The 576,716-nt window shown below is 43.2% G+C and overlaps 2 protein-coding genes across 7 annotated transcripts; both read left to right on the plus strand.

Moving 5' to 3' along the window:
* The first annotated feature begins 8,627 nt into the window (after positions 1-8,627).
* Positions 8,628-23,440, plus strand: churc1 (churchill domain containing 1). The gene is made up of 4 exons (XM_068039480.1): positions 8,628-8,745; positions 18,520-18,655; positions 19,948-20,018; positions 20,954-23,440. The coding sequence occupies exons 1-4, from the start codon at positions 8,707-8,709 to the stop codon at positions 21,044-21,046; spliced, it is 339 nt and encodes a 112-aa protein (XP_067895581.1). The 5' UTR covers positions 8,628-8,706; the 3' UTR covers positions 21,047-23,440.
* A 33,786-nt stretch (positions 23,441-57,226) lies between these two features.
* On the plus strand, positions 57,227-419,995 carry LOC137373907 (spectrin beta chain, non-erythrocytic 1-like). 6 transcript variants are annotated; one of them, XM_068039483.1, is made up of 37 exons: positions 116,373-116,467; positions 146,855-146,953; positions 172,323-172,519; positions 245,263-245,414; positions 246,917-247,090; positions 249,543-249,634; positions 249,796-249,876; positions 251,217-251,332; positions 253,461-253,573; positions 262,218-262,405; positions 268,499-268,616; positions 270,997-271,155; positions 274,184-274,486; positions 275,794-275,944; positions 277,115-277,985; positions 280,059-280,196; positions 286,361-287,117; positions 288,756-288,958; positions 289,063-289,153; positions 290,192-290,338; positions 297,502-297,765; positions 311,191-311,409; positions 311,523-311,612; positions 312,933-313,211; positions 324,356-324,486; positions 330,143-330,347; positions 331,168-331,542; positions 333,186-333,430; positions 337,824-337,962; positions 340,230-340,314; positions 341,557-341,753; positions 345,384-345,505; positions 351,226-351,304; positions 390,155-390,429; positions 391,936-392,109; positions 397,806-397,848; positions 409,059-419,995. In XM_068039483.1, the coding sequence occupies exons 3-37, from the start codon at positions 172,369-172,371 to the stop codon at positions 409,242-409,244; spliced, it is 7,113 nt and encodes a 2,370-aa protein (XP_067895584.1). In that variant the 5' UTR covers positions 116,373-116,467; positions 146,855-146,953; positions 172,323-172,368; the 3' UTR covers positions 409,245-419,995. The 6 variants fall into 6 exon arrangements, with proteins under 6 accessions (XP_067895583.1, XP_067895587.1, XP_067895584.1 ...); XM_068039482.1 differs by lacking the exons at positions 116,373-116,467; positions 146,855-146,953 and adding an exon at positions 57,227-57,590; XM_068039481.1 differs by lacking the exon at positions 146,855-146,953.
* Positions 419,996-576,716: the final 156,721 nt, after the last annotated feature.

Consider the following 576,716-nt stretch of genomic DNA (forward strand, 5'->3'; position numbering starts at 1 on the left):
ACTTGCCTTTATTAGTCGAGGCATAGAATATAAGAGCAGGAAGGTTATGATGGAGCTGTATAAAATGCTAGTTAGGCCACAGCTGGAGTACTGTGTACAGTTCTGGTCACCACACTATAGGAAGGATGTGATTGCACTGGAGTGTGCAGAGGAGATTCACCAGGATGTTGCCTGGGCTGGAGCATTTCAGCTCTGAAGAGATTGAAATTCCAAGCCAGGATGGTGTGTGGCTTGTAGGGGAACTTGTAGGTGGTGGTGTTCCCATGCACCTTGTCCTTATAGGTGGCAGAGGTCACAGATTTAGAAGGTGCTGTTGAAGAAGCCTTGGTGAGTTGCTGCAGTGCATCTTGTAGATGGTACACACTGCTGCCAATGTATGCCAGTGGTGAAGGGAGTGAATGTTGAGGGTGGTGGATGGGGTGCCAATCAAGCGAGCTGCTTTGTCCTGGATGGTGTTGAGTTTCTTGAGTGTTGTTGGAGCTGCAACCATCCAGGCAAGTGCACATTACTCCATTACACTCCAGACTTGTGCCTCATAGATGGTGGTTAGGAATTGGGGAGACAGCAGTTGAGTTACTCGCCATAGAGTTCCTAGCCTCTGACCTGCTCTTGTAGCCACAGCATTTATGTGGCTGGTCCAGTTCAGTTTCTGGTCAATGGTGACCCCCCAGGATGTTGATAGTGGGGGATTCAGTGATGGTAATGCCATTGAACATCAAGGGGAGATGGTTAGATTCTCTCTTGTTTGAGATAGTCATTGTCTGGCACGAATGTTACTTGCCACTTATCAGCCCAAGCCTGGATATTGTCCAGGATTTGCTGCATATAGATATGGTTCAGCATCTGAGGAGTCGCAAATGATGCTGAACATTGTGCAATCACTAGTGAAACATCTCCAATTCTGACCTTATGACTGAAGGAAGGTCATTGATGAAACAGCTGAAGATGGTTGTGTCTAGGACACTACCCTGAGGAACTCCTGCAGTGATGTCCTTGGACTGATATGATTGACCTCCAATAACCACAACCATCTTCCTTTGTGCTAGGTATGACTCCAACCAAACTCCAATCAGTTTTCCTCCAGATTCCCATTGACTCCAGTTTTGCTCGGGCTCCTTGATGCCATACTCGGTCAAATACTGCATTGATGTCAAGGACAGTCACTCTCACCTCACCTCTAGAGTTCAGCTCTTTTGTCCATGTTTGGACAAAGGTTGTAATGAGCTCAGTAGCTGAGTGGCCCTGGCGGAACCCAAACTGAGCATCAGTGAGCAGGTTATTGCTGAGCAAGTGCCACTTGATAGGACTGTCGACAACACCTTCCATCACTTTGCTGATTGAGAATAGACTGATAGGGCAGTAATTGGCTGGTTTGGACTTGTCCTGCTTTTTGTGCACAGGACATACCTGGGCAATTTTCCATATTGCCGGGTGGTTGCGAGTATTGTAGCTGCACTGGAACAGCTTGGCTAGGGGCGCAGCTGGTTCTGGCGTCTTCAGTACTATTGCTGGAATATTATCAGGGCCCATAGCCTTTGCAGAATCCGTGGCCTTCAGCCGTTTCTTGATATTGCTTGGAGTGAATTGGATTGGCTGAAGACCGGCATCTGTGATGCTGGAGACCTCAGGAGGAGGCTGAGATGGATCATCCACTCAGCAATTCTGGCTGAAGATGGATTCAAATGCTTTCACACTGATATGCTGGACTCCCCCATTGTTGAGTATGGAGATATTTGTGGAGCCTTCTCCTCCTGTCAGTTTTTAATTGTCCATCACCATTCACGATTGAATGTGGCAGGACTGCAGAGCTTCGATCTAATCCGTTGATTGTGGGTTCGCTTAGCCCTGTCTGTTGCATGCTGCTTACACTGTTTGGCATGCAAGTAGTCCTATGTTGTAGTTTCACCAGGCTGATACCTCATTTTTAGATATGCCTGGTGCTGCTTCTAGCATGCCCTGCTGCATTCTTCATTGAACCAGGGTTGGTCCCCAGCTTGATGGTAATGGTGGAATGGGGGATATGCTGGGCTATGAGATTATAGATTGTGGTTGAATACAATTCTGCTGATGATGATAGCCCACAGCACCTCATCGATGCCCAGTTTTGAGTTGCTAGATCTGTTTGAAATCTATTCCATTTACCATGGTGGTGGTGTCACACAACACGATGATGGGTATCCTCAGTGTGAAGACGGGACTTCATCTCCATAAGGACTGTGCGGTGGTCACTCCTACCAATACTGTCATGGACAGATGTATCTGTGACAGGTAGATTGATGAGGATGAGGTCAAGTAGGTTTTTCCCTCTTGTTGGTTCCCTCACCACCTGCTGCAGACCCAGTCTAGCAGTTATGTTCTTTAGGACTCGGCCAGCTCGGTCAGTAGTGGTGCTACCGAGCCACTCTTGGTGATGGACATTGAAGTCCCCACCCAGAGTACATTGTGTGCCCTTGCTGCCCTCAGTGCTTCTTCCAATTGGTGTTCAACATGCAGAAGCACTGATTCATCAACTGAGGGGGGGGGGGGCGGTGGGTGCAGTAGGTGGTAATCAGCAGGAAGTTTCCTTGCCCATGTTTGACGTGATGCCATGAGACTTCATGGGGTCCGGGGTTAATGTCGAGGACTCCCAGGGCAACTCCTTCCTGACTGTATACCACTGTGCTGCCACCTCTGGTGGATCTATCCTGCTGGTGGGACAGGACATACCCAGGGCTGGTGACGGTGGTGTCTGGGACATTGCAAAGTATGATTCTGTGAGTATGACTATGTCAGGCTGTTGCTTGACGAGTCTGTGAGACAGCTCTCCCAATTTTGGCACAAGCCCCCAGATGTTAGTAAGGAGGACTTCGCAGGGTCAACAGGGCTGGGTTTTTTGTTGTCGTTTCAGTGCCTAGGTCAATGCTGGGTGGTCTGTCCAGTTTCATTCCTTTTCTTAGGCTTTGTACTGGTTTGATACAACTGAGTGGCTTGCTAGAACATTTCAGAGAGCATTTAAGAGTCAACCACATTGCTGTGAGTCTGGAGTTACATGTAGGCCAGACCAGGTAAGGATGTCAGATTTCCTTCCCTAAAGGACATTAGTGAACCAGATGGATTTTTGCAACAATCGACAATGGTTTCATGGTCACCACTAGACTAGCTTTTAGTTCCAGATTTATTAATTGAATTCAAATTCCACCATCATCTGGGATTCGAACCCATGTCCCCAGAGAATTAGCCTGGGACTCTGGGTTACTAGTCTAGCTGTCAGGATACTGGACATTGACCTCCATGGTTCTCTGCCTATGATCACACAGTAGTTTGAGGTTAATAGAGTGAAATATTTTTTGGATCAGAGAGAGTGCAGAGTTGACATGCATTGCTCGCAATGTGATGTGCATGCAGTCAATGCCACTTTGCACCATGGGGAAGCCTGGAATCCTAGCGAAGCTATGTGCTTGCTCTGTCTGCTTCTCTCTCATTACCTCCCTTATGCAATAGTGGGTAGCAAACTGCAAGATGTTGCAAATATCTCCAGCTCCAGCATGGAAGGAGCCAGACACATCAAAATTCATTGTCATGGTCCACCCTTACAACCTGCTCTGAGGTTGCAGTTGTGGCTGTAGCAGGTGACAGATTTCAGTGAGGACATCCTTACTGAAGCAGAGAGACCACACATATTGTTCATCGCTGAGGTTCAGTTAGGAGAATTGCTCCCTGAACACCCTGGGTAGATATAGCCTCCTGTTGAGAGCCCTTCTCCCTCTCCTCCTCTTCTAGCAGCTTCTTCTGCTGTGCATGGCCTCTGTTTATTTTCCAAGTCGTGCTGTATTCCAATGGGAATGGCGACTAGTGCACCTATGTCTGGGAGCAACTGGTTTGTGCAGAAGCTGTGAAGTCAGCAAAAATTCCTTCAGGACTACCAACAACTAACCTATAAGCAACTGATGATCCCTTTAATCCTTCCTTCTGCTGAACATATGTTCAGCTGTACCAGATTAAGAGAGGGTATTACCGAGTCGAGAAGGCTTTGTTGCCTGCCTGTGCCAGGGTCTGCTTGGGGCTGGACAGGAACTTGCAGTGGGAGGGGAAGTATCCAGTTGTCGTGGTCCATGTAGATACCAACGACATAGACAGAACTAGGAAAGAGGTTCTGCTTAGGGATTATGAGCAGTTGGGGGTGAAATTATAAAGCAGAACCACAAAGATAATAATCTCTGGATTACTACCTGAGACACGAGCGAAATGGCATAGAATAAATAAGATGAGAGAGTTGAATTTGTGCTCAAATATTGATGTGGGAGAAATGGGTTTTGATTCATGGGGAACTGGCACCAGTACTGGGGAAAATGGGAGCTGTACCATTGGGATGGTCTTCGCCTGAACCATGCTGGGACCAGAGTTCTGGAGAGTCATATGTCGAGGACGTTAGAGAGGGCTTTAAACTAAATAGTTGGCAGGGGGAGGCGGGCTGGAGGGGAAGGGATCAGGTGAGGGGAGATGTGATAAATTAAAGAGAAAGGACAAGGCAATAGAGCAGGGTAGCGTTATGGGTAATGATAACCAAAATGTGGCAGGAAGGCACAAAGCACATAAACTGGAGTGCACCAGCAGCTGAGGCCAGAGTTTGCAAGAATTAAAATAAGTGGCTGCAGAGATAGTAGGTGCATTGTGATCTTCCAAAATTCCCTAGATTCTTGCAAGAAAGACAGAATTAAAGGCTCAGTAGCTGAATGCATGCAGCATTTGTAACACAATGCATGAACTGATGGCACAAATAGACATAAATATGTATGATCTGATAGCCATTTCAAAGACGTGGTTGCAAGGCAACCAAGATTGGGACCTAAATATTCAAGGGTATTTGACATTTTGCAAGGACGGGAAGCTAGGAAAAGGTGGTGGGGTAGCTCTGTTAATTAAGGATGACATTAGTACAGTAGTGGGAGATGACCTTAGTTCAGAAGATCAAGATGTAGAATCTGTTTGGGTAGAGATAAGAAATAGCAAATGTAAGAAGTCACTTCTGGGACTAGTTTATAGGCCCCCTAACAGTAGCTACACTGTAGGATAGAGTATATAGGAAAAAATAATGGGGCCTTGTAAGAAAGGTACTCTAATAATTGTGGGTGATTTTAATTTACATATAGATTGGATGAATCAGATTGGCAAAGGTAGCCTGAGAGATGAGTTCATAGACTGTATTTAGGACAATTTCTTACAGCAGTACATTCTGGTGCCAACCAGGGAGCTGGCTATTTTAGACCTGGCAATGTGCAATGAGACAGGATTAATTCATGACCTCAGAGTAAAGGAGCCTCTAGGCAACAATGATCATAACATGACAGAATTTCATATTCAGTTTGTGGATGAGGAGTGACCAGTATCTCAAACATAAATAAAGGCATTACAAGGATATGATAGAATTGGCTAAAGTGAACTGGAAAAATAGATTAAAAGGTAGGACAGTAGAGAAGCAGTGGCAGACATTTAAGGAGATATTTCATAACTCTCAGCAAAGATATGTTCTATTGGGAAAGAAAGACTATGAGAAGGATGCATCATCCATGGCTCAATAAGGAAGTTAAGGATAGTATCAAATTGAAAGAAAAAGTGTACAATATTGTGCAGATTAGTGGTAGGTCAGAAGATTGAACAGATTTTAGAAACCAGCAAAAAATGACTAAAAATATTGAGGAAGAAATTAGAGTATGAGAGAAAGCTAGGTAGAAATATAAAAACAGATAGTAAGAGTTTCTACAAGTATTTAAAAAGGAAAAGAGTAACTAACGTGAACATTGGTCCCTTAAAGAGTGAGACAAGGGAATAAATAATGGGAAATAAGGAAATGGTGGAAGTGTTGAACAGGTATTTTGTGTCTGTCTTCACTGTCGAAGATACAAAATGCATCCCAAGAATACTTGAAAATCAAGAGATAAAAGGGAGGGAGGAATTTAAAACAATTACAATCACTAGGGAAAAGGTACTGGGAAAACTATTACAACAAAAGGCTGACAAGTCCCCTGGACCTCATGACTTCCAACCTATGGTCTTAAAATAAGTGGCTGCAGAGATAGTAGGTGCATTGGTTGTGATCTTCCAAAATTCCCTAGATTCTGGAAAGGTCCCAGCAGATTTGAAAATTGCAAATATAACTTCTCTATTCAAGAAAGGAGGGGACAGAAAGCGGGAAACTATAGGCCATTTAGCCTAACATCTGTCACAGGTAAAATGCTGTAATCCATTATTAAGGAGGTAATAGCAGGACATTTAGAAAATCATACTGCAATTAGGCAGAGCCAACATGGTTTTGTGAAAGGGAAATCGCGTTTGACTAATTTATTAGAGTTCTTTGAGGAAGTAACAAACAAGGTGGATAAAGGGGAACCTGTAGATGTGCTGTACTTGGATTTCCAAAAGACATTTGCTGAGGTGCCACATCAAAGATTACTACACAAAATAAGAGCTCAAGGTGTAGGGGTAACATATTAGCATGGATATCCGAAGAAGGGTCACTGACCCGAAACGTTAACTCTGCTTCTCTTTCCACAGATGCTGCCAGACCTGCTGAGTGAATCCAGCATTTCTTGTTTTTGTTTCAGATTTCCAGCATCCGCAGTATTTTGCTTTTATATTAGCATGGATAGAGGATTGGTTAGCTAACAGGAAGCAGTGAGTAGGGATAAATGGGTCATTTTTCAGGTTGGCAAGCCGTTACTAGTGGAGTGCCACAGGGATCAGTGCTCGGGCCTCAACTATTTACAATCTGTATCAATGAATTGGATGAAGGGACAGAATGCATGGAAGCTAAATTTGCTGATGACACAAAGATAGGTAGGAAAGTAAGCTTTCAAGAGGACATAAAGAATCTACAAAGGGATTTAGATAGGTTAAGCGAATAAGCAAAAATTTGGCAAATGTGAGTATAATGTGGGAAAGTGTGAACTTATCCACTTTGGCAGGAAGAATAGAAAAGCAGTATATTATTTGAATGGAGAGAGACTGCAGAACTCTATGATACATCGGGATCTGTGTGTCCTGGTACACAAATCACAAAAAGTTAGTATGCAGGTACAAGAAGTGATTAGGAAGGCAAATGGAACGTTGGTGTTTATTGCAAGGGGAATTGAGTATAAAAGTGGGCAAGTGTTGCTACAGCTGTAAAGGGCCTTAGTTAGATTGCATCTGGAGTACTGTGTATAGTTTTGGACTCCTTACTTAAGAAAAAATATAATTGCATTAGAAGCAGTTCAGAGAAGGTTCACTTGACTGATTTCTCGGATGAAGGGGTTATCTTATGAGGAAAGGTTGAGCAAGTTGGGCCTATACCCATTAGAGTTTAGAAGAATGAGAGATGATCTTATAGAAACATAAGATCCTGAGGGGACTTGACAGGACAGATGCTGATAGGATGTTTCCCTTTGTAGTGGAGTCTCAAACTCGGAGACGTGGTTTAAAAATTAGGGGTCTCCCTTTTAAGACTTTGATGAGGAAATATTTTTTCTCTGAGAGTCATCAGTCTGTGGAATTCTCTTCCTGAGAGAGCAGTGAAGGCTGGGGCATTGAATATATTCAAGTATGAGTTAGATTTTTGATCAACAAGGAAGTCAAGGTCATGGGGGGCAAACAGGAAAGTGGAGTTGTGGCCACAATCAGAACTGCCATGATCATATCAAATGACAGAGCAGGCTAACTGGCCGAATGGCCTACTCCTGCTTCTAATTCTTGTGTTCTCCCGTGTATTAACTGGAACATAGTCATAGAGAGATACAACACTGAAACTGGCCCTTCAGCCCACCGAGTCTATGCCGACCATCAACCACCCATTTATACTAATCCTACATTAATCCCATATTCCCTACCACATCCTCACCTTCCCTCAATTCTCCTACCACCTACCTACAATAGGGGCAATTTACAATGGCCAATTTACCTATCAATCTGCAAGTCTTTGGCTGTGGGAGGAAACCGGAGCACCTGGCAGAAACCCACGCAGTCACAGGGAGAACTTGCAAACTCTGCACAGGCAGTACCCAGAATCGAACCCGTGTCGCTGGAGTTGTGCTGTGCTAACCACTGCGGCACTGTGCCGCCCATGGAACTTCAAAATTGCAGCACTTATGTCAAATTAGCGTTGCACATTCATAGACACCATTATCTGCCTGCTCTGCATACCTCCAATGGCTCTTCACTGCGTATGCTAACACCCTCACCAAAATGGTGTCCAGCATAAAACACTGTAAATATACGCCATTTTGGTCCTTATGTGACAGCTGGAGCATCCAAATGACTACCATGCCCAATCTAGAGCTGCAACTGTTACTTTGAACTGCTGGAGAACAACTAGGTGACGTGCTTCAAACTGGAGAAGGGGACTTTTAGGGCAAAAATCAGGAATATCTCCTTCACTTCAAAAATTGTGATCAGCTTCCAGGTAGAGCATTGGAAGGGGAAAAACCCTGGAATCATTCAAGAAACAACTGATTGTTACTAAGGGATGATGCTAAGATTTGTCTGCCTGAATAAACCTCCCCACTGTTAATTACCTTGTTCCAAATACACTCCCCGTCTTGGTTTGAATGCACGAACTTTATTAATAATAGCTGACAAATGAGTTGTCGCGCGCACTAATCTCGCGAGAATCAAGCGGGGAGTGAGGTCATCAGTCGGTGACTGTCGCTGGCTTAGGCGGCGCCGGTTACCGCAGTGACCGGGAATCGGTCCAGGATGTGTGCGGGCTGCGTTCAGAAGGAATATCCCGAGCGGGTGAGAGCAGCTTCGGGTCCAGGGGGGACGGGAGGTGGTTGGGGATTGGGAGGGGGTGTAATATTGAACATTTGCTGCTGAATAGGAGGCCACTCGGCCTATCGTGTCTCTACCAGCCAATCACTTTAATTCCACTTTCCAGCTCTTGGCCCATAGCCCTGTAGGTTTCAGCACGTCGGGTGGATATCCAGGTATTTATAAATGGGATGAGAGTTTCTGCCTTTACCACCTTTTTAAGGCAGTGAGTTCCGGACCCTCAAAACTCTCTGGGTGAAAAATTACTCCTCAGCTCCCCTCTGATCCTTTGTCAGTTATATTAAATCTGTGCCCCCTGGTTATTGACTTCTCTGCTCACCAAATGCATTACTTTACATTTCTCCAGGTTGAATTCCGTTTGCCGCTTTTCTACCCATCTGACCAGTCCATTGATACCTTCCTGCAGTCTACAGGTTTCTTCCTCACTACCAACCACATAGCTAATTTTTGTATTATCGCAAACTTCTTAATTGCAGGGCCACAACTAAGTTTAAATTATTGATATATACCATGAAAAGCTAACAATTTAATATTGAGCCTGGCCGAATCCTCCTGGCAACGGCCTTCCTGTCACAAAGGCACCAGTTGACCATTACCCTTTGCTTTCTTCCTGCTGCTGAGTCAACCTCAGATTCAACTTGCCTTTGGATCGGATGGGCTCTAATTCTGACCAGCCTGTCATGTGGGACCGTGTCAAAAGCCTTGATAAAATCCATGTAGATTGCATTGAATGGGCTACCCTCCTCAAAAAATTTCAGTTTCGTCACACACAACATTCCCTTAACAAATCCATGGGACTGCCCTTGATTAATCTGTGCCTTTCTAAATGACCATTTATATTCTCCAGCAGAATGTTTTCCAACAATTTGCCCACTGCAGAGTTCGGTTGACTTGCCTGTAATTACTCAGTCTGTCCCTTCCTCCCCTTTTTAAATAGCAATACAAAATTAGCCATCCTCTGGCACCATGCCTGTTGCCAGAGAGCATTGGTAAATGATGGTCAGAGCTTCTGCTTTTTCCTTCCTTGCCTCTGAGTGGCCTGGGATGCATTTATTCACCTTCAAACATGCTAAACCCCTTAATATTTCCTCTTTCTATGTTTATACCGTCCATTATTTCACACTCCTCAACTGCAGCATCTCCATTGTCCCTCTCTTTTACAAAAACAAAGTGCAAAGTATTCATTAAGAACCATGCCTATGTCTTCTGTCTCCACACGCAAGTTACCTTTTTGGTCTGTTATTGGCCCTATTTTTTTCCTTAGTTAACTTCTTGTTCTATGTATTTTTAAACCACCTTTGGGTTTCCCTTGATTTTACTTGCCAGTATTTTTTTCATGCCCTTGCTTTGCTTTCCGAATTTCCTTATTAACGTCATACCTGCACATTCTGTATTCTTCTAGGCTTTCTGCAATATTGAGCTCTCAGTGTCTGACATAAGCTTCCCTTTTTTTGCCTATGCTACTCTACGTCCTCTTTGACATCTTGGTGGGGGTGGTCTAGATTTGGGAGGCCCACCTTTTTTTTGTGGGAACATTATTTGTTCTGAACCCTCTCTATCTCCTCCTCGGATACCTCCTACTGCTCTGACACTGATTTACCTCCAAGTAAATGTTTCCAGTCCAGTTTTGCCAAATCATATTTCAGCTTAGTAAAATTGGCTTTTCCCCAACTTAAAACTTTTACTCTTGGTCTGTCTTTGTCCTTTTCTATTACTATGTTAAATCTAACTGAATTATGATCATTATCACCAAAGGGCGGCACAGTGGCGCAGTGGTTAGCACCGCAGCCTCACAGCTCCAGCGACCCGGGTTCAATTCTGGGTGCTGCCTGTGTGGAGTTTGCAAGTTCTCCGTGTCTGCGTGGGTTTTCTCCGGGTGCTCCGGTTTCCTCCCACAAGCCAAAAGACTTGCAGGTTGATAGGTAAATTGGCCATTATAAATTGCCTCTAGTATAGGTAGGTGGTAGGGGAATATAGGGACAGGTGGGGATGTGGTAGGAATATGGGATTAGTGTAGGATTAGTATAAATGGGTGGTTGATGGTCGGCACAGACTCGGTGGGCCGAAGGGCCTGTTTCAGTGCTGTATCTCTAAACTAAACTAAACTAAAATGCTTTCCCACTAATACTCTTCCACCCTCCCAGCTTCATTTCATAAACTGAACCTAGAACTGCCCTTTCTCTTGTTGAGCTTGCTAGGTTGCATTTTAATATTTCTGGTCCCTGTATGCATCTTACATTGATATCCCAGTTAAAGTTTCAGTAGTTGGAATCCTCCACTATTACTGTCCTGTTGTTTCTGCACTTCTCAGCAATTTGCATATATATTTGCTCTTTTGTCTCCCTTTGACTGTTTTGGGGTCTATAGTATACTCCCTGTAGTGTGATTGCCCCTTTTTCATTTCTCAGTTCAACACGTATGCTAGAAGGATCATCCAATGAAGACCTATCATTGCTCTTCACAGCTGTGATTGTTTTTTTGACCAATATTGCAAGTCACCTCTCCTTTTTCATCACTCTCTATCCTGTCTGAACATCCTGTAACCAGGAAGGTTGAGATACCATTCCTTCCCTTGTTTAAGCCATGTTTCAGTAATAGCTATGATATCGTACTTCCAAGGGTCTATCTATGCCCTCAGCTCATCTGCCTCATTCATTAGACTCCTTGCCTTGAAGTATGTACCACTAATTACTGAACAATTCCTTTTGTTGCTTATTTTCCAGCCTTTGTTTTCTCTTCCCTCCATTCTTGTTTACTAATTTCCTGCTTTCCATTTCCAGCTTTTAGTTTTAGTTTAGTTTAGAGATACAGCACTGAAACAGGCCCTTCGGCCCACCGAGTCTGTGCCGACCATCAACCACCCATTTATACTAATCCTACACTAATTCCATATTCCTACCACATCCCCACCTGTCCCTATTCTTCTCTGCCTATGTTCAGGTTCCCACCCCTCTTCAAAGCTAGTTTAAACCCTCCCCAATAGCACTAGCAAACCTTCCTGCTACGATACTGGTCCCAGCTCTGTTCAGGTGCAACCCATCCAGCTTGCACAGGTCCACTTTCCCCAGAACCAGTCCCAATACCCCAGGAATGTAAAGCCCTCCCTCCTGCACCATCTCTCCAGCGATGCATTAATTTATGCTCCTATTTCTGTATTCACTAGTGTGTGGCACTGGGAATAGTCCAGAGATTGCTACCTTTTAAGGTCTTACTTTTTAACTACTTTCCTAGCTCCTTAAAATCCACCTGCAAGAACTCATCCCTCTTTCTACCTATATTATTGATACTGATATAGACCATTATATCTGGCTGCTCACCTTTCTCTCTCAATGCTATGCAGTCACTCAGTGACACCCTTGACTCTGGCACCAAGGAGGCACCATACCATCCTGGAGTCACATCTGCAGCTGCAGAATTCTCTCTCTGTCCCCCTAACTACTGAATCCCTGATCATTATTGCTTTTCTGACCTTCCTCCTGACCTGTACAGCTGAGTCACCTATGGTGCCATGGATCTGGCTATAGCTGTACTCCCAGAGGAGCCATTGCCCTCACCAGTATTCACCAGTTAGAGAGCGAGATGCACTCTGGGACTCCTGCACTACCTGCCTAGTCCTTGTCTGACTGGTGGTCTCCCAAGCTCTCTCTGCCTGCGCAATCTTATGCTGTGGGGTGAGCACATCCATCAAAGTGCTCAGGCTTGCAGATGCACTGCAGTGACGCCAGCTGCTGCTCAAGCTCCAAAACTTGGAGCTTGAGCTCCAGCAGCTGACAGCACTTCGTGCATATGTGGTTGCACAAGTGTCCTGGAGTACCCACATGGCACAGGATGTGTGTTTGATGGGCCTGAAGTGCCCTGCCACTATTGATTATATGAGTAGTTGAAACTTAGCAGAAATAAACTTGACTCAACTACTTGATGTAATTTAGGTTACAGGCAGGTTCAATTCAATATTTACTGTAACTTAGTGACGCTGCTCCTCCTTGTGATATTATGATCCTGTAGTTTTTTTTCGGGAAGTATGTGACGTGTCTTTTAAGGCTGGAAAAGGATCAGTACTGTTTTAAGGCAACAAGCTCCAGGGACTGAGTCAAAGAATGCATTCTCAATGCCGTAGGATACAGCCAGCTTCAAATGTGCTTTCCCGTTGCTGTAGCCACTGCGGACCAAGGACACGAGATACAATGTTGCTGTTGACATTTGAAACTGGCTTAAAAAACTGTTTTTTGACACAGACACGGACAGACAGCTGAACCAGCATGAACTTAGCGGAGTTCTCTGATAGTTTAAACAGAAGGGAGGTGAATTTTAGACTAATCACTTTTTCACCCTCAAAACAATTCTAAAGCCAAATTGATTCATTGAAAAGTTTCTGCAAGTTGTTGGTTGCTGAATTCATCGCTGGAAGAAGAGCATCACTTCAACTTCTGAAAATAAACTACTGATTGTTCTACTGTTGAAGAACCTTTTTTCCCCATCGGATGGCTGTGAGGACTTCAAGCAACCTTGGACTGTTCAACATTGGAAGATTCCACTTCGGCAGGAGCGTCAATCTGCAAGGACACTAATTTTTTCTATTTTAAATTTTTATATCTTAGTGTTTAAGAATTTAGTTTTTCTAGTTAAACCGTTAATTTGTTCGAGAGACACCTGGTTTGGTTAGCTTTATTCAAGGTTGGTAGATGGTCAATTTGACTGTGGTTTTCTTCAATTTGGAAAGTTTACAATGATATGTTAGGTGATCTGTGGAGGAGCGGGATTGAATCAACAGTGCATTTCTCCTACCACAATCAGAATCATATATTTTGATTGGGGGCTTTGTCTTGAGTGGTCGTTCGTAACAATATGATGTCCTCCTCTGGGTTTGCTGTGATGTCACCTCAGATTCCCTTGGTGTTTATTTAATCTGTTCTGCCGTTTCTGCTGTTGCCTCTCTTTAAATCTCAGGCCTCTTCTGTCATATTCTGCACTGTCTAGGTGGAGGCTTGGGGTTTGTGGGCCCCAGGATCTGGGGTTTGGAGGATTTGGGGCTGGGACTGATGACTGCGGTTTGGGGGCTGGTTAATGTGTCCATAAAATAAAGATGGAGGGAGAATGGGCTGGGTCATTGCGGACAGGGGGCCCCTTTGGTGACAGTGGGCTTGAGTTGTCGTCTGATCAAAGCTGCTGACTAGAAGTGATATCAATTCTGATTGAAATATGCCTGTCTTTGCTGCAGGGTTCTTTTTTATTAAAAACATACATAAGTACAGCTGGACATGTTTAAATGTGTTTGGGAACTATGCCACTCGCTGAGATCTTGAATTTCACTCCCATTTTTTCCTTGAAATTGGTATCTAGGTGAGAGGGGTATGTTAAATGAGGTATATGGTCTCTGAGATGGTGCCGCAGTGTGTATGTGTTCCAGCATGCTGTGCTGCAATGTGACAGATGATGGATCAACAGTTCTTCATGAAGTAGAATTCCAATCAAGCTTCATGATGAGGAACTGGATGGATGGGGTTCCTAGTCTGAACTCATACCTTAAGATTTTTTCTTCTACCCATTTGTTCCTTCCTGTCCTGAAGGTATTGAATTCCTGTTGAGATTTGGTTTCATGGTTGTCAGTTCTTTATTAACGTGTGAGCCTTCACAGTAGACTATTCAACCATGTTGGCCAAAACCCAGTCTTTATCTAGTCACAGAATGCTACATCCAGCAGTGATGGGTGCAGGAACCCAGGCTGATTTCTCTACACTATTAAGGTGTTAGTGCTAACTGCTGCTTTCGTAGCTAACATTAGTACATTCAACATTTGTCCTTGACTCAGCACAAATTGATGATCTCACTCAGCAAGTCATAATATTGGAAAGTGGCAAAAGTTAGAAATGTGCAATAGGGGTTGTGTTCAGACATTTTGGGGAACACTCGTTTGTGTTGGACTTGAGAGTATTTGATGCTCATCCAAGGTGCCAAAATTGGAAAGATCTAATTTAATTTCCCAGTACCAATTGACCACTGCTTTATGAGCACAAAACAAAATTCACTGAGGAATCGAACATATCCCAGTTACTGTGGAAATGAATAGTAGTGTTGTATATGTAAGATCATTGCAATGAGACAGGGATTAATTTAAATGGTCTGATATCATAAGTTGCAAGAGTGGAGTACAAGTTTTCAATCTTCCAGCTCCCAAGATTGTTGTTCTCTGGGGCTGCCAGCTATTGTCCTGTATCTAAAGAATAAAAGTGGTGTTCATTAATAAATTGAATGGTTTGCTGGTTATATGTTTGATATTTTTGCTGGTTTTCTGTTATTTTTGTCTCTGCCTTTAGCTGTGTGACTGAGGGTAAAGAATGATGTATGTGTTAGGCTGATATAGTGAAGAGTAATGTGAGACATGAAGATAGACTGCATCATGTGACTAGAATGATGTGCACCTTTTTTTGTCTGATAGCAGAATGCAGGGAAACTGGGGTGGTAGTTCATATTGCTTGCAAATATGTTATCCATCCTCCATGGCCAGTCTATGAGTAAAAATATTACAAGCCAGTTGCCACTTGTTTTATTGCCTGCCAGTATGTCTGCAGGTTAGCTCTGGTTTATTTTAGTATGTTCTCTCCAGTGTATTCTCTGGACTTTATGGCTGCAGAAATTTTAAAAAATCAATTTGCTTGATGGCTGAGTGGACAAATGTACCACATGTTACAGTAATGAGTCATACAGCTCAGGAAGAAGTCATGTTTTAGTTTTGGTCATCCCAGAGTCAGGCTGGATTTACAGTGGGGGTATCGCAGTTCGAATTCTGTACCTATGAACAAAATGATCGAGGGTTTCTACTTCTCGTCGCTATCCACTGTGTCCTGTAACATAATGCATATCGGTGGATGTTGGGTGAGGCTGGGGTGAAGCTTGGTTGTGCTGCACCCAACCGCTGCCATGTTTGAATAGCCTGCCAGCAGTCACCGGCTGGGCTTATGAAAGAAGAATGGCCACTTTGAAGTGCAGGAGGACAGCGGCATCCTGTGGAACTTTTCCCTATCAAGGCAGGTATTGCATATTTGTTCCTTTTTTGCTTTTTTTAAACAGAGAGAACTGTTGCATTTTGCCACTGCGTGTCTTTCACAAGAGTAATGCCATTGCACTTAAAGCGCTGCTCAGCATAAGGGGGATACCAATGAATGGACTGAAGTAAGATTTTATTAAGAAAAAATTGAAAGACATTATATCACAAATATTTATTTTGCTTTGGAGCTGTGTGTTTGCAGTACACTTTAGAAACAACAGTGGTGGTGCAAAGTTCCTGCTGGCAAGATCCTCAGATTAGCAGCATAATGGGCAGGAATGTGATGGCAATGTCGCTTTGTTTGGTTATCAGCTCGCACCTAAAATTTTTGGATGTTGGCAGAGTTCAGATTGATTGTGATGATCTGTTGGTAAATGGCCTTCATTGTCCGTCAGGGGCATCACATTAAGATTGGTTGCTGGATAAGTTGTTAGAGGGCTGATAGTGTCAGTGAAGCCTTGCCCCAGAATGAGTTAAAATCTCCGGTCAGAAAAAATCACCTCTGCATCAAGTGTAAATTATAGCCAAAGTGATATCCTGGAAAGCCTGAATCTCACTTTGAAATTTACAGTGACACCTGAGCCACTTGTGTCATGTAACCAGGCTTTAACTTTGATTTTTAAATAGGTTGTTTCACAAAGTAACTCTCCTGGCTGTAAAATAAGTCTATCTTCTACCTGAGCATCTATCTAAAATATGTTTGATGAGTGGTCTTAGAACTCTGACGATACTATACCTGTAGATGGCGCAATCAAGTAATGTTAAATGACAAATTGGAAATAATGGGACGTCACTTAATGTTATGTCTATGCCAAAAGGGTACTTTTGAGTTAATCTGCAAGCCAGTGGAGAAAATTGCAAAGTCAAAGATTCATGAGAGATGAATTTCAAATGAACCAGAACCCCTCCCCCCAAGAAGTAAGTTGTGGATTGTATTAAAACCCCCTCACCAAAATAAAAAGCTGGCCGAAATTTCTATTTGTTCACCACCGGTTGCTTTTCCCATTGCAACTTACCTATTGGTTGCCAATTTCTTTTTTTCCTAACCTTCCACTGTTTGCAGTTCTTCCTCAAAGGCTACCTCTGTTCTGTTCCATTTCTCCTTTTTGCAGAAATCCTTTCCCCATTCTAACGCTGTTAGGCCTAAAAAAAAAAAAAATAGGTCTTCACTACCCTTGTGCAACATTATGGGAGAGCAACTGGTGTTTGCATCCTCTGTAAACTTGAGCTCCTCCAAAACTTTCCATATCCTAACTGACAAAGTCCTGTTCACCCATCACCGCCCTGCTCACTGACCTACATTGCTTCCTGGTCTGGCAATGCTTCAGTTAAAAAAATTCACAATTTTGTTCAATCCCTCATGCCCTCACTCCTTCCTATGTCTGTAGCATCCTCCATCCAAACTACCCTCCAAGATCTCTGCACTCCTCAAATTCTGGCCTTTTGCACATCTCCAATTTTCCTTGCCTCACAATTGACGACCATGCCTTTAGCTACCTTGGCCCTCAGCTCTGTGATTATCTCCCTCAGCCTCTCACCTCTCTCTTCTTGCAGGCGATGCCCATATCAGTGAATGAATAAAAAAAAAATCTCCACTGCACCCTATCCAAAGCCTTGACATCCTTTCTAAAAGTGGTGCGCAATACCCCAGCTGAAGTCTCACCAGTGATTTATAAAGGTTTAGCATAACTTCCTTGCTTTTGTACTGTGTTCCAAAGCCAAGGATCCTGTGTGCTTTTTTAAGCAACCTTATCAACTTGTCCTGCCACCTTCAGATATTTGAATATGTAAACCCCCCCCCAGGTGTGTCTGTTCCTTTTAAGATTGTAACATGTGAGTACATTTTCCCTTGTTGGTTTCAGCTATCTTTTCCCTCTTGGTATCTGCCTATAAATGTGATGTGGGTGTGATGGTCCTTTGAGCAAACGGCCTTACAACATGGATTCTCCTTCTCAACCCGAACTCTTAATGTACCTGAATTGTGCTTACCATCTGCTGCGCTGCCTGTAGTTTTATAAACTCAGTTGGGAAAATTTGGGAAAAAGGTCACCTTTTCCGCCTTTGGTTTATCTTTAGTTTTTTTTTTAGAAATAGGAGCAGGAGTCGGCCATTTGGTATTTCAATGCGATCTACATTCAGTACGATCATGGCTGATCTGATTGCGGCCTTAACTCCACTTTCCTTACCCCATAAACCCTTTACTCCCATGTAGCTCAAAACTCTGTCTAGCTCAGCCTTGAATATATTCAATGAACCAGCCTTCGCTGCTCTCTGTCAGGAATTCCACAGATGAATGACCCTCTGAGAGAAGAAATTCCTTCTCATCCCTGTCTTAAAGGGAGACCCCTTATTTTGAAACTGTGCCCTGTAGATTCCCCCAGGTCAGGAAACATTATCTCAGCATCTACCTTGTCAAGCCCCCTCATAATCTTTTATGATTCAATAAGATCACCCCTCATTCTTCTAAACTCCAGTGAGTGTCGGCCCAACCTTTCCTCATAAGGCAACCCCTTCATCCCAGGAATCAACTTCTTTGTAGCTGGTTGCAGAATGCAGGGCCCTGGAATGGGTGTCTCTGGGGAAATTGTACATGTTGAAAAGATATTTATAAGGGCTGGAGGGATAAGTAATAAAATAAAAACATGGATATTTAAGGTCCTGTGTGAATCTCCATTTTTTAAATTCCCATACAGGGTAACACCTGCTTGGAGAATGGCTCCTTTCTACTAAATTATGTGGGTTGTGCTGAGTGCAGTAAAAGAGACTTTGTGCTAATTGCTAATCGTACCCAAGATGATGATGATGGAGAGGAAATTGTTACCTATGACCGTAAGTTACTGGCATTTGTCTGCTATAAGTCATGTATTTTGAAGACTCAAAAATAATTAGTCTGATGCAAATTTAGGTTTTTGTTGCAGAATTTCCCAGTTCTTTTACTGTTTAGACGTAGAGATGGCATAGAGTCATAGAGAAATACAGCACTGAAACAGGCCCTTCGGCCCACCGAGTCCGTGCCGACCATCAACCACCCATTTATGCTAATCCTACATTGATCCCATTTTCCCTCTTACATCCCCACCTTCCCTCAATTCTCCTACCACCTACCTACACTAGGGGCAATTTTTTACAATGGCCAATTTACCTATCAATTATAAGGTTTGCTTTTCTTGGTGAGTTGCAGAAATACAGAGAGGGATGTTAGTCTGCTGGCATCGCTTGACCAGCTGGGGTTGGCAGAGGAAAGACCTGGTTAATGCACAAAGCCCAGCTGATGGGGGTCAGATCAGAACAGGCTACTCTGACATTGGACATAGCAGCCAGGATGAGCTGCCACAGATGCAACCTCCTGGACAGCTGGAGCTGCAAGAGGAAGGAGGCAGTACCCAAGACATCGGGTGCACAGCCCAAGAGTCAGCTATCTGCAAATGTCAAACCGCCAGTCCCTTAGGAGGCTGTGCCTATCCAGGCAGATAGTCTCGGTCCTGTGTGCTCTGATCCACTATGACCTGACGTCTCATGGCCCCCATGAACGTCCCCTACCTGCAGCCATCAAGGTCTTCATCGCCTTGAATTTCTATACAACCAGACTGTGAACCTAGGTGTCATCTTGCAGTCACAGCTCATCAGGCAGGTCACGGATGCCATTTTCAGGAGGACAGGGGACTACAACCACTTTGACACTAGAATCACTGACCATACCCATGTGGTAGTGAAATATATTAAGCACCAAATGCATTATTTTCCTGTAATCATTTTTGATTGGCATGCTTTTGTAACGACCATTAACCCTTCAACATGCCATCAGCATCATTCAGTGTTTGAGAGTGCTCAACATGCCATTGGCTGCTGCCAGGGGAACACAAATCCTGAAAATAAAGCTGTACCCATGAAGTTCCCAGCAAGTAGTATATAAAATATCCAGAGTGATTTCAAGGCTCTAGTTTCATCCTGGGGTTTCAGTGACATTTATTTGCTGCTTGAGGTTTGCTTTTGCAGCTTACATAATGACACCTCAGGTATCTATTTTTGTTAATATAGTGTGCTGCACTGCAACATCATGCCTGAACCAGATCCATTTGTTTCTTTCTCAACTCTAATCTGTGTTCCATCATCTCTTCCAGATGTCTGTCAGAATTGCCACCATATTATAGCACAACATGAGTACACATTCACTGTTGTTGATGATTACCAGGTAAGAGCTATTCAGTGCTTTCTAAACTGCAGTTCTGAAAACAATTTTCCACTCTACCACATCCAGCAGCATGATATACTTCCATGCAGAGGCCATGTAATGTGGTGTAATTTTGTTTTTGTTTGTCTGCAGTAGTATATCGGACAGAGTTTTAGAAAAGCTAGCAAGATTGTATTGAGATTCTCCCTTCTTTGAGCTTAAAAACTGGTTTAAAAGTCAGTTAAATCCAGACAGCTGCTGATGTTTTTCCACGCTCTTTATTATCTAAGTGTGATCTCTTTATATAATTGAACAATATATACTGCCATGACACAGTGATTGCTAGGCCTGCTCTGATTTGTGAACACTTCACCATGAGGAGCATAATATAAATTCTAGAGAGTGCACATTGTTGATCAGTATCAGTTTGAGTGTCTTTCTCTTAGGACTTGAGCACTTAAGGTCCAAGTACTCTAACTTTGTATATAAGGAAAATCAGCAAACTAAAGTTGGTCAGGAGCACTTGTAAGAATTTTAGACCAGTGCAGCGGAGTCCTTTATAATTTCAAGTTGACTGCATTGAAATGGATGCCGCCTTGGCTTGTTGGAGGAGTTTTAAAGTGCTGCATTTTTGGAATTATCAGACATGAATCCCCTGTGAAGTAATCTTCATTGAAAAACCTTCCCGCTAAAATTACCTTCTCTTCCAGTTTAATGACGCTTAATTCTTTAACCATTCTCTGATCAGCTGGGAAAAGGGAAAGTGTTTCCTTCAGATATTGACCTACATGCATTTTTTGTTTTTGTTTCACCTAGGAAGGAGTTCAGATATCATGTTCGAAATTCAGATTAAAAATTGCAATGCACAGTAATAAAGTTTAACATGGAGTTGATAGTCATTACAGCAATACTGATTTTGACTTAAATATTCAACATTTTTCCCCTTTTCACACCAGGAGTACACCATGTTGTGTATGCTATGTGGAAAAGCAGAAGACTCAATCAGTGTGTTACCTGACGATCCCCGGCAAATGGCTCCTCTCTTCTGAAAACTCTTGTTTCTGCACAATACATGGCAAACAGTTTGGATAGGGCATGAATTAGCAATTCTAGCTGGAGAAATGAATGTCAAGTTGCAATACTGAAATGAATTAAGATTTTAAATGAAAACCAATGTTAATTTTTAGTCGTGACAAAAGGAATTCCATAAATAAACCTATTCACCACCTTTTCCCAAAATGAAGTTAATTTGTTTTTATTCATGCGAACACTGCCTTTACCAGCACTGACTCGTATCTGTATCATTTCATACCGATTCTTATGTGTCTTATTTCAGATGTATAACTAATGATCTTTCAGGTTGAAGCAAAGGCAAACTCTCCGAGAGGAGATAAAAATGCTTTTACTTTTAATCCCATTTACAGAGAGTGATGTCAAATGGACCTGTACTGCATTTATATATTATCCTTTGCCTCACTGGAAGACTGATCCTGTTGTTTTCTGAATTGGCCGCCAACAGGTCCATAGAATAAAATGTTTCTTTATCTCTTGATTTGGATGAGGATGCCATGCTGTACAGATTCAGCACATTTAGTAGGTCCCAGGAGGAGGTTGTCCCAGCTGCAGAATACAACGGCGCAGTGGTTAGCACCACAGCCTCACAGCTCCAGTGACCCTGGTTCATTTCTGCCTGGGTACTGCCTATGCGGAGTTTGCAAGTTCTCCCTGTGACTGTGGGTTTCTGCCAGGTGCTCCGGTTTCCTCCCACAGCCAAAGACTTGCAGGTTGATAGGTAAATTGCCCCAAGTGTAGGGATGTGGTAGGGAATATGGGATTAATGTAGGATTAGTATAAATGGGTGGTTGATGTTTGGCACAGACTCGGTGGCTTCAGTGCTGTATATCTCTATAAAACTATATAAAACAAGGCCTCTGCTGCAGCTGACTGCAGGTCAACCTGTTGTTTTGAGTGGAGAAACCCATATTGGTGATAGACCAAATAAGTTTAAAGCGCCTTTAAATTGAAGCATATCATTGCAATATGTTAAACTTTGCTCTAAACGTTGTTGTGTAATCCCAGTAAGGCAGTTGGGTTTAAATTATTTATGTTCCTAGAAAATTTCACAATGCTGTAAATGAAAAAAAATGTACTGAAGTGAACTGGAATGTTATCTCTTTCAGAAAATGATACTAAAATGTGTCTTAGAGCATATGTAACTTGGGGAGAAAGTCATATTGTGGCTGTTGGAACAAAGGTGTTCCTTAATTTGATGGCTTTGGTAAGTATTGTGTCCTTCAGAGGAAATAGAAATTTGCATTACAAAGAGCTCCCAAAAGTCTAATTTGGGCTTTCAAGTGCTAAGAATTTATTATCCTGTGTTCACTTCTGTTCCATTTAGCTGGATAATTAAGTTCAGAAAGGGTGATTCACCGAGGCACTGCACTAGTCATTTTATCTATTTGTTCTTCCATTGAATGAATTGAAGTTTTCTCTTCTGACAAAGGGCAACTTTGATGCAACCTGAACCATCAAATCTGTCCTATTTTGAAGTTTGTACACTTTCCAGTAACTAATATTCAGTGAAATAAAACCATATCACAGCCATATAGTATGGATCATGAAGTGGATTATTGCTGTAAGCTAAACACAAGCCTGTTAGCAAATGCAATCACAAACCACTTTAAAATAGATGTGCAAAATTAGACCGCCATTCTTTCTAACTCTTAACTAGACGTACATTTCCAAGTGGTTCAGCAGATTCATGCCATTTCTGCAGCAACTTATGCATGTGGCACCTGAGTGGTTATTTAGCAAACAACTAGCCAAACTTGTCTTGAATCAAGTTCTGGCTTGCTTGTTGCCCATGTCATTTGTAAGTTATCAGATGCAAAATATATATGGAGCTTATGTATCTTTTTAAGCACTCTGTAAAGTCAATTCAATCGCTTATTTATTTACATCAGCCAAATCACTTGGGCAGCAATATATTTTCCAGTCCATGAACTTGCAGGCTTATTGGCACTTTAGATTTGATTTTTAGAACCGTTATTTCCTAGAGACAGCTGAAGTGAAGGATGGACAAAATCAACTATACAAGTCATCCTGGGCCCTGTTCTTTGTTGCTGCCCTCTGTTGCCCTTTTTGTTGTGCTATACCATCTCAGCTTAGCTGTAAAAATTAACATTTTAAAATAATTTTGTTAATCTGTAATTTGCAGTAGTTTGAAGGGAGTCTTTCTACAAAGAGGTTGTGTTGACATTCCTAAACTATTTGTGGTTTATTGCTGTCATTACTCCAACTGGTAGCTGTTATCTTAAAAAAAAATTAGAGCTTTTTAAAATTGTTATAACTTTGGTACTGTAACTTGCTGAATTGTATTTTGTCAGTTTTGGAAAAATCTTCTGTTACATTATATTCACAATAAATAAAATGTTATTCCAGTATTTAGATTATGGCTGTTTTTGTTACTATACTTGATTTGATTTGTTAGTTTTTAGAGTGAGTGGGGTTGATGTTTAATAGGTGCATGAAGTCTGAAGAATGTTACCCTGCAGCCAGACAACTGTTCTATATTGCATGTAAAGGACTGAGTAATGCAATTGAGCACAAGTTGCAATTGCTGCAGTGAAGTTATTGATGAGATACACCATTCTAAGCAGTGCTCAGGCATTGGACTCATTACTTAATGTCCAAATCTTTCAAATAAAAAGTAGCAAATTGAGTATTTTCCTAAAATTATACAAATAAAAAGACGGATTGAAATGCAACTACCTTTTATAATCATTGTGGTGTGAAATACTAAAAGGATTTGAACCACTTTTGTGAACATGCACTCCTGGTTGATTCCTGCACCACCTGCCTCTTCCTAACCTGTAGAATGACCATCCACTTACGGTCCTGAGCTTTCTGTAACCGTGAAGTGACCACCTCCATAAATGTGCATATGCAAGATCCAGAATATTCTTAGTCTCCCCTTTGTTCTACTGTAATTTCAGCTGTGGAGGCATTTCCTGTATACATGGTCACCCATAAGAGCTGGAGCATTCTGGAGTTCCCACATGGCACAGGAATTGCAGGCAATGGATTTCAGTTGCCCCTCCATTCTATTTAGAGACTAATATAGGCCTTTCATCTTGGTATCTCTTTAACTCCTATTAGTTATTTATTTATGTAAACCAGATTCTTATCTAATACAATTTTGGATCCTTTGTGTTAGTGTCTGTTACTTAGTTTATTTTGGCCCCCTATTTATTTATTTACTTTAACTAAATAGATTTGATGTGGTTTGGAATTAGTAATCAATTATTTTTGACTCTTTCTTAATCTATTTACCCTTTTATTCCAGGGCTCCTCCTGCTCCTCCACCTTACCATGATGTCACTTTCTCAAATGTTCTCCGTGTTCCTGAGGCTCTTGAGACTTCTCATGTGGTGCTTCAGGTTCTCTCCTCGCTGTTATAATTCCATCTATTTTAATTCAGTTTACATTTAGCTTGTTCTCTTGTCAACAGTTAAGGTTTTATTGAGTTGAAACTAAAAATGCAGTTTCTTTCTTCAGGACCTCAGTGATGGGCAGAAGGGTCACCGCATATCTCATATCTTGGTTCCGAAATGTACATACTTGGGTCAATTTCTGCGCTGCCTAAGCTGTGGCATGTTAATTATTGGAAATGAAATATTTTTCAGTTCAGGAACCCAGTGTTGGAATCAAGCTCTTCCAAGCCATATATAGAAACATAGAAAATAGGAGCAGCAGTAGGCCATTTGGCCCTTCGAGCTACCTCTACCATTCATTATGATCATGGCTGATCATCCAACTCAGTAACCTGTTCCTGCTTTCCCCCCATATCCTTTGATCCCTTTCACCCAAGAGCTATATCTAACTCCTTCTTGAAAACATACAATGTTTTGACCTCAACTGCTTGTGGTAGCAAATTCCACAGGCTCACCACTCTCTGGGTGAAGAAATTTCTCCTCTCAGTCCTGAAAGGTTTACCCCGTATCCTTAGACTATGTGGAGGGAGAACTTTAGATTCCTGTAACACTGGGACCAGCTCTGGGGGAGATGGGACCTGTACAGGCCAGACGAATTGCATCTAAATGGAGCTGGGACAGATTTCCTAGCATGCCTCTAGCTTGGAGGATGAGTTCATAGAGTGTATTCGTGACGGTTTCTTTGAAGGATACATCCTGAACGAACCAGGGAGCAGGCTATTTTAAAACCAATAATGTATAATGAGACAGGAGTAATGACCTCATAGTAAAGGATCCTCCGGCCAAGAGTGATCATTACATGATAGAATTTCGCATTCAGTTTGAAAGTGAGAAATTTGGGTCTGAAACGATAGTGTCTTAAACTTAAATAAAAGCAAATACGAGGATATGAAGACAGAGTTGGCTAAAGTGGATGGGGAAAATAGGATAAAAGGTAAGATGGTAGAGAAGTAGTGGCAGACATTTAAGGAGATAGTTCATAACTCAACAAAGATATATTCCATTGAGAAAGAAAGACTCTGAAAAGGATGCAACATCCCATGGCTAACTAAGGAGGTTAAGGATGGTATCAAATTGAAAGAAAGAAACAAACAATGCTGCAAAGATTAGTGATCGGCCTTAAGATTGGGGGAAAAAGCATTTGATAAAGTGCCACACAACAGAGTTGTGAGCAAAGTTGTAGCTTGTGGAATAAAATGATCGTAGCAACACAGCTATGAAATTGACTGAGTGACAGGAAACAGTACAGGTTAATGGGCATTTTTCAAACTGGGGGAAGGTTTGTTATGGAGTTCTCCAAGGGTCTGTGTTTGGACCTTCGCTGTCCCTGACATGTATTAATGACCTCGACTTTTGGTGTACAGGGCACAATTTCAAAATTTACAGATGATACAAAACTTGGAAGTATTGTCAACAGTGAAGCGGATAATGTAGATTAGATTAGAGATACAGCACTGAAACAGGCCCTTCGGCCCACCGAGTCTGTGCCGACCATCAACCACCCATTTATACTAATCCTACACTAATCCCATATTCCTACCAAACATCCCCACCTGTCCCTATATTTCCCTACCACCTACCTATACTAGTGACAATTTATAATGGCCAATTTACCTATCAACCTGCAAGTCTTTTGGCTTGTGGGAGGAAACCGGAGCACCCGGAGAAAACCCACGCAGACACAGGGAGAACTTGCAAACTCCACACAGGCAGTACCCGGAATCGAACCCGGGTCCCTGGAGCTGTGAGGCTGCGGTGCTAACCGCAGATCTTCAAAAGTACATGGACAGGTAGGCGGAATGGGCGGACAAGTGGCAGATGAAATTTTAATGCAGAGAGTTGAAGTGATTCATTTTGGTAGGAAGAATGTGGAGAGACTATATAAAATAAAGGGTTCAATTCTAAAGGGGGTGCAGGAGCAGAGGGACCTGAGTGCATATGTGCGTAAGTCATTGAAGGCAGCAGGACAAGTTGTGAGTGGGGTTAATAAAGCATATAGCATCCTAGGCTTTATTAATAAGGGCATAGAATACAAAAGCAAGGAAGTTATGTTAAACTTGTTTAAAACGCTGATTTGGCCTCAAGTATTGTGTCCAGTTCTGGGAACCACACTAGGAAAGATTTGAAGGTGTTGGAGAGAGTCCAGAAAAGATTCACACGAATTATTCCAGGGATGAGGAACTTCAGTTACATAGATAGATAGATTGGAGAAGTTGAGACCATTTTCCTTAGAGAAGAGAAGGTTGAGAGGAGATTTGATAGAAGTATTCAAAATTATGAGGGTTCTGGACAGACTAGATAGGGAAAAACTGTCCCGCTGGTGGAAGGATCAAGAACAAGAGGGCAAAAGCGACATGAAAAACTTTTTCTCACAGCAAGTGGTTAGGATCTGGAATGTACTGCCTGAGTGTGGTGGAGGCAGGTTCGATCGAGGCATTCAAGAGGGAATTGGATTATTATCTAAAAAGGAAGAATGTGCAAGGAGAAGGCGGGAGAGTGGTACCAGGTGAATTGCTCCTTCGGACAGCCAGCACAGACATGACTGGTTGAATGCCCTCTTTCTGTGTTGTAACAATTCTTGTGATATGATGCATTTAAGTTACATTCATGCTGGCTGAGACTGGTCACTGCAATTCTGGTCCAACTAGGCAGAGCTGCATTTACATTGCTTGGCTCTTCTCTGGCTGGAATTGTTACAGTTTTGCTGAGAAGAGAGGTGTGCACATGCCTAGATACAGAAGGAGGAGGGAGGGGAGAAGCACCATGCTCTAAACATTTAAATAGAGGTAACACAGGTTTATAAAGTATGTGATGATCAAATGCCAACCAAGTTTGACCTGACACTGGAGGCGTACTCCATGTTGTGTCAAACCAAAGTCAAGCAAGACGACCCCCTCTGAGAAGTCTCTCTCTGCTTTGATCTGAATCAGGTTGCACTTGACTGCAGTTAGATTGCCAATTTAGAGTTGGTGTAAGGCAGAACTTGCAGTGCAAAATGCGTTTACTATACTCATCCTAATCTCAAAACAACATTGTGACATTTCCACAGCAGCTCCCCTGTGACATCTGACTGAGATGGACAATTTAGTGCTCAATGGAGGACAATTATGCTGGATGAAACTGAGTATTGGACCCTTCCAGCTAGCCATTGGAGAAAACTTTCATCGCGTTGGTCTGTGCTGGATGCAATCTCAGGTTTCAGAGGGAAGGCTTGTCTGCTAACCCACAGCTGGTTTTTCAGATGTTCTGCATAGTCACTTTTCCCAATCAGAGCTGTAATTGTAACTGGCAAAACAATTCAAAATGTAAACAGTTTAAAAAAAAAACTAAGTTCCGTTGACATATTCTCTGATATGAACCAAACTTAAAGATAAATGAGTGATTCACTTGCTGCTATACGATGAATTTTACAATTGTGATCTTACACTAACAACCAACAAACTTAACCTGTATTTATCAGATGCATTTTCATTGACTAGATGCTCATTGTGTAATTTTAAATCAGCAATCCAGCTAAGTGCCCAAGAAACATGAATAAAATTATATGGTGTAAGTGCAATATTTTCTCCTCAAGGAGAGAGATGTCAGTGCTAGGAATGAAATTTTTCCTCATGTTGGTATCCAACATTAGCAGGTCAGGTATAGTATAAACAGATGTAGATTAAGGCAACCCTCAACCCTTGACGCTGCCGCGATAACATGCCTCAGTTTAGCCTCCGTTTCGGAAGGGCATTCTCTACTGAACTGTCCTATTGGCTTATTCCCAATCATCAGCAAAGTAACAGAAGGAATCATCAACAGTGCTATAAAGCAGCCCTTACTCACAATAACCTGCTCACCTGGGTTCTTTTAGGAACACTTTGCTCCAGACCTCATTATAGCCTTGGTCCAACCATGAACACAAGACCTGAATTCCAGAGTTGAGGTGAGAGTGACTGTCCTTAACATCAAGCCAACATTCGACCGAGTGTGACTCCAAGAATCCCAAGTAGACATAAGTCAATGCAGATTGGGGGAAACTCTCCAATGGCTGGAGTCAGAATTGGCACAAAGAAAGGCGGTTGTGATTCTTGGAAGGCAATCATTTCAGCCCCAGGACATCGCTGCTGAAGTTCCTCAGAGCACCATCCTATACAATTATTTTCAGTTGCTTCATCAATGATCTTCCATCGTAAGGTTAGAAGTGGGGATGTTCATTGATGATTTTGACCTAGGGATTCTTTGTGTCACACTCTGTTGAATGCAGCTGCACCCATCTAGGCAAATGAAGAGTATTCCATCACACTCCTGACTTGTGTCTTATAGGTGGTGGAGAGACTTTGGAAAGCCATGTGGTGAGCCCCCTGTTGCAGAATACAGTTTTTGACCTGCTGTAGTAGCCATAGTATTTATGAGGGTGTTCCAGTTGGATTCCTGGTCAATGTGACCCTCAGGATTGAGGTGTTGTGTAATGGTGATGACATTGAAGGGAAATGGCAAAAGTATCTTATTGTTCGATCAAATAGAATGGTTAAGGAGGAAATAGGTTTGAGGGATGATCTGAGCCACGTATTTAAAATAATGAATGAAATTGACAGGATGGATAGATAGGGAATATATTGTGGCCAAAGAGCTCGTTGTAAAGACACAGATGAAATGTTTTATTTTCGCTGCAGACTAATAGTTGGAGAAGATGGAGGTGTTGAGAGTATTTTTTTTTTAAAGCTGACCGTGTTTTTGAAAGATTTGGAGACTTAAGTCAATGGACAGTTGGTTGATGCTGATAATCATGCAACTGTGAAAGGCAAGCTAAATGATCAGGAGGGGGTGAAGAAGAGTCAGTTTTACTACTTTATTTTCCATAAATGAAAACCTTATTCCAAAAACTTGTAGTTGACCTCTATTGTTTTCAATGGAAACTAATGCTGATCTAATATCATGAGTGATAATTCTGCATTCATTAAAAATACAAATTGTTTTGCTCCCCTCCCTCAAGTAAAAAAGCTTCCAATATGCAATAAGTGAAGTAAGTTGTGAGGACTATTATTCCAACTCTTAGTCATTCTAATTCTGCGTGGCCTCCATTTATAAAATGTTTCTTCCATGACTTTTCTTTTGAGATTTCATCCTGTTTAATGAATGGAGACAACATGAAGGTGAACTATTACATGTTTTCTGTAATTACAGTTTTCAGATCTCATTTAATTTTGATATTCTTTGCAGAATACTGATAGTTTCCTTAATGTTTTGGGTGTAAATATCCAATACTATTCCAACTGAAACTTATTCTTAAAATACTTTCATAGCTTCTTCATGCCCCTCCTTACCTTCTAAGTCCAGTTTCCAAAATATTAAATTTTTTGAACTCTATGCTTTGCAAAGATATGCAAATGATGCATACACTTCTCATGCACAATAATTGAGGATGTATTGGGATGATGTGCCTTATTTCTCAAAATCCTCAATATAATAGAAATAGTAAATTTAGATTTTACATCAATGAAAATGTTAACAATTTAGAAAGGTCGAGCTAAATACACAATGCCAGAATTTGTATAAATTGGCTTTTTGAAATTGAATTTTCCAATGTGCTGGTAAGATCATCAGACTAATGTCATATGATCAGAATGTATAGCACCTGAAAATGAGAGAATTTGATCAAACCTTTTTGTGGTGTTACTTATGGTGATCTAGAGCTTGTGCTGTTATACATGTAGTTGGTCCTAGGGTGGGGGGAGAAATGCACGTTACTGCTGAAAACATCTGAAGTGGAATTTGTAGGAGATATGCTCAGACAGTGAAGTAAGTATTTCTGGATTTTTTTTCTTATGATTACCTGTTTCCTGACTACCAATTCATGATTGATGGATTTTATTCTTAATTGCTATTTGTTGATTAGTATGTTTCATGCAGTTCATTTGTGATTTGCTGGAGTTTTATGAAAACATTTCAGCTAATCAGGTGCCTCTGGTAATGTATGTTTTCAAATGTGACTTTTGAAGTGTGACAGTGAGACACTTTGAGGTGTGACACACATGTACTAGATGCAAGGCTTTAATATACACTCACTGATCTCCTGTGACATAGCTCATGGTGAATCTGAGGAAATGTTGATTTATACCATTGTTACACCCACGAAGGGAACAGTAATTAAATATGAAATGAACTGGAGGAATTATGAAATAAAAGTTAACTGTTGAACTGAGCTCCAAAAAAGGACACATTTGTGCCACAGACAAAATGGAGTAGGGGTCAGGTGACCCCTCCTGTACTGTCAATAAATAGGTTTGTTGAAGACGAAACCCATTATCCATGTCTGAATTAGCTTTGGGGAAAACACATTGAAATGGAAAAACAACTCATTCCATTTTAACAACCCCTATCTGCAGGAATAGAGCTAACAAAACCTTTTACAGACATATTGACTCCAAAGCTAAGGCCAAAATAATACATGTGAAATAACACCTATTTATCCAAATGGACCACATTCAGACGCCTTCATGTAACAATGGTTCCCATATCCTGGAACATTGTATGAATTACCTCGGGGAGAGAGCTCTTAGTCACCTGACTGACATCTCAACCTGACAAGTTTCTACCTTACAAGGTATCTCTCTGGAGAGAGAGGGAGAGAACAGCCAGAGAAGGTCTTTTCCAGCCAGAACAGCTGTGAGACAGTTCCAGCTAAGCAGGAGCACTGCTGACAACATCTTTTAACTACTGCAGCAGAGAAATTGTAAGGTGACTTTGGAGCTCCCCATCTGCGAAAGTGGACTAGGATTTCCCACACTCTATCTTTTTGTGTGTGTGTCTGAGTGCATGAGTGGTAAATTTATGAATATTTTTAGGTTATTGTGCAAAATAAAATACATATTTATCTTTTTTAACCTACAAGAAAACCTGTCGTTTGTCTATTTATTGGACCCTTAAAACACTGAGGGACTAAAACACTTTCTATGGTTAGTTGAGAACTGAAATGTGGAAGTCACCCACACCATTTCCCTGTCCATAATATCATGTAATGTGCAACATATTATCAGTGCCACTGATTTATAGGGATTCAATAATTTAAATGGAGTGACACGAAGTGAGGAGGGAAAAAGGTATGGGGTAGGGGTAAGAGCGACAAGTGGTGGTCTGAGGGAATAAAAACAAAGTGCTGGAAATACTCAGCAGATCAGGCAGCATCTGTGGAGAGAGAAGCAGAGTAAACGTTTCAGGTCTGTGACCTTTCATCAGAACTGGCAAAGGTTAGAAAAGAATTAGGTTTTAAGCAAATGAAGGGGGTGGGGGGGGGGATGTGGTGGGGAAGAAAACAAAAGGGAAGGTGTCTCAGAGGGCAGAAGAGATTAAATAACTAAGCTGTCATGGGACAAAGGCAAAGAGTGTGTTACTGCTTCTGGTGAAAGACAAAGCATTAGTCTAGAGAAAGTGTTAATAGCGGAATAATGAGTAGCTCTGTCTACTTGAAAAACAGGCACATGGTTAAAAAATAAAATATTGAAAAAAGGCCAGTCATGCTCTGAAGTTATTGAAATCAATGTTCATTCCGCAAGGATGTAAGTGTGCCTAATCGAAAGATCAGGTGCTGCTCCTTGAGCTTCCATTGATGTTCACTGGAACACTGGAGCAGGCCAAAGACAGAAATGTTGGCATACGTTGGGGGAGAGGGGGCGGGGGGAGGTGGTGGTGTTGAAATGGCAAGCAAGCGGAAGCCCGGGTCATGCTTTCAAACTGAGCGGTGGTGTTCCGCAAAGTGGTCACCCAATCTGTGATTGGTCTCTCCAATATAGAGGCAACTGCATTATGAGCAGTAAATATAGTATACTACATTGAAAGAAGTACAAGTAAATCACTGCTTCACCTGGAAGGAGTGTTTGGGGCCTTGGATGGTGAGGAGAGAGGAGGTAAAAGGGCAGGTATTGCATCTCCTGCGATTGCATGGGAAGGTGCCGTGGAAAGGGAATGAGGTGTCGGGGCTGATGAAGGAATGGACCAAGGTGTCACGGAGGGAATGATCCCTTCGGAATGCTGACTGGAGGGGAAGGGAAGATGTGTTTGGTGGCGGATGATCCTTTGGATGTGGAGGCTGATGGGGTGGAAAGTGAGAACAAGGGAACCCTGTCGTGGTTCTGAAATGGAGGGGAAGGGGTGAGGGCAGAAGTGCAGGAAATGGGTCAGACACAGTTGAGAGCCCTGTCAACCACAGTGAGGGGGATTCCTCGGTTGAAGAAAAAGGAAGACTTGTCAGAAGCAATGTTGTGGAAGGTGGCATCATCAGAGCAGGTGTGTTGGAGACATAGAAACTGGTAGGTTTCCTTACAGGAAACAGGGTGTGAGGAGGTGTAATCAAGGTAGCCATGGGAGTCGGTGGGCTTATAGTGAATATTAGTAGACAGCCTGTCCCCAGAGATGGAGACAGAGAAGTCAAGGAAGGGAAGTGTCAGAAATAGACCATGTAAAGGTGAGAGAAGGTTAGAAATTGGAAGCAACGTTGATGAAGTTTTCCAGTTTGGGGCAAGAACTGAGGGTGGTCTGAGGGAGTGGCTAGTGGTGTGTCAGCATTATGATGGATGGGGTGGGACCAGTGGAGGAGGGTACAATGAAGAATAAAGGCTATAAGCCTTTTTAATTCCATTCCCTTTCAAGTTTTAGAAAAGGCCTTTCCAAGCAATAAGTTATTGAAAGTGCACTCTGAACTTATGCTGAACTTAGCACAGCAAGCACTTTAACTATCAGCTCAAGAAACCCTTCTGAGAATTCTAACCCTACTATGCAAAAAGCCATGTTCTTCAGCTTAAAGTTGTTTGAGTGCTTTTTCCAGGATGGCAGAATGTACTTAAAATTAAGTCCATACCCAGTCATGGCTGAGAAGGTAGAGTTTCTCATTGTGCAGCACAGGAATGGCTAAAGGTGTCAGGCTGGGGTAGCAGTAACAAGTGAGGAAATATGACCCTGTGGAAATAAGGTGGGAAGGAAGTTATGTCATATGGGAATGGTGTAGAAGATGGGGATATTGGCAGTGATGGGAGGATGCTTGGTGACTTAGAAGCACTAGGGTAGTGGTGGTGTGATGCAGGAGCATTAGGGAAGAGGATTGTTGAATGCTGGATTAATGGAAAGGAGGAGCTGAGTTATGAAGCACTTGGGGAACAGGGGAAGGCCATCTGTACACTGACAGCAGGAAAGATGTCAGGAGGAAGCAGGGAGTTGACATCATGGAAATGCAGAGACCCAATTTTAACAGGTTTTAGCGATGGAGAAACTTTCTTTGGATATGAAGCTGAAAGAGCTTAATGGTGAGAAATACAATACAAAAGTATAGGTAAGTTTAAGTAAGACAGGCAGGTGCTACAAGAAGGAGTGACAATGGTATGGAAAAATATTGCAGCAATTAATTGTGATACTTGCAGAAAGTACACACAATTTGCAAGAGTTTGAATACATCTATCTATATACTCAGTATTAATATTAGATATATATTAAAATATAGTTAGATATATTAGGTGTCAGCTGTCAGTGTCGCTGAAGGAGTGCTGTACTGCTGGAGGTGACATCTTTAGGATGATTCATTAAACTGAGGCCCTGCCTGCCCCCTCAGGTGGGTGTAAAAGATCCCATATTTGAAGAAGAGCAAGGGAGTTTTCCACAGTATCTTGTCCAATGTTTATCACCTAACCAATGTCACTAATAAACAGATAATAGAATCATAAAACAGTATAGCACAGAAGGAGGCCATTTGGCCAATCGAGTCTGCACTGGCTCTTTTGAAAAGCAATCCAGTTAGTCCCACTCTCTTTTTCCCCCTCACCCCCACCCCCACCATGTCCCTTGGTCCCTACAATTTTTTTCCTACAGTGACAGTGCTTCTATATTTTTAAAGTATTTTTTGAGGACTCTTATTTTAGAATTAGGGACCTTGTTTAATTTGGGAAAACTGAAAAGGATTCCATGAATGTGTTTTTCACTGGGGTCATTTGAAAGGACACTGAGAGGTCTTGTTTGAAAACAACACTTACTGGATGTCACCTGTCTTCAGATAAATACCCAGCAGGGGCTTTTTGACTTGGGGGAGATGTTTACAGAGAAGTGACAGGTCAAGTTTTATAGGGGTCAGGAGGTTTGACTCTTGAGATATTGTTTTTGGTTTCATTTTGGACAGTGTGTGGAGGTGTGAACTGTTTTGAAGGCAGTTGGAGAAAACGAGCCAAGAGAGCAGTCACCATCAGCACCCTCTTCCATCTCTTTGAGAACTTCCTGAGGATCAAGTATAAGAAATAGAGAAACTAATGTCACATTTCTCCTGAAAAGCCTGCCAGAAACCGCTGTTTTTGCAATTCTCCTAGAAAGCCTGCCAAACTGATCTTTAACGTCACCTGAAATGTACCGTTCTCGAAAGATCCCAGTGACAGCTGTCTACGTGTATTTGAGACGCCAAACCAAAAAGGGACAACTGACATCTTTCCATATCTTTTTTTTCTTCAAGAATTAGTAAGTATTTGGCCAAAGTATTGTTTTTTGTTCTTTTGTAGGTAACAGAACTCGAAAGAGAAAATCTCTATTTTTCGGTTAACGTGTGTGTGTGTGTGAAGCTAAGGTAACAAGGGAACTTTCATATTTCAATCTGTGTGTTAATGCTTTGCTTCCTTACTGGTTATGTTTTTTTTAACCTGGTTGGTGTATTTTATTTTGGCATAAAGAGTAGATTCTATGATTGACCGTATCGGCAGCTGGGTAAACATTTAAATATATGTTGTGACCAGTGGAGAAGAGGAACTAAAAGAAAACAGTGCACTCCTCCCGCCTCGGTCGTAACACTACTTCAATTCCCTTTTGAAAGCTACTATTTAATCAGTATCCGCCACCCTACTAGGCAGTGTATTCCAATTCCTAACCACTCATTGTGTAAAAAAAATTTCCTCTTGTTGGCTCTAGTCCTTTTTTAGCCTTAACTGATCATTATTACATGGCTGTTAGGGAGACCTTGTGTACAAATTTGCTGCCCTATTTGCACTTTATAGGCTGTAAAGCACTTTGGGGCACCTAAATGTCAGAAAAGGAATTGCATAAATGTATCTTTATGTAGTTTCTACAAGCTGTAGTGGGTCACTGCATTCTGTTTCAAAATCAAACCCCTATTTCAACTGCCTCTTAATGAACTTTTCATTTCAACAGTGCCCACATTTTCCTGTCACATCTGTTACTCCTGTAGGTGTTGCTGTGACAAGTGATTTCAATGTTAACTGTCACCTAACTTCAGCTACGAAAAAAATTGCTTGTTTAGTGGTCAGTGTGTGCATGCAGTTCTGCAGCCTGGCCACTGGGTAGCTCTACAACAATGTGTGTACTCAAGCACTACATCTTTTAAGCTTTTTGGAATCACAATGATTTTAAATTTCACTATTTTGCATCTGATTGCAAATATTTTTATCTTATTGACCAATCTTTTATCCATCCCTCAGAATCTGTGCCTGTTTTGTGGTCTAGTCTCCTCCATTTATGCAGGCCCTTCTGTGAAGTAGTGGTGAGGTGTTGAAAGGAAAGTGTCCAGACTCAGCTCCACAAGCCCTGCAAAGGACACTTCCATTCTCCAGAACTCAATATTTCAGCATCTACTTGCCAACTTCAATGTGAAGGAATCGTAATTAAACCTCAAACTCACATCTCTGACATCAACAGACAATTGGGTTGGATCTTTATTACCTGATTGGATGATTTTGACTATCAGTCAAACATCCCTTTTTCCCCCATCTACAATATTTTTATAACTAATAAACTGAAGTGTTCAAAGTGAATGAAAAAAAAAATACAATATTTTAATACCCATATGATGATTCTCCTGGAGATTAATCTTAAACTCCAAGACAACCCAGATGAATATGCTTCCCATCCCCGACTGAGATCATGTGCTATTGATCTCCTCTGGCATGTATTTTCCCCTTAACTAACAAGCTTTGTCAGCACCCCCACTGAGGTGTGTTGCCAGCTTCCCCCACTGCTGACATTTGTTGCCATGGATCCCTCCTCGTGCACTGATGTATTTCTGGTACCACCCTTGCACCACCCCCCCCCCCCCCACCCCACCCCAACACAGTGAGATTGTTGCAATTGCCTTACCCAATCTTAGATGTTTTGCCACTCCTTCATTGAGAACACTTCCTCCAAGATCCAGATTATTTGCTGACCCTGGTCCCCAGGCGAGTTTTTTAAAATATTTGTTTCATGGGATGTGGGCATTGCTGTTCCTAATTGCCTTTGAGAAGGTAGTGGTGAGCTGCCTTCTTGAACCACTGCAGTCCATCTGGTGTGGGTACACCCACACTGCCATTAGGGAGAGAGTTTCAGATTTTGATCCAGCGAGAATGAAGGAACGACAATATATTTGCAAGTCAGGATGGTGTATAGCTTAGAGGGAAACTTGCAGGTGGTGGTGTTCCCATGTGTATACTGCCCTTGTCCTTCTAGATGGAAGAGGCCTTGGGTTTGGAAAGTTCTATCGAAGAAGGCATGGTGAGGTCCTGCAGTGAATCTTGTATGTGGTACACACTGTTGCCACTGTGTGTCAGTGGTGGAGGGAGTGAATGTTTGTGGATGGGATGCCAATCAAGCAGGCACTTTGACCTGGATGGTATCAAGCTGTCTGAGGATTGTCGGAGTTGCTCTCATCCAAGCAAGTGGAGGGTATTCCATCACACTCCTGACTTATATCTTGTAGATGGTGGCCAGTCAGGAGGTGAGTTACTTGCCATAGAACTCCCAGACTCTGACCTGCTCTTGTAGCCACAGTATTTATGTGGCTGTTCCTGTTCAGTTTCTGGTCAATGGTGACCCCCAGGATGTTGATATTGGGGAATTCAGCAATGGTAATGTCGTTGAATGTCAAGGGAAGATGGTTAGATTCTCTCTTGTTGGAGATAGTCATTGCCTGGCACTTGGGTGGCATGAATGTTACTTGCCACTTATCAGCCCAATCCTGAATGTTGTCCAGCTCTTGCTTGGACACAGACTGCTTCAGTATCTGAGGAGTTGTGAATTGCTTACCAGCATCCCTGGTCACATCCTGCCAATTAGAGTACCTGTCCATTATCTCTACTCTGTGTCTCTGGCCGCTCAGCCAATTTCCTAACCAGGTCAATAATTTGCCTTCAACTTCATAAATCGCAAGGTTAGCTCACAGTCTCTTATGAGGAACTTAATCAAATGCCTTCTAGAAGTTGTTACGGCCAAGTGAGGAGGGGGTCACAGTCGCCTCCCTCTTGCCCTTCCTCTTATTTGACCACAACAGAGTTTATTCCTTTTAAAACAGTGGTGTGCTTACCACCTCTGAGTGTTTTACCTTTTACCTTTACTGTAATTGTGAAAGAACCAATCGGACAGGTTTTCTTGAGTTTAAACAAGAAAGAGGTAAGTTTATTATATTTAACATTCTAACCCTGATTTAAAAATATGTTACACATTCATGCACGCATTCACACGAGAATCTCACACACATACACAAATAGATTACAGAGGGTAAGATAGATTTTGTGGTTGGATTAAAGTCCAGAATAAATGGAACTTAAATACACGGTGTGTGAAGTGGATGATCCGGTAGTCCTCGGCTGAAGCTGTATTCTTGAATTCCTCGCTGGTCAAAGTGCACTTTGTGGTTGGCCTGCTTTGTTCAGGGTTTTCTTGAAGTCAGAATTGTAGTTGGTTCTCTTCCCCTGTTCTCTGGCTGTAACAGTCTGCAGGCTTGGAGGGTCCCCCAGTCGCAGATGGTTTTCAAACCTGATGTTTTCTGGGAAGAGAGAAAGATAGAGAAAGGGAAGCACTCAGCTTTCTCTGCTGCTGCAGTCTCCATTTCTGCTTGTCCTCTGTGAGTGTAACAAAACTCCTGTTTTTGCAGAGATGAACATATGGTCACATGGTTCTCTCAATCCCTTTTGTTTTTAATGAGATAAAAGGTTCAGAATTGGTTCCAGGATGCAAATATTGGAGGGGTTTGCTCTTTCAAAGTCAATGTGTCTGATTTGACTGTCGTACCAATGAAATAATCCTAGGTAATTCAATTACTTAGAGCAAGCCATTGTTCTGGGTCCAGGGCTTCTCAGACTTCTGTCTGCAGTTGGGCCTTTGAATGTGCAAAGGTGTTTCAGATGCAAATTGCGGTGGCCATATTGGCTGCCAGTTTTAAAAAATGTTACTGTAGGATTTTTTCCATGAAAAGTCCAATGTAAGTTTCCAACCAATTAAATTAATATTTCTCATTTGGCATATGAGACTTCCTTGACAAAGTCCATGTCAATAAAATAAGTCGACATTCCTCTATCCACTACTTCAATCATCTCTTCAAAAAATTCAATCAGGTTCGTCAGGCATGGCATATCCTTCACAATTCCATTAGCCCATTTGCAGATCTAAACATGATGAAGCACCTGATAGCCAATGTCCCACCTTCCATTGCAGCACAAAGAATGGGTGTTGCAGTGGAAGCTCCGATTTCTGTTATGTGCGTTTAGCTTGCTGCCATGGAAGCTCAGATTGTTTTTTAAAAATGTGTTTATAGGGATATAGGCATTGCTGGCCAGGCCAGCATTTATTGCCCATCCCTAATTGCCCATGAGAAGGTGGTGGTGAGATGCCTTCTTGAACCACTAAAGTCCATGTGAGGTAGGTACACCCACAGTGCTGTTAGTAAGGGAGTTCCAGGATTTTGACCCAGCAACAGTGAAGGAACGGTGATATAGTTCCAAGTCAGGATGGTGTGTGACTTGGAGGGGAACTTGCAGGTGATGGTGTTCCCATGCATCTGCTAACCTTGTCCTTCTAGGTGGTAGAGGTTGCAGGTTTGGAAGGTGCTGTCTAAGGAGCCTTGGTGAGTTGCTGCAGTGCATCTTGTAGATGGTACACACTGCTGCCACTGTGCATCGGTGGTGGAGGGAGTGAATGTTTCAGGTGGTGGATGGGTGCAAATCAAGCGGGCTGCTGTGTTCTGCATGGTGTCAAGCTTCTTGAGTGTTGTTGGAGCTAGAGGTCTGCTTTAGGTCGGGAAAAAGAACCCGACTCGAACCCGACTGAACCACAGCGGACCCGAGCCTGACCTGGCCCGACTCCCTCCGATTTTGCCCCGAGCCCAACCCGACCATCCATTTACTTACCTTCTCACTGGGAAGCTCCAAGAAGCTGCAGCGCATGCGCGAAGATGTCATAGTGACATCACTCACACTGCGCAGACTCGGTTTCGGCCCGAACTCTCAGCTCAGGTAAGTTTTTTAATTTCAATACTTTCTGGCAGAGCACTTACCGTATGTTTCCGGCCCGACTCAACCTGGACTTGACCCCACCCGACCTGAGCCCGAAATCCGGCCCAGAAAGATGGGCCCGACCCGACCCAAACCCGACACATGTCGTCAGGTCCCTTCGGGGTCGGGTATCAGGCCTCCAGTTGGAGCTGCACCCATCCAGGCAGTGGAGAGTATTCCATCACACTCCTGATTTGTGCCTTGTAGGCTTGTAGGTGGTGGACAGGCTTTGGGGAGTCAGGAGGTGAGTTACTCACTGCAGGATTCCTAGCCTCTGACCTGCTCTTGTAGCTATGGGATTTATATGGCTACTCCAGTTCAGTTTCTGGTCAATGGTAACCACCAGGATGTTGGTAGTGGGGGATTCAGCAATCGTAATACCATTGAATGTCAAGGGAAGAAGGTTAGTTTCTCTCTTGTTGGAGATGGTCATTGCCTGGCACTTCTGTGGCGCGAATGTTAGTTGCCAGTTATCAGCCCAAGCCTGTATGTTGTCCAGGTCTTGCTGCATATGGACACAAGCTGCTTAAGTATCTGAGGAGCCACGAATGTTGCTGAACATTGTGCAATCATCAGCGAACATCCCCACTTCTGACCTTATGATTGAAGGAAGGTCATTGATGAAGCAACTGAAGATGGTTGGGGCTAGGACACTACCCTAAGGAACTCCTGCAGTGATGTCCTGCAGCTGAGATGATTGACCTCCAACAACCCCAACCATTGTCCTTTGTGCTAGGTATGACTCCAACCAGCTGAGAGTTTTCCCCCGATTCCCATTAACTGCAGTTTTGCTAGGGCTGCTTGATGCCATACTCTATCAAATGCTGCCCTGATGTCAAGGGCAGTCACTCTCACCTCACCTCTAGAGTGCAGCTCTTTTGTCCATGTTTGAACCAAGGCTGTAATGAGGTCAGGAGCTGAGTGGTCCTGGTGGAACCCAAACTGAGCGTCACTGAGCAGGTTATTGCTAATCAAGAGCCGCTTGAAAGCACTGTTGATGACACCTTCCATCACTTTGCTGATGATCAAGAGTAGACTGATAGCGTGTTAATTGGCCGGGTTGGATTTGTCCTGCTTTTTGTGTACAGGACATACCTGGGCAATTTTCCACATTGCAGGGTAGATGCCCGTGTTGTAGTTGTACTGGAATGGCTTGGCTAGGGGTGCAGCAAGTTCTGGAGCACAGGTGTGTTCAGTACTATTGCTAGAATGTTGTCAGGACCCGTAGCCTTTGCAGTATCCTGTACCTTCAGTCATTTCTTTAGATCATGCGTAGTCAATTGAATTGGCTGAAGACTGGCATCTGTGATGCTGGGGACTTCAGGAGGAGGCAGAGATGGATCATCCACTCGGCACTTCTGGCTGCAGATGGATGCAAATGTTTCAGCCTTATCTTTTGATGTGCTGGGCTTCCCCATCATTGAGGATGGGCGTATTTGTGAGGCCACCTCCTCCAGTTAGTTGTTTAATTGTCCACCACCATTCAGGATGTGGCAGAGCTTAGATCTGATCCGTTGGTTGTGGAATCGCTGAGCTCTGTCTATCGCATGCTGCTTACGCTGTTTGGCATTCGAGTAGCCTGGGTTGACCCCTCATTTTGAGGTATGCCTGGTGCTGCTCCTGGCATGCCCTCCTGCACTCTTCATTGAACCAGGGTTGGTCTCCCAGCTTGATGGTAATGGTAGAGTGAGGGATATGCCAGGCCATGAGATACAGATTGTGCTTGAGTACAATTCTGCTGCTGCTGATGGTGCACAGCACCTCATGGATGCCCAGTTTTGTATTGCTAGATCTGTTCAAAATTGATCCCATTTAGCACGGTGGTAGTGCCACCCAACACAATGGACGGTATGCTCAATGTGAAGATGGAACTTTGTCTCCACAAGGACCGTGCGATAGTCACTCCTACCAATACTGTCATGGACAAATGCATCTGCGGCAGGCAGATTGGTGAGGACGAGGTCAAGTATGTTTTTCCCCCTTGTTGGTTCCCTCACCACCTGCTGCAGACCCAGTCTAGCAGCTATGTCCTTTAATGCTCGGCCAGCTCGGTCAGTAGTTTTTTTTTAGAACATTACAGCGCAGTACAGGCCCTTCGGCCCTCGATGTTGCGCCGACCTGTGAAACCATCTGACCTACACTATTCCATTTTCATCCATATGTCTATCCAATGACCACTTAAATGCCCTTAAAGTTGGTGAATCTACTACTGCTGCAGGCAGGGCGTTCCACGCCCTTACTGTAGTGGTGCTATCGAGCCATTCTTGGTGATGGACAGTGAAGTCCCCCACCCAGAATACATTCTGCACCCTTGCCACCCTCAGTGCTTCCTCCAAGTGGTGTTCAACATGGAGGAGGCGCACTGATTCATCAGCTGATGGGTTGCGGTAGGTGGTAGTCAGCAGGAGGTTATCTTGCTCATGTTTGATCTGATGCCATGAGACGTCATGGAGTCTGGAGTCGATTTTGAGGATTCCCAGGGCAACTACCTGCCGACTGCATACCACTGTATGCCACCTCTGCTGGGTCTGTCCTGTTGGTGTGACAAGACATAAATGGGGATGGTGATGGCAGTGTCTGGGACATTGTCTGTAAGGTTGATTCGGTGAGTATGACTATGTCAGGTTTGTTGCTTGACTAGTGTGTGGGGCAGCTCTCCCAACTTTGGCACAAGCCCCCAGATGTTAGTAAGAAGGACTTTGCAGGGATGACAGAGCTGAGTTTGCTGTCATATAAGCTGAGCTTGCTACCATACAAACCCATCGTGGCTGCAGATAGCAATGTTCAAAGAAGTGTGTAGGGTAACACACCGGTCCAGCAATCAATCCTTCAACAGATTACTAGGATTGCTAAGGCGCCACCCAGGGGAGTGTTACTGGCACAGTGGAGCATAAACCTGCTGTCCTCTTACAGGATGACAGCATTTGTCCTCCCGCCACTGCTACTTTGCCAGTGCTCTTGCTGTTGCCTGTCATCAGCAGGTCCAGACTGCTACTACCTTTGCTGAAATGGTGCAGTCCGAATTCGGGCCCACAAGGCCTAAAGCTATTGAGATCATCCTCCAATGCCATCTGCAGTCTCCCCTACTGAAAGTCATTAGTCTTCTGCCATGCTGCAGCCAGTGGGGGAGCACTGCGTAAGAGCACTAGGACAGGCAAAGGCACATGGAAGGCAGCCACTATATGCTCAAAGGTGATTAGTTGATATATGTATGCAGTATGGTGTGTATTGATTTATAAATAAATCTAGCTTTTATTTTTGCATTGTTGCCAAGCAGACACTGTGATGGTCAGCAACAGAAGAAAGGCAAGGTGTCTGGGACTGTTGGTGAATGAGGAATTGGGGTTGTGGTTACTAGTACTGCAGTTGGATGAATTGTTGATGGGCAGCCTGGCTAGAAAAGGGTTATCTCGGTTATCTCCTCCCTTCCTCTTCCTGCTCCTCTTCCTGCACCTTGGTTTCTCACTGCATAGCTGGTGGCAAGGGCTGCTCCCTCATGATGACAAAGTTCTCTAGCATGCAGAACCACCACAAATATTGACACCTGCTCAGCCGAGTACTGCAGAGTTCCTCAAGAGGGCCACAGGCATCGAAAGCATTGTTTCAGCACACCAATGGTCTGCTCTATCACATTGCTTGTGGCAGCATGCCTTTCATTGTATGCATGCTGTGCAGGGGTTGCGCACTGGAATCATGAGCCTCAGCGGCTCGCCATTGTTGCTAAGTACACACCCTTTGGTTTGTTGTGGCTCAAATGCAGATGGCACAGGGGACCTTTTTTTATTTGTTAGTGGGATGTGGGTGTCGCTGGCTAGGCCAGCATTTATTGCCCATCCCTAATTGCCTTTGAGAAGATGGTGGTGCACTGCCGCCTTGAACCACTGCAGTACTTTGGGTGTAGGTAAACCAACAGTACAGTTAGGAAGGGAGTTCCAGGGTTTTGAGCCAGCGACCGTGAAGGAACGGTGGTGATGTTCCAAATCAGGATGGTGTGTGGCTTGGAGGGGAACGTGCAGGTGGTGGTTTTCCCATGCATCTGCTGCCCTTGTCCTTCTAGATGGTACAGGTCACAGGTTTGGAAGGTGCTGTCTAAGGAGCCTTGGTGAGTTGCTGCAGTGCATCTTGTAGCTGGTACACACTGCTGCCATTGTGCGTCGGTGGTGGAGGGAGTGAATATTGAAGGTTGTGGATGGGGTGCCAATCAAGCAATCTGCTTTATTCTGGATGGTGTCGAGCTTCTTGAGTGTTGTTGGAGCAGCACCCATGCAGGCAAGTGGAGATTATTTCATCACACTCCTGACATGTGCCTTGTATATGGTGGACAGGCATTGGGGAGACAGGAGATGAGTTATTCGCTGCAGAATTCCCAGCCTCTGATCTGCTCTTGTAGCCACAGCATTTATGTGGCTGGTCCAGTTAAGTTTCTGGTCAATGGTAACCCCCAGGATGTTGCTATTGTGGGATTCAGCAATGGTAATGCCATTGAACATCAAGGGGAGATGTTTAGATTCTCTCTTGTATGGAATGGTCATTGCAAGGCATGAATTTTACTTGCCGCTTATCAATCCAAGCCTGGAAGTTGTCCAGATCTTGCTGCATCTGGGCATGGGCTGCTTCAGTATCTGAGGAGTCGCGAATGGTGCTGAACATTGATGGTGCTGAACATCAGCAAACATCCCGACTTCTGACTTTATGATGGACAGAAGGTCATTGATGAAGCAGCTGAAGATTGTTGGGCCTCGGACATTACCCTGAGGAACTCCTGGAGTGATGTCCTGAGATGATTGACCTCCAACAATCACAGCCATCTTCCTTTATGCAAGGTATGACTCTAACCAGTTTTCCCTGATTGACTCCAATTTTTCTCGGGCTCATTGATGCCATACTCGGTCAAATACTGCTTTGATGTCAAGGGCAGTCACTCTCACCTCACCACTGCAGTTCAGCTCTTTTGTCCTTGTTTGCACCAAGGCAGTAATGAGGTCAGGAGCTGAGTGGCCTTGGCAGAACCCAAACTGAGCGTCACTGAGCAGGTTATTGATAAGCAAGTGCCACTTGATAGCACTGTCAATGACCCCTTCCATCACTTTATTGATAGAGAGTAGACTGATAGGGCGGTAATTGGCTGGGTTGGATTTGTCCTGCTTTTTGTACACAGGACATACCTGGGTAATTTTCCACATTGCCGAGTAGATGCCAGTGTTGTAGCTGTATAGGAACAGCTTGGCTAGGAGGCGTGGCTAGTTCTGGAGCACAGGTGTTCAGTATTATTGCCGGAATGTTGTCAGGGCCCATAGCCTTTGAAGTATCCAGTGCCATCAACCGTTTCTTGATATCACGTGGAGTGAATCAGATTGGCTGATTTGTGATGCTGGGGACCTCAGGAGAAGGCTGAGACGTATCATCTACTCGGCACATCTGACTGAAGATGGATGACAATGCTTCAGCCTTGTCTTTTGCAATGATGTGCTGGGCTCCCCCATCATTGAGAATGGGGATATTTCTGGAGCCGCCACCTCCAGTTAGTTGTTTAATTGTCCACCACCATTCACAACTGGATATGGCAGGACTGCAAAGCTTAGATTTGATCTTTTGGTGTGGGATCGCTTAGCTCTGTCTGTTGCTGTTTCTGCTGTTTGGCGTGCATGTAGTCCTGTGTTCCAGCTTCACCAGGCTGACACCTCATTTTTAGGTATGCTTGGTGCTGCTCCTAGCATGCCCTCCTGCACTCTGAACCAGAGTTGGTACCGCAGCTTGATGGTAATGGTAGAATGGAGGATATGCTGGGCCATGAGGTTACAGATTGTGGTTGAATTCAATGCTGCTGCTAATGGCCCACAGTGCCTCATGGGTGCTTAATTTTGAGTTGCTAGATCTGTTCGAACGCTATCCCATTTAGCACGGGTGGTAGTGCCATACAACACGATGGAGGATATTCTGAATATGAAGATGGGACTTCATCTCCACAAGGACTGTGTGGTGGTCACTCCTACCAAAACTGTTATGGACAGATACATCAGCGACAGGTATATTGGTGAAGACGAGGTCAAGTAAGTTTTTCCTTCTTGTTGGTTCCCTCACCACCCGCTGCAGGCCCAGTCTAGCAGCTATGTCCTTTAGGGCTCGATCAGTAGTGGTGCTGCAGAGCCACTCTTGGTGATTGACATTGAAGTCCCCCACCCAGAGTATATTCTGTGCCCTTGCTACCCTCAGTGCTTCTTCCAATTGGTGTCCAACGTAGAGACGCACTGATTCATCAGCTGAGGGCGGGGCAGTAGGTGGTAATCAGCAGGAGGTTTCCTTGCCCATGTTTGACCAGATGCCATGAGACGTCATGGGGTCCGGAATCAATATTGAGGACTCCCAGGACAACTCTCTCCCGATTGTATGCCACTGCCGCCACCTCTGCTGGGTCTGTCCTGCCGGTGGAACAAGACATACCCAGGGATGGTGATGGTTGTGTCTGGGACATTTCTGTCAGTTATGATTCCATGCATATGACTGTCAGGCTGTTGCTTGACTAATCTGTGTGACAGCTCTCACAACTTTGTCACAAGCCCCCAGATGTTAGTAAGGAGGCATTTGCAGGGCTGACAGGGCTGGGTTAGCTGTTGTCGTTTCCAGTGTCTGGGTCGAAGCCAGGTGGTCCATCCATTTTCATTCACTGCTGCAGAATGAAGGCATTATGGCTGCTACCAGGAAACCGGGCTCTGATCTCCATGGTTGTCTGCTTAGAGTCCAGCTGGTGTGTCATCATATGGGAGTGGAATTCCTCTTGATTGCACTACATCTCAGAGGTGACATGCAGCGGCCGCAAAAAAATGTGCATGTAGTTAGTGACGCCCTGCACAATGGTGAAGCCTGCAATCCTGGTGAAACCATGGGCTCACTTCACCTGCTTCTCTCTGGCCAGACAGAATGAAATATAAGTTTAAGTTTAGAGATACAGCACTGAAACAGCAGGCCCTTCGGCCCACCGAGTCTCTGCCGACCATCAACCACCCATTTATACTAATCCTACACTAATCCCATATTCCTACCACATCCCCACCTGTCCCTATATTTTCCCTACCACCTACCTATACTAGGGGCAATTTATAATGGCCAATTAACCTATCAACCTGCAAGTCTTTGGCATGTGGGAGGAAACCGGAGCACCCGGAGGAAACCCACGCAGACACAGGGAGAACTTGCAAACTCCACACAGGCAGTACCCAGAATTGAACCCGGGTCGCTGGAGCTGTGAGGCTGGGGTGCTAACCTAGTGAAGGGGACATGGTCGTAAAATTCAGGGGGACGGGGTCCTGGGTGGTGCATTGTGTTCTGGCTGGAGCCCTTTATGGGCCACAGATTGCCCACGGAGGAGGGAGCCTCCCCCTAAGCATGCAGAGAGGTTGCCTTGTTTTATAAGGCATCTTCCCTGTGTGTCAGAGGCCCACCCCCATCGCTGGTAAGATCCTAGCAGCGGCGGGAAGAAGCCCTTAAGTGGCCATTAATAGCCCGCCCCCACCCATCGTGATTTTCCATGCCCCCCTGCCTCTGACCCCACCTTTGAACCCACCTCAGGGGGGCCCATAAAATCCAGACAATAGATTGAAAAAGACCGGACGATCGCTCGGGGGCGATGGGGGCCTGGGGAGGTGTTCGAAAAGGCAGAGGTGGGCTTTCCCCTGTCTTTTCGGCCTGGTGCCAGGAGCACCAACTCCAACACAAAATTCAGCCCACTGTGTCTATTTTCCCTTCCCACCTTCCTAACAAGTTTAAAAATTTTCCCACTGCCCTATTTACCCTGTCTACCAGGGCACTGGTGCCTCTCCAATTTACATGAAGGCCTTCCCGAGCCCCAAAAGTGGTTTCCAGGAATCGGAAACCCTCCCTCCACACTGTCCCTTCATCCAGCCACACTCTAACAATCCAAACCAAACTCTCTGTCTGGTCCTGTGCATGGCACTGAGAGTAATCCAAAGATTATTTCCTTAGAGATTCTTCTTCTCAATCTAAGATTTAACTCCTTGAAATCCCATGCTGATCTATCATTAGGGGCACCTATCAGAAAGTACATGCAGACAGACACCTTAGCTGGTATTGAATGCTGATCCCAGAGTCCCAAAACAATTTAAAAATTCAGCATTGGCCAGGATTGAAGTTTTTAATATAATAAAATACATTTCATAGTCCAGCTCGCTGCGTATGTGAAAGAACCCAAATCTCTGTCTAATTCACTGCAATCCCCAATCTCTGCCCAGATTCTTTCTGGCAGGCAGTATTTTAGGTATTAAATAAATTGAAAGTGGAAGTTCATTAATTTTTTAACATTGTGTAATCCTTTATTCACAGAAGCAATGCCTTCCGGAAATGATTTTGAAAGTAGTAATGACTTTATCCCACCGGAACGTATTTTAGAAAGAAGTAATATCCCATAAGTATTATCACGTGTCATCATTGTACTTGTTGACATTTGAAATAATAACACTTACATTTAGTTCTGTAATCCTCAGCGTAATGTTTTGCTGAGTTCTGGTTGGCAATTATCTTTCATCCAGTATTTCATTGGGGTATTATCCATTTCTGTTCACTGATTCTTTGCTGGTGGGGGTTGAATTAACTTGAGAAAATAAACAGCTCCAAGTGCATTAGAATCAAATTAAAGGAAGCTATTCACAGGCAAATAATTCAAAATATGAGTTAGCCTGTGCTCTACAGATTAATAAAACACCATAAATTGGCTGAAAGGATCAGGCACAAATTACTTTTTAAAATTATATGAATTAAATCAGATGTAAAAGCAGCACAACATGTTGAGTATTTGAACAGGACATTCAAGTTTTGTTGCTTTTACAATCTGTAGAAAATGACATCTATGTTTGTCTCTATTTTTGTGATATTTTTAAAACAGGCTAACTGGACCATATACTATTTCCATATTGAGTGGGCAGGGGACACACTGAGAGGCCTTTGACAGTGTTCCTTTTGATACTGGCTGTTGGAGGTGCTAGGCTGCAGTGCCTTCCATCTGATGTGCTTCCTGCCCACCACCTTCACCTCCCATGAAGAACCAATTAGCTTACACTTTGTAGCACTCCAACTGTGTTCAATAATGAACCTGGCATTCCATTACTTTGTCAAATTTCACCTTATCTACCAGTACTTCTCACGGTGAAAATTAATTTAATGCAATGGACTATATTAAAAGGTAGCCTCAGGTGAAATGAGAAGTTCCTCCACCCTAGGTACACAGCTGCTTGATCAAGAGGCAGATATCACCAGCAACTCCTTGTTATTTGTACCAATGTAACAACTGCCTTCTTCCCAGATTGGCAACTCTTCTCCTTTGGTTGTGCTGGCCTCATAAGCTAACATCTGTATTCCACCAACAGGGGCAGGGAGAAGAGGCAGGTCCCCAAGACCACCTCAGCCAGAAAGGGAATTGAAACCGCACTGTTGGCATCATTCTGAACCATGTGCTCACCATCTAGCCAACTGAGCTAATTGGCCTCCATTAGATTTAAATTCTGGATGGGATATATGTAAAATACTGGAGATAACCAGGACTGCAATATTCTTCACAGACTTTAATCTGAAAATCCTTGGATCACCTAATTTCTCCAGATTAAGCTTGGATTGTGGAATGTTTTATGGTTCACCTCCCAAGGCTTGTTTGGAATCCTGTCTGGAAGCAAAAGCACATTAAATTCAGCTTAGTTTCAAACTTCTACCTGCCTAGAATAGAGGCTTAAAGATTATCCAGTAGCAAAAGCCTTAAGTTAAAAAAAAAACTTACAAGTGTGATGTATAAGATGAAATAGAAACATAGAAAAATAGGAGGAGCACGCCATTCAATATGATCATAGCTGATCATCCAAACTCAGTACCCTGTTCCCGCTTTCACCCCGTATCCCTTGATCCCTTTAGCCCTAAGAATTAATTCTAACTCTTCCTTGAATATATTTAATGATTTGGCCTCAACTGCTTTCTGTGGTAAAGAATTCCACAGGTTCACCACTCCGGGTGAAGAACTCCTTCCTCATGTCAGTCCTAAATGACTTACCCCTTATCCTTAGACTGTGACCCCTGGTCCTGGACTCCAGAGAATCGCGATGGGTGGCGGGGGCAGAGGGCCTGTTGTTACCCTATCGCCAATTGATCTTGCCAGGGACAGGATAGGCCGACAATGACCTTCCTACCCAGAGGCCAACCGAGGCCCTGAAGTGGTCACTTAAGGGCTCTTCCTGCCACCGCTGGGATCTAACCAGCTGCAGCGGTAATTCTGCCACGTGGAGGGGGCACCTTGTATAATGGGGTACCCTCCCTGCGGGCTTGGGGAGTCTCCCTCCTCCATGGGTATTCTGTGACCCACAGAGGGCCTCGGCCGGCAAACAATGAAACTCCCAGGATAATAGAGTATGCTCTGATTGCAGTTTAAAATTCTACAGTTTCTTCGTTGTAAACTGGCTGAGCAAATCTGATTAATGAGTATGCCCTCCTACAAAGTGTTTGTTGCAAATATTTTGCCACAAATAGCTTCAACATACCGTGCAATCTGGATTTTATCTTGTTAAATCACTCTAGTCTTACTCATGATTGCTGAGAAATGGTTGTCAGACATTTGGAAGAAAGATGGGCCTGGAGGCCAAAGAGTAGAGGGCCCCTTCCTCTGTGCAATAGCACTGATTCAAACTGAATACTTTTAGATGTTTTTGAAAAAGCATCTCCATTGGCAACATTGGTCTTGTCGTATTTCTAAAAACCTTTCATCCTTTCAAGTTTCCTACCTCAGGAACAAGTCTGACTTTTTTCCTACCAGATTCCTCTCTTCTCTGCTGACTTTCAAACTGATCCAGTTCCCTTTTTAACTGCTTCAACAGGTCAGAGCTTACAGCGTTGTGTGGAAACTCAATGACTAACCATGAATGTGTTTTTCCTTAGGTTTGATTTAAAAAGCTGGACGTATTTACATTGAGCTCTCTATCCTATTCATTTTCCTTTCTAAAATATTTGGAGAACAGATGAATGGGTTCCTCTTGCATATCACAAGCGATACATTTGTTTGAACACATCCAGTTAACCACAGCCTTTGCCACATGTGATGTTTAGTTAGGCACGTACATTCTGAGCTCTAGGGATGTTCATTATTCATACCCCTATAACTGATGGGAACTTAAGTTCTCTAATGGAAACTGTCTGTCTTTTCTTATTATATCAAAGGGAAGTAAAAACTAAAAACGTGAAAGGAAGAAAAATTTAAAAAAATTGATTTGTTCATAGGATGTGGGCATTACTGGCAAGGTCAGCATTTATTGCCCATCCCTAATTGCCCTTGAGAAGGTGGTGAGGAACGTTCCTGAACCTCTTGAGTCTGTGTGCTGTAGATACACCCACACTGCTGGTAGGTTGGTAGGGAGGGAGTTCTAGGATTTTGACCCAGAAACAGTGATATATTTCCAAGTCAGGATGGTGTGAGACTTGGAGGGGAGCTCGCAGATGGTGGTGTACCCATATATCAGCAGCCATTATTCTTCTAGGTTGTAGAGATTGTAGCCACTGTGCGCCAGTATTGAAGGGAGTGAATGTTTAAGGTGGTGGATGCCAATCAAGCAGGCTGCTTTGTCCTGGATGGTGTCGAGCTTCTTGAGTTTTGTTACAGCTGCATTCATCCAGGTAGGTGGGGAGTATTCTATCATACTCCTAACTTGTTCCTTGTAGATGCTGGAAAAACTTGGGGATGTCAGGAGGTGAGTTACTCGCCACAAAACGCCCAGCTTTTGACCCGTTCTTGTAGCCACAGTATTTATGTGGCTGGTCCAGTTAAGTTTCTGGTCAATGGTGACTCCCAGGACGTTGATGGTGGAGCGATGATAATGCTATTGAATGTTAAGGGAAGGTGGCTCCAGAGGCTCTGTTCTCTTGGGGATGGTCATTGTCTGGCACTTGTGTTGCGCAAACTCTACTTGCCACTTATCAGCCCAAACCGATCTTGCTGCATGCGGGAATGGCCTGCTTCTGTATCTGAGCAGTGCGTATGGAATTGAACACTGTGCATTTATCATCAGTGAACATCCCTATTTCTGACCTTATGATGGGGGGAAGGTCATTGATGAAGTAGTTGAGGCTAGGACACTGCCCTAAGGAACTCCCGCAGTGATGTCCTGGGGCTGAGGTGAATGGCTTCCAACAACCACAACCATCGTTCTTTGTGCTTGGTATGACTCCAACCAGTTGAAAGTTTTCCCCTGATTCCCATTGACTTCAATTTTACTAGGATTCTTGATGCCACACTCAGTCAGATGGTGCCTTGATGTCAAGGATAGTCACTTTTGCCTCACCTCTTAAATTCAGTTCTTATATCCATGTTTGGACCAGGGCTTTAATGAGGTGTAGCAGAAGCCAGACTAAGCTTATGTAAGCAGATTATCGATGAGTTAAGTGCCTCTTGATCGCACTGTAAAAGATCTCTTCCATCACTTTGAGAGTAGACTAATAGGGCGGTAATTGGATTTGTCCTGTTTTTTGTGGACAGGACATAGCTGGGCAATTTTCCATATTCTTGGGTAGACGCCAGTGTCATAGCTGTACTGGAACAGCTTGGCTAGGGGTGCAGCTTGTTCTGGAATACATATCGTCAGCACTGCAGCTGTGATGTTGTCAGGCCCATAGACTTTCTTGTATCCAGTGTGCCCAGCCCTTTCTTGATATCACGTGGAGTGACTCGAATTGGCTGAAGACTGGCATCTGTGATGGTGGGGCCCTCAGCAGGAGGCCTAGATAGATCATCTACTCTGCACTTCAGGTTGAAGATGATTGCAATGCTTCATTTGTCATTTTCACTGACATGCTGGGCTCCACCATCATTGAGGATGCGGATGTTCAAGCCTCCTCCTCTTGTTAGTTGTTTAATTGTCCACCACCATTCACAACTGGATGTGGCAGAACTGCAGAGCTTTGATTTGATCGGATGGTGTGGGATCACTTAGCTCTATTAGTCTATTGCATGCTGATTCCACTGTTTGGCGTGCAAGTAGTCCTGTGTTGTAGTTTCACCACGTTTACACCTCATGTTTATGTATGCCTGGTGCTGCTCCTGGCTCCCCCTCATTGAACCAGGGTTGGTCCCTGGCTTCATGGTAATGATAAAGCGAGGGATATGCTGGGCCATGAGGTTATAGTTTGTGGTGGAATACAATTCTGCTGCTGCTGGTGGCCCACCGCGCCTCATGTTTTGAGCTGCTGGATCTGTTCTGAAACTATCACATTTAGCACAGTGGTAGTGCCACACAATAATGATGGAGGATGTCCTCAGTGTGAAGATGGGACTTTGGTTCCACAAGGACTGTACAGTGGTTACTTCTGCTAATACTGCCATGGACAGTATGCATCTGTAACAGGTAGTTTGGGGAGAATGAGGTCAAGTAGGGTTTTCCATTGTGTTGGACCTTTCACCTCCAGCCACAGGCCTGGTCTGGCAATTACGTCCTTCAGGACTTGGGGAGTCCATCCAGTAGTGTGACCACCAAGTAACATTGAAGACCCCACCCAGAGTACATTCTGTGCCCTTGCTACCCTCAGTGCTTTTTCCAAGTTATGTCTACATGGAGGGGCGCTGATTCATCAGCTGAGGGAGGGCAGTAGGTGGTAATCAGCAGGAGGTTTTCTTGCTCATGTTTGACCAAATGCTAAGAGACTTCCTGGGATCCAGAGTCAATATTGAGGACTTCCAGAGCCACTCCCTCGATGTATACCGCCTCTGATGGGTCGGTTCTGCCGGTGAGACAGGACATACATGGGGACGGTGATGGTGGAGTCTGGGCCATTGGATGTAAGGTATGATTTTGTAACCATGACTCTGTCAGGCTGTTGCTTAACTAGTCTGTGGGACAGCTCTCCCAATTTTGGCACAAGTCCCCAAGTGTTAGTAAGGAGGACTTTGCAGGATCAGCTAGGCTGGGTGTGCCTTTGCTCTGTCTGGTTCTTCGGTCAATGCTGGGAGGTCGGTCCAGTTTTATTCTTATTGGACTATTTTTCAGCAGTTTAATACAACCGAATGGCTCATTAGGCCATTTCAGAGTGCAGTTAAGAGTCAACTGCTCTGAGTTTGGAGTCGTGTATGGACCAGAACAGGTAAGGATGACAGGTTTCCTTCCCTAAAGGACATTAGTGAAACAAATGAGTTTTTTGGTCACATGGCTGATACTAGTGTCATGCCCTGTAAAAACATATATTTCTACTTTCAAGATACAAACTTTCAATGGATGCTTTGAAATTGACTTTTCCTTTAAAAAGTGGACACTGTGCTGCAAGGATGGCCACCTAAGATCAGATGACCTGGCTTGTGTATTCAAACACTGACACTGTCTCAAAAGGACAGAAGGATACATTCCAGACTAAGAGGCGTCGACTACACCCATCCTAAAACCAACAAGAGACATTCCTGAATTGAATAGATTTCTTCTGGGACAAAGAATGTGTGAAGTAGATACATAATAACAGAATAGTACCCATCCAGACATCCATAGGTAGCCATTCATTCCACATCCTGGTCCATCGCATGGTCACACCAGGGAGAAGGTCATGTGTCAAATAATAGAAAGGCTAAGGTGATGAATTTAAAACTTTAAAAGGCAACCCTCTGGAGCGAGAGGGAGAGATCACGGCAACATCACAGAAGGCAGTCTAACCGTGGACTATGGAAAGATCCAGCCTTAACAACAAGAAGAAGTCCTCCTGCTAATTCTACACTTCAACTTGGTGCAACAGAGAACTGAAAGTGACTGCCACCTCCAGTCTGAAATCTTAACCACCAGAAATCTACAACACCTCAACAAGTTCAAGACTACAAACAACCCAGGCCTGCACCTTTAAAAGAGACTGCCCTACTTAGAAGATTCAACAGGTTTACTGTAAACCACGACCACCTACCACACCTTGAACTCTTACCTTTTACCTTCTATCTACCTTTGAGAGTGCATGACAGAGTGAATGCATTCATGAGCGGCATAGCGAACATTTTGGGGAATTAATATTCTTCAATATATAGTTAATTTTCTGTTTTAAACCTACAAGAAATTCTGTAATTTGTCTGTTTATTTGATCCTAAAAACACTTAGGGGCTAACTCAACATTTTAAACAAAACAAGATTGCGGTCAGTTGGGAGGTGAACAGTGGAAACCACCCACACGCCTTACCACCTTTCTGTAATACTAGCTTTTTATTTAGTTCCTTGAATTTAAATTCCCTAGTTGCCGTGTTGGGGTTTGAACTCATGTTTCTGGATCATTATTTCAAGCCTCTAGATTCCGAATCTAGTAACATATAACCACTATGTTACCATTCCAAATAGATGTTTAGGAGTCTCAGTTCATCTAATATTAGATATCAGTTTTTCGAAATGTTCTAGTCATTAAATAGGTCCACTTTATTTTTCCCTCTTTCAAACATTAGGATTTTCTGTCATTATTTATAATAGCACTAAACATAGATCCTTTTCAACCTTAAATTTTGATATTTGTGAGATTGAAAAGGACTTCTCACTGAAATATGCCTCTCTGCTTGAGTGGGTATCAGTGAGAGTTTCTGTGTAATAGTGAGAGTTTCTGTGTAATAGTGAGAGTTTCTGTGTAATAGTGTGAGCTTCTGTATTATATAACAGCAGAAATATTTCACACGTATTAATGAAATTTGCTGGTCTAAGTTTAACAAACAAAAGGTCATCTGACTCATAAATTGCTACATTTTGTTATGTGCTCATAACAGTTGCTACTCTGTTAAACTGTAATCCATTTAACAATGAGAACATATTGGAGCTCCAGTACTATGATGATTGTTAGCAGCACCAAAGGACTTGCCTCATCAAACAGTAGTGATATATTACACTATGAGGTTAATGGTTGAGTAAGTATTCAGTCAGGGCTAATTATAAAGAAGCACATGACTGACATATTTCCCTGCCCTTCCCCTCATCATTATTTAACTATTTCTAATTTTACATGGAACAAATTGGCTTCACTTATCAGGTGGACTGCCATCTGGTCGATTAACTAGAGAATGAGATAAAGCATGCAGAAAAATCTTTTGAATTTTGAATTTGTATTTATATATATTCCCACCTATCTTCTTCAAAAACACTGAGGCGTAGAAGAAAGTCTGAGTGCTTCACTGGGGGAGCAGAGGGTGCACACTCAAGATTCAATAGGAGACATTAGCAAAAATAAAGGACTGAGCATAAAGCAAGAGAGAGAGAGAAAGAAATGATCTGACCAGATTTTTCCCATGGACTTAACTTGCATGGTGAGCTGTTGGCTATTTTGTTCTTGGAGTTTCAGGTTTTTAATTCATGAACCCTTCTTTAGTTGTAACCTTCACAGACACTTATTTGTGCACATGCCAAGAACACAACACAATGAATGGTTTGAAAAGAACGACAGCACTTTAAATTTGGACTGGAAATTGAGTTATTTTTCTGGTGAAACCATTTGAGTACCATCAGCGACAAGTCCAGCTCTAAGGATTGTCTGGTATCATTATTCAAAACTTAAAAATAATCAACCCCAATTACCCTCATGCTGGCAGAAAAGAAACCACTTTAACCCTACCATTTCTACTTTGCAACTTTCTGTCATCCTATTTCTGTCTCCAGAATTTTTTCCCTTCCAGAACTTCAGACCAAGATAAAATGCTCTTGCACATTCCTTTCCAATTATTACCTTTCTTCATTTGTTTTACAGTTTTCAACTCTTTCTTCTGTCCTTCTCTATGTATCCAGCTTTTTCTTCGTCCTCATTTGCTGTCTTCCACTCTTTCCCACACCACCTCCAATAAGGTAAGCTCACATTTACACTTGTCCTTTCTTCTCGTATACAATGCTGTCTCTCTCATCCACTTTATTTCTCCCTTTCTCTCATGCCTATATTCAATCTCCCAAAACCAATACTCCTCCACTTAATTCCATACTATCTCTGGTCTCTAACACACTCACTTACTCTATATTAGCTGTTTCCAACTTTGACTGTGCCGTCTGCCATCATTTCCTCCACTGTTGCTCTCACACCTTCAAATTCTCCAGTGTGGGCTGGATTCTTGCAGAGCTGGTATTCTAGACCCACCAAGTGTTCCTCATTTCCTGCAACAATTCATTGTGCTGGGTTGATATCTGGAGTAAAACGGTGTCCCTGGGAGAGAAGATTACTGTTGATGACTGTTATTTATTGACTCCCAGGTGACAGTGTGTGTGGAAATCAGCCCTCCTTGGTCCAAGAGCTAGGTCACTTGGGTCAAGTATGAAGGGGGGGGGGGTGCGGGTGCTGTCAGTAACAGTTTGTAGTGCCTCTGGGAGAGGAGGGGAGACAGTGGCAGATCAGTCAGCTAATAGAACGGGTTTGCAATCAATGCAATATTGTAATAGCAGGTAGTCGAGGAGGCTGCACCCCAATCGATTCTGGTCCCTGGGGCATGCTGTATGCGCGCGCGCCTGGAGCACAGTGCGCGCGGACGTGCCGCATGCGCGCCTGGTGAGTCCCTTTCGCGGCAGCGCTGTCCTGCTCGCGTGCCTGCGACTCTGGAAGATACCGGCACGTGCAGCAGGGGCTTTTTGCGCATTCCCGCAGCCGAGCAGTGAGGGTGCGCGCCCGCTGCTGCTGATGACATTCACCTTGGAGGTGACTGAGGCTCAGTATTTTGTAGTGCCGGGGCAGGAGACTGCAGGTCTGTCTCATTCCTAATGCAGTTTATTGTCACCCCTGTTTCGGGCTTTTTGTGACAACGAAAAGAGCAACTTCTTATCCCTGCACCCAAATTTTCATTTGGCTGGAAAAGTGACTTCATAATACAATACTTGCCAAGAAAGGTAGGATTTATTTCACAAACGTTTGATTAGATATAGTTTGACTACTGCAGCCTTTCTACCTGCTGCTGATTTGTTTCGTACTAAATGCCAGTTGTGCGAGGGAGTTGTCAGCTGCGATTTATATTTAATGTAATTAAAGTCCAGTGTTTTTGATAATTTAAATATGAAAAGTGGGGGTAAGAAGGCTTCATTGGCAGGTGCACTGGTTGACATCGGCTGTCATGAGTGGGCGTTGTGATGGTTTGAGAGCAAATTTTCGAAATCTTTTGAGTATTTTATGTCTATCCCCCCTGCATTGAATAAGTTTACTTTCTCCATACATTTATTAATTTAGTTTAAATCCAGTAGAATGTTTATTTCAACTTGACTTTTTCAATAACAGGTTTCTACTGACAGAAAACACAAGAACTGATTTAAAACCCATCTATGAGTTTAGTGACCTTACTACCAACTTATGCATTATGAATCCTTTCCAACTGACTAAAAGTGAAAACTTCCTTCACATCTTGCTTGCTCCTCAATAGATAGCTGTATTTGTATGGATCATTGTTTGTGTTTACTAAATTAGAATGGTTGGTTTAATGGCTGGTATATTGTTTGATTTTAGTTTCCCAAGGAAAAAGTGATTGGCTGTGTGATCCTGATAAAGAACTCTAGATTGCTTTATCTTTCTTAGCTGCTTTTTCATTTAGCTGGATGTCTGACAATTGGAATGGCCATGTTTCAGAATCTCCAAACCACTGAGCAAACCACATGAGCAGAGTTTCTGTTTGCTTGCTATCCAATAAGCACTCTCATGTGCTAGGATTGTAGACCATTTAGAGAGATTAGGCATAAATTGGAAAGAGCTAAGGCTTGGGAAAAGTCATACGTGGGTGTTCTCCTGGAGTTCAACCAGCCAAAGCCATTTAGTTTTACCAGCGCAGAGAAGCGGTGATCTTCTGGCTGTTTCCCTAACTAGGATAACTCTACCTGTTTAACTAGGATAACTCTACCTGTTTAACTAGGATAACTCTACCTGTTTAACTAGGATAACTCTACCTGTTCGACTATAGGCTTCCACTGTCATCTGGAACAGAATGCGAAAAATGCCAGCTTTTCCAGGTCTCATTAATAAGCCAAGTTTTAATTGTAATACCAAATCTGCTTTGGAATGTTGACTTGGTACCAATCTTCCATTTCAATTCATCAACATTGCCAACTTGAACTCAAAGTTAAGTTGTTTCCCTTCCCCCTATTCCTGAAGAGGTAGTTGCTGGTTGGATAACTGACAGTTGCAGGTTTGAGCTCTTCCTAGTTAAACAGCAGATGCCAGGAATTTGTCACAAGAAGCATAGTGAGCAACACCATGTGAATGCATTACCACCATTTTCCTCATCACAGTATGAACATTCAGTTTTCCCCATCAAAAGATGGTTCTACCAGTTTGATAGCTAGGCCTTTAGCAGGAACTGTATATTTTAAATAGTTGCTTGTTTTTTTTTAAAAGGAACATGGTCCTTTAAAGTTTGTGACAACAAAGGTTGAGCTCCAGACTATACTATCACAAAGTGAAAACTGACAACGCAGAGCAATTGCAAACGTCATCAGCGTGTGCGAACATTTGCCAGCTTCCCAGTATGAATGCGTGCATGCGCACGCATGATGTCACCACGCAATGATGCATGACGTCACCACGCAATGATGCATGACGTCACCACGCCATGACGCATGACGTCACCACGCCATGACATCCTCACTGCTCAATAGCCATCCCCATTTACTCGAACCCCGCTCCCTCCCACCATCCCTGCTTCAATTGCTGATTCACCCTGCTCGACTGCTCACTCCCTGCCACGTCACCACCTTCCCTCAGCCACTCGCTCCCCCTACCCATGTCCCCCCCCCCATCAGTTACTTGCAACCCACCAGTCGCTCTCCCCAAGTCTCCCTGCTCCCCTCAGCCCCTCGCTCCTGCCCTCAGTGCTTTCTGTTCCCCACCCACCCCCCCCGCCTCCCCACCCCCTCCACTGCCCCCTTGGTCACTGCTTCCCCTGCCCACCCCCCCCCCCAGCCATTTGCTCACCCCCCTGCTTCCCTGCCCTTGGCCAGTCGCTCTCACGTTGCCCCGTCACCCCTCACAGCCCGCTTTGCTTCTTCGGATGCCGCGGCAGGGAATGATCGAATGTGGGAGCGAGTGGCCAAGAGGATGGAAGCGGCACGGCCTGGAGCAAGCGAGCGGCTGGAGGGGTGGGGGAAGTGGGGAGCAAATGGCCAGAGACCAGGGTGGAGGGGGAAGCGAGGAGTGGGAAGCGAGTGGCCGGAGGCAGGGAGAGTGGTGAGATCGGAGCAAATGATCAAGGGAAGGCAGCAGGGAGTGAGCGGCGAGAAGACGGGCATAGGAGGAAGGGACAAAAAGAAGCGCAATGGCAGGAGGGAGTGGGGGACTGTTGGGGGTGGGATGGAGGCGGCAATGGCAACCATTGAGGGGATTTTAGGCTTTAATTTTTTTGCGATAAATTGAGCAGTGCCATCTTTCCTACTGGCAGCTGCCTAAGACATCGCAGACAGTGACATTTCAGTGGAAGAGGCTGCATTTGTGCATGTACTAGTACTGCACCACCTAGTGGTTGCATTGTCAGCGAATGCAGCCATGCTATCAACAGTAAATCCAATTAAAGTAAATTGGAGCACTAGGTATGTTAAGGGTTAGTTTTAGGTACATTTCCAATGCTGAAATAATTCCAAAAGACTTCCATGTTCGATCGCTCCCCGCTGTGCCGTCCAAAGAATCAAGGCAGTTGTGAGGGATGATGGGGCGATGTGAGAGCGAGTGGCCGAGAGGAGGGAAGCAGGGAGCGAGCAGCCAGTGGCTGGGGGTGTGGGGGGCTGTGAAGTGGATTATGATATTATTGCTATCACAGAGACATGGTTGCGGGAAGTGCAGTACTGGCAGCTCAATATTCCAGAATATAGAAACTTCAGGTGTGACAGGGGCGAGTGTAAAAGAGGAGGTGGCATTGCAGTATTGATCAAGGAGTCAATTGCTGCAGTAAGGAGGGATGTTATCTTGGAAGATTCCTCAAATGAGGGCATATGGAAAGAACTTAAAAATGAAAAGGCGGCATTCACTTGGCTGGGAGTGTACTACAGGCCACCAAATAGTCGGAGAGATAACGGAGCAGATATATAGGCAAATCTCAGAGAGGTGTAAAAATAATAGGGTAATAATAGTGAGGGATTTCAACTTCCCCAATATTAACTGGGATTGTCTTAGTGCAAAAGGCTGAAAGGGGATGGAATTCTTAAAGTGCATACAGAAGAGCTTTTTGAGCCAGCACGTAGAAAGATTTACAAGAGAAGGGGCAGTACTGGACCTGATCCTAGGGAATGAAGCCGGACAAGTGGCAGAAGTGTCAGTGGGGGGGCATTTCGGGGATAGTGACCATAACTCTGTAAGTTTAAAGGTAGTTATGGAAAAGGACAAAGATGGACCAGAAAAAAAGATACTGAATTGGGGGAAGGCCAATTTCAATATGATAAAACAGGATCTGGCCAAAGTGGACTGGGAGCAGCTACTTGTAGGAAAGTCTACATCAGACCAGTGGAAGTCATTCAAAAATGAAATAGTGAGAGTTCAGGGCCAGCATATTCCAGTGAAGGTGAAGGGTAGGACCAACAGGTCCAGGGAACCCTGGATGTCAAGGGGATATAGAGGATTGGATAAGGTGAAAAAAAGCAGGCTTATGGCAGATTCAGAGCGCTGAAAACAGTGGAGGCACTAGATTATAGAAGGTGCAGGGAGGGTACTTAAAAATGTAATAAGGAGAGCGAAGAGGAGGCATGAAGAAACACTGGCAGGCAAGATAAAGGAAAATCCCAAGGCATTTTCTAAGTATATTAAGGACAAGAGGATAACCAGGGAAAGAGTAGGGCCCATTCGGGACCAAAGTGGCAATCTGTGTGTGGAGCCGGAGGACATAGGGGAGGTTTTAATTGATTACTTTTCATCGGTGTTCACAATGGAGAAGGACGATGTAGGTGTAGAGATCAGGGAGGGGATTGTGATATACTTGAACAAATTAGCATTGAAAGGGAGGAGGTATTAGTGTTTTTAGCAGGCTTAAAAGTGGATAAATCCCCAGGCCCAGATGAGATGTATCCCAGGCTGTTATGTGAGGCAAGGGAGGAGACAGGGGCTCTGTCACAAATTTTCAAATCCTCTCTGGCCACAGGAGAGGTGGCAGAGGACTGGAGGACAGTGAATGTGGTACCATTATTCAAGAAGGGTAGCAGGAATAAACCAGGTAATTACAGGCCAGTGAGTCTAACATCAGTGGTAGGGAAACTATTGGAAAAAATTCTGAAGACAGGATTAATCTCCACTTGGAGAGGCAGGGATTAATCAAGGATAGTCAGCAAGGCTTTGTCAGGGGGAGATCGTGTCTAACAAACTTGATTGAATTTTTTTGAGGAGGTGAGTAGATGTCTAGATGAGGGTAAAGCAGTTGATATAGTCTTCGTGGACTTCAGTAAGGCTTTTGATAAGGTCCTGCATGGAAGTTTGGTTAAGAAGGTAAGAGCCCATGGGATCCAGGGCAATTTGGTAAATTGGATCCAAAATTGGCTTCGTGGCAGGAGGCAGAGGGTGATGGTCGAGGGTTGTTTTTGCGGTTGGAAGCCTATGACCAGTAGTGTACCGCAGGGATCGGTGCTGGGACCCTTGTTTGTAGTGTACATTAATGCTTTAGACATGAATATAGGAGGTATGATCGGTAAGTTCGCAGATGACACGAAAATTGGTGGTGTCGTAAATATTGAGGAGGAAAGCCTTAGATTACAGGATGATATAGATGGGCAGAGCAGTGGCAAATGGACTTTAATCCTGAGAAGTATGAGGTGATACATTTTGGGAGGACTAACAAGGTAAGGGAATATACAATGGGTGGTAGAACCCTAGGAAGTACAGAAGGTCAGAGGGACCTTGGTGTACTTGTCCATAGATCACTGAAGGCAGCAGCACAGGTAGATAAGGTGGTTAGGAAGGCATATGGGATACTTGCCTTTAAGAGCCGAGGCATAGAATATAAGAGCAGGGATGTTATGATGGAGCTGTATAAAATGCTGGTTAGGCCACAGCTGGAGTACCGTGTACAGTTCTGGTCACCACACTATAGGAAGGATGTGATTGCACTGGAGAGGGTGCAGAGGAGATCCACCAGGATGTTTCCTGGGCTGGAGCATTTCAGCTATGAAGAGAGACTGGATAGGCTAGGGTTGTTTTCCTTCGAGCAGAGAAGGCTGAGGGCGGACCTGTTTGAGGTATACAAAATTATGTGGGGCATAGATAGGAAGAAACTTTTTCTCTTAGTGAAGTTGTCAATAACTAGGGGCATAGATTTAAGGTCAGGGGCAGGAGGTTTAGAGGGGATTTGAGGAAAATGTTTTCACCCAGAGGGCTGTTGGAATCTGGAATACACTGCCTAAAGGGGTGGTGGAGGCAGAACCCTCACAACATTTAAGAAGTATTTAGATGAGTACTTGAAACGCCATAGTATACAAGGCTACGGCCAAGTGCAGGAAAATGAGATTAGAATAGATAGGTGCCTGATGGCCGGCAAGGACACGATGGGCCGAAGGACCTGTTTCTGTGCTGTGTAACTGTGTGACTCTAATGTAATGGGCCATCTCAGGAGAGACATTTTATACCATTTAACCTTTCAGGTCTGTGGCCTATCGTCAGTTGAAAGGTCACAGACCTGAGACATTAACTCTGTTTCTCTATCCACAGATGCTGCCAGACCTGCTGAGTATTTCCAGCATTTTTGGAATTTTATTTCAGATTTCCAGCATCCGCAGTATTTTGCTTTTATGCCATCTAAACTTGGGCAGTATTAAAATATTGCAGCTGAGATTGCTATTGCCGCACAAAAATCTTGGTCAATAAATGCAAAGCTAATAATGTAGCAATGTTTAAAAAAAACTTAAAATGTAAATGCTGATCCTACAAAATGCTTTTTTTTTGTTCATTTGTCCTGAAAAGATGCGATAACAAGTGCAGCACTTAATGTATAAAATTCTGTTACATCTGTTTGTTTCCATACAGTGGTGTACAGATTACTGAAAGTAAAACAATGAAACATGCAAACTTGCACCACTCATTAGTACTTTAACTTCTGCTGTCAAAAACTCTAAAGCTGAATATATTTAATTTCTGTTTGTTACAAAAATGGTTTTAACAAGATTTTCTGTGGTTCGTTAGTCATTTCATCTTAAAGGCTTTCTGTGGGTTGTTGCTGCATCTTTTCATAGGAGGGGAGGAACTACTTAAGTGGTGGAGGTGATTGGAAGGAGTCAAAGATATTAAGGATTAACTGCTTAGATATGGGATGGGGGTTTGAGAGTAGGTGGCAGAGAGATAGTGTTGGAACTCATTGCAGAAAACTGGGAACAGAAAATCTGGGTTGGAATGAATCACAAGTTTAATATGGAACTCACAAATACATTTTTCACTGGCCTTATTCAGTTCTGAGTCACATAGTAATTTTTGGTTTCTCTGATTTTTTAAAATATTTATTCATGGGAGAAGACCATGGCTGGCAAGGCCAGCATTTATTGCCTATCCCTAATTGCCCTTGAAAAGATGGTTGTGAGCTGCCGCCTTGAACTGCTGCAGTGGTGTAGGTAGACCCATAGTGCTGTTAGAGACGGATTGATGGGATTTTGACACGGGAACAAGGAAGGAACGGTGTTTTATTTACAAGTCAGGATGTGTGTGACTCGGGGGTGGTGGTGGGGGGGGTGACGCGGGGATTGAGCTTGCAGGTTGTAGCGTTCCCATGCGCCTGCTGCGATTATTGTTCTCGGTCACAGGTTTGGTAGGTGCTGTCGGAGAAGCCTTGGTGAGTTGATGCAGTGCATCTTGTAGATGGTACACACTGCTGCTACTGTGCATCGGTGGTGGATGGAGCGAATGTTTAAGGTGGTAGATGGTGGACAGGTTTTGGAGAGTTGGGAGGTGATTTACTTGCCACAGAATTCCCAATCTCTGACCTGCTGCTCCAGCCACCGTATTTATGTGGCTGGTCCAATTAAGTTTCTGGCCAATGGTGACCCCCAGGTTATGGATGGTGGGGGAATTCAGTGTCGGTAATTCCATTTAATGTCAAGGGGAGGTGACTGGATTCTCTCTTGTTGGAGGTGATCATTGCCTGGAACTTGTGTGGCACAAATGTTACCTGCCACTTACCAGCCGAAGCCTGAATGTTGTCCAGGTCTTTCTGCATGTGGGCACCGACTGCTTCAGTGAATCATAGCCTTATGCTTTCTTTATTAGAATGTTTATATATTAAAATGTCTTTTTGTAAGAGTTTTTGTCTCTCTAGCTTTCACCTTTTAGCTTCTGAAGACTGACTCAATTTGGCTACTGTTATGTGGCCGATGGGTGTCCTCCTGAACTCATTCAACTGGCTATTCACCACCTGTGAACTGGGACAGTGACTGTGAGCCATCGCAACCGAACCAACTTCTGTCTTCAAGTAGTTTTCAGCGGAAGTTCCTGGATAGCAGTCAGGAGAGGGAGTCCTGGTTGATGTGTTATTGCCCTGCCTGATGTTTTTTTTCCCTGCCTGGTTTAGAGCACTGAAGTTGATGGTAGCATCCCTGCTGTTACATCAGCTAAGTCAACACAGGCCAGGGATTGAAACTGGGACCTTCAAGTTTTACACAAAAACAGAAAATACTGGAAGTACTGAACAGGTCAGGCAGCATCTGTGGAGAGAAAAACAGAGAACTTTTCAGGTCCATGTGACTTTTCATCAGCACTGTCTCCACTTTCTGGTCTTATGTCTTGGTATCACTGGATGGCTATTTTTAACAAAAATAGTTGATTTGTTTGATAAGTGCAGTGAAAGCTTTTAAATTTCAAATCGATACTGGACGCTTGGGAGCAACAATTCCAGAAAAAGAAAATGCTGCACTTTCCATCTGTGCTGCAAATGCTGGCTGAAAATGAACACCGCTGCTGAGCTTCTGGACACGGTAAGTACAGTGATCTCTTGACCAGGCTTGGCCAAGAATTCAACAACAGATTTCATGACTTTAAACAGCTGGACCCGTGTGTGATGTTTACTTCAAACCCCTTTTTGAAAATGGATGTAAGTGACATTTCTGAACAAGTGAGCTTGCTGTTTAACCTGGATTGTGCTGATTTGGAAATGAAAATTGTTAATCATCAAGTGACAAACTGAAGTCAAGGTCCACTGCAACTGGTTTCTGGAGCCTTGTGGATACGGAGAGGTACAGCAATATCTGCACAGCAGCAATGAAAGTAGCTTCATTGTTTGGTTCCACGTATCTTTGAGAGTCCACATTTTCCGACATGAGTTTTATCAAATCAAAATTTTGAACCCGACTAACCGAGCATCTGAACAACTCCATCAGGGTTGTGCACTCCAGTTGCAAGCCGAATTTCACAGGACTGGTGGACATTGTGCAGTGTTAAGTATCACATTTAAATAAAGTTAAGATCAGTTTTCCTTCATATAATTACATTATATGATATTTAATAGCTGCATATTTAGTTGGCATTTGTCTATCCATATTTTTCAATATATGTTTGTGGCTCATAGTTTTAACTTATCAGAAGTAGCTCTCACTAAAGAAAAGGTTGGAGATCCCTGGACTACACACATGTGGCAATCAAGGTGCCTTCAGATCAATCAGCAGGATTTGTCAATTGGTAGGGATTCCACTCTGTTCATTTTCAGCTGGTTTGTAGCCACCGGAAGATTATCATGCAAGTCTTTGCATGAGACTGCACAGCTCCCCAGGAAGCTGCCATGATGCCTCAATTCAGTGCCAGTCACAACTATCACAGATCTTCGCACCTTCAAGCAGAGTCAATAGAGGCCTGTTTGGAGACAAGAGCCGCCCTTTACAGATATGGCTGATGACACCTGCGAAGAGCCCCACCACTGATGCACAGGAAAGGTACAACCAAAGCCTCAAGAGTGATCATTGAGCAAGCCATTGGGTTGTTGAAGATGCCGTTCACGTGCCTTGATAGATCTGGAAGCATCCATCAGTAAACACCAGCAAGGGTGTCCAGAATGGTAGTGGTCTGCTGCACCTTGCACAACATAGTGCTGCAGGATGAGGAAGGTGATGCATCTTCAGAGGAGGAGAAGCAACAGGTGGAGCAGCAGCAGGATGAGAAGGAGCCTGATGTAGCAATGGGCTGTGCAGTTACTCTCCAAGCTGCCTCAGATGCCCAGGACAGACGTACAGATATGATTCAGCTAACATGAGGCTGTGCAGCCACATGGAACACCAATGCTGAACCCCTGGGCCTCCCCCCCACACCCCCAACACAAAGCATTCCCACAGTCAATAATACTTCCATCTCACTGACACCCACTGCTTGTCATCTTATCATACTATTTACCTCAAAGCTGATGACCACTTGGCAGGTGAGCGCCTACAATGGAAATGACTAGACAATGGAAATTTAAAATAAAAATTAAGGTTTGACAATCTAGCACATGTTTAAACCCTTAAGGGATTTCTCTTGTGAAACTACAAAGTCTTTCTCTTCCTTTTTCTATTTCTTCTACATGGTGCTAGCCCTGTGCCTTCAGCAGAACTAGAGGCAGGCTGCTTGTTCATCTGCTCTGACTACTCAGATGCTAGTGGCCTTTGGAGCCCATGAAGGCCCCACCAATGACTTCTCTGCATACAGGGCAAACTCAGCCATCAGGACGTGAGTCAGCATGTGAGGTTCTGACTGGCAGTGGGGGAGCAAAGGTGGGAGGAGTGGGAGAACTGTGAGCACCCCACTTCCATGTACCCTTCCTCCATCTTCTCTCATACCACTTTCTTGCTAGCCAAGAGCGAGACAGCACTTTGCTGCACTTCAGTGGAGCACTGAACGGCCAGGGTGAGGCTTCCCTCCATCCTATTTAAAATGGCAGACTGAGTGTGCAGCCCATTGGTGATGGCCAGCATGTACTCGGTTGTCTACCATGTCAGGTGCTCCATGCAGGTAGCCACTCTTTCCATCGATATCAACGCAAAGGCTGACGACATCATGGCACTTAAGCTAGAGACGGACTCCTCCAATGGTGCAGTGTCTCTGGAAATACTGACAGAACCTCTCGCATTTTCTGGTGCTTCTCCAGAATAATCCTCTTTGTCGATGACCCTCAAGGCTCAGCATCTTCAACCAGCTGAGCAGAACTTGGAAGTAGAGGACTGCTACCCGACCGGGACCCGGCAACATGTGTCGGGTTCAGGTCGGGCCGGCTTTCGGGGTTGGGTCAGGCCGGACACACACGGTAAGTGCTCTGCTGGGATTAAAGGAAACTTACCTGAGCTGGGATGAAACTGAGTCTGCGCAGAGTGAGTGGCGTCACTATGACGCCATCGCGCATGCGCTGCAGCTTCTCGCAAGTTTGATGTCAGGAAGCTAAGTAAAGGGATGGTCGGGTCAGGCTCGGGGCAAAATCGGAAGGACTCAGGCCGGGCTCGGGTCCGCCGTGGTTTGGGTCGGGTTCTTTTTTCCGACATAAAGCAGGCCTCTACTTGGAGGGTCCTGCGCCATTTGATTGAGACTCTTTACTGCTGTCCCTGTCACTTGTGAAGTGTGTCTCTCCATGTGACAACCAAACTACCTGTACTGGAGGCTCCAACGAGGTGTGTGTATCTGAGCTGGTGGAGGGTTTGCATGAGTTGTGTGATGTTGCTTCCTCAGAATGCGCGACCTCCTCTGAGGAGTGTTCGTCCACCCCATGCACCATCTCCTGCGTGATGTTTGAAGGACCTGTGGGAGATGAAAGACATGAATTAGAACCGACAAGCTGAAAAGGTCATCATTGTTCAGATCATATTTCAGTTATAGATAACACCACATCAGCATGAGTGCATGTTGTGTGCCATGTGGCTGTGTGACTTCTAATTCTGTTGCCCAGTATCTGGGAGACCATATCTTTCCATCTCCAACAGCTTTGCATTCCAACAATCTGCTGGGTTCCAGTGCTCCCGCCTCTGTAGTGGTCAGGGGACACAGACCTGCTGCTCACCTCAAGGACTTGCTTTCAGAGGCTGGCCTCTTCCTCCTGTCTGTGGGGAACAATATTTCTCTGTGGGCCGTTATAGCCCGCAGTGTGATTTTTCAGGGATGCTTCAGGGAACTGAAGGTCAGCCTTCCCATGTTGAAACTCCATCAGCACAGTTGCTTTTCTCTCCTGACAATTGTGGAATGGATCTATTCTGTCCCTTGCTGAGATATTTTTCCAGTATTTTTATTTTTAGTTGGTCGTCTAAACATAGAGCAAAAATGCCCAGTTTTTGCTGAGTGAGCTTTTATTGGCACTTTCCTCAAGGTAAAAATAAAATTTGCAGTGTGCTGAGTGAAAATTTGTCCTCTATTTTGAAGCCTGTGAAGCATGATAATGTAACTCTCACTATTCCAAATTAGTTTTCCTCAATGCAATAAACACTTCAATGTTAATAAGAACATGATATGTGAACAAATATTTTTTTTCATGGGATTGCACTCCCAATAAAATAAATGCTGCTTTAAAAAAAAATACAGTTTGGGGAGGGGCATGGAGGGAGGGAGCAATTTCCTTTACGTATAATGACTATGAATTTAAGCTTATTTATGTATTGAATCCAACTTAAAACATTCTAAATGTTAGCTTTTTCAAATGAGAGTATGCTGACATGGTTGGCAAAAATATTCTGAAACCATGTTTCTTTTGCTTGAGGCACTTAAGTTCTTCCTATGATTAGAGTAATGAAACACTAATTGATCAGTTCAATTTTTAAATTGAAACTCTTCCTTGCACCCACAACAGCAATTAACAACCGTCATTTCTTCAGTTTCCTTATCTTTACGCAATTGTGGAGCTCCCCTCTTATCAAGGAGAACAGCTTTTCTGTACTGACGTTGTCAGAAGAAGGGAACTCCTGCATATTCTATCGCAGAAATACTTTTTGGTTTGAGTTTTGGTGACAGGCCGATGCAATCTCAATGAGACGGGTGGTGGGGTGCGTTGGGGGATGGAAAATATGTAATTATAGCAGTTGCAATTGGCAGGAATAAGTATGAATTTTATTGTTACAACAGTAATGTGCCAGTTTGATAATGAAATAGCTTTCTAGTCATCTTAGCACCCATAACGTAATATTAAAAGTTACAAACACATTGGCCTCAAAATTACAAAGTGGAATACATACACTTACATGTTGATCTGAAATTCTTCCTTTGCGATTTAAGCAGAGGCACTAACCTGTTTAAAAATAAATGTATTACTGCTTCTTAAAATAGTGGCCAGAGGAATTTAAGACTGAACCATTAACCGTTCATGTGCCAGTTTCCCAATGCATAAGAACTGTTAAAATTTAATTTATTATTGTTTCCTATATATCTGTGTACACAGGTTCTCAAGGTTATGAATGTTGCTAAGTGTAGATAGATTTGTTGAAAGTAATGATCTTAAATGAAGACTGTTGCTTATCTGAGCAAAGGAATAGTAATTAAGGTGTTGGACAAAAAAGTTTTAATAAAATTGTTCATGCATATCCCTTCCCAAAATAAATAATTTAATGAATACATATTTGTGTTTAAGAATTGAGGAGCTGATAGCAACACTGGGTGGCACAGTGGATTGGTACACTGTCCTTTCTCACCTGAAATCTGAATTTGAATCCAGTTAAAACTGCATTGTCAGTATACTCTTTCTGCTGACCATAAGGGTCCAGTGGAATAATGACAATCATAATAGCTTGCTGACCTGGTTGAAAATAGTGGCCGGAATTTTACCCTCGGCGGACGGGAGCCGTCCACTGACGGAAAAATCGGTGGTGAACCCGCCTCCACCTGGCCTGGGGATCCGGACTGCATTTTACAGTTCCCAGACCTATAATTGATCTGAGGCGGGATTTCCACCTCATTGAGGCAGGAAGTCCCGCCTAATGGAGCTGCTGGCCAATCAGTGGGCCGGCAGCTCTTAGTCCCAGCAGTGCCACCGGGAGCGTGGTCACTGCTTGGACTGCAACCCAGCCATCGGAAGGAAGATGTCGGGGAGCCCCAGAATGAAGGTAAGTTTTTGGGGCCTCACTGGGGGTGATCAGTTGGGCCCCGGCGAGGCAAGGGTGGTCAACTGGGGGGATGGGGTGGGTGTGTTAGGGGTGATTGGGGCAGCCTTCTCTCGGGCAGAGGGTGCCTGATCATGAGGGCACCCCCCACCCCCGCCTATCAGAAAACCACCTGCTTTTGTCAGGCGGCTTCTCTCGGGCCTGGGTCGCCCGACTGGCTGGGGTAAAGTGGCGGCAGAGGCGGGAGTGGGTCGGGAAGGGCCTCCTGCTCCATTTTCTGCCCCCCACCCCCCCTATCCCCTGGCCACCTTCCTGCTCTTTGGGAGGGTGTACATTTCCGGCCAATAACTAACAGCAGCTGAAATAAAATGAGAAATGTGGGAAAAGGTCCAAATAGTACAATAAAAGACTAAAAACAGCAGCAAAAATCTAAGCAAAACGAATGAATGATCAAAATAGTGTAACAGATGAAGCTATTGAAAATCATAGTTTGGAAAAACAAGAGCAAAATAAAAAATAAAAGGAACAAAAACCACTTAATTGTACTTATTCACACCTTAATTCAACAAGAGAAAAGGTTGTAAGAACACTTAAAAAAAAAAATCAGAGATGACAAAAGATCAATTGACCATTAAAGCTGTTTCCTAAGTATATTGCCTTTCCCATTATGACACATGATTCAACTCTGAATAACCCTGTTTTTGTCTGGTAATGAAATCTGTTTTACTGTTCTAAATTTACTTTTCACTAATTTTCATTTATATCCTCTGGTGCGCCTTTCTTGGGATACTTTGAAATAGTATGAATAATTCCAAGCCAAGTTCGGTTTGTTCTTTGAGGAGCTAACCACATTGGTAGCTCATGAATATTAAACATCCAGACCTTCTGAAGGCTTGTGCCTAATGAGAGACTTGTGGTTGAAATCAAAGCTCCAGAGGCACAAGAGGACATTTTAGATTAGATAATACTGCTGATCAGTAAGAAGCAAAGGTTGGTGATTAATAGTAGCAGTTCACTTTAGAGAGCTGTCACCAGTGGCTATCTCAGGAACAATATGGAGTCCTCTGATGAGAGGTGTTAAAGGTAGAATCTCTGAATTTGCAAATGATCACAAATTATGTGCAAAAAGGTGCTATTCAGCGAGAGAAATAAGATTCAAAAATAAGACTGAGTAGATGAAATATGAATCAAAGGTACTATTAAATGTGAAGTAACAAATATTGGAACCAAAAATTGCAGATGTGATAACACAAAGAAATATATGGCATTGAACAAGGTTGTCAGGAAAAGGCATTCAGTTTAATAGTTGTCCAGACTTTGAAGCTGTCACTGTCCAAAGCAACATCAAGTCATGCTGCCACTTCTATAAATCAGTGAGACCAGATATTAAATATTATACACATATTGTCAATGTACTGAAAAGAAAAACATTGTTAGGAGTCCATGAAGGTCATAAAATTATTTTAGGAATATTTCTCTATATTGATTTAATTGAGAAGTAACAATTTTGTGGGTCTTATTCAATCTCGTCCTGATATCCTGATTTTGAAGTAGCATTCCTAATGGTCTTCTGACCGTGGTAACCTTCAAACTTCTTTCTGGAGTTACAGGAAAGGTAAAAAAAAAAATGTTGTATCATAAAACATGTTTGACAAGGGCTTAGCATATTTCACAGTAGGAGGCAAATTGCTTTTAGAAAGATTATGAAAGTAGCAGGAGTATATTGGGGGTGAAGGACTGAAAAGGTAGAAGTTAAACAAGGTGTCAACCTTGGTTCACTGGTCGCTCTCAACTTTGAGTCAGATGGTTGTGGGTTTAGGTGCCACTCTCGAGACTTGTGTGCATAATCTAGGCCGAATCTTCAGTGTAGTACTGAGGGAGTGTGGAACTGTCTGAGGTGCAATCTTTCAGATGAGATGTAAAACCGAGATCCCGTTTACCCTCTTGGGCACTTTTCAAAGAGGAGCAGGGGAGTTCACCCTGGTGCCCTGGTCAATATTTATCCCTCAACCAACATCATTAAAACAGATTATCTAATCATTTATCCTTGCTAATTGTGGGACTTTGGCATGTGAAAATTGGCTGCCGTGTTTCTCAACATAAAAATACTTTGGCTGTAAAGAACATTTGGACATCCTGACTTTGTGAAAGGCACTGGGAAGGCAGTAGGGGACTAGGGAAGAATAATGGAGAAAGTGTGAAGACAAGGTTGAGTGCAGGAGAGCAAGAATTGGGGCAAAAGATACAAAGATTAAGTAGGAAAGGGATGAGTTTAAGTTTACAGAGGGTGGACGATATAAGGAGGTATAACCCAACATGGGATACCACAGTTAGAGTAGCAGTGAGGGGAGCAAGATGTGAAAAGTCCGAGACCTGTGTGGTAAGGACGAATGCCAGGACAAGCAGTGAAAGATTGATTGAGACAGAGAGCAGAAGGAGAAGGATGAAGCGGCAGAGAATCTTGGTTTTATATCTCATCTGAAAGATAGCACCTCAGACAGTTCCACATTCCCTCAGTACTACACTGAAGATTCAGCCTAGATTATGCACACAAGTCTCTGGAGTGGAACCTAAACCCATAACCATCTCACTCAGAGTTGAGAGCTACCAGTGAGCCAAGACACCTTGTGTAACTTCTACCTTTTCAGTCCTTCATCACCTGACACTCCTGCAACTTTCATAATCTTTCTAAACTCAGTTTGCCTCCTACTGTGAAGTGTGGAAATAAAAAATGCTAAGCCCTTGTCAAACATGTTTAATGATGCAACATTTTTTTTTTACCTTTCCTGAAGGCAAAACTGGACCAGGATGCTATTAGGAAGAGTGTAGCAGAGGTTCCTAATCTCTGAAATATTTGAGCTGCAGAGAAACACAGAAAAACCCAAAGCGATATCAGACACAGCCTGTTACTGCCAGACTCGATAATTTAAATGCTCTTATGACATACCTTCTGTCCTCCACTCTCCATAGACTTGAGTTCATACAAAACTATACTGCCTGTATCATAACTCCCATGAAGTCCCATTCACCCATCATCTCTGTGCTTGCTGACCTAAATTGGCTCCCAGTCTACCAATGCCTCGATTTTGAAATTCTCATCTTTGTGTTCAAATCCTTTCATGGCCTCGCCCCTCCCCATCTCGGGAAGTCCCTCTGTAAACCTCTCTTCCCCCTTTAAAATGCTGCTCAAAACCTACCAATTCATAAAGCTTTTAGTTACCCATCTTAATATTTCCTTCATTGGCTCACTGTCAATTCTTACCTGATTAAGTTCTTATTAAATATTTGGGATGCTTATATTAAAGGTTCCATGATACTTATTGTTGTAGTTGTGGCAATATAACAGTACGATAACAAGAATAATCTCATTGGAAGCGTATGAATGATACTGTTAATTTATGTTTAAATATTCATAGCATATTCCATGCATAGTAAAATAAACTTGCTAATTTTCACCATCTGATTTTTGGGGGGTTACGTCACTATTTTTTGAAGTTTGTAGGTTGAGGTAAGAATCTAGTTTCCAGATCAGTGAGCTATGATGAAAGACTCTGGAAGCTAAGTTCTTATTGGAAAGCCTCATTGGAGTTGGGTGGGTATGAGATTTACATTTATGAATTGAATCCGGAAGGAGACTCTAAAACCATGGCACAGCATCCAGAGGGCAAGATCATATTGCGTTGAAGTTTCGTGCTTCGTAGCATTTGCTTATGGCATGTAGAGTGCTGCTCAGTAAATTATGATTCCTTTAAAGTATTCAGAAGGAAATTGGATCACTTATTCATCAGGTAGTTGAGCAACATCGGATAGGGATTTGGGGTGGGGAAATGTTGAAAAATGTTCAGCTTGTGTATTGCATTGGGGTCTAATTGGTCGGCGCAGTGGTTAGCACCGCAGCCTCACAGCTCCAGCGACCCGGGTTCAATTCTGGGTACGGCCTGTGTGGAGTTTGCAAGTTCTCCCTGTGTCTGCGTGGGTTTTCTCCGGGTGCTCCGGTTTCCTCCCACAGCCAAAAGACTTGCAGGGTAGTAGGTAAATTGGCCATTATAAATTGCCCCTAGTATAGGTAGGTGGTAGGGAAATATAGGGACAGGTGGGGATGTGGTAGGAATGTGGGATTAGTGTAGGATTAGTATAAATGGGTGGTTGATGGTCGGCACAGACTCGGTGGGCCGAAGGGCCTGTTTCAGTGCTGCATCTCTAAACTAAACTAAACTAAACTAATGTGGTTCGATTCAAAGACCTGAGTGCTGCTTTCCTATTTTCTTGGAAGAGTGATAGAGCAAATAGAAGTAAAATAAATGAGAAAATACAGCAAAATGTTCTATTTAAAAGCACATATAAGGAAGAATAAAGTTCGCAACTTGTTTTAAACTGAAAATATTGCTTATGTACTGCAAGGTCTTACAAACAGCAGATGAGATAAACAGTCAATTAATCTGTTAAGCTATTGGTTGAGGGATCAATGTTGGCTGGGGCACTGGGAGAACTCTTCAGCCTTTCTTGGAAGAAATGGCTTGGGATGCAGGGGCTTGGTTTATTATCTCATCTCATATGAAAGACATCTCTGGCATTGTAGCATTCTCTCAGATGCAACAATTCTGTAATTGCAGCTTTTATAAAATTCGCTCATGGGATATGGGTGTCGCTGGCTAGGCAAGCATTTATTGCGCATCCCTAATTGCCCTTGAGAAGGTGGCGGTGAGCATCCTTCTTGAACTTTTTAAAAATATTTGTCAACATTTATTAAACAGTAAAATCGAAAGCATTGTTCACAAAAATGGCTCCGGAGCAGCCGCAGCAACGTTCCATCAATGAATACGCAATGTTTCGTCTTGAGTTGTTCCAAAATCCTTTAAAAGTCGTCAGGTCAGCGACCAGCCCCTTCCTACTCACTGGCCTCCTCCTTGGAGTTACAGCTTGTGTCCTCCTGATTTTAACATGAGCATCAAAATGTTTGGGGTCTATGAAAGAGCCCTTGACCAGGCTGCAGAGTGCAAATAGTCTGCTGCAGTCCACATGTTAGGAAGGGAGTTCCAGGATTTTGACCCAGTGACAGTGAAGGAACAGCGATATAGTTCCAAGTCTGGATGGTGTGCGGCTTGGAGGGGAACTTGCAGTTGACAGTGTTCCCATGCATCTGTTCCCCTTGTCCTTCTAGATGGTAGAGATCACGGGTTTGGAAGGTGCTGTCGAAGGAGCTTTGGTGAGTTGCTACAGTGCATCTTGTATATGGTACCCACTGCTGCCCCTATGCATAGGTTGTGAAGGGAGTGAATGTTGGATGGGATGCCAATCAAGCAGGCTGCTTTGTCCTGGATGGTGTTGAGCTTCTTGAGTGTTGTTGGAGCTGCACCCATTCAGGCAAGTGGAGAGTATTCCATTGCACTTCTGACTTGTGCCTTGTAGATGGTGCACAGGCATTAGGGAGTCAGGAGGTAAGTTACGTGCCGCAACATTCCAAGTCTCTGACCTGCTGTTGTAGCCACGGCAGTTATGTGGCTGGTCCAGTTCAGTTTCTGGTCAATGGTGACCCCCATGTTGATAATGGAGGATTCAGCAATGGTAATGCCCTTAAATATTAAGGGTAGATGGTTAGAGATGGTCATTTGCCAGGCACCTGTGTAGTGTGAATGTTACTTTCCAGTTATCAGGTGAAGCCTGCATGTTATCCAGGTCTTGCTGTATCTGGACACGGGCTGCTTCATTATCTGAGGAAGGTGCTGAACATTGTGCAATCATCAGCGAACATCCCTACTTCTGACCTTATGGAGGGAAGGTCATTGAAGCAGCTGAAGGTGGTTGGGCCTAGGGCACTACCCTGGTGAACTCCTGCAGTGATGTACCGGGACTGAGATGATTGACCTCTAATAACCACACTATATCTTCCTTTTGTACTAGGTATGACTCCAACCGGCAGGGAGTTTTCCCCCTGATTCCCATTGACTCCAGTGTTACTAGGGCTACTTGCTGCCTTGATGTCAAGGGCAGTCACTCTCACCTCACCTCTCGTGTTCAGCTCTGTTGTCCATATTTGGGCAAAGGCTGGAATGAGTTCAGGAGCTGAGTGGCTCTGGCAGAGTCCAAACTGAGCGTCAGTGAGCAGGTTATTGCTGAACAAGTGCCGCTTGATAGCACTGTCAACGACACCTTCCATCACTTTGCTGATGATTGGGAGTAGACTGATAGGGTGGTAATTGGCCGGGTTGGATTTGTCCTGCTTTTTGTGCACAGGACATACCTGGGCAACTTTCCCCATTGCCGTGTAGATGTCAGTGTTGTAGCTGTACTGGAACAGCTTGGCTTGGGGCACGGCTAGTTCTGGAGCACAAGTCTTCAGTATTATTGCCGGAATGTTGTCAGGGCCCATAGCCTTTGTAGTATCCAGTGCCTTCGGCTGTTTCTTGATATCATGCGGAGTGTATTGGATTGGCTGAAAACTGGCATCTGTGATGCTGGGGACCTCAGGAGGAGGCCCCCAACCTGTATATAGTTTGCATGTTTTTTTAATATATTGTATCGAAATGAATTGAAACAACAGTTCATTTACTTTTTTGGCTAATGTACCTTTTTAGACTGCAGAAGTAGCAGGATTCGGAATTGGCCAAGGATTTTATGTGAGGTAGAGGTGAATGGAATGCAACGACTGTTATATAAGTTGGTGCAAAACAGAAAGCACTGAAAAATAACATAAAGCAGAAAGAAAATAGTTGTATTCGTATTGTGTTTGATGGTCTCACGACACCCCAAAGCACTTCAGAGCCAATTAAATGCTTTTGCAGAGCAGTCATCTTTGTCATTTTGTAAGAAAACACAGCATCCAATTTACACACAGCAAGGTCCCAACAACAACAGGTGAACAAATGACTAAATAATTAGTTTTGCTGGTGTTGATTCAGGGATAAAAGATCCTATGACACCATTCTTCAGAATAGTGCCCTGGAATCTTTCATGTCTGCCTGAGAGGTCAGAAGTGATCTCTGTTTATCTGTTTAATGTCACACTTGAAAGATGTTAGTAGGCATTTCAAGTAGAGAACCTTCTGTGTATCCAGTAGAAGCTTGTATTGGCAACAAACACAATTGTTAGGAATGTTGAATTTTAAATTGCATTGGGATACTGGTACAACAAAAATCGCAATTACTATCACTGCAAAAGTGACAAGTGTTTTATGGAACATTCAGTTCTAAGTGTTTCATGTTGAATGTTTTTTAATATTGGAATGAGATTCTGACTTTCATGCGCCATTTTTGGCTGGGAGCAGAAAGAAAAACTTGCATTTATATAGTACTTTTCGCAACCGCAAGATGTCCCAAAGTGCTTTACAGCTGATGAAAATAATCTGTCATATGTTGTGCAGGCAACAGTGTTGATGTGTGAATTTTATTTATGCAGCTAGTTTAAATAGCACAAGACCATCCCATTTTAATTGGTCAATTGCTGAGTGCAGCCTAAATACCAAATCACATCTGAAAATATTTAGGGGTAACAACCTTTTCAAATTGTATGTTCCAAACTCTCTGGGCAGGGAGCTTTCAGTATTAAAACAAGAAATGCTGGAAATACTCAGCAGCATCTGTGGAGAGAGAAGCAGAGTTAACGTTTCGGGTCAGTGACCCTTCATCAGTATTCTAAGTGCTGGTTGTAAATCAACTACGTGTGTAAGACATGCAGTAAAAAAGCCTTATTGCAATGAAGAACAAGGGGAGCATACAACAATAGGCAGTGGCTTTTTCATTGTGCTTAAATCAAGAAGGCCCAGCTTAATAAACACATTTCTGGGTGTACTACAGTCTGCAACAGATAACTATTGTAGAACAACAAATCAGCTTTGAGAATTACACCTTGAGAATTACACCTTAGGTGACCCATTTTATGATTACTGTGGGAACAGTATGTAGTAGCATTTAGTCCATCTGAAACATGAAGCACTGGACTTTTTGCTCCATCCTTTGGCTGTTAATTTTTTTTTCAGCTAGTGATTAAGGATAATGAAACATGTGGCTAGATTCAGTTCAATGTGAATTTCACTTATTTGATAAAAATGTGCTTCCTTCATTCAGCCTAATAGTTTCCCACTCCCCATCCTGTTATTGCTATTTTGAAACGAGTTCCTCAGGCAGTGCCCTAGGCCCAGCCATCTTCAACTGCTTCATCAATGGCCTTGCCCCCCCCCGCCCCCCATCATAAGTGGGGATGTTCTCTGATGAGTGTTTAGTTCAATTCGCAATTCCTCAGATAATGCAGCAGCACATGCCTGCATGCAGCAAGAACTGGACAACATTCAGGCTTTGTTGATATGTACCACAATGTCAGGCAATGACCATTTCCAACAAGAGAGAGTCTAACCACCTACCCCACTCCCCCACCATCAATGTACTGCAAGTCATCTGGCGGCCTCCTAGCAGGGTTGTGGGGGGGCGGGGGGTTCCCTCCTTTACGGGCAATCCAGGGCTGCTGGAGGTCTCCCCCCACCCCTGGCAGCGATCGCCGACCTCCCCACCCCCTTCCATCCCATGCCAGGGCCTGTCTAAATGTCCCCACCGACCCTGATCCCACTTCCCTCTCCCGGGGTCTCCAGACTCTTTGGTACTGCTGGGCCTCCTGTAGTACCAGTAATGGCTACTGCTCCCAGTGGTGCTGCTGGTCTTCTGATTGGCCGGTAGTTCTTGGAGACTAGAACTCATCTCTTAAAGGGAAGACATCCTGGATGGTGGGCAGTTAATTGCCTGCCCACTGTGTAACTACAATGGGAGGTTCTATGGAGGCCGAGTTGGAGTCTCCTCCTACCTTCCGGCCTGCCGCCGGGACCCCCGTCATAGAATCATAGCATCATAGAACGTTTACGGCACAGAAAGAGGCCACTTGGCCCATGGTGACAGCGTCGGCAGAAAAATCGGCACAACAAAATTCAATCTATCCTTTGAGCATTTGGGAAAAATAGAAGTGTGTGTCCAGTACAAGAGTAATAAAAAATATTTTGTGATTGAAATGCTAGACTACAAAAAAAATCAAAATTTACAGCAAGGATTTTGTTCCTTTTCATTGTTCGGATGAGAAGTACAATGCAGTTTGTCGATATAAAGTGCTTTTGGTTATGCATCTACATCAGCTGCTGTGGTAATTCACTTGCGAAGCATGACAAAAAAAATCATCTCAGTTAAACAGTGCCTGACCGGTCTGAACCTGGAAACATTAGCAGCAACATCAACACAAACAATTTCGCATTTTGGTTCTGTTTTAAAGAAAAAAATCCATCATTGCGATGATGTCAAAAAGTGCTCATTATGCCATTTCTAGTTTGTTGATCTGAAGTGGAATAATGGCAACTTAGTCTACTTATCCTGGTTTAGATATGTTCATATTCGGCTTACAATTATGTCCTCCAAGATGTAGGAGATTAAAACCCATTACCGCTGCAGTTTAAATCAGGGTATAATATCTTGAGTAAAAACAAGAAATGCTGGAACCACTCAGCAGGTCTGGCAGCATCTGTGAAAAGAGAAGCAGAGTTAACGTTTTGGGTCAGTGACCCTTCTTCGGAACTAGCAAATATTAGAAATGTCAAAGGTTATAAGCAAGTGAGCCGGGGGTGGGGCAAGAGATAACAAAGGAGAAGGTGTAGATTGGACAAGGCCACATAGCTGACCAAGTGGTCATGGAGCAAAGGCAAACAGTATGTTAATGGTGTGTTGAAAGACAAAGCATTAGTACAGATAGGGTGTTAACGAACTGAAGATTGAGCAGCAGCAAGTACAAACATGAAAAAAAACAGTGAGTAAGCAAACTGAACAAATTACAATGAAATGAAATAAAAGAAAAAAGGTTATAAAAAATGCAAAAAAAGGTTGTAAAAAAGAAAAAATAACTAAAAATAAAAGTAAAATGGGAGGCATGTCATGCCCTGAAATTATTGAACTCAACGTTCAGTCCGGCAGGCTGTAGTGTGCCTAATCGGAAAATGAGATGCTGTTCCTCGAGCTTGCGTTGATGTTCAGTGGAACACTGCAGCAAGCCCAGGATAGAGATGTGAGCATGAGAGCAGGGGGGAGTGTTGAAATGGCAAGCAACCGGAAGCTCAGGGTCCTGTTTGCGGACTGAGCGGAGGTGTTCCACAATGCGGTCACCCAGTCTGCGTTTGGTCTCCCCAATGTACAGGAGACCACATTGTGAGCAACGAATACAGTATACTACATTGAAAGAAGTACAAGTAAATCGCTGCTTCACCTGAAAGGAGTGTTTGGGGCCTGGGATAGTGAGGAAAGAGGAGGTAAATGGGCAGATATTACACCTCCTGTGATTGCAGGGGAAGGTGCCATGGGAAGGGGACGAGGTGGTGGGGGTAATGGAGGAGTGGACCAGGGTGTCGCGGAGGGAACGATCCCTTCGGAATGATGACAGGGAAGGGAAGATGCGTTTGGTAGTGGCATCACGCTGGAGGTGGCGGAAATGGCGGAGGATGATCCTTTGGATATGGAGGCTGATGGGGTGGAAAGTGAGGACAAGGGGAACCCTGTCACGGTTCTGGGAGGGAGGGGAAGGGGTGAGGGTAGAGGTGCGGGAAATGGGCCGGACACGGTTGAGGCCCCTGTCAGCAACAGTGGGGAGGAATCCTCGGTTGAGGAAAAAGGAGGTCATATCAGAAGCACCGTCATGGAAGGTGGCATCATCAGAGCAGATGCGTCGGAGACGGAGAAACAATTTTTTTTCTTTTGTTTATTTCATTTCATTGTGGTTTGGTCAGTTTGCTTACTCACTTTTTTTCATGTTTGTACTTGCTGCTGCTCAATCTTCAGTTCGTTAACACCCTATCTGTACTAATGCTTTGTCTTTCAACACACCATTAACATATTGTTTGCCTTTGCTCCATGACCACTTGGTCAGCTATGTGGCCTTGTCCAATCTACACCTTCTCCTTTGTTATCTCTTGCCCCACCCCCGGCTCACTTGCTTATAACCTTTGACATTTCTAATATTTGCTAGTTCCGAAGAAGGGTCACTGACCCAAAACGTTAACTCTGCTTCTCTTTCCACAGATGCTGCCAGACCTGCTGAGTGGTTCCAGCATTTCTTGTTTTTATTTCAGATTTCCAGCATCTGCAGTATTTTGCTTTTATAATATCTTGAGTATGGCTTTGTCTTGAGACTTTACTGTCTATTCTTATCTGATATGGAATTTTCTGCTAAATTTCTTAATGTTTTGTTTTCAGCAAGACTTTTGCCATCATCAGCTGTCATGATAAAGGATCAACAAAATTTTCCAGATTCCCTCACCTGCCCCTGCCACCGCTCTCCGCCCCCCCCACCCCCCGAAGCACTGCCCACATTGAGCTGCATTACTACCTGGATTTTTGGCTCCTTCCAGGAGGAAGTACATGGCTCCTGTTGGGTTTGGTGTATCTGTATATTGGTGCATAAGGCATCATAACTATATGGGACAGGCTACAAAGCCCAACCATCTTTTTCCTGTCCACATTTTTATATGTTTGTATGGTATCAACAGATAATTGGTTCCAGAAATCAAATCAAGTGTTTTGGATTGAAACGGTATTGTACTACTATTTAAATTGCTGTGATAATGTGTTTTAATTGCAATAGTATGTATTTATAATTTATAACAAAAATTGTATTACTATATGTTTCCTACAGCACATTGTAAGAACTTTCTGTGCACAACATAGAATTACCCCTTTTACGCTTTCTAATTGTCCTGGAAAGCATTCCCCTTTACTCAGTATGATTGCTTCAAATTTATATCGCTTGTATTGAATTCCTCACCCTCATATTTTGTGAGCAGTACCATGGGAGAATCCCAGGACCCCATTGCTGACACCCAACCACTCAATCAGTACTGCCAGAACGCAGTAATCTCCGAGTGAACCAAACCCTACATCTATAGCGCCAAGCTCCCTCCCCCCACTTAGGTGCTGCCAGTGTATTTGATTTTTAAAAAAAATTCATGCCGCTTTGATACCTTTACATCATTTGCCAATAAAGCATGCCTTTGTATTTATTAAAACTTTTTCATATGCAGCTCGAAGGATTCAGCATTTGCTGCCTCACGTTGAGTTCTTCCTATATTATGAATGAAAAATAAAATACTAAGGGATGTGGGTTTTGCTGGCAAGGCCAACGTTTGTTTCTTATCCCTAATAGAGTTTGAACTAAATGGCTGTTAAGAGTCAACTACATTGCTGTGGTTCTGGAGTCACATGTTGGCCAGACTGGGCAAGGACGGCAGATTTCCTTCCCTTAAAGGACATTAGTGAACCAGATGGATTTTTACAACAATCAATGATAGTTTCCTGGCACCATTACTGAGAGTAGCTTTCAATTCCAGATTTTTAAAAATTAATTAATTGAATTAAAATTCCACCATGGTGGGATTTGAACCCGTGTTCCCAGGGCATTAGCCTGGGCCTCTGTATTACTAGTCCAGTGATATTACCACCACACCACCATCTCCCTAGCTATGAATATACCTTCCTTTTAATAAAAGTTTTGCTAATTAATTTCCAGCATCCTGGTATTATCATTTTCGCACTCTAGTCTTGGAATTATTTGAACAAGAAATTTGCAGACTCCACAGATATGGAGGGAGTGGGTATAATATGTTAATACTTGCACAACAGTCATTTGGGCAAATGTGGATTAATTAAGGAAAGCCAGCACGGCTTTGTTAAGGGCAAATTGTGTTTAACTAACTTTCTTGAGTTTTTTTGATGAGGGTCGATAGGGGTAATGTGGTTGCTGTAGTGTACATGGATTTTCAAAAGGCATTTGATGAAGTGCCACATGACAGGCTTGTCAGCAAAGTTAGAGCCATCGAATAAAAAGGACAGTTGCAGCATGGATACAAAATTGGCTGAGTGCGAGGAAACAGAGTAATAGTGAATAGTTGTTTTTCAGACTGGAGGAAGGTATATAGTGGGGTTCCCCAGGGGTCAGTGCTAGGATCCCTGCTTTTCTTGATATATATTAATGACCGAGACTAGGGCATACAGGGCACAATTTCAAAATTTGCAGATGACACAAAATTTGGAAGTATTGTGAATGGTATGGAGGATAGCGATAAACTTCAAGAGGACATGGGCTGGTGGAATGGGCACACAGCTGGCAGATGGAATTTAATACAGAAAAAAGTGAAGTAATTCATTTTGGTAGGAAGAACGAGGAGAGATAATATAAATTGAAGGGCACAGTTCTAAAGGGGATGCAGGACCAGAGGGACCTGGGGGTATATGTGCACAAAGGTGGCAGTCCAGGTTGAGAAAGCAATTAATAAAGAATATGGGATTTATAAATACGGGCATAGAGTACAAGAACAAGGAAGTTATGATAAACCTGTATAAAACACTGGTTCAGCCTAAACTGGAGTATTGTGTCCAGTTCTGGGCACCACGCTTTACGAAGGATATTAAGGCATTAGAAAGGGTGCAGAAAAGATTCCTGAGAATGCTTCCAGGGATGAGGAACTTCAGTTACATGGATAGGTTGGAGATAATGGACCTGTTCCCCTTGGAGAAGAGAAGATTAAGAGGGGATTTGATAGAGATGCTCTAAATCATGAGGGGTTTGGACAGAGTTGATGGGGAGAAACTGTTCCCATTGGCTGCTGTCTCCAGAATGTTAGGATATCGATTTAAGGTGATTGGTAAAAGAACCAGAGGCAGCATGAGGAAAAACTTTTTTACGCAATGAATAGTTAGGATCTGGAATTCTCTGCCTGGTGGAGGCAGATTCATTTAAGGCCTTCAAAAGAGAATTGGATAATTATCTGAAGAGAAAAAATTTACAGGGCTATAGGGAAAAGGCTGGGGAATAGGACTAGGTGAGTTGCTCTGCCAGAGAGCTGGCAGAGACACAATGGGCCGATTGGCTTCCTTCTGTGCTGTAGACATGATTTTATGATTCTATGAAAGGAACCTCACATCTCTCTCTAGTCTCTAGCTTCCTTTTACTACTTGCTCAGATGCAAGAAAATAATAGTAAAGTTCACAGGAACAGGTAAATAAATGATATCCTTTTTATGATATTCTTACTGTACTTCGAATTCAAGAGAAATTGTGAATAGATTTCCAAGATTTATGTAACTACTGAAGTCAAAAGCATTTTAATAATTAACATATATAGTGTACTCAAAATCAGCATTTTAAAGTTCTAAAAATGTACCACGTACCAAAGGATTTTTTGAAAGGCTTTCTGTCCATAGTGTTAGTTGAAAGCCCCATTCAAGTGCTCTTCCAGTTACAAACTTCTGCCCAATATTTATCTGCTGTCTGACTAACATTTGTACCCTAAACAATCAATTCTACAACCCAGCATTAAAACTGGAGATACGATAAGAATGTTAGTTGTTTTTACCTTCTAATTGAACTCCAAAATCCAAATCTTTGCAATTAGGATCTACTCCAGTGGCCAGGTCCATTTACAAGTTTTTCTTTTTCAGTTATATTCTGATTAACACCATGCATTGTAAGTTGATAGGACTGTAGTGTCAAGTGTTTCACTAAGTATGATTCAGTTGTTCAATTTTAATTATAAGACCCTTTTTCTTTTGGCAAGGTTTTTCTTCACATGACGTTGTCTGACCTAGAAGGCTGCCAATGATCACAACATGTTCTGAGGCCTCTGATAATGCTGCTGTTGAATTACCTACTGACAGGCATGCAAGGCCAATCCATGGTTAATTCTTCTGATCTTGCTTTCCTTCCCCTCTAGGAAACTATCTTAACTCTGCTTGGAGACTTCTTCCAAAAAAGCTGGCTGAGATCACAAGGGCAAACCCACACCCGAACATTCAGTGTCACAGAATGGGATAGTTGTGAACAACTCTGGAGATGATTCAGTGCCCAAAGAAAAACCTTGAAACTGCACCAAAGTTTCTGACACACCCTGGGTCCATTTGAATCTAAAAACAAGATTCCTGTGCTCATACGCATTCAAATCTACTTGCTTTCAATATTTTGCCACTTGGTTTAATGATGAGCTTCAGCCAGTACTGTGTCAGTGTTCTGCCCAAGGGCAGTTCTCTTTTTCTCCATGCAGGAGGGATGAGAATGACTAGGGAAGAGGATATATGAGGCAGCTTCCCGATACCTTCCTCAAACTGGAACGGGAATTGAACTGATGCTGTTGGCTTTGTTCTGAACCACATGTGAGCCATCCAGCCAACTGAGCTGTCTTCGTCACCCCCGCCCCCCTTCAGCCAGTAAGGGGTAGAGTTTAATCTTTACTGACTGGGCGTATTAGGGGGAGGATAACTGAGCTGAGAAGATTGTCAGCCAGTTACAAACAGGATGGGTTCTATTAGCAACATGTGATCTTTCCTGCCAGATTTTCCTCTTCGTGCTCTGCCCAATGTGATGCTTAACTCCCAGGCCGTATGAATGACAAACTGCACCTAAATTATTGTTGCACAGATTTGAGATCTAATTGTAGTAACATGATTTTCCATTACTGTATTGTGAAATCCCAGCATTTCTATTATTGTGCCAGCACTCTGGAAAATTTCAAGGTTATTCTGAGGACTTCATATTTGGATTCGCCCATGCATACCTACTTTTAAAATGAAGTGTGTTGTTACCTTGCACTGGATAGACTCTCGGCTGCATCTGATTCCAGTGAAATTTCTTTCAAGATTTGCAATAACAATTTTAAAACTGGAGACTACAGTAATAAGGTTTAGGGGCTGATTTTTGCCGCTGAAGAAAGGCAATATCAGTTTTTATGGCCTGGCCTCATTACCATTCCATTGGCAATCTGCTGGCGCATTTGGAGCACTTCAACAATAGAGAGGACCAAAAATCCAACAACTCCACCGCAAAGCCTAGCCGATCAAAATCAGTTAAAACAAGCAGAGGTAATCCTGGGCGAGGGTCATGGCGGAACAGGCATCATGGAAGTTTATTTTTCTGGAACTGGGAGTCAACCTATTTGATAGTGACTTATAGAAATTAGGTTAAACAGTAAGACCATTCCTTCTCCCTGACACAATATCATCAATTAAAAAAAAAAGCACCATTGCATTAATAAAACAACAAGCTTTTTGTTCTGTTGGGCCAGAAAATCAGCATTTTTTTTTGTTAGTATAACTGTGAATAAGGGTGAAAATGCAATTCCTGGAAGGCTGAAAAAGTTGCATCTGCGTAACACTATCAGTGCCATGGCTGAAAACTAACCAGCATCTCCCACCCATGCTTTTCCCCAGACTGGCAGGAAGCAGTCGGACAGTATGATGTTGGTTTTTGAAGCTGAGCAACTGATTGTGGTTGAAGTTGAATTTTTTTCTATACGGACTGACTTATTCTCAGGATATTGTTTCTATATGTTAGTTTTATTTTTTCATATGTCAGTGTTATTTAAAATATTTTTTTTGTGTGTTTCTCAAGTTTATTGAAATGAAAAGGGCAGCAGAATTCAAATTTTAGATTTAAAATAAAACTTCACATGATGAATGATGTTTCTAGGGCGGGTAAGCAGCACTTTACCATTTTGTGCTGAGGTAGCTATCTAAATATAGTTACTTTGGTTAGTGCTAAAATTGTGTGCATATTTGGTTTGGCTGTCTTAACGCATGCAAACGATCAAGTTAAAATTCCTCTGATGGAGCCAGCTGATGAGAAAAGAACAACTGATCACGCAGTGCCAGAGTGTAATATCACCGCGGTCACTTTGATTTCCTTCATTTATCTTTTGCTCAGGAATGATTCTGTGCTGTGTCCCATTAGCTTCCGAATTACAGTTGGGGATTTAATAACCAATCTACATATACAAATGCCCCAAGGTATTCAGAAAAGCCATTAAACTTTGAAAAGAAATCAGCAACTTAATGCATTTCACAGTGCATTATATTAATGTTTTGTAGATGGCAGCAGCATAGAGTAATTCAGATAAAATTTCCATGTAGTCTGTTTCACTGGGACATAGGCTATCAACAGGGGATCTGAAAACTTGTGAGCTCATTAGATTTCTGTCTGTCTGTGAATCTGGGCATTAAACTTTGCAATAACTCTATTCTCAATTTTTCTGTATTTAGCTTACTAATGCATATTAATTCTCTCACTCTGTACTTAAAGACAGTGGTAATACTGTTTTTTCTTGTGTAACTGATGTCGTATTTTGGAAGTTAAAGCTATTTACAGGATATTTCCTCGAGTGTGTCAGTATTTACAATGCTCCTCCACACGTTTTAACCTGACTGATATGTTTAACTCTCGTTGTCTTTTAGGTCAGTTTGTACTGATGAAATGGCTATAGGTTAACTGCATGCTTTTGTAACACAAATCTTTGGTAAATTTTCCCCCAAAATGTTAACTCCTAGCCCAATTGTATTTGCTTGTGTGTATGTCTGCGCGCGCACAGGCCTCTATTAATAAGGATTTTTTAAATTGAATTAGATGCTTTAATCATGAAAGAAATTCTTTGTCACCATCAATCTCTAGCTGTTCATCTAAAAATGAAGCCCTAGTAGTAACAGTCAGTTAGGAATACATTTTTTCTGTTTTCTATCTGCTAATTTTTATCATTGGATCAAATGACTCATTATTGCATTGCTTTATTCAGATTTATGAAATACATGGCCAGTGAGTTGTATATATTTTGAAAGCCAGCACTGTTTGACAAACTGACATATATGTACCTTTTGCTATTCTTAGTGAAGTGTATTATAAATTAGCATAATGCAGTAAATATGTTCTGTTGCAAATCTGTATTGATTGCAAGTGAACTAGAAGCATTGTAATTCTTCAGTAACAATCAATGGTACTTTGCAGTTCATTCATAGAACACTAGGTAGGAGTAACTTTTCACATCATGCCACAAAAGTTAGCAGTGCACCTTTAAAATGCTGGGTGGTTCATGTGACAAAAGAAAGCAAATTTGGTTTCATCTTGTTCCAGTAGGAATAAAAGAATTTGAAACTGTGTAAACCTTCTTGTGACGTTGTTGTTTTGCTATTTATGAACTGATGATGAATTTGGTTGAGGAATGTATATTATAACAGGTGGATGGAGCCAGTGTTACGTGGGGCACTTTCAATTGCAGCATTCCATTCATATTTTTTCTGTACAACATATTCTGGTATTAGTCTAAAATGATGGAAAATATATATATAACTCACTTATTAACAACTACTAACACTGATGTGTGTTATACTCATGTATAACTTGCATTTGTCCTTGACAGCTGCAAAGCTAGATGAAGCATAAAAGCAAAATACTGCAGATGCTGGAAATCTGAAATAAAAACAAGAAATGCTGGAACCACTCAGCAGGTCTGGCAGCATCTGTGGAAAGAGAAGCAGAGTTAACGTTTCGGGTCAGTGACCCTTCTTCGGAACTGACAAATATTAGAAATGTCACAGGTTATAAGCAAGTGAGGTGGGGATGGGGCAAGAGATAACAAAGGAGAAGGTGTAGATTGGACAAGGCCACATAGCTGACCAAAAGGTCATGGAGCAAAGGCAAACAATTCGTTAATGGTGTGTTGAAAGACAAAGCATTAGTACAGAAAAGGTGTTAACGGACTGAATATTGAACAGCAGAACAAGCAAACATGAAAAAAAAAAGTGGGTAAGCAAACTGAACAAACTAAGATGAAATGAAATAAATGCAAAAAAAGTTTGTAAAAAACGTAAAAAAGAAAAAAGAAAAAACAATTAAAAATGAAAGTAAAATGGGGGGCTGTCATGCTCTGAAATTATTGAACTCAATGTTCAGTCCGGCAGGCTGTAGTGTGCCTGATCGGTAAATGAGATGCTGTTCCTCGAGCTTGCGTTGATGTTCACTGGAACACTGCAGCAATCCCAGGACAGAGATGTGAGCATGAGAGCAGGGGGGAGTGTTGCAATGGCAAGCAACCAGAAGCTCAGGGTCCTGCTTGCGGACTGAGCTGAGGTGTTCCGCAAAGCGGTCACCCAGTCTGCGTTTGGTCTCCCCAATGTAGAGGAGACCACATTGTGAGCAGCAAATACAGTATACTACATACTGTCTCCATCTCTGGGGATAGGTTGTCTACTAATATCCATTATCAGCCCACTGACTCCCACAGCTACCTCGACTACACTTCTTCACACCCTACCTCCTGTAAGGAATCCATTCCATTCTCCCAGTTTCTCCGTCTTCGACGCATCTGCTCTGATGATGCTACCTTCCATAACGGTGCTTCTGGTATGACCTCCTTTTTCCTCAACCGAGGATTCCCCCCCACTGTTGTTGACAGGGCCCTCAACCGTGTCCGTCCCATTTCCCGTACCTCTGCCCTCAACCCTTCCCCTCCCTCCCAGAACCGTGACAGGGTTCCCCTTGTCCTCACTTTCCACCCCATCAGCCTCCATATCCAAAGGATCATCCTCTGCCATTTCCGCCACCTCCAGCGTGATGCCACTACCAAACGCATCTTCCCTTCCCCTGTCAGCATTCCGAAGGGATCGTTCTCTCCGCGACACCCTGGTCCACTCCTCCATTACACCCACCACCTCGTCCCCATCCCATGGCACCTTCCCCTGCAATTGCAGGAGGTGTAATACCTGCCCATTTACCTCCTCTCTCCTCACTATCCCAGGCCCCAAACACTCCTTTCAGGTGAAGCAGCGATTTACTTGTACTTCTTTCAATGTAGTATAATTCGTTGCTCACAATGTGGTCTCCTCTACATTGGGGAGACCAAGCGCAGACTGGGTGACCGCTTTGCGGAACACCTCCGCTCAGTCCGCAAACGGGACCCTGAGCTTCCGGTTGCTTGCCATTTCAACACTTTCCCCCTGCTCTCATGCTCACATCTCTGTCCTGGGATTGCTGCAGTGTTCCAGTGAACATCAACGCAAGCTCGTGGAACAGCATCTCATTTACCGATTAGGCACACTACAGCCTGCCGGACTGAACATTGAGTTCAATAATTTCAGAGCATGACAGCCCCCCATTTTACTTTCATTTTTAATTGTTTTTTCTTTTTTCTTTTTTACGTTTTTTACAAACTTTTTTTGCATTTATTTCATTTCATCTTAGTTTGTTCAGTTTGCTTACCCACTTTTTTTTTTCATGTTTGCTTGTTCTGCTGTTCAACATTCAGTCCGTTAACACCTTTTCTGTACTAATGCTTTGTCTTTCAACACACCATTAACAAATTGTTTGCCTTTGCTCCATGACCTTTTGGTCAGCTATGTGTCCTTGTCCAATCTACACCTTCTCCTTTGTTATCTCTTGCCCCACCCCCACCTCACTTGCTTATAACCTGTGACATTTTTAATATTTGTCAGTTCCGAAGAAGGGTCACTAACCTAAAACGTTAACTCTGCTTCTCTTTCCACAGATGCTGCCTGACCTGCTGAGTGGTTCCAGCATTTCTTGTTTTTATTGTTATAGCTAGATGAGGCGATGGGAGATTTAGTCACAGGGAATGCTGGAAGTACGGGTTTCACAGAGCTCCTGCCAAATTTAGTGGCAGGACCTGATTTGAATTTTTTCTGTTTTCTGGCTGTAGCCAGCCAAATTGGCTGTTGGCCGGGTAGGCAAGTCGCTCCAGGCTGCAGCCGAGGAGGTGACATCAGGAGATGTTCGGAAATCTGGACAGGATGAGATATCAGCAGGAGGTCAGAAATCAGCAAAGTGTCAAACATCAGTGAGCGGAGCTGACATCAGGAGGGAGAATGGAAATAGTTGGGTGGTTTGCAGGTAAGTTTGGGGTCTGGAGGGAAGCACTCCTGCCCCTTCTGGCTCACAAGCAGTGCTTCAAAGGCATCCTGTTCCATCTGTCCATTCTCACCTCCCTTCAGCTATCTGGTTTCCCAAGGCATGGGAAACCTGGCCAGCCAGTGTTAAATTTAAAACAGCTAAAATATGAGAGATGCTGCTTCATTATAACATTTAAATTTGGACTAGCCTCTGGAGTGCAGGTTAGTTGGCCACACCTCCTGCCAATCCGAGGTGAATACATTGGAGATGAGGGTCAGATTTTAGATTTTTTTTAAATTTTTAACCCCGCCTCCCCTGCCATCCTGTGGGATTAAAATTATCTCCATAGATCCTTTGCAACTGGTGTAGACACTAAAATGTTGAAGCATCTGTTCCGATCCAGCATTAAATTTAAAGTTATCATCCTCATCTCTAAATATGTCGATGGTCTCATCCACCCTAACTAAGCAAAAAGCTCTTGCCCTAATCCCTCCAGAACAGTGTGCTTTCTGCATCCCGCTCTCCACTTGTACCACAGTTGTAGTCAGAGCTTTCAGCTGCTTTGTTGTTGTTCTCTGGAGTTTGCCGGCTAAATTTGCTGAAAGTTAAAGCCCTTCATTTCTCCATTCTCTTTTTAAAAGCTCGATTGGAAGCCATTGCCCTTTGTGAGTCACCATCCATTTATCTTATGCCGTTTTGTGAAGTGCTTTGGGATATTCTTTGTTAAAGATGCTATTTAAAAGTAAGTTCTGGTGGTAGTACTAATAGCAACAGGAGCAAGACTGGAATGTGCCATCAACTGACAACAAACATATTTATGGGAAGTAGTTTGAGATTACCCTGGTCTTAGTTTTTACTTTTGGATCTATAATGCAAGTTGAGAAATGAGACTTTTATCCGATATGGGCTGGATTTGAATCAAGAAAGGAAAGGACAGAATTCTAGCCCCTTTGCATCGCCCAACATGAAATTAACATAGGTATTAACTGAAACTTTAATATGAATGTGTACTTGCACAACAGATCAAATGCGTGGGATTTACCCAGCTAGTTGTGGCAATTTTATTGCCATTTGATGTATCCAAATAAATTGGAGGCTACTTAGAATTATCTTGAAGGGGTCATATTGTGTTGAAAATTAAAATGTTTTCATTCTTGCCATAAATATTGTACTTGAATGCCAATTTGATTTTTAACGAATGAAATTGAAGATTACAAACAAAGAGTAGAAATTAAAACAGGAAACTTGGGAATACTTAATTATTGGTGCAGATATAAACTGGGAATCCTGGTTTTTGCACTGACATAGTACTGGGGTGGAATTTTATGCTGTCTCCTGCGGTGGGTTTGGAGGCGGGGAGAGCATATAATCAGGTGGGATGGTGGCGGAGAGCAACCCCGTCTCTAACAAAAATTTTGTCCAGGGCGGAAAGGCCTATGAATGGCCAATTGAGGCCCTTAACTGGTTACTTACCCCCAGTTAATTACCACACTGCCACACCGGGTAATTAACCTCTAGTTAAGGGCCTCTTCCCGCCATAGCCGCAATAACCTGTGTGGTGGGCGGCCCTGTCACTGCATGGGAAGCACAGCATGAAAATCTGTGCGGGCTGCTTCCCCGCTCTGGTGGCAGGGAGGTGGGGGTCCCTTGTTCTAAGGCACTCCGTGTCTGAACAGGGACCTGACATCGAGAAGTTGGGGTGGGGGGGTGGTGGCCTGCTGCTGACCCCCACCCAGTGAGACACCTCCCACCCTGAGCTACCTGAGGCCTGGCTACAGTAATGCTTCTTGGCCTCCGGTAGGTGCAGCTACAGCAGAAGCCACTGTTTCCGCGGTGGCGCTGCAGTTGCCGGCCGCTGATTGACTGTCAGCTCTGCAGTGCCGGGACTCCCAGCGATGGGGTCCTAAATCCTATGGATGGCCTGCTGCTGTACCTGATTGGCACTAAATTTGGCGGGCCTTCTGTAGAAGAGGCAACCTGGGTATCTCGGTGTCAGTTTCTCCCAATGTCGAGACCCCCACCACCGGCATAAAATTCCCCCCCGCCCCCAGTGTATATTCTCACCACAGCACTCTCAGGAGGGTACATTAACTTTATGCACCTTGTATAGTAATTTAACTTGATTTAAGTCTGAGGTGAACATTGGATGGGGACAGTGCAATTGGACAGGGGTGCACCCTTCCACAGTGATTAAAAATTCTAGCTTGCTCACTCCAGATCAAGCTGGCTTTTCAAACCAGCACCAATTTTATTTTCTAAGATAAGCATTATGGAGATCCATCAAGTCTAAATCCACCTTGGACATAATTTATCCCTGATAAATGAAAATTGGTATGAATAAGTTTCTCTGAGTTCTATTAATCATTTTTCCTGTAATCAATAGACTATTCAAGTACAAAGGAACAGTTGATTGGCACAGCCATGCAGTGCTTCTTGCCATTATATTCACACTATTTTTTATTAATGAAGTTAACATTTTGTAGCTCATCACACAGAAAAATATTGGGGGCTAATTGTTAAAGGTCATCACTACATATGGAAAGGCACTGATTTTTGAATAAACCTGCCGCTTCAGGGAAAAAAAACTAGAGTTGCTGCTTCTTGATGAAGTGAATGATGAGTGACATTCGTGCCACACAACTGCCTGGCAATGATCATCTCAAAGAAGAGAGAAGCTAATCATCTGCCCATGACATTCAATGGCATTATCATTGCTGAACCCCCCGCTATCAACACCCTGGGGGTTACCATCGACCAGAAACTGAACTGGAGCAGCCACATAAATACTGTAGCTCCAAGAGCAGGTCAGTGACTGGGAATTCTGCAGTGAGTAATCCACCTCCTGACTCACCAAAGCATGTCCACAAGGCACAAGTCAGGAGTGCGATGGAATAGTGTTCACTTGCCTGGATTAGTGTGGCTGTAACAACACTCAGGAAGCTTGACACCATCCAGGATAAAGCAGCCTGCTTGATCGGCGACCCATTCACCACCTTCAACATTCACTTCCTCCACCACCGACACAAAATGGCAGCAGTGTGCACCAAATACAAGATGCACTGTTGCAACTCACCACACCTCCTTCAACAGCACCTTCCAAACATACGACTTTTCCACTTAGAAGGATATGGGCAACATTTGCATGGGAACACCACCACGTTCCCCTCCAAGGCAAATGTCATCCTGACTTGGAAACAAATCGCCATTCCTTCACTGCTGTGGGATCAAAATCCTGGAACACTCTCCCTAACAGCACTGTGGGTGTACCTACACCAGCTGGACTGCAGCAGTTCAAAATGGCAGCTCACTACCACCTTCTCAAGGGCAATTAGGGATGGGCAACAAATGCTGGCTTTGCCAGAGATGCTCACATCCCATCCCATGAAAGAAAATTCAACCATTTTCCCGACTATAAAATTGTGAGAGTGATTCATCACAAGTAATATGACCATATTGGTAGGAGTGACCACCTCACAGTCCTTGTGGAGACAAAGTCCCGTCTTCACATTGAAGATGCCCTCCATCATGTGTGGCATTACCACCGTGCTAAATGGGATAGATTTCGAACAGGTCTGGCAATGGAAAACTGGGCATCCATGAGGCGCTGTGGACCATCAGCAGCAGCAGCAGAATTGTACTCAACCACAAACTGTAACCTCATGGCTTGGCATATTCCCCACTCGACCATTACCATCAAGCCAGGAGACCAACCCTGGTTCAATGAAGAGTGCAGGAGGGCATGCCAGGAGCAGCACCAGGCATACCTCAAAATGAGGTGTCAACCTGGTGAAGCGACAACCCAGGGTTACTTGAATGTCAAACAGCGTAAGCAGCATACAATAGACAGAGCTAAGCGATCCCATAACCAACTGATCAGATCTAAGCTCTGCAGTCCTGCCACATCCAGTTGTGAATGGTGGTGGGCAATTAAACAACTAACTGGAGGGGGTGGTTCCACAAAGATCCCCATCCTCAATGATGGAGTAGCCCAGCACATCAGTGCAAAAGAGAAGGCTGAAGCATTTGCAACAATCTTCAGCCAGAAGTGCTGAGTGGATGATCCATCTCTGCCTCCTCCTGAAGTCCCCAGCATCACAGATGCCAGACTTCAGCCAATTCGATACACTCAGCGTGATATCAAGAAATGACTTAAAGCACTGGATACTGCAAAGGCTATGGGCCCTGACAACATTCCGGCAATAGTACTGAAGACCTGTGCTCCAGAACTTGCTGTGCCCCAAGCCAAGCTGTTCCAGTACAGCTACAATACTGACATCTATCTGGCAATATGGAAAATTGCCCAGGTATGTCCTGTACACAAAAAGCAGGACAGATCCAACCCGGCCAATTACCGCCCCATCAGTCCACTCTCTATCATCAGTAAAGTGATGGAAGGTGTCATCGACAGTGCTATCAAGCGGCACTTGCTTAGCAATAACCTGCTCAGTGATGCTCAGTTTGTGTTCCGCCAGGGCCAGTCAACTCCTGACCTCATTACAGCCTTGGTTCAAACATGGATAAAAGAGCTGAACTGCAGAGGTGAGGTGAGAGTGACTGCCCTTGACATCAAGGCAGCATTTGACTGAGTATGGTATCAAGGAGCCCTAGCAAAACTGGAGTCAATGGGAATCGGGGAAAACCCTCCACTGGTTGGAGTAATACCTAGCACAAAGGATGATGGTTGTAGTTTCTTGGCGGTCAATCATCTCAGCTGCAGGACATCACTGCAGGAGTTCCTCAGGGTAGTGTCCTAGGCCCAACCATCTTCAGCTGCTTCATCAATGACCTTCCTTCAATCATAAGGTCCGAGTGGGAACGTTCGTTGATTGCACAATGTTCACCATTTGCGACGACTCAGATACTGAAGCAGCCCATGTAGAAATGCAGCAAGACCTGGACAATATCCAGGCTTGGGCTGATAAATGGCAAGTAACATTTGCGCCACACAAGTGCCAGGTAATGACCATCTCCAACAAGAGGGAATCTAACCATCTCCCCTTGATATTTAATGGCATTACGATCACTGAATCCCCCACTATCAACATTCTGGGGGTTAACATTGCCAGAAACTATACTGGAGTAGCCATATAAATACCGTGGCTACAAGAGCAGGTCAGAGGCTGGAATCCTGCAGCAAGTAACTCACCACCTGACTCCCCAAAGCCTGTCCACCATCTACAAGGCACAAGTCAGGAGCCTGGATGGGTGCAGCTCCAACAACACTCAAGAAGCTCGACACCATCCAGGACAAAGCAGCCCGCTTGATTGGCACCCAATCCACAAACATTCACTCCCTCCACCACCGATGCACAGTGGCAGCAGTATGTACCATCTACAAGATGCACTGCAGCAACTCACCAAGGCTCCTTAGACAGCACCTTCCAAACCCGCGACCTCTACCACCTAGAAGGACAAGGGCTACAGATGCATGGGAACACCACCACCTGCAAGTTCCTCTCCAAGCCACACACCATCTTGCCTTGAAACGATATCACTATTCCTTCACTGTCACTAGGTCAAAAATCTGGAACTCCGTTCTTAACAGTACTGTGTGTATACCTACTCCACATGGACTGCAGCAGTTCAAGAAGGCAGCTCACCACCACCTTCTCAAGGGCAATTAGGGATGGGCAATAAAAATGCTGGCTTAGCTAGCGCCACCCACATGCCATGAATGAATGAAGAAAATATAATGAGCGACTGTAAAAAATGTCGTTTAGTATACGGGTGAGCAAGACTGGATGACTTTCTCTTGAATAAATTGTGAATCATCGAATTGTCGAATCATAGAATTGTACAACACAAAAGGAAGCCATTTAGCCCATCAAGTCTGCACCAGCTCTTTCAAAGTCAGTCAATTCAGTTAGTCTTACTTCCCTGGTTTTTCCCAATTTCCCTACAATTTTTTTTAAATCTTCCAACTATTTGTCCAATTCTCTTTTGAAGGGTATTATTGAATCTGTATTCACCACCCTATCAGGCAGTGTGTTCCAAATCCTAACCACTCGTTGAGCAAAAAAGTTTTTCCTCTGGATGTCCTACCAGACACCTTAAATCTGTCCTCGCTGGTTATCAACCCTCCCATCATTGAAAACAGTTTCACTTTATTTACTCTGTCTAAACCCTCCATGCTTTTAAACACTTCAATTAAATCTCTTCTTAGCCTTCTCTGCTCAAAGGAGAACAACTCCAGCTTCTTGAGTCTTTCCACGTAACTGTAATCCCTAATCCATTAAACAATTCTAGTAAATCTCATCTGTATCCTTTCGAAAGCCTTCGCATCCTTCTTAAAGTGTGGAGCCCAGAATTGGGGACAATACTCCAGCTGTGGCCGAACATGTGTTTTCTAGATTTGTGGAAACTTTTGTGGGCCTAGTTAATGGTGCAGGGTCTTTATGCGCTTCGCATGATTTCTACCTCCCTTCGGAGGTCTTTCATCGCCATCTTAAAATTCATGTCAGTAGGTGAAAGAACTTCCCTTGTTGTAGTCCAAAAATGTAACAGAATGGAGGTAGTGATCAGCTTCAGGTATGTATATAAAATATTATTTCCAAAATTAAATTGAACTGATGTGAAAAGTTTTACTTTTTTACCCTGAGATGTAAGTGCTGATATGGAATTTAGTGATTGTATCTACAGCATCTAAAAGTTTTTAAGCTTTGTGATCTACTGCAAAAAGACCTCATATTTGTGGCTGTATGAAGCAGCCTTTCGTTTTATCCTGTTTTTTTTAAAGTTTGTTTTCCCCACATTATCTCCTCAAGTCACTTCCTGAAGTCATGCAGCTTCCTTAATCTGAGAAGTAGGGATTTCTCTAATGACCATTGTTGACCTGGCCATGATTGCATCGGAGAGCAGCATATTGTGACTCATCCTTCACTTTTCCTTCATTCCAGCAAAATGCCTGGCTTCTCCCAGGCAACATTGATCAACATAGCATTAGACTGATGGTAGGGAATCAGTGCAACACCGTACTCCGCCATGGCGCAAAGTTCTGAGCTTTTGGGCACTACCTCTCTAATTTCACAAACTTGAATATGGTAGTCAAGGAACTGCTTGAGCAGGTGAGAAGAAGCTGGAAATGATTCAATGATTACCATGGCCATGTGTGGTATAAATATAGAATAATCACTGAATTTCAATCTTGCAGTTCAGTGACAATCACTTGGCACTGATGATCTCAAAAACCATGAACAAAGCATTCTTGTTTCTGAATATCAACAGAAGCACTAAAGTTGAATCAACTTTATTCTTAGGAGTGAGATTAATTATCAGCACATGCATTTTTTCAGTTATTTTATTATCCCAGGACACGATCTGTACATTGCTGATGTAAAGTATATAAATAAAACAGAACATACCTATTAATCGACAAAATTATTTGAATTCTTTTGATTTTGGAGTAGAAACCTTTCCTGACAATTGGTGCGTACAGGACCATAGTAGTTATTAGAATTAGAACATTACAGCGCAGTACAGGCCCTTCGGCCCTCGATGTTGCGCCAACCTGTGAAACCATCTGACCTACACTATTCCATTTTCATCCATATGTCTATCCAATGACCACTTAAATGCCCTTAAAGTTGGCGAGTCTACTACTGTTGCAGGCAGGGCGTTCCACGCCCCTACTACTCTCTGAGTAAAGAAACTACCTCTGACATCTGTCCTATATCTATCACCCCTCAACTTAAAGCTATGTCCCCTCGTGTTTGCCATCACCATCCGAGGAAAAAGACTCTCACTATCCAACCTATCTAACCCTCTGATTATCTTATATGTCTCTATTAAGTCGCCTCTCCTCCTCCTTCTCTCCAACGAAAACAACCTCAAGTCCCTCAGCCTTTTCTCGTAAGACCTTCCCTCCATACCGGGCAACATCCTAGTAAATCTCCTCTGCACCCTTTCCATAGCTTCCACATCCTTCCTATAATGCGGTGACCAGAACTGCACGCAATACTCCAGGTGCGGTCTCACCAGAGTTTTGTACAGCTGCAGCATGACCTCGTGGCTCCGAAACTCGATCCCCCTACTAATAAAAGCTAACACACCATATGCCTTCTTAACAGCCCTATTAACCTGGGTAGCAACCTTCAGGGATTTATGCACCTGGACACCAAGATCTCTCTGTTCATCTACACTACCAAGAATCTTCCCATTAGCCCAGTACTCTGCATTCCTGTTACTCCTTCCAAAGTGAATCACCTCGCACTTTTCCGCATTAAACTCCATTTGCCATCTCTCAGCCTAGCTCTGCAGCCTATCTATGTCTCTCTGTACCCTACAACATCCTTCGGCACTATCCACAACTCCACCGACCTTAGTGTCATCCGCAAATTTACTAACCCACCCTTCTACACCCTCTTCCAGGTCATTTATAAAAATGACAAACAGCAGTGGCCCCAAAACAGATCCTTGCGGTACACCACTAGTAACTAAACTCCAGGATGAACATTTGCCATCAACCACCACCCTCTGTCTTCTTTCTGCTAGCCAATTTCTGATCCAAAGCTCTAAATCACCTTCAACCCCATACTTCCGTATTTTCTGCAATAGCCTACCATGGGGAACCTTATCAAACGCCTTACTGAAATCCATATACATCACATCCACTGCTTTACCCTCATCCACCTGTTTGGTCACCTTCTCGAAAAACTCAATAAGGTTTGTGAGGCACGACCTACCCGTCACAAAACCGTGCTGACTGTCGCTAATGAACTTATTCTTTTCAAGATGATTATAAATCCTGTCTCTTATAACCTTTTCCAACATTTTATCCACAACCGAAGTAAGGCTCACAGGTCTATAATTACCAGGGCTGTCTCTACTCCCCTTCTTGAACAAGGGGACAACATTTGCTATCCTCCAGTCTTCCGGCACTATTCCTGTCGACAATGACGACATAAAGATCAAGGACAAAGGCTCTGCAATCTCCTCCCTGGCTTCCCAGAGAATCCTAGGATAAATCCCATCTGGCCCAGGGGACTTATCTATTTTCACACTTTCCAAAATTGATAACACCTCCTCCTTGTGAACCTCAATCCCATCTAGCCTAGTAGCCTGAATCTCAGTATTCTCCTCAACAACATTTTCTTTCTCTACTGTAAATACTGACGCAAAATATTCATTTAACACTTCCCCTACCTCCTCTGATTCCACACACAACTTCCCACTACTATCCTTGATTGGCCCTAATCTAACTCTAGTCATTATTTTATTCCTGATATACCTATCGAAAGCCTTAGGGTTTTCCCTGATCCTATCCGCCAATGACTTCTCGTGTCCTCTCCTTGCTCTTCTTAGCTCTCCCTTTAGATCCTTCCTGGCTAGCTTGTAACTCTCAAGCGCCCTAACTGAGCCTTCACGTCTCATCCTAACATAAGCCTTCTTCTTCCTCTTGACAAGCGCTTCAACTTCTTTAGTAAACCACGGCTCCCTCGCTCAACAACTTCCTCCCTGCCTCACAGGTACATACTTATCAAGGACACGCAGTAGCTGCTCCTTGAATAAGCTCCACATTTCGATTGTTCCCATCACCTGCAGTTTCCTTCCCCATCCTACGCATCCTAAATCTTGCCTAATCGCATCATAATTTCCTTTCCCCCAGCTATAATTTTTGCCCTGCGGTATATACCTGTCCCTGCCCATCGCTGAGGTAAACCTAACCGAATTGTGATCACTATCACCAAAGTGCTCACCTACATCTAAATCTAACACCTGGCCGGGTTCATTACCCAGTACCAAATCCAATGTGGCATCACCCCTGGTTGGCCTGTCTACATACTGTGTCAGAAAACCCTCCTGCACACACTGGACAAAAACTGACCCATCTAAAGTACTCGAACTATAGTATTTCCAGTCGATATTTGGAAAGTTAAAGTCCCCCATAACAACTACCCTGTTACTCTCGCCCCTGTCGAGAATCATCTTCGCTATCCTTTCCTCTACATCTCTGGAACTATTTGGAGGTCTATAAAAGTCTCCCAACAGGGTGACCTCGCCTCTCCTGTTTCTAACCTCGGCCCATACTACCTCAGTAGACGAGTCCTCAAACGTCCTTTCTGTCGCTGTAATACTCTCCTTGATTAACAATGCCACACCCCCCCCCTCTTTTACCATCTTCTCTGTTCTTACTGAAACATCTAAATCCCGGAACCTGCAACATCCATTCCTGCCCCTGCTCTACCCATGTCTCCGAAATGGCCACTACATCGAGATCCCAGGTACCAACCCATGCTGCAAGCTCACCCACCTTATTCCGGATGCTCCTGGCGTTGAAGTAGACACACTTTAAACCAGATTCTTGCTTGCCAGTGCCCTCTTGCGTCCTTGTAACCTTATCCCTGACCTCACTACTCTCAACATCCTGTACTCTGTCACTACATTTTAGGTTCCCATTCCCCTGCTGAATTAGTTTAAACCCCCCGAAGAGCACTAGCAAATCTCCCCCCCAGGATATTGGTACCCCTCTGGTTCAGGTGAAGACCATCCTGTTTGTAGAGGTCCCACCTACCCCAGAAAGAGCCCCAATTATCCAGGAAACCAAAACCCTCCCTCCTGCACCATCCCTGCAGCCACGTGTTCAACTCCTCTCTCTCCCTATTCCTCGCTTCGCTATCACGTGGCACGGGCAACAACCCAGAGATAACAACTCTGTTTGTTCTCGCTCTAAGCTTCCACCCTAGCTCCCTGAATTTCTGTCTTAAATCCCCATCTCTCTTCCTACCTATGTCGTTGGTGCCTATGTGGTACTCATCCAGTTATGTAACTGGATGAGTAATCCAAAGGCTTGCAATAATGATCATGAGTTCAAATCCCACCATGGCAGCTGGGGAATTTAAATTCAGTTTTTGGTTTCAATAAAGCTGGAATTAAAAAGCTAGTACCAGTATTGACGACCATGAAACTACCGGATTGTTGTTTAAAAAAAAAAACCCATCTGGTTCACTAATGTTCTTGAGGGAAGGAAATATGCCATCCTTACCCAGGCTGGCCCATATGTGACTCGAGGCCCACGGCAATGCGGGCGACTCTTAAACCGCCCTCTGAAATGGTCTAGTAAGCCACGTAGTTTTATTCGAGAAGGCACTCACCACTATCTTCTCCAGGTCAGTTAGGAATGGGCAATAAATGCTGGCATTGCCAGTTATGCCAACATCCTGTGAATGAATGATACAAAATTTCAGAGTTTATCACCATATTCATTACCTGCCAGTCACGTGGGCCACCTGTAGCCCAGGTGGGTGGAATACTGAACATCTAAATGAATGAGCCATGGTATAATCTATGAATAAGTGAATGTCTAATTGTGAGTTATACTTTCTTATAAAAGTACATGTTACATTTTTTGTGAATGTTTTGACTTTCCTTCGCATCATGTGATTGAGGTGGTATGGTGCATTTAATTAAAGCAAATCGTCATATACGAGCTGGTGGAAGACAGCATTGCTTGATCAGAAATGGTAATATAATCTTTTGGCCATTTTCAGGAATGCACTATTTGGAGCAGAGTTTTATCTGTAATTCGTGATGGGGAACTTCTGCCCCTATAACGGCAGAAAATGTAGGTGTAGTAATGATACTCAGTCCCAAGTGTCCTTAATGTGATTTGTAAACAGTTTATTAGAAATATGGCAGTTAGAAGAGGCTGAACAGGAGTTTAAAATAAATTCAATTTCAAGACAAACAACTACTTGTGTTTACGTAGCACCTTTAACATAGGAAAACATCCCAAGGCAATTTACGGGAGCATTATCAAAAGTTTGATACTGAGACACATATGGAGATATTAGGACAGGTCAAAGAGGTCGGTTTTAAGGAGCGTCTTAAAGGAGGACAGGTAGAGATGCAAAGAAGTTTAAGGAAAGAAATAGAGTGTAAATCGATTCCTAATCATTAGTAAGTAAAAATGAGCAACAGATGCTGTCGTTGGACATGTGATCTCAGTACTCATTGGCACAGTGTATGCAAGTGTTCTTTAACTTTTTTATGTATTTGTTGGAAAATGGTAAGGCAAAACCAGTGTTCAAGTTTTTTTGATCACTGGATGCTTTACTTCCTTGGGTTACTGAATGATTGTAGGTGTTAGGCACTTATACTTGTGAAACGCACCTTCTTGTATTATGTTTTGCACTAAGATTAGTGCATGTGACTAAAATGGTGTCACTGTTGTGCCTTTAACGATGAAACCTTTTTGTCATTTAATCTCTTCTGCCTTCTCTCCTTTCATAAACCTTCCCTTTTGTTCTTCCCACCTTCTCTCCTTTTATTTGCTTAAACCTATTATATTTCTAAATCTTCCCAGTTGTGCTGAAAGATCACAGACCTGGAATGTTAACTCTTTCTCCACAGATGCTGCCAGACTTGCTGAGTATTTCCAGCATTTTCTGTCTTTATTATAAACATGCATAGATCTGTTCGACCAAATGGCCTGTTTCTATGCTGTAAATACCGTGTAAGACAATGCAAGAATGTATAAGAAACCCTACCCTATCTTCTCACTAATTGATGGGTATTTTGGCCAATTGTAGCATCTCTGCCAATGTGCTATCTGAGATCAGCTAACAACACAGACTGGGGATAAAAAGTTGTACTAGGCAGATCCTAGGTTTAATATCAAATGTTTTAGGCGCTAAGGATTTGCTGAGGTGGCTAAGATGGGGTCTTGAGCCAAAATGTCGGTTTAGCCTGCGTTTAGCACAGGACATGTCTTGGTAAAGGAGTTGAAGCTTGCGACAGGATTAACAACCCAGAGGTTTGTTAAGGAGCGGATTGCCACTTAAGTTGCCTGCTGGAGCTCATTAAAGAAGCTCCATGGCATTTTGGTGGATAGTGTTTGGCCTAATGCCCTCTCCTAACAACTAATTGTTGCAGAGGATTTCTAGTGCTATAGCACTACTTAAAGCTACACAACCATTCACTTGCTGCCAGAAGTTTGAAGAGGATTTTGAAACAGATTGGGCGACTTTCTGGGACATTTTGTCAAGACTTCGCTAACACTCTAGACACATTTATTTTGGAAATTCTTTGAAAAGTTTCACCAAAGAAGAGTAAGTGCTTTGCTACATATAGGAGTCACCAGCAGAATGTGCTTGCTCATCAGTACCTTGCTCGGGGTCTTCCTTGTTCTGCAGGAGTAATGGCAGGAGGACATGAGGCCAGCTGGAGCAGCACTAGCTGTTGCAGGAGAGAGGGACAGAAAGACGAGGTAGCCTCCTTCCTCCCTGTGGGTACAGGACATCCCTCTTCCCCAGGACCTCCAGTGCCGTGCCGAAAAATCTGTACACCCTCTTGCTTGGCCCATGAGCCATCCTGAAACTTGCTGCTGTGTGTCAGCCAGCCCACTGCAAACCTTCAGTGGAAGTGGGTAAGTGGAGCCCGCATAAACTGCTCCGCAAAAATTGCGACAAATCAGTGCTTGTGAACGAAACCTGCAGGTGTCTGTTTTAGCTCCTCCAGATACATTCAAATCATGATCATCATAAATTGGTCCAAAAATTGCATGATAAATCCACACTTTCAAATGACTTTCTCATTAACACAGCACCCCATTAGCGCCTGTTCTTACCCTTTCACCAAAATAGCTCCCAGTTGGTCATTGGAGAGCACAAGCATGAACTTTTATTAACAATAAATGAATGAGGTGTAACTGGGTCTTTAAGGGTGTACTACGTTTATAATTGCTGCTGAATCGGCTCAATGGCCCAGAAACAATTTTATATTTGTCGAATGTCAAATTTCTCCATGATAAATTCCAAATTTAAATTTTTTTTTAAAGAAGTTTGTTTCTGATATTTTAGTTTCTACCTTAATCCCCTGTAGAAATGTCTCAATCATTTATTTTGCGAACGAAATTTAAAATTACAAGTGAAGGGATTCAGTAGTTTTTACTTCCTGTTTGTGAGAACACTTCAATATGATTGGCTGTTTACTCTGCTTGATGGCATCACTGCTACTGGACTCCTGAGTCAAAATTTATGGCCCCCCCAACCCCCACTTGAGAGAGGGCTAAGAGGTGGGGTGGGTGACCGTAAAATCGTGTGGGAGACGGGTGCCGTGCACATCACCTACCCACCCCCACTGCTATTTTAACAGCGGCAGAGCAAATAGCAACTGGCCAATTGAGGTCCTTAAGTGGGCAATTAACTGCCACTTGAGGTTCTCTTCCTGCAGCCACTGATATTTTACCTGGCAGCTTCCTTGCGGGCTGGGGAGGGGGCCCTCCTGTTTGGACATTCTTTGCCCCCGGAGGGCCCCCCTAGTAGTGCATGCCACCCCCACTAAAACTAACTCCCCCCCCCCCCCCCCCACCTTAACTCTTTGAAGGGTGTGCCCATCTTTCCTTCCCTTGCTGAGTGCAGTCCGAGCAGTGGCCATTGCTCCTGGTGATGCTGCTGGGAATGAGGAGCTGCTGGCCATCTGGTCAAGAGCTCTTGGAGGTGGGACCTCCTGCCTCAAAAGGACAGATGTCCTGACTGAGGCCAATTAATGGCCTGGGCCACCCAAAATAGCAGAGTGGCTTCCAGGCCCGGTGGAGGTGGGTTCAGCCCTGGCTTTCCAGCTGTTGGGCAGGGCCACCGTCTCAACATTAAATTCCGGCCCTGGAGATCCCCTTGACTTGGTGCCAGATTCAAATTGCCATCTGTGAAGTCCACACCACAGAGATTGCTAAATCTCTCTGAGCAGTTTTCTTTGAGCTCAGGGGCGAGTGACATTGCTTTCCTGCTCACTGCAAAATCCAGCTGACAATTAAGATACTTTGAGATTATTTCCTACAATCATACAGCTTCTGCTACTGCAAAAAAACTAATCCTACATTGCTTTTCTACCTGTACTACCTATTACTCTGCATTTTCCCTCGAAGAACTGCAACATTGATGCCATTCATATAGTAGGGATTAAAGGGTTCAGTGCACCCAGAACAGTAAGTAAGTACTTAAAAAGAATCAAAGTAGTGGAGGCAAAGTGGCATAATGAATTTCAATTCAGTTGAGACTGATGGGATAAATCTTCTTTCTCCAGTAGATGAAAGGGCCCAGTGTAAAATGAACTTGGATAGTCTCAGCCCAATTCTAGTAGATTTGGTTCTACTTATTAAACTACTTATAACTCAACAAGTTGGCACTAAATTATCAGTTTCACCAATGGAACTAGTAAAAATGGGTGGTGTGGGGAACAGAAAATGTCATGATTATGCTTTTATTGTGTACTGTTGGGGAAAATTTGAAGAAGCTCACATAATACGTTTTGCTTACAGCTTATGATTCCACTGAAAGATTGCCTGAGTTGCCTCTCTCTCTCACCAACCGCCCAAAATCATTTGCACAAGAGCGAACTCATTTTTTGTAAACTACTTGCAACCAATCTGTGTTCTGTTTATGCTATTATGTTTCAGAAATAAAATCCTGTTTTGATGTTTAAACTGATGCTCCTGTTTTTAATGTGATTTTAGACCACTTCATGTTACACCAACATATCTTCCATTTGTTTGCCTGTGTGTATAAAAGTTGGCACATTGAGAATCAATGTAATTGAATGGTCTATGTGTAAACAGCATGCCGTCTTCAGAATATAATTTTGACGCTCCCTTTGCATTCTATTGTCTTCAGTCCCTGCCACATATTCCATTCCATACTCCATCGCTCTCTCTGGTCAATGTCTGAGTCTGAATCAGACCTTTTGCAACCTTGGTGTGTCCTATTTGACCCTGACTTGAACTTCCGATCCCATAGCCTCTGCAACACCAAAACCAATCAGAAATGCAAATAGCCACCCCAGTGTTGCCAATTAGCTACATGCAGAGAGTGACTAATATCTTGGACAACACTGAATTATATGTCATAATGGAAAGTTGATCGAGCAACAAGCCCAGAAATTATGCCGTGGGATGGTTTTCTACAGGTACTTAACATGTGAGCATCAGATTGCATTAACTGCTTTCTAATGGTGATATTAATCCGTTGGGGGTTAAATTCGACAGCCCCCAGAAACAATTAATTTGCGCCTGTTGATTGCCGTGCAGGCAGATCAGCATCTTCGTGCGGCCTGCCCATTTTAATGATTTCAGCATCCAGCCAGCACTAACTATTGGGGGCCAATATTGTGAGTGGCTAACATCAGGTAATGTTAGCCTGTGCTGCTTAAAGCTAGCTTGCACCATTTAAAGGGGAGGTGCACTGTGGCCGGAGCAGCAGTCATGCAGTAAGTGAATCTGACCTGGGAAACATTGAAGAATTATACAACATGGGAGAGAGTGGGCTCCAAGGTTTTCAGATGCTGCACTGGAGGCCTTGGTGGAGCAGGTGGAAAGGAGGAGAGATATCCTGAATCCACAGAGGCTCTCCAGAGACAATCTGAAAAGGCAGTGAGATCGGATAGCCGTGGAGGCCAATAGCAGGAGCTAAGCCCTGAGGACTTGGATGCAGTGCCGCAACAAGTTCAATGACCTCAGGTGTGATCAAGGTCACTGAATGCATCTTCAAATGCCATATCCAACCAACCGCATCGCTCGGCTCAGACACTGCACAATTCAACACATCTTTATCACTCAACTACCAACAATTTCTATCAATCAGGACTCATACTAACATTCATATGCTTCACTGCACCCTCATACTTAGCACTGCTGCAAGTCTCACACCACAGCTGGGCTGAATTTAGTGCGGACATTTGGAGCAGGAATGGTGGCATGGGGGGGGGGGGGGGGGGTCCAGAGAATCACGTCGGAAGCATCTGCTCTGAAATCTGATGTCGCACCGTTGGTTCTGGACTCACTTAGAGGTGGGAAAGCACCAAGGTGGCCTCGCTGCCCTAATGCGACAGGAATGCAATTTCAATTGCTGAGAACAATGAGAATTCTTCACAATTCAGTGGGGGGCTTGTAATTAAGTGGACAATGGGCAGCCCTCAGGTGTCTTTGGATTCCCGGCCATTGAAAGCTGGCGGCACTGAGGCAAGGCTTCCGTGCCATGATTGATAGGCAGGCATGCCCAGTACTGCATAGGGGAAAAGGGGGGAGTGGAGGCCTACAGTGCTGTGCACTCTGCAAGGTGGGGTGGGGGGGGTGGTGGGTCATGGTCTTGGGTGCTCTGCAAGGGAGGGAGTTGGTTTTGGGTGGCTGCCTGAGGTGTCCAACTGTTCGGTGAGAAGGTTGGGTGTCCATACTGCTAGATGAAAGGGTCAGCTATCAGAAAGGGTGGGTGCTGAGGGTCATCAAGAAGTCTGCCGGGAGAAGTAGCAAAAGCACAAAAGAACTTTATATAATGCAGCAGCTACCATATTTTAAGCACCTGAGGACACCCAAATGTGTCTAAGTCACTGTCTTTATATGTTTGTGAGTGCTTCTAGGAGGTGTTAGCCCTGCGCCAGCAGCTGGGCAGGAGGCAGGCTGTTGATCAGGCGGCCCCTCGGCCTGGGATGCCTTCGGCTGCCTGAGGGTTTCCTGCACAGGTGCAGGACTCTCCTTAGGCATCACTGCTACTGGAGCTGGGCTCCGACTGTCAGAGGCCTCAGCTGTCTCTGCCTCAGCCAGCTGCTCGGGTGTGTGCTTGGTGCTGTCGCCAGCTTGTGATGCTAATTCTACAGCTGAGCAGTTACCCACTGAGGTGAAAGTATCTGTACTGATGGAAAGTACTGATGAGTCATGTGACGGTGCTTCCTCTGAGTACTCCTCCTCAGAGGTTGACAGCTGTCCTGCTTCTGCTGAGCTTTCCTGCAGATGCCAACCTGCATAAGAGAACACAAATGTGTGGGTTAGGCTGTGCAGATCTCATCATGCCAACCATGCATGATGTGGATCTCCCAGAAGTGAACTGTGTGTTGATGGAAGACAATCCTCACTCACTTGTGCGGAGACTGCAGTCTCACCATCCACTATTGAGGGCCGCCCTGGGTCCCTGCTAATTCCAGTGCCCCCTCCTCAGCTGTCGAGACAGGACGGATGTCTGGTATTCCTCCGTCAGTCCGCAATGTCTCCCTCCTGTAATGGGCTGCCTTGTCCTGCAAGTGGGAAGAGGGATGTTGTCATACTTCTCAGAGAGATCAGCATGACAGTTCTGCTAGTGACAGCCCCTCATTTCTTAGTCGAGTATCACATATAGCTCATGCTCCCATTCGCGCTCAGGAGAGTTAATGGGGGTGAGCTGTGAAAGAAGGTGGCCTGTGGCCAAGATGCAGCCATGCATCTGTCAGGATCAGGTAATGCCTAAACCGCTCTGCCAGCGCAGTTGTAGTGCCTTCGTCCTATGTCCTGCTTCCTCCTGCATAGCCACGTGTAATCCCTAAAAAGGAGAGGGGTATGGAGTAGTCACCTTGGTAGAATGAAGGATGTTGTCTTATGGCACTGTACCCATGTCCGGAGGGGTGACTGCACAGCTGCTGACCTCCTCTGCGATCTCCATTCTGACTTGCTTGGTCAGGTGGGAGGATCTCTTCTTGGCATAACTGGGGAAGAAGACCTTCTGCCTTTCCCTTCCAAACTGTAGGAGAATCTTGAGGGAGGCATCACTAAACCGTGTGGCCACCCTGTGTCTTGCCTTTGCCATCCTGCAGAATCCTTCTCGGGGGATGGGGAGGGGGGAGGTCCAGGAGTCTCTCCAACACCGGTCTCAGTTGTGAACAGCTAGCAGCAAATCAGTCCAAGGCAGCAATGCAATCAGGACTTTAAAGACGGCATCAGCACCTGCTCTGGAGTCATCCAACACTGTATTCGACATCTCGCATCCTGCCCCTGCTGTGTGATTGGCCAGGCCACGCGCCTCCATTATGTAAAGTGGTCGTCCACGTGATTAGGGGGAATCGTACACATTTTGGAGTCTGCTGCCAGGACCCACGACAGGCTCACTAAATTCAGCTCACCATCAGCTATTAAACTATGACAACCAAACCACCCAAACAGATTGCATGGTATTGACACATTCGCTTTCTCTGGCAGGACAAGGCGGCGCACGACGGAAAGAGGTAACCAGAGGGCGACAGGTGTGCCCTCATGTCCTGATCCCGATGGAGGAGACTGTGTTGGCCATTATTGGGATGCCCATTGCTAAGGCCGTGGCTAGCAGCAGAGCTGAAATTATCAAAGATGATGGTATCCTCATACCTAGTCCTCCTTTATCTCACACTCTCTTCTGATTGACAAGCTGCATCTATATTAAGCATGCATCTCTTACTCTATTTCCTTACCTCCCTGGACCACAGTCTTACTCTTGTGCCTTTTTCTGTTCAGATATCCAAGAAGCAAAATCTGGCCAAGTACTACAGGAACAGCAAGGGACAGTGCTGAAGAAGAACACACTCGCAGCCACCAACGCAGATACCAACACTGGGCATAGTTTAGAGGACAGCATACAAGGGTGTTCTGCATGTGATGCAACACTGGGTGCAAGTGGCCTACAGCTAGGGTAGGAGGCAAGCATACTGTATATGCCAGCTTGCCAGAGGCCAGGTTGCACATGAGTTTGCTGCAGAGGACTCAGATAAGCACTTGGATGGGGCATCCTACAGAAGAAGTCTGATGGGTATTGTTACAGCCGAGGTGGGAGGAGTGCCCTATCTTCTAGTCCCACTTCTCCGCAGGTGACAACATATATTTTTTAAATGTTTACCCAGTTACAGATTCAGTCAATCATATACTCTTTTATCCCAGAATAAAATACACCAATCGGGTTTCTTTAATAAACAACAAAATTATCAGTTTATTATCAACAAGACTTATCCAGTAACGAAGCAAGCATTAACACACAGATTGAAACATGAAAGTTCCTGTTATGAACAGGTGAGAAAGGTGTCTAGGTGTCCCTTTTAGCCTTCACCTGGTCTTCTTGTAACAGGACTTAATTTTAAACACACTGTGTTTTGAGCTCCCCCTTGGTGAATCCTTGTTCACTACTTTCTGATTATAAGGCAAAGAAATGAGCATAAACAGGCTTTCATAGGTTTAAAGAAGAAAAGTGAAATTTATTAAAACTTAAACTCTAATTTGGTTAACGCCTACGAATGCATGCCGTGCCCCATGCTAGCATGCATATGCGATACACACATGCAAATAGAGATAGAAAAGAGCAGCAGAAAAAATAAAGTAGAGAGGTTTGAGGCAATATCAGAAGAGTTTCTTGTGACTGTGCTTCAAGCTCACTGTAGTCCTTTTGTAGGTAATTCTTGCTTTTCGTTGGGGCCTGGTATTCTTCTTAAACCTTGTTCACTGTCGGAGACTTTTCTCTCTTGGGGTTCATGTGTCTTCAATTCCATGAGAAAGAGATGGGAGCAGACAGGAGAGAGATATTCTCAGTCCAGGGGCAAAACTGCTTCCTGAGTTTTAAAACTCTGTGGCAAGTTCAAATTCAAAAAAACTCCAACCTCCAGTTAATCATGTGACTAAACTGGTCTGACCAGGTCTTCAGTGTATTGGGGAAGCAGGGACTGGTTCCTTTGTTCCAACACTGGCTGCTAGTCTGCAAAATAGGTTTTTCTGGCGAGGGGCCTGGCAATTCCTTATGATAGGCCCTCTTGCCCGCAATAATTTTAAGTTTTAATGTTCATGTGGCAAAATAATGTGTGCCTCATTCCTGGCAGGTGGGGACCTGCATGACAGATCCCTTTTTAAATTCCCAACAAACACACACACACACACACACATACACACACAGGAAAAAAACAAATACTTTGGCCAAATACTTGCTCATTCTTGCAGGAAAAAAGAGGAGATAGGGAAGGATGCCAGTCGTCCCTTTTGGTCTGGCGTCCGGGTCTACGGTGACTGGTCACTGGGATCTTTTCTAAGGCAATTCATTTCAGGCGGTGTTGAGGATTAATCTGGCAGGACTTTCCAGCTTCTCAGAAAGATGCAGCACCAGATATTTTAGCTCTCCCACCCTAGATTTTTGCAGGGTTTCTTCAAAAAGGTAGAGAAAGAGGTGAGCTGGGTGGTTTTTCCTTGGCAAGTTGATCTCCAACTGTCTTCAAAACAGTTCACACCTCAACTAAACTGAAAACAATCCAAACCGAAAACAGCAAGTCAATCTCTTGACCTCCATAAACCTTGACATGTGGCTTCTCTAAACATCTTCCCCAGGTCACCAAGGTTTCTGTTGTTTATTGAGCTTAAAGCACATGATTTCCAGCAAAGGTTGTTTTCAAACAACATCTCAAGTCTCTTTTCAATGAACTTGGTAAAAAAAAACACATCCATGGAATGTTTTTCAGTTTTAAAACATAAGTCCTTAAACAAAAAAATTTAAAATGGAAGCACTTTCTTAACGGTATGCACAAGGAAATGCTTGCTTCACTCATAGGACTGCCAGAAAGCTTCCGGTCAGTGTCAAGGAGCACAGAGGAGTCCAGTACCAATTTGGCACAGAGCTTGGAGCCCATCCTTTGCAGCATGGAAATGGTGACCGATTACAGTTGCATTTGTAGACCCAGCCATGATGCAGCATTTGATGGCCGATTTCATAATTAACACTGCAGCACAAGCAGCAGCCATCCAACTCCTGATTGCTGCAGTGGAAGCTCAGACTGTTGCCATCATGGCTGTGAATCAGAGTGTGCAAAGAGGCTTGCAGTGTCTCACAGCAGTCCAGCAATCTTTCCTCCAACAGGTTGCCGGGATTGCTGAGACTCCATCCTGGGAGAGTGGTTGCATGGAACATTAACCTGTTGTCCTCTTTTAGGAAGACAGCATTCATCCTGTCACTCTGCCAATGCTCTTTGCTGTTGCCTGCTCGCCTGCCTGCCTGCCAGCCAGCCCAGACTGCTGTTGCCAGTGCCGAAATGGTGCAGTCCCAGGCTGGGTCTTTAAAGCCAGAGCTTCTTGAGGTCGTTCTCCAAGGTCGTCTGCAGTTTCCTCCACGGTAAGTCAACAGCCTTCCACCAGCCAGGCTGCAACCACTGGGCTCACACTGAATAGGAGCACTAGGACAGGCAAAGACACACTGAAGGAATGTACAAGGGGGATTATTGACTTGTATGCCATATACCATAATTTCATTTATAAATTTGGTTTGTAATATTCACTTTGTGATGCCTTTTATTTTTTCATTGCGGCCAAGCGGACATTGTGATGGTCAGTGATGGTCACTATATTATGTCATGTAATTACCAGGCTTTGTAGTAAGTTGAAGCTTTTCAAGTATAGAAAGTCACCCCTGGATGTATATTTTCTGCAAAACTATATGATGTAACAGGTCTATCTTATACACTATTTTTCTAGGTTTGTATTAATTCATAGAGGATTATTGTATCATTGTGACAATTATGGCAAAAGATATTCTTTAAAATTGAAATTTCAAAGCAAGAGTACCTTGTGTACTTTTTAACATAGGATAGCAATGGATATTTGCTCAGACATTAGAAGAGGGCATAGAAAGAAAGAGTTGGAGCTATGCCTTGCTGCACAACTAGTGCCCAGTGTTCCTCAGCCCCCACCCGACCCCCTGCCCCGTGTGCACCTGAAAGACAAGTCAGTCTGAATCAGTGAAAACAAAAATTGTGTTACTAGCTTAGGTGCTTGCTTAAGCTTTGATTGTTCCACCAGAGCACTTTTGTTCCATTTGAAAGCTGCACTTCGCTCTTTTGTTGCAGATGTTGGTTTTGATTTTTAAAATAGGTGTGCATTTTCACAGCAGGTGAGCTAACCAGTAACAATGGCTGTTGATAGGACATGTGGAGATCTAGCGACCAGCAGTACAGACTATATAAGGTGACAACAGACCACAGGGAGATTGATGATGATAGGATGTATAATGCATTAGATTTATAATGTACGGGGTTTTCCTGGGAGGTAATGCGTCACAGATTTTTGGTTTCTTCATGGAAAGAATTTTGGGATTAATACAGGCTTAAAAAAAGCTTTTTTTTATCACAGATATGTATGAGAGTCAGCCAATTCTGCATAAGGAATGTCACAGCTAGTGCAATGAGGGCAATTGCACCATTTCAGCCCCATTAACCAGAATGACCCCCTCTCATTTTGAGAGTAGCAGCAGATGTTCTTTCTAAAACTTGCTTCAGAGTTGGGGCAGGGTTGGTGGGGTGGGGGGGGGGGATGGTGGCGTGGGTGGGGGGGGGGAAGTGGCAGTGAGAGAGATAAGTAGTTTTATTGACCAGTCTATTGGCAAGTCATAGATCAGGGAGGAAGTCAGTATCACAACCCTCCCTTGGTTGAGAACATACAGAGGAAAGGGTCCCATTGGCAGTTATGTTTTTAACAAGAGGCTGTTGCCGAGAAATTGCCTTGGGCAGTATCGCACCAGCTGCCTGTTGGACATCTGCCTCATATTCAGTTCTATTGAAAGATTAGTTTTTGTAGTTAGAAATTGTCTAGAAAGGAATGGCCAAAAACAAGTAAGTCAGCTTGTGAAAAAGACAGATCACATTGAGGTAGACCTTGAACTCGCCACTTAGCCATAAAATTGGCTTTGTAAATTGGCTGTCCGTTACAGAAACTACGCAACTTTCATTTAGATTGAAATCAGTAGAAATGAAAATTGGGCAGTTTCTATAATGTGTGGCTGACCTGCAACAACAGCTTTACACCCAGGTAAATTGAAAATCTACCCCATGGTTTATTATTTTTGTGGGAGAAAAGTGAGATTGCGTTAAGTAAGTGGAATATGCCTTGATTAATACTCAATACGTTCCCTTGTGGTCTGAAGTAAAGTAGATTAATGATTCGTGTCTGATCTTGTCTTGCCATGTGTTTGGGTCTGCTTTTGAAAAGATTGGAAAAGCACTTCTGAGGCCACGTGCAAAAATCATGATATCCATCTCAGATCAAAAGGGGATCTTTTATTTATTACGCTGTTGTATAATTCGTTACTGGGTAATAAGAGCACACTTCGGAATGTAGCACACTCAAACTACTTGCAGGAATGATAAGAACCACTTACACCCAAGAGAATATTCATAAGTGAAACTTTCTTCATGCAAGTATACCAATTGCACCAGAATTATAATTTTGTTTTCTTGCCGGTTATTTAAAAATGCAAATCTCTGACAACAAATATAACCTTTTAAATCGGGCTGGAAATGTGGCTATTCAGATAATATGGTTACAGCATTGTGTGTTTTCTTACATAAAACATTTACATTATTTTTCTTCTGTGTGAAGTAGGGCGCTGCACAAGATTGGATGGGTTATCGGGTACCTTTTGTGAATTGTGAATTGAATGGCATTGCCAGTGCAAGCTCTGTGAAGGGTCTGATTGTCTGATTACTTCATGCTATTGCTTTTATACCATAGGTGCTCTATAAATATTATTGAGACAATTTGTGTGAGAGCATGCATACGAAAGAAATACATAAGTTAGGTGTAGTGAGTGGAGTGGGTGAGTGTTAAGAGCAGCAGGCTTGTGAGGGAATGGTGACTTTGGACCCAGTATTTCCCATGTCTGGGACTATTGTAGTCTAATTGATAGAGATTGATTTCTATAATTAGTTAGCAACTCCATTTTTGTTGTATCATGTAACTCCCGAGATGGTAGAAAATGAACAAAATGGTGATTCATCTTTTCTCGTCTAGCAATTCCTATGTTCCTGGTATATTCCAATAGATGCTCCCTATACTAAACATTAAAGAAACTCAGGAATTCTTGTCGCCACTTTTGTTGAGTACTCATGCATTTGAAAGAAGATTCAACTGTTGACCCATGAATGATCATTAATTATCATTTCATATTCACAAATATATGCAGTTCGAAGAATATTTGTCTTGAAATGTGTACATGAATTGGCAATGTAGTACATTAGATCAGTCAATGTGAAACTTATTGCTTAATTGTATTTTTGTACTGGTAGTGAGTTGTATTTCAATCCCTGAGAGCCGTGGGATTGCATTGGGCTCAGTTTTGAACTTATTGCTTAAGCTCCATACCAGAAATGAGAGCATCTTGCTGACTGATGATAACTACAGTATTTCATGCCAGCCCTCGTAACATTTATCAGCAGCTGTTTGAGGCAATGCCGACTGATCGCTCTCAGCCAACACCCAACCCCTCCACCGAGTGATATTAATGTGAATGTTACATTGTGGGTCATTCCAGCAACACTCACACACATACAAGGACAGGGGCCAGAGGATTGTACAACCACCTGGAACATTTGGAAGGAACTTTTTACAATTTTCGGCTGTTGGATGTATGTATTTGGAACAAATTGCTAGTTTAATAATTAGAATGTTGTGTGTTTTTTCATTACTTAACGGTGTAATTGTAAATTGGTAAATTGTTGAACTCTACTTTTGAATGTACTTACAAATACTAACCGTAATGAAGTAAGCCTCTGTACCGTTAAATAATGTGACTGAGCAGAATTTAAAAGTAGTAGCTCCAGCAATTTTGGTTAGGTCAAATATAGATTTGAGTCCTAAACAATGTATTTCTTCACTTTTTTTTAAAGTTACTTTGCCACCTTTTAGTTACTGCCATATCACAAACCATTTTTTGATTGAGAGGGTAGACAAGCATGCTATTCTAGCCCTTTTCTATTGTCAGTTTTGTAACCGGCTACCAGTGTGTATGTGACAATGATGTAAGTTGGCTGACACTTCTGCGTTCTTTTTGACCTCAACGGGAGCATTTTGCTTCTGCTTGTGACCTCTGCCGAATGGCTTGGTTAAGCTTACAGCCATTTTCTACCCTACATACTGTAGAATATTGATAAGTCCATATGTTGTGCTAGAGAAAAGAAGGCATTTTAAAAGTATCAGCTTTTTAATGCCCAAACTTCTGTCCAAGTTTTGGATAATTGGAGTGAAGTTAATCAGTGACTTTCTGGATTTAACTAACATGTAAAGGCTTTAAGCAAAATTTATGTGGAACTTACTAATTGAAAGCCTGACTTAAGTTAAAGGTAGGGGAAGTAGAGTTTCTGTTTTGGGCGCAATTGGTGATCTGGGTGCAAATTGTGCTCAAAATTGCACTAGTTTTGAGAAGTGTTTTTTTCTTGAGTTTCCACTCGCTCTCATTTGCATGTCACTGAACGCAAAATCTGCCATGAACCAGTGCAATTGGACAGCATTTTAAAACATAATTTTTTAAAAAGAAATTTTACTTTGAAAAAATTCCTTGAGTGGTAACAGTGCAGTTAAATTAATACAGCTATCAATAGGTTTACCACAAAAAAATAACCATTTTTAATCAGTGTCAATCTACCACCTGTAAGTAAGCTGAGAAATTACTGAACATTACTCTTAAAACATGCAGAACAATTTGCTAGTCATATTGGGGTACAGTCGTCCGTTTCTGAGTAAATTAAGAAAAAATTACATTCTAAAGCTTTTAAAACGTGCCGATTAGTGTCCTTGCAACCAAAAGAACCAGTTTAATTTTTTAGAGCTGCCTTGAAGGTCTGCAAACAAACAGAATTAATGGAAACTCCCAAAGGAAATGAATTCAATCAGTTTTTTGCAATGCTGACTTCTAGAAAACAATTTTTTTTACGCTACCGTGGAAGCTCAGGAAACTCAGATATGCACAACCCAGGGGAACCGACCCCTTCGATTGCAAATTTCCTTGGAACATGTAATCCCAGCATCACCACTGGAAGCATGGCCTGTAGATTTTTTGCTGCAGTATTGTGCTCATTTAAATGACTGAGTTTGATTTGCATTATAATATTTTAAAATGTTAATTTCTATTAACATTTTTGTAACAGTTTTTTTTGTTTTGTGGACAGTGCTTCTACTTAGAATCAAATACTTAATAATCTACCAGATCAATACAACTGATGTGCAGGTTTAATCTAGGTTGGTTTTGGCAGACAGGATTTTATCCTTCTTCTGACATGATTACTGGAAGTGGATTCCACTGTTTTTGTGTGTTTAGCCTTGAAATAGATCTGGTATCTTGGTATTTAATTGGTTGTAAGTGGTTAGGTACTGTAGAAGAGACTAACTGAATTATGATTTAGATCAATTTACCATCAAATTACTTGATTTGAACAGAGTAATAAGGTTGAATGGAGAGAGAAACACAGTTAATGTTTCAGGTCTGTGACCTTTCATCAGAACGGGATGTTCACAGACCTGAAACGTTAACTCTGTTTCACTCTCCTCAGATGCTGCCAGACTTGCTGAGTATTTCCAGCCTCTTCTGTTTTTATTTCCGATTTCCAGCATTCACAGTATTTTGCTTTTGTAATAAGGCTGAATATTGGTTAGCTACAAGCTGGCAAATGTTCATTCTGCCCAATTTAACTATGTGATTTTTGTTTTGTGGGAACTGAAAAGACTTGTTGAAATTCTGTAATCAAGCTCAACAGGTGTGATGTGTGAGCTTTATGAATGAAATGCTGTGAAATGTTAGATAGTGTCCATATAATCTGATGGCACAAGCAGAGATAGAAATTAAAATATGAAAATTACAATAACCTTATGTTGTGGTGAAGGCTTAGCAACATTTCACGAGACCCAACATTTGCTTAAGTGGTGACAAAAAGTTTATTACTTTATCCAAAATAAAGGAGGGAGATGGTTATCCTTGGTACTTGTAGTTTGATTCGGTGAGACATACTTGGAGATATCATCATTATCTAAAGACACTGATTTAGTTTGAAGAAATTATATTTTTGTTGAAGTTTTGCCCTCGTATAGTATTTGGACAAAAGTGTATCCGAAACCCCAAGAATAAACAATATAAGGTAACATTTGTCATCAAAATATATACCCTGTGATGTTTACAGCACAGTTTCTGCTACTAATTTCCTTTGAAATACTGGAAAATGTAAGATGCGAACATAATTTTAAAACCTTTTGATAGCCAAAACCTGCTGTATATATGGGCAGGATACGCAATGTATGAGCATCACAATTGATTAGAAATTAGACCTATCTCTGTGATCTTACGAAAATGTATTATTAACCATTACCGAGCATCTGAAGGTGCAGTACTAAGAGTTAAAGCCTGAGTGGATATAAAAGACCAATTTTCTACTCATTTGCCTTATTAGTTTCAGATACTGTTATTTGGATAGCAGGTATTCTTCACTGTCCATTACATAATTGACAATAAAAGCAATACATAGCCGTGTGCTATCCAGAATACAGATTATTTAGACCAATATATTCATTTGCATTGACAAAGATTACATTTTAAAGGTAGATGAGTTTTCACTGTATAATGCAAATAGTATAATATAGCATGGCTTCTGTTACAGGTGAGAAATGGTGTGGGTGGCTTTCACTTTTCACCTCTCAACTGACTGCAGATAGCGTTTTAAAAAGTGTTTTAGTCCCCGAGTGTTTAAGGGTTAAATAAATGGACAAATAACAGGTTTTCTTGTAGGTTTAAAAAGAAAGATAACTACATATTAAAATAATATCCAAAATGTTTGCAACTTCACCCACTCATGTATTCACGCACATTCACACACACAAGAAAAGGTAGAGAGTTGCATGCAATTAGAGTTTGATTGTTGTAAAGAGTTCACTTTTAAACCTTCTGGGTTTTCTGGGAGGATTTTTTAACAGCAGTGCAGGCCTGAATGTCCCTTGTCTAGGAATTCATGAAGTGTTGCAGACTCCTTTGGTTAAAATCAGTCTGAAGTGGGTGGTGGAAGTCCTGGTTTAGTTTCTCAGATGAGGAGTTTTCAAGGTCACCTTGCAATCTCTCTGCCTCGGTAGTTTAAAGATGGTGCTGGCAAGGCTTATTGCTTAACTGGATCGATTTCAGAGCTTCTCTGGCTGGAATGACTTTCTGTCTCCCTCTCCCAGAGTAGTTACTTGTTTTAAGGTAAAATCCTATCAGGTTTTGGTTTTAGTCAGATGATTCAAGACACTGTCCCTTGGGGTGTTCATACAATGTCCCAGGATGTGGGGACCATTGTTATATAATGGTGTCTGAATGAGGTCCATTTTGATAAATAGGTGTTAGTTCACACCTATTATTTTGGCCTTGGCTTCGGAGTCGGTCTGTTTGCAAAAGCCTTTGCTAGCTCAATTTTTGATGATAGGAATAGTTAGGATAGAATGGGCTGTTTTATATATCAATGTATCTGCTCAAGGCAGTTCCAGATGTTAATAATGCTCCCGTCTTCAACAGAGAAAAATGTTGATTGGCAGTACAGTAGGGGATCACTTGACCTCTCCCTCCATGTTGCTGGGTTACAAAGTGTCCATTGTCTTGTAGCTTCGTTCAACAGTTTACTTTTTTTCATAGTTCCTCCAGTTCATTTCATATTTCATCACTGTCCCCTCCGTGAGCGTGACACTTTTCTCAAAGATATTTCCATATGGTCATGTTTTGTTTGCAATTTCTGAATGATTTTGACCTCCATTGTCTTTTGTTGTTTGCTCAGTAGGATGCCTGTTTATCCTGAGCAAGCTCCCTAAGATGCTTAATTCAAAGCCCTTGGCATAATTTACAAACTCCTCCATAACTTGGTCTTTTTTTCCAACCCTGCCCCCACCACCCCCCCCCCCCCCCCGCCCCCCCCACCATCCCCAACTCCTTCCACCTCTGTGACCAGCTCCAGAACAACCCTCTATCCTCTGACACTGGCCTTCATTGCACTTCCCTCTCCCTTTGTACCTCCCTCAGTGACCAGGCCATCAACTGCCTTAGTGCCATGCTTTAGAACACTCTTCCCAAATCCCTCTGCAGTCTGTCTTCCTTCAAAACCCTTGTCAAAATCTAGCCCTTTGACTGTGCCTTTGGTTACCTCCCCTCAACTTTTCTGCTTGGCATCTAATTTTTCACTTCTGTGAAATGCCTCAGGATGTCTTACTACATGTGAAAAGCTGGCATGGACCTGATGGGCCGAATTGCCTCCTTCTGTGCCGTATATTACTCTATTCATTATATTTAGGTGTTCTGTAAATGCCTGTTTTTGTTGAGTTTAATTACAGGTGTGGCACTTCTTATTTGGTCCTGTTTTCCCAAGTAAAATCCTCCATATCAAACATTACATCCAACAGTGAAAGTAATTAGTAACTTTTTCTGATGTACACCTTTATTGGCCTCACTCTGTGTGGCATGCACATTTGAGATAACAGAATCACAAGGTAATTACGGTTGAGGAAACCCATCCAGCCCATCTTAGTTCAAACACCCTAAAAGATCTAGCAGTCTTTTGTGCTCACAGAACAATTTGGGCAGACTGCAAATTGCAACTGAACCTGGAACAAGAGAGCTCTCTCTCCCTCCTGGCTGGCTCTCTCTCTCGCTTTCTCACAAGCCTCTGGACCCACTGAAGACACGTAAACCTCGAGAGAAAAGACTCCTACATCGAAACAAGTTAAAGCGTGCACTGGGCCCCAATGAACAGCAAGACTTAGCGGCAACCAAAGACTTAACATCAAACTCAAAGGACTGTAACTACTAGATATTGCCTCAAACTTTTCCCCTTTATTCCTTCTACGTTTTCTGTCTCTATCTGCGCGTGTGTTTATCGCGTATCCATGCTAGCGTGGTCGCGTTGCGCATTCGTAGTCGTTAACCGAATTAGAGTTTAAGATTAATAAACTTCCACCTTTCTTGTTTAAATCTAAGGAAACCCTGTCTGATTTCTTTGCCTTACAATTGGAAAGCAATGAACAAGGATTCACTGAGGGGGAGCTAAAAACACGGTGTTTTTAAAATTAAACCCTGTTACGGTTAGATCAGGCAAAGGCTGAGAGGGAACCCCTATCTCACCTGGTCATAACACTATGAAAGCAATCTCTATCCTTCAAGTTTCCCATCCCAAATAATGTTTTCCGAGCTACAAATACTTTTCAAACGTCGTGGGCAGAATTTCAATGCTACTGACTTGCATGCGGCAGGAAGGCTGATAGTGGGTTGGCACCCGTCTGTCAAAGAAGCAGGCTTTGCTGTGGCTCTTTAACTTTGAGGTGCCACGCCCCACACTGTGACTTTCCCATTCTCCTACACAGTGCTCCTCCGAACAACACACCTTGCAGCCCCACTCATTTCTCTCTCTTCAGACACCTCTTCACATACCCTTCTGGACAGCCAGCACTTTCACTCACCCTCCACCCTCCTTCTCTCCTCTCCATTTCCCACAAGCACAGGTCTCTGCTTTCTCTCCTTGTAGAAGAGAGTGCACAAGTTCGGGGAGAGGCAGAGATCCAGGGTGTTGGAGGCGCGCCTCTAGAGATAGCCACCTTGATGGCAACTGGCAGTGCGTATGTACCTGCTCTACTGGAAAGGGGGTGTTGTTCCAGGAGGCTGCAAATGTCAGCAGTGACCTGCCATGAAAGCCTGACCCTCCTGAGGTATTGGTGCTCACACATATTGGGAGGATTGATCCTCTATCTGTAGAGCATGTGTTGGGGCCTGATCTCCTTGGAGCTGGATCTCTGTGTGCATCCCCTGTGAAGTGACATGTGGCTGAGGAGAAGGTAGCTGTTGCTGATGTTGTTCCTGCTACAGTTGGAGTTGGTGGCACTGCTTCTTTTGTTCCTCATTAGAGATCCAAGAGCATAAGCTGCTCCCGTGCCACGGTAAAGGCCGAGAGTAGGGAACTGAAGCTCAAGGTGAGTGAAGTGCAAGACAGGTAAACTGACTTCCAAGGAGTTGGAAATCACCTATCAAGCAGTAAGAGCACACTCTCCAGAAGAAGTGCTGTGAACACCAGTCTTTCACCTAGGCAGGGCTGCAGCTCTTCAGTTTCACTGTTCAAAGGCTTCTCAGCCTGTCAATTTTACTGAAGGAGCACTCCCCACTGTGCACTCACTTCATCGACCCTGGTCAGTTGCTGACAGCTCGGGCAACACGTGTGATGGTTGTTAATACTAGAATGGTAGGTTAAAACAGCAGTTAATTATCTATTTGCACATTACAGTTACTTACCTGACAGTTCCATGGGAGTTCCCCTGCTCGCCTACAACCTATCCAGGTCAAACCCTGAAGTGGGCGGTGTGATGTCGGGATCCTGACTCAAGGTCAAGTTTAGGGGATTTAACACCCCACGCTCAACCAAACCTGCCTCCCGTTGGCACTTAAGATTCTGCCCATATCTCCAGTCTATGATTAAAACTAGTGGTTCTATTTCTTTCTGACATAATACTGATAACCAGTAACAGTTTAGAGCCAACTAACTTAGTTATCACCTAAAATCTGAAATTTGCTGACCATTCTCCATTAATTATTCTTGAAGGGGAAAGATTTCCTACCCATTATATCAGTTCCTTACTTACTCCCTTCATCAAAACAGCTAATCTACTTATTTATATCTTTAAGTGTAACTCCAGAAAAATGTATAACTGTCCGACCACACATCTCACTATTAGCTTGGCTCACAATGGAATCTCCCAACTACCTTCTGATTTTAATCTGTTGCAGCTGTTCTTGTTTTTGGCAGTCTGTTCATTCCTACACACTGAAGGGAGTGTTAGTTAACATTTTGCTACAGTGATATTTGTGCATTTTATGTCATTCTTACTTCAGATTCTCCCTTTTGCATTTTTATAATGAGAATTGGGTTGCAACTAGTTTACATTTTCATTCTATGTAGCCTTTGGTTTAGAGATTTTTGAGCCTGTTGTTCAACTTTTCTCTTGTTAAAGTTTGTAAATTTTTTTGTGTATTTCACAAAATGTTAGTCTACATAACTCATGGATAAAGCTGTCATTTGCCAAACAAAGCAGCAGTTATTCTAGGACTGCAGTTCTGAAGATCTTTGGCATAACTGCTGTATTTTGCACATTTAGGTCCACAGAGAACAACAGCTTTGCTGAGTTGGTAATGCCAATTTTTCATACAACATCACGTGTGGAAAATTACTGTTAGGCGTTTAGCATCACAATGTAAATTTATGTGAATATAAATAAATAGATTGAAACTAAATTTAGTCGTGTTTCATCCTCATTTATTGTCTTACTGATGTGGAGAACATTGCAGCTTTTTTTTCTCCAAATCTCTGGGACGTTGTCCTAAAAGAACAGTGCTTGGAAATAAGAAACCAGCCTAGGATGCCAAGGTGTTATAGAGGGTGCAGAGGCACTAAATGGTACAAGGGGATGAAAAACTTCAGTTGTGCGGAGAGACTGGAGAAGCTGAGATTGTTCTGTGATTTCCTTAGTGAAGAGAATGTTAAGGGGAGATTTGATATAGGTTTTCAAAATTGTGATGGGTTTTGATAGAGTACTTAGGAGAAACTATTTCCAGTGGCATAAGGAAATTACACAGATTTAAAGTAATTGGCAAAAGGACCAGAGAAGACATGAGGAATATGTTTTACGCAGTGGATTGTTATGATCTGGAAAGCATTGCCTGAAAGGGTAGTGGAAACAGATTCAATAGTATCTTTCAAAAGGGTATTGGATGAATACGTACAGGGATAACATTTACAGGGCTACGGGAAAAGAACTGGGGAGTGGGACTAATTGGATAACAACAACAACCACTTATATTTACATGGCGCCTTTAACATAATGAAATGTCCCAAGGCACTTTACAGGAGCGTTATAAAACAAAATATGACACTGAACCTCAAAAGGAGATATTAGATCAGATGATGAAAAGCTTAATCAGGTTTTGAGGAGTGTCTTCAAGGAGGAAAGCGAGGTGGAAAGATGTAGCGAGGGAATTCCAGAGCTTAGGGTTTACGCAGCTGAAGGCATAACCACCAACGATGGAGTGATTAAAATCAGGGATGCACAAGAGGCCAGAATTAGAGAAGCACAGATATCTTGGAAGATTGTGAGGCTGCAGGAGGTTACAGAGATGGAACTGGATTTTAGGAAACCCTCGACGTCGTGATCCGTGGCAGGGGGGGTGGTCCTGAAGATGGCTCCAGATGAGGCCTGCCGCAGACCTTGATGCCGGCAGGGGCTGGCCCGATCCTGCCGGCGGTGATAAGCCTCCACGGCGGCCCCTCTGCCGCTGGGCAATGGGACCACAACGGGGTGGGGATGGGGTCCAATACGCGTAATGGGTGTAGGGGATGGTGGGAAGGGTTGAACCTTAAACTTTGTGCAGTTTGTGGAGGGGAAGGTCAGATGTAAAAGGTAAGTGTTTTTGCGGAGGGGGGGGGAGGGGTGGGGGAAGGACAAATATTTATTGTAATTGTTATTGGGGTAGTGGGAAAAGGGCTTAAGAAATTTATTTATTTACTTTCGGAGGGATCTTTCTTTAAAAATTTAACTACGCTGGCAGGGTTGACTGACCTTTTAAAATGGTGCCAGCACCTGCACACAGGCAGCTGACACCATTGTTGGAGATGGACAGCCCGCCCCTCCACATGATTGGGTGGGCCGTCCCGGCTATTTAAATGAGCCACCATGCTTTTGGTCATGGTGGCTCTTCGGCATGTGGCCCGCATGGACAGGCTTTTTTGAGCTCGCCACTGAGATCAGCGGCAGGCTCATAAAATCCATCCCATAGGGAGGGGTGAGGCCATGGTGGGATTTGAAAACAAGGATGAGAATTTTAAAATCAAGATGTTGCTTGACTGGGAGCCAATGTAGGTCAGCGAGCACAGGGGTGATAGCGAATCGGGGCGTCGTGTGAGTTAAGACATGGGCAGCAGAGTTTTGGATGACCTCGAGTCTATGGAGAGTAGAATATGGGAGACCAGCCAGGAGTGCGTTGGAATAGTCAAGTCTAGAGGTAACAAAGGCATGTATGAGGGTTTCAGCAGCAGATGAGCTGAAACGGGCGAAGTTGGGCAATGTTACGGAGGTGGAAAGAGGTAGTTTTAATGGTACAAATAGGAGGTTGGAAGCTCATCTCAGGGTCAAATGTGACACTAAGGTTGCAAATAGACTGGCTTAATCTCAGACTGTTGCCAGGGAGAGGGATGGCGTCAGTAGCGAGGGAATGGGCTTTGGAGCAGGGACAAAAAGCAATGGCTTCAGTCTCCTCCAATCTTTAATTGGAGGAAATTTCTGCTCATTCAGCACTGGATGTCAGATAAGCAGTCTGATAATTTAGCAACAGAGGAGTCAAGAGAAGTGTTGGTGAGGTAGAGCGGAGTGTCGTCAGCTTATATGTAAAAACTAATGTTATGCTTTCGGATGATATCGCCGAGGGGCAGCATGTTGATGAGAAATAGGAGGGGGCCAAGGATAGATCCTTGGGAGACACTGGAGATAACAGTGTGGGATCAGGAAGAGAAGCCATTGCAAGTGATTCTCTGGCTACAATTAGATAGCCAAGAATGAAAGCAGATGAGAGCAGTCCCATCCAGCTGGACAACATGTGCAAGAGCCACAGAGTCATGATATTGGGGGACTTTAATTACCCAAATGTCGATTCTGATAATTTTAGAATGAAGGGTAAGAAGGGGGAGGAATTCCTAAAATGTATTCAGGAGAACTTCCTTGATCAATATGTTCTCAGCCCAACTAGGAAAAGGGGTATTGCTGGATCTGGTGATGGAAAATGAGTTGGGCCAAGTGAACCAACTGTCTGTGGGGGATCACTTGGTTAAGAGTGATCATCGTATCATAAGGTTTAGACTAATGCAGAAAAGCAAGGAACAAAATAAGAGAGAATGTCGAGATTAGAAGAGGACTAAATTCAATGCGATGAGAAGGGATCTAGCCAGGGTAAAATAGAACCAAAGACTTGGCAGGAAGAGCTGTAACGAACAATGCATTACCTTTTAGGAAAGGATGCTTCATGGACAGGTCAGGAACATTCCAACAAGGGCGAAAAGTAGGGGAACCAAGAACAGGGCTCCTTGGTTGACGAGAGATATAGAGATGATGATAAAACAAAAAAAGAGGGTGTATGGTGCATGTCAGGTGAACTCATCAATTGCGATCCAGGCCATATACAATATGTTGAGAGAGGATGTGAAGAGGAAAATAAGACTGGCAAAGAGAGAATATGAAAATAGAATGGCAGTCAACATAAAACGGAACCCAAAGATCTTCTACCGACAAGTAAATAGCAAGCGAGTAGTAAGAGGAGGAGTGGGGCCTATTAAGGACAGAGAGGGTAATATATGCTTAGAGGTGTGTGGCAAGGCTAATATACTTAATGAGTACCTTGTATCAGTGTTCACCAAGAAAATGGAGGCTGACAAAATATCAGGAGAAGCAGTGAGAGTAGAGGCAATAGATGGGACAAAAATAGAGAGGGGAGAGGTACTAAAAAGGCTGGCTGTGCTCAGGTTAGATAAATCACCTGGTCCGAATGGCTTGCATCCCAAGTTGCTAAAGGACGTGGGGATGGAGATAGCAGAAGGGTTTGCCATAATCCTCCAATCTTCCCTGGATACAGGAGAGGAGCCAGAGGATTGGAGAGTGGCAAATGTGACACCCTTATTTAAGAAAAGGTGGAAGGAAAGTCCTAGCAATTGCAGGCCAGTTAGTTTAACATCAGTGGTGGGTAAGAAACAATACTAAGAAAATATCAACGACACTTAGAGAGGTTTGAGTTAACTAAGGATATCCAGCTCGCGTTTGTAAAAGGCAGATCATGCTTGACTAAACTAATTGAATGTGTTGATGAAGTACAGAGAAGGTTGATGAAGGGAATGCGGTGGATGTTGTTTCTATGAATTTTATAAAGCGTTTGATAAGGTCCCACATAAAAGGCTGGTTAACAAAATGGAGACTCATCGATTAGGAGGGTCAGTGTCCAATTGGATAAAATATTGGCTTAAGGACAGAAAACAGTGAGTTGTAGTGAATGGTTGCTTTTCAGACTGGAGGATGGTAATCAGTGGTGTTTCTCAAGGGTCAGTACTCAAACTACTGTTCTTTTCCCCTATATATAATTGGCTTGGATGTTGGAATAAAGGCTGGAATTTTACGGCTGGTGGTGAGGTGGGATGTAAAATTGAGTGGGAGGGTGGGGGGCATTCCGACCCCCTCCCGCTGCAATTTTACGCGCACGGCAGTGAGAAATGACCTGCCTGCCCCAGGCCAATCAAGGCCCTTGAGTGGCCAATTAACTGCCACTTAAGGGCCTCCTCCTGCTGCCACAGGTATTTTATCCTCGGTGACTGGATGGCAAAGACCTCAAGAACTCCGTCTAGTAAAACCAGACGGCCGCCTTATGGGCTGGGGGATGGGGTGGGGGTGGGGGTGGGGGGTGATCTACTGATGGGCTAGGGGGGCTTTCCTGATGGGGCACCCTGTGACCCACAGAGGGCCGTCCCTGAATCTGCAACTGCCCCCAACACACACTCTCTCTCTTCCCTCCCCCCTTCCCCCCCCCCCCCAACCGACCCCCCACCCCCTTGCCTCGACGGGGCCCAGCCGATGTCCCCAGTGAAGCCCTAAAAACTTAACTGAGTTTCGGGGCTGCCTTTCCTCTTGCTTCCATTCGCTGGGTATCGCCCCAGCAGTGGCGCTGCTGGCACTAACCGCTGCCAGCCCGCTGATTGGCCAGCAGCTCCATTAGGTGGGACTTTCAGCCTCGAGGTGGAAGTCCTGCCCAAGGCCAATTAAGGGCCTGGGGAGCGAAAAATCCTGGCTTGGCTCCCCAGGCCCGGTGGAGGCTGCCTTGCTCCCAACTTTTCAGCTCCTTCCCAACGTAAAATTCCGGCCAAAGAGTAGAATTTCAAAATTTGCTGACAGCACCATACTTGGGGATGCGGCAAACAGTGTGGATGATATGAACCACCTGCAACAGGACATAAATAGGCTAGCAGAATGGTCAGAAAGGTGGCAGATGGAATTTAATACTGACAAGTGTGAGGTGATGCATTTTGCCAGAAGGAATAGAGAGAGGTAATATATACTTAATGGGACAGTTCTAAAGAGTGTGCATGAAGACTGAGGCATGTGGGAGTGCACATGCAAGGATCTTTGAGGATGGCAGGACAATATTGAGAGAGTGGTTAGTAAAGTATATGGGATCTTGGGCTTCATAAATAGAGACCTTACAGAGGAGATTTACCAGAATGGTTCCAGGAATTGAGAATTTTAGTTACAAGGTTAGGTTGGAAAAGGTAGGTTTGTTCTTAGAACAAAGGAGATTGAGGGGAGATTTAATAGAAGTGTATTAGATTATGACATGCTTAGAGAAGTTAGACATGATAAAACTATTCCTTTTAACAAATGGTACAAGGACTAGGGGACGCAGTTTGAAAGTTTTGGGCAAAAGGTGCAGAGGGAATATGAGGAAGCATTTTTTACGCAGCGGGTGGTAATGACCTGGAACTTGCTGTCCACAAGGATGGTGGAAGTGGAGACAATCAATGGTTTTGAGGAAGTCGGTTGGCCGCTTGAGAGAAATAGACTTACAGGCTACAGGGATCGAGCCGGGGAGTGGGACTGACTGGATAGCTCTGTGGAGAGCCAGCATGGTCTCGATAGGCTGAATGGCCTCCTTCTGAGCTGTAAATGACTCTATCACTCTATGACAGTGGAGAGGTGTTGGAGGAGGATGGTGTGGCCAACTGTGTCAAAGGCTGCAGACAGGTCGAGAAGGATGAGGAGGGAAAGTTTATCTTTGTCCCAGTCACACAGGATGCCATTTTTGACTTTAAGAGCTATTTCAGTACTGTGGCAGGGCGGAAAAGTGATTGGAGGGATTTAAACATGGAGTTCTGGGAAAGATGAGAATGGATTTGGAAGGTGACAACGCGCTCAAAGACCTTGGAGAAGAAAGGGAGGTTGGAGATGGGACAGTAGTTTTCAAGGGTGATGGGTTCAAGGGTTTTTGAGCAGTGGGATGACGATGGCAGGTTTAAAGGAGAGAGGGACAACATCTGAAGAGAGAGAACTAACATGGGGACCAGGAGGGAAGGTTGGGTGATCAGTTTAATGGGAATAGGATTGAGGGTGTAGGAGGTGGGTCTCATGGACAAGATGGGCTCAGAGAATCATAGAAAGTTTATGACACAGAAAGAGTCCATTTGGCCCATTGTGTCTGCACGAGCCAGAAAAAAGAGCCACTCAGCATAATGCCATTTTCCAGCATTTGGTCCAATAGAAAGGGCATGAAGGGAGATGGGAGATAAACTAGAGAAAGATGCGAGTTCAGGGCTGGGGAAGGGGGTGGCATGAGAGGAGGTTTGGCCAGGTGGGCTAGTGGAAGGGAGGGATGTGGCAGAGGCAGCTGATTGGATGGCCTTTATCTTTCAAAGAGGCATGATGGGTAGAATGGCCTCCTTTTATGGTGTATCATTCTTTGATTCTATGAAACCACAATTTTCATGGACTAAATTATTTACAAACTATTGTGTTAAGTTACAGATACAATGTGAGCACCTGAGTATCGGTGTTAATTATTTTTTGTAAATCTGCCATTTTGGGTGCATTATGCTGGGCACTGACTTTGTGCCCTTTGCTCATGAGAAGGGCATGCTGCAGGCTGCATCACTGGAGTTACTGCCCGAGCAGTCTGCTCTTACCTCTTGCATGCCACTTCTGTGGTGCTCTGATTGGGTAGACTGTATGCCTAGCATATGCTCTGTCCTCAGAAAAAAAAGCCGTGTGCAGGTTGGCTTCAGCTGGTGCCATTCCATTCATTTTATCCACTGATTAGGGGATGGCTGGTCTAATGGCTGCAGTCAAATTCTGAAAGCCCTGGGTGACAGCTGCAAGTATCCTGGCCCAGTAATCTGAAAGCCAGGATTCTGTCTATCCTGTCCCCAGCTGCTTCCAGGGCTGCCTGCTCTGCAGTCTTTCTCTTCTGTATTTCGTCGGAAGACTGTTTGAAGGTCAGCCTCCATTAAGTTTTGGGCTGTTCTGTTCTTTCCTCTTTGAATGACCTGATCCTTTCCTTGGATCCCTCTGCAGTAAAAAGACTTTCTTTAAAATAGTTATGAAATCTCATGTGAGACATTTAAAGTCACTAACTGATATGATATTTGGTTTGGTGCAAGGAGGTCCACCACTTTTCTGCTGTTCTCCCACCTTGATGTTACAACAATTTAAAATGAGTTCAAATCTTTAAAGACTGCATTTTAAACCCCTGCATTCCTCCCCGGCCCCACCATCACCCCCCTCCCCACCCACACCGATGCAGGGGAAGTGATGGTGCAGTGGTAATGTCACATGGGTTTGAATACCACCACGGTAGATGGTGAAATTTGAATTCAATTAATAAAATCTGAAACCATTGTCGATTGTTGTAAAAACCCATCTAGTTCACTAATGTCCTTTAGGGAAGGAAATCTGCCGTCCTTACCTGGTCTGGCCCATATGTGACTCCAGACCCACAGAAACTCTTAAATGCCCTCTGAAATGGCCAAGCAAGCCACTCAGTTCAAGGGCAATTAGGGATGAGCAATAAATGCTGGCCTAGCCTGCGATGCCCACATCCCACCAACGAATAGACTACTTTGTTACACGGAATTGTGCCATACCAACTGTGGCAGGATCAGTGCTGGACTAGAGTGGCTAATTGTTAGGTCAGTAGCATTTTGTTAGGACAACTAGATGAGGGTATTTTTGACATTTTACAGCATAGTGTAAAATGGGTGATAGTGAATCAGGAGGCAGCCCATTTTATATTTCTTCCAATGTTTATTTCTATTGTTATGACCAGGTGAGAAAGAGGCCTAGGGTTCCCTTTCAGTCTTCACCTGGTCTTGCTGCAACAGGTTTTAATTTTAAACACACTGTTTTTAGCTCCCCTTTGGTGAATCCTTGTTCACTGCTTTCCAATTATAAGGTAAAGAAATTAGCACAACAGATTTCCTCAGGTTTAAAGAAGAAAAGTGAAATTTATTAAACTTGAACTTAAACTCTAATTCGGTTAACGCCTACGGATGCACGACGTGCCCATGCTATCATGCATACGCAATACACATATGCAGATAGGGACAGAAAAGAGCAGAAGAAAGTCAAGTGGAAAAGTTTGAGGCAATATCTGAAGAATTTTTGTTGGGGTCTTCGTGCTCACTATACAGTCCTTGATTGTAAGTAGGTCTTGCTTTTCGTTGGGGCCCAGTATTATTCTTAAACCTTGTTTGCTGTAGGAAACTAGTCTCTCTTGGGGTTCATGTGTCTTCAGTGGATTCAGAGGCTTGTGAGAAAGAGATGGGAGTAGGCAGACAGGAGAGGAGGCCTGCTTCAGTCCAGGAACATTCTGCTTTCTGCAGGCTGTCAGTTCAAAAAATTCAGCAAACCCCAAGTTGCCAACCATGTCCTGGCTCTGTGTATTGTGTGTGTCAGGGAATGGTCCTTTGTCGACAAACACTTGCTGTGAATATGCAAAAATGTCTTTCCAGCCAGGGGTCTGGCAACCCTTTGTAACAGGCCTTCTCTTCTTCCCAGCAACAATTTGAAATTTAATGTCCATGTGGCAAAATTAATGTGCCTCATTCTTGGCAGGTGGTGGCCTGCATAACACTATTATCAAAATGATTCCTGACTTGTCCAATTCCAGGGCTAGCTACCTATCCCCTTTGGATAAACAGGCATGAGCCGGATTTATTTGAATGGCCTTTCTCAATCAGTAACAATGTTACTTCCTTTATTTGTTTGTACATTAAAAAGTCCACAAGAGTTGATCCACGTGACTCACTTTAGTTTTTTCACATGTGGTCTGTGTTCTGTGTTCTTCCCATGCACAACCCAACTGTTGAACACATACTTATCTTGATATAAAACCAGAGCAGTTAAATGCTCCCTTGTTGTACTAATGGGTCAGTTATGTGATCCATATATCTATGATTGGGCAGAATCTTGAGCTACTGTAGTTTTATCTTTGCATCAAAAAAGTTCTAAGTTCGATCTGGGACAAACAATGCTTTCTTTAAAGAGAACCTTGATTTCAGGGAAGTGGATGGTGCAGTATATTAGGCACAGGCCCATCATTTGGTCTCAACTTCAACTCACAATGATGGGGTGAAAGTCTCACCTGGCTGTAAGGGTCCTTGCAAGGCAGCCTTGATCCAGTGCCTAGTGGGCATGGCACAAGCCTGTCTCTAAGTACCAAACTGACAGTCTTACTCAGAGACCTGGTGGTTTGGAAGCTGGTGTGGAAATGAGGAAAATTGCAGAATGGGTGCTGTTTTGAGGCTAGGGTTGAAGCACATTGTTGGGGCAAACAAGATGGTGCTTTCATTTCTATTGATCTGTACTATATCTATATCTTCGATGGTGCCTGGGATAGCAAGTGAAGAGGGAAGGGGAGGTGAAAAGAGTGGAAGCCTGTGACCAGTGCTGTACTGTAGGGATCGGTGCTGGGACCCTTACTGTTTGTAGTGTACATTAATGATTTTGACGTGAATATAGGAGGTATGATCAGTAAGTTCGCAGATGACACGAAAATTGGAGGTGTCTTAAATAGTGAGGAGGAAAGCCTTAGACTACAGGACGATGTGGATGGGCTGGTAAGATGGGCGGAACAGTGGCAAATGGAGTTTAATCCTGAGAAGTGTGAGGTGATGCACTTTGGGAGATCTAACAAGGCAATGGAATATACAATGGATGGTAGGACCCTAGGGAGTACAGAGGGTCAGAGGGATCTTGGTGTACTTGTCCATAGATCACTGAAGGCAGCAGCACAGGTAGATAAGGTGGTAAGGAAGGCATATGGGATACTTGCCTTTATTAGCCAAGGCATAGAATATAAGAGCAGGGAGGTTATGATGGAGCTGTATAAAACGCTGGTTAGGCCACAGTACTGTGTACTGGAGTACTGTGTACAGTTCTGGTTGCCACACTATAGGAAGGATATGATTGCAATGGAGAGGATGCAGAGGAGATTCACCAGGATGTTGCCTGGGCTGGAGCATTTCAGTTATGAAGACAGACTAGATAGGCTGGGGTTGTTTTCCTTGGAGCGGAGAAGGCTGAGGGGGGACCTGATTGAGGTATACAAAATTATGAGGAGCATTGATAGGATAGGTAGGAAGAAACTTTTTCCCTCAGCGGAGGGGCCAATAACCAGGGGGCATAGATTTAAGGTAAGGGGCAGGAGGTTTAGAGGGGAGTTGAGGAGGAATTTTTTCACCCAGAGGGTGGTTGGAATCTGGAACACACTGCCTGAAGGGGCGTGGAGGCAAGAACACTCACAACATTCAAGAAATATTTAGACGAGCACTTGAAATGCCATAACATACAAGGCTACGGGCCAAGTCCACGGAAATAGGATTAGGTAGGACGGGTGCTTGATGGTCGGCGCAGGCGCGATGGGCCGAAGGGCCTGTTTCTATGCTTGTAAAACTCTCTGACTCTCTCTATGATTCTATCACCAAGTAAATGTGTACAACTAGGTTCACTGGCATTAATATATAATTTAATTAACATTTCAGTGTCACGCAGTACCAAAATTCAAAATAAGATAAAATACCATAGGGCATATCCACAGAATAAGCACCATGAATGCCATGATTGAAGCTCTGTGACATAAAATCTAAAACTGTGTCTGTTGTTTCACTGAATTTGTATTGAAGTCAAGAATTCTGAGATAAAGTTGTAGATCCTGAAATTACACTGAGATACCAGCATACAAATTGAAATTTTTTTTTACCAAACATTTTAACAACTGCCTACAAAGAAGAAAAGAGTTATGTTTTACAGCCTTCAATATAGGATGTGTTAATCTCAGGAGAGCACATAAATACCAACAGAAATCTTTTCAGTAGCAATGAATCATGACTCTTAAATGCCGTGATAGAATTGCTGTTTTGCTGTAAGAGCTTGCTTCTCTGAATATCAAATTAATTCAAGGAATAATGTACAATAAATATTTTGGGGTTGTGTCCTCCATAACATGAAAGGCTTAGGAGGCAAATAGACACAATTATTATCTGAATTGACAAGCTTCATTACATCAGCACATGACAAAAGATTAAGTGAACTTTTGATTTAAGATAGTCATTTCAACAGTAGGACTAGTGAATGTGAATGTAGTAACATTATTGAAACGCATGAATCAATATAACAAGCTACATCATTGTAGTGGCTGGGAAGTGGATTGCTATTGAGTTCTTTCTGCAGTGGCATTTCCCATATCCAGTTGGTTTTCTGAAAACTTGACATTGGCCATATGGCTATTGGTGTATATTTATAGTGAAGTAAGCTTGGGGAGCACTTCCTATGGATGGGTCGATAAGCTGTGCACATACATGGTACCATAGATTGTCTTATATCAGTCCTGATCCATCTAGAAAAGGAGAAGCAAACAGAATTGTTACTCTTTACCTCTCATTTCCAGCAAATCCAGGGAATTATAGATGTGTAAGCTTAAGATCAGTGCTAGGAAAGATACTGGAATCTTTACTCAACAATTTAATAGAGAAACTGTTAAAAAAAAAAACTGTATGAAGAATAGTCAGCAAGCATTTCAAAAAAGGTAATGCTTGACCAGCCTTATTAATTTTTTTGAAGAATTAGCAAAGTGTAGACAAGAGTAATTCCATCGATGTGATATACATGGACTTTTAAAAGTAGGCTCATGACGAAGATCAGAACATGTGAAGTCACAGCTAAGTAATTCCAGTACAACTACAACAATAGCATCAACCGACAATGTGGAAAATTGCCCAGGCATGACCTGTCTGTAAAAAGCAGGACAAATATAACGTGGCCAATTCCTGTCCTGTATGCCCATCCATCTGCATAGTGATGGAAAGGGTCATCAACAGTGCTATCAAACGTTACTAATTTCCAGCTCTAGACCTCATTACAGCCTCGGTCCAAATGTGGACAGAGCAACTAATTTCCAGAGGCGAGGTGAGATTAACTGCCCTTGTCATCAAGGTAACATTCAACTCAAAGTGGCACCAAGGAGCCCTAGTAAAACAGAATCATAAAATTCCAGAATTGTTACAGTGCAGAAGGAGGCCATTTGGCCCATCATGTCTGCACCAGCTGTTGGAATGAGTAATTCATCTAATGCCACTCCCCTGCCTTGTCCCGGTAACCCTGTACATTCTTTCTTTTCAGATAACAGTCTAAGTCCCTTTTGACTGTCTCGATTGAACCTGCCTCCACCACGCTCTCAGGCAGTGCAATCCAGATCCTAACTATACGCTGCATGAAGAAGTTTTTCCTCATGTCACTTTTGCTTCTTTTCCTAATTACTTTCAATCTGTGCTCTTATGTTCACAATCCTTTCACGAGTGGGAACAGTTTTTCCCTATCCACTCTGTCCAAACCCCTCATGATTTTGAATACCTCTATCAAATCTCCTCTCCGCCTTCTCTAAGGAAAACAGTCCCAACTTCTTCAATCTAACTTCATAACTGAAGTTCCTCATCCCCGGAACCATTCTCGTGAATCTTTTTTCTGTTCTCTCTCTCGAGTGCCTTCACCCCTTTCCTAAAGTGTGGTGTCCAGAACTGGACGCAATAATCTGAGGCCGAACTAGTATCATATACAAGTTTAACATAACCTCCATGCTCTTGTTCTCTATTCCCCTATTAATAAAGCCCAGGATACTGTATGCTTTATTAACCACTCTCTCAATCTGTTCTGCCACCTTCAATGACTTATGCACATATGCCCCCAGGTCCCTCTGTTCCTGCAACTCCTTTAGGGTTATACCCTTTATGTTATATTTGTCTCTCCGTGCTTTTCCTACCAAAATGAATGACTTCACGTTTCTCCACATTGAACTTCATCTGCCACTTGTCTGCCCATTCTAGCAACTTGTTTGTGTCTTTTTAAAGTATCATACTATCTTCCTCACAGTTCACAATTGCTCCAAGTTTTGTATTATCTACAAATTTTGCAATTGTACCCTGCACACCAAGGTCTAGGTCATTAATATATCTGAGGAGGAGCAAGGGTCCCAACCCTGACCCCTGGGGACTTCCACTACAAACCTTCCTCCAACCCGAAGAACATCCATTAACTTCTGCTCTCTGTTTCCTGTCACTCAGCCAATTTCATGTCCATGTTGTTACTGCCCCTTTTATTCCATGAGCTATAATTTTTCTCACAGGCCTGTTATGCAGCACAGTACCAAATGCCTTTTGGAAGTCCATGTACACCACATCAACAGCATTGCCCTCATCAACCCTCTCTGTTACCTCTTCAAAAAACTCCAGCAAGTTAGTTCAACATGATTTTTCCTTAACAAATGCAGGCTAGCTTTCCTTAATCAACCCACATTTGTCCATGTGCCTATTAATTTGGTCCCAAATTATTGTTTCTAGAGGTTTCCTCACCACAGTTAAACTTACTGGCCTGTAGTTGCTAAGCTTCTCTCTACATCCTTTTTTTAAATAAGGATATAACATTTGCAATTCTCCAGTCCTCTGGCACCACCCCTGAGTCTAAGGGAAACTGAAGTCTGTGGGGATCAGGGGAAAATCTCTCCACGATCTGGAGTCATATATAGCCCAAAAGAAGATGGTTGTGCTTGCTGGAGGTCAATCATCTCAGTCCCAGGTCATTGCTGCAGGAGTTTCTCAGGGCAGTGTCCTAGGCCCAGCTACGTTCAGTTGCTTCAACACTGTCCTTTCTTCCATCATAAGATCAGAAGCAGGGCTGTTCACTGATGATTGCACTGTTTTGAACTCCTTGAACAATTCCTCATGTAATGAAGCAGTCCTTGTCTATGAGCAGTAAGACCTAAACAGCATCCAGGCTTGGACTTGTAAATGGCAAGTAACGTTTGTGCCACGTAGGTGCCAGGCAATGATGATCACTAACAAGAGAAAGGCTAGGTGACCGCTTTGCAGAACACCTCCACTCAGTCCGCAAGCTTGACCCCAAGCTTCTGGTTGCTTGCCATTTTAATTCACCACCTTGCTGTCACGCCCATATTTCTGTCCTCAGCCTGCTGCAGTGTTTCAGTGACGCTCAACGCAAGCTCGCAAAACAGCACCACAACTTTCGATTTGGCACTTTACAGTCTTCTAGACTCAACATTGAGTTCAACAATTTCAGGCCATGACCCCCATTTTGGTTGTTTTTAAAAAAATCTTAAACTTGATTTTCATGTTTTTACTTTCGGACAGAGCTGTTCATTATTCTGCCATTAACACATTCTCTGGCCAAATGCTTTGTCTTTTACTACAGCTATTTATTTCCCTTTGTTTTTTATTCATGACATCTTTGTCATTTAATCTCTCCCACCCTCTCCTGGATCATAGACCCTTCCTTTTGTCCTTCTTTTCCCCTCCCCCCCTTTTCACTTGCTCAAAGCCTATTACATTTCTAACCTTTGCCAGTTCTGAGGAAAGGTCATCGACCTGAAACGTTATCTGTGGAGAGAGAAACAGAGTTGCTGCCAGACCTAATGAGCATTTCCAGCACTTTGTTTTTATTTCACAAAGGAAAACCTTATTGAATTTTTTGAAGAGGTGACAGAAAGGGAGGATAAGGGTGATGTCATACTCACAATATATTTGGATTTCCAAAAAGCCTTTACTGAGGTAAACTCATAGCTAAAGTCAGAACATGTGGAGTCAGGGACAAGTAGCAGAATGGATAGAAAGTTGGCTACAAAACAGAAAACAGACTAGAGAGTAAAGGCAGTTACTCAGATGGTGGGAAGTGATGTTCCACAGGGATCGGTGCTGGGACCACTGTTGTTGACCATTTACTGAAACAATTTGGAATCTGGAATCGGAAATCCACTTTGGAGATAACACCAAATTGCGGGGTGTAGTTAATACAGGAGAGGACTGTGACAAAATAAAGGAAAACATTAATAAACGAAGAATGGTAATGCAATTGGCAAGTAAAGTTTAATACAGATAAGCATGAGCTAATACATTTTGGTCAGAACAATAAGTAGGTTGCATACTCCTTGCAAAATAAGTGTCTAAATGGGGTAGAGGAAAGGAAAAATCTGGGGGTACAGATACACAAATCACTAAAAGTAGTGATGCAGATTAGTAAGGCAATTAAAAAACAAACAAGACACTGGGGTTTATTTCTAGAGGGATAGAATTGAAAAGAAGAGAAGTTATGTTAAACTTGTATAGAACTTGGTTAAACCACATTTAGTGTACTGTGAACAGTTCTGGTCCCCACATTGTAATAAGGATATAGAAGCATGGGAAAAAGTGCAAATTGGATTCACTAGAATAATTCCAAAAATGAGAAGTTGTATCTATCAGAAAAGATTGAACAGACTGGGGCTCTTTCTCTCAAAGAGAAGACTGAAGGGTGACCTGATATGAGGCCTTCCAGATTATGAAAGGGGTTTGATAGGTAGATGCAGAGAAGATGTTTCCATTTGCGGTCAAGAGCAGAACTAGGGACTATAAATATATGATGTTCACTAATAAATCCAATAGGGAATTCAGGAGAAACTTCTTGATCCAGAGAGTGGTTATAATATGAAGCTGACTACCACAGGGAGGAGTTGAGGCAAATAGCATAGATGCATTCAAGGGGAAGCTAGACACATGAGGGAGAAAAGAATTGCAATGTTGATGGGGTTAGACAAAGAAGGGTCAGGAGAGGTTTGGTAGAGCATAAGCGCTGGTGCGGACCTGTTGGGCCGAATGTCCTGTTTCTGTACTGTAAATACTTTGTAATATCACCCAGGACAAAGCAGTCCACTTGATCAACAGCCCATTCATCATCTCAGATTCTCACTCCCTCCACCACTAGCTCTGCATGTGTACTATCTATGGGATGCACTGCAGCAATGCACCAAGGCCTCTTCAACAGCACCTCTCGAACCCCCAACCTCCACCACCTGGATCGAGATGGGCAGCAAGTGCTTGGGAACCTCTAGTTTCCCCTCCAAGCCCCACACCATCCTGACTTAGACACGTGTTACTTGCTGTTCCTTCATCATTGCCAGGTCAAAATTCTAGAATTCCTTACCTAACAACACTAGTGGAATAACTTCACCACATGAACTGTAGTGGCACAAGAAGAAGACTCACTACCACCTTCTTGAGGGCAACTAGCGATGGGCAATAAGTACTAGCCTTGCTCACAACTCCCATATCCCGAGAATAATTTTTAAGAAATGTACAAGGGGAACAATCAAATAATAGAGGCAATGCAGCAAAGAGCCAAAAGTCTTTTCAGCCTGGGGAGGAGGCATCTGAGAGGTGATCATAAAGAAGTAGATAAGACCCGTTAAGAGGATGGGAATAACCAATTGGAAATATTACTTCAAATTAAATTGAAAGAGCTGGACAAGGGAATATGGTTTAAAACTAGTTAAAAGGTGAATTCTGCACACAAAGGATAGATAAGTGTAAAATTAGTGGAGGCAAAACCCCTGGAAGTTTGTAAGAAACAATTGAATACAAAAATGTGTGTGTGTTTGTGGGGTGGGGTGGGGTGGGGGGCGGGGTTAGTGCTGGGGGAGATTGGAGGGTTGGAGTTTAGGATCTCTCCAGATGGATGAATTAAGATGGGCTGGATGACCTTTCTCTTATGATGTCAAGGCTCACCATGTTTATTATGAGGTCAACAGGAACCTCCCAGATGCAGATGCATTCTTGCTCTGCTTGTCCAACCCTGAAGAATTACTTGAACCTTCATTCTACACTTTCCTTCCAGTTTCTGAATTAGTAGTGTACTAGATGAACGACCTTCTTATATTCTTTTGCCATGAACTGGCTGAAAGATGAAATAAAATATTTAGAAGTTATGTTTACTGAAGAAATTGATAAATAAATACAATTACTATCTCCCCTTCTCTCTTTCAGGGAAATAAGGGTGGAAATTTTCCAAGGCACTGGCCATAATCTTCCTTAGATACAGGGGTGGTGCCAGAGGACTGGAGAATGTAAATGTTACACCTTTGTTCCAAAAAGGGTGTAAGGATAAGCCCAGCAACCATAGGCCAGTCAGTTTAACCTCAGCTTTTAGAAGCAATAATTCCAGACAAAGTTAACAGTCATTTGGACAGATATGGATGAATTAAGCAAAGCCAGTATGAATTTGTTCATGGCAAATTGTGTTTAACTAACTTGGTTTAATTTTTTGATGTGGTAACGGTGAGGGTGGATGAGGGTAATGCAATTGATGTGGTGTACATGGACTTTCAAAAGGCATTTGATAAAGTGCCACATAACAGGTTTGTCAGCAAAGTTAAAGCCCATGAAATAAAGGGGACAGTGGCAGCATGGATGTGAAGTTGGCTGAGTGACAGAAAACAGAGGTGAATAGTTGTTTTTCGGACTGGAGAAAGGTATGTAGTGGGGTTCCCTAGGGCTTCGTGTTAGGATCACTGCTTTTCGTGATCTATATTAATGACCTAGACATGGGCGTACAAGGCACAATTTCAAAATTTGCAGATGACACAAAACATGGAAGTATTGTGAACTGTGAGGAGGATAATAAACTTCAAGAGGGCATATACAGGCTGTTGGAGTGGGTGAACACGTGGCAGTTGAAATTTAATGCGGAGAAACGTAAAGTGATTCACTTGGGTAGGAAGAATGAAGGGATAAAATAAAGGGTACAAATCTAAATTGGGTGCAGGAACAGAGGGATCTGGGGTATATGTGCACAAATCATTGAAGGTGCCAGGGCAGGTTGAGAAAGAGGTTAATAAAGCATATGAGATCCTGGGCTTTATAAATAGAGGCATAGAGTACAAAAGCAAAGAAGTTATGATGAACCTTTTATAAAACACTGTTTTGGCCTCAGCTGGAATATTGTGTAAGTCTGGGAACCATACTTTAGGAATGATGTGAAGGCATTCAAGAGGGTGCAGCAAAGATTTACAAGAATTGTTTGAGGAATGAGGAACTTCAGTTAGAGGAGAGAAGATTAAGAGGAGATATGATAGAAGAGTTTAAATTCATAAGGATTCGGGCCAGAGTAGATAAGGTGAAACTGTTCCCATTGGGGAAAGGGTTGAGAACTAGAGTGCACTGATTTAAGGTGATTGGCAAAAGAAGCAACGGTGACGTGAGGAAAAACATTTTTGCACAGTGAGTGGTTAGGATCTGGAATGCACTGTCTGATGCAGATTCAAAAGAGGCTTTCAAAAGAGAATTGGATAATTAAAGAAAAAATGCAGGGCTATGGGGAAAAGGCAGGGATTTTGGACTACATGAGCTGTTCTTGTAAAGAGCAGGCAGTGGATATAACAGGCCGAATGGCCTCCTTCTGTGCTGTATCGATTCTATGATTCATACAATCATTACAATTAGGTCATTTCCTTTCTATTACATTAATGCAGGGGAATGAACATGCTCAGATTAATATAATGCTGGGGCTAAATAGGCAAATGCTCTCCTATCTCACTATGTGTTAGGTGATGAATCTCTCCATTGCCTCCTGTTTTTCATCATTCTTTTGGTTTCCTTGGGTTATGTAGCTTCCATGATTGAGATGGTGGCTGAGTGAACTTTTCCCAGATTTTCACAAATGGTTCTTTGAGATTGCTAATATGAGAAAGTGCCTGTCCTGGAGATAAGTGCCTCTTCAATTTTCCTTTCTTAGTGAGGTTGCTCTGGCTTCTCTCTAGGATTTCCTTACAACAGAGTATCTGTGTTCAACATGCAATGGTATGGAGCAAGAACCTACTTGTATTCATTCCTGGGAAGTGGATGTTGTTTATTGACATTTATTTCCCATCCCTAATTGCTCTGAAAAGGCCTTCTTGAATCGCAGCTGTATCTCACAGTTTGGTAAAACTAGATAGCTTACAAGGCCACTTCAGTTGGCAATTGAGTGTCAGCCATGTGGTGTGGAACTGGAGTCACAGGCCAGACCAGGGAAGGGCAGCAGATTTCCTTCCCTAATGGTGGCATTAGTGAATCAGTTTTATTTAAACAGAATTAAAATTTCAAAACTGCAATGGTGGGATTTGACCTCACGCTCTCTGATTTATAAGTCTTGCAATGTCACCACTATGCTTCCTTACCCTGTGGTAGTTTTATTTTAATACTTTCTCATTGCTATGGAGCTTCACATTGGTACTCCAATATACTGTTCCACGAATTCATCTGACTGCACTTGTCAAATTAAACTAGATATTTATCTGGGGAGAGAAGTGCCCATGAATTAGACTTCTGGTTTAACACGAGATGTTTTTGGCATTGCAGGTGAGGCCATTGGAGCTGGAAATGAGGAAAATCCATATTTGATTCTTCCCATTGGAAGCCCCATTGATAGCTGAAAGACCAAACCAATTTTGGCAGCTCCTGGGAGGTGAACCAAAATAACAAGAATAACTTATATAGCACCTTAATTGTAATAAAGTGTCCCCAGGCACTTTACAGGAGCATTATAAAACAAAGTATGACACTGAGCCACAAAAGAGGATATTGGGTTAGATGACCAAAAGCTTGGTCAAAGAGGTTTTAAGGAGTGTCAGAAATCAAGAAAGCGAAGTGAAGAGGTGTAGGAGGGTATTCAAGAACTTGGGACCTAAACAACTAAAGACGTGGCACCAGTGGTGGAGTGATTAAAATCAGGGATGCTCAAGAAGCTGGAATTAGAGGAGTACAGGTATCTTGGAGGGGTGTGGGGCTGGAAGAAATTGCAGAGATAGGGAGGAGTGAGGCCATGGAGTGGGTCATGAAAACAAGGATGAGAATTCAAAATCAAGACATTGCTTGACCAGGAGCCAATGTAGGTCAGCGAGCACAAGGGGGATAAGGGAATGGGACTTGGTGCGAGTTAAGACATGGGCAGCAGAGTTTTGGATGACCTCAAGTTTTCAGAGAGTAGAATGTGGGAGACCAGCCAGGATTATGTTGGAATAGTCAACCATCTGGACCATTGAGCAGAGCACAATGGAGTTATATATCTGCAGAAAGATTGGCATAAATCCCAAAGAGGTGGTATAAATGGACATTTATGTTGTTTCGGAATTTACAACAAAATTATGACAGGAGAAGCCCCACAAAAACATTTTGAAAAGTAGATGGACTAAATAGATATTTTCACAAGCATGAAGGGAATTGACAAGATCGACCAAGGCAAGTTTCTCATTATGCTCAAGGGTTCAAATGCCTCTGAAAAAGGGGTCCAAATCACACCTCTCTCCAGAAACGCATCTGATTATTTCAAGGACATTTATAATGTCCATGTTTGAAAATGAGACCTTTCTCTGTCAAAATGAGTTGTACAATTGTTGCAGTATTTGATTCCCAAGGCTTGAAAGATTTTTTATTTTGGTCAGCTGGGTGTATCACATCTGGAAAGCTTTTCTTAAGAGTGTCCAAACCAAACTGCTGAGCAATTTACACGTGTGGAGTTTCTTAATAGGGAATGCATGTTCTCTTCTTACATCTCACCTAAGCCTATTGAACTTAGGCACATGTTGTTAAGTGCCATGGTTAATGGACCCTCCAGTGTACATGAGGGTTCAGTTGGAGTTACTGATTACCACCACAGAATGTTGGTAAATTTCCTGCTGCTTGTTCAGGTAGGACCTTCATACCCAATCAATCTGTATTCTTTTGGTAATGTGATGCTCAATAGAATGGATCTGAGCTCCCCTTGTGACTCACATTGGTTAGTCAATCATTGACAGTTCCCAAGAGCTAAAATCTCATCTGCATGCCCCCTGTCAGTTGCTTGACTGTAAGTGCCAGCTGGAGATTTACCATCTGTTAAAGGTCACTGTTAAAAGGTCAGAGCACGCCTGCTCCTTCAGGCCACACAAGGAAAGATATAAAAAGAAGGTGGAAAAGGCACAACCATTGTCCCACTCAGGTCTCTGGTTAAAGTAGAAGTTTGGGTCCTGAACCAACATAGCCTAATCTGCATATTTAAAGAAGGTTAAATTTGAAGACTGCGGGAAGTGAGTGGAATGTCAGTTCCTAAGACCACTGGGAAATTTGATCGGTCTGACTGCCTGCCCAGTTTCCACTGGATGTGCACAATCCAAATTGCACCGCACCCCGCACCCCCCAACGGATCATATTGGAGCCAACTCAAACCCAAAGAGAGTCTGCTTATCTCCTCCTCCACAAGGAGGTTCATTATTAGTTGGCCATTCAGCAAATGACAAGCAGGGGCTTGACCCCTTGCTTGGCAGACAACTATTACCAGGAACTTGTCCCAAGTGGAATAGTGAGCAGCACAATTCAAAGTGTCTAAGTGAATTGCTACCATTTTCCAGACCACAGCATATGAACCCAGATCGTATTGAATTGTGGTCCCAGCAGTTGGAAGTGTGGATCAATTCAAATTATCACTAAACTTGGGAAGATTTCTAAATTGGCATGCACTTTACAGTGTATTCCATGTAGTTACTGCAGTCTATATTAAAAGCTTAAAAAATCAACTCCCATTTGTGCAATGGTAAATCTCCGGTAATAACTGTTAAAATAATAATGATGCCATTAGTTCACAACCGCAGTCAGGAGGCATAAAGTTATCACAGTCTATTTATAGATAACTGCTGACATGGTGCTTTCAGACTGAATTATTCATCAAAGGTAAATCATTATTTAAACACTAAATTTTTTTCAGACTAACCTCAGGGTTTTCAGAAAGCTTTTTTGCATATTGCAAAACAATATTTTTGTTACATTGCAGATTTGCACAAAATATGCATTTTTTGGTGGATGCCAGTTCATTAGTGGTTTGTAAAATTAGTACTTAGCTGCATTGTTCTGCTGAAAAGGAGGTTATGGGCTCATAAATTAGATTGAATATGCTAGTCATAGAGCTGGCAGAACTGCTGTTTGCCTGTTTACAGAGAACGGAATATAAAAAAAGCTACAGTAATGTGCAGCATTCTGCTTGGCTAGCAATGGAGACAACCATCTGTGTACTGTGTTGTACATTATTATATGTTGATGGCTTTACATTGAGATTTAACTTGAAAGAAATCCCTTCAGAATATGTCAAAGTGCAGGAAGAATGAGAGCTCCTCAAGGAGTCTTCTTTTTAGATAGGTACATTGTCAAGAGCTGATCAAGTTCTTTGATGAAATAACAGAGAGGGTTGATGAAGGTTGTGTCGTTGATGTTGTGTATAATAACCTGGAAAAGGTGCTTGATAAAGTATTGCATAATAGACCTGTTGGTAAAATGGGATAAAAGGGGCAGTGGTAGCATGGATACAATTTGGATATAAAGGGCAGGAAGCAGAGAATAATGGTGAACTTTTTTTCAAACTTGTGTGTAGCATACAGTGGTTTCCCCCAGGGGTCCTTATTAGGATCACTGCTCTTTTGGAGATATATTAATGACCTGAACTTGGCTATAGGATGAGGCAAAGCTTGGAAATGTACTAAACAGTGAGGAGAATAGTAGCAGACTTCAGGAGGGCATAGACAGACTAGTGAAATGGGTAAACACACAGAGATGAAATTTAATGCAATCAAGCTTTTGGAAGTGCCTGGAAGGAAAAATGAGGCGAGGCAGTATAAATAGTACAATTTTGAAGGTGGTGCAGGAACAAAGAATATGTTAATGGGTTTCACATGCACAAACTTTTGAAGATGGCAGGGCAAGCTGATGAAGCTTTTTAAGAAAAAAAATGCATACAACATCCTTCGCTTTATAAATTTACTGGGAGGCAGGCATGGAGGGGGGCTGCCTGTCGGTGGCCCGGAAGGTAGAGATCCTGACAGATTGAACAATGGGACTGAATTTTTAAAATAAAAACAAGAATTGTTGGAAATACTCAGCAGGTCTGGCAGCATCTGTGGAGAGTGAAGCAGCATTAACGTTTCAGGCCAGTGACCCTTCTTCAGAACTAGCAAATATTCGAAATGTAAAAGGTTATAAGCAAGTAAAGCGGGGGTGGGTCAAGAGATAACAAAGGTGAAGGTGTAAATAGGACAAGGTCACAGACCTGAATTTTTTAACTTTGTTTCCCATCAGGTTGCTGGCCAGATTGAAGGCTAGCTGGCTGTCAGGCGAGTACAAGGCAGCAGCTGGAGACTGCTGTGGATGGTCCTCAGCAATCGAGAAGATCGGCGGGTCAGTGGGGTAGGGGGCTTGGTGCACAGCTGAGAGGAGGGAAAGGTTGCGGGGGTCAGAGATTGTGGGGGGAGATTTCTTGGGTTGTGGGGCATGGGGAGAGATTGGATTGGGGGGAGGCTTTTGTCTGCTGGGCTGGAGGGAAGCAGTCCTGTGCTTCAAAAGCACTTAGCTGCTGGATCTGGCAGCTCTCACCTCCCTTTAGCTGCTGGGTTTCTCAAGCCCCAGAAAATTGTGCTGGAGGCATTAATTCCAAATTGCTGACAAAAGATGAAGCCCAAAGCCTCATTTAAATATTATAATTATCAACCCGCCTCTCAAGAGTGGGTTACTCGACTGACCCCAAACCCGCCACGGTTACAATGGAAGTAGGCACATTTACGTGTCTGATGTTTAACTCCCTCTCCTCTGACGCTGTTTTGCCTGTTTTTTGAGGGCGAGGGTGCGGGGGAAGAGTTTGTGAAGTGCTGAAGTGTGGTTAAGATTCACCCTGTAGAGTACAAATGTAAGGAAGTTAGGCTCAGTCTTTATATATCACTAGTTAGACCTCAGCAAAGGTATTATGTCAAATTCTGTGCACCACACTTTAGAAAGGATATCAAGGGCGCAGAGGAAATTTATCAGAATTATACCAGGGATGAGGGAATTTAGTTAGTGGAAAAATGAAAGAAGCTTGGGTTGTTCACCCTAGGGCAAAGAAGGTTAAGGGCCAATTTAATAGAGGTGCTCAGGATGGGTTTTGATAGATTAGGAATGGAGAAACTGTTTTCTTCAGCAGGAGGGTCAGTGACCAGAGAACACAGATTTAAGATAATTGGCAAAAATGACAGGGGGAGACATGAGAATTTTTTTTCACTCAGCTGGTTGTTATGTTAGGTATACATTGCCTGAAAGGGTGCTGGTAGCAGATTTAGTCGTAATTCTCAAAAGTGGACTAGATATATACTTTAAAAGGAAAAAGAATTGCATGGCTATGGGGAAAGAGCAGAGGAGTGGGCCTAATTGGTGGTGTCAAGGATTTGTGTTTATTTTTTCCTCAGATTAAAAACAGTGTGCCTTTAAGACTGAGTGCAGGGTGCCAGTTGCACCTGTCCCTAGGCCACAGCATAAGAGAGAGGTCACATGGTACAATGTTTCAATTTGACTGTGTATAAAACTGGCAATAAACCAGCTGAAACCGGTTTTAAGAGACTCTCCAGCGAGGCGTGCTACTGAAGAAAAGAGCTGTCTATTCTCTCTCATCAGAAATTCTACAAGGAGCCACAGGCTAAGTTAATTGCCTAAGGAGGGGAAAAAAGGCTTTTTTTTTGAAGAAGCCATTTGTATTGCTGAAGGCAGCAAAATTCCTTTTCTTTACCTCCAAGCCAGGAGTATTTGCTTCAAGATTGAATCTCTCTTGACTGATCGTATTTTCTGGAATTCGCTGGTGGCCTTGATGCCTGCTGCAGCTGAAGTATTTTGAATGCCTATCTATTGAAGGACTATTTCATCAAACTTGCATGAAGACTTCAAGTAGCATTTGATTATTTTCGCTTTAGAATACCTCACCCATCAAGAATGTAACCCACAAAGACTTATTTATTTTTTCTGAAGAAACTAATTTTTAAAAACATCACTTTTAAAACCAGTTAACTACTGTTATTTTTGAATGTATGTGTGTGTATGGGGGAGTTAGGTTAAAATAAGAATTTTTAAGGTCTTTAGACATAGGTTTATCTTAATAGTGTTTAAGATTTAGTGTTTAATAAATAGTTAATTTGTTGTTGTTTAAAGATACCTGGTTTGGTCTGTTTTATTCTGGGGGTTACTAGAGTGTTTAATTTGGCTGTTTTTCCAGTCGGGTGAGAAAACTTTAATAATATGCTGTGACCTGTAGAGTGATGGGACTGAATTGACAGTATGTTGCTCCTGCTATGGTCGTAACAGTAGCTCTTTCAAAGAGCTGGAACATGCATGATGGTTTGAATGGTCTCGTTCTGTGCACTATGATGGAGAGAAAACAAATCCTGCCCGGGTAAGAAAATGTTCTGAAATAAATTAGAAATATTAAAATTAAAATAGTTTTGCAGTGGTGCCCCAGAATACAAGAAAAACAACAGAGGGGAAAATATTTAATGATCAAAAATAGTGTTTTATTTACAATCTGGTTAGAAAATTTCCATGAATCCTGCCACATCCTCGCATTGTCTCAAATAATGCCCAAATAACACATTATTGCAGTTTAGTCAGAAGAAATAGCCTATGCCAGGTGTCGTATGCATAGGTCCACTTCAAAAAGAAAAGTGCACTGGACCCAGGCCAGAACCATAATTTTTAATGGGAGTAAACAGTAACTGGTTTGGCACATAAATACTTTTTTCTAAGTTCAGGTCGGTGCTTACGAGTAAGTCACCTGTACCTCTAATGCAGATGTGTTTGCTAATAAAAGTGCATAATTTGATATTTTTGCAAATGATTGACTTTTGAATAATATTTCTGTTGTTTCTACTCGGTGCAATATGCACTTGCAAATGCTCTCCCTTCTCCCTGCATCATTAAAACTTATCATATGGTCTCCTACTCTAAGTCGTTACTCCCCAGAACATTAAATTGCACAACTCCATTGCTCCTTCAGTATTTCATCTTCTGACAACCTAGGTTTTTAAAATTCCAGTTTGCTATTACTTAATTGTTCTTTCCTCACTTACTTTGTCCTTTAGTGTTTCAACATTAATGGTTTCCCTTCACTATTGGTTTTGATCCTTTATCCAGGCTTCTCAATAAAATAATAACTCAACAGTTGACCGATAAATGGTAATCAATGCATCTTTTCAAAATACAGTGCCTGACATATAATGTTCAACCTGGTGAAGGTCATCAATGCCCGGTGCCCACCACCCCCCCTCCACCCTCCAGTGTGGAACCCACTTGATTTACCTTGCATTGATTTCAATGGGGTAAAAAACTGGTGAGCTGTCTGCTGTGCTATGTGATCACTCAGGGGGAAAGGTTATCTTTCAAATCATTCAAGTTTGTTTGCTATGATAAAATTTCCCAAAAACATTAGATCAAAATGGACAAGGAAGACCATTTGGTACACTTTAGTTCATTGATCAGACAGATTCACAACCCCCACCATGGCACTATCCAACTGCTAAATAACTGCATGGATTTCTTCTGTATTAATTTGGCCGGAAGTCTATTCCATGTGTTGATCACTCTTGAGTGTGAAGAGCTTCCTTTTATCCATCTTAAATTTGCCTTTCATTAGTTTAAGTCTACATCCCATTGTCCTACTCTCTCAGTTTAAAGTTCATTTCTGCAGTTACCTTTGCCATTATGCGTACTACCTTATATGTCTTCTGTAAGATTCTATTGAGACTGAAGTGCCCCAGCTTTAGCTGACTTTCCTCATCAGAAGCTGATCTTTAATGTTAGAATGAATTGCAGTTGAATGTCTTTGTCTGTCTCAGTGACCAGAACTGGACACAATACTCAGGACTAGATATTGTTCTCAGCCTGACGTCAGGTTTTATGGCGGGGCTGGGGGTGCTGCTGGAGAATCGGAGTGGCAGTGGCCGCCATGGAAACTGATGCTGGGATTGCCGGGCCCGATCATACTGATGGCAGGGAAGCGGTGGCCCCTCCACCGCTCTGCGATGGGACCCTGGTTTAAATATTTAAAATGCCTATCAGCATACATTACCATGTCACCCGCCACAATTTTCCCATCCGTTTCCGATCTTCAGCGCAGTGTACGGCACTCAGGCACCTTCACTTTCCCATCCTGGAGAAGCAGCACCACCGATGAGGGGAAGACGTCTCCGCTGCATTCTGAATATAGATTGGCAGGGGTGGGGGAAGGGGTCAACTCTGAATTGTCTGTAAGGATAAGGGGTGGGGGGGAGTTGGAGAGGTCATCTCTGCATTGTAAGGATAATGGAGGGAGAGGTCAACTCTATTATTTTGAAATGTTTTCAGGGCTGGCAGCCTTTTTAGAAAATGGCGGCAGCACCTGCTCCGGCATCAGGTGACGGAGTGAACGGTGTCACTAATGCCGCCCCGCCATGTGATTGCGGCAGCACGGCAGTGCAGCTCCAGTGCGGGGCGGCCCCCATTTTCTGCACCTGCCACCGGGAGCAAAATACAGCCCTCAATGTGTGATTGAAGTTCCCCGTTGATATTAACTTCACTGTTTTCACATACCAATTTCATCTCTTTATGGAACAAACAACCTCCTTTCTTGTACAATCTTCTTATTTGTAACATAACTACAGTGTAAACTTTGTCCTTTTCACATTAAAGATGTCCAGCACATTAATTCATTGTACAACTTTCTATCTCCCAGCTCCTTTAACCTCTATTTGCCTTGACCTATAGGGTTACACTGCCTCTTCTGTCTTCTAGCTTTTATGTATTTTGTCTTCATTAAAATATTGGCTATCCTGATTTAATTCACCAAAAGTGTATCTCCTCAAATTTCTTGAGAGTCCATCAAGGTTCTTTTCAGCAGGAGCAGAGCAGTGTTTAATCTGTGAATGCTTCTGCACAAAAGCCATTTGGGGATAATACTGAAGTATTATTAAAAAGGTCAATCTGTTACATTATAATCAGGTGTGCTTATAACTTTAGCATGCAGGAAGGATATTATCTAATATCTTAGCTGATCATTCATAAGGCTGCTGTGCCATTCTTCTGCAATAAGAATTACTGTTTTTTAAAATTCATTAATGGGATATGGGCATCGTTGGCAAGGCCAGCATTTATTGCCCATCCCTAACTGCCCTTGAGAAGATAATATGCATAATAATAAAAAACTACCTCAACTTTGCCAACTATCAGTATCAAATTAATTAATATTTTGAAGTTCAGTAAGGAGCAATGAGGAACAAATAAGCAGATGAAAATTGAGGAATTAAATAACTCAGCTTTTGTTTTGAAAGCTACCAATTCTGAACTGCAACAATCAGAGCAATAAATTTTTTCTTGAAGTTGGTTTCAGCCACCACCTTGTATCCTTTACCAGCCTAAAAATATGCCAGTACAAGTACCATTTAAGACATTAGAAGATTAACAATTCAGAATAAAATATTTATTCTTACACATAGCCATAGTTCAATGTTGTAGATCTTTGAAAAATATTTTTTGGGAAAGAGAAAGATTAGGGGCCTAGGGCTCAGTTTTGGGATAGAACTTCAGTTACTGAAATAAAAACTCAAAATGCTGGAATTACTCAGCAAATGTGGTGGCATCTGCAGAGAGAGAGACAGAGTTAACGTTTCAGGTTGATAACCCTTTATCAGAACTTCAGTTACTGAGTTGCTTTTGTTGACTCTTTTATTCTGATAACTCCTGAGCTCCTCCCTTCATTTTGGCTCCGGAATGCGGTTTAAGGATACTGCCCTCCTGAGTCTAATGAACCCCACCGTATTTTGGAACTGAAGGAGGGTGGTTCTGGGTGATAGGAAGAAGGAAAGGTGAATATATATAGTAACTAGGAATTTTTTTAATGAATTACAGTGAGACTAACCATTCTTAGTGTATTGGGGCTTACCTTTTCTAATCTCTGCCCTTCCTCACCCTGTCCACTAATGGAAAAGCCTTTGAGGTAATTCAAGTTTTCATGTATAAATCATCAAAGCATCTTAATGACCTTTTGGACTTAGACAGGTAAATTAGATAAATAACTATAAAAATTATTATTTATGCAATTTATATTGATTAAAACTGCCATGTATTTATTTGCTTTTCTTTTGGCTCCTCCCAATCACTCTACTCCTCCTTTCTGAGGAATAGCACTCTGGTTTGGTTCCTACTAATAATGTGCAGCCCAGGGCTCTGGTGTCTGAGGCCATGGGTACCAAACTATTTTCTCTAAACCTGGTACGTTTAACACGTTGCCACTTTTCCCCCATCTGCATACCAATACTGCACTGGACAAAAGAACTGTGCAGCTTCGATGTCTCTAACCTGCCCTTTCTCTCTTTCCTCCATTCCTGTGATGCCCTTTTTACCATTTTGGCTGCATAAATGTAATTAATTTATGGAACTATTGTATGTGACAGGAACAGCCATCAGGACCAAATGTCCATAAGTGCAGTATATATAGAAACATAGAAAAAGGAATGTTTCGGCATAGGAGGAGGTCATTCGGCTTATCGTGGCAGTGGCAGCCAAAAAAAGTGATCCAGCCTAATTCTACTTTCAGTCTGTGGCCCAGTATATGTTACAGCACTTCAAGTGTATATCCAAGTAGTTTTTAAATGCAATGAGGGTTTCTGCCTCTATAGAAACATCGAAAAATTCACAGCGCAGAAGGATTTGATAATGTTACTCATGATTTCACTTTACAGTTGCAGTGCCATTGATAGTCTAATGTCTGTAACCAGTAGAGGAATAACTGAAATTCTGTTATGGTACTGCATTAATCAATGACTGGTGAATCAAAATAAGGTACATGTTTCATGATTGCAGTGCTAGTCATTGTCTTCCAGTGCTTTGAAGTCTACATTAATTCACTTAGCAAAGGTTTGCAAAACCATTCCTTTTATGTTCAATGACAGAAGTATTTGACACATTTCTGCGGTTGCTGTTGGTGTTTGTGCTGACAGTGAGCCAGATACTAAAATAGTAGTGATGAACTATAGAATATCATGGCACATTGACCAATTATGTAGCATAAAGACATAAACTTCATCGCAATGCCATTATTAAAGATAATGAATTTTCTGACTTCAGAAGAGAATGACACAAATCAAACTGATCATGAAAACAGTATGTAGGGTGTTGGCATTCGCACAGATATTATTCCCTTCATAGTGGGGTATTTTCAGACTGTACAGTCCCAAATTTACTTTGGATTATTTAATGTTTAAAAAAGGTAAAATTGTTTGAGGTAACTTTTCAGATTTAAAAAGGTTGAATTCATTTCTAATTTGCGACAGTTTTAACAGCCTTTCATCGCATGGAATGAGCTGTGACAAGTAAAATTTCTTAGAGAGAGCTTTGCGCACAAGTCAATGTTTATAAGTAGGGAGGAGCTGTGTCTTACAATAAATAGCCATAGTGTCATTTATGACATAGAAGGAAGCCATTCGGCCCATTGAGTCCATGCCTGCCCTTCATGGAGCAATCCAGTCAATCCCATTCCCCCGCTCAATCCTCGTAGCCGTGCAAGTTTATTTCCTTCAAGTGCCCATCCAATTTACTATTGAAATCATTGATTGTCTCCACTTCACCAGCCTCATGGGCAGAGTGTTCCAGGTCATTACCACTTGCTGCGTGAAAAAGTTCTTCCTCACGTTCCCCCTGCATATTTTGCCCAAAACCTTCAATCTGTGTCCTCTAGTCCTTATACCATCAGTTACTGAGAACAGATTTTCCTTGTCTAACTTATCTAAGCCTGTCATAATCTTGTAGACCTCTATCAAATCTTTCCTCAACTGAGGATTGCCCCCCCATCCACTGTGATTGACAGGGCCCTCAACCATATCCGACCCATTTCCTGCACTTCTGCTCTCACCCCTTCCCCTTCCTCCCAGAACAGCGATAGAGTTCCCCTTGTCCTCACTTTTCACCCCACCAGCCTCTACATCCAAAGGACCTCTGCCAATTCTGCCAACTCCAGCATGATGCCACCATCAATCACATCTTCCCCTCCCCTCCCCTGTCAGTATTCCAAAGGCACCATTCCCTCCATGTCACCCTGGTCCATTCATCTATCACCCTTCCCACGGCACCTTCCCAAGCAATCGTAGGAGGTGTAACACCTGCCCTTTTACCTCCTCTCTCCTCACCATCCAATGTGCCAAACACTCCTTCCAGGTGAAGCAGCGATTTACTTGTACTTCTTTCAATTTAGTATACTACTGTATTTGCTGCTCAGAATGCAGTCTCTTCTACACTGGGGAAACCAAACGTAGATTGGGTAACTGCTTTGCGAACAACTCTGCTCAGTCCACAAGCATGACCCCGAGCTTCTGGTTGCTTGCCATTTTAATTTACCACCTTGCTCTCACGCCCACATTTCTGTCCTTGGCCTGCTGCAGTATTCCAGTGAAGCTCAATGCAAGCTCGAGTAACAGCATGTCATCTTCTGATTAGGCACTTTACAGCCTTCTGGGCTCAACATTATGTTCAACAATTTCAGACACAACCTCCATTTTGATTGTTATTTTTAACCATGTGCCTGTCTTAAACTTGTTTTTCATGTTTTTGTTTTTGGACAGAGATGTTCATTATTCTTCCATGAACACACTCTCTGGACAAATGTTTTGTCTTTTAGTACAACTGTTACCACTTCCTTTGCCTTTTATTTCATGACATCCTTGTCATTTAATCTCTCCCACCCTCTGCCCTATCTCAGACTTCCCTTTTGTTCTTCTGCACCCCCCCACTCTCCCTTTCACTTGCTCGAAACCTATTATATTTCTAACCTTTGCCAGTTCTAATGAAAGGTCATCGACCTGCAACATTAACTCTGTTTCTCTCACCACAGATGCTGCCAGACCTGTTGAATATTTCCAGCACTCTCGGTTATTACTGCCCTCAATCTCCTTTGCTCAAGGGTGAACAACCCCAGCTTTTCCAATCTAACCGTGTGACTAAAATCCCCCATCCCTGAAACCATTCTGGTAAATCTCCTCTGCACCCTCTCAAGGACCCTCATATCCTTCCTAAAGTGTGGTGACCAGAATTGGACACAATACTCTAGCTGAGGCCTAACCTGAGCTTTATAAAGATTTAGCATAACTTCCCTGCTTTTGTACTCTCTGCCTCTATTTTTGAAGCCCAAGATCCCATATACTCTCAATATGTCCTGCCACCTTCAAAGATCAATGTACATGGACCCCCAGGTCCCTCTGTTCCTGCACATTCTTTAGAACTGCACCATTAAGTCAATATTGCCTCACCCTATTCCTTCTGCTGAAATGCCATCACCTCACATTTGTGTGTATTAAATTTCATCAGCTACTTGTCTGCCCTTTCTTCAAGACTATCTATGCCCTGTTGCAGGTGGTTTGTATCATCCTCACTATTTGCCACCCCTCCAGGTTTGGTATTATCGGCAAATTTTGAAATTCTACTCTGTATTCCAAGATCCAAATCATTTATATAGCAAAAAAAGCAGTGGTGCTAGCACTGACCTGTAAGATAAATCTGTATTAGAAGTTAAGACATATTATGAGCTTCTGAATTGCCCCACTTTGGGCTGCTTTGGATCCTACTTTTATTTGCCCACACAATTACCCCTTTGAGTCAGGGTCACTGGGTAGTGATCACATGGCGGAACTCTAGCTGATTGTCCTCATTGAGGTCAGTTATCATGCACTATCACTGTCCACACTAAGTCAGCATAGACTAAAGCTAAACCGGAGGCTTTCCTGGTTTTTATGACTCAAATCCTATGATACATCTACGTATTGAGTTCTCAGCGAAACATCTGTTATTTTAAATATTTTTTTAAATTAACTTCTTTCATTGTAATTAATGAAACGGATGATACAGCAGTTGAGTTTAGGATAATATTTCAGAAGGAATTTAGAATTGTCCGCAACAGCAGAGCATTGGGTAAAGCTGAAAGACAAGTTAGTTTTAGTTTTAGTTTTAGAGATACAGCACTGAAACAGGCCCTTTGGCCCACCGAGTCTGTGCTGACCATCAACCACCCATTTGTATTAATTCTACACTAATCCCATATTCCTACCACATCTCCACCTGTCCCTATATTTCCCTACCACCTACCTATACAAGGGGCAATTTATAATGGCCAATTTACCTGCCAACCTGCATGTCTTTTGGCTTGTGGGAGGAAACCGGAGCACCCGGAGAAAACCCACGCAGACACAGGGAGAACTTGCAAACTCCACACAGTACCCAGAATTGAACCCGGGTCGCTGGAGCTGTGAGGCTGCGTTTCAGCAGAATACATGAACAGATCAGTCACTGAAAATGATGACAGCAGAGGATCCATTTTTCTTCACTTCACAGCTAATAGCTCTTGATTCTTAACACCAGCTTGCTAAAAAGAAAATCCTTCTGCTGACAGCCAACCCTGTGACATATCTGCTCACCTCACATGAAATTAAATTTGGTAAATAATCAACAAGTTACCACTTTAGTCCAATGACCAACACAATTTTATTCCAAGATTTTGGCCACAAAATTTGATTGCATCGCACCCTTATGTTCGGTGCTACGGGGGCTGTTTTGGATCCAACATGGCATCCATGCCATGTGCACACAGTTATGGTGCTGGTTGTGCAGGATTCCACTTTGAATAGGTGATTAGCTTGAGTGCTGGGATCGTGTACCAGACATATGCAAAGCAGGCAGATTGTGATGCCACTCAGCGAGTAACGCTGATTTGATGCCAGTGGTCCCATTTTCGACCTGAACACTCCAGCTAACAGCCTTTCTTAACCCTACACAGCTGAACATGCATTCAGCAAAAGGAAGACTGCCTCTCCCCAACCCCCTCTCGTCCACCACCACGCCACCTCCACCCTTGGCTATTTAAAGGGATCATCGACTAAGGTTGATTGATTGATCTCTGATTGATTGATTTCTATTGGCTGCCGCTGAGTTCAAAGAAGAGTTTGGTGGTATTTAAAGTTGCTGAAGTCAACAGGGAGTTGTGTGGCACGTGGTGAAGGCCTTGCTTCTGACTTCAAAGTTATGCTCAGACCACTTGCTACCAATCGTGGGCGCACTTGTTTGTATCGCCCTTGGCTTACAGCATGACAGGCAGAATGAGCAGAGGTGACAGGGTTGGAGAAGCTGCTTGAAGAGGGAGGAGGGGAGAAAGGATCTTAGGAGGAAGCCATATCAGCTTATGTCTTCAGGTAGCAATTCTCCTACTGCAATTTCAGCAGGCAACGGTCTCTGATGCCTCTGCTTCATTAGGCAGGTGCTCATTGAAATCTGTTGCAGGCAGACCTGCAACGTCAGAACACAGCAAGGGCAGCACTGCTAGTGTCTGTGAAGGTGACAGTAGCCAATAACTTTTATGTGTCTGGCTCCTTCCAAGCTGGAGCAGGCAATATTTACAACAACTGCGAGTTTGCCATCCAGTATTGCATAAGGGAGGTCACTGATGCTGCGTATGCAGGGAGAGCTGACTACATTTCGTTCTCTCTGGTCAGCAAACAGCAGACTGCGTGAGCATGTGACTTCACCAAGATTGCACGCTTCCCCATGGTGCAGGGTGTCATTGACTGACAAGTACCACAACTGGATGGGATTTCACTCCCTCAATGTGCAGCTAGTATGTGACCATCATGCAGGTCAATGTCCAGCAGTAATCATGGTGTCCTCATTCTGCAGCTGTCCACTGTGCCAACTGTATTTGAGCCACCATGACAAACCAGAGAGTGGCTACTGGATGGTAAGGGCTATTCACTGACCACCTGGCTCAAGACTCCAGTGTGCAGCCAAAGCACATGTGGGCTGCATGCATATAACGAGAACCATGCTGCCACATGAATTGTCATCAAGCAGACCACTTGGGTACTTAAACAATGCTTCTGCTACTTGGGTGCACTGAAGAAGCCCTGCAGTACTCTCCAGAGTACATGTCACAATTCACGGTGGTCTGCTGCATTCTGCACAACTTTGATATCATGAGGGCATAGTGCTTGTCTCCCAAGTAGATGGTAAGCAGCTGAGGAGGAGGAGAAATGGGGAAGGCAACCAACGCAGCCCCTTTCTGGCTGGGCTGTCCATAATTGACTCATCCGACTGTAGTATCAGTGAACACAACCCCAATTCCTAGTTCACCAACAGTCTTACACTTTACCATCCCTCTGTTACTGACAAACTGACCATCACACCATCTTCTTGGCAGATAAATTGGCAGTTGTCTGAGCTTGCATGACTTCAGTCTGAGCTTCCACTGTAGCAGCCAGATATTGTGTGGCTTCTGCTTGTACTTCAGTTGAAGCTGAGACATTGGCCATTAAACACTGATCTTGGTTGGATAAGCAAGATTACCCATTAATTGACTGCTGTTTTCACATGGAAAGGATGAGCTACTAGCTCTGTGCAAAGCCCTGCGCCAAGTTTGTGCTGAACTCCTTCATGCTCCTTGATAGTGGCTGTCGGCTTTCTGGCAGGCGTTCCAATACACCAAGCATTTCAGTGCAGACCAATCAGCCTTTTCTATAGGCTGACCCATTGAAATCCTAATCTGAGTCCTCTGCAGCAAAATTCATGTGTGATCTTGCTTTCCAGCAAGCTGGATTCGAGGCTGCCTGTTCTCAGTGTCTTACCATGTGCGGATCCTGCCTCTAAGGTATCCTGTAGTATACACGCAGCGGCTGAGCTGATGTTTAAGAGGGTGAGAGCGAGTAACAGTGTTTCTTCGTTATCACTGTCTGCCTTCTCTTCCACCACTGTGTGACCAGATTGCATATCCTGGGTATCTGAAAGGAGAAAGGCACAAGGGTAGGTTTGTGATGAGGGCAGTGGGGGGAAAGTAAGAGGTGCATTCTTACACCATCAGCAGCTTGTAATTCAGAATAGATTGTGGAATGGGGGAAAAATGGGATGTGAGAAGGAGGTTTAGTTGTGAGAATTCTGCCATCTTCAGTGATTTCAATGCTGCCACTGGCTATGACCTCAATCGTTGCTGCTCCAATGATGGTGAGCACTTTCTCCTCTGTGGGATTAAGATCACAGAGGAATGCCTTTCCCCCTTTGGTTAGCTCTTGCTACTCCGGTTCTGCATCACCTTGTCCTGCAAGAGAGTGGGAAGTGTGTCGGTGAGTGTGATGCATTGTCGTTGGGTGATGTGGCTGTCTGGATTGAATAGGTGGCAGTGTGTGCCAACTGTGAGAGGTGGTTATGAGGCTTGCAGCAGTGCAAAGTGTGTGAGGGTGAGGTGCGGCATATGAATTTTAGGTTTGAGTCTTGATTGATAGATATGATTGATACAGTGGCGCAGTGGTTAGCACCGCAACCTCACAGCTCCAGCGACCCGGGTTCAGTTCTGGGTACTGCCTGTGTGGAGTTTGCAAGTTCTCCCTGTGACCGCGTGGGTTTCCGCCGGCTGCTCCAGTTTCCTCCCACAGCCAAAGACTTGCAGGTTGATAGATAAATTGGCCCTTGTAAATTGTCCCTAGTGTATGTACGTGGTAGGAGAATGGTGGTGATGTGGTAGAGAGTATGGGGTTAATGTAGGATTAGTATAAATGGGTGGTTGTTGGTTGGCACAGCCTCGGTGGGCCGAAGGGCCGGTTTCAGTGCTATATCTCTAAATAAAAAAAATATAAAAAGATTGTTGGTAGGTGAGTGATGGGGTGTGGTGCATTGAACAGTATGTGAAGCTAGTGTGGCACTTGGTGGGACATGGCATTTGAAAATGTGTATGAGGTCATTGAACTTATTGCGGCACTGCATCCAAGTCCTTGGGGCTACATTCCTGGCATTGACCAGCACAGCTATCTGCTCCCACTCTCTTATGAGAGTTTTTCTGGAGGGTCTCCTGGCCTTCTGTGGATAGATGACATCTCTTCTCCTCTGCACCTCCTCGACCAAGGACTCCAGTGCAACTTCGGAAAATCTTGGAGCCTGCTCTCTGCTATGTTGTGCCATTATTCTGTGTTAGTTTAGCTCATGCTCTCATTTATACCCAGTTCCAGCATCTGCTTCAGCCACAATACACCTTCCCTTTAAGAGTTGCAGACTGTCTTTAACGAGTGCAGGCCAGCTCCAAGCTTTCATGATTTTGCGTTCCCTGCTCGGCATGCAGCCATTCAACAGCTTAGCTTTGGCTGTGCGCAGTGAGCAGGGGTTAATCTCACTTTGCGATCCCTGTGCCCTTTTCTGGGTCTTATTGGAGTCACAAGCTGGGAAATTTGATGTGTTGTACAGCCTCAGTGGATTAATTCTCTCTTTGTGCTATTTTTGTTACACATTAATGCATTAATGTAAGTTCATGATTTTAATCTGTTGAAATTGAATGTTAACCATCTATACAACAAAGCCTATGAAACCACATTGGATTGTGCTGAAAGTAGGCCACATGGCCTGATCCACACAGCAGCTTTAAATACTGGAAGGGACTACAGGCTAAGCGAACCTATGCTTTTTCGGATTGATTTCGATACCGAACTACCTACCTTTGCATTGCATACTTCAAGTCTTCTGCTCTGCATAAACATATCCAGTTGATTCTCGAACCCATTTACACTATTTATTTAGTTGGCCTTTTCTAGCGACTTATTCTACAAGTCTATTAATCTTGCGATTTAATAAAAAGTCTCACCTGACTTCCCCTACTCCTAACTTTTTCATTCTTAATTTGTGATTCTGCTACTTGAACCTTACAGTGTGATCAATTTGCCTGAATCAATTTTGTTAGTCTCTTTACATAATTTTCAAAACTTCAGTTTGGTTTTCAGTTTCTTGCATTGTGTGCATTAATGTGAAAATTCAGGATCCCCTGGGTATTTAAGGTGGCTGCTGGACTCCTGGAACTTAGCAGCTATGTGTTTTATTTTACAAATTATGCAAATTTAAGTCTGTAGTTCTAGGAAGAACTATGAACCTCTGGGATCCCAAGGCTGTCTCATCAGTCCTGAATTTCCAATGTTTATACAATTATGTAAACAAATATCTGAATGCTTCCTCCTGATTATGGTTGTATATTTCTCACAGTATAAAATTGTTGCATGGATTCTAAAGTCAGAATCTTCAAAGAATTTATAGGCCCTGAAATTATTCCATTGGATACAAGTGTTCAAACACTTAAAATGCATGCTGCAATTCCCCTTTCTACAAAGGCATTAACTTATTTATTTTGAACAGGTTAATGTCTCAGCTAAAGTAGTTCAGAAACAAAATTCAGACAATAGACATAGAGTTGTTGGCCTATGGTGTAATTTTATGCATTCTTGAAATGTGTGCACCACTGACAAGGCCAATATTTTAATGTCTCTCCCAAGTTTCTCTGAAAACTTGGTGGTGGGCTGCCTTCTTGAGTGGCTTGTTGAGCTGCTTCAGAGGGCAGGTAAGAGTCAATCACTTTGTGGATGGGAGATGTGTATAGATCAGACTAGTTAAGGACAGCAGGTTTCCATTCCTAAAGGATATTAGTGACCCAGTTAAGTTTTTATGACAATCCAATGGCTCATGTCATTATCACTGAAACCAGCTTTTTAATTTCCAGATTTTTTAAAAAACAAATTTCAAATTCCAAAACTGCCATGGTGGGATTTGAACTCATGTTCTCTGAATTATTAGTCTGACCTCAGGATTACTAACCACATTACCACTGCATTACTATTCAGGGCCATAGTATTTAACGGTGATTTTTAGAAATGAACTTCAAAGACCTGGCTGTTTGAAGCAGCATACACAGCAAAAGTATAGAAGCTCTGAAGTAGAGGGAGTTGAGAGAATGAGGGCAGGTAGGAAATTAGGATATGAAAACTGAAGCTGGGTGGAGAAGCAAAACATTACAGAGTGAACAAGCATGAGGCAGAAAATGGAAAGTAGAAGAGGGGATACCGGGAAAGGAGAGAACTGAAGAAAGGCATGATTAAATTTGAGGATTCATTCTGGAGTGGAATTGGTAACTTTTAATTTACTTTTGTAACTATTTCTAGTAATTGTTAGGGTTGTCTTTTGACTGCCCTTCCCCCTCACTGGAGCAAGTTTGACAATGTGAAGGCTGCCTGAATGAGAAGTCAGTTTAAACTTTAATAAATCTAGTTTTTTCCGCTTGTTTGATGCTAGATTATTAGGATTACTAAGAATAATGTAATAGAAGAACAAGGTAAATGCTTCAACGTTCAGGAATTGGCTCAGGGTCAAAATTTTATTGGCACATAAGCATGGAAAATCATCCTGGGAACAAAATGAAATGCTATAAATAAAGCATTTCTTTCCAGTCCACCTGTGATAGAGAGAGAGAGATGCTGCTGGTGTGTTGTTTCTGTTGCTCTTAATTTTTTAGTGTGATGTGTGTTAATTTAAATCAAAATAGAAAGCTGGCACCTTCTCGCCAGCTCATTTCATGCTCCTATTCCTGCATCTGTTCACAACACCTTCAAAAAACAAATTAGAAAGAGATACCCTTTTGTCCTCTGAGTTTCTGTTTGAAAGGCAGCATTTGGTGATCTTGCTAACTGGCACTACTGGGTGACTGTAGTCAGCAGAATGTTTAATGCAGCCAATGATAAATGCCAAGGCTGAGTATCAGCATTTATTTGAGTATACATGCATGAGTTTTACACATCGAATCAAAAATGTGACGTAACTTTCCAACTGGTTCAGTGTAGTTCTTCTTGAGATTTATATAAAGTAGCATTCGATGAATTTAATCAGTTTTGATTCTTCGGACGTGCTCAGTACAAGTTGATTGAAATGATGCTGCATGACAAAAACAATTTGGCACCGATTTTAGCCCCCACCACTCCCATGCCCAACAGGAATGCTGCATGTAGGTGATGGGTGCAATTAACATGGGGCAGAGTACTTGCCTCCTGGTCACGCCACGCTGCCAGTTTAACACCCAGATTTTGGGAGACATCAGAGGTGCTCACCGCATAACTATGCCAATGTCGACATCCTCTGACTCAAATAGAACCTTGATGTGATTTAATTTGCCCGAGTCCGAGCACATAGCCACCTGAGTAAGCTTGCTAGAAAACTGGATCAGGGCCAGAAGAGGCCCAGGAAGGTAAGATTATTTTTTTAAAATGGGTTTCTATGTGGGCCAGGAGTGCTGTTCCAGACCCCATAAGGATATCTTGGGCTGGCCCTGGCCTCCACCTCCCCCTTTCCAGACTATGATGCCCTCCTGACTCCTCTCCTCCCTTACCACTTACCAGTGCTTGTGGGTCCCCAGCAGCAACAGCCTCCTGTCATGCAAAATCCCACTTCCACTATCTGGACAGGTAGTGATTCCTTGCAGGTTTGGGCAGGAGACTCACCTCCGACATTAAAACGAGGCCTGGGAGTTAAATTCTCTCTCTGGACCCCACTTGTGCCAGATATAAGCTTGCTGCTTGCTCCAGTCCTGGATGTCTCATCTGTGCCCCAGATAAAATTGGGGCTTTTGAGTTTGTGGAAATGTTCAACACTGTAACACAGAGACTAATGTAAAGCAGTGTTAAGCTGTGCAATATATGTAGAAAAATAATATTGTAATTTTGATTAATTTGGATCCTTGTTCCAAGATGATAGAATCATAGAAGGTTTACAGCACAGAAAGAGGCCATTTGGCCCATTGTGTCTGCACTGGTTGAAAAACGAGCCACCCAGTCTAATCCCACCTTGCAGCATTTGACTCGTAGCCGTGCAGGTTATGGCACTTGAGGTGCATATCCAGACACCTTTTAAATGAGTTGAGGGTTTCTGCCTCTACTACCCTTTAAGGCAATGAGTTCCAAACCCCTACCAGCCACTGGGTGAAAAAGTTTTCCTCATCTCCCCTCTAATCTTTCTACCAATCACTTTACATCTATGTTCCCTAGTCACTGACCTCTCCGTGCAAGAAATATATAGTGTTGCGACCCGGTGAGAAAGAGGTCTAGGGTTCCCTTTCAGCCTTCACCTGCTCTTACCATAACAGGGTTTAATTTTAAACACACTGTGTTTTAGCTCCCCCTTGGTGAATCCTTGTTCACCGCTTTCCAATTATAAGGCAAAGAAACCAGCACAAACAGGTTTTCTTAGGTTTAAAGAAGAAAAGTTGAAATTTATTAAACTTGAACTTAAACTCTAATGTTGTTGCCCCCCCCCCAAGGATACACGACGCGTCCGCGCTAGCGTGCATATGCGATACACACATGCAAATAGAGACAGAAAAGAGCAAAAGAAAAATAAAGTGGAAAAATTTGTTGCAATATCTGAAGAGTTTTTGTTACAGTTATTCGAGCTCACTGTAGAGTCCTTGATTGTAGGTAGATCTTGCTTTTTGTTGGGGCTCAGTATTATTCTTAAACCTTGCTCGCTGTAAGAGATGTTTCCCTCTTGGGGTTCATGTGTCTTCAGTGGATTCAGAGGCTTGTGATAGAGATGGGAGCAGACAAGAGACATCTTCAGTCCAGGAGCAAACCGTCTTTCTCAGTTCAAACTCTCTGTGGTCAGTTCATAGAACCCTGGAGTAGCCAGTTAGTCATGTGACCAGCTGGTTGAACCAGATTGCATCACCTTAGCAGTCTCTGGAATGCTCCTCTTATACACAATCCCTGGTGATCAAGATCCATTGTGGGTTGAATGTGTCAGGGAATGGTTCTTTGTCCTTCCAGGCACTGTCTGTCAATCTGCAAATATCTTTTTCAGCCACGGCTGATCTGTTTAACAAGTCATTTTCTCGCTGCAGCAACAGTTTAAAATCAATGTTCATGACAAAATTAATGTGCCTCTTTCTTGGCAGGTGGGGCCTAGCATGACACCAGTCTGGCCTAAATGTCACTCCAGAACCACAGAAATATGGCTGAGTCTTAATTGCTCTCTGAGGTGGCCTAGCAAGCCATTCAGTTGTACCTAACCAATATAAACAAAGACCACAGTTAAACAAGGAGGCTAATCTTCTCAGGGAAACTAGGGATGGCCAACAAATACCGGCCTTGCCAGCAACACCTATATTCCGAGCATGAGAAAAACACGGCGTTTGTGTATGATATTTCCTGATCCGATAGGATTTGCTGAGATCAGTGGTTGCTGTTTAGTTTCTGCAGCTGTTTCAGAAATTGTCATCTTCCCTTGAGTAATGAGAACATTCCATATTCTGTCTTGTATGCATGAATGTATGTCTTCACAGCTCCCTTACTCCCATCTTGGGGGTGGGGGGGGGGGTGGATTATTTATTGCAAAATCATTTTGTTCCATTTATAGGCAAAAACAGTAAATGTTAACAACACAAGGCTTTTCTTTAGTTAATTAAATTATGCATTCTGTCAAACTATTACAGCATTACTTTAGGCGGACAAAATGGTAGCTTTTCATTCATTTTGGAGAAGTGGAAGTATTTTGCTGTTTTGAGTCTGATGTTTAGTATGGGTACAGGTAGCACTATCTACTCTAATGCTACAACCAGATTAATGAGGAATGAATAGTTTGCATAGTTTAAAGATGACCAAGTGAATGACTTTTGTAGTGTTGACATGCCCTGTTTGACATGCAAGGACTGGGATGGTTAACAGCTGTTGCTGATATAGCAGTATCTGATATTTAAAGACTGGAGGCAGGAATTCAGCAGCTGATGTGACACTACTGGTCTAACCCTAACTCCGGGACTGGAGGGAGTCTTGACTTTTTTTTGTGCAGAAATAACTGCATCTGGAATGCACAGTCGTTTTGCAGCTGGTCCCTTGAGATATTGTGCATTAGCAGTGAGTCCAGTGATACCATTATCAACGAGCCACACCTTCACACACTTTCTTAGAAATCCTAAACCACTTTACTCCTACTCATGACAGTTACAGTATGCATAATCAATAACAGATGTTAAGACCAATTGTTGGTCTCAGGAACAGTTTTGAAATTTTACATTGTTTTGAAATGAAAATATATTTATTTTCTGACTGTTCTTTAATGGCTCATTGGCATTCAATTGTACAATGGGTTAACAAATATATAAATCAATTGTGCAAAAGTAGTTTCCTGCCATTATCCTTCGAATGATTTGCTGTCAATACATGTGACACATCAGATGCAATCATTCAGCTTCCTAATGGTGTGCTGCCTACATTTAAAAATTACCACTGAAATTCTGCTTTAGAAATTCAAACTATCGCATGTAGTTTGTACAGTATTAATGTCTCCTTTTCGGGGGTGGTTGTAGGAACATGTTGCTCTCCTGCTGGAAACCTGGAATTTCATTCACTTTGCGCATTTACAAGGTAAAAATGACAAGTTCTTATAACCTCGCTATAACTTTGTGCTTCTTGCCCTAAGTTATAATACCGTATAAATCGCTCCAAGTTATCACCTCTATTTGTTGAAATGGAGGAGTTCCAATCTCTAAAGAATTCCTCTACTGCATTTGAAATGAACAGTGGCAGTTGACTTTCTATATAGATGTTTCAAGGTATTGCATTTTGAAGGTTAAAGATAGGTGACTTGTGCTCAGTTATAGGATAGAACTTACCAAAAGGTGTCAATTGACTCATCACTCAGCATGTCAAAATGGTGTGAGGCAACAGTACACAAAGTGAAAATAATGCTGAGCTACATAGCCAAATCAGTCGAGTTCAACACCATGGAGACGTACAATGCTCAATCAAGGCTGCATGTGGGGAATGTTTCCCGGCAATTGGAAAAGATCAGGTCATGGTGGGGGGCGTTGGAGCATGGTAGTGAGCAAGGATGGAGGCAAAAATTGGGGGTGAGGGGAATTGGCCAATCGCAGCAGCGAGTAGCAGCTGTGATGGGCAGAAGATTCACTTGAGGGGCCAGGGAGAGTACTCCTGCTCCTCCTGGCTGACAAGCAGTGCTCTGAAAAGCACTTGCCTGCTTGATGTGGCTGCTCCCATCTCTATTCAGTTGCTGGGTTTTCTGAGCTTTGGGAAACCTGGCTAGCGTTATAGTAAAATCAGGCTGTGCTGTGAGACCCTTATTTAAATATTATAATGAGGTGTCCCTCCTCCATGACGGGACATAGACATACCAAGCAATCCACTGCTGTAAAACTTATTTGAAGCTTATTTGAGATGCTTGATAAAATGTTGACTGTCATGGACACGACTGGTTGGGGTCATGTTATATGACCGTCCCTTAGCATTGTGGAGGGTGGGGTTAAAATTCTCTCCAAAGTATCTGCAGGATGACAATTAATTTAACTGTTCCTCCTCGCCCAATAGGCTAAATTATAAAATGAAATAGTTATAAAAATTCCAAAAGTGGCAGGACGTTTTTGGAAGTCTATAGTTTCAAAATACAAGTAATTCTCCAGCAAGTAATCAAAATTCTGGTACTGAGCCGTCTCTACACCAATTCTAGAGTGGTACTATTGGTATTGCCAGTCTAAGGCTAACACAGTGCCAAAACATTAATTGGAAAGAGGCTGTTCCTTTTAGTTGCTAATCCATTGTGGCTTTCAGATCTATTCTTGTTTGTGCACTGCCAATTGTGTTATGTAGAAGTGAAGTATTGGATATAATATCTTCTTCTCTCATTTCCCTTTCCCCTCTTCCCACCCCCAAAGTCTACAGTAGATAGTTATTTCATTCTAGTAAGACTTGCATTTAGTGCAGGCTTATTTAAAAAAACCCACTGAATTATTATTTTTATGCAAGCTAAGGTAAGGCATGGATCTGCTGTTCTGTCATGGAATAACTACTGGGACATAGAAAAATAGATCAATCATAGATGAGTTTTAATGATTAACTTTTAAAGTGAGGCATTCATAACATTGTGCATAGTTGGAGCATATCAAAATATGTCATTGTAATTTATGCTGCCAATTATGATTTGGTTAGCAGGCAGAGAATGAACAATTTTTTATCTTATTTTTCCAATTCTCTTCCCTCCCTTTGTCTTGATCTAATCCAATCCATGCCATTCTTCTTCATGGGGAGAGTGAGATAGTCTAGCTTGTGCTTCCTTCACAGAAGTCATCAATGCCACTCTTGGCCAACTCATCAGGAAATAAGTTTCATTGACTTGGGAAATTTTCTGCTCTATTCCCAGATAATCCAGGAAAAACTTGCAAGTTATCTCCCTGGTGAAACCTCAGTGTGAAAGTGAGACGAGATCAGCATTCAAACCCCAGCCCCATTGTGAAGAGTTCATCTCTTTGTTGTATTACTTAATGTTTTAAACTAACTTTCATTTACCCTTTCATTGTCGATGTTTATGTCAGATTGAGATTTTGTCTTTTGCTGTTCTCCATAACTCTTAAAACAATCCAGTGAAAAAACACCTTCATAACGTACATGAAAAGTCAAGTGAAAAATGTTCCCATTTCTTTCTTCAAAGTGCTATTGGTACCTTTGTTTTCATTATCAGCCCAAAACCATTCTGAGGGGCAATTTAACACCACTAACTGTAAGGTGTATTACTGGAGCTACTAAAACTTCCCATTAAAATGCAGCTAACACACCAGTAAAACTAAATGTAATACCTTAAGGCATCCAGTGTTCCCTTGACATGATTTCTGCATCCCTGAATCTCCATGTTACTTCCTGCGTACACACCAGGGAAAAGTTTAGAAATGGTGATGCATATGCAGGGAAAAGATTAGATTTAATGTTTATATTTTTTCAGTTTTCTTCTTTCTCATTGTGTTTCTTTGCTTCTGTTCTATTTCTGTTTGATTTTCCTCTTTTCTTCTGATCTGTCAGTCTTACTCCCATTTCTCTCTTTGTGTCTTTCATTTCTTCCTCTCTCTCCTTCATCCCCACAATTTCTCTCTACCTTTTAGAGGGTACCAAGGGTTTTCACTTTCAATTGTATTCTACTTTCCCTTGGTTCTTGTGCCTCTACTGCTCGGTGGTTAGTTCCCAGATCTCCAACAATGACTTCTTGGAGTTCACAATAGCTAATGAATGAGGACACCCTATCTGGTTACTGCTGCATCCCTTTCAGGTGGAGGTTGGGCCTCTGCCCAGAGCCTCACTGCCCAGCATGGCTCAGATTGGAAGCTAAATAGATGCAAATTTGAACTTGCCTTCTCCCATTCAAAGGTGCTACATGACTACAGTGCTCTGTATCTTCCAGTTCTGTCCCTTGCATCCACATTCTGATGGATCACTAGCAAGTCAGACATGTGCTGTGTGCAAATGGGCACCTGTTTGCTTCACTGTGTGTTGCATGGAGCACTTGCTTTATCCAGCTGCTCCAATTTTTCAATCAGACTGTTCTTAAACTTCCAAGGAAGGATTCAGGGAAGCCTTCTGTGTATTTGGTGCTCAGCCCCTATAAAATCTAGGAATTGGAGTTTAGATGGAACACTGCATGATACTAATAGACACAGCATTAACTTTATATTTTCGGACAGAGGTGTAATTTTACTTTATTTTTTTTCCTTGATTTCCTCTTCTATAGCCTCCCTATCTATAGTCTCTCCACTTTCTGTGGTTAGAAGGATACGGTAACTTTCTAAATTGTCATTAAAAGGCCTGCAAGAGAGATGCAGGTGCGTCCTTTTATTTATTCTTCCATCACCACCATGCCCCCAACTCCCCACCCCTGTGGTTCAATAACTAAGATCCCTGTCCTCTTCTTAGGCAGTCCCTCGGGAACGAGGATGACTTTCTTCCACTCCAGGGTAGTGGGTTCTTAGGTGACTGAATAGTCCAATTCTGGATCTGCACACTCTGCCACAGGTGAGGCAGGTGGTGTTTGGTGAGGTGAGTGAATGGGATGCTTGATATTCTGAACGCTCCTTTTGCTGTTTGCACTTGGTCGCTGCCTGGGCATGTCGACGATCGAACTGGCTGGCACTGTTGCGGATGCTTCTTCTCCATTTTGGGCTGTCTCAGGCAAGAGATTCCCACGAATCGGTAGAGATGTCACATTTTTTCAGGGAGGCTTTAAGGCCATCCTTGTAGCATTTCCTCTGCCCTTCTGGTAGCTTCTTGTTGTGACGGAGCTCAGAGTAGAAAGCTTGTTTTGGGAGTCTTGTGTCAGGCATGCGGACGATGTGGCCCACCCAGCGTAACTGATTAGCCGTGACCAGTGTCTTGATACTGAGGATGTTGGTCTGAGAGAGGCATAGATGGGATTCCTGACGAAATTTTAAAAAATGGTGGAGAGGCACTCTTGGCACAAATACATGGTCTCATCTCCCTCATCTGGAAGGAGGAGAGCATGCCAGGGGATCTCTGAGACGCCATAATTGTGACTATCTTCAAAAAAGGCGACAAGACCGACTGTGGTAACTACAGAGGGGTATCCCTGCTGTCCGCTACAGGGAAGGTCATCGCAAGAGTCCTTCTCAACTGCCTCCTCCCCATGGCTGAAGAGCTCCTACTGGAATCACAATGTAGATTCTGTCCATCAAGGAGCACAGTGGACGTGATCTTCATAGCAAGACAACTCCAAGAAAAATAGAGGGAGCAGCAGCAACCTTTATACATGAAATAAAAACAAGAAATGCTGGAAATATTCAGTAGGTCTAGCAGCATCTGTGGTGAGAGAAGCAGAGTTAACTGCAATTCTGATGAAAGGTCACTGACCTGAAACGTTGACTCTGCTTCTCTCTCCACAGATGCTGCCAGACCTGCTGAGTATTTCCAGCATTTCTTGTTTTTATTTCAGATTTCCAGCATCTCCAGTATTTTGCTTTTATTTTAACCTTAATAAATGGTCTTCTTTGACCTCACAAAGGCCTTCGACTCTGGGAGGGATTATGGAATATCCTCCTCAAATTTGGCTGCCAGGAGAAATTCGTCACCATCCTTCCTCCTCCTGCTGCACGACATCCCTGTACCATGCTTTAAAACACTAACTTTATTATTACAGTAATGATAAATGTTTCTTTACAGTTGTACACTGAGCACTTGAAACTTTCAATGTCCAACATTTGGGTGAAAATTGGAGGTAAATCTGAACTAATAAGCTCAAAGAAAAAATTACATACTAGTCATACCATGCAAAAATGTCTCAATATTATTTGCCTGGACCACTACGTTAACAGTACTTGTCTTTTTGTCTTTAATTGCTGTGACTAGTTCTAGTGCAAAATGAAAGCTGGAGCTTGATTAATGAAATGCCAGTGTTGCTTTTTTCTTTAAAGGCGTTTTCAGGTTTAAAGTGTATCATCCAGCCATGTGTCTAAATGTAGTATCAGGTGATGATCACGTGCAACCAGTACCAACAAGCCCATGTGATCACCACAGCTGGTGTTGCAGACAATCAGAATGCATGTGTGCTGTATGTGTATTTTGTTGCACAAATACAGAACTGTGAGTCACAGCAGCAACTACAATATATCATTCACAGCTGTGAACGAATTACACTTGTTCAAGTCTCAAGTCCCAAAGGAATTTTTAGAAAATAAATTCCCAGATATAATTTACTTTATAAAACTAGGACAACTGAATAGTAACAAAGCTTTTGTTTACTTTCTGGATTTGTATTCAATCTGCCTTACAATTACTGGCTTGTTGTCTAAGTAACAGTCTATCCATGATGTCTCTGTTCAACGCTGAATGAAAATGCTATGTGCAGTGGCTAGATGCTACTTTACAGCATGCTTGTACATGCAAGACCTCCATCTACTGGACAGAGTGTGCTGTGAAATTTTCAGAGCTGCTTGCACCATTCTTGCTGCATTATTATCACAACAGCTGACTGCCTCCAGTGAAAAGAAATGTATCATCTGTTCCCACAGCTCCTTAAAGTTGCAGTGACTAAAATGTAGCTCGTAACACACAAGATAATTCTTTTGTCAAGAAGCCTTTTTTGTGTGTTAAAGTGCTGTTTTTCCCTACAGATAGGCCTTATGAGAGAGAGAGGAAAACGACTACAGAGCCAGCACAATGACATCGGCCACAGATTTTGATAACGTGGAGATCCAGCAGCAGTACAGCCATATCAATGCTCGCTGGGAACTCTCGGATGAAGGTGAACTCGATAACGACAACAGCTCGGCAAGGTTGTTTGAGCGTTCCAGGATCAAAGCTCTCGCAGGTAAAGCGACAGAACTCCAGATTCTTTTCTGAGAATTTGCTTGGATATTGTTCATGCTTTCAGCTGTTCTGCTTTGATAATGTCGTTATCTCTTCATCATATAAAATGATGTATATTCAATCTATTGCCTTTATGAAAGTAAATTCTTTCATTAAATAGGCAGCAGTTTGAAAGCACTTTTTTCTGGGGGAAAGAAAAAGTGTTGCTTGCTGTTGTGATGTGCACATTAAAGTAAGTCAATGAAGATTGGCAGGAATGATTGTGGTTTTCTGATAATTCTGGTATAGTGGCATTTCAATTCTGACAGGAAGTTTTGCAGGTAGCAAACTAGCAATGTTCCTGTCATCCTCAAAGGCTTTTTTTTAAAGAGGTGCCCAAAGGATGCCTCAGTATGTCACTTACCAGATTATGGGTTGGCAAGCTCCAAGGGTATCATAGAAATCATTCTGATATTCAGCTTCACATCCTTGCCAAAAAATCAGCATGTTGAAAAGATTTTAAAATAATGTTAAAATCATGTAAACTGTACACACTCAATGTATATGTAGTCTGGAGGCATGCAAGTCCATGTGCAGCCTTGTCTAGGCATCGCTGTGATCTATTGCTCATACAGCTTGTTTCCCCACATCGCACTGTATGAATAGGTTTGTAAAAGGTGCCTTTTTTCCACTCCAGTGTGTTTGGCACACTTCAGTGATGCTTGTGCATGGTAACTTGTATCATGGTTGCAGATGTAAACAAAAAGAATCAGCTACATATTTAAAAGTTTTAACACCCACCCATCAGACATTTCACTTTGTCAGTTGTAATTTGTTACTTTTGTTATGTCAGTGTGCTTTGTTGAAAATTTTCTTTAATTCACTGACTGGAAATCTGAATTTATATATTTTTTAAAAGATATTTTTAAAAAGACAAGCTGCCAGCAAAGTCATCCTTTCAACTTAAGATAATCACCTGCTACATTGTATCCTACATTGCAAAGGACTGTGAGGAGAGAGACGAAATGTCTGCTCAGTCCCCAGCAAGACCCAGGAGGTTTAAAGGAACTGCTTGCTGAAAGAACAAGCAGAGAAATACCACTAACTGCTATGTTTGAATGACTGAGTGACTGTCATGTGACAAGCCCCTCCCCATCCGTGGTTTTAAGCTGGTGTTTTCTCTGCAGCTGAGGGGAAGCAACTGGACTCTGACATGAGCAGACCCTAAGTGGGGGACCCCCCTCTCTCTCCATTCCAGCTTGAAAGTTTTCAAATCCTGCTTGTTGACTGACCACCATTGCATATTCTGGCTACAACCAGAAACTCGGTTGGAGGAATCATCCGCATAGCTATCTCAAAGAGACTCACCAAACCAGTCATCTGCCTCTTCAAACTAAAAGCCACTGGACCACTGAATTCGGCTAGAAGCCAGCTGAATCACCAAACTCCACAGACTGTATACCTTTTTTCTATGGGCTCTAACTCAATCAATCTCCCTTTCCTGACTCTCTAACCTATTTGTGTGTGTGTCAACCTCTAGTGTGTGTGTGACAGTGAAAGTTGGTGTGTTGTTTATTATTTTATTAGTTTGGATTAGGTACAGTAAAATTAACCTCTTTCTTTGTTAACTCAAGAAAACTTGTCCGATCGGTTCTTTTTATGATCATAGCAAGTAAGTAATCAAAGACCTACTGAATTGGCCAGTACATCAACTTTAAGAAAGAATTAAACCTATTGTGGTCTAACAAGGAAAGGGAAAAGAGGGAAGCCCTTCAACCCTTCCTCACTTGACCATAACGCTTTAAATAATTTTTTTAAAAACAGAGAAAGCAAGCCATTGATTTCCCCTGGGTTTCTGACCTGAGATAACCTGGCCTCTTCCCAAGGACAGCAGCCAAGCAGTTGTCAATGTAGAAAAATGCCCAAATGTAATTAGTCTATAATGGACCCCTGGATCTGCCATTTGAATTGCTTTCTGTGGGACATACATGTGTTTTGGCTTCGAAGGGACAGACTGGGTAAGCTGTATTCAGATGCCAGACAAGCCCATGGGACATCAGATTACTTTTTAACCAAAAAGTAAAGTGTAGGATTAAAATCAGCCAGCAAAAATTGCATTTCAAATGCTTAAACTTTCTTGACAGTAAGTATACAAGCTCCAAAATTGAGTTTTTGTAGTAAGTTATTCCTGATCATTCCAGAAATTGAAATTCCTTTGAGAACTGTTCAATACAGTCCAGTATAGTGATGATATATCTTTAAGGTTATCATTAAAGCAAAGCTTGAAAGATTCACCACTATGATAAATTCAGTTGTCAATTCTTGTGATGGACTTGGATATTTTATTGTGTGACACGTGCATCAGCAAAATCATGTTACTGAGCAAGATTTTTCTGTGTTTTCCTCCAATTTACCAGTTGTCTGTCTGGTTGAAGATATGAGATCCTTGCTGGGGTACAAGTGTTCTCCAATACTTCATCCAGCTGATCATTGTATGCACGAATCTTGGCAGTAGGTTGTTAGCATGCTATTCAACCACAGGAGACATCACCTCTGAGTCCAATCATGTCCTCATCCAGTGGTCACAGATGTACGTTTGAAGCAGTGGTGACTGTTGGAAGCAGGCACAGTAGCCAGTTTTCCCTTACTTCTCCAAGGCTACTGAAGCTAATTGTAGGAACATAGGAGCAGAAGTAGGCCATTCAGCCCCTGAAGCCTGCTCTGCCTTTCAATTAGATCATGGCTGATCATCTACCTCAATGCCACTTTCCTGCACTATCCCCATATTCCTTGATGTCATTAGCATCCAGATATCTATCAACTTCTGTCTTGAACATGCTCAATGATTCAGCTTCCATAGCCCTCAGGGGTGGAGAATTCAAAGAGTAACCACTCTCTGAGTGAAGAAATTCCTCCTCATATCAGTCTTAAATAGCCTACCCCTTATTCCGAAACTATATTCTCTGGTTCTAGACTCACCAGCTAGGGGAAACATCCTAGCTACATCCACCCTGTCGGGCCCTGTCACAATTTTTAAAGTTTCAATGAAATCACCTCTCATTCTTCAAAACTCCATAGAATACAGGCCCACTTTCCTCAATCTTTCCTCTTAAGACAATCCTGAGATCCCAGGGATTAGTCTGGTGAACCTTCGTTGCACTCCCTCTATGGCAAGCATATCCTTCCTTAGATGAGGAGACCAAAACTGTACACAATATAACAGGTGTGGTGTCACCAAGGCTCTACACAATTGCAGAAAGACTTCATTACTACTGTACTCAAAACCCCTTGCGATGACCGTTTGCCTTCCTAATTGCTTGTTGCACCTGCAAGCTAGCTTTTACTGACTCATGAACAACAACACCCAGGTCCCTTTGGACATCAACACTTACCAACCTCTCATCATTTAAAAGTGGATAACGTCACACATATTCACACTATATTCCATCTGTCATGTTCTTGCCCATTCACTTAGCCTGTCCAAGTCCCCTTGAAGCCTCCTTGCATCCTCCTCACAATTTATATTCCCACCTAGTTTTGTGTCATCAGAAAATTTTGAAATATTACTTTTGGTCCCGACATCCAAATCATTTATATTGATTGTGAATAGCTGTGGCCCCAGCACTGATCTTTGTGGTATCCCACTAGTAAGGCCTGCCATCCTGAGAATGACCTGTTCGTTCCTACTCTGTTTTCTGTCTGTTAACTAATTCTCAATCCATACCAGTATATTACCCCCAATCCCATGTGCTCTAATTTTGTTTACTCACCTCCTGTGTAGGATCTTCTTAAAAGCCGTCTGAAAATCCAAATATACCACATCCACTGGTTCTCCTTTATCTATGCTCTAAGTAACATCCTCAAAAAACTCCAACAGGTTTGTCAAACATGATTTCCCTTTCATAAATCCATGTTGACTCTGTCCAATCATGTCATTATTTTCTACATGTCTAATTATCACATCCTTGATGATAAATTCTAACATTTTCCCTACTAATGTCAAACTAACAGGACTGCAGTTCCCCATTTTCTCTCTCCCTCTTAAATAGTGGGGTTACATTTGCTGCTTTCCAGTCTGCAGGAGTCTTTCTAGAATCTATAGAATTTTGAAAGATAACCACCAATGCATCCACTGTCTGTATAGCCACCTCCTTCAACACTCTGGGATGTAGCTCATCTGGTCCAGGGAATTTATTAACCTTCAATACAGTTAATGTTTTGAGTACTACCTCTTTATTAATAATAATTTCTTTCTGTTCTTTATTTTCACAAGTCCCTTGGTTCCCTAGTATTTCAGGGAGATTTTCTGTACCTTCCTCCACCTGTAATGGACCCACATTTGTCCTTGCTAATCTTTTATTTTACACATAACTTTTATATTCCACCTTCATGTTTCTCGCGAGCTTGCATGCATATTCTCTCTTCCGTTTCTTTATCAGCTTCTTGGTCATCCTTTGCTGGATTCTAAATTGCTCCCAATCCTTGGACTTACCACTTTTTCTTGCAACCTTATAAGCCACGTGCTTTGATCTAATGCAATCTTTAACTTCTCTTGTTAGCCACGGTAGATTCAACTTTCCTATCGGATTTTAATGTCTTAGATAAATGTATATTTGTTGTAGACCATTTAATACTTATTTAAATACTAGCCATTGCCTGTCTACCATCAAATCTTTTAGTATATTTCCACTATAGTCAACTTGTCCCTCATACCTTCATGATTTCCTTTGTTCAGATCCAAGACCCTAGTTTCAGAATGAACTATATCACTTGCAAACTTAATGTAAAATTCTATCATATTATGGTCACTATTTCCCAAAAGTTCCTTTACAGCAAGGTTATTAATTAGCCCTTTCTCATTGCATAATACTAAATCTAAAATAGCCCGATCCTTAGTTGGTTCTTCAACATACTGCTCCAAAAACCCATCCAGTACACAGTCCAGGAATTCATCCTCTACAGCATTAGTGCTAATTATGTTTTCCCAAACTATATGTAAATTGAAGTCACCCATTATTACTGTATTACCCATGTTACATGCACCTCTGATTTCCTGATTTATACTGTGCCCAACATTACCACTAATATTTGATGGCCGAAAAACACCTCCCACCAATGTTTACTGCCCCTTGCTGTTTCTTAGCACCACCCAAACTGATTCTACCTTTTGATCCTTTGATGTAAGATCATCTCTCACTAATGTACTGATCTCCTCCCTTATTAAGAGTGCTACCCCACCTCCCTTTCCTTTATGCCTTTCAATCCTAAATGACGAATATCCTTGAATATTAAGTTCCCAGTCTCAGAACCATAGACAAGTTCCAGCACAGAAAGAGGCCATTCAGCCCATCATGTCTGCGCCAGCTCAAAGAACTAGCTGCCCATTCTAATCCCACCTTCCAGCACCTGGTCCGTAGCCTTGCAGGTTACAGCACTTCAGGTACGGGTCCAGGTACCTTTTATATGAGTTGAGAGTTTCTGCCTCCACCACCGATCCAGGCAGTGAATTCCAGATACCCACCAACCTCTGGGTGAAAATGTTTTTCCTCATGTCCCCTCTAATCCTTCTACCGATCACCTTAAATCTGTGTCCTGTGGTAATTGACCTCTTCGCTAGGGGAAACATGTCCTTCCTGTCTACTCTATCTAGGCCCCTCACAATTTTGTGCACCTCAATTAAGTCACCCTTCAGCCTCCTCTGTTCTAAGGAAAACAACCCAAGTCTATCCAATCTTTCCTCATAGCTGCAACTTTCAAGCCCTGGCAACATTCTTGTAAATCTCCTCTGTACTCTCTCCAGAACAATTATGTCCTTCCTGTAATGTGGTGACCAGAACTGTACACAATACTCCAGCTGTGGCTTAAGCAGCGTTTTATACAGTTCCAGTATTACATCCCTGCTTTTGTACCTCAGCCTTCACTTGATCTACCTGTCCTGCCACATTCAGGGACCTGTGGACATGCAGTCCATGCACTTCCTCTATCACTCTCAATATCCTCCTGTTTATTGCGTATTCCCTTGCTTTGTTTGACCTCCTCAAATGCATTAGCTCACACTTCTCCGGATTGAATTCCATTTACCACTTTTCCACCCACTCAACCAAACTATTGATTATCATTCTGGAGTCTACAGCAATCCTCTTGACTATCAACTACACGGCCAATTTTTGTTTCATCTGCAAATTTCCCAATCATGCCTCCCACATTAATATATACCACAAACAGCAAGGGACCCAACACTGTGGAAAGCCACTGGGAACTGCTTTCCATTCACAAAAACATCTGTCGACCACTACCCTTTGTTCCCTGTCATCGAGCCAATTTTGGATCCAACTCACCACATTGCCCTGTATCCCACAGGCTTTTACTTTTCTGACCAGTCTGCCATGTGGGACCTTGTCAAATGCCTTACTAAGTTCCACGTAGACAACATCCACTACATTACCCTCATCAATCCTCCTTACTTCCTCAAAAATTTCAATTAAGTTAGTAAGACATGACCTTCCCTTAACAAATACATGCTGACTATCCCTGATTAATCCATGCCTTTCTAAGTGACAGTTTATCCGATCTCTCAGAATTGATTGTAATAATTTGCCCACCACCGAAGTCAGACTGACTGGCTGTGGTTAGCACCGCAGCCTCACAGCTCCAGCGACCCGGGTTCAATTCTGGGTACTGCCTGTGTGGAGTTTGCAAGTTCTCCCTGTGTCTGCGTGGGTTTCCTCCGGGTGCTCCGGTTTCCTCCCACATGCCAAAGACTTGCAGGTTGATAGGTAAATTGGCCAATAGAAATTGCCCCTAGTATAGGTAGGTGGTAGGGAAAATATTGGGACAGGTGGGGATGTGGTAGGAATATGGGATTAGTGTAGGATTAGTATAGGTGGGTGGTTGATGGTCGGCACAGACTCGGTGGGCCGAAGGGCCTGTTTCAGTGCTGTATCTCTAAACTAAACTAAAACTAATAATTATTTGGCCTATCCTTTGCATCCTTTTTAAACAATGTATAACGTTTGCAAATCTTCAATCCTCTGGTACCTCGCCTGTATCCAGTGAGGATTTGAAAATGATCCTCGGAGCATCCACTATTTCCACCCTGGCTTCCTTTAACAGCCTGGAATACAATCCATCATGCCCTGGTGATTTATCCACTTTCAAGCATGTCAGACCCTCTCCTACTTCCTCTCTCATGATGCTTAATATCTAATATTTTACACTCCTCTTTAACTACAATGTCTGTATCATCCCTCTCGTTTGTGAAGACAGAGACAAAGTACTCATTAAGAATCCTGCCCACATGTTCTGCATCCACACATAAGTTACTTTGTACATCTCTGATAGGCAATACACTTTCCCTAGTTAACCTCTTGCTCTTAATGTACTGATAAAACATCTTTCGGTTTTCTTTGATTTTACCTGCCAATAATTTTTCATGTCCTCGCTTTGCTTTCCTAATTTCCTTGTTTACTTCACCCCTGCACTTTCTATTCTCCTCTAGGCTTTCTAAAGTTTTAAGTTTTTTGTGACTGCCATAAGCTTTCTTTTTCTGCTTTATCTTACCCTGTATTCTTCTAAATAACCGGGGCGGGGGGTCTAGATTTGCCATTACTACCCTTTTTCTTTGTGGGGACATATCTACACTGTGCCTGTAGAAATACCCTTCTGAATGCCTGCCACTGATTTTCCTTCAAGTAGCTGTATCCAGCTTTCACCAGCTTCATAAAATTTGCCTTCCCCCAATTTAGAACTTTTATTCCTGTTCTATCTTTGTCCTTTTTCCATAATAATGCTAAATCTAATTGTATTATGGTCACCCACTGCTATTTCATCCACTTGCCCAGCTTCATTTCTGAAGACTAAATCTAGAATTGCGCCCCCTCATGCTGGCTAAAAAAAGTTCTCTTGAATACAGTTTAAGAATTTTGTGCCCTCTGTGCCTTTCACACTGTTTGTATCCCAGTTGATATTCGGGTAGTTGAAATCCCCAAGTATTATTGCCCTATTGTTTTTGCACTCAGAAATTTGCCTACATATTTGTTCTTCTATCTCCAAGTAGTGTGGCTGCCCCTTTTTTATTTCTGAGCTCAACCCACATGGCCTTATTTGATGATTCATTTAGCAGATCATCCCTCCTCACAACTGTAATTGATTATTTAACCAATAATGCTACACCCCTCCATTTTTATCCCCCTCTCCATCCTGCCTGAAAACTCTTTATCCAGGGATGTTGAGCTGCCATTTTTGCCCATCGTTTAAGCCAAGTTTCTGGTAGCAATGATATCATGCTGCCATGTGTCTGTCTGTGCCCTCAGCTCATCGGCTTTATTTGCTATACTCCTTGAATTGAAATAAATAACTTTTAACACTGTCAAATTCACTGTGCTGTACACAGTTTAAATAGTGAGGAGGAAATTCTTAGATTACAGGGAGATATAGATGGGCTGGTAAGATGAACAGAGCAGTGACAAATGGAATTTAATCCTGAGAAGTGTGAGGTAGTGCATTTTGGGAGGACTAACGAGGCAAGGGAATATACAATGGGTGGTAGAACCTTAGGAAGAACATAAGGTCAGAGGGGCCTTGGTGTATTTGTCCATAGATCACTGAAGGCAGCAGCACGGGTGGATAAGGTGGTTAGGAAGGCAGATGGGAGACTTGCCTTTATTTGCTGAGGCATAGAATATGAGAGCAGGGAGGTTATGATGGAGCTGTATAAAACGCTGGTTAGGCCACAGCTGGAGTATTGTGCGCAGTTCTGGTCACCACACTATAAGAAGAATGTGATTGCACTGGAGAGGGTGCAGAGGAGATTCACCAGGATGTTGCCTGGACTGGAGCATTTCAGCTATGAAGAGAGACTGAAAAGGCTAGGGTTGTTTTCCTTAGAGCAGAGAAGGCTGAGGGGGGACATGATTGAGGTATACAAAATTATGAGGGGCATTGATAGGTTAGATAGGAAGAAACTTTTTCCCTTAGTGGAGGGGTCAATAACCAGGGGGCATAGATTTAAGGTAAGGGGCAGGAGGTTTAGAGGGGATTTGAGGAAAAAAGTTTTCACCCAGAGGGCAGGTGGTTGGAATCTGAAATGCATTGCCTGAAGGGGTGGTGGAGGCAGGAACCCTCATAACATTTAAGAAGTATTTAGATGAGCACTTGAAATGCCATAGTATACAAGGCTACGGGTCAAGTGCTGAAAAATGAGTTTAGAATAGTTGGGTGTTGGATGGCCAGCACAGACACAATGGGCCGAAGGGCCTGTTTATGTGCTGTATAACTCTGACTACTTTTTAACATTTGCTTCTTCTGGCTTTCAGAGTCACTCGCTAACTTTCTGCCTCCTGTTCCCTGCTCTGAATTTATCCTATCTGAAACTGCCCTCAGGTTCCCATTCCCCTGCCAAATTAGTTTAAACCATTCCCAACAGCACTAGCAATAGAGGCCTGCTTTAGGTTGGGAAAAAGAAACCGACCCGACCCCGACCGAACTACAGTGGACCCGTGTCCGACCCGGCCCGAGTCCCTCCGATTTAGCCCCGAGCCCGACCCGACCATCCCTTTACTTACCTTCCTGACACCGAACCTGCCGGAAGCTGCAGCGCATGCGCGATGGGTGTCATAGCGCGTCAGTCGCTCACTGCGTAGACTCAGTTTCATCCCAGACTCCCTGCTCAGGTAAGTTTTTAAAAAATTCCAATACTTACCAGCAGAGCACTTACCGTGTGTGTCCGGCCCGACCCGACCCGACCCGACCCGACCCGATTTGACCTGGACTCGGCCCAACCTGACCCGACCCAAGCCCGGAAGATGGGCCCGACTCGACCCGAACCCGACACACGTTGTCGGGTCCTGTCGGGGTCGGGTCAGGTAGCAGGCCTCTAACTAGCAAACATTCCTACGAGGATATTCATCCCCCGGTCCTGTTCAGGTGTAGACTGTCCAGCTTGTACCGGTCCCACCTTCCCCAGTACCATCTCTCCAGCCACGCATTCATCTGGTTTATTCTCCTATTTCTATGCTCACTAGAATGTGGTCTTGGGAGTAATACAGAGATCCTTTGAGGTCCTGCTTGCTAATCTCTTTCCTAATTCCCTAAACAGCCTGCAGGACCTCATTCCTTTTTCTACCAATGTCGTTGGTACCAATGTTGTCCACGACCTCTGGCTGTGCACCCTCACCCTCTAGAATGCTCTGTAGCCACTCGGTGACATCCATGACCCTTGCACCAGGGAGGCAACATACCACCCTGGCATCATGTCTGCGACCACAGAAATGCCCGTCTGTTCCCCTACCACTATTGCTTTCCTGTCTTTTCTCCTCCCTCCTTGCACAGCTGAACCACCCATGGTGCTCTGGTCATGACTCTTGCTGCACTCTCCAGAGAAACCCTCTCTTCCATCAGTACTCAGAACTGTATACCAGTTAGACAGTGGGATGCACTCCGGCGACCCCTGCACTTGTCCTCCTTGTCTGTCTGGCAGCCACCTCTCTGCCTGCACACTCTTATGCTGTGGGTTGACCACCTCCTGAAGTGTGCTATCCACATATCTCTTATCCTCGTGAATGCACCTCAGTGACTCCAGCTGCTCCTCGAGTTCCAAGATTCGGCGCTTGAGGTTTGCATTTGATGGCACTTACTGCACATGTAGTTGTCCAGGACATGGTTAGGGTTCTGGAGTCCCCACCTGGCAAAGGATGTGCATTCGACTGGTGTGAACAGCCCTGCCATGCCTCAAATTATTTATTTACTACACTGAATTCAAAAGTTAAATAAACACAATAAAATGGTTATAAATTGAACGAACAAACGAGTACCACCTACCGGCTACTGGTATTTCAGCTTCTACTTAGTAGATAGACTTAAATGATAGAGAAAAAAAAAATCAGCAGAAAAAAGAAAGTAAAGTAAGGAAATACCCACTAGATACACCGACTAGCTCCCTGTGACTCACCCCAATCTCTTCCCCTCTCGCGCTGTTTGGCTGGGTGAAACTTCAAAGCTACAATCACCTACCTGCTTCCCTGTGATGTCACACCTCGATTTTTCTTTCCGAACGCCAGCAGACTGGTGGCAGCAGTAGCTAGCCCTGCTCCTCTCTCGCTGATTCCCGGTGAACTCTCCCGCTTGCTCGCGCTCTCAATTAAATGAAATTGATTTTTCTTGATTAATTTACTTTCTAGTTCCGCTGAATTCCCTTCCTTACCAAACTCCCTTCTTCACAATCTGTGCAGACGAGCAGCACTGAGAGACCCCTGGATTTATACTGTCTGAAAACAATGATGAATCAACTTTGCTGCAGCTCAGAAACCAGTTTAAGCTAGCTGCATAATCAACTAGCTACAGCTACTCTAAGAGCTTCTATATCCCTGTTTAAAACTGTAAGAAACTTACCTTGTCTCTTAAATTAAGCAGTAATTTTAATTTAATTGCTAAATTTAAACAAAAAAAAACTGGACTAGAGAGATTAACCCTTAAAATGCCGTCACCTACCAAACTCCCTTCTTCACACTTAGTGAAGAAAGCGCGAGGGCGGGAGCGAATGGCTGAGGGGGGGGGAAGCTGGGAGGCCTGGAGCGAGTGGCCGCTGGGTAGAGCGGCCAGTGGGGGTGGGAGAGAGTAGCTGATGGGGTGGGGGTGTGGGAACGGGGGCGGAGGGCGCAAGTGGCTGAGGGAAAGCAGCGGGGTGAAGCGGCGAATGAAGCAGGGATGGTGGGAGGGAGCGGGGTACTGTTCGGGTGAATGGAGCTGGCGATTGTGGCTATTGAGGGGTGAGGACGTCATTGCCTGATGACATCATGCACGCATGCGTGCATTCATACTGGCGGGCTGGCAGATGTTCGCACGCATTGATGATGTCCTCGATCGCTCTGCACATGCTCTGTGTTGTCAAGGGTCACTTTGTTAGTTTAAAGCCGTCTGTACTGCTCTATTTATACGTCTCGCAAGAACACTGGTCCCAGCATGGTTCAAGTGAAGACCGTCCCAATGGTGCAGCTCTCACTTTCCCCACTACTGGTGCCAGTACACTATGACTCGAAACGCATTTCCCCCACACCAATCTTTGAGCCACACATTTAACTCTCTAATCTTATTTACCTTACTCCAATTTTCTCATGGCTCAGGTAATGATCCAGAAATTACTTTTGAGGGTCTGCTTTTTAATTTAGTCCCTAGCTGCTCATTCTCTCTATGTAGAACCTCTTTCCTAGTCCTATCTATGTTGTTAGTGCCCACGTGGACCGAAACAACTGGATCCTTCCCCCCCCCACCCCCCACTGCAAGTTCCTTTCCAGCCCTCAGCGGATGTCCCGAACCCTGGCACCGGGCAGGCAACACGGTCTTTGGACTCTCACTCTTCACTGCAGAGAACATAGCATCCAAACTGTTGTCCTAGCCAAGATCAAGTCGCAACACAGGTCGGTGATTGACAAAGGAACTCCCAGGTTCAATATAGCTATCTGGGTGCACTTCTGTATATCCTCTGTCTCAACCAGATCGCCATTGGGGAAGCAACAAAACAAATATATCGAAGCTGCTTCTTCTGGATCTTTGCACATTTACTTGGTGTGATTTTTATTTTATTTTTGCATACATTTTAAGATGTGGGTAATTTTACCCTAACTGGATTGTCGGACCCCGATTGCAATTTTAATGTACGAATGGACAGAGCATATGCCATACGTGCTAGTTTTAGTTGTACCACGTATTGAGCAACCTTAAGAGAAAGCAAGTTTTAAAAAAAAGATTTTTGTGGGATCAGCATGAGCATGTCACCCTTTTCTTTTTACATAATCAAAGGAATGAGGGAAAATTGAGTAAGGCCAATAAGTGTGCAGCCATCTCCCTTTATAGGATCATGTTACAATTCAGGACAATACTTTCAAGTTAAAGAGCAATTGGTATTCCTCTACTAAATACAATACTGGAACAAGATTTCAATTATTCTAAAACCACTTGTCTCTGCATAGAGATTATTGTAAAATATTGCTTGGTAAATATATAAAAGCCAGAGCAAAATGTGTAGAATGATGACTGATGTCCACTTCAATGAGTAGATCCGAAGCATTTCTGCCCATGATTTTTAAGTCATTTGGAATCTAGCTATTATCACAATTTGCTTTGAGACTAGGTAGCTAACACACTACAGTAATGTGACCTTACTTTGTTTTGCTGTGTAGCCAGCCCTGTTAGTGAAATTGGTCATACCTGACATAGAAATCAAATGGTGGCAAACTAACTAAAACATACTGGTTTGTGTTATTCATATAGGAGAAACCAAAGCTCAGTAACTGTGTTATGGAATCTTTATCCCTTGCCAAGATAAAGATGTTATTGTTAGCAGATTTACTCTGTCATTATGTCCTTATTTTTGTATTTCCTTATAAACTATAATGGAAACTCCTACATAGTCTTGACTTGCTGCAATTACACCCCCTGCCAATGATAGTGTTGCAGCACCTCCAAAGGGGTGTTTGCAGTTCCCATTGTAAATGTATATGAAGAATTTTGTAATTTAAAAAAAGTTGACAAGTATACCTAGATGTAAGCTGTGCATTGTTCACTTCCTCCCATCGAATAGTTCTATCTGGAGAGCACTTATCCGTTTTTTTCCCAAATCCCTGCAGATAGATCCTTGTTACAGCCTGTTGAGTGTGATGCCATCTCTATACACTGCTCTTTCCAGACCCTGAGGATGCACTCACAGGTTTCATGGAGAGCAACATAACTTTTTGTGGCAGGGTGCTGTAAGTTATCTTCCTCTCAAGTTTGTGAATTGAAAACTGCAGTTCAGCATCCAGTGTGAGTTGCCCAGTGTGAATTTCCTAGCGTATCTTGGCAATTGCTGGTGATTCTGCTAACAGTTCTGGGTTCTTGCAGCTTTACAAGTCGATGGGATTTGATAAAAGGAAATGTGATGGCTAGGTTAGGTCGAACAGAGAAGTGTATTTGAATAGGGTGGTAAATCACGTGCATAAAATGTAATCTAAAATTTCAAGAGACCCTGTCTTCCTCTTCAGCAAGTCAGCTGTCTGCCAATTCTACAGTGCAGCATAGATTGAATTTCATACAGAGTCATAGAGAGATACAGCATTGAAACAGACCCTTCAGCCCACTGAGTCTGTGCCGACTAACAACCACCCATTTATACTAATCCTACATTAATCCCATATTCCCTACCTCATCCCCACCATTCTCCTACCACCTACCTACACTAGGGGCAATTTACAATGGCCAATTTACCTATCAACCTGCAAGTCTTTGGCTGTGGGAGGAAACTGGAGCACCCGGCGGAAACCCACGCAGTCACAGGAAAAACTTGCAAACTCCGCACAGGCAGTACCCAGAACTGAACCCGGGTCGCTAGAGCTGTGAGGCTGTGGTGCTAACCACTGCGCCACTGTGCCGCCCAGAGGTGTGGGATCATAGCTGATTGCAAGCCATCCATAAAGATAGAAAGAAAAACTTGCATTTATATAGCACTTTTCACGATTACCAGACATCCCAAAGCACTTTACAACCAATGAAGTACTTTTTTAGTGTTGTATTGTCTACTGTCATTGTTGTAATACCTACAGCAGCCAAATGTTCAATAGTTTATACCCACTGGAAAACATGGCTGGCATTTTGTTGAGAAGCTTACCATCTACAGAGTAATGTGCATTACAGAAATAGTATTAACATCCGAAGGAACATAAGGGAAGGGATAATTTTTTGTGTTTGTGCTTTCAGCTGAAATGAACTTTAAATAGTGAAAAGATTCTGTGCATTGCATGCTGAAATATCTGATATGTGCTTCAGTGGATGAGGTTGCCATCAAAGTGCAAGTTTGAAAAAAAATACTCCTATAACATTCACAATCATGAGCGTAAATTTCCAGTATGAAACTTGCAAATTAGATTTGTGTCTGAATTTCCCCAAGCTCTTAAGTGTGCTATTGGGGAGGAAATATGTCCACGCAGGGGAGGAAATTCTGAATTCTAGTTGCACAGGAGTGCTAGCCGTGTATCTTCTAGCAGCCAGATGAAGAAGCAGAAGGAGCTGTGGTATGGTACTTAATGCAGAGTGTCCTGAAGTGAGAGAGCAATATATATAAATCATCACTTTCATTTGAATGAAGTTAAATGTTAATATACACAAAAAAATGCTTCACGCAGGGGACAACTATGTTGAGTTATCCAGTCGCTCATTGTTGTGAAATAAAGTGGAATATCTACATCATGTTGTCTAATATCTTGTGCAATAGAATGAAGCATAGATTGAATTCTTAGAAGTATGGGGCCTACCATCCTTGACATGGCTGAACAATTGTCCCTGTGCCCCCCAATGTCCCTTGGGATGTTAATGCTATTTTGGTAAGTGCACGTTTTCTCTGAATGGATGTTGAGCTTCTTGAGGAATGGCATGTCATGGATGGTGTACATTTAGGATAGGTTTCACTGTTGTTAACTGAGTTTTTATTCTTGCCACTGCACTTACAAGAAGTAAATGTCAGCATGTTGTCATATCACCAGCAGATTTATATCACCTCTGCATTCTTTAGTTGATCATTGTGTTTTATTTTCCCCCCAGTATTTTTATATTTTACTCAGCCAGTTATTCTTTTAGTCCTCTTGCCTTTGACATTTTACTTCAAGTGGGGTAACTGGACAGTTTGAGACTTGAAGTGCCCCAGTTCAATCTGTGAAGAGAATTGGATTTCTGTAGGAAGCATTGGTTGAGCTAATTTTCTTTCCATCTGTGATGAAGGGTTTCACCTCACAGCCAGTCAAGAAATGGTAAAACTCACCCAATGATAAGAGGGTGATTTTAAATATCATTCATTGCTGCAAGTGTTGGAACTCTTTCAATGGCACTTTAACACTGCAGTGCTAAGCCTGTCAGAGTGCTTCAGCTGACACATTTCTTTCCAACAGGTTTGTCCTTGAGTCATCACAAAATGACCTGCAGTGCACACCAATAACTACAGCATTTAGCTGTAGGCATTTGAGTGGAATTTAAGTGCTCGTTCACGATGGCAGCTGCTTAATCTCAGTACTGGTTCTGTTTAATTATATCAATTACTTGTTGGTTCAGAGTTGTTTCAACCAGCTCACTCTTTAATCAAGGTGTCCGGAAACTCAATTTCTACTACTTTGCCCTTTAACAAAAGCCAATACAATCATGTTGTCCTTTGAACAAATACAATTTCCCTGCACACAAAAATAAAGTGCTATCATCAATAATTGTTGTTATTCAAAGATCCTGTTTTTGTGGGGTTAATTCTTTTTCCAAAACTGTCAGTTGCAACAAGTGACTCCAAATAGACTATTTTGTAAATTACAGCAGAGTAAAGCTAAGCAATAGCTTATCTCCTTTTCTTAAGGAAATGGGGAACTGGGTGCTGAAGTGGGATTTGAGTTAAAATCTAGCCCAAATTGATGGGATGAAAGGCTGTTGGCAATGAGGGTCCTATGAAGAATGAGTTTGGGCAGTCTCATTCCAGTACTTTTTAGGTATGGGACCACAGTACAGAACTATCCCTAATTTCGTATTATTTGGAAATTTTGCTCAGAGAGGCCACAGAAAGACTGGAATGGGAAGAAGAAAAAGATATCACACCAGTACAGTGAAAGATTTTCTTCAGAGGCTGTGTTTGAGGCATGTTAGTGGGTCAGAGGATGCCTAAAATGGGAAGAGTTCTATTTCCCAGCACTAACCTCACATTGAACATAAAAATGTAAAAACAAATACGATTAGCGAAGTCTGAGGCATTTGCAGCTCAATTTTACATTGTTAATGGGGAATTAATGGCATAGACTAGAATGTGAATGAAAACTTAATGTAGGACCAAACACAATTTATTTGGAAGGAGACTGCTGCAAATGTATGGGGAGCAAGGGATTTGCTGAATAAAACTATACTGCTTACAGGTGTTCCACTATCTTGTGTAGTTTCTGTGAATAGTTGCAGTTTGAATGGTGGCTGTTCCTGAATTAAATTTGTCCCTCAACATAAAATGTCACATTTGGGGGCTGTGTTTAGGATCTGACTACTGACTACCAACCACAAATGTTATGCCATATAAGGTCATGGAAATTAAACTAGAAAATGGAGTTTCATATTTCATTATTGCTAAGCACTCTAATGTTCATAAATGCCTTTCAAACTGATAGTAATACAGTCTGTGAGACAGGCCACCTGGAAGGACAAGGGCAGCAGACGCATGGGAACGCCACCTCCTGCAAGTTCCCCTCCAAGTTATTCACCACCCTGACTTGGAACTATTGCTGTCCCTTCACTGTCGCTGAGTCAAGTACCTGGAACTCACTTCCTAACAACACTGTGGATGTACCTACACCACATGGACTGCAGCGGTTAAAGAAGGTGGCGCAACACCACCTTCTAAAGGGAAATTAGGGATGGGTAATACATGCTGGGCTTGCCAGCGATGTTGACATCCCATGAACAAATAAAAAAAAGATTTAGTCTATATTTTATTCTTTGACAACTAGTTAAAAAGAAACTGAAAAAATGCCTGATGAACCAAGAAAGATGATTGGAAAAGACTCCCAGAAGGGATCTCCTTGATGCTATAATCAACATATTGCAGACAGATGAAGGAGGATTCAATTTTGGCTTATTGCATGACTACAACTGGAGTGACGAAGTTGTCACACTATCTATTAGAATGACCTGGTTATATAGAGAATTTATAACCGAGAAAGTTATGTTGCTACACAAGCTGTAAAGAATGTCCTTGAGGCTCAGTTTAACCAGGTCGTTCTAATAGTGTTACAACTTCTTCACTCCAGTTCCTGGTTCAGCAGGTTTTGTGTGAAGGCTCACCCACCAGGCATGCACATCAGGCAATTGCAGGCCTGCTGGGCACAATTTCTCATCCACAATGAGCAAAAAAAGTGTTGGGCAGCATGTCCACAGTTTCCTGATGTGCATGGCCTGCAGCAAGGCTCCCTACTGGCAGCATGTATTTAAAAAAATAGCTGTGTATTGTAACTCACCCAGTGATGAACTGTGGATGTTATGATAAATTGAACCCAATTGAGGCCATATAACTCTGTTAGAATAAATTATACCATTTTGTGAATCATAGTTATGCAATAACAAACAGTTATAACTGTTCTAATTGTCATGCTGAGAGTCAAATTATCTTTTTATTCAGTATTCTACACATTACATAGTGCGAGGAATGCAACTCTGCATCAGCATTCATTTCTCGCTTTTATTGATAAGCCAAGAGCTAACTGCTTTTAAACCAATGCTGCACTTTTACTTGGGCTATCGGCAGAATAATTTTGTTTTAAATTCTATTATTGGGATTGATTTAATCCACGATAACTAAATGGAGCAAATATAACATATTGAGATTACCATTTGAGATTGTTGTCAGCTGTGGCTCAGTTGGTAGCACCCTTGCCTTTGAGTCACAAGGTTCCAGGTTCCACTACAGGTCTTGAATACAAAAATCAAGGCTGACTCTCCAGTGCAATACTGAGGGAGCACTACACTGTCGGAGGTGCCGTCTTTTGGTTGAGACATTAAACCAAGGCTCCATCTGCCTGCTCAGGTGGATGTAAAAGATCCCAGGGCATTATTTCAAAGAAGAGTAGGGGAATTATCCCTGGTGTCCCGCTGGTGACGGAAAATCTAAAGAATAAAGTTTGTGCATTCTGTCAGGATATGGGGATATGCCAATGAAATGGAGATAATTCATGAATTATCTATGTGTTTCAGAATGAAATTCCTGAATGACAATTTGCTGAATGATTTAAATCAAGTTTTCAGGCCCCTTGTGCTAACTCTCCCTTTGTGGCTCAGCACCCTTTACTTAATCTATTTTAAATAAAAACAGAAATGCTGGAAATACTCAGCAGTTTAGGCAGCATCTCTGGAGAGGGAATTAGAGTTCATGTTTCAGGTTGCTGACCTTTTGTCAGAACTGGAAGAAGTTGGAGATTAAACAGTTTTTAAGGAAGTACATAGCCAGGGAAAGAAGAGGAGGAAAGAACTAAAGGGGATCACCAACTGTGATGGTATGGAAGACAAGAGTGATTAAATGACAAAAGGGATGAAGGTGCAAGGCAAAAGATGATTGTAATGAGACAAGGAAAGAAACAAATGATGGGTCTACAGGAGCTGTAAATGGCAATAGCAGCACCATTACCAATGCCTGCTGTCTGAAAAAATAGAAGCAGTGGTTATGATCTGAAACAACAGATCTTTCCTTCTGTTATTTCCTTCCTCTCTCCACTTTCCCTATGTACTTAAAAACTGTTACAACTCCAGTTCCTTCCAGTTCTGATAAAAGGTCATTGATTTTCATTATATGCTTCCTAATTGCTGCGCTAATAGATGGTGATAATATTTATTTATTTATTGGTACAGCACTGAAACAAGCCCTTCGGCCCACCAAGTCTGTGCCGACCAACAACCATCCATTTATACTAATCCTACATTAACCCCATATTCCCTACCACATCCCCACCACCTACCTACACTAGGGGCAATTTACAATGGCCAATTTACCTATCAACCTGCAAGTCTTTGGCTGTGGGAGGAAACCGGAGCACCCAGCGGAAACCCACACGGTCACAGGGAGAACTTGCAAACTCCGCACAGGCAGTACCCAGAACGGAACCCAGGTCACTGGAGCTGTGAAGCTGTGGTGCTAACCACTGTGCCACTGTGCTGCCCTAAATATGAGCTGCCCAAAAATTCTGAAGTCATAGCTTGTTATTAGATGAATTGTATGTTTTCATCATGTGTCTTTGGGACTGGTTCTTTCAATGAACTGTGAAGAATTAATGCAGACACCAGTATAAGTAAGTCATTTCTTGTCTTGCCAGATTTCAATTATCTAATATTTAAATTAACATTTTTTAAGAAGATATTCGAGGCCTTTTCAAGTTCCTTGGTGATTTTGTACAAAACTGATGTAATTTCAGATTATAGATCAGCATATGGAACTACATTATCTGCTTAACAACAGGGGAAAGATTGTCCTGCAGGCTTCTGACCCCCAGCATCAGGCTTAAATGGGGGTCAGAAGCTTGCATTGTGTGGGAGGCAGTCACTCACGTGATTTTCCCTGGATTGGCTAATTAGTGGTTAGAGGGTAGGCTCATAGTGCCAATTAAGGCAGGCTTTCGAAGGTGGAGGCAATAGGAGGCTCTCCAACTTGAAAGCAGCTGTAGGATGTAATGGCAGATTAGGGGGCAAGATGGAGGCACCCTCTCTAACTTGTTTAAAATTAAACTTGGACACTGCCTTTGCAGCTGGGTCACCATTGTGGAGGAGGAATCCCCTGCACAGGGTGACTTGTGGCTGCTGCTGAAGCCAGGCAGCCAGGAAGGGCTTCTAAGTCTACCTGGAGCACAGGAGTACAACAATGACTGCACTTCAAAAGTGCTTCATTGGCTGTAAGGTACTTTGAGATGCCCGTGGTTGTGAAAGACACACTATAAATGCAAGTCTTTTTTTCCCCTCCAGGCAGCTAACCTATTCCCCACCCCCCCACCATCTGTGGGGATCTGAAGGCCGGCTGGAAAATCCATGTTGGCCTCCGACAATAGGCCTTGAGGCCTTTAATTGGCTAAATAGGCTACCTGCCACTTGCCAGTAGGCCTACTGCCCTCCCCACCCCCCACCCCTCCCTTTCCTGCCTCTGAGAAAATGGCCAGGGGGTGCAATGGAGCCAGAGAACTGGCACACAGGCTGGCGGTGTGAAATTCTGCGCCCATCCTCTCTATTCTAGCCTAGGTGTCAAATACCAAATAATAGTGGGCAGGATTTCCTGTAGCAGGGCATCCGCTGTTAGTTAGACTTGCCTCTGCACACTTCAGTTCAAAACCTTTTTCCCCACAAAGTTGCAAGTTGATGGTGCAGTGAGAGAAACAGGGTATCTGGTACCTGAGTTTAGTTTAGTTTAGAGATACAGCACTGAAACAGGCCCTTCGGCCCACCGAGTCTGTGCCGACCATCAACCACCCATTTATACTAATCCTACACTAAGCCCATATTCCTACCACATCCCCACCTGTCCCTATATATTTCCCTACCACCTACCTATACTAGGGGCAATTTATAGTGGCCAATTAACCTATCAACCTGCAAGTCTTTGGCATGTGGGAGGAAACCGGAGCACCCGGAGGAAACCCACGCAGACACAGGGAGAACTTGCAAACTCCGCACAGGCAGTACCCAGAATCGAACCCGGGTCCCTGGAGCTGTGAGGCTGCGGTGCTAACCACTGTGCCGCCCCTGTAAATGGGGGCAACCAATAAGGTATCTCAACCAATCAGATTTAAGTATTGGGAAATGAATACAGGAAGAACTGAGGGGAAGGGCTAATTAAAGGCTCAATTCAATGTCAGATCAGAGACATAAAGAGAAATAAAGAGGCAGATTGGGTTAAGAGAGGAAAAAAATTGGCAGAAACGAAAGGTCAGGAAAAAAAAGTCAATTTAAAACTTGACAGTTTTCAAACCTCACTGAAATATTCAAAACCTGAAGCATGGAGGCTCCACATTTGTAATAGTTAATTTTCAGGGCCAGAGAAGTTGATTGAGAGTAATTAATGCTCATTTAAAGGGTGCATTCTCTTGTAGTGATAAGACTTAACTCTGACAATTTAATGGGCAATTAATTGACAAGTATGCAACTACTGAAAAAAGAGTGGCTCGAGACGAGATGCCAGACTCGCAAAACTGAATGCTGAGTGGCGCAACCCTCAGGTATTGACATTTAACAGTGCATCTACCCCTCGCCTCAAGTTGCTGTTCCATTTATTTATCCATAAATAACAGTGTGCACCATTAACCTTGCTGTTATTTTGACAGCAAATTCTGGCCGACATGCATTCTGTGACTGAACCAGGAGAGTGGTGTTCTGTGTGTCTCATATGTAGAAAAAAGGGTCCAGTTTCCCAGATACCCTTGAATTTGATTGTCACAAATATAAACAAAATGTTTAAAACTATTTTTGAAAACTCAGATTTCAATACTACAGGATGGTAAAAGCAAAATACTGCAGATGCTGGAAATCTGAAATAAAAGCAAGAAATGCTGGAAATACTCAGCAGGTTTGGCAGCATCTGTGGAGAGAGAAGCAGAGTTAACGTTTCAGGTCAGTGACCCTTCATCAGAACTGGCAAAGGTTAGAAATGTAATGGGTTTTAAGCAAATAAAGTGGCGGGTGGGGCCAAACATAACAAAAATGAAGCTGTTGATAGGACAGGGTCACAGAGAATAACTGACCGGAGCAAAAGCAAACGTATGTTAATGGTGTGTTGAAAGACAAAGCGTTAGCGCAGAGAGGGTGTTAATGGACAGAAAAATGAACAGCCCTGGCCAAAAGCAGAGGGGAACACATAGTAAGAAAAATGAATGATGAAACAAACACAGATAAAGAAAAAAAAACCTGAAAATAAAAAAGGGGGGCCCGTCATGCTCTGAAATGATTGAACTCAATGTTCAATCCAGAGGCTGTAGCATGCCTAATCGGTAAATGAGATGCTGTTCCTCGAGCTTGCGTTGATGTTCACTGGAACACTGCAGCAAGCCCAGGACAGATATGTGGGCATGAGAGCAGGGGGCGGGGGTCGTGTTGAAATGGCAAGCAACCGGAAGCTGGGGGTCATGCTTTCGGAATGAGTGGAGGTGTTCCTCAAAGTGGTCACCCAATCTGCGTTTGGTCTCCCCAGTGTAGAGAAGGCCACATTGTGAGCAGTGAATACAGTATACTAAATTGAAAGAAGTACAAGTAAATTGCTGCTTCACCTGAAAGGAGTGTTTGGGTTTTGGACACTAAGGAGGTAAGAGGGCAGGTGTTGCACCTCCTGTGATTCTTGGGAAGGTTCCATGGGAAGGTGAAGAGGTGTTGGGGGTAATGGAGGAGTGGACCAGAGTGTGGTGGAGGGAATAATCCCTTTGGAATGCTGACGGGAGGGGAGGGGAAAAAGTGTTTGGTAGTGGCATCACGGTGGAAATGGCGGAGGATGAACCTTTGGATGTGGAGGCTGATGGGGTGGAAAGTGAGGACAAGGGGAACCCTGTTGTGGTTCTGGGAGGGAGGGGAAGGGGTGAGTGTAGAGGTGCGGGAAATGGGCTGGACACGGTTGAGGGCCCTGTCAACCACAGTGGGGGGAATCCTTGGTTGAGGAAAAATGAAGACATATCAAAAGCGCTGTTGTGGAAGGTTGCATCGGAGACGGAGAAACTGGGAGAATGTAATGGAGTCCTTACAGGATGCAGAGTGTGAAGGAGTGTAGTTGAGGTAGCTATGGGAGTCGGTGGGCTTATAATGAATATTAGTGTCTACTCTGCTTCTTTCCACAGATGCTGCCAGACCTGCTGAGTATTTCCAGCATTTCTTGTTTTTATTACAAAGGAAGACGGTTGTGGTTTTTTTGGAGGTCAATCGTTGCAGTCCCAGGACATCACTGCAGGAGTTCCTTAAGGTAGTGTCCTAGGCCCAACCATCTTCAGCTGCTTCATCAATGACCTTCTCTCCATCATAAGGTCAGAAGTGGGTATGTTTGCTGATTGCGCAATGGTTCGGCACCATTCGCGACTCCTCAGATACTGAAGCAGCCCATATCTATATGCAGCAAGACCTGGACAACATTCATGCCACACAAGTACCAGGCAATGACCATCTCAAACAAGGGAGAATCTAACCATCTCCCCTTGACATTCAATGGCATTATCATCACTGAATCCCACACTATCAACATCCTGGGTGTCACCATTGGAACTGGAATAGCCACATAAATACTGTGGCTACAAGAGAAGGTCAGAGACAGGGAATTCTGTGGTGAGTAACTCACCTCCTGTCTCCCCAGTGCCTGTCCACCACCTACGAGGCACAAGTCAGGAGTGTGATGGAATACTCTCCACTTGCCTGGATGGGTGCAGCGCCTACAACACTCAAGACGCTCAACACCATCCAGGACACAACAATCCACTTGATTAGCGCCCCATGCACCACCATAAACATTGACTCCCTCCACCACAGATGCACAGTGGCATCTACAAGATGCACTGCAACAACTCGCCAAGGTTCCTTTGACCACACCTTCACATAGAAGGAAAAGGGCAGCATATGTATGGGAACACCCCCCACCTGCAAGTTTCCCTCCAAGCCACACGCCATCCTGACTTGGAACTATATCGCTGTTCCTTCACTGTACCTGGGTCAAAATCCTGGAACTCCCTTCCTAACAGCATTTTGGTATACCTACATCCCAATGATTGCAACGGTTCAAGAAGGCAGCTCACCACCACCTTCTCAAGGGCACTTACGGATGGACAATAAATGCTGCCCTAGCCAGTGCCGTCCACATCCCCTAAATGAAAAACTAAAAAAATTGTTAATGGGAACAGTTTTTCCTTGTCTAACTTATCTAAGCCTGTCATAATTGTGTACACCTCTATTAAATCTTTCCTCAATCTCCTTTGTTCTAAAAAGAACGAACTCAGCCTTTCCAATCTAACAATGTAACTAAAATCCTTCCTCTCTGGAACCATTCTGGTAAATCTCCTCTGCACTTTCTCAAGGATCCTCACATCCTTCCTGAAGTGTGGTGACTAGAACTGGACGCAGTACTCTTTTGGGGCCGATCCAGTGCTTTATAAAGGTTCAGCATAACTTCCAGCCTTTTGTCGTCAATGCCTTCAGTTATGAAGCCCAAGATCCCATCTGCTTTCCTGGCCACTCTCTCAATATGTCTTGTCATCTTCAAAGATCTATACACGTGCACCTCCAGGTCCCTCTGTTCCTGTACATTCTTTAGAACTGTGCCATTAAGCATATCTTGCCTCTCCCTATTCCTTCTGCCAAAATGCATCACCCACCTTACACTTGTCAGTATTAAATTCCATCTGCCACCTGTCTGCCCACTCCACTACCCTATCCATGTCCTCTTGCAGGCGGTTCGTATCATCCTCACTGTATGCTGCACCGCCAGGTTTGGTGTCAGCAAATTTTGAGGTTCTACTCTCTTCCAAGATCCAAGTCATTTATATATAGCAAAAAGAGCAGTGGTCCCAGCACTGACCCTTGGGGAACACCACTGTCTACCATCCTCCAGTCTGAAAAGCAACCATTCACTACAACTTGCTGTTTTCTGTCCTTAAGCTATTTTTTAAAATCCATTTGGACACTGACCCTCCTATTCCATGAGCTTCAATTTTGTTAACCAGCCTTTTATGTGGTACCTTATTAAATGCTTCCTTAAAATCCATATAAACAGCATCCACTGCATTCCTTTTTTTTTAGAACATTACAGCGCAGTACAGGCCCTTCGGCCCTCGATGTTGCACCGACCTGTGAAACCATCTGACCTACACTATTCCATTTTCATTCATATGTCTATCCAATGACCACTTAAATGCCCTTAAAGTTGGCGAGTCTACTACTGTTGCAGGCAGGGCGTTCCACGCCCGTACTACTCTCTGAGTAAAGAAACTACCTCTAACATCTGTCCTATATCTATCACCCCTCAACTTAAAGCTATGTCCCCTCGTGTTTGCCATCACCATCTGAGGAAAAAGACTCTCACTATCCACCCTATCTGACCCTCTGATTATCTTATATGTCTCTATTAAGTCACCTCTCCTCCTCCTTCTCTCCAACAAAAACAACCTCAAGTCCCTCAGCCTTTCCTCGTAAGACCTTCCCTCCATACCAGGCAACATCCTAGTAAATCTCCTCTGCACCCTTTCCAAAGCTTCCACATCCTTCCTATAATTCGGTGACCAGAACTGCACACAATACTCCAGGTGCAGCCTCACCAGAGTTTTGTACAGCTGCAGCATGACCTCGTGGCTCCGAAACTCGATCCCCCTACTAATAAAAGCTAACACACCATATGCCTTCTTAACAGCCCTTTTAACCTGGGTAGCAACTTTCAGGGATTTATGTACCTGGACACCAAGATCTCTCTGCTCATCTACACTACCAAGAATCTTCCCATTAGCCCAGTACTCTGCATTCCTGTTATTCATTCCAAAGTGAATCCCTCACACTTTTCCGCATTAAACTCCATTTGCCATCTCTCAGCCCAGCTCTGCAGCCTATCTATGTCTCTCTGTACCCTACAACATCCTTCGGCACTATCCACAACTCCACCGACCTTCGTGTCATCCGCAAATTTACTAACCCACCCTTCTACACCCTCTTCCAGGTCATTTATAAAAATGACAAACAGCAGTGGCCCCAAAACAGATCCTTGCGGTACACCACTAGTAACTAAACTCCAGGATGAACATTTGCCATCAACCACCACCCTCTGTCTTCTTTCAGCTAGCCAATTTCTGATCCAAAGCTCTAAATCACCTTCAACCCCATACTTCCGTATTTTCTGCAATAGCCTACCGTGGGGAACCTTATCAAACGCCTTACTGAAATCCATATACACCACATCCACTGCTTTACCCTCATCCACCTGTTTGGTCACCTTCTCGAAAAGCTCAATAAGGTCTGTGAGGCACGACCTACCCTTCACAAAACCTTGCTGACTATCGCTAATGAGCTTATTCTTTTCAAGATGATTATAAATCCTGTCTCTTATAACCTTTTCCAACATTTTACCCACAACCGAAGTAAGGCTCACAGGTCTATAATTACCAGGGCTGTCTCTACTCCCCTTCTTGAACAAGGGGACAACATTTGCTATCCTCCAGTCTTCCGGCACTATTCCTGTCGACAATGACGACATGAAGATCAAGGACAAAGGCTCTGCAATCTCCTCCCTGGCTTCCCAGAGAATCCTAGGATAAATCCCATCTGGCCCAGGGGACTTATCTATTTTCACACTTTCCAAAATTGCTAACACCTCCTCCTTGTGAACCTCAATCCCATCTAGCCTAGTAGTCTGAATCTCAGTATTCTCCTCGACAACATTTTCTTTCTCTACTGTAAATACTGACGAAAAATATTCATTTAACGCTTCCCCTATCTCCTCTGATTCCACACACAACTTCCCACTACTATCCTTGATTGGCCCTAATCTAACTCTAGTCATTCTTTTATTCCTGATATACCTATAGAAAGCCTTAGGATTTTCCTTGATCCTATCCGCCAATGACTTCTCGTGTCCTCTCCTTGCTCTTCCTAGCTCTCCCTTTAGATCCTTCCAGGCTAGCTTGTAACTCTCAAGCGCCCTAACTGAGCCTTCACGTCTCATCCTAATGTAAGCCTTCATCTTCCTCTTGACAAGCGCTTCAACTTCTTTAGTAAACCACGGCTCCCTCGCTCGACAACTTCCTCCCTGCCTGACAGGTACATACTTATCAAGGACACGCAGTAGCTGCTCCTTGAATAAGCTCCACATTTCGATTGTGCCCATCCCCTGCAGTTTCCTTCCCCATCCTACGCATCCTAAATCTTGCCTAATCGCATCATAATTTCCTTTCCCCCAGCTATAATTCTTGCCCTGCGGTATATACCTGTCCCTGCCCATCGCTAAGGTAAACCTAACCGAATTGTGATCACTATCACCAAAGTGCTCACCTACATCTAAATCTAACACCTGGCCGGGTTCATTACCCAGTACCAAATCCAATGTGGCATCACCCCTGGTTGGCCTGTCTACATACTGTGTCAGAAAACCCTCCTGCACACACTGGACAAAAACTGACCCATCTAAAGTACTCGAACTATAGTATTTCCAGTCGATATTTGAAAAGTTAAAGACCCCCATAACAACTACCCTGTTACTCTCGCTCCTGTCGAGAATCATCTTCGCTATCCTTTCCTCTACATCTCTGGAACTATTCGGAGGTCTATAGAAAACTCCCAACAGGGTGACCTCGCCTCTCCTGTTTCTAACCTCGGCCCATACTACCTCAGTAGACGAGTCCTCAAACGTCCTTTCTGCCGCTGTAATACTCTCCTTGATTAACAATGCCACACCGCCCCCCCCCCCCCTTTTACCATCTTCTCTGTTCTTACTGAAACATCTAAATCCCGGAACCTGCAACATCCATTCCTGCCCCTGCTCTACCCATGTCTCCGAAATGGCCACAACATCGAGATTCCAGGTACCAACCCATGCTGGTTGGTACCTTCATCAACCTTCTCTGTTCGTCCATCAGAAAAGTCAATTAGATTTGTCAAGCATGATATGCCTTTTACAAGTCCATGTTGACTGTCCGTAATTAACTCAAACCTCTCTAAGTGTCCGTTGATATTTTCCCTGATTATTGTTTATAAAACTTTACACACCACTGATCTTAAACTAACTGGCCTGTAGTTGCTCCAACTGTCCTTGCACCCTTTCTTGAATCAGGGTGTCACATTTGCCACTCTCCAATCCTCTGGCACCTCCCCCAAATCCAGGGAAGATTGGAAGATTGGGAAGCCGTTTCGCTATCTTCATCCCCACTTCCTTTAGTAACGTAGGATGCAAGCCATCCAGACCAGGTGACTTATCTATCCTAAGCACAGCCAGCCCTTTAGTACCTTCCCCATTCAATTTTTACCCTATCCATTGTCTTTACACTCTCTGCTTCTACTGATGTTTTGTCAGCTTCCGTTTCCTTAGTGAACACTGATACAAAGTACTCATGAAATATATTAGCCTTGCCCTGTACCTCTAAGCATATATTACCCTCATTGGCCCTAATAGGTCCACTCCACCTTTTACTTCTCGCTGACCATTTACTTGCCGGTAGAAGATCTTTGGCTTCCCTTTTATATTGACTACCAATCTATTCCCATATTCTCTCTTTCCCAGTCTTAATTTCCTCTTCCCCGTCTCTCTCAACTTATTGCATACGGCTTGGTTCTCACTTGATGAGTCCGCCTAACATGCATTATACAACCTCTTTTTTGTTTCATCATAAGCTCTATCTCCCTCATCATCCAAGGAGCCCTGTTCTTGGTTCCCTTACCTTTCGCCCTTGTTGGAATGTTCCTGGCCTATGCCTGAAGCACCTCTTAAAGATAACCCATTGTTCTGATACAGCTCTGTCAGTCTTTGGTTCCATTCTACCCTGGCTAGATCCCTTCTCATCATGTTGAAATTAGCCCTCTTTCAATCTCGACATTCTACCTTATTTGGTTCCTTGCTTTTCTGTATTATTAGTCTAAACCTTATGATACGATGATCACTCTTACCCAAGTGCTCCCCAACAGACACTTGGTCCACTTGGCCCACCTCATTTCTCAGCACCAGATCCAACAATGCCTTTTTCCTAATTGGGCTGGGACCATACTGATCAAGGAAGTTCTCTTGAACACATTTCAGAAATTCCTCCCCCTCCTTACCCTTTACTCTAAAATTATCCCAATCGATATTTGGGTAGTTAAAGTCCCCAGTATCACCACTCTATAGTTTGTGCACATCTCTGTGATTTCCCTACAGATTTGCTCCTCTATCTCTCTCTCCCTCTCTCAGTATTTGGAGACCTCTCGAATACCCCGAGTAATGTGATTGTATCCTTTTTGCTCCGCAACTCTAACCAAAGGGATTCTGTCCTTGCCCCTTCAAGGACATCCTCCCTTTCCAGTACTGCAATGTCTTTGCTGATCAGGACTGCCACGCCATGTCCCTTTTTCCCTTCTCTATCTTTTCTGAACACTTTATATCCTTGTATGTTAGGCGCCCAGTCCTCGGAATTTTTAAGCCACAGTTCCATTATTGTCACTACATCATATTCCCATACTGCTATTTGTGCATGTAGCTCACCAACTTTATTCGACACGCTTCTTGTGATTACACACATGCATCATAATCCTGTCTTTGCATTCCTCATAATCCTTCTTAGTCCACCTCCATCTGACACGGAACTACTCCCTTCTGTAGTGATGTCTAGCTCTGGCCCTACCTAATACTTTGCCATTTCCTACTCTAGTGCTATCTTTCTCTTCCAATTCTATGTGCACCTTGGTGTTCCTCTCTTGTGTTATCTCCTGGTTCCCACACCCCTGCCAAGCTATTTAAACCCTCTCCAATAGCACTAACAAATTGCTGCACAAGTAAATTTGTCACAGCAGTGTACAGGATTTATGAGAAAAAGGAGCAGGCTATGTGTTGGAGAAAGAAAGTCAGGGACATTGTACATATGTGTGTGTGAGAAAAAGCGTGAGATGGGGTGTTAAATTTGAACAGTTTTTCTACAAATTGGATTTAAGTTTGCAACAGTTTACTGCTGCTCGCTGTAATTACATCGTGACTGAAATGTTCACTGCACCTAAATGAAGTAGTTTGTGTCGAAAGCCAAATGATGCACTTTCATTTTGCAGCAAAGCCCACTGTTTAATCAATAGAAATCTCCTCCCAGCAAAGCATACAACTTGCATTGACTTGCGATTTTTCTATTGGATCTGTTCCAGCCAATGACAAATGGATCACAAAATGTCATGTCAGGTAGAGTTAAGATTAAACATTAACCAAACACAGTAAAATATTTGCCAGCTTTGATTGGGGCAGTTTGGATTTGAAGTTTTCAATCGCGTAGCTGGATTTTAGGTTAAGGTTTCTGATAGGAGATTGAAATTCAGACTGTCCAATTGGACAATCAGCAGCAATATTTGATTATTAGAATTGCAGCAGAACTTAATAACACACTGCTAAGTGCAAAGTCAGTAACTGCAACCTGTGTCTCTTGCAACTACTTTTTCATGTGAGACTTGTATTGGTTGAACAGAAGCTTCATGTTTACTTTTTAACTCTGAATTGTGGATCTTTCTGGAAACTGAAATTTGAAGAAGTGTGTAGTATGAATTTGAGATTAAAAGACCTATTTTTGGCTGGTTGCAGTGGTCCTGTTGGCCCAATTATCTGGTTGAATCATGACCAGATATTGCTGAAGAAAAGAGACACGCTATTGAGCTTTTCATCCTGTACTCGTCAGGACAGATGCAAGAATGCCAGATTTCAAACGGAGCAACAATTTATACTGCATGAGAAAAGGGTGCTGATTGGTTGACAAGTCGACTCTGGTCGAGGTGTTACCATGGCGAATGCTCCAGGGATCTATTGTTCCCAGTTTCTGTTTAATTTGAAAAAAGGCACAACACCTGGCCATGCTGCTTTTGCCTGTGTATGAATTATATGTAACCTCTAGCAAGTGTAAGTGAGCCACATTGTGAGCCCCACTGATCATCTTAATTTGATTGTTAGTGTAATTCTTAGCACTCGGGATTGTTCTGCAAGTGGTGTCCAATTACGGAATCACATTTAACGATAGACATTGGGTCCTGAATTTTTTAAGTACTGGATGGTTGAGTACAATCAGTACTCTGCCCATTGTGAACAGCCGAAGAGATATACTGTTGGATACGATCCACCTGTCACTGGGATGTACAGCCTGTGTACCTGGCATTGCATTGGCACTGAAATTCATATACCACATTATTCACTTATGTGGTCAGCAGAACGTCTTTTTGGCTTGACGGCAGCATCCTGTTAGCGGAAAATACCACTTGTATTGCTACTGCATGGTAGCCGTGTGAAATGACTTGCTTCACCTGTTGCTCAAAGTTTTGAGACCCCTTACCCTCCCAGGATAATTTGAGGTAAACTTGGCACTTTTTAGGTCCGAAAGTGGCGGCCTTAGGCCTGTTTGTGAGTATGCGCGATACACAGCTGTCAATGATCTGATCAGTGTAGCCATTATCCCGCAGGATAGCTTTGATGTGCCCTATTTTGCCATCAAGCTTGCATGGTGAGCAAATGGCTTGGGCCCTATTTGCGAAATTGCTGATAATGCCAATGTTAAAACGTGTGGAGCTGTAGGAATCCCAATGTGTTTATTGACCAGTGAAGGTAGGCTTATAGTTGACAGTAGTAGAGAACCCATTAGTGGATTTGTCAACTAGCACGTCGAGGAAAGGATTAGACCGTTCCATTTCGAAGGTGAATTTGAGCACAGGATGGAGCAAATTAAAGTGCATAAGTAAATTCTTACATGCAGCTACAGATTCAAATATAGCAAACGTATCATCCACGTATCAGAAAAATGCAAGCGGTAGGAGGTTAGCGGTCATTCCAGAGAAAAAACTTTTCTCGTGGAAACTGACAAAAATGTTAGTGAAAGCTGGGCCTAGAGGGGTTCCCATGGCAAAACCATCTGTTTGGGCATACATGGTGTCATTAAAACTGAACGTAAATGCACGAGTTGCTAAGTTCATAGGTTCAGTCAGTACAGATTCAGAAAATGGCAGCGTGTCTAGATTGAACAAAGAACAAAGAAAATTACAGCACAGGAACAGGCCCTTCGGCCCTCCAAGCCTACGCCGATCCAAATCCTCTATCTAAACCTGTCGCCTATTTTCTAAGGGTCTGTATCTCTTTGCTTCCTGCCCATTCATGTATCTGTCTAGATACATCTTAAAAGACGCTATCGTGCCCGTGTCTACCACCTCCGCTGACAATGCATTCCAGGCACCCACCACCCTCTGCGTAAAGAACTTTCCACGTATATCCCCCCTAAACCTTTCCCCTCTCAATTTGAACTCGTGTCCCCTTGTCATTGAATCCCCCACTCTGGGAAAAAGCTTCTTGCTATCCACCCTGTCTATACCTCTCATGATTTTGTACACCTCAATCAGGTCCCCCCTCAACCTCCGTCTTTCTAATGAAAATAGTCCTAATCTACTCAACCTCTCTTCATAGCTAGCGCCCTCCATACCAGGCAACATCCTGGTGAACCTCCTCTGCACCCTCTCCAAAGCATCCACATCCTTTTGGTAATGTGGCGACCAGAACTGCACGCAGTATTCCAAATGTGGCCGAACCAAAGTCCTATACAACTGTAACGTGACCTGCCAACTCTTGTACTCAATACCCCGTCCGATGAAGGAAAGCATGGCGTATGCCTTCTTGACCACTCTATTGGCCTGCGTTGCCACCTTCAGGGAACAATGGACCTGAACACCCAAATCTCTCTGTACATCAATTTTCCCCAGGACTTTTCCATTTACTGTATAGTTCACTCTTGAATTGGATCTTCCAAAATGCATCACCTCGCATTTGCCCTGATTGAACTCCATCTGCCATTTCTCTGCCCAACTCTCCAGTCTATCTATATTCTGCTGTATTCTCTGACAGTCCCCTTCACTATCTGCTACTCCACCAATCTTAGTGTCGTCTGCAAACTTACTAATCAGACCACCTATACTTTCCTCCAAATCATTTATGTATATCACAAACAACAGTGGTCCCAGCACGGATCCCTGTGGAACACCACTGGTCACACGTCTCCATTTTGAGAAACTCCCTTCCACTGCTACTCTCTGTCTCCTGTTGCCCAGCCAGTTCTTTATCCATCTAGCTAGTACACCTTGGACCCCATGCGCCTTCACTTTCTCCATCAGCCTACCATGGGGAACCTTATCAAACGCCTTACTGAAGTCCATGTATACGACATCTACAGCCCTTCCCTCATCAATCAACTTTGTCACTTCCTCAAAGAATTCTATTAAGTTGGTAAGACATGACCTTTCCTGCACAAAACCATGTTGCCTATCACTGATAAGCCCATTTTCTTCCAAATGGGAATAGATCCTATCCCTCAGTATCTTCTCCAGCAGCTTCCCTACCACTGACGTCAGGCTCACCGGTCTATAATTACCTGGATTATCCCTGCTACCCTTCTTAAACAAGGGGACAACATTAGCAATTCTCCAGTCCTCCGGGACCTCACCCGTGTTTAAGGATGCTGCAAAGATATCTGTTAAGGCCCCAGCTATTTCCTCTCTCGCTTCCCACAGTAACCTGGGATGATTGCCATGATATAGTGATGCGGTGCAAATGTCTATGGCTTTCTTGAGTGGCACATTAGTGCATAGGCTCACAATGTCAAATGAGCACACAGACACAGCATTGCCATCGATATGTGATTGTTGAACAATCCCAAGTGTGCTAAGAATTACGCTAACAAACAATTTAAAATTATTAGTCGGGCTTGCAATGTGGCTCACTTATGCTTGCTAGAAGCTACATATATTCATAGGTAGGAATCTGTCCTTTGCAGGCAGAAGGAACATGTCCAAGCGTTGTGCCTTTTTTTGAATTAAACAAAAGCATCCTCCATGACAACATCGCGACCAATCAGTGTCAACTCCCTTTTTTCATGCAGATTAAATTGTTGCTGTCTTTGAAATTTGATATTCCTGTGTCTGACTTGATGAGTGCAAGATGAAAAGCTTCAACAATGTGTCACTTCTTTCCAGCAATACTCAAATTCCATAATACCAAGTGACTATTTGAATGACCGCATAATCTGTTTTTACAGGTGTTGGTTGAGGGAGGTTTTGAACTTTAGACTTCTCTGTTTCCAGACCCAGATTTGTAGACATGTAATGGATAAAAGTTGCAGGGACTTCCTTCTATGCAGGTTTGTATGATCCTATTATTCACAGCTTTGTCTTGGAGGAAGAGTAGTAATGTTGAGATGTTGAAGTTGGAAGTGCACATTAAGACAACCAAGTGACCACCCTGCATCCTTGCCTTCTGTGTGCAAATGAACATGCATTATGCAGGTTCTGTTACAACTTTCCTTTGTTCCTTTGTGGATACTTTGTATACTGCCTCGGTAAAGCTTTAAGAGATTGTGTGAAATTGGTGACTTTCATGCTTTTCCTGTCTACTTTGTATCAGTAAATGCTTAACTTTTAGATCGGTAGATTTTCTGATTCTGCCAAAGTTTTTCTATTCTCCCCAGCCTCTTTGGATGTTGGATACTGCATTGAGTCTAACCTGGCAAGTCCTAAGAATTTTAGAGTGGTCTCCTGTGAGAAGGGTTCCTTTCTCTGCCAAACAGGGCAACCCGCTTTTCACACTGTTCATGCAGCAATATGCTACTCAGTTGCATTGGAGAAGTGAAGGACCTTGTGGGTGCATTAAACCACCTTCCTTCTTCATTCATTCACATTGTAGTCCTAATAAATACACCGCTACAGGTCTTAAATGGATGCAGCTGTGTGCAGCACACCCTAGCCCCGCATTTTGTGAACTCTTGGTTATAGGCGAATTCTGGCTTGAGATCTTTGAGCATATAATGAGGCTGATTCCAAAAAAATTGGGCAATGCAGCCGTTTGCAACTTGTGCAAGCACAAAGTTTATTGTGACCCAGTTTCATCTTCCCAGTGTTTGACTGAAGAGGTTTTTTACTCATTCATGAGAGGTCAGCATCATTGACAAGGTCAGCATTTATTGCCCATCCCTAATTGCCCTTGAGAAGGTGATGGTGAGCCACCGCCTTCAACCACTGCAGTCCATGTGGTGTAGGTGCACCCACAGTGCTGTTAGGAAGGGAGTTTCAGGTTGTTGACTCAGTGACAGTGAAGGAATGCCGTTATAGTTACAAGTCAGGATGGTGTGTGGCTTGAAGGGGAACTTGCAGGTGATGGTGTTCCCATGTGTCTGCTGCTCTTGCCCTTCTCGGTGGTAGTGATCATGGGTTTGGAAGGTGCTTTTAAAGAATACTTGGCAAGTTGCAGCAGTGCATCTTGTGGTTGGTACACACGACTGTCACTATGCAGCCAATCAAGTGGGCTGATTTGTCCTGGATTGTGACAAGCTGCTTGAGTGTTGTTGGAGCTGCACTCATCCAGGCAAGTGGAGAGTATTTCATTGCACTCCTGTTTTGTGCTTTGTAGATGTTGGACAGGTGGGCAGGCTTTGGGGAGTCAGGAGGTGAGTTACTCACTGCAGAATTCCCAGCTCTGACCACCTCTTGTAGCCACAGTATTTAAACGGCTGGTGCAGTTAAGTTTCTGGTCAATGATAACACCTAGGATGTTCATGGTGGTGGATTCAGTGATGGTAATGCTGTTAAACATCAAGGGGAGGTGGTTTTGCTGGAGATGGTCATTGCCGAGTAGTTGTGTAGTGCAAATGTTACTTACCACTTCTCAGCTCAAGCCTAAATGTTTATCCAGGTCTTGCTGCATGCAGGCATGGACTGCTTCAGTATCTGAGGAATTACGAATGGTACTGAGCAATGTGCAAACATCAGTGAACATCCACAGTTCTGAACATATGATGGGAAGGAAGGTCGTTGATGAAGCAGCTGAAGATGGTTGGGCCTAGGACACTTTCCTGAGGAAATCCTACAGCAATGTCCTGGGCTGAAATGAATAGCCTCCAACAACCACAAGCATCTTTCTTTGTGCCTTTAACAATCAGCAAAAATCATCACTGCTTCATTTCCAAAGTTTCTGGCCAAATTCTCTTAAAGTCACCATGCCCCAAGAGTGGAAATTCAGAGAGAGCTTGCTGATATACGTGATTTAAAAAGCATTTTATGTGAAGTTGCACTAAATTTCCTTTCATTGTTTTCTTTCTTCAGTTTTAAAATAGACAACAGAATTGAATTTTGGTTTTGCTTACAGGTGCGGCAGCATTCTGATTGCACAGGGAGTGCAAACCTGAATCCGGTTTCTGATAATTACTCCATGTTGCCTACAAATATTGTTGCCATAGGGAGAGCACTCCTCCTCATTTGGTTGCTGTGTTCAAAGTCCAATTAACTTGGCAAAATCTACTTTCTCTGTATTAACTTTGTTTTTAGTCGCCGACATCTTGTAACCTGTGTGGCTTGTAAATTGTCTTGTGGGCATAATTTTCATGCTCATTTTAAGATGTACTCAGTTGCAAAGAGCAAAAAGTGCAGTCACAAAGTAACAGTTGCTGCTGCCATTTTTGTGACAGTTCTTCAGAATTTTGTCCTTGCAAGTGAAATAGAATCATTTTTAAAACAAAACACAATAAGTATTACAAGTAGGACATTTTCATTACTACTTGTGAACTTGTATATCTTAGTCCAGAATTTCCCAAATTGTTGTGTAGAATAATGATATCGGGTGGGGTGGGAATGGTGGTGTGGGTTTGAGGATGAAGTATAAGGAGCACAGGCTGGTTAAAACTGTCGTAGAATTCCTCTTTATTTTCAATGAGGCTTATCAAATTCCAGTGCCTGAGAGATTGCCAACATAAAAATGGTTATTCTCTGGATGTAGTTCAACTTTAGCTGTAAACCACTTTTAATTTATTTTCATGTTAAAGTTTTATAACTGATATGATTCTGTGAGCAGATGCATATAGTGTTATTTTGTGTGTATAGAAACAATTGATGATGCAATTGAAGATTTTGCTAATTTTAGTATGCAGAGTTAATTTTAATTAAAAATAGTGCGCATTTTTATTTTCCATATGAATAGAAAAACATATTCCCTGTACTTGAACAAACCCATCGTGTTCGTAGCCATCCTGACATTGCCTGTAGCTTTGGATGATCCCACAACCAGAAGGCAAGCAGGAGCAAGTAACTCTTGTTATCTGTGCATTGAACTAAAACATACTGTCATTGCTGTTGACTGTTTTAGTTTGCATTTGTGCTAACAAGAACTGCCCAAGACTACACAATTCATTTCACATTAGACAGATTTTCCTCAAAACTGAACAGGAATTTTAAATATTTGTACCATTATCATACCATAACTGTATTCTCTCATTCACTCTTGCTTTTGCATCCAACCATGGAATGAGGGATATAATAATGATCTTCACCATTTTATATGGAGAAATTTTATTCTTGTCAAAGTTGAGGATGTCAGAGCTGGGAAGCGACGCACTTGGCTACTTTCAACAGCTCTTTGCAGTGCCAAAGACTGTAAATTGGGTGTTCCCAAATTGGGATATGGGGAAGTGTGGGGGGCATGGTGTGAGGATAAGAAGCTGGGCAATTTTCCACATTGTCAGTTGATGCTAGTGTTGCAGTTGTACTGGAATTACTTCGCTGTGACTTCACATGTTCTCGCTTTGGAGTAGGAGACGCTTTGGTGTCTCCCCCCATGGTGATCGCACACTGCCCAGGACATGGCTACTTCACACCTTCTTTGTTTCGGAAGAACCCATTCAATACTGGAATATTTTATGATGGGTGTAGGATGAGTGAAATTGATACCTTTTAGCGTTGAAGATTTTCCTTTTACCCTGTTGGACAGTTTGGATATACAAAGGCCAACCCCCCTTTTCTTCGTTGGCCATTTTTGAACACATTGTCCACTTTTTCAAAGAAAGGTCCATTTTTTAAAAAGACAAAGTCAGTTTTCATAATTGTTCAGATTTTGTCCATAATTTTTGTATTGTCGTGCTTCTCATATGAGTCATACTAAGAAAGAAATTACTCTGGAGCTGAATGGTGTTTGACTTATCCTTCGTTTCAGAATTACCTGAAGTTATACCAATAAAATATAACACAGTATCTCCATTTGTATTGAGTAGGACCAGGTCTATAAAAAGAAAGTTAAGATAGGTGATTAGAAAATAAATGTATCCATAGATCTCTGAAAGAGGTCATTTCTGTCACCATTGGTGTTTAATAATCATGTCTATATAAATTTAGATCTGCTGTCTCATGTGATGAATTGCCATTCAGTTGTTTTCAGTTACACTAAATTTCTGATGCAAGTGCTGATCAGACATCGGGACCTTGGTTGGTCTTCGTTAGAGTGATACATTTCTCAGTGTGCAATGTAAGTAATAGCAATAGAAACCTGAAAATTAAGTTAGAGTTGAGGTGTGAAATTTGCCATCTCAGGTAAAAGTTTCCAACAATTCACATTTCTGCAAATGTTTGTTTTTTGATGTGCAATTCATCTCAAATTATCTTGTGATACTGTTGGATCTTGTTAAAACTTAGATAAAGGAAGTAATCTGAAACTGGCTTCAGGATCAAAAAACATATATAAGAATTCCTAAGTGCAGCAAAGTGCTTAAAGCAGCATCATTTTGTCACTTTGTTTCTTTTCTTTTGAAAGTCCCATATTCGCTACCATTTGGTGTTGTTTCTGTTCTATTGTGTCTACCAGAATTCCTGAATTTTACAGCTAAATATCATCTTAGGGATTTCCCTACAAGTAGGGAAACTGCAAACGTGAGAATTAAATGATGTATGAGCCTCCAAGCTGGCTATTTCTAGAATAAAAGCAAAATACAAAGTAAAAGCAAATTACAGCTCTGATGAAGTTAACTCTGCTTCTCTCTCCACAGATGCTGGCAGACCTGCTGAATATTTCTAGCACTTTCTGTTTTTATTAATGGCTGTTTCTGGAGCCTGATATTGGATCAAAAATAGTGTCTGTCACCAAAATGATTTTAGGCACAGGTTTTTGATGATTTATGTTAGATTTCACAGATTATGTTTGCATTCTTTTAACTATTCAAGAAAATATGATCAAAAAATATTGTTGCTGACAGCTTACAGGAGCAATTATACCAACCAATGGGATGGTGGCATAGTGGTAATGTTACTGGACTAGTAATCCAGAAGCCTAGGCTAATGCTCTGAGGACATGGGTTCGAATCCCAACATGGAAGATGGTGAAAATTTGAATTTAATTCATAAATCTAGAATTAAAAACCAGTTTAATGGTGACCATAAACCCATCTGGTTGATGAATGTTCTTTAGGGAAGGAAATCTGCCGTCCTTACCTGGACTGGCCTACATATGACTCCAGACCCACAGCAATGTGGTTAACTCTTAAATGCCCTCTGAAATGGCCTAGCATGCTACTCAGTTGTATCAAACTGCTACAAATTGTAGGAGAAGGAATGAAACCGGACAGACCACCCAGCATTGACCTTGGCAATGGAAACGACAATGACAAACCCAGCCCTGTCAACCCTGCAAAGTCCTCCTTACTAATAGCTAGGATAGCTGTCCCACAAACTAGTCAAGCAACAAGCCTGACATAGTCATACTCACGAAATCATACCTTACAGACAATGTCCCTGACACCACCATCACCATCCCTGGGTATGTCCTGTCCCACTGGCAGGACAGATCCACCAGAGGTAGCACCACAGCGGTATACAGTCGGGAGGGCGTTGCCCTGGGATCCCTCAACATTGAATCCAGTCCCCATGAAGTTTCATGGCATCAGGTCAAACGTAGGATTTGGATCTCAATTTTCCTGTTCACATTGGTTACACCAAAAAGAGACGAAGTCCGACTGTAGCTTTAAGAAACTTTATTGCAGTACTTAATTGTTACATCTTCAGAAAACTTAACAATGAACTGAACTAAAACTAAAAGCAACGCATACACTGAACTAACACTGAACTACCCAAAACTAAAGCACCACACACACTAAACTAACCCTGAACTAACCACCCCCCCCCCCGAACTGAACTGAACTAACTTTTCGCGCTAAATCAAGCCTTATTATAGTTATTCATACAAATCAGTAGCACCTACTCTTTGTTCCCAATTGGTCTACAAACTTCTGCAATTTCTTGGTGTCGGGGTCTGATTGGGGTACTGTCTTGTCATCCTCTCCTCAAGCAGTTTCTTATTCCCCTATCTCTTCGGACCGTTAGGCTGAGCCACCCTCGGACAAGGGGCATGGGTTTGCCTGGTCAGTATGTTTCTCACACTAACTGTTCCTTAGGAATGTGTCTTGTCTGGGTGATGCGATAAGAAGAGTGTTGTTGAAGCATAATGTCTCTTTCTGCTATTGTGCTGTACCAGCTGCAAGGCCAATGGTGAGATTCCTGTTAGTTTCTGCTTGTTAGTATATTTCTGCTGATCAGTTGCCTCTGCAGCCCTGAAGTTATGAAGTCATTTCTGATAAGCTGTCCCTGCAGCTCCGAAGCCAGCTTGTTAGCAATACATGATTGATTAATTATTTCATCTTAAATGTCCCCATAAAATTCTGTTCTTAAAAATTCTGTTCTCACAGTAGGCAAGGAAACCTTCTGCTGATTACCACCTACCACCCCCACTTGGCTGATGAATCAGTGCTTCTCCATGTCGAACACCAACTGGAAGAAGCACTGAGTGTATCAGGGGCACAGACTATACTCTGGGTGGGAGACTTCAATTTCCATCACCAAGAGGTGGCTCAGTAGCACCACTACTGACTGAGCTGGCCGAGCTGCTAGATTGGGTCTGTGGCAGGTGGTGAAGGTACCAATAAGAGGGAAAATACTACTTGATCTCGTCATCACCAATCTACCTGTTCCAGATGCATCTGACCGTGACAGCATTAGTAGGCGTGACCACCGCACAGTCCTTGTGGAGACGAAGTCCCATATTCACATTGTGGATACCCACCATCGCATTGTGTGGCACTACCACCGTGCTAAATGGGATAAATTTCAAAAAGATCTAGCAACTCAAAACTGGGCATCGATGAGGCACTGTGGGCCATCAGCAGCAGCAGAATTGTATTCAACCACAACCTGTAACCTCATATCCTGGTATATCCTCCACTCAACCATTACCATCAAGCCGGGGGACCGACAGTGGTTCAATGAAGAGTGCAGGAGGGCATGCCAGGAGCAGTACCAGGCTTACCTAACAATGAGGTATCAGCCTGGTGAAGCTACAACACAGGACTATTTGCATGCCAAACAACAGAAGCAGCATGCAATAGACAGAGCTAAGTAATTCCACAACCAACAGATCAGATCTAAGCTCTGCAGTCCTACCATATCCAGTTGTGAATGGTGGTGGACAATTAAACAACTAACAGGAGGAGAAAGCTCCACAAGTATCCCCATCCTCAATGATGGGGGAGCCCAGCACATCAATGCAAAAGACAAAGCTGAAGCATTTGCATCCATCTTCAGCCATAAGTGCCGAGTAGATGACCCATCTCGGCCTGCTCCTGAGGTCCCCAGCATCACAGATGCCAGTCTTCAGCCAATCCAATTCACTCCACATGATATCAAGAAACGGTTCAAGGCACTGGATACTGCAAAGGCAATGGGCCCTGACAACATTCCGGCAATCATACTGAAGACTTGTGCTCCAGAACTAGCTGCGCCCCTATCCAAGCTGTTCCAGTACAGCTACTGGCATCTACCTGGCAATGTGGAAAACTGCCCAACCATGTCCTGTACACATAAAGTAGCACAACTCCAACCCAGCCAATTACCACCCTATCAGTCTACTCTCAATAATCAGCAAAGTGATGGAAGGGGTTATTGACAGTGCTATCAAGCGCCACTTAAACAGCAATAACCTGCTCACTGATACTCAGTTTGCATTCTGCCAGGGCCACTCAGCTCCTGACTTCATTACAGCCTTGGTTCAAACATGGACAAAAGAGCTGAACGCAAGAGGTGAGTTGACAGTGACTGCCCTTGACATCAAGGCAGCATTTGACCGAGTATGGCATCAAGGAGCCCTAGCAAAACTGGAGTTAATGGGAATCGGGGGAAAACTCTCCTCTGGTTGGAGTCATACCTTGCACAAAGGAAGATGGTTGTTGAAGGTCAATCATCTAAGTCTCAGGACATCACTGCAGGAGTTCCTTGGGGTAGTATGCTAGGCCCCACCATCTTCTGTTGCTTCATCAATGACCTTCCTTCAATCATAAGGTCAGAAGTGGGGATGTTCACTAATGAATACACAATGTTCAGCACCATTTGTGATTCCTCAGATACGAAGCAGCCCATGTCCAGATGCAGCAAGACCTGAACAACATCCAGGCTTGACCTGATAAGTAGCAATTAACATTTGTGGCACACGAGTGCCAGGCAATGACTATCTCCAACGTGAGAGAATCCAACCATCTCCCCTAGACGTTCAATGGCATTACCATTGCTGAATCCCCTGCTATCAACATCCTGGGGGTTACCATTGACCAGAAACTGAACTGGGCCAGCCACATAAATACTGTGGCTATAAGAGTAGGCCAGAGGCTGGGAATTCTGCGGCGAGTGACTCGTCTTCCCAAAGCCTGTCCACCATCTACAAGGCACAAGTCAGGAATGTGATGGAATACTCTCCACTTGTCTGGATGGGTGCAGTTCCAACAACACACAGGAAGCTCGACACCATCTAGGACAAAACAGCCCACTTGATTGGCACTCCAATTACCACCTTCAACATTCAATCTCTTCACCACAGACGCACAGTGGCAGCACTGTGTACCATCTACAAGATGCACTGCAGCAACTTGCCAAGGCTCCTTAGACAGCACCTTCCAAACTCATAAACTCTACCACCTAGAAGGACAAGGGCAACAGATGCAAGGGAACACCACCATCTGCAAGTTTACCTCTAAGCCACACACCATCTTAAATTGGAACTATATTGCCGTTCCTTCACTATCGCTGGGTCAAAATCCTGGAACTCCCTTCCTAACAGCACTGTGAGTGTACCTACACCCCAAAGACTGCAGCAGTTCAAGAAGGCAGCTCACCGCCACTTCTCAAGGGCAATTAGGGATGGGCAATAAATGCTGGCCTGTCCAGCAACGTACACTTCCCATGAAGAATTTTAAAAAACCTACAAAACTAAACAAAAGCTGAAAACTCCAGAAAGACATATATTCAAGGCCAAAAAAATGTGACAACAAATAGTTACATAGACCAGTGGTTCTTCAACTTTTTTGGCTGAAGGACATTTCAAATGATTAGTCATTACGGACTTACCCATCTAAATTATTAATACAACATAAGCATAACACGAAAGTGCTGCATGTAAAGAGTATTTTGATAATGATTTTAAGAAATCAGATATTTACTTACAGATATCAGTGAGATGGGTGTGCCTGTTTCTCACTGCAGAATCTTTCCTTGGTAGGATTCTGGAGAGACCACAAGTCTGGGAATAGCAGAGCATGGAGAAAGCACTAAGGGAGCAGGGGGAGAGTAGGAGCTCAGGAGAGCATGGGAGGAGCAGAGTACATCTTGGACCACTGCTCACTTGCTTACTTTTGACACCGCGCCCTGGGCAGTCACTCAACTCATCCACCCATAAGACTGACCCTAAGTCATGGACCCCAGTTTGAGAACCACTGACATAGATTTGGCATCTTAAACTCTAGGTGTGCACAACACTTAACAGTAAATATTGACTTGGGTGGGCTTTCTCTTTTTCTATCTTGAATTAGAACCCAGGAAATGATGATTAAAGGAAACATGCAAGGGTTGCAAGATGTTTGAGGCTGATTGTCAAATATTCTGCTCATTAGCAATAGCTCCACAGCCCAGGAATTTAGTAACTAACTGCAATGGTAAGGGGCACTGTGAATGAATGCAGTTAATTATTGCTCAGTTAACACTTTGCAATGCATTCCAGAGAAGGGTTTAAAATCCAAACCCAAAGAAAAGAATGTCAACAGCACCGTTATAAGCATTCCTTCACTTGTGGAAAAGACCGCCTTAAACCCATCAGTGCAAATGTCATTGGTGCCACACGGGACTTTGGTGCTACCAAAAGGATTGTTGACAAACATTACTGTCTCCATTCTCCCAGTTTCTCTGCCTCCATTGCATCTGTTCAAACGATGCAACCTTCCATATTGGTGCTGATGATATGTCTTCCTTTTTCCTCAACCGAGGATTCCCCTCCCCCCCCCCCCACCATGGTTGACCAGGGCCCTCAACTTCTGCTCTCACCCATTCCCCTTCCTCCCCTTGTCTTCGCCTTTCATCTGCCAGCCTCCGTATTCAACTGATCATCCTCCCCCATTTCCACTACCTCCAGCGTGATGCCACCACCAACACATTTTCCCTTCTTTCAGCATTCAGATGGGACTTTATCCTCTGTGACGCCCTGGTCCACTCCCCAGTGACCCCCAACACTTCCCCCCTCTCCTATGGCACCTTTCCATGTAAGGGCAGGAGATGCAACACCTGCCCTTTTACCTCCTCCCTTCCCACCATCCAGGGTCCCAAACACTCCTTCCAAGTGAAACAGCGATTTAGCTGTACTTCTTTCAATTTAGTATACTGTATTCGCTGCTCATCATGTGGTATCCTCTACATTGGGGAGACTGAAAGGAGACTGGGTAACCGCTTTGTGGAACACCTCCATTCGGTCTGCAAGCGTGACCCCAAGCTTCTTGTCACTTGTCATTTCAATTCTTTGCCTTCTTTGCACTCTGACCTTTCTGTCCTTGGCCTGCAACAGTAATTTAATGAAGCTCAACGCAAGCTGGAGGAACAGCATCTCATCTTTCGACTGGACACTTTACAGCCTTTTAAACTCAACGCTGAGTTCAATAATTTTAGGTCACAACCTCTGACCTTTTTTTTCTTTCTTTTGTATTTTTCTTTTTGCTGGTTCGTTTTTTTCCGCCCCCTCTTGTTTCTTTCTTAATCCCTTTACATTGTGTTTGGACAGCTGCTATCCTGCCTTACACTTCATCCAGACATATCTTTTGTTTCTTTACTTGTCCCATTACCACTCTCCTTGGCTTTGTACCATGAAACCTTTTGTCATTTAATCTTTCCTGCCCTCCACCCTATCACAGACCTTCCCTTTTGTTCTTCTTTCCTCTCTCCCCTCTCATTTGCTTCAAACCTATTACATTTCTAACTTTTGCCAGTTCTGATGAAAGGTCACACAGACCTGACATGTTAACTGTTTTTCTCTCCACAGGTGCTGCCTAACCTGCTGAGCATTTCCAGCACTTTCTGTTTTCGTTTCAGATTTCCAACATGTGCAGTATTTTGCTTTTGTACCATTTGTCCATTCAATGTTCCCATTTATTTATTCCACCATTTCCACCTTTATTAGGTTTCTTTCATTTTTTTTTGGAGAAATTGTATAATTTTTATGGCTTCACAATATACACTGTTGCGATTGCTTCCCTTCGCTTCTTCAAGATGCGATCTTTAGCTCAGCAGGGTTGGGGAATAGGTTCAGTTCTCCAGGTACCAATGTGAAGATCAGCAAGGGGTGGTTGTAATAATCCGGCTGCCTGAAGCTGAAAGTCACAAACTTGTACTCACTGGGGAGACTTGCTATGAGAGAAACTGGTATTACTACTCCTATCTCTTCCTGTTTGAATTACGCACTCTCTTTCTGTCACACATATATGCACACATACACATGCCGCCTTTGAGTTATTTTTGAAAGCACTTAATTTTTTTTGGTCAAGCTTTTGAAGTTCATTCTTTGGCTTTCCTGTGCTTCTAGGAGTTATAAATAACAGCTGGCTAAATGAGACTGATGCATCATGATGATGTACTTTTGAGAGTACTGTCCTCCTCTTCCTCTGCTTTGACTGGGCTTGTGACTTGCAATAGACCTGGAAAGAAAAGCTAGTGACAAGGGTTAGCATTTAATGGCATGGGTTAGAGAAACAGATGAGTGACAGCACAAAGCAGCACCAGATAGTTATGCAGAGTGTGTGAGGAAGAGAGTTCTGATACTCCTGACCCGCCTTCTTGTCACTATTTCGATAATGGCCTCTTCCATTGTGAACAATACTTGAACTGATGGCATCCCTCCTCTTGTGTGTGTCTGTTCCCTTTTATGAGATACCAACTTTCCTAGAAAAATGAAAGGAGTATGTCAGTGTCTGTCCCACTGAAGAGTTTTGAATGTGTGTGTGTGTGTGTGTCAGGGTAGCATGGTGTAGGTGATGCATGAAGGTTGACACAAGTGTGGGCAAGTAACGGGAGTAATTGTAAGGACAGAAGCAGGTATGCAGGTAGCAGCAAAAGGAGGTGCAGTGAAGTGCTGCTGTGACTGGAGAAGAGTGATGGGAATTGGCAGAGGCAAGAGAGATGGAAGTAGGAATCTTACCTTAATGGTTCTGATCAGATCGTTGAATTATTTTGATATTGCAAGCAGGGTCTGGGTACTAGGTTGCATGCGTTCAGCTGCTCAGCCATCTCTGACTACTGTTGTCATGCGATTTTTCTTGACATCCTCCTTCTGTCGGTTGGAAACTGGAGCTCCTGCATCTTGTTGACCTCCTGTACAAGGACTTCCATGACATTGTTCAAGAATTGAGAAGACTTTGCAAAAGTCATCATGATCTTTCTCGTTTCAAGTCTGAAGTATGCACCTCAGATAAAGCGCATCCACCCTTTGAGTATTCATGCTGCCTGAATTCCTGACTGCACCCCCTCTTCCCCCATGGGTTGCTAACAATAATCAGTGCAAGCAGCTTGCCTATCATGGAAATGAGGAACAAACCCAGATTGAATGTTGTGCCATTGAGGAGGTACTATATCCACGTCAAGTCTGTTTTTGTGCGGAAGTCAAATTTTTCCCATGATTCTTGGGTTGGGCGATGTTTGTAAATTACACGAGCTTTGTATTTGTGGGTTATGATGTCATCTGGACCACCTTAATGGATTGGCACCTTATACCACCTTCCATTTTCAGTATTAAGCGACAGAATTTTAATTATTTACATTTCAGTCATTGTTTTCTTCAATCTGTATTGTTTCAGTGGTATTTTCATCTGTCATTCAATATAGTTCTTTTTTATTGAGTTTTTTTTATTCATTTGTGGGTTGTGGGCATCGCTGACTAGACCAGCATTTATTATCCATCCGTAATGGCCCTTGAACTGAGTGGCTTGCTAGGCCATTTCAGAGGGCATTTTAAGAGTCATTGCTGTGGGTCTGAAGTCACATGAAGACCAGACCAGGTAAAGATGGCAGATTTCCTTCCCTGAAGGACATTAGTGAACTAGTTGAGTTTTTACAACAATCGACAATGGTTTCATGTTAACCATTAGAAGAGCTTTTAATTCCAGATTTATTAATTGAATTCTAATTTCATCGTCTGCCATGGTGGGTTTTGAGCCCATGTCGGCAAAGCATTAGCCTGGGCCCTCGATTACTAGTCTCGTGACATTACCATTAAGCCACCACCTCCCCATATTATGACTACTGTAAGACCAAAACATGAACTGCAACTGAAGTTTAGTTTAACCCTGGAATAAAATGCATCATATTTAATCTCTCAACCATTCATAGCTCTGTAAGTAATAGGTGCAAAATGATGACTGTCTTGATAACGGATCACATAACATGTCAAGTCTCAATCTCTTCCTGTTACTTGATTCTGCCTCAGTGTAAGTAAATATGACACAATAACAATGGTGGTTGTAGAAGATCAAAATCTGAACAGTAAAACATGGGACACTGCCAAATATTTTCCACTGGTTCTTGAGCTGGGAAAAGGTATGAATCAAGCAGCAGAAATAATTAAACTATATATTATTTATTTGCTGGGTGAGGATAATTTCGGATTGATTACAATACTCCATGTTTCAAGTAACTTTATAAATTGAGAGTGACCATCAAATGATTTCGAATCATTTTCTATAACAAAATCATTGTTGTGTACCTGTTACAATAATCATTTGAGGTGGAGCTATGTGCTCAATTTATTTTGTACAATTGTTTTTGTTTGTAGGTATTGATGACCAAGTGACATAATGCAGTACCACTTATAAAAAATGAACAGTTGTGAGCTAATTCAAAGGAAATTGGCCTTAGCAGTATCTAAATGGTGAAATGGGAAATATCATTCTGCATTAAGCCATCGCTCCCTGTTACATGATACCACAGTGTCTGGTATTATCTGTTCTATAAACCCCATTTCCCTTTCATATAATCCAGATAAACCACAGCAAATCAAAGGTAGCCAACACAAACTGATCATCACAGTGGACTTCTCAAACAAAAAAGTTATCTGTGTAACAAGTGCCCTTTATTGATTGAAATATTTTTTTGAAATATTATTTCAAGAGCTCTTCGACTTTATCAGAGCTTCTGTATAATATACTTATGACATGATCACAATATCTGAATAGTTGTATATCAAAACGTTTGGTTCTTTTACTATAATTTTTCCTCTTTATTTTCAGATTTGTGCTACAACTTCATATTGATTGGACTAATCAAATTGACAAAGGTAGTCTGGAGGATGAGTTCATCTTGTGTATTAGGGACAGTTACTTATAACAATACGTCTGGAATCAACCCAGGAACAAGCTATTTTAGACCTGGGTAATGTGTAATAAGACAGGATTAATAAATTACCTCGAAGTAAAGGATCCTCTAGGCAAGAGTGATCATAACATGTTGAATGTCACATTCAGTTTGAGGATGAGAAGTTTGGGTTTGAAACTAGTGTCTTAAACTTAAATAAAAGCAATTGCAAGGGTATGAAGACAATAGCTAAAGTGGACTGGGAAAATAAGTTAAAAGGTAAGATGGTAGAGAAGCAGTGGCAAACATTTAAGGAGATATTTCATAACTTTCAAAGATATATTCCATTGAGAAAAACAGACTATATGAGAAGGATGCACTGTCCATCAATACTACTGTGCAGCCACTTTTGTGCAAGCAGTCCAGGGTGACTGGCCTCCTTTATTTCCTTCTATTCTCTAGCTTTCTCCTGGACAGCATGGCTGAAATGGTTGAGAAACTCAGCATTTCACAAATTATGCATATAACTCCATAACCTACCACTTGGTAGAACAAATTCTTGAAGTTCCTCTGTACTGCCAGACCCCATTATTCCTCTCTTACCCTCTTATCCATTATTCTTCATAAGCAGCTGGCTCCTGCTTACTTGTCTACTCACAGTGATGGTTAAATTAACTGTCACAATGATCACAAGCACATAAATTAATCAAACACGTCATAAATAATTATCTGATCTGAGTGAATCAAAAAATTTTGATATAAAGACATATATTGCAGTCAGCGGTGAATTACAGGCTTTCTGTGAGTTTTGATTTGGAACTTGTAGTTATTGAGAGCCAAACAGCACCATGCCCTCTACATACGATCTGGAACCAGTGTAAACAGGGCAAGCCATGGTGAGTCTTGTTAACGAATCAGGTTTAAGAATCCTACAGAGATATGCAGGGCAGAATTTTGGATTGCTGTCTGAGGCGGAAAGGCCTGAAAATTGGTGTCGGAGAGCGGCGTGCTCAGTTGTTGGCATGTTCCCACCTCTGGGCCATTTTCATTCCGCGCAGAGCGGGGGCGTGACAGCTATCTGCCTGCAAGTGGCAGATAGCCTGTTAAGCCAATTAAATGACCTATTAAGGTCACTCAGCAGAAGCCGAATGGAATTTTCTAGTCAGTTTGCAGGCCCCACATTGAGGCCAAAACACAGCGGGGGATGGAAGCAGGGAAGTGGCCTCGCAACGGCAGACGACAGAGGGCAGGGCGGGAGGACAGTGCTCCATCTCCCTAAGGAACCTCTGTGCACTCACCTTGGCCGTCGGGCCACAGCTGCGGGAGCTGGCCTTCCAGTGGAATGGCCGCCCCTCCACACTGACAATCTGAGAGCTGTGGCCTTTTAAATTGGAAATTGTTTTACCTCCTCTTCAGAGGGCACCTCCATTGTGAGGCATCCTCTCTCTCGTACATGTTTTGGCAGCTCTCACCTCAAATGGTGGGGCTGCTGATGTGTCATTAGTGGAGGGTAAAGGCTGGCTCGGGTCTGCAAATGAAACACGACCCAAGCCCGATAGAACCACATCTGACCCAGACCTGGCCCAAGTCCTTTCACTTTTTCCCGTGCCCGACCCGACCCATCAGTTAATCTAGCTTCCGTTTTTCACTTTGTTGCTTATCTGCGCAAGCTTAAAAAAAGCTGTAACTAAATAACCTTTCAAGTCCAAAAAGTACATTAACATTGGAGCCACTTACTGGAGCTGGTGATTGAGTGTGTCCCACCCAGCCAGACCCGACACGAGCTCGAATGCCGGACCTGGAAGTGCGACCCGACCCAACGCGAACCCGACACTTGTTGTTGGGTCCCGTCGGCACCGACTAGCCAGGATGCCAACTTGACAGTACTGTTCATGACACCTTCCATTACTTTGCTGGTGATTGAGAGTAGGCAGATGGGCTGTAATTGGCTGGATTGGATTTAGTCATTTTTTTGTGGACAGGACCTAACTGAGCAATTTTTTCCTTTGTTGGATAGATGCCAGTGTTGTAGCTATACTGGAACAGCCCGAATGTTGTCGGGGCCCATGTTCTTTGCTCTATCTAATGCACTTGGCCGTTTCTTGATATCACATGGTGTGAATCGAATTGGCTAAAGACTGGTATCTGTGATGGTGAGACCTCAGGAGGAGCCCGAGAGGAATCATCCACACAGTAATCATTGCTGAAGATGGTTGCAAGCGCTTCAGCCTTTCTTTTTGCACCCAGATGCTGGGCTCCAACATTGTTGAGGATGGGAATGTTCATGGAGCCTCCTCTTCCTGTTAGGTGCTTAATTGTGACCACGATTCATGACTTGATTTGGCAGGACTCTAGAAATCTCATCTGAGGCATTGGTTGCGGGATCATTTATCCCTGTCTATAGAGTTCGCATACATACAGTCCTATTTTTCAGCTTCACCGGGTTGGCAACTCATTTTCAGCTATGCCTGCTGCTGTTCCTGGCATGCTTTTCTATACTCCTCATTGAAACCAGCTGGATCACCTGCCTTCATCGTAATGGTACAGTGACGGATAAACTGGGCCATGTAATTACAGATTGTGATGCAATATAATTCTGCTGCTGCTAGTGGCCTGTATGGGATGTTCGGTTTTCAACTGTTATGTGTTCTGAATCTATTCCATGTAGCAGGGTGATAGTTCCATGCAACATGATAGAGAATATCCTCAGAAGGTGGAACTTTATCTCCACGTAGATTGCTGAGGATGAAATCAAGTAGCTTTTCCCTTCGTATTGGTTCTCTCATCATCTTCTGTAAGCTCAGTCTAGCAGCTATGTGGCTGTGGCACCGAGCCACTCTTGGTGATAGACATTGAAGTTCCCCATCCAGAGCTCATTCTGTGGCTTCTGTGCTTCTTCCAAGTGATGTTCAACATGGAGGAATATGGATTCATCAGTTGAGGGTAGGTGGTAATCAGTAGGAGGTTTCCTTGCCCATATTTGATCTGCGAGTAAATGTTGAAGGCTCCCAGGGACTCTTCCTCTTGACTGTATACCACTATTCTGCCTCATCTGGTTGGTTTTCCTGCTGGTGCGACAGGACATACCCAGGGATGCTGAGGGAGGTCTATGCGATGTTGCCTGATGTACACGATTCTGAGAGTATAACTATGTCAAGCTATTGCTTGACTAGTCTGTGGGACAGCTCTCTGAACGTTGGCAGAAGTCCTCGCATGTTGGTGAGGAGGACTATGCAGGGTTGACTGGGCTGGCTCTGACATTTTTATGTCCAAATCCAGTGCCTAGGTCATGTTGCGAGGTCTGTCCAGTTTTATTCTTTTTATACTTTTTAGAGATTTGACACAACTGAGTGATTTGCTAGGCCATTTCAGAGGGCAGTCAATAACGTTGATGTGGGTCTGGAGTCGCATTTTTTTTCCAAAAATATACTTTATTCATTAAAATTTGTATAAGTACTATATATTTGACATTACATAATCTGCAATACAGATAAGTTTCTTTCAATACAGTACATGCAGTGCCTCACTACACTTGCCATTACAGGTTATATATACAATGCACATTTACATGTCATGTCAAACATTTTCTGGAGCGAACAGCCTGAGAGATTTTGCATGGTTTCCAGCCCCTCAGTGTACTATGGCAGGAGGGTCTTACACAGTCCTTCTTCCAAAAATATACTTTATTCTTAAAAATTTGTAAAGGTACATTACAGTTCAAATTTGACATTGATAAAGTGCAATACAAATCATCTTCTTTCAATATGTAGAAACATAGAAAATAGGAGCAGGAGTAGGCCATTCGGCCCTTTGAGCCTGCTCCGCCATTCATTATGATCATAGCTGATCATCCAACTCAGTAACCTGTTCCCGCTTTCGCCCCATACCCTTTGATCCCTTTAGCCCCAAGAGCTATATCTAACTCCTTCTTGAAAACATACAATGTTTTGGCCTCAACTGCTTTTTGTGGTAGTGAATTCCACAGGCTCACCACTCTCTGGGTGAAGAAATTTCTCCTCATCCCAGTCCTGAAAGATTTACCCCATATCCTTAGACTATGACTCCTGGTTCTGGACTCCTCCACCATCGGGAACATCCTTCCTGCATCTACCCTGTCAAGTCCTGTTAGAATTTTATAGGTTTCTAAGAGATCCCCCCCCCCCTCACTCTTCTGAACTCCAGAGAATATAATCCTAACCGACTCAATGTCACCTCATATGTCATTCCCACCATCCCAGGAATCAGTCTGGTAAACCTTCGCTGCACTCCCTCTATAGCAAGAACATCCTTCCTCAGATAAGGAGACCAAAACTGCATACAATATTCCAGGTCTGGCCTCACCAAGGCTCTATATAATTGCAGCAAGACATCCCTGCTCCTGTACTCGAATCCTCTCGCTATGAAGGCCAACATATCATTTGCCTTTTTTACCGCCTGTTGCACCTGCATGCTTACCTTCAGCGACTGGTGTACGAGAACGCACGGGTCTCACTGCATATTCCCCTCTCTCAGTTTATAGCCATTCAGATAATCTGCCTTTCTGTTTTTGCTACCAAAGTGGATAACATCACATTTATCCACATTATACTGCATCTGCCATGCATTAGCCCACTCACTCAACTTGTCCAAATCACCCTGAAGCCTCTCTGCATCCTCCTCACAACTCACCCTCCCACCTAGTTTTGTGTCATCTGCAAATCTGAAAATATTACATTTAGTTCCCTCATCTAAATCATTAATATACATTGTGAATAGCTGGGGTCCTAGCACCGATCCCTGCGGTACCCCACTAGTCACTGCCTGCCATTCGGAAAAAGACCCATTTATCCCTGCCCTTTGTTTCCAGTCTGCCAACCAATTTTCTATCCATTGCAATACACTGCCCCCAATCCCATGAGCTTTAATTTTACACGCTAATCTCAATAAATGAGGCACCTCACTGCACTTGTCAATTCAGGGTCTAGAGCACGGATAGGCACTGACATGTTGAACCACAGACATTTGACAAAATGATTGACTCAGCCATGGCATGGGGGCAATTAATCTGTACATAAAGTGTATAGCTGATCTAATGCCAACAAAATACCGTCCTATTTAAAACTCATTTCTCCCTATAAAGTAGCTAAGCTTACAAACATCAATGGAGAACAGCATAACTGTATTAGCTAGCTAGCAAGCAAAATTGTATGTAATGCCAATGTGAATTACTTTTGTTGACAAAATAAAGCTAGTTACACCATCTCATGGGCGGTAAATGGACCTTATCGGATGACCGCTGTGGATTCACACTGTGTCAGGAGTGCAAATTCATCCAATAAACCATGAAACTCAAGGAGAGGATTGTTATTGTGGTTACTGAGGTGAGGCAGTAGAAAAATCAGCAATAGTAAGATGGACCATTTTTCACACTGCTATTGTCACAAGACAATTTAACCCATGATGGTCAATGTTTGTGCAACTTCTCCACTTGCTTGTAATATGTGTCTGAAGACAGGGCAGCCAAAAGAAGGGCCGTGATCTCCAAATCAGGAGTATTTTATAGGATGGAGCGGATAGTACTTCAGAAGAGTCATGTAAAACAGAAAAGCAGAGTGGATCAGGAAGGGACAGAGAGATTAACGATCGGTAGCCAAGACTAGTTTATTCATTTTGACAGGTTGTTAAACTAGGTCCTGAATTCTAAAATACAGAAACAACAGCATCTCTCATGGACAAAATGTCATTTACTCAACCAAGCTAGTGACAAAATTTGATAAACGCAATTACAAATAAAGAGCACCTTTCAGTTCCTCCAATAAAGCAATTCTCTGAAATTCACATGTCTATATTGCAATTTATCACTGTTGATTTCGATTCAGCTCTGACAAGATAATTAACAAAAAGCTTTCCTGCGAAAGGTTGAGCGGTTGTTACTGCATGTATTATTCAGTTACAAAATGTTTCATCACCATCTGTAAGATTGTACTCCAGAGTAACCAATTTATATCCAAGCCAAATCTCTTACCTGTTAGCAACGGTGCACTTTTAACATAATGTAATTATATGATACAGACAACTTTCAAATGACAACTCAGGTTACCTGACCTCAAACTGGCTAGTAAATGATGTACATTGCAGCTACTGATCTTTGACATACTTATAAAACTTGTCCTTTTAATCCAATTTGAGAAAGAAAATCAGCTAATAACTGTTTTTAACATGGTTATTGAAACATAATAGATTTTTACTTAGGCCAAAATTTTACATTGGGTGGGAGGCCCCACCCACTGGCCACAAAAGTGGGGAGCCACACCAAGATTTTACACACCCCAGGCCCTTAAGTAGACTTGGGCGGGACTTCCACCCCTCTGAGCTAGGAAGTCCCGCCTAATGGAGCTGCTGGCCAGTCAGCTGGCAGCAGCTCTCAGTACCAGCAGCACCACCAGGTCCAGTGGCTACTGCTGGGACTGCACCCAGCCGCAGCAGGATCGTGGACGCCAGCCCGGAAAAAAGGGACAATCGCTGGGTCCCCTTGAGGCGAGGGGGGTGAGTGTTGTGCAGTGGGGGTGATTGGGCCATGGGGGGAGCCTCTGTGGGGCACAGGGTGCCTGATCAGAAGGGTCCTCCACCAGCCCACAAGGAGGCTGCCAGGTTTTACTTGGCGACCTCCTGGAGGACCTGAGCCACCCACCCCCGCTGGTAAAGTACCAGTGGGCAGAGGCCCTTAAGTGATATTTAATTGGCCACTTAGCCTCGATTGGCTTGGATTGGGCAGGTTGTTTCTCAATGCCACCATCCCTCTAAAAATTGCAGTGGGTGCGGGAAGTGCTCCTATGTGTGAATGTTTAACAGCTTTCAAATAAATTAACACCTCTGCATTAACAGTTTGTATATTCGAATCCCATGCCCCAATTTCAAGCTCACAATTTAAAAATCTTTGCCAAAATAACTTCCTTTCTTCGCCTTTCCTTCCTCATTTCGCTTTCCTTCGAAGTGGTTTATATTGTAAACTATATTATTTCACTAATATGGTTCCATTAATTATTTGTATGTCATTGGAAGAAATATTGGTTTTATGACTTAGAATTTCAAGCAATAGTGAATCTATTTTATTGCCCTATGTACAGTTCTGTTACTAAAACTAAACTAAAATTACACTCTGCAGTTGTTGCATTAAAAGCTCATTCATGTGCATTTATTTGAACAAAGATAGCTGGTGCAAACGGCTATATTTGCACTGTAGTATTCCATCTGCTGTCACCTGATTGTTGAAGACTTGTGTTTTATTCCACAAACCTCTTGAGCAAACAGAAAGTGACATCAGTTACCCGACTACCAGAGGGCCAGCGTCAAATAAAAGCGCAATTCACAAGCAACTCTTCTAGTGTATGTACCAGGTAGAGCATTGCTGCTCGTGGAGCCTCCGCGCTGAGTTCAGTCAGCTCGAAGGATTATGTTAGCCGGCCACGAACGCATTCAGGCAGAGCTGGAACATTGCTAACCAGGGAAAGAGAAATTAAAAATCAATTCGAAGGCTCCACCCATCAGTGCCTGGTCGTGCCTTTAGCGTTCTGCGGAGCAGCCTGTGGAAATTGGGCTGTGCAGTTTACCTATCTGCCTTACTGGGAGTGTACAAGGCAATTCTTCTCTCCTCACTGGCACCTGAATTATTCTACTCATGTCCACCCTGGCAGGGATATCTCCTGGTTACAATCCATCACATCAGGCGTCTTGCAATATCACGGATGGGCGTTTCAAACACTTACAAGGTACACTCAGTGCTGTTATCTCTGCCTGAGCGCAACACATATCCTGTTGTAAAATGAAAGAAATAAGATTATGCAACGGCATAAGAGTCGGAGAATTCGGAAAATCTGAAGTGGGTACAGAACTTGTTTGTATGGTTTTCTGAAAATGAATTGAAATAGATCAAATCAGCTTTAATGAATGGCTTTGTCACTTAGGAGAAAGATAGTGCTTGTATTTAACCTGATCCCCAGATAGAAGATGCCTCCTTATGTGCTTTAGACAAATATATAAACGAACTGAAATCTGTTACAGATTGGTGAGCATCAAGAATTAAATGCCTGGAATAATTTATTTAGAAGCTGGAAGCAATTCTTTCGACTTTCTAACGGCCAAATCTGACCAAAGTACACTTCAAACATTAAAGTTTCATAAATAAATAAATAGCGTTCCGGGATTGTCAATACTACAAGTACTTTGGACCGTGCATTGTGCTGTTTCGTACCGACAAGGGTTCAATGTGGGGTCATTGACACCAGCTGAACATATTCCTGCTGTTTGTGATCCAGTTCCAGAAATCCAACTTGCAGAAATCCAGTTTCATTGCATTTTTAGGTCTGCTCCAGTTTGAGCCGCACTGAGTAAACAGTAACGACGTCTCTTCCCCAGTCACTCTTTATTCAGTTTGGCTCAAACTGAATATCATCAGCTCTGTATGTTGAATAGCGGAAGTAATTATGCCGAATGACCCTTCCTGTTCTGCAGTAACTTTTCAGCATCACAATAAGAAAACAGGTGTTCAGTTTCTCATTTTTATGCCCCATTCCCCCGTTTTTATTTGTAAAAAATAAATTAGCACCTCTGTTCTTACCGTCACATCAATGTACATTTCTTGAGCTTATGGTGCTTAGATGCGCCGTGCCAATATTGTAGATGGGGTATAAAGTAGGGGAGGAGACAGAACACACTTTTTCATCATTGCAGGGTCGTGCACAAATGGCACAATGGCAATTCCGACATGCATAGAGATATTACAGAATAAATTACAGCCATTGCAAAATATGTCTGCCAAACACTTTTTTGCAACAATAGGAACTTGAAGAGCCTCATTAGGTTTAATCATTATATTGAATCATGCATAGGCAATAGTAATTCTTGAGCATTGCTTAAATTAAAGTTTGTAGCTCTCCTTGTTCCTTATTTTTTACAAGATTCACTTAATAATTTTGCAGAGTGGCGTAAGACTGAACTATGTATAATGCTCTGGTAAGGCTATACCTTGACTATTAGTTCTGGTCACCTATAGGCAAGGGAGATGTTAAAACCCTAGAGGTATGATACTGATACTGAGGACTGAATTATGAGACTTTTTTCATGGGGAAGATTTCCACTCTTGGTTATTTATTATAAAATATGTGTGAGAATGTTCCGTATGATTTCATTAGAAATAAACAACAGCAGAAATCTTTCCCCCATAGAGTTGTATAAGAAAACATATGGCACATAAAGTAAATCCAGAACAGTACTTCAAATTAAAATGTTTCCTTGGAACGAAGGATACAGATTAAAACTGACAAATGACAAAGTTGGCACTGGTATCAGGAAGATATTCTTTACACAAGGAGTGGTTAATAGATGGAATGGATTTCAAGTTAGTAATTCTGGAAATAGATAGACAGCTGTTGCTGTGATGGAAGGATTATAGGTTAATTACAGATGGATGTGATAAAATATGCTGAATGTATTGCCTCATTCCCCATCTACCTTCTGTTGGTCCTTATAATGGCAGGTTCTCTGATTATCATACTGTTACATGGGCAATTTTTCTTTAAATCCCAAATATTTAAGTATTTCTCTAAAAACCTCAATGTAGAATGAGGAATGCAGAATAGCTTAATACTGGCCACTGAAGGTAAATGAACCTTTTTCCATTTATCCTTCGACCTCCCAGACCATGTCCTTAGTCCTCTAATCTCTAACAATTTATTTGTGAAACCATGATGGGGAGGTTGTGTGGTGGGGGTGAGGGGGCAGGTGTGGAGGTGGATTATGTTCTTTGGGGTAGAGTTCCTATGGGACCAAGCTTCTGTCCACTCCTCTAAACCTGTGCAAATCCTGGTTCATTTCTTGGTTTGGGGTTCATTCCATTTCCGTGGCGGGATCCTGATGAGAAGACAGAAGTATCCCGAAAATAGCAGCCAGGCTCCCACTGAAGACCTAAGCTGAAACTGAGGGGTTCAGGTGGTAAGTGGTGGACCTGACTGGAAGGGAGAGGAGGCTACTATAAAGATCTCTCTCTCTCCATTAAGGAATCTTGGATCCTTTACCACCACCTCTTGGTGCCTACTGCCATCATTCCAAGTGGTGTCCCCAGGAAGTGTTGGTCAGTGAAGTAGACTGTAGCCTGGGGACTGACTCCACTCACCACCATTTGCATACAGTATAGTAGGTGGAGGGAAAGGAGTGACCAGCGGCAGTTCCAGCAGGGGTGGTGGAAGTCCCATTTGGGGTGATAGACTTTATAGCCTGCATCTTCCATCATTCTGTGCCTAAAGTTGGGCTGGCTTCAGAGGAGAATTCTTCTCCATGACTCCAAGAATAAAAAAATAGCACAATGCCTGTCTTTCTCCAAAATTAATGATCCTCTTAACAAAATTGCAATTTCAAAAACTGCACTAAAAGCCTCATGGTTGTATGATTTCATATGTAGGTCATGAATTACAGAGAAATGACACATTGTACCATTTTTTAAAATAAAAGATTTAATTTCTTCTTTCTGTTTTTTAATGGCTGGTTTCCAAAAAGGAGTCTTAGCCTAACTCAGACATTGCCTCTCCAAAAGGGTTGTTCTTAAAATTTAATTTAGCACTAAATAGTAGTTCTCTTGTGATGTGTTAGGTTGTACCTCCTCAGTGTGGTTGCTTTTTTCTCATGTTCCAGGATCAGGTAAAATGCTTTACAAAGTTGGAATCACTGTGCTGCATCAATAGTTCCATCACCATCAAGTTCTGCCCAGTAATTAACACCCGCTGTACCTTTTTTCTGAACAGTGTTTCCTGGCAATGCAGCCCAGCGCCAACGTCAGCAGAGTGCTCCCAGCTTTGCACCTGTGCAGAACGGACACTTGCTGTCAGTATGGTGCTGTACATGCGCCGCCTATGTCAGCACCTGGCTTGCTAGAACTAATTGTAATTGTGGAGGAGGTATTGTGAGATGTTCACAAACACATTCTTATTTATTAACCATAATGATGGTCTATTATAAAGTTCATTATGTTGAAAAATTACGTGAGATATTTTTGTATTCAGTATTTTGCCACTTTCTGCCACCTTCAGTTTTGATCACTGCATGTTTCTTGAGTAACACTCTAGTGGTTAAATTCACTGAGCATGATTTGACACAAAAGTTCATAAAGAAGCTGACACAGGCCCATTCCAAAAGGCATATTTGCAGAAAAATAATAATTAGAATTTAACAAGTCTCACTTACCCATCGTTGGCGGTTTACCACTTCAGTGATTATTTAGACATCAAACATACTGATGTTACATAGATTTCTATATAAGTGTTTTTTCATGTACCTTGTCTATTTTCAGCTGCTGCACCAATGTGCGACTTTCTTGTGTCCATGTCACATTTTCACAATGTTCAGACTGTACATCTGTGTTTGAGATACAATCTGAAATAGTGGATGAAATAAAAACAAGAAATGCTGGATTCACTCAGCAGGTCTGGCAGCATCTGTGGAAAGAGAAGCAGAGTTAACGTTTCGGGTCAGTGACCCTTCTAGTGGATGAAATATTTTGCATCTTCATATATAAAAGGAAGTTGCTAAATTGGCAGCCTCTTACTCATAATATGTGAATTGCTGTTGAGAACCTTACCTTAGTCAAACTGGTCACCAGCTGCAACGCTGCTGGTTGTCCTAATTGTCATTTATTGTTGTTACGGTCAAGTGCGTAGGGGTTGAAGGGCTTCCCTCTTTTCCCTCTCCTTGTTAGACCACAACAGATTGAATTCTTTCTTCAGGTGGATGTACTGGCCAATTCAGTAGGTCTTTGATTACTTACTTGCTGTGATCATAACAAGAACCAGTCGGACAGGTTTTCTTGAGTTAACAAAGAAAGAGGTTAACTTGATGTACCTAAACCAAGCTAATAAAAGAATAAACAACGCATCAACTTTCACTCTCACATGCACACTAGAGGTTTACTCACATAAATACATTACAGACTGGGGAAAGGTAGATTGGTTGAGTTAGAGTACATAAAAACAATAAAAGATATACAGTCTGTGAAGTTTGGTGATTCACCTGGCTTTGAGCTGAATTCAGTGGTCCAGAGGCTTTTAGTTTGAAGAGGTAGATGACTGTTTCGATGAGTCTCTTTGAGATAGTGATGTGGATAATTTCCTCCAATGGAGTTTCTGATTGCAGCCAGAGTATGCAAAAGTGGTCAGTCAACAAGCAGGATTTGAAAGCTTTCAAGCTGGACTGGAGAGAGAGGGAGAGAGATCACCACTTAGGGTCTGCTCATGTCAGAGTCCAGTTGCTGCTCCTCTGCTGCAGACAAAAACACCAGCTTAAAACCATAGATAGGGAGGGGCTTGTCATATGACAGTCACTCAGTCATTCAAACATAGCAGTTAGCAGTATTCCACTGCTTGCTGAAAGAACAAGCAGTTCCTTTATACTTCCTGGGTCTTGGTTCTTGCTGGGGGCTGAGCAGACATTTCTTCTCTCTCCTCACAGTCTATTGCAATGTAGGATACAGTGCAACAAACTAGGTGATCAACTTAAGCTGAAAGGATGACTTTTCTTGCAGCTTGTGCTTAAAAATGTCTTTGAAAAAAATATATAAATTCAGATCTCCAGTCAGTGGATGAAAGAAAATTATCATTCAACAAAGCACATTGGCGTAACATCTCTCCACCACACGAAATGAAATGTTACAACAGGAACATTTCATTATGGGGTCACAAATTAAAAAGAAAACTGTATACACACATACTCATCAGTCTCACTGTCATGGTCATACTCTAATTTTTTTTTTTATCTGGGATTGTGCACGAGCACAACTGGGGAACTCCAATGCTTTGACTGCGCTCAATCAGCTTGTGCTCCAGCATACACTGAATTTCCTCATGTATTTCTACAGTTCTCAGTGTCAGTGAACTCAATCTTGGATTCAGAGTTGTTCATTCATAACTTTGTGAAGATCATCCAGTGCTTCTTGTATGTGTTTTTTCCTGTGCTCATCCAGCCTGGCCCACAATTCCTCCTCAGTTAGGACACTTGACTTGCAGTCACCACCATCACCACCCTCCAAATCTACCACAAAAACCTTTTTGGTCTTAGGGTTTTCCTTTGGCTTATGGGCTTTTCTGTGTCTCCCTTCAGAATTTCAATCTTTAATTTCTAGGTTTTCATTCTGAATTTCCTCACAAACCTGAGTCAGTTTCTTGGGATCTAGGCGATAGGGATTTTGTTTTATGGGAGGGGTCTCTCCCACATCTACATCGTGTAGGGTTAGGGTTGTGCACCCTGTTTTATCCCTGCAGATCCCTTTAAACGCTGTGAACAGCCTTGTTAGGTCTCCTCTATGTTCTGCGTTTAAATAGGAGAGTACGGTGTCTAATTTCCTTAACATTTCAGTGATAGCTAATGGGACGGTAGGGGGTTTGATTTGGGAATCCTTCAGGCTCTTCTCTAACACATCCTTACTGTCCCTTTCCCCCTCCTCTTTCCTACTGCTTGACAGACTTGGGCTTGTTTGTCCCCTTCCCAGCTGTGATATCGTTTTAACATATTGATGTGGCACAGCCTTTGCTTGTTGCTATGATCTGGGGTGTCAATTACATAATTCACCTGGCTAATTCTTTTCACTATTCTGTACAGGTCACTGAACCAGGCTTTCAGTGGTTCTCCCTGTATTGGTAATAGCACTAATACGTGGTCTCCGGGCTGAAATGTTCTGGCCTTGGCATGTTTATCCACTTGTCTTTTCATAGTTGTCTGGGAGGTTTTTAGGTGTTCCTGAGCCACCGCACAGGCTCTCATGAGCTGTTTTCGGAACATTGGAGATGTAGTCTAACAGGGAAGATTCATCCCTGTATTCCAAAAACCTCTCCTTGATTAGTTTTAGAGGACCTCTCACCTCATGTCCATAAACTACATTCAAAGGAATTAAAGATAGTGGACTCATTGGGTGAGTCTCTGATAGCAAACAGAAGAAATCCCAGCCCTTTGTCCCAGTCATAGAGGTACTCTTAGCAGTGTGCCCTGATCATTGTCTTTAGGGTCTGGTGGTACTGCTTCAAAGTCCCTTGTGACTGTGGGAGGTAGGCTGAGGACTTTAGCTGCGTTATGCCCAGATTACCTATGACCTTTTGAAAAATATTGGGCATAAAATTTGTGCCCTGATCCGACTGGGTCTCAGCAGGCAGCCCATATAGGGTGAAGAATTGGGTTAGCCCCTACACCACTAGCTTGGCAGAGATAGTTCTTAGAGGAAATCAAGTAGTCACAACCATAATGGTAAGAAGATACTGGTAGCTCCTTTTGTTTTCGGCAGGGGTCCCACACAATCTGCCAGCGCTCTGCTGAACGGTTCCCCAAAAGCCAGTGTGGGAAGTAGGGGTGCAGGTTTTATTGCAAGTTGAAGCTTCCCCACAACCTGGCACATGTGGCAAGTCTTACAGAACTCCCCCACATCCTTGTGGCCAGTGAAAATGTTGTCTGATGCAGGCTTGGGTTTTTCTGATACCAAAATGTCCAGCCATTGAAATCTCGTGGGCTATTCTCAGTATTTCCCTACAGTACCTTGGCGGCACCACTACCTGGTGAGCCACTGTCCACACTTCATCTGAAGATCTGTAAGGAGGTCTCCACTTCCTCAGTACCTCATTCTTTAAATAGTAGCACTCTGGAACTCCCTCTGTTTCAGCTTCAGTTTGGGCAGTCTGTGGTAACTTTTTTAACCCTGGGTCAGCTTGCTGAGCCTTTACCAAGGAAGACATTTAACCCATCCTCTGGATCCTCTAACTTCCCAAACAAGGTTTCAGATAACCAGACAGTAGGGTCATCTGTCTGCAGTGCCAGTTCAGCCTCCTCTGACAGAGCTTGTTTGGCCATGGACTGGGTCACCACAGTCAGAAAAAATGCCAGGGACCTGTTCACGTAACTGCTCTGTCTCTCTAATCTCTTTCGGTCTCTGTAAAACCACTGGAGAAGCGAACACTTTTGCTCCGCCCGATCATTACCCAGGAGCAGGTCGACATCGTCCACAGGTAAACTAGAGACAATCCCCACAGTTACCGGTCCTAAAACAAGGTTGTACTCCAGGTGTACCCGGTATAAAAGGTATGGGCATATACTTTCCTCTGATACCGTTTACTAGCACTGTAGTATTTAGTGCACTCTCTGGGGGAAAGGTCATGCCTTTTCCCAGCAGAAGGAATTGCGTGGCCCTTGTATGCCTAAGTATAACTATGGGCTTACTCACCTCACTCGAGGGATATGGGGTCACTTTTCCTCTGGATTCAAGATTCTGGTAACTCTCAGGGATTTTGTTAAGTTTTCCTGCACTCTCAGCAGTAGGTTGCTGAGTTTTACTGCTGCAGTTAAAGCCACAGCATGGTCTGCTATGCTTTCCATCAGGGCCCCTTTTCCTGCACTGGTCTGGTGTACCCTGATTAAACCTATGGGTTTTCCCCATAACTTCCAGCAGTTGGCTCGAAGGTGATCTGCCTTGTTACAATGGTGCTTCTGGGCATCACTCCTGTTCTCGGCACCTTCCTTTTTGACCTGAGGAGGGCCCCCTGTGTTTCCAGCTCTCCCTTCTCAATGATGGCTGTTCATCCTCTTGTCACTCTCCCACTGTCTATCCTTTTCAGATTTGGGGAGGTGATTAGAGAAGGGTTTCCCTTGGGACAAGGTCTTATGAATAAGTGTATAATCATCAGCCATGGTTGCTGCTGGCTCTTGGAAGCTTTTGTTCTTCCATGTGGTTTCTTATGGAAAGGGGAAGCAAGTTTTTGAACTCCTCGAGGCGGATCACCATTCTGAGGTTTTCATAGGTGGACTCTATCTTAAGTGCCCGTATCCATCGGTCGAAAGCGAGTTGCTTAACCCTTTCGAACTTCATGTAAGTTTGTTCAGGCTGCTTTCGGGGAGTTCAGAATTTTTGGCGGTACGCCTCTGGTACTAGCTCCTATGCACTCAGGACAGCATTTTTAGTCATCTCATAATCTGACGAACTCTCATCAGGCAACAGTGAAAAAACCTCATGGGTGTTTCCTTTTCGTTTGCTTTGCAGTAACAGTGTCCACCTGTCTATTGGCCACTTCAACTGTTCTGTACGCTTTTCAAAACAGATGCAAAATGCTTCCACATCCCCCTAATTGAACATTGGTATCAACTGGGAGAACTTAAAGAGCTCAGCACCTAGTCCTGAACTAGGGGTAGTTCCCTCACTAGGGGTGCCTTCACTGGGTATATTGAGTCTTCCCCTATTGAGTTCGAGCTTCCTTAACTCCCTTTGGAAAGCACTTTTTTCCTTTCCTCCCTTTTTCACTTTCCTGGAATTCTCTCCTGTTTTTCTCTCTGGAAAGCTCTTTTTCCTGGAATTCTAATTCAAATCTTCTCTGTTCTGGCTGTATCTTAGCTAATGTTTCAGATTCTATGCCTGTCTCCGGTTCTTCAGTGTCAATTTTAAAATGGTTGGCCACAAGTTTTAGGATTTCAGGCATCCTGATTTTTGGACGGATAGTAATCTCTAGCTGCCCAGCTACATTCCTGAACTCTTCAACATATAGGGATTTTACCCTGGCCCAAGTTAGTTCACTTTGTTTTAGGAAGGTACTGGCCTCGGATGTGGCAATCTTTGTAATCTAGCACTGAAAACCACAAGAAAACCTGTATTGAAGTTTTAAAATTATTGCTAGGGATCGATTTGGTTTCCCACTTCCAATTTCCCATTTGTCTTTGGGTTTGATCCTGGATGAGACCCCAAATTTTTGTTAAGGTCAAGTGAGGAGGGGTTGAAGGGCTTCCCTCTTTTCCCTCTCCTTTTTAGACCACAGCAAGTTCAATTCTTTTTTAAAATGGATATACTGGCCAATTCAGTCGGTGTTTGATTGGTCCTTCTTATGATCATAGCAAGTAAGTAAGCAGACAGGTTTTCTTCAGTTAACAAAGAAAGAGGTTAACTTGATTGTACCTAAACCAAACCAATAAAATAATAAACAACGCACCAACTTTCCCTCACACACAGGAGAGGTTTACTCACAGTAATAGGTTACAGACTGGGGAAAGGTAGATTGGTTGAGTTAGAGACCATAGAAAAAAGGGGTATACAGTCTGTGAAGTTTGGTGATTTGGCTGCCTTCTAGCTGAATTCAGGGTCCTGAGGCTTTTAATTTGAAAAGGTAGATGACAGGTTTGGTGAGTCTTTTGGAGATAGTGATGCGGATGATCCCCTCCAGTAGGGTTTCTGATTGTAGCCGGAATATGCAAAGGTGGTCAGTCAACAAGCAGGATTTGAAAGCTTTCAAGCTGGAATGGAGAGAGAGAAGGAGATAGACCACAACTCAGGGTCTGCTCATGTCAGAGTCCGGTTGCTTCTCCTCTGCTGCAGATAAAACCACCAGCTTAAAGCCATAGATGGGGAGACTTGTCACATGACAGTCGCTCAAACATAGCAGTTAGCAGTATTTCTCTGCTTGCTGAAAGAACAAGCAGTTCCTTTAAACTTCCTGGGTCTTGGTTCTTGCTGGGAACTGAGTCATAGAAAGATACAGCACCGAAACAGGCCCTTCGGCCCACCGAGTCCGCGCCGACCATCAACCGTCCATTTACACTAATCCCACACCAATCCCATTTTACCTCTCTCATCCCCTCAATTCTCCTACCATCTACCTACACGAGGGGCAATTTTTTTTTACAATGGCCAATTTACCTATCAACCCGCAAGTCTTTGGCTGTGGGAGGAAACTGGAGCACCCGGAGGAAACCCACGCGGTCACAGGGAGAACTTGCAAACTCCGCACAGGCAGTACCCAGAACAGAACCCGGGTCGCTGGAGCTGTGAGACTGAGGTGCTAACCACTGCGCCGCTGTGCCGACCTGAGCAGACATTTCCTCTCTCGTCGCAGTCCATTGCAATGTGGGATACAGTGTAGCAACCTAGGTGATCATTTTAAGCTGAAAGGATGACTTTTCTCTCAGTTTGGCTTTTAAAAATGTCTTGTAAAAAAATATATAAGCTCAGATCTCCAGTCAGTGGATTATAGAAAATTATCATTCAACAAAGCACATTGGTATAACAATTGCACTTCTGTCCACTTTTAACATAACTCGGAATCACTAGGATGTATGAGCAGCATGCTTTGGCTTTTATTTTTTTATTTAGAGATACAGCACTGAAACAGGCCCTTCGGTCCATCGAGTCTGTGCTGACCATCAACCACCCATTTATACTAATCCTACACTAATCCCATATTCCTACCACATCCTCACCTGTCTCTATATTCCCCTACCACCTGGGGGCAATTTATAATGACCAATTTACCTATCAACCTGCAAGTCTTTTGGTGGTGGGAGGAAACCGGAGCACCCGGCGAAAACCCACGCAGACACAGGGAGAACTTGCAAACTCCACACAGGCAGTAACCAGAATTGAACCCGGGTCGCTGGAGCTGTGAGGCTGCGGTGCTAGCCACTGTGCCACTGTGCTGCTTATTGGTAGCATTCCTGCTACTGCGTCAGAAGATGCTTGGTGTAACCCCGCTCCAGACTTTTCCGATGAGTGGAGACGGGAGCTCCAAGTAACTCATGTCTGGCGGGTCTAAATGGCAACCTCACCCTCATTACGTGGGTTGTGGGAGACCATAGATCCCTCCCACTGTATCGGACTACTCACCCTATCACTGTTTAAAAAGATAGTTACGGCCATGGAAGAAGTTTTCACGTTGCCAACGGGCACCATTCTCATCTGCCTGCGAAGCATTTCACTACCTGATGTGGGAAAGGTGCAAAGACACAAAGACAACAAATAGCTGGTATCCTTGATTGGTACATGTATTCTGGCTCAAGGAAATTAAATAATTTTGTAGTTACAAAAACTGCACAAAACTATTAAGATAATTATCATACATTGTTATCTATGAAAAAAGATCATGGATTGTGTCCAGTATTATTTGCACAGGGATGCAGGGTTCACAGTGGTTTTCTGTTTGAAGTAAAAACAGTGCAAAAAGAGCAGCTCAGCTTACATTTTTATTTCAAGGTCAATCAGAAAATTTCACCAGGGAATGGACAAGTGTTTAGATGTTCCTTAAATGGAGCATTGACCCCTTCTGAAGTGAAATATTTGTGCAATATGTAAGATACTCTGCATCAGTCCATTTACTTTATTATTGTCAGCCAGTAGACTTGATGAGGAGTATACAAAAGCTGCTTTTTGCCCTGTCCTGTTATATTCTTACTATTGAGTTAAGGATGGATTTATACTCATGTATTTTGGTTCAGTCATAAAAAGAGCCTGTCTGACTCCCCGCCTTCCAGTAAGTATTGGGGAAATTGTGTCTGGACACTAGTTCCCTGTATCTTTGTATTTGGTGCTGAGTTGTCTGTATTTTTGGCTATAAGTGTCTGTACTGCACCCATGAATAAGCAGGAGACTAACTCAGTAGTCACAGTTGATATTATCCTTGTGAGCTGTATCTAATTAGCAGCAACTGGTAATGTGATACTTAAACAAAATTTGAAACTTTTCTTTGAAAATCCTTTTTTGTAGCACCAGCCAAATAGGGAATCATCCTGATTAACCCCAGTGTTAAGAATATAAGTTGTATTCTGACAAATGCCCCCAAATCATGACCTCTATTGTTAGTTCGGTATTATAAACAGTAGACTATCATATCTGCACTGAGGAACTATATGGTCTCGTTGGAAGCATTCTTTCGTTATCTTATGTCCTTAGATTTTTCCACATCCTGGCATTTCAGAACCGCTCAGCGTGGATGTTGGACAACCATAGCCACAGTTGACCATTTGAAGGCAGGAAATCTTTTATGTGATTGTGTTTAAAGCACTGCTCACCACTTAAGAAACATAATTGATCTCCGCACCATTCTATCAGATTGGGTATTGGTATAGCTAGTGCCAAACCATATTCACTGCCGTGAAAAATGCATCACAGACCATGAAATCTCGTGTCCTTTATGAAATTGGCCATTTTGTGAACATTATGTGTTTTACTGATTGACACAAGGCTCACTTGGCGATTGGTAGATGAGAGAGAGTGTCTGGTGCAGTTTTGATGGTTGCAGTCTCAAGTGTTAACAGACAAGTGAGAATGCCAGAATGAGCAAATCAAAATAGCCACAACCCTTACTGCACATCAAGTGAAAGGATTTGGAAGCCAAATTCTGCATGCTGATGGTGGTATACTGTTTAGTACAAGTTGCAATGTTTAGTTGGATCACATATGGTGGGCAACAGTTCAGCACCACTTAGAGTCTGAAAGCCTACGCAATAGAAAGAGAGCATCCAACACCACACTGCTGGAAAACGAACATGCAAAAAAAAAGCATCAATGTCGTCTCTTTTTAAGAAGTCAGCAGAGTAGAGGTGTGCAAAGGAAACCTGACCCAAGTCCGAATGCTGGACCAGGAAGCCCGACCCGACCTGAACCCGACACATGCCATCAAACCCCATCGGGGTCGGGTCGGGTAGCAGGCCTTTACCCATGTACTGATGTAAAGGCCTGCCACCTGACGGGTCCCGACGACATGTGTCGGGTCGGAATTCGGGCTCGCGTCGCGTTTCCTTTGCATACCTCTACAGCAGAGTTAAGAAAATTGTCAGTTGGTTACAGTGGAACTTGTGGATGCTTTTGCAAGTGCCACATGCTGTTGGAAAAACTTGATCACCCAAAGCTGTGGGTATTCATTCAACGTATTGTGCAAAATGGTGGTTTCTTGCCAAGTTCAGGACTGACTACCAAAGTTTTTTGCTACACTTTGTGAGGACAATTCCAATGAGCTCTCTGGACACGGAGAGAGCTGTGCCGAAACACAGACATGTGTTCACAGCACAGAGACAGAGAATGAAGGAAGAGCAGGTTGCTCCATGCTCACATTTGACCGCTGACTTCAGTCAGTAAAGAATGTGACCTGTTTATAGTCAGTTTTTTACAATAGTTTTTGAGTATACATTAATGCCATTTGAAACCAGAAACCTTATTTTTTCTTGTTTGAAATAGATCATTTTCATGGTTTGTTGCAACACCGTGATATTTATGACTTAAATATATAAAATCGTGACATTCATCATTCTTAAAATGCCATGACCATGAAATTTGTAAAATCTGATCATGAATTTGGTAGGGCCCTAGGTATAGCAATAGAAGGCAGTTGAGCTGTTCCATGGCAGCTGATCAATTTTATTTCCTAATTGCTATACACAAGATTGTAATTTTTGTGTTGGTACAAGGCTATGAGGTATCCTTCTGCATGATCTGATATCAGCTGAACCGCAAAATGATGCCTCTCAACTTGGCATAAGAGTTTTCATTCACCGCAACTGACAATGATCAGTTTCTGCCTAAGCTTCATTTGTTCCATTCCATTTTGCTAGGAATGATGCCATAATGGGGCAAAATTTTGATGAGGCGCTCTTGCTGAATTTGGCAATGCCTTCATCCCAGCAATGTATATTCTGTATTGTTTTTGAAAAATGGCAAGATTTCCTTCCTGTACGCTGTCCCTTTCTCTCTGTTGGGTACGGAGTTAACTGCACATGGTTAAAAATAACTATGGTCCAGAACCAATCTGTTTTCGTATTATCACTCTACAATTTTCAAATAGCCAGACTGTTAAAAACTAGGTGTTTTCCCAGCAGAACAGAATTGTAGATTTAAATAATTAGTTGTACGCTTACGTGCCTCCATGGTTGGGAGTATAAAATACTTTGCCTTGAATAAAATTAAAACAAGTTAAAGAAAGGAAGAAAAAAACTTATGTTTATATAATGCCCTTCATGACATCAAGAGATCCCAAAGTGCTATACAGCTAATGAATGACTTTTGAAACATTGTCGCCATTGTTATATAGGAAATGCCAAAGTCCCACAAGCATCAATGAAATAAATGACCAGATAATCTGTTTCAGTGGTTTTGGTTAAGGGATGAATATTGGCCAGGATGCCATGGAGAATTCCCCTGCTGCTCTTTGAATAGAGACACGGGTTCTTTTACATCCACCTGAGAGGCCAGACGAGGCCTCGTTTTAGTGATTCATCTGAAATACATCACCTTTGAGAGTGTTGTATTCCCTCGGTACTACAGCTTAGATTTTGTGCTGAAGTCTCTGCAGTGAGACTACAAACCCAGAACCTTCTGCCGCAAAGGTGAGAATGCTACCACTGAGCCACAGCTAACACTATTATCATTTTCAGATTAGAGAAGCAGAAAAGTAGGTTTAAGAATTGTCAATTAAGTAGACAGTTACAATAGCCTGCACTAGAGCAATGAGCCCAAATACTCCATTTGTACCACTGCCCCAAGCAAAGAGGGGAAGGATAGTCCAAATATTTATTGAGTTAAGGGGAGGCGGTGGCGTAGTGGTATTGTCACTGGACTAGTAACCCAGGGTATTGCTCTGGGGACATGGGTTCAAATCCCAGCATAGCAGAAGGTGGAATTTGAATTCAATTAATAAATCTGGAATTAAAAAGCTAGTCTAATAATGGCCATGAAACCATTGTCGATTGTTGTAAAAACCCATCTGGTTCACTAATGTCCTTTAGGGAAGGAAATCTGCTGTCCTTACCTGGTCTGGCCTACATGTGACTCCAGACCCACAGCAATGTGGTTAACTCTTACATGCCCTCTGAAATGGCCTAGCAAGCCACTCAGTTAGGGCAATTAGGGATGGGCAATAAGTGCTGGCCTGGCCAGCGACGCCCACATCCAATGAATAAAAAAAAAGTGTATTATACACGTTCAGCTTGTTTGTCTGATTTTTTGGCAGATTTGTTTTTGCCGAAGTCTTTCGTTCATCGTTTAAGCACTTTATTATTGATTTATTGACAACTCAGACAGATCCACTGTTGTCATGAATTGATCCAGTGCTAACCTATTGTCCCATCAGTAACCAAAAACAAATACCTTTTTTATTCATATTGGAGCTCAAACTTGTTGACACTCAAATGCATGTATTACATAGTGGAGTTGATGGAGATATTGGGTTTGCTTTGTTTAGCAGCTCGACTCTAGATGAATCTGGGGTAGTGGACAGAAGATAGGATGGGGAGGCTTATTGCTTAAATCCTTGACCCAATTCAAAATATTTCCTCCCTCCTTGCTTTCCCCCCACCGCCCCCCACCCCCACCCCCACCCCCACCACAACCCACCATTTCACGACCACAGTGTATTGTTGTGCTGTGTTCTTAAGTCTTCATTAAATGATAACTGCAGGCTTTTACATCCAGGATGTTCTAAAGGGCTTAAAGCTAATGTAATCACTGTTCTCATTGTGAGCAGTAGAAGGTGGTTTGCTAGGTTTTTTGAAATGTTAGGGATTCATTATTTCTGTTATAAATGATAAAATACCTTCAATAAGTTGACCAGAATGACAGTTGAAAACTGTCTGTGAGATAAAAGTAGTTCCAGTTATAATATTCCTTGGAAACCATCTTAATCTTAAATAAATATAGAATAATATGTGGCTGGATGTTAGACACCAGCCTGTATCTCAATCATGGAGTATTTATTGTGAAGCTTGACTTAACTACAAATATTGGACCATAGCTTCATACATTCTATTGATGTTGTATTATGTAATACATACTGAATTATTTAGTTTTAGAAACACTTTCTGGCAGGCATGCTGTTCAATGATAAATAAGTAATAAGCCTGACTGTGATATTGGACTTTAATGTGCAGTACCATGAGACTATTTTAAGTTTCTTTTGGTTACAGTTTAATGCTGATAAGTTGCTGATGTTTTTCTTTGCAGATTAATGACTTTCTTTTAAATTTTAAATGGACGTTTAAATAATTTTTTCCTCCTTCCCTGTAGGGAAGCATTTATCTCATGAGTGGCATGGCCGAGATCAGGAACTCTGTATGTGAGAAATCATTGACTCAAAGCAGCACCACCATTCTGTCCATTTAAAGAATGGCTTGCACTGAACAGTCAAGGATCCCAATCTTAAGTCACACCAGTAAAACCTACTTTCTAACTCACAGCCTCCACAATATTTTGCTTTGTGGCAGCACCATTCCTAAGTCTTTGAATGCTGATATCACTTAGAGGTTTTAAGCACAAAAGTATAAAAGCCAAATATTGAGACAGCAAGCAGTGATTAATTAATTGTTTTACAGATGAACGTGAAGTTGTGCAGAAGAAAACCTTTATGAAATGGGTGAACTCTCACTTGGCACGCGTAACCTGCCGCATTACTGATCTGTACATGGACCTCCGAGATGGACGCATGCTGATTAAATTGCTGGAAATTCTCTCAGGGGAGCACCTGGTATGTTGCATAATCTGTTGGAATTTGTAGTTTGTGGTTTTAATTGTCTTGGGTGTTGATGGTTGATTTCAACATCAGAATAATGAAGTTCAGAATGCCCCAGTGAGCATTTATAGCCTCTGTGTTGCTTTTCAAAACTTCCTGAAAAGGAAGACATTTTCTTCAGCATTAGTTCAAAAATGTTCAAATACTGTGTGAAATAATCCGTACTTACTTCATAATGAATGTAAAGGCTGCAGTATTTCAGATTTCTCTTTTAATTATTTCAAACCTATCGTGACTAGAAATATTATGGAGTCAATGTACTATAATTATTATTTTGCTATTCTGTTTCCTTCCCCTCTATGGGTACCAACCAGTGCCCCATAACGGAATAACTTGTCCGGGATGTTTACAGGTAGAGAGGGAGGGTAGTGGGGAGCAAGGCGATTAACCCGGCAAGGCTGAGCATGCGGAGATTGTGCCGAATTTAATGGCAGGACCTCATTATAAGTTTTTTCTTATCTTTCCTACCCAGCAGCTAGCCAAATTGATGGGTAGGCAAGCTGGCATATGGAAAAACAAGTCGGGAGGGGAGAAGGAACAAAAAATCAGGGCTTGGGGAGGCGGGAAGTTGCCACTCACAGCAGGGTGAGAGAGAGGGTGTGATCAGCAAAGGGGAAGCTGAAGGGTTCCTTGAGTGTCTGGGGGAGTACAGCTGCTCCTCCTGACCCACAAGGAATCCTGGAAAATATACTTACCTTTTTGAGACAGTAGTTCCCACCTCCCTTTCAGCACCTGGTTTACCCAGCCCTGGGAAACCAGCTGGCAATTGTCAAGTTCAACTCAGGCTCCCAATTGCATTGTGTTAATGCCGTGTCCACAGTGGGACACTTAAATGCCTGAAGCCCGCCACCATAAAAACAGCAACGGGCATGTGCCTGCCAGGTTGGGGCAGCGTTCCCCGGTTTTAAATTTATGCCCCCCTTGGCCTTCCATCTCTCCCTTGCCCCCGCCCACCCCCCATCGTGGGAGGCTGAGGAATGTTAATATTGAGGCTATTTTATCCATTTTGGATACTCAGTGTCAGTCTTAAATGCCCCCTGATCAGGTATAGTGTGGGGTGTTTTTATGGACTGTTCCCCACCCGTGTAAATATACTTCAATCCCGACCTCGCAAGAACATTCAGTGTGAATTTCTCATACCACCCTAGTTTGTCTAAATGAGTTTGTCGATGTAACACCAAAACATGCCAAATTATTGTCAGTTTTGTGCCATTAACCCATGTCCAGTTGGGGCTGTGTTGAGAGTACTTGAGCACACTTTGTGTAGGGGCATTATACTCAGCCCAAGAGGGAAAGTAAAAGTCACATCTGCTTCCCAAAGGTGAAATAACAGCATGTTGTACTTGTACTAACTGCTTGTGTTTCATAACCTTCCATTAAGTGGCATATATTCAATGTTTATTTTATTGTGTATTTTCCTTTTTACTGAAACCATGGTGTCATATCTCCCTAATCAGCCAAAACCAACCAAAGGTCGGATGCGTATACATTGTTTGGAAAATGTAGACAAGGCTCTTCAGTTTCTGAAAGAACAGAAAGTGCACCTGGAAAATATGGGGTCACACGACATTGTTGATGGGAGCCATAGGCTTACACTTGGTCTCATCTGGACCATCATCCTTCGTTTCCAGGTCAGTGTCAATACAAAAGAAACACATGGGCTGAACACCCCTGAACAGTAGGGTTCCCAGTCCTCTCAGTTTCGATAGGAGTCTACCCATGTCAGTGATACATTTTCCAAGCTCTGCTATTGGCAACTTGGGAGAAAAGTTTGCTGTAACACTAATTCGTGCAAATCAGCTGTTCTCCACCTCACTGTTTGCTGCACTTTCTGAAGTTTGTATTGGAGGGGGCCACTGCCTTGCTGCACTGAGGGCATGGTCCTCCCGCACGCTGCCTGGGTTGGCAGTTGGTGAGGGAAGTAGGGGGGGCAGTGTTGTAGAGTGGTCGGGGAGAGAGTTGGAGACTGGGGATCTATCACAATGATAGGGATTCCCTTGTCTTCACCTTCCACCCCACCAGCTGTTCTATTACAGAAAGCCAGGCAGTGAAGGATAAAACTGGAGTCTAGTCTTTACACACTTTATAAGCTTTTATTTACAGAGATGCACATTACAAACATGCACCTCTTAACCCAACAGCCACAGTTTCAGTCTGTTCCTATATACAGGAGCACAAGTGAATCTCCAGTTAATGCCTACCATCTGACTACGATTAAATACTCAATTACGATACAATTAACAACAGTCTCCGTATTCAATGGATCATCCTCTGTCATTTCCGCCACCTCCAGTGTGATGCCACCATCAAAAACGATTTCTCCCCTCCCCTTTCAGCATTCTGAAGGAACCGTTCCATTCATGATACCCTGGCCCACTCCTCAAACACTCCAAATATCCCTCCCCTTCCCATGGCACCTTTCCGTGCAAGCGCAGGAGATGCAACACCTGCCCTTTTATCTCCTCTCTTCCCACCATCCAAGGCCCTAAACACACCTTCCAGGTGAAACTGCGATTTACTTGTACTTCTTTCAATTTAGTATCCTGTATTCCCTGGTCATGATGCGGTCTCCTCCACACTGGGGAGACCAAACACAGATTGGGTGACTGCTTTGCAGGACAGCTCCATTCAGTCTGCAACTGTGACCCTGAGCTTCGGTCGCCTGTCATTTTACTTCTCCACCTTGCTCCACTCTGATCTCTCTGTCCTTGGGATCTTGCAGTGTTTTGATGAAGCTCAATGTAATGCTTGAGGAACGGCACTTCATCTTTCAGTTAAGCACTTTACCACCTTCCAGATTCAACACTGAGTTCATCAATTTCAACCTCTGCTCCCATTTTGTTTCCTTTTTCTTTGCTGGTTTGGTTTTTCTATCTTGTTCTTCTATTTTTCTTTCTTTTTCTTTCAGAAGATAGTTGTTCATGGTTCTACTATTCACCCATCCTCCAGACACATCTTTTGCTTCTTTACTTATCCCATTGCCACATTACCACTCCCTTTGGCCATGTACCACCTACTCTTTTGCCATTTAATCTTTGCTGCTCTCTACCCTATCACAGACCTTCCCTATTGTCCTTTCCACCCCCACCCACCACTTTCATTTTCTTAAAACCGATTACATTTTCAACTTTTCCCAGTTCTGAGGAAAGGCCATTGACTTGAAACATTAACTATTTCTCTTTCCACAGATGCTGCCTGACCTGCTGAGTATTTCAAGTATCTCCTGTTTTTTATTTCAGAATTCCAGCATCTGCATACTTTACCTTTATTGTATTGTTTTAGAAGGGTTGGTGCTGGGTTGAGTTTAGGACGATTTTCCCCATGAAATATACCACAAACACTGACTCTATTGCCCTTTGTGCAATCTATCTGCTTGGTTCAGGTCGGTCTGTACAGGCCAGTTTTGATGTGTGAAGTCCAAATATAGACCCAGTACTGTGAGATTCACAGATCAGAGTTGTCACCTTCACGTGGAATCGGAATCCAAAGAGATAGGGAGAGAAATGGTGCCTTTTAAAAGTGGCATCAACTTGGAGCTTGACTGACTTTGTGCCGTTCCGGGGATTTCTGGTTATGAGGTCAGGGTGAATATCAGCAGGTTATAGGATTACTACTAGTTAAAGGTAGGATATCAGACATTTTGACAAGTTACATATAGACTATTAGTGAGTTATAGTATTGTTGGTTGTGAAGGGAATCTGAACATTACCAGTGATACTACTAATTATCAGTACAATTTCAGTGAGTTACCAATAGTTATTGTTGGAATCAAAGTTATTCCCAGCTCTAGTTTCCCCTTTATGAATTGGAGCCTCACCTGTTGTTTGCCTCGCCCCTGTCCTTGGTTTCTTGCTTTCCCACACCCTCCATTTCCAGTCTTCAATACTTAAGTTATTAACTCTTCAAACAACTTCAGTTACAGGTTGTGAAACTGCAGAAATTGTATTTTTATTCAATTTTCCCAGAACTTTAAGATTTTTAAAAAATTGCAAGAAAGCTCATTACTGGAGGTATTGTAGATCTGCTTCAAATGTCTACTTAGTTTTTTTAAAAAAAAGAACATCCATCAATCTGTACTTTTAGATCCAGGATATCACAGTAGAGACACATGACAACCGTGAGACTCGGTCAGCAAAGGATGCCCTCCTCCTTTGGTGCCAGATGAAAACAGCAGGGTGAGTTATTCTTACCGCTCCTTTCTCTTTTACTTAACCATTTATCCTGTCAATGCAAACAACTGTAGCATGTACTCTGAATTTTTGTCAAAGTCTGTAAAGCTTTTTAAAAAGTTAGCTTTCAAATAAAAGCATTTTTGTTCCTTTTTTAAATTACTTAGGTATCCCAATGTAAACATCAGAAATTTCACATCAAGCTGGAAGGATGGCATGGCTTTTAATGCCCTTATCCACAAACACAGGTAATGTGAGGCAAAGGCCATCAGCAGGATGTGAGAATGTAAGTAGATTATGATATGGAATAATTGTTGGAGATCACTGTGGACAAGAAATTGGTTTGGAAAAAGTTAACAGAATTCAAGATAGACAAGCCACTGGCAAGAAAAAGAAGTTGAAGAGGAGATAGCAGAGGCTTTGACCTTCTTAGATGTGCAAATTGTACTGGGGAAGGCGGAGGTAGCCAGTTAAATTTTCTGTTCAGAAGGGAGAGAAGGATAAACCAGATAACACTTGGAATCTAGAATTCAAGACCAAATGAAAGCATTTGGAGATGATTGGGATAATCAAGGGCAGCTAGTATAGATTTATTAAAGACAAATTACGTTTGTGAAAAACCTAAGACCTTTTGAAGAAAAGACCAGCTCTAAATAAGATGCAGTAGCTGTTGTGTACGTAGGTTTTTCAGAAAGCATTCCATAATATATCTCACAGGAAGCTTGTTACAAAACTGCCCAAACAGACGAAATAGTCTTTATCACCACTCTTCATAATTTTAAAAACCTCTGTTAAATTGCCATTAGTCTTCTACGCTCTAAAGGAAGTAACCCCAGTATCTCAAATCTCCTCTCAAATATAGTTTCTGCCTGATGAATCTACATTGTATGCCCAATATCATTTTTCTGCACACAGTTGTCTGACTGTGGTCTAGCCAGTACCTGGTACAAATTTATCATAATCTCTTTATTCATGTCGTGCCCCTATTTATAAAACCAAATGTGCCATTTCTGTTTTTTGTTGCTTGATCTATCTAATAATTTTGTTTTGCTGTAGCAAAGAGCCAGCATAGGCACCAAGGGCCAAATGGACGCATTCTGTGCTGTAAACTTCCATGATTCCATGCATGGCCAGTGGTGAGGTGTCGATTAATTTGCAAAACTGTTACACTCATGCTAGATTTTCATTTGTTTCTTGTATGGAGTCAGCCAAACTGTTACTTTTTCATGCTTAAACATATTCTAATCTTGCCTATTTTCGTGTATTTTAGTTCAGGTTTAGTTTGTACATCTGTTTGCAATGGGTACTTCTATTAATTACTATTACCAGTAGAGTGTATGACCGTCAGTTTGGGTAGCTGGCTTTTATGACAGGGTAAGGTAAAGAAGACTGCCATAACATGCAAAACCAGATAGGTTTAAAATGTACCTGGAAATGGCTGTTTGGCATTTTAGCAACATATTTGAATTCCAGAATTCTGTTAAAATTCTCACGTAGTTTGAGTTCCTTAAACCATTGAGCAAGCTATTCAACATTGAAAAGTGTATAGTAAATTTGAAGTGTTTATAATGCGTTTCTCTTTCTTCAGGCCTGATCTGGTTGATTTTAAGAAACTGAAACAATCTAATGCCACATACAACTTACAGCAGTCCTTCAATATCGCTGAGCAGCAGCTGGGCGTGACAAAGCTGCTTGATCCTGAGGGTATGTTTCAGCAAATGGTTCTATGTAATTACATGTGTATATTATTTTTTATTCATTCATGAGATGTGGGCATCGTTGGCTAGGGCAGCATTTATTGCCCATCCCTAATTGCCCTTGAGAAGGTGGTGGTGAGCTGCCTTCTTGAACCGCTGCAGTCCATGTGAGGTAGGTACACCTACAGTACTGTTCGGAAGGGAGTTCCAGGATTTTGACCCGGCAACAGTGAAGGAACGATGATATAGTTCCAAGTCAGGATGGTGTGAGATCTGAAGGGGAACTTGCAGGTGGTGGTGTTCCCATACCTTTGCTGCCCTTGCCCTTCTAGTTGGTAAAGGTTTCAGGTTTGGAAGGTGCTGTCTAAAGGAGCCTTGGTGCGTTGCTGCAGTGCATCTTGCAGATGGTACACACTGCTGCCACTGTGCGTCGCTGTGGAGGGAGTGAATGTTTGTAGATGGGGTGCTAATCAAGTGGGCTGCTTTGTCCTGGATGGTGTCGAACTTCTTGAGTGTTGTTGGAGCTGTACCCATCCAGGCAAGTGGAGCGTATTCCATCACACTGCTGACTTGTGCTTTGTTGGTGGTGGACAGGCTTTGGGGAGTCAGGAGGTGAGTTACTCGCCTCAGGATTCCTAGCCTGTGACCTGCTCTTGTAGCCAAGGTATTTATATGGCTACTCCAGTTCAGTTTCTAGTCAATGGTAGCCCCTTGGATGTTGATAGTGGGGGATTCAGCGATGGTAATGCCATTGAATGTCATGGGGAGATGGTTAGGTTCTCTCTTGTTGGAGATGGTCATTGCCCGGCATTGTGTGGCACGAATGTTACTTGCCATTTATCAGCCCAAGCCTGGATATTGTCCATTCTGCATGGACTCCTTCAGTATTTGAGGAGTTGCGAATGGTGCTGAGCACTGTGCAATCATCAGCGAACATCCCCAGCTCTGAGCTTATGATTGAAGGAAGGTCATTGATGAAACAGCTGAAGATGGTTGGGCCTCGGACATTACCCTGAGGAACTCCTGCAGTGATGTCCTGGAGCTGAGATGATTGATCTCCAACAACCACAACCATCTTCCTTTGCGCTAAGTATGACTCTAACCGGTGGAGAGTTTTCCCCCTGATTCCCATTGACTTCAATTTTGCTAGGGCTCCTTGATGCCATACTCGGTCACATGCTGCCTTGATGTCAAGGGCAGTCACTCTCACCTCACCTCTTGAGTTCAGTTGTTTTGTCCATGTTTGAACCAAGGCTGTAATGAGGTCAGGAACTAAGTGGCCCTGGCAGAACCCAAACTGAGCGTCACTGAGCAGGTTATTATTAAGCAAGTGCTGCTTGATGGCACTGTTGATGACACCTTCCAACACTTTACTGATGATTGAGAGTAGACTGATAAATAGCTAAATAAACTTTAGAAATATGAAGTATAAATATAAGGAGGGTGCCTAATGGTATAATGGATTAAAAAAAGGTACATTCCCCAATCCTGTGTTCCCAATGTGAACCACAGACAAAGGGAATCAGATATATGGCTATAACATTGGAGCCCTGATTCTCTCACCTGTATTCCCTTAATGTGCTGGCACAGACATGATGAGATGAATGGCCACTTTCTGTGTTGTATCATTATGTGATGTTTGCTATAATTTAGGACAGCTGTAAAATTGGTGGACTTTGCAAGAGTGTGTCATAGTAAAATTATGCATGTAACCAGCCTTTTTCTTTGACTGTCATGTGACTAAATTTGATTACATAAGGTAATCTGCAACCTTCAATCATGTGATGTTGATTCCTTGTCATAGTTGGCTTATAATTCTGTCTTTCAGTGTAATTCTGGTTGACTTTGACTTCATTTTGCCACTGACCACAGCAAGAAAAGGATTTATTTATTGTATTTCTAGGGGTGTAGTCTTTTGCCTGGCAAATATTGTTTGACCAAGTTCAGATTAAATTAGATTAGATTAGAGATACAGCACTGAAACAGGCCCTTGCGCTGTTAGATTCCAAAGGTGTAATTGTGCAGATTGTGACAGATATCATGATAAAAATGAATTTTCTCCTTTCCCGCATAAAGAGCGATGCCTGATTAAGAAAGAAGCAGAAGTTCTTATTCTCATTTTCTCCCCCTCACAGATGTTTTTACAGAGAACCCGGATGAGAAGTCAATCATTACCTACGTGGTGGCATTTTACCATTACTTCTCCAAGATGAAAGCGTTAGCAGTGGAGGGGAAGAGGATTGGGAAGGTTTGTGTTAAATAGAATTGTTTGTTTAAATAACCAGCTCCATCCAAGCATGTACAAAATAACAACTTTCCTGGAATGCTGGTGAGAAAATCAATGTATTTATACCCATGAGAAACCCCTGTGAGTTGCCATTTCTGCTTTGTCATGGAAAGCTCTGAGATGGGGGACTTCAGTTATGTGGAGAAACTAGTGAAACTGGAATTTTGCTCCATGGAGCAGAGAAGGTCAAGGGGAGATTTAATAGAAGTGTTCAAAATTATGAGAGCCTGTTGTAAGAGTAGAATGAAGAGAAACTGTTTCACTGGCAGGAGGGTCAGTAACCAGAAGACACCGTTTTAAGATAATTGGCAAAAGAACCAGAAGGGAGATGAGAATTATTTTTACACAGCATGTTATGATCTGAAAGCGCGCTGAAACAGATTCAGTAGTAACTTTCAAAAGGAGATTGGATGTATACTTGGAAAGGAAACATTTGCAGTGCTGTGGGGAAGGAGCAGAGCTGTGGGACTAATTGGATAGCCGTTTCAAAGAGCTGGCACAGACACAATGGGCCAAATGGCCGCCTTCTGTGCTGTAAGGTTCTATGATTCATTCTGAAGTAAAAACTATTATGAAAGTTTGACGTTCGTTACAATGAATGATAATCAATGTGTACATATCACAGTTTTTGCCCTGACAGTTACAGGTGTAGTTACAAATAAACAATATTTGCACAGCTCAAAGCCTGAATTCAATCTCTCCCGAAGGTCACATAGCACTTCTTTAGTAGGGGATAGCAATCGAGTTAGGAATGGTGGCTACTTTTTAATCTTTTCCCCTCCCCAGTTCCGAGACTTTGATGTGAATTTTAATGCCATTATTGCTGCCCTGGTTGAATTTCTTCTTAAATATTTTTTCATGAAAAATGCAGAGCCTAAATTGATATTCTAGAACATCATCACCTGCATTTCTTTATAATCTAATGCTTACCTCGTAACACAGTATAGCCCAGAAATTCCATGGGGGTCTCCCTTTGGAATTTCAGGGCCTGTTTTTTGGGTCCATGGTTTCTGCATTCCAGTGATTGTGACGAAACCTTTTGTGCACAGTAGGACTGCCTTGATAACTCAGTGGATTTATTCAATTATTTAGCAGAATCAAACAGACCAGAAAAGTCCTACATTAGATCTTTGTTCTGCTGAGTTAGCTGATCTCAGCCTGGGTAATGGTAGGAATGCTAAAACTGGCAGACTGTTAAATTGCAAGGAGTGGTTACACAAACCAAGTTTGTATTCTGTGGAATTTAGAAGATTAAGGGGTGATTTGATGAAAGGTTTCAAGATATTAAGGGGAATAGACAGGCCAGATAGAGAGAAACTATTTCCGCTGTTTGGCGTGTCTCGGACCGAGGGCATAGTTTAAAAATTAGAAACAGACCTTTTAGGAGAGAAACTAGGAAACACTCTACATGCAAAGTGAGGTCGAAGTTTGGAACTCTCTTCCGCAAACGGCAATTGATGACAGATCAATTGTTAATTTTAAATCTTTGTTATCCAAAGGTATTAAGGGATATGGGACAAAGGCGAATATATAGTTAGGTTGCAGAACAGCATGATCTCACTGAATGGCAGCACAGGCTCGAAGGGCTAGATGGTCTGCTCCTGTTCCTGTGTTCCTATTGTAGCAGATGTCATGATGAAAATGAATTTTCTCCTTTCCTTGATAAAGAACAATGCCTCTGTTGTTTGAGTGGGGGAAATTGAACAAGAGCTCTCATTCATATTTGTAACCGATGGTTTTTATACATGTTTATGTCTGTGTGGGCAATGAGCAAGTTTTTTTTAATCTTTCATGAGATGTGGGTGTCATTGGCTAGGCTAGCATTTGTTGCCCCTCCCTAATTGCCCTTGAGAAGGTGGTGGTGAGCAGCCTTCTTGAACCGCTGCAGTCCATCTGGTGCAGGTACACCCTCAGTGCTGTTAGGGAGGGAGTTCCAGGATTCTGTTCCAGCGACAGTGAAGGAACGGTGTTATATAGTCAGGATGGCGTGTGACTTGGAGGGGAATTTGCAGGTGATGGTGCTTCCATGCGTCTGCTGCCCTTGTCCTTCAAGGTCGTAGAGATCGCAGGTTTGGAATCTTGGTGAGTTGCTGCAGTGCATCCTGTAGATGTTGCCACTGTGCATTGGTGATGGAGGGAGTGAATGTTGAAGGTGGTGGATGTGGTGCCAGTCAAGCAGGCTTGTTTGTCCTGGGTGGTGTTGAGCTTCCTGAGTGTTGTTGGAGCTGCACTCATCCAGGCAAGTGGAGAGTATTAGAACCATAGAGCAATTACAGCACAGAAGGAGGCCACTCAGCCCATTAAATCCATGCCAGCTGAAAAAAATAGCTGCCCAATCTAATCCCACCTTCTAGCACCTGGTCCATAGCCTAGCAAGTTACAGCACTTCAGGTACATGTCCAGGTACCTTTTAACATAATTGAGGGTTTTGGCCTCTACCACCGATCCGGGCAGCGAATTCCAGACATCCACCACCCTCTGGGTGGAGAACGTTTTTCCTCACGTCCCCTCTAATCCTTCTACCAATCACCTTAAATCTGTGTCCCCTGGTGAATGACCTCTCTGCCAGGGAAAACAGGTCCTTCCTGTCAACTCTATCTCTAGGCCCCTCATAATTTTGTACACCTCAATTAAGTCTCCCTTCAGCCTCCTCAGTTTCGGGGAAAACAATCCTAGCCTATCCAATCTTTCCTCATAGCTTCAACTTTCAAGTCCTGGCAACATTCTTGTAAATCTCCTTTGTACTCTCTCCAGAGCAATGTATCCTTTCTGTATTGTGGTGACCAGAACTGTACGCAATACTCCAGCTGTGGCCTAAACAGCATTTTATCCAGTTCCAGCATCACATCCCTGCTTTTGTATTCTATACTTCAGCCAATAAAGGAAGGCATTCCATTTGCCTTCTTCACCACTCTATCTACCTGTCCTGCCACCTTCAGGGATCAGTGGACATGCACTCCCAGGTCTCTCACTTCTTCTACCCCTCTCAATATCCTCCCGTTTATTGTGTATTACCTCGCTTTATTTGCCCTCCCCAAATGCATTACCTCACACCTCTCTGGATTGAATTCCATTTGCCACTTTTCCACCCACTCAACCAAACCATTGATATCATTCTGGAGTCTACGGCTATCCTCTTCACTATTAACTACAGGGCCAATTTTTGTGTCATCAGCAAATTTCCCAATCATGCCTCGCACATTTAAGTCCAAATCATTCATATATACCACAAACAGCAAGGGGCCCAACACTGAGCCCTATGGTGTGCCACTGGAAACCACTTTCCATTCGCAAAAACATCCGTCGACTACTACTCTTTTTTTTTCTGTCCCCGAGCCAATTCTGGATTCAACCTGCCACATTTCCCTGTATCGCATGGGCATTCATTTTACTGACCAGTCTGCCATGCGGGACCTTACCAAATGCCTTACTAAAATCCATGTAGACCACATCCACTTCACTACCCTCATCAATCCTCGCCATCACTTACTCAAAAAACTCAATCAAGTTAATAAGACACAACCATCCCCTAACAAATCCATGCTGACTATCCCTGATTAATCCGTGCCTTTCTAAGTGACAGTATATCCTGTCCCCCAGAATTGATACTAACAATTTACCCACCACCGAGGTCAGACTAACTGGCCTATAATTATTTGTCCTATCCCTTGCATCCTTTTTAAACAATGGTACAACATTCACAGACCTCCAATCATCTGGTACAATGCCTGTATCTAGTGAGGATTTGAAGATGATCCTCAGCGCATCCATTATTTCCTCCCTGGCTACCTTTAACAACCTGGGATGCAATCCATCCAGTCCTGCCGATTTAGCCACTTTCAACGATGTCAGACCCTCTAGTACTTGCTCTCTCATTATGCTTATTGTATTTAATATTTCACACTCCTCCTCTTTAACTACAATGTCTGCATCAACCCTCTCCTTTGTGAAGACAGAGACAAAAAACTCATTAAAAGCCCTGCCCACATCTTCTGCATCTATGCATAAGTTCCCTTGTACATCTCTGATAGGCCCTACCCTTTCCTTAGTTATCCTCTTGCTCTTAATGTACTGATAAAACATCTTTGGGTTTTCCTTGATTTTACCTGCCAATAATTTTTCATTTCCTCTCTTTCCTTTTCTAATTTCCTTTTTTACTTCACCCCTGCACTTTCTATACTCCTCTGGGCTTTCTAAAGTATTAAGTTTTTTGTGACCGTCATAACCTTTCTTTTTCTGCTTTAACTTACCCTGTAAGCTTCTACATAACCAGGGGGCTCTAGATTTTGCCATACCACCCTTAATCTTTGTGGGGACATGCTTACACTGTGCCTGTAGTATCTCACTTTTGAATGCCTGCCACTGGTTTGCCACTGATTTTCCTTCAAGTAGATATATCCAGTCCACTTTTGCCAGGTCACCTCTCAGTTTCGTAAAATTTGCCTTTCCCCAATTTAGAATTTTTGCTCCGATTTTATCTTTGTCCTTTTCCTTGATTATGCTAAAACTAACTGTATTATGGTCACTATCTCCAAAATGGTCACCCGCTGTTACTTCATTCACTTGCCCAGCTTTATTACTGAAGACTAAATCTAAAATTGCGCCCCCTCTTGTTGGGCTTGTTACTTGCTGGTTAAAAAAGTTTTCTTGAACACAGTTCAAGAATTTCTTCCCCTCTGTGTCCTTCACCCTGTTTGTATCTCAGTTGATATTGGGGTAGTTGAAATCCCCAACTATTGTCCTATAGTTTTTGCACTCACAAATTTGCCAACATATTTGTTCTTCTATCTCCGTCTCACTCTTTGGGGGTCAATAGTACACTCCTAATAATGTGGCTGCCCCTTTTTTATTTCTGAGCTCCACCTGTACGGTTTGTTTGATGATTCATTTAGCATATCATCCCTCCTCAAAGCCGTTATTGATTCCTTAACTAATAATGCTACACGCCCTCCTTTTTTATCTCCCTTTCTATCCCGCCTGAAAACTCTATATCCAGCGATGTTGGGCCGCCATTCCTGCCCCTCTTTAAGTCAAGTTTCCGTTATAGCAACGATACCGTGTTGCCATGTGTCAATCTGTGCCCTCAACTCATCGGCTTTATTTACTATTCTATTACTATTTACTTTTGTATTCCATCACACTCCTGCCTTGTGCCTTGTCAATGGTGGACAGGCATTGGGGAGTCAGGAGGTGAGTTACCCGCCCCAGAAATCTCAATCTCTGACCTGCCCTTGTAGTCACAGTATTTATGTGGCTGTTCCAGTTCAGTTTTTTCTGGTCAATGATTACCCCTTGCATGTTATATTGGGGGTTTCAGTGATCATAAATGCCGAGAAGGAATTTTCCTCCACACAAGATCAGGGGGCAGGTTGTTCAACCTTGCCCGTCTAAGAGCGAAGTCCAAAGTACGGAAAGTCCTCATCAGAGAACTCCTCTTTGCTGACGATGCTGCTTTAACATCTCACACTGAAGAATGCCTGCAGAGTCTCATCGACAGGTTTGCGTCTGCCTGCAATGAATTTGGCCTAACCATCAGCCTCAAGAAAGCGAACATCATGGGGCAGGATGTCAGAAATGCTCCATCCATCAATATTGGCGACCACGCTCTGGAAGTGGTTCAAGAGTTCACCTACCTAGGCTCAACTATCACCAGTAACCTGTCTCTAGATGCAGAAATCAACAAGCGCATGGGTAAGGCTTCCACTGCTATGTCCAGACTGGCCAAGAGAGTGTGGGAAAATGGCGCACTGACACGGAACACAAAAGTCCGAGTGTATCAGGCCTGTTTCCTCAGTACCTTGCTCTACGGCAGCGAGGCCTGGACAATGTATGCCAGCCAAGAGCGACGTCTCAATTCATTCCATCTTCGCTGCCTTCGGAGAATACTTGGCATCAGGTGGCAGGACTATATCTCCAACACAGAAGTCCTTGAAGCGGCCAACACCCCCAGCTTATACACACTACTGAGTCAGCGGCGCTTGAGATGGCTTGGCCATGTGAGCCGCATGGAAGATGGCAGGATCCCCAAAGACACATTGTACAGCGAGCTCGCCACTGGTATCAGACCCACCGGCCGTCCATGTCTCCGTTATAAAGACGTCTGCAAACGTGACATGAAATCGTGTGACATTGATCACAAGTCGTGGGAGTCAGTTGCCAGCATTCGCCAGAGCTGGCGGGCAGCCATAAAGACAGGGCTAAATTGTGGCGAGTCGAAGAGACTTAGTAGTTGGCAGGAAAAAAGACAGAGGCGCAAGGGGAGAGCCAACTGTGCAACAGCCCCAACAAACAAATTTCTCTGCAGCACCTGTGGAAGAGCCTGTCACTCCAGAATTGGCCTTTATAGCCACTCCAGGCGCTGCTTCACAAACCACTGACCACCTCCAGGCGCGTATCCATTGTCTCTCGAGATAAGGAGGCCCAAAAGAAAAGAAGAAATGCCGTTGAATGTCAAGAGGTGATGAGTAGATTCTCTCTTATTGGAGATGGTCATTGCCAGGCACTTGGTGAAGTGCTGATGTTACTTGCAACTTATCAGCCCAAGTCTGAATGTTGTCCAGGTCTTGCTGCATATGGACACGGACTGCTTCAGTATCTGAAGAGTTGCGAATGTTACTGAACATCGTATAATCATCAGTGGATATCCCCACGTCTAACTTTACGATGGAGGGAAGGTCATTGATGAAGCAGCTGAAGATAGTTGGGCTGAGGACACTGCCCTGAGGAACTCCTGCAGCAATGTCCTGGGGTTGAGATGATTGGCCTCCAACAACCACAACCATCTTCCTTTGTGCTAGGTATGACTCCAACCAGTGGAGAGTTTTCCCCTTGATTCCCATTAACTTCAGTTTGGTTAGAACCCCTTGGTGACATACTCGGTCAAATGCTGCCTTGATATCCAGGGCAATCACTTTCACCGCACCTCTTGAGTTCAGCTCTTTTGTCCATGGTTGGACCAAGGCTGTAATGAAGTCTGGAGCTGAGTAGCCCTGGTGGAACCCAAACTGAGCATCAGTGAACAGGTTATTGCTCTTTATACGCCGCTTGGTAGCATTGTCAACGACACCATCCATCACTTTGCTGATGATTGAGAGTAGACTGATGGGGCGGTCATTTGCCGAATTGGATTTGTCCTGCTTTTTGTGGACTGGACATACCCGGGCAATTTTCCATATTGTCGGGCAAATGCCAGTGTTGTATCTGTGCTGGAACAGCTTGGCTAGGGCCGCAGCTAGTCCTGCAGCACAAGTCTTCAGTATTACAGCTGGGATGTTGTCAGGGCCCACAGCCTTTGCAATATCCAGTGCCTTCAGCGTTGCTTGATACCATGTGGAGTGAATCAGATTGGCTGAAGACTGTGAGGCTGGGGACCCCAGGAGGAGGTCGAGATGGATCATCCACTCGGTACTTCTGGCTGAAGATGGTTGTGAATGTCTTTTGCACTTTCTGTTTTTATCTCTGGGTTACTAGTCCAGTAACATTACCGCTATGCCACCGTCCCCCTAAAAGTATAGGATCGTGTCTCGTTATTTTGCCTCTCCTGTAGTCCAAATGCATTTTAACCTAATCTACCAGTCTGGAAACTGATGGGATCGGGTACAATGCTGTTCCACACCAACCAACTTTACTCTCCATTGAAATCAATGGAGTGTATATTATCAGGTGGGATGTAACTCTATTGTTCTACACAAACCTGCTGGTTTTCTGCCATGTGAGTCCAGTTAAAATTGCTCCATAATTGTCAACACTCATGAATGTTGGCAACTTGAGTGGGCTTCTGAAGAATGCCAGCCACCTGTGGAACTGTATCCTGTTTGAAGTCAATGACTAAGGGAGAGGAATGGATGCAGGAAATGGGCAGCAAAAAAAAATCCTTTTGAAACCCATCTATTTGGATCTATTTTCTGTTCTCACATTTCGATGCTTGTTGCATTTTATTTATTTTAGGAGAGAATAAATTTTAGGCTCGAAGAGATGAGAGACCAATGCTAAGGAACAGAATACTTCTAACTTGTGCCATGGGCAGCTTCAAGTGTTTCGAGATCAGTTGTACTAAAGACATAATGCAGAGTAAAGCCCTCTTTGCACTGCACCAACAACATTCAGTCGGTCCAACCAGTTGCCTCCAAACCCCTCTATTCAACAAGTACCTTTGCAACATGGTGTGATTTTGAAAATGTTACTTCCTCCCCCTAACCACCCCCCACCCCCAATCCCCACAAAGTCACAACTGTGCTAGTGCAGGGCATGTGCAGTTGTAATTTATTTTTTGAATAGGCCAAGATAGACTAATTCTTTCACCTATGATTAACTTCACTTCAGGAAAACTCAGTGTTATTAGGATTACACAGCCAACCTACTGTGGGCTCACAGCTTGTGAAGTCTGTGATTTGTTTTCTGTATACCACTGCTCTGGTTTATCTTGTGTCCTTATTTTGAAAATCTGGCATTTTCTATGATTAGGAAAGAGTAGGACGAATTGGTAACTCACAATCAGTCAGAGAACAACATGTTCTGTTTATTTTGATTAAATTGAATCTATTCCAGTATCTTCGAATGTTTTAAGAGCTCAAGATATCCCATAGTGTACTCTACCTTTATCCAGGTGTTGGACAATGCAATTGAAACCCAGAAAATGATCGACAAATATGAACAACTGGCATCTGACTTGCTAACCTGGATTGAGCAAACCATCATTGTCCTCAACAGTCGGAAGTTTGCTAACTCATTGACTGGAGTACAACAACAACTGCAAGCCTTCAACACCTACCGTACAGTAGAAAAACCTTCCAAGTAAGTTGCAGAAGTAGGGCTACAGTACGCTTTAGCATCTGGTTACAAATTGGTAGATGCTTTCTGTTCTCCAACTACCTTTGATGTTTTTAGTCCTGCTATCGTTCTGTGGAATTATTGAATGCATATTGTTTGCCACCGACACTGATGCCATAGGTGATAACAGACTAAACAACTGCTAAATCTGGATAAAAACCTCACATTTAAATTTGTGCAGTAAGGATGTTGAGGGTTAGATTGCTGGGCGCCCTGATAGTCAGTTAGCCCACTTGGGTTTCCACTAATATGTGGGTAGGGGATCCTCCTCTTCGATGCCTACCATCTAACATCATAACAAATACCTGTAGAGGCAGGGACAATCTAGGAAGATAAGCGAGGAGGTGGAGGAGGAGAAGGGCTCTCAGCAAGAGGCCATAGCTTCACAGAGTTCAGGGAGCAATTCTACTGCCTGAACCTGATCGAGGAAAAATGCTGAGATTTTATCTGGGTGACAGGGGTCACGATCACCAGCAAAAACGCCGGCAAGAGGCCCGCATCATCTCCTCTGGGAAGGCCTGTTGGATCAAGTGCCAATTAGGCGCTTAAGTGGACAGCGGCGGGCCTTCCCCTGGATCAAGGACACCAGCAGTGGAAGTCCCTCCTGCTGAGAGCTGCCGGCCAATCAGAGGGTGGCAGCTCTTTAACTGAGCAGCGCCACCGTGGAGGCGGTGACTGCTACCAGTAGAGCACTCACCTGAGGCCCAGGCCACAGGTAACTCAGTGGGGGGGGGGGTTTCATGGGGTGGGGGTTGCAGGGAAGGGGTGGTGTAGGGGGAATTGGCAGCAAGGGCGGGGGGTGGCTCTCAGTGGGGGCCCCCCATTCCTGATTCCGGGTCCTCCGTTCAGGCAGTGTGCCTTTTAAAGAGGACTTACCCCCCCACCCCACCCCCCTCCACTCCCCCACCCAGAGCCGACAAGTAACCCGCACAGGTTTGCTTGGCGTGCTCCCTGTGCGGTGACGGGCCCGCCCACCACTCAGCGAATTCTGTCGGTGGCGGGATGAGGTCCTTAAATGGGCATTAATTGCTCACTTAAGGGCTTCAGTTGGCGGCGGGACAGGAAGGCCATTCACAGGCCTTCCTGCTCCGGACTTAATTTAGGTGGAGGCAGGATTCCCCACCCTTCAACCCCCACCCCACCACCATCCCGCCCAATTATATGCTGTATGCCTCCGAGGTGAGGAAGAGCATAAAATTCCCTCCAGTGTGTGACACATCTGTGCTTCACTAAGAATGCCTTCACTGAAACCTGCTGCATCCAAAACTGACAATGACAATGACCATGGGTTCACGTCCCACTCCAAGGCTTGAACATGAAAAATTAAGACTGACACCCCAGTGCAGAACTGATGGAGTGCTGCACTGTTGAAGATGCTGTCTTTTGGAACACATTAAACTAAGGCCTAATCTGCTTGCTTGGGTGGATGTAAAAAATCCCTTGGTGCTAGTTTGAAGAGGAGCTGGGGAGTTATCCCCAGTGTTCTGGCCAATATTTATATCTCAATTGATGTCACAAAAACAGATTGTCTGGTCATTATCACATTGCTGTTTGTGGGAGCTTGCTGTGCGCAAATTGGCTGCCGCATTTCCTACATTACAACATTGACTACACTTCAGAAATACTCCATTACCTGCCAAGGGCTTTGAGATGTCCAGTGGTCATGAAAAGAGTGATATAAATGCAAGTCTTCCTTTTTCCTTTCTTTTTATGCCTAATGCTTCTCCTGACATGCTCTCTCAAAGTCCTCATTGAACCAGCGTTGGCCCCCTGGCTTGATGGTAATGGTAGAGTGGGGGATATGCTGAGCCATGAGGGTACAGATTGTGTTTGAATACAATTCTGCTGCTGCTGATGGCCCACCGCACCTTATGGCTGTCCAGTTTTGAGCTGCTAGATCTGTTCTGAATCTATCCTATTTAGCACGGTGTTGAGGTAGTTAGATTCTTGATAAGCAAGGGGGTGGAAGGTTATCGGGGGTAGGTGGAAATATGGAGTAATCAGTTCAGCCATGAACTTATTGAATGGCGGAGCAGGGTTGAGGGGTCGACTGGCCTACCCCTGCTCCTGATTTGTATGTTTGTATGTTATTGCCACACTGCATGATGGAGCGTGTCCTCAGTGTGAAGATGGGGTATTGTCTCCACAGGGACTGTGCGGTGGTTACTCCTACCAATAATGTCATGGACAGATGTATCTGCAACAAATAGATTGGTGAAGTTGAGGCCAGTTGTGTTTTTCCCTCTTGTGTTAGTTCTCTCACCACCTGCTGCAGGCCCAGTCTGGCAGTTATGTCCTTCAGGACTCTGCCAGCTTGGTCAGTAGTGGTGCTACTGAGTCACTCTTGGTGATGGGCATCGACGTCCCCTACCAAGAGTACATTGTGTGCTCTTGCTATCCTCAGTGCTTCTTCCCAATGATGCTCAATGTGGAGGAGTACTGATTCACCAGCAGAGGGAGGGTGGTATGTGCTAAATGCAGGTTTCCTTGCCCATGTTTGGCCTGAAGCCATGAGACTTCACGGGGTCTGGAGTCATGCTGAGGACTCCAGGGCCGCTCCTGCCTGACTGTATACCACAGTGCCGCCACCTCAGGTGTGTCTGTCCTGCCGGTGGGATAGGCCACAACCAGGGATGGTGATGGAGGAGTCTGGAATGTTTGCTGAAAGGTATGATTCTGAGAGTATGGTTTTGTCAGGCTGTTGCTTGACTAGCATGTGAGACCTGTCTCTGAATTTTGGCACAAGCTCCCCGATGTTCGTGAGAAGGACTTTTCAGGGTCAACTGGAGAGGTTGTGCCTTTGCCGCCTGCAAAAGTCAAGATTCACCCTTGTGCATTCCTTTAACGCCTGTCTTCCGTGTGCTTTTCGCTGTCCTAGTGCTCCTACGCAATGCTGTTTCATTGGCTGCAACAAGGCTGGTGGAAGCCTGCTGACTCAGTGGAGGGGACTGCAGATAGCATTGTAGGATGTCTTCGAGCAGCTCTGCATCTAGAAAGCCTCAGCTGTGGACTGTAGCATCTTGGCATAGGCGTCAGCAGTATGGGCTGGTTGGCTGACGGGTAACAACAAAGGCAGTGTCAGAAATGAGAAGATGAATGCTGTCTTCCTGAGAGAGGACAGTAGGTTCGTGCTCCATGGAGCCACTGCCGCTTCCCCAGAGTGACGCCTCAGCAATCCTAACAATCTGATGGAGAGAACATTGCTGGACTGCTGTGACACTCTACAAGCCCTTTTGCACACTAATCCGCAGTCATGATGCCAATAGTTTGAGCTTGCATGGCAGAAAGCTGACCTTGCGTGACTGTAGTCTGAATTTCCATTGCAACACTCAGACGTTGGGTAGTTGCTGCTTATGCTGCAATTAAAGCTGCAACATCGTCCATCGGACGCCGGATCATGGTTGGGTCCACAAGTATGTGAACGGAGTTGACCACCGTTTTCATGCTGGAAAGGATGGGTTCCCAGCTGTGCACAAAGTCCTGTGGCAAGTTGGTGCCAGACTTTTCCATTCTCCTTGACATTGAATTGCAGGCTTTCTGGCACGCTTCACAATGCACCAAGTGTCTTGCTGTGCATACCCATCAACCTTCTTCTGTAGGCTGCCCCATCAAAGTGCTCACCTGATTCCTCTGCAGTGAAATCGTGTGCGATTTCACGCTCCAGCGAGCTAGCATTTGTGCTCTCCTTGCTCCCTGCTCTGACTGCAGGCCACTCGTGCCCAATATCTCACCACGTGCAGATCCTGGCCCTATACTATCTTCCAAATTATGCATTGTGTCAGTATCTGGCTGAGTGTGAAATTGAGGGACAATGTTGCTTTATCATCACTGCCTTCTTGCAAATTCCTCCACTGCATCTCTTGGGTATCTGAAAAGAGAAAGGCAGAAAGGAAAGGTTGTGATGTGGAGGGGGTGGGTGAAGTAAGAAGTCCATGCTTATTCCATCTGCAGCTTTTAAATTAGAAGAGAGTGTGGGTTGAGGGGGAGGTGGGACGTGAAAAGGAGGATTAGGTATGAGGATACAGTCATCTTCAATGGTTTCAGTCCTGCCTCAACAATCGCCACTTCAATGATGACCAGTACTGTCCCTCCATGCAGGTTAGGACATGCACGCGTGTCTGTCCCCCTTTGGTTTGCTTCTGCTGCCTCCGGTTGTGCATCACCTTGCCCTGGAAGGGAACAGGAAGTAGTGTGAGTGAGTGTCATGCAGTCAGTTTGGGTGATGTGGCTGTCATGATTCTCCTGGTACCTTATGGATATAGGACAGCTCTCCGTTCCATCGCCTGCACCAAGGCCTCCAGTGCAGCAACCAAACGTCTTGGAGCCCGCGCTCTCCCATGTTGTACCATTATTCATCATTTCCCCAGTTAGATTCACTTCCTGCACAACTGCCTGCGCCTGCTCCAGCTACAATAATCTCTCTTTTAAACAGTACAGGCTAGCTTTAAGCAGTGCAGGCTAGCTTTAACTGGTGCTAGCCACTCGTGGTTCCCCTGCTCAGGCATCCAGCCAACGAACAGTGTGTGGCTGCATGGCAAAATCAATGAAATGAGCAGGCAGCATGAAATAAGCATGCTGTCTGCATTGCAATCAATGGGCATGGGTTAATCGGCATCTCAATTCCTGTGCCTGTTTTTGGGGCTATCGAATTTATATAAACCAGATAAAATGAATTTACCATAACTGCACCATTATATAAATCAATATATGATTTGGCTGTAGTCATAATAAAAGAGGGGAAAATGGTAAAAGGAAGCTTATGAGCAAGAATTTGTTAGAAATATTTTATAATTTTCCTTGCCACAATGTGCAGCTTTAATACTATCCCATCTGGCTCACTCATGTCGTTCATGAAAGGGAACCTGTCAACCTTACCAAGTCTGACCGATATGTGACTCCAGTCTCTTGCTATGTAGTGGATTATTAATGCTGTCATGCTGCTTTGCCAGTGCCACTCACGTTCCAAGAACAAATAATTCTAAAATCATCTGAATGTCTTAATGATTCACTTTAGGCCATCAGCTCTAGACTGTTGCTGGTTTTGTCTGACATAATACATATCAATTTCATCTCTGTTGAAGTTTACAATGTTAATGTCAGTTTAAAATATCTGACAGTGAAACTTTGAATACCAGTTATAACTTTCCTCTTCCCTAAGCAGAAATTGAGTCTCCCCAAATGATTATATTGTTGATTGCTTTGGCTTTCATAATTTCTAACTGCACTCATCTCGATTACTCTTGCCAGCAACAACAGCTGGCATTGTGATAGCTGATCAATCATTCCACCTGCCATCTCATAGCTTCCCTCATACACTCATTTGGGACTTCCAACCAGCCATCAAGTCTTCCACAGTGTTGAGAGCAAGCCAAACAATCCTTTCTAACACCAACCCCCATGGCCCTTCAGCTGCACAGGTGATTACTTTTAGGATTTTGTGCTTACCTCCAGCAATCCTTCCCGCACTCTGTGCAGTGCTACTCTCAGTTATGCAGGCAACTTGAAAATAAGTATAGAGTCTACCCATCAGTGTGGTGCTGTAAGGTCAGAATCTGTATATGACCAGGTAAAAATTATTAACCAGTTAAATGTTAAAACATTTTTGCTTAGGATTCCAGCACTATTTTATAAACCAACACAGCAGAAGCTGTGTGAAATGTGCTACCTATTTTCAAACAGCACTTTTTTCTGCACATTGTCGAAAGGCAAGTGCATTCTGTGGCAGATCCAAGTTTTAATTCATGGAAGCCTCCACTGTATAAAGCTTGAAATACTCAATCATTTTGGTGACTAAAAATAGACTTTAAGAATAACAAAACTTAACCAGCAGAGCTGCACGGCATTGCTTTGGCATCTGTGGTATCTTGCTAAAATGACGAATTAAATGCTTTTCCATATTGTCATGGCTTCCTTCTCTGTAATACTGTTCATGTTTAAATTCTAGCATGCACCAATTTCAAGACTGTCATATCTTTGATGTTGATTTTTGGCTTGTTTTGGTACAGAGATTTCTTTTGAGTTGCAACAAAAGTAACTGAAAGTGCCATCTCCTGACAGGTTCCAGGAGAAGGGTAATCTTGAGGTGCTGTTGTTCTCCATCCAAAGCAGGATGAGAGCTAACAATCAGAAAGTGTATACGCCTCACGAGGGCAAGCTCATCTCAGACATCAATAGGGTAAGGGCTTTCTTAATTCGTTATTTCCATTAATCTATTTGAGAATACTGGTAAACCCACGGGTCTTTAATTGTTTAAACTGTTGGTTGAATTTATTCCATGTGATTTTCTTCTGGGTAAAGTGACATTGTCAATTAGGGAGGCTTTCTGTTACAGCCTTGACGGCTGTACTAGAGAGCAGCTGATGCTCCGCATTCATTCAAACATTCAGAGGAGATTTTATAGATATCAAGAGCACATTAGTGTTCCTTTCTATCTGTCATTTGCAGATAAATTAATCAGATCAACAGTGTTTCATGCAAAAATTCCGTTTTAGGTTCCATATGTTCTGATGTTTTGGAAAACAACTTTTGGTTGGTATTTAGCTTGTAATGGTTTTGAAAAGTTTTCTTTTTCAAATTAATATTTCCTTCCCAGGAGAAAGTATACTGTGCAGAATGAATGCACTTTTATTTTTGTCTTTGAAAATGTTCTTAGCTTTTCAACAGTGGTCTTTATGTATTTTTCTCCAGTTTTGTTTACTTTTCGCCTGTCCTCTCCTGTAGAACAATCAAGTTTGCATTTATATGATATCCTTGCAAATGTTTAAAAGTGCATCACCTGCAGTAAATTGCTGTCAGATGCAGTCACCTGTGCAATGTATCAAAGGTGGTAATTGATGCTGCGTGTCATCCACTGGCAGTCCTGATACCAGCCCAATTTTTTTAAAATTCATTTTTGTGATGTGAACGTTGCTAGCAAGGCTAGAATTTATTGCCCATCCCTAATTGCCCTTGAGTGACCTTTTTATAAGGTTAAACATGCTTCATTCATAGTTTTCCTGAACAACCTTTCAGCAAAGTGCAGTCTTGTGAAGTGTTTACAGACACATCGCTGGATAGTGATCAGGAGCCAGAGCTTGGCTAACTTTTTAACCCCCTGTCACAAGTCTTGAAGACACTGAAGGCCCACATGGCTTTCCCGACAGAAATCAGGAAATCAGCAGAGACAAGGAATCAAACTTGGGTGTGTTTGATACTGTCCTACAAAACAGTGCAGTTTTAAAAAATGCTCCGTGAGTCCCTATTGTATGTTTGTGACATTGAAATACATTGAAAATGGAGTTAAATGAAAATTACTTATACTGATTTACATTACTGATTTTTGGAACACTAACCTCAGTGTTACTTATGTACATTTTGCAGTTTATTTGTGAAGTTTATTCCATGATCTCATAGGTTCATGCACTGCCTTCAGCTGAGAAGGCAAATAAATGACCAGCTTACAAGACTCCTTCAATGCTGCTCTGAAGCAGCTTGTAAAGGTATCTGGTCACAGCAGCATGGCTGAGATAATGAACTGGATTAAACCAACAATTCCTTCAGTGCTCTGACTGCAAGGATTACTTTTACAATACAACAGCCGGAATTTTACAGCCCCCCCAATGAGTGGGCTGGTGGTGGGGGCGTAAAATTGAGTGGGAGGTTGGGGGGGGTGGTGGTGGCATTCCTGACCTCCTTTCGCCCCTGCTGCAATTTTTTTGTGGGTGGTGGCCAGGAACAGCTTGCCCACCCCAGGCCAATCAAAGCCCTTAAGTGGCCAATTGACTGCCACTTAAGTGTCTCCACCCATCGCCGCGGGTATTTTAGCCTCAGCGGCCTGGTGGCAAAGGCCCCAAGAACCCCGCCTGGTAAAACCAGGCAGCCTTCTTGCAGGTTTGGTGTGGGGGAAGGGGGGGAGGGGCCTCCTGATCGGGAACCCTGTGCCCAACGGAGGGCCGCCCCCGAAGTCCCAACCACCCTCAATGCACAACACTCCCCTCCGCACCCCCCAGCCAACCCCACTTGCTTCGACGGGGCCTGACCAATTGTCCCCGCCGAGGCCCCAAAAACTTACCTTAGTTCCAGGGTCGTCCTTCCTTTTGCTTCTGTTGGCTGGGTATAGTCCGAGCAGTGGCCACCGTTCCTGGTGATGCTGCTGGGACTAAGATCTACCCACTGATTGGCCGGCAGCTCCAATAGGTAGGACTTCCTGCCTCAAGAAGTTGGAAGTCCCACCCAAGACCAATTAAGGGCCTGGGGTGCGAAAAACCCTGGCCTGACTCCCCAGGCCCAGCAGAGGTGGGCTCACCATTGACTTTTCGGCTGGTGGATGGGGCCTCCAGCCCAACGTAAAATTCCGGCCAACATACTGCAATATTACACCAGCATTTTTTCTTTTCTTTGTGAAACTGAAACAAGCAAGTGAGGTCAATGGCACCCAAATAGAACAATATCTTCAGTGCACGGAATAAAATCAGTGTCGCATAAACTTAGCAAAAATCTTGATGCATCTTTATTTAGAAAAAAATCATCTCAATTTCTCAGTATTTGTAACATTTGTATTTGGTGATTCTGGATAGGGCTGGAAACGGCTGGAGAAAGCAGAGCACGAACGTGAGCTGGCCCTTAGAAATGAACTGATCAGACAGGAGAAACTGGAGCAGCTGGCCCGGCGTTTTGACCGCAAGGCACTTATGAGAGAGACGTGGTTGTGTGAGAATCAGCGGCTTGTCTCGCAGGTTAAGAACCATTCTATTTTATCATAGAAAACACACTTGCACCAACAGTAGTTAATGGGGTAGTGCAGCATTATCACTGAAGTACCAAAAGACCTTTACAACTTTCAGATTGCACAAACTATAGAGCCCATCCATCAATGGAAATTTTAATGTCTGATGAAACAAAATTTGAAACGTGATCTGGGAGTTAACTGAGAAACGTAATCTTAAAGAAATGTTACACATGGAACTACACACATGCAGGCATACTTTATAGCACTATATTACTTACTCCCAAATTTCAGATCTGTACTTCTCCTCAGGCTATACAACATATGTAGCACGCACACAATCTGTTCACATACCTCTGCCAGTGCTGTGTATAACAAGGAGCAACCTAGGATACTTCTCTTTCTGATTTCCTTTCCCTCTTTATTTAAATGCACCTGGCCTCCAAATGGCACTACATGCAACTTTAAGATGGTTTTATGACATTAATTCCCCGCTTCCTCACTTTATATTGCACTATATGGGAAATCAAGGTTAAACTCAACATATTGCATCACCTATGATTAATTGTTTTCTCATTTTGGCGCACAAATGTTACTCTGGCCTTTAAAGGCTAGTGTAACAGATGTAAAATACTGCATAGCTGCCAACAGATAGACAAGTGACACATTAAGAAACCTCCATTTGCACCATCTCTGATAATTTTCATGTAAAATTAAAGTACTTGGGTAGTAAATTATAAGCATGTGATGTGAGTAAAAATGTCTATAAGTTTGTCACATGATGTTGGCATACTTAATGTTGCTGATTGTATGAAGCCATTGCTGGTTTATTTTCTGAGTGCAGATGAATATATTTTCAAAAGGGAATTTAGGGCCAGATATTTGAAGAAACTGTATTATCAACGTCTTCTATTTATTTTCTAATCACTTCTTGAAACCAAACCGTCTTGTCTTCCTCTTACCATGTGTTCGTGACTGCTGAAATGACAGATATGATGGTGAGCATGATACTTTGGAAATGGGATCAGTATACTGATGAGTTGAAATGTGCAGCTGTGGTCTGTTCAGCCTGTCATCATGAAACAAAATGGGAGTGCAGCAGGAATCCATTGTAATTTTATCATCAGAAATTAAACATTAAGCTGTGAAGCTCTTCATTGTTCTGTCCCTACCCATCTTACTATAATTCAAAGACGGCAAGAAAAGGTTTTGGAAGGATATGCAGTGAAACCACAATGAAGTTTATCAGCAATATTGAGCCTCAACATAAAATCATTGATTTGTTGCATTAGCTTAGATATATGTTAACAGTGAGCACCCTCAATATTGAAGTCTGTTTTGATACAATTATTCAAAGTCTGTCATATTGTCTTGTCTTTAACTCCTTGCCCTCACCCAGAGATTTTTCACTAAAATATTATTCTGTGTAGCAGCAATTCAGGATGGTGAAGGCAAAGTATTAATAAAGTTCTTTGTCAGTTTTACTTGAGCAGTGTTTGTTTTACATCAGTAGATAGTTTATTAGAATCCACTAATCTGGCTGGCCCTACAGACACACATTCCTTATTCATGTCTTATATTGTAACTTAAAGGGCTGGATCTCGCTGGAGCAGGGCATCTTGTGGTGTTCACCATTAGCTAAACTCTTTCCTGCATCCTTCAGCTCACAATGTTTTTGTGTCATAACTTGCTGGAAGTGCAAGCTGATAATGGCAACAACAGGGCATCTGGGACCTTGGTGAACATTGAGACCACAGTGAATAACTTTAATCAATGAGATTTAAGGATTAAGAAAGAAACAGAAGAATGACTGAGAAAGAGGGTAAATTAGAGTACAGAATGAGAAATAAAGAGGGAAAAATATTAGATTAAGAGATAGAATAAAGAAAAAGGATAACTAAATAAATTTTAAATTTTAAAATTGGCATTTTTAAAATCTCTAACAACAATTGACTATATGCAGGAATGACATTGAACAGTTTAAATGGTTCCCTTTCTAGGCAAGAAAGATTTATTTAGATTTATATTGCATTAAGAGTAATCATGCCATTGATCAAGTACTTACTCTGTTAAATTCCAGGCCTAACTTTCTGTGATGCGTTTCATGGACAACTGATGTGCAAATGCAGGGAGTTTGAGGATGAGGTGCCATTGGTGCAAAGCAAACACTGGAGCAGTGTAAATTGAGTAGAAAGTTCTGGAGATTTGCAATTCACGGCATATTGCTTAATCCCCTGAACTTGTTGGCCAATTTGTGCATTAATAACTCTGCATTGTTAAATCATTGTTATTTTTCCAGCAAGATCCAGACCATTGTGTTTTTAAAACACTTAAAAATTATTGTACTACAGGAATTATTTCAGATTGTAAACACCACTGCACACATTCTAATGCAACTATCTACTAGTGGTTATATTGTCTGGATACACGGGCTCTATTCTGGACCTTGGGATTTGGAGCTGATAATGACATTTATGTGTTGAATCATGCATTGATCAGCTCTCTTTCACCTTCCCACCACAGAATCTGTTCATTCAGACCCTATAGCCAGGATAAAGGTGCTTGATGTTTATTTTTGTTGCATTGCATTGGATGACTGCTAAATGCATAGAGCTGATAATTCAGGCTGGAAAAATATGTGCATTCAAGTAGTAGTATAACTTCATAGGGTAATGTTCTGTTGTGGTCTACATTGTGTTTACTTTTCATGCTGTATTAGTTTCTGATCCATTTCCTACTTCCAGTGGCTGTCTCAATGTGCTGGTGTTTCTGGCTTCTGATGCAGTGCTCTTGCATGTTAACATAAAATGAGAACAAGAAGTAATGTATGGATGCTTCAGAATCTTGTCATTCAGCTATAGTGCCAAGCATGTTTACATTGACATCCAAGCATCTTTTTTTCTTTGGCCTGAAAAGTGGCAAAGTTGATGTACGAGCTAACTGTTTCTTGTAGGATTCAGTCAGAGGAATGTTACTCGTCACTGAGCAGTTCCAGTCTCTTATGTATTTATTATTTCATTTATCCAATTTGTCCACAGGATAACTTTGGCTATGACCTGCCTGCTGTGGAAGCAGCAATGAAGAAGCATGAGGCAATTGAGGCAGACATCGCGGCTTATGAAGAACGTGTGCAGACCCTTGTGGATGTGTCACAGGAACTGGAGACTGAAAATTACCATGATGTTAAACGTATTAATGCCAGGAAGGACAACATCATGCGACTGTGGGAGTATCTGTTGGAACTGCTGAATGCTCGGCGAGCAAGGCTGGAAATGAATTTGGCCCTTCAGAAGATTTTCCAGGAGATGCTTCACATCATTGATTGGATGGATGAAATGAAAGTATGTGTTTAGATAAGAATTTTTGTTTATATATAATGTGTGGCCAGTATGTATTGGTGTTCTTTTACTAGTGGGACAAAGGCAATGAGAGATTAGTTGGATTTTTCAATACTGAAGTTGATCAATGCTACTTTTGAAAACTAAAATCACAACATAACTGTTAGATCCTCTTTATTGCTCTTTTTCAGATTTTTTTCTAGTTTAGACATTTTTAAAGATTATGTACAATAAAGGCACTGCGATTACTACTTCAACTGGGTATGTTAATTTAGCTTCCTCCTGCATTCTAGTTCAGTGTAAGGGAGTAATGAGCAGAGTGCAATTATCATTAATAGTTATTTGTAACTGATTTTATTTAAAGCAACCAAGTTCTGGTTATATCACCTGCTGTTAGAAATGTGGCATAATTGTTCCTTCCCATTTTGCATCCAATAAAATAGATCCATATAATTTTTGAAAGCTTGTGGATCTACTGTAATAAGTCAAAGGGTATGCTGTTTTGTAAGGATATGAGTATTATACCATGTAAAGTACAGTTTAGTGAATGTGACATAAATTTGCATGCATGATAGCTGAACTTTGATGCATTTGCCTTAACTAGATGTAATAACTTTAATTGGAACCATATATTATAAATATTTCAAGGTGATCTTTAAAAACAGATACTTTTCTGATTCATTATGTACAGCATTACATTGAGATACTGGCTGGCATTTGTCTAGTTCTAAAAAAGCAACATTTTGCTAATGAGGTTTTTCTTTAGAAGAACTAGTAGCAGGAGAAAAAGCCTGGGGATGGGGAAAAGAACTAACTTATACTCTGGTAAAATAGTGCAGATGCTGGAAATCTGAAACAAAAACAGAAAATGCTGGAAATACTCAGCAGGTCAGGTTCTGATGAAAGATCATCAACCTGAAACGTTAATTCTGTTTTTCTCTCCACGGACGCTGCCTGATCTACTAAGTATTTCCAGCATTTTCTGTTTTTATAACTTATACTCTGTCGTGATTAAGCAATAAGGATACATGGATAAAATCAAACTGTTTTTATACTGGCAAATCTATCAGTGATGTTCATAAAGTAAACTGTCTACAGTGTTAGTGAACAATATTTTTTGTTATAAGTAGCAAACTTTTTCTGGTGATAATTGATCTGTTTAGAAGTTCTGAAGTTCTTTGTATGCATTAATGTTTAACTTAGTAAGTTTAAAAACAATGACACTTCTAATTGTGTGTTTGTGTGTGTGTGTGTGTCTTTTTATTCATATTTAGTTATTTTAGAAAGCTAATGGTTTATTTTTCTTTCAGGTACGATTGCTATCACAGGACTTTGGTAAACATTTAATGGGTGTAGAGGATCTGCTCCAGAAACACATGCTGGTGGAAGCTGACATTGCGATTCAGGCAGACCGACTGAAGTTGGTCGACGCAGGGGCACTCAAATTTGCTGAAGGAGAAGGTACATATTGACGTTTCGGTAAAGTCGTTCACTTCACATACTGTTTAACCCTTTTGTGATCAACTGGATGAAAAAGACCATCATATGATTGCCATAAGCAACTGCAAGACATTGATTTTCAGTTTTTGTTGCTGTGCCTATTCATAGCACACTTTCAATACTGTATGTTTGTGTGTGTTTGTATAAAAACACCTTTCACAACCTCAGGATGTCTCAAAGTGCTTCACAGGTAATCATGTATTTTTTGAAGTTGCTGTTGTATTGTTGAGAAATACAGCTGCCAATTTGTGCAAGGCAAGGTGCACAAGCAACAGTGTGATAATTGGATAATCTGTTTTAGTGATGTTACTTGAGGGATAAATATTGCCCATGACACCAGGGAGAACTGCCCTTCTCTTAGAATAGTGACATGGGATCTTTTATGACCACCTGACAGAGGTGATGGGGTCTTGATTTAATGTCTCATCCAAAAGGTGGCTCCCATATTACATATTACTAATCAAATTCAGCTGTCTCTGCATTGAGGAATAGGGCAATTTTTAATTTCTTTCACATGCTACTAGAGTTGCTTATGATTTGGTTTGCCTAATTTTTCAGTTACCTTAATATTTAATTTCTAAAATACATGAGTGGCGTGTGATGAAATAAAACCCAACATCACATCTGTTCACATCATGCAATTTAACTTCAGAAACTTGCTTTCCTATAATACTTGTTGCCCGTATGAATCCCACCATAATCTGCTGAACAGAACAAAATCAACTTCTCAGCTTGACCTGGTGAAGTTATTAGCAGTATAGTTTAAAGACCTAATATAGCCAGGGAACAGATCATGCTGATACGTTGCATGGTACTCACTTGTTCAGCTTGTGATGTCCTCTGAATTCCTTGATAAGTTGCTGACTTCTTGCCTGTCCATCCTGTGTCATCCTATATATAACCTTTAAGCCTTTTTATTCCTCCATATGTAAATATACCATTCTTTGAGCTATTACACTATACTCCCTACATTTTATTGTCCTCTGATTACGCTTTAGAGGAGGTAGAGTAAAATCATTCTAAAGGTTGCTGCTAACTAAAAATTGATTTTTTCCCCCCATGCCTTTGCGATGAACTACCACAACATTTTCAACAAGGGAATTGCTGATTATCTGTGAATCTCTTTTCCAGGTTACACACCTTGTGATCCTAATGTGATCAAGGATCGTGTCAACCATCTGGAACTGTGTTATGAGGAGCTTTGTGTATTGGCAGCTGAACGGAAAGCTCGCCTTGAGCAATCCCGTCGTCTTTGGAGGTTCTTCTGGGAGATGGCTGAAACTGAGGGTTGGATTAGAGAAAGACAGAAGATCTTCTCTTCACAGGATTATGGCAAAGATATTACCAGTATTATGATTCTGCAAAGCAAACATAAAGCACTGGAGGATGAGTTGTTTGGTCTCAGCACTCACCTGCAGCAGACAATTCAGGAAGGCAAGGATATGATTGCAGAGAAACACTTCGCTTCACCTGACATCAAGAAACGAATAGAGGAGATCCTTGATATGTGGAAGGATTTGGAGGAGTTGGCTGCTTTCCGCAAACAGAATCTTCAGGATGCACAAAACTTCTTCCAGTTCCAAGTGGATGCAGATGATGTCAAAATTTGGTTACAGGATACTTATCGCATCATGTCTTCAGATGATATAGGTCATGATGAATTTTCAACACAAACACTGGTGAAGAAACACAGGGACCTTACAGATGAAATCATGAAGTCTGGGGCAGCTATTGATACCCTGAATAAACAACTACAGAGCCTTCCAGATGAATTCAGGAAACTACCAGAGATAAGGGACAGATGGAGGGAGTTAAAGGAGCTCTATACAGATCTTGTAGCTCTATCAGATCTACGAAGCCAGCGTTTGCAGGATGCCCTTGCTCTATATATAATGTTTAGTGAAGCTGATGCATGTGAATTATGGATGAATGAGAAAGAGAAGTGGCTGGAGGGAATAGAGATTCCAAAGAAACTAGAGGATTTGGAAGTAGTAGAGCACAGGTACAATGTGAAAATACAATAGATTAATTTATCTGTCTTGTATGTTCGTTCATATTGTTGAAGACAAAGCCAATATTCTCACAGATCTTCAATAATTTTAATCAACTATTGGGAGGGCCATGCCAACCATGGTGGTTGTAATCACCCTAAGTAACACAGTTAAAATCTGGAGTGTTTAGAAAGTGCACATTATCCAGTCCATGGGTGCTTTATTGAATTCATGACTCAAAGTTATTAATAGTGTGCAAATGAATTGGCACAGAACAAACCACTTCAAAATTATGCTTTCCACTAATCACATCAACTCCTCCCACCCTCCCCCATATAAACTTATGCAGTTGACCTCTGTATAATGCCTTTTTATTTTTTTTTTAGAGATACAGCACTGAAACAGGCCCTTCAGCCCACTGAGTCTATGCCGACCAACAACCACCCATTTATACTAACCCTACAGTAATCCCATATTCCCTACCACCTACCGACACTAGGGGCAATTTACAATGGCCAATTTACCTATCACCTGCAAGTCTTTGGCTGTGGGAGGAAACCGGAGCACCCGGCGAAAACCCACACGGTCACAGGGAGAACTTGCAAACTCCGCACAGGCAGTACCCAGAATCGAACCCGGGTCCCTGGAGCTGTGAGGCTGCGGTGCTAACCACTGCACCGCCCATTGAATCATATTCTTCAGCCACTTTCTTTAGCTTATTCCGTCTTCTATCTAATTTAATGTACCTGAGAGTGATTACAAAACAATAATCTAATAATAGTAGGCTATAAGAGGGTCCAAAGGCATAATAAACTGTAGTAAACAACTGTGAATAGTTTAGAACTTGCATATGAACCTGAGTTTAGGTTCCAGCTTTATAACCATTCCCTAGTATTTCTTCTTCATTATAATATTTCCTGTTGTGATTTTATTCGTGCTGAGGTGTTCTTTGTTCAGTTCTGTGCTGGCTGCACCTGTCAGTAAGGATGCTTAATCTTCGTGCTTTTTATGTTGCCAAGGCTATTCAGTAGAACAGAGAAGGTTAAGTTGGGAACTAACTGAGATTTTGAAAATTATGAAAAGTTTTGAAAGGATAAATAGTGAAAAATTGTTTTCACTGTTTGGTGAAACAGAAACAAAGAGGCATAAACTCAGGATTATTACGAGAAGAACCAAGAGGACAGTTAGAAAAAATGAATTGACACTGGTTATTAGAATATGGAATGCTTTCACACAAGTGGCTATTAAAGCAGAGACCATTTGTAAGGAAATTGGATAGATATTTGAAAAGGAAGAATAAAAATGGTTGTAAGAAAAGTCAGGGATATAGCACTTGAGTATATAGTTCCAGTTGAAGCATTGTGCTGGACAGACACAGTAGGGGCAGTTCTAATCAAATTTGCTGGGTAGGAAACCTACAGGATCAGGTGGAATGCCAGTGTTACACCCTGCCCAATATTATTCTCCATTTCTCAGTTTACTTCAATGAAGAGTAAAATCGGGCGGAATGTAAAATCAGCATTATACCTAATCCTGTCAGTTTCTTGGCAGATGGGTTAGATTAAAACTGCCCCATTGAAGGTCCCTTTTTCTGCTGTATCTTTTTATGATTTTATATCCTAGGTATTTGATGAAAAGGAGGAGGAACTATAAAGTTGTAACTGTAGGTTTAGCCAAAGTTCATCTGTTGTTCATTAACATAAGATTTACATGCAATACACATTACTTATGCATTATGGAGTAGTTACAAGCCACTGAACTTATCACAGGATTAAGTTGCATTAAAAATTCTAAAGGCAATATTTGAATGGTTTGCAATATTATCAGATCCCCAAAATAGCATTACAGCTTTGAAATTGCTGTACGTCAGTCATTTTAAAGGTTTATGAACAGTCATGATGAACATCGTTGAGCAGTATACTAAGCAATTGTGATGTAGTCGCTTCAAGTTAATTGAATGATGATCATCAAAACCTTGGCAAAAATATGAATATACATTATAGTATGTTATATTAAACATCTTGCTTGTGATTTCTAAAGGATTGTTATAACCTACATTATTTTTTGCTTCCTCACTTTTTTAGATTTGAAACCCTGGAACAGGAAATGAACAATTTAGGATCACGGATCACTGAAGTAAACCATACAGCTAAACACCTGGTAGAGAGTGGTCACCCTAGTACACAAGAAGTTAAACAATGTCAGGATCGTGTGAACCTCAGGTACACCCTTAAGTTGTTGCCATTCACCAGACAGATTGGGCAGGATTCACTAGTGGTTTGTTGACCTGCAAAAGAACATTCAAAACCTAAGAAGAGGTTGGAAAAAAAAACTATTCATTCTATTTAGTTCCACATACAGGTCGGAATTTTACGCCACCCCAGCAAGTCGGATGGTGGTGGTGGATGGGGGCAAGGTGGCGTAAAATTGAGCGGGAGGCCTTCCTGGCCTGCTCCTGCCTCCGTCCCTCTTTATGTGGGCCGCTGGGGGATAAGAAACAGGCCTCCCGCCCCAAGCCAATCAAGGCCCTTAAGTGGCCACTTAACGGCCACTTAAGGGCCTTCGCCCGCCTCCACAGGTATTTTACCCGTGGCAAATGGGCATGCGGTAGACATGAAAGGCCGCCCAGTGATACCTGGAGGCCTCTCAGCGCACAGGGTTGGGGGGGGGGGAAGGTCCACCCTGACAATCGGGCACAGAGTGCCCCATTGAGGGCCGCTCCCAACCACCCCCAGGACCTGAGACGCCCCCCCCCCCCCCTTCCCCTCCAAAAGACCACCCTTGCCTTGCCAGGTCACGACCGATTCCCACGGCTAGGCAAACCCCAACTAACCTTCAATCCCTGCTCCATGTTCTTAGCTGGGTTGCAGTACCAGCAGTGGCTACCGCTTCCGGTGGTGCTGCTGGGACTAAGAGCTGCCGGTCCAATGATTGGCCAGCAACTCAATGAGGCGGGACTTCCTCCCTCAAGCAGGTGGAAGTCCCGCCTTGGAACAGTTAAAGCCCGAGAACCTGTAAAATGCAGGACGGATCCTCGGACCTTGCGGAAGCAGGTTCGCCACCGACTTTTACGTCGGTGGCCAGCTCCCGTCCGCCCGATGTAAAATCCAGCCCAAAGGATCGACTCAGAGACAGTTTTCTTCTTCCGCAAATGGTCATTTGGTTCCAAACCTTATTCCCTTACTGGATATGTCAATTTCTCTTCTACATTCTTCAATTGAGTCTCAGTTCATTTCATTAAGTGAACGCCTCTTTATGTTTTTCTCATTGGGTGTGTATTTTGTTCTTTCCTCTTGTGAACAGTTGACCTAATCACAGACCTCTGCCACAGATCTTTTTGAACTAGCTATAAGGATATATATGTGAGTTGCCTAGTATAACTAGTGACAGAAGACCATTTGGTCTAATAAGCCCACTCCATCCAGAATCCATGAACAATAATTTTATCACATCATTTTCTGAATTGAAGGAATATGAAGTCCCTTCCCAACTTTCCTTGGATGAAATAAATCAAATAGTGCTATTTGAATCTCTATAACTCTCAATCCCTTTCTTAACAGACATTTCTGTAGCTTCCTTTTAAAGGTATTAGTTGATTTGAATCAACTTTGTTTTCTGACGGTACTGTTTTAAAGGGGGTGCAGGAGTAAGGAGTCCTGGGGGTGTATTCACACAAATCCTTAAAGGTGTGAGGGCATGTTAGAAAGGCTTTTTTAAAAAAAAGCATATAGGATCCTTGGCTTTATAACCAGAGGCTTTGAGTTTGATATTTACAGCAAGGCGGGGAGGGTACAATAGAACAGGGGGAACTTGGCAAGCAAGGGATACGGAAGTCCTGCTGAATGTTGCAGCATGGCCCCTTATAGTTTTTATCTTCCATTCCCTGCCCAGCTGGAATGGACTGGATGTGGCACGACTACAGAGCTTTGATCTGATCCATTGCTTGTGGGATCGCTTGGCACGCTGCTTCCGCTGTTTAGCATGTGTGTAATCCGGTGTCGTAGCTTCACCAGGTTGGCACCTCATTTTTAGGTATACCTGGTCCTGCTCCTGGCATACTTTCCTACACTCCTTATTGTACCAGGGTTGGACCCCTGGCTTCTTAGTAATGGTAGAACAAGGGATACGCTGGACCATGTGGTTACAGATTGTGGTGGAGCAAAATTCTTCTGCTGCTGATGGCCTATAGTGCCTCATTGATGTATAGTTTTGAGCTGCTACCATCGGAGAACATAGTTGATTCAGATCTGTTTTAATTCTGTCCCATTTAGCACAGTTGTTGTACCACACAACATAATAGAGGGCATCCTCAGTGTGAGGACAGGACTTTGTCTTCACAAGGATGGTGGTGGTCTTTCTTATAAACACTGTCATGGACAGATGCATCTGCAACAGGTAGATTGGTCAGGTCAGGTATGTTATTCCCTTGTGTTAGTTCTCTGACCACTTGCCGCAAGACCAGTCTGGCAGCTATGTCCTTCAGGACTTGGCCAATGCGGTCAGCGGTGGTGCTACCAAGCCATTCTTGATGGTGAACCTTCAAGTCCTTAACCCAAAATATATTCTGTGCCCTTGCTACCCTTAGTGCTTCTTCCAAGTGGTATTCAACATGGAAGAGTACTGATTAATCAGTTGAGGGATTGCAATAGATTATAATCAGTAGGAGGTTTCCCTGCCCATGTTTGACCAGATGCCATGAAGTCTCATGGCATCCAGAGTCAATGTTGAGGACACCCAGGACCACTCCCTCCTGACTGTGTTTACTACTGTGCTACCACCTCTGGTGGGTCTGTCCTGCTGGTGGGATGATGATGGAGGTGTCTCCGACATTGCCTATAAGATAGGATTCTGAGAGTATGACTGTGTCATACTGTTCCTTGTCTAGTCTATGGGACAGGTCGCCCAGTTTTGGCACATGTCTCAAATGTAGGAGAGGAGGACTTTGCAGGGTCGACTGCCTGTGTTGTGTCTGAATCTGATGCCTAGATTGAAGCTGAGTGGCCCATCCAGGTTTTTTCTAACTTTTTTTGGAGCAGTTTGATACAACTGAGTGCCTTATTAGGCCATTTCAGTGGATAGTTATAAATTAATCACATTGCTGTCGGTCTGGAACCAGACCAAGTAAGTTCAGTAGATTTTGTTTCCCTAAAGGACATTAGTGAGCCAGTTGGGTTTTTCGACAATCTGATAGCTTCATGGTCGCCATTACTGATACTAGCTTTTTTTTCCCAGATTATTTAATTTAACTGAATTCAAAAGCAGAACTGCTAGAGTGGGCTTTGAACTTGCATCTCTGGATTATCACTGATCCAGTAACATAACCACAATGCTACTGTATCCTTAGATGTAACATCTGTACATTAAGAGATTTCAAACAATGATCATTTTAACTTTGGTAAAGATATGTTGTTGAATTAGGCTCTATCCTGTAGTAACCTTGTTCCAACTTTAACTGTGAAAAAGTTGAAGAGCCAGGAAAATTGATCTCAGAAGCAAGACAAAGGCTGGGATTTTAATGGCCACTCAATGGCCTCTTCCTGCCGCAGCTGGTATCTGAGCAGCAGCGGATGGGCGCCTGAGCACCTGAGGAGGCTGCCCAGTAATATCAGGTGGCCTCCTGTGGGCTGAGAGAGGGGACCTTCCTGATTGGTCGCGGAGGGCCCCCCAGCAGCATGGGCTGCCCTTGCTGAAACAACCCACTACATTCCAACCCCCCACTCCCTGCCCCTTGCTGGGGCCTAGCCGAATGTTCCTCACGTACCTTTTTGGAGGCCAACATCTCTGCTCCTCTTCTGGCTCAGTACAGTCCCAGCAGTGGCCATCTCTCCCTCTGATAGCAGTGTGGCTTCCAGGCCTGGCGTAGGCAAGCACTCCCTGCCTTTCCAGCCTCCGCATAAATTTCTGGCCAATGAATAATTAATTGAAATAAAAGCAGAAAGTAATGGAAATACTTGGCAGGTCTGGCAGCATCTGTGGAGAGAGAGAGAGAGACAGAGTTATAGTTTTAGATCGATGGACTGTGCTTTCCTTGTTTATTGTTTAGGTATAAACATTATTATTTATCGGCTGTTAATGATTTAACTGAGCCTAAAGTGTCTTTGCATTGTGAGGTAAGAAATGAAAATTTAATGTGATACATCGTGAAAAGCAGTGGTATTGAAGGGCTGGCGAAGTTCCATGGTGTCCTGGGGTTTAGTTCCTGCACAGAGGGGGCTGGATTTAATGCAGGAGGTGGGGCTCCCTGGCGCAGGGCCGTAAAGACGGAAACCCCGCCTTTGCATTTTTTCTGACCTCTGGAGCGATCCTCTGGTCTTTTGGAGTCAAATTTTAAGGAGGTGGGATCCTCATCCCTTGAAACACTTAATAGGGACAGGGAACCCATCCCCAAGGGTTGCTGGCCAATGAAACGAGTGGTGACCACTGATGGTACTGCAGAGGCCTCGGACCCAGGCCCAGTGTTGAAACGCCAGACCCGAGGCAGGGCTGGTCCGGAGGGCCCCAGGGAGGAGGGGTGGGGGAGTTGGGTGTTTGTTCCAGGGTAAGAGGTCCTGGCAGATACTGTGGTTCCTGGGGGTGGGGGGTCTTCCTTGGGCCATGAATTGCCCACAAAGGAGGGACCCCAGCCCCCGAGACCACAGGGAAAGTACCTCTTTTTCTAAGGCGTTGTCTCTGCGAGGTGGAGGCCCCTCCTGCTGCTGGTATGATCCCAGCGGTGGTGGGAAGAGGCCATTAATTGGCAGTCAATAGGCCACTTAAGGGCCTCAGTGGCCTTCTGGACGGGTCGGCCAATGTCGGCCTATCCCGACCCCAGGAAGATCTGGTCCGGCAATCCAGGAGTGGGGTTCCCTGGCGGCCACTGCTGCTCTGATTCTCTAGCCGCCCCCCCACCCCCGCCGTGGAATCCGACTTCAGGGTGGGGACAAAACCCAGCCCAGAGTTCTAAATTCAACCACATAGATGCCAAGACAGAAGAAAGTTAGATAATTACCCATATTGTTCTTATTATCCGTAAATATAGTTGGAGGGGAGAACTATTGGCGGTTTGGTGACCCAGGTGTTAGAGGTGGTTAGAGGTGTGAGAAGACCTAGTAAGGGAAAATATAAAATTCTATATCAAAAATGTAAAGTTATTATTGCTTGGACTATCATTTTATTCCAGAAATCAAATTTCTTTGCATGTTCTATCCCAATACCTGGCCCCAAACATATGACCTCTACCATTTAGAAGGACAAAGGCAGCAAGTGCATGGGAACATCACCCCCTCCAAGTCACACACCATCCTGACTTTGAAATATATTGCTGTTCCTTCATTATCATTGCACCTTCTGAAAAATTTGACTCCACCCCAGAAAGATTTTAAGAACATAGGAAATAATAGCAGGAGTAGGCCATTCGGCCCCTCAGGCCTGCTCTGACATTCAACTAGGCTATGTTTGATCTTCTACCTGAATATCATTTTCTACACTATCCCCGTATCCCTTGATATCTTTAATATCTAGAAATCTATTGATCTCTGTCTTGTACATACTCAATGACTGAACCTCCACAAGCCTTCTGGGGTAGGGAATTCCATAGATTCACCACCCTCTGAGTGATGACATTCCTCCTCATCTCAGACCTAAAAGGCCTACCTCTTATTCTGAGACTTTGTCCCCTGGTTCTGGACCACCATCTGCATCAATCTTGTCGAGCCCTGTAACAATTTTGTCTGCTTTGATGAGATCACCTCTCATTCTTCTAAATGCTGGAGAATACAGGCCCAGTTTCTTCAATCTCTCCTCATAAGACAATCATGCCATCCCAGGGATTAGTCTGGTGAATCTTCATTGCACTCCCTCTATGGCAAGTATATCCTTCCTTAGGTAGGGAGACCAAAACTGTACACAATTTTGTTTCAGTTTTCTACGATATATTTTTCCCTTGCCTTCCACAACTCAATCAAGATTAGGAATTTAATAAGTAATGAACAAAGGGTAAAAATCCACCTTCTGTTACTTTGAGTTACAGCACCATATTATTCCAAAATGTTGCACTCCTGTGTCACCCCAAAAGTTGCCCTCTTTGTTTTTCTAGAGAGTTTTCTGCAGTCAGGAGCACTGAATACCCTGAACTGTGATACTACCTTGTACAAGATTTGCATGGGGAATGTTTGTGCCAGTATAAAATAACCATGTTGGCATTACCATAAATAACTAATCCCCAACTTAAAAAGAAACAAAAATCTAAATATAAATCAAAAGTTTATGAAAATTATTTTGATTTATTGTTTTTAGAGAGATTATTTATGGTAAAATTTCCTCTTTTAATTTTTGTAACATCTGCTAACATTTTATTTTGTTTGAGGTGCATGTTTCTGTATTATAATAATGTTGATGCGATTTGCAGATGGTTGATGTTCCAGAAGTTGGTAGAGATGAAAAAGAACAGTGTGCACTCTGCAACGAGTCTTCAGAATTATTATCTTGAGTGTGATGAGACTGAAGTCTGGATCCGTGAGAAAACCAAACTCATTGAATCAACTCAGGATTTCGAAAAAGACTTAGTTGGTGTCATGGCCATTCAAAGAAAGTTGTGTGGTATAGAGAGAGATCTAGCTGCCATTGAATCAAGGCTTCCAGAGTTGCAGAAGGACGCGCATGCATTGGCAGATGAGCATCCTAAGCATGCTGCAGATATCTTGAATAGGCTTAAGGAAATCAATGGTGTTTGGGATGAACTGAAACGCACTCTTCAAGGTCGTGAGGAGTCGCTTGGTGAGGCTAGCAAACTGCAGCAATTCCTGTATGATTTAGATGACTTTCAGTTGTGGCTATCCAAATCACAAAAAACTGTTGCTTCTGAAGATGAGCCGAATTCCTTGCCCGAAGCAGAAACCCTCCTTGGACAACACAATGCCATAAAAAATGAGATAGATCGTTACGAGGAAGATTACCAGAAGATCAGAGACACTGGAAAAATGATAATACAGGAAGAAACAGACCCACAGTTTCAAATATTAGAGCAGCGTCTGAAAGGATTGGACATCGGTTGGAATGAGCTTCATCAGATGTGGGAAAACAGAAAGGATCTTCTCTCTCAGTCTCATGGATATCAGCAGTTCCTCAGGGACAGCAAACAAGCAGATGGCATTCTCAGCAATCAGGTATTTGATTATCATAGCATAATAATAACACGACAAGCTTAGTGTTAATATGAAGTGATTTCAGCTCCCCAGTGAAGCTAAAATTGTGCAGCATAAATTGGATGTTAACAACCAAAGTGACTTGGAAGCAAAGCAAAATTAGAAAATTTGCCTCCAGACAGTTTAATTCCACTTTGTTCTAGTAACAAGCTGAGCCGTGATTCTGGAAGCAGGCTGCATTTACATAATGAGTACAGCATCCTTGTGAATCAAACCTACTTTGAACTGATGTGATTTTCTTTTAGTGCAAATGCACCCTTTTTTTGACTAACAAGAAAAATGGGCTACCGATTTTTTTTTTGTGTGTTCAGAAGAAAGTTAAGGATAGAGATCTTTTATTCATTTGGACAGTGGAAATATGGTAAACATAAGGGCAAATTTATTAGCATTTTGGCAATGCCTTGGCAATCGATTCTGCCTCATAATATCACCCTACAGTGTATTGCATTTTGTAAATGAGGATAGTGAGAATTTAATTAAGAGTATTTTGCACAGTCAAATCATATCGACTGAGATGTTGACTTGGTTATGTATCTGAAATCTTTTTTCCAATGATTACAACTGCAAAAAATTATCTTTAGATATTTAAAACCATTAACCAGGTTGTTTTTTTCCTGTTCTGCAGTGCAGTGTTTCGCCTCATTTTTAGGGCTAGAAGTAAATATACATGATAGAGTGAAATTGATCTATGCCAGCAGTGCAAAAGTGGCTCATAGAGAATTGGCAGCTGATTTTTCATTGCGCCAGATTTTCCATTGACTTGGAAAACATTGCCAAGATTTTTAATTTCAAACCAAGTAAAAGTGACAGTGAGACAAGGAAACGAGTTTCCAAAAAACGTTTGAACTATTGTTCTGTGAACTTCAGTAGAAAGAAGATTAAGCGTGATGAAAAACAAGCTGCTGATTGACTATGAGCCCGTTTTGTGCTGCTGGCATAGACCAACTTCTCGCTCATACAGTCAAAAAATAAGTACTGTTGAATAAATTACAAAAAGACTGATAAAAGTAAGATGAAAATAATTCTAATGTAATTAATCATTGCATTTTCTGATACAATCTGGTATTACATATCATTCCCTATGAGCAAGCAACCATAATTTTTTAAGAATCTAAATCTTTGACTTCATTGTCGTAGATTTAACCACATCTCTCTCGAAGTCACAGAGTTGTGGTATTTATTTTTAAAATTTGGAATATGCTAATCTGTTGCATGGTAGGATTGAACACTTAATGTAAGCATATTTTGTGAATTGCATGCATTTAACAAAAGCTTTGAAAAGAAAATCAGTGGGGTGTGGGAATTAATATATGCGGCCATGTGTATGGTCTTGGATGAGAGGAGAGGTCAATGGGCAGGTCTCACAGCCCTTTATCAGTTGGTTATGTAGTGGCAATGGCAAAGACATGGGGATACTTAACTAATCATCTTCATAATTATATATCGTGCAGAGGATCTAAAGAGAGAAATTTAAATTGAGGGGAAGAGAAAGACAAATTTGAGTAAACATTCAAGCCTAAATTGATGTCTAAATGCAAATGGTAAATGTTCATAAATATTACAAAAATGTTTTTGGGTAAACTATGACATTTCCTATAGGAATACAGTTTAGCGCATGTTGAAATGCCAAACACACTGGAAGCAGCCGAAGATGCTATCAAGAAACATGAGGATTTTGTGACAACCATGGATGCCAATAAAGAAAAAATCACTGGGACAATTAATGGAGGAAAAAAGCTCATTAATGATGGAAATATTTTTAAAGACAAGGTGTTTGACAAGGTCAAGTCTATCGATGAAAGGTAAAATGTGAACGTTTAGAGCACAGAGCTCACAGGATGGATAGTTAGATGATACTACTGGCTTTTAATATTCCAGTTCTAATGGAATTATGTTGCTGCTCCAGGTACAAAAAGAATAAGAAACAGACAAAAGAAGTGGCAGCGCATCTAAAAGACAACCGTGATCTTCAGCATTTCCTACAGAATAGCCAAGAGGTTTGTGACTGGATCTGATTAACTTAGTAAATTTTCCGTCAAGAATTATGCATTTAATAATTCAAGCTGCTTCTCATAAATAATTATATTTTTAAATTCCGTATCATCTGTTAAAATTATTGTTTCGGTTGGTATGCAGAGATCTTTGATTTTGAGCACAATACAGCGGCTATGGAAGACAAACACACCAGGCTATGGGATGGGAAGTTGCAGGTTTGCAGCCATGATTTCGTATATGATGAATTTCTGACTCTCAATGTGCTGCTAAATAGGCGGTTGGGGAGCTTTTTCACTGCTTTCTGCAACTATGTGTTGTTTGCACTGTTGGGGCCTACCAAATTCTGTGGAGGGAAGGATGGAGGTAAATAAGCATCGATTAAATTTCTAACAAGATAAAGCCCTCTGAAATATATAAACAGAAAATGCTGGTAATACTTAGCAGGTCAGGCAGTATCTGTAGAGAGAGAAACAAAGTTAACATTTCAGACCAATGACCTTTCACCAGAACTGGAACCTTTCATCAACGCTCTCCAAAGTGCTTCCTGATCCCTCCACAAAATATAATCCAACTAACAGAATATCAATCAACAATATTCATTAATTCTAACCATGTTTGCTCACTGACATTCTCCAGAACCTGATCCTGACTGGAACCATCATAAACTATTCAATCATCTATAACTACTTATCCTGATGCAGCAATGTCAAATAGCAGGTATTCATCCAGCTTTTTTTTGCAGGAATGGATCAAAGATACCAGTAAATGTTCTTGCCCAGAGTTCATGCTGTGTATGTTATATAACTCTATGACAGAAGAAAAAAATCACATTATCCTTCACCACCTCTGTGGTTTGATGGTTTTGCCCTTGAATCCTGTGATCACATTTTAAGTTAAATATCCTGCCCATTTGACATGGCATGTGACAGCACTTGTTATTGATGCCTTATTTGAGTTCAGAATCCTGTCTTCTGTTGTGCTAAGTTCTTCCATACCATTAATGCATCGGGAAATTCTTCACTGCCTCTTTCTGTTTCCAGCTTATTTTCTGGATCAATGAGAAGATGCTAACTGCCCAGGATACCTCTTACGATGAGGCTCGCAACCTTCACACAAAATGGCAGAAACACCAAGCATTTATGGCTGAGCTGGCATCAAACAAAGAGTGGCTGGACAAAGTTGAAAAGGTGAAACAGAGCTAAGGAATCGGAATGAGTAATAAAGGCTTTTGATAATTCTGTAAAACAAAGAAATATCACTTCCCTGCAATTTCACAGTTTGCATCTGTTGTTACCTATTCTATAATAAGGTGTGATATATTTAATAACCTGTCTGAATTTTTAAATGATTTTTGGAAATGCATTTTCCAGGATGCAAGGCACTATTTGTACAAGGGAACATTGTACACAACTAAAGTCATATTTCGTAAACACAATTTGTGTGCATTGTGGTCAGGAGTTTTCGCTTTAAGTGCAATTGGTGATCTGGGTGCAAATTGCATTCACTAGTTTTGAAAGTGAATTTTTTGCTCAAATTTCTCCTCAAACTGCATATCGCCAAACATAAAATCTTCCATAAAACAGTGGAGGTCCAAAGAGACTTGGGGGTCCTGGTACATAGATCATTAAAATGTCATGAGCAGATACAGAAAATAATCAAAAGGGCTAATGGAGTGCTGGTCTTTATATCTAAAGGACTAGAATACAAGGGGGTAGAAGTTATGCTACAGCTACACAAAGCCTTGGTTAGAACACGCATGGAGTACGGTGAGTAGTTCTGGGCATCAGACCTCCAAAAGGATAAATTTGCCTTGGAGGGAGTGCAGCATAGATTTACTAGAATGAGATTTGAACTCCAAGGGTTAAATTACAAGGAGAGATTACACAAACAATGGTTATATTCCCTGGAATTTATAAGGTTAAGGGCTGATTTGATCAAAGTTTTCAAGATATTGGGGGAAGGGTTAGGATAGATAGAGAAAAACTATTTCTGCTGATTGAGAAGTCTTAGAATTAGGGGGCATAGTTTAAATATTAGAGCCAGATCTTTCAGGAGTGAAATATATAGGAAACACTTCTGTACGGAAAGGATGGTAGAAGTTTGGAACTCTCTTCCACAAATGGCAATTGATTCTGGGTCAATTGTAAATTTTAAATCTGTGATTGAAACGTTTTTGGTATCCAAAAGGTATTAAGGCATATGGAGCAAAGACAGGTAAATGGATTTCGATTGCAGGTCAGCAGTGATCTCACTGAATAGTGGAATAGGCTTGAGGAGCTAAATGGCATACGCAGTTCCTATGTTCCAGTGTAATCGGGCAGTGTTTTAGAACTTTGAAAAAAAAACTGCATTAAAAAAATTCCTTGATATATTTCAGTGGTAATCTGGTGCAGTTTTATTTATAGAGTTGAAAATGGGTTTATCACAAAAAATAAGCATTTTTAATTAGTGTCTAGTCAACTACCTATGAGTAACCCCATTTTAAATAACTGGAAGTGACTTGAAAAGCTATAGAGAATGATTTACTTATTACAATGATGTATGGTAGTCAGTTCCTTAGTAAATTAAAAGAAAATATTTACAAGCTTTTAAAAAGTGTCTAGTGCTACTCTTGTGACAAAAGAAAACGTAATTTTAAGAGTCTCTTCGAAGGCCCACAAATGGGCGCAATTAGTGGAAACTTGCTATGGTGACTAATTTGATTTGGGTGGAGCCAGCTTCCAATGCAATGTGGAAATATGATTTGTGCTGGATGCAATTTGCGCTTGAAATTCCTCAATGTTGTGCTCTGGTTTGGCTGACAGTGCAACCTAGTGAAAACTCCAAGCCTAAAAAGAGCTCACAACAAGCACAGTCCTTTAAAGCAAAATGCCTAAACTATTTAAGACTTGTAAAGTAGATTTTATTATTGATTTGAATAATGAATGCAATGGAAAACTGAGATCTGCAAGAGATCCGAGTGAAGAATTTGAACTGCAGCTTGGAGAGGCAGTGCAGTAACTCAGAGAAAAATCAATAGTTTAAACCTGAATTAATGAGTCAGTTTGCATTCTGTCATAAAGTGATTAATTTCATAATTGGTTTAGTATTGGTGTTAATAAATTTATTAATATGCAGAATATCTTTGCAATGAAACAGCAGAACACCTCTAAAGGTATGTGTAATATATTTTAGTTGGAGATTAATCATTTACATTTATTGGAGGGCTGTTTTATAAAAATATTTTAATAATTCCTCACTGAATCGCAGGTCATTGTTCATAGATTTATCCTGTAAGCCATGCAACTATGCTATTGAGGGAGGATTCCTGTGTGTGCTGTCTGTAGTGAAATTGAGAAATCTTCATTTAAAAAAGGCTTAATTTCATGTGATGGTGTAGATATTTCAAAAAACATGCTGCCACCAGTATGATTTTCATGGTTCAGTCTGGCTCTCTCTTGCTATCAGTCTGCCACAAGCTTAAATGATCGATTTGAACTACTTTACTTATTACTGTTTCCTCTGACAGTCCCATTTCCAGGTTGAATTATATATCAGTGATGGTTGTTTACGGCTCCCAAACGATGTCTCCCGATTTAGTTAATACATGACCGCTGTGTGGAAGTCAAAGAAAAAAACAGCTTCCTCAAACCAGATATGACCGAGTAAAATAGTCAGCTTAAATGTTTAAAGGCTTGGCTTTAAATATATACATTACAGTGCATTGAAATATTTTTACGCACAAAAGTAGTTGTGGCTTCCTACCTATATGCAGTGCAATACCCTGGAATTTGTCACAAGTTCATTATACATAATGCATAGAGAAAATCTTCCTGCATTACCAAAGTTAAAATGAATTCCCCATAAAATATCACATGTACTGATTTTAATCTTTCAATCAGGATCGATTGCAATCAATATGGTCAGTATGTTGAGCTTAATCAAAGTGTAAGATGGGATATAACACACTAGTTATAGAGCCGAAACACATGACTGTGATAAGTAGCGAGTACCGGTCCAGATCGGGCAAGACGCTGGCATGTGTCAACAGCTGTTTCTTTCTTCTTTCTCTTTTCTTCTCGATACCTCAAGTCTTCATGACTTCTCAAACTATCCAAGAGTGTTACCATGGATTTACCTTTAGGAGATTCTCTCCACTGCCTACTGCATTGAAGTCACCCAAAGTCTCTTACTTTATACCCTTTTTCAAGGTTGGATCTGGATCGGTTATTGACAGGCCTCATGGTCCTATAGAGATATATATGATTTTGAAATGCTTTATAAAGCATCTTCTTTGTTTAAATCATGGTGTGAAAACCCTGAGTTTGTTATCCACCTGCCATGAGCTTCTTGAGCCTTCGCACATACTTTTTGTCTTTGATCAATCGGGCCCTTGCATCATTCTTTCTTGATCTCGTCTCAAGCTGTTCCCCATGGCCAGTTCCATCCTTTCAAGAAACATTCCACCTCTGGCCTTCAAAGCTAACTTGCAGAGGTTTCATTATTTGTATTTGTTCCACTATCAGTTATTTATGTCGAAAGCTGTTCATAAGGCCTGTTAACAAGCTGTTCTTAGATGGCCATTCAGTGCTATGTCCTTGTCTCTTATCAAACTGTTGAACCATAGTATTGTTCACTTAAGTAACTACGATTCGACTTGCACACACTAATAAACTTATGTATTTCAGCAAGCATCTAAATTAAGCACGGTTAAATGAAAAGCCCAACACAATTTTGTAGTATGGTTATTTGTTTTAAGTATCTACCCAGTTGTTCTCCCATTCTGCCTTGTCTGGTCATGGCTCTTTTCTGGGCTAGGTACAGCTGTTATCATCTAAGAATAACCATTCCACTGGTTTGTTTCTAGGGAAACGAAACCTTAAGCAGTTTCCAGTAAAATGAAACTTACAGTACTAACCCATTCCATTACCTATTTGAAGCTTATTTGTTTATTAATATATGTAAATGATGTGTGTGTGTGTATTCTAAGCACATTGCTAATTTAGAATTAGAATTAGAACATTACAGCGCAGTACAGGCCCTTCGGCCCTCGATGTTGCGCCGACCTGTGAAACCATCTGACCTACACTATTCCATTTTCATCCATATGTCTATCCAATGACCACTTAAATGCCCTTAAAGTTGGCGAGTCTACTACTGTTGCAGGCAGGGCGTTCCACGCCCCTACTACTCTCTGAGTAAAGAAACTACCTCTAACATCTGTCCTATATCTATCACCCTCAACTTAAAGCTATGTCCCCTCATGTTTGCCATCACCATCCGAGGAAAAAGATCTCACTATCCACCCTATCTAACCCTCTGATTATCTTATATGTCTCTATTAAGTCACCTCTCCTCCTCCTTCTCTCCAACGAAAACAACCTCAAGTCCCTCAGCCTTTCCTCGTAAGACCTTCCCTCCATACCAGGCAACATCCTAGTAAATCTCCTCTGCACCCTTTCCATAGCTTCCACATCCTTCCTATAATGCGGTGACCAGAACTACACGCAATACTCCAGGTGCGGTCTCACCAGAGTTTTGTACAGCTGCAGCATGACCTCGTGGCTCCGAAACTCGATCCCCCTACTAATAAAAGCTAACACACCATATGCCTTCTTAACAGCCCTATTAACCTGGGTAGCAACCTTCAGGGATTTATGCACCTGGACACCAAGATCTCTCTGTTCATCTACACTACCAAGAATCTTCTCATTAGCCCAGTACTCTACATTCCTGTTACTCCTTCCAAAGTGAATCACCTCGCACTTTTCCGCATTAAACTCCATTTGCCATCTCTCAGCCCAGCTCTGCAGCCTATCTATGTCCCTCTGTACCCTACAACATCCTTCGGCACTATCCACAACTCCACCGACCTTAGTGTCATCCGCAAATTTACTAACCCACCCTTCTACACCCTCTTCCAGGTCATTTATAAAAATGACAAACAGCAGTGGCCCCAAAACAGATCCTTGCGGTACACCACTAGTAACTAAACTCCAGGATGAACATTTGCCATCAACCACCACCCTCTGTCTTCTTTCTGCTAGCCAATTTCTGATCCAAAGCTCTAAATCACCTTCAACCCCATACTTCCGTATTTTCTGCAATAGCCTACCATGGGGAGCCTTATCAAACGCCTTACTGAAATCCATATACACCACATCCACTGCTTTACCCTCATCCACCTGTTTGGTCACCTTCTCGAAAAACTCAATAAGGTTTGTGAGGCACGACCTACCGGTCACAAAACCGTGCTGACTATCGCTAATGAACTTATTCTTTTCAAGATGATTATAAATCCTGTCTCTTATAACCTTTTCCAACATTTTACCCACAACCGAAGTAAGGCAGGCATTTCTAACACAGGAGCCAATCCTCAACCTTCACATCAATTTGGTAGATATTTAAAATGGAAATTTACATGCAACATATATCATCTTGCTTTTAATAACTTACCTTGTGTGATTGGAACAGAAATATATTGAATGACCACATGATAACATTTTTCTTCCCTTTGGTTTACTGAGTGTATCTCATTTTCAACTTTGATTTTCAATAGTTATTATGTAATATCCTGCCTCTTCTAGTTAATCATTCTCTATACCTTTTTCTCACTCATTTGGTAATTAAATTGAATGAAATTTCCCTTTTGGTTATTTTATGGAAAATACCTAATGGAGGGATGCAGATGATATGAAAACTTAAGAGCAAATAGTTGTTGTAAACTCTTTGAACCCTGCAGTCGTGTTGTAGCCTTTAACACCTGTCTGGCTGTATTAAAAACAAACAAAAAAATCAGCTTATGATAGTGTAAGTCTTAAATTACACTTTAAAATTACTGTTGCACATGAGGGAATTCACCCCCCCCCCCATCAAACACTGGACTGTTCTGAAAGCACCAGTGTGCCTAAATATTAATGAAGCATTTTTTGCTACTAACTGCCATCCTATTAAATCTTGTTCTTTAATTCAATATTGTGGCCTTCAGGATGGGTGTTCCTGCTGATGTAAACAATGCTATTAACATTTTTCATGTGTTTAACAACAACAACATATATTTATATAGCACCTTTAACATCATAAAACATCCCAAGGTGCTTCACAGGAGCATTATAAAACAAAATTTGACACAGAGCCACATAAGGAGATATTAGGTCAGATGATGAAAAGGAGTTAGGTTTTAAGGAGTGTCTTAAAGGAGAAAAGTAGGGTAAAGATACAGAGAAGTGTAGGGAGGGTATTCCAGAGCTTAGGGCGTAGGCAACTGAAGGCACGAGCACCAATGGTGGAATGATTAAAATCAGGGATGCACAAGAGGCCAGAATTAGAGGAGCACCGACATCTTGGAGGGTCGGGTGGGTGGCGGAGATTGCAAAGATAGGGAGGGGTGAGGCCATGGAAATAATTGAAAACAAAGATGAGAATTAGAAAATCGAGTCGATGTAGGTCAGTAAGCAAAGGGGCGATAGGTGAACGGAACTTGGTGCAAGTTAAGACACAGGCAGCATTTTTGGATGACCTCAATTTTACGGAGGGTAGAATGTGGGAGACCAGCTGGGAGTGCATTGGAACACTCAAATCTGGAGGTAATGAAGGTATGAATGAGAGTTTCAGTAGCAGATGAGCTGAAATAGGGGCGATGTTATGGAGGTGGAAATAGGCAGCCTTAATGATGGTGCAAATATGACTTGAAAGCTCATCTCGGGGTCAAATGTGACACCAAGGTTGCGAACAGATTAGTTTAATCTCAGACTATTGCCAGGGAGAGGAATAGAGTCGGCATCAAGAGAACAGAGTTTGAAGCAGGGACTGAAAACAATGTCTTCAGTTTTCCCGATATTTAATTGGAGGAAATTTCTGCTCATCCAGCACTGGATGTCGGATAAGCAGTCTGATAATTTAGCAACAGTGTAAGAGTTGAGAGAGGCAGTGGTGAGGTAGAGCTGGGTGTTGTCAATGTACACATGAAAACTAATGCTGTGCTTTTGGATGATGTTGCCGAAGGGCAGCATATAGATGGGAAATAAGGGGGGCCAAGGATAGATCCTTGGTGACACCAGAGGTAACAGCGAGGGAGCAGGAAGAGAAGCTGTGGCAAGTGATAAGTTTAAGTTTTGTGCTGTACCATTATTCATTGAAAATAAATGTCATTGTGAAAAACGAGGCAGCTTAATGTGAATAATCCCAAAGCCAGCAAAGTTTGCCAGTATGCAGTTTACTGTTATATTGTTCTGAGAACCACCTTTTACTTTTTTTCGATTTGAACAGAAGCTTGAAAATCGTATTTCAATTCTATAGCAACAAGTAGTTGCTGCTGGTGTCGTGATATTGAGGATGTTGTTCACTTTGTTTGGTCTTTCCCCAATGGCAGGAAGGGAAGCAGCTAATGGACGAGAAGCCAGAGTTTAAGCCAGTTGTCTCAGAGAAACTGAAAGAACTGTCAGATCTGTGGAAAGTTTTGGATTTGACCACTGAGAACAAAGCACAGCGCCTATTCCATGCAAACCGGTCAGAGCTGTTTGCGCAGACCCATGATGACTTAAACAAGTGGATGACTGAGTTGGAGTTACAGCTACGTTCTGAAGACTTTGGAAAGGACCTGACTAGTGTCAATATCCTGCTGAAAAAACTACAGGTAATGATGTTTCTTTCTGTACAGATTCTGCCTGACCTGCTGAGTGCTACCATCATTTATTGTTTTTATTTGAGTTAATGGGGAGGCTCAACTGGGTGGTTTGTAAATGGTGATGAAATTGATGAAATCTACATGTTGTCAATATAATACACGTGAAAGTCGGGAAAAAGAACTGGTATTTGGCCATTGAACTTTTTCTCTCCATACCAGTTGTATAGCTGGCATTGTCTCTCCCCAACTTACTTCATGACCAATGTTTAGGAACTTTCTTCAAATCTAGTCATTATTCTATAACTTGCAAAAATTGAATAACCTTCCAAGAGGCAGGAATAATTGAGTTATATTTAGTCATTCAGTAAAATTGCCAGTGGATTTACATCTTATAAACATGCGTGAACTGGCTACATACTTCAACAGTTACCAAAAATTTAAATTCCTTGCCAGATAGAATCAGTTTTATTGTTTAGTTTGCGTAACAGCCATGTGACTCTGACCAATAAGGACACTGCTGCACAAAATTACTGTCAAATCTGCTACTTAAGTCATACTATATAGAGAAAAGGAGCACCAGTCATGAAAACCCATGTTGAGGTCAGTTATTCATCAACCTAATCTTCCTGAAGGTGGAAATACAAATGCAAACTAACTTTTTTCTAGAATCTCGAAAAAAGAGGAAAGTTAAGACTCCACAAGGCAATTGGGTAGAGTTTCCGCATTGGGTGCAACCTGCAATTCCAGTGCAAATTGCGCCCCCAGGTTTGTGCTCAAACAGATTCGCATAACATCAAATGCAAAACTTGCCAAGAACCAGCGCAATCAGGCAACGTTTTAAAAGAAATAATTTGGCTTTAAAAATTATTCCTTGTTGTATTTAAGAGTGGTAGCTTTGTAAAGTTCAATTAATACAGTTGAATGAGTTTATCAGAAAAAATAAATACTTTAAATCCACCACCTATGAGTAACCTGATTTTAAATTACTGAAAATGACTTTAAAGAAAATATACAAAACTCTTTTCTACTTAGTGAGTTCCTTAATAAATTTAAAAAGAGACATTCAGAACCTTTCAAAACGTACCTATTAGTGTCCTTGCGCTTAAAAGTTCCAGCTGAATTTTTAGAGCTTCCTTGAAGGTCTGTAAACAAGTGCAATTACTGGAAACTCCCAGGGTGGTTAATTAACCCTGAGACCATGTCCAGTTTTGTGGGTGGGTCTGCATCTAGCAAGACATTTTTGAAATTAGCACAAAAGATTGCAGAAACTCAAGTTTCCCTGAACTCAATTTGCACTTAAAATTCTGTGAGTTTGTGCTGTACGCCAATATCAGGGGAATTGCTTCAAATAAACCTATGATTGAGTAGAAACTCCAGGCTATTGGTTAAATAGAGTCGCAGGTGAGTTTTCAACTTGAGTGTCTCCAAATAATAAAAACTGACACATAAGGGAGGGGTAACAGTATCTGGACAGTTTGTTGCAGACTTCGCTCACATCTCGTAGATAGGTGCAGGTTCAGAATGGGGCTGGTGTGGCCAATAACATACGCAGAGTAAGGGCAACCTGGGTGAGAAAGAGAATGAGGAACAGTGGCAGCATGGATACGAAGTTGGCTGAGTGATAGGGAACAGAGAGTAGGGGTAAATGTTTGTTTTTCGGATTGGAGGAAGGTATACAGTGTGGTTCCCCAGGGACTGGTACTAGGAAAACTGCTTTGCTTGATCTATGTTAATGACTTGGGGGGTAGACAGGAAAGTGGAGTTGAGACCACAAATTAGCCATGATCTTATCGAATGGCAGAGCAGGCTTGAAGGGTCGAATGGTCTGCTCCTGCTCCTAAGTCCTATGTTCTGATGACTTACAATTGGGTGTACCAGGCACAATTTGGAAATTTTCAGATGCTGCAAAACTTTTAAGTATTGTAAACTGTGAGGGAGATAGGGACGGACTTCAATGGACATAGGCTGGTGGAATGGGTGGTCATGTGGCAGATGAAATTTAATGCAGAAAAGTGCAAAGTGATACATTTTGGTAGGAAGACCAAGGAGAGACAATATAAAATAAAAGGTACAATTATAAAGGGGGTGCAGGAACAGAGAGACCTAGAGGTATAAGTGTACAAATCATTGAAGGTGGCAGGGCAGGTTGAGAAAGTGGTTAAAAAGGCATACAGAATCCTGAGCTTTATAAATAGAGTCATAGAGTACAAAAGCAAGGAAGTTATGATGAACTTTTATAAAGCAATGGTTCGGCCTTAACTGGAGTATTGTTTCCAATTCTGGGCACTGAACTTTAGGAAGGATGTGAAGGCTTTAGAGAGGGTGCAGGAAAGATTCTTGAGAATGGTTCCAGGATTGAGGGACTTCAGTTATTTGGACATATTGGAGAAACTGGAGTTATTCTGCTTCGAAAAGAGAAGATTGAGAGGAGATTTGATAAAGGTGTTCAAAATCATGAGGGGTCTGGCCAGAGTAGATAGGGTGAAACTGTTCCCGTTGTCAAGAACCAGAGGACACAGATTCAAAGAAGCAAAGGTGACATGAGGAAAGCTTTTTTACCTAGCAGTTGATTAGGATCTGGAATGTACTGCCTGAAAAGCTAGTGAAGGAAGATTTAATCGTGGCTTTCAAAAAGGAATTGGGTACATAGGAAATGGGAGCAGGAGTAGGCCATTTGGCCCCTCAAGCCTGCTCTAATAATCAACTAGATCATGGTTGATTTTCTACCTCAACGCCATTTTCCTGCATTATCCCCAAATCCCTTGATATCTTTAGCACCTGACGGGAAAAAATTGCAGGGCTATACGGGGAAAGGGCTGTGGAATGGGACTAGTTAAATTGCTCTTGCAGGGAGCTGGCACAGGCTCAATGGGAACAATGGTCTCCTTCTGTGCTGTAACCATTCTATGACCTTAGTCGCGAGTCTACTATGCGGTACCTTACAAAGGCCTTTTGAAAGTCTAGATATAATACATCTACTGCTATGCCCTTATCTACTCTTCCTGTTCCTTCAAATAATTAATTGACCAAGCAGGACCTTCCCTTCTTCCCTTTTGAAATCTATTTTCAATTACTAGATGTTTTTCTATGATATCTTTTGAGTCAAGATTCCATTATATTTCCGATCATTGACATTAAGCTAACAGTTTTATCATTCCCTGGACTTGTTCCTATCTCCTTTCAAATATAAATATCACATTTGTTGTTCACCAGTCCTGTAGCACTATTCTCTTTTCTAATTAATTTTTATATCCATGTAATAGTGCCTCTGCTAACTCTTCCTTAATACTTTTTAATAGATGTGGATGCAAACCATCCAGACCAAGGCTTTTATTCTCCCTAAGTTCGATTAATTTATCAATTACCTTCCCACTTTCTATATTAAATTTCTTATAATCATTTTTGATCTCTTCCAATGTCTTGCCTATCTTGTTAGGCAAAGCAACTATTTCCTATTTCTGCCATTTTGCTGTCATTACCTGTGAATTTATCTTGTGTATCCCTTAGTGACCGTGTCCCTCCTGATTTTTCTTTTGTTATTTATCTGTAGAGTAATTTATTATTTATTTTCATATTCCTTGATAATTTAATTTTTGTAGTTCCTCTTTACTCTCCTGATTTTTTTTTTACTTCTCTCCTAACCTATGTACTTAGTGTATGCCTTTTTCTTTGTTTCAATTTTACCTTGATCTATTTAACAATCCATGGTATTTTAATATTATCGCATTTTTTAGCAGAACATATTTTTTAGAACTTTGTTGATTACCATTTTAAATATTGCTCACTGTTGTTTATCTTTTTGTCAACATGTTTCTCCAGCTTATCTAACACCCCTTCAAAATTAGCATTATTCCAACCTATTCCTTTGGTTTCCATTTTACTCACACTCAGTCATTATTTTAATCCTTATTATGTTATGATCGCTCTTGCTTGGCTGTTTCCTACACTTACTTCTCCTATCTGTGTGACTCAGAATATCCAATTTGAATAATAAAATTTATGTCTTTAAAATTATAAAGGAATTTGATCTGGTAGCAACAAAAATTATTTCCTCTGGTGGGGAAAATCAAAAACAAGCCAACATAATCTTAAAATTAAGCCCAGGCCATTTAAGAGTCAAATCAGGAGGCACTTTTTCCACACAAAGGGTCTTGGTACCTAGAATTCTCTTCCCCCAAATGGTTACTGATGCTAGTTCAATTAAAATTTTCAAGCATGAGATTGATAGATTTTTGTTGAATAAGTGTATCAAGTGATATGGAGCAAGGTATATGGAATTGAGTTGCAGATAGCTATGATCTAATTGAATGATGGCACTGGCTTGAGAGTCTGAATAATGCCACTTCTGTTCCTATGTTCCTTCCACGGATGAAGCACTAAATATCCAGAAGGAGCTAAAACACTTGGTAGTGTAGGTTATAAATTTGCATATAAAGCCAACTCTGCTTTTTATCACCTCAATAACATTGTCAGAATGAATTTCTGTTTCCTTTTGTTGATTTTGTTTTATTCCAGAACCAGTGAAATGCTTTTCTCAATAAATGGAAGCGAAGACAACAGAGTAGAGTTTTACAAGAGAATAACTTGGCATGCTGTTCTTATTTGAATAAGCTAACAACCAAATGTGGTGGAACAACACAGTAGAGAGTGGACACAGGAATGATCAATAGTTAATCTGTGTGAAACCAGCAAATTGGTGAAGCTGGAGTATGCACAGTGGGTGCCAGAGCAAATAATGAGCGCAGTAAAGCCCTAATCATGCACATCATTTACCTTCTATCCGAATTAATACAGATAAAACAAACAAGGTCCCCATAGAAAACAATGAAAAAGGATTTTTGGAATTAAATATAACTCCAAAAATAAAATAGTAGGATGCGTGGAGGTGGGTGAGGGTGTTTTGTAGGGTCACATGTCTCTGTGGAACTGTAATTGATTAGGGTGTAACAGTTATTAGTTTTATAAGTTGCCTTGATGAGCTGTGCAAATACTTTTGTAAGTTCATTGAAGTTAATGAATTCTTAAGAGAAGCTTTATGATTTTGAAGATTTTATTCAATGTGTGTACACAATGCATAAAATAATATTTCTAACTTTTTATAAACCTTTCAAAAAGTAATGCAAACCAACAACGGAATCAGCTGCAAATCCATTGGAAAACATTGTTAAGCGACACCCACTAGTGGCCAAATGATGCATGAAACTTTTCTAACTTTTTGACGTGATTGGTTAAAGTTGACTGATGCCAACTGCTCAAATCCTGTAATTTAGCGACGCTGAGGAATTGATAGTAGTGATCTACTGGGTAACTCCAGCTGGCCTTGTGGGATACTTGAATGACTCCTGTAGGTAATGACACCAGTCCTACAGTTATACATAAGTAAAATACTGCGGATGCTGGAAATCTAAAATTAGAACAGAAAATGCTAGATCATGCAAGGCTGGCCCCATCTTTTAAAGGCAGTAGCCCCTGAGGAGACTGAGAAGGACCCTGCCAACTGGAGATATCTGGAAATGGAAGAAGGCAGAGCAAGGGTGGTGCCCAGCTTCTCTGATCCCTTCCTGGAGGTGCTTCTCTGTACAGCATGGGCTCAAAGGGAAGTCATTTTCCCTCAGGATGGGAGGAGGGTAAAAAGGGCATGGATGGAGATAGCGGAGAAGGTGAATAGCCATGGGGTGGTTGCACGTATGTGGCTGCACTGTAGAAAGAGGATCAATGGCATGCTGGTCCACTTACATCTCCAGCATCCACTGTATGGTTTGCTGGCTGTGGGTCTCCCTGAGGATCGCCACTGTCTCAATGGAGGATGCCATGCGCGCACACACCAGAGACATGGCTGTACTCATGTTCAGGTGCATCAGTGCTGTGCTCACCAGATTGTGACCCCATTGCTATTCATGCACGACTACACACCGACATGAGAGAATCTGCCCTGGTGGAGGGTTTGGGGGAATGATGACACTGCATCCCCTGAGGTCTCTTCCTCCTCCTCAGAGGTGAAAGCCTGTCCCGTAGGCTCTGCAGTTGCCTGTTCTTGTCCAAGACCTGCAAGAGCGAGAAGGGTGATAGGGTAATGCATGTTCTGACACGCCCTTCTGGCTGCTCATCATCTGGAGTTCTGTGTGACTAGTGGTGGTCACATGAGCACTGTGCTTTGTGCTTGCCAGACAGTCAAGGAAAGGGCAACAGGGCTATCGAAGGTGGAAGATTTATTTGATTGAATGGGTGTGTAAGGAAGTCTCATGAGAAATGTGTCTGTAATAGTGAGTCACGAACCACCCTTTCGTGTATTTCATTGCGTCTTGCCTGCAGTCCCTCAGGATCTTTATTATATTCTGCCTGGTCATGAGCCCCCTCCAAATCCTCATCGTGCTCCAGGATGTCCTCATTGATGAAAACTTCTCCCCTCTGTAGCGCCAGGTTGTGCAGATCAGAGCACTCTACAATGATATGCGAGACCTTTGCTGGGCATATTGAAGGGCTTCACCAGATCTATCAAGGCATCTGAACCACACCTTTAGAAGCCCTATGGCCTGCTCGATGGTCACTCGAGTTGTCCCGTGGCAGCTGTTGTATCTCTCCTCTGGATCTGTGCTTCGGTTCCGCACAGGTGCCAGTAGACAGGTCTTCAGTGGATAGCCCTTGTCACCCAGTATCTGTCATTGAAGGTGCGTGGGGAGCCTGAAAATGTCAGGCACCTGGGACTGCCTTAGTATGTAGGCATCATGACAGCTTTCTCAGAACCTTGCACAGGCCTGAAGGACCCATATGTGGTGGTCACAGACCAGTTGTACGTTGAGCGAGTGGTGGCTCTTCCTGTTCGTGAAGGCTGCTGTCTGGTCTAGGGGAGCCTTGATGGCCGTATGCATGCAGTAGATGACACCCTGCACTTGGGGGAATCCAGCAATGGCCTTGAATCCTTCAGTCTTCTCAGCTTGACCGTCCAGATCGATACTAAACTGTATGAATTGGTCAGTCCTCCTGAAGATTACATTGGTGACAATCTTGATGCAGCGATAAGCTGCAGACTGGGCGATCCCACGGATATTTCTGGAAGATCCCTGGAATGATGTTGAGGTATAGAAATTCAATGCTACAGTGACTTTCAATGCCACAGACATTGGGTGCTCATCACTTCCCAATGGGCTCTTTGGTGACACTGTTGCTCTGACATTTGCGGGAAGCAGAGCCTCTGACAGTAGACCTTTTCTGGTGGGTAGAGTCAGCTGCACACAAGAGGCTGGTTGCGTACCCTTCTGTGCCCTCCTCATCCATACCCCCATCCAGCCTCATGATTCTGGTGCCCCTCTGGGTGCTGCAGTCCCACTTCCAGTGGCTGCAGCCTGTTCTGTCTCTGATGCCCCTCCTCACTGGAGGTCTCTAAGCTTGAGTGAATGAGCTCCATTGCAAGTTGCTGCACTCACTTCTTAAGGCTTCCTCCCCCTCTGTACCCCGTACGCGAAAGTGGCAAGTCAGACAGGACACTCAACCAGAATGCCTCTGCCGTACTTGCAAATTTGGCTAGCCTCCAGATTGTTACTGCTGCTGTTTACTCGCTATCGCCCTCCCTACAATGCCGTGATACCTCTCGAATGGCTGCCGACTACAGCCAAGACTGACCTTCCACTGAGTTTCCACCTCCTTTTAGCTAGCGAAGCTCTGAAGCTCCATTGATCTGGTGCGTGCCTCTCAAAATTGTAAAAAGCTGGTAAAATTGCCGTTAACCTATGTAACAGGTCTGATTTCCTTCCCGCTGCCTTCATGTGCAGCCTCCACCTGCCAGCCTGGCCACCTCCGAGAATATCCACTAGCAACATAAGTACATCGGGCTTCCCTGCCGACGCCATTCACTGCCATTTTGCTGCCTCTTTCACCTTCCAGCCCATCTCCACTGCACTGACAAAATTCTGCCCAACATTTCAGAATAATGAAAGGTCACTGACCTGAAACATTAACTCTATTTTTCTCCCTACAGATGCTGCCAGACTTGCTGAGTATTTCCAGCACTGTGGTACAGGAAGCCATTCAAGTTGGGGGATTAAATAGAAATGTAGTGGTAGTAGGGGACAGTATAGTTAGGGAGAATGACACCGTTCTCTGCAGCCAAAAGCTTGAGTGTAGAAGGCTGTGTTGCCTGCCCGGTGCTAGGGTTTGGGACATCTGCCCAGGGCTGGACAGGAACTTGCAATGGAAGGGGCAGGATCCAGTCATCATGGTCCACATGGATACCAACGACGTAGATAGGACTAGGAAAGAGGTTCTGCAAAGGGAGTGTGAGCAGCTAGTAGCTAAATTAAAATGCCGAACCTCAAAGTTAATAATCTATGGGTTATTACCTGAGCCACGAGCAAATTGGTGTAGGGTAAATAAGATTAGAGAGTTAAATGCTTGACTCAAAGATTGGTATGGTAGAAATGGGTTTCAATTCATGGGGCACTGGCACCAGTACTGGGAAAGTGGGAGCTGCACTGTTGGGACTGTCTTCACCTGAACTTTGCTGGGACAAGTATTCTGGTGAGTCATGTAACTAGGGTGGTAGAGAGGGATTTCAACGAAATAGTGGGGCGAGGGATCCAGTGAGGGAAGATGTGATAATTTAAAGAGAGGGGAGAAGGCAAGAGAGCAAGGTAGCAATAAGGGTAATGATAATCTGAGTGTAGCGGGAAGGAACAGAGTTTACCAACTTAAAGGTGTGCCAGCAGATGAGGCTAGAGATTGTGAACCAACAGAGGGCAGGGAGGGTTTGGGTGAAGAGAGATTTAGAAATCCAAAGAGAAAGGTCGAGGCATTGGAACAGTATAGCAATGTGGGTAAAGACAAACAGGAAGGGACAGAGAGTTTAACAAAAATTGTACATCAGCGAATAAGGATATTGCAGGGAACAGAAGTAAAAAAAATGAAATTAAAGGTTCTTTATCTGAATGCGTGAAGCATCTGCAATAAGATAGACGAACTAGTGACACAAATAGAGGTAAATGATTTCGATCTAATCGCCAATACAGAGACATGGTTACACGGTGATCAAGGTCACAAAATAAATGTTCCAAGTACGCAATCTTTCAGAAAGACAGACAGAATGGCAAAGGAAGAGGGGTAGGCTTGATAGTAAAGAATGACATAAGGACATGAGTGAGAAAGTATCTGGCCTCAGAAGATCATGAAGTAGAATCAGTATGGGTGGAAATTAGGAACAGCAAGAATCAAAAAACACTGGTGGGAGTAGTTTATAGGCCCCCTAACAGTAGTTATACCATTGGACAGAGCATTAAACAGCAAAATATAGGAGATTGTAACAAAGGCAATGTAATAATTGTGGGAGACTTTCTTCTTCACATAGACTGGGACAATGAAACTGGCAAGAGTGTTCTAGAAGATGAGTTTGTAGAATGTTTTCGGAACAGTTTCTTGGACAATACATTGTGGAACCAGCTAGAGATAAAGCTCTCTTAGATCTAGTATAATGTAATGAAGCAGGGTTAAACAGTAATGTCATAGTAAAAGATCCACTGGAAATAGTGTTCATAATACCATTGAATTCCATGTTAAGTTTGAAAGTGACATACTCCAATCAGAAACAAGATTCCTTTTACAGAATTGGTGGTAAATTAACAATGGGAAGCATTTAAAGAAATAATTCAGAATGTTCAACAAAAATATATTCCATTGAAAAACAAAAACTCAGCAATAAAGACCCATCTGCGGCTTACTGAGGAAGTTAAGGATAGTATTAGATTAAAAGAAGGGACTTACAATGTTGCAAAAAAGAGTAGCAAGTCTGAGGATTGGGAGTGTTTTAGAAACCAGCAAAGAGCCATCAAAAAGTTGATAAAAAAAGGAAAAAATAGAACATGAATAAACTAGCCAGTGAATGAAATGTTGTCGCAGCTTCCTAAACTACTTCGGGCGGCACGGTGGCGCAGTGGTTAGCACCCCAGCCTCACAGCTCCAGCGACCTGGGTTCAATTCTGGGTACTGCTTGTGTGGAGTTTGCAAGTCTCCCTGTGTCTGCGTGGGTTTTCTCCGGGTGCTCTGGTTTCCTCCCACATGCCAAAGACTTGCAGGTTGATAGGTTAATTGGCCATTATAAATTGCCCTTAGTATAGGTAAGTGGTAGGGAAATATAGGGACAGGTGGGGATGTGGTAGGAATATGGGATTAGTGTAGGATTAGTATAAATGGGTGGTTGATGGTCGGCACAGACTCGGTGGGCCGAAGGGCCTATTTCAGTGCTGTATCTCTAAACTAAACTAATGTAAAAACAGATAGTAAGACCTTTTTTAGGTATATAAAAAGGAAGAGAATAGCTAAAGTAAACGTTGGTCCCTTAGAAGCAGGGACAGAAAAAACTGTCATGGGGCAAGAGGAAATGGCAGAGGCATTGAACAAATACTTTGTGTCTGTCTTCACACTAGAAGACACAAGTTCCATACCAGAAATAGACAGTAATCTAGGGGCTAAAAAGAGTGGGGAAATTAATATCAGCAGAGTAAAAGTATTGGAGAAACTTAAGGGACTAAAATCTGACATCCTCGGGACCTGATGGCCTACACCCTAGGGTTCTAAAAGAGAAAGCTGCAAAGATAGTGGATATGCTAGCTATGATCTTCCAAAATTCCTTAGATTTTGGAATGGTCCCATCAGATTGGAAGTTGGCAAATGCTACACAGCTTTTCAAGAAAGGAGGGAGAAAGAAAACAAGGAAATACAGGCCAGTTAGCCTAACATCAGTTGTTGGGAAAATGCTGGAATCTATTATTAAAGAGGTCTTAACAATGCACTTAGAAAAGCACAGTATGATTAGAACAAGTCAACATGTTTTTACTAAGGCGGCATTTGCTGACAATGCAACCACTAGGTGGTGCAATACTAGCACATGCGCAAATGCAGCCTCTTCCACTGAAACATCACTGTCTGATTAAACATCAGCTGCCAGGATTAAAGATGGTACTGCTCAATATATCACAAAAAAAAATTCAACCTGAAAATCCCCTCAATGGCTGTCATCGCTGCCTCCATCCAACCCCCAACAGTCCCCCGCTTCCTCCTTCCATTGAGTTTTGCTTTGTTGCTCCCTCCTGTGCCCGTCTTCTCGCTGCTCGCTCCCCGCTCTCCAGCCGCTAGTTCCAGGCCGCGCCATGTCCCTCTTCTCGGCCACTCGCTACCGCATTCGATCGTTCCCCGCCGCGCAGCCCAAAAAAGCAAGGCGGGCTGCAAGGGGTGATGGGGTGGTGTAGGAGTAAGTAGCCGAGAGGAGGGTAGTGGCGCAGCCTGGAGCTAGCGGCTGGAAGGGGGTGGGGAAGTAAGGAGCGGGGAACAGTCACCCCAGGGGAGTGGTGAGGGGAGCAATGGCAAGGTCTGGTGCAAACGGCTAAGGTGGGGGAAGCGGCCGGTGGGGAGGAGGGGGGGAGCGAATGGCTGAGATGGGGGAAGCGTGGAGGCCTAGCACGAGTGGACGAGGGGAGAGCAGCTAGTGAGGGAGGAGGAAGCGGGAGAGGGGAGCAAGTGGCTGAGGAAAGGCAGCACCCTGGCGGGGATCGAGCGGGGTGAAGTGACAATTGAAGCATGGATGGTGGGAGGGAACGGGGTAGTGTTGGGTGAATGGAGATGGGTGACGATGGAGACAGCTTTTGAGGGGTGGTGACGTAATTGCGTGGTGATGTCATGTGCTCATGCGTGCATTCATACTGGCAGGCTGGCAAATGTTCGCACACATTGTTGACATCTGTGATCGCTCTGTGCATGCTCTGCGTTGTCAGCAGTAACTTTGTTTTACTAAAGCTAAATCCTGTTTGACAAATTTATTCAAGTTTTTTGACCATGTAACTAGTCGGTAGATAAAGGGGAACTAGTAGATGTAGTATATCTGGATTTTCAACAGGCTTTTGATAAGGTGCCACACAAAGTAAGGTAAGGGCTCATGGAGTTGGGGATAATATATTAGCATGGATAGATGATTGGTTAATGGACAGGAAGCAAAGAGTGGCCATAAACGGTGTATTTTCGAGTTAGCAGGCAGTGAATAGTGGAGTTCCGCAAAAATCAGTGCTGGGGCCTCAGCTATTTACAATCTATATTAATGACTTAGATGAAGAAACAGAGAGTAATGTATCTAAGCTTGCTGATGATACAAAGGTAGATGGAAAGGTAAGCTGTGGGGAGGAGACAGAAAGGCTGCAAAGAGATATAGACAGGTTAAGTAAGTGGGCAACAAGATGGCAAATGGAGTATAATGTAGGGAAGTGTGAAGTTATTCACTTCTGTCCAAAAAATGGAAAAGCAGAATACTTTTTAAAAGGTGTGACACTTGTAAGTGCTAATGTGTGTGCTTGTTCAAGGAATGTCGAAAGTCAGCATGCAGGTACAGCAAGCAATTAGGAAGGCAAATGGCGTGTTGGCCTTTATTTCAAGGGAATTGGAGTACAGGAATAAAGAAGTCTTGCTGAAATTATATAGGGTTTTGGTGAGACCACATCTGGAGTATATGCAGTTTTGGTCTCCATATTTAAGATAGGATATACTTGCATTGGAGGCAGTACAGCGAAGGTTCACTAAATTGGTCCCTGGGATAATGGGGTTGTCCTATGATGAGAGGATGAGTAAATTGGGCCTATATTCTCTGGAGTTTAGAAAAATGAAAGGTGATCTCATTGAAACATACAAAATTCTGAAGGGGCTGGATAGGGTGGACACTGAGAGATTGTTTCCGCTGGTCGAGGAATCTAAAACACAGGGGCACAGACTCAGGATAAACAGCCGATCATTTCGGACTGAGACGAGGAGAAATTACTTCACTTAAAAGGTTGTGAATCTTTGGAATTCTCTACCCCAGATGCTCCATCGTTGAATACATTTCAGGCTGGGATAGACAGATTTTTGGTCTCTCGGGAAATGACCGGATATGGCGAGCAGACGGGAAAGTGGAGTTGAAGCCTAAGATCAGCCATGATCATATTGAATGGCGGAGCGGGCTCGATGTGCCATATGGTCTACTCCTGCTCCAATTTCTTGTGTTTCTGTTTTTATTAAAGTTATAGATGATGTCTATTATCAAGTTTACTTATTTAGTGCCAAAAACAGTTCAAAAATCATTTCTTCCAAAGTAAATTCATGACACTCAAGTTTGTTCCTGTGATAACTCTTTGGCCCCAGTATTCTGCCGTCGTCTTTGTTTGCTGACGTCTTGTCATTTCAGCACTCTGTATGCCCTGTAAAATTATACCAGAGCTAAAGACTTACAGATGAATACCCTGACATGGAATTGCCAGTGTATGAGGACATGTTACAAACCCGATGATTGGTTTGTTCTAGATGTGCTACCGATTCGTTAGTCAGTCGTCTTGGTGCCAGCGCATTCTTCCTTTCCTTTTGTTCAAAGGGAAAGTCTTGCAATGGAGAACGGAAGATGCTTGACTAACTTGTTTTTGATGTGGACAGGTGTTGGAAAATCAAGTGGAAGTGCGGCAGAAAGAGGTGGAGGAGCTTCTGTCTCAGACCAGAATTCCCTCTCAAGATGGACAGATGGAGACAGATGGGAAAGAAAAGGATATAGAGAGTAGATTCTTACAACTGATGGACCCTCTGCAGGAACGGCGCCAAAAGCTCTTCATATCAAAGATGATTTACCAGTTTTATCGTGATCTGGAAGATGAGATTGTAAGAAATGATGTGCCTATTCTTGACAGCAGACTAATGAAAATAGTAAATTATACAGAGATATCAATGGCTTTGTTTTGTGAAAATTTACACTTTTACATGTTCTCTTTTAGCTTTGGGTGCAGGAACGAATGCCCTTAGCTACATCCACAGACCACGGCAACAATCTCCAGACAGTACAGCTCTTAATGAAGAAGAATAAGGTAGGTAGTATTCTTGGGAACATTGCATCAAGTGTTTCATTGCAATTTTGTACTTATGAAATTTCAAACACCAGAATATTTTCTTTTTCTGTCATTGGATTTTGAACTGTTGAAATTTATCTTAAGCCATATATGTCTCACCAGAGGATCTTTTTTGCCAAAGGCTTAAGCAATGGTCTGCATAGATCTAAGGCTTACCCCATTGTATTCTATCACAATGTGAGCTGCTACATTGCACACATTGGGCTGGATTTTATGGGCCTTCCTGAGGTGGGGTCGGAGGCCGGGGGGGGTGGTGCTCATAGAATCGCGACGGGTTGTGGGGCGGAGGGCCCATCGCCAAGCGATTTTGCTGGGAGCGGGATAGGTTGATGACTGCCTTCCCATGGTGGGGTGGGGGGCCTTGTAAAATGAGGTGCCTTACCTCATTGGTGGGGGGGGGGGTGCGGTGGTGGTCCCTTCTTTGTGGGCAATCTATAACTCCAACTCCATGGACCCCCCCTCCCGCTGGACATCATGCTCACCCTCTCACCCCCCTGTCGCCAAGCCCTTCCAGACTGGTCCTGGGGACCCCGCCTCACTTAGCTGAGGTCCAGTGTTCCAGCGCTGGGTCTGGGTCCGACCTCTGCAGTACCAGCAGTGGCCACAACTAGTAGTGGTGCTGCTGATACTGCTGAGCTGTCGGCCGTGTAATTGGCCGGCAGCTATTGTAGGCGGGATCCCCGTCTTTAAAGGGACGGGGATCTCGGCACCGGGCACTTAGGCAGCAAAACGATGAAGGATTGCTCCTGGGGGCCATGAGCCCCGCCTCCTCCACAAAATCCAGCCCATTACTCTACCTTAGAAAGATGTCTGATGTTCAGCTACTATTGTCGAATCAGCATACGGAGGGCTTTTGTCATTCCAGTGCCCATCCTTATCCATTGCTAACCTCTAAGTCCAAGTAAAATGAATATTACTGGGTTTTATTTGGCATTTTGCCCTCCAGAAGTAGAATAGACCATAAGTGTGTGGTAAAACACAACTTTTGTCTTATATCACACTATCATATCTTTCATTCTTGAAGATTTCAGACAATTTTTTTTGAAGCTGACAAAATAACAATTAATATTTGCAAAGCTTATTGCTGGTGAAAGATTAATTTATTCTTTTACTTAAACGAAATACTCGATAACATGATATGTTTGGGAATTGTTCAGCTTTTTCATTGCTGGAAGAGTAATAGTAGTGTACTGTTACTCGATACAAACAAAACTCTAGAGGTCCACCTGATTAAACTCCCTATTGTTACTGCCATAAGACTTTCTTCTGTTCCCACAGACTCTCCAGAAGGAGATCCAAGGGCATCAGCCACGTATTGATGATGTGATGCAAAGAGGAGAAACGATGATTGTGGAACAAAGGCCTGATTTGGGTGATATCGAGGAACGATTGAAAGAGTTAAAGGAATTGTGGGACAAACTGCAGGAAGAAACAGAGAAAAGACAAAAGCGTCTGGAAGGTGCAAATGAAGCCCAGCAATATTATCTGGATGCTGCAGAAGCCGAAGTTTGGATGAGTGAGCAGGAGCTGTACATGATCGCTGATGAAAAAGCCAAGGTAACTACTCAATTTTAGACACATAATTTTACTGTTCCGTATTGCACATCCTGAAGAGTGTATGTTGGGGAGTTAATGGGCTAATAATTGTATCTTTGAACGACATGCTTTTCAACATAAAGAGGATGGCTTTGAAGTATCATGAGAAGAAAACATAGCTTTTAGAGACTGAGTGTTGTGTACGAGGAATCCTTGTGCAAGGGAATAAGTGACAGTAATGATGTCAACCATTAGTGATTAAAATATAATGTATAACTGTGGTGGCTAGTGTATTAAAGGAAGGTAGAGGGATTTATTAACTATAGGATTGAAAGATAACAGTTAACAAAGCCTACTGTTCAAAGGATTTGAGAACAGTTAAGCCAGGCAGTCTTGTTTGAGGGAAGTAGCTTTGGAGTAAGCAGCTACAACTCTTTACATTAATAGACTATTCTCAAGGGATTTAGGAATAGATATATCATGAGGTCTTATCTGTGACATGTACTTTTGATGTGGGCAAAATATGGAGTATAAAGGGCCATGGTTTACAACAGTTCTTTAGAGGCCTTGAAAGGTAGTACGAGAAACTGAAAGCCATTCTGTGTCCAGTTGGGCCCATAACCTAGATTAGGTAGCTATAAAGTCCATTCTGTACTCTGTACTATCAAGTGTCTTATGGACTCAAAATGTGCTACTGTGACCCACAAAATAGGAAGGAGTTGATTGGCAGCTGAATGGAAACAATATGGACTAAAAATATGGGGTAGCTTTTTTTCAGGTGAATCAGTATTTTCATTGCCCCAGTGGTTAGGAAGGTGCTAGGCTCAATCCATAGTCTGTAATAAGTTCACAGACATTCTTGAAAAGTGCCACAAAACATTCATGAGACCTGCAGCTGGCCACAGGTTAACTGGCAGTCAGCTGACTGAGCCAAGTATTGTTCCTTACTTACCTGCTGATCTTCCAAGCTGCTGCAATGTTCAGCCATAACAGTCTCTATAATGACTTCTCTATAATGACATCTTTCTAATTTCCATGTCACTTTGCACATTACTCACCTTTTACAAGCGCTTACCACTAGTCACAGACCAAATAGATATCCAAATGAGCTGATTCAAATAACCCTCATCACAACATGTAAAAAAAAAACGCAGGAAAAGACTGGCTGATCCATCAAGTTTGCACTGAATAGTCATGATAGAACTAAGCATCCTAAATTCCCAGTGTACCCTCCCACATGTAGTCACGTAATCCTCAGATACTGAAGCAGCTCTATCAATATGCAGCAAGACCTGGACAACATCCAGGCTTGGGCTGATAAGTGGCTAGCAGTGTTCATACCACACAAGTGCCAGGCAAGGACCATCTCAAACAAGAGAGAATCTAACCGTCTCCCCTTGACATTCAATGGCTTTGCCACCCCCCCCCACCCCCACAATCAACATCCTGGGGATCACCATTGACCAGAAACTGAATTGGACCAGCCACATAAATACTGTGGCTACAAGAGCAGGTCAGAGGCTATGAATTCTATAGCGAGTAACTCACCTCCTGACTCCCCAATGCCTGTCCACCAATTACAAGGCACAAATCAGGAGTATGATGGAATACTGTCCACTTGCCTGGATGGGTGCAGTTCCAACAACACTCGAAGCTCCACACCATCCAGGACAAAGCAGTCTGCTTGATTGGCACCTCATCCACCACCTTCAATATTCACGCCCTTCACCACCGACGCACAATGGCAGCAGTGTGTACCATCTACAAGATGCATTGCAGCAACGCACCAAGGCTCCTTTGACAGCACCTTCCAAACCCGTGACCTCTACCACCTAGAAGGACAAGGGCAGCAGATGCATGGGAGCACCACCACCTGCAAGTTTCCCTCCAAGCCACACACCATCCTGACTTGGAGCTATATCGCCGTTCCTTCACTGTCGCTGGGTCAAACTCCTGGAACTCCCTTCCTAACAGCACAGTTGGTGTGCCTACACCACGAGGACTGCAGTGGTTCAAGAAGGCAGCTCACCACCACCTTCTTGAGGGCAATTATGGATGGGTAATAAATGCTGGCATAGTCAGCGACGCCCACATCCCCTGAATGAATAATAAAAAAAAATCTCATGAGAGAGGCAGAGAAAATAAATTGTGCTGTGATAACGGAAACTGTTTCAAACAGGGATCATTCTGGTCACCTCCCTTTGAACTTTTTCCACACCCTCGATATCACTGACCATGTGAGGCGACTTAAACTATATGTAGTTATCCAGATAAGACCTAACTAATGTCCTATGCAAGACATTAACTATAGTTCTCAGATCAGGCAGCATTGTGGAGAGAGAAACAAATTTAATGTTTCAGGTCAATGACCCCCAAAGTTCACCGACCAGGACAATTAACTTTGTTTTTCTCTGCACAGATGCTGGCTGACCTACTGAATATTTGCAGTATTTTCTTTTGTTGTTTCAGATTTCCACTATTTTGCTTTTTGCACTGCTATAGTTCTTTTAGTTTCATACTGAATTGTCCTTGCATAACTACTTCCCCATACCATCAACCAGTGCAGCTTTCTTTCCATTGGCATAAAAGTGGTGAAACTCAACATGAGGAGATTCTCCCCTGATAACTCAGGTTAGATTCAGCTAGCACATGTGTATGCAGCTGTGGTGCAGCAGGCAGACAGATTTAGGACACATATTCAATACTTCCAATAGTGGGTGATTTTGTCCTACTGATGAGTGGGGCCAGGTGAAATGCTTGACAGGGCTTTTTCTCTAATTCATCCAAAGATCTCAGTGAGCAACTGGCAGGCAGTCACAAACTCAAAAAGCACTTGTAAACATCTGAATACCAAGGTTGAAATTTACTGAGACTATTCTCTCCTCCCTGTTAAATGCAACAGTAACATGATTTCATAGTTTAAGGCTTAATTAAGTGCATTTGTATTTAAAGTTAATAATTTGGTCTTCTTGTAATCTGCAAAGTAGATTTCAATCTGATAAATAGTTAGTATTTGTTAATAAAATGTAACATTGAAAGAGAGAAGTAAAAAAAAACTATGTTATTCCCTGGCAGTTTACTTGAATATCTATATCCTCTGCCAGCATGGGAATAGGAATGACAGACAAATCTAACTAGAAGAAGTTGGTCCTGTGATGGAGTGCTGAATTTTTGTGAGGCACTCCATCCAATAGGCCAGCCAGGAAGCATGTATTTTAAACCATCATGGTGCGATAATATTGGGTTACATGTCTGAGTTGTTTCTGTACTGATATTTTATCTGCTTATTACCTGTGCTTTATTTGGCTCAACTATAAATTGTCTTTAGGGCAGAGTGGCTTGTACTAACTATGAATTTAGAAGATCTTGAAGGGGCTTTGACTTGTATCTCGCATTTTTAATGTACTTGTCCAAGAATCTCCAAGGTATTCTTCATTATTTGTTCATGAAATGTGGGCGTCACTGGCCAGGCCAGCATTTATTGCCTTTCCCTAATTGCCCTTGAGTAGGTGGCGGTGGGCCAACTTCTTGAACCGCTGCAGTTCATGTTGTGTAGGCATTCCCATCGTGCTGTTAGATAGGGAGTTCCAAGATTTTGACCCAGCCAATCAAGAAGGCTGCTTTGTCCTAGATGGTGTTTAAAAAAGGAGGGAGAGAAAATCAGGGAACTACAGACCAATTAGCCTTACATTGGTAGTAGGGAAAATGCTAGAGTCTATTATAAAGGATGTGATAGCAGAATACTTGGAAAGCATAGACAGGATTGGGCAAAGTCAGCATGGGTTTGTGAAAGGGAAATCATGCTTAACAAATCTACTGGAGTTTTTTGAGGATGTAACTAGTAGAATAGATAAGGGAGAACCAGTGGATGTGGTGTATTTGGATTTTCAGAAGGCTTTTGATAAGGTCCCACAAGAGGTTAGTGTGCAAAATTAAAGCACATGGGATTGGGGGTAATATACTGGTATGGATTGAGAATTGGTTGACAGACAGAAGACAGAGAGTAGGAGTAAACAGGTCTTTTTCTGGGTGACAGGCAGTGACTAGTGGGGTACCACAGGGATCAGTGCTTAGGCCCCAGCTGTTCACAATATATATGAATGACTTGGGTGAGGGAACTAAATGTAACATTTCCAAGTTTGCAGACAACACAAAGCTGGGGGGGAATGTGAGCTGTGAGGAGGATGCAAAGAGGCTCCAATGTGATTTGGACAAGTTGGGTGAGTGGGCAAATGCATGGCAGATACAGTATAACGTGGATAAATGTGAGGTTATCCACTTTGGTTGTAAAAACAGAAAGATTATTATCTGAATGGTGATAGATTGGGAAAGGGGGAGGTGTAACGAGACCTGGGTGTCCTTGTACACCAGTCGCTGAAAGCAGGCATTCAGATGCAGCAAGCAGTTAGGAAGGCAAATGGTATGTTGGCCTTCATTGCAAGAGGATTTGAATAAAGGAGCAAGGATGTCTTACTGCAGTTATACAGGGCCTTGGTGAGACATCTGGAGTATTGTGTGCAGTTTTGGTCTCGTCTGAGGAAGGATGTTCTTGCCATGGAGGGAGTGCAAAGAAGATTTACTGGGCTGATTCCTGGGATGGCAGGATTGACGTATGAGGAGAGATTGGGTCAACGAGGCCTATATTCACTAGAGTTTAGAAGAATGAGAGGGGATCTCATAGAAAACCATAAAATTCTAACAGGACTATACAGGCTAGATGCAGGGAGGATGTTACGAATGGCTGGGGAGTCCAGAACCAGGGGTCACATTCTCAGGTTATGGAATATGCCATTTAGAACCGAGATGAGGAGAAATTTCTTCACTCAGAGGATGGTGAAGCTGTGGAATTCTACCGCAGAAGGCAGTGGAGGCCAAGTCATTAAATATATTCAAGAAGGAGATAGATATATTTCTTAATGTCAAAGGGATCAAGGGAAATAGGGAGAAAGCGGGAACAGGGTACCGAATTAGACGATCAGCCATGATCTTTTTTGAATGGCAGAGCAGGCCTGAAGGGCCGAACGGCCTACCCCTGCTCTTATTTTCTAGGTTTCTATGTGTCGAGTTTCTTGTGTGTTGTTAGAGCTGTGCTCATCCAGGCAACTGGAGAGTATTTCATCGCATTCCTGGTTGCTTTCGGGAGTGAGTTACTCAGAACAGAATTCCCAGCCTCTGCCCTGCTCGGAGCCACAGTGTTTATGTGGCGAGTCCAGTTAAGTTTCTGGTCAATTATGACCCCCAGGATATTGATGGTGGGGAATTCAGAGATGATAATGCCATTGAACATCAAGGAGAGGTGGTTAGACACTGTCTTGTTGGAGATGGTCATTGCCTGGCACTTATATGGTACAAAGTTAATTGCCAGTTATCAACCCAAACCTGAATGTTGTTCAGGTCTTGCTGCATGCAGACATGGTCTGCTTCAGTATCTATGAAGTTGCGAATGGAGCTGAACACTCTGTAATCATCAGTGAATAAGTGCAGTTTGATAGCACTGTCAACAATACCTTCCATCACTTTGCTGATAATTGAGAGTGGACTGATGGGGCGGTAATTGACCAGATTGGATTTGGCGCTGCTTATTCTGGACAAGACATAACTGGGCAATTTTCCATGTTGTCGAGTAGCGTATGTTGCAGCTGTATTTGGAACGGTTTGGCTCGAGGCGCAGCTAATTCTGGAACACAAGTCTTCAACACTACAGCCAGGATGTTATAGTTATAGACTCATAGAGCATTAGAGTCAGAGTCGTACAGAATAGAAACAGGCCCTTCGGCCCACCGCGTCCATGCCCACCATAATGCCTATCTATACTAATCCCACCTGCCTGCATTAATTCCATATCCCTCTATGCCTTGCTCATTCAAGTACCTGTCCAGATGCCTCTTAAATGTCGCTACTGTTCCTGCCTCCATCACCTCCTCAGGCAGCTCATTCCAGATACCCACTATTCTTTGTGTGAAAAATTTACCCCTTTGATCCCCTTTAAACCTCCTCCCTCTCACCCTAAATCTATGCCCTCTAGTTTTAGTCACCCCTACCATGGGAAACAGACTCTGGCTATTTACCCTATCTATGCCTCTCATAATTTTAAATACCTGTATCATGTCCCTTCTCAGCCTCCTTTGCTCCAGGGAAAACAGACCCAGCCTATCCAATCTTTCTTTATAACTCAAGCCCTCCAAACCAGGCAACATCTTTGTGAATTTTTTCTGCACCCTCTCTAGCTTAATCACATCTTTCCTGTCGTGCGGCGACCAGAACTGCACACAGTACTCCAAATGCGGCCTAACCAACGTTATGTACAACTGTAACATGACGTCCCAACTCTTGTGAAAAGAGAAGCAGAGTTAATGTTTCGGGTCAGTGACCCTTCTTCTGAAGAAGGCGTATGGCAGAAGGGTGACCTGAAGAAGGGTCACTGACCCGAAACGTTAATTCTGCTTCTCTTTTCACAGATGCTGCCAGACCTGCTGAGTGGTTCCAGCATTTCTTGTTTTTATTTCAGATTTCCAGCATCCGCAGTATTTTGCTTTTATGTCCCAACTCTTGTACTCAGTGCCTCGGCCGATGAAGACAAGCATGCCATACGCCTTCTTCACCACCCTGTCTACCTGTGTTGCCACTTTCAGGGAACTATGTACTTGCACGCCAAGGTCTCTCTGCTCAACAACACTCCCTAGGGCCCTGCCATTCACAGTATATGTCCTGCCCTGGTTTAACTTCCCAAAATGCATCGCTTCACACTTGTCTGCGTTAAATTCGATTTGCCAATCCCTTGCCCACTTTCCCAGTTGATCTATATCCTGTTGTAACCTTAGACAACCTTCTTCACTGTCCACTATACCACCAATTTTGGTGTCATCTGCAAACTTACTAATCATGCCCTTTACATTCACATCCAAGTCATTAATATATATGACAAACAACAAAGGGCCCAGCACCGATCCCTATAGCACACCACTGGTCACTGGCCTCCAATCTGAAAAACAACCCTCCACACCACCCTCTGCCTCCTAGCACCAAGCCAATTTTGTATCCAATTTGCTAGCTCATCCTGGATCCCGTGTGTACGAACCTTCTGGACCAGCCTACCATGCGGGACCTTGTCAAAGGCCTTGCTAAAGTCCATGTAGACAACGTCCATCGCCCTGCCCTCATCAATCCTCTTGGTCACCTCCTCGAAAAACTCAATCAAATTCATGAGACATGATTTCCCACGCACAAAGCCATGCTGACTATCCCTAATCAGACTATGCCTTTCCAAATGCATATAAATCCTGTCTCTCAGAATCCCTTCCAATAACTTTCCCACCATTGATGTAAGGCTCACCGGCCTGTAGTTCCCTGGCTTATCCCTGCTACCCTTCTTAAATAAAGGCCCAACATTAACTATCCTCCAGTCTTCTGGTACCTCACCCGTGGCTAACGATGAGACAAAAATCTCTGCCAGGGCCCCAGCAATCTCCTCCCTTTCTTCCCATAGCATCCTAGGATACACCTGGTCAGGCCCTGGGGATTTATCCACTTTAATGTGCTTCAAAACCTCCAACACCTCCTCCTTTGTAATGTTGTGGCCTATAGTCTTTGTTGTATCCAGTGCGCTTAGCCATTTCTGTATCATGTGGAGTGAATTTAGTTGGCTGAAGACTGGCATCTGTGATGGTGGGGTCCTCTGGAGGACACAGGGATCATCCAATTGGTACTTCTGGCTGAATTGAATGCTTCAGCCTTGTTGTTTGCAGTGACATGCTGGACTCCATGATCATTTAGGATGGCGATGCTCGTGGAGCCTCCTCCTTCGATTATCAAGAAAAGGCACTGGATGCTGCAAAGGCTCTGGGCCCTGACAACATTCCGGCAATAGTCCTGAAGACATTTGCTCCAGAATTAGCCGTGTCCCTTGCCAAGCTGTTCCAGTACAGCGGCAACGCTGGCATCAACCCAGCATTGTGTAAAATTGTCCAGGTATGTCCTGTGCACAAAAAGCAGGATGAATCCTCCCCAGCCAATTATTCCCCTATCAGTCTATTCCCATTCATCAGCAAAGTAATGGAAGGGGTTGTCTACAGTGCTGTCAAGCAGCACTTGCTCAGTAATAACCTGCTCACTGACACTCAGTTTGGGTTCCGCCAGATCCACTCAGCTCCTGACCATATTACAGCCTTGGTCCAAACATGGACAAAGGAGCTAAACTCCAGAGGTGAAGTGAGAGTGACTGCCCTTGACAACAAGGCAGCATTTGACTGAGTTATAGCATCAAGGAGCCCGAGCAAAACTGGAGTCAGTGAGAATCGGGGGAAAATGCTATGCTGGTTGGAGTCATGTTTAGCACAAAGGAAGATGGTTTGGTTGTTGGAGTTCAATCATCTCAGGCCCAGGACATCACTGCAAGAGTTCCTCAGGGTAGTGTCCTAGACCCAACCATCTTCAGCTGCTTCATCAATGACCGTCCCTCCATCATAAGGTCAGAAGTGGGGATGTTCGCTGATGATTGCACAATGTTCACCATCATTCGCGACTCCTCAGATACTGAAGCAGCCCCTGTCCAGAATGCGCATGACCTGGACAACATCCAGGCTTGGAATGATAAGTGGCAAGTAACATTCGCCACACAAGTGCGGGGCAAAGACCATCTCAAACAAGAAAGAATCTAACCATCTCCCCTTGATGTTCAATGGCATTACCATCGCTGAATCCCCCACTATCAACATCCTGGGGTGCACCATTGACCAGAAACTGAATTGGACCAGCCACATAAATGCTGTGGCTACAAGAGCAGGTCAAAGGCTGGGAATTCTGTGGTGAGTAACTCACTTCCTGACTCCACAATGCCTGTCCACCATCTACAAGACACAAGTCAGGAGTGTGATGGAACATTGTCCACTTGCCTGGATGGGCGCAGCTCCAACAACCCTCAAGAAGCTTGACACCATACAGGACAAAGCAGCCCGCCTGATTGGCACCCCATCCACAGCCTTCAACATTCACTCTCTCCACCACCGACGCACAGTGGCAGCAGTGTGTACCATCTACAAAATGCACTGCAGCAACTCACCAAGGCTCCTTCGCCAGCACCTTCCAAACCCACGACCGCTACCACCTAGAAGGACAAGGGCAGCAGATGCATGGGAACACCACCACCTGCAAGTTCCCCTCCAAGCCACACACCATCCTGACTTGGAACGATATCGCCATTCCTTCACTGTTGCTGGGTCAAACTCCTGGAACTCCTTTCCTAACAGCACTCTTGGTGTACTTACACCCCAAGGACTGCAGTGGTTCAAGAAGGCAGCTCATCACCACCTTCTCAAGGACAATTAAGGATGGATAATAAATGCTAGCATAGCCAGCAATGCCCACATCCCCCGAACGAATAAAATAAATAAATTGTTTAGTTGTTCACCACCATGCATGTGGCAGGACTGCAGTGCTTTAATCTGATCCACTGGTTGTGGGATTGCTTAGCTCTGCCTATCGTATGCTGTTTCTTCTGTTTTGCATCCATGTAGTCCTGTGTTGTACCTTCACCAGGTTGGCATCTCAGTTTACACTCCTCCTGAATCAGGGTTGATCCCCTGGCTTGATGGTAATTGTAGAGTGAGGGATATGCCAGGTCATGAAGTTACAGATTGTGCTGGAGCACAATTCTGCGGCTGCTGATGGCCCCCTTTATTTTTTATTTGGAGATACAGCACTGAAACAGGCCCTTCGGCTCACCGAGTCTGTGCCGACCATCAACCACCCATTTATACTAATCCTACACTAATTCCATATTCCTACCACATCCCCACCTGTCCCTATATTTCCCTACCACCTACCTATACTAGGGACAATTTATAATGGCCAATTTACCTATCAACCTGCAAGTCTTTGGCATGTGGGAGGAAACCGGAGCACCCGAGGAAACCCACGCAGACACAGGGAGAACTTGCAAACTCCACACAGGCAGTACCCAGAATTGAACCCGGGTCGCTGGAGCTGTGAGGCTGGGGTGCTAACCACTGCGTCACTGTGCCGCCCATTGCGCCACTGTTCCGCCCATCCTTGTGGATGCCTATTTTTAAGCTGCTGAATCTACTCCATTTAGCACGGTAGCCATGCCATGCATTTGAGAGTGTTCTCAGTAGGAGGATGGAGCTTCATCTCCACAAGGACTGTGCTTGGTCAATCTGACCAATACTGTCATGTACAGTTGAATCTGCGACAGGTAGATTTGTGAGGATGAGGTCAAATGGGTTTTCCCTCGTATTGTTCTCTCACCACCTGCCAATGTCTCAGTCTGGAAGCTTTGACCTTCAGTACTCAACCAGCTCAGTCATTGGTGGTGCTACTGAGCTACATGGTGATGGACATTGACATCTCCCACCCAGAGTATATTCTGTTCCCTTGCTGCCCTCAATGCTCTTACAAGTGGTGTTTAACATGGAGAAGTACTGATTCATCAGCTGAGGGAAGATGGTAGGTGGTAATGAGCTGCAAGTTTTCTTGTCCATTTTTGACCTGTTGTCATGAGACTTCATGTGGTCCAAAGTCAATGTTGAGGACTCCCAGGGTCACTCCCTCGCAACTGTATACCACAATGCCACTACCTCTGGTGCGTCTGTTCTTGAAAATAGGAGGATGAGGTTTTTCATTGTTGATGGAGGAGATAAAAGGTATGATTCTGACAAAGTCAGACTTTTGCTTTGTTAGGATTGGGACAGATCTCCCAATTTTTGCAAATGTTCCCAGATGTTAGTGAGGAGGTCTTTGCAAGCTTGACTGAGCTGTGTATGCCTTGTTTGATGCTGTGTGGTGCATCCATCATTTTTATTCCTATCAGTTCAATACAACTGAGAGGCTTACTCGGCCATTTCTGAGAGCAGTGTTGGTGTGGAGTCACATATAGGCCAGACTGGTTAAGAACAGAAGACTTCCTTCATGGATATTATTGAACCAGATAGGATTTTACGACAATCTGGTAGTTTCATGATTGTCACCGTTACTGATGCTAGCTTTATATTCCAGATTTATTTCATGAACTGATTTCAAATTCTGTGATGGGATTTTAACTTATCTCTCCAGATTGTTAGCCCAGCTCCCTGGATTGCTGTCCAGTAAAGTAACCACCATGCTACTGTACCTGGTATGTGTATTTACTAACTTTGCTCTGGATTTTCTAGGATGAAGCTGGTGCAACTGCAATGTTGAAGAAACACCTGATCCTGCAGCAAGCTGTACTAGATTATGGGAAAATTATCCAAGAGCTGGCAGACAGAGCCCAGAAACTGCTTGCTGAAGAGCACCCTGAGGGGTGAGTAGGAACACTGTGGTCATCTTGGACCTTCAGAAACTCCATCAAAGCAATTAACTAATGATGCTAATTAGTCATTTTTATGGCAACATAGCACTATTGAGAAGTTAGATTTTCTTCTATTAATGTCAAAGTACATGGGATAAAAGAGTTTGCATTTGTTGTTACTAAAAGGAACTAAAATCAATAAAAAACCCACATGTTATGTACGCTCTGGTGGGTCTAAGCTTTTAGGCAGATGCAACAACTCGCCACCACAGGCTGCATGCTCCAAAATTTGGCAGAAATGAAAAATAAATACTGGAGTTAACAGAAAAGGCTGACTGTGAGGAATGGTGATCAGAATTTAATTTGAAAAGAAATTCAATCCTAAATATTCCCATTTATTATTTGACACTGGTAGAACTCCTGTGACATTGTCTGGGGCCTCGAGAATATGATGATCTTTAGTGGCTAATCTGACCAATCCATGTAAGGCCACTGCTCTAAATAGGCAAATGCAGGAACTGTTGCTACTTATGCACCGTTAAAGTCAATGAGAAGGCAGTGGTATGCACATGCAAATTTCACACTCCATGCTGTCTTTCTTTCTGTTTTGATATCTTGCATCTAACCTGGGATGTGACAGATATTTGTTTGTTGCAATATTTGAATTGATATATCGGTTTGGCTGCATTTGCTGACAACATAACCAGTAGGTGGCGCTGTACTGGCACATGCGCAAATGTCTGTGTCTATCATGTTCCCGGCAGCTGCCAGTAATAAAGATGGCGCTGCTCAATTTGTTACAAAAAACAAATTCAACCCGAAAATCCCCTCAATGGTTGCCATCGCCGCCTCCATCCCACCCCCAACAGTCCCCCATTCCCTGCTGCCATTTCGCTTCGCTTTGCTGCTCCCTCCTGCGCCCATCTTCTCGCCGCTCACTCCCCACTGCCTTCCCTTAGCCACTCGCTCCGGCCTCGCCGTCCCCCCCGCCTCCAGCCACTCGGTCCCCACTCCTTGCTCCCCCCCCCCCACCACCCGCTCTCCGGCCGTTCGCCCCCTGTCGCTCTGTCCCTGCTTCCCCCCCACCCCACCTCCAGCCACTTGCCACAGGCTGCGCCATTTCCCTTCTCTCGGCCACTCGCTCCCATGTTCGATCGTTCCCCACTGCGCGCCCAAGAAACAAGGCGGGCTGCGAGGGGCGGCGTGGGAGCGAGTGGCTGAGAGGAGGGAAGCGGCGCAGCCTGGAGTGAGCGGCCAGAAGGAGCGAGCAAGCGGCCGGAGGCAGGGGGCGGAAGGGGAACATACGAATTAAGCGGGAGGGTGAGCGGCCAGAGAGCGGTGTGGGATGGGGCAAAGAAGCGAGGCGCGGGGAATCATCAGCCGAGGGGGAGGGGGGGGTGGGGGGAGTAGTGGTGAGGTCTGGAGCGAGTGTGGGGAAAGCGGCGGCCGAGGGGGGAAGTGGCCGGTGAGGAGGGAGTGGGAGAATGTGTCGCGGCTTGGAGCGAGCCGCCAAGGGGGGAGAGCGGCCGGTGGGGCGAGAGCAGTTAGCTGTGGGGAGGGGAGGGGCGGGGTAGCGGGCGGGGGGAGCAAGTGGTTGAGGGAAGGCAGCAGCGTGGCGGGGAGCGATCGGTTGAGCCGGATGAAGCAGCGATTGAAGCAGGGTACTGTTCGAGTGAATGGAGACGGCTATTGAGGGGTGAGGATGTCATTGCGTGGTGACTTCATGCACGCATTCATACTGGCAAGCTGGCAAATGTTCACACGCACTGATGATGTCCGTGATCACTCTGCGCATGCTCTGCATTGTCAAGAGTCACTTTGTATAGATTGAAAAGAATGCTTTGTTTTAATATCTACAATGAGCCTTTTATTGGAACAATATTTATAGATGGCACCAGTGAGACATAGGAAATAACACCATCTGACTTTCGTTGATAAGAATCTGCTACACTCAATCAATAGAACTCTGGTATCTTCTGAAACTTAAGATTCCGGTGTACTCATTTCAGCAAAATGCACTGAATTAAACCTACTTACTTTCTGTCCTGTTTAATGTGATGCAATTATGTCTGATCACACAGATGGGCAATGATGCCCTTGACCTTGAGCTGGGAACTGCAGTGAACTGTTTGTTTCTCCACCCTTCCCTCCATGGAATTGCTATGCCTGCCATTGATTGCATACATGAGATACCCTAAATTCATTACATAGAGAATTGGAGACAAAAGTGTAATCATAGGAACAGGATTAGCCTCTTTGGCATGTTGAGCCATTTTTAGTAGCCTGAAAGTTCAAGCTTTTTAATGCCATTTGCCTACCTTTTCTTAATACTCTAATAATCCCCAAATAATTATCTGTCCCTCTTGTATTGGCCTCAATTGACTTTGCATCAATGGTTCTACAACCCATTTGTGAAGCCATCATTAATTTATGAGTCTACTGCACAGGAACAACCCATTCGGTTCCACTGGTTTATACTGGCATTTATGCTCTGCACAACCCTCTTCATCTAACCCGATCAATGTACCCTTCTATTTTTTTCCCTCATGTACTTAGATCTAGCTTACTCTTACATGCGATTTGCCTTAATTACTCTTGTGGTAGCGTATTCTGCATTCTGTGCTCTGTATTCTTACCACTCTTTGGAGTTTTCCCTGAATTCCCATTGGATTTATTAGTGACTATTTTATATCTATGGCTCCTAGTTTTTGAATTACCTACATGTGGAAATATCTTCTCTATGTCCACCCTGTCAAACTGCTTATTCATTTTAAAAACCTCGATCAGTCTTCACCTCTCAGCCATCTCTTATCCAGAGCCAAGAGCCCCAGCCTGTTCAACTGTTGGTATATTTCTTTTTACCTGAGTTAGCTAGACTTTCAAGAATATGTCCCCTCGATCGGGAATTCCCTACTAGGGGGGCACATTTTTTCTTATCTTCCTCGTTAATTCCTTCCATTCCTTTGTCAATAACCCTGTAATCTCCTCATTTCTGGAAAATCTAACCCAATTTCATCAAATGTCCCCTTATTCCAAGTGGCATCCTGATGAACTATCACTGAACTTTACCAAAGCAACTGTAACCTTCTTAAGATGAGGTACCTAAAACTGCAAATAATATTCCACAGGCTCTTTAATAGCTGCTTTTATACTTGCTTAGCATTATATTATAAAACTCACGTGATAGAGAGCAGCATCCCATTAGGTTTTTTGTTCATCCTTTGTACCTGTGTACTATCTTTTAATATGTATTGGAACCACTGAAGCCCTTTGTTAGTTTACTACCACATGCCACCCCCCCCCACCCCCCCAACAGCCGAGCAGTTCCCCCTTTACATTATATTGTCATTTGTCTTTCTGATTGCCAAAGTGTACTATCTAACGCTCAGTTACAGTAGACTGAATTTGCCAGCAGACTGCCCATTTTCTTTATTTATGCCTTTTTGCAATTATCTGTTTTACTTTCACAGTTCCTAAAGTCTAGCCTAAAAAAAATGTAGGTGTCATGTGAAAATTAGGATGCACTTTCCTCACTCTCAAAGTGAGGTCATATGAACATATGAATTAGGAGCAGGAGTAGGCCACTTGGCCCTTCGAGCCTGCTCCTCCATTCAATAAATTCATGGCTTAACAGATTACTCCACATTTCCACCTATCCCTGATAACCTTCCACCCCCTTGCTTATCAAGAATCTATCTACCTTTGTCTTAAAAATATTGAAAGACTCTGCTTCCACCGCCTTTTCAGGAAGAGAGTTCCAAAGACTCAAGACCCGCTGAGGGAAAAAAATTCTCCTCATCTCTGTCTTAAATGGGCAACCCCTTATTTTTAAACAGTGACCCCCTAGTTCTAGATTCTCCCACAAGGGGAAACGTCCTTTCCACATCAGGATCTTGTATGTTTCAATCAAGTCGCCTCTTACTCTTCTAAATTCCAGCGGATACAAGCCTAGCCTGTCCAATCTTTACTCGTAAGACAACCCGCCCATTCCAGGTATTAGTCTAGTCAAGCTTCTCTGCACTGTCTCTAACGCATTTACATCCTTCCTTAAATAAAGAGACTAGTACTGTACACAGTACTCCAGATGTGGTCTCACCAATGCCCTGTATAGCTGAAGCATAACCTCCCTACTTTTGTGTTCAATTCCCCTCATGATAAACGATAATATTCTATTAGCTTTCCTAATTACATGCTGTACCTGCATACTAACCTTTTGCGATTCATGCACTAGAACACCCAGATCCCTAAGCATCTCAGAGCTCTGCAATCTCTCACCATTTAGATAATATGCTTTTTTATTCTTCCTGCCAAAGTGGACAATTTCACACTTTTCCACATTATACTCCATTTGCCAGGTCTTTGCCCCCTTACCTAGCCTATCTATATCCCTTTGTAGCCCCCTTATGTCCTCTTCATGAGTTACTTTCCTACCTATCTTTGTGTCATCAGCAAATTTAGCAAACATACCTTCTGTCCCTTCATCTAAGTCATTTATATAAATTGTAAAAAGTTGAGTCCCCAACACAGATCCCTGTGGCACACCACTTGTTACATTTTGCCAACCAGAAAATGACCCATTTATGCCTACTCTCTGTTTCCTGTTAGCTAGCCAATCTTCTATCCATGCCAATATGCTACCCCCTACGCCATGAGCTTTTATTTTCTGCAATGACCTTTGATGTGGCACCTTATCAAATACCTTCTGGAAATCTAAGTACAATGCATCCACCGGTTCCCCTTTATCCCTCAAAGAACTCCAGTAAATTGGTTAAACATGATTTCCCTTTCACAAAACCATGTTGACTCTGCCTGATTACCTTGAATTCTTCTAGATGCCCTGTTATAACGTCTTTAATAATAGCTTCCGACATGGCTTATAATAGCTTCCCTAAGACAGATGTTAAGCTAACTGGCCTGTAGTTTCCTGCTTTCTGTCTCCCTCCCTTTTTGAATAAAGGAGTTACATTCGCTATTTTCCAATCTAACGGAACCTTGCCCGAATCTAGGGAATTTTGGAAAATTAAAACTAATGCATCAACTATCTCACTAGCCAGTTCTTTTAACACCCTAGGATGAAGTCCATCTGGACCCAGGGACTTGTCAGCCTGCAGCTGCAATAATTTGTTCAGTACCACTTCCATGTATCAGGTCTCATTTATCTCTCTAACACCAATCCGAGGGAACACCACTTGTCGCTGTCTACCAATCAAAAAATGATATTTGATCGCACTTTCTATCTCCTATCTATCCATGTCACAAAGCTACCTCCAATTACACCACCTCAGTTTTAACTGGAAATCTCCTATCTTCCTAAATAACTGTGTCTCAACTCTTCCTCCTTGTGTAATTAATTGAGTGTCTCCATTTTGAGCAAGTTCATCTGGAAACATGTCTTTTACTTTTGATCGTGTGGACATTCTCAACTTCCAAGAGCATCCTACCATACTAATTAATCAAGAGTTGATAAATAATTTTTGTATAATCTTGTCTGTTGCATCCCTTCCAATTTTCACTCCCCACCCTTCTCTTCTTCAAGGCTAAACTTCCTCTTTAACTCAACTGCACTTTGTTGCACCATGGTTATCAATGTGTTGCACCTCCATTTGGGATGTAGGTCACATAACATAGTTGAAATCAACAGATAACTAACAGTGTGATTGATTTACAGTGAACAGATCATTCGGCGCCAGGGACAAGTGGACAAGCTGTACGCAGGACTCAAAGATCTAGCAAATGAGCGTAAGAAAAAATTGGAGGATATGTACCATCTCTTCCAATTGAACCGTGAGGTAATGGATCTGGAGCAGTGGATTGCTGAAAGGGACCTTGCAGCATCTTCCCAGGAACTAGGACAAGACTTTGACCAAGTTACAGTGAGTACTTAGCTGTTGAATAACATTCGCAACACTTAAAAGTACAATTATAATAAAATCTTTCAGGTGTGTTTGATTTTATTTTAGTTTCTTTTCTAACTTTTAGCTTGTGTGTGCACAATTTGGGTCAGTGTTGAGATCAGGATACCACTACAAAGAACAATAATAGAAAAAGGACGGAGAGGGAGGGTGAAAAAAGAAGTGTGTACAGAAATGGTGCAGCCATTACTTACAATACAGATGTACAAAACTAAACTTGAAAAAGTTGAGGTTGAGGGGTTAAAAGGTTGAGGGATCTATAACCATAGATTTAGGGTAAGAGATAGGAAGTTTAGAGGGGATTCGAGGGGAAATATTTTCACCCAGAGGGTGGTGAGGATCTGGAACGCACTGTCTGAAAGCGTGGTAGAGGCAGAAACCCTCATAGCATTTAAAAAGTACTTGGATACGCACTTCAAGTGGTGTAACCTAGAAGGCTACTGACCAAGAGCTGGAAAGTGGGATTAGGTTGGATGGCTACTTGTTGGCTAGTGTGGACAGGATGGGCCGAATGGCCTCCTTCCATGCTGTAAATTTCTATGATTCCATGAAAAATGAGCTTCGTGAATCTGTGTATAAACCTCAACTGGAAAAAGAACTTCAATGAAGTGAGAAACCTTTGTGGTTACCAGAAGATTTGAATTATAAAATCTTAGCTATATTTTCACAATTTGTACAGAATACAATCTTCCAGATCAGATAAGTTAAAGAGAATCATGTTTTATTTAATAAGCGGTAATGAAACATCTACAATTCACTGTGTTTTGCTTTTCATTTGCAGTTGCTGAGAGAAAAATTCCGTGAGTTTGCCCGGGAGACGGGGACAATTGGTCAGGAAAGAGTGGACAGTGTGAATGTGCTGATAGATGACCTCATTGACTCAGGTCATTCAGAAGCAGCTGACATTGCAGAATGGAAGGACAGCTTGAACGAGGCCTGGGCTGACCTGCTAGAACTGATAGATACCCGCACACAGCTGCTGGCTGCCTCCTACGAACTCCACAAATACTTCTATGATGGCAAAGAGCTCCTGAGCTTGATCCAGGAAAAGCACAAGGAGTTGCCAGAGGAACTGGGCCGTGATGCAAACACAGCAGAGTCTTTCCACAGAATGCACAATACGTTTGAACGCGATATTCATTCCCTTGGCATACAGGTACCGTACAATGTCACTTAACATTTTGTGGAAATGGAAACTTTAGCACAGGCAAATAGTCACATCACTACAACAGACAAATGCAAATTAAATCAATTTCTCTGGAAGACAATACACGAGTAACTTGAGATATGATAAATGGTAAGTGTAACCTGTTTGGAAGGAACAAGTCACTTTGGACCTATGGTTCCGAAGCTTTCTACCATTTGTGGATTTGCTCAACTCGTGTCTAAATCTGTTGTAAACAAATTGACAGTGAGTGATTGCTGTGATTTGTCAACAGCTCCATTATTGTTTAATCATGCAACTATCAGGATTCTTATAGACAAACTAGAGAGAACTTGTTCTTTTTCCATTTAGCAATTCCAATGTTGCTATGTATTGTGACAGTTTGCTTATACACCTGCCTTGGACACCAGGCAATAGAAAATCACATGTACTAGTACATAGTTGCAACCCTCGATTTGTCAAATATAACTAACACGCTGACTTTGTTTTCTCTGTTAATTTTATATGTTTTGTTGCGATGACTCATCCGTGTTAATTTAAACTCTGGCAAAATATCATGCTTTAATGACAGTGTCCAAAAGTTTTAGTTCTTGTTTTGATTCATTACTAAACTCTGTTATTTTGTAATTTATAAATTGGTTGTAGATCTGCAAAATATGCATTTATTATGGACGGCACAGTGGCGCAGTGGTTAGCACCACAGCCTCACAGCTCCAGGGACCTGGGTTCGATTCTGGGTACTGCCTGTGCGGAGTTTGCAAGTTCTCCCTGTGACCGCGTGGGTTTTCGCCGGGTGCTCTGGTTTCCTCCCACAGCCAAAGACTTGCAGGTTGATAGGTAAATTGGCTGTAGTAAATTGCTCCTAGTGTAGGTAGGTGATAGGGATTTATGGGATTACTGCAGGGTTAGTATAAATGGGTGGTTGTTGTTTTGGCACAGACTCGGTGGGCCGAAGGGCCTGTTTCAGTGCTGTATCTCTAAATAAATAAAATAAATAAATAAATTGTACCCTCCTGTGAATCATGGCACCTCACTAACATTTCAAAGTCTATATTCAATGTTGTTTTAACTGCATATAATTGTCATTAGCAATTTTCTCAGTTAACTGAGGCTATGTGTACATTTTAAAGTGAGTGGAGGGATCTAAAACAACATTTGACCACAGTTTAGGCAACTGCAATTGGACGCTTAATTACAGATAGATGATGCAGGATAAACAGCCTGTAAAGTCGTAACTCATCCTTGGCCTGAGTTTTAAAAGTGCGCCACCGATGATGTAGAGAGGGGCAGGCACTCCGTCCCCGGCAACGATATCTGGTGCCACTTTGCAGGCATCAGTGCCATTTTGAAAGGGCTTCAACCCCTTACAAGTAATGGTAATTTTTAAAGAGGAATGGATGGTACATTTATGTTTAAAAGTTTAATAAAAGATGGAAGCCCCTCTCTCACCCATCCAATGACATAACAATTCATTTATTGTCCTCCTCCCCCCCCCCCCCCCCCCCAAAAAAAAACTTTTCCCGGACGTATTTTCTGGGCCCCCCTGCCACAACCCCCGATGTCGGGGGGCTGTTAAAATCCAGCCCCCTTGATTGTCCTTCATGAATAAGGAAATGAACTTTCTTGTTTAACAGGTTCAGCAGTTCCAGGATGATGCAGGTCGTTTGCAGACAGCATATGCAGGGGATAAAGCTGCCGCTATACAGAAGCAAGAACAGAACGTGGTTGAAGCCTGGAAGGCACTTCTGGATGCTTGTGACGGTCGGCGTACCCAGTTAATTGATACTGCTGAGAAATTCCGCTTTTTCAGTATGCTCAAAGATTTGATGTCCTGGATGGAGAGTATTATTAGGCAGATTGAAACAGAAGAGAAACCACGGTAATTCAGAATTTCTTATTCATTCATTTTGGCGATATGGGGGTCTCTCGCAAGGTCAGCATTTATTGACCATCCTGAGTTGCCCTTGCAAAAATGGTGGTGAGGCTTCTTGAACTGCTGCTGTCCATGTGATGAAGGTGCTTCCACAATGCTGTTAGGTAGGCAGTTCCAGAATTTTGACCTGGTGACCATGAAGGAATGGCAATATATTTCCAAGTGGGGATGATGTGTGAATTGAAGGGAGCTTGGTGGTGGTGGTGTTCCCCATGCCTTTGTACTTCAAGATGGTGGAGGTTGCAGGTTTGGAAAGAAGCCTTGGCATTGTAAAGTTTAAAGCAATGTTGCTTGTACTGCGGGAAGGAAATATACTGCAGAACACATAGCCACTAACATTAACTGCAGCACTAACTCTTCTGTAGGCTGCAGCATTGTGTGCTGGTATGTCTATTTAAAATGTTGTTACATGTTACTTTTTAATTTATTAGTTTGCAGCACTGTCATAAGGCAGAATTATTTGCCATATTTTCTCAATGCTCTTCACTTGTGATAAATTTTCTTGCTTGGGAAGTGCATTTAAACCATTATTTGCCAAACTTTATTTTCTTCGCTGGATGGCGTCACTTGCCCCCCAGTGCACTAAACTGAATTGGTCTGAAAACTAGTTCCGAATTCATATTATCTCAGATAAAAGCAAAATACTGCAGATTCTGGAAATCTGAAATAAAAACAGAAAGTGCTGGAAATATTCAGCGGGTCAGGCAGCATCTGTGGAGAGAGAAGCAGAGTTAACGTTTCAGGTCAGTGACCCTTCATCAGAACAGGCAAAGATTGGAAAAGAATTAAGCTATAATCAATTGAAGGGGGCAGGGTTTGGTGGGGAAGAGAACAAAAGGAAAGGTGTGTGATAGGGCAGAAGGCAGGAGAGATTAAATAATAAAGCTGTTATGGGACAAAGGCAAAAAGAGTGTGTTAATGCTTGTGGTGAAAGACAAGGCATTAGTCCAGAACAAGTGTTAACAGTGGTTAGCACCGCAGCCTCACAGCTCCAGCGACCCGGGTTCAGTTCTGGGTACTGCCTGTGTGGAGTTTGCAAGTTCTCCCTGTGTCTGCGTGGGTTTCCGCCGGGTGCTCCGGTTTCCTCCCACAGCCAAAGACTTGCAGGTTGATAGGTAAATTGGCCATTGTAAATTGCCCCTAGTGTAGGTAAGTGGTAGGAGAATGGTGGGGATGTGGTAGAGAATATGGGGTTAATGTAGGATTAGTATAAATGGGTGGTTGTTGGTCGGCACAGACTCGGTGGGCCGAAAGCCCTGTTTCAGTGCTGTATCTCTAAATAAATAAATGGCAGAATAAGGAGCAGCTCTGTCTACATGAAAAACAGGCACATGGTTAAAAAATAAAATAATAAAAGAAAAATATAACAAAAGACCAGTCATGCTGTGAAGGTTCAGTCCGCAAGGCTGTAGAGTGTCTAATCGAAAGATCAGGTGCTGCTCCTTGAGCTTACATTGATATTCACTGGAACACTGCAGCAGGCCAAGGACTGAAATGTGGGCATGGGAGCAGAGTCACTCACTTCCTTCAAATAAAAGGTGTTGCTATGGGTACCCGAATGGGTCCTAGTTATGCCTGTCTTTTTGTGGGGTATGTTGAACATTACTTGTTCCAGTCCTCAGGCCCACTCCCCAACTATTTTTCCATTACATTGATGACTGTATTGGTGCCGTTACCTGCTCTCACCCCAAACTGGAAAACTTTAAACAGTCGGAACCCGATGGAAAACCTCACATCTGTCCAAAGTTGTGAGCGAGAGAGAGGGGAGGGGGACAGAATCAGAGAGAGACAGGGGGCACAGAGAGAGAGGGAGAGAAAGGAGGCAGAGAAAGAGAGAAAGTGAGACAGAGAGGGAGAATGAGAGGGGGTGAACAGAGAAAGAGGGAGAGGGGGAGCAGAGAGAGAAAGAGGGGGGTCAGAGGGAGGGCACAGAGTGAGGATGACATGGTGGGGAACAGTACAGAGTGCGGGGAACACAAGGGGAGGGACACAGAAACAGAGAGAGAGAGACAGAGAGGAGATCAAGATCACTCCTGGCAGCTGGACATCTATCTGGAATACGCCGCATCACAAGAAGTGTACAGGTAAACATTGACTACTTGTGCAAGGAAAAATTGCCAGGTATCTCATTAAATCAGTGTCAAATAAAAAGTAATAGAAAGTAAGTCAGTAAATTAGTCTTCTCATTTAAAACTTATTCACAAAAATGTACATTTGTTGTTGTTTTGATTAATAGATACATTTTTAATGGCTTTATCTTTCTGAAATTGTCTCACCAGCCCACTATGTGACAAAAATTTTAGTGTGGCCTCCATGTGAAAAGGTTGGACACCCCAATATTAGCTGCTTTCCCTTTGCATGTATTGTGCTTTGCATCAAGAGGCAGATTGTCTGTCACCATGGACCCATTGAAGCAGAATTTTCTAACCACTTCCAGTGGGGTTTCACTTACTGTGATCGGGGCAGAGATGCAACACCTTGTCCCATGACCACAGTTTTCATGATGCTTATAGCCAAAGAGAACAAGTTACAAGCATGGGAGAGACAGTCCATGAGTTTTTGTAGCTGAGTTTCTGTGTGAGCGACTAATGCAGCATCATCAGCGTAGAGGAGTTCTCTGTTCAGGACACTGTGTTTCTGTCATTGCTTTCAGCCTTGATAGATTGTAGAGCTTGCTGTCTGACCTATCGTGCAAGTAAACTCTGTCCATATCTGCAGGGAAGGCGGTGATCAGGAGCATGGAGAAGAAGATGTGGGAAGCTGGGACACAAGCCCGGCTGAAATTTTACGTTGGGCGGGAGGACCAGCCCACTGGTCACAAAGTCGGGGTGAGCCTGCCTCCACTGGGCCTGGGAAGCCACGCCAGGATTTTTCACTCCCCGGCCCTTAATTGGTCTTGGGCGGGACTTCCACCTCCTTGAGGCAGGAAGTCCTGACTGATGGAGCTGTGGGCCAAACAGTGGGCTGGCAGCTCTTAATCCCAGCAGTACCACCGGGAGCGGTGATCACTGTTGGGACTACACCCACCTGACAGAAACAAGAGGGATGATGGCCCTGGAACCAAGGTACATTTTTGGGCTCTCACCGGGGACAATCGGCTGGGCCCCGGTAAGGCAAGATGGGTGGGTTGGGGGTGGGAGGAGGGGTGTTGTCCAGTGAAGGGCAGTTGGGCTGTGATGGGGGGCCCTCCGAGAGGCATAGAGTGCCTGATCAAGAGGGCACCGCCCCCCCCCAAGCCCATAATAAGGCGCTGGCAGTGTTCTGGGGGCCTTTGCCGCCTGGCTGGCGCTGGTAAAATACCAGCAGCGATGGGAGGAGGCCCTTGAGTGGCAGTTAATTGGCCACTTAAGGGCCTTGATTGGCCTGGGGCAGGTGGGCCGTTTCTTGCCACTGCCACCCTGTGTAAAAATTGCAGCAGGGGCGGGAAGGCTTCGAGAAAGGCACCCCCCGCCTCCCATCCAATTTTACAGCCCTTTCCCCCGCCACCAGCCCACTCGTGTGGAGGGCTGTAAAATTCCGGCCCCTGTTTCACTCCAATCTTTATTCTGAAACTGTCAGAAATGGAGCCATCAAACTGTACAGTGCAGTGCACATTGTCATGGAAGAAGTGGTTGAGACTGAGGAGTTTAGGTGGACAGCCAGTTTTTCCCAAAATCCGATGGAGCCCTGCTCTGTTGATGGTGCCGAATGTCATAGTGAGATCAATGAAAGTAAGGTGAATGGGTATATTCTGGTCCCTACACTTCTCTTGCAGCTGGCGTATGGAGATCATATCCACAGTAGATCACTATACAAAAACAAAGGCGAGAGTGGAGACTGCAACAACTACAGGGGCATCTTGCTCCTTAGCGGCACGGGGAAGGCCTTTGCTCGGGTCATACTTAAAAGACTCCATTTACTTGCAGACTGAGTGTACCCGGAAGCACAGTGCGGTTTCTGTGACGGCAGATCTACAGTGGATATGATCTTCTCCCTGTGCCAGCTACAAGAGAACTGTAGCGAACAGAATATACACCTTCACATGATTATTTACTGCTAAGTTTTTGAGGCCACTTTTTAAACTATCATGCTAACATTCCAGTGGCCTTCTTGCTCGATAGGACCCGAGGATGTGTGCTGATGATTTAACAATTGAGATTCACTTCAAGCTTTATGACCCAATTGATGGCAAATAATAATCAATATATAAACATACCATTTCATTTGGTTTAAAAAAAAAATGTTTTGTCTAATGTACAGTGAAACCAATGATTCATACCATTGAGTCAATTATATACCAAGGACCACCTCCTTTCGTACAAAATTAAACATCATGTTCAATTGTTATGTTTGATGACAGGGATGTTTCTTCTGTGGAACTTCTAATGAAGTATCACCAGGGAATCAGAGCAGAGATTGAGCCTAGGAACAGAAATTTCACTTCCTGCATCGACCTGGGCAAGACAATGTTAGCCCGCAAACATCATGCTTCTGAGGAGGTGAGGAAGGGCAGGACGTTGCCATGGTTTATAAACATGCTTCTTTTGTTTCGGTGCACAGTGGTTCGGCTTCTAGCATGGAGCCTTTTGAAGTTGAATGAAATGGTTTGCCTGTAGCTGTTTACATCGCAAAACTCAGTGGGAATGCTCAAATCATTATTATTTACTTAAATTGTTCTGTGGAAAAGTTTATATCCAATAATAATAGATGTTTGTTCATGGCTAAATAGAAAAATAAGTTGCAGATAGGATAACAGAACCTGAAATATGCTATCTGTAATTTATCGCGTTGTGGTAAATTTTCCTAGTCTACACCTCATCCACCTTCCATGTAAATCGGAGAATCACGGAGCAAATCTCCTGAGATGCCTTTGATTTTTCAGTGTGCACTGGCGGTTAGTACAGTATCTCACTCCTGGTGCACACTGAAAAAACTGAGAGTGTAATCTATATAAGATATGGTGATTCTGTAGGCTGCAGTATGCTATATCTATAAAACATGGGCTGGCTTGTGCTATGTGTAGGTTAATATGTAGGCTGCAGTACCATACAGAAGTTAACATGGAGGTTATAGTGTTCTATACATAGGCCAACACATGATCTGCAGTGGACTTTATTTTGGATAACACACAAGTTATAGCATGCTACGTAGGTTGGTCACCTGTCCTAATAATCTCTTTATGTGGCTCGGTACCAAATGTTGTTTGATTGCATTCCTCTGAAATGCCTTGCAATGTTTTATTGTTAAAGGCACTATATAAATGCAAGTTGTTGTTGTGATTATAAGATAATACGCAAGAATAGACAAAAATGAGAAAATACCATCAGCCCATCGAAGCTGACCTATCGACTACCCAACTCTTCCAAACTAGGATCCAGTTGCATTGTGAATGCCCCAATGTCTTATTTCAATACCTTACCTGCCAAATTATTCTATTTATCACCCCTTTTTGAATAATTTATTATTTTGTGATTATGCCTCTGGTGAGGTTCAGCAGCAGCTTTCACATCTAGTTTGTTTAAAAGAAATACTGACATTACTTTTCTGTGTATATTGTATAAACTGAACAGGTGATTGTGTGCTTTTCAACTGTAACATGCACTGAACTATTCAAACTTCCCAAACACACATCATAATCGCGTTAGTCAGAACAGCTTGATATATTACTGTCTTGTGTACGGAAAAGTGATAAGGGGTGTTCATCTCCCAACTGACCGTAATCGTGTTTTGTTTAAAATGATGAGTTAGCCCCTGAGTGTGTTTTAGGGTAAAAAAAAAACAAAAGACAGGTTTTCTTGTAGGTTTAAAAACAGAAGATTAACTATTTATTGAACAATATTCATTCCCCGAAATGTTCACACCATTCAAGTATGCATTCACTCTCACATGCACTCTCAAGAGAAGATAAATAGAAGGTAAATGGTAAGAATTCAAGGTGTGATGGGTGTTCGTGGTTTATGGCAAACCTGTTGAATATTCTAAGTAGGACAATCTCTTTTAAAGTTACTGGCCTGGGTGTTTGTAGTCTTGAACTTGTTGAGGTGTTGCAGATTTCTGGTGGTTAAGATTTCAGACTGGAGGTGGTGGTCACTTTCAGTTCTCCGTTGCACCAAGTTGAGTGTATAATTAGCAGCAGGGCTTCTTATTTAGGCCAGATCTTTCCACAGCCCCTGGTTGGACTGTCTTCTGTGATATCCCCCCTCTCTCTGCCCTTTTAAGGTAAAAATTCATCACCTTAACATTTCTGTTAGTTGATAAATGGCCTTCTCCCCTGGTGTGACCACACAATGGACCAGGATGTGGAATCCATGGTTATCTATTGATGTCTAGATGAGTATCATTCTGTTAAGATGTGGCTACTTCGCATCTTCTTTGTCTCAGAAGAAAACTATTCGATTCAAGAATGTCTGTTGATGGTTGTGAGATGAGTATAGTCGATATCTCGATACCTCTTAGTCTAGAACGTATCCTTTTGTCCTTTCGAGACAATGAGGCAGTTTGAATGCACAGGTCAGGTCATCTGATCTTCAGCAGCCATCTTTTCAGCACATTGTCCAGTCAATTTCAAAGAGTCCACATTGAATAAAGTTTGTATCTTAAAAGTAGGAATATGATTTGTCTTTACTGGGCATGGAATTTGTAATGCACTATCGTGTAAATATCATCCTATTTCTAGTATAAATCCCATGATATCACCTTCAAAATTCACTGTGTTAAATTGAAAATGCCAGAAAGTGCCACTGATGACAAATTCTCACCTTTTTAGATTAAAGAAAAGCTGGTACAACTCACAGAGAAGCGAAAATTGATGATGGAGAAATGGGAGGAGCGCTGGTACTGGTTACGTCTTTGTAAGTAAAGTATTATTCACGCATTTATCCTTTCTAGACCCTCCAGTGCAGTACCAAGAGAGTGTTGCACTGTCAGATGCGCTGTCTTTCAGATAAGACATTCAACCAAGCCCTCGTCTGCCTTCTCAGGTGGACGTAGTAGATCCTATGGCACTATTTTGAAGAACAGTAGCTGAGTTCTCCCAAGTGCCCTGCTTAATATTTATCCCACAACCAACATCACTAAAACATTATCTGGTCATTAACTCATTGCTGTTTATGGGAATACCCCGTGGTGTTTACATGCATTACAACAGTGACTACACTTCAAAAGTACTCCATTATCTTTGTACTAAAGCATTGTTAATTGAACTTCATATTTGTACAGGTTCCACCGACTTCAGCTCCAGTTAAAGCTCATACTGTAATACGCAGATCATGAGTGTTTTATTGGTTCCTTTCAGCTGTTGTGGATGAAAGCATTCTCATCTCATCAAAAACCCTTGGCATTTGGACCAATTTTCAGTCGAGATGAATTTGGAAGCTTCCCATTGGAGGAGCTATTTCCGATGGGACATGCTGGGCAACTGGGCAAATTTATATAGTGCTGTGCAAACCGTAGCACATGTTAATCACATGTGATATGGTGCGAGAAAGATTGTATAGGCAAGAGGAAGACACCAGGCTAAAGTGAATGACTGAGAGGGAAAAATGGGTGAGATAACTAGGGACAGTGGCCCCCTGAAATGTGGGACCCTCTTTGACTGCATAGATGGCGTAGGCTTAAAGTCAACCTTAACCTTTTCCCAGTATGCGTTCTGCATATAAGGCAGCAAATTATGTGATGACAGACAAGGTAATTTAATCTTTGAATATGCCTGAGATGCAGGGTAGAGGGGAACATGGTTTCATTTAAATTAGTTAATTCCTTTGAACAAATACTTTCAAATACACCTTACAAATAATGGAATTGAAGTAAAGCAAGTAACTGTTTGTGAAATGGATTTATTTTTCACCTCTTTGGTTGAGGCAGAACCTTGTTTTCATCACAATATGTCACCAGCTCACAGAGCACTTTTCAGAATGAATTAAATACTTGTGGTGATTTAAGGCTGTGAAAATTATTCTGGAAATCAGTTCACTGTATGAGCAATGACTAAACATCTCCAATAACCTAAATATTACAAAATAAACAGGCATGTTTTTTTTGTTCATATTAACTATTTAAAACTTTGTATTATTGTGTTTTTCTGTTGATCCTAGTACTAGAAGTGTGTCAGTTTGCAAGGGATGCTTCAGTTGCTGAAGTGTGGCTGATTACTCAGGAGTCCTACCTTAATAGCCGAGATCTGGGAAACAATGTGGATGAGGTTGAAAAACTGATCAAGAAACATGAGGCATTTGAAAAATCAACAGCCACCTGGGACGAGAGGTTTTCTGCGCTGGAGAGACTCACCACTGTAAGTAAAAACAAAGAGAAGCATCCAATTTAACCCAAGAAACACGCATCTAACTTGGTCAGGCTAAATGTATGTTAATACTGAACTATACAATTCATTAGAAGCTCATTTTAATGCACAAGTACTGCTTTTGAAAGTAACATCTTCCACTGGACAAAATACTTTGAAAGCTCTGTGATCCTTTCTTTGGATTACAATGCAAAAAAAAATGTGCTTTTTTTTTTTCAAATTACCTCTGTTCACAAAACCTAAGACCCAAACTTTTAAAACCCCAGTTGGCATCAATTAATCACTAACTTAACTTATTTTTCTTTTGAAATCTTGGTGTCCAAACTGTCAGCCTCACCGCCATGTAAACAAATTACCTATATTTTATAAGACACTGGAAAACCGTCAACAGTTCAAAGGATGTCATAAACTACAAGAGTGAAGGTGAAGTTGTTTGTGCTTTGTTATTCAGTGGTTGGATGTGTGGCTTAGTTCTGTGCTTGCCGTCTTGCCATGTTGTTTAAAATATTATCTGGGCATCAGGATTTTTTTAAAATGTATTTTTAATACATAAGGTAGCTGGTGTTAGTTTGTTTTGTTGTGAGCCTGTCTCCAGATGATCAGCCCACTAATATTTTCTCCTTCCCCATGAGGAAAAAATTGATAATGGACCTGACCTTTTTTTAAACAAATAACCTTGTTTATTTTTATTATTGAGCTACAGGCTACAAAAATAAATATTTAATAGTGTGAACGTAGGCTAGTAGTACACAACCCAACAAGTGGAACAAGCGTGATACAAATATTCTAATAGGTTACAGAGCCACCATCTTTTTAAATATTCATTTGTTAATTATTCAAACTTTATGCGTCACTTCAGTGTCTTATTATTCATCCACTTTTAGAATATAGCCACGTGGAAGATAATTAAGTTTAACTTGCTGAAGGCCATCAAAATTGTGTTTCATGCTTGACAGTTGTTTTATAACTCTTAGTTCAGCACCGCTTTTCTAATCTCTTGACATGCCATTTAGTTAACACTGAGAGAGCAGTTAATAAAGCATACAATATCCTAGGTTTTATTAATAGGGGCATAGAGTACAAGAGCAAGGAGGTTATGTTGAACTTGTATAAGACACTAGTTCGGCCTCAGTTGGAATACTGTGTCCAGTTCTGGGCGCTGCACTGTAGGAAAGATGTGAAGGCATTGGAGACAGTGCAGAAGAGATTCATGAGAATGGTTCCAGGGATGAGGAACTACAGTTATGAAGATAGGTTGGAGAGGTTGGAACTGTTTTCCTTGAAGAAAAGGCTGAGAGGAGATTTGGTAGAGGTATTCAATATCATGAGGGGTCTGGACAGATAGGGAGAAACTGTTCCCACTCATGGAAGAATTGAGAATGAGAGGGTACAGATTTAAAGTGATTGATTGACAAAAGAAACAAAAGCGACATGAGGAAAAACATTTTCACACAGCAAGTGGTTAGGATCTGAAATGCACTGCCTGAGTGTGTGGTGGAGGCAAGTTCAGTCGAGGCATTCACAAGACTGTTATCTGAAAAGGAAGAATATGCAGCGTTACTGGGAGAAGGCGGGGGAATGGTGTTAGGTGAATCGCTCATTAGGAGAGCAGGTGCAGACTCAATGGGCCGAATGGCTACCTTCTGCGCTGTAACAATTCTGTGATACTTTGATCATGAGACACAATTGCCACTGAGTCTGATTATTTTAGCTGTTGAGAGACTATTCAGGGAGCATTTTCAGGCAAGTTAGTCTGACCTATTTTTTCATCACCTCCTAACAGCTGGTTGTAGAATGGTACTGGGACAGATCCAGTTCCTTATATGTGATCTTGGCTGAGAAATGGTTTATGATACAGAAACCCATGAAAGAACAATAAGAAAGAACTTTCACAATCACAACCTCTTAACAGACCCTCAAGGCATCTCAAAGTGATTCCCACCCAGTTAATTGCCTTTTGAAGTAAAGAAAGATGATGAACATGACTTGTGTGTGAATTGGATTTTAGTGAGGGAGAGTTGTGCATCATCAGCCTCACTCTCTCGCCCTGACCTATCTTGGTCAAGTGGCAAGACGAGTCGAGACGGCTGGACATAGATCCAGATGCAGTGGGTGGCCAGGATGTCTTCTGTTTCTTGTCGAGATCTGCGCATTCCACAACACGGTGCTGAACTGTCTTCAAGACCATTGGACCTTAGATTGGTCTCATCCATCCAATTCGCCAGAGTCAGTCTTCACATGACAGGGTAGACAAACCCTAATTCGCCGAGGGTAGGAGACCCAATGACTACCCTCGCCTAGTTTGGCCCACCCATCGAAGGGGTTTACTGGGGCGTGACCGCTGTTGCATGCTAACAGCTGCCTGGAGCCCCTGGAGAGCGCTGGGTGAAGGTGAGGACCAATACAGGACGAGCCGCTCCAAGGAGTGTGGCGATCCCGCCTGTGGGAGGAACTACCCGTCCCTTACATCCCTTACTCCCCAATAGCAAGCGTATATCAGAGGCAGAGAGAAAAAGCAAGGAGAAGAAATCCTGAGCCAGCAGCTTGTCCAAAACTCGATCATTTGCCCTCTTTGCAGCAGAGCCTTCTGGGCGCAGATTGGCCTTAGCAGTCACCAAAGTGCCCACCGGAACCTCAAACACCCCAGATGATGGACATGGTTGTCTTCGCCTCGAAGGACAAGCAACATATTATTTGGAATGTAATTACTGCTGTTATATAGGTGATTGTTGCAGACAGCCAGGTCCAACAATACATAAGGAATAACAGCTGAATCATTTTTTTTAACTCTATTGTTTAAGGGAGGACACACAAAGAACTTCCTCCTCTTCCTCAAATAATGCCATGGGATCTTCTATTTCCAATTGAGTAATCAACATGGGCCTTAATTTAGCACTTTTAGTGTCAGCCTCAATTATCTGCTCAAGTCCTGGAATGAGGCTTGAACCAATTGTACCAAGCTGATGTCGAAGAGAATAAATTACCCAATTAAAAAAATATATATACTATATATATATACTGTAGTTAGTTGTTACTGTCGAAATAACCATCTTATACCATTCATTTAGCAGAAACAATTGTGCAGTGGTGTAATTTTCTCTGTTGCCTTAAGCTGATATTAATTCTTGATATACTTTTGGTTATTTCCTTTATCATCAGTTGTTACCTTCTAGTGGCTTAGTTGGTAGCATTCTCACCTCTGAGTCAAAGGTTGTGAGTTCACATCCGGGACTTGAGTGCAACAATCTAGGCTGACATCCAGTGCAGTACTGAGGGAGTGCTGCACTGTTGGAAGTGTTGTCTGTCGGATGAGATGTTAAACCAAGGCCCGTCTGCCCTCTCAGGTGGACGTTTGATGTTTTGGCCAATATTTACCACTAAATCAACATCATAGAAACAAATTATCTGGTAATTATCACATTGCTGTTGCAGGGGTTTGCTGTGCACAGATTGGCTGCCGCGTTTCTTACATTAAACCAGTGACTACACTTCAGATGGTACTTTATTGGCTGTAACCTGCTTTGGGATATCCGGTGGTTGTGAAAGGTGCTATATAAATGTGAGTCTGTCTTTCCTAAGATATTTAATTTGATGTATACCTACATTGTTGCTGTCTTCTAGTTGGAGTTATTGGAGATTCAAAAACGACAAAAGGCCATCAGGCAAAGCATGGAGGCGCAACTGCAGCCACAGCCACAGCCAGATCATGATGGAAAACCACCTGATCAAACTCATGAGGAGAAGTGAGTGTTAATATTGTATTTCTCCTGGTGTTGAATGGTTAAATAATGCTGGAGAAGGCTGGAACAAGCTTCTAAGAGGGCCTAAGTTTTGAAGTTTCACCAGAAACAGGCTGCCTCTGTGGAGGCTGATGTCACGGCGGTATGGAGAAAGGATTAATTATGAATAACAGTTGTAGTAAGTTCTGCTAAGATTGGCATCTGCAAACCAGGTCAGGGCCTGGACTTTGCTCCATCTGCCTGACGTGCATCAGGGTGGGACTTCTCTCTGCTGGCTGTCATGAGCCCATCCCGTTTTCCTGGTTGGGTTAATTACATACACAGGGTGGGCTTCCAGCAGTAACTTCCCTCACAGCAACTCACCACAGTAGGAGAGGAACATGCTCTGGTGCTGCAACTGGGTACTCATTACAGGTCCAGAAACGGGCAGGACGTTTGTTAAAGCAGGCAGAAGCATCCTAAATAATGTGACCCAAAATTTGGAAGCGGATTTGATAGAGCCCAGGTTCAACAATTAAACAATTATGATAGGATGGAAAGCAGAGAGTTTATTTTTTGTTGTTGGTCTATTCCTTACTTCTGCCATCATGTTCCCCGGCCCCCATGCCTCCTATTATCTAATCCCTTTGAGCATCATGAATTCAGTGGCATGAAGCAAGGAAAATCATCCAGACTGGAAAGCCTTGCCCTCTCTGTGTGGCTAGGCAGGCAGCTAACACTTGTGTCAGTGCAGTAGAGATGTGGAAAAGTTTTCAAGCCTATTTTAGGAGCAGAGGTTCTGTCATAAGTCTCCCCACCTGTATTCCCATCAGCACTGCACCAGGGACACTCATAACTGCACAGAGGAAAATTCAAGCCACATGTGAAAAGCACAGCAGGCTGCTTCTGTTAGAGGAGTGATGTTTTTATGGGGTTGTATTTGCCAAGCCTTATACACTGTTTAAAAATTGCAACAGATTTCTCTTTCCAGCAAGGCCAAAATCAAAATGGAGAATGTTGTTTTGGTGGGAAGGGGATGCTTCTGAGGTTCTGACCGAGTATAAAGTTTTTTTTTCATCTAATCTTTGTTTGGCTGTACTTGATAATGATGACTTGGTTAGCAGCCGTTATTAAAAGTAGAAAAGTGTTTCATTCCCCAGCAAGAATTTTCTTCTTCATTGGCATTAAGATATAACAATTTTTAAACAGTAATAATCTTGTCCTTTGAAATACATTAAAGTAAGCCAGCCTTTATATTTGAAAACAACCATTTTATTTTGATTTTCATGTGCAACAGTTTCAAAGAGTGATCAACACATAGCTTGGATTTCCACATAGAGTAGTATAGGTAACAATTCTGCAAATATTTAAGAAAATAAAGCTTATTTTTCAACTTCTGTGACATCAATGAAGTACATCTTTGAACTCGCTCTTGGACGGCAGGGATGGCACTACCTGTTACTTACATGTGACATGCGGTTTGCAGGCTGGAACAAATGACATTAGCAACATCTTCCAGATTGCTCTGCTCTGTTGCATCAGGGAGGTCAATGAGGTTCTCTACGTCAAGAGGAATAGTTACAGCTCTTTCCCCATGGATAGAGCGAGGCGGGATAAGGAAGTACTGGACTTCCCTCGCATTGCAAGCTTCCCCATTGTGCAAGGTTCCCTAGACGTTCCCTTATGTGCTTCCCATACATATTTTGGCATTTTTGTAAATCTAAAGGATCAATATCTAGCTTGTTTGTGACCAGAGGCAGCCCATCATGCAGCTCTGTGCACAGTTTCCTGACAGCACTGGTGACTCATGTATCCTGCGCCAGCCCTTTGTACTGCCTTTGTTCCAATTAGGCTGTCCACTACAGGCTGGCTACTGGGCAAAAAGAGCTATTCCCATCAGAATTGATTCATGACTGCTGTTGAGAACCCAGGCACAACTGCATAGGTAGCTTACAATGAGAGCAATGCTGTCAACAGAAACATCATTCAGCAGACAGTCAGCATATTCATGCAATGCTTCTGCTACCTGTGACATGCTTCATTACTTTTCCACAATGAGAAACCAGCCCTTGTCACCCCCTGGGCAGCAAGAGGTACAGCACAATGATGAGGAGGAAGAGCAGGAGCAGCATTGATCTCCATTGCCCCGGACTATCAAAACTCTGAGAGAGCAACTAATCAAAGAGTATTTCACAGGAACCATTCCTTCCCCATTCCCACTGCACCAACCGTTGCACAGTATCTACCACCATCCTTGCTACCGCCATCCAGTTGCCTTCCTTCACTCCAACCTAATGGGCCTTGCCCTTACTTTAGTGCAAATATAAACACTAACAACAGATCCATAACACAAAACATATATATCAAACAACTCAATCCCGTCTACATCTAATAGTCAACATGACCCCAAAGCTAAGGTGACAACCATCTGATTTGCCATGGAAGCTGTCAACAGAGGCTCCAGTGTGATGGTTAGTACTACAATGTTGCTGGAGCTGACCGAAAGTTCCATATTGGACAGAATGGTCTCCATGCTCTAGGCAAATCCTTGAGACAAGTTGGAGAAGGTTTCCTCCATGCTGTGAGCCACTGTGTGAAAGCTCACTGGCAGGCTGTCCAGTGTGCCCAGCATTTCTTGGTGTGTGCCTATCAGCCTTTATTAGTTTGTACCCTCGAAGCCAGCATTTGGGTCCTCTGCCATAGACCTACTATTTAATCTCATTCTCCGGCAACCTGGCACCTGTGCCATCCCATCCCTCTGCCCCAGGTCTTTCATACATTGCCAGTGATTCACCACATAAAGACCCATCCGCCAGCTTAGTCTTTAAAGAATGTGTGGTGCCAGACTTTGTAATTGCTAGGGTCAGATCGAGTAACAGTGCATATTCAGGAACGCAGTGACAGAAGTATGTTCACATTTTCAACACCTGTAATGAAAGAGAGAGACATGGGTTAGCTTTTAGTATGAAAGACAAAAATAATGGCTGGTGAAAGTAGCTGCAGTTTATCATGCAGCGTGTTTAGGGTAAGATAAAAGTAAGAAGGAAAAAAGATGGTAAGATGTGAAGAAATCCTGTGCAACTTTTCCTCCAAGATTGCCAGTCATCATGGCCATGGTTGTGCCCCTGCCCAAGATGGCCAGCAAACTTTCTTCCACGGGAAGAGGATGTGCAGACTACCTTGGCCTCCACCGGTGACATCCTCCTGTCTCAAGCTGTACCCAGCCTTCTCCTGCAAAAAAGAAGGGAGTGTCTTTGTGACATCCTTGTGAGCTGTTTAGAGAATGTGCTTGAGTAGTTGGTACTGTGTGTAAGATTTGAGGTGTGGAGAAGTGAGGGTTGCAATAATGGTGAGTGTGTGAATATGATAAGAAGGAGGTGGAGTGAAGTATGGTCCAGTGATTGTAGGAAAATGAATGGACACAGGGGTGGGGCGCATTGCAAATAGTAAGACTGGAGATGGTGGACGTGTAATCGGAGAGTAAAAGAGCTGTATTTCTTACCTTGACAATCCTGGTGAGGTCATTGAACTTTGTTTGACATTGCAACCATGTCGTAGGAGCTCAGCTACTGACCTCCTCAACAATCTCTTCTCACTGGCAACAGATTTGTTGCTTGGAGTGACTTCTGCCCCATGGGAGGAGCAGGATCACCCTCCTATCCACTTCCTCCTGTGTGGTATTGAAGAACTTGCATGCCCTGTCTTTCAGCCATCTTCTTAAATCTGGGCCGTTTCCTTGGCGTCTGAAACCAGAGTACACTCTCTCCCTTTAAGTAGTCCCAGAGTTGTCTGATTTCCCACCTCTACAAACAGGCATGCAGCAAATTAATAGCACTGACTGCATGCTTCAATTATTTTAATGAGGTCCCAACACAAAATTACTATGACAACGTGAACACGCACATGCTCCATTATTGGGTGCGGTCGAATTTCTAGGCTGAAATGTTTCAACCGACACTGTAATACAAATTGGCTAAAAACTGAATCATTAAAAAAGGTTAAATGCTTCAAAAGTGAGGGATGACATACACTATTAATTTTGAGCAAAACATGTCTTTGTGATTGCAATTAACAATAACTTCATCCTTCTATTGAAGTGAACAGAACCAAAAGTTTTCTTGGAACAAAATCCAGACACTTAAATGATATACATTTTAGTGGAATCAATTATCCCATCAACCAATAATAGAAGATGGGTTTATCTGAACTTTGAGAAATCACAATAGCTGAAGTTAGCTTCAAAAGGCATATTTTACATTTAAGAACAAAGAACAAAGATAATTACAGCACAGGAACAGGCCCTTCGGCCCTCCAAGCCTGCGCCGATCCAGATCCTCTCTCTAAACATTAATTGGTAAATTGCAGGAATTCACTTGTTTCTCTTTAGTACCCTAACCATATGTGTTCTGCACCTGAATAATATCTGCCAACAATAAAAGATCAATAAATATTATAGTATTTTTACAAGTGTTTTCTTAGTTCTGATTTTTTTTGAAATGTAAAAAAAATGCAAGCAAGCACAATTGCTGCAACTTCAAACTTTCATCAGCAGTGAGATTTAGTTATTTGTTTTAGACAGTGTAACCTCGCCAATAATAATTCTCCTTGCTGTGAGAGAAGGCAGGTCTCTGGCCAATTCTAATATATTATTTAGATGACAATATACAAAAGTTCTGCACACGACTGTCATGGACCTGTAGTTTTTTTCTGGGAATATGCGGTTTACCTTTAAGGCTTGCAAAGGATCAGTATTACTTTAAGAACCAGCAAGCCTCAGGAGTTACAGGAAGGTGCATTTACGTTGCCTTAGAAACAACTATTTGGAGACTGCGATTCAAAGGGTGCATTCTCGTTACCATAGATACAGCCACAGGGAGTGAGTATTAAGCGATACATTTGTTACAATTCAGTTTTGAACTGGCTTTTTAATTGAAGATAGTCTGTTCTAACAGAACACAGACACAGACGACACAGACAGCTGTGGTGACAGCACCTGGAAAAAGAGCTCTCAACCATTTAAACTGAAGGAAGAGAAATTTAGTCTGTTTGTTATTATCTCTCAAAATTCTAAAAGAAAGTCGAGCCAAAACAGATATCTCTGGTAATTTAAATTGACGAAAGGAAAGTTAGACTGTGACAATCTTTTATCCCTCAAAAACTCTAAAGTCAGATTGATCCTATTGAAAGTGTTTGCAAGTCGTTAATTGTTGAAACTTGCTGGAGAAGGAAAGCAGCTGGAGTTAGACTACAGACTGTTCAACTGTAGAAGAACCTTTTTTTTCTGCATCAGATGACTGTGAGGACTTCAAGCAACATTGGACTGTAAATTTGCAAGGACTCTAATTTTTTTCTATTTTAAATGTTGTTTATATCTTCATAGTGTTTAAGAATGTAGTTCTTCTCATTAAAGAGTTAATTTGTTGATTTAAAGACACCTGTTTTGGTTAGCCTCATTCGGGGGTTAATAGATGGTACAATTTGGCTGGGTCTTTCTTTAATTTGGAAAGTTTTAAATGATATGTTAGGCGATCTGTGAAGTGACGGGATTGAATTATCAGTGGGTTTCTCCCACCACAATCAGAATCATATATTTTGATTGGGGGGCTTTGACAGGAACGGTCGGTCGTAACACTACCCAAAAATAATTCAAAATAAAAATTTCCTGATTTCTTTGCAGCATAGAGACACTAGGACTAGACATACTACAGTCATATCATTTGATAATATATTTTGCTTTCCTTTAGGACACAGGAAGAGCTAATGAAGATGGATGTCCAGGAGGCAGCAGAAATAACTCCTCTCATAACAGAAGAACCATCACTGGTCAGTTACCAATCTAAATTCTGTCATAGTTCCCATCGTTTCAAGACAACCTAAAGTGCCAACCATCGCCCTCTCTGAATCTGATTCCTCTTGTTTCAGTGGTTTTGTCTTTTTCTAATCCATCTCTTGTTTGTTTGCTAATGTATAATTTATGGATGTACAGGCCAGGTCCAAACCAAGCCAAATTAAACAGAGTGTGCTTGCAAAAGAATATTTCCGCAGCTACAAAAGTGCAGGTAGCGGCAATAATTAAACACAAGTACCACAAATGAAAATGACCATAGAAATGAGAGAAATAATGTGTTTAAGGAATTGGATACAAACACAGTTGGGTAGAGATTTGTCTTGATGGTAACGCAAAATGCATGGTATTGCATCGGCCACCTGTTATATGCCCCCCAGTGTTTAGTTCCATTGCAGCCATTCGAATCAAACATCAGGTGGTGCGTATAACAAACAGCTGACATGGTACCACCCATTTTGTACCACAGCCTAAGGCATATTTCTACCCCTGTGGTAGCTTAATTGCCCTATAGTTGCTGGTATAGCGAATAATGAAGATTTGCTACCAAAGAATTCAAGACACAGATCAGTAAAATGCTATCAATGTAGGAGTACATCCCTAGTATAATCTATTTTATTCCATCTCAGGAAAATTAGGTGTAAGAATATATAGTAATTATAATCTTGCAGAGTTATTTTTAAATGGTAGATTTAGATCTATACAATTTTTGGGAGGTTTCGCCTTTTTCAGATTATTTTCCTCTTTCACCTTTTTCACTTCACTTTTTAAAATGCCCTTGCACCACACATGATTTGTGACAACGGAGGTGAGCAGATGATCTCCTTCCAGATCTCTGCTAATCAACTCAGTTGTAACCAGAGGCCAGGAAAGCAGGAGAGCTGTCGTGAATCATATTCCATTATTCCCCCTTTTCCCACAAGGAAGCATGTACCTTTGTTTGGCACTATCCCATGCCAGTGCGAGCTGAGTGTGTCAGTAGTCACGTGTGTGACCTTACACCTTGCTATTCTGTGGCACAATGCATTGGACCTTCAACATATTATGCTAGTGGGCTGTCTTTATGCCATGCTCCAGCTTGCAGAAGATGTCTTGAATATGTTCCTAATATGATTTGTTCATAGATGAAGAAACGTTCACAATGCATTAGATTGTATAAGAGAAACACTGCCTTTTGCCTCAGGGGAGATGATTTTTATATTTCATTAATATTGCAGAGGGAGAAAAAGTCAAAATGCAAATTCCATCTCAATCACCATCTCATATCAAAAGGCTAATTACTTTTATGTTTTCACATAATATGTTGATTATAAAGCAGAAAGTTCCATGTAAAATACAAAGCAACTGATAAAATTATAATACCACATGTTAGTGTCTCTCATGGATGAAGACACACTTGGCATTAATGAAGACCAGCTATCAAAACCAGTAACTCATTTTAAGTTACAATTTATAATTCTGATTTTAACAATTACCCCAGTAAAGCATCTGTGATGTTCATCCTTTGTTTTTTGTCCAAATGTTTATGCATGTCGACAAACTGGAGATGGAATTACAGATTCATTATCGTCAGAGGGTGACCATTTTGCCTATTTAAAGACGTGTACTTGATTAAAGTTGCAGTATTCATTTTCCTGAATTTTTCTTATGCTATTGTTCGTTATATGAAATGTACAAAGTACAGTTTGCACTGACTCTTGGTTACATTTTTGCTGTTGTTTCATCTCAGTTATACAATTGACGTTATCTGAGTTTGATGGTGGTCGTCTGCTGTCACATGTTACTTCAAAATTGGACCAAACACATGGGCATTGCTATCGGTACAGTTCAAATATATCGGAAGTTGATAAGTAGGGAGTGGGAGGAAGGTTTCTTCTGGTTAACATGTGTTCGTGACATTATGAACATAGCAGGAGAATGTTTGTTAGTTCTGTCAATATTATTGTACCAGAAATTGAGATCAAAATAAATTATCCAATTCTGTTTATGTTGTCACTAATTCAGAGCAACCAGAAGAAATTCCCACCACCACCAGATTCATTGGCTGTAATTTTACACCCTCTCTGTGGGGTGGACTGTGATGCGGGGGGTGATGTTCCTGTTGCCCACCTGCCCCTGCTGCTATTTTACCAGTGGCGGGGGAGGTGGCAAACGGCCTACCCGCCACAGGCCAATTGAGGCCCTCAAGTGGCCAATTAATTGCCACTTAAGCAGTGACGGATGGGCACTTCGACACCTGAGGAGGCCGCCCAGTAATACCTGGTGGCCTCCTGGTGGGCTGGGTTGGGCCCTCCTGATTGCACCCTGTGCCCCATAGAGGGCCCCCTCAACCCGCAGCAGCACGAGCCTCCCCCGCTGGAACACTTCCTCCTGCCCTCTCGATTGACACTCGCCTCCCTGGCAGGGCCCAGCTGATTGTCCCCAGCGAGGCCCAAAACCCCACTCACCATTTTTGGGGCTGGCATCCATGCTGCTCCTCGCTGGGTGCAGTCTCAGCAGTGACCACTGCTCCCAGTGACGCTGCTGAGACTGAGGACCTGCCGGCCCTCTGATTGGCCGGCAGCTCTTGGAAGCGGTCTTCCTGCCTCAGAGGGTAGAAGTTCCAACTGAATCCACTTAAGGGCCTGGGCCACATAAAATTACAGCGTGGCTTCTAGACCTGGAGGCAGGCTCTTTCCCCGACATTTTAGCCAGTGAGCAGGGCCTCCGCCACAATGTAAAATTTCGGCAATTGATTTAGGGGAAGAGAAAATGATACTGCTGCTTTAATAGTCACTTATTTGAAGGTCATTTGAATCCATCTGGCGACAAATAAGCTTTTTCTCTCGAATTAGTAATTTATAGTCCAGGTATTCATAATAACACACCTGATTAGTGTTTCCTATAACAGATTATGGAAGTTTGTGCCGTTCCAAAAATAATGTTGACCAATGTACCTTATGCAAAAAATATGCGTTTGATAGTGTCCAGAAGTGGTTCATTGGGCAAAAAAGTGTGTTATACTATGGTTGCCAAGCAGTTTAGTTTACTCAAATCTTTCGTTCGCCATGGTGGAAATGTTATTGTACTTAGATTAGAGAAAAGAACGTTACTTTTGGATCAATACCCTTTTGATTTCCACTCTCAGTCTGCTTTGCTATGTCCTGCATAACAGTCTGTTGTCCTGAGGTGGCTTTTGCTTCAGCTTAAGCAACGATAACATTACCTTTGCTGCTTCTGCTTAAACTTTGTTTGAAAAGTTAACATAGCATGGAACAACAAAGACTTCAGAGAAGATGATAAGACAGTGCTATCCTTTGTCACCCTTGTTTCTTCATTCATATAGACTTGCTAGAGGAAGAATGCAGCAGTTGTTTGGGAAACTTAATCATCACATTGTTATTGCACTCATTGCTCTTCCTCTTTCATCAGTCACCTGTCTGACCATATTATGAGATGCAGGACCTGATTTAACTTTCGCCACTACCATCAACCATGCCATAATGCTAATTTTGAATTGCATCATCTTGCAATATTATTTGTTTTAAGTACTTTCAGAGAGCCATCTTGCTCATTTGCACCACTTTTTGAATATTTAAAATTGTATTTCTGGCTATGTGAGAGATCAGCAGTCGGTATTTTTGAGAGTATGGGGATGAGTTATTCACTGATCTGTACTCCCGCAAGGAAGCTGTTAGTCGGAGATAGTGCTACAACATTGTTGCCCTAATTCTGTTATCCATGCTCTCTCTAAAGGCAACTTCCACTGGGTTGCAGGATCCACTCAATACACTTTTATTCATTGGAGAAAAAAAAGTACTCAAATGCTATTAGGGATTCTCTTGTTTAAAAAGTTAAACTAACTTTCTGCAACTGGGTCTGGTGCACTATTAATACAGAATCAAAATTAATGGTTCAGTAGTGGATCAGTTAGTATGAAACCCTTGCTCTGGCTTCTTAAAAATGTATTGGGTTAAGTATCTGCAAAGGTTCCCCACTTGCCCTCTGTAACATTTGCAGAAAAGCCACTGAAACCTTGTAAAAACAACATAAAAATGTGTGTTTGTTTCCTCCACCGGAATTTATCTTCAATCAATAAGCTTTTGTCATTTCAAGTTCTTCTATTGCAGTTTTGTATACCCTGCTACAAATGGAACAATGATGAAATAACAGCAGCTCCATAAATACTTTTTAAAAATAAAGATCTTCTTATGATCCAAGGGGGAATTGTAGCTGGCAGCAGGTGTCAAGCAGGTTGGGGCAAACGCAAAATACGGCCAAAATCGGCAGCGTGAGTCCCGGTTGTTTTAACTCCTGGGCCTCATCTCCAATTTCCAAATCAGCTACCCATTCAACAGGTGGAAAGTGGCAACTAGTTGGTGGGTGGAAGCAGAAGTTCAGGTGGCAGGAGGCTACCAGCGGGCACTAAAGCAAAGCTCACCCACAAGAATGTAGATTGAGGGGTGAAGGTTCCAGAGATATCTTGTGATGGGGAAACGGATTGTCTGAGACAGGAGAAACTAAACTTTCCCTGTGTTTCCCATAGGAGTGCTTCTGCTTGTCTTGGCCCCACCAGGAAAGTAACAAAAAATTATCTTCAGTGGCCTCTTCTGTTCCCAATCCCAGTTCCTCTGCTGGCTGTCTTTACCTGGCAAAAAAGGCTGCAGTAATAAAAACAGAAAGTACAGACCTGAAACGTTAACTCTGCTTCTCCCTCCATAGATGCTGCCTGACTTGCTGAGTATTTCCAACACTTCCTGTTTTTATTTCAGATTTCCAGAATTTGCAGTATTTTGCTTTTAAGAAAGCTGCAGTACCTTCCCTGCTCAGGCCAGAGTTCAAATTGCAGTTAGAGAACGATAATTTAATTGAACCTGCATATTTAAAGAAGAATGCCGTTGATTTTGGCAGTTATCTTTGCCGCCTGCTCAGTAGAACAGATTAAAATTCAAGACCAAAGTATTGAGACAGTACATAGCCAGATAAGTCACCCAGTCGATTTTAATTGCCGACATGGGCAGTTTGTGCCTAGCAGTTAGGGTTAGAAAGGCCCCTCCTGTGCAAAAATATTTTGCATTTGGTGCTATGGTGCCTTTCTCACACCATTCACCCTCAGTAACTCTTTTATGAGTCAGCCAGTTTGGTGCTAATTGGTGCCAAATTATAGGCTGTTTGTTGTGTGCCAAGAAGGCAATTAATTGAGGCTGTCCACATCATCATAAACCAATTTTATAAAAGTTGGATTACATCTCCTTACATTAACTTTTGAGTATTAGGAGAATGAGCCTATAGAAGTGAAATGGTGTCCTGCACAACTACTTGCATTTATATAGCATCATCAACTTAGTAAAATGTCCCTAGGTGAATCTCAGTAGATGACAATTTATTGTTAGGCAAAGGAATGTAATGCAAACACATTAATTAAAAATGATGCACAAAAGAATTTAAGTCTAGTTCTTTTTTTCACCTTTCTGGTGCACTTTTCTCCCCTTCCATTTGAAGACATTGGACAGAATTTTATGTTGGGTGGGAGGCCCCACCCACCGGCCAGAATGTCAGGGGTGAGCCTGCCTCCGCCGGGCCTGGAAGCCACACCTGGATTTTAGACCCCCCCTCCTCCCACCAGGCCCTTGGCCTGGGTCAGGACTTCTACCCCTCTGAGGCAGGGCCGGCAGCTCTCAGTTCCAGCAGCACCACCGGGAGCAGTAGCCACTGCTGGGACTGCACCCAGCTTCAGCAGCAATAGGGACACCGGCCTGGAAACACGATAAGTGTCTGGAGCCTTGCTGGGGACAATCGGCTGGGCCCCAGCAAGACAAGGGGGGGGTCGGTTGTAGAGGTGGGGGAGAGGGGCGGCCCTTGGTGGTGCATAGGATCAGGAGGGCCACGCCCAGCCCGCAAGGAGGCCATCAGGTTTTACTTGCCGGCCTCCTGGGGTCTTCAGCTGGCTGCTGGTAAAAGACCAGCGGTGGTGGAAGAAGGCCCTTAAGTGGCAGTTAATTGGCCACTTAAGGACCTGGATTGGCCTGGGGTGGACAGGCCGTTTCTTGCTGCTGCCACTCCTCGTAAATTTGCAGCAGGGGTGGGAAGGCGTCGGGAATGGCACCCCCCCCGCCTCCCACCTCCCACTCAATTTTATGACCCCCCTCTCCACCTACCTCCGCCACCAGCCTGCTCCTGCGGGAGGAGCCATAAAATTCTGACCATTGACTCCTTGCTGGCATCCTCACTAAACTGGTTATTCTCAGTGATTGAAGCTGGATAATGGATGCTGTGATGTGACCACGCAGGAGCATTGCAGCCAAGTGTTATTCTGTCCTCAGCTGGTGTCCATGTAGGTACACTTTCAGACAGGCCACTCGATGACAATTAGGAGCATCAATCCAGAACAGTTTTAGTTTATTCCCGTTATTCTCTACCCCAGGGGCACTGAGGCCAATTGTAATGGTGCTCAGACTGAAATCGGCCAATTCAGTGACTACTTGTAATCAAACCTTGGACTTCCTGATCTGTACAGCTGTTATTCACTGCTTTAAATAGCTGTAGTATCAGGAATCTCATCAACATCTTAATCTCAAAATCAAATATTGCATTAAAAATTGAGATTTATTTTAAATTCCCCACATGCAGCTGTGAGAGCAAATTTTGCTTTCAGAAGTTAGGAAATGACAAGTGAAAATATATTTATCATAAAGAACATTAAATTCTTACTCAATTTAAAATAATAATGGTATTGACTATTATTGTTTTGTTATCACTGAATTAATGATTTTGGCATAATTCTTCAGTGTGGCCATCATCAGGCTTCACCTACTCAGCACAGAATCACAGACGAACAATGGGGCAAAGATGGACCAATGAACTCCACAATATTCATTAATAAATAAATGATTGACATCAGGCAGTAATCTGACCTTGGGTGCTTCAAGTAATAGTTATCAATGATGTATTGTAACTCTCACAGTTTGCAGCATCAGCTGCATCATATCAATGAGATATCCAATATGTCTATTATTTTCAATATAAACTAAACTCAATATCATTTCAATACCTTACTAATATCTGCATTTGTAGCATAATAAGGACAGACAAGAACAAGCAAGGAGTTTTCTTTAGTCACCTGACCTTCAAAAATACTCTATAGAAAACTGAAAGTTTCCCATAATCTTGCTAAAACGTTTGAAGCCAGTGTTCCTCCAAATTAAAATATAATGCTGTTATTCCTCAGCCAGTAGATGGTAGTATAACATAACCCAACTCCGACACTGCAGAGAAGGGAGACCAATGACTATATTTTACTTTAAATGTTTCTTGCAGACATAATGCAGTCTTGGCATTCCAGGAATTAGATTAGTTGTTAGGAAATTAAAGTTTATTTTATTGTACTCTGCAGTCAACGGATTTAAAAGAAATATATTAATGAACATTAATAAAATAGATATCCCTTACTTTAACCATTGTTAATATATCACTGCATAGTGACATTACACTGTGGGATTTTGTAAACAGGATTTCCAGCTTGAAAGTGTAATTAAAAGAATACAACTTAGAATGCAGAGTTGTGGTGGTGCTTTTATCAGGACTTATCTTGACTTTGTGTCACCAAAATCACGACTGTTTGAGTTAACCTGTTTTTCTCTCTTACCAATTTGTTGGTGTCTAATCTGCACTAAGGTACTTGGCCCTTGTTCTAGGTTTCATAATTTAAAAAAGAACTGACTTCATTAATTCTGGATTATTAATTAAGTGGGGATGGAGTTTTCTTTTGCCCCACTGACTGAATGGGAGAAGAAAAGAAATTCCTTCCAGGTATATTGCAGCACTAACACAAGCTTCAGTTGCACAGCTTTGTTTAACCCAAGATGTCAACACAACATAAAAATATCCTTGCTGAAAGCATTGCAGACTGTGGTGTAGTCTGGGAACTGAGGGTATAAACTTGTCCAGATAGTAATAATAGTGTGTAAACTTGTTCCTGGCTATTGGCTGTGTAGCGTCTTTTGGTTGCACATACACCTGCAATTCACTGTTCATTCATCCCCCTTGTACTACTTATGAGTTTGTTACCCTTCCTTTTGTGTCCTTTGTATGCTTTTATTTTGGTATTTTTCCCAAATGGCTTTTCTTCCTTATATCCTGATGTGTATTTGCAATTTAGCCATTATGTTCTCTTAAATGATTTTCCTATTTCTTTCTCCAAAGCTTTTGAATAAAACAGTCTTTGTCCTTGATTAATTTTCATTGAAAATGTGTTTATATTGCTCACTTATTTATTTTCATTTGCTGTGCTGTTGAGAACAGAATTTTGATGTCCAGCATTTGTTTTAATTTACTTTGGCATAGTTTGCACATTTCATTGGCTGTTCTATCGTTTGCAGTCTGCATAGTCATTCAAAAAGCTGAGGTAACTGGGAGATTTTAATAACTTACTTCCAATCAAACAAGAGCAAGTCTGTGCTTTGAATATAAAGTATTTTGTGGAAGCATCGACAATAGGATTGAAGACTCAAGTCTGGATACCCTGTGCCTCATAATGTGCTCTGCAGTGTCACTGTTAGCCATTACAACTGTGGGCCCTATAGAGAGCTGGCATAAGTAAGATAGAGCCTGACTAAATGTGTGCCTATTTACTTTTTTAAATGGGTTTTGCATAAAACTACTTCTGAAATTATATTTCTCATGCAGCTTTAGAAATACAATGTACTACAGTTTTTAAAAGTTACTGAATAAAGCCAATTATCAAAACAATTGCCAACACACATGACTTTGTTACTGGTGCTCAAAGATAGCAATTGTGCTCCTGTTAAGTACTTGGAAACATTTGGTTTCAACCCATAATGTGTTTACATTTTTTTAATTGAGTAACCAGTTGTTGGATCCAACATAAATAAAACATTGGGGGAAAACTGCTTTACACACAGCCTCTATTGGTGGATAATGAATTACTCCCAGAGTCAGGCAACATGATGTATTTAATTATATGCATGGTGAGCACTACACTTCACTTGGCTGAATTGATTTTGATGCTTCAGCATGATTGAGAACATGTGTATCTTGCACATGCAGCAGACTGTTTCAAATTATTAACCAAGCTTGAGCAGGTGGCGGGGGGGGGGGAGAGACAGACTATCCAGAATTATTTTTCTGGTGTAGACAACTGATCTTTGTGGCAGTCAAGCATTTAAAGCTAATGCTGGCAGCAAATGGTAACAACCAAATCGGAAGCAAAAAAAGAAAAAAGTCCACCATTATGTGTTACAAAAAAGTATAGATTTTACCCACACTGCAGCAGACAGATTCATCTTGCAACCAGTCTGTCTAATCCTTAGTTCTCTCATCCATTTGAGGTGAGCTTTCAGGTGTTATGCATGAACGCCTTTTCCGAAGAATTGTTCATGTCAAGTGAACAATTTATGAATGCAAAGAAACAATCAGTTTCCTTTGAGCTGTAGCAGACCTGCAGTTCATGAAGTTAAGCTACACAGACAAGAATGTAGGGACAAGAGTAGGACATTCAGCCTCTCATACTTGCTCCACTGCCATTCAGTTAGATCATAGCTTTCTGTACCTCAACTCCATTTACCCACTTTTTCTCTATACCCCTTGATATTCCTGAGCTAACGGAAAAACTGTCAATCCAAGTCTTGAAAATTTCCATTGACCCAGTATCCACTGCTTTTTTGGGGGAGTGGGTTCCAAGTTTCCACTACCCTTTGTGTGAGAAAGTGCTTCCTGGTTTCACTCCTAAATGGCCTAGCTTTAATTTTAAGCTCAGCTATTAACCTGTTTAGTATGTTAGAACTTCTTGACTTCTCTAAGAAGCAAGCTGTTCACAAATACAGTGTTCTGATTAAAAATTTCAGATCTGTGTTTCAAAACTCATTGTAAGAATTCTTCTTTGCGACACTTAAGTTTTAATTTTGTTGAGGTGCAAGCCAGTTGGGCTACAACATTCAGCACATGCCTCAACCTACCCTAGTTCACACACCAAAAGGACATAACCTGTATAGCCATTATGTTGTAACAGTTAGAAGAGCTGAAAAGTGAGTGATAATGCTCATTGGCGTTCTTATTCTGTAATTGTATAGCAACACAAATCAGATGGGTGAAAAGAAATCTTTTGAATTTATGTATTGAGGAAAAGAAATCTTTCAGTTGACATGCAGCGTTCAATTTACAGAAATAGAGGGCTGAAATTTTCAATATTTAGGTGAAAAAATATTGAAGCAAATGATGTGATCCTGCAAACGTTCTGAGGCAAGAAAAATCTGCTGATTACCTGTAATACGCAGTGAATTCCAAATTTCCTGCTCATTCCACCAATCAGTATAATCCTACAAAAACAGTGGTACTTCTCTGAAGTACTTCAGTTCGATTTGACATTGAGCTTTGTGCATATTCATCCCTTTACAAATGATAATCTTAAGATGTTAAAGCCAGTTTAAAGGATAGTTGAGTTTTTCCAGTCGCTTGCATAATGTATGATGCTGAACTACAGACACTTGTCTGTGAATGGGAAAGGAACAAAAATTGTCTTGACTCCAGGCGAAGTTGGATAAACAATGTTTTTCCTCATTTAAGAATTGCTAGTTCAGGAAAACATTTATTCAATTGGCGTGCTCAGATGGATGAAATAGTTCAGAGTAAAAATTAGCCTGGCATATGCACATGGAATATTTATGAAATTGTTTTTGTTGAAAAAGCTCCAAGGAAGAGTAAGCATCCTTCTGAAATGTACTCCATCCACAGTAGTACCCGACCCCCCCACCCCCCCAACCCAGCTCATGCTGATACCTGATACAGCAGTCTGTACTCAGCAATTATATCCTTAGTGAATTAACAGAGCTGCCTTATTTATATAAGGTACTTGTTTCATCTGAACTATTTGCTTGTGCATGGCCCATGGTAGTCTTTTGTACATAGAAAATGTGTCAAAATGAATATGGATTTTAATTTATTTTTATTTTGCTTTTTCTTTGCATGGAATTTAGAGTCACTATTTGGGGAGGAAGAGGGGGAACAGCAACAGTTGAATCGAAGTAGTAAATGGGAAGAGATAGAATGTATAAAAGCAAAATACTGGGGATGCTGGAAATCTGAAATAAAAAGAGAAGATGCTCGAAATATTCAGCAGGTCTGGCAGCACATGTGGAGAGTGAAACAGAGTTAACGTTTCAGATCAATAACCTTTCATCAGAGATCGAATATATTGGTCTATCGGAGTCCTCAAGCTGCATGTCTGCTCCCAGTTTACACTGGAAATGTATCTAAACCAGCTCTGACAAAAGACCTCACATAGTCTAGTTTAGGCTGCTGGTGATTCTGGTCCCAGAGTTCAGTGAGTTTGCTGTGGCACGTGGAGGCCATAATTCAAAACTTTCTATGATGACTCCCATATTTCATGGGTCTTATATGGATTTCGGTGAGAAGGGCAATGAATAATGGAGGCAACCCAGCATGAGAATTTTTTGTATTGAAGACCTTCTCTGGACCTGTCAAAGACCATTTTTATTCTAGTTTCCGATATTTCTCTGCTTTGTTGCGCAAATATCCCACATCCTTCCTCCATAGAGAATTTATACTTGCCTACATTATAACAGTGACTGTATTCACAAGTACGTCATTGGTTATAAAGAGCTTTTGAAAATCCTGAGGTCATAAAAGGCACTCTATAAATGCAAGTTTCTGTCTTTCTTTGCAAAATGACACTGCTGAAAGTACACTGCAGGCTGATTGACCAATAATATTAAGCCTGTAACATTCAGGCTGAATGGGGGAGATTGTGAAAAATGATTTCATGCAGACTATAATAAGAATATGGAATGTATCACCATAAATGGCTATTGAACTAGAGTAAAAAAGACATTTAAAAAAGAAGTAAACACTTGAAGAAAAGTATGGAATGATATGGGGAAATGGCAGAGAAATGGGACTAAAGTAGACAGCATACACACAAGGGATGATGTGTTCTCCTTCTGTGTTGCAATGTCTACAATTCTATGACTTGCCCTGAGAAGAAATGAGGAAACGAAGAGAATAAAAGAAGGGAGAAACAAACAGCAAAGGGAGAGAGGAGTATAATCTAACAGAAGAAATAAATGTAAAAGCAGTGCAAGTAAGAATGAGCAAGAGAAATAACAATGAGAAAAAATGCAGTCCAGCAAAAAGGCAAGAGGAGAAAATTGAAGACAAAAATTTGATATATTATAAATGTGATGGTTACTTTTTTTGTTACAAATTTTTCCTGTATTTATTTTTTTGCAAACTTTTCTTGACACGTTCCTTCTCAAGTGTGTATAGAGGAAAAATATAGAGGAATACTCTACTACTCTCTTTCCCCCACCCAGAAGAAGGGAGACATTATGCAGCAATCAAAAAAATCTGTTCATGATCTGGAAACACTATTTCAAACATAATATGGTTGTTTTAGTGATGACAATAGAACTTTACTCCCAACTTTTTCATGGTCAATGAGGCATCTCCTTAAATGCACATCCCATTACAACACAGAAAGCATTCAAGGTGACACTGTACTTAGAATTGTAGGAATCAGGTTCACAGTCACAATTCTCCACACTGAGCTTTCCTAATCTCGGTCAAAGTGGAGAATAGGGCCCTGATATTTATGAGGAGGCAGGGAGCATGCGGTTGAGGCTGAAATTGGGCAAAGAACCAGGGAAGGCCAGGGGCGCAGAGGGCCTGTCAGTCTTAATGGCAGGGCCTTACTTGCATCTTGTAGGTCCACTTTCCAGCAGGCCAAATTAACAGCATGGCTGGCAGGCAGGACAATTGGCGGGTGGAGGCTCCCGCTCAGGAGGGCTGAGGGTGGAGATCAGGACTGGCGGGGGGAGGCTGGTGATCAGGGCTGGCCGAGGGAGGCCAGAGATCAGGTCTGGGTGAGTCCAGGGGCTTCCTTTAGGGACCTGGAGGGAGAACTCCTGCTACATCTAGCCCACCAGCAATCCTAAAAGAGACACTTACATTGGGGAGTCAGTAGCTCCCACCTCAGTTCAGCTGCCAGCGATCGCATATCTCAGACTTCCCACTTGCTTTCTATTGGTGTCATCAGGCCACAACCTTTACATTAGGCCCCCACTTTTTTTTTGCGGCATCCTTATTCATACCCTGAATTCTGCACTTAAAAGTTTAAAGGGCAGGAATAGGGTTGGGTTGCATGATCTTTTATTTGATATTTTAAACTCCTCTCTACGATCTTAAATTGGAGTCCTTATTTGTTTCCCAAAAGGAGGGAAAAATCAGCAACTGAGTCTTCAGGGGCCACATACACTAATCTCCCAGCATCTACCTCAGGTGCAGCACTGACAGAGGCTCTAGAGCATACTATTCACCTGCCTGCTTGGTCATGTCTCACCAGGAAAATAGTGCATGGCATGGGGTGATACAAACAGAGCCAAGAAAAATGAATTAAAATGCGAAGAAACCTTTGGCTGTCAAGTAATGAATTACTTATAGCAAAAAACACCCAATTTCTAATATCTCAAAATAAAGAACGCTTTGATACCATATCACTCAGTAAGTATATAATTCAACAGACTCTATTATCAATATTGTTTATAGCAATGGTACATGTGGTAGTGTATTACTGTTAAACATTCTTATCTGCCTTTCCAAGAATGCTGTGTTTGGTGGCTATTTGAAGGCATTATAATGATAAATATTCAGTGGGTACATTAGTTTTATAAACCTTAGAAATTTTCCTAGATTAATTCTTCTTGATCAGCTTGTACAGGATGAATTGTTTAAGGTTAAGTTAAACGCCTGGAAGAACACCAGTGTGGACAAAGCAATTGCATCTAGTTTCAGGATTAAGCACTTCCAGGATAAGTTTATCACAGCTGAGATGCATGGTAAAGCACTCTCTACTACAACACAGCACTTTGTTCCAAGGCCCTAACTCGCCAGCCTGGTATTTCTGTATCCCACACAAGCCATCTTTGTGCCATGTCTCAGTTTGTCAATCTTCTGTCGTTATTAGTAGTTTGTGTTGTGGATTTACACACCCTGTAGAACTCAGTTGAATCCACAGGAGCGTTTTTAACATTGGATAGCCCATTTCTGTCACCTGATATTGGATGGGCTAGTTTTTAACTGCACAGCATGTGCAAACACTCTTCGGACTGAAAGAACAATATTAATTAAAACCTAATTTTAAAAATCATTGTTTCTCGGATAATGAAGTATATTATAATCCAACCAAAATGCTTTGCCTCAACAACATTTACTGTAGGTATCTAAATGTTCCAGTGATAATCCATACTGCATTTCAGATGCATTTTCCTGCTCCATTCTTTGCACAACAGCAACAATACTGAAGAAAATGCTTTCCTACAGGTTTTTTTTTCAAAGAACCAAATTCAACAGAGCTTTAAAGCTCCACATTAATAAGCAGATGCATTTTTTTCATGTACTTGTCCATTATTTTTCTTTTCACGCACTCCAATGGATTCCAAAAGTCCTGACATTTAGCTAAGGAATTCAGGCTTTTGCTGCCAGCAGGAAATATTTGTCCAAACCAACACTGCCCTTTTGGTACAGCAATTTATTTATCTTTTATTGTTTTGGAAATTAGAACAAAGTTAAACTCAATGCCATCTTTGAGTATCACACTTAGAAACATAGAATGGTTACAGAACAGAAGGAGGCCATTTGGTCCATTGTGTCTGTGCTGGCTCTCTGAAGGAGCAATTTGCCTAGTGCCAGTCGTCCGTTTTCTCCCTGTAGCCCTGTACATTCCTCCTTTTCAGATAATCAATTTCCTCTTGAATGCCTCAACTGAACCTGCTCCACCACACTGTCAGGCGGTGCATTCCAGATCCTCGCCACTCGCTGCATGAAAAAGGTTTTCCTAATGCTACCATTGCTTCTTTTGCCGATTAAATCTGTGCCCTCTGGTTCTTGATTCTTCCATCAATAGGAACACTTTCTCCCTTTCCACTCTGTCCAGACCCCTCGTGATTTTGAATACCTCAATCAGATCTTCTCTCAACCTTCTTTTCTCCAAGGAAAACAGTCCAAACTTCTCCAATTTATCTACGTAACTGATGTTCCTCATCCCCGGAACCATTCCCGTGAAACTTTTCTGCACTCTCTCTAACGTCTTCACATCCTTCCTAAAGTGTGGTGCCCAAAACCGGATGTAATACTCCAGTTGAGGCTGAACCAGTGTTTTATACAAGTTTAACATAACTTCCTTGCTCTTGTACTCTATGCCCTTGTTGATAAAGCCTCTCAACCAGTCCTACCATCTTTATGCACATATACATCCAGGTCCCTCTGCTCCTGCACCCCTTTAGAATTGTACTCTTTATTTTATATTTCACATTCTTTCTACCAAAATTAATCACTTCATGCTTCTCTGCATTAAATTTCATCTGCCATTTATCCACCCAGTCCACCAACCTGACTTTGATCTTTTGAAGCTCAACATTATCTTCACAGTTTATAATACTTCCAAGTTTTGTATCATCTGCAAATTTTGAATGTGTCCTGTACACAAAAGTCTAGGTCATTAATATATATCACGAAGAGCAGGGGTCCTAACATCTACCCCTGGGGAACTCCACAATAAACCTTTCTCCAGTCCGAAAAACAACCATGAACCACAACTTTCTGTTTCTTGCCCCTCAGCCAATTTTGTATCTATGTTACTACTTTCCCTTTTATTCTATGAGCTCTAACTTTGCTCATAAGTCATTCGGAAAAGATCCAACTTATAAATCTCACTGCTATATAAACCTCTTCCCTAATTTTATGGCAGCTTTTTCAATGCAACTTCCTAATTAAGTCAGAACTTGCCTTTTGTAGCCACAGTTCACAATTCTAATTTAAGTACCAAATTCTCCACATATCCCAGTATTTCTTATTTCGCCAATTTTGATCTTAGGTTATTCTCTCCTTTACTTTATTCCTGTATTTTATTTCTGTTTTTGACATTAGAGGGGTTGAGTGGTGTTTCAGGCAGGGACCAGGCATGGGTACCTGATTCTTTCAGGGAGTAGCTGCAAGTCTAGGTCAAGAAGGGAGAAACTAGCTGGTATAGTGGGCATATGTCATTGGGTCCCAGAGAGTAAAAAGAATAGGTCAGCAGGTTTCTGGTGGAGAGAAAACCTAATGGTTGAAGCAAAGGCATTGAAGAACCTTTTCAGAACTGCACAATTATCAGGACAAGGAAGAACCAGATGTTTAATTGAGATAATTGCAAGCTATTCTGTATGAGTTATGCTGGAGCAAATGTTGCAGTGGGATATAAATCACTTCCCTAGAACTTAAAAGCAGGAGTGAAAATGTGACACATATAATGAATTTCATGTTCCTGTCTAATGTTTGGCATGTATACCTTTCAACTATAATTTTGTATTGAATTGTGTTCTCCCCTTCCATTTGTTTATTTGTTTGGGACGTTAGCCATTTGGCTACAAATATGCTCTCATTCTTAATGCTTCCTGTTTTCAGCAGATGCTTTCCGTTAATGCCTTAGTCAGGCCTTCTAATGCCCAGACATTATTCTGATTTGCTTGTGGAAATTTGTTCTCACAATTGAAAGCTGTTTACATTCATGTACTCTGTGTGGATTTTTGGAACTTTCTCTGCAGCATGTAAAATTTGCAAGTTGCACGTTATTGAAAGTTCTCAGCACAGTAATAGGAATGTGGTTATGATTTGTGTCATTTTAAGAGACACTACCTAAGAGGCTTCAACTAATGCCTTCTAGCATGACTGAACCTAGTCCTCAGCAACTCGTTGCTCATTGTGGTAGGACCTTTCAGCTTTGTGAAAGTAGACAATCATTTGCTGGTTATGACTACATTAAAGATGTTTCTTTTATAAACATTAATATTAATTGATAATGACTGAGACAGATATGAGAACTGACAATCAAACATAGGTGCCCGGATGTCTCAGTCAGCAGCAAAAATAACAGCACTCGCTGCTGACCTTGAAGAAAGCTGCCCAAAAGATCTAACGATCTCTGTGGCATGGATTTCCCCTTTCTTATCATTAGCTTGAATATGGCGCCAAGTCAAGGTGTCCAGCAACAGTGATGTGTTCAGGCAGGGTAAGCAGACAATCATATTGAAGTATTTTCACAGTCAGTAAATCGGCAAGTAAAATGCACTGATTATCCTTCACTTTTAATTAAAACTTACAGAGAGAAAAGTACATGATTAGGACATACATATGGGATTAAGGTAGAAGATGAAATATTGTAAACAAACTTGTTTTAAAAATTATTTTAAAAATATGTCATTAATTTATTATAATGGAGAAATTTGGCACAAATATGACATTTTTTCAGGGCCAGTGAGACTGTTCAGTAATTATGAATGTCGTTTAAAATCCAGTTGCACCTCATTTGGCAAAGTGTAACTTTTTCAAGGATTTTTACAGTGAAACTAATAACATAAAAGGGCAAGTTCTTGTCAGTTCAGTGACTTCTAATTGATTGCAGACATCAACATCACACCTTAAGGAGAAACGGAGGATGGTATTTTCTGCCTAGGGTGGGGTTTCTGGTGCCCCCTGGAGCGATTTTATAGCGCTGGGCCAATTAACAGCCCAGTGTTGAGATCCCCATCCCTTTAAAGAGGGCGATCCCACCTCTAAGAGCTGTCAGCCAATCACAGGGCCAGCAGCTCAGTAGTATCAGCAGCACCACCGGGAGCAATGACCACTGCCGGTACTGCAGAGGCCTTGGACCCAGACCCAGTGCTGGAGACTCGGACCTCAGGTAAGTGAGGCGGGGTTGCCGGGGCCAGTCCAAAAGACCCTGGTGATTGGAATGGGGGAGGACAGCCAGGTGTTCTGTTTACTGGTGGCGGCACTCCATGGGCCATAGATTGCCCACTTAGGGGGGGCCCTCCCCCCCAACCCCCCCAAGCCCGCAGTGAGGTCACCTCATTTTACTAGGTGACCTCCCCGCATGGCGGAGGCTCCCACAGCTTAATGCCAGCAGCAGGGGGAAGAGGTCCTTAAGTGGCTGTTAATAAGCCTCTTAAGGGGCTCAGTTGGACTCTGGGTGGGAAGGCCGTTGTCGGCCTAACCCACTCCCAACAAAATTGCATTGTGATGAGGAAGCAATGGGCCCTCCGATCCCAAACTCCCATCGCTATTCTATGGACACCCCCCCGCCTCCAAACCCGTCTCAGGGGCCCATAAAATTCAGCCCATAGAATCACTGACAGCAACATCTGGATTTCCATATTTAACTAAGCATGTGTGGACTCCAGAAGTTGCTGTCAGTTTCGATGGAGTAAGGACAGCAAATAATGACAGTTTTATCATCATTACCACCACAAAATTCGGGACATGAAAACAGAGAAAAGTAGGCATGAGAGCACAGAGAGCAAAAGATGGAGAGTGTTGAAAATGGAGTGATTGAGATGTGGGAAACTTAGCACTGGAAACACCACAAGGACATAAATTGTTTATGTAAACAGCAAATTGTCTTTTAAGTTTACTGGCATTTTTATTTGAACATGCTGTCCAGTTTTTATTAGTTGTGGCATATTTGTACTTATTCTGATGAACCTGGGCTTTAGTCATTTTTACCTCATCATCCTGAACAAAACAGAACATTGAAACAGATGGGCAGTAATGGAAAACCGAGGCTGTTTATAAAAAAAACTAAGAATGTTAAACTTCTTGCAGGGACTGCCAGAGCACCAACTGATGAATACAACCTGTTCAGTAATTGATTTATAGTAAAAAAAAAATACGAAGGACTGGATTTTTCTAAGAAAATAATGGTGATGCTTATCGCTATTGATGTGCAAATCAGACAGCAACTTCCGGTGATGCACATGTGCAGTTAAATGTGAAAATATGTAATTTGCTGTCTGAAATGCACCACTCCACTGTAAGCTGTGTGAAAATGGCACCTTGGCGTCTGGCTCCCTGTTCAAATGAATATACAGCATGAATTAGTCCTGTATTAGTGTTGTAGATAGGGACTAAGTTTGACACAACAAGTTAAGTTTGCCTATTCCAGTCTAAACACCCTTTTAGTGGCGTGTTGAGTCTTAATTCCTGCCAAAAAAAACTGGTGCTGAAAATTAACTTTTACGAGTGCAGGGTCTCATTCATTTATCTTTTAATTATTGTTGGAATTTTTTAAAAATTCAATCCTTTTTACTTTTTTCTTTGTGTCTTTTCTCTCTATCTCTTTCAATCCAATCTTTCTTTCCTTTTCTTTATTTTGTTTTCTGTCCCTGATATGACATTGAATTCAATATTCTAACTTACATTTCCTTGTTCAGATTCTGTGGTGCTTGCAGACCGTTCTTCGATCTGATTGCTTGCCCTGTAATGCACTGTTGGTCACCGCTCACAGCAGAATCCGGCCCAATGTATTTTTTCCCCAGGATCATAATATTTTGCTGAATACCTTTGAAATTACTGATCCAAATTCTAGAGTCATGCAGCTTTTTCTTTAAATTACTCCAGAATTTCAATTCTGTTCCAACATTTTATATTTAGAACATTTGACAAAACGTTTTCCAAAAATAGTTATACATAATCATTACTTTGTTCTAGTTCACAGCAACATGAATTTTCACCTTCTTGAATTATCTCTAAAACTGCCTTCAATATAGATTGCTTTACGTCCAATATTTTCATTTAGGGGAAAATATGTACAGATTTTCCCAACAAATCTGACTTATCAAGGAAGATGCCAATCCTTCATTGCTGCTCAATCCTTACTTGTTTATGTTTATATTCTCAAGCTAGTGATCAAAGGGAACCTGGGAGCAAATATTTTTTGTGAAATCTGTCCTTCACTAACATTAGGAACTGAGGGTAGTGTCCAGTGTTACCATTCAGCGTCACTAGAGAGTAACTGATGGAAGTATGCTAAACAAAATGTCTGGGCCCCAGTTTGTGTCCCAACAGCAGTTTGACGCACCAACAGAAAATTGACAGCTGCTGATAAATGGCTCTCTTTATAATGTTTGTTATGTGGCGATTTAGTGAAGTACATTTCCCCGATATTCAGTCTTAATCATATCTACTCTATTGGCCCTTCTTCATGAGTGACCCTAGATGCTGATTGCCATACATTTGTTATCTCAGCAAACATGGAAAGGAATAACCTCTGAGGAGCTTGACAAGTGCCATGTGAGCAGAGATGTGTATTTGCTGTTGAAAAGTGTTTTTTTGAGGCATTTTGCTCAAATCTGGTGGGTTACCCTGATTAAAATTTACATTTTATCAGTATCGGTCTGATTCACCTGCTTTGATGAAAATGTTATGGGAATGTACACTTGGCTTACAGGAAGATACATGACATGCAGTTGAGATGGCAACTGATTATTCTGTGTGAGTCATACCTCCTTGAGAAAACATTATGCTAGTGTATAAGTTGATACTCTGAAGTCAAGGAATAAGATAGAAAGGTCGAACTTGCATTTAATATATATTTCTGTCCAGTTTGCTCTGGTTCAGAGCATGTTCTTACTCAAGTAACTCATTTAAGAAAAGAGAGAGGGAGAAACCAGCCCATTACAGATCAGTCAGTCGTGGGGTAGTTAATTAGTTTATAAACTAAGAGTAAGGGAACATTTATCTAACCGTAATCATTATATGATCGAATTCAATGTTAGTTTTGCAAAGGAGAAATGAAATACAGTTACTAAGATTCCAGATGTTGCTAAGGCTAACTTCAATGGGATGAGACTTGATGATAGCAAACTGATCAAAACTGTTATTGGGTAAAACTACAGATGAACAGTGGAAAATATTCTAAACAGAATTTAGCCTGATACAGGAGCAATATATATCCTTAAGGAGCAAGAGCTCTACTTACCAAACAAAACAGCCATGGTCAATAAAAGAGATGAGAGACAACATAAAATTAAAAGAAACAACATACAAAAGTGCAAAGAATAGTGTAGATCCAGGGGACTGAGAAAGATATAAAGAACAGCAAAGGAAGACAAAAAGGTAGTAAGAGCTGCAAAAGGCAATGTTAAAAGAAACTTGTAAGGAATATCAAAATCAACATAAGTTTTTACAATTATATTAGAAGAAAATGAGTAGTCAAGACTAATGTGGGTCTTTTAAAAACAGATGCAGATAATATTGCAAATGAAAATTTTGTGTCAGTCTTCACAGTAGAGGATGGGGATAATATACCTGACATTCTGAAGAAACTAATAATGAATCAAGACTGGAACTCACAAAAGTTAATTTAAGTAAAAAGAAAATTTAAAAATGACTTGAACACTGACAAATCCCTAGGACCTGATGGTTTCCACTCTTGGGATTTAACAGAAGCAGTTGTCGAAATTGCCGATGCTTTAGCCATAATCTTCCAAACCTTTCTTGATTCAGGAATTGACACTTTAAATTGGAAAATTGCAAATGTAACTCCATTATTTAAGAATGGGCAGAGTGAGAGAAACCTGGAAATTATAGATCTATTAGTCTAACATCTGTGGTGGAGAAGTTATTGAAACCTATACTAAAAGGCAAAATGGAAGAGAAACTTGAGCTGATTTGAAAGATCCAACATAGATTTGTAAAGAGTAGGTCATGTATAACAAACCTAATTAAACTTTCTGAAGAAGTAGCTAAAGTAGCAGGCGGGGAATGTCTATGGATGTAGTTTATATGGACTTCCAGAAGGCATTTGATGAGGTTCCACGTAAGAAACTGATAACTTGCCTTCAATTCCATGAGCTTTAATTTTAGTTATTTACCTGGCTAGGAGATAGGTTGGACGGTAGAAGACAGGTACTTAAATTAGAAGGAAGTGGCCCACAAGGATCTCTGCTTAGGTCTCAACTATTCACTATAATTATTAATGACTTAGATAACACAATAGATAGTCATATATCCAACTTTGTCAATGACACAGAGATTGGTCACATAGTAAGTAGTGTAGGTGGGGAGCATAACATTACGTTGCAACATTGATAGATTAAGTGAGAACTGTGGCAGATGGATTTCAATGCAGGTAAGTGTGATGCCATCCATTTTGAACCAAAAAAAAGATAGATCCGACTATTTTTTAAACGTTGAAAAGCTAGAAACTTTGGGGCTCCAAAGACATCCATGGACCCATGCACACACATCATGAAAATGTAATGGACAGGCACAAAAAATCATCTAAAAGGCTAATGGAATATTACGCTGCATAACTAGAGGGCTAGAATATAAATGGATGATTGCTACAGCTATGCCATGCCCTGGTGAGACCACATCTGGAGTATTGTGTTTAGTTCTGAGTACCGCACCTTAGAAAGGATGTATTGGCCTTAGAAGGGGTGAAACACAGATTCAACAGAATGTTACCAGAGTTCCGAGAGTTAAATTATGTGGAGAGATTACATAAACTAGGCTTGTAATCCCTTGATATATAAAAGGTTAAGGGTGATTTGACTGATGTTTTTAGGATTTTTAAAGGAATTGATCAGCTAGATATAGAGAAACATTTTCCGCTGGTGGGGAATTGCTGGAATATGAGTAATGATGTTCCCTGGAGATCTGCATTGGGCCCCTGGGTTTTCACCAAATATATCAATGACTTAGGTGAAGGAATATAGAGTTGTATATCAAAGTTTGCAAATGAAACTTAAGTTAGGAGGCACTGTAAGTTGTGTGGATAGGAACAGAAGGTTACAAAGGGGCATAAACAGATCAACCCTGATATTAACGCAGGGCCAGGAAGTGAGCGGGGAAGGCTGGGGTTGGGGTGGGGGGGGGGGGAGGGGGGAGTGAGGGTGGGAAGGTGATGCAGTGGTGGAGTTTTGGAAGTATGGATTTCCCAGACATAGTGCAGAAATTAACCGGAGGGTGACATTTACATTTTTCAGCTGGTTTGCCACCTGACAGCCAGCCACAGTGACAGGCTGACTACCTGGTGGGCAAGAAAGTAGACGGGGATCGGATTTCAGGTGAGTCTGGCAGGGGAAGTTGGACTTGGTGGGGGATGGTGAATCAGTCATCGGGGAGATGGGGGGTGTGCGAATTGGTCATCACAGGGGTCTCGGACAGCGTGGTGGGGTGAGGCCATCGGTGGGGGGGGCGGTGTTGGTGAGGGGTGTAGACACCGTGGGATTGGGGTTAAATTAGTCATCACAGCGAGCTGGTGGGAGGGTGAATTGGTCATCACAGGATGTTCAGAGGACAAATCGGTCATTTTTCCAGGTGAACGGTGGGGGGGATGGGGAGGGCTAATTGGTCATCATGGGGGTGGTGGGGGAGTGGAAAATTGTTATCATGGGGATGGAGGGGTATGAACCGGTCATCGTGGGTATTGGAGGGGTGCAAATTGGTCATCATGGGGGTGGGCGGCATGAGTCGGTCATGACCAGGGGTGGGGGTGAATGGGTGGCGGGAAGGACAAATCGGTCATCATGGGGGTTGGGGGGAACAAATCAGTCATAGTGGGAATGTGCGGGATGAGTCGGTAATGACCGGGAGTGAGGGGAATTGGGGAGGGCAATTCAGTCACTGTGAGGGTCGGGGGTGGCATATCATTGATTGTGGGGATGGGGGGGAAACAAATCAGTCTTGTGGGGGTGGGGGGCAGCAAATCAGTCAATGTGGAGGTCGGGGAGAACAAATCAGTCAACGGGTGAGTTGGGGAACAAATCAGTCAACGTGGGGGTTGGGGGGTTACAAATCAGTCAACGTGGGGGTGGGGGGCAGCAAATTGGTCATCATGGAGGTCGGGGGGAATAAATCAGTCAACGTGGGGGGTCGGGGGTAACAAATCAGTCAACGTGGGGGTCAGGGGGTAACAAATGAGTCAACCTGGATCGGGGGGTAACAAATCAGTCAATGTGGGGGTCGGGGCGGAAGAAACCAGTCAATGTGGGGGTCGGGGGGTACCAATTCAGTCAACGTGGGGATCGGGGGGTAACAAATCAGTCAACGTGGGGGTCGGGGCGGAGTAAACCAGTCAACGTGGGGGTCGGGGCGGAACAAACCAGTCAACGTGGCGGCTGGGGAGAACAAACCAGTCAATGTGGGGGTCTGGAGGAACTAATCAATGTGGGGGCCGGGGGCGAACAAATCAGTCAACGTGGAGGTCGGGGGTAACAAATCAGTCAACGTGGGGGTCGGGGAGAACAAATCAGTCAATGTGGGGGTCGGGGCTAACAAATCATTCAATGTGGGGGCTGGGGAGAACAAATCAGTCAATGTGGGGGCTGGGGAGAACAAATCAGTCAACGTGGAGGTCGGGGGTAACAAATCAGTCAACGTGGGGGTCGGGGAGAACAAATCAGTCAATGTGGGGGTCGGGGCTAACAAATCATTCAATGTGGGTGCCAAGGGGTAACAAATCAGTCAACGTGGGGGTCGGGGGTAACAAATCAGTCAACGTGGGAGTCGGGGGGAACAAATCAGTCAACGTGGGGGTTGGGGGGAACAAATCAGTCAACGTGGGGGTCGGGGGGTAACAAATCAGTCAACGTGGAGGTCGGGGGGTAACAAATCAGTCAACGTGGGGGCCGGGGAGAACAAATCAGTCAACGTGGGAGTCGAGGGGAACAAATCAGTCAACGTGGGGGTCGGTGGGTAACAAATCAGTCAACGTGGGTGCCAAGGGGTAACAAATCAGTCAACGTGGGAGTCAGGGGGAACAAATCAGTCAACGTGGGGGTCGGGGGTAGCAAATCAGTCAACGTGGGAGTCGGGGGTAACAAATCAGTCAACGTGGGGGTCGGGGGTTAACAAATCAGTCAACGTGGGTGCCAAGGGGTAACAAATCAGTTAACGTGGTAGTCGGGGGGAACAAATCAGTCAACGTGGGAGTCGGGGGTAACAAATCAGTCAACATGGGGGTCGGGGGTAACAAATCAGTCAACGTGGGGGCCGGGGGGTAACAAATCAGTCAACGTGGGGGCCGGGGAGAGGAAATCAGTCAACGTGGGGGTCTTGGGAACAAATCAGTCAACGTGGGGGCCGGGGGGTAACAAATCAGTCAATGTGGGGGCCGGGGGGTAACAAATCAGTCAACGTGGGGGTCTTGGGAACAAATCAGTCAACGTGGGGGCCGGGGGGTAACAAATCAGTCAATGTGGGGGCCGGGGGGTAACAAATCAGTCAACGTGGGGGCCGGGGAGAACAAATCAGTCAACGTGGGGGTCGGGGAAAACAAATCAGTCAACACGGGGGTCGGGGGTGGCAAATCGGTCGTTGTGTGGGTGAGGGAGTGAATGAGTTGGTCATGACTGGTGTTTGTGGGGGTATGCGAATCGGTCATTGTGTAAGTTGGGGTGGGGAATGAATCGGTCATCGTGGGGGTGGGGGACACGAATTGGTCATGACCAGTGAAAGGGGAGGTCAGGGTGAATAGGACATCACAGGGATCCGGACAAGTGCAGATAAGCTTGCTGGGCCTGGAGGTAAACACTCCTACTCCTCCTGGCCAACAAGCAGTGCAATAAAGGTACTTTCTTCATCAAGCTGGCCCATCTCTCCTCTGTTTACCGGCTGGGATTCTCGAGGCTTGGGAGTCCTGGCCTCCATCAGTTAAAAATAAAAATCCTTTCAAAGTAGAGGCAAGCCATCTCCTTAGTAGATTTCAGTGCCTGACCCCCCTTCCTGAGAGTAGATTGGTCGTCTGCCCCCTGACCTGCCTTCTTTAAAATTGGAAGTAGGCGGGTTGGGTTTGAGTTTGAGGTTTTTAACATTTTTACTTTCCCATCCGTCCCCAATACACCCATGCTTGGGATTAAAATTAACCTTATCAAGTGAGTGAGCAAAGCTGCAGCATATGGAGTTCAGTGTGGGGAATTGTATCCACTTTGGTTCAAAAAGACAAATCAAAATATTTTCTCAATGGAGAAATATTGAGAACTGTGATGTGGGTAAACACAAAAGCCAGTTTATAAATCAGAACAATCCCACAACCAACAAATGAATGTTGGTTAAAATACCAGAACTCTGTTTCAAATAGTAGCATGGATCTTTTACAGCTACCTGAACAGCTGGAGCAGGTAAACCAGGCCTGAGTTTAATGTCTCATCCAAAAGCTGGGACTGCCAACTGCCCTCAGTACTGCTTCTCTGACAATGCAGAACTCCCTTTGTACTGCTTCTTAGATGATGCATCACTCCCCCAATAGTTAAACTTCAGAAAGCTGGTTATGGAAGGATAATGCTGGAGCCTATATTTACCCAGTTTCACATTTATTGTGCAGACTAAAAGGATTACAAACATGTAACTCCTCATTCAAAACCCTCCCCCTGTCTCACTGAGTGCCTGCTTATAAATGCTCAACTAAGACCCCAGTTAACACCCTTCACCTGCATATAATCAAACCATTGATATACAATTAACAGATTAACATCTGACAATGCAGCACTCCCTCAGTACTGCACTCAAGTAACCTCCTAGATTATGTGCTCAAGTCTGTAGCTGCTGACTCAAGGGCAAGAGTGCTACCAACTAAACTAAGCTGATTCAACTTGGATGAAGTAATACATTGTATTATTAGTGTTTTTTTAATATTAGACTTCCTCTTTTTAATTTCTCCAAGACATTCCCCACATCTTTGATTGACTTTGATCCACTGCTGCTAAATGATCAGACTGCTTATCCGACATCCAGTACCGGATGAGCAGAAATTTCCTTCAATGAAATATTGGCAAGACTGAAGTCATTGTTTTCGGTCCCCACTCTAAACTCCGTTCCCTAGCTACCAACTCCATTCCTCTCCCTCACAACAGTCTGAGATTAAGCTGGTCTGTTCACAAACTTCGTGTCACATTTGACCCTGAGATGAGCTTCCGACCTCATATTCGTGTCATCACTAAGACCAGCTACTTCTGCCTCCATAACGTTGCCCGACCACCCCGTCTCAGTTCACTTGCTGAAACCCTCATTCATGTCAACATTACCGCTAGACTTGACTAACAATGTTGGGGCTGTACTACAGGCCTCCCAACAGCGAGCGTGAGATAGAGGTACAAATATGTAAACAGATTATGGAAAGATGTAGGAGCAACAGGGTGGTGGTGATAGGAGATTTTAATTTTCCCAACAATGACTGGGATTCACTTAGTGTTAGAGGTCCAGATGGAGCAGAATTTGTAAGGAGCATCCAGGAGGGTTTTCTAGAGCAGTATGTAAATAGTCCAACTCAGGAAGGGGCCATACTGGACCTGGTGTTGGGGAATGAGCCCGGCCAGGTGGTTGAAGTTTCAGCAGGGGACTATTTTGGGAATAGTGATCACAATTCCGTAAGTTTTAGAATACTCATGGACAAAGACGAGAGTGGTCCCAAAGGAAGAGTGCTAAATTGGGGGAAGGCCAACTATACCAAAATTCGGCAGGAGCTGGGGAATGTAGATTGGGAGCAGCTGTTTGAAGGTAAATCCACATTTGATATGTGGGAGGCTTTTAAAGAGAGGTTGATTAGCGTGCAGGAGAGACATGTTCCTGTGAAAATGAGGGATAGAAATGGCAAGATTAGGGAACCATGGATGACAGGTGAAGTTGTGAGACTAGCTAAGAGGCAAAAGGAAGCATACATAAGGTCTAGGCGGCTGAAGAAAGACGAAGCTTTGAAAGAATATCGGGAATGTAGGACCAATCTGAAACGAGGAATTAAGAGAGCTAAAAGGGGTCATGAAATATCTTTAGCAAACAAGGTTAAGGAAAATCCCAAAGCCTTTTATTCATATATAAGGAGCAAGAGGGTAACTAGAGAAAGGATTGGCCCACTCAAGGACAAAGGAGGAAAGTTATGCGTGGAGTCAGGGAAAATGGGTGAGATTCTAAATGAGTACTTTGCATCGGTATTCACCGAGGAGAGGGACATGACGGATGTTGAGGTTAGGGACAGATGTTTGATTACACTAGGTCAAGTCGGCATAAGGAGGGAGGAAGTGTTGTGTATTCTAAAAGGCATTAAGGTGGACAAGTCCCCAGGTCCGGATGGGATCTATCCCAGGTTACTAAGGGAAGCGAGAGGGGAAATAGCTGGGGCCTTAACAGATATCTTTGCAGCATCCTTAAACACGGGTGAGGTCCCGGAGGACTGGAGAATTGCTAATGTTGTCCCCTTGTTTAAGAAGGGTAGCAGGGAAAATCCAGGTAATTATAGACCGGTGAGTCTGACGTCAGTGGTAGAGAAGCTGCTGGAGAAGATACTGAGGGATAGGATCTATTCCCATTTGGAAGAAAATGGGCTTATCAGTGATAGGCAACATGGTTTTGTGCAGGGAAGGTCATGTCTTACCAACTTAATAGAATTCTTTGAGGAAGTGACAAAGTTGATTGATGAGGGAAGGGCTGTAGATGTCATATACATGGACTTCAGTAAGGCGTTTGATAAGGTTCCCCATGGTAGGCTGATGGAGAAAGTGAAGTCGCCTGGGGTCCAGGGTGTACTAGATAGATGGATAAAGAACTGGCTGGGCAACAGGAGACAGAGAGTAGCAGTGGAAGGGAGTTTCTCAAAATGGAGACATGTGACCAGTGGTGTTCCACAGGGATCCGTGCTGGGACCACTGTTGTTTGTGATATACATAAATGATTTGGAGGAAAGTATAGGTGGTCTGATTAGCAAGTTTGCAGATGACACTAAGATTGGTGGAGTAGCAGATAGTGAAGGGGACTGTCAGAGAATACAGCAGAATATAAATAGATTGGAGAGTTGGGCAGAGAAATGGCAGATGGAGTTCAATCAGGGCAAATGCGAGGTGATGCATTTTGGAAGATCCAATTCAAGAGTGAACTATACAGTAAATGGAAAAGTCCTGGGGAAAATTGATGTACAGAGAGATTTGGGTGTTCAGGTCCATTGTTCCCTGAAGGTGGCAATGCAGGTCAATAGAGTGGTCAAGAAGGCATACGGCATGCTTTCCTTCATCGGACGGGGTATTGAGTACAAGGGTTGGCAGGTCATGTTACAGTTGTATAAGACTTTGGTTCGGCCACATTTGGAATACTGCGTGCAGTTCTGGTCGCTTCATTACCAAAAGGATGTAGATGCTTTGGAGAGGGTGCAGAGGAGGTTCACCAGGATGTTGCCTGGTATGGAGGGCGCTAGCTATGAAGAGAGGTTGAGCAGATTAAGATTATTTTCATTAGAAAGACGGAGGTTGAGGGGGTACCTGATTGAGGTGTACAAAATCATGAGAGGTATAGACAGGGTGGATAGCAAGAAGCTTTTTTCCAGAGTGGGGGATTTAATTACTAGGGGTCACGAGTTCAAAGTGAGAGGGGAAAAGTTCAGGGGGGGATATGCGTGGAAAGTTCTTTACGCAGAGGGTGGTGGGTGCCTGGAACGCGTTGCCAGCGGAGGTGGTAGACGCGGGCACGATAGCGTCTTTTAAGATGTATCTAGACAGATACATGAATGGGCAGGAAGCAAAGAGATACAGACCCTTAGAAAATAGGCGACATGTTTAGATAGAGGATCTGGATCGGCGCAGGCTTGGAGGGCCGAAGGACCTGTTCCTGTGCTGTAATTTTCTTTGTTCTTTGTTTATTCCAGTGCACTTTTGGCTGGTCTCCATATGCTACTTGAAGTCATCCAAAACTGTGCTGCCCATTTCTTAACTCGCACCAAGTTCCGTTTCTCTATCACCCCTGTGCTCTCTGACCTACATTGTCTCCCAGTCGAGCAACGTCTTGATTTTAAAATTCTCGTCCTTGTTTTCAAATCCCTCCCTGGCCTCACCCCTCCCTATCTCAGTAATCTCCTCCAGCCCTACAACCCTCCCAGATAGCTGTGTTCCTCTAATTCTGGCCTCTTGTGCATCCCTGACTTTAATCACTCCACTGTTGGTGGCCATGCCCTCAGTTGCCTAGCCATAAGATTTGGAATACCCTCCTTACGCTTCTCCCCCTCTCCACCTTGCTTTCCTCCTTTAAGACGCTCCTTAAAACTTACCCCTTTGACCAAGCTTTTGGTTATCTGACCTAATATCTCCTTTTGTGGCTCGGTGTCATACTTTGTTTTATAATAATACTGTAAAGCGCCTTGGGTCATTTCATTACATTAAAGGTGCTATATAAATATAATTAGTTGCTGTTGTTGTGTCATGAACCATTATAAGAGCATAGGCGACCTGCTGTGAATTCGGCTGTTCCTTAGGGAAATGTCCAGGCCCATGGCTGGCATTTCCTCAAAGCAGTACAACTACGTAAACAAAAAAAACTTGTATTTGCACAGCACCTTACTTAATAAGCAGGACCAGACTTTTCACATGGTGCTATAAAACAATTGTACTCTTCCCACCCACACTAAAAAAAAGTTTATTTAACTTACCTCAGTCGCCTTGACAACCTGAAAATTTTACCTGTCGGGGTTGTTGCTGTAGGTGCACTGCTCAGGGGTGGGTTAAAATGTCATCAGGGACCTATGCATTGTCATCGCCACCAAAACCTGGGACACTAAAATTGGAAAATGGCAGGAACAGAGCAGGAAATGGAGTTGCCCCATTATAACTGCTGCCCTGTTCCGAGCCCGCCAGCTTGCAGAGCTAAAATTTTCCCCTAAATTTCACTGGGCCTTGAACGGATGCAGGTTCTTATAATCTTTTTGCTGAGCTGGTGGTGAGTTTCCTCTCTAGTTCTAAATATTGTGTAGCAAGAACCACCACACACGAAGACATTAAACAAAATTGGGCTTTTGATTAAATTGAAAGGTGAATACACTTCAAATGCTGTTGGCTTCAAGACTACTGGCATTTATTTTAAATCTCAATACTGCTGTGATTGGATGAGGAACAAAAACAACCTTGTCCCAAGTATACACAAGTGAGCCATGCTCATTTTCGTTGCTCCCCTAGAAAACCTCTATGACTAGAGGAGAACTGCTGTAAGTAATCACTTGCAGTGCACACTTTGTGAAAGCTGATACTGATATTCAAGTAAAATACAGGAGCTATGGTCATCAGAACTGCACTGTTTGGGGAGATCTAGATCTGTAATATACTTGTACTCATCCGAGATGCAAGCCAAAAGGATATGAGCTCCAAAGCTTGTTCTCTTCACAAACCTAGGCAAATGACTTTCCAAGTACACATAGAGCAGGGTCTATAAAGCAGTGCAGTCAAGGGAGTCATCGGCTTTCACCCAGTGCGTTTTGCCTGTGGCAAGAAGCTCAGAGTTTCTCTTGAGCTCTCAAACCTACAATCATAGATGTGCGAGGCAAGTGTCTGAGTTATTGCAATATCATCAAATTGGTCTAAAATTACTAACTGTTTGACCTTCTAAGTTTGAACGTCTTTTTTAAAACCACATACGCAAACTCATCTCAGTCAGTCTGCAGCAATGATCTTCTGTACCTTCTCGTTGCCTTACTTTATTATGAACAATTTGATTTTTTGAAAGGCTGTTGTCGTCATTAAGTGGAAAATGTAGCCCATTATTTCATGTAAAATACCCAGGATAGGAATTTTAAATTATAATCTTGTATGTAGACCCTCTCCTATCTCCTTAAGTGTTAACATTTCAAAAGAAATAGAAAAATACTTGTACAATTCATAGCTGATAAAGCATTTGCCATTATCTCTTTGATGTTTTGTTTTATTCATTCCTGGGATGTGGGCATTGCTGTCTCGGCCAGCAGTTATTGCCCATCTCTAATTGCCCTTGAGAAGGTGGTGGTGAGCTGCCTTCTTGAACTGCTGCAGTCCATGTGGGTAGGTACACCTACAGTGCTGTTGGGAAGGGATCAGCTCCAGCACAGGAACACCTTTTCATTCCATTTTATTTTTACTGAGATCAACAAAATATGCAGGGATTAAAAACTCTAGCTATTTTGTAATAAAAACAAGAAATGCTGGAATCACTCAGCAGGTCTGGCAGCATCTGTGGAAAGAGAAGCAGAGTTAACGTTTCGGGTCAGTGACCCTTCTTCGGAACCGAAGAAGGGTCACTGACCCGAAACGTTAACTCTGCTTCTCTTTCCACAGATGCTGCCAGACCTGCTGAGTGATTCCAGCATTTCTTGTTTTTATTTCAGATTTCCAGCATCCGCAGTATTTTGCTTTTATTCTAGCTATTTTGTACTTCAGCAGTAAAACATTTGGTGAAAGGAAAATCTTACTATACTTATTGAATGGTATCATGGAATCTTACCGCACAGGAGGAGGCCATTGTCGTCAGGCCTATCCCAGCTCTTTGAAAGAGCTGTCCAATTTAGTTCCACACTCCAGCTATTGACCCATAACCCTGCAAATTAGTCCTCTTCAAATATATGTCCAATTGCTTTTTAAAAGTTCCTATAGAAACTTTCAGGTAATGCGTAACAACCCTCTGTGTGAAGAGGTTTCTCCTCGTTTCCCCTCTAGCTCTTTTAACAAATCTGTGACCTCTACCAGAGGCAATAGTTTCATCCTACTTGCTCTATCATAATGCCTCATACTTTTAAATATCTTTATTGGATCTCCCCTTTACTTCCTCTGCCCTAAGAATTACAATCCCAGCTTCTGCAATCTCTCCACATAACTCCTCTGAATGCTGTCCAGGGCCTTGACATCCTTTCTAAAATGTATTGCCCTGAATTGTACATAATATTCCAGCTGAGACCTAACCAGTGATTGGTAAATGTTTAGCATGACTTCCTTGTTTTTGTATTCAATGCTCCTATTTACAAAGTCAGATATCCCATATACTTTCTTAACTACCTTATCAACGTGTCCTGCCACCTTCAAAGATTTGTGAATACGCACCCCCAAGTTTCTCTATTCTTGCAGCCCCCTTCAAAATAGTACCATTTGGCTTATACTGCCTCTCCATGTTATTTCTCCCAAAGTAGATCACTTCACTTATCCTCATTATGCCGTGTGTCTGCCCCAGTCAGAAAAACATCCATTCACCACTACTCTCTGCTGTCTATTCCCTAGGCAGTTTTGTACCCAAGTTACCACCGTCCCTTTAATGCCATCTGCTTCTACTTTCCGAATAAATCTGTTACGCAGTTTTTTATCAAATGTTTTTTGAAAGTCTGTATATCCAATGTCGACGGCATGGTTTTCATCAACCCTCTCTGCTAGTTCTTCAAAGAACTAAATCAGATTAGTCAGAAAATATTTGCCTTTAGAAAATCCATGCCAGTGGTTGCTCATTACGCCATGCTTCTCCAAGTGAGAATTAACTTTTGTCCTTGACAGTGGTCTCTAGTAGTTTTCCCCCCACTAATGTTAGACAGATTTGGCATGTAGTTACCAGGTTTATCCCTCTTCCCTTTTTTGAACAGGGTTGTAACATTTGCAGTCCTCTGGCATCACTCTCATATCCGAGGAGGATTGAAAGATCTTCTGCTATCTCCATCCTAGATTTTCTCAGCAACTCCAGATGTATCCCACCTCAACCGGGTGGCTTGTTAACTTTGAGTGATGCAAACCCACTTAACACCTCCTTTTTATTTTTATACTGTTCATCCTATTTTATCTCTTACTCCCTCCTCCCCTATTGTGTCATTAACTTCATCCTCTTCTTTTGTAAAGACTGGTTCCTCAGTCATGCCTTCTGCCTGCACAAGATTTCTTTCTTTGTCCCTAATCGGTCCCGCCATTTTTTAAATATCCTTTTTACTTTTAAAATATTTATAAAGTAATTTTGACTTCCCTTTTATGTTACCTGTTAAATTATCTGCTTCTCTCATACTCTCTCTCTGATCCTCTTATATCCTTTTTCAATTACCCCCTGCACTGTCTGTATTCTGCCTGGTTTTCGATTGTGCTACAATTAAATTTTTGAGAATCCTCTTAGATAAGTATCCCCTTTACGCAAACTTTTCACCCCTCTCTAACCCTCCTTTTCCACATACCTCTTATGGCGAAGGTGTTGAGGCCGCTAGCCAGTTCATGGGTCATTATTACCCATACTGCTATTCCAGCAGCCAGTGGGAGGTAAATCAGACCAGTCTCACAAGGATTCCCCACTCCAATTTTCTCTTCTTTTACTATTAGGAAGCAGAGTGTTGGTGCCTCCTTGCAATAGTGTATTTCGGCTGTGAAACTGAGCAGAGAAGTCCAGCTTGGGGTGCGATGTGTTGGCACTCTGATCATGGTAACTAGAATTTTTTTTTATTTGTTCATGGGCTGTGGGCATCACTACCTAGACCAGCATTTATTGCCCATCCCTATTTACCTTTGAGAAATTGAGTGGCTTGCTAGGCCATTTCAGAGGGCATTTTAAGAGTCAACCACGTTGCTGTGGGTCTGGAGTCACATGTAGGCCAGACTGGGTAAGGATGGCACATTTCCTTCCCTAAAGGACATTAGTGAATCAGATGGGTTTTTACAACAATCAACAATGGTTCATAGTCACCATTAGACAAGTTTTTTTTAAATTGCAGATTTATTAATTGAATTCAAATTTCACCATCTGCCATGGTGGGATTTGAACCCATGTCCCCAGAGCATTAGCATGGGCCTCTGGTTACTAGTCCATTACCACTACGCCACCACCTCCCCCAATTGCAATTTAATAATAACAAAAGCAATTCTATTAACAATAGTAATTTAAGTTTCCCTTAAAAGCTAAGTTAAGAGGGGAGGCCTGAAACAACAAACTTTATAAAAAGATCCAGGTGCATGACCCACCCTCAAACCCCAGACCTGGAGTGTCTTATCACAGACTTGTCGAGGCCAGATGTCTCCCCGCAGGAAAGGAAGAAATCAGAGGAAAAGTTGTAACTAGGATGCTCTTGTAACATGGTTGTGTCTTGAGGGAGCAGTATTGGTAGAAGGCTTAAAGCAGGAGAGTCTTGTTGCGTTCTGAGATGTGAGTGAAGCAAGAAGAACAGAAGAAAAGGAAGATGAGTGAAGACTTTTTTTTTTAAAAAGCACAATCTCAAATACAGACAAATACTTTCTTCTATCAGCTGAATTCAGCCTCCTTGTCAGTTTCATAAAGCAGCCCCTACCTACCAGTAATCTGTAAACAAATTACTACCCTTTACAGATGCTACACCTTGAAATATGGCATAAAGTCACCAGAGATTTGACTGGTCTGTTATGTGAATCTAATATGATTCACTTGGGTTTGCAATTTTTCCTATGTAGTGGCAGCAGAGTGAACTGCTTTGCAGCATGCTCTTGGTGCATTTAAGTTCGGAACAGTTGCAAGATTCGGGGGAAAAACACAAAGGGAGTGGAATTCAGAAGCATAGCAGCACTGGAACCAGTGCTATGGAGGCCCGTATCCCTCTGTGTGAGGTGTGCAGTGCCTCTGACTGTTTCCAGCATGGCCCACGCGGCAGCCCATGCTGGGGAAGGCGCTTGTGTAGGTGTGTGCCGGAAACGTCCCAACTGGCCAGAGCGTGACGTTAAATAGCCTCACTGCCTGATTTAATGCATGATTTACAAACTTGGACCACACAGGTCCATTCAACATATTTGCTTATCACTCACCAAAGAACATGTGTACAGCTGTAAGAGTGACCCACCACTCGTATTATTTAAAGGGCCAGGCACCCAACTTGCAGATAAGGTGATTTACATTGCTATTGCAAAGTCCCTGGGCACACTGTGCAGTGTTTTTGGAGGTGTTGTGGTGAGTTGCTGGATTTGACAGGGAGTATCGCTATACCTTCACAGGGAGGGCAGAGGATTTGGTGACCTGTCCACACAAAGGCTGCAGCAGGTACAGAAGCTGTGGTTGCATTGCCTATGGATCTGAAACATGACAGCGAAATTCAGCAGAGGCTAACAGTTCAACTAATGCATCAAACATCTCAATGTTCATTCTGATCAGCATTTTTCTGCATGCTGCCCCATTAAACTCCTCATCTGAGACCCTGTAGCAAAATTTGTCCACGGCCTCACCCTCTGGGGAGCTGACACAGGAACTATCCTTTCCCCCTACCTGATTGCAGCCCACTTGTGCCCGGTGACTCACCATGTGCTGATCCCGACTCTATTCTAGTCTCTAAAGTTTATGCAGTGCCAGCATCCCCTCTCCATCCTACATGTGCTGTGGCTCAGCAGCTGGTAATTCTTGGGTGTCCGAAAGCAGCAAATCGGGAGGGAGAAGATTGTAGTGAGGGAAGGGGGTGAAGTGTAAAGCAAGAGCTCCACGGCCACACCATCAGCAACTTGCATATCATGCCAGATATCAGGATGAGGGTGAGCTGGGAGTTGAGAAGGGGCATAAGGCAGGAACATACCATCATCCTGAATGTTCTCAGCAATCCCAGATGGTACAGACTCTGTCATAGCTAGCATTATGATGCTGGGAACCAGCTCCTCCATAGGGCTCAGGAGATGCAGGTGTCCTTGTCCTGGGGGCAGAATGTCAGTGATTGTGTTGCAGTATGTTTGGATGATGTGCCTGTCACAGCTGAGTAACTGGAGGTAAGTGGAAGCAGCGCGAGCTGGGTGTGAAGCTGACATCATTAGATTGTGTGTGAGGGTGAGCTGAAATATTTGGACGTTCATCTTGAGTCCCGAGTTCCAGGACTGCTGATGGATGAGTGATGGGGGTGTAGTGCATTGAGCAGCCTGAGAGGCTGGTTGTGCGGTGGGCAGGAGATGTCATGTGAAGATGCATTTACTGACTTGACCATCTGTGTGAGATCATTAGACAGCTTGTGGCACTGCTGCCAGGGCCTCGTGGCCAGACTCCTCGCATTGACCTCCCTAGCCACCTGATCCCCTTCTCCAGAGGATCCTCCTTAAAGGCCTCCTGACCTCCCTGCGGAAATATGACCTCTCCTCTTGTCCATCTCCACCACTAAGGCCTCCAGCGTCACATCTGTGAACCTAGGAGCCTTCTCTCTTCCCTGGTGCTCCATTTGTGCAGCTCCTACATGCAGCCAGCGTCAGTACAGGCAGCCAGCTCCCTTCAACTGAGCGCTGCTCCCCTTTAACACTGTGTTTTAAGAGCACCACATGCTATCAGTGCACAGTGCTCGGCACCCTGCTGAGTGTTCAGGCAGCCAGCAGCGTGGGTCCTGCTCAGACCAATGTTACAAGCAGGTAAATGAGGAGGTGGCAGCAAGTTTGCATGCTGCCTGCCTCGATGGCAACAGACATGGGCAGGTTGCAAACCACAGCCCTCAAAGCTGAAAATGGGCCTTAACCAATTTTTAGCCCAAAGAAGAAGATTTGGACCAAGTAAATATGCTGTGATTCCAATTTTTAATATTTAACATAAGAAACTAAAAGAAAGATCACTGCAGCTATCATCTACAACATGAGCGGACTTCGAGTTCCAGAGAGCATTGAGTACTCCAAGCCTTAATAAAACAACCAAAACACTTCATTATACAATCCATAAAGGATTCAAAACTGCCCTTCACTTGTATTCAGGCACGACGTATTTATCCCAATCACCCGACCTCTTACTGACACTTGCTGGAGTAAAGCCTAACAGTCTGCAGTATCATATTTTCTATTAACTGAAGCATTTGTGGTCTTTTTAGAAAGTAAACACAATTAATATATAGCCTTGTGATTACTGTTAGAGATATTAATAGATGAACCCTAACAAGTTTGCATGACATTCCTTTGTCTGTTATTTTAGCACAGGTATTGGCATGTTAATATTTTAAATACCTAGGCTGACATTGCGGACAATTTGATAAATGAATGTCTGCTAATTTTGCCAACACTGTTTGTTATGCAAACTATAGCACAACACTGGTGGTTAGATTAACAACATTCCGTGTTCTAAAAAACATGCCAGTTCTATAAAAGCAGATGTTATTTGGGCACCATCAAGCATAAGAACTAAGGTTCAGTTCCCCAATCCACTGATTTCTGGACCTCGACTGTGTTGCTAGGGGGAGATGCCAAATAAAGGCCAGGTCCTTTTCCAAGTTAAGGGGTGGGGTTAGAGGCGGTGTTGGGGAGGAGGTGGTGGGTGGCTCAAGCTTAGATTAAAGGAAGAGTTGTTAAGTGGATATTCTTGTATACCAATGGTAGCCTGTTAAGAGTAATACTGAGAGCAAGTAGTGCTCTTAGCCATTTGGAGATGTATAACCAGGGAAGATTAAAAGAGGAGGAAGACTATAACAACAATGACATTTATATAGCACCTTTAACACAATAAAAGATCCCAAGGTCCTTCACAGGACCATTATAAAACAAAGTATGACACCAAGCCACATAAGGAGATATTAGGGCAGATGACCAAAAGCTTGGAGAAAGAGGTAAGTTTTAACGACTGTCTTAAAGGAGGAAAGCGAGGTAGAAAGTTGGAGAGGGGTAAGGAGGAAATTCTAGAGCTTAGGGCCTAGGCAACTGAAGGTGCGGCCACCAATAGTGGAGTCATTAAAATCGGGGATGCTCAAGAAGTCAGAATTAGATGAGTGCAGATATCTGGGAGGGTTGTGGGACTGGAGGAGATTACAGAGATAGGGAGGGGCCAGGCCATGGAGGGATTTAAAAACAAGGATGAGAATTTTAAAATCAAGACATTGCTCGACTATGGGTTATTTTGTAGGGCATCTTTCCTTCAAGGATGTATAGGGTGAAATTGCCCTATTCAGTGTGGCCGTATAATCATGTTAATGTATTTTTCAGGAATTTCCCTGTTCATAATTTTAATAAAAGCATTAACCCATTTAAAAGAAATGGGCTCTGTTAAAATACTGGACCAAAGAATTTCATACAAACGTTACATGAATATCACATAATTTGGTGTAAATCTTACTTTATAGTACTTTCCCTATTACTTAGCATGCAGCATGGTGAAACTAAAGCTAACTGTGCATTGAAAATATACAATTCTATTGACTCTTGATGGGGGAACTGATGATGTGGATCTTTGGCTGTCTCTAACCACTAAAATCGATGTAGTTTACAGTTATGGTGCATGCCTCTGAAAACAAACACAAAAACAATGCAAATAGCAGGTGATTTTTTTTTTAATTAATGCTCAAGAATTTAATCTCCAACTTTCTATAGATAACCACATCAGAAGATCTGTCTGCCTTGGTAAATGGTACTGACAGTCCCGAAGAAAAGACATTAGAAAGTGAAGATAAATCCCAGTTTGAAGAGAAGCCTCTTGCGAGGGCTTCCAAGCCTCCACCCCTGATATTGCCAGAGTTGGAAATTGAGAAGCCCAGAGTTTCATCCACACTTCCCCTTTTGACTTCAAGAGAACAAGCTGTCCAACTGGAAGGATATCTTGCTCGTAAACATGAACTAGAAGGGCCTAACAGGAAGGCATCAAACAGGTGAATTTTTCAAGCTTTGAAATGTTTCTAACTTGTGGAATCTTAACGTTTTTCAGCCATGGCACAGTTGATAGCACTCTTGCCTTTGAATCAGAAGGTTGTTGGATCAAGTCCCACGCCAGGACTTGAGCACAAAAATAAAGGCTGACACTCCAGTGCAGTACTGGGGGAGTGCTGCACTGTTGGCGGTGCCATCTTTCAGATGAGATGTTAAACTGAGGACCCGTCTGCATTTTCAGGTGGACTCTATAGGTCCCACGGCGCTATTTCAAAGAAGAGCAGGGGTGTTATCGCCGGGGACCTGGCCAATACTTATCCCTCAATCAACAGTACAAAAACAGAGTATCTGGTCATTATCACATTGCTGTTTGTGGGAGTTTGCTGTATGCAAATTGGTTACCGTATTTCCTGCCATTAGGAAAAGGTTTCTTCTGTGGATTTTTATAAACAGATTGACTATTTCATCACATGATGCACTGAAGAAATCTTCTGCCATTGTTCAGACAGTACAGAAAGAGCTTTGCATCACATCTGACCTGGGAGTGCACAGGCTCAAGACTAGAATCTCAAAAGTAGAAAAAATTCTACATTCTCCAGCACATCTCACTTTGTTGGTCACAAAAAAATACTGTTTTTTTAAATTACATAAATGTTTGCTTGCTGGCTCAGTGAATGAATTCACTGCTGATGGTAACCAATTCTATCTTTCCAAAATTTCTCTTGATCCCTTGATTACCTCCATGCTGTCTGATTACTTGGACATCAAATCCTAGATGAGTCACAACTTCTTATAGCTGAACATTGGAAAGATAGAATTCTTTAATTTCAGCCCACCTCAAAAATGTTATTCCCTTGTCCTTGATTCCAACCCACTCCGGCCACTGTTCTGAGGCTGAACCAGACAATCCACAGTCTTGGGGTTCTTTTCAATCCTGAGCTGAACTCTAACCCCAACATTATCTCTATCACCAAAACTGCTTACTTCCACCTCCACAACATTACCCGCTTCAGTCCTTCTGACATTGAAGCCTTCAGACATGCCTTTGTTACCTGAAGATTAAACTATTAAAGGGTCTTCTTGCTAGCCTCTCTTTCGCCACTCTCCATACACTCCAATTGGTCCAAATCTCTGCCAAATCTTCTGATATAGCAAGCACTACTCACCCATCATCACAATCCTCCAATGCATTACATTCAAAATTCTTCTCCTCATTAATCAATACCCCCATTGCATTTTCCCACCCTAAAGAACCTCACCAAAGCCTATCTTTTTGATCAAACTTTCACTCACTGCTCATAATTATATTCCTTCCTGAATTAGTGTCCATTTTCATTATGCCTATTTGTGAAGCACCTTGGGATATTCTTTACTTTAAAGGTGCCATAGCAACACAAGATATTATTGTACTATTATTTATGTACTACTGTTGTATTATTGAGCTATACAGACTAGTAAGATCATTGTATTGATTTTGGGATGCCTTTATGTGCTGTATCCAAACTTAGGTCATGGATTACCTTATATTGTGCCCTGAAGAGTGGTGAATGTTGCTTCTATAAGGATACAAAGAATTGTAGTGCAGGTGTAACGTACCATGGAGAAGAACCTCTGAATCTGAAAGGTGCTTCATGTGAAGTGGCTGCTGATTACAAGAAGAAAAAACACGTGTTTAAACTGCGGTAAGTAATTGCTGGATAGAAGGTTTGATGTTGCCAACATGGTTTTGAGTGATAGCTAGTATTTTTGTAACAGTTGAAATAAAATTACAACATGAAAACAAGAACTGAAAAGGGAGATACATCAACACAACTTCCCAAATAGAGGCAGAAACTGCAATTTCAGTTCCAATTTGAGATATGATAAAGAAAGAAAACCCATTCTGAAACGAGCAGATTCATAGATCCCTCTGCACTAAGAGTACATGGGTATACCCAAGGGTCCACTGGGCTTTGTCAAGATATACTGCATCTGGATGTGCCTGGACCAGCTTGTGTGATGTGACAATTCAGACAAGAGCCAGCCTACGTACCTTATTCCAAACACCAGATTCATCGCCATTCCTTTTGGTTACCTGTTTGGCAGTTTTACTGATGTGATCTGAAGATCCAAACAAACTTGCTACATTTATAAAATCCCCAGTCTGTGATACAATTATCTGCCATTCCTATTTAAAAATCGTAGCAATATTGGTCGTGAAGCAAAAGCGTTATGAAATAAATTTTGTTTTTGAAGATTGCTGATCTGAGCTAAGAATCAAGATGCAATTTTCTCTCAATACATCTATTTGTTATCAACTGTCTCGATTGCAACTGATATATTTGTACTTGGTAGGTTAAACTTAATAGTGGCTGTGTCAGTGATGTTTATCTGGAGTTGAGCAACACAAAATTCAAGTTTCAGCTGTCCACTAGTAACCAGTTCCAGCCCCATGTGGTTATTGTGCTTTTTCATAGTTAACTTTTTGAATTTTCTTTCCAATAAATTGTTATGATCAGGTGAGAAGGAGTCACAAGGCTCCCCTCGTCCCCTTCCTCTTGTTTGACCGTAACAGGTTTTATTCCTTTTTAAATAGTGATTGTGCTTATCACTTCAGTGAGTGTTTCACTTTTCCCCTTTGTTGTGATCATAAAGAATCAGTTGGATAGGTTTTCTTGAGTTTAAACAAGAAAAAGGTGAGTTTATTGTACTTTAAAAAAAAATCTAGATAAAATAATAAAATTATGCTACACTTTCACACACACGCACATGAGAATCATACACACAAAGAGAGTACAGAGTGATAAGAAATAGATTGGTTTGGATTAGAGTCCAGAACAAGTAAAAATTAATACCTAGTCTGTGGAGTTGGATGATTCTGATGTCTTACAGCTGACGTTGTGATCTTGAAGTCTTGCCTTGTGACCTTGAAGTCTTGCCTTGTGACTGGTTCACCTGGCTCAGGATTTTCTTGGAGACAGAATTGTAGGTGGCTTTCCTCCCCCAGGGGTTATTGTCTGCAGCAACCTGTAGGCTTGGATGGTCCACAGCCGCAGATGGTTTTTAAACTTGTGATGTTATCAGAGAGAGAGAGAGACATGCTGTCCCACTGGGGTTCTACCTGGTTAGCACATGAAGCCTCGGCTTCACGGTCTCAGTGGTGTCTCTGCTGTGTGTAGCACAGCTCAGAGTTTTACACAACCTGGGGAAACAGTCACATGGTTCAATCCCCATTGTTTTTAATGAGGTCCAAAGTCTAAAACCCAAAACCTCTCCCAGGTGGTATTGTCAGTGTTTATCCCATGGAGGGATGTCTCCACTCATGAATGCCTCAAGATGGCTTTGAATGTCCTGCTGACGAGGGTGATCTGGATAATCTACTCAGTTAGCCAAAGCATTGTACTAGCTGGGCTTCTTGTTAGACATCTGTCTCCAATTCGATGTTCTGGAATGTGAGGTATTTCAGATGCAAATTGCAGTGGTCATCTTGGCTGCCAGCCTTTTAAAAGTTAACTAGGATTCCAGCTCTTTTTTATTAAAAGTTTAATCTAGATTTCCAACAGATGAATAAAAAGTCCTCATTTGGCATAGCAGGTTTTCTTGATAAAATATTTAGAATTTAATGTATGTGTGTGTTTTTGTTAGTCAAGATTACTACTGTAGGAGGAAATGAAAAGCAAGTGATGCCTGGGAGGATAGTCTGGCAGGTTTGATCAATGACTATACTGGAGCTGGATCTTTGTCCAACCTGTAATAGAACAAAAATAATAGTAATTCTCATGGTTAGGGCTGGAAACTGTTCATCGACAGTTGATTCTATAAAGTCTTGTTTCTGTCAAGGGACTAAATAAGCACACCGACATGAATAGGATTATAGAAACCCGTACACAGAGTTCAATAAGGAGAGGGGTAAACAATTCTATCAACAACAACTTAAATTTATATAGCACCTTTAACATAGTAAAACATCCCAAAGCGCTTTACAGGAGCATTATATGGCAAAATATGACACGAGCCACAAAAGGAGATATTAGGTCAGTTGACCAAAAGCTTGGTCCAAGAGGTACATTTTAAGGAGTGTCTTAAAGGAGGAAATCGAGGTGGAGAAATGTAGAGGGTATTCCAGAGCTTGGGGCCCAGGCAGCTGAAGGCGTGGCCACCGATAGTGGAGCGATTAAAATCAGGGATGCGCAGGAGGCCAGATATAGATGAGCGCAAATATCTTTGAGGGTTGTGGAGCTGGTGGAGATTACTGAGATAGGGAGGATTGAAGCCATGGAGGGATTTGAAAATAAGGATGAGAATTTTAAAATCAAGACTTTGACTGGAAGCCAACGTAGGTCAGCGAACACAAGGGTGAGAGGGGAACAGGACTTGGTGCAAATTAAGACACCGTCAGCAGAGTTTTGGATGACCTCAAGTTTAAGAAGGTAGAAAGTTGGAGACCAGCCAGGAATAGTCAACTCTAAAGGTAACGAAGACATGAAATGACAGTTTCAGCAGCAGATGAGCTGAGACAGTGGCGAAGTCAAGTGATATTACGGAGGTGGAAATAGGTGGTCTTAATGATGGCACGAATATGAGGTCGGAAGCTCATCTTGGCGTCAAATGTGACATCAAGGTTGCGAACAGACTGGCTTAATCTCAGGCTGTTGCGAGGGAGAGGAATGGTAGCTAGGGAACAGAGTTTGGAGCGGGGACCAATAGCAATGGCTTCAGTCTTCCCAATATTTAACTGAAGGAAATATCTGCTCATCGAGTACTGGATGTCGAATAAGCAGTCTGATAATTTAGCAACAGTGGAGGAATGAAGAGAAGTGGTGTCGAAGTAAAGCTGAGTGTCATCTGCATAGGTGTGAAAACTAACACTGTGCTTTCAGATGATGTTACTGAGGGGCAGCATGTAGATGAAAAATAAGAGGGAGCCAAGGATAGATCCTTGGGGAACACCAGAGTTAATGGTGCAGGAGCATGAAGAGAAGCCATTGCAAGTTATTATCTGGCTATGATTAGATAGATAAGAATCGGACCAGGTGAGAGCCGTCCCACCCAGCTGGACGACAGTGGAGAGGCGTTGGAGTAGGCGGATGTGGTCAACCATGTCAAAGGCTGCAGACAGGTTGGGAAGGATGAGATGGGAAAGTTTACCTTTGTCACAGTCGCATAGGATATCATTTATAACTTTGATAAGAGATGTTTTGGTACTGTAGTACTATCAGGAGGAAGGGGGTGAGGGGGGGTGGGTACAGTTCCAACAGCTAGATAAAATCATCAGAACAAGTTCTGTATACAAACTGAGAACAACATCTATGCTTAGCAGTAGATTGAGGTGAAGTAGAAAAAGTTGAGAGGGAGGCAGGGCTGGAACCTGACCAAATAAGGCTTGATCATCATTAATCTGAAGTCGAATGTATAGTTAAACAACTCAGTTTAAGCAGCAATTTTTAAATGAACAATTGTCAGGTCTGTTTACATGGTGGGGGCCTGTATCTCTACTATGTCACCTATTTACATTTGACCAAAAGGCCTTTCCTGTCGCAGTATTATATTTCATGAAACTTCCACAAATCATATTGTTACAGTCAAGAGAGGAGGGGTCGTAGGGCTTCCCTCTTTTCCTTCCTTGTTTGACCACAACAAGTTTAATTCTTAAAGTGGATGTACTGGCCAATTCAGTAGGTGTTTGATTACTTACTTGCTATGATCATAACAAGAACCAACTGGACAGGTTCTCTTGAGTTTAACAAAGAAAGAGGTTAACTATTAAAAATAATAAACTACGCACCAACTTTCACACTTACACACATATTAGATGTTTACTCACACACAAATAGGTTACAGAGTAGGGAAAGGTAGATTGGTTGAGCTCGAGTCCATAGAAAAAAAGGGGCGTTTGGTGTTTCAGTTGGCTTCTAGCTGAATTCAGTAGTCTTGAGGCTTTTGGTTTGAAGAGGTAGGTGACTGGTTCGGTGGGTCTCTTGGAGACAGTGATGCAGATGATTTCCTCCAATGGGATTTCTGATTGTAGCTGAAGTATGCAAAGGTGGTTAGTCAACAAGAAGGATTTGAAGCTTTCAAGCTGGAATGGAGAGGGAGAGGGGCCCCCACGTAGGTCTGCATGTGTCAGAGTGCAGTTGCTTCTCCTCTGCTGCAGAGAAAACACCAGCTTAAAACCACAGATAGGGAGCGGCTTGTCACATGACAGTCACTCAGTGATTCAGACATAGCAGTTAGCAGTATTTCTTCTTGCTGAAAGAATAAGCAGTTCCTTTAAACTTCCTGGGTCTTGGTTCTTGCTGGGAAATGAGCAGATATTTCATCTCCCTCCTCACAAGCCTTATACAGCAAGATATAGTGCTGCAAATTAGGTGGCCATCTTCAGCTGCAGGCAAAGATCCTTTTTCATCTGTTCTTTCTTAAATTTCTTCAAAAAATATAAATTCGGATCTCCAATCAGTGGATTTAAAAAATATATCATTTAACATTGACGTGACAATATTTTATAAATCCTTTGCTCCTGATCAATCTGGAGTGTGTGTTTCTGGCCATAGAAAATATGGTTAATGAACAGAGCGGTATCAGTAACCAGGCGCAGTCCTATTTCATTGGCATTGTTTAATTCTGGTGCTGGACATTGGGCTTCAGTGGCACAATGTTGGCTGGATTCCCCACTTAGCTCGGTTTCCATTTTGAGCAGGACTGAGTTGAGATAGCAGCAGCCCACATCAGAGGGGAATGGAAATATGATTTTGTTTCACTTAGTTTAATAATAACAATTTGCAAGGCCTTATTGATTTCCATATTTCTTGGGGGATTGACCAATGTTTTTTTGACACATTCTGAAGCATTTTGATAAAAGACTGACATAGAATCGCTCACTCCTAATGACCCACAGTTCCAAATATCCATTAGGATTTTATTATTTGAAACTCCTGAAGACATATGGCAAATAGTGCCACCTTCAGCACCCAGGAGTTTATCCTTTTTTTGCTAAGTTACTTGTTAATTATTGTAGGAGGAATTATTTTGGTTTTTCTGTGGTGTGTTTGTTTCCTGCTGAGACAGTAAACTTTAGGTAATTTTTTCCAATGGAAAGAGACTGGTGCCAATAATCCATAACCCTTTTATAAATAGAATAATACATTTGTAAGATGGATTTGCAAATCTCGAAAGCACTTGAGGAATTCAGATGACAGAACAAACTGTGTCTGCAAAGCTTGAGTTATTAATGAACATTGCATGACTCCAGACTGTGTTACAATCTTTAACATCCTCCCTGTTATCTGTTGTAGCTACAAGCCTAAATATAGAATACCTAATGATGTTGTTCAACTATGACTGATGCTGTTACATGTCGAAGCATTCAGTTTAAATTTGTTGTGTTTGGACTTCCACTTAGGTTGAACAATGGTTGTGAATACCTGTTCCATGGCAAGGATGAGGTGAGTGATTCTAAAACTAATGTATTCTGTTCAAAGCTAATATCCCTTTGGTAACAGTGACATCAAAATAATCCACCACGAACTTCGGTTAACGACTAAGTTTAGTATGCACAGTAGGCGTGATTTCATATGTTTTTGGAGCTCATTTATATAAATAATTTCCTATATTTGTAAGCATATCTAAGTTATATAGTAAATAGATCAGTTTATGGCAAACGCTGCCCATGAGGGGATTGTCCTACGAGGAGAGGTTGAGTAGACTAGGCCTATATTCTGTACGATTTAAATGAATGAGAGTTGATCTCGTTGAAAAATAAAAAAATGTGAAGGGGCTTGATAGGGTAGATGTTGGAAGGATGTTTCCCCTGGCTGGGGAGTCTAGAACTAGGGGGGTCACTGTCTCAGAATAAGGGATCGGCCATGTAGGACAGAGATGAGAAATTCCTTCACTCAAAGGATTGTGGAGTTTGGAATTCTCTACCCCAGAGAGCTGAGGATGCTCAGTCATTGAGCTCAGTCATTCCACCTAAGTGGAAGTCCAAACACAACAAATTTAAACTGAATGCTTCGACATCAAGACTGAGATTGAGATTTGCGGGCGGCACAGTGGTTAGCACCGCAGCCTCACAGCTCCAGCGACCCGGGTTCAATTCTGGGTCCTGCTTGTGTGGAGTTTGCAAGTTCTCCCTGTGTCTGCGTGGGTTTACTCCAGGTGCTCCGGTTTCCTCCCACAAGCCAAAAGACTTGCAGGTTGATAGGTAAATTGGCCATTATTAATTGCCCCTAGTATAGGTAGGTGGTAGGCGAATATAGGGACAGGTGAGGATGTGGTAGAAATATGGGATTAGTGTAGGATTAGTATAAATGGGTGGTTAATGATTGGCACAGACTCGGTGGGCCGAAGGGCCTGTTTCAGTGCTGTATATCCACGTAAATGTAAAAATGAGATATTTAGATACTGAGGAAATTAAGGGATATGGGGGGTGGTACGGGGAAGGTGTAGCTGAGGTAAAAGATCAGGCATGATTGTATTGAATGGTGGAACAGGTTTGAAGGGCCAAATAGCCTACTCCTGCTCCTATTTCTTATGTCCTTATTCTATAAAAATGCATTATAAAAATCGAAAGAAATAGTAAAACCCTTGGGAAGAGAGATGGTGGGCAGTGGAATGGGAAGGAGTTGAGGGCAAGAGGGAGGGAGAGTGAGTAAGAGAAAGAAGGCAGGTGAAGGCCAGGAAACGAGCTGGGGGTGTGGAACAGGGTTCTCCAAGGCATACTGGCATTAACTGTGTCATTAATCTGGTGAAGGAAGTTGAAACTAGTTGGAACTAAACTCTTTTGTTGTGCGCCCAGAGAGCATTGTAGTGAGTTGTACTGAGACAATAGTGACATTTTAAAAACTTTTGGGTACAGATGTAGTGTGTCTGCAACATCAAATGGAAGAAAAAGTGTTATATATTTATGTTGAACAATGTTTGATAAAGCTGCCACAGGAGAAGTGTGGGACAGAGAGAATAGAATGGTTCATGTCGAGCAAAGCAGTGAATGGGCCATTGGCCGACTGGTGCAGGGAAGGCAACAACAGGAGCAAAAAGTATTTTTCTGGGGACAGCAAAGCTTTACTTGTGGGGATGCTCGCAGGATTCCCCACCCACCCACCCCCCAACCATCCCCAGCAGTGGGTTACACGAATTCCAGGGGAGTGTTAGAGGCAGGTTTGGAGTAATCTGAAGCAGGAAACTCCATGCGAGACAAGGTAGGATGGGAGAGAAGGGACGTGGACCTAAAAATTGGCTGGTTGGAATGCGTAACTATCAAACCAAGGGGCAGTTGTGTAATGGGGGGGGAAATGACAATCTAATCAGTTGGCGGAGTTGAGCTGAGGACAGCCTCAGCTGTTTAAAAGTCTTGATTAGGTAGAAAGATACTTCTTGGCTTGGGGACCAGACCGAAATCCTTATCCTGGTCTTACAAAGGAGCTCATATCGGAGGTAGCAAAAGCAAGCTGATGCTGGAAGTAGTGGCCAATGTAGCCTAAGCGAGGGGAGGGGAAATAAAAAGCCAAGATGGTGACAATTTGGAGCTGGGATGAGGATCTGAAATGACTTTAGTGCTCCACAGCATCACTCGGTGGCCAGCGCTCAGAATTGTAGGCAGACCTAAAACACACCTTGAAGTATTTTTGCGTCACAGCCTGTCACATTAACAGGAATATCTTACTTAAAGGCCAGGCATCTCCAGTGTGATATAATTAATATGGAAAAAAATTGCAAATGCTGTTAACACAGAACTTTTGAATGGAAGGTTGACAGCACATACAGTTAATGTATGGAGCAGAATAAATTGGTGTTGAACTGCACATTTGGAACTTTCTCAGTCGCATTTTCTATCTGACAAGCAACAACTATTATTAACAGTCAATAATTGATGTTGTCTCATTCAGGTACTATGTGCGATTTTGTTCCCCTTCATTGTCATTGCCTACAATGGTTTCAGCTGTCATTTAATTTCTTTTAAGCTGGTCATTTCCTACTGTACCCAGCAAATCAGGTGTGTGCTTTATGGCCCACTACCTTTTCAAATTGTACTGCCAATATGAAACAGTGACATGAATAGATACTTGTACTCAAGTAATCTGATATCTAAACATTGTCTGTGTAGCTTACTAAGAAGTTGCATATTTAGGGAGATTTTCTTTTGGATTAACATCCATTTTTTTTTTCATTCATAGGATGTGGGTGTAATTGACAAGGCCAGCATTTGTTATCCAACATTAATTCCCCTTGAGAAGGTGGTGGTAGGCCATCTTCTTGAACCACTGCAGTCAGGGTGGTGTAGGTACTCCCACAGTGCTATTAAGTAGGGAGCTCCAGGATGTTGACCCAGTTCAGATGAGGGAACGGTGAATATGTCCAAATCAGGATAGTGTGTGACTTGGAGGAGAACTTGCAGGTGGCAGTGTTCTCATGCACCTGCCCTTGTTCTTCTAGGTGATAGAGGTCACACATTTGGAAGGTGCTATTGAAGAAATGTTGATTTTGCTGAATTAAATTCTGAATGGAATAGGTGATCAATTGTCTGTAATTTTAACGTACCAGTTGGAGATTTTGATTTAATGCTCTGAGGTTTTGATCAGGTTTCTCTCAGAGCGGCCACACTAGGCTTCTCCTTTAATCAGAAACTGGGGACAGAATATTCGCCACCATGTGCGGAGGCAGGCATGTGCAAAAATTTGTGCCATTTGCCGTCCCGTCGCACCCCGGGCCACTTTCCCCGGAGGTGGGATTAGGGGCAGATGGGCTACCTACCCAGAAGCAGTGGGAAGCCAATTAAAGGCCAATTGTCAGAGACGAACTGGAATTTTCCAGTCAGCCTGTGGGTCTCCCGAGGTGTCGGGAACAGGCCATCTGCCTGGAGGTGGCCTCCCGGTGGCAGACCAGAAGGCCAGTTCTCCAATTAGGCTTTGAGGCTCTCCCCAGCTGCCTGGCTACAGCTGCATCCGCAGGCCACCCTGTAGAGGGATTTCCCCTCCACAATGGTGGCCCGGCAGCTGTGGCCTTTTATTTTGAAGTTTTAAATGTTGCTGAGAGGGTGCCTTCTCTCCCTTACCTGCAATGGTAGGCTGCAGCTTCTTCCGAGCTGAAGGGCCTCCTATTGGCCTTCCTGCTTCGAGAGACTGCTAGCTGTCCTTAATTGGATGGAAAGCCTGCCGTCTGGCCACTAATCAGCCAATTCGGGGAAAATCACTGCCAGGCGACTGTTTCCCACGCAGTGCAGGGTCGTGACCCCCATTTGACCCCAAACCCAAAATCCTACCCTGGGTCTCCTTAACTGGGCAAGACGACTAGATCATACCATAGAGGTTGGGACATTGTCATTGCAGGCCTAAAGGTCTTTGAATTTTTGTACTAATTCCTGTTTCAGAGAGAGAGGTGGGTTAAGCTTTGTATTTCTAGATCATTTTTTTGTTCATTAATAAATAATAAGAATTTAGAAGTATCAAATATCAGACCGCCATTCTGTGTTAGACGTTTGTTTAGCTCATGGTGTTTGTTGGGCAGCCAACTACACCTCCTATGTAAACAATGAGTGGATAGTTAGATGCTGGAATGGTTCCAGAGATGGGGGTTTTTAGTTACAAGGTTAGGTTGGAAAAGCTGGGATTGTTCTCCCTGGAGCAAAAGAGATTGAAGGGAGATTTGATAGAGGTGTACAAGATTATGAGAGGCTTAGATAAGTTAGTCAAGGAAAAACTGTTCCCATTAACTGATGGTACAATGACTGGGGGACACAGATTGAAGGTTTTGGGTGAGAGATGCAGAGGGAATGTGTGAAAAAACCTTTTTACGCAGTGAGTGGTAATGATCTGGAACTCGCTGCTCGTGAGGGTGGTGGAAGCGGAGACAATCAATGATTTCAAAAGGAAATTAGGTAAGCACTTGAAGGAAATAAACTTGCAGGGCTACAAAGATTGAGTGGGGGATTGCAATTGACTGGATTGCTTCGTGGAGAGCTAGCATAGAGTCATTGTGCTGAATGGCCTCCTTCTATGCCATATGATTCTAAACATGTGGTTCATAATGTGACTGAAAATTATAAGGAGAAGTAAAGATATGTGCCTGTATTGTTTTGCCCATGGAAATATCTTGCCTTTATATCTAGTGAGCTAGAATACAAGGAGTTATACAAAGCCCTGGTTAGATCACACCTCGAGTATTGTGAGCAGTTCTGCATCCCACACCTTGAGAAGAATATATTGGTCTTGGAGGGAATGCAGCGTAGATTTACCAAAATCATACCTGGACTCCAAGGTTTGAATTAGAAGAAACGATTGCACAAACTAGGCTTGCATTTCCTGGAATTTAGAAGGTTAAGGGGTGATTTGATCAATATTTTCATGATATTAAGGGGAACTGATAGAGTAGATAGAGAGAAACTATTTCTGCTGGTTAGGGAGTCTAAAAATAGTCTAAAAATTAGAAGCAAACTGTTAATTATATATCAATTTTGTTTAATTACATGCAGGTGGAGGACACTAATTGGAGTTTCACTTGAGCACATATCATAGAAGGTTTATGGCACAAAAAGAGGCCACTTGGCCCATCTTGCCTGTGCCTGCTGAAAAACAAGCCACCAAGCCTAATCCCACTTTCCAGCATTTGGTCCATGCAGGTTACGGCACTAGAGGTGCATATCTAGACACCTTTTAAATGAGTTCAGGTTTCTGCCTCTACTACCCTCACAGGAAGTGAGTTCCAGACCCCTACCACCCTTTGCGAGGAAAAACCTTTCCTCATCTCCCCTCTAATCTTTCTACCAATCATTTTAAATCTATGCCCCTAGTCACTGACCTCTCTGCTAAGATAAATAGTCTCTTCTCATCCACTCTATCCAGGCCCCTCACAACTTTGTATATCTCAATCAGATCTCCCCTCAGCCTTCTCTGTTCCAAGGAGAACAACCCCAACCTATCCAATCTTTCCTCATCGCTGCATTTTTCCAGTCCTGGCAACATCCTCTTAGATCTCCTCTGTACCCTCTCTCGTGCAATTACATCCTTTCTGTAATGAGGTGACCAGAACTGTGCACAGTTCTCACGTTGTGGCCTAACCAATGATTTATACAGTTCCAACATAACCTCTCTGCTCTTACATTCTATACTTTGGCTAATAAAGGAAAGGATTCCATATGCCTTCTTAACCACCTTATCGACCTGTCCTACTACCTTCAGGGATCTGTGACATTTACTGCAAGGTCCCTCACTTCCTCTACACCTCTCAGTTTTCTCCCATTAAGTGTGTATTCCTTTGCCTTGTTTAACCTCCTCAAATGCATCATCTCATACTTCTCTGAGTTAAATTCCATTTGCCACTTTTCTGCCCATCTGATCAGTCCATTGATATCTTCCTGCTGTCTACAGCTATCCTCCTCACTATCAACCACACGGCCAATTTTTGTGTAGTCTGCAAACTTCTTGATCATGCCCCCTACATTTGCATCCAAATAGTTAATATATACCACAAAAAACAGGGGACCTAGTGCTGAGCCCTGTGGAATGCCACTAAAAGCAGCCTTCTAGTTGCAAAAGCACCCATCAACAATTACCCTTTGTTTCCTGTCACTGAGCCGATTTTGTATCCAGCTTGCTACATTTCCCTGAATCCCTTGGCTTTTACTTTTTTAACTAGTCTGCCATGTTGGTCCTTGTCAAAAGCCTTACTGAAATCCATCATCTGCACTACCCTCATCAATCCTCCATGTTACTTCTTCAAAAAAATTCAATCAATTTAGTCAGTCACGATCTTCCCTTAACAAATCCGTGCTGACTATCCTGGATTAATCCATGCCCTTCTAAGTGACAGTTTATCTTATCTCTCAGAATTGATTCCAATAATTTGCCCTCTTCTGAGATTAGACTGATTGGCCTGTTAATATTCGGTCTATCCCTTGCTCCCTTTTTAAACAGAGGTACAACATTAGCAGTCCTTCAATCCTCCGGCACCACACCTGCATCCAGCGAGGACTGAAAAATGATGATCAGAGCATCCGCTCTTTCCTCCCTGGCTTCTTTTAACAGCCTGGGATACATTTCATCTGGCCGTGGTGATTTATCCACTTTCAATTATGCTAATCCCATTAATATGTCCTCTCTCCCTATGTTTATTACATTTAATACTTCACACTGCTCCTCCTTAACTACAATATCTGCATTGCCCTGTTTTTTGAAGACGGATGCAAAGTATTCATGAATAACCATACCCACATATTCCACCCCTGCACATAGGTTACCTTTTTGGTCTTTTATGGGCCCTAATCTTTCCTTAGCTATCCTATTATTATTAATGTATTGATAAAACATCTTTGGGTTCATCTTGATTTTGCCTGCCAATATCCTTTCACGCCCTTTCTTTGCTTTCCTAATTTCCATTTTGGTTTTCACCATCCACTTTCTATACACCTCTTGGCTTTCAGTAGTATTGAGTTCTCAGTTTCAGTCATAAACTTTCCTTTTCTGCCTTATCTTACCCTGTACGAGACATTTCCTGAAACTGAGAATTAGGAGGTTCATGCTTGTAATTTTTCACTCTGTAAATAAATTTAAGACTGAGTAAAGACGGGCTCAAATATCGAGTATCAGCAACTGGCTTCTTGGAATCTAAAACATACCTTTCAGGAGTAAAATTAGAAAATTCTTCTACATGCAAAGCATGGTGGGTGTTTGGAACTCTCTTCCGCAAATGGCAATTGATGCTAGATCAATTGTTCATTTTAAATCTGAGCTTGATAGATTTTTGTTAGCCAAAGGTACCAATGGAAATGGGGCAAAGGCAGGTAAATGGAGTTAGGCCACAGATCAGCCATGATCTCATTGAATGGTGGAATAGCCCACTCTTGTTCCTATGTTCCTATGCTAAGGAAGTCAACTGATTTAAAATTTTGGATATGCTATGATATGTTTTAGATAGTGTAGACATTTGTTCGATATCTTTTTGGGGTGGAGACATGGACCAGAATTTTCCCAGCAGCTGGAGATGGGTTCAGGTGTGTGCTGTTCCAGAAAGTGACATCTAGTTGGAATACCAACGTCCTCCCAGCCTCTTCTGGCTTTCCCCAGGGCAGTCCCAAATCCTGCAGAGAAGCCCAGTGGGTCTGGCGGGAAAGCAGTTGAGGGGATTAAGAAGGTAATCAAGAGCCTTTTTAACCATGAATTCCATTTTTCTCAACAGTGCATGGCTTCCACACTGTGTCTGGACCTTGCCAGATGTACAGTGGGAAGAGCTTCCTCAGTGAAACTGACAAGCTGGGAAGGCTTTGATCAGTTACACTGAAAAACTCCAGTTATGACCAGTCAAGACTGCTGTTCAAAGCACTTCTTTTCTCAGAGAGTGCTTTCATTGCTTGACCGGTGATTGCCAACTTCTTGGAAGGCACTTCACCTGTCCAGCACTTCACTCACTTCCTTGCAGCCAGCCTTCACCACAGCATGGGAGCAGCTCACGCAGTTGTACCTTGCATCTCTGCTGATGGCAAGAGCAGATGCCCTACCACTGCCAACTGCTCCAGCAGCAGCACGAACAGCAGCACCAGCTGCCTTCTCCTCAACCACATGTCCCTGCACAGAGCAGAGGGGAAGGACACTGTCATCCAGCTAGAAAGAGGTGAGGCCTCCTACATAGGGTCTGGACGTGGAAGATCAGCTCTCTTGCCTCTGGAGGCTCAGGCTGTCATGGCAGATCACTGTTGACATTTGCAGTCTCCTGGAACAAGACCTCCTTCCCAGTGGAGCAGGTGAGTATGCATTGCTGATGGTCGACAATGTCACTGGAGGGCACATGCTCACCGGGTCTCTGCCTCTCACCAAGTAGTCTGTTCTCTTCCCCTGCAAGGAGAGAAAGCAGAGAGGTGTGAATGCGCCTAATGGCTTGTGTGGAGAGGAGGGGAGGACACCACTTGTGGAGGGTGACTGTGAGGCATGGGTGCGAGAGAGCAATAGGCTGCGAGTGAATGTTCACTTTTGGGATGGGAATTTGAGGTACTTGGAGAGAGAGGAATGAGTGGAAGTGCAAAGTGGACCAGAGGAGTGCTGTGCAGGAGAATGCTGGGCAAGTCAAATGTGGGGTTTAGCACCTGAAAGTGTTGTGCCACTCATCTTTCCTGCCATCCTGAAGTCCTGATCCTCTTGGTGCACCATCTCCAGTCTGGAGGGACCATTATTCTGCTTCTGACTTCCTCGGCCACTTCCATCCACACCTGCTTAGTTGGAGAGGTTGTCCTCTTCCGCCTGTCCTTGGGAGCGCTCACCTCACTGTAGCCCCTCAAATCCCACAGTAGGCCCTGTAGTTAAGAGTGAGACCCGGGGGTGGGGGGGGGTGGGGAGCGGCCTTCCCAGCTCTCCACCCCATTCCTGCAGCTGCTGCAGCCTCAAAAATCCAACTGCTAGTGAGCCCTTGTAACCCATGTTGTGATCCCTTTAATTAGAAATCCTTCCTTTAACAGAATGGATGCGCCAACCCACCCAACCTCTCTGATTGGTCAGGGAGCCCAGAGGTGGGATGCTAATGCCATTGCTCTGGAAAAGAGCCTCAGAAAAGCCCGTCCATTAGAAAATCGGGTTTCCGACCTGAAAATGGTTCTGCCGTTCTGACCGGGACTAAATGGACAAGGTTCCACTCGTGGTCTGTGAAAGCAATGAACTTGATTCACAAAATGGCACATTCATGTTTTCTTACGTTCTCTGAGAAGAATCACAGCCAACAATCTCTGAATGGTTCCTGCTAATGTCTTGTATCACCACATTGCATCTGAATTGTGACAGATCTGATGCAGCTCTGATTGGATATAGTTGGAGGTAAACAGCTGGCCCAAACATTTCCACTTAAGAATATTAGGAGTGTACGTGTGGAGAATTCAAATATCCAATTAGCATCCATTACTGGGTGCTGTAAGAAGGCAGAGGGCAATTTGTTTGAGAAGACTTGAGCGTATAATTTACTTTTATTATGCCTATTTGGGATTGCTTAGTCCTGTTATTACATGTGAACTCCATTGTAAGCCACGAAGCTGATCAGCATATAAAGGAAAAATAAATCTCAGACTTGGTAATCTTAACAGGTGGATCTGGAACAGCATTGTTGGTGGACCTCTAACCCTGGGAAATGGATAAAAAAGGGTCAAAAAATTATAAAATTGTTATGTAGACTTCCTGATACAAATGTAACTTTGTATTTCCCTGAAGGCAAGCTCCATATAATTTTTCTACCCCAGTTTGTTCTGGATACATGCCAGCTGTGCCTCAGATGGGGCATTGAGCAATTCTAAGGCCAATTGTCTTCCAAACCGGCTCCTAAGAGATGCAAATGGCTGACTCAAGAGAGCTTCTGATATTTGCCTCACTTCCTGTGGCCTTGGTGTCTGGCCGATGCTCACCGTCTTCCCAAAGTAGCAGATCAGGAAGGTAATGGTATTGGAGATTGAACCTGTATTCAATGTGTCATAGAATTATACAGCACAGAAACAGGCCCTTCAGCCCATCATGTCCGTGCCGGCCATCAAGCACCTATCTATTCTAATCCCATTTTCTAGCACTTGGCCCGTAGCCTTGTATGCTATGGCGTTTCAAGTGCTCATCTAAATACTTCGTAAATGTTGTGAGGGTTCCTGCCTCTACCACCCCTTCAGGCAGTGTGTTCCAGATTCTAACCACCCTCTGGGTGAAAAAAGTTTTCCTCAAATTCCCTCTAAACCTCCTGCCCCTTACCTTAAATCTAGTTATTCTCCGCTAAGGGAAAAAGTTTCTTCCTATCTACCCTATTTATGGCCCTCTTAATTTTGTACACCTCAATCATGTCCCCCCTCAGCCTTCTCTGCTCTAAGGAAAACAACCCCAGCCTATTCAGTCTCTCTTCATAGCTGAAATACACCAGCCCAGGCAACACCCTGGTGAATCTCCTCTGCACCCTCTACAGTGCAATCACATCCTTCCTATAGTGTGGCGACCAGAACTGTACACAGTACTCCAGCTGTGGCCAAACTAGCATTTTATATAGCTCCATCATTATCTCCCTGCTCTTATACTCTATGCCTCGGTTAATAAAGACAAGTATCCCATATGCCTTCCTAAATACCTTATCTACCTGTGCTGCTGCTTTCAGTGATCTATGGACAAGTACACCAAGGTCCCTCTGATCCTCTGTACTTCCTATGGTCCTACCATCCATTGTATATTCCCTTGCTTTGTTAGTCCTCCCAAAATGCATCACCTCACACTTCTCAGGATTAAATTCCATTTGCCCATCTTACCAGCCCAGCTATACAGTCCTGTAATCTAAGGCTTTCCTCCTCACTATTTATGACACCACCAATCTTCGTGTCATCTGCAAACTTACTGATGCCCTGGGCCATGTCACTCTCACATGTCTCTTGGGGAATGTTATTGCGACTCAGCTGTGTAATGTGTCAAACCTGAATGTGTTGTACAAATGACCACAAATCAAACCAATACTTTCATTGTGAGGTGTACAGTCAGCACTCACTTTTTACGGTCACCTTGTTGGTACAAAGGAAGTCCTTGTAGGTGTATTTGATGCCAATTATCATACTTGAAGACATAATGATAAAGATGAAATGAAATACTTTGTCATCCTGCATCCTAAGCCTTCATGGTGCAGATAACCAAATTGTTCTGTATTGACGTCTCTTTTACTCTTCTAGGAGGAGATGCATAACTGGATCCACAATCTCAACACAGCAATAGCCGAGCATGAAAAGCCACAGAGTGCAAGATATGGTGAAGTCAGGGCACATACCTTACCTCTCCCATCTGTGATTGCTCCAGAAACAAGTCCAGGCAAAAAGGACAAGGAAAAAAGATTTAGCCTTTTTGCGAAAAAGAAATAATTATTGTTATAACAAGGAAAAAAATGTTTAGTGCCTAACTTACAAAATGGTGGCAGTGCACCAATGGGGGGAAACCAGTTTCTGCAAATGTAAATATACATTTCATCTTTCTAGAGAGTGATGAGAAAGCATTTTTTTTTAATTTACTGAAGCTGTGCACGTCATCCCAAACAAAAAACTGCTGAGAATTGTTTTTTAATGATTTACAGTTTTACATGTATTTTTGCTGAAACTGCAACACATTTTTTCCAAAGTAAATTCTTATAGCCCTTGCTAATGGCCGAGATATGCAAATTGAGATTAAATAGAGCATTAAGATCACAGTGAGTTATCCAGACACATTCTTTGTTATTCAGCCATCACATTAGTTACTGTTCTTTTATTAGGCTAGTCACTTACACATTCTGTGAAACAATTATGAAACAGTGGGACTCCTGTAACACTCTGTTCAAATTAAATTGCCACTACCAAAGAATATTTTTTAAAGAAAACAGTCTATGACAATTCTAAGCAGAGGCCAATTTTTCACAACTAAAAGAAAATATAATATTCTTGGACAGATAACCATGTAAGATTAATAAATTTCAGTGTTCATCTTGGAAATGGTTAAAAATGCCAAGTTTGTACTGTAAACATCAAGAGTTGAAAGTATATATTCTGTACATATTGGCACATCTTTTTGTAGTTTTGCCATAGTTCACATTTTAGCAAATTAAGAGTTTTATCAAACTTATAGAAGCTTTTTCTGGTCAAACTGCCTTTATGGTGTAAGAGTTCTTTAGGCCATTGTGTATTGTGACATGGAAAATGTGGTTCTGAAGATTCCATCTGTTCATTGTTTCTGGCAAAATCAAATATGTTCTTTTAGTAAATCTTCACCAACATGTACAATGTCAACACACACAGTGACCAGAAAAGTCACTGCCTTTATATTTTATGGGTTTAAAAAAAATATTTGTTGCTTGCAAAGGGCTTTCTTTTCAAACTGCGTTCATATTTCTATTAACTGCATTAAAAAACACAGTTACCTATTTGTTTTCAAGAAGTTAAACATTTCCAACCAGGTGCTCTTGAACTAAGTGCTGTAGAAGTTCTTTCAGTATTTAATTGAGTCATGAAATGAAATTAGGGGGAAAAATCAATGTAGACACAAAAAGGTGCTTACTTTTTTTATTTTTGTTTGAATCATACTCTCTGTTTTAAATTTTACCGGTTTGAAACTTTACAGTTTACAGTTTTGTTCCAAAATTATATCGGGGAAATTTGACAAGCTATTATCATGCTTTTTACGTTTAATCTTATAATTTTATTTTCTGTTGATATAGCATTGAATTATCAAAAGTTATATCAGATCAAACAAAATCAATGCATTATCCCTGTAAAGTTGCAAATCTCAAAGGGGATTTGTTTAGATAATAGTTTTTTACAGAAAAAATGTAGGTTAAATACTTCCTTTGAAATCTTTTCTCATATCTCATTGTTACAGACTTGCAGTAACTAGTATGGCCTTGAAAGAGGACTTCTGTACTGACTTCAGGCATTCTATTCAACAGCTGGTCCCTCAAAGTAGGATCAAATATGAATCGTTATTATATCACTGGGACTGTCATCAATTGGTCAGTATGGCAAGGTGATCATTAAGACAACTTCAGTCACGATGAAAGAAAAAGTTTATTATGGCAGAGAGAATTATAAAGTGCCAGTTTGATATAATGAGGTATGACTGGATCTATGGTAACTGCTCTGATCTTCAGGAATGCAACAATTACAAATTGTTTGCTGCAGTCTGTTTTACCTGTATATCATGTATACTGAAATGTTTACAGAAGTTGGTTTGAGCTACTACTGACCCAACCAAATTGATATAATTTTTTACCAGTGAATGTATTCCCAGCCTTTCTCAAATGCCTGACAATATTTCATCAGAGCCCTTTTCGGCTTCAGTTTGATATTATTGTTTGCCATGGTAACCATTACCACGAAAGTCCAGGATTAATACGGAGTTAACCTCATCTTACACTTCCTCATATACTTCAAGAGTGCTAAACGAATGTGTACATTATTGGCGGACTATAAGTTCATTCTGTTTCCATCAGAAGTATTTGTCAGGCAGATGATATAATAAAGAATTATGGGAAAAGAATTACAAAGGGGCATGTGAGGTGCAGAGTTGCTTTTGGGCTGGTTTGCATTTGAGTGACACAACCAACCATCAAGAGGCTCCAGATATCTCAGTACCTAATTCCATGATTAAACTATATTAATATGCAGTGCTGCATATAAAGTAAAACTGAAAAGCAAAAGCAAGAGTCTTCTCATGTGGCGCTGGTAACATAATAGTCATATATTTTTTGATGCATGTTACAGCACAGAAGGAGGCCATTCAGCCCACCGTGTCTGCACTGGCTCTCTGAATGAGCAATTCACCTAATGCCATTCCCCTGCCTTCTCCCCATAACCCACAGAAGTGAAACTTACTGCTTGCCAAAATGAAGGATATCAATACTGGAGAATAAAAAACCTTTCAATTTGCTAGCATGTGTAATGTCAGTATAAAACACTTTTAGGTCAGCTTTATCACTGTCAGAAACTAAATCTCACTGTACACTGCCCATAGAATGTGCCTTAATCCAACCTCAGAAGAGGACCTCATGATTTACCAATGTGATTTTCTTCCACTTAGCACATCTGCCGCCCTCATGACAGCTCTTCAGTGAGATTGCCAGTTTTGTGCCAAATTGTGGGGAGTTTTGTATTTGGTGTTTATGGCCAGATGAGGCTGGCTAGTTTCATAAATGATGCTTATAGTAAATAGAAACAATAGACTTTGATTCACTGACAATGATTAGATTTGAATCCATGTGCCAGAGCTGAAAGAGGACAAGGGTGACCTATTATGCAAGCAATTTTTTATTTTTCCCAATCTCCATACCAGAGATTCATGTAGTCTGTGATTAAACCAGTTTAGTGCCAAATTGTGTCTAGCTTTGTACTGCAGAGCTGCTCCAACTCAGAACTGCGAGTGCCCAAGCAATTGCAACTAGAAGAGAGGTGATTTATTCCACTACTCTGTGCTAGATTGATAAAGGGGAAAGGCCGCTGTGCTACTCAGCCTCTCTAGCAAGAGCCTTTGAATGAAATCAAGATATTCAACAGGTGCTAGATCCAAGAAGTGTTAGATTTAACTTCCATTCTGGTGTTCCGAGGCCGAAATCTAATGTGAACTTTGGAATTGCTCAATGAGGTTGCATCTTTGAAGCCAGATTTTGGGTAAATTAGAATCTAAAGAATATAGGATAAAACAGAGCACCCCAAAAAAATTAAGCCTACAAGATTGTCTACGTTACCAAATATGAAAGGGTGTAGGAACATTCTAATGGTTTAAGCACCAAGTTTTCTCCTTTCCCTTCTTTGCCAGTGAATCCAGAAGAATTGTGCAACTATATATAATGTGTAATTGCTTCATTAGCATTCTGAGACCTCTGCAGTGTTGTTATAAACTTACAATCTCTTATCCTAACTTTGAATCAGATAGAGAAGTTGTTTAGTTGAACAGACCATTAAGCAGAATATATTTATGAAACACTTTTGCGATAATAACCATTGTAAGCTGAATACTTCAATAAAATGAAACTTTTTCTCTCCTGAAAATATGGGCTGGGTTCAGTTTATATTAAGATGCACTCTTATTAGCCCAGCAAAGAGGGTTCACAAGCTTGCACTCCCAGAATATCAGAAGTAGCACCATGCAAGTTCATTTTAGAACATGATTGAAATTTCAGCAAAATTAAAAGTCTGTCAGAAGTGCTGACATGTGTCAGATGCTGGAATAGGTCTTCAGTTAATTAATATCTTTAGTTGAACATATGCTTTAATCAGCTCTCAGTCCCCTTAGTCAAGCATAAAACATTTGGGTACATTCACTCTAATTCTAATAACTTAGTACTGCACATTCGTACTTGTTGCACTCTGTGATAAAATTAATTCTTACACCATTTATTTCTCTAAAATCCCACTGTCATATGATATTGAATATTACACGGCTTTATTAAAACTAGTAGACCTTGGAAACATTTTTTATTGTTTTAGATACAGGCTGTAAATTGATTCTGTTTTTTTTGAATGTGGTGTAGATTTGGTGCAGCAGTCCTCAGTGGAATAAAACATCTTATATATTTTATTACTGCATTCACAGCCCATCTCTCAGTTTATGTCTTTTTCATCTTCTGGTTCTATGTTTTTGCTTTGTGTTTTTGTGTGAAGGTGAACTTGCTTGAATGTTATTTTTGGTGAATTTCTGTCCACTGAGCACTTCCAGGTGCAAGTCAGTAATCGGCACCTCATTGCAAACGCTACTTTCTGAAAACCAGCTATTCTTGGTGCAGTTGTTTTTGTTTCTCCATTTTGGTGGTACGTACCCTTTATGCAAAATGGAGAACAATTTAAAGCTAAATGTGCCTTCCCTTGATTTAATTGAAAGCAGATTTTTTAGAACTTCACATTGACAGTGTAATGGACTGGTTAAATGAATAACCTGGGCTGCAAGTGGATTATGAATCATGCAAGTTAATTACAGCAGTTAACCTTACATTTAAATTCCTGAAGTGTGCAGATTCCCATTGTAACCCTCATAAATGCACTCAAGGCCTTACTTAAGGAAGAAACTGCACGGGATAACATTTCTATTTTCAATGTGGATTTGGATTCCTGAATCAAGAATGTTTTCATCAAAATCACCTTAGTCGAAAGATAGATAAATGAAGTATCTTTTAGTTTACTAGTGCATCATATGTCTGGTATCTTGTTATGCCTGAATTTGCTAAAATTTATATAGCTGAATTCTACTAATATGGTCCAGCATTTTATGGTAGGCATATATTTTACACACATCACATGTTAATGAAAATTTCAGCGATAACACTTTTTAGTCAATCATAGCTCATTAAAAAGGTGCATTGTGAACAATGCACATGCAACTTAATCACTGTGGGATTTTTTTTATTTTTTCAGGTACAGACATAAATTAATTGAAATGAAACCTAAATAAAGTTACCGTTACTAATGTAACGCAAAACTCATTTGTTCAAAAATGTTATTCAGTGGCAGACAAAGCAGAAAGTCACAAGTTGCAGACTGTGGCTTCGCACTTCATAAGCTGAAATAGTACCATTACTAAAGTTTATTTTGTCATTGAAGAATCTTATTTTTACAAAATGAATTATTAAACAAGAATGTAAAATGCATGAAAGTACTGAGGATTAAGAATTGAAAATTGGATGCGGGAAGCACAGCTGTAATATGACCTTGTGTCACCAATTTGGGACAATTCACCAATAATAAACTCAAAGTGCTCAAATTTCATGACCCAAGTTGTATCCGAAGCTTGAATTTCAAAAGCTTGCCTCTAAACAATTACTCTCATGTGCTTTATAGAAATTATATACATAAAGTTTACAAGCACTCTATTTTTATTAGATTGCCATATTTCAATTCAACTTTCCGTTGTGCACAATCCAATTATTGTTGAGAGTAAAACTTGGGTTGACAATGAAATGTGTTTAGCTCTATTGCTTTGCATAGTTGTGTTGATTTTCAGCGTGTGAAAGGTTACACACATTTGCCTGCACAAATAATCATGGGCTGGATTCAATGTAACCAGGGTCAACTGATCAATTGTTCATCCACGTTCCTTGTAAAGGTAGTTTAATAAAAGTTGTATTTATGGTAGACAGCTGTTTAGCTGACAACTTGGAATATTGAGTATTAACAACGCGCTTTCATGTATAAATCACTTAAAGTAATCTGGTGTTTAATGAAACAGGTCTTTGTGTGAAAAGGAGTTACTTCTGTATGCATTTTAATAGGCAATGACTATGGAAGTGCATTTGATTTTTTTTTAATGGTTATCGGTAAGACTAGAAATTGTGCTTGGACTCAAAATGATCATATTGACAATGTTTACAGGGAGAGTTAATAGAATAGTGAATATTCTAATGTCTACTTCTCCAAAATTACATTAACACTGACATAGCTTTAGCTAAACAAGCAGATGTTGCTGTGTGATATCACAAGGTAGATTACACGTGCTTAGGTGACACTGAAAGATTAGCTGACACCAATGACTCACTTAAAGCTAAGTCATGTGATTACTTATACAATGACGTTTTATGGAGTCATCCAATGATGTGATTGTGTGTTGTAACTTGCACAGATGTATTTTACGATTATTACACTTATTTTTATTCGTGCTAACAAAGTTTTTCTCTCTGGGAACCCAAATGTAGCAACGAGCTGAATTTTGATGTCTCTAAAGCTTGCATCTCAACTACACTTAATGGCAGGTTATTTCAAACATTTCTCTCTCTAAAAAAAAGGTTATTTCTGATTTATGTCTACTTTTCACTACTTTCTATTATGGCCTCTGATTCAAAGAGCGTGCACGATTTTTAAGATAATCTAGTTTATATTACATCATCCAGCAAGATCACAACAAACTTCAGACTTGCACTGCATGTTTTGAGGAGAATTAGCCACTCTTGGTTACAGGGACATGACGTTCTGAAATTGGGTGATATTCCCAAATTCTTTTCCCATTTTGTAATCAAAACATAACCCTCATCAAAAAGAAAGTGGATGAAAGCTTGTGAGTGGGTTAATGAATAATTAACACTAATCAATATCTATTCCTGTCAGAACATTGGAACAGGAGTAGACTATTCAGCCCTTCGAGCCTGTTCCACAATTCAGTTTGATCATGGCAGCTCTGTATCTTAACTCCATCTACCCGTCTTGGTTTTGTGACCCTACAAACCTTTGCCTTAGAAAAATCTATCAATCTCAGTTTTGAAATTTTCAATTGACCAAAGCTTCAGCAGCTTTTTTAAGGGGACAGTTCCACGTTCCCATTTACTTTGTGTGAAGAAGTGTTTCCTGACAGGAACCTGAGTGGCCTAGTGCTAATCTTAAGGTTATGGCCCCTGTGGACACCCCAAAGTTTCTGTCTATATGCCCTATTAACTCATTTAATCATCTTAAACACCTTAATTAGATGACCCCTTAATCTTCTATATTCAAGGAAATATAAACCCAGTCTATGCTGTCCTCATAAGGTACCCCTTCTAGTCCCGGTATAATTCTGGTGAATCTGCACTGCCCCCACCCCCCACCCACCCCCCCACCCCCCACAAGGCCAGTATATACTTGCTGAGGTGTGGTGCCCAGAGTTGAATGCAGTACTCTAAATGGGATCTAAACAATCTTTATATAATTGTAATATAACTTCCACTGCTTTGTATAACACGGCTGGAATTTTACGCCCCCCCAACAAGCGAGCTGGTGGCAGGGGTGGGCTGTAAAGTTGAGTGGGAGGTTGGTGAGCCATTCCGGATGCCTTCACTCCCGCTGCAATTTTATGCGGGACGGCGGCAAGAAATGGCCCACCCACCCCGGGGCAATCAAGGCCCTTAAGAGGCCAATTAAGTGCCACTTAAAAACTTACGGAACCACTGGTTTGTTACCCGCGGCAGCTGGGCGGCAAAGGCCTCAAGAACACCTCCGGTAAAACCTGGCGGTCTTCTTGCAGGCTGGGGGTGGGGGCCTTCATGATCATGCGCCCTGTGCCCCACAGAAGGGCCCCCCCCCCCCAAACAGCCCAAATGCCCCCACTGGACAATGCTAACCCACACCTCCTAACTGACTCCCCATTGCCTTGCCAGGGCCCAGCCGATTGTCCCAGGTGAGGCCCCAAAAACTTACCTTAGTTCCGGGGCTGTCCTTCCTCTTGCTCCCGTTGGCTGGGTGTAGTCGCAGCAATGGCCACCACTCCCAATGGTGCTGCTGGGACTAAGAGCTGCTAGCCCTCTGCTTGGCCAGCAGCTCCATTAGGCGGGACTTCCATTAACTTTTTTTTTAAATTCACTTTTTTTATACCTGTCCTCTAGGTTTTAGGGGTTTCTGTGCTTGGATCCCTAAATATCTCTGTTCCTCCACAGCTCCTCGCTCCTCATTGTCTGGAAAATACTCTGATCTATGTTTCTTAGATCCAAAGTGGATGACCTCAGAGTAGACAATGTAAAATATAATTTTTAATTATGTATGATATCCCAATGTCAGGTTAAGTCTTTAAGTATGGGGTCCTCCAGTTCCTTATTGCACCATAATGTAAAGTTAGTGTGAACTCAGTCTGTATTTTGGTACATCTTCTGTTTGTATTATATGCATACACTAGCCAAACATCTTTATACCATACAGTAAAATGAGATTATTTTCTTTAAGTCCAAACCTTGAGTTAATTGACACATGGGAGCATGATGTCCTCAGTTAACATTCTCTTAGCTTTGAAAATTGCTGCCATGGCATTCTTGACATCAATTTAAACTTGGGTTAACGCTCAGCCTTGACATCTGAGTTTTGTCTTGTCAGTCAATTTGCCAGTTAAACCTAAATAACTCCAGGGAAAAAGAGATGTAAATAAAACTACATTTTGCCTTTGCTTTTCAATGGAGCTATTATAGATCAGTTGAGATACTGAGCAGCAATAACTTCAAAAAGCACTGAATGCGTTATCAGTACTAAGCACATCAAGAGGGGTGAGGTAAGTTACATAACATATTAGGAACTAATTAGTTGTTGTCAGAAAACCTTAAGAACAATATGGTTTACAAATTGGTGCTATTTTTGTCCAATTCGGGAGAGGTGTCTTGATACTTTCATGATCAAAAAAAGAAGTTGCATAAGTAGAAAGCTGATTCAACCGATTTATTAGATCAACAACAACAACATATATTTATATAGTGCTTTTAATGTAATAAAATGTCCCAAGACAGTTCACAGGAGCATCATAATACAAAATATGACAAAAGGAGCAAAGCAAGGTAGAGAGGTGAAGAGATGTAGGGAGGGAATTCCAGAGCTTAGGGCCTAGGCAACTGAAATCATGGCCACCAATGGTGGAACGATTAAAATAAGAGGTGCTCAAGAGGCCAGAATTAGTTGAGTGCATTTACCTCGGATGAGATTATAGAGTTGTGGGGTTGGGGGGCGAGCCCATGGAGGAATTTGAAAAGAAGAATGAGAATTTTTTAAAATCAAGACAGTGCGTGACCCGGAGCCAGTGTAGGTTAGAGAGCACAGGGGTGATATGTGAATGGGACTTGGTGCAAGTTAAGACATGCGCAGTAGAGTTTTGGATGACCTCAAGTCTATAGAGGGTGGAATGTAGGAGTGTGTTGGAATAGTCAAGTCTAGAGATTATGAAGGCATGAATGAGGTTTTAAGCAGCAGATAGCTGAGACGGGGCAAAGTTAGGTAATCAGAAAGGAACTTCTAATCAGTCATCTTGTCGGGAATGTTTCAAATAAAATGAAATCAGTACTGAAATTTAATCTTGCCAATTCCCTTGACACCTGCTCCTCCCCCTCCCCGCAATCTTGACCACTGGTACGTTGTCACACTGAGAGTCCGACATCAGTAGTCATATCACTGCTAGCCAAAATAAAGCCACATTTAAATAGTTTCCAGGCAGGGAATTATGAAAATTACTATGGAATATTTTAATGCCTTGAAATAAACAAGACTCCATTAGGTTTCCAACATTAAAAATTAGCTGCCTGAAGTAGTGAAGCTGTATACATGGTTCCAAACACTGGAGGTCCAGAGCTCTGTCCTGCCTCAGAACAATGTGATGTACAGCTAGGTGCTGTGCAGGCAGCAAAATTACTCAGCTGAATGACTATCAAACCATGTTATTTTTCTCCCCGAGTCTACCATTTTCCAATCCTTTGCCAATGCCAGCCTCATCATCCTCAAGGTCCACACCCCTTTGGAGGGCCATGTAATGGAGAGCGCAGCAGACCACCACAATGACCCTTGCAGGAGGCTACTGGAGGGCACCACCCGATCGGTCAGGCACTGGAATCGCATCTTCAGAAGCCCAATGGCCTGCTCAATGATTGTCTTAGTGAGCAGGTAGCTTTGGTTGTATGTTTGCCTCTGCCTGGGCTCCCGATGAGACAGCTGCTGGGAGATTTGTAAGAGTGGCTTGAGGTGATGCAATCACTGACTCTTTCTCTCTGGCTTGTAATCATACCCTTGCCCTGGTGACATGGCAGACACTGAGAAATCAATCTGATGGGGAATCACATGCATACATCCACACCCTGCCAGTCTGTGGGACAATCCCTAATGGTACCAATGCACTGTGCCAGACACCGCCACTTCAATGATTAAAATAAATAATGTGGAAGAAGTGGAAATTCTGAAGATTTTGAAGAAATTTGGGATCATTAAATCTTGTCTTTCTGTTCGTGTTTTTTTTATGCAAAATAGATTTTAAATTTAGGCTTTCTCATGGAAATGGAACAGAGGCAGTTTGATTAATCTGACAGTTTAAAATGATTTATAACGCTCTTTCATAAGAATGACATGGGCAGAATTTTAGTCAACTGTGATCTGTGCCTTTGTGTTGCTCTTTGAAGACTTTCAATCACAGGTGTTGCTCTTAAAGCTTTCTTTCTGAACAATTGCCCTTCTGAATCTCTTGTAAAAATGTTACTTTGAAGCCTACACTGCATTTGTATTCTTCCAGCCTCTTTGGCAAAATATAACATGAATTTTAGATTTGGATGCTAAATATTTCTGTAGCATTCTGTAGAAAGGCACTTAATGTAAACAGTGCAGTGGTAAACAAAATGTTCCCTTTATCCGAACATTTCAAAGCACACACCATTAAAAGAATATGTTTTTAATTGGCAGTAATGGGTTTTGTTGAATAAGTATTATTGCTAACAGCTGGTTTGCATTAGGTGTTAAGGTTGTAAAACTTGCCCATTAAGCTCCATGAGACTCGGGCCAGATTTTGCTGTCAAACTAACTGTGAGGTTAATGGCACTCTCTGTTATTTATGTATAAATGGTATAACAACTGCAGGTGAGGGGCTGATGCGCAGTTAATCATGGATATCCAAAAGTTGCTGTCTGAATTGCGCTGTTCCCCCATTAGCTTTGTGAAGCCGACATCTCTCTGTCTGCCTCACCATTCAAATGCATTGAATCACACATGGTAGGGATGGACTAAATTTACCACAGAAAATTAAATCTTGTTATCACAAGCGTAAGTACACATTTAATGATATAATTGTTAATTACTGCAAATCAACTTCTTCTCTGGCACTGAAAATTAACTATTACAAGTATGACAACTTATTCCTCTAGGTATTAATTGTTGGAGATTATAAAAATGCCAAAATTAGTTCTTTTTAAATGTTCAGTTTTCCTTTCTGTCTTTATTCTCTCATAGTCGAATCTTTCTTTCCCTCTCTTTGAGCTCAATTTTCAGGGCCCCCCAAAGTCGGGAATGGAGGCTGGGGGGCCCAAAAATACCGGCGCTGGCAATAATGACTGGGGTAGAGGGAGGACGGGACAGGAATCCTGCTCTCCTCCTAATTGAGGCCAATTAACACTATTTAACTGTTGGTCAAGGGGTGAACTTTAAATTTTTAAAGGGGCAGACAGATTACCTGCACCTCCAGAAACTCACCAGCTGAAGAGTGGCGGGTAAAAAGTGCAGAGCCAACCATGGCTGCCCCAGGATATCACTCCCGGCCTATAAGAAGGTCAGTGGGGCAAAGGTTTGGTGTGGGGTCTGGGCATTTGGTAAGGGGTGCCCTTGATGTGGCAGGGAGAGTGGGCACAGTGCCTGAGTTTTGATTGGGATTGGCACCCCCTAAAGCATTGGGGGTGGGGTGGGGGGGGTGGTGGGTATGTGCAGAGGAGCGGGAGGGAAGGCTTCCAAGGACAATTGGGTTGCCACGTAGCCAGAAGGAAGGCTCCAGCAGGCAATGGGGACACGACTATCAGATTTTGGACCCAGTAACGATGAAGAGGATGGGCAAAGCACCAGGCATTTGGAGGGCACAGGAGAGGAAAGAGAGTCAAGAAGGCAACGGAGGCTATACCCTCAATGCAGGATCAACCGCCAAAGACGGAGCTACCTGGAGATGACCAAGAAGCAGTGCTGCAGGAGACTGCAACTCTCCAGGCAGACGGTCACAGATATTTGTGCCTTCGACACCAGAGATCTCACACCTCACAGCACTGGTTGCCATGCCCTGCCAGTGGCCAACAAAGTCACTGTGGCCTTGAAGTTCTTCACTTCTGTCTCCTTCCAAGGATCAACTGCAGACCTTAGTGGCAGCTCAAAACAGCTGCACACCACTGTATCTCATTGCAGAGCTGGACAGCACATTCCTTTAAGCATAGACATAGCCTCGAAGGGGCAGAGGACATTGATTTTTGCCTCCATCGCTGGATTCTCCCAGGTGCAGGGCATCATCGATTGCATCCATGTGGGCATCAAGACATCCAGTGACCTGCCAGTGAGATCCAACAACAGGAAGGGCTTCCACTCCCTCAACGTTCAGCTGGTCTGCAACCACAACAAGAGCTTCCACCATATTTGTACTCGCCTTCCTGGAAGCTGCCATGATTCCTTCATCTTCTGTCAGTCCAGGTTGTCTCAGATCTTCACTCCAACCCCCGCCCCCCCTCCCCCCAAAGTGCATGGATGGATCCTAGTGAGCATAGGAATTCCCTTGAGATGGCTATTCATCCTACTATGAGAGCCACGCACAGAGGCAATATAGCGACCTGCTCACTAGAACAACAATTGAGCAGGCAATTGAGCTTCTGAAGATGTGATTCCAGTGCCTGACTGGTTGGGTGGTGCCCTCCAGTAATGTCCTGCAAGGGTCTTAGTCATTGTCGGGGTCTGCTGTGCTTTCCATAATGTGGCCCTCTAGAGAGGGGTGGACCTTGAGGATGTTGAGGCCCTGGAAGGAGTCAGCTCATTGGGGGAGGAGCAGGAGGTAAGAGAAGAGGAAGAACAAGGGGGCGGAGGGGGATAACACTGAACTGAGAGGTGCCCCTGCTGCACGACAAGATGGCCTCCCCTGCCATCCTCTGGGAAGAGGGCCTCCCTCCCCTCTCTCATGGCTTCCAGCAGTAGATCCAGGTCGGCATCAAGAGAGGGACAGCCCTGTCCTGAGTGTCAGGGCTCCAGCTCTCCTCTGACATCTCACTTCCCTCTGGTGCAGTGAAAGGCTTTGGCCCAAACTGCAGATCTCTCCTTCTGGAGCCTCGATCTTTCCAACCAGCAGCCTCAGTGATGGCTGCTGTGGGGAGTCTAAATGAGTCCCACATTTCATCTGACTCATCTCCGTTCTTGCCCCAACTGGCTCTAAATGGGCACGAAACCTGTCTCCATACCAATTTAGGGCTCACCACCGTGAAAATTTTAACTTTATTCAATTTCCCACCAGAGGCGGGTTTCTGACCTGAAAACTAACCCAGCTCCTATTTCCCATCTCCGTGGCGAAAGGTCAACCCTTTATTTCTCTTTCTGTACCTGATTTGGGATTGAATTCACCCACTATAATTTACACTTTCTTCTCAGTCCTTGCACTGTTAATTTTACAATCCTTGAATCTGATTGGTTAAGGAGATACACAGTTACTTGTCCTGATCACTCAGGTCCCAGGTGCTTGGTTTCCCTTGCTGTGCCGTTATGAGCTCACACATTCAGCAACTTGTGCTGCAAAAAAATTTAAAAACCAAAACATGCATGAACAAGTCCAACTAACGACTGGTGCCTTAAATGCACAGCCAGCATAAAATCTGAGTCTACGTCATTCTGTGCAAAGGGAGATGTAACAGCCATTCAATTGCACAAGTTAATTACTCATCAATTTTTTAAAAACTCAAAGTATCACCACAATTGGTAACACAGAAGGAAATGAAACTCTGACTTTTGCTTTTGTTTAAAAGGCTGTCAGTCAAATAAAAAAACATCAGTTTTCCACAATTTCCAGGTATTCTGCTTCTCAGGCAATAGGCAAATTTCTATAACTATTTGATTTTTTAATCAAACTGTGTAAGGGATTATATTGCACCTGACCAGATGTTACTCTTCGTATTCCAACTGATAAGTTGTCCATTAACTGTCTCGCACCTGTGTTTTCAGCAAATACATGGCTTTTCTCTTTTGCTTGACTTGTTCAGAAATCGGTGTTTTGAATGTTTACATAAATTGGAAATGTCACTCTCCGGATCATTGAGGAAGTCACGTGAGTGGAGGCATACTGAAAAAGATTTGAAACTTGGTCATCCAAACCCAGGAACTGCTGCTTTTGGGTCAATTTTCCCATTCTCCGTACCCTACAAAAGGTTATTTATGATGAGAAGGGAGGAGGTAACTCATTACACATGGAAAAATTTTGCATTAAAAGTATATCAATAATGTAGAAAAATAGTTTCATAGTCTTTATATATTTAGATATATATGTATCTATTAATATTTTTAAAATCACATTTCCTGTCCACAAAACCTTACTTCCTTTTGTCACATTTTTGTGTCAAGATTTTCTATTATAAATTCCAATGGCAACGTTTGTAATTGCAGCTACATATGTAAATTTATCATGCTATTTACACCCTTCCACTGGTGGTGATGCTATACATAGGAACAGGAGTAGGATATTCAGCCTTGAGCTTGTTCCACCTTTCAATTAGATCATGGCTAATCTTTATCGTTACTCAATCCACCCACCTTGGCTCCATAACCCTTAATATCCTTGGCGAGCAAAAATCTATCCATCTCAGATTCAAATCTATTAATTGAGCTAACATCTACTGCTTTTTGTGGAAGTTCCACATATCTACCATCATTTGAAGACGTGCTTCCTAACCTCTCTCCTGAAGGGTCTGGCTCCAATTTTAAGGTTATGTTCCCTTGTCCTAGATTCCCCCATCAGCAACATTTTTCCCATTTTGTCTACCCGATCAATTTCTTTCAAGATCCTAAAATCCACCAATCGCCCCTTCACCTTCTATATTCCACCTCCACTTTGGAACCTCAGTTTTGAATATCTCTGCTTTCTGCCTGTACAGAGAAACATTTGTCAGCAATGCTTCTTTGGAATAAGTGAAAAGTATTCCAGTTTGTTTTCAAATAATTTAAACTTGGCTGTCTTTGAATTACTGGTTTCTTCCATATTAATTACTGCCCATGTCAGTCATGGAACCCCCTCCCCCCCCCCACCCCTCTTCATTTTGGCTCTGAATTTAGTTTTGAAAAAGAAAAATCCTGCGAAAGGTAGTGTGTATTTTTGATGTTCAAATATTTTTTTAACAAAACCTAGAATCTTCATAAATAATAAACTTTAAAGTATTGTAAGGCACCACACCCTCTTGCCCTATACCCAAATCATTGCACACAATGATGACAATGCTCTGAATACCTCCACCCACTTCCAACCACTGAGAAACTGCCCTTAACTCCCACTCTCTTTCCTTCCTTCTAACCAGCTTTCTATTCAATTTGTTACCCTTCCCTAGTTCCATAATCCTTAACGTTCTCCAACGGTTTTCTGTGTGATATCTTGTCAAAGACTTTCTGAAAAGTACCCCACATCCACGAAATCTCCACCAAATCTTTGAATACAGGGGAGATCCTACTGGGTTGGAAAAAAGACAGTATCGTACCAACATTCAAATGATAAAAGAAATCCAGGCAACTACAGACTCAATAGACTTTCATCAGTGAGTGATTTCATTATTTTATCAATCGTTAGGAACAAACTTGAGGATTACTTGTATGAATATAACTTAGTAAATGGTGGCCAAAATACTCTGAGAAGCGTAAGATGATGTTTGACTTAGCTTTATTTTTGTAAATAATGTTGCAGGTGGTTGTTGAAAAATCCTGCGATGTAGTATGGCTACATTTCCAGAAAGTCTTCAATAAAGGGACCAGTGCTGGAGTTCCTACAGTGTCCGCTCCAAAGATACAACCTAGATTCTGAAAAGTGCTCCAAGTTTTCAGATGGAGGGATTGCAAATGAATCTGATGAAGCAGCCAAGGAGCTACAGAAGAGCCTGGACATCATTTGCAGCTGAGCAGGACAATGGGAGATAGAATTTAACACTGATAAATACAAGGTTTAGAAATTGAAACCAAAAATTGGGGACATGCTTACTCAATGGTATCAATCTCGCTGCAGATGCGAGAGAAAAAGGACTGTCAGCTGTCCCTCGATTCGAGGATGACGTCTACTCAGGATCACGAGTTTCTGCCATGGGTCTTCAGGTGACTGAACAGAGCGATTCTCGGTCCGCAGATCTTTGGGCACATGGGGCAGGATGTCCAACAAGGTAGTGGGATCTGGAGTGCAGGATTTGCTTCCTTTTCTTTCCTTCTCTGCCACTGCTCTGTCTCATCATTAAAGCGTTTGGACTCAAAGCATGATGCAGCTTGATGGACAAAGGTAGCAAGCTCCTCCCAGTTGTCAATGTCAATGCTGCTGCATTTCAAGGACAGCTTCAGAGTGCCTTTGAAACAGTTTCTTTGTCCTCCCCTGGAACGCTGGCCATTTGAGAGTTGAGTAAACAGGACCTTGTGGGGGAGACAGTTTTTGATCAACTGGACACAATGTCCAGTCCATTGAAGTTGATCTTGCAGGAGCTTTGCCTGAATGCTTGGAAAGCTGGCTTCAAGAAGGATACTAGCGTTTGTTCGAGTGAACAGTTAATGTCTCGTGTCAAGGAGCAGCATGCATCAAACAGAATGCAGACTTTTATTGCTGAAACAGTGAAGTGCAAGTCTGAAGCTATCACACTACAGCTGGATAGTGCTTTGGTTAGTTTGCATCTTGAATATTGCATTCAGTTCCAGTAATCCAAACACTTGGTGCATGACAGAGAAGGGCCATTGGACTCTCACCTTGTATTCGAGAACTGAGTTATAAAGAAAGGCTAGAAAAACCTTGGACTTGAAAGACGGCATTTAACAGTGGTCCATGTAAGCAATCTAAGATACTAAGTGAAATAGAAATAGTCTGGGTCAAGAAGACATGCATCCAAAGTGGTAAAAAGTAAGCTAAGGAATGATACCAAGAAATGCTTCATGCAAAGAATGATTAATACCTGGAATGAATTTCAGACAAAAACTTTGGTATCATTCATTACTCGATGCTGTGATGGAGGACAATAGGAATCTATGGATAGATGAGTGGCATGGGACTTAGCAATTTACATCTTTGTAAAAAATCGCCTCAATCTAAATGCATACATGTTACACAATTTTTAAAAAAAACAAATCATGTGTTTGACAGTAAATTCCATGTCTGTAGTTTAATTATGTGGTTCTGACAATGCTAAAAACAATACATGACAGAATCTCTTGCATTTTACTTGAAACTAATTAAGTGTCTTAAGTGGCATGTGGTGTGCAAAGGAAGTTTTACTGCATTTTGACTTGTAAGAGAGTTGATATATTTTTTATATCTACTTCTGAGGAGGAACTGGTCACTTTAAATCTATTTTTGCAGGGACCATTGTTGAAGTGGGTACAATATGTATCCTCCTATGTTTGATTTGCAATTTACATCCATCAGTAGACGCATCAACTATAAAATGCCAGCAGTCTGAATGACCTTGTGTTATTTTTTAATTGCAAAGCTATTGGCGTTGATCTCACCAGCAGCCCTTCCTGATAACTTCTCAAGGGTATTCGTAATTGACGGTGGGGGATTCTTAGCTGGCCACTTTGTTTGACTGGAGAGAAGGTCTGGGAGGAGAGCTTTATGCCTTTGTTACCCCACTGTGAGTGGGAGATTTTATTTGTTTCTGATTCATTTCCCCCCCTTTATTCTGGGAATAGATTGAGGGTGAAATCTTATGAGTGCTGCGGCATTCCCGATGGCGGGACCAGAAGTTGTTGTAACTTGTGCTCCCACCGCAAATCCTGTTTCACATGATTGTATATTTAAATGAACTGTGCGGCGACGGGCACGGGAAATGTGGGATTATGTGGCGAGGATGGCCTTTCATTGGTGGAACGCATCATCACTGCCCCAAACACCATGATCACCACAGGTATAAAACATTCTGTGCTTGCAGCCTCAAGGCGCAGCAGCCTTCCTTCCATGTAAGCATCTTCAGAATAACTGAAATTTAAGCTTTTACTTAAATCTAAATATTTTTGCCTTCCTTATTTTGTGAAAGTCACCACCATTATTTATCTTCCCTACAGCCAAAGTGAATGACATGGCGGCCGGCAGGCAACGTCCTATCCCATGGTTCAGTGATGCCTCCCTGCAGATTCTTTTCCAGGCCATCAGGGAAAGGCAAGAGGTCCTCTTCCCTGCAGATGCAGTCAGAAGACCCTCCCGCCTCACCATGGCGGCCTGGATGGAGATAGTGGAAGAGGTCTCGAACCGTGAGGTAACTCATAGAACATGGGTGCAATGACTTGTTCAGATCAGGGAGGGTAAGTGGTCCTGGCGAAGCAGCTCCATTGTTTTCTTTCATGGCTCCGTGTCTTTAAGGCAGAGAGTACATAACGAATGCAGTGAAATGCGTGAACAGCCTTGGTGCCATTCACTAAATGATGAAGATAGGCATTTTCTATGTGATTGGATGTGTCATGCAAAAGCCAATGCAGAATGAGTCATGTTGATGCATGCATGCAATGGTTGTAATGCATCATTTGCCGTATCCTTAAATCTGCACTGTCTGCTGCAGCATAAACGAAGCCACAACCACCGTGAGCATGATAAGATAGGAGGAGGCATCCCTGATATAATGCTGCTGACTACAGGTGAGGAGGATGCTTTGGAGATCACGAAAGAGGAGGGAGACAGGACAAGCGGAGATAGATTGGCAGGATCCACAAAGTGTAAGGATGAAGTGTCATCTCTGTTCTTGTAGCCATATGTGGAAACTGAAGGAAATTCTGTGAACTCAAGTGAAGCACATACTTAAAGTGCCTCTGTTTGCATCTCCACTGCAGGTGCCCGCACTTGAATCGCAGAATGCCGAGTGGCCCAAGAATCCTCCTCTGGGAGAAAGAAGAAGCCAATGTCCCGGAGGGTGCACCATCACCTGCCTATTCTTCCAACTCCACCAGCGCAGATACATCCACACGGTCCACAAGGGGTTTAAGATTAGAATCTGGTGTGCATGACACAGACACGTCCCAGCAGCTGAGGGAGCATGTGCCAGCCAAGTTCCCTGACAATTGGAGGATTGCTGGGGACCAGGCCCCTGCTCAGCCCCACACTCCTGATGATCCTCTGTTTGTTGCTACGAGAAATCTACTGGATGTGCAGCAAAGCCATATGAAAAATATGTTGGAATTGCCTGAGGTCATGCGTGGCTTAACGCTTTCCATGGAGGAGACCATGTAAGCCATGATGTCTGCCATATCCCAGGCATTTGAGCATATGGCTTCCTCAGGCAAAAGTATGGTGAGCTCTGGGCAAGTCTGGTTGAGCCTTGACCCATATGCGATCTGACCTGCACTCCATCACTGTTGCCATGGGCTCCGTACAGCAGAATCTAAGCGAGAGGGGCCGAGGAACCTGGACTTCCATCCGGGTGACCCTTCCCCTCAGGGAGACAGGCAGGTGCCATCGTGCACACAGATGGAGGAGGAGCGCGTGCCAGCTGTCCCGGTGCCTTCCTCTCAGGACATCCCCAGGGTAAGGGGCATCTCGCCCTCCCCCACAACATAGCATACAAGGCTATGGGCCAAGTGCTGGAAAATGGGATTAGAATAGTATACTGCTTGATGGCCGGCACGGATACGATGGGCGCATCTAATTGCAAGGTTGTGCAAGGCAAGGCAGATGATTATTCATGACCCCCTCTGTGACGCGTACTGATGAGCCCCTCCAGACCAGTCAAGGCATCGGAAGCGCATTTGCGGCATTCCAATAGTGTGTTCAATGATGGCTCAGGTGGATGCCTGAGCAACATTGTATCTGTCTTCCACAGTGCTTTGGAGATGACATATTGGTGTCATCAACCATATACAAAGGGCGCAACCCTTGTCACCCAGGATCCATCCGCCCACTTCTGCTGGTTCCTCGAAAACTGCTGGTAGCTGGAAGTTCCTCAAAATGTAGGAGTCATGACAGCTGCCTAGGAAACATGTGCAAACATGCATGATTCTTCTCCTGTGGTTGCAAACCAGCTGTATGTTTAAAGAGTGGAAGTCTTTACGATTGACAAAGACAGCAGGCTGGTCCCAGGGAGCTCTAATGGTCAACATGAATACAGTCAATCACCCCTTGCACTCTAGGGAAGCCAGCGATGCTGCCAAAGGCTGTGGACCTTGCTGCCTGGCGGTCCTCATCTACATGTAAGTGGATGAAATCATTGGCATGCCAAAAAAGGGCATTGGTCCCATCTTTGAAGTACCTGTGTGTCGCAGACTGCGAGATGCCACATATGTCACCAGTGGATCCCAGGAATGAGACGCTGGAGAAAAAATTGAGTGCAGCAGTCACCTTGAGGGCAACTGGCATAGGATTCCCACCAAAGCCAAGCGGTTGCAGGTCATGTTGCAGGATCCTACAAATTTCTGTGACCATTACCTCTCTGACATTTGAAGGTAATTTGGCTTTGGCCTGAGGATGTGCTAGTGTCTGTCTTCAATAAGGCCATTCCTGGATGTTATCCTCACCTTCCTATTCTGCCTGTTGCTTGTGGTCATTCATCATGTGTTGAGAGAAAAGATTCCTACTTAGTCTCTTTGTTCTTCTTCCCATGGTACTTGACAAATTGGGTGTATGTTGCTGTGGATTTTCTGACCAATAAATAAGCCGAGTGTGGCAATTCATCCCTCTGTCGCTAGTGAGCTGAAACATCGAGGCAATGAACAGCTTACATCTGCCTTCAAATACCAGCCAGGTAGAAGACACACCCACTGTTGTTTGCCTCCTCCCACTCTCCTTGCAATCCTTGAGTGTCTACGTGGTTCCCATTATCATTGGAGAAAATGGTGTGCGTGGAATTCAGGGCAGGTCTCCCCAGCTTTCAACCTCCTGCAGCCTCCAGCTTGAACCCATCACCCTTAGACCACACCCTCCCCACCATGTTACCATTATCCTTCCCTCTGTTACCATTGAGCCTCCCCCCATTACCATGCACAGCGTAATCATCAATGTATTCATGCCATCCCTCCTCACTGTTCCTCCTCCCATTACTATTGACATGTCGACTCTTACCCTTGAACCTCCTCACATTGAACTGACCATTGTTGCTGAGTCCCCTTCTCCCCCCCCCCCACCCCCCAACAGAATCCAAGTGCCTGATAGCCATTAAATTCGCCAGGCCTTCCAGAGAAGCGGCGACGCGGGGATCTCGGCGTCCATTTCTCTGGACATTGAGACCCCTGCTGCCAGGATAAAATTCCCCCAACTTTGTTCCTCTCTCCACAGATGCTGCCAGACCTGCTAAGTATTTCCAGCATTTTCTGTCTTCATTTCAGATTTCCAGCTTCTGCAGTATTTTACTCTTGTTGAAGGTAATTGTTGGGACATTAATATTCGGGGTTATTTATTAGTTTTAAGCTAAATTTTGTCAGCTGTAATGAATTCAGTGGCAGCCACTAAGTTTGGTAAGTTATAGAAATAAGCCATAGGTGGCAGTGTAGGCTGTGATTCAAATCTTCAGAGCACAAATACCGATCAACACCTCAGGTGTGCTTAGACCTGAAAAAAAATGTTCAGTTCACTTTACAATCCCTCAAGAATTGCTTGCATTTATGTGATGTTCCCTACATAAAAGAAATGTCTTAAAGCACTTTAAAAGGTGAATACCGAGCAGGAATCGAGGATGTTTGTGGGAGAGGTAGCAAAGCCAAGTGGTTCGGGACAGAATTCCAGAAAAGAAGGCTTAGTGACTGAAGGATCATCCATCCTCTGGTGGAGCAGTAAACAGGAACAGAGTATGTGTGGGCAGGGACACACGACTGGAGAAAAATATGGTCTTGGCAGCTGACCAGATGTGAGGTTGAAAGGCTCATTTCAGAGTGGGCTAAAAAAAACTCCACATTCCACACACTGGGCTAAGCCCGATTACACAGTGCAACGGGTTAACGGTGTCTGGGCCAAGGACATGTAGGTGCTGGCAGAAACCTAAAAGGATAGCTCAAGGAACAAATTGCTATTAATTCTTTCCCTAGTTTCTCTCCGATATCCCTGCATGTCCTTTCTGAATTCATCTTGTCCATGAGATCCACCTGCTACTCTCTTGACCCTGTTCCTATCGAACTTCCCTTCCTGGCTCCCATGTTGGGTGATATCGATAAGCATTCTCTCTCCTCAGGTGCTGTCCCTCTCCTTCAAATTTGCCGTCATCACCCCCTCCTAAAAATTAAACACTTATGACAACTCCGTCCTTGTAAACCACCAACCTGTCTCCAATCTTCCTTTCCTCTTTGAAGTCCTCGGACTTGCTGTGGCCTCCCAAATTCATGCCCTTCTTTTCCGCAACTCCATATTTTAATCCCTCCAGTCTGGTTTCCATCCCTGCCTCAGCAGTGAAATGACCCTTATCAAAGTTGCAAATGACATCCCAGATTTACATAGGCACTCAGTGACACTGTAGAGCAGCATACAACATACATCACAGGCCCAATTATAATGCATATACATCCTTCAACAGCACCTTACAAAACCATGACCTCTACTATCTAGAAGGACAAGGGCAGGAGATGCATGGTAATGCCACCACCTGCAACTTTCCATCCAAGCCACACACCATCCTGTCTTGGAACGAACCAATCCAAATATCTGTTCCTCCATTGTCGCTTGGTCAAAATCCTGGAACTCTCTTCTTAAACAACACTGTGAGTGTACCTACATTGCATGGACTGCAGCGGTTCAAGAAGGCGCTCACCACCACCTTCTCAAGGGATGGGTAACAAATGCTGACCTTGCCAGCAGCACTCACCAACCATGAAAGAATAAACAAAATAATTCTAACCCATTAAAGTGGCCAGCACATGCTGGTAGAGCAGCCTCCAATTCACGGAAGACTTTGACCCCTGTGGAATTAAGGGGTTCAGGACTAAGGATGCTGAGGTATTACCCACTCAAATCTGTGGACCTTCTGTTGACAAGGGGCACTTCCCAAGTGCGCCATTGGAGAATCAGACCAGTTGGGTGACACAGTAAACTCTTCCCCCTAAGCTGCAAATCTGACATTCCACACTTCATCCTCAATGTGTTGAAATCAAAAATCATTGCACTGCTTTAACCTCTGATTCATTCTTTCCCAGGGTCTTACATGTGGAATTCTCTGCCTCTGGTCTTTACTTTCCACTGAAATCTTTAGGTCTTTAAAACACAAGCTTGGAACCATCTAATTGCTACTTTCTAATTTTCTTGGTCTGCTCTTCTAACCTTTTCAAGCTTGGTGGTATCCTATATTTTATTTATTTAATAATACAGCACTGAAACAGGCGCTTTGGCCCACCGAGTCTGTGCTGACCATCAACCACCCATTTATACTAATCCTACATTAATCCCATATTCCCTACCACATCCCCACCATTCTCCTACTACCTACCTACACTAGGGGCAATTTACAATGGCCAATTTACCTATCAACCAGCAAGTCTTTGGCTGTGGGAGGAAACCGGAGCACCTGGCAGAAACCCACGTGGTCACAGGGAGAACTTGCAAACTCCGCACAGGCAGTACCCAGAACTGAACCCAGGTCGCTGGAGCTGTGAGGCTGCGGTGCTAACCACTGCGCCACTGTGCCGCCCTGATATGTTATATGTTAGGTCTTGGTTCTTTGCCGAGGTTTCTCAATAATACTGGCAGTAATACTGCCCTATCTCTGCCTTGCATTCATCAACTTTAAGTCAAGGGCATCTACCTCTTTATGAAATATATAGGGGATTAAATTCGATAGCCCCTGAAACTGAGCACAGGGATCATTTTGCACGATTAATTCATGCCCGTTGACTACAAGGCAGTCAGTACGCTAACTTTGTGCTGCCTGTTGTTTTGAATGATTATAGCATCCAGCCAGCACTAACCACACTGTTACTTGGCTGAATGCCTGAGCAGGAGGCCAATATCATGAGTGGCTAGCACCATTTAAAGCTAGCCTGCACCACTTAATGCTAGTCTGCACTGCTTAAACCTAGCCTGCACCTCTTAAAGGGGAGATGCAATGTGGCCAGAGCAGCTGCGGGCAGTTATTCAGAAAGTGAATCTGACCTGGGAAACATTGGCACTACATGGGAGAGAGTGAGCTCCAACGTTTTTGGTTGCTGCACTGGAGGTCTGGATGGAGGAGGTAGAAAGGAGGAGAGATGTCTTGTATACACAGGGGGCCCTCCGGACACCTGCTCAGAAGGCAGTGGGAGAAGATAGTCATGGTGACCATGAAGTTAAGCCCCAAGGACCTGGATGCAGTGCTGCAAGAAGTTCAATGACCTCACACAAGTGGTCAAGGTCAGTGAATCCATCTTCAAATGCCACATCCTAGCAACTGCACCACTAGCCTCACAGACTGCTCAATTCACCACACCCCCATCACTCATCTAACAACAATCTCTATCAATCTGGACTCATAAATGATATTCATGTGCTCCATCGCATGCTCACACACTTAGGACCAACATCTCACAGCTTGCACACACTGCCAGCTGTTCAAGCATGACAGCCACATCACCCAGACACATTACACCACATGCACTTCCCTCTCTCTTGCAGGACAAGATGGAGCATAACCGGAGGGCCACAGGCACAGCTGCATGTCTTGATCCCCATGGAGGAGACAGTACTGGCCATTATTGGGATACCCATTGCTGAGGCTGTGGCCAATGCAGGGGCTGAAACTATCAAAGATGACGATATCCCCATACTAAATCCTCCTCCTGCCATGCCACCTTCCCCTCAACCCACACTCTCCTGATTTAAAAGCTGCAGATTATGTAAGGGTGGGCCTCTTACTTCACTGCCTCCCTACACAACCTTACTGTTATGACTAGATGAGAAAGAGGTCTAGGGTTCCCTTTCAGCCTTCACCTGGTCTTACCGTAACAGGGTTTAATTTTAAAAACTGTTTTTAGTTCCACCTTGGTGAATCCTTGTTCACCGCCTTTCAGTTTTAAAGCAAAGAAACCAGCTCAAACAGGTTTTCTTACGTTTAAAGAAGAAAAGTTGAAATTGATTAAACTTGAATTTAAACTCTGATTTGGTTAACGCCTACGGATACATGATGCATCCACTATAGCATGCATACGCAGTGCACACATGCAAATAGAGACAGAACAGAGCAAAAGAAATAAACTGGAAAGGTTTGAGGCAATATCTGAAGAGTTGTTGTCACGGTTCTTCAAGCTCACTGTAGAGTTCTTGATTGTAGGTTGATCTTGCTTTTTATTGGGGCCCAGTATTCTTCTTAAACCTTGTTCACTGTAGGAGACGTTTCCCTCTTGGGGGTTCATGTGTCTTCAGTGGATTCAGAGGCTTGTGAGAAAGAGATGGGAGCAGACAGGAGAGAGATCTTCTCAGTCCAGGAGCAAACAGCTTTCTCCCCAAACTGTTTGTACAAATTCAAAAAACTCATGTTTCCCAGCAGGTTAGTCATGTGACTAGCTGCTTTGACCATGTCCATTTGTGTATTCGGCCATCTTAGCAGTCAACCTGGAATGCGAGGTTCCCCACCTTCAACGTCTGATCAAAAGTCCATTGTGGGTTGAATGTCAGGGAATGGCTGCTTTGTCCTTCCAATCACTGTCTGTTAATATGCAAATGTATCTTCCAGCTACGGCTGATCTGTTTAACAAGCCATCTTCACTCCAGTAACAGTTTAAAATCAATGTTCATGACAAAATTAATGTGCCTCATTCTTGGCAGGTGGGGACCTAGCATGATACTTACCCTTGTGCCTTTCTCTTTTTAAGAAATGCAACCTGGCCCAGCAGTGGAGGAACAGCAAGAAGACAGAGTTGATGAAGATGCACCATCACTCGCTCTCACACTCACAGCCACCAGCTCAGATTCTGACACGACGCACAATTTACAGGATAGCATAGGGGCGGACCCTGCACATGGTGAGACACTGGGCATGAGTGCACTGCAGCCACGGCAGGGAGCAAGGAAAGCACAGAACCCAGCTCTCCAGAGGGTGAGGTTGCTCACGGGTTCTGCTGCAGAGGACTCAGATGAGAATGTTGAATGGGCAACCTACAGAAAAAGGCTGATCGGTATGCACAATGAAATGCTTGGTGCCTTGGCAGGCCTGCCAGAAAGCCTGCTGCCACTGTCAAGGAGTATGGAGGAGACTGGCAACAACTGGGCACAGGGCTTTATGCAGAGCTTGGAGCCCATGCTTTCCAACATGGAAGTGCTGGCCAATGTCATCAGCACACTTGTGATGCAAGTGATGTAGCATCTGATGGTCAATATCTCAGCTCAATTGCAGCACAGTTAGAAGCCACCAGAAGTCTAAGTGCTCAGACTGAAGTCATGCAAGGTCAGCTTACTGGTATGCAAGCTCAGACTGCTGCCAACATGATTATGGATTACAGTGTGCAAAGGGACTTGTAGGGTGACACTGCAATCCAGCTATCTACTCTCCACTACATTACTAGGATTACTGAGATGCCGCCTTGGGTGAGTGGCAGTGGCTCCATGGAGTATAAACCTGCTCTCCTCTCTCAGGAAGACTGCATTTGTCCTCCCAGATTACTGCCACCCATGCCAAGATGATGCGATCCACAGCTGGGCCTACTAGGCCCAGAGCTGCTCAAGGCAGTCCTCCAAGGTCATCTGCAGTCTCCTTCACTGAAAGTCAGAAGCTTTCCATCAGTGAGAGAGGAAAGTAAGGTGGGGACTATTGATGAATGGGGAATTGGGGTTGTGATTGCCAGTATCACACTCGGATGAGTTCCTCATGGGCGTTTTTGCCAGAAAGGGGCTGTCCAGGTTACCTCCTCTCTTCCTTTTCCTCTCCTCCTCTTCATGCTCCTCCTCCTCATACACCTGCTTCTTTGCTGCTTACCGTGTAGCTGGTGGCAAAGACTGTACCCTCATGATGGAGAGGTTGAGCAATATATAAGAACATAAGAAATATAAGCAGGAGTAGGCCATTTGGTCCTCGAGCCTGCTCCGCCATTCACCATCATGGCTGATCTTTGACCTCAACTCCACTTTCCTGCCCAGCATGCAGCGGACCACCACGATTCTTGGCACCCACCATATCGAGGGCTAAAGGCCTGCTCGGGTCTGCAAATGATGCCCCAACCCGAGCCCAACAGAACCCTATCCGAGCCCGACCCGGCCTGAGTCCTTCCATTTATTCCCATGACCTACCCAACCAGACCCGACCATCAGTTAACTTGCCTTCCATTTTTCACTTTGTTCCTTACCTGCACAAGCTTAAAATAACTGTAGCAAAACCACCTTTAAAGTCCAGAAAGTAAATTAACATTCGAGTCACTTACCTGAGGTGGTGATAGAGCTTGTCCGATTGGGCCCGACCCGACCCAAGCCTGAATGCCGGACCCGGAAGTGCGACCCGAACCCGACATATGTCATCTAGTTCGGGTCAGGTAGCAGGCCTTTATCAAGGGCTCCTCCAGAACAGTGGAAGCGTTATTTCAGCACATCAATGGTCTGCTCTATCACATTTCATGTGGCAGCGTGCCTTTCATTGTATGCACACTGGAGTCATAAGCCATGTCATCAAAGGATAGCCCTGGTCTTCCAGTAGCCTCCCTTTGGTTTGCCATTCTGGCACAAATGCAGCTGACACAGCAGACTGACGCAAAATGAAGGCAATATGACTGCTGCCTGAATACCAGACATTGACCTGCATGATTCGCTGCCTACGGTCATCCACTGGCTAGATGTTGAAGGAGTATTATCCCTTTTAGTTCCGGTACAAGTCAGAATTGACATGCGGTGCCTGCAAAGTGATATGCATGCAGCCAATGGCACCCTGCACCATTTGGACGCCTGTAATCCTAATGAAGCCGCATGCTTGCTCCGCTTGCTTCTCTCTGACGAGTGAATGAGATGTCGTCAGCTCTCATTGATTAGACAGCCTCAGTGACCTCCCTCATGCAACAGTGGACGCCAAACTGAAATGTTGCAAATATCTCCATCTCCAGCCTGGATGAAGCCAAACGCATAGAAATTCACCACCACAGTCACCTTCACAGCCATCGGCAATATGGTCCTTGCCCTGCTCAGAGTTTGCAGTTGTGGCTACAACAGGTGGGAGATTTCAGTGAGAACATTCTTACTAAAGCGTAAATGTTTCACACATTGTTCTTCTTTGAGGTTCAGGTAAGAGAATTTCTCCCTGAACACCCTAGATGGATAAGGCCTCCTGCTGACAGCCCTTCTCCCTCTCCTCCTCTTCTCTTCCAGCAGCTTCTCGTGCTCTGCATGGCCTTTGTTCATTCTTCAAGTCATGTTTATTCCAAGGGGAATGGCTATTAGTTCACCCAGGTCTGGGAGCAACAAGTTTGTGCAGAAGCCTTGAAGTCAGCAAAAACTCCTCCAGCACCTGCCACACCACTCCCTTTGGCGGCACAGTGGTGCAGTGGTTAGCACTGCAGCCTCACAGCTCCAGTGACCCGGGTTCAATTCTGGGTACCGCCTGTGTGGAGTTTGCAAGTTCTCCCTGTGTCTGCGTGGGTTTCCTCCCACATGCCAAAGACTTGCAGGTTGATAGGTAAATTGGCCATTAGCAATTGCCCCTAGTATAGGTAGGTGGTAGGGAAATATAGGGACAGGTGGGGATGTGGTAGGAATATGGAATTAGTGTAGGATTAGTATAGATGGGTGGTTGATGGTCAGCACAGACTCGGTGGGCCGAAGGGCCTGTTTCAGTGCTGTATCTCTAAACTAAACGAAACTAAACTCTAGAAATCACCAAAACACTTGTAGAATCGGAGCAATAGCCGGTAGAAATCAACCAGTAACTAATCTGTAAGTAGTTGATGAACCCATTAAATAGAACTGCTGGGCATTCCTTCCCCTGCTGAATGCATGTTCAGCTATGTGAGGTTGAGAGAGTGCATTAGCTGGAGTGTTGAGCTCCAAATGGCCCCACTGCGGTGAAATCAGTGTTGCATGCTAATTGATGTCTCGATCTGCCTGATCTGCATACTTCTGGTGGCTGTTCACTCACCAATATGGCGTCTGACACAACTCACTCTGAAAGTGTGTGTGTGCACCACGGATGCCATTTTGTACACCAAACGACACCCATATCACCCAAACAACGGATGCTACCGATCTGGATTTCATGCCAAATATGCTTAAAACATATAGGAACAGAAGTAGGCTTTTTAGCCCCTCTAGCTTGTTTTGCCATTGTTGCACTGTACCTCAACTCTACATACCCTCCTTTGTGATGACAATCTTGGAAATTTCAATTGATCCAGCCTGCGTGGCCTTTTGGGGCAGAGAGTTCCAGACTTCGATGACCCTTTGTGTGGAAAAAGTGCTTCCTGATTTTACTCCGAAATGGTCTAGCTCTAATTTTAATATTATGCCCCCTCGTTGTGGATTAATTTTACGTACCTGGCTCGCAACATACATGGAAGAGCAGCCCTGCAGTTCTTCCTTCCTCTCAAGAATTGTCCCTTCTGAACAGCAGAGTTGTAGTCAGGATTTTCCCCATGAGGGATTGTGAGGCCAGTTGTACTGATTGTGGAAATGATTATACAGACTGAAGAGCCAGTTAAACCACAGGTCTAAGTGCACACATTTTGGAGGCAGTTGAACAGTGACACAGAACTCTGCTGCCATTTGTCACATTTTTATTGTTTGTCATTTGACTTTTTTAAACTTCCACAGTTTGATTTGCCCAATTTTATTTATGGATAGAAAGTGCCCAGTTAGTGCAACAGGTACTGAGCACCATTCATATTGAATGGCAGAGCAGGTTCGACAGGCTGAATGGCCTACTCCTGACCCTATTTCTTATGTTCTTATGTTCAAGTTCTGCTGTGAGCATATTTCCGGAGGTGTCAGACAAGAGTTTTTAAAAAGCGGGAGTAAGCAAACTGCACCCAAAAAACAAGGCTTAAGGGTTTCAGCCGTACCTCTCGCACCATCCCCCCCACACTGCTCCTTTCCCACCACCTTCAAATGGTTCAACTGTTCCAAGTCTGGACCAATCTGTCAGGTCTCTTTATGATGCAGACTATCTGCTTGTTCTAGCATTTACCCCTTTTAATAACAAATTAAAATGTTTTGTTCATCACAAAACACAGAAATGCAGTGTAACAATTTACATTTAGTTTTCAGTCCAGAAGATTATATTTATGTCACCTTAGTTACAATAATTGAAGTTTTTTTGAAATTACTTTTGTTTTCCTTACAGCACTGTTGATGCAAGTACAAGCAGGTTCTTGGTTAGGTATCTCCTCATTTATCAAATGGTTCTGTCAGAGGTATTCTCGTGACATGTCAAGGGACAATTAAGCTGTTAATAGTTTCTTTTTTTTTTTTGCAAAGCTTGGTCAGAGGAATGTTTTCGTGCCAGATGTTGTAACTCCGGGCTAAATAAGACACCATTTTATATCTATAAACATCAAAATAACCAGACTACACCTGCTAGACTGTAGCCTCAAGCTAAATGCATCAACTGTTGCTGACATGACAACGTACTAACTTATGTTTTTCTTAAATCAGCATTTTACATTTAAACCCTTCTGCTGTTTGTTTAAAACGCTCAGTGTCAGCAAACTTATTCCTTTCTTGTTTCATCACAGTGATACAGAAATGAATATCCTCCATGACTGGTAGGTAATTCTACTTCAATAATTTTCTTTAGTTAGCAATTGTTTGTTCTGTATAGTGAAGCATGTTTGACATGTTGAAATGAAGGGTAGTTTCAATGTCAGAGCTGTTATCCAGAGGTCATGTTCAGGCATCAACACCATTCTCATTATTTGTGCAGTGGAATTCAGCATTCAAAAACCCAGATGTCTTCAGGAAAGACCAGACGGTCAGCAAGCTTCTTATGAACACTTAAATGTGCCTGTGCAATATTTTAAACTGATAAGTGCCGACCTAGTGCTCACAGGAATGTACAGGATCACAGTTGTATATGAGGTTCACTGATTGGAATTATTACCCTCATGCAATTGAATTTAGTGAAGACAGGCTAGTGGTGGTTCCTTTCTGCGATGGTGCAATGTACGTATGACTCCATTTGTGAGTGCAGTCAGAGGCTTCACTGCTGCATGTGGGGCCTTGATGTCCACAAATTGGCTGCCGTGGGCTCCAAAAGTACTTCATTGCAAAGTGCTTTGGGAAGTCCTAAACTCATAAAAAGCGTGATATAAATGTAAGTTCTTTGTTCCTTTTTTCCATATAAAGCTTGGTACTACCTGTTTGTAAGCTCAGCCCTGTGCTAATATTTCTAATTTTAAATGAGAGCAAGTTTTTTTTTATGCACCAACAAGGGAAAAGCCCCACATTTGATCGAACATTCTTTTTAAATAATATAATTGGATCCATGGAATTGAGACTCTATCGTTGGAAAGAATAACCTTGGATCTTAACTGGTACTCTCTATGCCTAGTCCTCCTGGGACAGCACACACTCTGGCAATGCTTTATCAATTCATTTATGTTCATGTAGCTTAGTTGTGTACTATGCAACAATGTACAAGTTCATCACAGGGTTACTTGATAACCTTGTAGTAAATGAGCCTCTGGGAAGAGGGATCATAATATCATAGAATTTTATATTGAGTTTGAGTGTGACTTAGTAGGGTTTTAAATCAGAACGAAGAAAACTATGTAGGTATTAGGGGTGAGTTGGCTAAGGTAGATTAGGAAACTAGATGAACAGATATACCAGCTAGGCAATGGCAAATATTAAAAGAATTCATTCATAATTTGCAATGATTATTCATTCCCTTAAGGAATAAAATCCCCACAAGAAAAGTGGTTCAACGGTGACTAATAAGTTTAAAATAGTATTAGATTAAACGAAGAGACTTATAATGTTGCCAAAATGAGTAGTAAGACTGAAGATTGGGAGGATTTTAAAATTCAGATAATCTAAGTAGCCTCAGCTATTTACAATCTATATGAATGACTTAGATGAGTGGACCCAGTGTAATGTACCCAAGTTTGCTGACGAGTCAAAGTTAGGTGGGAAAGTAAGTCTTGAGGAGGACGCAAAGAGGTGGCAAAGGGACTTAGGTTAAGTGAGTGGCAGGTGGAATGTAATGTGGAAAAAAGTGAGGTTATCCACTTTAGTATTAAAAATAGAAAAGCATAATTTTTTTTAAATAGAAAGAGACTGGGAAATGTTATTCCGATGGATCTGGGTGAACTTGTACATGAATCACAGAAAGTTAATATGCAGGTGTAGCAAGCAAATTGTATGTTAGCCTTTATTATAAATGCATTGGAATATAAGAGTAAAGAAGTCTTACTGACTTTATATAGTGTTATGACTGAGGTGGGAGGAGTGCACTGTTTATTCTAGTTCCACTTCTCCACAGGTCACAACATATATTTAAATGTTTTCCCAGAATAAAACACACCAACTAGGTTTCTTTAATAAACGACAAAATTATCAGTTTATTATAAAACAAGTCTTAACCAGTAATGAAGTAAAGCATATACACACAGATTGAAATATTAAAGTTCCCTTTTTACCTTAGCCCCTCACACGCTAACCAGAAAAATAAAAGGATTTTTGTTTTTAGAACTCTATTACAGACAAAAAAAGAAACATTTGGACTGAATACTTGCTCATTCTTGAAGAAACAGCAGATGAGATATCTTGTGTTCCAAAACTGGCAGACAGTCTGATCTCCGAGTAGACGTAGACGAGTAACGGGGATCTTTTAAAACAGTTCTTTTTAGGTGGCGTTGAGAATTAATTTAGCAGGCTTTTCTTCAAAGACAGGAGACGAGATGAGTTGACACAGTGGACTTCTCAGGGTCTTTTAGCGAGGTACTGGAAAGCTGAGCTGGGTTGTGGTCTTCTCTCCTTCCTTGGGAATTCTCTTTTCTCCTTGGAAGTTTTCTTCTCTCCTTGGAAGTTCTGTCCCTTTTTATACATTTCAACCTCAACTCAAAACAATTCAAAAGCAAAACTGACAACAAGAGGTCAACCTTTGACCTCCTTCAATCTTAACCTGTCACTTCTTTGTAAACAACTTCTCTAGGTGTCCAAAATTCTCTGTTGTTTATTGAGCTGGAAGTCAGGTGGTTTCCCAGAAAGGCTTGTTTTCCTCACAAGACCTCTCAGTGATCCTTTTAAAAAACATTTCTGGGGACTGTTTCTCAAAGTCAAGTGTCCTTTACATGAACCTCTTTGTAAACACCAAAGTTCAATGTTTCTTCAATCTTTCAAAAATGAATCCTCAAAAATATATTTAACAAAACACAGATGCATTTTTGTAACAATAGGTCCTTGGCAGGACCACACCTCCCAAGTACGGTAAACAGTCTTGATCTCCTTACCTAAGGAAGGATAAACTTACCTTCGAGGGAATATAACAAAGGTTCACAAGACTGATTTCTGGGATGGAGGGGATTGTTGTATGAGGAAAGTTGAGCAGACAAGGCCTCTATTCCTTAGAGTTTAGAAGAATGCGAAATGATCTTATTGAAACATATAAAATTCTTAAAGGGCTTGACAGGTAGATGCTGAGAAAATGGGAATTTTAGAACTAGGAGGTCATAGTCTCAGAATGAGGGGTTAGCCATTTAGAACTGAGATGAGGAGAATTTCTTTGCTCAAAGAATTATGAACCTATGAAATTCTCTACCATTGAGAGCTGTGACTGCTCAGTCACTGAGTGTATTTATGGCAGGGATCATCAGATTTTTGTGTATGAAGGAAATCAAGCAATATGGGTATAGTGTGGGAAGGCGTAGCTGAGTTGCAAGAATAAGCCATTTTCTTATCCAGTGGCAGAGCAGGCTTTAGGGGCCGAATGGCCTACTTCTGCTCCTATTTCTCATGCTCTTATATTCTTATCACATGCTTTCACAAAGCCGTGTTATAGAGCATCACTGGAATGATCATAGCATCTTCACCAACCTATCTTAATGCATCTTTTGACAGCTGAATCTCCTTTTATTATTGATTGGGTGATATGGTTTTTGTCTCAGGAATGTTGGAATGTTAATGGAGCTAATGAGTCAATCATTGGTCAGAAAGGTAAGGTATAAAGATTCTCTATTGAACATCTTGGTTCATTAGCTAGCGGTCTCCTTTGTCACTAAATTTTTATCATGTCGGCATTAGTTGAAAAAATTGTGGGGTGTTGAATGGCGCTGAGCTGGAATGAGTATGTAGAGAGACTTCATTAGTTTGAGGCAAATGAACTTGCCACAGAGATCAAAATGAGAACAATTTCACTTGTTATCTGTGGACCTGCACCATTCAACTGTGGATACCGTGATGAACTTGTGAGATGTTGAAATCCCATTCTTGTCGCAAATTGTGTGAAATATTCATCCGCAAATTGTGGTCTGCTGTCTGGGATACTTTGTGTCGCAAAGATGTTTTGTAGAACTCTGATAACTGCTTTGGTTGTTGTTGAATATAACCTTCTCACTTCTATCCACTTTGAGAAGTAATCAATGATGATTGTGTAGGACTTCCCATTGAACATGAATAAATCCGTACCTAGACGTTGCCAAGGTCTGGTCAGACATTGAGTAGTTAACAGAAGTTCATGCTGTTCTAGTCTTTGTATTGCACAGATCTGACATTTATGGATCAGATTTTCAATGTCTTTGGATATTCCTGGCCATCACACTGATGATTGTCCCCTTGCTGTGCACTTCATTATTCCCATCTGGCCTTGAGGTATATGTTTGAAGATATCTGATCTCAGTGAACTAGGAATGACTAGTCTGTCATTGTGAAATAGCAAATCATTGATAATTGAAGTTTTTTCCATATTCATTGAGAGTTTTCAGCATTTTCCCACAAGGACGTTCTTGTGGCCATCCTTGTGTGCAATACTGCCTTATGCAAATACATTCTTCATCGCGTTTTTGGGCTTGATGAATTTCTTGCATTTTCTGTATGCTTGCTGACCAATTTTGTGCAGTATACTGCAAATATGACTCTATTTCATGCACAAAATTCACATCTTGTTGTGTCTGATGGTCTACCCTCCCTCTTGATCGGGCATCAGTAGATGTTTGCATCTTTCCCTGGACATTTATGGTCTTATACGTATATCTCATCAATCTTAAATGAAATCTTTGGATTCTTGGGAGCATTTTTGTGATCTCCTTTTCATCCAACAATGATACCAAAGATTTATGGTCTGTCTTGATGACGACTCTCAGTCTGACAATATAATCAGAAAATTTCTCACATGCCCATGTGACGGCAAGTGCTTCTTTTTCAATTATCTCATACCTTGTCTCTGTCTCTGACAAAGCTCTAGATGTGTAGTATATTGGCCTATGAGAACCATCGGGTTGTTCCCGAAAAAGAACCACCCCTAATCCAGTTGAGGAGGTGTCTGCCGCTACTGTTGTTGGTAGTGCAGGGTTATAGGGTGCCAAGATATCTGGTGATATGATAATTTCTTTAATCTTCCGGAATGCTTGTTCTTGGTGTGAACTCCAACACCATGCTTGCTCCTTTCTGAGAAGTTGTCTCAGCGGTTCTGTTACCTGCGCTAAATGAGATAAATAATTTGGCTTATTGATTCACCATTCCCAGGAATCTTTGTAGTTGCTGAATGGAAGTAGGAGTTGGGAATTCTGTAATGGCTTGTGTCTTCTGTGGATTTGCCATTATACCTTTACTGTTTACTATGTGTCCCAAGAAACGAATTGAAGCCTTGGAAAATTCACACTTCTCGTTCAGAAGTCATTCCAGAACAGCTCGGATTCTTTGGTCATGTTCCTCTAATGTCTGCCCATGTATCAGGATGTCATCCATGTGACATATAACTCCTCTGAGCCCTTCTAAGATGTTAGACATAGACCTTTGGAAGATCTCTGTTGCGGAAGTTATCCCAAACAGTAACCAATTGAAAGAAAACCTACCAAAAGGTGCTATAAATGTGGCTAGTAATCTTGAGGTCTCATCTAAGGGTACCTGCCAAAACCCACTATTGGCATTGAGTTTGGTAAAGATGGTGCTCTGAGACAATTTCACTAAGCTGTCATCCACTGTGGGCATTGGGTGAACTCACATGAAACTGCTTTGTTAAGCTGTGTTAAATCCACACAAATACTTAGAGTTCCATTTTTATTTGGAATGGGAATCATGGCCAACCACCATTCCATTCATTGTGTAACAGGAGAAATGACCCCCGTCTGGTCATCTCTTCCAACTGGTCTTAAACTTGGCTCATCAATGGGTGAGGTATCTTTCTGGTTGTAAAGATACACACTGGCTTGGCATTTTCCTCAAGTGTGATTCTGTACTCTGTCTTGAGTCTTCCTAGACTTGTGAAAAGTTTCGGGTAGTCTGCTTGGAAGCGACTGTTTACCTGTGGCTGTTTGACTTCGTCAATCTTGTTGATCAGATGCATTTATAAGCACACTTTTCTACTTAGGAAGGAAAATTTCTGGTTTTGCTAGATGTATAAGGTTTCTATAATTTGTCTCCCTCTACATGGCAGACTGGTACAAAAGGTGAAGTCACACGGGATCAGAGGTGAGCTGGCAAGATGGATACAGAACTGGCTCGGTCATAGAAGACAGAGGGTAGCAGTGGATGGGTGTTTTTCTGAATGGAGGGATGTGACTAGTGGTGTTCAGCAGGGATCAGTGCTGGGACCTTTGCTGTTTGTAGTATATATAAATGATTTGGAGGAAAATGTAGCTGGTCTGATTAGTAAGTTTGCAGATGACACAAAGGTTGGTGGAGTTGCGGATAGTGATGAGGATTGTCAGAGGATACAGCAGGATATAGATCGGTTGGAGACTTGGGCGGAGAAATGGCAGATGGAGTTTAATCCGGACAAATGCAAGGTAATGCATTTTTGAAGGTCTAATGCAGGTGGAAAGTATACAGTAAATGGCAGAACCCTTAGGAGTAAAAACAAGAAATGCTGGAACCACTCAGCAGGTCTGGCGGCATCTGTGGAAAGAGAAGCAGAGTTAACGTTTCGGGTCAGTGACCCTTCTTCGGAACTGACCCGAAACTCTTTCCACAGATGCTGCCAGACCTGCTGAGTGGTTCCAGCATTTCTTGTTTTTATTTCAGATTTCCAGCATCTGCAGTATTTTGCTTTTATTTTAGAACCCTTAGGAGTATTGACAGGCAGAGAGATCTGGGCGTACAGGTCCACAGGTCACTGAAAGTGGCAACACAGGTGGATCAGGTAGTCAGGAAGGCATACGGCATGCTTGCCTTCATCGGTCGGGGCATAGAGTATAAAAATTGGCAAGTCATGCTGCAGCTGCACAGAACTTTAGTTAGGCCACACTTAGAATATTTCATGCAATTCTGGTCGCCACACTACCAGAAGGACGTGGAGGCTTTGGAGAGGGTACAGAAGAGGTTTACCAGGATGTTGCCTGGTCTGGAGGGCATTAGCTAAGAGGAGAGGCTGGATAAACTCGGATTGTTTTCACTGGAACGACGGAGGTGGAGGGGCGACATGATAGAGGTTTACAAAGTTATGAGCGGCATGGACAGAGTGGATAGTCAGAAGCTTTTTCCCAGGGTGCAAGAGTCAGTTACTAGGGGACATAGGTTCAAGGTGAGAGGGGCAAAGTTTAGAGGGGATGTGCAAGGCAAGTTCTTTCCACAGAGGGTGGTGAGTGCCTGGAACTTGCTGCCGGGGGAGGTGGTGGAAGCAGATAAGGTAGCGACGTTTAAGAGGCATCATGATAAATACATGAATAGGATGGGAATAGAGGGATACGGTCCCCGGAAGTGCAGAAGGTTTTAGTTTAGGCAGGCATCAAGATCGGCGCAGGCTTGGAGGGCCGAATGGCCTGTTCCTGTGCTGTACTGTTCGTTGTTCTTTGTTCTTTGTACATTGGGGAGTTGCTTGAAGCTTACTCTTCACTCGCAGTTGGGTACCGCCTGGACCACGCAACTGTGTGTCCACTGGTTATAGGCAATGTCTCATCAATTTCTCTTGGTCTGACAGAACTGTGACACTAGTACCTGTGTCCAGTTTAACATTCGTTAGGTGTGTTTATGTAGATGTTCACTGTCCAAAATCCTTGATTTGAGTCATTAACGTCTCCTAGGAAATTCCCTGGTTCCTTGTCTTCTGGAAGTTGATGCACTTCATTCATCGCTCTCTGTGCAAATGTCTTTTGTTTTTTGACTTTGAGTGAAGAGGTCTTGCTCTGGCACATTTTTCCGTAATGCCCAGTCTTTTTATAGCTGTAACACTCTGCTTTACTAGCAGGACACTGCTCCCATCTGTGGGTCTCCCTGGCTCCACAGCACTGGCACGGTTTCCCCGTGTCAGGCACCATTTCACCTGTGTGTGTGTCTTCTTCTCTAGAAATTGCCTTTCTGTCTTTGGCTTCAAGAACTGTACAGTCATTGGATTAATTCTAATACATGGCTTCTCTTCATCCTGCAGAATGGCTCTGTTTTGTCTTCATGCTTCCACTTTTTGTACGATCTGAATTGCATTCTTGGGTGTAAGGCCATCTTTCGACTGCAAGAGATCTGACAGAGATTCATCAGCTATTCCGACAACTATTCAGTCTCTTGTCAGTTCCGCCCTTAATTCTGCATATTCACATCCCTCTGCCAATCTGTACAGATCATTTGTAAAAGAATCTAAGGATTCTTCTGGACTCGCTTGTCAAATTTTGCTCTCTCCAGAATTTTGTTATTGCGTAAATTGCAATATTTGTTGAAGGCTTGTAGCACATCCTCACATTCATCAGAAGCCTCATTTATCCAATGCCTCACAATCACGTCATCTACAATTGAACCCATAGGATATAAAAGGGTATTTATATAAACGACATAGATGACTATGTGGGGGGTAGGATCAGTAAGTTCGCAGATGACACAAAGATTGGCCGAGTGGTTAACAGTGAAGTGGAGTGTCTTAGGTTACAGGAAGATATAGATGGGATGGTCAAATGGGCAGAAAAGTGGCAGATGGAATTTAATGCTGAAAAGTGTGAGGTGATACACTTTGGAAGGAGTAACGTGACACAGAAGTATTCAATGAATGGCCTGACACTGGGAAGTTCTGAGGAACAAAGGGACCTTGGCATGTTTGTCCATAGATCTCTGAAGGCAGAAGGGCAGGTTAATAGGGTGGTAAAAAAGGCATATGGGACACTTGCCTTTAACAATCGAGGCATAGATTACAAAAGCAGGGAGGTCATGTTGGAGTTGTACAGAACTTTGGTAAGGCCACAGCTGGAGTACTGTGTGCAGTTCTGGTCGCCACATTATAGGAAGGATGTGATTGCATTAGATGGGGTGCAGAGGCGATTCACCAGGATGTTGCCTGGGATTGAACATTTAAGCTATGAAGAGAGGGTGGATAGGCTTGGGTTGTTTTCACTGGAGCAGAGAAGACTGAGGGGTGACCTGATCGAGGTGTACAAGATTATGAGGGGCATGGACAGGGTGGATAGGGAGCAGCTGTTCCCCTTAGTTGAAGGGTCAGTTATGAGGGGTCACAAGTTTAAGGTGAGGGGCGGGAGGTTTAAGGGGGATTTGAGGAAGAACTTTTTTACCCAGAGGGTGGTGACAGTCTGGAATGCCCTGCCTGGGAGAGTGGTAGAGGCAGGTTGCCTCGCATCCTTTAAAAAGTACTTGGATGAGCACTTGGCACGTCATAACATTCAAGACTATGGGCCAAGTGCTGGCAAATGGGATTAGGTAGACAGGTCAGGTGTTTTAATGCATCGGTGCAGACTCGATGGGCCAAAGGGCCTCTTCTGCACTGTATTATTCTGTGATTCTGTGATTTACTTGTTCTGTTTCTGATTTAGTATGGAGTTGGGATTCTTTTTCTCTATGAGGACCAATTTTGTACCTGATTGGATCTTTCCTGATTGTGGAAGCTTTCAGGCATTCTGAATTTCAAATCCATTCTGTTTCTTAGGCTTTGTTCGGCTATTTAGAGTGCTCCTGGGAGGTTTTTGGGCTCTTTCTGGAGTTTTCCCATGCTTTCTGGGAGTTCCCGCGCTTTCTGTCCGCGGTCTGGTTGAGTAATGGCTGCCAACTCTGACCGACTCCTGAGTCGCCTTTTCGCCCAATTGACCTCTCTCCCCACTTTTTTCGACCAGTGTGCTGTTAGCCAAGAATGGCCCCTTTGAAATTCTCTCACCTGATCCTGGACAATCGCGTGGTGCTGAGACTCGCAACACGATCGCTAGACCTGGATGTTTCGTTGCAGACTACCACACTTCTGTGGTGCAGTCTGAATGCCTGCAAAGCTGACTCACCGACTGTCCGTGTCTTCTTCAGCTGTGGAGCATCTTTGGAGCTCATAGCAGTCCCCTGATGAGATTAACTGTTCTCTTGATGCAACTTCATGAGATAAGGTGATTTTCAGTGTTCTCTGGTCGCTTTAACTGGTGCCACCATGTTGTGTATTGTTGTTATTGTTGTAGTAGCGAAGCCAGGTTGTTGTAAAGTCTAGGAGCCTTGATTAGGTCAACTCATAACTCTTTATTATATATACGTTACTATTTACACTATCCACAAGCCTCCTTAGCTAGCATCCTTCGTGCTGCTACTCTCTTCTTCCAAAGCCCATTACAATGTGACTGTTACATCATCATCACTACAGTGGGAGGGGTTGCTCTCACTGTCTCCAACATTAACCCTTACATGTCCTTATACTCCAGGAATGATGAAAATGTCCCAGTTTATGGCAGAACTGAGGAAACTGTTTGAAACACATGACTTTGGTGGGTTATTGATGGTGCAATAGGAGATCACTTTGTCTGCAGTTTGAAGGATACCTCAAAGCAGAGGAAACTGTTGGTAGGAGACAGACTCACATCTGCTGGAGCCTTTGGGATGCAGACTTCTGCCAGGCTTACTAATGAATTACATGCCAGAGTGAACAGAGTCACTCAACTATGTTAGAGAGTGATAAAAATAATAATCATCCAGACCAATGTTTTATTAAGAAGGTTAAATGTTATAACTGCATGGAATTGGGCTATTTAGATATATGTTGCTGGATTGAAGGCAGAAATATGAAAAGGCATATCACTGTGCCGTGAGGAATCAACAGAAGAAAAGACAGGAATCTAATATCCTTTATCTTGGTTCCGATGAGGTACCGATGCGGCAGATAAAAATGGGTTTTCTGTATATTCCTTGACATGAAAGGGGCAACAGGAGATTGTGGTCCCAGTGTTAAATGTCGATCTCAATTGGACACTGGGACTGCAGGAACTATCATGTCATCAAAAGTGTCTCACAAAATGACTTGGAAAATTATCCTACAAAAAGTTACATTTTGCTGAAATATTATTCTGGACAATCATTGCTAATCCTTGCAAAAATAACCATTCAAGTAAAAATGCGAAAATCAGACAAAACAGTTACCAGTAGTTGTAACTAAGGGCAAAGGTCCCCCATTCATGTGCTTGGATTGGTTTCATATCCTGAATTGAACTGGTCTAATATTAAGATTACCATTCAAAGACCTGTACTCATGGAGGGGTGCAAGTCCTTCTTCAATGCAAGACAGCAATGGGTTTCCAGGTGCACCTTAATGTGAAGGAGAGGGTGATGCCAGTGGTGCCCAATGCTCTAAAGAAAAGAATACCGTGGAATGAAATCGCATGGAGTGTTAGGAAATGATTGAGAAAATCAGCCACAGCAACTGCACGAGCCCGTGGGATCCAGGGCAATTTGGCAAATTGGATCCAAAATTGGCTTAGTGGCAGGAGGCAGAGGGTGATGGTCGAGGGTTGTTTGTAGAATTGGAAGTGGTGTACCGCAGGGATCGGTGCTGGGACCCTTGCTGTTTGTAGTGTACATTAAGGATTTAGACGTGAATACAGGAGGTATGATCAGTAAGTTCGCAAATGACACGAAAATTGGTGGTGTCGTAAGTGAGGAGGAAAGCCTTAGATTACAGGACGATATGGATGGGCTGGTAAGATCTGCAGAGCAGTGGCAGATGGCATTTAATCCTGAGAAGTGTGAGGTGATGCAATTTGGGAGGACTAACAAGGCAAGGGAATATACAATGGATTGTAGGACCCTAGGAAGTACAGAAGGTCAGAGGGACCTTGGTGTTCTTGTCCATAGGTCACTGAAGGCAGAAGCACAGGCAGATAAGGTGGTCAGGAAGGCATAGGGGATGCTTGTCTTTATTAGCTGATGCATAGAGTATAAGAACAGGGAGGTTATGATGGAGCTGTATAAAATGCTAGTTAGGCCACAGCTGGACTACTGTGTACAGTTCTGGTCACCACACTATAGGAGGGATGTGATTGCAGTGGAAAGGGTGCAGAGGAGATTCACCAGGATGTTGCCTGGGCTGGAGCATTTTAGCTATGAAGAGAGACTGGATAGGCTAGGGTTGTTTTCCTTAGAGCAGAGAAGGCTGAGGGGGGACCTGATTGAGGGATACAAAATTATGAGGGGCAAAGATAGGGTAGATAGGAAAAAACCTTTTCCCTTAGCGGAGGTATCAATAACCAGGGGGCATAGATTTAAGGTCAGAGGCAGGAGGTTTAGAGTGGATTTGAGGAAAGAATTTTTCACCCAGCGGGTGGTTGGAATCTGGAACACACTGTCTGAAGGGATGTTAGAGGCAGGAACCCTCACAACATTTAAGAAGTATTTAGATGAGCCCTTGAAACGCCATAGCATACAAGGCTACAGGCCAAGTGCTGGAAAATGGGATTAGAATAGATAGGTGCTTGATGGCCGGCACGGACATGATGGGTCGAAGAGCCTGTTTCTGTGCTGTATAACTCTATGACTCTAAGTCCTGTCGTGCTTGTGGGAAAACCAGAACAGAAAAGGTTAGGGGAAGTTTCTGAAAGTGAAAGCCCCGATGATGTTCTGGTATGCAGCTTCAAAGAAGTGCAATGAAAATTGCTCAATCCAGAGAACAAGAAGGAACATAATGGGGAATGTCTCCTTGATTCCCAGTCCATACCAGTCAGTATCCAGAAGCCAGATGGTTTGTCAGTCATCAACAATGTTTAACTTGACAAGATTAACCAGACAAAACAATGCACAGTCACATAGTGAGAGAGAAAGAGTTGGGGAATCATAGAGTTGTTACAGCAGAAGGAAGCTATTTGGTCCATTGAGCCCATGCCAGCTCTATGCAAGAGTAGTTTAGCTAGTCCCACTCACCAGCCCTTTCTTTGTCGCCCTGCATTTTTTTCCCCCTTCAAGTGCTTATATAATTCCCTTTTAAAAGCCATGATTGAATTTGCCTCCACCATATTCTCAGGCAGTGTATTCTAAATCTGAACCACTCACTGCGTAAAAATGTTTTTCCTCATGTCGCCTTTGGTTCTTTTGTCATTCACCTTAAATCAGTGTCCTCTGGTTCTCGGCCCTCCAGCCAATGGGAACAACTCTCTATCTACTGTCTAGGCCCCTCATGATTTTGAACACCTCCATCAAATCTCCTCTCAACCTTCTCTTCTTTGAACGCTCACTTCTCCAATCTATCCACATAACTGAAGTCCCTCATCCCTGGAACCATTCTCCTAAATCTTTTCTGCACTCTCTTTAAAGCCTTCAAATCCTTACTAAAGTGTGGTTCCCAGAATTGGGCACAATGCTCCAGTTGAGGCCGAACCAGTGTTTTATAAAGGTTCACCATAACTTCCTTGCTTTTGTACTCTATGCCTCAATTTATAAAACCCATGATCCCATATGCCTTTTTAACCACTTTCTCAACCTGCCTGCCAATTGCAACGATTTGTGCACCCCCAGGTCTCTTGGTTCTTGCACCCCCTTTAGAATTGTACCCTTTAGTTTATATTGTATCTCTTTGTTCTTCCTATCAAAATGCAACAATTCACACTTCTCTGCATTAAATTTCATCTGTCACATGTCTGCCCATTGCACCAGGCTGTCTATGACCTTTTGAAGTCTCATTATTCCCTTTAAAATTCAAAACACTTCCAAGTTTGGTATCATCTGCAAATTTTGAAATTGCAAATTTTTATGTACCTGATGATCCTGAAATACAACACATACAGGAAATGTTCTGAAGGGTGAAATGCAACCTGAACAGGCTGATATCACAAATGTTTCAAGAATTAATGAAGCAGATTCAGGAGCCAACAAATTGATACCAAGGAAATAGCTGTTACTGTCCTTCAAAGCTTCAAAAGTTTTGCATATTCGCACATGTAACAATCCAACCAGGTCGTTGTTTGTGCTCCTGATACTGGGGCGAACTCTCCTGGTCAGTCTCCGAATAAAATTGTGAAAACTGACACTGTTGAAACTGAACCTGGGAGGTTACCATCTACTGCTTTTTAGTCCCAACTCATGCACTGTCAATCCAACCCAAAAATATCTACAAAGGTCAAGGAAGCTTCCAAATTATTTTGACTTACAGAGCTATGGTTTCCATTATTTGTCTAGAGTTGACATAACCGTACTACTGGGAGATTGCTATGGTTATATTTTTACCACATTACTGTAAGATGTAATTGTATAGCTCAGCTATAACTTTGCAATGAAATGCACAGGTGGCTATCTAAAGAATTCCTCTGATCCTGCTTCTCTTATGCAATGTGTAGGATGTGGCTTGGATCATAAATTCTCATAACTTTTCACAAGTACATTTTGCAAAGATGCTCATTCCTATTGAATTGTACTGACATGGAGGCCTAGTGCCGCTTTCCGGGGCGAACAGTACGCCAGCAGCTTACACCGCGGCCCCAAGCAGTGAGATCTGTTCAAAAAAGCACCCATGCAGGTGTCCCCAATGTGTGCCGAAAGCATATGAGGCAACACTATCCTGACGTCACACAGCCTAATTGGCTGATGCACCAGGATCCCGAAGTTCGGCAATTCTAGTCCTGGCAACGAATTTGCGCGTCATTCTGCAAACAACAGGCTGGATTTTTTCCAGCCAGCGTGGGGGGCCTTAAAATCAGTGTGGACACGCGCACTTGGAAAATCAACATCGTGACATCGGTTCCAGGTTTTGTCAGCGACAGGAAGGCTCCGAGGTGGCGTGGCTGCGACGAAGCAGCAGGACTGCAATTTAAATTAGTGACCAGCAGTGAGAATGCATTTGCATTTAATTGAAGCCAATTTTATGGAGGGGGGGTTCAGATTTAGCCAATGGCGCACAGGGATCACGTGCCTTCAGATCCCCGGCCATTTAAAGATGGCAGCACCGAGGCGAAGTCTAAGTGACGCCATGGGAAGGTAGTCATTGGGGAGCAGTGGATAAGGGAAGAGGGGGGAATGGAGGCTATTGTCGGCGGTGCTGGGATCTCTGGTTGGGCACATTCCTGGGTGCAAGAGTTGGATGTGCGCTGTCTCAGGTGTGAGAGTAGTGTGGATGCAGTCTTGGGTGCTGGGCTGTCTGCAACATTAGGCACTGAGGGGTATTAACGTGTCTTCAGAGGGATAGCGATGGGAAGGTCCCAAGGCAAGTTCGTCTCGGCAAGGACAACACATGGGAGGGGTAAAAATCAGCTGGTATGGGTCTCATACACCCCATCTTTGTGGATCCCCGTGCCGCGCAACAGCGGCTTAGAGGAAGGGAAGTTAGGATCTGGCTGGGCCCACTCATGAAGCTCCAATAGGAGAGTGGCAGTAGCCGGCCACGCCAAGAAAGGGCCTGTCTGCGCCAGAGTGTGTACCAGACTCACCCCAGCTACCTCCAAATGTCCGAAAAGCAGTGTCAGCGAAGACTGTGGCTCTCCAGGGAGGCCATCACTGACTAATGAACCCTGCTGCAGGACGAATTGTGACCCATGGGCTTTGGTGGACACCCTCTGCCAGTGGCCCTGAAGATCACTGTGGCACTCAACTTTTACATGCTTGGCTGTTTCCAGGGATCCGCTGGGGACATGTATGGCATCTCCCAGGCAGCAGCCCGCCACTGCATCAACGAAGTGACCAATGCCCAGTTCAAGGGGCTGGTGACTATGTGCGCTACCAGACTGACCAGTCAGGCGGAGAGGGTCATTGGATTCGGAGTCATTGCTGGATTCCCCCAGCTGCAAGATGTGATAGACTGCGCACATGTGGCCATCAAGGCTCCCACAGAGCAGCCAGTGGCCTTAATCAACAGGAAGGGCTTCCATTCCCTCAATACACAACTGGTATATGACCACTGGAAGTGCATACTGCAGGTGTGTGCCCACTTCCTGGGAAGCAACCACAATGTCTACATATCTTGATGGTCCCAGGTGCCACAGCTTTTCAGGCCCCCCACTTGACTTCAGGGATGGATTTTCGGGGACAAGGTATACCTATTGAAGACTTGGCTACTCACGCCTGTGAGGAATCTTCGCGCTGCAGCACAGGAGAGGTACAACAATTGCCTTGGCTCCACCCGGGCGACAATTGAGCAGGCCATTGGGCTGCTGAAGATGAGATTCCATTGCCTGAATTGATCTGGTGGAGCCCTGCAGTATTCCCCAGTGAAGGTCTTACGTATTGTGGTGGTCTGCTGTGCTCTGCTTAATCTAGCACTACAGAGTGGGGAGAGCTTGCATGCAGAGGACATGATTGATCACCTGTCTTCAACCGACGAGGAGGATGTAGAGGAGGGAGATGAGCAGGCAGCACTGGATCTTGCTTCCCTTGCACCAGAAGCCAGGACCATTGAGAGACATGCAAGGGAGGCATACATACAAACTTCCTGCCACCATGATGGCCTCTCAAAGTGAACTCAATAAAGACTCACGTCACACTGTTCCTGGTGTTATGGGCCTAATTCCAATCGCACTCCAGTGCCTAGCGCCCAGCTTCACCACATACTGTGATATATCTGAGATGCTGACCAAATGCGGCCTGTGCCTACACTGGCAGCCCATTGAGGGAGCAAGGGTAAAGTTTGCATCTCAGAAGTCAGCAATGAAAGCATTCATTTACAGCAATGAATCTGACATCTATTTATCATCACAATTGCAGAAACCAATGCATAGGCCACAATTAATACACCTGTGAAGCCCCAAGTGCATCTAGGTGCTCTTCTTCTTTCATTTTCGTGTGCTTCTACGCGGTGGGACCACTGCATTGGCAGCTAGGCTGATCGGGCTGTCCCTTGGCCTGGGAAGACTTCAGCAGGCATCCTCTGGCTGCTTGAGGCCTGGACAGCCCCGGCTGCTTGACAGGTTCCTGCGCATGAGTAGGAGCCTCCCCTGTCATCGCAGCTGCTGGAGCTGGGGTTGCTGGTGGAGGGGTTAAGGAGCCAGTGTCCACACTTGGAATGCCATGAGGGGAGCCCATTTGAACCTCCCTGCTGGTCATAGAAGGACAAAAACCTGGAGAAGACTCCAGGCACCTCGTCCTTCTCTCACCTTGCCATTGCTGTGTTGAGCTCATGGCCGAGGTGAGGTGTGCAGGTCTGTGTGCATCTGCAGGATCCGGCTCTCCATAAGAGTCGCCAACCTCTCATTGGAGGAAGCCATGTACTCACATGCCTGAGACATGGCAGCATTCATGGCATGGATGGACTCTGGCCTCTCCACCAGATGTTGCCTTACCCTTCTCTGCAACTCCAGTATGTTCTCTGCTGTCGACACGAGAGGCTCAACATCAGCCGGGGGCTCAGAGTGGCCCAGCCTCCCACAGTCGTCTGACTGTCAGTAGCCTCAGCTGTCACAGCCTCTGTCAGCTGCTTGGTCACATGTGTGGTCCTCTCACCAGCTTGTGACCATGAATCTAACCCTGAGCACATACCCACTGACTTGATATTATCTGAGCTGGTGGAAAGTGCAGGGGAATGATGTGACGGTGCATCCTCTGACTATTCCACCTCCTCCTCAGAGGCTGACAGCAGGTCCCCTGTCCCAGCAGCTGTGCTTGCTTTCGGAGTGCCATCACCTGTATGAGAGAACACAAACATTTGTGAATGCGCCTGTTCAGATTTCATCATGCCAACCATGCGTGATGTGTATTTCCAGAAGTGTGGTGGAGGACACATGGTCACAACAACTCCTTACTCTTTTGTCTGGACACTCCAGTCTCATAGTCTGCGATTGCTCAGCCGTCCTGGACCCTGCTAGCTCCAGAGTTTCCTCCTCAGTCTGCATCAGAGGGCAAACATCAGGGATCCCACCAATAGTTCTCACACTGTTCCTTCTGTTATGAGTCTATTTCTCCTGCAAACGGAAAGAGGGACAAAGTTAGACCTCGTGTGAAGAACAACAGGGCACTTATGCTTTTGGCAGCCCCTTGGCCCCTGATAGGGTCTCCTAAATAGCTCCTCCTCACGTCCATTCTTGGGGACGTAATAAGAGGGAGGTCTGTCACTGAGATGCAGCTATACATCTGCCAGGATGTGATGATGCCTCACCCTCTTGCCACCTCCTTTCCCTCCCCATGTAAGACTCCCTCCCACGTAGCCACATGCAAGACTCAAAGAGGGGATGGGTGTGGAGAACTCACCTTGGCAGAGCGAAGGAGATCATTGATCCTTTGCAACACTGGACCCAGTTCCAGGATGTGACCTCATGGCTGCTGACCTCCTCTGTGATCTCCATCCAGGCTTGCTTAGTCAGGCAGGAGGACTTCTTGCCATCTTTGGAAAGAGGACCTTCTGTCTTTCCCTTGTAGCCTGGAGGAGAATCTCCAGGGAGACATCTCTAAACCGTAGAGCCATCTGGTGTCTTGCCTCGGACATGGTTCCAGTTGGCTCCCGCTCCATCCAGTTGGTCCACAGTCCTGGTGCAGGGGCGCAGGGAAGTGCAGGAGTCGCAGCCGTGTTGGTGTGGGTGGGTCCAGGAGTTACAGCAGTTGCAGAGGGATGCAGCAGCACTTCAGGTTCACTTCATAAGTGAAAGGCAGCAGTACCAGCAGGGCTGGCAGCACTTTAAAGATGGCACCAGCACCTGCGTTCTGGTCATCTGATGCCGCCATCTGTGCCTGCAATAGGACGGGCTGCGTGCCTCCGTTATGTTAATTGGCCGGTCACCACATGATCGCAGTCAGCCAGCCGCACACATGACATGTGGCAATGGCACTACTTCGGGTGCTTCCGCCGGGACCCGCAATGGGCTGACAAAATTCAACCTAACAAGTGCAGAGATACAAAATGGCCCTGTACTTAGGCTACTTAAAAGGCCACTGAACAAGTCCAGGTGAGATGTTTTTGACTAACCTTTGCTTAGTTGGAGTTGGTGGAACCACTGTATTGGAGATATTCTTTTCGGTATTTTTTGGTATATTCAGGGAGGAAAGAAGAGTACTTGACTCAGATATGGGGCAGTTGTTGCAGTGTCTTTTGATCGGCAGAATGACCAGGAATTGGAATGGAGGAGGCAGAGAGAGAAAGCCCTGCGAAGAGGGAGGAGAAGGAGGGCTGGCCATCAAAGGCCCTACGCATCATTGGTTTTCCGGGAGCAGTCCTCGTACATTCAAATGGGCTGAGAGTAATGCCTGCGGTGATTGAGATTTGCCAAGGAGGTGGTGATGAAGCTGTTTTTTCCAGATTGATATTTTAGGATTAAGCAATTTACAAAAGAACCATTAATTCACCTAATTATTTCTAATGGAAGTTGAAAAAATTTCAATGTAAGATTACCTTTTCCCTTCATTTAGAGTTTTTTGACTTGATTTGATGTGAACCTAGATCAGATGTGAGAGAAGGCGATATCTATAGTGGATAATCACAAGTCTTAGGTTCATTGAGTCTATTCTGAATTTTAACACCATGTGAAAATAGTAGGAATTTTAACTTTTTGATGCATTGGGATTGGGGGGACGGGCGGCCCGGTAGTGCGTGGGTGTGATGGAAACCACACCTGCCAAATGGAAACATTTTTTTTTTGTTGTACAGCATAGAAACAGGCCTTTCGGCCCACCGTGTCCATGTCGACCATAATGCCTATCTATACTAATCCCACCTGCCTGCATTAATTCCATATCCCTCTATGCCTTGCTCATTCAAGTACCTGTCCAGATGCCTCTTAAATGTTGCTACTGTTCCTGCCACCACCACCTCATCAGGCAGCTCATTCCAGATACCCACTATTCTTTGTGTGAAAAATGTACCCCTTTGATCCCCTTTAAACCTTCTCCCTCTCACCTTAAATCTATGCCCTCTAGTTTTAGTCACCCCTACCATGGGAAACAGACTCTGGCTATCTACCCTATCTATGCCTCTCATAATTTTATATACCTCTATCATGTCCCCTCTCAGCCTCCTTCGCTCCAGGGAAAACAGACCCAGCCTATCCACTCTCTCTTTATAACTCAAGCCCTCCAAACCAGGCAACATCCCTGTGAATCTTTTCTGCACCCTCTCTAGCTTAATCACATCTTTCCTGTAGTGCGGCGACCAGAACTGCACACAATACTCCAAATGTGACCTAACCAATGTTATGTACAACTGTAACATGATGTCCCAACTCTTGTAATCAATGCCTTGGCCAATGAAGGCAAGCATGCCATACGCCTTCTTCACCACCCTGTCTACCTGTGTTGCCACTTTCAGGGAGCTATGTACTTGCACGCCAAGGTGTCTCTGCTCAAGAACACCCTTCGGGCCCTGCCATTCACTGTATATGTCCTGCCCTGGTTTAACTTCCCAAAATGCATCACTTCACACTTGTCTGCGTTAAATTCCATTTGCCACTCCCTTGCCCACTTTCCCAGTTGATCTATATCCTGTTGTAACCTTAGAAAACCTTCTTCACTGTCCACTATACCACCAATTTTGGTGTCATCTGCAAAATTACTAATCATGCCCCTTACATTCACATCCAAGTCATTAATATATATGACAAACAACAGAGGGCCCAGCACCAATCCCTGTGGCACACCACTGGTCACTGGCCTCCAATCTGAAAAACAACCCTCCACTACCACCCTCTGCCTCCTAACACCAAGCCAATTTTGTATCCAATTTGCTAGCTCACCCTAGATCCCATGTGTTCGAACCTTCTGGACCAGCCTACCATGCGGGACCTTGTCAAAGACTTTGCTAAAGCCCATGTAGACAACGTCCAGCGCCCTGCCCTCGTCAATCCTCTTGGTCACCTCCTCGAAAAACTCAATCAAATTCATGAGACATGATTTCCCACGCACCAAGCCATGCTGACTATCCCGAATCAGACCATGCCTTTCCAAATGCATATAAATCCAGTCTTTCAGAATCCCTTCCAATAACTTTCTCACCACTGATGTAAGGCTCACCGGCCTGTAGTTCCCTGGCTTATCCCTGCTGCCCTTCTTAAATAAAGGCACAACATTAGCTATCCTCCAGTCTTCCGGTACCTCACCCATGGCTAACGATGATGCAAAAATCTCTGCCAAGGCCCCAGCAATCTCCTCCCTTGCTTCCCATAGCATCCTCGGATACACCTGGTCAAGCCCTGGGGATTTATCCACCTTAATGCGCTTCAAAACCTACAACACCTTCTCCTTTGTAATGTTGATGTGCTCCAGGATATCAATGTTCCCTCCCTTGAACTCACTAGCTCCCATGACCTTCTCCACGGTAAATACAGACGAGAAATATTCATTTAAGACCTCACCCATTTCCCGTGGCTCCACACATAGATTGCCACACTGATCCTTAAGGGGACCTACTCTCTCCCTAGCTACCCTTTTACTCTTAATATACTTATTGAATCTTTTAGGATTTTCATTTATCTTATCTGCCAGAGAAATCTCATGGCCCCTTTTCGCCCTCCTAATTTCCTTCTTAAGTGTAGTCCTACACCCCTATACTCCTCGAGGGACTCACTCGATCCTAGCTGCCTATACCTGACATATGTCTCCTTCTTTGTCCTGACCAGACCCTCAATATCGCTCGTCAACCAAGTTCCCTAAACTTGCCAGCCTTGCTCTTCCATCTAACAGGAACATGCCGGCCCTGAACTCTTCCTATCTCACTTTTAAAAGCCTCCCACTTGCCAGACGTCCCTTTACCTGTAAATAGCCTCTCCCATTCAACTTTTGAGAGTTCCTGTCTGATGCCATCAATATTAACCTTCCCCCAATTTAGGACTTCAACCTGAGGACCAGTCCTATCCTTTTCCATAATTATCTTGAAGCTAATAGAGTTATTGTCATTGGTCCCAAAGTGCTCCCCCACTGACACATCAACCACCTGCCCATCCTCATTTCCGAAGAGGAGGAGGTCGAGTGTAGCCCCTTCTCTAGTAGGGCCATCCACATACTGCTTCAGAAAACTATCCTGGACACACTTAACAAATTCTTCCCCATCTGATCCCTTAGCACTAAGGCAGTCCCAGTCAATATTAGGGAAGTTAAAATCACCTACCATTACAACCCTATAATTCCTACACCTATCTGTGATTTCCCTACATATATGCTCCTCCACTTCCCTCTGTCTATTGGGTGGCCTATAGTATAATCCCATCAAAGTGATCACCCCTTTCTTATTTCTAAGTTCTACCCATATGACCTCGCTGGATATCCCCCCCCGGGATATCCTAAGTACTGCCGTGATGTCCTCCCTAATCAATAGTACAACTCCCTCTCCTCTCTTACCTCCACCTCTGTCACGCCGGAAAGATCGGTACCCCGGAACATTGAGCTGCCAGTCCTGTCCATCCCTCAACCACGTTTCCGTAATAGCTATAATATCACAATCCCATGTACTGATCTATGCTCTGAGTTCATCTGCCTTGCCTGTCAGGCTTCTTGCATTAAAGTTAGCCTACCAGACCTTCCATGCTCCCTGTCCTGCTTCTGCCTGGCCTGCCTACTGGCCTTGCTTGCTTTAATCTCTACATTTGCCTCAACTATCTCATCTGAGAGACTACTACTTTGGGTCCCACTCCCCTGCAAGACTAATTTAAACCATCCGAAGTAGTACTAGCAAACATCCCCACAAGGATATTGGTCCCCTTCCAGTTTAGATGCAACCCGTCCTTCTTGTACAGGTCACCTCTGCACCATAAGAGATCCCAATGATCCAAGTAGCTGAAGCCCTCCCACCTACACCAGCTCTTTAGCCACGCATTCATTTGCCTAATCCTCCTATTCCTACCCTCACTAGCACGTGGCACAGGGAGTAATCCTGATATTACATCCCTAGAGGTCCTGTTTTTTAACCTTCTGCCTAACTCCCTATATTCATTTTGCAGGACATCTCTCTTCCTGCCTATGTCGTTAGTACCAGTATGAACCACGACCTCTGGCTGCTCACCCTCCCCTTTCAGAATGTCCTGCAGCCGCTCCAAGACAGCCTTGACCCTAGCACCAGGGAGGCAACATCCCATCCTGGAGTCTTGTTTGTGGCCACAGAAACGCCTATCTGCACCCCTTACGATAGAATCCCCTATCACTATAGCTCTTCCAACCCTTTTCCTCCCCTGCTGTGCAGCAGAGCCCTCTGTGGTGCCACGGACTTGGCTGTTGCTGCTTTCCCCTGGGAGGTTACCCCCCCAACAGTATCCAAAGCGGTATATCTGTTTGAGAGGGGGATGGCCACAGGGGGCTCCTGCACTACCTGCCTGCGCCTACTACTCCATCTGGTGGTCACCCATCTCTTTTCTGCCTGTGCAGCCATTACCTGCGGTGTGACTACCTCACTAAATGTGCTATCCACGACTTCCTCAGCATCGCGGATGCTCCACAGTGAATCCACCCGCAGCTCCAGCTCCATAATGCGGGTAGCCAGTAGCTGCAGCTGGATACACTTCCTGCACACATGGTCATCAGGGACTCTGGAAGCGTCCCTGATTTCCCACATAGCGCAGGAGGAGCATATTACGGGGCTGAGCTCTCCTGCCATGACTGACCCTTAGGTTAATTAGTTACTCCCTTAATTAAAAAATACTAATTATACTAGGGGCCTTGTTCCCCCCACTTCAATCTAAAGTCCTTTAAAAAAAAAACTTTAGTAGTACTCACCTTATCACCAGAGGTTTTATTTTCAACAAAAAAACTTACCCCTTATTTTTTTCAGATATTCTAACAGCTGCTACTCACCAACCAATCACCTTGCAGCTCTCCTTTGATGTCACTGTTGACTTTTTTTTTCAAAACTCGGGTGCGCTGCTGTTGCTCTTTTTAAACACCCGCTGGTCTCACTCAGTCTCCCTCTTTCCTGCTGTCGCTGCTCTTTTTAAACACCGCTGGTCTCACTCAGTCTCCTTCTTTCCCCCGCCGCTGCTCTTTTTAAACACCGCTGGTCTTACTCAGTCTCCCTCTTTCCCACTGTCGCTGCTCTTTTTAAACACCGCTGTTCTCACTCAGTCTCCTTCTTTCCTGCTGTTGCTGCTCTTTTTAAACACCGCTGGTCTCACTCAGTCTCCTTCTTTCCCCCGCCGCTGCTCTTTTTAAACACCGCTGGTCTTACTCAGTCTCCCTCTTTCCCACTGTCGCTGCTCTTTTTAAACACCGCTGTTCTCACTCAGTCTCCTTCTTTCCTGCTGTTGCTGCTCTTTTTAAACACCGCTGGACTCACTCAGTCTCCTTCTTTCCCCCTGCCACTGCACTTTTTAAACACCGCTGGTCTCACTCAGTCTCCTCCTTTCCCGCTGTTGCTGCTCTTTTTAAACAAAATTAAAATATTAATTTTGGCATATGGAACACCATTTGAACTTTTACTGGACATTGAACGTAACTTGTTTAAAAAGACCACAGAGGTGAATGGCTTAAAACATGGCCGCACATTTGCATTCTGAGAGACAATTGCATAGAGAGACAATGGGAGTGCTCCCTGAATCAATTACCCAGATGGGTTTTGTCAATAATGATGATCAAAAGACATTGAGAGTCATTGTCTGTGTAAGATCCAGCACTCCACCACCACAACCCCCACCCCCGCCACCCCACTGAGTGTGTCTAGTAAGCTTTGAAGAATCAACAACCCTTGCAGGCGATGCTGTTTCAAACAAAGTGCTGGACACATGACTAACCTGCTGGCCAACCTGGGAATTCTCAAGAATGTCCCAGGGACCCAATGAAGCAACTTAAACCTCAAGACAGAAGACCCTTACAGCCTTCTGTTACCGGCGAAACAAGTTTGAAAGTGTGTACTAGGCCCCAACGAGAACAGCAAGACTTAACTTCAATCAAGGACTTTAACATAAAAACTAAAAACAGTAACTGAATTCCATCAACTACTCCAAACCCTCCCCTTTAATTTTTTCTCCTCCTCTGCATCTCTTTGTGTGCGTGTGTGTTTATCGCCTATGCATGCTAACGTGGCTTCATCGCGTATTTTTAGTAACTTTAACTGAGTTAAAGTGTTAAGGTGAATAAACTTACATCTTTCTTGTTTAAACCTAAGAAAGCCTGTCTGATTGGTTCCTTTACAATTACAATTAGAGAGCAGTGAGTAAGAACTCACTGAGGTAAAGCTAAAAACACTGTGTTTTAAAAGTTAAACCCTGTTATGACCAAACCAGGAAAGGGGAGAGCTTGGGGGGCCTGAAAGGAAGCATTCTTGCTTCTCCTGGCCCACAAGGAGTTTTCCCCAAGGCAGTCTTCACCGCGATGCAGGTGCCTGTTTCCCGAAGCCTGGGAAACTCAGCCGGCCACAGTTAAACCTACAAAACAGGTTACATCTGAGGCTTCCAGCTTCATTAGCATATTCCAACCCGCCTCCTGGGAGCGGGTTGGTTGCCCGCCCCTTGTCCCACCTGAGCTAAAGCTGGAAATTGGCTGGTTGGAGCTGGCTTCCCAACACGCTTTGATGTTTTTTGGCCATTTAACCCCGTTATTCACACCCAATCTGACCTGGTCACCTCAGTTAAAATTCCCACCCCTTCCCCACCTCCCCCCACGCCCCTGCCCCTGCAAAGGGCTTAGTTTTAACTCTGTTTAAGTGGATGGGTTTTAAATGAGTTACTATTTCACCAATAGTTTCTGATTAAATGTACCATGAAAGATTCAAAGTGGAGTGGCAAATAAATCTGCCAAAACCACATTTCACTCTCCAAAATCCCAGTGGGAATTGGGACTATATTTTGTAGATACTTGGAAAGTGTTTCATTTCAGTTTGTTTTTTAAAAAATTCTAATTTATCTCCTAAGATCAGTTTGAATTTACCTCAGCAATTCTGACCAGCCAACGATGTACGATAAGAAGAAATTGAAGGTTTTGGAAGAAGGAAGAGTTTAGTATAATATTGAGCTACATAACTAATAAGGGCTGTTATCTGAACAGGTCATAGATTAGATGCGCAAAGCTAACACTTTAATACAATTTGTTGAAGCCTGCCTAAATGTCTTGGGTATTAGCCAAACTGGGTACTCTAGCTAGTGCTTATTGATTTCATCTGGTTGAAGCTGCCATGTTTTGTCCCCTAAACACAGTATAAATATAAGGGCTTTTCTTTAATATTGTCAGCTTCCCTTTGTTGCAATGCATTTGGCTAACCTGCTAGTTCCAATTGCCACGGGTTTCCATAAAGAACAATCATTTGAGATCGCTGCTGATTCATATTGTCTCTACATTCCCAGCAGTCATGTGCTTTATATTTCTAGGATACAACTGTTCGAATATTGTGGAAGTAATTCTGTTCATTATAATAGTCGTTGCCTATAAAAAGTTATTTCCAACAAACAATAGGAATGCTTCAAAAATCAAATATATTGTTACGCCAATGTGTTTTGTTGAATGGTAATTTTCTTTATTCCAATGACTGGAGATCTGAATTTATATTTTTTTAAAGACACTTTGAAAAGACAAGCTGCCACCGAAGTCATCCTTTAGCTTAAGATGATTATCTAATTTGCAACCCTGTATCCTACACTGCAATGCTTGTGAGGAGAGAGACAAAATGTCTGCATTTTCAGCAAGAACCAAGATGCAGGAAGTTTAAAGGAACTACCTGTTCTCTCAGCAAGCAGAGAAATACCATGAACTGCTATGTTTGAATGACTAAGTGACTGTCATGTGACAAGCCCCTCCCCATCTGTGGTTTAAGTTTTTTTTCTCTGCAGCAGAAGAGGAGCAACTGGACTCTGACATGAGCAGACCCTAAATGGAGGTCCCTCTCTCTCTTTCTCTCTTTTCATTCCAGCTTGAAAGCTTTCAAATCCTACTTGTTGACTGACCACCTTTGCATACTCTGGCTATAATCAGAAACCCCGTTGGAGGAAAACATCCACATCACTATCTCCAAGAGACTTACCGAACCAGTCATCTACCTCTTCAAACTAAAAGCCTCAGGATTACTGAATTCAGCTAGAAGCCAGCCGAATCACCAAACTTCATTGACTGTATACCTTTTTTATGGACTCTATCTCAACCAATCTACCTTTTCCCACTCTGTAACCTATTTGTGTTTGTGTAAACCTCCAGAGTTATGTGTGTGTGAAAGTTGGCACATTTTTTATTATTGTGTTTATTATTGTTATTAGTTCATTTTAGGTACAATAAATTTAACCTCTTTGTTAACTCAAGAAAAGCTGTCCGATTGATTCTTGTTATGATCATAGCAAGTAAGTAATCAACGACCTACAGAAATGGCCAGTATATCCACTTTAAGAAAGAATTAAACCCTTTGTAGTCAAACAAGGAGAGGGAAAAGTGGGAAGCCCTTCGACCCCTCCTCACTTGACCGTAACAGTATTCTTCTAAAATATGGCATCTTCCTTCCTTTTTTAAATGCTACAGAATATCCACATGTGTTATCTTTTTTGGGAGATTTTCACTTTTCTCTAATTAATGATTGGGAACAGATGTATATGTAAAGTATGAGCAAAGATGACCAGATTGAAGTACTTTTCACAGGTCCCACTGCTGTTCTGAAGGATGAACATATGTTCCCTGTGATGGGCCTAGAATGGACTATTGATTTATTTAGCTTTTCATAAATCCATCTCGGCTCTTTGAGAAGTACATTACTTTTGACAAATTGAAGGATTTGCCTTAAGTGGAAACACGATTCCTCTCCAATTAAATGAAACAATCCATTTTGATACATTATGATATTCTTTCAGTTTATGAGTCAACTTTGTAGCTTTTTTTAAAGAAACAAAAGCATCAATTTCTGCATTGATTAAAGTATTTTTAAACTGTTTAAAATAGCTGAAACGTATCACCATGCAAAGTACTTTCCTTTTTGCGTGCCAAAAGTTTGGAGCACTTTGAGATATTTCAGCAATGCGATCAGGTGCCATGTTAATACAAGTCTTTCTTTGCTTTGCCCATGTATTTTCTTTTTGAATAGTTTATTCTTCTGTTATTTAGTCATTCTCATCACGGTCACTGACTGCCACCATGTCAAGTCTTGTCAACCGAGCTGAGCAATTACCGAACCAGCGCTGGATTTTTCAAATGTTTTGGAGCTCAGAAACTGCCATCCAAGAGTAGGAGACAGAACCATCTGCACCCTACACAATGGGTCTGACATGACAAAACATACCAAGCATCAGCTTTTGAGGTTGACAGTCAGCTTTTCAAACCATACATCAGCTTGTCAGCGATTTATAAGAAAGATCAGCTTCTCACTGCCCCACGACGTTAAGAGCTTGGCGATTTGAACCAATTGGAGAGTTGATTCAAAGGTTTCTAAACTAATTTTCTTCACCCATTGTTGGTTCTACACAAATCTAAAGCAGGAAAGCTTTAAGCTGACTTATTGGTTTCTGACCTTCTTAGTTGCAGGCATTTTTATTTAGTTTATCCCCAAAGAAGTTAACACGCTCATATAAATGTAAAAAACTGCTAAAATTGCGGCTTTTAAAAAGTTTTAATTTTCCTCAAAGGAAACTGCTGGACCTTGCCCAGCTGTTGCTTTAGATGAAGGTTTTTCACAACTAAGTTAGAGGATATTCCCTAATGTGAATACATTAACTAGTTTTCGTGCATTAGCAAAATTGGCAGGGTTTGAAAATGAAAGTGGGATAGAATTGTTGGTGAACTTCAGCTGATTTAAACAAATTAAACTGGGATTCCCATATTTAGGATTTTACTACAAATTTCATGTGGAGTGTGGACCAGTGACTTGTTTGTTTCTGAGTGCCTGTGTGTGTGTGCAAGTGGCAGTGTCTGATTATGTTTTTTGCTGTTTTCAGTTTGTTTATGCACATATGTTGGGGACCCTTTGTTATCATTGAGTAACCAGGGTAAAAGCCCTCACCGCCTACATTGGAGCTATTAATATCATGGAGAGCTATGAAGAGTGGCATTACAATGGGTAAGAGTATATTAGATTCCTACTGATGGAAAGCACAAAATTCAGCTTATTTTCATGCACTTCACTTTTTGTAATAATTCCAGTTTGTTATAATTTTTAGGAGCACATGAACACAGAAACAGGAATAGGCCATTAAGCCCCTTGAGTCTGTTCCACCATTCAATAAGATTATGGCTGATCTGTAGCTGAACACTATTTACCCACCTGAAATCCCTATACCTTGATACTCTTACCAAAGAACAAGATGTCAGTCTCAGTCTTGAAACTTTTAATTGACCCAGCCTTTTAGGGGCCAGAGTTCCAGATTTACACTAAATTTTGAGTGGACTGTCTTTTAACTTCCAGTCGAAGAAAATAAACCTTATTAACAAGATCAAGGAAGCTGAAGAGGTTGAAATTACTGTTGCCAACAATAATGATTGCTTAATCTCATAGAGTCATAGAGAGATACAGCACTGAAACAGGCCCTTCGGCCCACCAAGTCTGTGCCGACCATCAACCACCCATTTATACTTATCCTACATTAATCCCATTTCCCACTCACATCCCCACAATTCTCATACCACCTACCTACACTGGAGACAATTTACAATGGCCAATTTACCTATTAACCCGCAAGTCTTTGGCATGTGGGAGGAAACAGGAGCACCCGAAGGAAACCCATGCAGTCACCGGGAGAACTTGCAAACTCCACACAGGCAGTACCCAGAACCGAACCCAGGTCACTGGAGCTGTGAGGCTGCGGTGCGCGTCACTGTGCCTCCCCTGTAATCTGTTCATTTGTTATTCCTCTATCTATTATTTAGGCAAACCCCATCTATTTTAACTTTACCTTGTAAAGTTGTGTCAAAGTCCAAACCACTACTTTCATTTTAATATTGAATATATTTGTAACCCTTCTCAGTGAAACAATTTTTGGTTTGAAGGGCAGAATTATATTAGGATCCAAAACAGCCTGAAAATGTACAAAATGAAGTGTCAAAACTTTCTGGGGAGGACCGTGACCCCAGATTCTCCAAGAAATGAAATCTCAAAGCTTCTGTACCCATACGTGGATGATGGATGAGTCTATTCATGCCACGAGTGCAGCCGTGGCTCTGGCCTATGCACGCATGACCTCCTCCATTGAGGTAGTGGTGACACTCAGGGAGAGCCATATCCAGCAAACCATCCAGGGGATGCAGGAGATGTGCGCTGACCTGCATGCCATCACCTCATCCATGAGCTCTGTGGAGCAATGGCTGGGCAAGAGGGGCACGAGACACCAGGAGTCCTAGCCAGGTGCTCATGCTCCTCAGGTGAGCAGGGAGGGATAAGTGTACCCTGAAAGGGTAGAGGACCAGTTGCCTGAAGCCCCTGTGGGCTTATCTCAAGGCGTTCCTGGCGAGGGCAGCAGGTCCTTAGCCCAGCTGACTGTGACTCCCATGCCTCATGAAGCCGTGAAGACATAGGTGGCCCCTGCACCTGTGCAGCAGGCCACCACCGCCCCCCACCCACCCTCCTGTGTGGCAGGGCCCTCTAGGCCTCAGATAACTAGAGTCATCTAAAGCAACAGAGCAGAAAGGCAAGCAGCCTGCCTCCACACTAGCTTCTTGCGGTGGGGTGGTGGAGCAATTTGTAGAAGCACACGCTTAAATCCACTTGCATTTGGGTATCACTGGGTGAATTTTTATTGTGTTCTGGCACATTGTTGGTTGAATGTGTCAAATGAAAGGTGATGTGTTGCACCACAAAAAGTCTCCTGTACTGCACTATTGCGCCCTTAACAGCTGGAGTGTAATTGAGAAGGATATAATGAAAAGGTCTGGACCATGTGAGGTCTATGCGTTATACATGCCTTGGCCTGGTCACTATAATGAGATGGTAAGGGCACGTAAGGAAAGGCCAACAGGGCTATAGGAGTGAGAAGACTGAATTGTTTACATGGGTATCTAAGGAAGGCTCAGTAGAAATGTCTCTGTATGAGTGACTGGTGAGCCTTTCTGGTGGGTTTGTCAATTCACCTTGTCTGCGGCCCCTTGGGTGCTTTGTCATTGTCTGCAGCATTCTCCAAATCTTCCTGCTCAGAGGAGGAGGCATCAAACTCGAGGAGGTCCTCGTTCTTCAAAGCTTCTCCTCTCTGTAGCACCAGATTGTGCAGAGCACAGCAGACCACAACGTTATACGAGTCCCTTGATGGGATATATTGAAGGGCTTAAACAGATCTATCTAGGCATCTGAACCACATTTGCAGAAGCCCAGTGCCCTGTTCAACGATCGCCCTTATTTATTTATTTATTTTTTATTTTATTTATTTAGAGATACAACACTGAAACAGGCCCTTTGGCCCACCGAGTCTGTGCTGACCAACAACCACCCATTTATACTAACCCTACAGTAATCCCATATTCCCTATCACCTACCTACACTAGGGGCAATTTACAATGGCCAATTTACCTACCACCTGCAAGTCTTTGGCTGTGGGAGGAAACCGGAGCACCCGGTGAAAACCCATGCAGACACAGGGAGAACTTGCAAACTCCGCACAGGCAGTACCCAGAATCGAACCCGGGTCCCTGGAGCTGTGAGGCTGCAGTGCTAACCACTGCGCCACTGTGCCGCCCTTGTTGTCACATGATGTTCCGCACAGGCATAAGGAGCTATGTCATCAGTGCGTTGCACTTGTCACTCAGTATCCATCCTCGAAGGTGTGCGGGTGGCCTGAGAAGCTCTGCCACCTGAGACTGCTTTACAATATAGGAGTCATTATAGCCTCCCAGGAAACTTGCACAGACCCTAAAGGATCCATTTGCGGTGGTCATGAGCCAGTTGTACTTTGTGTGAGTGGAAGCCCTTCCTGTTGATGAAGGCTGCTGCCTGGTTTGCAGGAACCTTGATGGCCACATGGTGTGCAGTCGATTATACCCTGCACCGGGGGAATCCAGCGATGGCCCCAAATCTGCCCTTTCTTCCTGACTGGACAGATTGATGTGAAACTGGATGTATTGGTTGGCCCTCGAACATGGCACCCATGACCAGCCTGACGCAGCGATGGGCTGCAGACTGGGAAATCCCACAGATGTTTCCAGAGGCTGCCTAGAATGATCCTGAGGCGAATAAGTTAAGCGCAACTGTGACCTTCACAGCCACAGGCAGTGAGTGCCCACCACTCCCCGTTTGGCTTAGATCCTGCTCCATTATAGCGCACAGCTCCATGACTGCCTCCCTTGGCAGGCACAATTTTTGGCAACACTGATGCTCTGACCTCTGCAGGAAGCAGAGCCTCCGTCACTAAAACCTCTCTGGTGAGTAACATCTTCTGCGCACATGAAGCTGGTTGCACGACCCTCTGCACCCTCCTCATCTGCGCCACCTTCCACCCTCATAAGCCTTCTGCCTCTCCAGGTGTTGCAGCCCCACTACCTGTGGCTGTGCCTCTCTTACTCTCTCATGCTCCTCCTTGCTGGAGATCTCAAAACTGGTGTGCATGAGATCCATTGCAACTTACAGTGCTCACCTCTTAAGGCTTCTCACTCCCCTTACTCTGCATGCATAAGATGCACTTTATGCCTCTAACATGTTCGCCAAGTTTGCCCGGCCTCCTACTTGCCATTCCCGCACTTTATTCACTCTCACCCTCCCTGTATTCCAACACTGCTTCTCACAATGGCTGCCAGCTTCAGCTAACACCGACCTGCTGCTAAGCTCCCACCTCCTTATAGCTGACAGGGCTCTGAAGATCCATTTTACACATGTGCCCCTGGAAAAATCTGAAAAACCTCTGGCTCAATTGCCTGCCCGCCATGAACACAGCCTCCACCCGGCAGCCCGCCCACTTCCGGGAAAATTCAACAGCGACGGTAATACGTCGGGCTTCCGTCCTGACACAAACCCTGCCATTTTGCTGGCCCAGCGCCTCCCAACCCATCGCCCCACGTGTGAGAAACTTCTGCCCAATGGATCAAATGGCCTCCTTCTGTGCGGCATGATTCTATTTTATAACTGATTATTTGCGAATACTAACAAAGTCAGAAATGTCAGACCCCTTGAGGGACGCTTGCTAAGGGACCTACCCCTTAATAAGAGCAACTCTGTTCTTGCAGTGGGATCTGATATGACGAATTCCTAGTCCCAGTGGGAGGAAAAAATGAAAATGTTTTAAATAAAATGCATGGGGCAGACACTTCCCACTGACTTGATTTCCTCCAAAGTAATGTTCCACTTTAAATTCTGCTCTTTTTCTCTGCTTCTTTTCGTTACCATCCTGCTTTATGGAAGGTGTTGCCTGCTTGGTGAGGTCTGGTTCTCTGTCTCATACTTTGCTCAGGTGCTGTTGCCTTCACATGTGAGTCCACATATTGAGTGTTATGCTGTTCCACATAGAGGGCATCACAGCTAAGGATCATCCTGTGTTTGTATTACACATTCCCAAAGTTGAAAAGTGTTCAGGTGTGGTGAACCCAATTGTCGCACCTTTTGTGTGGCTTAGCTGAGTTTAACAAACATCAGCATGCACTAGAATCATAGAATCATAGAAAGTTTAAGGCACAGAAAGAAGCCACTTGGCCCATTGAGTTCACATCCTAGACATTTGGGTCTAAATAACTCTGTTATTGACAGCCTAAATCAGATAGCCATTGTGGGGAGCTTGAAATTAATTTTGAAGTTCTCTGGGAGGAGACTCTCCCCCAACTGAGAGCATATCACAGTTAATCCTTGCTGCCTCACACAAACCTTCCCTAGACTCCAAAAAGCTTACTGTTCCTGAAACGAATTGGTAGATTATGTCTTTTAATGTGCTTATTGTGGGAGAAGCCATCAATTCCCAAAATAATAATTGACATAGCTCAACATGTCACATAATTATATGTCCACTAATGATCATAACAAACCTTCTGCTATGGTTACAATAGAGACAGGGACTTTCAACTGATGAAATTAAAATATTTCATTTAAACACCTGGTTGGGGGTGGGGGGTCCCTATTCCAGCCTGAAACATGCTGGAATGTTCAATACTACCATTAAATTTAACACACATTTTTCCTTCTGGGAATGGATACTTTCAAAACACTCAATATTACAGAAATCAGTAAAAACACAATGTAAAGCATTTGAAGTATGTCACTACTTTTCATTCCCTTTAGAAAACAAATGACAGTTTAACATGTTTTGTTGGTAGATATCTTCCTATGTTTTAGTATGTTTAACTTTTAATAAAAACTCTGGTTCTAATTTTGAATCAGCTGCATTGAAAACAGCATAACTATAAGTTCTACAATTGTATTCGGGTTGATGCAAATGCTTCAGGAATGCATTGAAGCAAAAACAAGTCATATAACTGGGGAGCATGTTGTAGTTTGGCAAGACTACCTCTGGTAGATAGTCTTGCATTATTTTATTTTCAACAGGTTCAGCATAAGTGAGTGTAAGCCTTTTCTCAGTGGTATCACTTTAAAGGTCATGAGTTCAAGCCCCATGCCAGAGCCATAATCTAGAACGACACTTCAATGCAGTACTGAAGCAGTGCTGCAGTGTCAGAGGTGCCATTTTTTAAATTGAGATATTAAACTGAGACCTTACCTGCTCTTTCAGGGAGAAGCAAGAGATCCTGCAGAACTTTGAAGGAAAACAGGGTAGTTCTCCTCAGGGCCTTGCTAGCATTTATCCCTCAACCAAAATTACTGAAATCAATTACCTAGTCATATATCTCATTGCTGTTTGAGGGACCTTATGTGTACAAATTAGTTGATACTACATCACAGGAGAGATTATACTTCCAAAGTACTACATTGGCAGTGAAGTACTTTGGAATGTCCTGAGTTAGCAAACAGAACTATATAAATACAAATTCTTTCTTTATTAAGTATAGTCCTATCTGAGGATGGCAATCTAGCATCCGTGGCAAAATACAAGCAACCTCTGCGCCGTAAAATAGTTGGCTAAATTTAGCCAAAATAAAGTTGACTGAGGTTTGGAATAAAACTGAGACATAATAGAGGAGGTTATCCATGCATTCAGTATCAGCCAGGTTCATGCATGTGGTGAGATTATAGGAAATTGTTGCCTGTGAAACTAACCTAACATGAGTTAACTTCTTCAATAGAGGGAGAGGTCTTATACTTTAGATATTTGTGCATTTTTCTTCACAGAAATAACTTTGGGATTGAGTTATAAATAAAATAAATTCACACAGGTTTAACTAAAGGCTGTAGACATGGAAGAATATGGATTAAAGGCCAAGCAATGTCACAACTCACAGTCTATATCAAACTGATTTGAAAAATGATCTATTGCCTTATCACAGGCCGATTAGTCAGAATAATCAGGGATATTAAGCAATTTTTCATCTTATCACAGGTGGTTAACAATATGCATGTCCAATGTGGTGAAGACATAGGAACATGAGTAGGCCATTCAGCCCATCGAGCCTGCCCCACCATTCAATAAGATCCTGGCTGATCATCCACTTCAAAGCCTTTTTCCCACACTATCTCCATATCCCTTTATGTCATTGGTATTTAGAAATCTGTCAATTTCTGCTTTAAACATACTCAATGAGCTTCCACAGCTCTCTGGGGTAGACAATTCCAAAGATTCACAACCCTCTGAGTAAAGAAATTTCTCCTTCTCTCTGTCCTAAGTGGCTTCCCCCTTGTTTTGAAATTGTGTCCCGTGGTTCTAGACTCCCTAACCAGGGGAAACATCTGAGCTGCATCTACCCTATCTATCCCTTTAAGTTTTGTAGGTTTCAATGAGATCACCTGTCATTCTTCGAAACTCTAGGACATTCTATCTCTGTGGGCACGGTATGAAGTGTCTACCACAATGTACTCCTGAGAGAGGAGGTAGCTGATTTGGTTAGCAGCTGTGCTGGTGAATCCCCAGAAAGGAAGGTGAAGGTGACAGCTTCCTGGAATCAGAATGTCCAGAGTAGAAGGAAAAATCCATCACTGGTTCTTGACCCAGAACGGAAGGCTAAAAATATGGGCAATCAGACCTTTCAATTAGAAATTGTATAGCGAAAAGAGCATGTCAAAAGCAAATAAGTCAGCCTACGAGATGTCATTTCTTTCCACCATTTTCAAGGAAAGCAGTGAGCTTGGGTTTTGGAATTTGCTTCGACTGCTAACTCTGCATGTTTATTTGCTGTCTATGAAATAAAACAGCTTAATAATTCATACTTGGTTTCATTTCACCAAGTGCTTTGTCAAGATGTCTTTGAAAAGGTTGGATAAGCATATTGTGAGGGCAGGTGCAAGAGACTCATTGCCTAATTCAGATCCTGAGGGCCTTATTGTTATACTTCCAAGTCACGCTATTGTATAGTTAGATAATGGGCACGATGGGCATGCTACGATGTAACATATTTAGACCACTTACAGGAGTGACCAGCACCTCTTTACTCGAGAGCACATAAGACAGAACTGAAACTTGTAATGGGGGTGAAAATTTGTGGGAGTGACAAGTTCACTAACAATAATCTCTCTTCACTGCCAGAAAGCCTGGGCAAAGATAGTGTTAATATTTTTGATCTATGTCTTTGTGTTTTATTTCCTGCTTCTGCATATTCTAATTTTGGTAACCACTAAAACGCAATGTTATTTCTGTCCTCAGGTTATGTATAGTCCAGATTGAAGCCATGATGGATCAACAGCTCCTCCTTCCCTACACAGATACGTATGATTGGTTGCTAGTTGCTATGCGTGCCTCGGAGCAGGAGCTCCTCGGTTATAGTGTCAATGTTGCTATGGATCATTTCCATTTTTAGTTCTTCAGGCCTTGAGTACACAGTTTGGAGAATAGAAATAACTTGCCATGGCAGTTTGGAAAACATTCAAACCATGCTCAAAGGCTCCAACTTCATTAGATCTGGAATGTACCTTCAACTTTATCAACAAATTTCTATTGCTCCTGCTGCTCTCAATAGACTTGTCCATTAATGCTGTCAAGGGTTTAATCATGGCAGTAGTCCTGCGTTGCCTCTTCATCGCATTACATAATTCTGCAGAACTGTTTATGTGGAAAAGGGGGAATATCGTCAATTTAAAAATAACATTTAAAGTGTAGTTTTAATCTCTTGAATGTGAATTTTAATAATAGAAAAGCTAGGTGAGAAAGCTGTTTTTAAAACATTGCAATACTAGGTTAGCGGTTGGCTTTTAGATTGCGACTAAGCATTTGTGAAAGTGGAAAATTTAGCACGTCCCTTTGAGACTACCTTTGGGTTGATTCTTTTACAACTTTCTTAGGCACCCGGTGTAACACCAGGCATATTCAGAACCAACTACATTTGGAGAAAAACAGGAACGCTATATGAATCAAAACTAGTCAACTTCTGTTCAGTGAATTGTATGCACAATAGGAACACAAAGATATATTCACTTCTCAAATATCTTCACAATAGATATTAATATAACAATTACATATATTTTGGAGCAACTAAGCATTTTGATTTGCAGTCAATAGTTTTGGTTATGAAACAATCTCAGTACTGTTATTTTAGCAACCATTGCAGCATGTTACTGTATAATGAGACCCCCATCTATATGTGCATCTTCCGAGTGATCATGCTCAATTTGGCTCGGGATGAGATTGCATTCAGTGTGGGTCACAGTTTATAATGAGGACTGCCCCAAGTTAGTTCATATTCCGGGAAGTATTAAATTATCTTACCAATGCATGCGCTGAGCTAGGATTCTATGCAGGAGAGCAGCAGAAGGTTTGCATTGGGGATTTATACCAGTTCTGATGTTAAAAGCAAGAGCTGGTGACACTCATTGAGCCACACCATAGTCTGAGTTAGGCCATTTAGAGAGGAGAGAAGAAAGCTGGAAGAGTGGGGTAACATATGTAGATTTTAAAAACATTTTATTTTGCAGTAATTAATGGTAGATTGGGAGGCCATTTAATTTCTTCTTCTTTGGCCTCCTTGTCTCGAGAGACAATGGGTGAGCACTTAGAGGTGGTCAATGGTTTGTGTAGCAGCACCTGGAGTGGCTAAAAAGGCCAATTCTAGAGTGATGAACTCTTCCACAGACGCTGTAGATAAAATTGGTTGTCGGGGCTGTTACACAGTTGGCTCTCTCCTTGCACTTCTGTCTTTTTTCCTGCCAACTGCTAAGTCTCTTCAACTCGCCACTCTTTAGCCCCACCTTTATGACTGTCCGCAGCTCTGGCGATTACTGGCAACTGACTCCCACAACTTGTGATCAATGTCACAGGACTTCATGTCGCGTTTGCAGACGTCTTTAAAGCAGAGACACGGATGGCCGGTGGGTCTGATACCAGTGACAAGCTTGCTGTACAATGCGTCCTTCGGGATCCTGCCATCTTCCATGCGGCTCACATGACCAAGCCATCTCAAGCGCCGTTGGCTCAGTGGGGTGTATATGCTGGGGATGTTGGCCGCCTCGAGGACTTCTGCGTTGGAGATAGGGTCCTGCCACCTGATGCCAAGGATTCTCCGGAGGCAGCAAAGATGGAATGCGTTGAGACGTCGCTCTTGGCTGACATACGTTGTCCAGACCTCGCTGCCATAGAGCAAGGTACTGGAGACACAGGCTTGATACACTCGGACTTTTGTGTTCCGTGTCAGTGCGCCATTTTCCCACACCCTTTTGGCCAGTCTGGACATAGCAGCGGACGCCTTTCCCACGCGCTTGTTGATTTCTGCATCTAGAGACAGGTTACTGGTGATAGTTGAGTCTAGGTAGGTGAACTCTTGAACCACTTCCAGAGTGTGGTCGCCGATATTGATGGATGGAGCATTTCTGACGTCCTGTCCCATGATGTTTGTTTTCTTGAGGCTGATGGTTAGGCCAAATTCGTTGCAGGTAGCCGCAAACCTGTCGATGAGTCGCTGCAAACACTCTTCTGAATGGGATGTTAATGCAGCATCATCAGCAAAGAGGAGTTCCCTGATGAGGACTTTCTGTACTTTGGTCTTCACTCTAAGATGGGCAAGGTTGAACAACATGCCATCTGATCTTGTGTGGAGGAAAATTCCTTCTTCTGAAGACTTGAACGCATGTGAGAGCAGCAGTGAGAAGAAGATCCCAAACAGTGTAGGTGCAAGAACACAGCCCTGTTTTATGCCACTCAGGATAGGAAAGGGGTCTGATAAGGCACTGCTATGCTGAATGGTGCCTTTCATATTGTCATGGAATGAGGTGATGATACTTAGTAGCTTTGGTGGACATCCGATCTTTGCTAGTAGTCAGAAGAGACCACATCTGCTGACGAGGTCAAAGGCTTTGGTGAGATCTATGAAAGCAACGTAGAGGGGCATCTGTTGTTCGCAGCATTTCTGCTGTAGCTGGCAAAGGGAGAACAGCATGTCAATTGTGGATCTCTCTGCTCAAAAGCCACACTGTGCCTCAGGGTAGACACACTCAGCCAGCTTCTGGAACCTGTTTAAAATGACTCGAGCGAAGACCTTCCCCACTATGCTGAGTGGGGAGATTCCACAGTAGTTGTTGCAGTCACCGCAGTCACCCTTGTTCTTACAGAAGGTGATGATATTAGCATCGCGCGTGTCCTGTGGTACTGCTCCCTCATCCCAGCACCGGCAAAGCAGTTCATGGAGTGCTGAGAGTATAGCAGGCTTGGCACTCTTGATTATTTCAGGGGTAATGCCGTCCTTTCCAGGGGCTTTTCCACTGGCTAGAGAATCAAAGGCATCACTGAGTTCCGATTTTGTTGGCTGTTTGTCCAGCTCATCCATGACTCGCAGAGACTGGGCTGCATTGAGGGCAGTATCAGTGACAAAATTTTCTCTGGAGTACAGTTCTAGGTAGTGTTCCACCCAGTGGTCCATTTGCTTGCGTTGGTCAGTGATCGTGTCCCCTGATTTAGACTTGAGGGGGGCGATCTTCTTGATGGTTGGCCCAAAAGTTCTCTTGATGCCATCATTCATTCCTCTGATGTTTCCGGTGTCGGAGGCCAGCTGAATACGACTGCATAGGTGTTGTCCCCAGAAGTCATTTGCACAGCGCCTGGCTGTTCTTTGTGCAGCGCTTCTGATGACTTTAAGTGCTATGGATGTTAACTCGCTCGGGGCTTTCTTGTAGTTCAACAGTGCAGTGCACTTAACGGCGATGACAGGTTCCAGCTCTTCAAAGTGAGATTAAAACCAGTCTGCATTCTGCTTCTCACGTTTGCCAAAGGTGGTCATTGCTGAGTCATAGATGATGTCTCTGATGTGGGCCCACTTCATCTCTGCATTTATAATCAATAGAATTCATTAACATGCTCAGGTTACAAAGGGCTATTCAAACCAACCAGATGAATGGTTTAGAAGTTAATAAAATGATACCAATCATAAAAGTGGGACATGCCAAACTCACGAGTGTCGGTTTATTTCAGAGCAGCACTGGATGAAAAACAGAGTCTACGAGCTTTGTCTGAGGTCATTGAAACAATGGCTGAATATATTTGAAATGAAATTTAAAGCTGAAGATTTGCCCATGTCACTGAGATTTTCTAATAAGGAAGAGTTTTGCTCTTATATATCTTTTACTCATAGTATTCACATTGGATGTAGTAGAAACAGTTGTGATGCAGTGTACAAAGGGGGAAAAATGCTGATATTTTATCCCACATAACTTATGACCAATTCTTCAGTTTATAGGAACATAAGAAATAGGAGCAGGAGTAGGCCATTCAGCCCCTCGAGCCTGCCCGCCATTCAACAAGATCATGGCTGATCTGTCCGAGGCCTCAACTCCTCTTTCAGGCCTGCTCCGCCTAACCCTCGACTCCCCGAGATTTCAAAAATCTATCTACCTCCTCCTTAAATACATTTAGTGACCTAGCCTCCACAACTCTCTGAGGCAGAGAATTTCAGAGATTCACCACCCTCTGAGAGAAGAAATTCCTTCACATCTCAGTTTTAAATGTGTGACCCCTTATTCTGTAATTATGTTCCCTAGTTCGAGATTCCACCACTAGTGGAAACATCTTCTCAACATCTACCCTGTCAAGCCCCCTTAAAATCTTATATGTTTCAATAAGATCACCTCTCATTCTTCTAAACTCCAATGAATAAAGGCCTAACCTGTTTAGCCGTTCTTGATAAGACAACCCCTTCATCCCAGGAATCAGCCTAGTGAACCTTTTCTGAACTGCCTCCAATGCTAGTATATCCTTCTTTAAATAAGGGGACCAAAACTGTACACAGTACTCCAGGTGTGGCCTCACCAACACTCCGTACAGTTGTAACAGGATTTCCCTATTTTTAAACTCTAACCCCCTAGCAATAAAGGCCAAAATTTCATTTGCCTTCCTAATTACTTGCTCCACCTCATGCTAACCTTCTCTGTTTCATATTCAAGAACACCCAGATCCCTCTGTACTGCAGTATTTTGTAGTCTTTCTCCATCTAAATAATAATCTGCCTTTTTATTCTTCCAACCAAAGTGGATTACCTCATACTTTCTCACATTGAACACCATCTGCCAAATTTTTGCCCACTCACTTAACCTATCTCTATCCCTTTGCAGATTCTTTGTGTCAAGGAACAAAGAACAAGGAACAGTACAGCACAGGAACAGGCCATTCGGCCCTCCAAGCCTGCGCTGATCTTGATGCCTGCCTAAACTAAAACCTTCTGCACTTCCGGGGACCGTATCCCTTTATTCCCATCCTATTCACGTATTTGTCAAGATGCCTCTCAAACATTGCTATCGTACCTGCTTCCACCACCTCCCCCAGCAGCAAGTTCCAGGCACTCACCACCTTCTGTGTAAAGAACTTGCCTCGCACATTCCCTCTAAACTTTGCCCCTCGCACCTTAAACCTATGTCCCCTAGTAACTGACTCTTGCACCCTGGGAAAAAGCTTCTGACTATCCACTCTGTCCATGCTGCTCATAACTTTATCGGGGAGGCGGTGGCGTAGTGGTATTATCACTGAACTAGTAACCCAGAGACCCAGGGTATTCCTCTGGGGACATGGGTTCGAATCCCACTACAGCAGAAGGTGGAATTTGAACTTAATAAAAAAAAAATCTGGAATTAAAAACTGGTCAAATGATGGCCATGAAACCACTGTCGATTGTTGTAAAAACCCATCCAGTTCACTAATGTCCTTTAGGGAAGGAAATCTGCTGTCCTTACCTGGTCTGGCCTACATGTGACTCCAGACCCAAAGCAATGTGGTTAACTCTTAAATGCCCTCTGAAATGGCCTAGCAAGCCACTCAGTTGTACCTAACCGCTACGAAGTCTATAAAAAGGAATGAAACCGGACGGACCACCCAGCATCGACCTAGGCACCGGAAACGACAACGGCAAACCCAGCCCTGTCGACCCTGCAAAGTCCTCCTTACGAACATCTGGGGGCTTGTGCCAAAGTTGGGAGCGCTGTCCCACAGACTAGTCAAGCAACAGCCTGACATAGTCATACTCACGGAATCATACCTAACAGATAATGTCCCAGACACTGCTATCACCATCCCCGGGTACGTCCTGTCCCACCGGCAAGACAGACCCAGCAGAGGTGGTGGCACAGTGGTATACAGTAGGGAGGGAGTTGCCCTGAGAGTCCTCAACATCGACTCCGGACCTCATGAAGTCTCATGGCATCAAATTAAATATGGGCAAGGTAACCTCCTACTGATTACCACCTACCGCCCTCCCTCAGCCGATGACTTAGTACTCCTCCATGTTGAACGCCACTTGGAGGAAGCACTGAGGGTGGCAAGGGCACAAAATGTACTCTGGGTGGGGGACTTCAATGTCCATCACCATGAGTGGCTCGGTAGCACCACTACTGACCAAGCTGGCCGAGTCCTGAAGGACATGGCTGCTAGACTGGGTCTGCGGCAGGGGGTGGGGGAACCAACACGAGGGAAGAACATACTCCACCTCGTCCTCACCAATCTGCCTGCCACGGATGCATCTGTCCATGACAGTATTGGTAGGAGTAACCACCGCACAGTCCTTGTGGAGACGACGTCCCGCCTTCACATTGAGGATATTGTCCATCGTGTTGTGTGACACTATCACCGTGCTGAATGGGATAGATTTCGAACGGAACTAGCAATGCAAAACTGGGCATCCATGAGGCGCTGTGGGCCATCAGCAGCAGCAGAATTGTACTCAACCAAATCTGTAACCTCATGGCCCGGCATATCCCCCACTCTACCATTACCATCAAGCCAGGAGACCAACCCTGGTTCAATGAAGAGTGCAGGAGGGCATGCCAGGAGCAGCACCAGGCATACCTTAAAATGAGGTGTCAACCTGGTGAAGATACAACCCAGGACTACTTGCATGCCAAACTGCGTAAGCAGCATGCGATAGACAGAGCTAAGCGATCCCATAACCAACAGATCAGATCTAAGCTCTGCAGTCCTGCCACATCCAGCCGTGAATGGTGGTGGACAATTAAACAACTAACTGGAGGAGGTGGCTCCACAAATATCCCCATCCTCAATGATGGGGGAGCCCAGCACACCAGTGCGAAAGATAAGGCTGAAGCATTTGCAACAATCTTCAGCCAGAAGTGCCGAGTTGATGATCCATCTTGGCCTCCTCCTGAAGTCCCCAGCATCACAGATGCCAAACTTCAGCCAATTCGATTCACTCCACGTGATATCAAGAAACGACTGAAGGCACTGGATACTGCAAAAGCTGTGGGCCCTGACAATATTCTGGCAATAGTACTGAAGACCTGTGCTCCAGAACTTGCCGCGCCCCTAGCCAAGCTGTTCCAGTACAGCTACAACACTGGCATCTACCCTGCAATGTGGAAAATTGCCCAGGTATGTCCTGTACACAAAAAGCAGGACAAATTCAACCCGGCCAATTACCGCCCCATTAGCCTACTCTCAATCATCAGTAAAGTGATGGAAGGTGTCATCAACAGTGCCATCAAGCAGCACTTGCTTAGCAACAACCTGCTCAGTGATGCTCAGTTTGGGTTCCGCCATGGCCACTTAGCTCCTGACCACATTACAGCCTTGGTTCAAACATGGACAAAAGAGCTGAACTCAAGAGGTGAGGTGAGAGTGACTGCTCTTGACATCAAGGCAGCATATGACCGAGTATGGCATCAAGGAGCCCTGGCAAAACTGAAGTCAATGGGAATCAGAAGGAAAACCCTCTGCTGGCTGGAGTCATACCTAGCGCAAAGGAAGATGGTTGTGGTTGTTGGAGGTCAATCATCTGAGCTCCAGGACATCACTGCAGGAGTACCTCAGGGTAGTGTCCTCGGCCCAACCATCTTCAGCTGCTTCATCAATGACCTTCCTTCAATCATAAGGTCAGAAGTGGGGATGTTCGCTGATGATTGCACAATGTTCAGCACCATTCGCAACTCCTCAGATACTGAAGCAGTCTGTGTCGAAATGCAGCAAGACCTGGACAATATCCAGGCTTGGGCTGATAAGTGGCAAGTAACATTCGCGCCACACAAGTGCCGGGCAATGACCATCTCCAACAAAAGAGAATCTAACCATCTCCCCTTGACATTCAATGGCATTACCATCGCTGAATCCCCCACTATCAACATCCTAGGGGTTACCATTGACCGAAAACTGAACTGGAGTAGCCATATAAATACCATGGCTACAAGAGCTGGTCAGAGGCTAGGAATCCTGAGGCGAGTAACTCACCTCCTGACTCCCCAAAGCCTGTCCACAATCTACAAGGCACAAGTCAGGAGTGTGATGGAATACTCTCCACTTGTCTGGATGGGTGCAACTCCAACAACACTCAAGAAGCTCGACACCATCCAGGACAAAGCGGCCTGCTTGATTGGCACCCCATCTCCAAGCATTCACTCCCTCCACCACCTTCCTAACAGCACTGTGGGTGTACCTACCCCACATGGACTGCAGCGGTTCAAGAAGGCAGCTCACCATCACCTTCTCAAGGGCAATTAGGGATGGGCAATAAATGCTGGCCTGGCCAGCGACGCCCACATCCCGTGAATGAATGTTAAAAAAACCTCTATCATGTCGCCCCTCCACCTCCGTCGTTCCAGTGAAAACAATCCGAGTTTATCCAACCTCTCCTCATAGCTAATGCCCTCCAGACCAGGCAACATCCTGATAAACCTCTTCTGTACCCTCTCCAAAGCCTCCACGTCCTTCTGGTAGTGTGGCGACCAGAATTGCACACAATATTCTAAGTGTGGCCTAACTGAGGTTCTGTACAGCTGCAGCATGACTTGCCAATTTTAATACTCTATGCCCCGACCGATGAAGGCAAGCATGCCGTATGCCTTCTTGACTACCTTATCCATCTGCGTTGCCACTTTCAGTGACCTGTGGACCTGTACGCCCAGATCTCTCTGCCTGTCAATACTCCTAAGGGTTCTGCCATTTACTGTATACTTCCCACCTGCATTAGACCTTCAAAAATGCATTACCTCACATTTGTCTGGATTAAACTCCATCTGCCATTTCTCCGCCCAAGTCTCCAACCGATCTATATCCTGCTGTATCCTCTGACAATCCTCATCACTATCCGCAACTCCACCAACCTTTGTGTCGTGCGCAAACTTACTAATCAGACCAGCTTCATTTTCCTCCAAATCATTTATATATACTACAAACAGCAAAGGTCCCAGCACTGATCCCTGCGGAACACTAGTCACAGCCCTCCATTCAGAAAAGCACCCTTCCACTGCTACCCTCTGTCTTCTATGACTGAGCCAGTTCTGTATCCACCTTGCCAGCTCACCTCTGATCCCGTGTGACTTCACCTTTTGTACCAGTCTGCCATGAGGGACCTTGTCAAAGGCTTTACTGAAGTCCATATAGACAATATAGTCCTCATCACAACATGCCTTCCCAACTATTTTTGTTTCATCAGCAAATTTAGATACATTACACTCTGTCCCTTCCTCTAAGTCATTAATGTGGATAGTTAATAGCTTAGGCCCTAGGACCGATCCTTGTGGCACCCCACTAGTTACAGCTTTCCAGCCTGAAAAAGACCCATTTATCCCGACTCTCTGCCTTCTGTGTGTTAGCCAATCCTCAATCCATGCCAACATATTACCCCCAAACCCTGAGCTCCTATTTTGTGCAATAACCTTTTATGTGGCACCTTATCAAACACCTTCTGAAAATCCAAATACACAACATCTACTGGTTCACCTTTATCCACTTTGCTTGTTATATCCTCAAAGAACTCTAACAAATTTGTCAAACATGATTTCCCTTTCATAAAACCATGTTGACTCTGTTTGATTGCATTATGTTTTTCTCAATGTCCTGCTATTTCTTCCTTAATAATGGACACTAGCATTTTCCCAATGACAGATGTTAAGCTAACTGGTCTATAGTTTCCTGCTTTCTGTCTCCCTCCTTTCTTAAATAGGGGTGTCACATTAGCGGTTTTCCAATCCGCTGGTACCCTTTGGATTCCAGTGAGGTTTGGATGTTAATGGTGTCCTCCACCGTGAAAACTGATGCAAAATATTGGTTTAAATTATCTGCCATTTCCATGTTCCCTGTTATTAATTCCCCATTCTCATCCTCTAAGGGCCCCACACTTACTTGAGCTGCTTTCTTCCTTTTAGTATACCCACAGAAGCTCTTACTTTTTTTTTATTCATTCATGGAATGTGGGTGTCACTGGCCAGGCCAGCATTTATTGCAAATCCCGAATTGCCATTGAGAAGGTGGTGGTGAGCTGCCTTCTTGAACCGCTGCAGTCCATGTAAGGTAGGTGCACCCACAGTGCTGTTGGGAAGGGAGTTCCAGGGTTTTGACCCAGCGACAGTGAAGGAACGGTGATATAGTTCCAAGTCAGAATAGTGTGTGACTTGGAGGGGAACTTGCGGGTGGTGGTGTTCCCATGCAGCTACTGCCCTTGTTCTTCTAGTTGTTAGAGGTCGCGGGTTTGGAAGGCGCTGTCAAAGGAGCCTTGGTGCGTTGCTGCAGTGCATTTTGGAGGGAGTGAATGTTTGTAGATGGGGTGCCAGTCAAGCGGGCTGCTTTGTCCTGGATGGTGTCGAGCTTCTTGAGTGTTGTTGGAGCTGCACCCATCCAGGCAGGCGAAGAGTATTCCATCATACTCCTGACTTGTGCCTTGTAGATGGTGGATAGGCTTTGGGGAGTCAGGAGGTGAGTTACTGTTTGTTTTTATATTTCTTGCCAATTTACTCTCATAATCAATTTTCTCCCTCTTTATTAGTTTTTTAGTCATCTGCTACTGGTTTCTAAAAGCTTCCCAATCCTTTGGCCTACCACTCGTTTTCGCCACATTGTATGTCTTTGTTTTTGATTTGATATTCTCCTTAACTTCCTTTGTTATCCACAGGTTGTTCATCGTTCTCTTCGAGTCCTTCCTTCTGACTGGAATAAATGTTTGCTGAGTGTTATGAAATATCTGCTTAAAAGTCTGCCACTGCTCATCTACTGACTTCTCCGTAGTCTATCTTCCCAGCCCGCTTTAGACAACTCTTTCTTCATACCTCTGTAATTGCCCTTATTTAAGTTGAAGACACTATTTTGAGACCCGAGTTGCTCACCCTCAAACTGAATTTGAAATTCTACCATGTTATGATTGTTTCCCCCTAAAGGATCCTTAACTGTGAGATTTCTTATTAATCCTACCTCATTACACAATACCAAATCTAAAATAGCCTGTTCCCTGGTAGGTTCTGCAACATATTTGCTCTAAGTAACAATCCCTAAGGCACTCTACAAATTTGTCTTCCATGCTACCCTTGCCAATTTGATTTGTCCAGTCTATATGCAGATTAAAATCACCCATGATAATTGCAGTGCCCGTCTTACACGCCTCCATTATTTCCTGATTAATATCTTGTCCTCCAGAGAGGCTACGCTTCGGGGGCCTATAGACCACTCCCACCCGTGATTTCTTTCCCTTGCTATTCCTTATTTCCACCCAAACTGATTCTATATCACGATCCATTACACCTGTATCATTACTCACAACTGCATTGATCCCTTCCTTTAATAACAACCTGACCTCCTTTTCCTTTCTGCCTATTCTTCCAGAACGTTAAATATCCTTGAACATTTCGATTCCAGTCCTGGTCATCCTGCAACCACATCTCTGTGATAGCTATCAAATCATATTCATTTATTTCTATTTGTGCCGTCAGCTCATCTATCTTGTGACAAATGCTACGTGCATTCAGATAAAGAGCCTCAAGCTTTGACATTTTACCATTTTTACCTACTCTGGTTCTAATTTCTGCTGTACTCTTATGCTTGTATTCTCTGTCCCTTCCTGTCACACTCTGATTAATCTATGCTCCTTCACTACCCTGCACCTCTGCTCTCTCGTTAGTATTCGACTTTTTAAACTTCCCTTCAATTGAACCCTCCCCCCCCACACTATTTAGTTTAAAGCCTTATCTACAACCCTAGTTATACAATTCGCCAGGACACTGGTCCCAGCATGGTTCAAGTGAAGCCCATCCCAATGGAACAGCTCTCTCCTAGTTACTCTGATATGCCTATTAATACAGTCACAAAAGTAATCACTCTTTTAAAACATATTCGGGGAAGGTATATATTATAAATCTCAACTGGTTTGTCTGAACTAAATAGAGAACTATATCTAACTCCACCGAAGCATTTGTGCTGTACTCAGGCAGATAATGATGCACATTGTAGGAACATAGGAATTGCTGGATATAAAATGACCAATGCCCATCTAATCCATCTTCAACCATCCTGTTGGTCACATGATACAATAATAATAGAGCTGTTGACTAATCATGGCAATCAATTTCTATTACTCAGTCTGCAACAGGCTCAGACATGGCGTGAGGAAAAAAACACCAGTGGTGAAGAGACATCTGCTCCTCCTAAGCATGCTATAATTACTACATGTCATGTCTCAAGTAGCTGATATATAGTATTCCATCCCAAATGTTATTTTCTGAAAGAAATCCATCTAATTTGCATTTGACTGAATCAATACTATCTGATTTCACTGCCTCCCTAGCGACCCTGTTCCATAGACTGACCATTTGCCCGGTGAGATACTGGGCTGAATTATGTCAGAAGTTGAGAAGTCCCACCACCAAGACAAAAACAGGATCCAACCCCGCCCTAATGGGCAGTGGGACCCAGGGGCAGCATTTTGCCATGACGACCAATTCACAGGCAGGCGCCAGGACTGCTGTCCAATTGAGGACAGCGGTCCACCGCCCAGAGTTGCTGGCCCAATTAGAGGGCCGGCAGCTCAGCAGCCTCGGCAGTGCCACCACTAGCAGGGACACTTCTGAGGCTGTAGTACCAAGAACAGGGCACTTCCATGCTGAGGCGCCCTCGAAGACGAGATAAGTTTCTTTTAGCAGGACAGGGCCAGGATAGGTCGGCTGTGGCAACTGAGGGGCGGGTGGTAGTTTGGGGGTGGGGGGGTTCATATTCCAACAGCAGCACTTTAGCCATGGGCGTGGCCATTGCCACTGGGGTGGGGAGGAGTGCCCACCCCCAGGAACCTGCTGGGAGACAAAATGCCAGCAGGGCTGGGAAGTGGCCCTTATTTGGGCTCTTAAATGACTTAATTGGCCACCCAGTAGCTGGCCACGCTGCTGATCTTCCCACCGCTGGTACTGTGCCATGGCGGCCAGAAGTCTTTGGGCTTCCCTTAGCAAAACATTCCTTCCTGAATCTCACAAAGAGCACAAGTTACTGTAAACAAATGAAATAGGCATTCAGCACAGGCTGTATGTGAGAACAGCGTATTAATAGAACAAACAAAAAACATTGAGGGGGAAATTTGTGTGTGTAGTGCCGCTACGCAGACTTAAGCCGATTCACCTGTGAATCAACATTAGTCTGCGTAGAATGAATTTCTCCTCCACTGTATTTAGATAGCACCTTTCACATCTGCAGGTTGTACCAAAGCACTTCAATAGCCAACAATGTTATTTTGAAATGTAGCCACTGTTTTAATATAGGCAAATATGGCATCCATTTTACTCTCAGCAATGTCCCACAAACAGCAATGGGATAAATTAACAATTAACAAAGACAGAAAATTCTGGAAAGTCTCTGCAGGTCAGGCAGCATCTGTGGAGAGAGAAACAGAGTTCACGTTTCAGAACTATGACCTTTGATCAAAACAATTAATGCTTTTGGGGGTGTTAACTGAGGGATGAATATTTGCCAGGAATATGGAAGAACTTTTCTGCTCTTCTTTGACGAGGGGATCGTATACATCGACCCAAACATATAGACGGGACACCGGTTTAATTTCTCATCCTTAAGATTGCAACTGCAGCAGTGCAGCACTGCCTTATACTGCAGTGAAGAGCCAGCCTGCTTTGTACTGCCAAGGGATGTTGTGGAGAAGATAAGAACCCCTGATGACAGAGAAGGTTATACCCAGTTGGGATTTGGGATGCTTTTCTTCATCAAGAAAAGGCAACATTTTATGTAGACTTAATTTATTTCTATTAATTAAAACCAGTTCCTTTCAGCAAAACAATATACTGTTTGGATAATTGTTAGCTAGAATTTATTTCACCACATTCACATTCCAGTATTCTGGTGATACCACATTTAATTTGCAACAGAATCACAGAGACCCTTAAAAAGTAATTCACACTATTATGTAGTCTGTCTTGGATTTGGAACTATTCTCCTCAGCATTGTTGGGGTTGTAAAACACGGAAATTTTTCATTGGTTGTCATTCAAACAAAAGAAAAATATTGCAAATGCTGGTAAGCTGAAATAAAAACAGAAAACATGGGAAACACCAGTAGACTGAAAGATGTTTGGAGATGAACAGCTTCAAAGCAAGTGCAGAGCCAGAGAAATTGTGGGGACAGCAAAGGAACAAAAGAGAAAAGTTGCTGATAGGGGGGAGGGTAGGAGTGATTAACTGCCAAAAATGAGGTGATAATGAGGGGCGGCACAATGGCACAGTGATTAGCACCGCAGCCTCACATCTCCAGCGACCCGGGTTCAGTTCTGGGTCCTGCCTGTGCGGAGTTTGCAAGTTCTCCCTGTGATCGTGTGGGTTTTCTCCGGGTGCTCCGGTTTCCTCCCACATGCCAAAGACTTGCAGGTTGATAGGTAAATTGGCCATTATAAATTGCCCCTAGTATAGGTAGGTGGTAGGGGAATATCGAGACAGGTGAGGATGTGGTAGGAATATGGGATTAATGTAGGATTGGTATAAATGGGTGGTTGATGGTCGGCACAGACTTGGTGGGCCGAAGGGCCTGTTTCAGTGCTGTATCTCTAAATAAAATTAAAATAAAATAAGATTTGTCATTCATATTCATGTACAAGCCCAAAAAGTGAATGTCAGTATCACAAATCTTGTCCAATTACTGGGCCCATACTGTCACCCTGGATGAGATCAGCTACCTTGGAACAGGCTGGGATCAAACTCGGGGATTTTCCTGATGTATGTGGCTCTCCCATGTTCAGCAATACACTTTCCAGCTGAGACACCAGGGAGTCCAGAATTGGTATTTTTCACTTACCTGGGCAACATACAGACAGGATACTGGATTCATGCTTGTTGGGATCAATAAACCTAAGTCCCTAGAATTCTGCTTGCAAGTACATATTGTTAATTTACTATTGGGGATAATGTGTTAATGAATATTGCTATTTGACCTAATCTGCATATGTTTCACTAGATAATGCTAGACTTTTCTCATAACTCCAAATCACAAGTATTTAATGTTATAATACCTATAGTATAATTGATATGCAAAGCTGGCTCATATATTAATGAAGTACGCTAATTAGATCCAATTTTGGATATGCAAATTTAGCAAATTAGAAAGCAGTTTTTGTCAGTTCAAACATACGGGGCTGAATCTTTGCCATGGAGATGGGAAACAGGAGCCAGGTTTGTTTTTGGGTCAGAAACCCACCTCCAGTGAGAAACTGATTAAAGTTCAGATTTTCATGTGGGTGAGCCTTTAATTGATATGCCAGCTAAAGCCTTCCTTCTGTGCAGGTGGCAGTCCAGTTGTCCTTGGCAGCCTTGCCCCTGTTCTTCTGCCACCCAGTGCCAGGAGGTTACTGACCCCATTCAAAGCCATGGTGATGTGCCCACGCTTCCTGCCACCTGTGCCGTGCCAAGGGCACCCCTTTTCCCTGCTGACCCTCTTGTAGGGCCGGGGTGATTCCCTGGGGCAGCCATGACTGCCTTCAGTTTCTGAAATCGCAGAACAACTGTCCATTAACAATTAAAAGGACAGTCTCTGACAAACTCTTAACGAGCTTCTAAACTGAGTTAATTGACCTCAATTGGAGGGAGAGAGGGATTCTTGTGCTGCACATTATTGCTGGAGCTGGGATCAGCACCTTGAAATTGACATGCTGCCTGGCGCCGGTATTTGTGGGGTCCCCATGCCTCCATTCCCTTCTACAGGGGGCCCTGAAAATCCAGCCCGTAGAGTGTAATTTTTCTTTATTGCTAAGGATCAGACTACTTTAAAAGAACATTTTTGTGTTGTTTCATATTTATTTGGGGTTACGGCCTTCTGTTTGACATCCACAGCTGACAGGATGGATAAACAGGCAAGATATGTCCAATGAAAATGGATACTTCTGGTTTGTGGCAGCAACATGCAGTGGCTATTACACCTTGTGGGGATGCCCCCAGACTCTATGAAATCCCTCTCCGTTATGGGACAGCTCAGATAAAGGGTTGCATTTTATGCTCTCCCGCATGGCTAGTTTGGAGGTTGGGAGGGTATTTAATCAGACTAGGTGGTGGTGGGTGAGGACCCCGCCACCTTCCTGCCTCCAATTAAGTCCGTGGTGGGTAGGCCCGTGGACGGCCTTCCCGCCCCCCCACCAATTGAGGCCCTTAAGCGGCAATCAATGCCCAATTAAGGCCCTCTTCTCGTCGCCGCTGGTATTAGGTGAGCAGTGGGCGGGCCTTTTGCCATGCCGGGAGCACGACGTGCAAACCCATGCGTGGTTGCTTGTGGACTTCCAGCGGTGGTGGGGAGGGGTCCCTTGTTCAAAGGCACTCAGTGCCTGATCAAGGGACTCTGCATTGGGAAGTGGGGGGGGGGATCCCGCTGAGAGACACACCCTGCCCTTGCTGCTGACCCCCCCGCGACCCCCAGCCCATGACAACCCTCCCACCATCACTTACCTCTGCCCTAGGTCGCTTCACGATCCTGGGCCTCCGGTGGATGTAATTCCGGCAGCAGCCAACGCCTCCCTGATGGCACTACTGAGCAAAAGAGCTGCCAGCCTCTGATTGGCTGGCAGCTCTTGGCGGGCAGCCCTTCCTGCCCTCCAGGGTCCTGATCCCAGAAAAGGCCCACTGGTGGCCTCCCAAGTGCATCCGACACCAGCAAGACCATTCAGATAATGTTCCTGCTTTATGCCACTTCTCAAATCTCACCTCACCCTCATCCTGCTATCTAATGATGTGACCACGGACCTCTTTCCACCCTACACCCCTTCCTTCACCCCCACCCTCCCCTTCTGATCTGCTTTCAGATACCCAGGAACTGCCACTTAGCCAGCTACTGCAGCTGTAGAAGGAAGGGCAAGAGCTGCACCACACCTCCAATGAAGAAGCACTGTCACACGATCTGACAGTTACATATGAACATATGAATTAAGAGCAGGAGTAGGCCACTCGGCCCTTCGAGCCTGCTCCACCATTCAATAAGTTCATGGCTGAACTGATTACTCCACATTTCCATCTACCCCCGATTACCTTCCATCCCCTTGCTTATCAAGAATCTATCTATCTCTGCCTTAAAAATATTGAAAGACTCTGCTTCCACTGCCTTTTGAGGAAGAGAGTTCTAAAGACTCACGACCCACTGAGAGAAAAAAATTCTCCTCATCTCTGTCTTAAATGGGCGACCCCTTATTTTTAAACAGTGACCTCTAGTTCTAGATTCTTCCACAAGGGGAAACATCCTTTCCACATCCACCCTGTCAAAACCCTCAGGATCTTATATGTTTCAATCAAGTCACCTCTTACTCTTCCAAATTCCAGCGGATACAAGCATAGCCTGTCCAATCTTTCCTCTAAAGACATCCTGCCCATTCCAGGTATTAGTCTAGTCAAGCTTCTCTGCACTGTCTCCAATGCATTTACATCCTTCCTTAAATGAGACCAGTACTGTACACAGTACTCCAGATGTGGTTTTACCAATGCCCTGTATAGCTGAAGCATAACCTCCCTACTTTTGTATACAATTCTCCTCGCGATAAATGATAACATTCTATTAGCTTTCCTAATTACATGCTGTACCTACATATTAACCTTTTACAATTCATGCAGAAGGACACCCAGATCCCTCTGCATCTCAGAGCTCTGCAATCTCTCATCATTTCGATAATATGCTTCTTTTTTATTCTTCCTGCCTAAGCCACTAGCTTAGCTATTAGTACTGTGTGTAACTTAGTGGATAGTATAAAGTCAGGACTCACATGTGATGAGTCACCAGGCATGAGTGGGCTGAAGCCAGGCCAAGGGGAATAGGAGAACTCGTTTGCAAGCTCCCTGGAGGGCAGGGTTGCAAATGGGTTCTGCTACAGCGAACACCAATGAGGACCTTGATAGGGTGGTCTTCAGGCGAGCACTGATAGACATGCAAACCAAGCTGCTTGGTGCATTGGCAGGCCTGCCAGATAGCCTTTTGGCACTGTGGAAGTGGTGGTTAACTCTATACAGCACTAGCGGATCCAACCGTGATGCAGAAAATGGTGGCCAATGTCTCAGCTTCTACTGCAGCAAAGGCAGAAGCCTCCCAACATCTCAGTGTTGTGGTGGAAGCTCAGACAGACATCATGAGATCCATGCTTGCTGCCATGCAGGCTCAGACTGCTGCCATTATGGCTGCAGATCCCCGTGTTCAAATGGTTCTCCAACAGATTACTAGATTTGCTGAGGTGCCGCCCCGGGCAAGGGGTAGTGGATCCGTGGTGCACAAATCTGCACTCCTCGTTCAAGATAACAGCATTCGTACACCCGCCACTGCCACTCTGCCAGTGGCCTTGCTGTTGCCTATCAGCCAGCCATTCCAGACAGGCCGAGATGGTGCAGTCCAAAGTCAGGCCCAGAGCTGCTCGAGGTCACCCTGCAAGGCTAACTGCAGTCTCCCCCAGTGACAGTCAGCAGCCTTTCACCAGGCATGCTGCAACCACTGCAGTAGCACTGCATAGGAGCACTAGGACAGGCAAAGGTACATGCAAGACAGGCACTAAGGGAATGCACAAGGATAAGTAGTTCATTTTTGTTTGTCTTATTGGAAATTTTGTTGGATTAAGTTCTTAGAGAAAGATTTTTTTGTTTGTGCGGAATTTACTGCAGAATTTTGGCCAAGAGGATGCTGTGATGGGACATCACAGATGGATGGGAAGGTGGGGAATTGTGCAGCAATGGTGATGATGGGATGAAGTCCTAAGGGAACCAAATTCCCGGCAGGTGCTCACGGACAGCCCGTCTGAAGCGAAGGGGTTCTGGGTGCCTCCTCCCTATTTTCTCCTCTTCCTTCTACAAGTTGGATGGCAGGTCCTTTAAATAGCCTTAGTAGGTGGGGGTTGGGGGGTGGTGGAGGGAGTCCCTTGTGCAGTTGAACGCATGTTCAGCTGTGAGTGGTTAGCACAGGGTGTGCACTGGACCTGCAGGGTCCAAGTTTGCATAATATGCATCAGATCAGCCTGAGAGGCTGTTTGAGGTCACTATTTACCCACTGTGCAAGCTTCCGGTGCACGCACAGCACGCCTGTTCCAGTGTCCTTCCGCACATGGGGCGTGTGTGGGCTGTGCCGGAAGCATTTGGAGATACTGCGCCCACCCTTTTGAGGGCCTCAGGCTTCCATAGCATTGGTTATGGCTGAATTTTGCAGCCATAACACCACAAGAAAAAATGTATGGGTGCTGGGCAATCAGCTGAATGTAATTTAGGAAGGCGTGGAATGATTATTTTAACAGTTAAAATATAGAGACTTTTACAGACTAAATCATAGACCATTTATATGGTCGGATTGATGTGAAATTGGTTCTGCTGTATATCAACATAAAGTATGCAATATAACTCTGGCATAATCATCAAAATCAAATTTTGGGAAACTCTTAAAGAGCTTCTGCAGCTATGCAAAAATACAACTGCAAATGATGCAAAATGGCACTCTCAAAAATTCACAAGCTGTCCAATTGCTACTGGTAAACTTATTAAACATTTTATCCTTTCAAATGTTAGCGAACAACTGACTGCCTCATTCGTCTTTATATGATGTTAAGTTTAAGCGATAGTTGGATTCCGGAGAGCAAACATATGCTTGTGTATAGAACTATGATCTCCCAGGTTGAAGAATGGTACAGGCTCTATTGTTTCCATATTGCTTTTAAGTAGTCTGACTGATGTATTTAGTATAACTGCACCTTAAAAGTTAAAGAAACATTTATTTGACATTTACAACATTTTTCTAACTGATTTTTTTTACCACCTGGCAATTAAAGGGGAATTCTGTCCTTTAATTTGTGATATTACTTTATTGCCTCTTCAGGCATCTATCAATCTGTACATGCTCACACATATCTGGACGGAGATAATGAGACCTCATGCCTGTCAAAATACCAGTTTCTTCTGGTGCCAAACGGGTAGAGCAGCTGGTAATCAGACAGCGTTCTCAGTGACTTTAAAATAAATTCTTTTTCTTTTGACACTTTGCCACCCATCATTGATGCTGTGTTATAGTACTTTGGTTGAGATTGCTGCATTATATATGGAGTGCAACAGAATTATTGATTAAAATTTAAGGTGACTACATGGAACAGATGTTTGTATTCTCAAAGGCTTAAGTATGGATTTCATAAGTCAAATCACATTGCAAGAGATGAGCACAGATCTGGGTCAGAGGTTCAGACTGTTTAAAATCTGGTTATTTGATGCTGAGAGGAAAAAAACAAAGCTTTATTTCCTTTGGAATCAGATAAACTGCAGTATTATTTTTCAAAATGACTGCAATTTCAATTGATTTCTGCTGTTTCTGGAAAGCTAACAAGATTGTTTCACAATAAGTGTCTGGGTCAGCTTGTCCCAAAGAAGTTGGGATTGTTCTCTGAAGAGCAGAGAACTAAGGAGAATTAGTAGAGGTGTTCAAAATTATGAGGTGATTTGATAGAGTAAATAAGGATCAACTGGCAGGAGGATCTGTAATCAGATGATGCAGATTTAAGATAAATGACAAAAGAAGCAGAGGGAAAATGGGGAGACATATTTTACACACACCCCACCATGGCAGCTAGAGAATTTAAATTCAGTTAATTCAGTAAATCTGGAATAATAAGCTACTATCTGTAATAGTGACCATAAAACTACCGGATTGTCGTAAAAAATCTGTTCATTGGCCTATTCGTGAGTCCACGGTAATGTGGTTGATTCTTAATGCAAGCCATTCAGTTGTACAGGAATAGGCAATAGATGCAGGCCTTGCCAGTGGTGCCCACCTCTCATGAATGAATAACGAAAGACACAGCAAGTTTTTATGCATTGCCTGAAAGGGTGTTGGAAGCAGAATTAATAGTAAGTTTTAAAATTGGGACATATACTTGAAAGGGGTAAAATTACAGGGTTATGGGGAAAGTGTAGGAGGGTTAGACTAATTGGATCACTCCAAAGCCAGCACAGGCATGATAGCTCAAGTAGCCTCCTTCAATGCTCTAAATATCTATGACATTTTACATGTTTGCGAAACTGTTTCATGTTATGAGCAGATATTTTTGCATCAATATTTCTGTATCTATGGGCTGAATTTTAAGAGGCCATTGGAGACGGGAACGGAGGCAGGGGGTGGCATTAAATCAGGACAGACATCGCGACATCCCTTCCACATTTTATTGTTGGCAACTGACTTGGAGTTCACGCATCCATCCAGCGGGAAGGCACTAAAGGTACTTAAGAGCCGACTTGACAGCAATTTTATTCACTGGCTCTGATTTAACTAATGGCACACGGGAACCACGGGGCTTCAGAGCCTTGCCTAATTAAAGGAGGCAACAAGGAGGCCAGAGGTCAGTGCTGGCTTCAGTGGGAAGCCATCGGGTGAGGCTGCATCATTTGGCAGGGAAGGTGAAGGAGGGAGGGCATTCGGAATCACTATCAGGAGTGGGACAAAGGTGCTCGCACTGCGGGAGAGCCAGACCAGGATTCCATCAGGCCAATGTCACCTCATAAGAATATAAGAAATAGGAGCAGGAGTAGACCATATGGCCCTTTGAGCCTGTTCTGCCATTCAGTAAGATCATGACTGATCCTCGGCCTCAACTCCACTTTCCCTCTTGCTCCCTTTATCTCTCGATTCCCTGAGAAACTAAAAATCTGTCTATCTCAGCCTTAAAAATATTCAGTCATGGAGCATGCACAACTCTCTGGGGGTAGAGAATTCTAAAAATTCACAACCCTTTGAGTGAAGAAATTTCTCCTCATCTCAGTCCTAAATGATCAGTCTCTTATCCTGAGACTGTGCCCGTGTTCTAGATACCCCAGGCAGGGGAAACAACCTCTTATATCTACCCTGTCAAGCTTCTTCAGAATCTTATATGTTGCAATGAGATCACCTCACATTCTTCAAAACTCCAGACAGCCTAGATCCAATTTACTCAACCTCTCATCATAGGACAACCCCTTCATCCAGGAACGAATCTCTTTCGCTGTACCACCTCCAATGTAAGTATATCCTTCCTTAAATATGGAGACCAAAAATACGCTCAGTACTCTAGGTTCTCTCGGGTCTAACTCTGACATTGTGATCGAACCCACTGACAAGTGTGGTGCTGTTGTTGTCTGACATACTGACCTCTACCTTGCAGAGGCTCAGTGCCAACTCTCAGACACTTCTTCCTACCTCCCCCTGGACCATGACCCCACCATTGAACATCAAGCCACTGTCTCCAGGACTATCACTGACCTCATCTCCTCTGGAGATCTTCCCTCTATAGCTTCCCACCTCATCGTCCCACAACTCCTAACAGCCTGCTTCTATCTCCTTCCAAAAATGCACAAACAGGACTGTCCTGGTAGACCCATCATTTCAGCCTGTTCGTGATCCACTGAACTTATTTCCTCCTATCTTGATTCTATTTTTTCTCCCCTTGACCAGTCTCTTCTCACCTACATCTGTGACTCTTCTGATACCCTCTGTCATTCCGATAGTTTCCAGTTTCCTGGACCGAACCGCCTCCTCTTTACGATGGACGTCCAATCTCTCTGCACCTCCATCCCCCCCCCCCCCCCACCCCCCAGATGGTCTGAGGGCTCGCCACTTCTTCCTTGAACAGAGGCCCAACCGGTCCCCATCCACCATCAACCTCGCCTGCCTGGCTGAACTTGTTCTCACATTGAACAACTTCTCCTTCAACTCCATTTACTTCCTCCAAATAAAATGTATTGCTATGGGTACCCGGATGCGTCCTAGTTATGCCTGTCTTTTTGTAGGGTATGTCGAACATTCCTATTTCTAGTCCTACTCAGGCCCCCTTCCCCAACTCTTTTTCCAGCACATTGATGATTGTATCGGTACCGCTTTCTGCTCTCACCCCAAACTGGAAAACTTCTTCAACTTTGCTTCCAATTTCCACCCTTCTCTCACCTTTACATGGTCCATCTCCAACACTTCCCTTCCCTTCCTCAACTTCTCTGTCTCCATCTCTGCGGATAGGCTGTCCACTAGTATTTATTATAAGCCCACCGACTCCCACAGCTACCTTGACTACACTTCCTCACAGCCTGCCTCCTGTAAGGATTCTATTCCATTCTCCTAGTTTCTCCATCTCTGACGTATCTGTTCTGATGATGCAACCTTCCTCAACAGTGCCTCTGATGTGTCTTCCTTTTTCCTCAACCGACAATTCCCCCCCCACCCCCTGTGGTTGACAACCGTGTCCGACCCATTTCCCGCACTTCTGCCCTCACCCCCTCCCCTCCCTCGCAGACCTGTGACCAGGGTTCCCCTTGTCCTCACTTTCCACCTCACCAGCCTCCACATCCAAAGGATCATCCTCCGCCATTTCCACCACCTCCAGCATGATGCCACCACCAAACACATCTTCCCCTCCCCTCCCTGTTAGCATTCCAAAGGGACCACTCCCTCGAGGAACAGCACCTCATCTTCTGATTATGCACCCTACAGCCTTCTGGACTCAATATTGAGTTTAATAATTTCAGACCATGAGCCCCATTATTTCTTGTTTATTATTTTTATTTTATTTATATTTATATTTCCTTTTTAAATTTTTTTTTAACATATGCTGGTCTCAAACTTACTTTTCTTGTTTTTGCTTTTGTACAGAGCTGTTCAATATTCTGCCATTAACACTCTCTCTGGACTCATGCTTTGTCTTCCGCTACAACTATTTCGCACTCCATTTGCATTCTCTGTTCCATGACATCTCTGTCATTTAATCTCTCTCCACCCTGCCCGATCAGAGTCCCACCTTCATGTACTTCTTCTCCCCCCTCCCCCCTTTCACTTGCTTAAAAACTGTTACATTTCTAACCTTTGCCTGTTCTGATGAAGGGTCACAGACCTGAAATGTTAACTCTGTTTCTCTCTACACAGATGCTGCCAGACCTGCTCAGTATTTCTGTTCTCATCTCAGTATTCCAGGTGTGGTCTCATCAAAGCCCTGTAAAATTGTAGCAAGATTTCCTTATTCTCATAGTCCAATCCCCTTGCAATAAAGGCCAACATGCCATTTGCCTTCCTAATTACTTACCGTAACTGCGTACGAACTTTCTGTGTTCCTTGTACGAGTACATTCAAGAACATCAACATTTACAAGTTTCGCACCTTTTAAAAAATATTCTGCTTTTCTATTCTTACTACCAATGTGAATAACCTCACACTTACCAGCATTATACTCCATCTACCACCTTGTTGCCTTCTCACTTAACCTGTCTATATCTCTTTGTAGCCCCTTTGTGACCTCATCACAGCTATCATTCCCATCTAGCTTTGTATCGTCAGCAGATTTAGATACATTATTCTTGGTCTCTTTGTCTAAGTCATTAAAATGGATTGTAAATAGCTGAGGCCCTAGCATTGATCCTTGCAGCAGAGGTGACAAGTCAGGGAAAAGGGGAGGGGAGGTTGGTATTTGCTGTGAATGCCTTACACTCAGAGAGAGGCAACCTGTCATGGGCCTTATTCACCTGGGCTTTAGGGCCCCGTTAAGGAGGAGGAGCAGCATAGAGGGAGGGAGGTTCAGACACCAGCAGGGGCACGCAAGCAACTTCAAGGCCCACAGGAGGGCCAGCCTTTGTCGGGATGCCGGAGAAGGACACACAGGAGCATGCCAACAGCCTCCTGCACCGCAGAAGAAGCTACCCTCCAGAGAGGGTCTACCGACTGAGGTCAACTACCTGCAGATGTCCGAGCAGCGGTATTTCCAAAGACTCCACCTCTCCAGTGAGGCCATCACTGATCTGTGTGCTATGATGCAGAATGAGCAGAGCTTGGGACTTGGTGGGCGCCCGATGCCAGTGTCGCTGAAGGTCACATGGCACTGAACTACGTCATTGGATCATTCCAGGGATCAACTGGGATCTTGCAGTCTGCAGTGCATCGATGTATCAAGGAGGTCACCAGTGCCCTTTTCAAGAAGGCCAGCGACTATATGCACTTCTGCACAGATCCAGTCAAGCTGAGAGGGCTATAGGTTTCGAGGCCATCACTGGATTCCCCCAGGTGCAGGGTGGCATAGACTGCATGCGTGTGGCCATCAAGGCTCCCGCAGATCAGCCAGTGGCCTTCATCAACTGGAAGGGCTCCCACTCACTCAATGTACAACTGGTCTGCAACCACTGCAGACAGATCTTACAGATCTGTGCAAGCTTCCCAGGAAGCAACCATAATGCCTACATACTAAGGCAGTCCCAGGTGCCAGAGCTTTCCATCCCCATGCGTGTCTTCAGGGTTGGATGCTAGGAGACAAGGGCTACCCACTGAGAGCATGGCTGCTGATGCCTGTGATGAACCCATGCACAGATGCAGAGGAGAGGTACAAACCTGGCATGGGTCAACCCGAGCAACTATCGAGCAGGCCATTGGTCTCCTGAAGATGAAATTCAGGTGCCTGGATTGGTCTGGTGGAGCCCTTCAACATGCCTCAGTGAGGGTCTTGTGTATTGTGGTGGTCTGCTGTGCACCGCACAACCTGGCGCTGCAGAGAGGGAAGGTGTTGACCAGTAAGGATATCGTGGAGTGCGATGCCTCCTCCGATGATGAGGATGTGGAGGAGGACACTGCCCAGGCAGTGCCAGATGAAGGACTCCAGGGACAGCAGGAAAGGCGTCATGAGATACGTGCAAAGGAGACTTGAGACACCCTTATACATTCACATTTCTTACAAGCCTTGGCAACTTCTGGAACGGCACCAATAAAGCCTTACCTTTAAGCAGCCCTATTGTCGCCTCCTTCCTTCTGCACTCCAGTGCCCAGTATCCAGGTGCACGTCACACAGTAACACAGTGCTGGACCCACCTTTGTCCTTGGGGATGATGGAGGCACTGGTATCACTGGCAGAGGGGCTGAGGAACTGCTGCCCACACCAGGAGCACCCTGAGAAGAGCCATCTGATGTGGAGGCAGCCACTCCTCCTCCCTTGCAAGGCACAGTCATACCTTCCCGCTGACATGAGAGGGACGAGGACCTGGTGGAGACTCCAAGGACCTTGTTCCCCTCTGGGAATTCCACTGATGCATCGAGCTCATGGACAAGGTGAGGGTATGCAGGTCTGCACGCATTTCTAGCAGCCACTGATTGGTCTGCTGGATGTGGATTTCAATGAGAGTGGTCAATCTCTCAATGGAAGAAGCCACTTGTGCACCCGTCAGAGACAATGCAGCACTCAAGGCCTGAATGGAACCTTCCATCATCCGTTCTTGGGTATGCAAAGCCTCTGGCAACTCTGCCAGATGTTACCTTACCTCTTGCTGCAGCATTTCCCATGTTGCTGGCAACTCCAGAGGCATGTCATCAGCCTGGGGCTCAGCATGGGCCTGGCTTCCAACAGTCTGCTGACTGTCACAGTCTCCATCGGCTGCTCGGGTGTATCTGTGATGTGCTCACCAGGTTTTGTGCCCAATTTGAACTGTGAATGGATACCCACCAATGTGAGAGCATCTGTGCTGGTGGAGGGTGTGGGGGAATGATGTGACGGTGCACCCTCTGAGGCTCCCTCCTCCTCAGAAGCAGCCGGATGGCTCCCACCTCCCCACCCCAGTCTCACCAGTGCTTTGTTCTTGTTGATAAGCATGATTTGCCTGAGAGAACAGATAGATTGAAGGGCTATGGGTTTCCCATCATGACATTCCAACCACCCCTACTGTAGAGCTCCATGTATCCAGTGGTGGACACATGAACACCATGGCTCATTTGTGCCATATACACCCTCGTGTCCCAGGATATCATCACTCACTCTCTTGGGTTGCCGCCCAGTCTCGCCATCTGCTATGGAGTGGCCGCCTTGCTGCCCTGCCAGTTCTATCGCCTCCTCTTCCATTGGGCTCAATATGTGCAAATAAAGCACACCACTACCGATCTTGGATTGTTCTTTTCTGTTGTATGCTATTTTCTCAATGTTATTCTACCAGCAGAGACAAGCACAACAGCTCTGCTGGTGGTAGTCCAGCAGCCTATGATGGGGACACATGAATGCCTCCTACATGCAGCCACTCTCGAGGGACTTGGTGGGCGAATGCACTGACAGACGGGCACCTCTCAACGAGATGCAGCCAGGCTTCAGACAGCAGTTTCTGTTGCCTCATGCCATTGCCCATGCCACTCCCTCTCCATCAAATGCACCCTTTCGCTCTGGCACATGCAAGGTCCAAAGGGGAGAAAGCATATGGAGTACTCACCTTAGCGCACCGAATCAGATCACTGACCCTCTTCCGGCACTGGATTCAGATCATGGGGGTGACCCCACGGCTGCTTACCTCCTCCACTAACTCCTTCCAGGATTGCTTTGTCAGGTGGAGTGTTCTCCCTCTCAAGTCCCTGGGGAACAAGACTTTCCGCCTTTCCCTTGCAGCCTGTAGGAGAGTCTGGAGGGAGACATCGCTAAACCGCAAGGCCACCCAGCGTCTTCCTTCAGTCATGATAGTTGGGCCTACCTTCCTTCACCAGAGCCTGCTGCTTTTGCCGCCTCTGCTCCTGCCTTCATCCTCTCAGTGGACAGCCCCTGCACCTCCTCGCTCTAAATTGGCTGAGTGCCAATTGGTTGCATGCAGCCGGCCGCTCATTGCCCCGATGGAAGCTGGACCTCCTTCAGGTCCAGACATCAGGACCTGTGGCCTCCGAACAAAATTCAGTCCTATGTGTTCTCCCCTGCCTCAGTTGAATTCAGTATGTTAAAACTCAAACATAGGATTTACACTTGCAGAAAGAAGATCAGATTTTATGTCCACAGGTACATACATATGTTATGGAGACAAAGTTGTGCGTGAATGGGCTTTCATGGATCCATTTTCATATTGTGCATTGGAGTCTGTCACAGTATGTTATTCATTTATGATTAGATGTTCTATATACCCCTCAAAATCAGTAAATTCTTGAAACGTTGAGGTTGTGTTCATAGTTTTATTATGCATACAGTATTTGCAATAATACTGAGTGATACATTTCAAATATTGTACTTACTGCCACACCTAATGGTTGGGGACCCTTAATGTGTTACAGTTCTAAGCTCAGTATTTGGGTTGATCAAACCTTATGAATCCAAACCCCCAATAGATTCTGCCACTTTTTTTACCTTTCTGAGCTAAAAGTTCCTCAGCAAATATTTCCGTATATGGCAAACTACACAGATCTAATCACATCTTGATTGTGTGTATAGCTTTACATCTTTAAATTGGCAATTACAAGATAAGTGTCGTTAGCAAAACAAAGGCCTGTGCATCACTTTTATAGACCTCACCAAGGCATGCGACACTGTGAGCAGAGATGGACTTTGGAAAACCCTTGGAAAACTTGGATGCCCACCCAGGTTCCTGGCCATAGTGAATCAGATTCATGAAAATCAGTACGGACAAGTCAAGCACAACAGCGACCTCCTGAGTCCCTTCTGAATCTCCAATGGCGTGATGCAGGGATGTGTGCTGACCCTGACCTTATTCACCATCCTTTTCAGCATGATGCTGCAGCAGGCAACGGAAGAGTTTAAGGAGGGAGTTTACATACGCTTCCGGACTGATGGAGGCCTTTTCAACCTCCGGTGTCTTCAGGCTCACACAAAGACACAAGAAAAACTCATCCACGAACTTCTTTTTGCCGATGACTCTGCTCTCCTGGCCCACAGTCAGTCAGACCTACAACGTATAACATCACGTTTTTCCGAGGCAGCACAACTCTTCAGACTAAAAATTAATTTAAAGAAAACTGAAGTTGTGCATCAGCCTGCACCCCAAGAAGAATATAAACCACCATGCATAGTCACCGAGCGAACCGAGCTGAATGCCGTCAAGCAAGTTACTTACTTAGGCAGCGTCATCTCGTTTGATGCCACCATAGACAGGGAAGTGGACAATAGGCTTTCAAAAGCAAACAGTACGTTCGGCAGACTCTACAAACGAGTGTGGAGCGACCACAGCCTCAGAGCACAGACCAAACTCAAAGTGTACAAAGTCCTCACCACCCTTCTGTATGGGGCCGTGTCATGGGTCCTATACTGCCGTCATGTATGCCTTCTAGAGTGCTTCCATCAGCGCTGCCTCCGCAGCATCCTCAAGATCCACTGGCAGGACCGCATCACAAACGTTGAAGTCCTGGAAACAGCCAATATCACCAGCATCGAGGCCATCCTCCTGCAAAGCCAACTGTGTTGGGCGGGTCACATTGCCCGGATGGACGACAGTCACCTGCACAAGATCGTGTTGTACGGAGAGCTGACCACTGGTAAAAGGAACAGAAGGGCCCCACGCAAACGTTTCAAGGACTCCCTGAAGAAGTCCCTCTCTGTGTGCCACATGGACCATTGCCAGTGGGAAGCGTAGGCCATAGATCGTGATGCCTGGAGATGTTACATCAGGAGGCCTACAGACCTTTGAGCAAAGATCCAGCATGAAAAAGAAATGGAGGAGAAGGAAAGATCCAATTGTCCCCAGCAGCGCCTACACCTTCACTTGCACCCACTGTGGGAGAATCTGCCAGTCACGGATGGGCTTGACTATCCAGCAGCGGGCCTGCAACCGTTGAGTACAACCTTCCCAAAATCTTTGTCCACAAAGAAATGTCGAGAGAGAGAGAGAGGTTAATGGGTAATTTTCAATACCTCTATTGATTGACACAGGTAAAGATATAAACATCCTTTTTCCACTTTTGAGGACTTCTTGGTCAAGAAATTGAGATCTTTTGCACCCATTTTTTCAGCACTACAAGTACCCATAGAGCTCCAAAATGGCATCCAATGCGCATGCTCACACTTTTTGCCGAGGGTGTTAGAGTGCACATTGAACAGCTGCCAAAAATATGCAGATCATGACATCAAGCAGCATGTAACGTTGATTTGATGGCAGTGGTGCCATTTTGGAGCTCAATGCTCCAGCTAATGCTCTCTGTTAACCCCGCACAGCTGAACATGTATTCAGTGGCCAAAAGGATCCCCACCAATGCTATTTAAAAAGATCATCAACTATTTAAAGTTTAGTTGCTGGTTCATTTCTATTGCCTGTGCTATGAATGCACAAGTGTTTGGTGCTTTCTATAGTTGTTTGAAGTTGCCAAAGTCTACCGGGAGTGGTGTGGCAGGTGCTAAAGGAGCTTTTGCTGACTTCAGGGTTTCTGCATAAACTACCTGCTGCCACACCTAGTAGGTGCACTAGTAGGCATTCCCCTTAGAATACAGCATGACTTGGAGAATGCAAAGAGGTTACGCAGAGAAGGATAAGCTGCTGGAAGAGTGAGGAGCAGGATGTGAAGAAGCACGCTCAGCAGGAGACCACATCGGTCCAGGGTTCAGGAACTAATTCTCCGGATGACACCAAATTGGGAGGAATAGTCAACACTGAGGAGGACTGCAACAAATTACTGGGGCACATTAATAAACTTGCAGAATGGGAAAATAATTGGCAAATGAAGTTCAACACAGATAAATGCAAGATTGGACATCTTAATAGGAAGAGCAGGGTGGTCACTTATTATGTGGAAGGTGCGAGTCTAGGTGGGGTAGAGGAACAAAGGGACCTCGGATACAAATGCACCAGTCACGAAAAGTTGTGCCACAGGTTAGCAAGGCCATTTTAAAAAAAGCAAACCAAACACTAGGCTTTATTTCTAGAGGGATAGAATTGAAAAGTAGGGAAGTTATGGTAAACCTGAATCAAACTTTAAGAGCATTTAAGTGGTCATTGGATAGACATATGGATGAAAATGGAATAGTGTAGTTCAGATGGTTTCACAGGTCGGCGCAACATCGAGGGCCGAAGAGCCTATACTGCGCTGTAATGTTCTATGTTCTAAACCTTGGTTAGACCACACTTAGGGAACTGCATGCAGTTCTGGTTACCATATTACAAAAAGGATACAGAGGCACCAGAGAAGGTGTAGAGAAGATTTACAAGGATGATACTAGAAATGCATGAGTATATATATCAGGAAAGGATTGACAGGCTAGGTCTCTGACAAGAAGGCTGAGGGCTGACCTAATAGAAGTCTTTAAAATTCTGAGAGGTTTTGATAGAGTGGATACAGAGAGAATGTTTCCTCTTGTGGGGAAGAGCATAGCTAGAAGCCATCAATATTAGGTAGTCACCAAGAAATTCCAATAGAGGATTCAGAAGAAACATCTTTACCCAAAGAGTGGTCAGAATGTGGAGGTCGCTATCACAGGGAGTGATTGAAGTGAATAGTATAGATGCATTTAAGGAGAAGCTAGACAAGCATATGAGGGAGATGGAAATAAACGGGTACATAAACGCCAACATGGACTGATTGGGCCAAATGGCCTGTTTCTGTGCTGTATATTCTATGTAATCCTACCTGAACCTCAGCGAGAAGCAATATGTGAGACGTATGGTGCAATTGCTGCAATATATCAGCTCACAGAAATTTCGGGATAAGAACCTATTTTCCTTTGAGAATGACTCCTTGTGCAGTCCCAATATCATCCTTGAAAGCCCAGAACAGTCTGAAATTCTCGTTCACGTTGTGGATGGAGTCTGGCCATCCTTCAACAATGATTCTCCACAGTTCTTGAAAGGTAGAATCTGCTGCTGTTTCTGAACACAACTGAGCACATTTCTGCTGTCCGAAATGCACCAAATCGACATGCAGAACACCCTGCAGCTCAGAATTGATCTCGTCAGCTTTTAAGTCGATCGATACGACCAAGGTCATTGCTGGGTTGTGTAGCCTGCTGAGAGTATCAGAATTAAGCATGAGTTGGCCTGGGTTGTACTTCACTTCACAGTCATACCCTGTATCGTGACAAGAAGCTTTTGCAGTCTTGGCAGTGCACTAGTTAATTACTTCTTCCAGATTATTTCGAGTGGCTTGTGGTCCATTTCTTCCCGAATAGGGAAGTATGGAAGCACATAAGGCCAAAGTCTAAAGCTAATGCTTTTCTTTCAATGTCGGGATAATTGACTTGAGCTGGCAACAACACTTTGGAGCTGAAAGCTATGGATCGCCCATTCTGCAAAATGCATACCCCGAGGCCTTTCTGGGAAGCATCGACTTCCAGAGTGGTCACCTCAGCAGTGTCATAAAATTGTAGAACTGACACATCTTCAGACAATGACTTCTTCAGTTAGTCAAAGACAAATTGATGATCTTCCTGACAAAGGAAGGGAATATCTTTCTGAAGCAAATCTCTCAGCAATGAAGCATGTTGCACAAAGTTAGGGGTGTACGGCAATAGGAAATTGAAAAGACTCAAACATCTTTGAACCACTTCCTTGTCTTGAGGTATGGGCATAGGATGAATATCTTCTAGCCAGTTGGGATCAGGCTGAATACCTTGACTGGAGTAAATCGATCCAAAGAAATTAATCCGACGTGCATTTTTGCTGTTAAATACAAGGCCTTCTGTCCTTGCTGCCTGCATGAAGGAGTGTAAACTGCAGTCATGCTCTTGTTTAGTTCTCCCCACAACAGCTATATTGTCGGCGATGCAGATACATCTTGGTGCTTGATACGATCCACAAACTGCTGACTAAAATCCTGGCTTACGGAGAGGCTGAAAGTAGTAAAAACCAAATGGAGTGCAGAATGTTGTCAGTTCTTGGGAGTGCTTTGCCAGGTGGACCGACCAATATCCATTCTTCACATCCAGTTTGGTAAAGAACTGCGCATCTGCGACCTACAGGTTTAGTTCTTCCAGCATGAGGGCAGCGCTTGAGTGCCTTGTTCAATCGATGAGGATCTAAGTAGACATGAATGGTGCCATCTTTCTTGCGCACACAGGTAATGGAACTATACCAATCAGTATGCTCCTGCACTTGTCTAATGGCCCTGTCTGCTTCCATTTTGTCAAGTTCAGTCTTGAGTTTGCTGTGTATGTGCACACTGCACTTACATGGTGGATCAATTGATGGTGTTGCATCATTGCATAGATGCAATGTGGCGTACCATTTAACGCTGCCAATTCTGTTGAAACAGTCGGGGTACTCTGAGGTGAGATCACCGGTGGAACTGATCGGTCTGTTGTCCACATTTGGTCTGCTTCCCTCTTGATGGTTGATCCCATGTATTGTAACAAGGGTTAGGTCCCTACGTGCCTGGAGACTTGCAATTGCTGGTCCAGTAGACGGAACAATAAAAAAGTGTTGGGATGCCCACACTGATTGGTTGTACTGGCAATCTATCCTTATGGAACCAAAACATAGAAATGCTGATAAGCCATAAGCTGGCCGCTTGTAGATGTCATCATGGCTTTCCACCTCTTTGGGTACATGTTTTTGAGGATCCACTGAGGGAGTATATTTGCACTCGTCCCATATCAACCTTTGCCAATAATACATGTTTGCCTTGTTTCTTAGGGCATATGATCAGTATGGATGCAAAAGCTTCCAATGGTGTGATGGCATCAATGCATCCAGTGACATTCACAGTGTGAAAAGTTTCCTCCTCATGTTCTGTGGAACCTGAATCACTTTTATCATCATCATCTGGTCACTTCCATTGGCTACCTCATTTATCTGTTTTTTGCTGTATCTATAATGGTTCCTGTGCTTATAAGGGTGTTGTATCTTTTTGTTGACAGTTTGACTCTGGTCACAAACCTTGCCCCTCCGAACAGCTTGGGCTCTCTTGCACTGCTGCTTCCAGTACCCTTTATTGCCAGATGTTTTGCATACATCATGGAATGCCAGACAGCTGCTTGGCACATGTAGGAGTCTGCATCTCTGACATGGTCTTCTAGATTTGGAACTTTTGGCTAGTGTGTCAACCGTCAGCATAGAATACGGAGATTGCAAACTTTGCTGTCCTGCAATGATCGCTTCGTATTTGTGTCCATCCTGGACAAGTGAATCGACAGTGTAATGTTTAGGTTTTTCCAAGAGGTCTTTCTGGTATTCCTCAGTTGGCATTGACTCAATGACTTCAGCTTCTGAGAAGTCGCAGACACATCCCCTGTCACAACACCTGCTCAAGAAATGATCAATCAATTTGTGTAACTGTTGATAGAATGGCATGAATTCAAGGCGGTGAACATGGAGATTGATCTTGATCCGCAGTTGATCTTCAAGTGTAGACCAAAACTTAACGGGATCTTTCTTATCCTCCTCTGTGAGCGCTAATGTATTCAATGCCAACCTTTGTTGCCTATAGCGATACAAATTTTAGCAGCTTGATTTTCAGGCTCAGAGACTGCCAAGTTGAGGAAGACAACTCACCTGGCTGTTTAAATAACTTAAACTCTGAGCCAAGGTCAGCCACTTTCCAGTTGTTGGATGGAAACTTGGAAGTCATCCTTGCCCTTTAACTGGCAGTATAAGCTTTCTTTGTAGTCAAAATAAAACTGCCTTGCTGCTTGGGAAAAAAATTAGTGCAGCAGCTAAAAAATACTTCCTGGCCGGTGGAATGGTAGAGAGAGGCTTTGCGACCGTTTTGCTGACTCTGGGTTCGCGTGCTTTCTTTAGGTCCTCCCCACGAATGGTGATTTTGGTGCGAAAAGGCCCTGCTGTCTCCCGGTCTGTGCGCTGTTAAAAAGATTTTTTTTTCCTTCTTTTAGTTCGTTTGATCGACGATGAAACAGACAGTAATAGAGCTGATTTTCTTTTTCTGTTTTACATATATAGCTCATTTGACCGATGTCAAAATTGTAAGTAATAGAGCTGAAAAGATTTTTTTTCTTTTTTTATATCTCGCCTGATACCTTCATGCGATCATCCCACCTTGGCAAAATCAATGTACTGGCTTGCTCTAACCTGCTATTAATCCAACGGCCCAATACAGCTACCCAGTGTCTGTGCCCAAGTACCGACTTTGGGCGACGCCTCTCGACACAATGTGCAGAGTGTTTGTACTAACTTGCAGATTCCCTCTGTGGGTCCAGATTAAGCCTGAAATGCTCCTGAGGACTCTTCCCTTTCAGAACTGAGCCCTTTGCTCGAGTCTGCGAGGGTCCGACCTCACAGTGAGAGTGCAAACAATCGTACCCAAGACAAATGCAGAGCTGCCTACACAGGCTGTGTTGAAAGTCAGATAGCTCTGTTCCTCGAGGATCTTCCAAAGTCTCTGAACTTGAACCTCATTGGAAATGATGGAGTTCAGAATTGAAAAATCATCACCCCTGGCACCATGATGTGTTTGCTTCTCTTTGTGTTCATATTGACTCTACACTAAACCAGCAACGCATAAGGGATTGGTTAACATGTAACAAGGTGCTTTATTTATGACAGTGCTGCAGATGTATAACTCAGAGCTATCTTACACAGCTCTGGTCTGGATGCCTCCTCTCTACAGAAGTAGAAGTCACATGGTACATTGAAAACATAACGGCACCTTCTTAAGATTGTACTACACTTAAATGTGTACCACGACATCAAGCATGGCAGAAAGAAGGCACCAGGTGGCCCCACAGTTTAGCGATGCCTCCTGCAAGGGAAAGGCGGGAGGTCCTCTTCCCCTGCGATGGCAAGACTGGACGGAGATTGCAGAGGAGGTCAGCAGTCGTGGGGTCACCCCTCAGACATGGGTCCAGTGCAGGAAGAGAGTCAATGATGTAATACATTCTGCCAAGGTGAGTGCTCCATACTTCTCTCCTTTTGAGGATTTGCATGAGGCTATGCAGTGGAAAGCAGGACATGGGGAGGGATAGACCAAAAAAGCACGGGCAAAGGGGGTCATGCACCACCTCCTCCTGACAGATGCATAGCTGCATCTTGGCCACAGGCCATCCTCTTTCACAGCTCACCTCCATTAACTCTCTTGAGAGCTAAATGGAGAATGAGCTATATGGGAAAGCTCAGTAAGGGACGAAGGGCTGCCACTATCAGAACCGTCATATTGATGTCTCAGCGAAGTATGTCTATCTCTCTCTTTCCACTTGCAGGACAAGAGAGCCTACAACTCAAGGGAAACATCACAGGCTGGTGGAGGGATCCCTGACATTAGGCTTTCTCCACAACAGAGGAGGAGGCACTCGAACCAGGGCACCTCTCCATAGCAGATGGTGGGACTGGAGTCTCCACGCAAGAGCGTGAAGATTGACTTCCATTAATATAAAGTCCAACTCTGGAGACCCACATCACGCATTATTGGCAGGATTAGATCTTCTCATCCTAACCCACACATGTTTGTGTTCTCTCATGCAGGTTGGTATCCGCAGGAGACTCCACTGGAAGGGGGACAAAATTCCACCTCTGTGGCAGATCAACAGTTGGAGGAAGCACTGTCCCATGACCTTCCTGTACCTTCCATCACTGTGGATAGTCTCACCTCGGTGGGTCTCCACTCGGCTGTAGAATCAGGGTCATAAGCTGGTGAGAGCACTGCACACACGCCCGAGCAGCTGTCTGAGGCTGAGACAGCCGAGGCCGCCGACAGTCAGAGAACTGTGGGTGGCCAGGCCCATGCTGAGCCCCAGGTTGATGATGAGTCTCTGGTGTCGGCAGCACAGGGCATGCTGGAGTTGCAGAGAGAGGTAAGGCAACATCTGGTGGAGATGACAGAGGCTATCTGCAGCCATGAGCAGACGATGGAGGAGTCCAAACTTGCCATGAGTGCTTTCATGTCTCAGGCATACGAGCACATGGCTTCCTCCATCGAGAGATTGGCAACCCTCATGGAGTGCCAGATCTCTCAGATGTGCCCAGACCTGCACACCATCGCCTTGGTCATGAACTCCACACAGCAGTGGCAAGGCGAGAGAAGGAACAGGAGCCTGGAGACTTCTCCTGCTCCTTTCCTTCTCTGGTGAGCAGGGAGCTTCAAGTGGGCCTTGGACGAGGAGAAGCTGCCCTCTACATCTGGGGGACTCCCATCAGAGCGTTTCAAGTCTGGACACCGGCTCCTCAACCCCTCCACCAGTGAGCCCAGCTCCAGCAACTGCGAGGCCTGAGGAGAATCCTGCACCAGTCCAGGACCCCCTCAGGCAGCCAGAGGACACCCGCCAAAGTCATCACAGGCCAAGGGGCAGCCTGATTAGCAGCCTGCCTCCAGCCCAGCTGCTGTTGCAAGGATCACACTGCTTAGGAGTACTCGCAAACGTACTGAAAAGACCACTTAGCTACACTTGAGGACTCATGGGTGTAGAACATATGCAATGTTTTGATTGATTAAAAGATTTTTGTTACAATCATTAACAATCATTATCTGAAAGCCATTTTCAATTATGCCTTAATTGTGAGCTACTGACTTCCCCTTCCACCATAGTGCAATACCAATGTGACCACAGCCCTCATTAACATATGTCCTCTCCGGTCACCAGCGCGCATTGCAGCTGGTTGCAAGTCAGGGAACACAAATGGAAAGGAGGCGACAGACTACGTGCGCTAAGGTGAGTCTTTATTGGAGTCTCTGTGAGTGGACATCACGGTGGCTGGAAGTGGGTGATTATGAGGATGTCTCTTGCCTCCTTGGCACGTCGCTCAATTTGCCTGGCCTCCAGTGCAAGTTGTTCACCATCCAGTGCTCCTTGCTCCTCTCCCTCCTCTGCATCCTCCTCGTCAGTGGATGAGTGCCCCTCAGGCATCTCATCATCATGTAAGGCCTCCCCCTTCTGCAGTGCTAGATTGTGCAGAGCACAGCAGACCACCACAATATGCGAGACTCTTGCTGGGACATACAGCAGGGCTCCACCGGATCGATCGAGGCAACAGAATCTCATCTTCAGCAGCCGAATGGCCTGCTCATTGGTCACTCGAGTGGAGCTATGGCAAGCATTGTACCTCTCCTCCACAGCAGTGCAAGGGTTCCTCACAGGCATAAGAAGCCAAGTCATCAATGGGTAGCCCTTGTCCCTGAGAATCCATCCCTGAAGGAAAGCAGGGGGGGCCTGAAAACCTGTGGCATCTGGGACTATCAAAGTATGTTGGCATCATGGTTGCTTCTAGGAAGTGGGCACACACCGGTAGGAAACGCTTTCGGTGATCGCAGACCAGTTGAACATTGAATGGAAGCCCTTTCTGTTGATGAAGATGGCTGGCTGGTCTGTTGGAGCCTTAATGGCCACATGCATGGAATCTATCACACCTTACACCTGAGGGAATCTAGTGATGGCCCTGACCCAATGGCTTTCTTGGCCTGACCGTCAGGGTCGGTCCAGTAGCGCACATAGTCGCTGGCTCTCTTGAATAGGGCATTGGTCACCTCCTTGATGCAGCGGTGGGCTTCTGCCTGTGAGACCCCACACATTTCCCTGGTGTATTCCTGGAAATAGCCAGATGCGAAGATGTTGAATGCCACAGTGATCTTCAGGGCCACTGGCACAGGGTGACCACCGAAGCCCAGAGGTTGCAACTTGTCCTGTAGCAGGGTGCATTAGTCGGTGATGGCCTCCCTGGACAGCCACAGTCTTTGTTAACAATGGTGCTTGGACATTTGGATGTGGCTGATTCAAGTCCAGTACACTGTCTGGTGCAGGTCTTGGCATGGCCAGCTGCTGCTGCTCTCATCGTGGAGCTTCACGGACAGGCGCAGTGGCCTGTTGGCCCTCCCTCTGTTGGAGGCGTACGCCAAAGGGATCCAAAAATACAGAGTATATGAGACCCATGCCAGGTGACCTGAGGGCCCACAGAGCACTGCCGATGCAGAAATGACCCTGCCTTGGCAACTGATCTTTTGACAAGTCTCTCGGCAGAGTTCCTGATGGACCTCAAAGCCCAACCTTGCAGATAGCCAATCCTCTCTTCCAGCTGTATGAGCGAACAAACATATCACACAGCAGTTTGGTAACCTATTTCAGGCCCCCCCAGACACACACTGAGACCCTGAGTCCCCTTGCAGAGCACCCAAGACCCCGAGCCCCCTTGCAGAGCCCTGAGACACCGAGTTCCCTTGCAGAGCACACAGCAACACAGTCCGACAGTGGGCTGTTAACCCATCTCTTTCCCTATGCAGCAGTGCCTAGGGCTGCCTCCTCTTCGAGGCACTGAAGCCTCTTGCCTCAGTGCCGCCAAGTTTTAAAGGTTGTAAACCCGAAGGCACATGAGTGCCTCCTGCCATCCACTAAATCAAGAGCGAACCATTAAATCGCAAATAATGAGATGTAAATACATTATAAACAACCTCTCAGCAATTTAAAAAAGCTTCCCGTTGGGTAAGGGTGGCATTGCCGCCTTGATGTTTTCCTGCCGCCGGCAAAATCTGGAACCCATGTCACAATGTCGAATTTCCAAGCAGATGGTTCTGACACGATTCTCCATTCCCCCAGGCCCCAATACCCGCATTAAACGGCTGCATTAAATTCTGCCCCAAGACTGCGTTACACGTCCCCCCTTGGGAAAAATAATACCTTACCACAGTAATGTCTTCTTTAAAACAGTTCAAAAAATACAATATCATAAACATAACAAAGAGCTTGCATACTGTGCAGGTAACATTTTCATATGTTATAATTACACATCATATTTACAAAATGATCAGGCTTAACCAATAACTACATTAGGATTAATAGGATTCAGACATAGTAAAATTTTCACATTTCAGAATTTTCCTTCACTCTTACATCTCTTTAAAACTCTATTCAGAACATCAGCGATGACATTGCTTGTCCAACAACATGTACAATTTTTCGTGTAAATGGCTGTAATAATAAACTCCAGTGAAACAACCTGAGGTTCTTTGTTCTGAACTTTTCCAGAAACACAAGTGGATTGTGATCAGTATAATTCAATAGTTCTCCCTGACTATTGATTATACATATCTCAAACTGTTGTAAAGACAGTACAAGATTTAAAGCTTCTTTCTCCTTGGTGGAGTACTTTGTTTGACATTTATCGAGCTTCCTAGAGAAGTAGCTAATGGGCCGTTCCATAATAGTATCATCATCTTGGAGCAGCACCGCTCCTACCCCTACGTCACTGGTGCCAATAGCCACTTGAATGGTTTATTAAAATCTGGGGCTTCAAGAACTGGTTCTTTTATTAAATGGCCTTTAACTTCTCAAATGCTGTTTGGCATAACTCTGACCATTCCAACTTTGCATTCTTCTTCAAAAGATGAGTCAATGGAGTGATTACTATGCTGAAGTTAGGGACAAATTTCCTGTAGAATCCACACATACTCAGAAACCGTAACACTTCTTTCTTTGTCTTGGTACAGGAAAATCTATTATCGCCTGAACCTTGGTCTCTTGACTCACGATATGTCCTAAATAAGTGACTTTGGCCTTTGCAAACTCGCTCTATGCCCGGTTTATGACGAGGATAGCCTTGGCCAGCCTGTCAAAAAGAGCTCTTAAATGTCAGACATGATCACTCCACCTGTTGCTGTACACCAAAAGGTCATCGATGTACATGACATCGTTATTCAATTTGGCAATCACTTGATAGGTCAATCTTTGAAATGTGACCACTGCATTTTTCATACCAAAATGGCATGACTTTACACTGGAACAGACCATCCGGTGTCATAAAAGCTTGGTTAGACCAGGGGACTTTCCACTATCCTTTATGTAAATCAATTTTAGTAACAAAGGCTGAGTTCCTCACCCTATCAATACAATCCTCAAGCCTTCGGATCGGATCGGAGTCCATCTTAGTTACCGCAATTACCTTTTGGTAATCTATGCAGACCCTTTGAGAACTTCTGGTTTTGGTACTAAAACAATGGGACAACTTCAACTACTTTGAATGGGTTCAGTTATATCATTACTCAACATGTATTGAACCTTTTCCCTGACTTTGGCCAGTTTCCTAGAATTGAGTCTGTAGGGATTTGTTTAATTGAATAGCCAGAGAAGTATGACCTGGCTTATCTGCGCATACAGGCTTATATTCCCTCAATAGATCAGCTATGCCTTTCCCCTGTTGCTCAGGTAGATGTTGTAGCATCTCATCCAGACCCTCTAACACCTCTGTGTTCACCAGCTTCTCTGCACGAGATTCAATCTGGGAACACTCAGTCTCAGACTCATCATCTGGTTTATCACATGCATCAGTGTCACCATCTACATTCTCTACCACCTGTGCCACACCTACTGGCTGACTATGCTCACAGTCATAGAACCTCTTCATCATATTCACATGACACACCCTTTGACTTTTCTGTCTATCTGGGGTACTAACTACATAGTTAACCTTATTGAGTTTCCTTTTGATACAATATGGTCCACTAAACCAAGCTTTTAATGGATCACCAGGCAAAAACAGCAAAACTAGTGGAGCCCAGTGCCAAGTTAGTGCTGATCTCCTCCATGCTCCTTGACATTGACCACAGGCTTTCTAGCAGACTTCCCAATGCACAAAGCATTTTGTTGTGCACAACAGTTTGTGTTCTTCTGTACACTGCCCCATCAAAGTCCCGCTCCTATACAATCCTCTAAATTACACACAGTGTCAGTATCTGAGTTGGTGACTTAGAGTGTGAAATCGAGCAATGGTACGCCTTCATTAACACTCATCCAACGCTCTCTTCTGATTTACTAGCTGAAGATGGTGTAAGCATGCACTCTTATTTTTCCCATGCCGCCCACAACCTTACCCTTGTGCCTTTTTCCTTTCAGATACCAAAGAAGTGCAACCTGGCCCTTTATCTGTTACCGCTGTTATAATACAATTTGCATGTTCATGATTATAACAAAACTTTAAGTAAAACCTCGTATAAGGAGATACTAATTGAAACCCATGCCTTGTCAATTTCTTCAGTTAATAAGTTGATTTCCTTGCTAACAAGATCAGTATAACTCACTTATTTTGTTATCTTATCAAAAATATTTCTCTTGTTATATGTAATTGTTATTCCACCTAGCGAAACATTTAATTATAAATACACCTTTGAGTCTGTATCATTCAGCATCAACCGATTTTCCCCATTGTATAGAAACATTATTTAAAAGATGATATTTTCCCAGATGCTTTTCTTTTGGAGGACTAACTGTTGACTTTGCACTCTTATCATTAATTACAGCTCCCCGAAACTTAGGAACCAGTACACAATGTCTGCCTCCATATCCCAATCTGTTGGTGTTGCAAGTGTCAGTCTCTGTTCAAACTTTCAGTGGTCACTACCTTAGAATCGCTGTACCCTTGTAACTATTTTAAGCTATTACAATTTAGGAACCATATTTTCCTATTTAAAAAAGGTTGAAAGCTAACTTTATTTCACTATCAGGGCAAAAGTGGAATTATGTTTGCACAGTCAAATTCAGTCTGAATAACTCTTTCCTTACAAAGTTCACCAAATGAATAAATGGCTGTGCAGTATAGCATAAACCTTTGAAGTGTGTTTTGTGATGACATCATTTCTGTGAATGGGATAATAGGATGCGTTAATCACCATATTTGCCTACCCCTGTGTTTAGTCCAATAAATATTTTTTTATAAATGAATTTATAAATAGTTTTAAGGAATTTTATTCCTCCATACTGCAGTTCAGTTGTGTGCAATCTGTGAAGATAAGGATAGGTGAACAGCTTGCTCTCTGCCAGTGCGGCTCAGAAATTGTTTTGTTGGAAGTTTATGCCAGTTGCCCAGGGATGGTTCTCTCACTCACTCCAGTTTTCCATCCCCCTTTTACTACGGGGAAGCATATGGCCTCCACTTGGTATTTTGCCCTGTGGCATAGCTGAGATCACAACTTCAGTAGTTTGTGGAGTGGCAAGTATCCAACTTCTTCATGGTGCCTGCCATCTGCAAAAGGCACAGTCCTTGATTGAACTTCTGCTACAGTGGCCAATGTGAGGTTGAAATTCTAAGGTATGCAATTGCTGGTAGAAGCCCACTGTTTATAAAATACCTTTACAATGGGGTCACAGTAGGAAAAGGAAAATTGCATTGAATCTTCAATTCCTTCATCCAACATGACTAAAAAACACAGACTGACATGCCATTCACCTGATAACTGTTTGTAGGACATGACAGACTCAGAATGGCTGCTCTATTTTCTTATATTTAAAGAAAAGTGGTTAAATTATTTTTAAAAGTGCACTCAAAAGTAATTCATATTGTATAGAACTTTGAGACATTTCTACATGAGAGGTGCTATGTAAGCAAAGTATTTACATAAGAAGAGTTCACTTTTTTTGACCTTGTGAGGAAACCATTCAACCCGTATGTAAAGAAAATCTCATAGCTCAGGATAATGTTGGTGTAATATGAATAGTAATACTTTTCAAACCCTGAGACTTTAAGTTACAACCTGCATGCATTTTCTGTGATGATGTACTGATTCTTCTAGAGGGCAATGTACAGTGCAAGATAGAAAAAAATCTTAGTTTATGGATTGCATAAGGAAAGCAAAATAATACATTTGGTGCCATCAAAACATCAATCTCATTTCAAACATGTACACATTGTTAATCTATAGTATTTAAGGATATCTATTTTGAGCACAGTAAATGAATCTCCACACTCTGTTTGATTTATAACCACTGTTTGATTGAGTCAACAACATGTGTGATGGTAAGTGATTTGATTGTCATTGTGATGGTGTGTCACTTTAGAAAAATAATAGCTGTTGTGTTGCTTCAGAAAGTTAATAAGGCTGAATTGAACCAGCAACAGCCTTGTTGAAAGGAAGCATGGTGTTGTTATGGTAATGACTATTAAAAGAATAATTTATTGATTATACCAGCAGCTGTGCTAACCCAATGCCGAATATAAATGGACACAAAACCCATTGTGATGCATTTGTTCGTCTCAGGATAAAAATGAAATAGTTACTAGCTACATATTTAAAAAAACAAACATGCACGCTCCACATAACTAGTTTGTCCATGTGGAACAGATTTTCAATATGTTACAATTAACATATGTTTTGAATAAGAGTTTGAACTCCCTGCATTTCAATTAGTTTCAATTGGCTATAGCTAACAACTTAAAACAAAGTATCCTGTTAAAAGACTATGCAGACCTCCAAGGCACTCAAACAGATAGTGCACAGATGCAGTTTGAGAGAAGTTAGTTTACTCAGTATGGGTATATACACAAATAATGGGAAATGGTGCCATACCACCTCTGCTTTACCACTTAGGACTAGCTACTTCAATATTAAACTGTGTTTCAACTTCATATCAGTCTTAAACTAACAATAATAATGTGAAGAAAATGTATCCAATAGTCATTCCTAAAAGGCTTTGATAACAATGTGGTACATGGTGAAAGAGAGAGTAGTCTGACAGCTCTAGTTCTAGAGCTTTTAATTTCCTGCCAAGATGGTGAGTTTGTTGAGTTCCACCCTCAAATGATTTACAGATTTGTTTGTCCTCATTAAGTGAGTTCTTGGCTGTTTTTATGTGGGGAAATGCCCCATTCAGATAGCTCAGAGGAATGATGGTGTTAGGAAGAAGCAATCAAAGTCCTTAAGAAAGGAAAAAAGTAAGTAAATCCAAAGTAATGTAGAAAATAAGTTGCCTGATGAGACAAACCTATTCTTTCTCTGATTTATAACACAGATTTATTTGAATACATTATTAATTCAAGGGTGCAATCTTATGAGTGCTGCGGCATTCTCGACGGCAAGACCGGAAGTTGTCGTAGCTTCCGCCTCCGCCACCAATCACATTTCCCACGCGATTTTGTATTTAAATTAGTCGTGCGATGGTGGGCACACGGAACACATGGGATCATGCGGCGGGGGCGGCCTTTCATTGGTGGAACCTGCCGTCACTGCCCAAGCACCATGATTAGTACAGATGTAAAACATTCTGTGATGTAATTTCAAGGATCAGCAGCCATGTAAGTAACTTAAATTGAAGCTTTTACTTAAATCAAAATGTTTTTGCCTCCCTTATTTTATGAAAGTCGCCACCAATTTCCCCTCATTTATTTAACCTGCAGCCAAAGTGAATCAAACGGCAGCCAGTAGGCAGTGTCCTGCCCCACGGTTGTGATGCCTCCCTGCAGGTTCTCCTCCAGGCCATCAGGGAAAGGCGGGACGTCCTCTTCCCTGTAGATGAAGTGTGAAGAACCACCCCCACCGCCTCCCCCCCCCACCTCCGCCTCACCGCCTCACTGCCTCACCAAGGCAACCAGGATGGAGGTAGCAGAGGAGGTCTCGAACGGTGGGGGTCACTCATAGAACATGGATGCAGTGCCACAAATGCATCAATGACTTGTTCAGATCGGTGACAGTAAGTAGTCCTGCCGAAGCTGCTCCATTGTTTTCTTCCATGGCTCCGTGTCTTTAAGGCAGAGGGTACACAAGGAATGCAGTGGAATCCATGATCAGCCTCATACCATTCACTAAATGATGTTGCGCCAAGATGAAGATTGGCATTGTTATGTGATTGTGTCGTGCAAAAACTAATGCAAAATGAATGATGTTGATGCATGTATGCAATGGCTGTGATGGATCATTTGCCATGTCATTAAATCTGCACTGTCTGTTGCAGGATAAATAAAGCCACAACCAGCGTGAGCATCCTGGAATAGGAGGAGGGGTTCCTGACATGAAGCTGCTGACCACGGCTGAGGAGGAGGTGTTGGAGATCACAAGAGAGGAGGGAGGCAGGGCTAGTCCAGATGGCAACGTAGAAGCCACAAGGCATAAGGATGAAATGTCGAAACTGAAGGAAATTGTGTGAACTCAAGTGAAGCACATGCTTAATGTTGCTCTGTTCGTGTTTCCACTGTAGGTGCCTGCACTTGAGTAGCAGAATATCGCATGGCCCAAGAATCCTCCTCTGGGGAGGAAGAAGAAGCCAATGCCCTAGAGGGTGCATCCAGATACATCCACATGGTCCACTGGGGGTTTAAGATTAGAATCTAGGTCACAAGCTGATGGCCATGACACAGACACGTCCCAGCAGCTGAGGAAACATGTGCCAGCCTGACCAGACAATCATGGACTGCTGGGGACTATGGCCCTGTCAACTATGTGCTCATGATAATTCTGTTTGTTGCTATGGGAAGTCTACTGGTTGTGCAGCAAAGCCATGTGGAAAATATGTCAGGGATGCCTAAGGGAGTCCATGCAAGCCATGACATCTGCCATGTCCCAGGAATTTGAGTATATGGCTTTTTCAGTTGAGAGCTCCATCGTGAGTCTAGCAACATAGAAACATAGGAACCGGAGTAGGTCATTCAGCCTTTTGAACGTGCCTTGCCATTCTAGATCATGGCTGCTCGTCTGCCTCAATGCCATATTCCCGCACTATCCCTATATCCCTTTATGTCATTAGCAACTAGAAATCTATCAATCTCTATTGAACTTACTCAGTGACTGAGCTTCCACCACCCTCTGTGGCAGAGAATTCCAAAGATTCAACACCCTCTGAGTGAAGAAGTTCCTCCTCATCTCAGTCCTAAATAGCTTGCCCTTTATTCTGAGATTGTGTCCCTTGGTTCTAGACCCCACAGCCAGGAGAAACATCCTTTCTGCATCTACCCTGTCTATCCCTTTAAGAATTTTGTAAGTTTCTATGAGATCACCTCTCATTCTTCTAAACACCAGCTAATACATGCCCAGTCTCCTCAATCTCTCCACATAGGACAATCTCACCATCCCAGGAATCAGTCTGGTGAACCTCCGCTGCATTCCCTCTATGGCAAGTATATCCTTGCTCAGGCAAGGGAACCAGAACTGCACACAATATTCCAGGTGTGGCCTCACCGATGCTCTATACAATTGAAGCAAGACTTCTTTGCTCCTGTACTCAAATCCTCTTGTGATAAAGGCGAACATCCTAATTGCTTGCTACACCTGCATGCTAGTGTTCAGTGACTTATGAATAAGGAGACCTAGGTCCCTTTGGACATCAACACTTTCCAATCACTCACCATTTAAGAAATACTCTGCACCTCTGTTCCTCCTACCAAAGTGGATAAACTCACACTTATATTCCATCTGCCATGTGTTTGCCCACTCACTTAGCCTGTCCAAATCCCCTTGAAGCCTCTTTGCATCCTCCTCACAACTCACATTCCCACCAAGTTTTATGTCATCTGCAAACGTGGAAATATTACAATTGGTCCCCACATCCAAATCATTGATATATATTGTGAACAGCTGGAGCCCATGCACTGATCCTTGCGGCACCACACTGGTCACAGCCGACCAATCTGATAATGACCCATTTATTACTACTCTCTGTTTTCTGCCTGTTACCCAATCCTCAATGCATGCTTGTATATTACCTCCAATCCCATGCGCTTTAATTTTGCTTCGTAACCCCCTACATGGGACTTTATCAAAAGCCTTCTGAAAGTCCAAATACACCACATTCACTGGTTCCCCCTTATCCAATCTGCTAGTAACATCCGCAAAAAACTCTAAGAGGTTTGTCAAACATGATTTCCCCTTCATAAATCCATGTTGATTCTGCCCAATCAGACCATTATTTTCTGGTTGAGCACTCAAGCCAAATGGAATCTGACCTGCATTCCATCGCTGTTGCTGTGGGCTCCATGCAGCAAGGGAGGGACAAGGAACCTGGACCTCCCTACAGGTGCTCCTTCCCCTCAGGGAGACAGGCAGGTGCCATTGTGCACACAGATGGAGGAGGAGCACGTTCCAACTGCCCCGGGGCCTTCCTCTCAGGAGACCCCCAGGGTAAGCGGTGTCTCGTCCTCCTCCCCGACATTGACCCCCTTACCTCCAGCAGGTGAGCACACGGGGGATACTCAAGCACCATTGCTGCAGACCCCAGTAGGATGGAGCCATCAAGGCCCTGTTCCTCCAGAGGACACCTGCCATGGTCATCCACAACAACGGAACAGCACACTGAGCAGACTGCCTCCATGTCAGCTGCTAATGTCGGGGTAGCATTTAGATGTAGTGGCAGGAAAAGAAAATTGAAACAGTGTTGAGCACAAAGGTGGCATGTGTGATGCACAAATTATGACAACTGAAAAGAATTATTTTAAAAATTTATTTCGTGCAAAATTTGATCCACTCCCGGTAATGTTTTGCTTGGTTACAGATGGATAGAAAGATGTTTTGGGGGACCAATGGCAGGAGCACAATGATGTTTGCAAAGCATCTCAGGAAATGTCCAGTGTCCCTATCTCATTGGAATTTGAGCCTTCACTCTTCAAAGATGGCTGTTTTCCTATTGATGATTATTAACTTTTTCCACTACTGTCATGCCTTACTTTTGTTTTCTGTGGTGTGCGGTCAGATTCATTGTAGCCTGTAGCTGATTTTAAATGCCAATCACATGAAAGTGCAGCAATGCTTCGTTAAGATTGCAGTGATGAATAAGACCTCATGCAAAAGGGAATTTCTGTGGGCAATTGTTATGTTTCTCCTCCTAATGTTCCTTGATGATGTGGCTTATTATTGGCCTAATAGTGCATAAATTAGGTTGTCCCTGATGTCCCTTGCATGTGTCTCCATGTCTCTCATATCGATGACGGCATTGTTGTTATTGTTGTCCTCCTCCTCACCCTCTTCATAGTCATCCTCATCTGAGGACTGGTGTTCCTCCTGTTCCTCCGCCTACAGAAGGCTGCCACCTTTAATTGCAAGGTTATGTAAGATGCGTACTGAAGAGCTCCTCCAGACCAGTCAAGGCAATGGAATCGCATTTTCAGCATGCCAATGGTGTGTTCAATGATGACTCTGGTGGATGTGTGAGCAAGATTGTACCTCTCTTCAGCAGTGCTTTGCTGATGATGTACTGATGTCATCAACCATTACAAAGGGGATAAACCCCACTTGTCACCCAGGATTCAGCCATCCACTTCAGCTGGTTCCTCGAAAACTGTTGCGGCTGGGAGTTCCTCAAAATGTAGGAGTCATGACTGCTCCCTGGGAAACGTGCGCAAACATGCATGATTCTTCTCCTGTGGTCACAAATCAGTTGCATGTTTAAAGAGTGGAAGTCTTTGCGATTGACAAAGACAGCAGGCTGGTCCCATGGGGCTCTAATGGCCAAATGACTACGGTCAATCACCCCTTGCACTCTAGGGAGGCTAGCAATGGCACCGAAGGCTACAGACCTTGCTGCCTGGCTGTCCTCGTCTACAGGTAAGTAGGTGAAATCATTGTCGCATCAAGAAAGGGCATTGGTTACCTCTTTGATGCACCTGTGGGTTGCAGACTGCGAGTTGCCACATATGTCGCCAGTGGATCCCCGGAAGGAGCCTCCAGAAAAAAAATTGTGCGCAGCAGTCACCTTAAGGGCAACTGGCATGGGATTCCCTCTGAAGTCGAGTCATGCTGCAGGATCCTATAAATTTCTGTGACCATTTCATGTGACATCCTTCAGCGTCTCTGGCATTGCCTCTGTGACATGTGTTGGTAATTTGTCCTTGTCCTGAGGATGCGATGACGTGCCAGTGCTGTCTTTGATAAGGCCATTCCTGGATGTTATCATTCTGAGCATCCTCACCTTCCTGTTCTGCGTGGTACTGACGTTCAGGGTGTATGAGACCCATGTCGCTGTGGCTTTTCTGAACAAAAATAAGCAAAGTGTGGAGATTCAGCCCTGTATTGACACTGAGCTGAAACACTGAGGTAATGAACAGCTCTCTTATATTGTCTTTTAAATTGCGGCGGGTCGAAGACACACCCACTGCCGTTTGCCTCCTCCCACTTACCTTGCGGTCCTTGGGTGTCCACATGGTTCCCATTATCATTGGAGAAAATGGTGCATGTTGTATTTAGGGCAAGTGTCCCCACCTTCCAATCACCTCCTGCAACCTTCCAGCTTGAAGCCATCACCCTTAACCCATCCAGTGTTACCGTTACCCGTCCCTCCGTAACCATTGAGTCTCCCCCCATTACCATGCACAGTGTAATCATCAATGTATTTATGCCATCCCTTATCCGTTCCTCCTCCCATTACCATCAACATACTGACTCTTACCCTTGAACCTCCTCACATCGAACTAACAATTGTTGCTGAGTCCCGTTCCCCTCGATAGGAAGTTGTTGATTTCCCACACATTAGTCTTGACCTTCTCCTCTACAGAATCCATTTGCCCCATTAACTGTGACCGTTCCCTCTGCTAGCCAGTACCCTCAATTTTCCCCATAGCTCCCCGACATTGACAGCACTCATCCCTCCTTTTAGGCCCTTGCCAAATATCTCACGCTTTACTGTTATAATCCACTCACCACCCCCACAGCCGACAACAGGCATCTTCAGCATCATCAACCATTCAACAACCTGGACATTCCACCATTCTTCCCTACTCTGGATGCACCTGATCAACCCCACCCTTCCCTTCCCGACTACCCTCCATGTGCCCGATCGCCTCACCCTTTGCTCCCCAACTACCCTCCCTGCTCCTCCGTGTACCTGATCGCTCAACCCTTCCCTCCCCGACTACCCTCCCCTGTTCCTCCATATAGCCCCCGCCCATGTTGTCGCCACCATCCCCTGAAATGATTCACCCTTGGGGGTGCAGGGCCTGGAGGCAAACATCCATTCCAATAGTGGTGTTAGTTTACTGAATGAGTTAAAGAGAAAAGAGCACAACCCTGAGACTCAACTGCACAAATCCAACTGCTGCACGCCACGTTTAAACATTCATGACTGGGTGGCATGGGAATATTGCTCACCGTTCACTTTATCTGGCAGGTAGGACTAAATTGTAACCATACATATGGTAATAAGTATTCATGTAATTTAAATAAATGCAAAGCTCAACCACACTGGGAGAACCCTGGAACGCTGCAAACCCACTGCCAACTTAATTTGTTTAAAATATCTCACCGTCAGAAATCCCAAAAAACACCTCCCACCTAATTATATTACCCTGCACACCAAATCCGCTGCGGAGAACAGCATAAAATTCTGCCTCAAGAGTTCACCCTTCTATTGGTGAACGTGCCCCATTTATTGTTTTTAGATAAAATGTTTTTCTTCCCTTCTTCAAAATATTAATTCCTTAATGGGATACCATTCCATGGGTACTGCTCACTCTTTGTTCTGTCACTGAATTGGCCATTACTCGTGTGAGCCTTCACAGTAGGTTAAGACGCATTTCGTCACGTGCCCTACAACAGCACAGAAACACATTTTAAAGCAGACTTGTATTATACGTTGACATTTTGATGACAGGAACTAGGTATAAGTGAAAAGCTCTGTTTTAGTTCTATAAGTGTTTACCCCTGATCCGGTTGTGATCTCAACTCCACTTTCCTGCCTTCCCCACATAACCCTTGACTCCCTTGTCTATCAACAATCTATCTAACTCAGCCTTGAATAAATTTAATGACCCAGCCTCCACTGCTTTCTGGGGAAGAGAATTCCACAGACTAATGACCCTCTGAGAGAAAAAAATTTCTCCTCATCTCTGTCTTATTCATAAACTGTGTGCGTTGGTTCTAGTCTCCCCCACAAGAGGAAACATCCTCCTGGTATCCACTCTATCAAGTCCCCTGAGGAACGTATATGTTTCAGTAAGATCACCTCTCATTCCTCTAAACTCCAATCGGTATAGGCCCAACCTGTTCAACCTTTCTTCATGAGATAAGCCCTTCATCGACGGAATGAGCCGAGTGAACCTTCTTTGAACTGCTTCTCATGCAATTATATCCTTTTTCAAATAAGGAGACCAGAACTGTGCATAGTACACCAGATGTGGTCTCTCCAAGGCCCTGTACATCTCCAAAAAAACTTCCCCACTTCTATACTCTATTCCCCTTGCAATAAATGCCAACATTTCATTTGCCTTCCTAATCACTTACTGTACCGGCATACTAACTTTTTGTGATGCATGTACCAGTGTTAATCTGTTAATTGTGTATCAATTGTTTAATGATATGCAGGTGGAGGGTGTTAATTGGGATCTTACTTGAGTGTTTATAAGCAGACACTTACTGAGACTGGGGGAGGTTTTTGAGTGAGGAGCTACATGTTTGCAATCCTTTCACTCTGGAGAAATGGATTGGGACTGGATTTGGGGCACCAGCTAAGTTTCTGACTGATAATGGAAGGGAATTTGCCAATGACAAGTTCAGAGACATGTGTGAAAACATGAACATTATGGTTATGAATACTGCAGCTGAAAGTTCCTTTCAGCAATGGGCCCTGTGAAAGGAATCACGCAGTGATTGGTGAAAGGCTGCATCAAATCTTAGCTGACCAACCAAACTGCAAGTTGACAACTGGCTTGGCATAGGCGATTCATGTAAAGAATTCCCTTCCAATGGTTGGAGGATATAAACCCTATCAGTTGGTTTATGGCGGAATCCCAAATTGCTTTCTGTACTGTGAGACAGTCATCCTGCTCTTGAAGGTACGACAGTTAGTTCCATTTTTTCCTGCACATTTGAATGCTTTACATGCAAGGAGATGGGCTTTCATGAAGGCTGACATCTCTGAGAAAATGCAGAGAGCTCTGAGGCATCGTTTAAGGCCATCTGAGGTAGAATTTAATTCAGGAGATTTGGTGTATACTGAAAGAGATGGTCATAGGGAAAGGCAGGGCCCTGGTAAGGTAATAGGCCATGATGGTAAGACAATAGTTATCTAGCATAGAAATCAAACTGTTAAGGTTCATTCTTTGTGATTGTTCGGGGTTGATTACAAAATCTCAGAATCTGAGCAGTTGATAGGGAAGCAATGCACCTTGTACCTCAAATACTCATGTGTTTTGTGATGAAGGTCCTGAGGAACAGAATGAAGTAGATCAAGGGTTGGATAGTAATGTGAGCGATCATGACGCTCAAGAAAGAGCTATCGCATCAAAGGACAATTGCCCCAAGTAGGTACTCAAGTGACGTAGGGGTCTACTAGATAGAGGGATGCAACAATTGTGGGACGTGCAGGAAAATCTACAGACAAGTTTAAATATTGGTTAAATGTTCAAGATGATGGCCAAGAAGGAAGATCCATGGACTAGCAGAATGGGGTGAAAGAGTGGAGGGTAAGAAAGTGCAGTGCAAGTTCTAATAATGGGTCTGGACATTACTCTTGTGTAAGGAAGCGATCACGTACTGGAGAGAGAGCCTCCGATAATGCACAAGGGAGATGATATAGTAGCAGTCCCGAAAGACATCAAAGTGCTAATAGAGGCTATAGTTTGAACAGATGCCACAATGGAACAAAGGCTGGAGAGCAGTCTCGGAACAGAACTAGAAGCAGAAGTCTTCATGACTGTGAAGTTTTAGCGGCTGCCAATAAATTAGGATAAACTCATTAGAAAAACAAAACACAAGGAATTGGAGAGTTTGGAGTTTATCCTGTGGTACCAGATAGGGACAGCCAGCCTTATCACATAGATTGATTTATACTGAAAATGTCCTTCCCGGTGGGGCTGATAAGGCTAAAGTGAGGTTAATTGCGAGGGAGTTTGAAGAGCGACTGGGTGATACCGATGTTAGAGTGAACTTTCCCACAGCTGGAAAAGTAATCTTGAAAATCTTTTTAGCTATTTTGGCCATATATTCGTGGGAGTGTAGATCCATTGACATAAAAGCTGCATTTCTGCAGGGTGATACTTTTCAGAGAGAAGTATTTCTGAAACCGCCTAAAGAGGCAGCAGATGCAGAAGTAAAACTATGGAAATTCAACAAATGTGTCTATGGCCTGAATGATGCTTCCAGGTTGTGCTTTTTCTCAGTAAAATCTGTTTTGTTTAAAATTGGTTGTGTTCAACTAAAAGCAGATCGTGCAATGTTTTATTGGTATCATAAAGGAAAACTTTCAGGCATCTTCATGATCTTCATTGATAAGCAAGGGGGTGGAAGGTTATCGGGGGTCGGTGGAAATGTGGAGTAATCAGTTCAGCCATGAACTTATTGACGGAGGAGCAGGCTCGAAAGGTCGAGTGGCCTACTCTTGCTCCTAATTCGTATGTTCGTATGTGGATAATTGATCTTTGTGGGAGAATGTTCACTCTACAAAAAGTGTGAGTGAGAAAAGATTACGTATTGACCTTGCTAGATTGAAACAAATGCTGGAGAGAAAGGAAATCTCCAGACTTAAATGGGTAAATGCAAGTCATCAGCTATCTGATTATTACACAAAAAGAAATGCTGTACAAAGAAATTGTTAGGAGTGCTAGAGGAGGGGCATCTCACTATGTAACACATTGTATCTAATATGGAATTTGTTTTGATTTATTTTGAAATGTTCTTTAAGCATATTAATACTTTGTAAATAATATGGAATTTATTTTGAGTGTGTTAATCTAAGTTTTATTATAAAAGAAAGAAGGGAATCTGGTCATTTGTTATTGTGTATCAATTGTTTAATCATATGCAGATGGAGTGTGTTAATTGGGGTCTTACTTGAGCACTTATAAGCAGACACTTACTGAGACTGTAGAGGGTTTGAGTGAGGAGCTAATGCTTGTAATCCTTTTACACTGTACAATAAATGTGAAACTGAAAATTGGTTGTGTTCAACTAAACGCAGATCCTGTAATGTTTTATTGGTATCATAAAGGAAAACTTTCAGGCATCTTCATGATTTCTTATGGGGTAGTACTGCGGATTTTGAGAAATGTGCTATTAATAAGATTAGGACAGAATTTACGATTGGGGGTCAGGCTTGCGGGGCCTTTGTGAGATAGCTCCAGCATCATCCTTCCAGAACAAGCTTCCTAGAATTTAACAACCAGGACACCCAGATCCCTCTGTACTACCGACTTCCGCAATCTCTCTCCATTTAAACAATATACTGTTTTTCTATTCTTCCTGCCAAAGTGGACAAGTTCACATTTTTCCACATTATACTCCATCTGCCAAATTTTTACCCACTCACTTAACTTAATTATATCCTTTTGCAGACTTTTTATGTCCTCTTCACAACTTACACTCCTACCTATCTTTGTGTCATCAGCAAATTTAACAACCATACATTGGGTCCCTTCATCCAAATCATTGATATAGATTGTAAATCGTTGAGGCCCCAGCATTGATGCCTACGGCATTCCACTAGTTCCAGCTTGCCAACCTGAAAAAGACCCATTTATCGCTACTTTCTGCTTCCTGTCAGCTAACAAATCCTTTATCCATGCTAATATGTTGCCCCCTACACCGTGTGCTCTTACATGACATAACATTTTCTTCCCTTTTCTATACTTCAAGCTAATTCTTCATCAGTCTCATACTAACTACAAAGTTCTGACTAAAGATCATTGACTTGAAACATTAGCTCTGTTTCTCCCTCCACAAATACTACCTGATCAGATGAGTATTTTATTCCAGGTTTCCAGCATCTGCAGTATTTTTCTTTTGACCAATTTTAAGTAACTAAATAGACAATCTTCTTTTTAGCAAATTTTCATCGAGAAGCTCTCGCCATTGCAATCCCTCATTACCCTATCGATTTTGTACAAAGGAACCTGCATGACCTAATCCATGAACAGTCACCCACAACATATATACTATGAAACCAAATGCTTGTGGTATGCATCAGAGATTCAGGAATGTTATTGCAAGCTGGGAGACTTTTAAGTGACAATCTAAGCCAGATAATTTTATTAAAACTTGGTCAAAAGCCAGTTCGTGTGGGGAGGAACAAAATGGAAGAACTTATGCAAAAAAATGAAGTGATGAATAGGTTAATTATAGTTTTCAAAATTTTATCATAAATAAACATGAAAGTTTACTTGCACAGCTACTTGTTGACAAAGATGAATCACCACACACCAGATATGGTGTAAAATGTTTCAGGGGAAAAGATATCATTTATTTTCTGGGCCTTAGCAAGTACCTTACATTGAAACAGTTTAATTTACCTGCACTGTGCACAAAGTGTTCTTTTTGGGCAGCAGCATCTGTGACTGAGCAGTCCTCTCCAGGATACCCTCTGCTAGAAAAGGTGCTCTAAAAATAAGCTGTCTCACTTCCTCCTGGTTGGGGAACTGCATCTAGCAGGATCACCAATTTTGTAACTTGGAACTTTAAAACACACATGGATAATTTCAAGAGCGATTGGAAAGAACTGCAATCATATCGCATCAGCTATCAAAACTCCAAATTGACATTGCCGTTCTCAGTGAGACCCATCTTCCTGGGGAGGGGCAGCTGAAGGAAAGGAAAGGCTGACAGCGACCCTCATGTCCATGTAGTTGGCTTTGCCATCTGGAATAGGATTTTGGATATACTGCCAGAACTCCCCAACTACATAACACATGACACATCAATTGCAGCTTAGCCATAATCAATCTAATAGCACCATCAGTGCTCAAGCCCCAACCCTTAACTCTGATGAAAATGTTGAGGAAAAGTTCTACTCTGACCTGGATGAAATCCTCAATGCCATCCCAAAAGAAGAAAAAAAAATCACCCTTCTGGAGGACTTTAATTCCAAGGTTGGCTGTGACTCAAGTCTGGAGCGGTACCATTGGAAAAGAATGGGTTGGGAATAGCCAATGCAGATGGCATCCTCCTGCTGACAAACTGTGCTCAGAAGGGCAAATATAAAACCACATGGCGATCCAAGTGTTGGCACCTCCTGGATTATGTCATTGTGCCTGTCAAATATCTAAGTGATGTCTGTATCACTCGATCCATGCGGGAGACTGATGCCTGCTGGACAGATCATTCACTTGTTCGTTCGGTGATGAACATCCACCTTGCACCATCGCAAGGCCCAAAAGTCCAAGAGAAAGAAGATGAATGTCTCAGCCCTAAAAAAAAATCCCAATGGAAGAGAGGAATTCCAAGTTCAACTCACAACAAATCTGGAAAAACTTCACACGTCCAACTCAGTTCCAAAACAGTGGGATCAAATAAAGTCAGCTATACTACACGCTTGTGCCCAGACTATTGGATTTGGACATGGCCGTCACCAAGACTGGTTCGACAAAATTACGCTGAAATATGTGACCTCTTGGAACAAAAACGAGCAGCTTTCATTGCCTAGTAGAACAGTCCAAGGTTGCAACTCGAGAAGGCAGCATGCCAACAGCTCGAGGCTGATGCCGAAAAACAAATCCAGAAGATAAAGAACAAGTGGTGGGAAGAGAAAGCCCAAGATATCTAACAGTATGCCGATCATCATGACATGCAAAGCTTTTTTGAAGCTACCAGGGCCAGCTATGCACTGAGGTCAAGTGGACAAACCCCCCTCCTTTAACAGGATGGCATTTCTCTTCTTAAAGATGATGATGCCATCTGTAAAAGTTGGAAAAACCATTTTGAACAACTCCTCAACCATGAATCCACAGTAGCAACTGATATCCTTCAGGCTATCGCCCAGAGCCCTGTGGGAAAATCCATGGGTGAACCACCATCGATGGGAGAACTGTAACAAGCGATCAAACAAATGAAAAACAATAAAGCCTGCAGCCCCGGTGAGATTCCAGTTGAGGTCTTTAAAGCTGGAAGACTTTTGCTCACATCAAGACTCCACGCACTCTTCCTATGAATTTAAGAGGAAAAAGAACTCTGTCCTAACTTCAGGAGTGCGACAATTGTACCAGTGCACACAGCACTACACTGCCATTGTTTTAAATCAGTATCAGATTTTCTTCAAACAAATATGCCTTTGTAAATCAAAAACTTCTGCATAAATGGTAATCAAAAGTCACTGTGAAGTTGATTAGCAATGAAACTTGGAACTCTTAACCACATTCAAAACAAAGCTTTCAGCAAGTGCATATCCACAGCATGAGGCAGAGAGCTAGGCAGAGGGTCCATTAGCCTATTTGGATTACCAGCTAGTTCAGAGGCACAAACACTTGCATTGTTATACTGACAGTAATATCGGTAACCCAGAATTCTTTAATTGCCAAACTTAGACATTATAGTCACTTGTTGTTCGAGGATAGACTCCTGACTGAGTGGCAGAGCTGGATTAAGAATTCTTGGTGTCCTGATCACGAAGAACATTAACCCCTCCCTGCCCCCACACTCAGCGCACTATCCCCCTCCCAATCCATTAAAACATAAATGTGAACTACAACAAGTGTCAGTATTTATATCGTAATGAATCTGCTGACTCTGCCTGGCCCCCTTCTGACAGTATTTTAAATGCTGGAATATTCTGATCCACTGGCTCTATGCAGTTTTCTGCTTTTTGAAGAGTTTTCGTGAGAATCATATATTTGGACGAGGGGCTTGGGTAGGCTTGTGAATTAATCTGCGCCTGAATGGTATTGTAACTCTTACCAACAGTGTTTTCTACCACAAGAATGGCAATACAAATTGATCTATTGAAGGTGTGCAATTCTCATGCACTGTAACATGACCTTGTACCGTTTGCTATAGAGTCATAGGGCTGGATTTTGAGCTGGAGGTGGGACTCCAGGTGCTGGGCTGACCGCTCTGCCTTTTTATTACCCGGCACCCCCACACTGGAGCAATCCTCCAGTCTTTTTGTGCTTCAATTTTAGGAGGCAGGATCCCGTCCCTTTGAAGACTTCCTCTTGAAGTCAGAGATTGTCTCTGCTTCCACTGCCTTTGTGGGCAGCGAGTTTCAAGTAATTACCACTCACTGTGTAAAAAGTGCTTCCTTATATTCCCCCTGCTTCTTTTGCCCAAAACTTTCAATTTGTGTTCCCTAGCCTTTGTACCATTTTGTTTGGAAATTGGTTGTTAGCCTAAAATTTATCTTTTTTCAGGAGAAAACTGTGGCCTCATTGATGGTTTCTTTGATTTAACTTGAGTTAATTTCTTGGATTTACATTTTCTGTGCTATTTAATATATTTCTATTGAGGCACTATCTTAGACACCTGTTTTCAATTCCTTACATGTTCTATTAATATAAGTACTTTCTGTATTCTAATTCATTAGAATTTGTTGACATCATTGGAAATCACACTATGGAGCTAATGTATTGAAAAAACAAAATTGTACGCAATCTGGTTTCTGCTTCTGCAAAAGCAGCATTGCAATTATATTCATGCCATTCATTAGAGCTTTTCTTCTGTGTAATGATTGAATGAGTAAAGATTGTGGTCAGATTGGCACAGTTGATAGCACTCTTTGAGTCACAAGTTAATGTGCTCAAGCCTCTGCAGGACTTGAGCACACAACCTGGACTGGTACTCAGTACAGTACTGAGGAACTGCTATATTGTTAGAGGTGTCATCTTTCAGATGAGCTGTTAAACTAAGGCCATATCTACCTATTCAGATGGATATAAAAGACACCCATAGTACTATCTGAAGAAGAGCAGGGAGGTCTTCTCGTGCCTTGTCCACTATTGCTCCCTATATTGTCATGAAGGCGTTAATGAAGTTAATGTATTTGCTACACAATACTATTTTTACAATCTATTACATTTTGTAGTTCAAGCAGATCTTTTGCTGTTATTAATATTTTTTGAGGACTTGTGTTAAAAAGACTGCGGAAAATACCTGAGAAGATGCCCGGACTTGTTTTTTTCAGCAGGTCACTGGAAGGACACTTGGAACTTTGTTTAAAAACAAACACTTTCTGGAAGTCACATGTCTTAAGCTAAGTAAACAGTCAGAGCCTTATGGACTATGGGACTGTTTGGACTTTGAAAAGTCACACGTCTGGGTTTATGGCTGTTTAGGAGTTTTGGTTTCATTTTTGGATACTATTTGGAGTTCAGTTGGTGTGTATCCTGCTAAGAGAGAAGCCACCCAACTCATCCTTTTCCACCTGCTTTGAAAAATCTTCTGAGAATCCAGTGTGATAGCTGAAACCACTGATGCAGTAATTCTGCTGAGAAGCCTGCAAGACTACTCATTGACATACCCAGAACAGAACTGCTCCAGAAAGATCCCGGTGACAGCTGTCTATGTGTACTCAGATGCCAGACTAAAGGGTCATCTGGAACATTCCATATCTTATCCTTTTTCTTCAAGAATTGACAATAACGTGGCCAAAATTTTTTTTTAAAGTTCATCTCTGCCGAGCCAGTTTCTTTCTTTTTTTTTCTTTAACCGGTTTACGTGTGTGTGCGCGCACGGGTGTAAGATATTTTAGAAGGCTAGATATTTATACTTTCATATTTCAAACTGTGTGTAAATAAGTTTGGCATCTTTATTGAATAAGTCTTGTTTCATAATAAATCAAGTTTTGTTGTTTATTAAAGGAAGCTGGTCGGTGGATTTTTATTCTGAAACTAATATAGATGAAGTATATAATTGACCATATCAGTAACTGGGTAAAACATTTAAACATATGTTGTGACCAGTGGAGTAGTGCAACTAGAGAAAGACAGTGCACTCCTCCAACCTCGGTCATAACAATATCAACACTAGCATAAAACTAATTAACTGGTCATTCATTTCATTTGCTGTTAATGGGACTTTACTGTGTACAAACTGACTGCTGCGTTTACTTACAAAACCGCAATGACAGCCCAGTAGATCAATGGTTGTGAAGTGCTTTGGGATGACCTGACAACATAAAGTGCTGTAGAGAAGCAAATTACTAGATCGGTAGCATGTATAATGAATGGAGTTATCTGTCAATGGTTGTGGTGCAGAACTCTCAAAGGCCAGTCAGAAATGGAGTGCAATAGCATACCACAGTTTAATTTGCATGATATTTCATCGGAAGTACCTATAAAAATGCATTTTATAGCCTCAACAATTCTATATAAAGAAGCTGCTTGGTTTCTTTTACCTGAGATTGTCATAGACAAGAATATTTGGCCTATGAAAGCTCATCCATTTCTTTTAGTAAGGGCCATGGTATGAAAATATTGCCAAATCTGAGATTTTTACATGAATTCTGGCAATATTGCATTTTAATAAGGTGCGAACAGTTACTACAATGGTCTGAAATAGCCAACGTTTAAGCAACACCTTTGTAATTGACATCTATGGTAATGGCAAGTGGTCAGTAACATTGTTCCAATGTGAATGTCTGTCAGGAGAAATGGGGACGATGTAACTGGTGGGGACTATATCCAAAAGTTAGAATTTCAGTGGTCTGCAATTCTTCCACTGGAAGTCTTATGAGCAAAGCCAATACTTAGGAATCAAATAATTTTGGAATAAGTATATAGATATTGTTGGTCTTTAACCATGTTGATAATAAAAAAAACCTAGGCCCAGAGGTTGCTTTGAAAATAATGGTGCGTTTAATGAGCAGGCCGTTATTAGTGTGTAAATAGCCCAGCAATTTGTGGTGAGGAACAGATACACTGTGAGCTGCCAAGCACCACAAATTGCTGTGAAAGGGAATAATTGAAACCAAGGAGTCTAATCCTGCAGTGAAAAACTGTTCCTAGAGGTTTTTAAAATTAAAACAAATTCTCACCTTTCTTTCTGTTTAGTCTCGGGAGAACAAAAGCTTGCCGTCAAAATCTCCTTGTGAATTTCAAGAATTTGCTGAAGTTGCGCGGTAAGTACAAATTAAACTCACTGTAGAAAGTTAAAGCTGTTATTTCATAATGTTGGTGCCATCATTCACTGAGGTCCAAGATGCCCCATTGGTCTCCCTGAGTCATTATCACTTTCAGCAATTTGTGGCGCAAACATATTTTGAGTGAATTGTAAGGAAAAAAATCCAACTCACATCGCATGCAACAGGATGCCTGGATCCAACAAATTCTGGCCCATTTTTCTGTAGCAAAAGCCTCCAAAATATAAATTATGCTTCTAATGTACATATCACATCGGTTGTGTGAAAAGGTATGCCAACAAGTGCAAGCAGTGAGGGCAGAACTGCAATTTAGATTCTAATCTAACCTATGCTGAGCAGACACAAAGCTTTTTCTCACCAGGAAAAGTGGAAGTTGAGTTCATTCGGGGTTGCTCTTGGGCCAGGTCAAGGTCCAATGTCAGCAGCTTGTTTGACCAATCTTCTCAGCTGGGAAATAGTGTGGGTATTGTGTGAAGGATGTGTATTGTGTAGAGGTTGTGTAAGGATATTGTGTTGAAATATGAAACTCTTGATTTTGTGCATTTTTCAGTTTTGTATGCATTTAATAAGGATAAATTGTAAGGGTTACAATTTAGTTACGCTATCGGTAACAATAGTTTGAAGTAACTGGGACTTTACATGACACGATTTAACAGATAGCTATGACGGTATTACAGTGCTTCAACTTACAAGAGGTTTGGAAAGCATTATAAAGAGAGGTTCAAGAATGTTTTATAATCCTCTAGATCTTAACTATCTGATAGATGTTTGAGCACATCCTCAACCAGCTTCTTTCTCACTGAGCGTATTGTTTTCAAACTTTCGTCTTCCTTCAGAGTAGAGTGCAGATCCATAAGTCCCAGTAGCACTGCAGTAACTTGTCCATGTGACTATTCTTCATGCACTTGAGGGTATCTTATTGCTTGTGACGTACTTTGAAATATTTCTTTGAGACATAATGACCAATAGTACATAGGTTTTGTTTCAGCAAAAATAAATTGGATTCAAATTGAAGTTTACAAAATGCTGAAAGGAACTGACCAAGCTAATCAGCAAAGTTGGTCATTTAAGAGGCCAAAAAGAAAATGGGCACAAATTAAAATTTGGACATTAAGAAGGGTATCGGCATGTTGTATTAAACAAATAAAAGTACAATTCTACTCTGATAAAACTCAATTCTGATAAAAGGGTCACTGATTGAAACATTGAGCTGGATTTTAAAAGCCTACCGCCGATCTCGGTGGCAAGCTCAAAAACTGACCGCACGCCAAAGAGCCACCACAATCTCCCGCGCGGTGGATCATTTAAATGGCCGGGGCGGTCCGCCCCCCCGTTAATCATGTGAAGGGGGCAGGCTGTCCGTCGCCGGCAATGGCATTAGCTGCCTGTGCGCAGGCATGGCGCATTTTTAAAGGGCGGCCAACCCTGCCAGCATATTTACATTTTTAAAGATATACCCTCCAAAATTTATCAAATAAATTTCTAACTCATCTTTCCCACTCTCAAATAACAATTACATTAAGTATTTTCTCTTCCCCCAAAAACAGCTGTTAAATCTGACCTTTCCCTCCCAAGATTGCACAAAGTTTAAAGTTCAGCACTTCCTACCATCCCCTACACCCATTATGTTTACATGACCCCGTCACCCCACTCCCCCACTGAAAATATTAACACCTCCCCCCTCCCCACGCTGGCTTTCCCCGGACAGGTACCGATGGGAAGGAGGGTTCCTCTGGAGAGTGCACCGAGTGTCATGACTGGAACATCATGGGTGACTCAGCTATGCTGGGATGGAGAAAAAGGGACAAGAGGGCAATAGTGGAAGGGGATTCTATGGTTAGAGGAACAGATAGGCATTTCTGTGGTCGCAGATGTGATTCCAGGATGGTATGTTGCCTCCCTAGTGCAAGGGTCATGGATATCACCAAGCAGCTACAGAATATTCTGGAGGGTGAGGGTGCACAGCTGGAGGTCGTGGTCCACATTGGTACCAATGACATAGGTAGAAAGAGGGATGAGGTCCTGCAACAAGAACTTGGGGAGCTAGGTAGCTGATTAAAAAGCAGGACTTCAAAGGTTGTAAACTCTGATTACTCCCGTACTAGTGAGTATAGGAATAGAAGGATAGAGCAGATGAATGCATGGCTGAAGAGATGGTGCAGGAAGGAGGGCTTTAGTTTCCTGGATCACTGGGTCTGTTTCTAGCAAAGGTGGGATCTGTACAAGTTGGACGGGTTGCACCTGAACGGAACGGGACCAACATCCTTGCTGGGAGGTTTGCTAGTGCTGTTGCGGGGGGCGATGGTGGTGGTTTAAACTAATTTGGCAGGGGGATGGGATACAGAGTGGAGGTACAGAAGAGGGTAATGCACAATCAAATATAGAAGAGAAACTAAGTCAGTCTGGAAGGCAGAGAAAATATAGACCTGTTAAGGCACAAGCGAATAATGCAAGGCTGGGTTGTATCTATTTTAACGCAAGGAGTCTTACTAGTAAGGCAGATGAATTGAGGGCATTGATTAACGCATGGGAATATGATATTGCTATCACAGAGACATGGTTGAGGAAGGGCAGGACTAGCAGCTCAATATCCCAGGGTATAGAATCTTCAGGCATGATGGGGGAGAGTGTAAAAGAGGAGGTGGCATTGCACTGTTGATCAAAGAGTCAATTACTGCAGTAAGGAGGGATGATATCTTCGAAAGTTCCTCAAGTGAGGCCAGATGGGTAGAACTTAAAAACAAAAGGTGGACAATCACTTGGTTGGGAGTGTACTACAGGCCTCCAAACAGTCAGGGAGAGATAGAGGAGCAGATATATAGGCAAATCTCAGAGAGGTATAAAAATAATAGGGTAATAATAGTAGGGGATTTCAACGTCTCCAAAATTAGAGGGGATAGTATCAGTGCAAAAGGCTTAAAAGGGGCAGATTTCTTAAAGTGCATTCAGGAGAGGTTTTTGAGCCAGCACGTAGAAAGTCCTACAAGAAGGGGATGGTAATGGACCTAATCCTAAGGAATGAAGCCGGACAAGTGGCCGAAGTGGCATTGGGGAAGCATTTCGAGGAGAGTGACCATAACTCTAAGATTTAAGGTAGTTATAGAAAAGGACAAAAAGGGACCGGAAATTGGGGGAAGGCAGATTTCAATATGATAAAACAGGATCTGGCCAAAGTGGACTGGGAGCAGCTCCTTGGAGGAAAGTCTACATCAGACCAGTGGGAGTCATTCAAAGAGTAAATAGTGAGAGTTCAGGTCCAACATGTTGCCGTAAAGGTGAAGAGTGGGACCAACAAGTCCAGGGAACCATGGATGTCAAGGGATATAGAGGATTGGATAAGGAAAAAAAAGGAGGCTTATGACAGATTCAGAGCACTGAAAACAGCGGAGGCCCTAGAGGAGTAGAGAAAGTGTAGGGGAGGGGGTACTTAAAAAGTAATTAGAAGAGCGAAGAGATGGCATGAAAAAACACTGGCAGACAAGATAAAGGAAAATCCCAAGGTGTTTAATAAGTATATTAAGGGCAAGAGGATAACCAGGGAAAGAGTAGGATCCATTAAGGACCAAAGTGGCAATCTGTGTGTGGAGCCGGAGGACATAGGTGAGGTTTTAAATGATTATTTTTCATCTGTGTTCACTATGGAGAAGGACGATGTAGGTGTAGAGATCAGGGAGGGGGATTGTGATATACTTGAACAAATTAGCATTGAAAGGGAGGAAGTATTAGCTATTTTAGTGGGCTTAAAGGTGGATAAATTTTATTTAGAGATACAGCACTGAAACAGGCCCTTCGGCCCACAGAGTCTGTGCTGACCATCAACCACCCATTTTATACTAATCCTACATTAATCCCATATTCCTACCACATCCCCACCTCTCCTCAATTCTACCACCTACCTATACTAGGGGCAATTTATAATGGCCAATTTACCTATCAACCTGCAAGTCTTTGGCTGTGGGAGGAAACCGGAGCACCTGGCGGAAACCCATGCGGTCACAGGGAGAACTTGCAAACTCCGCGCAGGCAGTACCCAGAATCGAACCCGGGTCGCGGGAGCTGTGAGGCTGCGGTGCTAACCACTGTGCCACCCATTCCCAGGCCCAGATGAGACGTATCCCAGGCTGCTATGTGAGGCAAGGGAGGAGATAACAGGAGCTCCGACACAAATTTTCAAATCCTGTCTCGCCACAGGAGAGGTACCGGAGGACTGGAGGACAGCAAATGTGGTACCATTATTCAAGAAGGGTAGCAGGGATAAACCAGGTAATTACAGGCCAGTGAGTCTAGCATCAGTGGTAGGGGAACTATTGGAAAAAGTTCTGAGGACAGGAGAGGCAGGGATTAATCAGGGATAGTCAGCATGGCTTTGTCGGGGAGATCGTGTCTAACAAACGATTGAATTTTTCGAGGCGGTGACTAGATGTGTAGATGAGGGTAAAGCAGTTGATGTAGTCTACATGGACTTCAGTAAGGCTTTTGATAAGGTCCCGCATGGGAGATTGGTTAAGAAGGTAAGAGCCCATGGGATCCAGGGCAATTTGGCAAATTGGAGCCAAAATTGGTTTAGTGTCAGGAGGCAGAGGGTGATGGTCGAGGGCTGTTTTTGCGAATGGAGGCCTGTGACCAGTGGTGTACCACCGGGATCGGTGCTCGGACCCATACTGTTTGTAGTACACATTAATGCTTTAGACGTGAATATAGGAGGTATGATCAGTAAGTTCGCAAATGACATGAAAATTGGTGATGTCGTAACTAGTGAGGAGGAAAGCCTTGGATTACAGGATGATATAGTTGGGTTGGTTAGATGGACGGAACAGTGGCAGATGGAATTTAATCCTGAGAAGTGTGAGGTGATGCACTTTGGGAAGACTAACAAGGGAAGGGAATATACAATGGATGGTAGAAGCCTAGGAAGTACAGAGGGTCAGAGGGACCTTGGTGTACTTGTCCATAGATTACTGAAGGCAGCAGCACAGGTAGATAAGGTGGTTAGGAAGGCATATGGGATACTTGCCTTTATTAGCCGAGGCATAGAATATAAGAACAGGGAGGTTATGATGGAGCTGCATAAAATGCTAGTTAGGCCACAGCTGGATTACTGTGTACAGTTCTGGTCACCACACTATAGGAAGGATGTGATTGCACTGGAGAGGGTGCAGAGGAGATTCACCAGGATGTTGCCTGGGCTGGAGCATTTTAGCTATGAAGAGAGACTGGATAGGCTAGGGTTGTTTTCCTTGCAGCACAGAAGGCTGAGGGGGGAATCTGGTTGAGGTATACAAAATTATGAGGGGCATTGATAGGATAGATAGGAAGAAACATTTCCCATAGCGGAGGGGTCAATGACCAGAGGGCATAGATTTAAGGTCAGGGGCAGGAGGTTTAGAGGGGATTTGAGGAAAAAAATTTTCACCCAGTGGGTGGTTGGAATCTGGAACACACTGCCTGAAGAGGTGGTAGAAGCAGGAACCCTCACAACATTTAAGAAGTATTTAGATGAGCCATAGCATACAAGGCTGTGGACCAAGTGCGAGAAAATGGGATTAGATTGGATGGGTGCTTGATGGTCGATGCAGACACGTTGGGCCAAAGGGCCTGTTTCTGTGCTATGTAACTCTATGACTGTATGAGTGACAGCTGCTGCGCTGAAGATCGCAGAGGGCCCGGACGGTTGAAGGTAAGTGACTTGAATAAATTTAAATAAATTCATTTAAATATTTAGATTTAGTTCCCGTCACCTAGTGGTGGCGGGGGGGGGACATCATGGAGCCTCGCCCGCCACCAGGAGGTTCGGGCTTGGCCCTCCCGACGTTGGCCTCCGTGACGGGCCGCTGCTGGACCGATAGTCCGGCCCCCCTCCACCATGGAACCTGACGTCGTGGGCTTGGTTAAATCCAGCCCATTATCTCTGTTTCTCTCGCTACAGATACTGCCAGCTTTGCTGAGTGCTTCCAGCATTTTCTGTCTTTATTTCAGATTTCCAGCATCCACAGTATTTTGCTCTTGTTACAGATCTACTCTAATACTTCATAGCCTTCACTGACCAATGTGCAACTATATTCCCTACAGTACAGTTTATTTTCATGGTTCTAGTGTCTGGCATAAACTTCATATAAAATATTATCAGAACACAACAGACTGCATCTCTCCTTTTCAGGAGTCTATCACAAGCTAAATAAGAACTTGTTAAATACTTTTGGCTGATGAATGAACCATATAAGATGCAATTTTACTTTGTCAATGGATTCTTCCTACATCTGCAGTGTTTAGCCACATAAAACATTTCTCTGTGAAAGCACATTTAGTTGTTAGATTTATCATTTGTTTAGACGCATTTTAATAAATGTGTAGACGCTGCTTTATCTTCAAAAGCCAACAGGTATGTTGGATATATATGTATATACATTCCCACTGTTGAACATCAAGGTCTGAATTTTAGCTTGGAGACGTATTCCGTGCAGGTGGGCTGTTTTGAGGTTGGGAAACCTGGAAATATGGGTTTCCCGAACGTCATGCAGTTTTTACATTTTTTTCTGTGCATTTGCTGTCCAGAGCCAGCCTGATTGCTGGGCTAGAGGCCTGTTGGGAGGGAAACCTTGCAGCGTAAGGCTGCAGCCTAACTGTCCTGGGATCAGTAAGGTCTAGTGGTGGGTGGAGTCTGATGGCAGGGGGTTTCTGATCATAGGCTATTTTCTAATCATGTTGGGGGAGGGTGGTGGCTGCTGTTTATGATCGCAGAGCAGGGTTCCAATCGTGAGGGGTTTTCTGATCGTGAAGAGTTTCAATGGTGTTTGGGGGGGGTTGCTGCTGATAATGTGAGGGGGGGAGCAGACAGATCATGGAGCAGGGTTTACTGGGTAGCTTGTTGGACCTGGAGGAAACACTCCTGCTCCTCCTGGTCTGCAAGTAGTGGTGCTGTGAAGGCACTTGCATCACATCTTTTTGTCTGCTTTCAGCAGCCAAGTTTCCTGAGGCCTGGGAAACTCAGCCAGCTTGAATTAAAAATAAAACAGTTAAAATGAAGATAAGTAGCATCATTACAATAGTTAGATGACCAAGCAGCCCCCTGCAAGTAGATTTGTTGCCACCCCTCATTCCGCTTCCATTAAAACTGAAAGTCAATGGGTTCAAGGTGAGTTGGATTCCTGTTTCAGATTTTATGAATTTTAACTTTCGACCTGACCTCAACCCACCCGTTTTTAGGAGTTGAGATTCAGCCCTACAGCCCAGAACTTGCTGCCAAATTAATGGTGCAGTTAATGCTGCTCGCTATTATTAATCTATAAATCGTCCAGCAACTTGTGGCAAGGAAGAGAGACCCCGTGGATTGTGAAACGGTACAAGCTGCTGGACGATTTGCTCTGCTCTGCCATTAGCCCTGTGGAAAAGGTAGTTCTCCCATAACTTCCCGATGAGTTTCATGAAATTGCTGCATTTACACATTAATTGCCCATTAAACTCAACTCAAAGTTAGGGTTAGTACTTATCAGCATAAGTATCTTTTTAATGGGGAGATTTCTGCCATGCCAATCAATCTCTCCAGTAAAGGCCTGCTCGGGTCTGCAATTGAAACCTGATCCGAGCCCGACAGAACCACATCCAAGCCCGAGTCCTTCGATTCTTTTCCCGCACCCGACCCAACCCGACCTGACCACCGGAATGAAGTTGATTATATTAAAGAGGTTGTGCTGTACCTTGGATGGAATTGCTTGCTGCAGACTAGTGCAGAGTCTGGATGCATGTTTCCCACCTTGATGTCCTGGCTGTCACTGTGTCTGACCCAAACCGAGCCCGAATGCCGGACCCGGAAGAGCGACCCAACCCGAACTGAACACGTCGTCGGGCCTGGTCGAGTAGCCATGCTCTACTCTCCAGTCCAGGAAAGGAATAATTTAAACTGAGTCCTGTTCCTACAGGTGGTAAATTGCTGTTAGAGACTTTTTAAATTTAAAATTATGTGTTTTGTTACCTTTCCTTTCTGTCTTTTTTTTTCTCTCTCTCAATCCATTCTTTGGTTCCTTTTTTTCTATACCTGATTTGACTCTAGTTCACCCTCCTTCTCAGTCATTGCTCTTCTTCTTTCTCAATCCTTAAATCTCATTGGTTAAGCAGTAGGGGTGGCACAGTGGTGCAGTGGTTAGCACAGCAGCCTCACAGCTCCAGGGACCCGGGTTCGATTCTGGGTACTGCCTGTGCGGAGTTTGCAAGTTCTCCCTGTGACCGCGTGGGTTTTCACCGGGTGCTCCGGTTTCCTCCCACAGCCAAAGACTTGCAGGTGATAGGTAAATTGGCTGTTGTAAATTGCCCCTAGTGCAGGTAGGTGGTAGGGAATATGGGATTACTGTAGGGTTAGTATAAATGGGTGGTTGTTGGTCGGCACAGACTCGGTGGGCTGAAGGACCTGTTTCAGTGCTGTATCTCTAAATAATAAATAAATACACTGTCCCATCATTGACTAAGATCCCAGATGTCCTGATACTTTCACTGCACCGTTATCAGTTTCCACTTTCAGCAACTTGCAGGGAAAAGTTTTCAGACTGAAGGGTAAAGGAAAATGTTTAACAAACTGGCATACCATAAGATGGCCTGCTCCAGCAGTGGGCTGTGGTTTTGCAACTTTTCCATTTGTAGGTCTCAAACTCAACAGTATAGCTTAAACATTCACCATACATGGTCTATAATTAATGGTTTGGACAAAATAGCAAAGACAAAAAGGAGTCCCTATCTTGTTCTTCTTTGGCCTCCTTGTCTCGAGAGTCAATGGGTAAGCGCCTGGAGATGGTCAGTGGTTTGTGGAGCAGCACCTGGAGTGGCTATAAAGGCCAATTCTAGAGTGATAGACTCTTCCACAGGTGCTGTAGATAAAATTGGTTGTCAGGGCTGTTACACAGTTGGCTCTCTCCTTGCACTTCTGTCTTTTTTCCTGCCAACTGCTAAGTCTCTTCGACTCGCCACGCTTTAGCCCCGCCTTTATGGTTGCCCGCCAGCTCTGGCGATCGCTGGCAACTGACTCCCACGACTTGTGATCAATGTTACAGGACTTCATGTCGCGTTTGCAGACGTCTTTAAAGCGGAGACATGGACGGCCAGTGGGTCTGGTACCAGTGACGAGCTCGCTGTACAATGTGTCCTTGGGGATCCTGCCATCTTCCATGTGGCTCACATGGCCAAGTCATCTCTGGCGCCGCTGGCTTAGTAGGGTGTATATGCTGGGGATGTTGGCCCCCTCAAGGACTTCTATGTTGGAGATACAGTCCTGCTGTATCAGTAAATAAATTATTGATAACTTTACAAAATTTCCTCAATCAGCTGATACATCTTTGTACACCTTTTGCTGCTTTTTAAACAACTTTTAAATGTTCTTCTTCAGCTAAATGGCAACCGAGGTGGAGGAAAGAGCAAGAGTCAACAAAAATCATCAGAAATGGCCTTGAATGATATCTGTTGATTCTAAATCTCACCATTGGTTAAAGGCCAGAGTGCAGAGGGGGGAGCATTTGGAAAAAGTTCAATCATTTCCGCAAATAGAGACGTCAAACTTTAAACAGGATCTGGAGTTACTTGTTGCTTGGAGGGAAAGGGAGGGATAATTCCTTAAGTGTTTTCTAATAAAGATTAAAGCTTCACTTTCAATTTAGTGTTTAATTTACAAATTGTTTGAGTCATGAATAAAATGTGTAGCTTGAAATTTAGCAGTACAATTTCACTAAAACGTGATGGACTGAATGGCCTCCTCATATCCTGAAATTTTCGAATATTCTGTGAAAAGTTCTGCACGAAAGGTTTTTTTTGTGCAGAGGGAATCATTGGGTTGAATGCAGTGGCAAGCTCAAAAAATGGCTGGCTTATTTAAATATTTCAAGAAATATGTACCAAAATTAAATAAATACTATTCTTTTGGCTCTTTTCCACCCACCCAGTAACAATTACAATAACTATTTGCCCTCTACCCCACAAAACACTTACCTTTTACATCTGACCTTCCACCTCCCCCACATAAACTGCACAAAGTTTCAGGTTCAACCCCTCCCACTATCCCTGCACCCATTACATGTATTTGATCCTATCCCCCCTCCAACCGCACTGACAAGCTTACCTCCTCCCCCCTCCCCACGAGTGTCGCGCCTCGTTTCCCCGGACGGGAATCTGAAAGTGCGGGAGTGCCGGCTGCCACCCCAAAGATCGCAGCGGGCCCTCAAGATCTAAGGTAAGTGTAAGTAAATTAATTAATTTTATTGATTTGAATATTCATATTGTGGTCCCGTCACCCAGGAGGCCGCCGTGGAGCCTCGCCACCGCCAGGAGGATTGGGCCGGGCCCTGCCAGTGTCAAGGTCTGTGCCAGGAGCCGTCTTCAGGCCACCCCCCCGCCACGGATCATGACATCGAGGGCTTCTTAAAATCCAGTTCATTGTCTAAGTTTGCAAAGTAAGAGTCAGTGGATCAGTATCCTGCATGGCTCAATAAAGTTGGATAACATAATGGATAAACTCAGATGGGGCAGAAACAATATAGTTGGATTTCAGCTGATCTTTGATCATTCAGTGCAAAGGCTGTGCGCACAATTTTAGTCATTTTGGTCATTTTCCAGTGTGGTGATATCATGTTGAATGTTCTGTACAGAGTTACATTCATTTAAAAGTTTAAAAAGATAAGATCTGCATCAAAGGTGTTTTTAAAATTCCTGACAACTGTTCCCCACCAAATCATGGTAACTATGTTGTATTCTTGACTAATGAACTGCCAATTGTAATTTAATAGCATATCCAAAAGAGACTCCAAATATATAAATATTTTGCATTCTGTTAATTGAAACAACTTTGAATTCTGATTGATATGTGTTGGCTCCTAAAGAAATGCTGAGGGCAAAATTATACAGAGCCCAAAAATGGACATGGGGGTTATCATTTATCATTAAAAGTTTAAAAAGATAAGATCTGCGTCAAAGGTGTTTTAAAATTCCTGGCAACTGTTCCCCCACCCAAATCCAACTGTATCGTTTCTGCTCCATCTGAGTTTATCCATAATGTCCTATCTGTTCATTTAAATGATTATATTGTGCAGCCAACAATAAGCACACTGTTGAGTGGCTGCATGCCTGAAGAGGGGGTGCAAAATAGTGAGAGGCTAGCACGATTTCAAGCTAATCTGCGCGACTTAAAGCCTGCACCTCTTAAAGGGGATGCGCACTGTGGCTGAAGCAGAGGTTGGAAGTCATTCTAAAACTGATTTTAATGTGGGAAGCCTTCAATAATGACAGAACATGGCAGAGAGCGAGCTCCAAGATTCTCCGATGCTGGTGGTCAATGCCAGGAGTCGAGTCCTGAGGACCTGGACGCAGTGCTACAGAAGTTCAATTACCTCATACAAGTGGTCAAGGTCAGTGAATGTATCCTCAAATACCATATCCCACCAACTGCACCACTAGCCTCAGCCATTACCCAAATCACCACGCCCCCATCACTCACCTACCAACAATCTCTATCAATCAGGACTCATACCTAACATTTGCTTCATGTCACCCTCACACAATTACCACTGCTGCAAGCTTCACAACCACATCTCACAATTTGCACACACTTCCAGCTATACAACCATGACAGCCACATCAGTCAAACACATTAAGCCACACTCACTGACATATTCCCCTCTCTCTGCCAGGACAAGGTGGCACATAAACAGAGACAGCAGGAGTTAACCAGTGAGGTATATCTGCTTGTCCTTACCCCCATGGAGAAAACAGTGGTAGCTATCATTGAAGTGGTCATCACTAAAGCTGTGGCAGGGCTGAAACCATTGAACATGATGGTATCCTTCTACCTAATCCTCCTTCTCACATCCCACTTCCCCCCACCCCCCATCCCACAATCTCTTCTGATATATAAGCTTCACATGGTGTAAGATACAGTCTTGCTTTACTCCCATTCCCATCACCACAACTCTACCTTTTCAAACTTCTCCTTTCAAACAGCCAAGAACAGCAACCTTGCCAGGCAATAGTGGAAGAGCAAGAGGCGGAAGAGCAGAAAGACAGTGAACATTCATCACTCGCTCTCACACGCGTCCTCACCAGCTCGGGTGCTGACACTGCGTGGGCTTTAGAGGATAGTTTAGAGGTGGGATCTGTATAGGTGGTGAGATAGTGGGCACGAGACGAAGTACCTGTTCCCCGGAGGGGGAAGCCACACAGCAGTTTTGCTGCAGAGGGCTTAGATGAGCACCTCAGTGGAGCAGCCTATAGTTGAAGGCTGATGGATATACACAATGAAATGCTTGCTGCAACAGCAGGCCTGCCTAAAAGCCTGAAGTCAATGTCAAGGAGCATGAAGGAGGCTGGGCCCATTGTCACACAGGGCATTGCCAGCGTGGAAGTGGTGGCCAACTCCGTTACCACACTTGATGACCCAACCATGAGGTAGCACCTGATGTACAATGTCTCAGTTCCATTGCAGCACATATAGAAGCCACCCAATGTCTGGGTACTGCACTGGAAGCTTCGACTGCTCTTATGTAAGATCAGCTTGCTATCAGGGCAATTTGGCAAATTGGATCCAAAATTGGCTTAGTGGCAGGAGGCAGAGGGTGATGGTCGGGGGTTGTTTTTGCGCTTGAAAGCCTGTGACCAGTGGTGCACCGCAGGGATCGGTGCTGGGACCCTTGCCGTTTCTAATGTACATTAATGATTTAGACGTGAATATAGGAGGTATGATCAGTAAGTTCGCAAATGACATGAAAATTGGTGGTGTCGTAAATAGTGAGGAGGAAAGTGTTTGATTACTGGACGATATAGATGGGATGGCAAGATGGGCAGAGCAGTAGCAAATGGAATTTAATTCTGAGAAGTGTGAGGTGATGCATTTTGGGAGGACTAATGAGGCAAGGGAATATACATTGGGTGGTAGGACCCTAGGACGTACAGAGGGTCAGAGGGACCTTGGTGTACTTGTCCATAGATCACTGAAGGCAGCAGCACAGGTAGATAAGGTGGTTAGGAAGGCATATGGAATACTTGCCTTTATTAGCCGAGGCATGGAATATAAGAGCAGGGAGGTTATGATGGAGCTGTATGAAAGGTTAGTTAGGCCACAGCTGGAGTACTGTGTACAGTTCAGGTTGCCACACTATAGGAAGGATGTGATTACACTGGAGAGGGTGCAGAGGAGATTCACCAGGATGTTGCCTGGGCTGGAGCATTTCAGCTATGGAGACTGGATAGGCTAGGATTGTTTTCCTTAGAGTAGAGAAGGCTGAGGGGGGACCTTTTTGAGTTATACAAAATTATGAGGGGCATTGATAGGTTAGATAGAAAGAAACTTTTTCCATTAGCGGAGGTATCAATAACCAGGGGGCATAGATTTAAGGTAATGGGCAGCAGGTTTAGAGGGGATTTGAGGAAAAAAAATTTCACTCAGAGGGTGGTTGGAATCTGGAACGCACTGCCTGAAGGGGTGGTAGAGGCAGGAACCATCACAACAAGTAAGAAGTATTTAGATGAGCTCTTGAAACGCCATAGCTTACAAGGCTATGGGCCAAGTGCTGGAAAATGGGATTAGAATAGTTAGGTGCTTGATGGCCAGCACAGACACAATGGGCCGAAGGGCCTGTTTCTGTGCTGTATAACTCTCTGACTCTTCCTCTTCCTCCTCCTCCTCAACTAGTCACTGTAAGGCTGGTGACAAGGGTTGTAGCCTCAAGATGGTGAGATTGTGTAGCATGCAGCAGACTACCATGAACCTCTGCCAAGTACTGCAGAGCTCCTCTCGAGCAGTCCAGGCAGCAAAAGCATTGTTTCAGCACCTCATTTGGTCTGCTATATCACTTTCATGTGGCAGAATGGCTTTCAATGGATGAATGCTGTCCACTTGTGCGTGGACTGTGCACAAGCATCATGAGCCATGTTGTCAACAGATACCCCTTGTCACCCAGTAGTCACCCTTTCGTTCATTGAGGTGGTTCAAATGCAGATGGCACAGCAGACTCACAGAATGAAGGCAACATGACTGCTGCCAGGATTTTTTTTTAAATTCATTCATGGGATGTGGGTGTCGCCGGCCAGGCCAGCATTTATTGCCCATCTATAATTGCCCTTGAGAAGGTGGTGGTGAGCTGCCTTCTTGAACCGCTGCAGTCCATTTGGGGTAGGTATGCCCACAGTGCTGTTAGGAAGGGAATTCCAGGATTTTGACTCAGTGACAGTGAAGGAACGGTGATACAGTTCCAAGTCAGGATGGTGTGTGACTTGGAGGGGAACTTGCAGGTGGTGGTGTTCCCATGTATTTGCTGCTCTTGTCCTTCTAGTTGGTAGAGGTCGCGGGTTTGGAAGGTGCTGTCAAAGGAGCCTTGGTGCATTGCTGCAGTGCATCTTGTAGATGGTACACACTGCTGCCACTGTGCGTCGGTAGTGGAAAGAGTGAATGTTTGAGGATGGGGTGTCAATCAAGCGGGCTGCTTTGTCCTGGATGGTGTCGAGCTTCTTGAGTGTTGTTGGAGCTACACCCATCCAGGCAAGTGGAGAGTATTCCATCACACTCCTGACTTGTGCCTTGTAGATGGTGGACAGGCTTTGGGGAGTCAGGAGGTGAGTTACTCGCCTCAGGATTCCTAGCCTCTGACCTGCTCTTGTAGCCACGGTATTTATATGGCTACTCTAGTTCAGTTTCTGGTCAATGGTAGCCCCTAGGATGTTGATAGTGGGGGATTCAGCGATTGTAATGCTGTTGAATGTCAAGGGGAGATGGTTCGATTCTCTCTTGCTGGAGTTGGTCATTGCCTGGCACTTGTGTGGCGCAAATGTTACTTGCCACTTATCAGCCCAAGCCTGTATATTGTCCAGTTTTTGCTCCATTTCTATATGGATTGCTTCAGTATCTGAGGAGTCACGAATGGTGCTGAACAATGTGCAATCATCCGCAAACATCCCCACTTCTGACTTCATGATTGAAGGAAGGTCATTGATGAAGCAGCTGAAGATGATTGGGCCTAGGACACGACCCTGAGGAACTCCTGCAGTGATGTCCTGGAACTGAGATGATTAACCTCCAATAACCACAACCATCTTCCTTTGTGCTAGGTATGACTCCAGCCAGTGGAGGGTTTTCCCCCTGATTCCCATTGACCTCAGTTTTGCTAGGGCTCCTTGATGCCATACTCGGTCAAATGCTGATGTCAAGGGCAGTCACTCTCACCTCACTGGGCATTGACCTGCATGATGAGTTGTGCAGGGTCACACACCAGCTGGGTGTTGAGGAACGTTTTGGTTCCAGTATATCTCAGAGTTGACATGCAATGTGCACAAAGCAACGTGCATGCAGTCAATGGCATCCTGCACCACAGGGAAGCCGGCAATCTTCATGAAGTGCTTGCTCACTCTGTCTGCCGCTCTCTGGCAAGAGAGAATAGAATGTATTCCATTGTCTTAGAAGACCACACATGGCCACAGTAATCTTCACAGCCACTGGCACTGCCGTCTTTGCCTTGCTCTGAGATGGCAGTTTTTTCAATGACTACCTCCAATGTGGTGAGGGCAATAGACTGAGGATGCATGTGAGTGTAGACTGCTAAGATGGGGAAATGATGTGCCGGCAGAGAGAGGAATTAGTGGAACTGCATGGTGTGTTGACTTGAGATCTGCTGTGCAGGAGAATGCTGGGCAAGTCAGAGTGTGAGGCTTGTTGTTCTCCTGTCATGCTGACCTGAGGTCCTGGATCCTCTTGGTACACCGTCTCTATATTGGAGGGATCCACTTCTGCTGCTGACTTCCTTGGCCACTTCCATCCATGCCTGCATTGTTGGAGATGTTGTCTTCTTCCTCCTGTCCTTGGGAAAAATCAACACACTGAGTCCCTCAGATCCTGCAGTAGGACCTCCAGGTAACAGTGAGAGACCTGGGGTGCAGCCTTCCCAGATCTCCTCTCCATTCCTGTGGCTGCTAAAGCCTCAAATATCCAACTGCTTGTGAGCTTCCCTGACACATTCCATGATCCCTTTAATTAGGAATCCTTCCTCTGACAGAATGGATGTGTCATCCCACCCGCCCTCTCTAATTGGCCTGAGTGCAGAGAGGTGGGATGCCAATTGGTTTGCTCTGCTAATGAGTAACTGTTGGGTGTATTGTGCAGAGTCATAGACAGATAAAGCACTGAAACAGGCCCTTCGGCCTACCAAGTCTGTGCCGACCATTAACCACCCATTTATACTAATCCTACATTAATCCCATATTCCCTACCACCCCTCAATTCTCCTGCCACCTACCTACACTAGGGGCAATTTACAATGGCTGATTTACCTATCAACCTGCAAGTCTTTGGCTGTGGGAGGAAACTGGAGCACCAGGCGGAAACCCACGTGGTCACAGGGAGAACTTGCAAACTCCACACAAGCAGTACCCAGAACTGAACCCAGGTTGCTGGAACTGTGAGGCTGCGGTGCTAACCACTGCGCCACTGTGCTGCCCTAACCACTGCGCCACTGTGCCGCCCAGAGAGTCTGGTTCCAAACCTGAAAATGATCTCACCATTGCGGCAGGGTCTAGAGTAGTAAGATTCCACCTTTTAGTCTTACTGTAAAAAACCCTAAAAAAGTTAAACCTTGTTGAATGAGGTGTAACAGGTTTTGTGACACCATACTAAGTTCATAGTGTCTGCTGAACAGCCTCCCTGAGCCTGCAGGAGTAATTTTATATTTATTGAATGCTAAATTTCTTTATTATGATAAATTCCACATTTTTAAAATTAATTGTTTTTAACATTTATTTATAATATTGTAGCTTCTACTTTAATCCCATGTGTAAATGTCCCAATCATTTATTTCTCTCTCTGTAAAATTGAAAGTTAGAAGTGAAGGGATTCAGTGTTTTTTTTCCTGGTTTGCTGTCTGAGAGAATAATTCGATGTGATTGGCTGCTTACCCAGCTTGATGACATCAGTACATATGATAACATAGGATTACTTTGGATAAACGGCACAGAAACAGGCCATTCGCCTCAATCACTCCATGCCGCCATTTATGTTGCACTCGAGCCTCCTCCCATCTTTCCTAATCTAAATCTAGCATTATAATTCTCTATTCCCTTTTCTCTCATGTGCTTGTCTAGCTTCCCCTTAAATGCATCTACACTAATTGCTTTAACCACTCCCTGTGGTAGCGAGTTCCATGTTCTCAGCACTCTTCAGGGAAAGAAGTTTCTTCTGAATTCCCTGTTGGATTTCTTGTTGGTTATCATTGTTGCTGCACACTTGGAGATCCCCTTGACATGGTGCCAGATGCAAACTGACGCCTGGAAAGGGGAAATCCACGCAAGAGAGATCACTGAATCTTTGTGGGCAGCCTTCTTCAAGGTCATTGGTGAGTACAGTTGCTTCGCAACTGACTGCAAAATGCAGCCCGATATATTGATACTACTCTATAACAGCATGTCCTGCTGAGAACTGATATTAACAAGTATGATTAATGTTATTTACAGTGTGGACATGAGTTCAGGATCAGCACTTGTCAAAAGCAGGAATTGGTAGCAAAATAAATATGTGTAAACATGAATAATATTCCACAGTTGTCCTCAGAAGTATCAAACAGGCCAATAAAATCTGACCAGCAGTGAAACATTCTTAAAACTTAAAAAAAAAATACAAATAACTGAGTCAAGGCACAGTTTGTAACTATTATTTGGTATTTAAACAATATTATTGTCAAATATTTTGATCTGAAAAGAATTAATTCCCAAATGTTTTAAGGACAAGCTTTATTTTAAAATCTGTTTGTTAGAGTTTTTCCTTGTGAATTTGGCAAGTTTCGGGAAGCTTGGATAACGCGGGATATTGTGAGCCTAGTCAAAAAGAAAAAGGAAGCATTTGTAAGGGCTGGAAGGCTAGGAACAGACGAAGCACTTGAGGAATATAAAGACAGCAGGAAGGAACTTAAGCAAGGAGTTAGGAGGGCTAAAAGGGGTCATGAAAAGTCATTGGCAAACAGGATTAAGGAAAATCCCAAGGCTTTTAATACGTATATAAAGAGCAAGAGGGTAACCAAGGAAAGGGTTGGCCCACTCAAGGACAGAGATGGGAATCTATGTGTGGAGCCAGAGGAAATGGGCGAGGTGCTAAATGAGTACTTTGCATCAGTATTCACCAAAGAGAAGGACTTGGTGGATGATGAGCCTAGGGAAGGGAGTGCAGATAGTCTCAGTCATCTCATTATCAAAAAGGAGGAGGTGTTGGGTGTCTTGCAAAGCATTAAGGTAGATAAGTCCCCAGGGCCTGATGGGATCTACCCTAGAATACTAAGGGAGGAAATTGTTGGGGCCTTGACAGAAATCTTTGCATCCTCAATGGCTACACGCGAGGTCCCAGAGGACTGGAGAATAGCCAATGTTGTTCCTTTGTTTAAGAAGGGTGGCAAGGATAATCCAGGAAATTATAGGCCGGTGAGCCTTACGTCAGTGGTAGGGAAATTATTAGAGAGGATTATTCGGGACAGGATTTACTCCCATTTGGAAACGAACAAACTTATTAGCGAGAGACAGCATGGTTTTGTGAAGGGGAGGTCGTGTCTTACTAATTTGAGTTTTTTGAGGAAGTGACGAAGATGATTGATGAAGGAAGGGCAGTGGATGTTATCTATATTGACTTTAGTAAACCCTTTAACAAGGTCCCACATGGCAGACTGGTACTAAAGGTGAAGTCACACGGGATCAGAGGTGAGCTGGCAAGATGGATACAGAACTAGCTCGGGCATAGAAGACAGAGGGTATCAGTGGATGAGTGTTTTTCTGAATGGATGGATGTGACTAGTGGTGTTCCGCAGGGATCAGTGCTGAGACTTTTGCTGTTTGTAGTATATATAAATGATTTGGAGGAAAATGTAGCTGGTCTGATTAGTAAGTTTGCGGACGACACAAAGGTTGGTGGAGTTGCGGATAATGATGAGGATTGTCAGAGGATACAGCAGGATATAAATCGGTTGGAGACTTGGATGGAGACATGGTAGATGGAGTTTAATCTGGACAAATGTGAGGTAATGCATTTTGGAAGGTCTAATGCAGGTGGGAGGTATACAGTAAATGGCAGAACCCTTAGGAGTATTGACAGGCAGAGAGATCTGGGCGTACAGGCCCACAGGTCACTGAAAGTGGCAACGCAGATGGATAAGGTAGTCAAGAAGGCATACGGCATGCTTGCCTTCATCGGTCGGGGCATAGAGTATAAAAATTGGCAAGTCATGTTGCAGCTGTACAGAACCTTAGTTCGGCCAAACTTAGAATATTGCGTGCAATTCTGGTTGCCACACTACCAGAAGGACGTGGAGGCTTTGGAGAGGGTACAGAGGAAGTTTACCAGGATGTTGCCTGGTCTGGAGGGCATTAGCTATGAGGAGAGGTTGGAAAAACTCGGATTGTTTTCACTGGAACGACGGAGGTGGAGGGGCGACATGATAGAGGTTTACAAAGTTATGAGCGGCATGGACAGAGTGGATAGTCAGAAGCTTTTTCCCAGGGTGGAAGAGTCAGTTACTAGGGGACATAGGTTTAAGGTGCGAGGGGCAAAGTTTAGAAGGGATGTGCGAGGCAAGTTTTTTACACAGAGGGTGATGAGTGCCTTGAACTTGCTGCCAGGGGAGGTGGTGGAAGCAGATACGATAGCGACGTTTAAGAGACATCTTGACAAATACATGAATAGGAAGGGAATAGAGGGATATGGGCCCCGGAAGTGCAGAAGGTGGTAGTTTAGGCAGGCATCAAGATCGGCGCAGGCTTGGAGGGCCGAATGGCCTGTTCCTGTGCTGTACTGTTCTTTGTTCTTTGAATCAGATAGTTCGAATAGATGTTTTGTCCTGAAATTTTGTTAAAAATAAAGTGCCCATTTTTGGGCAGTCTTCAGATGGTTTGGCAAATAAAATGGGGCGAGGAGACCGTCTGCTAAAACTCCAATGCTAGAAATGATCGCCCCAATTTCCTTTCTGTCACCCGATGTGTCTCTGATTTGCCCACCAGATGCGCTCCCCACCACATTTAAATGAAATACGGGGGCATGGATGAGTGTCAATCATCGCCACTGTAAAGGTGGCGGTGCTGAACTCACATGGTGCACAACAGGTGGGAAGAGTTTAGGAAGGTGCAAATTCACATGGGCATCCAGCTCTGTAACACGGAAAGCCACTTTTTTCCATATAACAAAAACTTGTATTCATATCGTGCCTTTAATTTTACTTCAATGCAATTAAATATCCCAAGGCACTTCACGAGGCATTATAAAACAGAGTACCAACAAAAACACCTTTGAAGCTGCAGTTTCTGAGCAGTTAAAGATACTTTGTGAAACTTGCCATAAATCTAAAGGGAACTGTGCATAATTAATTAATGGATTTCCCTCTGAAGATTCCATTGCTCCTGTGCGTTAAGAAGGAGAATGAGGATGAAAGGATAGAAGCCAGAAGAGCACAGCTTAATGCATGTCGGCAGCACATGAGCTGCAGGCACTTTTTTAATATATACATTTATGAGATGTGGATGTCACTAGCAAGGTTAACATTTGTTGCCCATCCTCAATAGCCCTTGAGAAGGTGGTGGTGAGCCACCTTTTTGAGCCACCGTAGTCCATGTGGTGTAGGCACACCCACAGTGCTGGTAGGAAGGGAGTTCCAGGTTTTTGACCCAGTGACAGTGAAGGAATGGTGATATAGTTCCAAGTCAGGATAGTGTGTGACTTGGAGGGGAACTTGCAGGTGGTGGTGTTCCCATGCATCTGCTGCCCTTGTCCTTCTAAGTGGTAGAGGTTGTGGGTTTGGAAGGTGCTGTTGAAGGAGGCTTGGTGAGTTGCTGCAGTACATCCTGCAGATGGTACACACTGCTGCCACTGTGTGCTGGTGGTAAAGGGAGTGAATGCTTAAGGTTGTGAATGAAGTGCTGATCAAGTGGGTTGCTTTGTCCTGGATGGTGCTGCAGGTAAGTGGAGAGTGTTCCATCTCTCTCCTGACTTGTGCCTTGTAGATGGTGGACAGGTTTTGGGGAGTCAGGAGGTGAGTTACTCCTGGCCATGTAGGATCTAACTTGATTTTTCTTCGAGATATATCTGAGAAGGCTACATTTTACCCTTGATGCTGATAGAGAAATGTCAAAAAGAGACTGCAAATTAGGATCCAGCAAGGGAACAGCGTCTTGGCTGTGGAGGTGACAACAGCACTTACCTTTTATGCATCTGGATGCTTCCAAGGAGCCTCTGGTGACATTAGTCGCATCAATCAGTCAGCAGTTCATTGCTGCATTAGATACATAACAGGCACTCCCCTGAATTCATTCAATCCCACATGGAACCCAGCAGAGCAGAGAGAGAGAAAAAAACATCAATATCTAGCGATTGGCTAGTTTCCCACAATTGCATGGTGTCATTGATGTTACTCATCCAGCTATAAAGCCTGAAAGCCCCAATAATATCATAAACAGGAAGGGATTTCAGAATGTGCACATGGGGAGTAATACAAGCCACTTCATGTCAATGCTTGGTACCCAGGAGTAGCCATAATTTGTTTATTTTCAGCTATTGCAGGATATCTGGACTGCTTAGCCAGAGCAATGTGGCTGATAGGAGATCAGGGTAGCTGCTTCAGCCTGGGCTGATAGCACCTTTTCACCATCCAAGAACAAGAGGCTGAAAGCAGGTTTAATGAGGCTCATGAGTGCCACCAGGCTCATTGTGCAACAGACCATCAACATTCAACCAAGTCCTGTTCCTGGTGTCTGGGCAGGTCAGTTGAAGCCCTGCAGTACAATTCAGCAAGCGTTTCTGGAACTGTAGTGACTTGCTGCATCCTCTATAATTTGGTCATTACAAAGCAAGAGTGCTAAAAAGAAAGGCAGTGCTGGCGACCAATCCCCTGCACATGATGAAGAAGCTGTTGCTGATATTGTAGGGTTGGTACTGACAATCAGTTATGTTCCTCCTACCATTCTGCACATTATTTTTTTGAGCTCAACAAAGGGCCTTTGTTTTTCTGCCCTTATCTCTGCCAGTATTATGTCCACCACAGCTTCTGAGATTGTTGAAGTCTTGGTCATTGCAAACCTTTCACATGGCGTTCCTTCCTTTGTCATAATGTTTCAATTCTCGAGCTGCCTTTCTCACCGATAGGATTACTTACTGAGCTTCTGGTCACTTCATTTGCTGCAGCTCTTTTAACTGCTGCAGCCAGCTATATGATTTTTCTCCCTCAAAACTATTAAATTAGGCCCTCCAAGAAAAATGAGATCAAATGCTGGTGGAATTATATGGAAGACCCCCTGCCACCACCCCCCCACCCCCCCACCCCACTCCACCCCCATTTTACTGACAATCTCTGGAAAATACAGAACTTTAAATTGGCCACAAATTTGCAATTAACTGTGTTTCTAAAGTGTAAAGACTAAATGACAAGTTAAAATGTTGTCTTTCCAATGCTTGGGACCTTACATAAAGATTGCATAAGATCATAGTCATTACAGCATAGGAGGAGGCTATACGGCCCATTAGAACAGAGAAAAGGCTAGGTAAGCCATTCTTCATGCCAAGACTAGAGCAAGGACTAAACCTATTCGCAAACAATACATACCTTGGTTAGTGCAGATGCTCTGAATCATTGCTCTGGCCTATTTTGACATGTCTTGCCTTCACTTACTGGAGACCTCCCTTGTTATGATTGCTTCTCTTTTTAAACATGAAGAGGAAATAGAGTGCAAGTTTCAGACAAGTCTAGCCAAAAATAAAATGCAAAATAGAAACTTGACAGCTAAATATAAAAAGAGGAAAGAGCTTCAGGACTGGGACAGACCTGGAGCAGAAGGTAGCGATGATGACTCAGCCTTATATGTAATGGAAAACAGTTTACTCATTTATAAGTTCATAGTGTAGTCTGTGTATTCTATACTGCAATGGAAAATAACGGTTTCAAACAGGAAATTTGAGCTGTCACACTCTAACACCAATTTAACAACCATTTTTCCAAATTGAAACCTCTTTAGAGCAGGACTCTGATATAATTTTTGAGAGATTCAGGCCTGTGACTATCTACTAGTTGTCAGACAGTTGGGATGAGAGTTGAGAAGGGCCAACCTAGTTCATTTAGTGAATGTATCTGCTCTATCTGAATGTGGGTCATGTTTGTAGCAATGTACTTTTTAGTACAGATTTAATATAAGAACTATCTTATATTTATTATATTAGAATACTTAAAGATCATTTTATCCAGCTGGATGAACTACCGACATATATCCGTAAATAAATGCCTGGGAAATGCAGAAAATGGTGCAGGGGTTCAAAATAATTGGTAAAATATTAAAGATATATCAGAACTTTAAAAAACTGAGCCTTGGATCTGCCCACCTGTAGGTTCTAAATACTTCAATTAAGTGAGTCTAACCTTTCATTTGCATGTGTGTTTGATGAGGTCAAACCACAACATTTTAGAAATCTGGGAAAGAGTATGTTCGGAGATTATCTGAACAATGGTTCAGATTGAAAAGGAAAAGATCATTGTCTGGATGTATAACGTATCCCCAGAGACCATTTTATTTAGGACCGACCAAGCAAATCACTGAGTCTAATAGAATTAACTAATTAATAGTCTATTGAGTGCAGTCCTACAGCAATAATAAGATATTAAAGGAACTTTAAGGATTTTGGCGTCTCTGATACTTTACAAGCTAGAATTTTGGGGGGTAAAGTAGAATTTTAAGATGTTAATAGGATGTAATTAATTTCCTTAAGATCCCATGAAAGGCTAGTGGATTTCAGGATAATGTGGACAGTTTCTAGCAAAATCCAGAGAAAGGAGCCATCCTGCATCCATGTGGTCATGAAATGAGGCGTCTTCTCTGACTGTCTCTTCAGTTCGGTGGCATCCACAAGTCTGGACAGCAGTGGCTGGAACATGAACTGGATGCTTGTTGGAAACTATAGAAATGTATCGTTTTGAAACTTAGCGAAGGAACAATATGAATAGGGAAGGTAGTGCACTTTGTCCAAGTTATCATCAAACTATTTAATTGAAATGTTTGTGGGATGAAATAAATATCTAAATTTGGCATGGAGTTAAGATATGAAGACAGTTCTCTGAGACTCAGATTTGAAAATTAAGATAGGGGAGAGTTCTTGCAAAAACCTTATCCCTCGGAAGTGACATTTCCTGAATTTTGTTTATTTGGAATATAAACTATGGAAATGATTTCTTTTCTGGGATGGAGACTATTTTGTGGAACAGCTGGAAATATGCTGCTTCCTTTAAATGGTAACAAACATTTACCTCTTGTAAAGAATTATTCATTTTTAAAAATCTGTTCTCAGGATGTGGGCAATGCTTGACAAAGCCACATTTTTAGTGACCATCCCTAGTTGCATTGAAAAGGTGGCAATTGGACTTCTTCAACTGTAGCAATGCTTGTGCTGATAATGGTTCCATAATGGTATTAGGTTGGTAATTCTAAGATTTTGACCCAGGCACAGTGAAGCAAGGCAGGAGGGTGAGTGACTTGCAGGTTGACAGTATTGCTATGATCTTGCCCTCCTTTGGTGTAGATATCATAAGACTAGGAGCTACTGCAAAACTAATCTTGGTAAGCTGCTGCAGTGAATCTTATATAGGTAGTACTTGCTGCAGCCATAGTATACCAGTAGTGGAGTGGGTGAATATTGAGTCCAGTGGCAAGTATGCCACTAAAGTGAATCACTCTGTCCAGGATGATGACAAGCTTTTTGAGTGTTGTTGTAGCTACACTTATCCAGACACGTAATGAGGATTCCATCACAACTTTGATTTCAAACTTGCAGATGGTGGAGAGGTTTTAAGGCTTACAAGTTGAGCTACTCTTTGCACATTATTGAGTCTCTGTCCAGCTTTTTAACCATATTGTTGATAGGGTTGGTTCAGATAAGCTTCTGGTCGGTAGTGACACCCAGGATGTTAATGGTGGGCAATGATTGGCAGTGGTGGTGACTTTGAAAATCAGAGAGGTGCAGTTGAGCCTTTTTTTGTTAGAAGTCATCATTAACTGGAACTTACATGGTACGGTGTTACCAGTCATTTGTCCAGGTCTGACTGTGGGCTGGGATGGGTTGTTTCATTATCAGAGCAATTGTGAAAGCAGCTTAACACTGCAAACCGCCCCACACCTTATGACAAACAGAAGGTCATTGGTGAAGCAATGATGGTTGAGCTGAGATTCCCTGAGGAATGCCTGCTGCAGTATCCTGTGATTGCGATGATTGATCTCCAACAACCACAATGAAGTTGAAATTTTCCCCACAGACCATTCCTGAAATCTTTTAAAGTCTAAAAGTGTTTGGTTTTTGTTTCAATTGAACAGATACCACCAAAGCTTTTCAAACAGCAAATAATGCAAAGGAAAGGAACAGAATCACAATGTTACTTATGAGGTGCTGAGACCTTTGCCCACCCAATGCAAGCTATGGCAATGGAACCAATAAAACCTTTCAACATTGGAACAAATTCTTCCTTAACTGGCAATGAAGTGTTGATAATAGCACTGCTAATAAACTTTATAAACTGTAAGAGCTCTCATTTTTAAAGGGCTTTGAGTCCTATCATTACATTCAAATATTCAAAGGAGAATAGATTTTAAACTAATTGATCTTACTCCTCAATCCCACCCCCCCCCCCCAACAACCATAGATTTATTTCCTTGCCCTCTTTCCACCCCCCCCCCCCAAAATACTTACCTGGTGCACCTGACCTTCCCACCCAAAGTTCATAAAGTTTAAACTTTACCCCTTCCCACCATCCCCTTCACCAATGAAATGACTCCGACTCCACTACCCCCACCCCCCCCTCCAACCCTTGCACTGAAAAACTTACCTGCTCCCCCCTCCCCACCAGTGTTCTGCCTTGGATCAAAGGCGCGGGAGTGCCAGTCACCAGCACCAATATTGCTCCAGGTTGGACGGTGGGAGCGCAATGGTAATCAATTCATTTATTTACATTAATTAACATATTTAAATTGGGCTCCCGTCATCGAGCAATGGGGGTGGGGGGGGGGGGCCGCCACGAGGCCTCACCGCTGCCCTTCCCGGCGTCGAGGTCTGTGGCGGGCCTCTCCTGGAGGCATTTTTCGAGCTCCCTCCGTCACAACCCCCAATGTCAGGGGGTCTGTAAAATGCAGCCCCCCCCCCCCCCCCATGTTCGTCAGTCCTGTGTATGAAATGTATAAAATAACACATTGTCAAGCCTATAACTAGGTAAATAAATCGGACAAGGCCAGATAGCTTTTACCTTTTATATATATATATACTATGTTACATTGTCCGATTTATTTACAGATTGAATGATGTGGAAAATAGCACAAAACTCAAAAACAATGAAATCAGAATTTGTCCGCAAGGGACTGATATCCTCTCTTTTTGGAATGTGTAATGTGGATCTTGTCTAGACTCTGATAAGCAATGAAACTATTACAATAAGCAGTCTTTTATAGACTTTCAAATGAAATGTTATTTGTGGCTGATGTGAATTCCCAGTTCACCCACTCAGTTCAGATTTTTCCAGAACTAAAGCTGATTAACCAGGACAGTGTTTTAAACTGTGGCTATTTTTCAAATTGAAGCCATTTCCTTGAGGTAAACAGACGGGAAGTTTAACAGATCTCAGTACCTACAAAGTGAGGTGATATTGCTGCTTCTTGTTATTTCATTTGATGGCTCGGCATTTGGAAAATTTTGAATCATCTGTGCACTGTCTTGTCAATCCACATATGTTAGCATTTTAAATAAGCTATTCCAGCTACTTAGAAACTTTTAACTGAACAAAATTGCTGAACGAAGCATTCAACAGCAAATTCATTTTAGGACAGAGATTTCCCATGTAACAATGGGAATATCCAGAGATACAGTTGGATGAAGCCATTTTTAAATTGTATTTATCCTCAATCAGACATCATATAAAATAAAACTAAAGAAAATAAAATGCTGAAATGTTTCTGTTTGCAACAGTGACTTCAAATTGAGCTCCTGTCAGGTGGATCTTAAGAGTTACACTGAAAAGGCAGTAAATATAAATTCTGTAAATGAGGTTAACTGTGCTGAACGACCTCCCTCTAAACATGTGAGAAGCCTTAGCATTATTAATGAGTCTGTGTGACAAAAGCAAAAGGGTTTCACTTTGATTTCATCCCGAAAGAATCACTTCTGTTTGAAACAGAGCTTCTGAATTTCATAACCTTGCATTTTATATCAAATAATGAAACCTGAAACATTCAAATAAGAATGTAAATTCACATCTGAAATGTAACCCAACTGTTTGTTTTGGTAAGTTGATCAGGAACTGGAAGCTGAACATCAGTTGCTTTACAGTTAGTCATATTTGCAATTATAGAAACAAGTGCAAGGAAATTATGACAGAGCAATTTGCAGGCTCATAGGTCAGGAGGTGCATTAGTGAGAGTTAGTGAGAATGTGTGTATAATATGCTGTCAGCTGGCTGTGCACCTTAGCTGTGGAAAAAACCTTTTTGGCCATGTACCCTTGCCAGAGCGACAGTGTACCAGAGAAGCTCGAGATAGTTCAATCTACTCGAATTCATGTCAACAATATTTTACTAATTTAGTTCAGGTATTGCACTTTAAGTTGTTCATTAAATGTTTATTCCATCATTCCTCAGTCTGTGTTCAATAATATCTGAATACTAATTTATCACCTCCCCCACCCTCATACCAACCTCCGGCTTTAGGCATTTTAGAGAATTAAAAAGCCCATTATATATTAAGATTTATGTAGTTAGTAAATGGAAATTTAAAGAAATGTACACACAATTTCCATTACCAGTTATATTCACTGAACTGTTTTACAAGTTTATGACACTGTCCTATGAATTATGATGCCACAATAGCAGGCACAGGAACTAACAATTACCTTTTCATACCTATTTCATTTTTTCTTAAGGTCAGCAGACCTTTGTAAGTTATTCATGAAAATGCATGTTTACTAGAGATGAGGTATAACATTTAGAAGTAAAATCACATGACAAACTAAAAGGATGCTTCTCTAATATATGGGAATACATTTAGCAGTGTGGGAACAAATCAGATATTTGGGGGAAAACTAGTTCTTTTCTTAGTACAAATGATACCATTTTCAATGATCAGCCCCGTATCTTGAGTTCTTGTTTCTTGTTTTACTCGGATAGGGTAACTTATTTTTCTTCTTCACATGCTGACACAAACAACGTAGTGATATCTAGGTCATCCAGTCTTGAAGCATGGAGTCACTTAGACATGGTCTGTTTAGACTGTGTTGAATTGGACCAAATCCAAACTACCAACTGTTTACATTACACCTTTTCTATCAACTGGGACATGTCCCAAAGAGTATCAAATGACTAGTCAGATAAACACACTGGCATATTCTATGGCATAAGAAGCGAGCGAGCATTTTAATCTGGTTACATACACCAGCTCTATTTGTATGTACTTGGAGCTAAGCTCATTTCAAGCTGGCAAAAGGAGGTAAGAGGATTTACTTTCTCTAAATTAATTTGTACTGTTTAGCTACTGGTTTTGGTTGGGGTAAGTTAGTAAAACAAACTAATACAGTTTCAAAATTTGGGCTATAGTTTAATCTTTTACCTTGAAAGCTGGAAATACCTAGCAGACAGCGGTGTTCTGATAAAGGTGTCATATACACAGAAAATAATTTTTAAATGTTACTGGTAGGTTTTTTTTTAATTGAATAAAATAATCAGCTGTGAATCTAATTGTTAAGGTTGTATGGATCTGGTTTCCTTGTATCAGGAGATGAAGTTATTTTTGATTAAAAGGTATATTTCTGATTAAATTCAAAGCAAATTTCAATTTGAAAAGTGAATGAAATATGATTCCAAAAGTACGTTAAGAATGACATGATGGGCAGGATTTTACCATGGCTTCAGGACCCTGGGATAAAATGGGAGCCCTGAGGCTGCACTTGCCAGCAATGGGACCGGCTCAGCTATTTTCCTGGAGCCAGCCTCCTAATTGGCTGATTCGGGTCTCGCTGTCCAATTAAGGATGATGAGTGGGATGTAGACGCTGCTAGCCCAATCAGAGGGCAGCTCTAGTGTCTCAGCTGCCCCACCAGGAGAGTTGAGTGCTGCTGAGGCAGCTCGGAGTTCAAGAGGCTTGGAGAGGTAAGTACGGAAATAAAAATCGCAGATGGCCGTACAGGCAGGCCACTCCAGATGGTCCATTGGGGCCGCGGGGGTGACCTTCCCTGCTCGCGGACCCCTCTTTGGTAAAATGGAGCCTCCAGCTTCAATGGCCTCCCTGGAAGGAAGGAAGGCCGCCTCCTTGAAGACGGCAGTCTCTCAAGTGGAGGGGGGCCGCTCCGCCACCAGTACAATGCTGGCTGCCTGGGAAAATTGCCCTTAATAGAGCCTTCAATTACTTAAATAGACTGCCCACCTCCATTTGGCGGGAAGCTGATCCACAGCCAGTCCCACCACTGGAAAACATCCGGGGCAGCTGGACTACATTGGGAAGCCATCCTGTCGTGGCTCCTGCCTATTTTCCTGCCCCCTCCTCCTCCCAGCCTGCCTCTCCGGGGCTGGGAAAATCCTGCCCAAGGTCTCCATGAAATCTGAGAAGCAGTGTGCACAGTCAGTGTTGACTAACAGGTGATATTGATTGTTGGTCTATAACCTGATATCTCACTACAAAAAAGTTGTAATGTTATAGTACCAGCCATATGATCCAGTATCATGTTTATTTTAGCTGTCTCTTTTAGCTGTTAATGACCTTTTGAAGTGCTTTGCATGCAAGTCCTTCAACTGAGACATTGCTATTTTCCAATGTTCTATGTGAAGCTCATAGGAACGTAGTTTTGGGTTGTAATTAAATTTAACCAGGCTGGTTAGAACAAACCATATAGTTAAATTTGTTTCATGGTCTGAAGTTTTCACTCATTTACTTTGGGGATGATAAGGGAGAAATTTCACAGAACCTTCAATGGAATTTTGGTTATTTGCCTCTCAGAAGTTTAACTAAGTGGAGGACAATTCCAATGAATGTAAATTGAGATTAGTCCATTGGAAGGAGCAGATTCAATGCACTGAGAAAACTTCTGTTTTTCTAAATTTTTGGAGGTTTCAGTTCTTTGTTTAATGAAAAATGAGATATTGCCTGCTTTTGTCAGTAATCAACAACCCACTAAAGAAACTGCACTGTCCGAATCCATTTGCTTTGCCACCCGGCAACATGATTTGGAATTCAGCCATTGCCAGGTGGGATGGCAAGCTGGTCCACCTGGTCTTGCACAGTTGCGATATTTCATTTAGCACATCATCAGACACTGCAGATGGACAGTTGATGACTTGGATGAAGTGCTGGCCCAGTGTTGCATGATTTCTGCTTGGTCAATTAGCAACTTTGTATTTTTGATCTGAGCATCTTTCAGCTTGTCATAGAAGCGCTTCATGTCCTTTTGATTAGCGGCTGATTGCAGTAACTCGAGCTTCATCTTCCACTATTTTTCCTTCATAGGGTGTAGCTCAGTTTGAGTTTTCTGCTTTAATTGCTGGTATGCAGTTTGTTTGGATGGTATTCCTACTGAGAAACACAGGGGCCACAGCTTAAGAAGGGACTCCCACACTCAACAATAAAATTTGACAACTGCAAGATTTCAAAGGAACCAGCAAGTAAAAGGTTGACCTCTTGTGCTTTGATGGTCAGTGTGGAGTTTTGCTTCTATCAGGAGCAGATAAAATTCTCATCTGCATCATCCTGCATCATGCTCTGCCAAGTGAACAACCAACCAGTGGAAAAAATTCTTCCAGAAAACCAGTGCGGATTTCAGTCTTCTTGCGGTATATCTGTCACAATCTCCTCAGCCACCAAATCTAGGAAAGGTGTGGAGAAGAGCACCAGACCCCCGACATGATATTTTTTGACATAACAATGTAGAATGGATAGCAAGCTGGCTACAAACCAGAAAACAGTGAGCAGGAGTTAAAAGTAATTGAGACTGGCAAAAGGTGGGAAGTGGTGTTCCACAAGGATTGCTCCTGGGACCACTGCTGTTCACAATTTACATAAATGACTTGGATTCTGGAATCAGAAGTACAAATTCAAAATTGTAAATGACATTAAATTGGGAATATAGCTAACCCTGAGGAGGACTGTGACAAAATACAAGAAGACGTTAATAAACTTGCAGAATGGGCATGAGGAGAAAAGGGATCTAGGGGTGCAGGTACACAGATCACGAAAAGTAGTGATGCAAGTTAATAAGGTCTTAAAAATGTAAACAAAGCACTGGGGCTCATTTCTAGCAGGATAGAATTAAAAAGCAGAGAAATTATGCCATACATGTATAGAACTTTGGTTAGACCACACTTGGAATACTGTGCACAGTTTCTGGTCTCATATAAAATGAATATGGAGGCACTAGAGAAGCTGCAAACAAAATTTACAAGGATGATAGCAGAACTGAGACATTCTACTTATCAAAAGATCCAACAGGCTAAGGTTCTTTACTATGGAAATGAGAAGGCTGAGGGGTGACTTGGCAGAAGTCTTTTCAGTATGAAAGGGGTTAATGGGATAGACGTAGTGAAAATGTTTCCACTGTGGGAGAGACCAAAACTGGGAGCCAAACACATAAACCACTGATAAATCCAATAGGAAATTCAAGAGAAACTTCTTTACCCAGAGGGTGGTTAGAATGTGCAACTCACTACCTCAAGGAGCAGTTAAGAGAAATAGCATAGATGTACTTAAGGGGAAACTAGATGAACACATGAAGAAAGAAATAGAAGGTTATACTGCTGCGGTTAGATGAAGTTGGGATGGGAGGAGGCTTATATGGAGTGTAAAACTGGACCAGTTGCACCAAATGGCCTGTTTCTGAGCTGTACATTCTGTGTAACTCTAAGTAAGAAAAAGGTATCTAGTTCTGTGAATCATGATGCACTGTGGGAGAATCTTCTACAGTTTGGATGCCCTGCAGATTTTCAAATGTTGTTCAAAGATTACACATTGCTCAAATACTAGATCTAGGTCACATGGAATCGCCATTTGTAGTCACTAATGGTGGCATCTTTAACCTTCATTAGCTGCTTTGCCCAAGGAGCACACAACTTTGGCCTTACAATCAACTTGATTGGCACAGTCTGTTCTGACTTTGACAAAGCCTGGCAGTAACAGTGTGTCCGGCAACAAAAGTTGCTATCTATTAAACTGTTGTCCTCCCCGCCCTACTATATAGATTGAAAACCTGGATCTGCTACCACCGTCACATCAAATGATTTAACCATTTCCACTTTTTGCTGTCTACAAAGTATTGTTAGCATCAACTGGCAGGAGTGGGTGCTTAACACTGATGTCCTCAAACACTGAAATATCTCTGGAATTGAGGCCATGATCAAAAGGTCTAGTTGCACTGTTCTGGGCACGTCGTTCACATGCCTGATTGTAAAATTCCCAGAGCCACCCAGATATTGTAATAAAGGTGGGCAAATGAAACTCTATAAAAACACACAAAAGGCCAGCTTAAAATCTTGCAATATTTACTCCACCATCTGGGAAGACACCATCACCAACTGATCACGGTGATGTCACATCTGCTGAGTCGGTTTTAAAAAATTGAGGCTGTGAGACTGTGGGATCCGGCTGCCAAGCACCTGGCATGCAAGGCAATTCATCTACCTGCTTCATCTTATTTCCAATGCAGTATGCAGTCATATATGTATGTCCATGATTGGGCTCTTGCCCCATTAGTGTACGTATAAAAACTGTGTCATAGCCATTGACTTGTTGGGAGATTCCATCAATGAAATCACAAAGGCATGGCTTTGAATTTTGTAACTATGATATTGTAAGTGGATTGTTAATTATTGATGAACAAAATATATTCTCCCATTTTTCATTAAACATGGTATTTTCCTACCTTTGCCGTCATAGTGGAGTTCAGTGTTGAGGAATGGAATGTATCAGATGTATTAATAAACATAGACATTACATTTCCGGACTAGGGGAACATTCTCTCCTCTGTGTATTGACATGGTAATAAGATGCATTTCCTCTGTTAGTGCCAGTATTTTTATTTGTTCCCAGTTCTTAGTACTTGGTTTGGTGCCATTTTCACTGACAAGCCTAATTTAATCTCTTCTGTCTTCTCTGCTAGCAAAACAGTGCAGTTTTACAATTTAAGAACTATTCCTTCATGTATAGAAACTCAGACTACATTTTCAAAGACTGTGCTGATGTGTGAGTGACAGAATAATATGGTCAAGAAAAAAAGGGAACAGATGTCATGAACTATACTTTTCCAGTTTGGAAAAAAAATAAGTATACATGTGAGAAGGGCAGTCCTTTGGGGATTGCTGTCAGTACTTGGATGGAATGGACCATTTTTGCACTGTTTTCAAACAAGAGAGGGGGTAGATTTTTATTTTCCGTGATACTGTAAAAAAAATAAAAAGTTATAATGAAGCAGCATCCCTCCTCCCTGTTTTTATCTCCATTTCAGTCAAAGAAAAGCTTGCATTTACAAAGCACCTTTCTTGACCTCAGGACATCCCAAAGCACTTTACAACTGATGAAATACTTCTGAAGTGTTGTAGGAAATACAGCAGCTAATTTGTGCACAGCAAGATCCTACAAACAGCAATGTGATTGTTAATAGCCAGATAATCTGTTTGTTAGTGATATTGATTGAGGAATAAATGTTGGCCAGAACACCCATCAAACTCCTTTGCTATTTCTTCAAAATAGTGCCATGGGATCTTTTATGTCTACCTGAGAGGGAAGATGGGGCCTTCGTGTCCTGTCTCATCCCAAAGCATTCTCTAAGTAAAAACAGAAAATGCTATATTCGGGTCTGGCAGCATCTGTGGAGACAGAAACAGAGTTAACGTTTTAGGTCGATGATCCTTCAGCCAGACCAGCTGAGAATTCCAGCATTTTCTGTTTTTATTTCAGATTTCCAGCATCTGCAGTATTTTGCTTTAGTGTTCCCCTAGATTCTGTGATCAAGACTATGCAGTCAGCCAATGAATTGGAGGCAGGGCAGGATTTACAACCAGACTTGAGCAACAGTGTATTTCACAGAAAACTGAGTCTGTTGCAATATTGGACCGCATCAAACAGCTTAGGGAGCCTTTGAAAAATGAGTCTCTATGAACTGCAGCAGACAGAACTCATGCCACTTTGGGCGGCACAGTGGTTAGCACTGCAGCCTCACAGTTCCAGCGACCTGGGTTCGATTCTGGGTACTGCCTGTGTGGAGTTTGCAATTTCTCCCTGTGACCGCATGGGGTTTCTGCTGGGTGCTCCAGTTTCCTCCCACAGCCAAAGACTAGCAGGTTGATAGGTAAATTGGCCATTGTAAATTGCCCCTAGTGTAGGTAGGTGGTAGGGGAATTGAGGGGATGTGGTAGGAATATGGGATTAATGTAGAATTAGTATAAATTGGTGGTTGATGGTCAGTACAGACTCGGTGGGCCTGTTTCAGTGCTGTATCTCGAAATAAATAAATAAAATTACCAACGGGGCAGCAACATCCCCCGATAAAACCAAAATAATTCCTCTAGCAAAATGCAGTGACTGGAGTTTAGTTATGTACAAATGATGTGTGCAAAATCAATCGCTGCCACTTACAGCAGTGTGGTTTCCAGGTCTGATTGATGCGGAAATTATCCAACCATCTCCATTCTGGGCAGGACTTGTGGGACCATGAGTTGGACAGTGTATTGTGATAAGGTTTAAATGTTTGTTTACTCTAGCAGTTAGATCACTTTAAGCATATTGTAAGAGGTAAAGTCAAATGCCATGAATGCCAGATGAATATGAGTTTGAGGATCAACTGCTCAATTTGGGAAACATTGCAGCTAAATTGGATTTTGCCTGGATTATCTAAACTAGACTTTTTAAACTTGTAATATTTTTGTCATTCTGGATTCAGCATTTTTTCAACAGTACTGGCAGCCTAGGATTAGACTCGATGATGGTAATTTGAAATGTTAATTACCTATTCAGATGGAGGATCATTGTGTACAATAATAAACATTTTGGGCTATTGTGAGAAGTTTGCTCCCTGCAAAAGCTAAGGTTTCAGCTGTTATTCCATTCTATTCACACAGTGAGAGGCTTAGCTAAACTAGATGCTGGGGAGCCTCCTATTCACACATAGAAGGATAAGCATTTATCCCAAGGTAGGAAATGTGATTGACAGTTTAATGATCTGATCTTCAATTTTATTGACAAGGAAGAATAATCCATAGAGGAGTGTCTGCTGTTCTCTCTGCCTCTCTCTCTCTCTCGCACTCTCATTTCACGCTCCCTCTGTGTGTCTTTCACTCAACAGTAATGTGATAATGACCAGATAATCTGCTTTTGTCATGTTGACAGGGATAAATATTGGTCAGGATACTGGGGATAACTCACCTGCTCTTCTTCGAAATAGTGCCATGGGATCTTCTACATCCACCTTAGAAAGCAGACGGGGCCTTGGTTTGATGTCTCAGCCAAAAGACAATACCTACTTCAGTGCTGCACTGAAGCTCAAGTCTTTAGAGTGGGACTGGAACCCACAGCCTTCAAACTCAAATGTAAGAGTGCCACCAACTGAGGCACAGAAAACACTTAATCAAGACAATGGGGGCACAGCTTTGGACCATTAGCCTGTTTATTTACATAAAATACATGAATAAATAGTATATGGTTTCCATGTTGGGATCAACTTTCCTATGTTCTGATGAAAGGTTACAGACCTGAAACGTCAACTCTGCTTCTTTCTCCATTGACGCTGCCTGACCTACTGAGTATTTCCAACTTTGTTTTTATTTCAGATTTCCAGCATCTGCTTTTATTTTAACTTCCTTATGTTTCTTGGTTGTGAAAAATAATAACTCATTGCCTTCTTTAGCTAGAGAATTTGAACACATGCTTAACAAGCTCAGACCATTAGAACACAAACAGCTTGTTGTCTGTGAAAGTGAGTAAAGGCTGGTGGCCTCTCTATGGCCTCGGTGAGAGGGGCCCTCTTGATCGGGCACCCTGTGGCCCATGCAGGGCACACCCTGGCGTCAAGGGCTGCCCCAGCTGGAAGACCTCTCACCTGCCCTTATATTAATCTTCCCCACCCCCCACCCCCCACCCACTCCCTCGCCAAGGACTGACTAAGTGGCTCCAGCAAGCCCAACCCCACTCACCTGTCTTCTGGGGTCTCTTCCTTGGCTGCTGCTCCAGGCCTCTAGCAGTACCAGCAGTGGCTACCACTCCCAGTGACACTGCTGGACCTGCTGTACAGCTGGCCCTTTGACTGGGGTGGGATCTTGTACCTTAACAGGGACGGCATACCTGACAGAAGGCAGTTATTTGCCTGCCAGCCGCCGAATTCGGCTATGGGTCCGACAAATGACCAAGGTGGGGTGATTTTCCCACCAACCCCGTCTTCTGGCTCGTCACTGGAACCCCCACTGCCAAAATCAAATCCAGTCTGAGGTTTGCTTACAGGAGTGAGCAGTAGTGCTAAATTCAAGAGAGTATTCAGCATAAAACCTGATAATTGTGATGAGTGCCTTGGGATCCTCTTTATGTTAAAGGTACTATGAGGCACAGTGTGGCTTTCATGCAGAGAGATCGGCCGTTGACATGCTGTTCTCCCTTCGTCAGATGCAGGAGAAATGCCGCGAACAACAGATGCCCCTCTACGTTGCTTTCATTGATCTCACCAAAGCCTTTGACCTCGTCAGCAGACGTGGTCTCTTCAGACTACTAGAAAAGATTGGATGTCCACCAAAGCTACTAAGTATCATCACCTCATTCCATGACAATATGGAAGGCACAATTCAACATGGCGGCACCTCATCAGACCCCTTTCCTATCCTGAGTGGCGTGAAACAGGGCTGTGTTCTCGCACCCACACTTTTTGGGATTTTCTTCTCCCTGCTGCTTTCACATGCGTTCAAGTCTTCTGAAGAAGGAATTTTCCTCCACACAAGATCAGGGGGCAGGTTGTTCAACCTTGCCCGTCTAAGAGCGAAGTCCAAAGTACGAAAAGTCCTCATCAGGGAACTCCTCTTTGCTGACGATGCTGCTTTAACATCTCATGCTGAAGAATGCCTGCAGAGTCTCATCGACAGGTTTGCGGCTGCCTGCAATGAATTTGGCCTAACCATCAGCCTCAAGAAAATGAACATCATGGGGCAGGACGTCAGAAATGCTCCATCCATCAATATTGGTGACCACGCTCTAGAAGTGGTTCAAGAGTTCACCTACCTAGGCTCAACTATCACCAGTAACCTGTCTCTAGATGCAGAAATCAACAAGCGCATGGGAAAGGCTTCCACTGCTATGTCCAGACTGGCCAAGAGAGTGTGGGGAAAATGGCGCATTGACACGGAACACAAAAGTCCGAGTGTATCAAGCCTGTGTCCTCAGTACCTTGCTCTATGGCAGCGAGGCCTGGACAACGTATGTCAGCCAAGAGCGACGTCTCAATTCATTCCATCTTCGCTGCCTCCGGAGAATCCTTGGCATCAGGTGGCAGGACTGTATCTCCAAAACAGAAGTCCTCGAGACGGCCAACATCCCCAGCTTATACACACTATTGAGTCAGCGGCGCTTGAGATGGCTTGGCCATGTGAGCCGCATGGAAGATGGCAGGATCCCTAAAGACACATTGTACAGCGAGCTCGCCACTGGTATCAGACCCACCGGCCATCCATGTCTCCGCTTTAAAGACGTCTACAAACGCGACATGAAGTCCTGTGACATTGATCACAAGTCGTAGGAGTCAGTTGCCAGCGTTCGCCAGAGCTGGCGGGCAGCCATAAAGGTGGGGCTAAAGTGTGGTGAGTCGAAGAGACTTAGCAGTTGGCAGGAAAAAAGACAGAAGCGCAAGGGGAGAGCCAACTGTGTAACAGCCCCGACAAACAAATTTTTCTGCAGCACCTGTGGAAGAGCCTGTCACTCTAGAATTGGCCTTTATAGCCACTCCAGGCGCTGCTCCACACACCACTGACCACCTCCAAGCGCTTACCCATTGTCTCTCGAGATAGGAGGCCAAAGAAGAAAAAAAAAGAATACTATATAAGTGCAACTTGCTGCTGCTATTTCCACTCCAGACATTACGATTTGACCAGTAAGAACACCAAAACATCAAAACTTGAAGTGAGAAGTTCCAGTGACAGGATTGTGAGAAACTGAACTTATTACAGAGGAGATAATTAGCTAATAACACATTTCCCTCATCTGTGAGTTTTGTCACCACTAAACTCTATGGGTGGGATTTTGGATTGTTTGAGAGGGTGGGTTTGGGGGGCAGGAGGATGCTTAATCCCACCCCCCGGGTCAGCGTGCCAGTTTTCCCATGTGAGACCAGCACACTCAAGATCTTGAAAGGTGTTGACAGGAGCCAGAAGAAGCAATTGCTTAACTGGCCACTTAAGGCCATTAATGAGCTTATTGTCAGCTCGTTTAAGGGACGGACTCGGATTTTGGTTTTAAGGGTCGGGTTTGATGCGCTGTCAGAACCACGACATGGAGGAGAAGGCAATGACCTAGCAGGGAGCGATCTGCAATGGTGGGACAGAGACGAAAGGCAGCAGTGAAGAGAAAAGTCTGAGAGATGACAAGAAGTTGTGCTCAGTGATAAGAAAAATTCTTCATATCTTTGCACTCTTCATAAGAGCTATTGGAGAGGGAGCCAGGGTTGTGGCGGGGGTCAGGTTTCGGGTAGACTCCACAGTCCAATGCCAATGGAGGAAGGGTATATGAGGAAATGGGATCAAGCTTCTGAGCTTAGACCAACCAGCGATGAGAAGCTACATTTTCTGGAGCAGAGGGAGAGTCCTGAGCAGCGTTGGGGGGCAGGGGTTGCAGGACGAAGGAAGGAGGGGCAGGAAGGCTCCTGACTCTGAACCTAACACAATTTTCACCAGCACACTCCATCACCCTGCCAACCCTCACTTCCCATTCTCCAGAATTTTGCCAACATGAAATGGAGACAGTCTTGGTGCAACAACCTTCTCTGCTTTACGGCTTATCATTTCACTATTATTTACATCAGAAACACCCAAATGACCCACAAAGTGACGGTACAGACATGGTGGCCCCCTCAGATGGCCACTCCTATAAGGTGCTCCCGCTATGGCTGAGGATGAGTTGGAGGCAGACTGCTCGCTTGTGCCTGTCTGGGACTGAGATGCCCTTGGCGGCCAGCCTCATCATGGAGGGGGACACCTCCAAAGGCTGCTTCACTGCCAACGTTGCGGAGGTAGCCTCAGTCACGGGGCACAACTCCACAGATGCTTCGTCTGGCAGAGGGGTCGTGGAGGTGGATGATGAGGACGAAGCCCTTTGAGGGGTGACTTCCTCATCACTATCTGTTGCCTTCTTATCCCTTTCATGGCGCCCTTGATCGCTGGAGGGGACCAGCAGCTGAGCTGCAGCTGACATCCACTCCACGCCTCTCTGCTCAATTGTGTCACTGACTGGTCAATGCTGCTGAGTCAGGCATGCATCCTTTGCATGTCAGTGCACTGTTCCTGCATCCACTCTGTAAGATGCTGCACATGGCTCTCCACAAGTTTGGCCACTCTCTCTGGAGGAGCTCATGCACTCAAAGCACTGAATCATTGTGAAGCACATGAAATGAATGGACCCCTCCAGTCCACCCCATGACTCCACAGTGCCTCAGGTAACTCCAATATGTGGGTACACATCTCACATTGGTTCTCCAGGTAGAGCTGCCGGTTTCTTGACTCCCTAGGCTCTGCATCTCCACCCTGCTGAGCAGGGCTGCACTTGTCTTCCATGCTCCG

The sequence above is a fragment of the Heterodontus francisci genome, chromosome 9 (genome assembly GCF_036365525.1).
Source record: "Heterodontus francisci isolate sHetFra1 chromosome 9, sHetFra1.hap1, whole genome shotgun sequence".
Lineage (NCBI taxonomy): Eukaryota > Metazoa > Chordata > Chondrichthyes > Heterodontiformes > Heterodontidae > Heterodontus > Heterodontus francisci.

What these genes read in the sequence shown, in the direction of transcription:
- churc1 (XM_068039480.1), top strand. Translation starts at nt 8,707, where the DNA reads ATGTGTGCGGGCTGCGTTCAGAAGGAATATCCCGAGCGG. An exon ending in GGAAATTGTTACCTATGACC is followed by an intron (nt 18,656 to 19,947) that starts GTAAGTTACTGG and finishes CATCTCTTCCAG; the next exon opens with ATGTCTGTCAGAATTGCCAC. An exon ending in CTGTTGTTGATGATTACCAG is followed by an intron (nt 20,019 to 20,953) that starts GTAAGAGCTATT and finishes TTTTCACACCAG; the next exon opens with GAGTACACCATGTTGTGTAT.
- LOC137373907 (XM_068039482.1), top strand. Translation starts at nt 172,369, where the DNA reads ATGACATCGGCCACAGATTTTGATAACGTGGAGATCCAGCAGCAGTAC. An exon ending in GTCAAGTCTATCGATGAAAG is followed by an intron (nt 288,959 to 289,062) that starts GTAAAATGTGAA and finishes TTGCTGCTCCAG; the next exon opens with GTACAAAAAGAATAAGAAAC. An exon ending in CTGGTACTGGTTACGTCTTT is followed by an intron (nt 340,315 to 341,556) that starts GTAAGTAAAGTA and finishes TGTTGATCCTAG; the next exon opens with TACTAGAAGTGTGTCAGTTT.